At 36.5% G+C, this 576716-nt stretch overlaps 5 protein-coding genes and 1 pseudogene across 7 annotated transcripts; 4 read left to right on the forward strand and 2 right to left on the reverse strand.

The window, feature by feature from the left end:
• The first annotated feature begins 4647 nt into the window (after positions 1-4647).
• On the forward strand, positions 4648-4984 carry LOC306665716 (non-histone chromosomal protein HMG-17-like; annotated as a pseudogene). The gene has a single exon. The product of its transcript is annotated as a non-histone chromosomal protein HMG-17-like (transcript).
• A 73879-nt stretch (positions 4985-78863) lies between these two features.
• LOC306665717 (uncharacterized protein) lies at positions 78864-143851 on the reverse strand (the record flags this gene model as incomplete). The annotated part of the gene is made up of 3 exons (XM_079147359.1): positions 78864-79234; positions 143290-143561; positions 143825-143851. The coding sequence occupies 3 exons, from the start codon at positions 143849-143851 to the stop codon at positions 79129-79131; spliced, it is 405 nt and encodes a 134-aa protein (XP_079003485.1). The 3' UTR covers positions 78864-79128.
• HS3ST5 (heparan sulfate-glucosamine 3-sulfotransferase 5) lies at positions 142661-419153 on the forward strand. Of its 2 annotated transcripts, none has more exons than XM_079148058.1 (5): positions 142661-143500; positions 266100-266277; positions 316986-317098; positions 414385-414523; positions 418024-419153. In XM_079148058.1, exons 4-5 carry the CDS (start codon positions 414417-414419, stop codon positions 418955-418957), a joined length of 1041 nt encoding a protein of 346 aa, XP_079004184.1. In that variant the 5' UTR covers positions 142661-143500; positions 266100-266277; positions 316986-317098; positions 414385-414416; the 3' UTR covers positions 418958-419153. The 2 variants fall into 2 exon arrangements, with proteins under 2 accessions (XP_079004184.1, XP_079004185.1); XM_079148059.1 differs by having other exon boundaries at positions 316986-317094.
• Positions 419154-451150: 31997 nt separating this feature from the next.
• LOC306666905 (sperm motility kinase 2B-like) lies at positions 451151-452510 on the forward strand (the record flags this gene model as incomplete). The annotated part of the gene is made up of 1 exon (XM_079149201.1): positions 451151-452510. Exon 1 carries the CDS (start codon positions 451173-451175, stop codon positions 452508-452510), a length of 1338 nt encoding a protein of 445 aa, XP_079005327.1. The 5' UTR covers positions 451151-451172.
• A 48515-nt stretch (positions 452511-501025) lies between these two features.
• Positions 501026-527947, forward strand: HDAC2 (histone deacetylase 2). The gene is made up of 14 exons (XM_079148057.1): positions 501026-501329; positions 509365-509477; positions 510648-510765; positions 512412-512486; positions 513256-513394; positions 515390-515531; positions 519384-519476; positions 519565-519673; positions 522682-522822; positions 523049-523157; positions 523762-523892; positions 524709-524864; positions 526972-527029; positions 527558-527947. The coding sequence occupies exons 1-14, from the start codon at positions 501278-501280 to the stop codon at positions 527586-527588; spliced, it is 1467 nt and encodes a 488-aa protein (XP_079004183.1). The 5' UTR covers positions 501026-501277; the 3' UTR covers positions 527589-527947.
• A 43531-nt stretch (positions 527948-571478) lies between these two features.
• On the reverse strand, positions 571479-573813 carry LOC306666506 (non-POU domain-containing octamer-binding protein-like). Its single transcript, XM_079148641.1, has one exon. The coding sequence runs from the start codon at positions 573771-573773 to the stop codon at positions 572373-572375; it is 1401 nt and encodes a 466-aa protein (XP_079004767.1). The 5' UTR covers positions 573774-573813; the 3' UTR covers positions 571479-572372.
• Between the last annotated feature and the right edge of the window lie 2903 nt (positions 573814-576716).

The raw sequence follows: 576716 nt of genomic DNA on the forward strand, positions 1-576716 counted from the left end.
GACAAATTCCTAAAAGATAAGAATTGGAAAAGAGACAGTCTTACTCAGTTTGCTGTTGCAGAGAGTATGGCATATGTTGTGTAGTCAAAAATTACTTAGCAGATGAATAAATGGGAGAAAAAACAGCAGCAAAAGAAGTAATTCTTCATATAGTTCCTTTGCACATTCTATTGAATGCCTATGAAGATGGGACGGGGGGGAAGGCTAGTAATAGTACAATAAAGTTCAGACAAAAGAATTTGATTTTTGAGATACTTTTGCAAAAATGTATAGTATTTAGTGTGGATTTATAAGTATTATTTTAGGATCTACAGTAGTGGTTTTCAACAGGAGGAACAGAGGACAATTTTACTCCCCAGGCAATGTCTAGAGATATTTTTGGTTGGTACAGCTAGAGGTGAGGTTTTTTCTACTTGGTCAGGGACCAAGGAGGTTGCTAAACATCTTACTGTGCACCAGACAGCCCAGAAGGAATCATCTGACTCACAGTGTGGCCCTGCTATGTTGCTGAGGCTGGCTTTCAACTTGGCAATCCTCCTGCCTCAGCCTCCTGAGTCACTGGGATTATAGGTGTGTGCAACTGTGACCAGCGAAGAATCATTTTTTTTTTTTTAAAGTGAGGCAGAAACTGCCCTGTGTTTCTACTCAGAATGTCCACATGAATCAGTCATATGCTGAGAAGTACTGACTGAGATGCCATCCCCTGAAGTCATCCCTTCCAGGCAACTCAGAGTTAGAAAGGGACCTCCTAAGACCTGTGTACATAAATTTTCCTTTGGTTCTGAAGGATGAAAACTTCCTGCACCCAGGTGAAAGGCAGACCAAGCTAAGGAAATCAAGAAATCGTCTTTTGAAAAAGGTTAGGTCTAGATGAATCTCCATGTGCATGAGGATGAACAAACAGAAAAACAGTAGAAAATAGAACAAATGGAACATGAAAAGTTTAGCAGATTATCCTTGATGTCCTTAAAAACAGGAAAAGATGGAAGTGGTCTCTGAAATAAGAGAGAGAAGAGCAAGGTATGTGAAAGTAGAGAATAACAAAGAAATCTGACTAACGTAGCGAAAGAACACTCCAGAGCAAGAGCAAATCTCAAATTCCCATTGGGGACAATGAATATGGAAGTGATGAAGTCAACTGAGTAACCAGACGGTGACCTCGAGAACCTATAAATCCAAAGAAAAGGGACAGAAATAAAAGGCAATTCAACCTTCAAAAGGCATTTCCGACATAACTAAGGAAATTAATAACAGAAAAATCTGCCTCAGGTGAAGGAGAAAACCAAATTCATAGATTTGAAAGCTTCACTAAATATCAGGCCTAAATAAAGTTTAGGACCCATTCTTGGAAATAAAGTAAATCTAGGACTATAGAAGAGTACACAATACTAAAGCATCAGAGAAGAAAATAGTTCATCTGAATAAAAATCAGGTTGACATTAGACCTCCTTTAATACTAAATATTATATTAGAGGAAAGTAAAACACAATCTACAGGACAGCTCTATATTAACCCACAAAAAATAGCAAAAGACAATGACCAAAAGACACTGTGGCAAATGAAGCATGTAAAAGAATAACAACATATATAATTTTCTTATTTAAATAAGACTGAATTAACAGTTATGCCTCAGAGAAAATAACCCCTTTAAAAATCCAGTGTTACTGATATTTTTATATATTATGCTTTAATCATGTCTGTTTACAAGGACTTTTCCCTCTTCTTCCTTTTTCCAGCTCAAATGCAGGGCTGTTTTGGCAGCTAGGCTCCCTGAACAACAGCAGAATCTTCCTGATTTGTAGCATTTGCCAATTTCCATCATGTATATACGCCCACCATGGCCAATTTCAAGGCACCAATATTTAAACAACCCAGCTGTCAAGATTTCTGAATATTTAACAATGGAGCCACTGAGAGTGAGCCAGCTTCTCACACTACTGAGAAATATCACCTTCTTACTATGTTTCATTATAGTTAACTGTCTGCATTTGTTTTAGTCACCAGAGTAGGAATTCCTCAAGGGCAGGGACTTTAACAACATCAGTTAGTTCAAAAGGACTTTCAGGGGTTTGACTTCAAAGTTTTCAGCTTCCCAGATGGTGTGTAAGCTACATGCATTTTGGAGAGACTGTCCTTCAAATTTTTAACTTGGCTCTTTGCCCGGGGTTAGGATTCTGTGGTCGATATTCTTGAGATAACCACAGCTTCCAGTTAACTACATGATCACGTAGGTAAACAACCAAAACTCTACAGAGTGTTGCACTGCTGATGTTTGGTAGCTTAGGTATATTAAATATGTTTTCAACTGACAGTGTTTTCAACTTGTGATGAGTTGACCAGGACTTAACCCCAACGTAAGTACAGGCGCATCTGTAGTAATATTATTGTCCGTTTTGTGGAGAAGGGGAAAGTTGGCTGGGGATTTTGAATCCTTGACAAAAAAGGCTATTGACACCACAGATGCTCTGTGTAAAAGACCAATAAACACACATGTTTTATCACTGGAGCTTGGCTTCAAAATCTGGAATGTGATTCTAAACCCCAACGAGCTAGATGAACCCCACACGAATCACAAAATCTTTTCTGTCCAACCTACATGAAAATGTCAGATATCTATCTTTCCCCCTTGACCCTAAACATGCACCCTTACTAAGATGATCTTTCCACATTAATGGTATAATGAAGCAAAGCAATGAAAGATAATTTCAAGGCCTAGAGCAGCAAGCTAGCACATTGACCCCCATAGTCCAGGACTCAGAACTCCATCCTGATTGCAATCAAATTCCTGAAGACTTTAACATGATAGATGTGCTAAATAACTTGATTAAATATTTCTACAATATGCCCATAGATCAAAACATCCCATTGTACCCCATAAATATACATCATTATTTGTCTATAATACTTTTTTTAAAAAAATGGAAAATTTCTAAAAGAAAGAAGACTTTGGATCATTGTTAGATACTAATGTAAAAGGGGAAAAGCCAATAAGCCCCCAAAACTCAAAAGTCCAGGGATATCGGGGATTTTAATTCTTTGCTCATCCCACTCAAAGATCTACTCTCTAGAGACCTGGCCCATTGATATCTCAGAATAATTCTTATTGCCTTACTCTGAAGCCAAGTGGGACTTCTTGGGTAGGATGGAGAGAAGACTGATGTTTGGGTGGAAAAGTCTTGAACTCCCCCTACAGGGCAGTACTAACACTAAGTGGGGGTCAGCAAACCTTTCCTTAAAGGGCTGAATAATAAACATTTTAGACATGCAAGCAATATAGTCTCATCAGTGCAAATTAGGCTACAGAGTTCCTGTTTCATAGCAATTGAATTCCCCTTAATTTTCAATAGCACTTATGCAGAAAAGAGGAGAATTAATAATGATATAGAATAGGATATAAGATTTCTGATCATTTTACCAAAATCAACAAAGGGTAAAAGAACAATGCAACTGTAAGAACCAACATCCTCTTCCATGTTGAAGGACAGCAATATTTACTGATATACCTCATTGTTAATCTAGCAATCATGTCCACCTGCTTTATACAGAAGAAAACTGAGCAAACATTTCCTTGTTATTTCAAAATACCTTAAATTATGTTCCATATCAAAGTCTATTTTTAATGTACAATCTGTGAAAACAAAAAGTATTCAAATTAAACTTTATTTTGGCCATGGATTCAACATTTGGAGTATCATTTGCAAATGTGAGGTATTTTATACATACTCCAAAAGCAATTCTCTGAAACCTTGTCTATTCAGCTGAATTAACAACTGCAGTAGTCAATCCAGTATTTGCAGCTGTTGTTAGCAACCAAATCAAATTGCAACATGGTCAATTGGTTGATCAATGCATAATTGACTGTGAAGATAACCAGAAATATCAGCCAATTTGTTAACTGTGTGGCTATATAGACAAAGTCAATGAGCAAATTGGAAGAAGGAAATTAAAAGAATGTAATAAAAATTGCTCTGATCAAAAGAACTATTTAGATAAATGAGGCCCAAATTTTATTCCATTTTTTTTTCCTCTTGGAAAGTCCTGAATGTTTCAGGCTCAGAATTTTTACATTTATTAATTACTTCCAGCAATATCTTAAATGGAATTTGCAAAAAAAATCCCCTTCCCCAACACCACCACTTTGCATTTACTAAAAATAAAAGTATGAAAATGATTTTTAAAGTGAATACAGATAATAAGCTTATTTGATTATTTTACATAAACAATGTTGGCCATAACAAACTATATACAAACCATGGTACAATAAAACCAAATGAGAAGGAACTAGGGAAGAGATGAACATTAAAGCAGTTTTCAAGGAAGAACATAGAAAAGGCAGGGGACAGCTTGAGAATACAGCCACAACAAAATTTAAAAGTTAAGTTTAGCCAGGAGTGGTGGCACACACCTGTAATCCCAGCTACTCAGGAGGCAGGAGAAGTAGAATCACAAGTTGGAGGACAGTCTATGCAATGTGCAAGACCCCAGATCAAAATAAAAATAAAAATGAATGGGGATATAGCTCAGTGATAGAGCATCCACAGTACAGAAAAAAAAGTTACGTGCCATTCATTCTGTGTATAACACATATGTATAGAAAATGGAATTACTTATTAAAATAAATAAAATTGTCAAAAATAATAAATTAGAATGAACCAAAGCCACACTCCACTGCATCCCTTTGTCCAGTGCCTGTGTCCTGCTGTAATCGCCATCACGCCCAAGAGAAAGGCTGAAGGGGATGCTAAAGGAGATAAAGCCAAAGTGAAGGACGGACCACAGAGAAGATCTACAAGGTTGTCTGCTAATCCTGCTCCTCCAAAACCAGAGCCCAAGCCTAAAAAGTTCCTGCAAAGAAAGGAGAGAAGTTATCCAAGGGAAAAAGGGAAAAGCTGATGCTGGCAAGAACAGGAATATCCCTACAGAAAATGGAGTTGCCAAAACAGACCAGGCACAGAAAGCTGAAGACACTGGAGGTGCCAAGTGAAGTATGTGCATTTTTGATAACTGTGTGCATCTGGTGACTGTACAATTTGAAATACTACTTTTTATCAAGTTTTATAAAAATGCGGAATTTTGCTGTACTTTTTTTGTTTTTTGTTTTTTATTTAGCTATGTTGTTAGCACACAGAACACTTCATTATTGTTTTGGGGGAAGGAGAATACATCACCAGTAGAAAGTCTCCAAAGCTGGATTGCTATGGGAGAAAACACCTTTCCCTGCCAGTTTTGAGAGACTTCCTTCTGGCTCCCAGAAGGAGGGATTCTGTGATGTTGGCACATGTAACCCCCTTGACACAAACACCTTGTATTGAGGAAAAGCTCAAATTCATCCTCATGTCCTTCTCTCCCTCTCTGCCATTGGCATAGACTTAACTCCCCTAAACCTTGATACCTACTGGGACCTGACTTCCAACAGTTGGTTTTACCAGTGTGTTGGGCAATCTGAATTTTTCAGTGTCATCCTTCCTTGAGTAATGTCCCTCAAAAGAACACTAGTTCCTTTTCTAGATCTTCAGATTAAAATTCTGCCATTTTTATTTCATTTCCTGAAAGTCAGGGTGCATTGTGAAAATATGTTAAACAATATGCTAATATGAAATGACCATTTCTAAACTCCCCCTATTCAGAGTATCAGATGAAGACTTCATTGGGGTTTATAGTGGCTTTCTGATTTTGGCAGTCTATCCAAGAAGAGAGTTTGAAAGTTATCACATACTCTTACCAATTGTCTGATCATGTCCTGCCTGAATACCATGATTGTTTGTGAAAAGTATATTTAATAAAATTAGATACAGTTTGGCTTGGAGAAAAATAAAATAAAATAAATGTGCTTAAGTGTATTTTATTTTGCATATGTGTATATAATTTCAAGTAGGTAGATTGTTACCTTCTTGCAAAACACAGCATAGAGAAACTCTGGCTAACTCTTTTTAACTTTACATTCAAAATATTTGTGTCAAGGCTATGCAAACACAATATAATACTATAAACTTTTATAGATTTAATGTTAAAGTATTGATGGAAAATGAACTTTATATGGCACTTTAATTCCCTCTCCTATTCATAATTTCATTTGTGCCTCACAGATCTGTCAGGTGGGTTGATCAAGAATTATCTTCAGTTACATTTTAGAGATGAGGTACCTGCAGGTCAGATGAATGAAATTAAGACTTTCCCAAGGTCATGCTAACAGCTAATGAGTGAAATAACATCCATCAAAGTGTTCTGACCTTTACCACAGAACAATTCTACTTTCCACCGTATCAATACTGAAATATGGAAAATATGTTCTTTATTTTACAAATAATTCTTCCTCCTTAAACTTACTAAAAACTTGTATAAACATCAGCATAATATACAAGTTTATCAAGACAAGTCAGAAGAAGCTAAGCCACCTGATCAGTTAAAGGCCTTTCAATGTAGAACAATATGAAAACACACCCAGTCTCAGCCTCATTTGGGTTCATATTTTAAGAACTTAAGTGCCTGTTTGTCCAGACACACTGTACTAACCACAGGGGAAGGAAAAACAGACTTGTTTCAGTTTCAGACTGGTTGATACAGGAGCATAATTCTTGTTGTTTTTGAACAGTAATGTAATAGTATCAATATTTAATGGGTGGAATGGATTGGTACATATACTTTCTTTGAACTGGATTTTAGTCTTCTCTAGCTGTACCCTGTCAAAAAGTCAATAAAATAAATAAAAAATTTAAAAGACAGGCACAAGAAGTCTAGATTTTTTACTTCTAATTGAGTCTGTAATCAGCACTAAGAATGATAAATAACTGAAGGAAGTTATCCAGTGACTTCAGAATCTATGAATATCAAATGTTCCCCCCTTTAAACCTTAGGTTTTGCATTGGCATCTAAATAATACTGGGGAAAGGTTTTCTAGAAACTCTACTGCCTTTGACTACACTGATAAAGGAAGATGGTTTCTAATCATCTATACTCTAGCTCATCCTTTACCAGGATCCTTAAAATGCAGCTCATTTCCTGGTCAATATCTTCATGATAATAGATTCTGCAGCACTTGCAAAGTGTCTTCTCTGAGCACTTTCTTTATTACTCAGGATTTTTATCATTAGTGCCTCTTTGGTTTTTCTTCATATCAGTAATGTAACTCTGGCTATTTTTTTTTTTTTTTTTTTTTGCAATTTTGGTCACTATTTCTTGAGAGGATTTTTGTTGTTGTTGTTGCTCTTGTTTTTGTTTGTTTGGTTTTTGCACCACATCTGATACAAATACTTTTAGACATCACCTTGCTTCATTTTAATTGACCTTCAAAGCCCATGAGGGGATCATCTCTATCCCCACTGCACAGATGGGGAAAAGGGAGGCTCCAAATTTAATTTATCAGCAGTCACTTTCTCTCAGGGCCAAAGCTGGAACTCAAATCCAAATCTACCTAATTTCAGATCTCATGTTCTTAGTTTCCAACGGGTTGCTGTTTTTTCTAGTTGGTTACATTACTGTGTATTTGAATTGAAATTATATACCTATAATGGCTATTGTTCTAAGAATTTACACAGGAGAGGAATACTTTCTCTAGTATCCTCCCACACATTATACCCCTCTTATCACACCCTCTGCCCAAGAGGACTTCTTATTTTTCTATATTGACATTAAAAAATGCATTGGGCTGACAAATAATTCATAAGTTGTTAAATCTACATACACTCTCTTGGAGAGAGGTTGGAAAAAACTCCTTTTCCCTGTCAAGTTAAAGCATATTCCATTTAGTTCATGGAATAGATTAAAAATGAATGAAAATTCTTTCATACTTTGATTTTCTTTCTTGTGTTGTAAATCTGGGCTGTCTTATTACTTTGATCAACTTAGTATGGAAAAAGCAATTCTATACTATTTCTGGGCCCAGCCTTTAAGAAGACTGACTACTTCTGCCTTAGTCTCTCAAAGTACTGATTCATAATGAAAGAAATGACTGAGTTGCTGGGTAAACATCCTGGAAAGCTCTTGAGATTACATGGAAAGAGACAAAACCCAGCCACCACCAACAGGGTTCTAGGCATGAAGTCTCTTAAACCATGTTGTGCAGGCACAGATTCTGAGACTTGAGAGTTGTGTGCAAGATGTTATTGGAAAGTTCCCTGTCAAGAACAATATCTGTGAAGGATGAGCAAAGCATGTTGGGCAAGGAGAGAAGTTAAATTGTAATGAGTTTCAACAGGTGAGCTTTGGAGCTAAGATGGTCCTTGAGAGAGTTGTCCTGAATTGAGGGCAAGGACTGATCTTCATGCTGTAGCATAAAAGAATCATTGTATGTAGGCCCGTGGCCCATGCATTAAGGGGTATGCAATTTTCTTCTAAGAGCTCTTATTTAGGAGTCTATGCAAACCAGTTTTTTTTTTTTTTTCTTTTTATACAAAGGTGTGTTTTCCTTCAATATGTATTGTTAGTGAGTAAGTTACATTATATTTTTACAAAAATGTTCTAAATCAAAATTGACAAGATTCTTCTGGCAAAGCCTATTCTAATAGTCCTCTCCTGACACCCACAGTCTTCAAACTAATTTTAGTAGAGAGAGAGAAAAGTCAAATTAATATCAGTCTATTAGGAATATCTTGCCCAATATCCTTTCCAATCCCAGAGCTCTTTTATTAGATTCTTTTTTATTCTAATTGGATGGATAGACATATGTGTAAATGGATATACAATCAGTTAAGGAAATACATGGGCAAAAAAATTCAGTCCTGCTTTATGAAACCAGTAAGAAACACTAAGAAAACCTCATCCCATCTACTTCTGACTTCCTAGATGGACAACTTAGGGAGCAGGGATCACTGCCCTGGCAGCACGTAATACTGCTGCCAGAGTTAGAGGGCAAAGAGTTGCTTTTTTGACAAATTAACTTTCTGTTTCAAATGGCCTAAAGCAACACTGGCTCCTGTTATACTTTTAATGTATATTAAATTACCAGATGCAAGTGCTGAAAAGAAGGCCTTTTCTTTAGTCACAGCAAGGAGGAAACAAACTATTGCCTTTCTTTGCGTCAGTGTTCCCACTTTGCTTTTATGAAAAGGTCTGAGAAAACAACTGAGCCTATTTTCTGTTGCTCCCATCAATCAAGAAACACATGGTTTTACAACAACTTAAATGAAAATAAAATGATTCCACCTAAGAGCTCCGCTCATTCAATTACTTAGAAACCCTTTTCACCTATTTAGGTGTGTGATAAGACTTAACTTTTATTTAAGATCTCACATTTTAGTTGAGGTGTTTGAGTTGTTTATTCTTGTTTCCATATAGAGGTTGATTATCTAGCAAAAATCATCTCTTCGTTAGTATATATCAGAGAACCTAAATGCCTCAACTAAACACATACTGATGTACATAGAAAACCCATTTTTTTTTTAATTTTGAAGGAAAAGGTAATTATCTTCTCAGTATGCCCACAGCTCACTTCCATTTGATTGGAACAAACCTGCAGCTGAGCAGAAACTTAAATCAGGCTCCCACATGTTCACAATGGCATGTCAGATCTGTGGTCTCTGCAGCTGGTATCAAAAGCATGTGATTTTCTCCTCGATTTAACAACACATATTCCTGGCCCAAAAAGCAAGCACTCTTCCAAGAATTATTCTAAGAACTATCATCCAGCATTTGCCAAAGACTTACTTTAGACATTGAACATTGATACAAATGGGATAAGGAACATTTTAATTATCCATGACCCTTGATCCCATAAACATAATACCTCTGTCTTCACTACGTAAAGCTTATCAAGAGTTTACAGAAGCAAGTATTTTTATATTCCTTGTTGGAAATAAAACTTATTTCAACTTTCTATTGGACACTTGACAATATGAACTAAAATTGAAAATGCACATGTAATTTGCCCTAGAGCTACATATGCAAGTATTTACTCTTAGAATCTTACTATATTTTTCAAAAAGTTACATGGATTCCAACTAAAACATTTTTATAGTTCAGATGAATTGGAAATAACTTTAGTACTCATTGATAGGAGCTGTAGTATGGCATAACAACAAGGGAATGCCATGCAGCTATTAAGATGATTAAAGTAGTATTAAGTACTTACACAAATCTATTATTTTAAATCAAAATGTGGAAAAAATAAATATGCATCCTTTTTTTACTTGTTGAACTACATATATACATGTGAGTAGGTATAGAAAAAGATACATAACTATAGCTGGTGATTATTAAGAGGTGGAGATGCCTTCTATTTAGGCTTTTATACATTTATGCATTATTAACATTTTGCAGTGAGCCTACATTATTATTTTAAAAAAAGAAAAATAATCCATTCATTAAAAATATTCTGAGAAAATCTGAAATATATCTCATTACCATAGTTTCCATTTACCTGAGTTAAAATTCAACATTAGCTTTTCATACATAGAGAGGTGATGATACAGGAAAGCTCAGACTCTGCTTCTAAGCAAAACTCTAGTTAACCCATAATGACAGTTGTTAATATCCAATATTGTGCCAAGTGCTTTATGTTGCTTACTCCCAATATTCAGAACACACTAAAACAGGTATTATTATTATTATCCATATTTTACAAATGGGCAAATTAAGTTTTAGATACTTTAAGTGATTTTGCCAGTTTGTGGTACAATCAAAATACTAAATATGTCTAATTCCACAGCCAATTTCTTAACCACTAGGCCAAACTGCTTCTCTATTTTATTATTCTAAGGCCATGATCAGTAAAAGAGAACAACCACTCTTTGCATTATAGATAAGACATATTTAAGATAGAAATTTGGGCATTTTAAAAGGCTGGAAAAGCCGTGGTGAAGAAGGTTGAAGAAGCCTCCCCCAGTAGCTCAGTTGGAAGATCAGATGCAGGTGGCTCTTAACAGCTCACAGAAGCTTCCACTAGAGCTGTCAGTCAGTTGTTAAAACTCAAAAAGAAGAGATTAATACACGCAGTTTGCATGTCCTTTCAAATTGTGATAGAGTTCTCTCTTTTGATAATCTTGATAAAGGATCATAGAACACATGGGGGAAACTGCTGACATTTAAAAAATATTATTTTTTGAATAATCCATGCTCTAATTCCACAATTCACCCACGAATAAGAAATGGAGCTGTCTGTGTGAGAATCAGCTCGAGTCAAACTGATGCCTGGAATTCCGAGCATCTGTCCCATCATTTGTTAAAACCACAGATTGCTTTCACCATCCGAAGTGTCCTAAAATGTAAGATCGTTCTTTCCCACTGAGCAGCATAAGGACCTCAATACGAACTATGTTTTCAATCTCTGGAAGTTGAATTTATCACTATCTGCGGTGTCCTCAGGTTCTCTCAAAAAGAATTTTAAGTATATAAAAGTCTATTTTTTAAAAGTCAGATGGTTTCCCACTTATCTTCCATATTTAGTGGAAAATATCCATGTCTGTGTTCAGCTTTTCTGGGAAGTGACTACCTCTTTCTTTGGAGTGATCTTCAGAGCCCCCCTAATGTAATTTGAAGGTGCTACCTATACGGTTTACGTTTTAACATTCAGGCCATGGCAAATTTACCTACAAATCTGGTGACAATCCACATCTCAATTTTTACTTGATGCATTAGTAAACCAAAAAGACAGGTGTCACCTTTATATAGATTTGAAAGACTAGGTAAGTGAAGGTGATGTCTCCCACACACAGAATATTTAGATAGGCTTTCCTCTAACTCAAGCTGTCAGTTTGTTGTTAAAACTCAAGCAATCAGGAGATTAACAAATGAGGTTGGCATGTCCTTTGAAATCATGATAATTTCTTCTCTTTTGACAATCTTGATAATGGATCTTAGAATGCATGGGGGGAAATTGCTGGCATTTAAAAAAATCTATACCACTAACTCTCATAAATGCAGTTTTCATACATACAACGCTTCCAGCTGCCATAACACCATTTAACATTTATACAATTTAAAACATCAAAAATGTCTTTCTCTTTTGTTGAACAGCCCAACTCAGTAGACATATACATATACCATAGATAAAATCTTCAAATTGTATTGTTGAGAGAGCATTATTAATAATGATTACACTACAAAGGAACTTAGGGTTTCCTTCTAATTTATTCATGTTTCAATCTACTATGTAGATGAAACCTCACCCTGGTTTTATTTAATGACTATGCAAAAGACGGAAAGGGATGATATGATCATCTACTTTTCTGTGAATCCCTATGCTTTGGCTTCTTTGAGGTACTGACCCTGGCAATAATTCAATGCCAAAAATGGTGCCAAAAAGTCAAAGTACATTTGGCAATGGAGGAATGGGAAACCAGGAGCACTATACAACTCCATATTGACCAGGAGATTTTGAACCCAGTCAACACTCAGAAGTAAGCCTGTGTTCTTCCTACAGATCTTCAGTAAGCCCACTTTTCCAGAACCCTGGTTCCTGGATCCCTGGGACTCATCCATCATGAGTGACATGTTACCACCAAGGCTGTGTCATTTATCTGCCTGATACATTTGTGATCATAACCCTGGGCCAACACTGCTGCCAGCTTGTGCCCAAACACGTATTTCTCCTAATGCTTATCTCTACACAAACAGCTGTGGGACACAGGTGTGCAGCTTACTTACTAGAGAGCTGGTCCTGCATTATCTAGCCTGTTCCTCACTGGCTGATTATGAAGTGGGTACTGAATATCTCCACCCAACAGATGAGGAAACTGGACTCAGGATTAGGTAGCTACCCAAGTGATTGAGCCGGTAGGGGACAGAGGCAGTCTGTGTGTGCTTGTCAGGCAGAGCATAAACTGGAGTGCTTCAATACTGCAACAGTTCACTTCTTAGAAGACCAGCTGGACTCTGACCTGAAAACAGAAGGAGCCCAAGAAAGAACACCTGTGGTTATTCATTAAAACATTACATTGAAACAAGAAAAATTTTAGTAGTACCCCCAAAATAATATCTGTGAACTTGGCACTAAAAAACTTAAAACTTTATAAGTCAAACACACACTTCTGAATCTTTCTGTGCTGCTTCACTGTTGGAGCAGTTGGGGAGTCTATGTCTACTCTCTCTGGGCCCCACAATCTAAATTCTGAAGGTACCTAGTTTCAGAAGTCACACTGAACTCACTGGCTTCAGTCCACACAGATAGTGACTTCTTCTTTAACTATCCAATAATTGAGAAAGGAACATCCAACCTGGCTACCTGCAGATGGGCAGAGGTTGGGGAAGACAGTAAATCTGCACACTTCATCTTTCTTTCTCTGGACTGTGACCAGAGGCTGTGGTAGGAATCTGTGTACATATTCTGCCATTCCACAACTTGTTCCCAGCATAGTAGCCATGGTTTTCTTTTTCCAAACTCAAATATGATCCTGTTTTGTTCTAGAGAATTCTCTCCTGTTCTTCCCTTAATTAATTCATTCTCATCCTTTAGATTATCAGAATGTAACCATCCTTTTCTCAGGAAGCCAGCTCCAGTCTTCCCCAAGGGGTCCAATGCTTACGTTTTACATCTTCATAACATGAACCTCTTCCTCATAAGTTGTGTTGAGGTCGTAACTTTATGTTTGCAATAATCAAACATGATTCTATAGCACTGTGTTCTTGCTTGTCAGTATCTAGCTCCCATGATAGTGCTTTGGACAGTGTAGAGGCTCATAGCATGTGTCAATTAGTGATCTGGTGACAGGAATGAAGATGGCAATTTGCATTTACACCTCAATACAGTTAAATTTGACTCCAGCCACCTCATACAAATTTATTAAATTAAAAAGTCAGTAAAAGTTTTACAGGGTTGACCATTTGCAATATTATAAGGACCATAGTTCACAACACGATCTTAGAGAAATTAATGATATACATTATGATAAAAATTTGTAATTCTTACATTGATAGGATAGTTCCAGTTTTAACATTTTCATATCAAACTAACTGGCTGGCTAAACTGTACTGGGAAAATGATTCTTCTATGATTACAAATCTGTGTGTTACCTTTCTCTTCCAAGGAAATACGAACAAATGGTTATCTTGCATTAAAGGCCTATGACTGAGGTATCACACAGAGGAGCATGCCTGGCTATTTCACTACCCAATCTCCAAGTAGAGATGGATCACCAAACATTCTAACTTCATGCATTTGAAATTGACAACATTAGCATCAAATCATGGTACAGTGTGCAGGCAATGACCAAGGCACATATTCAAATGATTCTTCTGTTTTTCCATTTTTTTCCCTTTAACATGGTAATAATCAGAACAAATTGATTTTGTTTCTCAGATTGCTAAAATCCTCCCAATACTTTCTTCAACATCGGTGCTGAATAAATCATTGTAATGTTCCCCTGAAGTGAATTGAAAATTAATTTACACAACCAAGATGATCCTCCTAATAACAGGGTACATGGAATGGGGAAATTGGAAATCATTACCCAGCAAACATTATCTGCATTATTTTTGTAGCTTCTTTAGATTGCATTGTAATAGAAAATTAGGAGACCGGCTGTGAAGAAGTTTAAGAGGGTCCCCTGAAGAGCGTCTGCTTTAAAATTGATTCTTTAAGAAAGCATTAAAAAGCTATTGGAATTGATTGCCTGCTAATATAAAGGAAAAACTCTTTGCCACCATTTGAGTTAAAAAAGAGCATCTTCATTCATGCATGTTATTAAAACTACTGGCCTGAAAGCCCCTGTAGAAAGATAAAGGATATGGATGGGATATTAAAATGGCAATCTTTACCTTATCTGGGATTTAAACTTAATATGTTGCTTTTATTAATTTAGCAGAAACCATTAGTTAGGATGTCAAAGAGTGGATTCACAATTAAAATGTTATAGAATTGTGGTATCTTTAATAAACAGTAGACCAGGAATTCTTCATTAATCTTCCAAGCATGAGGAATACCCCTACAAAGAATAAATCCTGAATATACAGTTTTCTTTATTGCTGTTTTCTGTCCAACAGTAATAAAAGTCATAGCTGATAACAACTCTGATTAGCTCTTGAAGCTTCCCCTGAAATAAGGTGAAGACCAATCAGATACCAACAATTGGCCAAATTTAAAATAGTAGTTTGTTACCATCTTAAAAATGTATCTGTTAAGTTTTAAAAGGTATCCATCCAGGTATCTGATGCTGTGGGCTATTGTTTGATAAATGATATTGTAGACTGATATGCACACACATAAACAGACCCAATTGGGGGCCTTGATACTAAATTATTTTCTTTTTATAGCCTTTTGATTTTTCACTGCATTTGGTAGGAAATTGCCTTGTCTCTTTTAACACATGATAAGTAGAACTACTTAACAGCAAGGAATAATGAGTATGAAATGCCTTTTCAAATATAATATATTATCTTTTTCTTTAAAAGTTATCTTGGAATTTAGTTAAACGTCACCCTCACCCAAATCTCTCTCTCTCTCTCTCTCTCTCTCTCTCTCTCTCTCTCTCTCTTTCTCTCTCTCCCCATTTTAATGCATTGTGAATAATATCGACACATATGAGCCAAATCAGCATCTTTTTTGGTGGAGGAATAGTAAGATGTAAGTATAGCATGTAAGCTAGGATTGCATTCCTAGAAGGAAAATTACAGCCCAGTCCCACCTTGGAACCTCCCTCTCAGAGGTGTCATCAGATCCTTCATGATGCAGTAGAAAACAGACTCATAATAAGGCCTTTGGGTGCCTTAATTATAAACCCCTTGGAGATCGCCATCTACATTATACTGAGTTCTGAATTATTTTCACTAGCCTGGTAACATTTCTCACACATTAGTTTCAAATATTGACATTAAACTTAAAATACTTTGTGAACTTAACACCAGAACAAATTTTTATTAAATCATATTCATCAAAATATATATTTAATAAATTTTCCTATATCTATCTTATTAGTATTCTATTTTTAGTTGACTAAAGTATTCATCATTTCTGTCTTGGTTTGTCTGGGGCATTACCATCTAAGACCTATTGACTAGAGGTATTATTGATTGTAACTCCTTTTGCTCTTAAAACTGCCCTTCTCTGAGGGTAAATTTCCTGATACTCTACTGATAAGTATCTTCCAAAGTACATAACTTTTCAGTCATTTTTAACAGACCTCAGGGCCATTTTTTTTAATCAAAATAGTCAAGCTTACAACTGAAAAAGCAAAGGTGTTTTCTTGTTTGTTTATTTTTGTTGTTGTTTGTTTTCCTTTTCTTACAGTACTAGAGATTGAACCTAGGGGCACTCTACCAGGGAGCTATACTTTCAGCCCTTTTTAAAAAGTTTTTATTTTGAGATAGTGTCTTGTCAAGTTGCTGAGGCTGGCTTCAACTTATGATCCTTCTGTCTCAGCCTCCTGAGTAGCTGGGATTACAGGTGTGCCCCACTGCACCCAGTTATAAAGTAAAGTTTTCATGCTTTCAAAATCAATTTTAATTTTTCTGCTAGCCATAAAATTCCTTAAAAGCTGGGACAGTTGATCCAAAATTTATTATTATAAATATGCAATGTTTGTTTAAAATAGTGATAAGGATAATTATAACCAAAATAATTCTTGAAAGAATTGCAATAACAAAAATTAATCTTTATTACTAATTTATAACCTTTATATTACAGAAATTATAGATGAACTTGCTTAAAAAGAAATTCAATGATAAAACAGTGAAAGTTCTCCAAAGACTTTTTCCACAGGCACAACAATACTTAACAGAACTTCACATGTGCAAAAACAGGTACTTTTTTTTTACTTAAAAAAAAGACAATGCTATTTTTAAACTGGTATTTTTCACTTAATTGAAGAAACCAGAAATGAGAGAGATTTTAAATAAAAACATAATTATATTTCTTTATCATGTTTTTCAATTCTATTAATAAAAGGCAGAGAACAAAATAGCTTATGTTGACGGGGAGTAAGGAAACCTGCTCAGCATATGGCAACCCCAGCAGCATGGGTATCTTTCCGGAACATTCTCTTTCATGTCCAAATTCCTGGACTTCTGTAAGTTCTTTTCACTTAAATTCTTTACTAATAATAATAGTATTAAAAACACAACAAAACTAAAACTAAGGCCAAAAAGAGAGAAATTAACATAAATACTTTAATTTAAAAAAAAAAAAAGCTTCAAAACCAACAATATAGATTCCTATTTAAATTGAAAGCTTTATTTTTTGTATGGATATTATGTGCTAATGCATATCATAAATATTTAATAGAGGTTTGCTAATATTTAAATAAACATGCTAATCATATTGTTAAAATACAAGCAAGAGCAACTGAAACGTTCTTCAGTATGTGAATGGATAAATGAACTGTGGGACATCTAGAAAATGGATGTGATTAGTGCTAAAAGGAAATGAGCTATCAAACCATGAAAAAACACGAAGCCTAACTGCATATTACTCTGTGAAAGAAGCTAATTTGAAAAGGTTACATACTGTGTGGTTCCAGTTGTACTTAAAGGTAAAACTACGGAGATAGTACAAAGATCAGTAGTAGCCGGGAGGAAAGGAAAGATGAATAGGCCGAGCGCAGAGGAATTTCAGGGCTGTGAAACTACTCTGTATGATACAATAATGGTGATACATCTCATTAAACTTTTGTCCCTTTATCCGTTGGGTTATTTGTTTTTTTGGTGTTAAGTTTTTTGAGTTCTTTATATATCCTGGAGATTAATGCTCTGAAGTGCAGATGGCAAAGATTATGTCCCATTCTGTAGGCTTCTCTTCATGCTCTTGTCTCCTTTGCTGTGAAGAAGCTTTTTAGCTTGACACCATCCCTTTTACTCGATTTTACTTCTTGTGCTTTCGGTGTCTGGTCTCCAACAAAATGGAGAGTTAGGACTACTTTTTCTTCTAGTAGGCACAGGGTCTCTGGTCAATTGCCTAGGTCCTTGATCCACTTTGAGTTGAGCTTTGTGCAGAATGAGAGACAGGGGTTTAATTTCATGCTGCTACATATGGATTTTCAGTTTTCACAACACCATTTGTTGAAGAGGCTACTTTTCTCTAGTGTATGTTTATGGCACCTTTGTCTAGTATGAGATAACTATTTATGTGGATTTGTCTCCGTGTCCTCTATTCTGTTTCATTTGTCTTCATGTCTGTGTTGGTGCCATTCTATGCTAAAGTTAACACACGCACACACACACACACACACGCAGAGAGAAGCCCAAATAACCCAGTCAATAAATAGGCAAAGGAACTGAACAGGCACTTCACAGAAGAAATATAAATGATCAACAAATATATGAAAAATGTTTGACACCTCTAACAAATAGAGAAATGCAAATTAAAACTCTAATGAGAATCCATCTCACTCCAGTCAGAATGGCAATTATCAAGAACACAAGTAACAGTTGGCGAGGATGTAAGGGAAAGGTACACTTATACATTGCTGGTAGACTGCAAATCGGTGCAACCACTCTGAAAGCAGTATGGCGGTTTCCTCAAAACATTTGGATGGAACCACCATTCACTCAGGTTGTACCACTCCTCAGTGTATATCCAAAGGAGTTAAAATCAGCATACTACAGTGATACAGCCACATCAATGTTTATAATAGCTCAACTCACAAAATCTAGGAGCCAACAAAAGTGTCCTCCAACAGAAGAATAGATTTAAAAAATGTGGTATATATGCAATGGAATATTACTCAGCCATAAAAAAAGAATTTAAAAAAACTTTGCTGGTAAACAGATAGATCTGAAGACTATCATGCTAAGTGAAATAAGCCAATTCCAAAAAATTAAAGGTCTAATGTGCTCCTTGATATGCAGAAGTTAACACATAAAGGTGGGGGAGGGAAAGAATAGAAGTTTAGTAGATTAGAAAAAGGGGAACGAAGGGAAGGGAGGGAGGATGGGAATTAGGAAAGTAGAATTAATCTGATATAACCTTCCTATGTTCATATATAAATTCACCACCAGTAGAACTCCACATCATGTGTAACCACAAGAATGGGATCCTAATTAGAATAAGTTATACTCCATGTATGTACAACATGTCAAAATATACTCTACTGTCATGTATATATCAAAAGAATAAATTTTTAAAAAGAACTTTTGTCCAAACTCATAGAATATCTAAAATTAGTGTTAATTCTGATTTAAACTATGTATTTGGGGTGCCATGTGTTGACAGAGTTTGACTCAGAGATGTAGTACTCTGGGGAGGGGATCTGATAATGGGGGAAGTTTATACATGTGTGGAGCAGGGTATATATGGAAAATTTCTCTATGTTCCTCTTAATTTTGACCTAAACTTAAATCTGCTTTGACAAAATAAAATCTTAAAATTATGTAAGTTAGCAGAAGAAATTAATAAAAATCATCTTTACTAATATTATTTTATTATAGACTTGTAACTTTTTCAGAGTACAGAACTCATATACAATATAGAAAAGATCTATTTGTTATTCTTCCTCATGTGAGCTTTGATTTTTTTTTTGTTTCATAAAAATTCTCATTAGTTAGAAACTAGGATTTTCTATTTAACAATAGCAAACAAAAATGTCATATTTTTATATTAAAATTGTTTTTTACATTACATAATAAAAAGCTTTCCATAATCAATCACTGATAATAGCAATATTAAAAAGGGTTGGGGATGTAGCTAAATGATAAATCAAGTGCTTAGCATGCATGAGGCCCTGGGTTTGATCCCCAGCACAAAATATACATATACGTAAAAATATATTTATAAGTGTATGTATAATATATATGTAAAATATATATATATGATTTTATATGTACATACACATGTTTGTATGTATTTGTAGGGTTAATGTCCTAGACAACAATAAAAATGAAGTGTCAGCCTTTTTAAGTTTTTCCCTCAGACATTATATTTTGTTTGTTTTTATTTAAACACAATGTCTCTCACTATTGAAAGAAGAACCTAGCTGAAAACTTGTTCTGTAATTCAAACAGAATCACATTATGTCACTAAACATTTAATGTCACTAAACAGAAGACACATTCTAGAAGAAATTAACTAAAAACAATGACTCTCGAACTATCTCTACAAACTGAAAGATTAAGGTGGTAGGGAAAATGGTACAAATGAGATCATTTGTGTGTCTCTGTATATCTGAAAGACACAATCTTTGTCCTCGAAAACAGTAAGAAATGAGTTGACAAAGAAAGTGTTTATAACCTTAAATTAACAGAGCATATATTCTCTTTTTTCATTCATTTCTTAATAAATCTAAAGGGCTATTCCAGCAATAGCTCATCAAAAAAACAGAGCAAATATACATTTCTTAGAAGGTCCTAAGTCAGTGAAAAGGTGTCAGAAAATGTGAAGAATGAAGAGTTAGCTTTATCTTCATAGATTTTCCCATTCTTTTGGAACTACATGAAAGAACAGTGAAAAAGCAGAGTCTCCGCCTTTATAACTTACAGAGTTGGTTTCAAATAAACAGTGGGGACAACAACTAAACTTCTTGTCCCCTGGGAAAGTGTGTGTACCTACACACACTCACTATCAGAAAGCCAAAGCTGATAGAATATCAAATCATTCCATTTTATACTGAAAAGTCCAGCTCAGTGTCAAGCTTTCTGTGAGAGACATTTAAAATAAGAAATGCAGAATTTCAAAATCTCACATGCATCAATCTTTTAAGGAAGTATTTTTGTCACTTCTCTCTCCTTAATTAACATGTTAAAGGAAACTGACTGAGCAAATTGAAGCACTGGCAATTGAAGGACATTCTTTTTTAACAAGACCAGACATCATCCTTCAACAATCTTGACCAGAACTGAAAACTGACTATTGCTATGTCGCTGCTGGCAACGGTAGGGAAAGGGCCCCCGCCCAGAAGGGCAGCTCAGCCATGCTCATCATTCTCCCTCTTGTTGTGGCAGCCGTCAAGAAAAATTATTTGTACAGCAGCATCTTGAACAGATGGCTTGGAGACAAGTTAGAAATGGAAAAACCTGTGAGAAGAAATTGCGGAAGTCAAGCCCAGACTTCAAAACACAGGCTATGGACGGCTCACCTGACCTAGCTAGGATGGAAAGTAGAGCTCTCCTATGTGTTACCCAGACTCCGTCAATCTGTACCAGACTTCCATTGTCCACCTTGCATGGCTATCCAAAATCTATGTGAAATATGGACAAACCACCCGCATTGTTCATTTACCAGTGGTCAGTTCTTCAGGAAAGAGCAACACTAGATAACGTTATGTAAGACAAATGTAATCCTCCAATTCTCTTCTCACTCATTTCTCATGACCAAGACCCACCTGCTTTCCCCAGTGCTTAGCTTAAGCCTTATCTTTCCTTCCTATCCAATATGGCGGTGGTAGATATGAGAATGTGCCTTGCAGTATTGCAATGGTGGACAGCACAACTGATCAAAAACCCCAGTTTCTACATTATGAATCCACCACTATGTGGCCATGACTGTGCTTCCTACAGGCTCTTTCCAGGCAAAGAGGATACTGACAGGCAATTTTGAAAGCTATCCCTCTGTTCAGTGACTCAAGGCCTTGCCAAAACTTTCTTACAATTATGTATACCACTTTCTCCAACTATTTCTGCCAAAGTCCCCTCCTCTTTCTGTTTCATGGTCCCAGCCCTGCATTTTGATTCAAGAGCTCTCCCAGTATCCCTCCACTTTCCCTCTAATCCAAGCCTGGTGTCCATTTCTCAGAAAGCCCAAACTAATACAATGGCTCTGTCCCTTTATTCTCCTTAGCTGTTTTGCAAGATAATTCTGGAAGGTCTGCTGAGTGGTAAGCTGTAGCTAAAGGGACTTAAGTCTTGAGCAAGACTAGCGTCAGTCAGTCAGCAAATCATTGGTACATAGGAACTATAATATAGAGCAGAACTTGAAGGATGAAGTTCAGTTGGAAGCTCTGATGGAGATGTGCACCATCAGATCTTGGGAGGGACATACAGAGTTACTTAAAAGCATTGAGGAAAAAACGTATCAAGTGGTAAAATTAACAAAATGTGCAGAAAGTACACCTGGGGCAAAGAGGCTCTTTCCCTTTTGCCTCAACGGCCTGAAACAGCACAGGGAAATTAACTGGTTTGCTCATCAAGACTGGGACCTGAATTGTGAATAAAAGGAAATAAAATTCTCAAGAAAAAATTTACCTGAAATTAAAGCCATCAAACTTTTTCTGAAAAGGGCCAGATGAAGTTTTAAAAAGCCTTCTTCATTCAGGGTACTCACAAAAATACAGAGAGCTAACAGGACCCATGGGCTGGTTTGCAACCCCTGGCCTACAGTGATCATTTGTATCTGTTTGCCTAAGAGTCACTTCAGGAAACAAAATGCCACATTTAGATTCCATTCATTTAGATATAGTTCCATAGCATCCTAGCAGGGAAGGATATATTGTTACATTTTTAGTTATCAGCTGAATTAATTAAGACTATTATTGAATCATCATTCTTTTTAAATCACTGAAATGCTAATTATTGTAGTAGATTTTAAGAGTAGCAACAGAGCTGGGCACCGTGGTGCATGCCTGTAATCCCAGTGGCTCCAGAGGCTGAGACAGGAAGATCACGAGTTCAAAGCCAGCCTCAGCAAAACTGAGGCGCTAAGCAATTCAGTGAGATTCTATCTCTAAATAAAACAGAAAAAATAGGGCTGGGGATGTGGCTTAGTGGTCGAGTGCCACTGAGTTCAATCCCTGGTTACCCCCCCACACACAAAAAAAAGGAGTAGCAACAAAAAGGCAAGGTTTTCATCCTTTAGGTTGAAATTCTATTAAGGGCTACATCTTGTAACTAAGTGAATCCTTGTATGTGAAGCTGATGGATTCTGTTTCCCTGTTCCAAAATCATTTAGTGGTGCCCACAAGCGTCCAAACTCTAGCTGGCCCTGTCACTTTTTTATTTGCAGGGGAAAAATATACCCTTCATCTCTTCTGACACTTTGGTCTCTATTATCTGAAATTTGCTACAAATCATGGGTTTTTATCATTAGTAACAACCATATTGTTATTTATTAAGCACTTTTCTCTGTGTGCTTAACCTTGATACGCAAGGTACCTTATATAATTCAATGTTTCAAGGCTGGTACTTTTATGGATGATAAAATGGACCCAGAGAGGTGAGATGCTGTAATCAAGGTCACAAAATTAATCTAAATGAAGTAGGTATTTTTGTGTAAGTGTTTGCCAACACAATATTCTTTTCCTTTCTTCTATCAGTAGAACTATTTTTCTGCTGTCCATTCCACAGTGGATAGAATTCTGGTAGATTTGTCACTTCAATGGCTCTGCTTTTCCTTGACTTAACCCCACAAGTGTGGATCAATCACCAAAATGAATAGTCAGAATAGATTCAGTAATTGATCTAGGAATGAACATGTGATCCTTTCAGGACAAGAAGTCACACGACAGAGAACTGCTCTTTCTGCTTTTATGAAATCGAGTGCTATGTGTCATGTATATTTTAGGATACTAGGGACCTTCTCTGTCCCTACACAAACAGCCTGCTGGTGAATGGAGCCAATATTTAAGAAAGCAGAACTGAGCAATGAAAAGAAACTGAATCCTATGACATCCTCTGAATCTACCTATGGCTGAAGATGCCAATCCTTGGAACTGCCAGTAGAAAAAGCCAATAAGTACCATTATTGTTTAAACTAGAGCTGGCTTTCTCTTAATGCAACTGGAAAAGTGCTGGTTAATACAATACTATAGCCAGAATTTGACCCAGTCCCTCTGATTATAGATCCATATGAACTACTATAATTCTTCATCAAAGACAAATTAGTGATGGAAATAATTCCATTGTTAATAGGGTAATACAAGTTAAAATGTAGAACTGCACTTAAATGCCCTATGCTTAGCCCATTGTGGTAATTAGCATTCTTGCTAATTACCTTTTATGTGTTTTTCCAGGAATCTCTTAATGATGGGCTGTGTCTTATTCATTCTTGTAATCCTTCAGCTGAGTATAGTCCTTGAGACTTAGAAGGTGCTCAATAAAGGTTTCATGAATAAACAAATATTTCTAGTAATTTACTAATAAAAGAATTTCTCTTTTTTCAAGTTCACGTGGATAGTCTTATTCCAGACAGTTGCTTGTCTCCATACTTGACTTTACTCGGGTCTTTGTTTTCAAGATCTGATGTTACCTGAGAACTTTCCAACCACTCTAATTTCATTTCACTTCTCCCCACCTTACTTTATTTTTCTTGGTAACATCTAGCAACTATTTGCAGTTTATTTTTGTCTTCTTTCACTGAAATGTAAACTTCTTGAGAGCCATACCTGGCATACAGAGGGCTTTCAAAAATGATTGATTGAATATTTATAATGTAAACAGAGTATCTGGTGATGTGTCCAATTCCACATTTCTAACACCCTCCAATACATTTTAGGTATTCATTCACTATTACAATTATAAATATGACACTTAAATATAAAGTATGTGTTATAATACAATGAATATGCTTTAAAATTTATCAAATGTTCTCCTTAGCAAAATATCTTGCCATTGTATGAAAGCTGAATGTGAAAATCTTTTACTAAATCCATACTAGTAATCATATTGATTAACACAGTGTTGCCATAATAGGCTAAATCAGCCATCTGTTTGCTCATGTTGTTATGATAGTGATATCTTAGCTTAATTTAACTATAAAATAGATGGAGGCTTAGTGAAATCAAGATATATATCTTGATTGTTCCATATAAATTGGTTAAATGTTATTTTAAATACTTTATTTTACTCTTTTCATGTTATCTAATACAATTATTCAGTCATCAAATTTTAAATAAATACATATATAAATTTAAATAAAAATAACTTAATAGTAAGCTTACATTTAAAAAACTCAATCTAAAAACATGATATATTTAAGTGGGAAAAATTCAGATAAAGATCTCTTATAATAAAAATAAATTATAAAAAGAATATCATGACAGATTTCTCTAAAGAAAATATTTAGTTTTTATTTCTTGTACTTATTATATTGACAGCTTCAAAAGCTGTGGTAATAATTTTTTTTCCCTCTCTTCTGGGTTTATGTTCCTGTGAACTGTTTTTTGGGGTAACTTTTGGAGCTATTGAAAATGACATGCTTGATATTTTTCCATGAATATCATAAACCTTTTAAAAATATTATATTGCAATTGCAGTATTAATCAGTAGCCCTGTGTAATTTAAACAGACCAGTATATTGTCTCTTGCTGACTCCAAATACGTCACTCCTTGCACTTTATTCTTATCAGAAAGAACAGCTGTAGTTCTACATGGGATATACCTGGCAGCTGGATGTATCCAGATGCCAACTCCTGCTTTAAGAAGAAAAGAAAGCACTCCTCCATGCTATTGTTTCCTCAGAGACAGTGAGTATTGATATGAGATTAAAGAGGAGAAGTTGGAAGAAATTGGGGCCAGACTTCCACTTGATTTTTACCTCTAATACATGCAGATAACATGTATATAAAATACAGTTCCCTGACCAAGGGGTTACTCATTTCTATTTGAAAAGTGTGAGTGAAGTCTTGTCTTACATTTTTCTGTGCAAAAGGGTGACTTGGCTGTAGTTCCCACCTTGCTTTCAAAAATGGAGCTTGGCCAAGTGTATCTTCCTTACTGCAGAGAAAAGATAGGTATGTGACATTTACACCAAGAGGATGGAGCCATGAGAAATATCATAAAATAGAACGCTCAGGGAAGTGGACAGGTGAGTTTTATGCTCATTAAATCCAAGATCATTTTTTTCCTAAAACTTTATTTAAAATGTTAAGTATAATCTAAAATGTTTAAATTCTAGACCAATTGTTCTAAATTTAGCATTTATATATAAATCCATATATAATTGAATTAAGTTCTTGAACACAACTGTCTAGAGTACACCTAGACTTATTTGTTTTTTAAATATCACACTAAAATGATGGATTTACAAATGTCTAGTATTGAATTACCTTAAGAGGTATGTTGATTACTTATTACCCTTACTTTTTCATACAGGAAAATTTCCAAATGATATTCATTTTTGAATTAAGACCAAAAGAAAAGCCAACTACCATAATCAGCTGGGTTTATGGAGACAAATTTCTTCCTTGAAGTTTTAGTTTTCTTTGGAAAAGAATCCTCTTTCTAATCATGAATCATAACTCCACTGAACTCAGTTTTACCAAAAATAATTCATTCACCTTTATCAAAATTTCAAGTCCATGATTTACTTTTCACATTCTTACTCTTTGTATGTCTGTGTTGAGACATAGACATGAAGATGGAAGTACTTTCTTCATGAGCACACCTGGAGTCATTCTGTAGCCCTTCTTCCTAAATGACTTCATCATTTACATACAATATATTTTGCCTGTGTAGACGTCCCTAGGTGGTGCCCACTCTACCTGAATAGCTATGAAAAACTTCTATCTTCTTTCAGTGCTTTACACTTGAATCATGACCCCACTCGCCAATTCACAGCTTCCACAGGAAGTCTTATGAAGCCCACGATCATAAAATAATCCTGTAACTGAAAAAAAAAAAAAAAAAAAAAAGTAAACCATCCAGAACTGAATCCAGAGACAGATACCTTTGCCCACATTCTCATGTAAGTTTACTTAGTTCACTGTTAAGTAACTATCCTTCTTTTTAACCAACAATTCTTATCTTTACACGCAGCCATCTCAGCTCTTATTCTAGTTAAAATCAGCAGAGTTAGGCAGTACCATTTCAACAGAACCTCCAAATCTGACAGCCATGTCTCTCAAAGACTGAGAGCTCGGGGACACTGTAATCTACAATTTTCTTGTTACAGCTTCCACTTAGGGATTAGGCCATGAGAAATTAAAGGCAAAGCAATGTTTGTTGACACCCAAGAAGAAAGATCTCTTAAAATTAAAAACCCCTGAAAGAAAAACATTCAAGTTCTTGTAATTGACTATTGATAGTTAGACCACTTACTATTTTTTAAATAGCATTTTAAAAAGTAGATTACCATATAAGAGGCATTTAATAAAACATTAAGAATAGTGGGCTACTAGTGACCACTGGCCGTTTTAAATTCCCTCTCTAACCTCCAAATCTAGAATAGGCTCATGTTCCTTCACACAGTACACCCGCTTGCTCAAAGCACCTGATATTGCCCTTTTGGTCTTGGTGGTAATGACCACAGACCTCTCCCACAAACCTTGAAGCAGAAATAAACCTTTGCTGACCCAGGCTCATCATGTTATCTCAATTTTCCGGATTCTGTCTAGTAAGTTGTTTCCCTCTTTTCACTTGGTGTTATTCACCAAGCTTATCAATATCTTTGAGAAATTGCTTCATTATCTTGCTTACTTTTTTTTTTTCCAGTCTAATCTCTACCATGTAGAATATTATTTGAACAACCCCTTTGTACCCAGCATCAATATTTGGAGAAATATACATGCTTAAAAATATGACACTGTGGAAATTCTAATTAAATTACAGTTTAATTTAAGGAGGGAGAATGGGAATTGGAAATTAGTAGGATGAATCAAACATAACTTTCCTATGTTCATATAAGAGTATACCACCAGTGAAACTCCACATCATGGACAACCATAAGAATGCGATCCTAATGAGAATAAGTTATGCTCTGTGTATGTATAAGAGGCCAAAATACACTCTACTGTTATCTATATCTAAAAGAGAATAAAGAAAAATAAATAAATGAATAAACAGAGAAGAAAAATAACCATGATTTAAAAAGAGAGTAGGATGAGCCACTGCATATTTAATTACTGAATGTTGTGTTTCAAATGCTAAGGAATAGAACTGAATTTTCTTTCCTTCCTTCCTTCCTTCCTTCCTTTCTTCCTTCCTTCTTTTTTTTTTTTTTTTTTAATTTTGTGGCGCTAGAGATTAAACCAGAATTTTAGCATGTAAGGCAAGTACTCTACCACTAAATTATATCCCCAGTTACATAATTTTTTTAAAAAAAAGATGGAGTGTCCCTATTTTTCCCAGGCTGGTCTTGAATTCCTGGATTCAAGCAATGCCCCTGCCTCAGTCTCCTGAGTTGCTGGAACTATAGGCATGTGCCACCATGCCTGGTGAACTGAATTTATTATTCCCCTCAGATCTGGGACCAGATATAGACATTTCTAGAACGCTTACCATGTTATTCTAATGTGCTGTCTCAGTAGCTCTATTGTGCCAAAAAGTCTTTACTCTAGTTGATAAATAACTGGGTTGTGATTAAGGAAACCCAAAGGGTTAGAGGTACAGATGACAATCCATTGTTTCTCAAAACTTACTGTACACCAGGATTAGCCAGGGTTCTGTTGAATGTAAGTAGTTTTAGGGCTCAGACTCCAGAGAATCCAAATTCACAGGTCACAGACAGGGACCCAGAACTTATACATTTTCCACAAGAGGTTCTGGTGATTCTGATGCAGCAAACTCCAGGCCACTCAAAATCACTATCTAGTCCTGTACATATTTCATAGGTGGTGATGTTAATGTCACACCCAGGTGGCCTGAATCAATGAATCAACAAATATCTTATAAAAGTGAATTATTTAATGAATTTATTTTAATATCTTTTGGTATAGTTGGATTAATATTCTCACTATTTTAATATCACTAGATAGATGTTAAGAGTTTAACTTAAATTTATCTTCCATTTGGTACCCTTGTGACTTAGAAAACTAAAACAGTTGAAATTTTTAGTTTTTAGTTTTAAATTTTTAGTTTTAAAAATAGAATGGAAACATTTTCAAAATGGAAAAGGAAGAAAAGCACTTTCTTTAGTTGTTATGTGCCTATCACTGTTTTCCTTTTCTTGTTTTTTCTTTTTAAGAGAAAAAGAGATGGCAGAAGTTAAGGTTTTTATCTTAAAATTGTTAAAGACTTCAACTAATGATAAATGCATTAAAGAAAATTAATTGACTCACTTATTTTAGCACCATGTGACCAAGTGGTCTATTAAAATTAACTACTGATTAAGGCTATTAAACTTGTCTGACCCTCCAGAGAGAAATTTTGCATAAGAAAAAATAGGATGAAAACAGAGTTCTTCCAAAGAAAATACAGAAGGAAAATTTCCTTCAATAAGTACTTGGAAATTAAACATCCAGGTACATGTGATGTGTGACATGTGACAAGGACAACTGCCCACATTATGCAATGCATAACAATGTTAGCTAACATATAATGGGTATATGCTATTTTGTTTATTAGACAAAAGTTTCCAGATTAAGGATAGGCAAACTTTATATTTGTACTTTCACATTCCTTGAATATGAAATGGAAATGTTAAAATGGAAAACAATCATTTTATTCATACAGTTTATTCTCTTCTTCCAAACCAAGGTTTGAAATTCAACTACTTTAAGCCTTCTGAATTTCACCGCTGAAAGAACAGGCACACCTGCAGAAGATCAAAGTTCTCATTGACCTTGGGAAGTCAGCAGTTTCAATGGAATAATCTCACTTAGTAAAAAAAAAAAAAAAAAAACCCATATGTGAATCCACATTAACCACTCTTAGCCCACATCAAGGATGATGATTCTTTTGGCACCAGTTTGGATTTGAGCTAAGGAATTTGGCCTGCACTTCCCCATGCTTAGCCAGGACAGATTGATAAAGAGGTACAACATTAGCTTAATCAGTTGCTCCATATTTCCTAATTTTTCCAAATATGTTATAAGTTTGTTTTCAGTGCAACTACAGAAAGAATGTTTTCATCCATATTCTTTTCTGCTGAAATCAGTTCCCCAAGTATTAAAGAGCATTGATCTAGGGAAATATGTCTAATAACTACTGATGTCTTTATTGTCTGGTTTGTGCCAGGAACTTCAGTAGGATTTTTAAATGGTTTATTTCTGATATCCATAGCAATTCTTGTAGTATAACTTTTATTATCCCCATTGTACAGATGAGAAAACAAAGGGTAAAAAGGGTGAGTGATTTTCCTCATGGGGGATTAATTATAGGGTCAACAAAACACTTAGAATACACTAAAGATCTGTAAGTATTGATTCACATTTTCCTGTATTTAAAAAGCAAACAGCTAACTTATGTACAGTTTTTACTATATACTGGACTTTCTTCTGTGAGGAAAGTGTTGTTATTTCCATTCTACAAATGGAGAAAATAAGGCAAAAGAGATCAAGCAATCTGCCTAAGCTGAAAAGCTGATAAGTAAAGAACCATGCTCTAATCCAGGTAACTAACTCCAAATATGCATTTTTAACCATCATGGTATACAAATATTAAGCAGATTCCAAACAGTCATTTTTTTACATTTAGCTACTAAAATGTGCAACAACATGCTCCTTGAAGATCAAGATACATTATAGTGATACAGAATATCAATGTGAGAAATTCTAGTGAATTAAAAAAATACACCAATCCTCTGCTTTCCCAAGGTGGGCGGGAAGACCCACCAGACATCAGAGACATCATGCTGTGCAAAGTGAATTCTGAGTCTTTTCTAACAGTTAAGAACTTTCAGATCGATAAGAATTCATCCTTAGTACATGTGCTTTTTGAACACCCTTTAGCATGCTAAATGCACAAACAGCAAGTAGAAGAAGATATAAACAACATGCAGTTGTGGGAAAGGTGATAGTTAACATATAATTTCCATTAAGCTGCCTTTGTGATGCATAAAGATAAATATAGAGTCAACTCAAGAAGCAAAAAATGCATATGAGGTGGCACGGTACTTCTTTAGATTCTTAGGAATCTAAGGAGAATGATGTATTATATTTATAATATCTAGTGGTTTCTAGTGAGTGTGTGAAATTTGAGACAGAAGAAAAGAGATGATTTCAGTTGGTCTTAAGGGAACTGGGCATAATGTTATAACTTGAGTTCAGAGATTTGCTCTACAAAAGCCCTGAAACTTGTTAACAAATAGTCATTTCATTAAAAGATTAAAAAAAAAAAAAGTATGTGTAGTGGAAAGAAAAATGGAATGTTACTTTCATTTATTAAAATTGCAAATATCACCAGTGAACTCAAACATATCCACCACTTAGATTGTAAGTGTTGTGATACTCACAAGGATGGAGTCTCGGAGCCCTGGTGTTGTTTGTCCCTCCTTCCACCCCTCCTGCTTTCCTCCCCTGGGAGTTCAGCCCTGGACAATTACAGGGTTGCTATCACAGCAGCTGTCCCTGTTGCATGGTGCTGATTTTTTACATGCAAAAAATGTACACTCTAGAGAGATTTAACGGTGTGAGTTAACATTAAGTCTGAGTCCAGTTTTCTGAGGACACCTGGGTTTATTGTATTATAAAGAAGAAAAATACTTTTCTTAGAATTTTATTTTTGCCATGTTGTTCTGGTTTTAATTAATCACTACTACTCTGTGATGAATTATTTGTGTGGCATTAATGATGTACACAAATAACTTAAGAAGTGTTTCAACCCTAAATTAATGAACAAACAGAAAAAGGTGAAGAGTGATAAAAGGCTTTCAGTTAAAATGTACACATTACTTTTTTTTCACCTAAATAGATGACATAGCTTAAAAATTCAGTGTCCTCTCTCAGGCTATAAAACTTACTAAGATGACTTAAAAGTTCATTTGGTCTCTTAGCATGGTCTGATTCATCTGAAAATGTTTCTGCCCTCTGTACTTTGCTTACAATGAAGAATTTTCATATAATCACTTAGAAATTTTAAAATGCAAGGTGTTTGGGAATTATGTATTGATTATGACTACATTTGAAGCTTGGTATCACCCGCTAATTTTTTTTTCTTTTGAAATATAAATACTGAAACTTAGGTGGCATGACACTACTGAAAACAGCTTGCCATATGCCTTTGATTTCACTGAGAGACATGCCATCTGCCACCACATTAGATAATGATTCAAATTTCTTTAAAAAAAAATGAATAGCAAAAGATTGTGAGCAAATGAAAGAATGTTATCCATCAACTGTGATCTAGGATCAGGATCTGGTCTGAGTAGCAATTCCGATTACCTCTAGTCATGAAGTCAAACACAGACAGAATCAACTAAATTCTTTCTTTTTTTTTTTTTTTTTGTGGGTGATGAACCGAGCACAGTGTGGTTCACTCAGCATGATTATTGATACAGATTTAGAAAGAAGTCTTTGATATGAAAGTAAGAACCAAAGATCCTTGGGCAATTTATATTTTAAAGGAGTTTTGGCCCAGGGACTGGGATTAAAACAGGGAGAACTTACTTATGCACAGTTAATTTATTTGTAAAAATTCAATATCTTCATGGAGTTTGAAGAAGGAAGAAAATGGCAAGAAATCAGATATTTCTCAGGCAACATATTTGCATTGAAGAAAATATATAAATCTGTTTTATTACTATATTTTATCAAGTGCTAAATAATCCAAGTGTGTTTTTTAACTCTACATAATAAAATTACTGTGATAAATCCCTTAAGATGATTCCCAAAGAACAGAGGTAATTTTTCTAAGAAGCTTAAAAATAGAAAGCTCTCTCAAATGCATCCAGACAGTGCCCTCACAGGCAGTATTTTGCTCAAAAAGAAAATGGAAAAAAAAATAGTGTAAATTTTATGGGACAAAATTTATAGGTTACTCGGTGTATTCAGTTTTGCTTACTGGAAGGAGGAAGGATTCAAACCTGGCTGAGAGAATGCCATGTGAACAATACAGCTGGATTTTGACCAAATTTTTTCATACAAAAGAAGGGGGGGGGAAGAACGAGTTTCTAAACTGTAAAACTGGTTTTGTACTGAAATGCAATCTTGTTTCAGAACTCTATAACCAATCTTACAAGGCAGTCTTGCGACTAGCTTGTGAGATTTATTTGAAATGTTTTAGCCCAGATAACCAAGGGAAAATAGCTTCTAAATAATAGAATTCTTTCAAGAAATAAAATTTAATGGAAATATATATTATTAAATTGCAGCTCCCTAAAAATGTCTAATGATCGCAAATAACTATATCTGGGCTGCTCTAGAACTTCATGCCATCATTTATTGAAAAGTATCTAATGGGCACCTAAAAAGACATCATAGGAAAAGAAGTTAAGTAATAATGGGTGGCACTTGTGTATCGCTCTGTAATTTATTTACCATCTGTTTTACCTGCTTTGTCTATAAAATATGCTTTCCTATTTCATAGAATAGACATAGAGCCCAGCAGTTTTAGTCCCTCACCTAAAGCCAAACCACTAATTCACATGAGAAATCAGAAGCAAATACAAATCTTATGGTACCACGTTAGGGTTCCTTATGCTTCAGCAAACTACCTCTCAGCCCCTGACACTGGAGCTTCAGCTTTCAGGGTTTGAGACATGATTCCACACAGTTGTCCTCAATGAACTCCATCTTCTTTGAATGGAAATACTTTGGAAGCAGTAACATTTTAAACTGTTCTCAGCAACAGGCACCTCTGTAAACCAAGGATTTATGAATTTACAGGGGAAAGTGAGAAGAACTTTTCTGGTCACGACTGGATACAAGCTAGTTCTATGACAAGTTACACATGCATGAAATAAATGCAGTAATAAACCAGATGTCCTTGCTAATAACACCAGATATTGATATATTGGTATGATAATTTGATCAATACAATTGGAGAATCAGACATTATACAACAGTTCATACAGAATATACATCTCACAATTGGCTCATCCTAGTCAAATAAATATAATTTATTAAAACTTATTGACAAAGCATAGTGTTGTTAGGCAGAGAATCCTGAGTAGGAAACTGAATAATCTCTCTGAAAATTATCCGTAACTTATTTATGGAGGATGTCTAATTTCAGAAACTTCCATTTCTGTGGATATTGAACTCGAGATGCAGGGGACACTTTAAACATAGTGTGTGTCTCCCAGGGAATCTTCAAAAACAGTGAGTGCAGGAAGGAAGAAAAGTTGAAAGTGTGCCAGAGAAAAACATTGAAATCCCTACACAATATGACTTTGAATCATATCACATCTACCATTTCTAGAAATATTTAAAGCTACTGATAGAAAAAGCAAAGAATGCATTGGAAACAGTAGAAGCGAGACGGTAAAGTAGGTTAAAAACTTAGTTTTTACAATATGGTCCTTGGAAGATAAAACTGAGTCTAAACACTCCAGAGCTATGAGACTGTGATTCTGTCCAGTAGGGAGAAAAGAACCGGGATGTGGGTGTAAAATGTACAGAATACGGAGATCTCCATCCACTCCTCATTTCCATGTTGATATATGCAGTCCCTCGAGTATACAGGAAATGTTCCCCTCACTAAGTCAAAAGCTAAGTGTGTTAATTAATGTTATGGTTTAGATATTAGGCGTCCTCCAAAAACTCATGTGTGAGACAATGCAAGAAGGTTTAGAGGAGAAATGATTGGGTTATGAGAGATTGACCCAATTAATGAATTAATCACTGATAGGGATTAACTGAGTGGTAGTTGAAGACAGGTAGGGTGTGGCTGGAAGAAGTGGGTCATTGGGGTGTGCCTTTGGGGTATTATTTTCTGCCTGGCAAGTGGAGTCTTTGCTTTCTGATCATCATGTGAGACACTTCTGACCTCCTCTCTCTCCCATCATGATGTTCAGACTCACCTGGAGCCCTAAGCAATGGAGCTGGCTGAATATGGACCAAGACCTCTGAAACCATGAGCCCCAAATAGACTTTCATCCTCTAAGATTGTTCTTGTCAGATCTTTTAGTCAGAGCAGTGAAAGAGCTGACTAAAACAACAAATCATTTCCCAAGCCAGGAAGATGCAGTGACGCACACCCGTGAGCTCAGTTCCTTGGGAGCTTGAGGCAGGAGGATAACAAGTTCTGAGCCAGCCTCAGCAATTTAGCAAGACTCTATTTCAAAAATAAAATTTAAGAAAGGAATGAGGAAGTAGCTCAGTGGTAGAGTGCTTGCCTAGCATGTGTGAGGCCCTGAGTTCAATTTCAGCACACACACACACACACACACACACACACACACACACACAAGAAAGACATTTTTTACAAAAAGAACATATCACGATACCAAGTAAGAAGGTGAGAAGACATGATCGGCAAGGTTTTCTCCAGTTTTACATGAAATTTAATAAGTGAATGGCATAATTGCATTTTTAATAAGAAAAAAGAATTGTTTAAAAATCCATTTGGGACTCTTTTATCCAGATCTCCAAAGAACAGGTGACTTACTTTACAGAACCATTTTTTTTTATTATGTCTAGGATGCAGTTTTTGTTGCTAGATAATGGATGAAATATTCTTAATTAATAATTATTAATCCTTTTCTTTTCCCTATTTTCCTGTTGCTCTTTTTTTTCCCACTTGCCAGTTTAGGAATTTGCTTGGCTCTTTTCCTTCATTTAATGACTATATTTAAAAAAGGATTTGGCTACGTGCCTAGAGGCTCTTGGGTGTTGGGTGCCATATAAACAAAATTAATTACTAATTTCAGCGCGCCAATATCAGATCACTGGCACTGAGAGGTTAGTTGCCAAAAAAAAAAAAAAAGGCAAAGAGTAGTGAAAATTTCAATAAATAATAGTATTTTTTGCATGAAATAAATCACAAATATATAAAAATTAGTAAAAATGTACTTTTGTGTGCATTTGTACAGCACATATTTTCCAAGTGGGATCATATAGATCATTTCATCTGATTGTCAGAACAACCTTATGTATTGCCTGCTACACATATTACCAATCTTATTTTGCAAGACTGAGGAAATAAACCTCAGAGATAGATCTATTTTTTTTTAATTCACTTAACAGAACACATACTGAAAGCTTACATATCAAGATGTTGTGCTCAGATTTGTAGGATGACCAGTCATCCCAATTTGTCCAGAATTGAAATGTATCTTGGGATGTAGGCTTACAGTGCTAAAATGGGGCCGTCCTGGTCACCCTAACACAATTTTGATCATCCTGTTGGCTCATTTTGGCTCAAGTCAGGAAATAAGCTCTATCCTCCTTGTTCACCACATTGAATGTTTCACCAGTTTTGAGCAAGCAGTCCTTCAGAATGTCTTCATATTCACCCCTTTTCTCTGCCCATACATAACACCCTAATTTCCTCTTTCTTTCTTTCTGGATTGTTGTTCTGAACTTCTTGCTGAGCCAATTTCACATGCCCCTCTGCTGCTTCCATTCACGTCTTTCTTCTGCAATTAATCTATACTGCTCCCAGGTTGAAATGCATTCCCATTTTAATTCTTTTATATAAACCATTCTGCAAGCAAAATTAACCACTTCCTAAGCAGTCCTTTCCTCCCTGTGCCTTTGTTAGGTTTTTCCACATGTGTGCAACATTTTTTTCCCCTGCAAAATCTTACTTATCTTTCAACCCAATCTTAAATTTCAAAGTTTCATAGAATTTTTTTTTAGTTTCAAAAGGACGTGAGCACTCTGTCCTTTGAACTCATTTCACTTTGTACTCCTGAATGACTCATCTCACCTGCTTTATATTATAATTATTTATATCCTCTTCTTAATCTTCCAACTAGATCATATATTCCTCAAGATCAAGCATGGTCTGACTCATTTCAGTATCCCTGCTTAATTCAGCAGGCATTCACTACATCTTTGTTGAAGATTGAATTGTTCTAATTCTTCTTCCAGTTCTGACTTTTAAAATGCATTTTTAAATGAATAATTTTGGATATTAGAAAATTAGCATGTGACAGATATAATGAATATATGAATATATAATGAATGTATGAATACTGTAATTTTTTAAAATCTCAAATATCCAAGGATTCTCCAACATTAACGCAGAGTTTCTGCACACAGAGTATACACTAGGGTCATTGTGTGTGTTTGTACATACACATATTGTCAATCCAGTCAGCTCCTTAACAGTACCCCGCAGGAGAGTCCACAGAGAAGGAGAACCATTCCAGGGTGAGAAATCACTCATGTTCAGAAAATAGACTTTAATTGAGTAATTTTTCAGATGGTTGAAATTGAATTTGTATTGAAAAATGGAAATAATGACTGAGGTCTACATTGTTTCTTCCCACTTAGAAAGGGTCATAATGTAAGACAGACATTCATGCAATTTGAGATTTATACATTTTGGATTATATTTGTATTTTAGGACAATCTCAAAAGAAACCCATCAATTTGGGCCTTAGAGGGTTACACTTAATTAACCTGTAATCAATTGAAATTTTGGAGCTGAAAGATTTATCACAGTATTTGTTTAGCCTTTATAGAGACAATTTTAAAAATAGCCAAGTTAAGGAGAAGTAGAATCATTTTTCATGATGTTTTCAAATTTTTGTCCTGATGGCTTTGGGCCTGGATCTGGAGGAGAAAATAAGAGATTAATGAGAAAACAATCATATTATATCTTCCCTTATCCTCTGCCCTCTGCTAAGCCTCTGCCCCTCATGGAGTTTCTCCAGCCACTCACACACATCAGGGCCTGCCACCTCAGACACTGCCCTCCATGCCTGGAGAACAGAGCCTCAGTCTTTGCATCTCAATCTTGTGCTCCCTTGTTCTGAGCCAAGTTATATGAAGGAAAGGGGGAGATGAATGAGTGGCCCATGCATCTGACATCTAATATCTGCTACTTCAGATTTGGGGTTTGATTTAGTATTTCTATCCGAGAGTTTGAGGGGGAAAAAAAAGTCTTTTATCTTCTTTAAATAAATTCATGCACTGACGCACGATTTACCTTCTCTGGCAGTTTTATTATTCAGGACAATGGGCTCTTTAAGTTGTGCAATATTCTGACTTTTCCCTTTCTTCTCACGTTTATAAACAAAAACATTCAGTCTGGTCATTTAGACAAGGGTAAAACAGAAGTGATGCATGGCATTAAGACTCCAAAACTTTCATGTTGTCGTTGTCATTGTTTTATAATATACAATGGAAAGCAAAATAATCCTGAACTTTGTATTTTAAATAACAACCTATATTTAGTGCATTAAAATCACGTTTTCTGTGGATGACTTTCTGTGAATGACCTATCTACCCTTCAAGTGTTCCATGAGTCAGTTTAGGAAACGTAAGGGTGCTCATTCTGCACTGAGGCTGCAGTCATGACAGTTCGTGGGGACTAAGTCACACCGCTGTTCTGTCAGATAACTGCAGACAGCTGCCCTGCCTAGCAAGTTGCTCCTTCCCCAAAGACTGAGTACCTCTTTCTCAACACACATATACCATCTGCTCTTCCAAATCTTTCCTAGTACTGCATTGGTCCGCAGAGATCCATTTTTCCTAACTCACCTGCTTAGAAAGTGCATCTTTTCCTAATTTGCACAGAAGTATCCTATTAGTGAGCTGCAACTTGGCTCCGTAGAACCAATGCATGTTTCCAAGTGAATGGTAGACAGAAAATAATCAAGATAAGCAGCTTTCAACAATAGAGAGAAAAAAAATCATACAGTAGTTTTGCCACTACTTGCATTGAAAGCCAAATAATGACAAGAAGGGAAGTTGAAAAGACACTTGGGATTCTGCCAGAAAGTGTTGAGAGGGATATGTCCCCTGAGGGAAGGTGTTATGGAGTGAGTGAGGCCTCAGGGAGACAGAATCAGGTTTATGCCACCCAGTGAAGTCAGTGCCAGGAAGACAGGTGGGATGGAATAAACTAGTGATTACCGTGAAGTGGAATATACCTTAGTGAGTAGAATATTCATGCTAAGTTTAAGACTGTACTTCAGGGAAGGGCACATTGTGATTTTTCATTTAATAGGGATATCCCTGAGGCAACAAAAAATAACAAAGACCTGTCCTGATTGTCAAGTAGATTCTCGGAAGGAATGGATAAAGCTAATTGTTGTCTTCCTCATTTCCTTACGGATGCTGATGGAAAAAAGCAACTTCTGTCCAACAGACATTGCCATGGTTCCAGAGTCCCCTGAGACCCTGTGTTGCTCTCTTCTTTTCCCTACAGACTTGTTTCCTTGCTTCTTCACTTGGGCAGTGCTTCTCTTGACCCCAACTCCTCCTTTCTTTGTAGATGTCTTACAGAAATTGAAGATGAGCTACTGACAGCTTCCATTACCCTGATCATTCATTCATGTAATAAGTATTAAGGATTTGTTGTGTGTCAGGTACAATACAGGTCCTGTTGATAAAGAGACAGCAAAGACACAGGTATGGGTGTGTTTGTCAGGTTCCCTAGCCAAAACACACCCCTATTTATTCTTTCTTTCTTTCTGCCTGTTTTATTGGCTCTAAGTCACATTAGATCAATATTAGATTTTGTGTTCTGTATTCCATCCCACAAGACTTTCTGAATAATTTTTTAAAACACCCCCCTTTCACTTTTATCTTCTGTTTCTCCTTCCTGTCAGTATGCAATATTCAGTTATCTTTTTGAAAGTCTTCCCTCTATATATTCTAAATATTAATCCTCTATCAGAAAAGTAGCTGGCAAAGATTTTCTCCCATCCTGCCGGCTGCCTCTTGACTCCGTTAATTGTTTCCTTTGCTGTGCAGATTTTTAATTTGATGCTGTCTCATTTGTCAATTCTTGCTATTATTCCCTGAGCTACTGGAATCCTATTCAGGAAGTCATTGTCAATGCCTCTGTCCTAAAGTGTTTTCCCTGTGTTTTCTTCTATCCTTTGAAAAGCAAATTCACAGTAGAAAATACAGCAACAAAACTCAACACCACTAAACTGGTCAACCTAAACAGGGCATCTTTTTCTAATTTCCATGAAAGCACCATAAAGTAAATAGCCTAATCAACAGCACCAAAATATCCAAATAACCCAATCAATAAATGGGCAAGTGAACTGAATAAAAATTTCAAAAAATAAAAAGGAATACAAATGGTCATGAATTATATGAAAAAATGTTCAACATTTTTAGCTCTCAGGGAAATGCAGATCCAGGTTACATCGAGATTCCATCTCACCCCAGTTAGAATGGCAATCAACAAGAAAACACAAAATAACAAATGCTGGTGAGTCGGTAGGGGAAAAGGAACCCTTATACACTGTGGGTGAGAATGTATATTTATACAGTCACTATGGAATTCAGTATAGAGGTTCTTCAAAATACTAAGAATAGAACTACCATATGATCCACCTATATCACTCCTTGGTATATACTTGAAGGAATTAAAGTCAGCATACTGTAGGGATAAGTGCATACCTATGTTTTCACATAGCACAATTTATAATAGCCAAGTTATGGAACCAACCTTGATGTCTGTCATCAGATGAATGTATAAAGAAAATGTGATATATATATACACAATTGAGTATTATTGAGTACAGAGAAAAGTGAAATCATGTCATTTACAGGAAAATGAATGGAACTGGAGATCTTAATGTTAAGAAAAATTAAGTCAGACTCAGAAAGACAGGTTCAACATGTTTTCCTTTGCATGTGAAATTTAGGGGGAAAAAAAAGACAACATGAAAATAGAAGGGAGACTACCAAAGAAGAGGAAAGAGATTGGGAAGGGTTAGGAAGAGTAATAGAAAGTGGATACGATCAATTTATGTTATGTACATGTATGATTATGTCCACAATGAAACCTACTATTCTGTATTATCAAAATATATTAATAAAAAAGAAAATAGAACCTTGTACTAGAGTTCAGGGAGATGAACAAGGAATAATTAAATTCATAAATGTTAATTTTGTATGAGCAATCATGTAATAAGGACAATAAACAAGTTTATGAAGGAAAAAATGCTCCCTCAAACTACCCTTGGACTTCAGATTCTGGGTCTCTCACTCACTCTTTCTCCTTCTCTCCCTCTCTTCCTACCTCCTTCTTCCTCAAAGTTTTCATGGACGAATTATTGGCTCTTGGCTTATGTAATTCCCCACCTACAATTCTAAAATTGCTAAACCTCTTCTCACTAGGGACACTAAATCCAATGAACATATTTTAAATCTTACCTTACTCACTCTTTGATAGCATTTTGAATGTTCAGCAAATTTTCCTACATTCATGATTCACTTTTCTTGTTTTCAACATATAACAAACTCTGTTTTTTTTTTAATTTTTGACCAACACTCAGTGTCTTTATGAACTGCTCTTCCTCTAGACTTATGATAAATGCTGGTCCTTTGCTAGGCCCTCACCTCATTTCATGTTCTCTACTTCCCTTGGGTAAGTTTGCCAGTGAAATGGTTTCAATTGCATAAGCCAGTGAATTTCAAAACTTACTGTGCATAAGAATCAACTGGAAAATTGGAGTTTGTAGATATAAATGGGGCAAAATTTAACGTTTTGACAAGCAGTCTTGACAATTCTGAGAAACAGAGTCACACATTCAAATTACCCCCTCAACCTTGAGCTACCGTGTAAATTGTATGAGGGCACTAATTGGGTCTGTCTTACTTACCAAGGTCTTCCCAAAGCCTAGCAGGGTATCTAATAAACACAAAGTTTTGTTTAATATTTGTAGGAAAACTGAATGCACGTGTGGGTGATCTCCAAATGCATCTTCAGCCCACAGTGCGGCGTGTGACCCCACCTGCCTCCAGTGTCAATGCAAACATACCTACTCCAGTCTTCTAATATCTTGCAAAACCCTCCCTTCCCTTCTATCACCATAGTCCACAGCCTAGTCCAGTCACCACTATTTCTCCACCGGATGACTTCAGTGCTCTTCTAACTAGGTACACTGCCTCTGTTCTTATTCCAGGCATTCTTAAACAAAAATAGCCTCATTGGAGTCCAAGCACATTACTGAGGTTTCCATGACCTTCTAAGAGATGGCCTCTGCTGGTCCCTACAAACCTATTTCCACATTGTTCACCTTTCTTCTCACTTTATGCCCAACTCAATGAATTTTGGAAAGTAATTTTTCTTGCTTTTCATTCTAATAGAATTTCCTTTCACAAAAAGTTTTAGAGATATATCAACTTAAATGCCAGCTCCAAATGAGGTATTTTATTTCAAGTCTCAGCTATGTACACTAGTTTTTCATATTTTTTCTCCTTTACTACAGCTTTCAACTCACAATTTTTCAGCCCTTGTGAATTTGATCTGATGTCTTTGATGCAGATTATTATGTTAGCATAATAATTATTATATCCTTAATTTGGCAGGTTATATTCTTATAGTAATAAATTTTTGGAATTTTAATTGTTTAATAGCAGTAAAAATGTTTCCTTTTTTCCCAAATTTAACTGGTTTTTGTGACAACTATTTTATCACTTTGTGCTTTATTTCTCATTCTATTGAAGTGTAGAACTAATAATTCTTCAAGAAAGTAGGTAGATAATATTTTCACTTAATAAAACTTGAAATTATCTTTCTATAACACCTACATATAACAGGTGTTATATATAATTTTTATATAATAAAAATTCTTAGGTCACAGAATTTTTTCATACCCTCAGTATTGTTTTTTGTTTTTTACATTCATTTTACATCAGACAATGAAATCAAACTGAATTTATTTTTTTTTCTTTTTATTTTTTTTTATTGTAAACAAATGGGATACATGTTGTTTCTCTGTTTGTACATGGCGTAAAGGCATACCATTTGTATAATCATAAATTTACATAGAGCAATGTTGGTTGATTCATTCTGTTATTTTTTCCCTTCCCCCCACCCCTCCCACCCCTCTTTACCCTCTATACAGTAGTTCCTTCCTCCATACTTGCCCCCCTCCCTAACCCTAACTCTAACCCTTCCCTCCCCCCCATTATGTGTCAACCTCCACTTATTAGCAATATCATTCGTCCTTTGGCTTTTTGAGATTGGCTTATCTCACTTAGCATGATATTCTCCAATTTCATCCATTTGCCTGCAAATGTCATAATTTTATCATTCTTTATGGCTGAGTAATATTCCATAGTATATATATACCACAGTTTCTTTATCCACTCATCAATTGAAGGGCATCTAGGTTGGTTCCACAGTCTGGCTATTGTGAATTGAGCAGCTATGAACATTGATGTGGCTGTATTTCTGTAGTATGCAGATTTTAAGTCCTTTGGGTATAGGCCAAGGAGTGGGATAGCTGGGTCAAATGGTGGTTCCATTCCAAGTTTTCTAAGGAATCTCCACACTGCTTTCCATAGTGGCTGCACTAATTTGCAGCCCCACCAGCAGTGTATGAGTGTACCTTTCTCCCCACATCCTCGCCAACACCTGTTGTTGCTCGTATTCTTGATAATCGCCATTCTAATTGGGGTGAGATGGAATCTTAGGGTGGTTTTGATTTGCATTTCTCTTATTACTAGAGATGTTGAACATTTTTCCATATGTTTGTTGATTGCTTGTAGATCTTCTTCTGTGAAGTGTCTATTCATTTCCTTAGCCCATTTGTTGACTGGACTATTTGAATTCTTGGAGTAGAGTTTTTTGAGTTCTTTATAGATTCTGGAGATTAGTGCTCTATCTGAAGTATGATTGGCAAAGATATTCTCCCACTCTGTAGGCTCTTTCTTCGCATTGCTGATAGTTTCCTTTGCTGAGAGAAAGCTTTTTAGTTTGAATCTATCCCAGTGGTTGATTCTAGCTTTTATTTCTTGTGCTATGGGAGTCCTGTTAAGGAAGTCTGGTCCTAGACGAACAAGGTGAAGATTTGGACCTACTTTTTCTTCTATAATCTGCAGGGTCTCTGGTCTGATTCCGAGGTCCTTAATCCATTTTGAGTTGAGTTTCGTGCATGGTGAGAGATATGGGTTTAGTTTCATTCTGTTGCATATGGATTTCCAATTCTCCCAGCACCATTTGTTGAAGAGGCTATCTTTTCTCCATTGCATATTTTTGGCCCCTTTATCCAGTATGAGAAAATTGTATTTATTTGGGTTTGTGTCCGTGTCCTCTATTCTGTACCATTGATCTACCTTTCTATTTTGGTACCAATACCATGCCGTTTTTGTTACTATTGCTTTGTAGTAGAGTTGAAGATCTGGTATTGCAATACCCCCTGTTTCACTCTTCCTGCTAAGGATTGCTTTAGCTATTCTGGGTTTCTTATTCTTCCAGATGAATTTCATAATTGCTTGCTCTATTTCTGTAAGGTACCTCATTGGGATTTTAATTGGAATTGCATTGAATTTGTATAGCACTTTAGGTAGTATGGCCATTTTGACAATATTAATTCTTCCTATCCAAGAACATGGAAGATCTTTCCATCTTCTAAGGTGTTCTTTAATTTCTTTCTTTAGTGTTGTATAGTTCTCATTGTAGAGGTCTTTCACCTCTTTTGTGAGATTGATTCCCAAGTATTTTATTTTTTTCGAGGCTATTGTGAATGGGGTAGTTTTCCTAATTTCTCTTTCTGAAGATTCATCACTTATGTATAAAAATGCGTTGGATTTATGGGCATTGATCTTGTAACCTGCTACTTTACTGAAATCACTTATGAGTTCTAAGAGTTTTCTGGTGGAATTTCCAGGTTCCTCTAAATATATAATCATGTCATCAGGGAACAGGGATAGTTTGAGTTCTTCTTTTCCAATTCGTATCCCTTTAATTTCTTTGGTTTGTCTAATTGCTCTGGCCAGAGTCTCAAGAACGATGTTGAATAGAAGTGGTGAAAGAGGGCATCCCTGCCTTGTTCCAGTTTTTAGGGGGAATGCTTTCAGTTTTTCACCATTTAGAATGATATTAGCTGTGGGCTTAGCATAAATGGCCTTTACAATATTAAGGAATGTTCCCACTATCCCTATTTTTTCTAGTGTTTTGAGCATGAAGGGGTGCTGTATTTTATCAAATGCTTTTTCTGCATCTATTGAAATAATCATGTGATTCTTGACTTTAAGTCTATTAATATGGTGAATTACGTTTATTGATTTCCTGATGTTGAACCAACCTTGCATCCCTGGGATGAAACCCACTTGATCATGGTGCACTATCTTTTTAATATGTTTTTGTATGCGATTTGCTAAAATTTTGTTGAGAATTTTTGCGTCGATGTTCATTAAGGATATTGGTCTGAAATTTTCTTTCCTTGATGAGTCTCTGTCTGGTTTAGGTATCAGTGTGACATTGGCTTCATAGAATGAGTTTGGGAGGGTTCCCTCCTCTTCTATTTTATGGAATACTTTGAGAAGTATTGGAATGAGCTCTTCCTTAAAGGTTTTGTAGAACTCGGCTGAGAACCCATCTGGTCCCGGACTTTTCTTTGTTGGTAGGCTTTTGATGACTTCTTCTATTTCAGTACTTGAAATTGGTCTATTTAAATTGTTTATGTCCTCCTCATTCAGTTTAGGCAATTCATATGTCTCTAGAAACCTGTTGATGTCTTCGAAATTTTCTATTTTGTTGGAGTATAGATTTTCAAAATAGCTTCTAATTATGTTTTGTATTTCCATCCTGTCTGTTGTGATATTTCCTTGTTCATTCCGAATTTTAGTGATTTGGGTTTTCTCTCGTCTTCTCTTTGTTAGTGTGGCTAAAGGTTGATCAATTTTGTTTATTTTTTTTGAAGAACCAACTATTTATTTTGTCAATTTTTTGTATTGTTTCTTTTGTTTCAATTTCATTGATTTCAGCTCTGAGTTTAACTATTTCCTGTCTTCTACTACTTTTGGTGCTGTTCTCTTCTTCTTTTTCTAAGGCTTTGAGCTGTAGTGTTAGGTTGTTTATTTGTTGAGTTTTACTTCTTTTATTAAATGCGCTCCATGAAATAAATTTCCCTCTAAGTACTGCTTTCATAGTGTCCCAGAGATTTTGATATGATGTTTCTTTGTTCTCATTTACCTCTAAGAATTTTTTAATTTCCTTCCTAATATCTTCTGTTATCCATTCATCATATAATAGCATATTGTTTAATCTCCAGATGTTGGAATAGTTTCTGTGTTTTACTCTTTCATTTATTTCTACCTTCAATCCATTATGATCTGATAGAATACATGGTAGTGTCTCTATCTTCTTGTATTTGCTAACATTAGCTTTGTGGCATAATATATGGTCTATTTTAGAGAAGGATCCATGTGCTGCTGAGAAGAAAGTGTATTCACTCTTGGTTGGATGGAATATTCTATAAATGTCCGTTAAGTCTAAATTATTGATTGTGTTGTTGAGATCTATGGTTTCTTTGTTCAATTTTTGTCTGGAAGATCTGTCCAGTGGTGAGAGCGGCGTGTTAAAATCACCTAGTATTATTGTGTTGTGGTCTATTTGGTTTCTGAAATTGAGAAGGATTTGTTTGACATACATAGATGAGCCACTGTTTGGGGCATAGATGTTTATGATTGTTATATCTTGCTGACTTATGCTTCCCTTAAGCAGTATGAAATGACCTTCTTTATCCCTTCTGACTAACTTTGGCTTGAAGTCCACATTATCGGAAATGAGGATGGATACTCCAGCTTTTTTGCTGAGTCCATGTGCATGGTATGATTTTCCCCATCCTTTCACCTTTAATCTATGGGTATCTTTTTCTATGAGGTGAGTCTCTTGCAGGCAACATGTTGTTGGATCTTTCTTTTTAATCCAGTCTGCCAGTCTATGTCTTTTGATTGATGAATTCAGGCCATTAACATTCAGGGTTATTATAGAGAAATGATTTGGTTTCCCGGTCATTTGGTTCATTTTTAAAATTTTGTTTATTTATTTGTTTGACACAACTTGTTTCCTCCTTTATTTGACAATTCCTTTAGGATAATTCCTCCCTTTGCTGATTTGCTTCTTTGTTTTTCATCTCTTCCTCATGGAATATTTTGTTGAGAATGTTCTGTAATGCTGGCTTTCTTTTTGTAAATTCTTTTAGCTTTTGTTTATCATGGAAGGATTTTATTTCATCGTCAAATTTGAAGGTAAGTTTTGCTGGGTATAAGATTCTTGGTTGGCATCCATTTTCTTTCAGGGCTTGAAAAATGTTGTTCCAGGACCTTCTAGCTTTTAGGGTCTGGATTGAAAAATCTGCTGATATGCGTATTGGTTTCCCCCTGAATGTAATTTGGTTCTTTTCTCTCACAGCCTTTAAAATTCTGTCTTTATTTTGTATGTTAGGTATTTTCATTATAATGTGCCTTGGTGTGGGTCTGTTGTAATTTTGTGTATTTGGAGTCCTGTAAGCCTCTTGAACTTGATTTTCCATTTCATTCTTCAGATTTGGGAAATTTTCTGATATTATTTCATTGAATAGGTTGTTCATTCCTTTGGCTTGTTTCTCTAGGCCTTCCTCAATCCCAATAATTCTTAAATTTGGCCTTTTCATGATATCCCATAGTTCTTGTAGATTCTGTTCATGATTTCTTACCATCTTCTCTGTTTGTTCAGCTTTGTTTTCAAGGTTAAATATTTTGTCTTCAATGTCTGAGGTTCTGTCTTCCAGGTGTTCTATCCTATTGGATATGCTTTCTATGGAGTTCTTAATTTGGTTTATTGTTTCCTTCATGTCAAGGATTTCTGTTTGGTTTTTTTTCAATATCTCTAACTCTTTATTGAAATGATCTTTTGCTTCCTGTATTTGCTCTTTTAACTGTCGATTGGTGCGATCAATCAATGCTTGCATTTGCTCTTTCATCTCATCATTCAATGCTTGCATTTGCTCTTTCATCTCATCGTTTGCTTCTCTGATCATTTTAATTATGTACATTCTGAACTCCTTTTCTGTCATTTCTTCTGCCATGCTGTCATTGGGTTTTATTGATGTAACATCTAGATTTGTTTGCAGCATTTTTTTTCCTTGTTTTCTCATGTTGTTCAGATATCAGTGGACCGCTGAGATATTGCAGATTTCCTCTGTTGATTTACAATATCCCTGAAGATTTCTATATATATCCCCTCTTAGCCTTCAGTAGGCTGAAGTCTTGGAGGAAGTTGATAATGCGGTGCTCCACAAGGAAGCTGCCTCTCTAGGAGTGGTGGCCTTCAGGTGGGGTATATTCCCTGCTAGTGGGCAGAGGTGCCTCCACTTGTTGACCAATGGTCATCCAAAGGGGACCTAGGCTGTGGGCTGAGGCAAGGCCTGTTTGGGCCTGTGTCTATGGTTTTACCGTCCTTGTGGGGAAACCTCACCAGGCAGGGAAGACTCACCCAGTGGGGAGGTCTCGCTGGTCAGTTTCCTCCTAGAGGTTCCCCTCAATTTACAGCTACTGCCTGGGCTGGGCTGCCTTCCTCTGCAAAGTTTCCAGGGGCCCGGCCCTACCTCCTGGGCCTGGGAGCCTCACCCTTCGCAGATGAATCTCCTTAGGCTGCCCCTCCTCAGAGAATTTGCCCATAGGCCTGGAACCTTCGCTCCGCCCTAAGCCTGTCTCTGTGCGGCTCTTCCACCCAGAAGCCTCCTAGATCCTGGGACCCTGTTCTGCACCTAATCGCCTGGCTGCGTGGCCCCTCCTCTGAGCAGCCACCTGTGGCCCCGAACAATCACTCTGAGTCCCAGAGACCCGCCACAGGCCTCTTCCTCCAGACAGCCGCCCAGTATGCCGGTGCGGTCACTAGGAGTCCAAGAAACTCACTTCGTGCCTCCTCCTCCCACCAACCACCCGTAGCCCGGGGCAATCAATCACTCCGAGTCGAAGTGACCGTCCCCGTTCCTCCTCCTTCTCCAGATAACCCCCCGGGTGTTCAGGAGCAGTCCCTCTGAGTGGCTCTGAATCCACGTGACCCGCTGCACGGGTCCTCTGGGCACCGCCCGGAGCTCTGGTGCGGCCCCTCAAGACCAAGCGTCCCACCACGCTTCTCCTCCAGGCAGCCCCCCTGTGTTCAGGAGCTGTCACTTTAAGACCAAACAACTCACCACTCGCCTTCTCCTCTGAGCAGCCGCCTGGAGCGCTAATGCAGTCACCGAATTTATTTTTTTTTTAAAGAAAAATGACTCTGTCTGCTGAGATTCTTTTGAGGCATCTTAATCTGTGTATCTCAATTCCTTTTATTCTTTCTAGAGGTGGAAATATATGTTCATTGCCTGTCTCCCAAAATATATGAATTGAATATATGCTCCCCAAAAGGTCACCGAATCAACCTGTTAATTAGACAAAACTGTTCTTCACTTACTTCAGTAACAGAGAGCTCTACTTCCACACTGCTATTCACGTCTCTGAGGGGAGAGAGAAAAGTTAGGATATTTATGAAATTTTGAAATCTGTGCTAAGGTAGATCTTTCACTGCGGAGGGTGACAGGAAGAGGCTTGATTAGGATTGGCTTGATTAGGATCTTGTGTTAGTTAACTTTTCATTATTAGGGCAAAATACCTGAGAAAAACAACTTAGAGGAAAGGTTTATTTTGGCTTAAGGTTTCAGTCCATAATAGGCTCGTTCCAAGGCAGAAATATCACTGCCGAAGAGCATGGAAGAGAAAAGCTGTGTACCTCATGGCAACAATGAAGAGGACAGAGAGAGAGAGAGAGAGAGAGAGAGAACAAGAACAAGAAAAGAAAGGGCGTGGGACAAGATAAACCCTACCAGGACCACATTCCCAGGGAACAACTTCCTTCGAAAAAGCCCCACCCCCTACAGTTTCTACCACTTTCCAATAATGATATCAAATTATTAACTTATTAATGGTTTTATCTAGTGATAAGCTTAAATCCTCTTTGTCAAATTGTTTCCAAAGAGCCTTACCTCTGCACATTGCTGCACTGGAGAGCAAGACACCAGTACATGGGCCTTTGGGGGACATTCCAGAGTCATACATCATGGTGCTGTACTGTGGAACAGGTAGACACTGCTAGGAGAGGATTTTATGGAGAGAGGTTCAAAATGTCTTGGGAAAAAAAAAATCACCAGAATACCATTCTCACTTCTAAAAGATGAGTATTATTTCTTGTTATCATAGTATGAGTGTTCACATTTATCTAAGTTATCTAAAAAATCTGGAGATTAAAAGAGTGCCTTAAGATATAACCTTTCTTTCATACACCCTGTAGAAAAAGTTTCTGGAGTCATCAGTAAGGTTATTTGCAACTTTCTTTGTTCAGAACAAGAATTTCTGGGAACAATAAAGTCATGTTAATGTAGAAAGAAGCAGTGTGGGTATAAATATTTTCAGGTTTTTGTACATATGTGTATCTCAAGAAAATATTATTGATTTGGGCTATTTTTTTTTCATATGCTCTGAGTTCTTCTCCAGATTTAATGATTACACACATTTTGGTTTTTCATTCTCTATCTTTCACATCTACCTCCTCCTTGATAATTATCTTGACTTATCATTTTTTGTTGCACTCTGAAAATTTGATTTAATTTTTATTCTATAACAATATTAGTTTTCTGCAGCATCAGCTCTTTTTTTTTAGCATTTTCAATCCAAATGTAAAAATCTACTGATTATCCCTTCTTAAAACTCCTACCTTATCCTCTGATCATCTCATTTTCCTGTTAACTCATCTCAGGGTGATATTTTCTTATGGATTATGTTGTCATATTGTAGTGGACATTATTTTCACTTTCTTTGAGTGGTCTAAGTGGTTTTCTAAAGTTCATTTTGAATCCTGTAGTAAATAATTTGCAAAGGTTTGCAGAGGTATGCTGCTCATGTGATTCTTACTAAGCTTTTCTTTTTTCTGTATCATTTATCACAGGCTCTATATTTCTCTTTTAATTCTCCTTCTATCTCTATCTTTCTCTTCTTCACTCCTTGCTTCCCTCCCTTCCTCTCTCTCTTTCCTGTGCTGTTATTTTCTCTTTCTCTGTCACCCTTCTTGTCCTTGACTAAGACAAGTCTGTTTATCTTAAGTGTTTACTATTTGACACAGATGAGAGAATTCCTGATGTTCTTTCCCAAGCATGGAATGGCAAATCCTTCTTTTAGATCTCAGGGCAACTCAGTTGAACATTTATGTCCCTGAAACCTTCTTCTTCTGTGATTTTGCCTTCCTTACCCACCACTGCTTCACTGCCTTTTCTTTCAATTTCCAAGTGCTGGAATGTTATAGGACCCTGTCTTGGCCTTTTAAAATTTCCATATTCTAATCATTCCTATGTTGATATTCCTTAAATCTATACCTGATCCTGACAGATGTAGTCCCTTTGGCATCTTAGATGCATTGATCCATCTGCCTGCCCATTACCTCCTTCTGGTAAAGCAAACCTTACATAACCGAAGTAAAACTATTGAGTCTTTCTGCAGAACTGACCTTCCTTTGGTCTTCTCCATCCTGGTAATGAGTGACACTTTCCTGCCCCTTAATGAGGTTCAAACTTCAGAGTCCTAGCCTGGCATGGTGGCACATGCTTGTAATCCCAGTGGCTCAGAAGGTTCAGCAGGATCACAAGTTAAAAGCCAGACTCAGCAATTCAAAGGCACTAACCAACTTAATGAGAGACCCCGTATCAAAATTTAAAAAGGCTGAGGATGTGGCTCAGTGGTTAAACACTCCTGGGTTCAATCCCTGGTGTGAAAAAAAAAAAAAAAAATTACAGTTCTTGATTTTTCTGTTACCTTCAGTCCCATTTGATCATTTATATTGATCTTCACAACAAAATATATCCCCCAGTCCTATATTATTTGGCATCCATATTTTGTACTCGCTAGTCAGTAAAGTTTCGGTATACCCCAATAGAATTTTTGTGTTTGAATATTTATACAAACTCTTTTCTCTGCTCTCTTCCCTCTACCCATCCCAAATTATGTGGCAGAATTTTTATTCTTTTATCTCCTGTCTGATATTAAATTTTGTCTTAGTGAGGTCTTCCTACAATAACTTCTAAATTACAAATTATGTGTCAATCATTCTGCTTTTATTCTATGAATAGCTTTTATCATTACTTTATTCTTGTTCTTATCTGTCCATTTGCTTGTTTTCTATTATTCCCAACTACAAGAGAGAAAGGACAATGCTTGTCATTTTTACCTGTGTATCCTTGAATACTGTCTCACACAAATCGGCCCTCAATAAATATTTCACAGATGAACAGATCTGTGGCCAGAGGGGAGATATTAATGTGTTGAGTTCCCTAGCTAAGTGCTAGATTTTTTCAAACCTAGACTGGATAGGCAGGTGCTCAAAAACAATATATGAAAGTACATCCTTGATTGCACTGCTATTAAGAAACATTCCGTACCACTCCCACTCCATGACTTTCATTAGTAAATGCTAGATGCTGTCCAGAAAGCTCTGTGCCTTGTCAATCCCCATTTTCTCTCCACTTGTTTTCTGAGATTTTTCACTACCTGCCTGAGTTGGGTAAAGTGACTCACCGAAGAGGAGGGGATCATGTCCAGGTTTATGTTTGGTTCATATGTTGAATCTAAAGTTACAGAAGAGATGTGAAAGAAGGGAAGCATAAAGTATCCTAGTTCATTTTTGTTAGATAATGTCTTCTGTGATACAGAACCAAGGCTTAAAATAAGCTCAAGCCTGGGAAGATTTTTATCTCAATCCATTTCCCTTTGCTGATAATTATTGCCAGTCTCTCCTGATAGTGTACATTTGTCTGTGTGCTTGTGGAGTTTTTTTTAACACAAAGAAAAGTTGTGTCATTTATAATAATTTTAAAATTTCAATGTTTCAAAATCAGTGCAAAGAGTTTTCTACATACTGTTCACCAAATCTTACCCATTTTTTGTCATATTATAGTAGCAATGTAAACACACACAAAAAAATAAATTGGTGTCTTCCTGATCTCCAAGTTTTATTTGGATTTCAGTAGTTTGTATGTTTTCCATTTATGAGTCATGTTCTTTTTTGACTCTGGGATCCAAACCAGCCTACAACATTGTCTTTTTTTTTTTTTTTTTTTTTCTTTTCTTATGTCTTTGAAAGTCTTGAGATGGAGACTCACCAGGTATCCCACAGATAGTTTCTCCAATCTGGGTTTTGTATCTAATAGAGAAACAGAACTAGGATAGATGGATGAATAGATAATCGATAGATAAATAAGTAGAAAGCTATGGGACTGGTTAGGCAAGACCAGAGTCTGTTGTGCAGGCTATCAGGAAGGTAGGCTGGAAACTTTCAGGCAGGAATTGAAAATGCAGTCCAGAATGTCTTCCCTGTCAGGGAAATCACACTTCTTTTCATCCAGATTCTTGAGGATAAACCCCTTTGTTTAAAGTCAACTGATTGTAGAGTTTAATCACATCTACAAATATCTTCACATCAATACCTAGACTGGTATTTTAATAATTAGATACTGTAATTTAGTCAAGTTGACATGTAACTGGCCATCACACTGGGGTTATGGGTTTTTGTGTGTGTGCAGCAGAGGAGGGTCACATTATATCAGGAGGTACATAATTTCCACATGACATCACGGTGATATGAATTTTCATCACTTTGATATGGTAAAGTTTGCTGGGTCTCCTCAGAGTAAATGTATCACTTTTCCTTTTCCTAGTCTAGTCTTTGGAAATGAGCCAAAAAGCCTAAAGAACACTGGATGGAAAGAGGGAAATGAATCACCTCTTGTATTGGACACTGTCTCTATATATCGCTTGGAACGCTTGGAATTCTTCTGTAAGAAATATTTATTTCTTTCACCATTTATTTCCTTATTCCATCACTTATTTGTGTCACTGTGGGTTCATGTATATATTTTGGATTACATTCCAAACCACATCCTTTTATTGCTCAAGTTGTCCCAGCTCTGGACATTGAGAGTTCTGTCAGATGAGATTCTATGTTCCTTGACATCCCTCATCCTTTTGCTTTGGAGCACATCCTTACCTTCTGGTACTAAAAGATACCCCAGGTTCATCTTATGTATTTACCTCTCCTGCCCTGGTCTAAGAATCAGTCATTTCTCCAAAGATCCCTGTTACTTTTACTAGAGAACAATATTGAGAAACCAAGATCTGGACATGGGATGTGTTCATGGCTGCTAGACATCACTGCCTCTGTACCCTCTCAGAGCATGGTGCTGAGTAAGATATACATGTTGCCGCCCACAGCAACAATCCCACACCATTTGTTGCCGCCCGCAGCAATAATCTCGTGGTAATTTATCGGAGGTAGACTGGAACTGAACTACTTCTATCATCTTTATCTAGGCTACTTCCTTGCTTGTTTGCTTGTTCACTAGTTTATAGAGGAAGAGAGTCTTTGCTTACTTTTAGTTTTAGAGAAAGAGAGGCTTTGAGAGAAAGAAAGACTTTGCTTAGAGGAAGAGAGACTTTGCTTAATTTTTGAGGTGCTACTCTTTCAGAGGGGCTATTATTATCTGCTGCTTCTTCTTAGAGGTGCATCCTGCATCCTGCGTCCTAAAGGTGCATGCTAGAGGTGCGTGCTATCAGAGGTGCTTCTTAGTGGTGCATCCCATGTACTGAGTCCTTCATTCTGCGATCTGCGACCTGCGACCTAGAGTTGTTTGCTTAGTCCTGCATTCTGCCATCTGAGATCTGCAATCTAGAGGTGTGTGCTTCCACCCGCATTCTGTGATCTGTGATCTGCGACCTGCAACTTGTAACCTGCGACTTAGAGGTGTGTGCTTAGTTCTCCATCCTGCAATCTGCAACCTGCATTCTGCGATCTATCAGAAGTGCTTCCTATAGGTGTGTGTCTTGTATACCTAAGGCAGCCAATCAGTTTAGGATTAAGTAGCATGGTTGGAGCATGCGCCATGGTACCAATTAAGAAAGAATGAGGAATATCTGTTGACCACTAGCTCAGAGGAGACATTAACTAATCAGGCAAAAGTAGATCATGCCGTGTTAACACTAATTATGCACCACCTCTTGGCCCAACAGCAGCCGCCATCCTAGGGCTACCCAAACATGTCTCTGCACACACACACACACACACACACACACACACACACACACACGTACGTGTATCAATAACTTTCCATATTTATCCAACTGTATCTGCGTTAAATTAAACATAAATGAATACTGATACCAACAACTCTACTCCAACAGTGCAGGATTCATTCTAGACCCCCTTGCTTGTTTATCTGTAATGTCCTTCTTCAACACTTCAACAGTAAGAAACATGGCCCCCTACCACTCAATCTCCACTTACTTATTTAGTTGGCTAGGTATCCATAAAAGGCATTTCAAAATTGCTAATGCACACCCTATGAGAAAAAAAAAATTCTCCAACTTAAGTACAGTGTTTGTGTATAGTTCTTTATTGAACTTAACAATTTTTTATGAAATTTCATTCACCAAAGTTGCTTGCTATTTTTTTAAGTTCATGTACATTAAACATCACTCTCTATTATGTAACATTCTATGGATTTTAACAAGCACAGTTATATTTTCATCACCTCAGAATCATACTGAATATTTTCTTCAACCTAAAATTGCTCCTGTGCATCTTTTTTGTAGTCGACTATTCCCATTGTTGTAATTTGCATAAGTTTTTAATACTATTTTTACTTTTTAATCTTTTTCTTTGTATGACTATGGTTATTTTATTGGGTAATTATGAAGGAAGTACAACTGAAATATGCTAATAATATAGCATCTTTCTGTTTATTCTATTTCTAGCAGGTATTTGCCAAGATTTCATAATATCATGTACTGAGATGGGTACAAAGTATGTACAGAATACTTATTATTAAAGGTTACATTCATTGCAGATAGTGTATTTAAACTTTCAATTATTTTATTTCTTTCTAATTGACACTTTAAGTTTAGTTGGGAAATCAGTGGAAAGCTTTATTTTAAGAAAACCAATTAGAATCACAAAAAATGCTTAATGCTATGCTAATGAAGATATTTTAAGGAAGAAATTACAATGACCTTTATGAACCATACTTGTTCTTTGTAATGGTAATGATAATATCTAATTCAATGTTTTAAAACAATTCCAAAATAACATAGCAATTTAAAATGGATCAACCCTGTAACTTTAAAATATATATAAATTACATTGTCATAGTAATTGTAGAAATTACGAATCAAACCAATAGACCTTGCTTAAGTTTTATTTCTCATAAACTTAAGAAAACATTGGAGACAACTTTGCTCACTGACAAACTGAACTTTCAAGTGGCACGTGCATATGTGTATCCACATCTATTTGGGGAGGAACTCTGATCCATCTTTAAACAATTTATAACATTATCTTCTCTGCTATATTCTATGACTCCATAGAACTGTTTACTGTAATGCCAAATAGTATAGTACTGGAGAAAATGCATTCAGGGAATTCTTAAATAAAATCTAGTTATCTTTAATAAAGACAAACAGAATTAGATTACTCTTTGTATTATAATAATTTTCTGTAGTGAATATGATAGTTGGATGAATTTAGAAAATTAATGAATGAAGATACATAAGTCCCATTCCCCTATACTATTTTTAAGGGAGAGAATTTCTGTATTAGTAATTCACCACCTAAGAATTTTAGAGACCTTTTCATTACTTTGTGCTCCTCAAATCATTGAAGAAAAATATTGTGATCTTGCTTCACCTGCATTTTTGTGGACAAGATGGCATACCTGTGGTAACCTGTATGATCAAATGACCCTGCTTTAAGAAACATTTTAGAAAAGAACTACTGCATTGACCAATAATGTTTCTCAACTGAATTTATATAATGCATTCTGAACAACTCCTGCAGTGGGGGAAACTACAGGAGCTTTTGTAACTTAGCTTAATAGAATTGAAAGCCACAAGGGTAAGAATGATCATTTTTTTATAGACCTGGGAGAATACTCCTTTGACTACAACTCTAGGGTCTGATTCAGAGGGAACCATAGAGGTCATCTAGATATCAGGATGTACAATTCAACTTCATGTTTACAGCTGAATGTCCCTTGTAGTCCTGTTATCTCTTCACTAAAAATAAATGTGGCGCATACTAATAGAATGTGATATCTTTGGGAAACTATTCAACAGAATGATTAATTAATGGAGAGAAGGTTAGGTGATAAATAAAATGAAAATGAATTCAAATCCAAAAACACGTTTGACATTTTGTTGTAAACTATTTGTTTCTAGCAGCTGTTAGGGTAATTGTTTTGCCTGTTTCTAATTGCAGATGTTGGCAGCTGGAAATTAGGAACAAGTGGTAGTTTCTTTAGGGGATAGAATTAAATGTGTGAAAACATGAGATTACATCATGCTTTTCCAGGCATAGTCAACACTGCTATGAAGATTGAAGTTTTAGAATCTCTTGCTGCTTTTTGTAAAGGCCTGATAAACATTAAATATCTTTAAGCCTTTTATATATATATATATATATATATATATATATATATATATGTCACTTTTTAAAAGCAAATCAGATGACAAGTTTTCATGACCATAACAAAGATAAAAAAATAAGGCCTTATTTGAATAATTAAACCAGAGAGGGTATTTTATTGAAGTATTCATATAATTGTTTCAATTCCCCCACTTAGCCTTGCCTGTGCTGATCAAATAAAATGCCTTTTTCTCCTACATTTTATCTCCAGAGCAACCTAAAAGGATGCTGACAAACATTAATTTTGCATTTTAAAATGGTCTCAGTAAGTGACAGCGGTTTCGAAATTAATGTATCAGTCTCTGGAGAACAGATTTCAGAAAGGAAAAAGGTGCCCTTCCTTAAACTTATTATTTAAGCATGACATAATTTTTGGTCACTGTCTTACTGTAGTATTTTCCAATCAAAGAGATTGCTGAAGCTGATTGTTTCTCCAATCATTAGGAACAAAGAGCACCTATTCCTTGAGGTACAACTTCTACTGTGTTGTTCACTCTGCTAATCATGTATACCAAGTCTCTGGGGTTCTTCTTTAAGATTTATACTCAGGTATAGGGTAGAACATAGAGGCAATAAAGATGAGGCATTTATAACATAAGCAAACTTCTTTTCTGTGTAAGGCTCTGTTAAGAAAATGAAAACACACGCTACACTGGGAGAAAGTTTGCTAATCACCAATCAAACAACTTGTATCCAGAATCTACAAAGTCCTCAAATATCAACAAAATAAGAAAATAAACAACCCCCAAAATTGGAAAAAGATTCGAACAGATGCTTCCCCCCAGAAAAGATGCATGAATGGCAAATTAGAATATAAAAGAATGCTCAATATAATTAACCATTAGAGAATGCAAATTAAAACCATGATGAGATACTACTATGCATCTATGAGAATGGCTAAAACTTTAAAATATCTGATACTAGCAAGTGCTGGCAAGAATGTAAAACTACTATAAATTGCACAGATTGCTGATGGGTGTGCAATATGGTACAGCTACTCTAGGAAGCAGACAGTATTTTATATTTAAGTGTATACTTAGCCATATGACCCAAAAATCCCACTTGTAGGTACTTTACCTAGGGAAGTAAAACATATGTGCTTGAAAAAAAAAACTTTACCAAATATTTTTAGAGAAGCTCTGTTCATTATCACCCAAAACTGGAAATAACATCTTTCAATGGATAAACAGCCTATAGTTCATATAAATAATGGAATACCACTCCACAATATAATGGAATAAAGAATTGATATATGGACAAGATGGATGAATCTCAAGAACTTTATACTAAGTTTTTTAAAATCCAATTTTCAAGTGTTAAATAGTGAATTAATTCATTTGTATAACATTCTAGAAATAGGAAGAACCGTAGCAATAGTAACAGATCAATGGTTATCAGGGTAAGGAATGGGGGCAGGGTTTGATGGTTCTGTATTCTAATTTTCATGGTGGTTATATGAATCTATGTTTAAAATGAGTATAACTATAGGTCAAAAAGTTACTTTTAATGTATATTAAATTAAAAGTTAAATGTTGGCTTGATAAACTCTTAAATTGTGATGTAATTAACTGTCTTCTGGTTTTACCGGTTCTCTATTTTTGGTGCAAATTATTCATTGACATTTTCAAATTAGTAACAACGATCCATTCTACGGAGAGTTTGGGAGAACAATCTCTTGAAAATTTTTCAAAATTATCAATGTCTTTTTATTCTTCAAAATAAGTATTTGATATAATGTACATTATATCTCACAGTCTAACCTCAGGATACTGCCAAACCCTTAGGAAAACTAGACCCATGACTAGATCTGGAGCAGAAAATTGTGGGGTCCACCATGCTACAGTTATAGGCAAAATTTGGAAATGTAATGGGGCTTCTGCTTCTCAGGTTCTGCTGTGATAACTCTAGAATATCTTAGAAAAGCCCTGTGAATCAATGCCTCTTCTGCTAAAAGGCATTGGGTAGAAATCCTGCTCTAACTCCTTCTGAGGCACAGTATCACATAAAAGTGGGCTAAGTTCATCTTCTCCCCTCAAATTCAGTCTCTCTCTCATGCTCACATAGGAGTAATTTCAGATTTGGGTGTCCTTTGCCTTGCTTTGCTCTATATTGTCCTAAGCTTTATTGTGTAAATTCTGCAGCTCTACACCATCCACTTATCTCCCCTTTCTTTTCCGTTTAAAGTCCCACTTTACTGAATCCTCTAAAAAATTGCAGGCATTGATGTGAAACTGGACATCAGATCAGACGAGAAATCCCTATAGAGCCCTCTAGTGCCTGTAGTTCAGTTCCCAGATAAGGCGTGGACTTAGAGGAAAAAGGCATGATTACCGAGAACAAAAGCTGTGGCTCATCCCATGGAGACCAGCATAAAACTTGGAGAAGAGATTTATCTTGTTAGTTTTCAGCAGCTATTTCTAGGTTCTATAGCTAATGGGAGCAAAGGCAAATAGCTTTTTATTTGGAAATGCAAAGGTGTTCTGAACTGACATTTTTTTTCCTGGATTTTTTTTTTTTTTTTTTTTTTTTTTGGAGAATTGAGTCCATAAATGAACTCTTAATTCTTTTCACTTTTTGTATTTCAATGTGTCTCAATGGTTAAAAATTAAAAAAATTTTTTTTCTAAATATTCTATAGAGAAAAAGTCAGTTCTTGTTCAACTGACAAACCACTTATAAATTACCCCTTATGATTTCTACATGAGGGTTTATGAAAGGAAGATAGGAGAGATTTTATTTTATTTTGTCTCACTCTGCTGCCCATTCTGGTCTGAAATCCTCAGGATCAAGCAATTCTCCTGCCTCAGCCTCCAGAGTATCTGTGATTTCAGGCTTGTGTCCACCACACCCAGACCAGTAAATGAGTTATGTTCAAAACAAAGTTCTCCAGGCACCCACGTGGAACATTACATTAACCACGGCACTGTCCTGTTAGAGAGGGGCACCTACATCCTGACGTTCATATACCTGTATCCTAAGTCCCTTAACTTAATGTCTCTCCTCAGTGTGGTCATAGGGCCATATGTGATGCTAACAGGCTTACTTTTCTCTTAAAATCTTCCTCCTAATTTCTAAAAATACTCATGGATTAACAGAAGATTAAGTGAGATTTCTTAAGATAGAGGCCTAAATTTTAAAAAATTACACCCAGGTAGTTGCTTTGGGACCTTTTGTCCACAGAGAATATCATATCATTGGTGCAGACCTTTCTGACCAGCCTCTCTGTTATCTCTTCTTTTCCATTAATCTTATATTCAAACCCTTCCAAACTGCTTGAATAATGATAACTTTATAACATGCTTTGATAATTAGTGACCAAAACTAAATGTACATTTCAAAAATGGTTTTGCCTATTCTAACTGGTTATTTCAACTCATGCAATAGAATCATTTATCTCAGTACCTCCTTCTTCTAACAAAGTTATGCATTTGCTTAGATTTTGTTTCAGTCAGCTTTTTCACTGCTGTGACCAAAAGACCTAACAATTTTAAGGAGAAAAAAATTTATTTTGGGGTTCACAATTTCAAAAGTATCAGTCTATAAACAGCCGATTCCATTCCTCAGGGCTTGAAGAAAGGTAAAACATCATGACAGAAGAGTGTGGCAAAAGAAAGCAACTGGGAACGTGGCTCCAGGAAGTAGAGAAACCAAGCTCAGTTCACAAAATATATACCCCTAAGGCAAGTCTCTAATGACCTACCTCCTCCAGTCACACCCTACCTACCTACAGTGACCATTTAATCCCTATTAGGTGTTTGATACACTGATTAGGTTAAAGTTATCATAACCCAATCATTTTACCTTTAAACTTCCTTGCATTGTTTTACACATGAACTTTTGGAGGATATCTCACATCTAAGCCACAACAGACTTAAATTAACCTATAAATAATAAAATCATACACTCTGCTTTCCTTGTGGGCAGGGATCATAACCTGCCTTTTTATCTCTCACACTTAGGACAGAGTCAGAAACAGTCAGCAATTGCTGCATGTTTAGTAACACTTGCTATATGTTTGCTGAATAAATGAATAATTTATTTTCTACCACTTTAGGAGGGGAAAAATCATTCCTATGATTAATCTCATGGGTTACCTAATTTCTATCTTTGGGTATGGAAATTTTCTCTTTTAGTTTTTATACCTTCCCCCAAACTCTGTACTTCAGTGATCAACTCTGTGATTTTAATCTGTGTGTCTCTTTTCTCCACAATATTCCAGTCCAAGACTAGGAAATTTCTGAATTGATTCTAAAACCATGTGCTAGCTTATACTTCTTCTTCTCTAGACCAGAAATCAGTCAAACATCTGTGTTTTATTTTGTAATAAATCTCAGTTCATACCAACTGATGGAAGCAGTGCCTCTCTTAAAATAAAATGAAAGAAAATTAAGTTCAACAAAAGGTAATTCAATTGCCCAATAAAATAATTAAAAATGAATACAAAAATCTTTGGTTTACTTAATTCTAAAAAAAAAAAAAAAAAAAAAAAAAAAAATCACTGATTGGAAATTGCCTATGTGTGAGAGTTTGTGCTACCCACTTCATTTATAATTCTAATTTAATTATCAGAACACTTTGAGGTAGGTAGTGTAAGGCCCCCAAAAAGGAAACCCCAACTCTGTCCCATGGATGGACGGCAACCCCAATCAACCGCAGGAGGCGTCACTTGATGCAAACCGCAAGAGGTGTTTATTCCAGCACGCTGGGACCCAACTCCAGGAGTCGAGTCCCTAGCAGAAAATCTTGTAGGTTTATAAAGGCAGAAACCACACATCGGGAGGGGTCACACATGAAAGGGAAAAGGGGGACAAAGCTGCCAGGAAGTTTCAAAGGGGGTCTGGGTTTGCTGACAACATGTTTCACAATGTTTTACAACAGGCTGTAGATTCTGGTCAATAGTTTCTGGTAATCCTACTGTTTGAGCACTATCTGGCTATCAGGCTCAATTTACTCTTTTACTCTCTGTTTGGGAACAGAGAACAGCTTTAAGGGCTTTGTTCCCATTACTGGGAGGGAAACCTTAGGGAGTTGAGATAAAACAGACAGCTTAAAAAAATGTCCATTCTTTCATTTCCCCATTTTCTTTTCTGGTAAGTTCTAATCATGGAACTTCTGTCTCTATATACTCTTCTCCAAAGCTATTTCCTTGGCGGAGGGACTGGTATTGTTGCCTAAGCATTAGTACCTATACAGCACTTACTCTTTCCCTGATGAAGGTGACTAGGTGATTTCAGGCAGGCAAGAGCTCAGGGGGCGGGCCACCAATTAGCAGCCCCTTGTTTGCAGTCCTTGATAAACAGTCCTTGATAAAGGCAGGTAAATTTGGTAATCAATGGGCTCCGGAGATCCTTGACATTCCATTCTTCCAGGGGCAGTCTCCAACTTCCAGAGGCAGATGATTTTATGGCCATTTCCTCGATTTGACCCGATCCCCTATTTCTACACTAACTACCTGTTCCCAATTCTGGCTTCATTCCCCCCTCTAATCTCAGGAACTCCATGCTGCTGGGGAAGGAGGTCGATGACCGCTCTAGCTTCTTCGAGCTGGAAGTGGGTGGCGTGGGGCAAGCAGCTTGGAGTTCCTTTTCTAAAAATCGGGTCAATCAAGGGGTCCCAGGAAGAAGCCTGCTTGGGGAAGAGCAGGTTGTAAAGTCATCTGGGGGCGGCTGCTTCTATGATAGAAGAACAAAAAGACATGAGTACTGAAATGAGATTAGCACAAAGTAAATGTTGCAGCATCTGAAACATGCCACTGAGTATCACGAAAATGACAGAAGTTAATCTCTCACCAGGATGTGGAAGAACTGAGAAATTGTTCCCATAACTAGGCCTAGCAAAGGCTGGAGAGAACAAGGCCTTTATTTGGGGACTTTAACATTGTCATAGATGTCCCCAGAAAATATAGTTAAGCTACTTAATGTCATCTGATTTTGTAAAATATCCCTTTATTGGTATAACCTGTGTTTACTAGAGATCTCTATACTTCTGTTACTTAGGAATAGATAATCATACTGGCAAACATAGATTAAGTCTACCTGTGTAGCTTAGGAAGGTCTTAAACTGACTAAAAACTTCTGACTCTGGCAGTTTCTCTTGATAGTTATCAGGCACATTTGCTGAAGAATCTTTCTTTCATTTGTAGCTTCCAGCCTTTATTCTAGTGGTCTAATACAAGTGTACATCTTAAGTTACATTTAATTATTATTTCCTTTAAATGCCCAAGAATGGCTATATTTTGGTTTTAACTGTTTTGCTGGGTATCTAAGATCAAGCTGGTCAAATTGACCTGGTTTCTGTCTTGTTAAAGAGTCAGCTGAGTTCCCACAGGGGTCACTCATACAGAACTTAAGAGCGGCTCCTTAGCTCCACCAGTGACTTTGATTAGGCAGGGTCTCTTGATGAGTTGACTTCCTTTAGAAACATCAAGGGATGTTTCCCCTTTTCCATGACCCTCCTCTGCAGCAGATGCACTGGATAATTTTTCATCCTCTAGTCTCAACAATCTCCTTGATCAGGAGGTTGTGTGACCCAGAGTTGCAACGCTCCTTAGAGAAGTTCTCTTACTCCCTGGGTTCAGGCTAACGTTGAGGGCAAGACCCAAATATGGACTTTTCTTGACCTCTGTATTTGACTCCAATTTCTAAGTTGGATCTTAATTATCCAGCAAGCCAGTCTCACCAGTCATAAATTAAGAGTAATGGGCTTTAACTTTAATGTCCATAACTTTACAGTTATTTACCCTTTTATCTAACTGGAGTCTGCATTAGTACTGGAAGTTACCACTATCTATTCTATAGGTGATGGCTTATTATCACAAGTTACCTAGGTTGTTTGTTCTTGGAGCAGCTACTTCTGCAAAACATTAACAGGTAACAGTTTTACAAAATGAAATTAGCAAGAGTAAAAATATATTCAGCTTGTATAATAGCTATCTTGAATTTTGATTGAGAACTACATTCTATCCCCTATTTGAGATCACAGTACTTTTACAACAAGAACCAATCTTTTGACTATAACTTTAAATAAGCTGAAGTCTGGCTTATTTTGGAGTCACTCTAACATGCAGTGAGATGGGAGGCAGAGCCTTATCTCAGGTAAGGCAGGGCTCTTTACAGATCTTAAGTGTTCTAATTCTGATGTTGATCTTTGCTTCTTTTCCTTAAATACCATTAAGTAGTTTACATATACTGTTTCCTGAGTCGATATAAACTTTATAATTAACACAATTTAACATAGTATCTAAAACATGAATCAAAGAAAGGCTGAGAGAGCTTTTAACTTTCCCTTTGTGTGATTAAGTGGCAAAATGTTTTCATGTTTCTTTCATATTTCACAATATTAACCTTTAAACAAATCAGACTCTAATGTTTAGAAATACATTTACATTTGAAATTCTTTATCTCAGTGTAAAAAGTAACAAATTTTACACATACCCTATTGATAGCAGGTCCTATAATAGAACATTAAATGATAGAAATAAATCCCCAATAAAATTTACTCTTTATAAGTTTAAGATTACCATTACAGACAAGTTTAATCTGGAGGACAGCAGAGCTTAATAAATTCCTTGCTTTAAAAACTTGTGGTCCTGAAAAATATGAACACATTTAATATACAACTAGTGGCCATTTCACAAATACCTTGACACTTTTATCTTACCAAATTGAATTTTTAAAGAGAAATGTATACTCTGTAACAAAGTACAATACTCTATAATAGTTGTTTAACCATAATTGTATACACCCCAATTTTTAAGACTAATTGTTCTAAAGAATAAACTTAATAGACACAAAGTTAAGAGTAAATTAGTGTTTCAAATCCTTGTCATTTTACCATGTCATTCTACCATATAGATTAAACTTTGGTTTATATCAGAACGTTAGTATTTCACCTTAGGAAAAACCTTCAATAGTTTTAGCTGTCTCACATACATATAACCAACTTAGTTACACACAAACTTGTTGAAACTTGCCCTTTACTTACACAGACTTTCTCAGCACTTACTTAGACCCTCATGTATTTCATCACACAAGCACTTTCTTACCCAGAAACATTTCCTTTTTCCTTTTACTAAATATATTTCCATACCCAGAACCTTTTATTTTCTCTTTCCTATTCGTTGTCCCCTTTTTGTTCACATTCTGAAACAACTCTTATGAAATTTCTGAATTTAGATAAATTACTCTATTTTAATAAGATTAAATATTCTGTTGTTTATAGTACTCTAATTGAAATACAGTTGAAACTTTTGGGACCCTTTGTATATAGAATTGCACTTGTTAGGACATAACTCTTAGTAACCTTGTTTTTAGTTTAGTGATGACACAAAGCAAGTTTAAACCCTTTTATTTACCAACCTATGAAAACACCAATAATGTTTAAGTATGATACCCCATGGAATTTAAGGAGTTAAAAGTACTCGATGTTATTTAACAATTAGCATTTTAACTTTGTAAATTAATCAGATGTCTCTACAAACACATTAGAGTAATCCCATACATGTTAACTCTAATTCACTTATTCTGTAAAAAACCAAGATATCAGACAAGTGTCCTGTACAGTATTTGCTGTCTCTTTCCTGTTGAAGAAAAGTCCTAGAAACAATTGATATTAGACATTTTATTAACATCAATATTTTATTAGCTTGACCACCTAGAGACTTGCAAGTTATTTTCAAAGACATTTTACTCTTATTAGTTTACCCAATTTGAACCTTTTTAAATCACGTGAATTAAAAGTATCTGGATCCATTTTTAAATCTTAATTTTAGGAGTGCTCAGTTTTGATACAGACAAAACATGACATCAGACAGCACAACATACAAATAACACAAAATCAAGCCCTTGTAACTTTATAGGTGAATCTCCATTACAATGCAACAGATGTTCAAAAACTCTAGTTGAATAAAAAATAGAACTGATCAAAAAATCATGAGCTCAAAAAAACATATAATTAAAAATATAGCATTTACTTTGCTGGAGTTTTAAAGACTCTTTTTACCTTTTCTTTCCCTGGGTTTGAGACCGGTCTCCTACTGAGCCTTTAGGCTTCTTTTATTTATATTTCAGTGTAAGCCTGGGCTGAGATCTGGAAGGATCTAACAGGTTTTAACAGAAACTCTGTGTCTAAGGCATTTTAGACACCTCATCAGGACAGGTTGGATGTTAAAATTATGAGACCTTATTTTTCATTACTTTTGAGACTGAAGCTACTTTGCTAAGTTACCCTTCAGGGCTGTCGGGAGGGGGAGTCCAGAGAAGGAACCTTTGGGGTCCACCCGAGAGTAGCCCGGGCCGAGAACCCCCCAGTTGTTCCAACCCTTCCTCCACCTTGTCCGCCACAAACACACAACAGAACCAGATACAGACGGGCACCAATCTCTGATCCACCAATTGAACCCCATCAGCGCCCTTACCGACGGAGACTACCAGGCGTCCCTGGCTCTCCTTCCACCCTTAGGGCGTCCCCCAGGGCTGCAACCTGTGGCCCCCCAGGCACGTCTGCCGGCCACTGTTCGGCCACTCTCACGAGTCACCGAACGGCTGCCACCGAAACCGAAAGCGCGCTCACAGAACCAGACCAACTAACAAAACACAAGACGAAGACAGACAACTTCGGGGTACCCCTTCTTACCTCCAAGGTCGACTCCACGGATGAGGGGGGGCCATCTTATCCCGGACGAGCCCCCAAATGTAAGGCCCCCAAAAAGGAAACCCCAACTCTGTCCCATGGATGGACGGCAACCCCAATCAACCGCAGGAGGCGTCACTTGATGCAAACCGCAAGAGGTGTTTATTCCAGCGCGCTGGGACCCAACTCCAGGAGTCGAGTCCCTAGCAGAAAATCTTGTAGGTTTATAAAGGCGGAAACCACACATCGGGAGGGGTCACACATGAAAGGGAAAAGGGGGACAAAGCTGCCAGGAAATTTCAAAGGGGGTCTGGGTTTGCTGACAACATGTTTCACAATGTTTTACAACAGGCTGTAGATTCTGGTCAATAGTTTCTGGTAATCCTACTGTTTGAGCACTATCTGGCTATCAGGCTCAATTTACTCTTTTACTCTCTGTTTGGGAACAGAGAACAGCTTTAAGGGTTTTGTTCCCATTACTGGGAGGGAAACCTTAGGGAGTTGAGATAAAACAGACAGCTTAAAAAAATGTCCATTCTTTCATTAGCTATAATTTTGATTCCTGGGCTACATACAAGTGAAGGCACTGAGGCTTAAAGCAGTGAAATAGATATGCAAAGTAGACCTAAAGCTGACGTCAGAACACAGGTGATCTTGACTCCTAGATCAGGTTCTTGAAGCACAAGGGTATAACTTCCCCCCAAATTCACACAAACACATAGACATCTATACCAATATTGGAGGTACTATTAAATGTCCTTTTGCAATAAAGCCAGTCACAGCTACATTTCAGTGTGCTCCTATTACCCCCACAGCTCCTAATAGTGGAAATAATGACTGATAGGAACAAACTATTCAGGCTCCAGGTGAGGTCAGCCCCCAAGATACAGTGGTGATGATTAAAGGTATTTTGAAGTGGGCAAAAGATAAGAATAATGAGAAAATAAAACAAAAAAGAAAGCATATATGTTACTGAAACAAGCTGTATGTGAGTACCCTGGACTTTGAAGTTTTGTGGGGCAGGGGGTGCACAGAATTGCCAGTTGTCATAACCCAAATTGGCTAGAGAGCAGGGACTGGAGCAGGTTGTAGCAGCTGGTATTTGCAAACTGTCTTCATCCACCTCAGTGAATCCAACTGCAGTTCCCCTACCTACTCAGTTAATACTTAAATACCTAAAGAGCATTTTAAAGTCTCCTATCAAATTTGTCCTCTTGAAAAGCTATTAAGCTAGTTACCCTGCAGCCCAGAGGGCTCTTCTTTAGTAAAACTGATTGTACCACACCATTACCATTAGAACAGCCCTGCCCGGCTGCCTGCATAATTCCTGTGAAAGGTCACCAGCTCTTCAATTGTGAAGGCCTCTTTTCTTTTACAAAAAAAAAAAAAAAAAAAAAAAAACCAGAAGAGTGGTAAATCAGCTATTTTCCATTTTTCTAGAACAACACCCGACATAAAATCTCAGACACATTTTTTCCCTCTCTTCAACAGACTCATAATAACTGCATTCAATTGTAAAACCTTGGAATGAAAGTTAGCTCATTATGTTATGATCTAAGCCAAAATCCATTTTAATTTCTATTCCTGTATCTAAATATTGATTCCATTCTTCAGCTATCCCACCTGTAACTGAGGAATTTCTAGTATTTGATGGCATAAAGCAGAATCTTGGTGCTACTTTAGGCCGATTTTGTAGTGATAAGCCAATCCACCCAGCAGGAGAGCAATAAACAAGCTCCCTGTGAGGTGTCCACTGGGAACCACAGTGAGAAATAGCTGATCTCCTGTGCAACATTAGCTCAGAGCACACGTCCTACAGCCAACCTTGAACCTCAGAAAAGACTGTGATGGATTCACATATGGTAGAATATAATAGGATTGCAAGTTATATCAAAGCAGTACATTAACAGATTATCAGATTATTAATTTTTCCTTCAGAAATAGTCTGCCTTCTCAAAACTAAGCTACCTATAAGAACCCATCTCTTAAAATCTCTTCTTTCCCTCCTGTTTTCTATGAGTAGACTCAATGAATACTATAGTCAGAGGTTGAGAAAGGATGCCTTAACAGAAGGGAAGTAAGAAGTGAAGGCATTTTCAGTGAAATATGACTTTTTTTGTAAATAAAAATGAGATTCTTTAGTTTATGGTGACATGTAACTTGATAAATATCCTTTCTTCTGATGACCTATAAATAAACATTTCTTTTGTGGATTACTCCTGAATCACTTAAGGAACAAATTTTCTATTATCTTAACATTATAAACAGTTTTTATCAAGAAGAGACAGGGGACTTGAAAGCTCTAGGATTGTTATAAGGATTCAAAAGGCCAGGATCTCACTAATGCCTCTCTTGATCCAAAATAGGATCAAAGTAATTCATTTCAATATTTGAGCATCCTATCCATAGTAGTTAGGATGAAATTGTTTCTACAGTAACTTAGAGTTACAGTTTTCTGGAATCATAGATGATTTTACTCTCCTAGAGGAGGATAATAGGTCAGTGAACTGTGGGATGATCTGGCTATTGGTGGTTGAAGGGTGAGGGAGCGGGACCAGAAGGTTTAAAAGTATCTCAGTGGTCAGGCAGTCCTAGAAACTCAACTTAGTAGTCAATCTGGTTGGAATTTTCCAGATGGGTTTTTGAAACGAATGGGTCTTTTGATAGAAGGAAAAAGCAAAATTGAGTACAAAGGAATAGAGTGATTTCCACATAATTAGTTTGGATGCCCACAGCTCTTTCACAACATTTCACAGGTCTATGTGCATTACTGTGCAACTTCCTCTGATGTTATTGTTCAGAAAAAATGAAATATTATCTGAAGTTTTCACACTTGGATAACCTCTATGTTCCTGTACCCCTAACACTGTTCAGTGTTTAAAAGGCCAATCTTTCCACTTTTAGTGATCACCTAAAAGTCGGTAAGCATCATGCTAGACAAGGGAGAGGAAAGACAGATTGTGGTGCTAAAGGGAGGAAGGAAGACGAATATGCAAATATGAAATCGCTGGACCGTTGTCCTTAGACACGTAGACAAGAGTCTAAAACTTTATGACTAAAGGGTGAGAAGATTAAGGAGAGAATAAAGAAACTTTATTGAAGAAGTCGTTAGAGTTTTGTCTTCATCATGGTGACTCAGGTGGATAAAATAGTGTGGGGAGAAAGGAATTTTGCCATCCAAGAAAAAGAAGCAAAATCAATTCAGAACATATGTTCTCTAAAGGAGTAAATACAGGGCTCTTTTTTTCTTAAATTTCCTAACCAATACCCTTTAAAAATGCTCAGAAACATCCTTAAAATAAGCCAGAAATACCCGAACAAAAGAAGAATAAGGAAAGTGAAGATGTAAGGAGTATTCAATAAGTATCAGAATAAATGAATGAATGCTGTTTGTGAGAGGATGAAAGAAGTAATTTTGGAGGCTGAGGCAGGAGAATGGCAAGTTTAAAACCAGTCTTAGCAACTCGGTGAGGTCCTGAGTGACTCAGTGAGATCCTGTCTAAAAAAAAAAAAAAGGTTGGGGGGTTGGTACGCTGGAAATGTGGTTCAGTGGTTAAATCCTTCCTGGGTTCAATACCTGGTACCAAATAAAAAACAAAAGGAAAGGATGTCTGAATGTGAGGTTTGTTGTTCAGCTGTGATCTTATGAACAAAGGCAAGAATTTCCTGAGGTGATGCTCTTCTGCTAGCTTCATCAACCTGCCGCCTGCTTCCTCAGCAGGCCTCAATGAACAGTAAAAGTGAATAACTGTATGTCAGTGCTTGCTTTGGAGGCAATGGAAAATGAGATCTGTGTTCTCTTCATTTTTTAAAATATTGTTTAGTTGTCAATGGACCTTTACTTTTATTTATTTATATGTGGTGCCAAGAATCGAACCCAGTGCTTCTCACACACCAGGCAAGTGCTCTACAACTGAGCCACAACCCTAGCCCCTGAGATCCAGTTAGGTGTTAGCTACAGCTGGTGGTCCACCACTACCCTTGGGTGCCGCCAGAAGAAACTGACTGGTGGAGTGAAGACGCCCTTTCTCCTTCCACCCACACTTGCTTTCAGGGGTGGATCCAATTGTCATAGAAAATGAAGCTCATACAATTTGGGAAGGTGTGCTTTTAAATACAAGAGTTACAAATACAACCTTAGCTACAGAGCCTTGGAAGGAGTCTGTGCAAGCAAAGGAGCCACATGAGTTTAGGCATCAGTCCCTTTGCAGTAAATCCTGAATTCTCTGCTCTTTGTGATTAACTTTCTATACCTCTCTCTGCTTGGCAAACTTCTTCATCTTTACAAGGATACGGAAATGTTAAGGTCTTTAAGCAATTTCCTCTGACTTGACACCCAACAAGAAGTGTTGCTCCAGAACTGGCTAGTTTTCTTATCACTGATTCTAGTCATTCACTGACTTTCTAATTGTGTACGTACATGTTTGAGACCTGCACTAACTGTGAGCTCCTTGAGGACAGAGTCCTTGCCTCACTAGCCTTTGCATCCACAGCACAGGGCTCTCAATAAGATACTAACTCTGATTGGATAAATTATGGGTTTTTCTTACACAAATTGCCCATGTTAAAACTAAGTACTATTACATTTATATAAAAAAGCAAAGTTTTGTTTTTTTAAATCTGGACTTCATTGTTGATTAAAGAGCAGAATCTAAATAGTAGGCTAGTTTTTTCACTTTTTTTTTTTTTTTTTTCTCTTTCAAAGAGGAAAGTTGATTTTGAAGAAGTGTGGAAAGTCACAAAACTGGAGACACGTAGGCAAACACGATGTCACATCTCCATACATCCCTGCAGAGGTCCTTTATTCCTAGTCATGGTTCATCATTTTGGAATGAAGGTTTGCCAGTGAAACAATCAGAAGTTCATTTGGAAAATATAATCTGTACCATCTTAGATTAACAGAATATGTTGAGGAAATAACAATGATATGCTAAACATACTATTTAGTGAATGTGACATTATGAGGATCAAAAAACCAATCAAAAAACTATTTGCTGGATTGTGACTTGGATTTACACAGAAGGAAAATAAAAAGAAATTAGAGCAGGCCTAAAGTTTTCCTTCTACAATCTTCAAGATTATTTTTTGTGAGTAAAGCCTATAGGGGCAATTAAATTGGAAAATAGGAAGCACAGTAACTATTTTTTTAAATAAAGTCACAAGGAAAAAACATAAACAGAACTACATTTTTGCAAGGAAACATAAAAGCAAAAATATTCTCAATTCATATTTTGTGCACATGTTATCCTATGTCCTCAGCAATAGAGATTCTATTTCTGAGATTTGCTTGTCTTTACTTCAGCCATCTATAGCTTAAAAGTATCACAAGATTTATCTTTAATTTCTAGATATGGTGAGATATAGATATGACAATGACAAAATAAGGATAAATAATGCAGATAACTAAATTACAAAATTTTAAAAACTGAAGGAGTTAATAGATTTACATAGATACTGATGATAAAAATAATACAGATGATGCAGTATGATTTTTGCTTCTGAATTGGTTTCAATCCTTGTCCCATGGTAAAGGTCAATCTATATTTTCTTTCAATTCATCAGCAAATATTTGCACATGGACAAGTTATAAGATGGGAAACCTTGTCATGTTATTCTTACCCCTGTATTGTGTACAATTGTCCTATGACAAAGAGGAGCGCAAGATTGAACAAAGGTCTAGACCATGTAGGCTCATGCTTATCCCCTGATACAAAGGCTGCCCTCTTCTAGGGCTAGAAGTAACTCACTGCCAGCTGTTGAGATTCTGTTATGATATGAAATCGCCTGTTAATTCAATTGAGTTGCAAACTATGGATTTTCAAGAATTATGTTTTTGTTTTAACTGCAGCATCCAAGTATACTTTCATTTTACTATCAGTAAAACAAGATATAAAGAAAAGGCAAAGAAAAAAGTTGATCACTTCTTCCTCATAAAAAATTCTTAGACTAGACTAGACTTTTTAGTTGACAGATCACTATTTTAGATTACAAAAAAAAAAACAAAACAACAACTGAACTGTTCAAAATAAATATTATTCTGGTCTCATTGAATAAGAAAATTTGGCAGTCATTAATAGATCAGCCTCCCACAACATAAAAATCATAGTTGGAGGAATAGCCTAATTTTGGAAACTATCATAATTACGTTAAATTTCACAAGTTTTTTCTGTATTTGTACTTTGAACATGTTTTTAAAAACATGTTATTCTATTATATGCATAGAATGATCCACTGTCTTATTTGCTTTTAATGCATCATAAAAATGAAACTGAAGTGTGTAAGCTAATAGTCTAACTATAGGTTTTAGCATCTGTTTATCATTGTAATCAAATTAAATTGAAAGTAACTGAAAATTTCATAGATGTGCCTGTTTTGTTGCCTTTCACTACATATCAATAAAGTGGGATGGCTTAATCTTTATTTGCAGGTTAAAATCACTTTACAGTTTTCGTGGAGAAAAGGTGAAGTTAAGTATAAAATGGCAAATTATCAAATTGAACTCTACTCTGCTTCATCTGAGTAAATATTTTCTTTTGACAAAAAAATATTAAAGAAGAGAAACACAAAGAAAACTTAATGAAGGAGAAAGAAAAACATAGTGAGAGGGAGGAAGAAGGAAAAGGAAGAAGGGGTTGGACATAGTCTTTTTCAGGCCTTTCAAACTGAGTCACTTGGTTTCTTTCTAGCCAGAAAAGGATTTTGTACTTTTTCTCTCAAAATTTGAAAAATAAGTCTTATTATTTATGAATACTGATTCACAGAACTTTAAAAAGATAGTAAGGCTTGTTTCAAAAAAAAAAAAAAAGAAAAGAAAATTAGGCCTCAATGAGCAAAGTTAAGTGCTGCTCTTAGGTTGCCCTGCTAGGTGGACTTCCTGCTGACATCCTCACTAATGCCTTTAGAGCTCTGAATCTTGTTTGCATTTGTTTCTTCCTCCCCCGTGAGATATTTGTGCACCCAGCAAGCTTAGCAAGTGCAGATCATAAGAAGAGCCATAGCTCACAGCCTTCGTGGTCTGTATTAGTTAAGCAAAAGAAAATCAACAGACTCCAGAGCCTAAGCGAAAAATGACTAAAGGATGAGGGACCTGCAAATGGATGTCAGCTCTGATGATGAGAGAATGGGTGTGGGTCCAATTTCTAAATGTGTAAGAAAGAGTGGTGTATTATATTACTTGGTAGGAAATCAACGCAATTATGCTCAATGAAGAACTATAATCCCTAGGTAGAAAAGGATCCAAAATGTGCCGTGGACACTGCAGGACAAGGTAAGTATATTGGCCCATTGTCTTATCATTCACTCTTTCCTAGAGTAGGCATTGACTATTCTATGGAACAAAGATGAGGCAGGAGATATAAAAGTAAAAATAATTGAAAGAAGTGACGGATGAAGGGAAGAAAGGAAGGAAGGAATTATGATTTTTAAACTCATAGTCAAGAAAGATTAGCAATTCTTATTAGATTGGGTGAGGCAAAAATTTAACATGTTTCAATATCTTTTATAAAAAATTATAGTCAGGGAGAAGTTGAGATGGAGAAATACTGGTCAATGGATATTAAGTTATAGTTAGGGAAAATGAGTGCTGGTGTGCTATTGCACAGTAGGGTGACTACAGATGATAATGTACTGTGTATTTAAAAAGTCAGAGGATTTGAAATGTTTCATTACAAAGAAAGGACAAACATTTGAGGAGCTAGATATGTTTACCCTGATTTAAAATTACACAATGTAGACATGTATCAAAATATCACCTGGTACCCCATAAATATGCACAATATTTATGTAAAATTTTAAAATTTAAAAAGATTCTATATGAATTGCTGGAATCAACTTAATGGGTTTCATTAATGAAAAGCTGTATAATAAGCCCCAACCTTATTATTTAATAGATACATACTTCTGAAATATACATGTTAAATTAACTGTCCAAAGAACATATTGTGAATCCTTGAATATGTTTTTTTTTTTTTTTTTTGTAAATTGAACATTTTTTGCTTACTGGTAAGTAATTTGTCAGAGGAAATGCTAAATAGAATAGCAGTCACTGTGAATATTTTTAATCCCACAATGTTAATGTTAGGTAAAAGTCTTTAATCCACATACAAGGGGAAAACTGTCTCTGGAAGTAGTATGCAGGCTCTCATTCTGGGATGTGATGAACATAACAATGCTTGAGTTCAGAACTGTTATAACCAAATAGAAAATGAAGTTGTTTTTACTAAAATATTATTTAAATTCACATTAGGACGGAATACAATTTATATGCCTAGAACATATTGCTTCAACAATAAACCTAAATCAAATTTTAATTAGGTGTAAAACAAAATTGTAATTCATTCATTCAACATTCATTGAGTGATTACTGTATGCCAGGTACCCTGTTCTGGACCCTTGGAACACCACAGAGGACTAGCCTTCATGGAACTTGCAGTCTAGTGAGAGGAGGCAAGCAATCAGTCATCACTGTAATAAATGAGCAAACTATCTAGCCTGCTGGAAACAGAAGTGCTGTGGAATAATAAGTGAGCAGGGTAACCAACATGAGAGGGAGATCATTCAATTTGCCATTTTGGGTAGAGTGGTAAGAAGTAATCAAAATGCAGATGTATCTTGCAAATCAAGCAAATGGAATTTCCTAATGAGTTAGATGTCTGTCTTGTGAGGGAGGATGGAGAACCAAGGATGGCTCCCAGACTTTCAGATGAGCAAATAGATGGGATCACCACCAATGGAGATAAAGAAGACTGCCCTCAGACGGGTTAAATACCCCATCCTTTCTTGAAATCGCCTCATCCAGCAGCTTCTATGGCACAACTCTGAGTCTCCTGCTTTCCTCTCTGCCTGCACCATCTTCTTCACCAACACCTCTCCTACCAGCTTTACATATCTACATACCACCAAGGCTCTCTCTTTTGCTTCACTTCTTCTCAGGAAAATCACGTAAACTCACTTCCTTCTATAATCCTCTCACCATCACCTTCTGGTACTTGTTTTCTCTGTAGTCTTCACTGACAAGGTCATACCTACATTGCTTTTCAATCTCACCACCTAAATATCTAATTCTAGTTCTAGTAACTGAGCAACTTAAACTAATACACTCTCTTCTCCTGCCCCGTTTCTCAGCCCTTGGCAAAAAAAAAAAAAAATACAGAAATTATAACACACACCAACATATTCAAAATATTGTCAAGCTTGAAATAACTGACAAAAGTCCCTATAAATGAAGCAAGAATCAAAGCCAGAATACAGAACACACAAGCTAACACAGCAGTAGGTCAAAGGAACTTGGATATTGGCCCAAGGAAGTTAACCACTCACATGGGAGCAGAATAACCTTGAATTTGTGCAAAGCAGAAGGCTCCATGTGAGACCCTGTGTTAAGAGCCAGAAATCTGGAAAGGTTGCATCTGCGTGAAATGATATGGAAAATAGTCATTAGTTTAGGAATCTACAAGGGAAGCTTTTCTCCATCAGAGTCAAGTAAGAGAGGTGAATAATGTGTGGCTCATCTATTAGGAGAAATGCAACCCTGTGCTTTCCTAGGTGTGAAATATGAATTTATACTATTAGTGTTGCATGGAAATTTCAAGTTGAAAAATTAGCATGAAAACCACTACAACTGAGAAAATTCACCAAGCTCCAAGAAACTGCCACAAAGGAATATTTTCACAACTCAGAGCAAAATTCTCACAAGATAAAAAATTTAAAAATATTGAGAACGAGCATAGGATTTTAAAATCACATATCACATAAAGAGATAAACTACCATTTAAAAAGTCAGAAGACAAAACAATAAGAAGCTTAATATTCTCAGGAATGCAACGTTTTAAAATTTGGAAAAGAACTATAACATAAAGATTTTCTAAATGGACTAGAATCCTTGAAGGAAGAAGAGAGCACATATTTTGAAAAAGAACCAATAATCACATATGTGCAAATTTAAAGAATGTAGGATTGTCTTGGAATTAGAGCTATTTTACTATTAGGCATAGATAATATTTAATACGCGATTTCGTTTTTTGAAACTATTACGAGCTTACAAACTTTCAGGAATATCTATGGCTGATCATATAATTGCTTTCAATCTTTATGTATTTATGTTGTCACAATTAAAATTTTAAAATAACATCTTACAGATCTATAAATAGAAATATGTATTATTTAATATATTAAAATATATTTTTAAATTTATAAATGTTGCTTTTTTCATTATAATTTCATAATCTTATAAGTTTTTTTAAACCCTAGAAACTTAAATGGCTTCCAAAATACAGTAGTAAATTTTATGAAGTTTCACTGTCTAGGCTTTGAAAAATGCTGTTCTAGGCAATAGCAAGGTCAAAACGAAAGCCTTTAATGCAGACAGGTTTAAGAGTAATTTAAACATCTTTGATAATTACATTGAACTAAAATTTCTATCACATATTGGCCTATCCTAAACTGTAAGAAATGCTTGCAATTTAGTTATTGTACAAGAAGTTGGGAATAGGTTAACTTTTCTTACCTTTTTACACTAAAGTTTTAGAGAACTTGCAATACTGCAATTAATACAGTACTAGGAATTTGAATCTAAGTGATTGTGATAGTGAGAAAATCAAAGAAATCATATTACTGACATTTTCTATTAACCAAATAATAATTGATCAATAAGTATATGAAGCTGATAACTTTCCAAGACCAATTAAAGTTGGCACAAAGGTAATAATATGGTAACTTACATCTAGCAATAAATATTACTTGTTTATTTCTTGACATTAAAAACAAATCCAACACAGGGCATACACTTTTGTTTTTCTTTGACCTCGAGATTCACTATTTTTTACTTCTGTTTAAAGAACAAGAAAGGCTTTATGTATGCCATGCCCCAAGGGAATCAATCTCTTTCTAAGTGGAGTTCATCTCTTTTATATCTGGGCTACATCTACTTTAAGTTTTCCTGAACTACAGAATGTACCATATCATATAATAATCATGGCTATCCCATTCTTTTCTCCTGAGGATAATGAGCTTCTTGGAAGCCAGAGAACATTTGTGTCCACAAACTGCCTTCAAAACATTTGACAGATTCCTATTCACAAAGATTTTAGTACTAAGCAAAATAAACTTCTTTTAATTCCCTTACCTCCTTATATATCATCCCCTGTAATTATTTTAGTCATTTTTTCACCGCTGTGACTAAAGGACCCAACCAGCACAATTGTACGAGGAGGAAAAGTTAATTTGGGGGCTCAGGGTTTCAAAGGTCTCAGTTCATGGACAGCCTGTTCCCTTCCTCGAGGCTCAAGGTGAGGCAGGATATCATGGTGGAAGAGCATAGCTAAGGGAAGCAGCTCAAATGGTGATTGGGAAGCAGAGAAAGAGACCCCACACTCCATATACAAAATATATACCCCATAGCCATGTCCCCAATGAATCACTTCCTTCAGTCACACCCCACCTGCCTCCAGTTACCACTCAGTTAATCCCATCAGGGATTAATTCACTGATTAGATTAAGGCTATAACAATATCATTGCTTCTCTAAATCTTCTTGCATTGTCTCACATGTGAGCTTTAGGGGGACACCTCACATCCAAATCATAACAGTTATGCTTAAATATGTATAATAACAAGCAGTCTACAAAAAATGATCTCCGTACCTTCTATCAGTAGTAAATAAACCCAGACATAACACCAGGAATTCAAAGGCACAGACCAGATGAATTCAGTAACCAGGCATATCCATTCAGACCTACTAATTTAACAAAAATTAAAATGTGTAGTACCTCTAAGCCTGTACATTCATGTTTATATAAACTGACCAAGTTAATCTATAAATTGGTAAAATCCATTGCATTAATCAAATGCTCTATATTATAAAGATGTTATTAAATCTCACAAACTCTTTCGTATGTGTGTAACTAGTAGACTATAAATAATCTAATTTTGCTTTAATTTTATGCTGTGTTAAAGTGGAATAATTGATATTTTTTGATCTCTTATATGGAGAATGCCTGAAAAATAGTTCCCCAAAAATGTCTCCAGTATTAATAAGTGTCATATGAAAAAAATCAACAGAATGAATATGCTTCTTTAAAATATAATTTTACAGAATGTTGGTGTCAATTTATATTTATCCTTTAACAACTGTGAATTTGCCTAAGCAGAATTCTAAAATACATTTTCATCAGGTAGAGTTATGGAAATCTGTTCTCATTTAGTGGTTTATCAGTGGGGAAATTAAACCATATTGATTATAATGTGATTACATAGGCAACAGAACCACAAAGAAAAGCTACCAAATGACTATCAGGCTGTGGGGTAAGGGGAAGGCAGTGATAAGGAAGGGGTATGTGGGAGAGTTCTAGGGATGCAGCAATATCTTGCTTTTCAACCTGGATGGTAGCAAAATGAATATTTGCTTTATATAGTCTATGCATTGTAAATATGTTTTATACCTTAACTTTTTTTTTCAAGCATGAAAAGGTAATTTATTAACCACTTTATTTTAGAAACTCTGGTTTAGGTGTCAGTTTTCAGCTTTGTGCCCACTATCTCTTCACATGGTTTTCCTCTTAACTTTATTCCATTCTTAGGCAGGTGCTGTCCTTGTAGTAGAAAGATGCTTCCCAGAAGTTCCAGACTTCCAGTTAAATTCAGTGAGTCTGTCTCTGAGTGCTTCTCCACTGTCTGATTGAAGAACCTTGGGCCACATGCGATTTCGAAAGCATTCATCATGTCCAATGCAAGGGCTATGCTATCGGCCAGACTTCACATGTCCACATGTAGTGGACAACTTGAAAAGATCCCTTCTGATCTTCTCTGTGTGTCTTCTGAGCTCCTTCTTCAGGCCTATAACTTTTAAAAAGAGAAAAGAATGAATTTTCTTATTGCATCTATATTAATTGCCTATGGCCACTGTTACAAAGTACCATATCTCAGGTGGCTTGAAGCAACACAAATTGATTCTTTTATAGTCCTAGAGGCTACAAATCTGAAATCAAGGTGTTAGCAGGGCAATGCTGACTCTGAAGTCTCTAGGGAAGAATCTATTCTATGCCTCTCTCGCTTAGTTTCTGGGGTTGCTCACAGTCCTTGACAGTCCTCAGCTTGCACAGAATCCCTCCAATCTGCCTTTGCCCTCCCTGAGTGTTTCTGTGTGGACTCCTCCCCCTCCTCCTCCTCCTCCTCCTCCCCCTCCTCCCCCTCCTCCCCTTGCCCCCTCATACTCTCCCTCCTCTCTCTGCCCTCTCCCTCTTCTCCCCTCCTCCTTTTTCCCCAGAACTGGCGATTGAACCCACTGATGCTTAACCACTGAGGTACATACATCACCAGCCTTTTCTATTTTTTATTTTGTGACAGCCTTTCACTAACTTGCCCAGGCTGGTTGAATTGGCCAATCCTCTTGCCTCAGGCTCCAATTGACTGGGATTATGCGCATGCATCACCTTGCCAGGCTCCTTCCTCTTTTATAAGGACATCAGTCACTTTGGATTAGGGCTCATCCTAATTCAGTATGACCTCATTTTAACTTGAATATATATAACTGTGAAGACTTCTTTCCACATTCATAAGTAAGATCACGTTCATAAGTACTAGGGGCACTTCAATGTATCTCTTCGTGCAGGAGAACAATTCAATCCATGACAGCATCCATCTCTGAAGCCTTGCTAATGATAATAAGAAAGTCAGAACAAATTGCTATTTTTAGTACATGCAGAATATTTTTACATATTCATTTATTTATTTTGGTAACTTGGTCAATACTAATAGTGAAGAGTGTATAGTATAGATGGCCATATGTTCGGAAAAAATGAAGAGAAAGTGAAAATTTAAGTTATCCAAAATTTGATACTATCTTGAAGCAGGTCTAAACTTTTTTATCCCTTTAGTTCAATGTGCAGCAAATGAGATTCACATCATAAAACAGACACTGAGTGTGATAGCTAGAAGCCTGGCCTCTCTTTTTTTAGTGTGCTCTTTTTTACTTCTCTGGATTTTTAAAATGATGTTTGTCTTGCTTTTTGTTGCTTTTGCAATCATTGGTTCTTAAACTTGCAATTATAAGTTAAGTAAAAGTTTTTGTTTATTTTGCAGCAGTGTTCTTAAATATTTATGAAGGATCTTAAGTCTGACTTGCTTTGAGGAAATATAGATGAATTAATAATTGATGTGGCTGCTTTGCAGAAAATTAAAGGTTGGAAGCACGTGTTAAAAAATTAAATCATCCATGGATAAGACAGCAGATGTTATTTATTTAAAATCTTGCAAAAAATGTACAATTAGTCTTTTTTTTTTTTTGGTCCAAGTCAACTAAAACCTAATGATTCATCTCGGCCTCTTAAATTCTGAAGCCTGAGGCAAGTCAAAGACTAAAAAATAAGAAAGAGAAATTTCAATTTCTAATTCCAGAATTTTTAAGTAAGCTTCTTATTAACATGGAATTGAAAACAAAAATTAGTAGAATATAAGAATCTATATGCTCTATACTATATGGATCTACATGCAGGACTCATTTAGAGTTTTAGTATTTTAAATTTATATTACTTATACTGGCCATTTTGGCAAAAAAAAAATCTTTAAAAAGTAATTGTATCTTTTGCACATTGACATTTATGTATGAGTTTAAAACTAAAATAAAGATGCAGAAAATCTTGAGTTAGAAATGCTTCTACCACTGAGTGCAAGTAATCCCCACAGGTGGTGGAGGTGCAGTTCACACCTTCGTGCAAGATTTATAGAATTTACGATCATGGCTGGAAGTGTTATTTAGCGGGTAACCTTCCTATAAAGGTTCAGCAGTTTTATTTCTGCCTAGAGAAGGAGAGTCTGTCTATCCGAATACACTCAGAGTATTCTAGAAGCCAAAGAGTGGAAGCATGACCTCTCCAAGTTCTTACCAAAACCCTCACTTGTTTATCTTGCACTGGAAAGAAAGGAAAAAAAGAAAATTGCAGAGCAAGTTCAATGAGCAACACACTATGCTACTCTCACAACTTTAAGCTACTGTTGAAAATGTCTAGACTTTTTGAAGTTATCATTTTTAAAATTTTTATTAATTTTTAAAAACTTTTTATTAGTTTTTGATGAACCTTTATTTATTTATTTTTATGTGGTGCTGAGAATAGAACCCAGTGCCTCACACATGCTAGGCAAGTGTTCTACCACTGAGCCATAATCCCAGTCCTGATGGTATCATTTTTAAAGGCATTTATTCACCTACCTAGATTTAGAGCATCTTTTATTCCTTTTCAATAAAGTACCCCATAACTTGATGGATCAAGTTCTATAATTCTGTTACCCAACTCTGCTCCTGGAAGATCCCATAAAACACTTGCCCTTCTGAGAACAGTTGTTGTCATCAAATTGCAATACTCAGGGCAACACATTACCTATTAATAGAACATATGAATCAGTAAAGCATTCCTGGGTTCCCTAAGAAGTAAAAATTGTAATACTTCTCATATGAGCAGATTTGAAGAGTATGTTCTTCTCTAGGGTAACCAATGTGATCTGAAATCTGAAATACATTTCTCCAATTTGCCTGAATCAATTATTTTCCTGAAGACTTAATTTAATCCAGTCATCTTTCTTGTTGATCCTATCAAATTCCTTACATTTTCTCTTATACTTCCTGTTGGCTTTATAAAAGGAAGAAACAAAAAGAAAGCAAAGAAGGAGGGAGGGAGGGAAGAAATTATGTCTCAATCAAAGTATTACTGGAAGTCCTTGTTATGTGATTCCCCATGGGTTGGATAAACATTCTAAACATTCAAACCTAGTTTGAAGTAGTGGTTCTTTTAACGGTCTTAAGAGTAAAGAATAAAAAATTAAAATGCACCCTTGCTTCATTTGGTTCCTGTTAGGTGTCATTTGGTTTCCTGATGGAGGTCCCTGAGCTTAAATAGCCCCATAGAGAACCAATGTACCTATACAACTCATTGCTTCTTTGTTTACCAAATAATTTTTTCTTATTTAATTCAAGTAAAATAAATAAAATACTTTACTCATCCCTAAATACTTAGATCAGGTTTCTTCAAATAAAATATCCAGCCTGGGATCCTACTTCATGCTTCCAAAATATATTTACATAAATTTCTGTCAACAGTTCACTACTACCATACTACCGAATAGCTGGCCTCTTCCAGGTAGTTCAAATTTTAAGTGTCCTCCAAGCATTGATATGTAGTATGTCCTCTTGGTATAATTTCTGCAACAATGCTGTACAAAATCAATATGTTTTGTTCTGTATTTAACCAATCCATTCAAAGAACCACAAAAGAAATGCTTTCAAAACTTTGAAAAGAGTGAAGTGAGATTGTTCCTCTGACTTTCAGTTATATCAGTAAACTCATTCTGCATCGCAATTGAAATACATAGTTTACAATGAAAAGCAGCTGCTTAGTACTTCCAGAGAAAGTCAGAATTTAAAATATAGATTTAATTTTCACAGGAGTAATTTAGGTTAGAAACTAAAATAGCTTCCTCATTTTAATACTGCGGTGTATCCTGTGACAAGTCACCCATATACTCCTTAAGAACTTTAAGACTTAATTCCCTAGGTGCTGGAAGAGCTGTTCATCTGTTTATTCTCCAGAATCTGTCCTTTCAAAAGCACCCTGGACTGAAGAGAACTGTATTGCCCAATTGCAAGCCTCCCTTCCTGGGGCAGCAGCATCCAGTGACTGGTCTAATGTAGAAAGTATAGTATGTAGCATAAATTATATACAACTGTACAGTATAGTCTATGCGGTATGCTATAGAAAATACTTAGTCTCAAGCCTCAGCACCCCCATTGAAGTATGGAATTGTTCTTTATCACTGAGACAGCATCACAGCCCCAACTTTTCTCTCTGCCTGTCTTAGCTTGGGCTGCCATTACAAAAGAATCATAGACAAAGTGTCTTATAAACAACAGAATTTGTTATTTCTCATACCTCTGGACACTGGAAGTTTGAGATCATGTGCTATCATAATTGGGGTTGGAGTCTGGCTTCAGACTGTCATCTTCTGCAAAAAGAGCTAGCAAATGTTCTGACCTTTTCCAATAAGGGCACTAAAACCCTTTATGAAGATATCCCCACATGACCATCAACAAGTACCACCACACTGGGATTTAGGTTCTCCACATATGAATTGGGGGAGTACACAAACTTCCTGCCCATTGCCCTGCCTAACCCTGACTACCTCTGCTCATTCTCCCTTTCCTTCTTCTCCCTCCTTTTTCCCTTTTCACTCTTGGTGTCTCCCCTTTCCATTCCTTTCCCTTTCCTAGTCTCCCCTTCCCTTCTTGTTCCTTCTCTCATTGTCCCAAGGAGAAGCCTGCCTATAATCACAGTCTCAGTTGACTTCCCAGGAATACAAGTGCAATCAGTGCTTAAGAAAGGTGAGAATTTAACCCAAGTGAGTTTGTAAAATTTATTTTCTGGACAAATTTTAAAACAATAAAAGAGGTAATTATTTTCCTGGAATCATATAGATCTGAGTCAATTTAGAATTTTTCAGATTCAATCATGTTAAAGATTTAATTATTGGGTATGCTGAAACAATTAAATGTAAATGAGTGTACATGTAAGAATTTTTCAATGACAGAGATCAAGCACATTCAGTTCTATGTTCATCTTTTGACTTGAACCTCTTTGACTCTGAACTAAAACAATCTAGTTTTAATATAGGAAAAGTGTTTTGGAAATTTAAGACTGAGTATCCTATCTTGATATGAAAAATAGTAACCTTAATGGAAAACAAAAAAAGATTTCACCTTGACCCATTTGTAAATTTTCAATATTCTTTTACTTTTCCATTAACAGTTATCTTTCTTGGTTAGTTGGTCTTCCCTTGAAATAATGCATTAATAATAATATTAATCTTAACCACATAGATCAAATATGCAGTCTATCAGCTTTATGAAATATCTGCTTCATATCCCCTTTTAAGAGGTAAACTGCAATTATTTTAATGAAGGTCTAGAAGCCCATTCTATGCACCATTGTCAAAAGAACTGCATGTAGTATTGGAAAGCATTGGCAACCCCAAAATTAGGGTACTCACATCAACAAGGGACCGTGGGCACCAGTTAGTAGAAAAATCATCAGGTACCAAGTATTACTTAGGCATCTTTTGCTTTTTTGAAAAGTTTTCAAATTTGTTTAACTTTCACATTATTCTGAATTTACAAGCAGCAGGTTGGCATTTAAAAAAAAATCCTGTCACCATTTCAGACTGCCTACCCGTGTATAGGATGCCTACCGTGTATAGGATGGCATATACCTAAGCTGAAAAAGTGTATTTTGCTGTACGGTTTAGTATCTTTGTCTCATTACACAGTTAACATTCTGTTTCACCATCTAATGTAACATAATATGTCAAGTAAAATTTGAGAAAGGAAATCATTTTTTACATTAGGGAGCTACTTTCTATCTCTGATATCTATCTAAGCTGATATCTACCTCCTTCCTTGAGTACACTAAATAGCACTACAGCCTAAGCCCACATCTGCTTGCAGACACTGGTGAATCAGTTGATAGCTGACTTTTAAAAAATCTGAGTAGCTTGGCACATCACATTCACCAAAAGTTGCAACATACGATGTTTTATAGCTTCCAATTTGCTTGAAAAGGCTGTGTTTTTCTTGTGTATCATCTTTTCCTGTCTTGTTTATATATTTTACCACCTACATGGATTCACACAAAAATATCAAGTTCTTTTTCATTTCCTTAATTAAGACAAACTACATAATTTCATAAATGCCAATGGGGGAAAAATATTGCTAAGTTCTGTTCCTTCTAAGATAAAATCACAGAAAAAAAATTGGTTTGAGACTGTGTTAGGTTCCCATATGTTCCAATCTTGAAGAGAATGTACTACTTTCCCCCACGTGATGTTGTGCCCAAGAATTTCTGGGTACAAATATATTATTCTCTTTCCAATAGTACATATCTCAATATTTTGATAATGTCTTCATACAGTTTTACAACATTGAATGATGTACACTCTTCTGAAACTTTTAAAATTAAAACTATCAATTTAACATTAAAGATATATCAGAGGATCAAAGATTTGACATGAAATTCAATTATCTGATCATCCACCGTCACCCATATTATTGTTGTTTATGTTGTCACTACTATCAGATCTGTGTTCATCTTGTAGCATGTACTTCATTGACTCTGATTTAGAACAATGTAGATTTCCTATGGGGAAAAGTTTTGAAGTTTAAGACTAAGTTCTTATTTTAAAAAATAGTAACTTTATTGGAGAATAGCAATGGTGTTGCGGGGGAAAATGATATAAATTTTGAAAAGTCAGTTCTAACTTATCTAATTTTTATAAAGCATCAATTATATAGCTGGAGTAAAATAGAATTTTGAAATCCCAGTTCCTTATAAAGGACTTATATAGCCAACTACCTGTTTTTGTAGGACCCACAAACTAATTTTTTTTTTTTTTTTAGTTTTAAATGGCTAACTTTTAAATGTTATATAAATATCTACATAGTACCCTTGATTTTACCCTTTGACCAGAAAACTTTAAAATGTTTACTATGTGTTCCTTTAAAAAAAAATTCATGATCTCTGACCTGGAAGAGTCACTGTGTCTTGATCACTAACCTGTAGTGTTCAGTGATGATCTTAGTCACTGAAGTCAGAAATTATTACCCTCAGAAAACATCAGCAGTTTGGATGAGTGAAGAAAGGGAGTTAGGGAGCAATAATCAGGCTTATTTTTCCACCTGTTTTTGACTTTTATTTATTCATTGTCTTTTATCAATCCTGCACTCTGTTTTTCTCTATTTCTTTTATTTTTTTTCTTCTAGAGAGAAATATCATATTCCTTATGGAATATAAATACAACCAAACTTCACTTATTTGTGGGAGGTGGAGACTAAACTATCATCTTCTCTCCACCTCTTAGGTGCCAACAATGATTACTGGTGTTGAAATAATTGAGTAATGAATGTTTGCAAATCAAATTAAAACTAGACCAATAAATAATATAAAATAAAAATTTAAAAAGAGAACGATGGTGGACTTTTTCCCCATAAGTAAGCATTGGGTAGGGATATAGACAGATCATTTGTATAAAGACAGCATAAGCCTGAAATCCCAGCATTTCAGAAGGCTGAGGCAGTAGCATCTGGAGTTCAAACAAGCTTCAGCTAAAGCAAGGCACTAAGCAACTCATTGAGACCCTGTCTCTAAATAAAATGAAAAATAGAGCTGGGAATGTGGCTCAGTGGCTGAGTGCACTGAATTCAATCTCTAATACCAAAAAATTAAAAAAAAAAAAAAAGCACAAACTAAGCATGCTGTCTGCACTGATAGAAATGATCAGCTTAGATAATGTGTTCACTTAGTAAAAATTCAGGAGTTATTCAAGATTTGCCAATTGCTCTTTTCTTAGAGTATCTGACGTGAATATTCTACTTGATCATGGCCATAACCTTGCTACTGATACTTGCAGACATTGGAGGTTGGGAAAACTTCCTCAAATTTTAATATGTCATCTTTTATAAAAGAAAAATTCTTCTTTTTATAAAAATAACCTTTTCCCTGGTCCACTTTTATGACTCTACTCTAATAACATTTAACTAATAATATGATGCTTTCTAGAGCATCATAAATTCTGTATTCTGCCTTTCTAATTTTTTACAGAACTATTAGTTTATAATAGTGTTCCAAGAGGGTTGAACACCATATGAGACATTTCCTTTGAAGATCAGAATAAGTAACAATTCCATGTCATGCAAGTCTAGCTGCACAGGGTGTCCACAATGAAAAAAAAATCAAAATAAATTAAAAAAAAAATTCTAAATTCTGATTCTCTTGGAAATAGCAGGGGGATCATAACTGAAAAACAACTTCAACCCTTCATTTTACAGAAAAAAGGAACTGAGGTACAAGAAGATAAAGGGTTCTGCAGACCCTTTCAGCACTCAACTTCTGTGATTTTTATTTCGAAATGAGTAAACATGGGCTTCTAAACTTTTTTCACACTTGGAGCAGAATAAAATAGTATCTAATGCAATTCCACACAGCTTTAGTAAGTCAAACTACTAGTATCATAGTGTTTCTTTTTGGATGCGTCTTTTTCCTGAAGTTAGTTTTTCATTTAGCACCAAAAGACTACACTGCAGCACTTAGAAAAGAAGAAAGGGTTTTATTTTTAAAGAGTGTTAAGACTACAAACGATTAAAGAGTCTTTGATATCAAAAATACCGTAGGTAAAAGGGGAAATTTTCAGTTTGAACTGTATGCAATCCTAAACGTGACAGACTTTCTATTAGACCAGACTCTGCAAAGAGCAGAGGGTAAGACTGCAGTTCTTTGCTAAGGAGCACAACTCATGTCACAAAGAGTTATGGAGTAAGGGCACTTCATTTCCCCAATTGTATATACATGCACACACAAGCATACACAGTCTCACACATACACAAGCACACATATGCACACTGAAATATTCTCAAATATTCAAATAGCTTATAAATACAAAGATTTAGACACACTAAATCCCATGTACTCACACACACAAGAATAATTAGGTACCAAAAGTAACTATAATAATGATAATTACAATATGAAGTATAATTCCTATGTTCACTATTACTCTTCTTTAATGAAATGACTTCCTTATTACAAAATGTCTTATAGTCATATGGAAACATAACTTTTTTTTTCTTTTGCAGTACTGGGGATTGACCCCAGGGTGCTGTACCACTGAGCTTTTTGCTTTTTATATTGATACAGGGTCTCCTGAAGTTGCCCAGGCTGTTCTGAAACTTGTGATCCTCCTGCCTCAACCTCCTGAGTCACTGGGAATACAGGTATTTATCACCACACCCAGAAAACACAGCATCTGACAAAGATGACTAAGTCTTTATTAGCTAAAGAATATCAATAGAATAAAAATAACAAAGGGGATAACAAATGATGTATCTAAGAAAACATGGCTCCTATTCTATTTTGGAATAATGGTAGGTGATTCACAGTTGGCAGTGACCTTGATTCCTCACCTTTGAAATGAATAGAGTAGATTAGGAGTTCAAAGCTGCCAACCATTCTCACACTCTTAGAACATGTTATGGTTTGGATGTGAGGAGTTCCCCAAAAGCTCACAGTGTGAAACAATGCAAGAAGGTTGGAACAGAAATTATTGGATCATAGCCTTAACGTAATCAGTGAATTGATCCTTGATGGGATTAACTGGGTAGTGACTGGAGGCAGGTGGGGCATGGCTATGGGGTATATAATGGTTCATTGGGGTGTGGCTTTGGGGTACATATTTGTATCTGGCAAATGGAGACCTCTCAGTTCTTGGCTTTCTGATTATGATGTGAACTGCTTCCCTCTGCCATACTCTCCCACTCCGATGTCAGCCTTGAGGAATGGAGCCAGCCTTTGATGGACTAGGACCTTTGAAACCATGAGCCCTGAAATAAACATTTTCTCCCCTAAAATTGTTCTGATCGGGTCTTTAGTCACCGCAGCAAAATAGCTGACTAAAACAGAACATATATTTATATTTGCATATAAACCAGAAAGATGAATTCTTATTGGCTAACCTCAAATGATCTGTCAAAGCATTGGAGTAAATCATCTACTGAACACCTAAATACTCTTCATTAAAGAAATCATAATGCTTTGAAAAAATTAATTTAAAGCAGGAAAATGGTCATTTGGTTGACATACTGTCCATTGAAATTGAACACATGAATGCTTCAGTAGATATAATCCTGAGGTGTTATCAACAATAAATCATCTAAATCACCATAAAATACATTATTTACTAAGGATATCACTCCCTTGTGTGCTAAATTGACATAATGTGTGTTAAGCAAACTTCAAATAATGATGGTAAGTAATAAATGTTTATTGAAAGCAGAACTTCCTTATCGAAGCCTCTTCAGGAGTCATACCTCTCACTAATTCTATATTCTATTCATTCAGTATAGCTTCAGTATTAGTTATTTCAAAATCTTTCAGAACTGGGAAAATTAATGGTATGACATATATTTATCTTCTCTCCCTTATAGAAAAATAAATCAGTCTGCTACCCACACTTATTATGTTATTAAATATTGAATTTCTAAAATAATCAGATGATTTGATATTGTATTTAACACTCCAACAACAGGTCACAGTGTTTTCCATGGAGCAGATGCAGTGTCAAAGTTCAGAGCACAGGCAACCTGCCTGAGGCCACATAGCCAGTGTGATAGCCCACTTTTCATCATTGCTGTGACCAAAATATCTAATAAGAACAATTTAGGAGTTGCGGAGCAAACTGGCGGGTGAGTCAGGCCGCCTGCCTCGTGGAGGTAGCAGGCGGGCACCCAACCAACCAGCCTTGTGGAGCTAGGGGTGGGCAGTGAACCCGCCCAGCCACCAGGCCAAAGACAGAAGCCATCACTGAGTGACCCCACCTGACCACCATGCGGAGGTCAGTTGAGATCACGGAGCAAGCCAGCAGACGAGCCAGCCCGCCTGCATCGCGGAGCTAACCAGAGGCTTCTTTACAGGCTGGTGCAGGCATTTTGAATTATTCCTGAGGCCGTGGCCATCATCATTGGAAGGGCAGTTCCCTTCCTGAGATACCTACAGGAGGCTAGAGGACCTTTGACAAGACCCAGGAGTCAAGAAGAGGAGGTATTGAGAGACTCGGCACCAACTCAGAGCCACCAGGTGAGTCTCTCCCATTGGTCAGGCTCCCCAGATGGAGCAGTAGTCCCTATACTCAGGGAACTTCATGGAATAGAGTGGCCCAATGAGACTCCCCTGCTAGAGCCGAGAACCCAGTCAACCAAGAACATTGCAGAGGAGGGGCGCACAGTGAAAGGCTTCAATGCAGAGTGAGGGTCTGAGGCCCAGCGGTAACTCTGGTCCACAGGGAACATAGCACAGGAGGGCGGCTCAGCGAGGGAATCCATCGGCTCCCCAGCTGAGGTGTTAGGTCAGGACTCCTGGGAACATCACAGAGGAGGGCTTCCCAGTCCAGGTGGTAGTTCTGGACCGAAGGGAACTTTTCGGAGGAGAGCTGCCCAGTGAAACTTCCCCAGCAGGTGAGTCTTCCCTGCTGGGCGAGGCTTTCCCACCAGGGCAGGAGAACCAGAGACACAGGCCCAGATCAGACGTGCCCCAGTCTGCAGTCTAGTCCCCCTTTGACTGACCATCAGTCAACAAGTGGAGGCTCCTCTGCCCACTGAGAGGGAATACACCCAACCTAAAGGCCACCACCACTAGAGGGGCAGCTTCCTAAAGAAGCACCACAAATCCTCCAAGACTTCAGGCTACTGAAGGCTAAGAGGTGAGTTACTGGAAATCTACAGAGACAATAGTAGTCAATAGAGGAAATCTGCAATATCCCAGAGTTTCACTACTAGAGGGGTAGATACCTGAGCAATATGATAAAACAAGGGAAGAAAATGTCCCAAACAAACATAGATGGTATAGCAATAAAATCCAATAACAGCATGCAAGAAGAAATGTCAGAAAGGGAGTTCAGAATTTACATAATTAAAACAATCAGGAAAGCAAACGAGGAGATGAAAGAGCAAATGCAGGCATTGAATGCACCGATTGACAGTTAAAAGAGCAAATACAAGAAGCAAAAGATCATTTCAATAAAGAGTTAGAGATATTCAAAAAAAAAAAACAAAACAAAACAAAAAAAAACCCAGAAATCCTTGAAATGAAGGAAAGGAAACAATAAACCAAATTAAAAACTCCATAGAAAGCATAACCAATACAATAGAACACCTGGAAGACAGAACCTCAGATGTTGAAGACAAAATATTTCATCTTGAAAACAAAGTTGAACAAACAGAGAAGATGGTAAGAAATAATGAACAGAATCTACAAGAATTATGGGGTATCATGAAAAGACCAAATTTAAGAATTATTGGGATTGAGGAAGGCTTAGAGAAACAAACCAAAGGAATGAACAATCTATTCAATGAAATAAAATCAGAAAATTTCCCAAATCTGAAGAATGAAATGGAAAACCAAGTACAAGAGGCTTATAGGACTCCAAAAACAAAATTACAACAGACCCACACCAAGGCACATTATAATGAAAATAGCTAACATACAAAATAAAGACAGAATTTTAAAGGCTGCGAGAGAAAAGAATCAAATTACATTCAGGGGGAAACCAATACGGATATCAGCAGATTTTTCAATCCAGACCCTAAAAGCTAGAAGGCCTGGAACATTTTTCAAGCCCTGAAAGAAAACGGATGCCAACCAAGAATCTTATACCCAGAAAAACTTACCTTCAGATTTGACAATGAAATAAAGTCCTTCCATCATAAACAAACGCTAAAAGAATTTACAAAAAGAAAGTTGGAATTACAGAACTTTCTCAGCAAAATATTCCATGAGGAAGGAATGAAAAACAATGATGTAAATCAGCGAAGGGAGGAACTACCCTAAAGGAACAGCCAAATAAAGGAGAAACCAAGTCGTGTCAAAAAAAAAAAAAAAAAAAAAAAAAAAAAAAGGAGCCAAATGACCAGGATTACAAATCATATCTCAATAACCCTGAGTGTTCATGGCATGAACTCATCAAACAAAAGACATAGACTGGCAGATTGGATTAAAAACAAAGATCCGACAATTTGCTGCCTGCAAGAGACTCATCTCATAGAAAGAGACACATGCACATTAAAGGTGAAAGGATGGGAAAAAACATACCATGCACATGGACACAGCAAAAAAGCCGGAGTATCCATCCTCATATCAGTTAATGTGGACTTCAAGCCAAAATTAGTCAGAAGGGATAAAGAAGGACACTTCATACAGCTTTAGGGAAGCATCAATCAGCCAGACATAACAATCATAAATATCTATGCCCCAAATAGTGGCTCATCCATATACGTCAAACAAATTCTTCTCAATTCCAGAAACCAAATAGACCACAACACAATAATACTAGGTGATTTTAACACACCTCTCTCACCACTGGACAGATCCTCCAAACAAAAATTGAACAAAGAAACCATAGATCTCAATAACACAATCAATAATTTAGACTTAACGGACATATACAGAACATACCATCCAACAAAGAGTGAATACACTTTCTTCTCAGCAGCACATGGATCCTTCTCTAAAATAGACCATATTTTATGCCACAAAGCTAATGTTAGCAAGTACAAGAAGATAGAGATACTACCTATATTCTATCAGATCATACTGGATTGAAATTAGAAATAAATGACAGAATAAAAAACAGAAACTACTCCAACACCTGGAGATTAAATAATATGCTATTGTATGATGAATGAATAACAGAAGACATCAGGAAGGAAATTTAAAAATTCTTAGAGGTAAACGAGAACAAAGAAACATCAAAATCTCTGGGACACTATGAAAGCAGTACTTAGAGGAAAATTTATTTCATGGAGCACATTCAATAAAAGAAGAAAAAAAAAAAAACAACAACAAATAAACGACCTAACACTACAGCTCAATGCCCTAGAAAAAGATAAACCGAGCAACACCAAAAGTAGTAGAAGACAGGAAATAGTTAAAATCAGAGCCGAAATCAACAAAGTTAAAACAAAAGAAACAATCAAAAAAATTGACAAAATAAAAAGTTGGTTCTTTGAAAAAATAAACAAAATTGATAAACCCTTAGCTACACTAACAAAGAGGAGAGAGAAAACACAAATTACTAAAATTCAGAATGAACAAGGAAATATCAACAGACACAATTGAAATACAAAACATAATTAGAAGCTATTTTGAAAATCTACACTCCAACAAAATAAAAAATTTCAAAGACATCAACAGGTTTCTAGAGACTTATGAATTTCCTAAACTGAACCAGGAGGACATACACAATTTAAATAGATCAATTTGAAGTAAAGAAATAGAAGAGGTCATCAAAAGCCTACCAACAAAGAAAAGTCCGGGACCAGATGGGTTCTCAGCCGAGTTCTACAAAACCTTTAAAGAAGAGCTCATTCCAATACTCCTCAAAGTATTCCATGAAATAGAAGAGGAGGGAACCCTCCCAAACTCATTCTATGAAGCCAATATCACCCTGATACCTAAGCCAGAGAGAGAGAGACACATTGAGGAAAGAAAATTTCAGACCAATATCCTTAATGAACATTGATGCAAAAATTGTCAACAAAATCTTAGCAAATTGCATACAAAAATATATTAAAACGATAGTGCACCACGATCGAGTGGGTTTTATCCCAGGGATGCAAGGTTGGTTCAACATTCGGAAATCAATAAATGTCATTCACCATATCAACAGACTTAAAGTCAAGAATCACATGATTATTTCAATAGATGCAGAAAAAGCATTTGATAAAATACAGCATCCCTTCATGCTCAAAACACTAGAAAAAATTGGGGTAGTGGGAACATTCCTTAACATTGTAAAGGTCATCTATGCTAAGCCCATGGCCAATATCATTCTAAATGGTGAAAAACTGAAAGCATTTCCCCTAAAACTGGAACAAGACAGGGATGCCCTCTTTCACTACTTCTATTCAATATTGTCCTCGAAACTCTAGTCAGAGCAATTGGACAGACCAAGGAAATTAAAGGGATACAAATAGAAAAGAAGAACTCAAACTATCCCTATTTGCTGATGACATGATTATATATTTAGAGGAGCCAGGAAATTCCACCAGAAAACTTTTAGAACTCATAAGTGAATTCAGTAAAGTAGCAGGATATAAAATCAATGCTCATAAATCCAATGCATTTTTATACATAAGTGATGAATCTTCAGAAAGAGATTTAGGAAAAATACCCCATTCACAATAGCCTCAAAAAAATAAAATACTTGGGAATCAATCTCACAAAAGAGGTGAAAGACCTCTACAATGAGAACTACAGAACACTAAAGAAAGAAATTAAAGAACACCTTAGAAGATGGAAAGATCTTCCATGTTCTTGGATAGGAAGAATTAATATTGTCAAAATGGCCATACTACCTAAAGTGCTATACAGATTCAATGCAATTCCAATTAAAATCCCAATGACATACCTTACAGAAATAGAGCAAGCAATCATGAAATTCATCTGGAAGAATAAGAAACCCAGAATAGCTAAAGCAATCCTTAGCAGGAAGAGTGAAGCAGGGGGTATTGCAATACCAGACCTTCAACTATACTACAGATAATAGTAACAAAAACAGCATGGTATTGGCAGCAAAATAGACAGGTGGATCAATGGCACAGAGTAGAGAACACGGACACAAACCCAAATAAATACAATTTTCTCATACTAGACAAAGGTGCCAAAAATATGCAATGGAGAAAAGATAGCCTCTTCAACAAATGGTGCTAGGAAAACTGGAAATCCATACGCAACAGAATGAAACTAAACCCCAAATGCTCACCCTGCACAAAACTCAACTCAAAATGGATCAAGGACCTTGAAATCAGACCAGAGACCCTGCATCTTATAGAAGAAATAGTAGGTTCAAATCTTCAACATGTTGGCTTAGGATCAGCCTTCCTGAACAGGACTCCCATAGCACAAGAAATAAAAGTAAGAATCAACAACTGGGATAGATTCAAACTAAAAAGCTTTCTCTCAGCAAAGGAAACTATCAGCAATGCAAAGAGAATCTACAGAGTGGGGAAAATCTTTGTCACTCATACTTCAGAATGAGCACTAATTTCCAGAATCTATAAAGAACTCAATAAACTCTACAACAAGAATACAAATAACCCAATCAACAAATGGGCTAAGGAAATGAACAGACACTTCACAGAAGAAGATTTACAAGCAATCAACAGATATATGAAAGAATGTTCAACATCTCTAGTAATAAGAGAAATGCAAATCAAAACTACCCTAAGATTCCATTTCACCCCAATTAGAATGGCAATTATCAAGAACAGAAGCAACAATAGGTGTTGGCGAGGATGTGGGGAAAAAGGTTCACTCATACGTTGCTGGTGGGGCTGCAAATTAGTGCAGTGTGAAGATTCCTCCAGCCATCTTGGAATGAACCACCATTTGACCCAGCTATCCCACTCCGTGGCCTATGCCCAAAGGACTTAAATTCAGCATACTACAGAGATACAGCCACAACAATATTCATAGTTGATCAATTCACAATAGCCAGATTGTGGAACCAACCTAGATGTCCTTCAATGGATGAATGGATAAAGAAACTGTGTTATATATATTCAATGGAATATTACTCAGCCATAAAAAATAATAAAATTGTGGCATTTGCAGGCACATGGATGAAATTGGAGAATATCATACTAAGTGAGATAAACCAACCTCAAAAAACCAAAGGATGAATGATCTTGCTGATAAGTGGATGATGACACATAATGGGGGGTGGGAGTGGGGCAAGAATGGAGGAAGGAGGGACTATATAGAGGGATAAGAGGGGCGGGAGGGGTGTGGGGGGAAAAATAACAGAATTAATCAAAAACTATTACCCTAGGTAAATGTATGATTACAAAAATGGTATGCCTCTACTTCATGTACAAACAGAGAAACAAGATGGATCCCATTTGTTTACAATAAAAATGAATTTTTTTAAAAAAAGAACAATTTAGGTGCAAAAAAAGTTATTCAGGCTCATAGTTTCAGAGGTTCAGTCCATGGTCAGCCAATCATATTGCTTTGGGCCAGTAGTGAGGCAGAACATCACAGTGGAAGGGCAGCAGTAGAAGAAACCTGCTTACTTCATGGCAGCCAAGGAGCTGAACGGAATGGGAAGGGATTGCAGGGAAGAGGAATTCTTCTAGTGCATGCTCCCAGTGACCCATCTCCTCCAGCCATGCTCCACCCACCCACTGTTACCACCCTGTCAGTCCACTCAAACTTGGACGGAGTAGTTAGGGTATGGCTCTCACAATTCAATCATTTCACCTCTGAACATTCCTGCACTGACACAGGACAACTTACATCCAAACCATAACAGCCTGTAAGTAGCAGGATCTGAGATTGGAACCCACTTCTGAGCCACTCAACTACTGCTAATTCCAGCTGAAGACATTCCTCTGGAGCTTCTATGCTAATCATAGGATATGCAATCACCTCTTATCTTCTAGATGACTGATTGCTGACCCAAGCTGATCATTAGAATCACAAAGGAGTTATCAAAAACAAATGACTGGGCCCCCTCCAAAACCAATTATTAGGAGATGGAGCCTAGGACTTGGGTATTTAAAAATCAGGAGATGTTGATGTGCAACCAGAATTGAAAATCACTGTTTTGTAGTGGTTCTTAAAGTATAGTTCCTATATTAGTAGTAGTAGCAGCAGCAGCAGCAGCCGCAGCAGCAGCATCTGGGAACTTACAAATTCTCTGACTTTACCACAGACCACACAGGTGAAACTCTGGGTCTGAGACTTGATGATCTGTGTTTTATAGGCTTTTCAGGTGATTCTGATGAGTTAAGTTTTGAGGACCACTACCCTATGTTGAGAAGAGGATTCTAGAGAGGTGAATTCCAAACTGTAACATGCATAGAATCAACAGGGGATCATCTTAAAATGCAAATTTTAATTCAGGAGTTCTGGGTGGAGCCTGAGGTTTTGTATTTCTAATAAGCTTCCAGGTGGATATAGACACTGTCCATAGAGGACACTTTGCATAGAGCTGGTCTCCAGTCTTTTCCATTTTTAAAATTTGTCAATTTTCCATCGGTAATAATCTGGTGTTAAAAAGAATACTCCTAGGAAGAGTTACCCCAGTAGTAATAGTTAAAAGAACACAGATGTTCCCCTATAGCACATGAGACAGACCAAATGAAACAGAGCACCAAAATGGTTCCAAATCTAGTTCTTGGTAATCTTTCACAAGTCTCATGACAATGTTCACCTTTCCTACTTTTTAAAACTTTAAATTATTTTAGTCTTTCTGAGCAGAAAATTCTATATCATTATGGTTAGAATGTTTGCATACCCCAAGTTCATCCGTTGGAGATGTATCGCTCAAGGGGATCATATTAAGGTGACTTCATCAGCTTTGGAACTGTGGACCTCCTGTGAATGGATTTAGTCCCTTATAAAAGAAGCCCTCAAGTGTTAACTCATCTCTTCCACCAGGATAGAGAGAGCAGGTGCTATCTAAGAGAAAGCAGATCCTCACCAGAACTCCACCATGTTGGCTCCTTGATCTTGGACTTTCAAACTTCTAAAATTGTAAGAAATAAATTTCTTTTGTTCATAGGTTACCTATTCTATGATATTTTGTTATAGCAGCCCAGACAGAGGTGAGTATATAAGAAAATTCGTATTGCTGTCTAATGAATATTCACTATATTTCCATATTCTACTTGGAATATGGAGTCTCAGTGTGGAGACTATAATCATAAAGAGTGAAGTGTCCATGGCAGGTTATCAACTCATAGAAATTTCTTCTAACTACTTGTTGGATGCATAAAAAGCAAATTAATAGACTCTTTTTTCAGAAGACAACTCACTTTTCTTTTTGCAATATTGAGGTTCGACCCCAGGGACACTACTAACTGAACAACTGAACTACTGAACTACATCCCCAGTCCATTTTTTTTTTCTTTTTCTTTTTTTTTTTTGAGGTAGGGCCTCACTAAATTTCCCTGGCTGGCCTTCTTCTTATAATCCTACATCAGCCTAGGATCATAGACATTTAGCACTGGGTCCAGCAAGACTGTTAGATTTTTACTAATAGCTAGATTTCCTTTCTTCACACTAATGAGAAAGATACATACATTGAAAAATGTTTTAAGTAGTCATAATAACAACAGACTTACACAAAGCATCTGCCACATTGCATCACTAATGCAGTAACTTTTATATGCTTGTACAGTCTGCACAAAGTGGACAGAAAATGCCAAAGGATTTAAAAGGACTTTGCTCTTGGAATAGCAGCATTTTTATTTTGAACTTCAGTTTGCAGATATTACAAATTGTCATCTTGTCCCTTCCCCTATTGTTCTAATTGTAAAGGAAAATAGGCGCAATTTTTGAAAGGGTAACAATAAATGACAAAAGAAAATGAAATATAAGATTTTATGTAGTTCAGTATTTTTATAGGCATTGGCTTCAAATTCCTGTCCTTTATTCCTAAATCCACGGAGTTTAGATAAATACTCAATTTGAAGGTTAAAACCAGAGGCCAAGGGTATCATTGAGACCTGGGCCTCCACAGCCCTGAGGAAACAGTGAACCCTGAGAGTCAGAGTTTACCAAGAAGCTGTGATGATTAGAATCAGGCAGGGAAGATGGAAAGACTAAGTGGATTGGGTTAACAATAGCCAAATTACTCAGGATGTTCTAACATATGGAGTTGAGACCCTTAGAGAACATGGAGACCTGTCTTACGAAGCAGATGGCTGATGACAAAGTACAGCCTTGAAAACCACAGAGGGAACAAAGACTAGGGTAACCTACTCATTCATGGTGCTCTGAAAAAATCGAGCTGGCTGGGCACAAAAAGTGATCCAAATGATAAAAAGAATGCATAAAGAAAGTACCTCTTATTCAGCTGGATAATACACAGATGTACAAAAATGTCAGAGACAGAGATGGATGAAGGATGAATAAGCAGCAGAGGCAGTTCTCCAGCATGACCAGCTAAAATATATGGCACTGGACTTCAGCATAAACAAGCAGAATTCTGATTCACCTCTGGAGCCTGCAGAAGTGTGATCTCTAGGCTGAGTGTTGGGAATGCAATATTTAGTAGAAACAGGCACAGTGCCTGCCCATATGGAGTTTGTCATTTGGATGGAAGATGTCCATAAAATATTCGATTGGCACTAGGAAGTGGAAGTGAGTGAGGCTCTGAGAGGATTTAACCTAAACAGAATGGTACAAGACAGCATCTTGAAGGAAGTGATGATTTTGCTGAGATCTGAACTAAGTGTAGGGGCAACGAACTGCCATCAAAAGTGGTTGACGAGTAGAAGATGTGGTTTTCTATGACGCGGGAAGAACATGAGCAAAGTCCTGTCTGCAAAAGACTACGCAAGGCGTAGTAGATGAAAAGGCAAGAGGAAGAGATGTGTAGTAACAGACGACACTGGAGAAGACAGTCAAAAGACCATGTTAAATATTTTGGATTTTATTCTAAGGTTAATGAAAAACCATTTAGTTGTCTAAACAGGGGACTGATTTGTAAATTAAGCTTTATAAAAAAAGATAATTCCAGCAAAGGCATAGTGGTGTAGTGTAGCCTAGATTTAAAAGAAATGACTTGGCAGGTTTTCAGAGGCTCTTTCAGGTCTCCAGGTAAAGATGACAGCAGCGGGAATGAGGGTCATGGCCGTGCTGATTTGGAGATGTTTAGAAAGGAAAAGCAGCAGGACCTAGTGATGATAATAGGATGTGGCATGTGAAAAAAGCAAGCCTTCGAGGATGACTCAAGTTTCTGCCTCCCATGTCTTTGAAACAGCAATGCTTTGTTTTGCTGGCAGTGGAAAGTGGTAGTAGCATGTTTACTTTGGGGTGCTTAGAATTTAAAATGTATTTAAGATGGCCACATGAAGATACTAACTAGGCTATTGAACGAACCAGTCTGGAGCTTAGAGGAGAGCTCCAGGCTGGAAACAAAGATAGACGGGCCATGCACATGGTCAAAGCCACAGGCCTGGGTGAGATTGCCTGGGAAGAGTCGATAAAGTGAGAAAAGATCTTAGGATGAGCCTTGAATAAGTCCAAAATGTAAAGGAGAAGAATGAATCTTCCCCATCTTCCTCACTCTGGCCAGACTTCACATTAATCTAAGAAGGTGCAATCAGTGAAGTAGAAATAACAAATAAACAAAGCAAAATATACCAATATCATTACTTTCAAAGTCAGAGTTAATGTCAAAGATAGCTATGAATGGTCAGTAAGTAAACTATGTGAAAATTTCAAATAGGCAACAGAAACATATGTTGTTCTGATTTTCACCTTACCAAAAGATGTTTTCATTTACAAAAGTATGTTTCCCATGTCTATTAAAAACTTATTTGTCTCCAAGCATCTCAGATGAGATTTGCTTTGGTATGTGGAGGACCTAGTAAATTTTCCATGCCCTAGTAGATTGTTCATGCTCCAACCAGACTCTGAAGATGGCAGCCAAATGCGTCAGACGTGCAGCTCAGGCTTGAAGCACACCTGTGGGAGACATTCCACTCCAATCCTTAACAAGGTAGGTATGGTTTGCAGAGAGTTGAGAAGGTTGACGATGAAATAGAAAAGAGAATCATTCCTCCCCTCCAAATACAAGATATGTATTCATGTACATATCTCTCCAGAAGTTCCATCCTCAGTGACAATCAGAAAATATCAATGCCAAGGCAGAAACCTAGATGTTCCTTGTGAATTGCTAACCAAGCAGTTAAGGCTTTAGACTGAGGTTAATTTAACCAGGAAGCACAAATGTGAATTTTGTAACAAGAAAATGATACACCTATGTCTATGTTTTTAATGGTTGATTCCAAATTTTATTAAATAACAAAAGAAACCTACTATACTGGAAGTACATAATCACACTAAAAGATAAAATGTCTATAAACTCAGTTTTTACATCTGAGTTTCTGCAAGCATTAAGTTTTTTTTTTTTTTTTCATTTTAAAAACATAGCTGTTAAGGGAGTCATAATGATACAGTGAGGCAGATGAGCAAACTGAAGAATTATTGAAATACTCCCAGTTGGTAACTTCATCTTAAGATATAAGTATACTCTAAGGGTTCTCCATGAGATTTTTAGTTCTCGTGTTTGAGGGATTCATTTGTTATATTTACATTTTAAATTGTTCTGAGAAATGTTTTTGTACAGTGAAAAGAACTAATAAAACATAACTGAAAATGTATACACCACCTTTTTCATTGTCTTTGTAATTTTTAAAAAATTTTTCTTTCTTTATATTTCTTCTCAAGAATATGTTTTTTCTTCTGACATGACTATTCTGTTATGAATTTTACTTTTCTTATTCTTGCTCTGTCTAACTTTGCAGATTTAGGCATCTCAACAAACTTACAGTATAAAGTTGGAAAAAAAATTCCTGATGTGATGTCAGTTGAGTGGTATTTATACTTTGTAGTCAGAAATGTTACAATGAGATTGTCTCTGCTTGTGATCTCACATTACGTGGAGCTCTGAGGGTCTGACAGTGCCTGACACGGTGATATACTCCTGTTACATGGATAAAGCAGACAGCCAGAGCAGAGTTCTCAGCAGAGCATAAGGAAAGATTTATAGACATGGCAAAAGAACACTTTGCCTGTTCCCTTCTTTAAATAATTATGACTTTCCATGAATCTCTTTTTAAATCAACTACAGAATGACAAATATCTGGGCAAAGAAAAGGCCACAAAAATATCACTTACAGTAAGCACTATTGAGGTTTTAGAAGCACAGTATTGAATTCTCTGTTGTATGCTCTGCATATGATTCATTATGTGGGATGCTCCCCACCTCTCCACACTCCATATATTTCTCCCATTATCATTCAAAAAGGACTTTTAAAACTCCTCTTTCTGTCAAGTTCATTCTTTCTCAATACAAGAGGTCAAGAAGAAAGTATTTCAGTGTATTTTTCATTGAATGAGTTAAGGAGACGGGATAAAAACACTGGCCTAATTGATGATGTGATGAGTACCCTGGAAGGACTTTTCAGGATTTGGAGAAAGAAAAAAAAAAAAAAAAAAAAAAAAAAAAAAAAAAAAGTACAAGTATATATTTCATTTAATTAATAAAGGTTTATATAAAGTAAAAATTTTGAAACACTGGAATTTTTTAGTCTCACTTTGTTCTGAGAAGGAAAAGATATTTATGAACTCTCTGCTCTACATGGAACATTTACACAGAGGAATCTGTCAATCTTCACCACAGTTCAAGAAATGGTAGGCTGTCAGCCCCATTTCACAGATAAGCACATTGAATGCCAACCAGGTTGAATGCCCAGGACTGCACAGCTAATAATAACAGACCCAGAGTTTGAAGGTTTTTCTGGTCTCAAGTTCAAGTTCTTCCCCAAGACTGACTATAACCCACACCTCATTAGTATTGCATGCAGAAGTAAATAAACCAAATGAAAATCAAAATAATCCAACACTCTTGCTTTACTACTACAATCTAAGTTCACAATGGGGGAAAAGGTGGTGATTGCTTTCTGATTTCACATTTTATATAATTCCATGTATTCAAAGAGTCTAACAAAAAATACTTGAAGAATATAATATTTATTAATGTGCACATTTGCTGAGCTTTCAGCTATGCATATTTGTTATCTGTACAATATCATGTAACTATTTTAATCCTCACAGTAGTAAAACCAAGTAGGTACTGTTACTATCTCCATTTTAATGATGAGGAAAATGAGACTGAGAGATTAAAAACTTTCAGGCTCACACAGCTTGTAACAAGTGGCAGTCCTGGTCTTGGTCTTCTCCGTTTATATTGTAGTAAAAAGTTCTTACCCACAATGCTAAATCACCTCCCTTTATTATATAATTGCTATAAAACTAAACTAAAATACGCTATTTGTGTATTTCTATATATTTTAAAAGCAATGCGTTCCATTTTGTATAAAAACTATAAGATTATTATTGTTAATCGCCCAAATAATACATAAATGGCATAAAAAGAAAAATTCTGTAAGAAAACAAAATAGACATTAACTTTAAAAAGTTTTGTATAGCTGGGTATTACATGCCTGTAATCCCAGCAACTCAGGAGGCTGAGGCAAAAGGATCACAAGTTTTCCCCACTATTTCTATCTTCTTCCCCAAAAGGGTAACTACTGTTAACAGATGTATGTCTTTTTAGCATATAGATACAGACATATGGGCCAATATCTGGGCAAAGAAAAGGCCACAAAAATATCACTTACAGTAAGCACTATTGAGGTTTTAGAAGCACAGTATTGAATTCTCTATTATTCTTTCTGCACATGATTTATTATGTGGTATGTTCCACACCTCTCCACACACCATATAGTTCTCCCATTATCATTCAAAAAGGACTTTTAAAATGCCCTCTTTATGTCAAGTCCATTCTTTTCTCAATGCAAAGGGTCAAGAAGAAACTGCATATATCCATATTCTGCTGACTTTTTTCCTTGACTCTGTTAACATATCTTGGAGCTTTTTCTATATTAGGACACTTATCATTAATGCTCATTCTTTAATCCTGAATAATTTATCATAATACATATATGCCATAGCTTAATTCTCCATTCTACAATGGTCTGGCATCATATCCCTTAACTTTCCTCTTTAACTTCTTTAACTTTCCTCCGAAGCATCTAAAATGCTCTTCTTCCTAGTTACCTACCGGATGTCTCTTTTTGTATGACTACAGACGGGCTTCAAATTCAAAATGAAATTTACCACCAAGTTCCACAGTGTTGATGCTTGTATGTTCTCTAGGTCAGGACAGCTCGAAATGTGAATGATGGATAAATGATGGTCAGGGCTTATTTGAACTAGCTCATGATGAAGTAAGTACAGAAGCAGAGTAAGCATTTGGAAACTTTCACAACAATTTAACAATGCTGCAACCATCTAGCTGCATGAGCATGCTTCTAGCAATTTGCTTTTATTATATTTTAGGAAGGTATCTAATGAAAGAGAAATTTTTAAAAAAAGTGGTCCTTTATCTCAAAAAATGGTCTGAGAAAGGGCAACTGCTGCAGTTTGGCAAATAGCACCACTACTTAACCAGTCACCTAAGCCAGAAATGTGGAGATCATCCTTATCTCTATGAACAAGAATTCATGGATATGTAAGCAGGAGGAAACACAGGAGAATGCTTTTAGAGTGAAGTACTTTGTTTCAGACTCTAGTGTTTAAAAGCCCATTTGCCAGTGGGATAAAATATGCTTATTTTTTTCCTAATCTTATAATACCCACCCTCAATTCCATGTGGCCTTCTAACTACTTCCCTATCTCTTTCTTTCTCTTCATAGCAACACTTTTGTTAAAGATGTCATGATCCCTTCCAAGAGCCCCATCAATTGTGTTGAACTTTACAATATGTGTTTCTCCACCTCTGTTGAAAAAAAAAAAAAAAATTCTTTTCAGACCAGAGACTAAACCCAGGGGGGGTGCTTAAAAACTGAACCACATCCCCAGCCCTTTTTATTTTTTTATTTTGAGACAGTGTCTCATTTAAGTTGCTTAGGGCCTTGTTAACTTACTGAAGCTGGCTTTGAACTTGTGATCCTCCTGCCTCAGCCTCCAGAGTCACTGGGATTACAGGCATGTGTCCTCATGCCTGACTTCCTCTGTTGAAAAACTTAATAAAGTAACCAATTACAACCTTATATCTAAATCTACTGTTGTTATCTTTTGTTCCTTGACCTTTATGCAACATTTAATATCATTGATCTTGATACTCAACCTGTCCAATGGTTGTATTTCAAATCTGTGAAGTAAACTGAGATCATCTGTAAATAGAAAGACTTAAAAGTGCTCCAGCAGAGATTAAGAGAAGCAGCATCTATAGGAAATAGATCCAGGGAGCATTGAGAGCCAATGTCAGCCAGGAGACCGTAGATGTAAAGTCACATTCACCACTTCTGTCTCTTATTGTCTCCAGGGAATGTCACCTTTATAGGCACAAAGAAAGTGGGTGGGGGGCCTGACTCAGAGTTTGTCATTTTAAAGGCTTTTGGTTCAAAGCCACCACAGTGGGTAAGATTCTCTGCAGAAAGCATGTTGAAGGAGAAGCAAAGAGGGTCAAGGATAAAATCCCAGGCAATGTTAATAATTAAAGGATTGGCAGAAAAGGTGTTTACTGATGATACTGAGGGAAAAACACCAGTGAGATGAAAGGACAAACATGAAAAGTAGAGGCTAAAAACAAGAGGAGAGAGTTTTAAAAGGTAGGTGTGATCGATAACAACAACTTTAAGCAAATTATGCTGTGGGAGGCAGGAAAATACATCATTGGGGATAAAAATGAAGAATTCATGAGTGACTTCATCAAGGGTAGTTTCAGAAGCACCCTGAGAAGTCCAAGCAGCTATGTCTTTTGCTGAATCAGACACAAACACTGCTTCTTACAGCACTGGGACTTGCACTGGTGGCCACTGGTATTCCCAGTGCCATAAAATATATGACCACAATTAGTGGGCAGAAACAAATCTCCCTGGAAAAATCTTCTTACGCACATTACCATCCCAAAGGCTTTGACCAAAAGCGTTATCTGTCATCATCTACCATACTGCATAAACCGCTCAGGCCCCTCTGTGGAAGTCATTCAATCAAGATTTTTAAAGCTCCCTTTACTTTGAGAGAGAGAAAGTGATCCCTTTCCAAGCATCACTCCCAGGCATGGTCTTAATTGACTTCAAGACTCCTCTCATGTCTGACTTTTCTCAATCATTTTCTTCCGTTTTCTCTAAGACTCATTCTTTCTGATAAAAAAAGAAAAGAAAAAGAAAACAAGAAAAAAAGGATCATGAAACCAAATCCTTCCAATCAATGCAAAAGTTATCATTAGGACCATTTCTTATGCCTTTCCTCTCATAGTTCATTAAATTTTCACTACAAAGGACATCCTTGAAGCTCTCCTTGGGAAAAGCTTGTTTTCATCTGTGCCATTTAAGTCCTGGTCAGCTCTTCCCACAGGCAAAGCACTTGTTGAAGGGAGCACAATTACCATCAAACTTGAGGGATAAGGGTTGCAAACTTGGGATACCCTCGTGTGATAAAAGTCCAAAAGAAGTCTAAGGCCCACCCTGGAACTTCAGGTGTCATCCAGTAAAGAATGAAAATATATCTTCCTCTGTCAGAAAGCTCTGAGTGGTAACCATGTTCTAAATACAGGACAGAAGAAATGCCTCCATTGCACATTCCCCTGTAGAAGAAACAATGCTATGTGCCCACCAGATTTTTTTCCAAGGATGTAATAATGATTATATACCAGCTACCTCCCCTGTGGTTGGGTAAGGCCTGCCCTGGCCAATGAGATGTGAGCAGGGGCAACACAACTTGGGAGAAACCCCCTACTGGGGTGAAGATGGAGTCCTTGCATGGAAAGAGCAGATACACAAGATACCGCCTGTTTATCTTAGATAACAGATGGAGGGCAGTCATCCCTGACTGTCTCCTAACTTGTAGTCAGGCTTTTCATGAGTGATACAATTTTGTTGCTTTAAGGCACAAAAGTTGAAGTACAATTTGTTATGGTACAACGTATTTCTTTTTTTCTTTTCTTTTTTTTTTGCACTGGGGAAATGAACTCAGGGTGCTTTACCACTGAGCCATATCCCAGGTCCTTTTTGATTTTTGTTTTTAGATATGACCTCATTAAGTTGTCCAAGCTGGCCTCAAACTTCTGATCCTCCTGTCTTAGCTTCCAAAGTCGCTGGGATATGTGCTACTACTCCTCGTCAACATAGCCTTTCACAAGGCCATAACACAAGAATCATATAATTACAGATTAAAAAGGATTATTTTCCACCATTTTTTTGGTAGATGAAACGCACAGACCCAGTGAGTCTGTGTGACAAGTCCAGTGTCACACAGCTATTGAGGGTACTGAGAAGCCTAGCATGTAGATTCCTTGATATTTGGTCCTCTGCTCTCTCTTTTATAAAGATTATAACCTAGTATGTTTCAACAATAATGATAAGTCTATTGATAGCATGTTTTCATTGACATTTAAAAAAATGTTTATGCGCATGTATATAAAAATAAATAGTATCAAATAAATATGTTCATAAAAATGCAGATATACAAGTAAGTGACAATATAGATAAGAGAAAGCAAGGTCTGTCATGGCTTTGTGGTGTATTTTACATAACACATTGGAATTTGTCACTGCTTATCTTGGTAAAGATTTATAGAATCATTATTTTACTCAGAAACTTTCTTAAATAGTAATTTAGATATTCTTTTGTTTTTGTTAAGCGATGAACCTAAAGCTCAGAAAATAAAATAATGTTCCAAGTTCAAGCTACTAATTGGTGATAGAAGCAAAACAAGAATATGGCTCTTTCTCTTTCAACAGCTCTTTTTGTCTTTAAAATATTTACCTTGTGTTTCGGTTTGGATGTGAGGTGTCCCTCAAAAGCTCATGTGTGAGACAATGCAAGAAGGTTCAGAGAAGAAATGATTGTGTTATGGCCTTAACCCAATCAGTGAATTAATCACCTGATGGGATTAACTGAGTGGAAACTGAAGTCAGGTATCATGTGGCTGGAGGAGGTGGAGTGTTGGGGGTGTGCCTTTGGGGTATACATTTGTATCTGGCAAGTGGTGATCTCCCTCTCTGCTTCCTGATCATCATGTGAGTCACTTCCCTCCGCCATACTCTTATGCCATGAAGTTCTGCCTCACCTTGAGCCCTGAGCAATGGACCCAGGTGTCTATGGACTGAGACCTCTGAAACTGTGAGCCCCCAAATAAACTTTTCCTCTTCCAAAATTGATCTTGTCAGGTTTCTTAGTCACAGTAGTGAAAAAAAACTAACTAAAACACCCCTGCCTCTGAAGGTGAGGAAGTAATCAAAAGTGGAAGTGATATGGCTAAGTATGAGAAAAGAAAGACGAACAGCTTCGTCCACAAGTGATGAGACAAGAAAAGTACTCAGAACTGGAGAGATGGAGTATTAAAGATGGAAAAGGGGATTTATCTGACTATAAATGAGTAGATAACAATGAAGGTTAAGATCAATACCAGTTAAGTAAAGTATTCATTCACTCCTATAATCTATGGGAGAGTAACTTTTAGGAGGAGAACAAGTTGATGGTCTTTAGGGATTCTTTATTATTATTATTATCTGGGAAGGGTTAGGGACAGAGCAAAATAGCATGAAGAGAATTGCTGTCCATTACATAAGACTGGGTAGTCTCTGGACTCCCTCAGGGGAAAGGTGTGATGAAAACATTGTCATTCCAACTCCTGTTTTCCCTTGTGGTTGAGTAAACCATTAGGACACATAAGCTCCCCCCTTGTGTGCCTGTGCAATGACTCTGAACAAGGCTTGTTTTCTGTGGCTCTTTAATCTCCTTGCTAAGTGAAGCACTAATCTTCCTACGTTCAAATCACCCTCAGTTTTGAATTTATGCTCCAGTTTATGAGTGGGGCCCTGAAGTCCAACCCTCTATGCTAGAGCTCTGTTTGGTTTCTTAACAATCAAAGAGCAAAGCACTTCCTTCTGAAAGGTCAGCTTGAAAGATAATACTGCAAGTGACCTCATGTGTATGAAGTATTCTTCATAAAGTGTGTATTTGTTCATATAATATACATAACCTCAACAAACATTTTCTATGAAGGGGACTAAACAAAAAAGATCAAAAGTCTATAATCCCAGCTAGGTGTGGTGGCACATGCCTGTAATCTCAGCAACTCAGGAGACTGAGGCAGGAGGATCACAAGTTCAAAGCCAGCCTCAACAACTTAGCAAAGCCCTAGGCAACTTAGCAAGACCCTGTCTAAAAATAAAAAAACTAAAACAGGCTGGAGATATGGCTCAGTGGTTAAGCACCCCTAGGTTCAATCCCCTGTACCAAGAAAAAGAAATTCAAAACTCTATGATTCCACCCTCGGTGACCTGACCCACAGAGCTCACAATTTCTATGGATTATTTTTAACATTGCCTTCACTGATCCACCAGTAGAGACTTTTTAAAAAATTATTATCCTACCTGAAAAGTAAATGGGAATCTCAAGTGCCATAATTACTGAGATAGTAGCCACTTACTTTCATCATAAGAATTGCCTGTTTGGGGCTGTTGTTGTAGCTCAGTGGTAGAGCACTTGCCTAGCACATATGAGGCCCTGGGTTGGATCCTCAACACCACATAAAAATAAATTAATTAATTAAATAAACTACAACTAAGAAAAAAAAAAAACTAAAAAAAATTTTAAAAAAAATTGCCTACTTGTTTACAAGAAAATCACCTCAGCATAAAGTGTCACAAGAAAGTTGAAAAAGGAAGCAGCACTCTTTATTCCTCCACCTAGAGTTTATGCTTAGAGCATCGCCTCCCACTGGTCAGCAGTAATCACAGTCTCCCCTGTGCCTCCATGGAATACACGCTTGTTGTGCATGATTTCACTTTGGTTTAGTAAGATTAATTTGTATATGTCATTCCTATTAAACTATAAGTACTTTGAGGCAAGACATTACTTCTGTTATGTCTATATTCCCTCACTGTTATTAAAGTTAAGGTTCAAATTTTGTTTCAATAAGTCAATGGATGAATTCCTATAGGAGCAATAATGAGACAGTGAGGGAAAGGATCCCATGTTGGTAAACAGATTACATGTGCAGAAGGTAAGAAATTGGGATTGTAGCTGCTTCCAACTTGGTGATCATGGCTTTTATACCTGTCCTCTTTCAATGAGCTCAGGGTCTCAAGCAGCCTTCCTCTTTCTAAGGGAAACATTGTTCCAGATTTATAGAACTATACATTCTTGGCTTAGGAAATAAGACCTAAAAGTCAGATGCTTTGTAGAAATCAGAACCCACGGCAGAATCCTGAGAGATGGAGCTGATAAATTGTTCCCTAAAAACAAAGGAGAAAACACTCTTTCCAACTGACCCAGCCTACTTAGTCTTCCCACACTTACAATAGGTGGAAATATATCAAGAATAGCGTGGGAAAAGTGGATCATTCTAGATAATAGTATTTGCCTAAATCCTGAGCCAAGAGCAAAAGGCATAGGAAACGAAAATTGGGAAGTTCATATAACCCCAATAGCAGCATTGACCAGGCTCCCTCCATCTTGATGGCTAGTTAATGAGAAACATGGGAGTAGCCCCCAGGTACTATAGCAAGACTTGCAGTTCAAGCAAGATGCTCTGCTGCCCATTCCCTCATCCTCCAGTGGAATATCAACCTTCTAGGCACTTATTCATGGGGACAGCTAACAGGGTGTTTATAAAAGGGCCTGACACCACTCAGATGAGAACACTTTTCTGAAGACAAAGCTGTGTGATACATCTGACTTCCTCATGCTTCCTGTAACTGGCTCTGTTTCCTAAACTCAATTCTCTGGGCTGACCTTGCTTGGCTTGTATTATATTTTAGATAAGCCCATCTATTAATAATTTACTCATTTCTCATTTACATTATGTTATGTTTGTTTTCTTAAGGAAGTAAGAGTATTGATTTTAATTCCTATATCATGAAGCAAATTATTTCTGACCTCTGTATGTACAGAAGATATGCACTTAAGCTGCAATTCTTGCTAGTCATAAAATACTCTGCTGAATCATGAATATTAAAGCAAATAACTTTCCATCTTGGGACCAAGAGTGTGTACTTTCATGGAAAAAAAATGAGGCCATTTAATTTTAGCCAAAAAAAATTAATTGGAGCATGTAGAAGTTGAGGAAAGTTTCTAGAAGAATATACAACATTAATTGTAGTTAATATATAGATCTAAATATACTGAATATTTAGATCTAAATATACTGAATATTTAGATCTATATATTTAGATCTATATATTAACTACAATTATAATGCTAAAAGAGAAACATATTCAGGATTATATCATTCTGTTAAAGCACAAAGAGCTTTATTTTGCTCAGGAAGTGAACTGTTTCTTTGGTGTTCACTAATCATTACCTTACCTTCCCAGGATATTCATTTTTCCTACTTGTCTAGTAACCCTGTTAAGGTATAAGATCATGATCTTGGAATGATTATTTAAATATGCTTACAAAAATAATATCTATTTGATGTAATCCACATTTCCTAAGGCTAATTTTCCCCTGGCTCATTATACAATTATTCTTTAAGACATTTTGTATGCATATGACATCTGTACTCTTTTATTCCCCAAATTGAGAGCTTTCTGAATTGTGTAAAATTGATCCTCCTTAAAATGTTTAAGCTACCTGTGCAGGGAAGTATGAATGTGTCATTAGGAAAAGAGGAAGGAAAGACAGAGTGAGGGGAGCATTCTCTCTTAGGATTCTGTGAAAATAAAAGCTGAAGAAGAATTAATTACAGGATTGATTTGCAGTAGGGTCCAAACATGCAGCATCTCTTTGATTCTTCGTATGTCGTGACGACACAAGTCAAAACATATTCAAAGTGTAGCATTCAGACATACTGATTTCAGGGTGACGAACAGTCTCTTCAGGACCATTGTCATCATTCCTCTCACCACTGCTTCCCCAAATGTTTCAGTCACACTGACTTCAGCCTTCTTTGTTCACCTGCCCTTAGAGTCCATGCCAAACAATTTACCATACTGCTTATATGTATTTTTTCTAATTTTTTTCTTGTCTCTCCAACAATACTGAACTTCATGAGAATGTGGTGTCTTGTTTGCATGCACACACACACACACACCACACACACACACACACACACACATACACACACACATACATGCACACATATAGCTCTGTGTACAACTCTTTATATACCTAGCTGTACACAATACCTGGTGCACAGCAAATGTTGACTAGGTGTTTAATTAAGTAGCTAATTCCAATATCTGAAGAATGATTTATATGTTTATCTAAAATCTAAAAATGGTATTTGCATTTTAATAAACAAATACTAAGAAAATTCTGCCCTTAATGTTCTTCAAAGTTATCACAATAGAACTATAGAAAGGAAATAATATGCTTTATGCCATTTTACACTAAAAAAAAAAAAGAAAAAAGAAAAAAAAAAAAGAAACAACAAATCATCTGCCCTCTGGGACAGGTGTGAGTTTATGTGGTTTCCCTCCTGCTCCCATTTTCAAAATATTACTGAACAAACATAAGGTTCAGATGAACCTTAGGATATCAGAATTTGTGGTTCCCTAGTATTTTCTCAAATGCTGTTTTATATGTTCATCCAGTTGATTAGTAAGGCAATTTTAATTGCAAACCAATTTTTTTTTTTTTTTACTTTTTAGATCTGAGTAATAGCTATGTCTGATTGTCTTCGAATTTTTGTATCTTTATTCAGTGTGCATGCCTCTAAATGTTATTATAGTTATTCTGATTTAAAAAAATCTTCATTTCATAAGTATGTAAGAAAAAAATCAATTTATAATTAAGAATAGGCATGCTATTAATGTTTAGAAGCAACAAATTGCTTTTCTCAATACCAAAATGCTTGTCAAATTGGCTTATTTTATATATCAATGTTAACTTTTTATTTCCTTGAAGTGAAACTATACAGAGAATAATGTCATAATCAATCAAATAGGATAAGAAAAATATAGTAAGTGTGGACTATGAAGGAAAATCTTTTACGTGCTTGTGATCCACCTCTATTTAAATTTATTGACATATAATAGATATCGAGTAATTCAAAATGGTGTCTAGTGATAATAATTACATTTTGGGGCCACCCTTTATCAAGTTGATTCTATATATAAGAATTTTACTATCCAACTGATAATGCTATAATGGACTCTTTGCTTTTAACTAATGATATTCTATTAAATGCCATAATCAAACCTTCACCACTTTTTAAAATTAAAGACATTTCACAAAATTAGTATTTCACATATACTTAGACTTTCAGAGATATGGTTAACGCTTGAGACAGAAAGAAGTCAAAGAATAATATTTAGTAGTTGTTCTTGCTTTCAGTCAATCAAGATTTCTAAATAAACTAAGCAAATAAGTAAATATCCACATGACTTCTGTAATCTCTAGTATCTCATCCCGTGCTGATATTTATATGGGTTCCATTTCTCCTTGCAGGATCAAAGTTGATGTCCTGCAGCCTCTTTCCTGTTACTGCATTAAATTCACACCACATGCCTCCATCAGCTTTTGTGTAATTAAGCTTGCTATTCTTGACACTGTAGTAGAAGCCATTGAAAATGTAATGGTAACTGTTGTGTGGATGAAAAGAGCCTATTTGTCACCATTCATTATGCCAATTCAGCCATGATAAATAACACAAATGGAGAATTCCCCATATTTCTAGTGCAACTCCCCTTAAGTTGTATAGTCTGAATGCTAAGAGTGGGTGTTCTGTAGGAAAACTGCATGCATAATGCAGGAATACTTCACAGCACTTTGCAGTCTGGTATTGGAGTAGTCCAGATCTGACTCATCTCCATGTCAAGCTTGTTTGGCATTTGGCTAATGTGTAATTTTGTTTTGACATGAATCATCAAAACTTAAACATGTTAAGCTAAATATTTGAACTCTACATAAAACCTTTTTTAAAAGTCCAAAGTATGCATTTGAATCCTTTTAAAAAACAACTCAGCTAAACATACAGTAATTATACATAATAGTCTCAAAGATTCCTGACTTCTCTTTTGAAGGGGTAGACTATTTGGAATATACTGATGTTTTGCTTTCAACGAAAGGGAAATTATTTCCGTATGAACTTGTCTCCTCAGGATGAGGTGATATGAAATGGCAGCATTTAACCGATAAGCTAAAAATCCAGGTCATCAGTGACAGAGGATTTAGGATCCAAAATCACCAGAGAGCAAATCTCTGCATTATCTGGGTGGATCCTGCCTTTCTTTTCAGACCATTTATAATTGAATAGAGAAATAGAAAAGTTAAAAGTTTGGGTAGTTATTTTCTTAAGATTTTTAGAAACAAACACATTTTTTCAGACATTAATATTTTCCATTGCTGATCTGGAGAGAAGGTTATTATACTAAGGCGTACTTTCAGCACATATAGCTACCCACTGCACAGGAGAGGATATAAATCCACTGAGTGAAGATGACCTGGGTCTAGCTAAGGGGTTGTCTTCCAATCTAGCCCAACAGGTAATTCACCCAAAATTCAGGCATTTGAAATTTCCACACGTAATAGAAGACCATAGCTTGTATCCTGCATGTTAGGAAAGCAAGTTCTGGGCATTAGAAAACCTCTCAGTTCTGAGATCAAAGTGATAGCCCTTATACTCCAAACCTGGCTTGCCTTTCCTTCAAATGGGTTTCCTGGTTCTCTTATTCAGGTCCCTTCACTCTGCTTTGGAAAAAGCAAAGAAAAAAACCAGCAACAAACAAAACAAATTTTTTTCATGATAAACCATGACCAATTATTGAAGAAAGCTTAACTTACTAAATAGAACTAATGAGAACTATAAAAATCAGTATTTGAATACTTATTAGAACAATGGAACTCAATCTTAAAATAATACTTCATGTGAAAATAGTCTGAGTCTTTATTTGAGTAAATACAACAATATATAAAATATTGAGATACTTGAATTTCTAATTTCACAGTAGTGACAAAAGGAAATAGGAGTAGCCTGCAGTAGTTGTTGCCAAATGCAGAGTGTGATCTTCCCAGTGATGGTTAAGGAACTGGCTCAGCAAGTAGAATGGTTCCAAAGGATGAAACCCTTCTCCCCTGCCAGCTGCCAGCTGCTCAATCACCTCCAGCAGAGCCGCTTTAAAAAAAAAAAAAAAAAAAAAAAAAAAGACCCTTTGCACTACATTGACCTTTTTCATGAATAGGTCAGCCAGGTGCAAGCTACCAGATGTGACTTTGCATGGTCTCAAAGCCTCAGGAGGCCATTTATCTCTTCTGTGAGATAGGACTTAATTCTAATAAGAAGTATGGCAGAACAAGCATTTTATTATTAGAGTATGTGTATTTGACAAAATTTTATGTTCTCCAATAAGAAAAGCACTCTAAATGCATAGTATATTTTCATTATATCATAATTACTTAAAATATTCTCTCCAATCTTTGAAAATAGTATTGAGATGCTTATAAAATCATTTCTGATAGCCTAGATTATACTCCTATAAAATGTACTTCTCGCCCACTTTAATTTGAATAAATGGTTTACTAATTCAAAAACTTGTTGAATGACTTTATTAAAAGACAAAGAAACTTGAAGGGATGGCAGACAAAACTCTAGTTGGGTTTTACTGGAAAACCTTGAAACTGAAGAAAGCTCTTCTCTCCACATATCCCTTGGTGTGCTTTTCACCCCAAAGTTCAGGTCCCATCTCAGACTTCATGGTTTTTGTAGCAACTAACATGTGATCCTTTCCTCTAAGATCAAATATTAGGGGTCTTCACTCTGTATCTTTCTGCCTTTTAGAATCAGAGGCTCACTGGATCACTAAACTATCCCGGTAGAATAATCTTTGCTGGTATTTCCAAGTTTTTCCTGGAGATAACAAGTATTCAGTAAAACATTCCTCCACCTATTTTCGAATGCCTGTTTGTTATATCTGATCAGTGGTACCTAAAACTAATGCCTTAAGAATAATTTGGAGATCTCTTTAAAAGTAGATGTTTTTGAGCCCTTCTCTAGATTTTTATTCTGAAAGTCTAAAAAGACTCAAATTACTCCATGTCCTAGGGCAACCAAGTATGAGACCAATTTGGTGAACTCATGATTGACTTTTGAAATGAATCTGAAGCCATGGTAATTGATGGAGCACTACCCATATGCAAGTAAAAATTCATGGTCTTTGGTATTAGACAGACTCAGGTTCAAATTGCCATCACAAGTTGTGTGGCCTCTCTGAGCTCAATTCTGTCCCTCAGAAAAGAAGAATATAATTATACTTGCTCCGGTTGTCATACAAATTGAATGAGAATGTGGTCAAAGATATTAGTATGAGGCAAGAAAGGGCAAACTTGGAAAATGGAGGTGGAATGAATGGTAGTGAAGAAATACTGGTTATGTAAAACAGTCCTAAAATAGTCAACGACACTGCCGGAAATCATTATGGTACTTTTATGGGCTCTGGCATGTAATCATCCTGGGCAAGAATTAAGAAGTGAGGATACTCAGAGGAGGTCTTGGTCAGAGTTTGGGAGCTTCTTCCTTTGGGCAACCTGAGAATTCTTTTATTCAACATGTTCATTGAGTGCTTACTATCTGCCAGACACTGTTCTAACACAACAGATACCTCACAGGAAAGTAAGAGAGGTGTTTTTCCCACTCTGTTGGAATTTGTACTCTTGCAGAAGCAAAGCTGAGGACATATAAATAGACAGAAAGCAGTAAATGAGTGAACAAGACAATCAGATAATGATAAATACATGCAAGACAGTTAAAAGGGAATACAACAGAGAGTGCCTGGATGGATGCTTTAGACTGGGTGGGAGAGGAGGGCATCTCCCAGGACTTGACATTTAGGTTGAAATTCAAAAGGCAAGAAGGATCCAGCCATGAGAATATTGGGAGGAAAGAGTTTTCCCGACAGTAGTCACACCTAGGAGAAAAGTTATAGGGTGACAAGTTCAAGAAACAGGAAGTGCAGTGTGTCTAAGGCACAGTGGGTATTAACAAGAGGGTGAGAACAAGGATTAAGCAATCAGGAGAGGTCAGAGCACAGACAGCATGGTATGTCAGAGTCAGGACTTTGGATTTTACTCTAAGCAAGAGGAGAAGCCACTGTGAAGTTTCCCATTACAGTGGTATCATCATCAGGTATATATTTCACCAAGATCGATCTAGGTAGTGAATGGAGAATAAGCTTTGTGAGGGCAGGGGCAGAAGCGGGCACACTCTTAAGGAAGCTATTGGTGTGTCCCAGACACGGGGGCAGCTGGAGGTAGTTTGGAAGAGAGTGATGATCATGGAGATCAAAGAGAAGAGATGGTGAAGAAGCAGTGTCTCCACTTCCTGTAACCAGTAGACTGTCAGGAAGGAGAAACTGAGGCTTTGGGACTTCAATAAGTCAGTGCTGGTTGGCACAGAAGGGGAGGAGAGGCCAGTTCCAGAGCTCTTCTGGAGATGTTCAAATGCCATAAACTTTAATAACAACAACAAAAGTCAGCAATCTAAAGAAATTCATCAAATTTCATCAAGTGCCTTATTGTAGGAGTTTTAAAAGACATTTACCATGCACTTATACCAAGAACAATGTACCTCCTAGTTGAGATATTTTAAGAGTATTATAATATACAAAACTACTAAATGATATGACAAAATGTAAGCACAGGTGAATTAATAATCTGTTAAGATTCAAGGGGCTTGCTGCCACCAGGTTAAAAGTAGACAAGCCTCCTTCAATTCTAGATCAGTTATGGGGACAGTAGGAGTTATGGAGAGCTCATATAATTAATTTAATATTAATCTTTCAGTAATGCTGTGAGGCCAGTTGTATAATAACCCCCATTTCACAGAAAAGAGACTTGAGGTGACTTCTCCACTGTCACAGAGCCTATAAGAGGAAAGTAGGATTTGAATTTAGATCTTCCAACTTCAGAGCCCAGGAATTTAAACCACACTAGAAACCAGGATTGCCTGAGCCAAACATCTTTGTGATCTCAGCCTTCCATGACTCTCTTCAGAGTTGCCAACATGGAAAGGGTTAATAACCCCACACTCCTGGCAGTCCCTTGATAGAGTTCTGTCTGGATAAACTAAACATAAATGAGACCAAAGCCCTAGGTGTTTGAAAGCTGTGATATTAAAAAAAAAGATAATTGGATTGTTTATTTTATGAGTATATTGCTTTAACTCACATTATGTAATAAAACCCCATTAATCCACACTTCACTAATCTCATGTAAAGTTAACCAACTAAACTACATGTAATTAAGCAATGTTCCTTTTTCTCCAAAGAATTCTTTAGAGTTTTATTTGTAAGCAAGGCAAATCCAGGTTTTTTGCTTATTTTAAAAAAAGAGTCATTTACTTCCAATTCTAGTAATTAAAGTTGTTATATTACCAAAGTAGCTTATACTTATGATGGTATAAAACAATCAGAATCTTTGGTGGAATGTAGTTTTTATGAACTTAGCTTCATTACTTGATAAAGTCTGTTTATATCTTAGCTTAAAATATTGACTTTCCTTGAGATAACTAAAACTCTCATTTCTTCTCACATATATTTTTCTGGCTGATTTCTCACTATTTTCCCTCCATTATTTCAAATGAGAGATTTTAAAGAGTTCACATTTATGGGACTGTATATAAAAATAATAATAAACACCAACTTTCAAAATTATACTCTTTTTAATTTTGTGGAGGCTGTTTAGAGAAATAAAAATGTAAATGATACAAATTTACAGCCCTTGATTCATGAAGCAGTCCTTTCCCGGTTGACAGAGAAGCCTGCGAATGCCCATAACAACATAAAACTTTTAATGCAGGCATTTCAAACACCACCAGATTTTTGCCACTTAATTTTAAGAGGGAAATTTCTGAGTTGAACAATAAGAAATAATGAATAGCTGGGTTTGATTGAGGCTTACTTTTCATATTTTATAAAAATGATAATCATAAGTTCAGAGAACTCACTAAAACTTGACACAGGACAAATAACTGTTTAATCTTTGAGAGGAAGAAAGATAGCTGAAGAGCTAATATTTACTGAGAATTCTTGTAAGCAATCCCTCTGTTAAGTATTTTACATGAACAGTCACAGTAAACTGGGAGAAGTGCCCTGTGATTATGTCCAAGTGGAGGAGAAACGGGCACTCCAAGTGTTTGGCTGCCTGCCAGGGTCACACGGTGAAGGAGGATGCTGGTTGGAATCTCGCCCACTCTCTTGACCACCAGGCTCTACAGATGAGCCTCTGATCTCTTTCACATGCCTAAAGCAGCAGCAGGCTGTGGGTGGTATTTACAGTGACCTGGTGGGGAAGATGTGTATTGGCCAGTCGATGTTCTTCAGTAATAGAGAGTCACAGCCCACCCACAGGGCTGTATTTAGCCAGAGATGCCAGCTCAGGCACCAGACAGAGGAGTTTCAATTCTGTCCAATTGACCTACTCATTGGTGCCAAAGACAACCATCCAAACCCCTAGACACATTTACTCCTTCCCAGACCTTGATGTCTTCAGGAGAACTCCAAACCAGGTCCTTAGTATGCAGTTTCTTATTTCCAAAATTTAAATCCACCAGAGGTAGAGTATACATTCATGATTAGGGTTACCCTACAACACTCATCTGTTATCTTCCACCTTCTGGCTTCCTACCACTTCCCATTTTCTTTTTCTCTCCTCTGCTTCCTTCCTTTCTTTCTTTCTTGTCTCATCTATTTAGAGGAGGGGAAAAGGAAGGAATGAAAGAAAAGGGAAAGAAGATGGTGAAGCAATCATGCCTGAGCCCTTATTTTAAGTGCAAAATATTGTGCCCATATGTATTACACATTGGCTATTTACTTTATGATTTAAAATTTCATGTTTTTAAATGAAATTCTTTGGGACTACATATTTTCTTTTTCTCTTTCATTTTCTCTGTTGATTTTTTTCTTTGCCTCAGGCAGAGAACTTGGTCTCTTTTACCTTCTGGATGCCTAATTTACTAAATGTGTGACTTTGGATAAGTAACATTCTGTTTTCAGCTTCATTGTCAGTCATATAGACAGTAATACCTGAGTGGGACTGTGGTACACACCTGTAATCCCAGCAATTTGGGAAGCTGAGGCAGGAGTATTGCAAGTTTGAGGCCAGCCTTGGCAATTTCATGAGGCCCTAAGCAACTTAGAAAGACCCTGTCGCCATGTACAAACAGAGAAACAACATGTATCCCATTTGTTTACAATTAAGAAAATAAAAAATAAAAAATAAAAAATAAATAAATAAAAAAAATAAAATAAAAAACAAAAAGAGCTGGGAATGTAATTCAGTGATAAAGTACCCCTGGGTTCAACCCCAGGTAGCATAAAGAGAGAGGTGGGGGAAGGGGAGAGAGAAATGCCTGTTCTGTTTTGCCAACTGGACAAGATTTCTGTAAAGATTAAATGAAACAGCAAGGAGGACACACTTACAGGAGACTGATTATCGTGAAGCAATCGGATAGCACTGCATTTCTGTTCCTTTCTCAATCTTTCTCCATTTCTTGCTTCCTCTGTTTTCACTTTTCTCATTTGCCTTTTTAGCAACACCTCATTTACTTGACACATCAATGAAAAAGATCTTGGACTAGAAATTAATGGATTTTCCACAAGATGAAACCGTGGAAATTTATTTTTTAGCTTTCGTCATTTTAAATGGAATATTTTCAAAACAAGAGTTACTCATATCCTGCCTCCTTAAACATGACTTATTAAACCCAGTTGTGTTTCCTGACAATTTGAGATTATCATTACTATGAACATATGATACTCTCTCTCATAAATTATGGATACCCACCCCAGGCTACCATCAGTACTGCCTCAATTATTGCACCTAATTCCATTGTTACACTTTACCCTACCATCTAACTTGTCTTACAGTCTTTCTCCCCAAATAATTCTAATTTCCTTGATGGTATGGGCTGTTTTTCATAGAACTCTATGTTCTAGTGTCTGGCATGGTGTCCATAGTGTAGTCTCAGAGTTTAATAAACGCTATCTAAAGTTCTAAAATTCAATGATAACCTGAGAAACTTTGTTTCTAAGAGAAATGGGAGAAAAAAGGTACTCACCACAAGCCTGTTGCTCACATGTATTTAATTTTCACAACTGGATAAGGAAGATAATTTTATATTATCTCTATTTTAGAACTGAGAAAACTGAAGCTCTGATAATTCAAAGAGCTGTCCAAGGTCACACGACTACTAGGAGACAAGGTCTAACTTGAACCTGGACCTGTCTTATTCCAAAGTCCATTCTCTTGCCACCACAACACATATCACATACATTCACTCTGGCATCAAACGGTCCATCTGCATTTTGGCTTGAGATGAGGTTCATAGGGTTTCCAGTTTTTCTGTCCCTCCCACCAGGATACCTGTGTACCTCCTTGGCTATCATGTATCATATGCCCTCTCCCACCTGGTATTTTCCTGCTCTGGTCTGGAATCGGCTTAGAAAATACTAACTATGCTTGTTAGACTTATTTAAAAGTAAGAATAAAACATTCTCAGCAACAGTGAAGGGAAAGGAGGATAAACGGTCTCCAGGCTGCATGGTGACCTCAACAGATCAAGTGGGAGCTGCGTGGAGTGCTGAGCTGGAGCTGCCAGGGCAATATCCACAGCTCTGTAGGAACCAGGGCCCATGGAGAGCAACAAGGTCTGATATGGTTAAGAAAAGGAGAAGTGGTGCCACACTCCTGGGGCCTGAGGAGTTTTCAATGAGTAAATTGCATGAAGGTTACTGTGTGGTTTCGGCATCATCTCTCTAGATGTTCAGATGTGCTTTTTACCCACTTCTCTGTTCTTAGCGGGAGTATATAGAATTAATGAGGCTGGATACATGACTCTGGATAACTAGATTGTCTATAATGGTCTTTTCCTCTCCCTTTCTCCTTACTTGGTTTACCCTGGACTATGCTCTGTGGTTTAGGTTTTAGGTTGGCAGCAACACCCTAGTACCCACTGGCCTTACCTAAATCATTGAGAACACAGAAGGCCAAAGAGAGGTGAAGCCTCTGGAACAGAGATAACTCCAAGTAGATCAATTAACAAATAAATGAATGAGTAGGGGATTTAATTATGCATGGCACCCTGACATCATTGGACTACTGATACTAGCTTTGGACTCCACTTTCCTTCTTTCCATTCTTCATAAGAGCTGGTGAAATTTCTTGGCCCCTTTGCTACTACTCTGTTCTGGGTAGTACTACTTCTGCTCCATGTATAAAATCTCCTTTGCTTGCTTTTCCTTTATTTTTCCTTTTTTCTGTCTTACCTCTTTGGAATGCTGTCATGTCATTTGAGCTTCTTGGCTTCCATAAGAAAAGACTGACCTTTAATATACATCACTTTTAAGCCAAAAGATTTCTTTCCTGCTGTTGGAGAATTAATCAATCAGAATTTGCGTGTTGTAATTCATATCTTTGTCTCCTACTAACTTCATTCAAAAGGCTTAAAGCTCATGGTTTACTTCTTTTAAACAAGATACACATTTATTTCCTTTTGTAACTGACACCATTCCAGCATTTGAGTACTAGACTCTGGATAACCTAGGGTATGCTGGATGCTGTGATGTCATTGCTGGAAGTCACCTCTACATCATCACACTCATGAGTGTGATTGCATGTATTCATGACCCTTCCCAGAGGATAGCTAAACTCCAAAGTGGCCAGCTCTCACAATTCCCTTTCTTTTCCTTCTTTTCTCATAGCAAAGAAGATTGCTATTATGGGAGGGGGAATTTTGATTCTACTTGAAGTTGTTTTCTTAAATTGCTTGCAAACAAAGACACTATATCTAACCAATTATTTGTGACAACTGATGGCAAAACAGTGCATTTTAGTCCAGCAATTAACAACTCTTAATATCCAGGGGCTAAATTTGCCAGAGGATCATCCTAAAATTCTGACAGCTGGTGGTTTAGTTACCTCTCAGATACCTGGTTTATTAAATGGTATCCTGAAGGACCTTGTCCTGTCATGAGTCTAAAACCAGAGTTCTCTGATATTGAAAATTCAATTAAGAGTTCTATAGGAAAGAAAAACAATAGGGAAATGGTTTCTAGGAAGTAAAAATGAGAGATCTTTTTTTTTTATTGTTTTGTGTAAGATACAGAGTTTTATCTACTTTTGTACTGAAGAGAAACAAGAAGAAAGGGAAAGAGAGAAAATACATAGGAGAGGGGAGGTAGTGATAGTAAAAGTGTTCTGTCCATTATGGTAGCCACTAGCCACATATGGCTATTAAGCACTTGAAATGTAGTTAGTCTAAATTGACAAAGATGTTCTGTAAGTACAATATACATATGGGCTTTTTAAGATAACATGAATTAAAGTGTGTAAATGATTATATTATTACTATTTGCATATTGATTACACATTAAAATATAACTTTGGCTACATTTGTTTAGATAAAATATATTGTTAAAGTTAATTTTACCCATTTTTAAAAAATGGTTACTAGAAAAATTAAAATTATATATATATGTTAACATATATAATTAACATTTTTGTTCATATAATAGTTTTAGATAACACAGGTGTTAGATTATATCTACTGGAATTAGGTTGGACCAGATAAAACAGATTCCAAAATCACCCTGGATAATGACTCGAAGTAAATATTTGATTGTTACTCAATAAACCAAAGATAGACATGATTGATAGAACCATTCCATGATCACTGGAGACTCAAACTTCCTTCATCTTTCTGCTTCACCATCCTAAGCATATTGTCTTATGATCCAAAATTGCTGCTAAAGCACTAACCAGAATAACACATCTCAGGCAGCAGGAAAGAAAAAGGAGTCCATTAAGGACACAATCCATGTGTAGCCTTCTACAACCATCTTCTACCATTTTCTTGATAGGAAAGGACCCTCTGTGGTCAAGATAGTACACCTTCACTCCCTATAAAATTTTGGAGGGATATTAACCACTATGACCTGGTACCATTTTAGTCACATGGTTTCCCATAAATAGAAGTTGGACAATGTGTTTTTTATTCCTTTCAGTCAAGTATTGTGTGAGTTCATTTCTCATGCTAAAAAAAAAAAGAGAAAAACATTTTAAAGAAAGATTTACTTTGGCTCACAGTTTTAGTCCATGGTTACTTGGCTCCATCACCATGGGCCTGTAGTGAGGCAGAGGCAGAACAACATGGTAGGGAGCACATGGCAGACCAGAGCTGCTCACCTCAGGGAAATTGAAAATTAGAGAGAGAGGAGGACAGGAAGGGGAGGCTAGGTACAAGATATATAACCTTCCAGGCATAGCCGCGGTAACTTACTTCCTCCAACTAGTCCCACCTCCAACAGTTTTGATCACTTTCCCAATATCCCATTCAATTATGAGTTCATTCATACATTAATCCATTAATGATATCAGAGCCTCTTGATCCAATTACTTCCCTAATGACCTACCTCTGAATACTGCTGCATTTGGGGACCAAGCCTTTGACACATGAATCTTTGGACGATATTGTAGATCCAAACTATAAAAAGTGTGTACAGCTAAAACCAGAAGTTATTTTTAGGATGACCATTTGTCTTAGTTTCCTTGAAACTCAGTTTTGTATATATTGTCCTGGCATAATTATTAATATCTCCCAGTTTATTCTTTTCCAAATGTCCTAGTTTAGATGATAAATTGTATGGTCATTCTTGTTATATAACCAAAGAAACAGCAGAAAACATAGGATAGGGTAGAAAATTTACTTTGCTGAAGATCCTTGAGGAAACACTTGAGAAATTCTTATCAGGTGAGTGTCTCCTCCACCCCACCCCACCATTGTTCTGAAACTCTGTTCTTATTGGTTATTTGTGATCTCTATATTGATCAGTATTGAGCATACATATTAACTTTCATATTGTGTGTGTGTGTGTGTGTGTGTGTGTGTGTGTGTGTGTGTGTGTGTGTGATACTAGAATTGAACCCAGGGTTGCTTTGCTACTGAGTTCTATCCCCAGTCTTTATCCTTTTTAAATTTTGAAACAGGGTCTTACTGAGTTGCTCAGGCTGGCTTCGAACTTGAGATCCTCTAGCCTCAACCTTCTGAGGAGCTGGGATTACAAGTGTGAGTCATTGCATCCATAATTACTTGGTTTTTAAGAGAGTTCAATAGTCAAATGATATTTGGGAATGCAGCATTATTAAAGTTTTATAATGTAAAAAAGTATTTAAGAGAATCTCTGAGAAATTCTTAGAAGTACAACAACAGAAAATCATACTTAACTCTTTTAATCTGAATTGGTTTTGATATTAATACCTGTTAATATCTAAAGCAGCAACCCTTTGAACTACAACTTCAGTCCCAGAAGTCTGAGGATATTATGAGTGTCTCTGTCCATGGCTCCTTCTTCCTTTATGTTCTGCCTCCTGATGCTCACATGTTCCCTATTTTTACCTCAAAGAGATGACACTTAAGCAACCTTTTCTAGTCTTTGACTCATTGCCCAAAGTACTACGTGGGCTTTGTCACTTAAGTTAAACATTATAATCTCAAACTTACCAACCTCAAACAGAATTTTCCCTTTTTGTCCAAATTCAAAATTAAGTTTCCTCTCATGCATGCCTATCTTTGTATTATTGTCTCTTGTGGTAGACATGTTGATGGTGGTGTTTACTTTGTGGTTTTAGGTTTTGATTTTGGTAAGAGAAAGGGGTTTTGCTGTAGACTGAGTGGCATTACAACTTCATTCCTACTTTTGGAACATCTCTCTTTGTGTGCAGTGTTGGTGAGTTACTGCCAATGGTTCCTGGGCAGGCTAGACTTGAACATGTGACTGGGCTCAATCAATCAGCCTTCAACTGGGAACTCTGAATCTTGCATGATTGGAACAGAGATGTGGGAATGGTTATTCAGAGTGTGGCAGGGGAAATATTAGCAATATTCTATAACAACAGTGGCCTTGTAGACACAAGGCCACTCCAGATGGTTCTCATAAACCTACAGTTTGAAAACCATTGCATCAGGTCCTTTTCATGCATCTACTCTTCCACCCATGCTGAACATATCCCATATAGCTTTGCAGTTATTTAAGTAGCTATCTTATCTCTGCAATTAGTTTCTAAGCTTCTAAAAGGCAAGGTGACATAAATCACTGTGACTTACATAGAGTAACAGCTCACTTAGTGAATAAATTAATATTCACTAGTGACAAATTAATTGCTCCTGATATGTAACTTCTCCTTTTTCTATAAAATAAACTAAATTAGTTCACCTCAAGAATTTCTAAAGTAGAGATTCTCATATATGCTATTGTTAAACTTGTCTAGAGAGCCATAACAAATACTGATATTCAGGTCATAACTTCAGACATTCTTATTTAATTTATTTGGGGTGCAGTAAACAGGTCATTGTGATCTTGAAAGTTCCTAAATGGTTCTTTGTTACAGGAAAGATTATGAATCAGCATTCTGGTATTCCAAATGTGAACTCAGGACCAGCTGAAGCAGCTTATCTTGGAGCTTCTGAATGCTCATTGTAATAAGATTCTGGATGATTCTTACATACTTTAAAATAGGAGAAGCACATGGTTTAGCTAGAACAGTGATGTCCAATAGAAATATAATACAAGAAATGGAGAGCAAGATAGAAGAATAGAGGTGTCTCTTCCCTGGTGGCTCCAAGGTATGAACCTTTCGGCAAGATGGTGAATGATAAAGATTTGGGGGAATTTACTGGAATTTAATACTGGACACTCAAAACAGTTTGGGGACACAGGAGATCTTATGCAATATAATAAGAGGAAAAGATCCCAAGCCCCACAGCAGTGGCTGGAGGCACAAACCAGAAGAGTCTCTCCATGAATGCAGTCCATCAATAAAGGAATTAAAGGAACCCCCAATCTCAGGAAGACTGAAGCATTTTGGGGTATGGAAAATTAAGATATCAGAGTCACTGTCCCCCAAAAAAGTAAGGTGTGCTGCACAGTATCCATGTACTGGAAAGAAACCACTATCTCTCTCCCAGTGGCCTGTACACAGCACAGCTGAAGGAACCATTTTGCTGCTGTGGTGCAGGGTCCAACAGCTAGGGGACCCAATTACTGGCAGACGTGAGTCTGGTTTCAAAACAAGCTGGGAAAACTCACACTGTGAGACAGGGAGTGTGCCTAAGTGACCAGGAGAAAATCAAGCATGGAGGAGGTTTACACAGGGGAATACTGGTCCAGAAGCCCACCTGGCTTCTCCCTCCCTTCCCAATCTTTCTGCTCACAGGACTGGTTGAGAGAGATGATCCTGAACAGGAATTCAAAAGGGTGGAAGAAGGAGAAAGACTGAGTTAGGAGACTGAATCAGAGACCAGGAATCATGGGGCTGTAGGTGAAGTAGTGGTCTAAGAACAGGCTCCTACACCACATAAGTGTAACCCAAAGGATATTCCTAGGGTGCAGTCTTCCAATGTGGACTGGTTGAGCCCTGGAAGTGTGCTGACTTAAAATTTCCAGACCAACTGGCACTCAGTGAAGAGAACAGAGTGTACCTAAGCCTACACCCCATCTGCAGGAGTTCTGCTTTCAGGACTAATCCTTTTTCCCTAGCAACTGCAACCATACTGAGGGTGGAGCTAGCATCAAATTCCAGACAACAACACCATGTACAGTTGAGAAGGGAAGCTGAAAAACTTTTGAACTCCAACAGAAACAACTGTTCAATATTTCACTGAGAATTTTTCCCTTGTTTTTTCTTTTTTTTTTTTTTCTTTCTCACATTCTTACCATTTTTGAAACCAAGTATCATGCATCAGGTTTGTGAGGACTGGTATGTCTGAATAGTACACGTTTTAGTCAGTTTTTTCACTGCTATGACTAAAGGACCCAACCAGGAGGAAAGGTTTATTTGAGGGCTTACAGTTTCAGAGTTCTCAATCCATACACAGCAGGCTCCATTCCTCGGGGCTTGAGGTGAGGCAGGACATCATGGCAGAAGAGTGTGGCAGAGGGAAGCAGCTCACATGATGATCAGAAAGCAAAGAGTCTCCATTCTCCAGATACAAAATATATACACAATAGTCATGCTCCCAATGAACCAATTCCTCCAGACATACCCCATCTGCCTCCAGTTATCACTCAGTTAATCCTATCAGAGATTAATTCACTGATAATGTTAAGGCTATAACAATCATTTCTTCTCCAAATCTTCTTGCATTGTCTCACATGTGAGTTTTTTGGGGATGCCTCACATCTAAACCATAACAGTATATTACAGTTTTGTGGCATATTCTTTTATTTTTACTTTTTCTCTTTTTAATTTTTCTAAAATTGTTTAATTTTTACATTATATCTATTTTTCATTTTACTTATCTATTTCCCAGGATTCTTTTTTCCCGCTAACAGCTAACCTCCATTAATCCCTCTTTCACTCTTCCTATAATTTTTATTTCTATCTTCGCTCCCCTTTCCTCAAAACATCACATCCTACACCACTTATGTTTTCTTTGTCCACCATTTGAAATTGTATATTTTTTGGCAAATTCATTGTTCATATTGTAGAACAATGATTGAACACATCATTTATATTCACTGCTACAAAACTGTAGACATCTTAGTAGGAATTATTTTGTTTAAGGCTATATATTTTTTGCATTGGGTGCTGTTATTATTTGTCTCCCCCTTAAAGGCAAGGTACTGCAAACCTTCAGGGACACTATATGTCTACAGGATAAAAATTGTACTGCCTCAGATCCACACTGCTAGATGGTTAGACACACCAGCAACATGAGAAAACAAGGGAACAAATCACCCCAAACAAGCCAATATGCTCCAATAATAGAATCCATTGTTGACAAAGTAGAAAAATGACAGAGAAAGAGTTTAGAATGCACATAGTTAAACTGATCCAGGACATAAAGGACAATGTAAGGTGTGAAATCAGAGATAAAGTTCAGGAGGTGAAAGCTCATTTCAGGAAAGAGATAGAGATTCTGAAAAGAAATCAAGCAGAAATCTTCAAAATGAAGGAATCAATAAACCAAATTAAAAATTCAATGGAAAGTATCACCAATAGACTGGACCACTTGGAAGTCAGACACACAGGCAAGGAATACAAACTATATAATCTGAAAATAAAGTTTACCATAGAGAGATGTTAAGAACCAATGAACAGAACTTCCAAGAATTATGGGATAACCTGAAAAGACCAAATTTAAGATTTATCAGGATGGATGAAGGCACAGAGATACAAATCAAAGGAATGCACAATGTTTTGAAAGAAATAATATCAGAAAATTTCCCAAACCTACAGATTGTGATAGAAAAACAAATACTGGAGGCTTACAGGACCCCAAATGCACAAAATACAACAGACTCACACCAAGGCACGTTATAATGAAAATGTCTAACATAAAGAATAAGGATAGAATTTTAAAGGCTGTGAGAGAAAAATTCAGATTATATTTAAGGGGAAACCAATTCGGATCTCAGCTAATTTCTTAGCAGACCCTCAAAACTAGGAGGTCCTGGAATAATATATGCAACCTCAGAAAGAAAATGGATGCCTCACCCAAGAATTCTCTAACAAGCAAAATTAAGCTTCATATTTGAAGATGATGTTTTTCTATGGTAAACAAAAATTAAAAGAATTTACAACTAGAAAGTCTGCACTACAAGAACTTCTCAACAAATATTCTATGAAGACGAAATGAAAAAAAAGAAAAAAGTGAAAACCAGCAATGGGAGGAACTACACTAAAGGATTAGTTGATCAAAGGAGACACTAAGTCAAATTAGAAACCAGAAATAAACTAAAATTACTGGGACTACAAATCATATCTCAATAATAACCTTGAACATAAATGGCCTAAACTTATCAATCAAAAGACATACACTGGCAGATTGGATTAAAAAACAAGATCCAACAATATGCTGTCTCCAAGAGACTCACTACATAGGCAGAGACATCCACAGACTGATGGTGAAAAGAAGGGAAAAAATATAGCACTCACATGGATCACATAAACAAACAGGGGTTTCTATCCTTATATCAGATAAAGTGGATTTCAAGCCAAAGTTAATCAGGAGGGACAAAGAAGGACATTTGATACTGCTTAAAGGAATTATATATCAACAAGACAAAACAATCATAAATATCTATTTCCTCAAACAATGAAGCATCTATGTACATCAAAAAAATCCTTCTCAATTTCAAAATCAAGTAGACTACAATGCAATAATACTGGGTAACTTTAACGCACTTCTATCACCACTAGATAGATCCTCCATACAAAAAAAAAAATGAACTAAGAGACTATAGAACTAAATAATACAATCAATAATTTAGACTTAACATACATATATAGAGTATTTCATCCATCAATGAGTGAATACACCTTATTCTCAGAAGCACAAGGATCCTTCTTTAAAATAGGACATATGCCACAAAGCAACTCTTAGCAAATACAAAAAAATAGAGATAATATTCTGCATTCTATCAGATCATAATGGAAAGAAATTAGAAATCAATGATAAAAAAAATAGAAGCTACTCTAACACCTGGAGAGTAATAATATGCTATTGAATGACCAAAGGAAGCAGAAGAAATCAGGAATGAAATAAAAAAATCACTTAGAAGTAAATGAGAATTGCAACATACTCTTTGACACTATGAAGGCAGTGCTAACAGGAAAGTTCATTGCATTGAGTTCATTCATGAAAAGAATAGAAAGTCAACAAATAAATGACATAACATTACATCTCAAAGCCCTAGAAAAACAAGAACACATCAACACCAAAATCAGTATAAGACAGGAAATAATTAAAATCAGAGCTGAAATCAATGAAATTGAAATGAAAGAAATAATCAAAAAATTGACAAAACAAAAAGTTGATTCTTTGAAAAAATTTTTTAAAAAATCAATAAACCCTTAGCCATTCCAAGGAAGAGAGAGAAAAAACTCAAATTACTAAAATTCACAATGAAAACATCAGGATGAACAATACTAAAATATAGAAAATAATCACCAATTCTTTAAAAATATTGCTCCAATAAAATAGAAAATATTGAAGACATTGACAAATTTCTAGAGACATATAACCTATACAAATTAAATCAGGAGGATATGGAAATTTTAACAGATTAATTTCAAGCGAAGAAATTGAAGATGCCATCAAAAGTCTTCCAACTAAGAGAAGCCCAGGACCAGATGGATTCTCAATCAAGTTCTATAAGACCTTCAGAGAAGAATTAATACCAATCCTCCTCAAATTATTCCATGAAATAGAAAAGAAGGGAACCCTTTCAAACTCATTCTATGAAGCTAATATCACCCTGAAACCAAAACCAGACAAAGGCACATCAAGAAAATTTCAGACCAATATCCCTGATGAAAATAGATGAAAAAATTCTCAATAAAATTTTGGCAAATTGCATACAAAACATATTTAAAAGATAGCACACCATAATCGAGTGGGGTTCATCTCAGGGATGCAAGGTTAGTTCAATATATGGAAGTCAATAAAAGTAATTCATCACATCAATAGACTTAAAAATAAGAATCATATGATCATCTTAATAGATACAGAAAAAGCATTTGACAAAATACCACACCCCTTCATGTTCCAAACACTAGAAAAACTAGAGATAGTAGGAATACACTTCAACGTTGTAAAAGCTATAAATGCTAAACCCAAGGCCAACATCATTCTAAATGGAGAAAAATTGAAACCCTTCCCTTTAAGAGCTGGAACAAGACAAGGATGCCCTCTTTCACCACTTTTATTCAACATCATCCCTGAAACTCTAGCCAGAGCAATTTGACAAAAGAAAGAAATTAAAGGCATAAGAATAGGAAAAGAAGAACTCAAACTATCCCTATGTCTGTATTTAGAAGATCCAAAAACTTTTAAAACTAATAAATGAATTCAGGAAAGTAGCAGAATATAAAATTAACACCAATAAATCAAGTGCATTCCTATATATTAGTGATGAATCCCCTGAAAGAGAAATTAGGAAAACTATCCCATTCACAACAGCACCCCCCAAAAAAATAAAATATTTGGGAATCAGTCTAACAAAAGAGGTGAAAGACTTCTACAAAGGAAACTACTGTACACTAAAGAAAGAAAATAAAGAAGACCTTAAAAGATAGAAAGATCCTCCATGCTCTTGGATAGACAAAATTAACATTGTCCTAATGGTCATACTACAAAAGCATTATACAGATGTAATGCAATTCCTATTAAAATCCCCAAAATTTAACTTCTTGCACTTTAGGGTTCTTGTTAAGGAAGCTAGATCCTAGGCTGACATGGTGAAGATATGGGCCTACTTTTTCTTCTAGTAGTTGCAGGGTCTCTGTTCTAGTGCCTAAGTCTTTGATCCACTGTGGGTTTAGTTTTGTTCAGGATGAGAGATAAAGTTTTAATTTCATTTTGTCACATGTGGCTTTCTATTTTTCCCAGCACCACTTGTTGAATAGGCTATCTTTTCTTCAGTGAATGTTTTTAGAGTTACTTCATATTAGGTAGAGGGTAGTGAAGGGAGAGGAAGGGGTATGGGCATAAGAAGGATAGTAAGTGAAACAGACATTATTACCTCATGTACATATATGATTGCATGACTGATGTGATCCTATAATATGTACAATCAGAAAATTAAAAAATTATACTTCATTTATGTATGATTTATCATAATGTATAAATGCATTCTACGGTCATGTACAACAAATTAGAACAAATAATTTTTTTAAAAAAAATCTCAATGACATTCTTCATAGAAATAGAAAAAAAAATCACGAAATTCATTTGGAAAACTAAGAGACCTGGAATAGACAAATAAATCCTTAGCAAGAAGAGTGAAGCAGGACACATCACAGTACCAGACTTTAAATTATATTATAGAGCAATAGTAACAAAAACAGCATGGTATTGGCACCAAAACAGATACATAGTCCAATGGTACAGAATAAAAGGCACAGAGAAAAACCTATATGAACAAAGTTATCTCATACTGGACAATGGCACCAAGAACATACATTGGAGAAAAGATAGGCTCTTCAACAAATGATACTGGGAAAACTAGAAATCCATACGTAGCAAAATGAAATTAAACCCCTGTCTCTCAAACTGCATAACACTCAACTCTAAGTGGATCAAGGACCTAGGCATTAGATCAGATATCCTGAGTCTACTAGAAGAAAAAGTAGGACCAAATCTGCATCATGTTGGCTTAGGACCAAATCAGCGTCACGTCTTCCTTAACAAGACTCCTCAAAGAATCAATAAATGGAATGGAATCAAACTGAAAAGCATCTTCACAGCAAAAGAAACCATCAAGAATGTGAAGATAGAGTCTGCAGAATGGGAGAAAATTTTTACCACCTGAACCTCAGATAGATCATTAATCTCCAGGTTATATAAAGAACTCAAAAACACTGAACACCAAAAAAAAAAAAAAAAAAAAAAAATCTAATCAATAAATGGGCTAAGAAACTAAACAGACATTTCATGGAAGAAGAAATACAATCAATCAACAAATACATGAAATAATATTCAACATCACTAGGAATTAGAGAAATGCAGATTAAAACTACCCTGAGATATCATCTCACTCCAGTCAGAATGGCAATTATCAAAAAAACAATTAATGTTGGCGAGGATGTGGGGAAAAAGGTACACTCATACATTGCTGGTGGGACTGCAAATAAGTGCTACTACTATGGAAAGCAGTATGGAGATTCCTCAGAAAACTTGGAATGGAACCACCATTTGACCCACTTATCCCACTCCTTGGATTATGCCCAAAGGACTTAAAATCAGCACACTACAGTGATGCAGCCACATCAATGTTTATAGCAGCTCAATTCACAATAGCTAAACTATGCAAGCAACCTAGATGCTCTTCAACAGATGAATGGATAAAGAAAATGTGGTATATACACACGAATATTACTGAATCTTAAAGAAGAATGAAATTATCACATTTGCCAGTAAATGGACGGAGCTGGAGAATATCATGCTAAGCAAAATAAGCCAATCCCAAAGAACCAAAGGCCCAAAATTTTCTCTGATATACAGATGCTGATTCACAATAAGTGTGTCAGGGGGTGATACTAGGGAAGAATAGAGGTACTTTGAATTAGGGGAGTGAAGGGGGAGTGGGTATGGGGGTAGGAAAAATAGTAGAATCAATCAGACATTGTTACTCTATGTGCATTTATGATTACACAACCAATGTAATTCTACATCATGTACAATTAGAAGAATGAGAATTTATACTCTATGTATGATGTGTCAAAATGCAATCTACTGTCATGTATAACTAATTAGAATTTTAAAAAAGAAACATAATATAAGCTACATATGCAATTTAAATCCTAATAGCCTTAATTAAAAATATTTTTGAAGGTGAAAATAATTTAATATATTCAACTATTGTATTTTATGAATATATTTTAATTTATCAATAAATATATTTTCATTTAGCCAATCCTAAATATTATAATTTTAACACAATATAAAATTACTAATTAAATATCATCCTGAATATTTTTCATGATATCTTTGACATTCCATTGTTTTACACTTACAGAGCATCTCAGTCAGTCTAACCTCATTTGTAGTGTCTCATAGCTTCATATGGCTAGGAGCTGGAGACACTGTACTGAACAGTCAGACGCTAGAGATTACTAACCTTTCCATCTCCTACATGAACTGTAGCTGTTCTTATAGATGCTTTGCACTAAAGCCAAAAGGAACCTGTACATTTCACAGAGCTGGAAGAAAGAATTTTGAGTAAATTATAAAGTAACGATAAATGTTTGAGGAAGCAGAAATGACTAACCTGATTTAAATATAATGCAATATATAAGTATATCAAAACATTATGTTATCTCATCAGTATGCAGGATTTTTGTGTTGCTCTGCCCCAGTTAAAGTTTAATTTTAAAAAGGAAATTGTTGTCAGTCGAATCAACCCAAGATTCACTTTTTTGTCTTTACATTGCTAACCCTACTCTTTCTCATAGCCTGGAAAGCCCTCTCTCTGCTCCCTTCTGTTCTAGGTTACATTTGTTTTTCTTTAAGCCCAGTCCAATTTTATAGCTATCTGGCCAAAGCCTTCCTAATATGGTCCCAGATAACAATGGCTGGTTTCTGCTCTTGAAGGCTAAAAATGGACTGATTTGAATTGTAAAATGTTGGGGGCTGTGCCATGTTGACGACGCCAGAATGGCGCCTGACCACATCGGCAGCCAGGAGGTTAATTGACATAACAACACTCAGGTGATTTATCGTCCACACACACACTGTATGCGCATGTGTTCTCGAGTACTCCTAATTGTGCCTGCTCCCAGCGTCTGGCCTAATCTTTCTGTAAGAGGCGTGGCCCTGCTCTCCACCTCCTGGAGGTGATATAAGCGTAGGCGGACCGAGACAGCGCCACACGTGTGGCAGCTAGTAGAAGAAAAAACACACACACGGCAGCAGCTAGAAGACACACAGAGCAGTAGCTAGTAGGAAACGTGCAGGAACAGCGAGTAGGGGCAGCGGAGGAAGGCAGATCGCAGAACGGAGAACTGAGATGCATCACTAAAGCACCTTAGGTAGACGTACCCTTAGTTCGCAGGATGCAGGACGCACCAGTAAGGAAGCAGCAGACCTTAAGTGAGGCGTAGCAAGTCTCTCTTCCTCTAAGCTCTAAGCAAAGTCTCTCTCTCTCTCTCCTCTCAAAGCAAGTAAGCCTCATTTCCTCTATCCCCTATAAACAAACAAGAAAGCAGCGCACTAAAGAGAAAGATAGAAGTAGCTCAGTTTCCAGTCCACCACCCATAAGACCCGTGCAAGTTGTTGCTGCAGGCGGTGACAAATATCCATGGATTTTGTACCGCAAAGAGCCAGCGACAGTAAAACATGATGCTCTTTTCTTAATAAAACTACCCACATGTGTCTATTGAGTACTTGAAAGGAGTTAGTCCAAACTGAAATGTGTTATTCGTGTAAAATGCATGCCAAATTTCAAGATCTGGTATGTCTACGAGTTTTCCATTGCTGCTATAAAAATTACCACAAATTTAGTGGCTTTAAAGCTCTCATTTATTATCTCATAATTCTGTAAACCAGATTAATTCCCAGTAACATGTACCTGAGTTGAGTGCTCTGCTTAGAGTCTCAGAAAGCCAAAATCAAGGTGTCTTTCACTTCATTCTTTCGTGAGGACTCAAAAGATGAATCTATCTCCATTATCCTTCAGGTCATTCGTCAAATTCAGTTTCTCTGGGTTATAGGGTAGTAATCTCCTTTCCTGCCTGACCATCATCCAGAGGACTTTGGGATCATAAGGCAACCTGTATTCCTTGTCACGTTGTCACTTCCATCTTCAAACCAATAAGGGCATGTTGCATTCTTCACATGCTTTTCATGTGACAGAGTCCTGCATCTGTTGCATCTCTTCTACTTCTAGTCTGAGCATCTTCTCTGCTGCTGAGAACTTATATGAAGGAACTCTCCAGAATACTCAGTGATATGTGGCTTCCTAAGCCTTCCTGCTCACTGAAACTAGCCATCACTCACCAGCTATCAAAAACAGTGAAAGAAACCACTTTAATAGAATGTTTTGGGATCAAACTCAAGGCCATCAGAAGTTTAAAAAGGCTTATAGAAAACTGGACTTGAAGTACCACCCTGATAAGAATTATAGGAGAGAAGTTTAACCAGATTTCTCACGCTTATGAAGTGCTCTCTGATGCAAAGAAAATGAAATTAGGTGACAAGGGAGGAGAAGAGTTAAAGTTGGTGGAGCAAGTGGTGGTATTGCTCCCCCATGGTCATCTCTGGGTTTATTTTTTGAAGGAGGAAGGCTATAGACAGAAAGGAAAGGCAAAAATTATCTGAACTAGCTCATTGTAACCTCCAAAGATTTACAATGATGTTGCAACAAGAAAACTAGCTCCACAAAAGTATCTGATTTGTGACAAACATGAAGGCTGAGGTTTGAAAAAGGCAGAAGTGAGGACCCAATCACTGAGGTGCTGGAATGCAAACCAGAAATTCTCAGATGGGAGCTGGAATGACTCAGCAAATTCATTCTGCACGTATGGGGAACAGATTAGTCCTAAAAACAGATGTTAAACCTACAGTTGGAATAAGACCCTCTGTTAAATCCCCAATACCACCAAAAAACAAATACAAAGAAGGCTGCCATATAAGATATGTCAAAGAAGAATCTACAAATTCACATAGACAAAGATGTGAAAGATGACGAGAAGATAATATTCCATGGTAAAGGAGATCAAGAATGGTGACTGAAACCAGAAGATATCATTGTTTAAGGTTAGAAAGACCACACTGTTCTTAATGAGGAGAAGATCTCTTCATATATGTGGACATATAAATGGTTGAGTGATGGAAAGATTGCCAAAGCCAATCATCATCTCTCATCCTCCAGGTCAGATTGTCAGGTATATACAAAAATGAAAGTGTGTCAGTTTATTGTAGACATAGAAAAAGGGTCCCCTCCTGATTTAGTGTAAACTCTCCTGAGAATGGCTATCTCTGTCTTGCTGGTCTCATTGCTGGAAAAACTTATACCTGAGAGAAGGAAGTAGGAGAAAATGATGAAATTGTTCAGGTAGAATTTGTAGACTTTGAAACAAATCAGGAAAGATAGATGGTACCATACAATGGGGAAACTTATAAGGATGATAAACATCATCCCAGAGGAGGTGTTCAGTGAATAATACTGTTGGTCCTGTCCATGCAGTGGTCAATGAAGACCTATATTCTTAATATGCTAACTACTTACCTATTGTAACAGGACTTAGACTCTTTATCTTTTGCCTGCATTTCTGCTTCCATTTTGCATCTGACTTCTTTGCTCTGAGTCACCTCAGATTATAGGGAGAACAAGTATGACCCATAAATATCTCATGATGAGTTGAAACTGTTCCCCAGGCAACAGCACTTTTTTTTTTTCTTACTGCAGATAAGGCCTAACCTTACCAATCCTAAGGTAATGGCTGGACCAGACACACCTGATCAAGATCAACTGATGGGCAGCTCTACAAAGCCTCTAGCTATGCAAACCCCCAACCCTTACCTCATTCCCTTTCTATAATACCTCAAAGTAATTGTCAACCTCTTGAAGACAGAACCAAGGACATGAGTCCCCTTGTCTTCCAGGTATAACTACACTGATAAAAGTTCCTTTCATGTTTTTCACCATTACCTTTTCTGTATGCTTTTTGGGGTAAGTAGTAGAACATGTTCATTGAATCCCCAGAGTCTAGACTCTGGCCTAAGACTCCAGTAACACTATTATTTTAATAGTCTACTGGAGTATTATCTTAAAAGTTAAATAAAGATGAATGAAAGTATAAAAGTTCTGACTTCTCTCTTTATGTTGAATTCCGTGTGCAGGATGAAACTTAATATCTATAAAAAGTACTTTTAAAAAGTTTCTTTAGCATTTGTTAATTTATACTTTGTAACAAACTTTTTTACATGGTCAAGCTTAGCTTAAAAGGCTAGATATATGTATTGACCTCAGTGTATAAGCTTTCACTGTTAAAACTATGAAACTATGATTCTGTATTTAACTGGAAACTTAAAAAGTTATTGTAGAGAAGTGGTCTTTATTGTTATTTGTGTTACATGGAATTCATTGTGATCCCTCCAGATTAATTCTACTGCCTCAAATATTATTTGCAGATGGCACATTATAGTGCTTGGTTTGTGGGTTCAATGAGAAAAATGATAATATATGTATATAGTTTATGTATTATATAACTGTATAACATATATATGAATCATTACCTTTTGTTAATAAGTCCAGGTAACATTTTACCTCCTTTTCTGTGGACCATGATAAGCCCCTGAACAATGACTTCCAGAGCTGGGAGTCTTAGAAGTTCAAGTAAAGAGATGTTCACATGAATGAGAAGTAATTTGCATGCGTGATACAGGACATTGTTCCTTAGGTATGTTGCAGGCTTACTTCAAAGGGACTGGAATTTCATGTTAGGAATATAGGAAATTATAAGTAGTTTGAATTATATGTTTCAAAGTCATCATGTGTTCTTCACATGCTGATGTCTAAATATCAAAAATCAAAACAATTCTTGAAATGTATGAATTTTTTATAATATATTGAATACAAAGTATATCCAATGTGTGTCACTCTAATTGTTCTCCTCTGGATAAAAAACAGCAACTTCTCGCTAATTTAGGATATGTAAATTTTCATTTTAACTAGGTAAATTGAATAATATAACAATTACTATTTGACTATTAAAAATGAATCCATGTGATTAAATTGCAAGACCTGTAATTTTAATTACATCTGCCAAATCCCTTTTATAATGTAATGCAATACATTTACAGGTTCCAGGGTTTCAGACATGGACATCTTTAGGAAGACATTCTGTCCATCATATTTTCAAAAACATGTAAAGTATCTTAATAATTTTAATACTGATCACATTTTGAAATAGTATTCTTGATATATCATATTAAATACAATATATTATTAAAATTAATTTCACCTATTTGTTATTAGTATTTTAATGTTACAAAAATATTTAAAATTATTATGTGGTTCACATTTGTTCCTTTCACTACACTGCACTGGTCAAGAACTAGAGAAAGGTGAAATCCTCTTTCACTGCCCTCACAGTTTCTATCGTCCTACCTAGGGACCCATCCCTACCATGAGAAATGTTTCCCTTATAATTAGTCATGATACTGTGATTTGGATATGAAGTGTCTCCTCAAAGTTCCTATGTCAATACAGTAATATTTGGAGGTAAGATTTTTAGATTATGACATTTGTAACCTAATCAGTCCATTCTAGTTTAAGAAGACTGACCGGTTGGCAGGCAGGTGGGCTGGAGCTAGAGGAGATGGATCACTGGGGCCTACCCTGGAAGGGTTCATCTTCCTTGCAGCCCCTTCTCCTTTCTGTCTCTGCTTCCTGGCTGCCATAAGGGGAGCAGTGGTCCTCTGACATGCCCTTCTGATATAATGTTCTCCCTCAACTTGGGTCCACAGTAATAAAGCCTTCCCACCAAAGACTGAACCTCTGAAACTGTAAGCCAAAATAAACTTTTCCTCCTCTAAGCTATTCTTGTCAGGTATCTTGGTCAGTGATGAAAAGTTGGCAAATACGCATGGACTTAAACTTTAATGTCTCCCATGATTAAACAAAGCATAATACAATACAAAAACCACATTTCTTTTAAACAAGGGATTCTCAATTACAGTGCCAGAGCATATAAATGTGGGTACAGGGGCTTGTTTACTTTTGATGAAAGAGTTCCTGGTCCACCAGCTCTGTACCTGACAACCCTAGCGATTACTGACCTCACTCCATGGCGGTAGGGGGTTCTTTCATTTATTTTTGGAAAAATAAAAAAGTGTTCATCTAAAAACTAGTAATGCAAAGTTTATTAGCCCTAAATTTACTTAACCTATTTTGTCTCCCTTGAAGACTGACTGAGGCTAGATTTTCATTATCCTATTTTAGCCCCTGGAAGTGGTACCTAGAAATCTCTAGTCATTGCCCACTTGCAGGATCACTGGTCTGATGGATAAACATCCTGAGCAACAGGTGGCAACTGCCCTCTCAGGTGATAAAGACTTCTCCTGAGCTACCTTACAGAACCAAACTGAGATCATGATCCACCAGACAACAGTCTGACCAAAACTACTTAATTATGCATAACTCTCATCCCCTGCTCCAATTCTTCCTCTCCATAAACTTACAGCTCCTGGCAGCACCCTGAAAACCAGACTGAGAAGCTGGATCTCACTTAGTCTTCCAATAAGACCATATTGTTTCAAGGTGTTTTTTTTTGTTTGTTTGTTTTTTCTATTTTTCACCATTACCTTTTCTGGTAACTTTTGGGGGGTGAATAGGACTTGGTTTGTTGAAAGTCCTGGAATCCTGTGTGTGACCTAGGAGACTGAACGCATTACCAGAAAAATACCTCACAGACTCTGGACTGATCTGCTTCTAGCTACAGGCATGAACCAGCACATGGGAGGGAAAATCAGTGTGGCAATCTCATATGCTATTAGCTACAGAGCTAAGGATTCTCTGAGAAGAAGTTGGGGTCACTGACAAAGCACAGGCTGCTGACTGTTCCTCAGCTGCTATGGAGGTACCAGCCTTATGTGAAACAGAATAAGAAACAGATTCACCTCACCCATACTCCTTCTCAGCCATCTTCCTGGTTCAAAATAAAGAATGAATACCAATAAAAAGATAATACAAACCAACATTTTAAATAAAGTTAACTAATTGAAAGGACTGATAGTTGGAGTGAGGCTTTCTTCAAAATCTATTGTCATGCCTTTGTGAGTTTTATTGCTTATCAGCAATCCAATCCACGCCCCTGAGTAAAAAAGAAAAGAAAAAAAAACCCAACAGAATAGAAACATTAGTTCAGGAAAAAAATAGCAAATTGTGTTTCTTCGTTTCTTATTACTTTTATTGTTTGAGGTTTCTTTTAGACTATAATGTGGCATTGTGATTTTGAGATGGGAAAAAAAATTCCCTTGTCTCTCAAACATAAGAATGTGATTGTATGCTATTGTTGCCAACAATGAGCTAAAGAGGTTAATGGATCACATATCTGGCAAACAGCCATCTTTCCTCAGCTCAATACATTACACAATATATATTTTGTTGTTGCTGCTGAGCTTAGGATTTTGTCTGAGTAGTTGGTAAACAAGTTTACTTAGCTTTAAGTTATCTCCTCCTAGAACTAGAAGGGCTTCCAATCTTCAGGTTAAAACCTGACAGTTCAAAAATGCAGTTTGAGATCTGAGCTCATGACCTTTGGAAGTGATGAAAATGGGTCTGTGGAAGGAGGTGAGGTTGAATTTTGAATGGGAATCTAGAAATATTGTGCCTTATGAATTGTATCTGACCTTTCATTTTCAGATTGACTAAATTAACAAAGTGAAATTACTATAATAAAAAGGAATGGATACTGGAGAAAGCACAGCAATTCTTTCTAGTGTTGTTGCTGGTGATCATTCTAACAGACCTCTAATTAAATGGACCAGTCTGTTCCACTGACCTCAGGTTGACTCAACTTTGCATTCTGATTGTCATTTGAAAACAGACAAGCCCTCCTGAGCAGTAACACTGTGATTTGCCTAAAGGACCTTTCTGTGCGCTGCATTTGTTGTATGAAATGTAAGTTGGAGACTTAATGCCTCTACAGAAAAAAGAAAAGTAAAAACGGAGAGGTAGTTTTCAAGAAAATTTCAGAGAGAGTGTTTATTAATAACAACGATAGTTCCTCGGGTTATTTGATTGGATATGGATGTATTTTGAGGGAGAAGAGTACAGTTGAGAAGCAGCAACATAACAGTTTCCTCAGAATTGTATGGGATCCTTTCATTCAGGCAAGGACCACAGTAAATAGAATGTAGAATCAGTACCCTAGTCTGTTGTTTTCCGAGGGGCAAGGCATAGGACAGACAGACTAAATTGGAAAGATGAGTGTGCCTCTGGGCTTGGGACTTGGGACATGAAAAAAGGCTGAACCCTGAGTTCCTTTAACCAGCTAACTGGTGATGGTGATCGCCCCCTGTGACTCTGAATGCATACAGCAGCCCAAAGCACCACTGCTGACGCCCGACCCTTCACAGCCTTCAGTTCTCCAGCCAGATAAGGGGAGCTCCCTGAACACCTGTGTGCCCCAAGGTCTGAGTGAGTCAACCTCACCCCCCTTATCCCAGAAAGACATGTCTCAGCATCTCAGAAATGGTTCCCTTCGACCTCTAAGTCCCGGGGAGTTCTACCATTACTGGTCACCTCCGCAGGTTCCCCAAGCTGAGACCTCAGTCCGCTCAGGAGCTCTGCGCTCCCACCTGGTTACCCCACTGCGCTGCTCGCCAGCGGTTCCTGCTCCTGGGTGGGACTCCTGATGGCTCAGAATCGGGACCTCCGCCTCTGGATAAATCCTCCTCCTCCCACTTCGCCTGAGGCCCTGCCCTTCCCCTGCAGCAAGCGGCTCCAGTGAGTGAGCCCATCTCTCGGGCTGAAGACACCTGCGCTTCCTTCCCCACCCTTCTCCTCCTCCCTTTCCATGCGGTTTCTCCGCTGCCGTTGGGAGCTCTGGAACGGCAGCTGGAGGAGGAGCACAGGGAAGTGGGGGAGGGCGAGGAGGAGTAGGGGCGGGGTGGGTGGGAAGAGAGCCGGGAGGGTGTGGACTGGCAGCCACTCTGCAGCTGGTCGCCGGGGACCTGGTCCCTCCTGCGCGCCTGAGTGATGGAGGGGAAGAGATTCGCTTAGACACACACACGCGCACACAGCTGGGCACGTCTCCGGGAGGCAGCTGCCGGCTCCAGCGCGCTGGGGGCCGGGCGGCGGCCGTGACAGCGCAAGCCGCGGGGAGTCGGGCTCCCGCACAGCTTGGCACCAGAGGTTGGAGGACGCGAGAAGAGAAGATCCCAACCACACTGACTGTTGCTCTTTTGGGCGCATCCAGAAGGAACAAACAGCTCGAGGTTGTCACCGAAAACGCCCGAGGCTCTCACCCTTCGCTCGAGGGGTCCGGGGCTGCGCCGGTGCCCTCCCGGGGAGAGGAGGATGCGCACCTCCTCTCGCAGAACGTCTGCGGTCCCCGACACTGCGCGGACTCGGGCTCTGGCGGCAACCCGTGCAGTGCCCGCGCCGCGGGAGCGCGCCCTGCCGCACCTGGCTCCAGTCTCTCGGGGAAGTGCAGGAAACGCGCCCTAAACTCCACTACTTCTCGCCCGCCTCCTCCCCCTCCCGGCTCCCCGCCCCGGACCTTACGGCCGCCGCCGCCGCCGCCGCCTGTGTGTAGGAGCCCGCCCGCCTCTTACACGCGCGCACACACAGCTCTGCTTGCCTGCTCCCATTCACGCCGACTCGCTTTCAGCTGAGCCCAAGCCAGAGCATCCGAAACTCCTGGACCAATTGCCTCCCGCTGGGACCGCAGAAACGGCCCGGTGGCCCGGCGTGACCGGCCGCCGGCCACCGCGCCCTGGGCTCCCGCCCGCGCCGCCGCCGCAGCCGCCGCCGCCGGGGACGATGGTGAGCAGGGCGCACTGCCCGCCTCGCGCGGGGGAGGGGCTCGAGCACACTGGGCTGAGACCTCAGATTGGGGGGAAATGACAAGGGAAGAAAATCACCGAAAGCAAGCCAAAAACACTTTGTGGGGTGCGGTTTTCCTGGGCGCTGCCCGGGGAAGACTTTTGAGACGTTTGCTGGGGCTCAGGGTTAAACTAGTAGGAGATGAAAAATAGCGGGGGCGATTGCGCGGGTGAATTTAGACTGTCAGTCTGAATCTCTTTTCCTGAGCGCTTCACCTAGCGCTGTCCTAAAAGGAGAAGAAGAACACGCGTTCTCTCTCCTCACCGCGCTCCGGCAGAGTTTGGGGCTCATGCTCCGTCACTTCTGGGGGTGGCTCTGCACTGTCTCTTGGAGTTTTAGAGCAGCTTTAGGGGAGTGAAGGGCTATGAAGCCGGAACAGAGGGCAGGTAGGGGACAGGCAAAGGCTCAGCAAACTGTGGGTGGGTTGCTCACTGTTTGGAGCTGGCATGACCAGTCCCCGCTACCTCACAGCCCCACTTCACGCAACCCTTCCCACCCACTATCAACTCGCACGCACGCATACACTCAAGAGATGGATGCAGTAGAGGGGGTGGTCATATTGCTATTGCTAAGAGGTCCGCGAGGTCATTTTTGGCTACTGACTAGAGCGCTGTGACTCCTGTCCTGCCGCTGAGACTTGGGAGACCACCTTATTTCAGGGAAGCGGGGGATTAGGAGCGCCCTGCCTGATGTGAATACATTTACCTAGAGGCTCCAGGAACACAACCAGCAAACCTCTACCATAACTCCCAAGTCACTTCACCGTGGTGGGTTCCTCTCTCAGGCTTTCCTCCCTGAGTGCTTCATGAGACCCACCCAACGGAGCTGCAACTGGGATCCCGGGATCTGTGGTCTCCCCAGTCCTCACCGGGTGGGTTTCTCTCTTTCTCTTTCTTCTCTCCTTCCCTCTGACCAGTTTTTCATGGAAAACACTGATCCCTTAAGGGGAGATTTAATATTTGCAAAGTGCTTTATATCATATTACTTCGTGGATACATTTAATTGCACTGTAACTCCCCTCTGATTTATGTAAACTTAGCCTGATAAATAGCGTGCAGGGTCGGGTTGGGCGGGAGCAAAAGTGGGTGGGCATCCTTTCCGTGACAGAGTTCCTTTCTAAACCCATTTGATAGAAGTAATTAAAAGTGGGTGTTTCTGAAAGATTTTGCCCAGGGATTTCTACATATTTCAAAGCTTTAAACAAATGTTTTTAACATTACAATTCAGTTCAAATATATTCAGCTTTGCTTACATGGAAAAGTTAAAGAGAAGACAATAAAAGGGAATCACAAATTTAAATATCTAAAATGACTATTTAAAAATGTCTTTTATTGGTATCAATTACATTGCAACAGATTTTTAGTTTACCTATGTGTTTCCCCCTAGTGAAATTCTTAAAAAAAAAAAAAAATGAAAACAATTCTACTTACCTTTCTTCCTGTATTTGTTTACAAATGGTCATTTTTCAAAGTGAACACCAGGGCAGGCTTCTTTACTTCAAGAATATAAAGTTATTCACCAGTGAATTGTGATAAGATCCAAGGAGATGTTAGAAGACACATAATGATGGAAAGGAAACAATTGCTTACATTTAACTGCTTCTGTTGCACTTTAATAGTGAAAAGAAAAACTACTCTTCCAAGTTATACTGTGGTATTTGAAAATATTCGTTTCTCAATTATTAAAATATATGGAAACATCAGAACTCATATAAAATAATATTTTCAAATTGATGCCTAAGCAGATTGTATGGGAAATTACAAGCATAGTGTTCAATGGAAAATTACAACAAGGACTGGGCCATGTTTCTAGATTAAGCCAGAGTGCATGCTTGCATGTTAATATTTAAAGTTGCTCCCTTTCACATTTTTGTGAGGAGGTGTTGCTCAGTGTTTTGATCAGGCTTGCATTATTGTCCTTACATTTAAATACATACACAGATGTTTTTGAATGAATAACCTTCTTACTCACTGAATTTTTACTCACTCAAAATTGTATTTATCAAGCACATGAGTACGCACAATGTGCATAGCTGAACTGGGATGTTATTTTAAACAAGAAAAGATTATTGCTAGAAACAGGGTGCTTACTCCTACACTGTGAGATAGAACTGTAGAGCAGAGGCTTACTTAGGGAAGCACATCTTGCCCAAAGTAGGTGATCAACAAAGAGCTACTGATGCAAAAATCATGGAAAATGTTAACTAACCAACTTTGTTTCCACCCTAAATTCCACCATTATTCTTAACCCACCATGTTATTTAGATATGACTCAACTTCAGAGAATTGTTGTTGATGCTAATCTTGCTCTTTGAATACTTTAGAGTAATTTAACTATATGTGCGCTGTGTATGATTTCTATGGAGCAGTGCCAGATCCGAATGTCATTAGTATTCATTTATGAATAAATGCAAATGTTTCTGTTGCATTGAAAAAGAGAAGTTGAATTCATAGAACACAACAAATATTTTGCTCCTTAACTTCTCATCTCTTGATTTTTCTAATCTCAGAAACAGTAATGTCTCTTAAAATGCAATTATATGTAAATAAGCAAGATGATAAAAATGACTACTTAAATTTTTTTTTGCTTCATTTTTAGAAAAAGGGAAGTATTTTTTGAAAATTTTAGTAAAAGAGAATTTTCTTTGACTTACTTGACATGTCTTCCAGGATGGTCTTTTGTTGTAGGAATCCTAATTCATGAATGAAATAACTCTAAAGGTAACTTCTAGTAAAGGGAACTATTGGCGGAGAGAATACTTGCTAAAACTTATTGGAATAGAGTGAACAATAACTAAGATTGTGTCATTGAAATTATGTGCATGCTTGTATACTTCACTGTCTTTGTATGCATTATTTTAAAATTTCTCAATGTTTTTTTCCAATACTTGAATATTATAAATTATTATAATTAAGTGAGTAATTACTGTTTGATAAAAGAATTCTGTATTTTTTTAAGGAAGAGTAATAAGAGGAGAGAGCAAATCAAGTCAAAGGAATAATTATTCAAAACAAAGATTTATCTCCATTTAAACCCTGTCCTTTTGTTGGTAGGGGAGGTCAAAGCCAAAATATCTAAACTTTTCATTATGGAATATTTAGTTGCTATTTAGAAAACTTCTATGTTTTCTGAGTTAAATATGAAACCAACAAAAGTATATATTTTTAATTGCTGACAAATTTTACTTTTGTGGAGTCAGTATTGTTTCTGAGAGTCGGGATGTTATCTTAACCTTCACAGAAGTACAATTAAAGCAAGGTATTAATAACTACATTCAAAATCCCTGATCTAAGTCAAACCCACTTTAGAATATCTTGCATTTATCAAAAATAAACTTAAAAGATTACATTTGGAGATTGGTGCAATGTACAGATAGGATAAATGAACCACTCTAAATTTCATATGCAACTTTCATTATTATAACATATTATTAATTAACATTTGTAAAATGGATTATTTCATCTTCTTGAAAAGTTTATGAAAGAAGGCTGTCAGTATTAAAAATGGTTGAATGTTTGACTTGACTTTGGGTCATGTTTTATATGTGTAAGTTTTATATGGAAATATAAAATGTATGTATATACATACACAGATATAGGCATATGTGTATTATATTATATTATATTATATATTATTTTTGTTTCTGTATTTATCTATATTTTGCATAATATCTTTGAACTACAGGAATCAAATTTCCTTTGTGGTATATGTGGTTTGTGAAGAGGACCTCATTCTAAGGATAATAATTATAAATGCTCAACTAGTTTGATATTAAAATTTTGGACAGTCCCCAAATTTTTGAACAGTTGATTTAATAAACACTTATAATAACTTTTAGAATGTGCCTGACACTGTCCATAGAGTTCTACCAACAATAACTCATTAAATTCTAGCAGCCAGTCTATCATCCCCCATTTTTAAGAAGGAAATTAGATAGCCTAAGTAATTATTATTATCCCCATTGGGGAGATGAGGAAACTGAGGTCTCATCTTATTAAATAAATGGCTCAAGCTCTACTCTAGGCCAAGACAATCTACTGTGCTGTGCTCTTGAATAGATATTTGTTTTTTAAGTTTGCCTAAATAGAGGGCTAAGTTGTCTTAAAGCAAAATAAATGCTAGCTGCTAAGATTTACAACAGTTTTCAACTTAGAGGGAATTCTTAGAAATTTTTAAGGAGGGCTTTTGTAATGAAGCAGTGACATAACCTGAACCAGAGCCACACTTAAGCATAGTGCTGTACCTTAATGTAGTTTTTAATGGACTCAATAATTTTCTAAGGTTCAGCTGCTTTTAAATTAGGCAACTTTAAGAACTGATGCCATACTTAAGTAGTTTTAATAGCAGAGAATCTGATACTGAGTGTTTTATGCCTCCCATAATATCCTTATAATGTGAACTTGAACAGAGGTCAGTGTTATGTGTTACTACTTGGTACATGCCAAAGAAATCTCAGTTTTATAGAAAGTGTGAAATGAAACCTACTCTGCTTAAGCCCTCCAGCACACAGTAGGCATTCCATTAATGTTTACCGTATGACCTGAAGCAGGATATTCTACAAGTTGCTTGCCAGAGGTAAAGAAACTTCAAATGATTTTATAATTGCATAGTTTTTTTAAGATGTGGGATTTAATATTGGATAGACATTTTTCTTTTCATGATAATCTCAGGACATTACTATCTATGGAGCCCTGTGGAATAATAACCTGTATGAGATGGAGTGGCCTGAGAGAAGGAAGATGATGATGTAGGAGTGTGAGATAATAGTGTGAATGAAATGTTTAAATTTAAAAATAGACAAAAGGAAGAATGTGTGTAATTGTGCCTTTTTTTTTGTAAAAGCCATATAAGACATAATTAACATTAAGTAATGGAATCTTCAAACTACTAATGAGGGAGCACAACCAACCTATCATAAATATTAACAATCTTACTATTTGAGTATAGGTTGGGGAACTATTCAGGAACATATTAAAATGTCACTGTAATGCTCTTTGCCATAGTTAACTAACTCAAGTCAATGAAAAACTCACAATAATCCCAAGCGTGCCTCAACATAAATAAAGTGTTCATTGTAGTACAAGAACTGGAGTTGGACAGCTGGCTGAATTAGCATCCCTACTTCACTGCTTATTAGCTATGACATATTGGGCAAAGTACTTAGCTTTTCTAATTCTTAGTAGTTTTATCTATTCCATGGTAGTGGGAATGCCAGTTTGTACACTTTTTTATGATGATCTACATAAAATATGTAACACAAGACAGTCATGGTGGTGCATGCCTGTAATCCTAGTGGCTTGGGAGGCTGAGGTAGGAGGATCCCAGGTTCAAAGCCAGTCTCAGCAATTTAGTGAAGTTGTAAGCAACCTAGTGAGACCCGGTCTCAAATAAATAAATAAATAAATAAAAATAAAAAAGGGATGAGGAGATGGCTCAGTGGTTAAGTGTCCTTGGCTTCAATCCCTGGTACAGACACGCACGCACGCACACACACACACACACACACACACACACACACACAAGTGCCTAGCACAGAGGTTCAGGAAGCAGTTGATAATTGCTGCCACCACCATCATCCTTAACATCACCATAGCACCATTATACATGGTTAAACATAATAGGGTGCATGATGCTCAACATAAGTGTATTTGAATCAGTCTCCATTGTAAGTTACAGGTTCTCTGGATCTTTTACTATTGATGGAACTGGATGAAGAAAAATGTTTGTTTCAAGACTTAGGTTGAATTAAAGTGTTACTGGCTTTAAAAGCCTGTGGCAATCACAGAAATAGAGATTCATAGTTTCTTGCAAGGCCCAGCTACACATGTTCACACTATTCTTTGAATTGTGTATCTTCGTCTACAGTATATGGGAAGAACAAAAGTTTTTGCTAAAAGCATTGGAAAATTTTATTTCTCTTTAGATCCAACATGAGTTAAACGTTTTATGATACAAATAATTTGTTTAATCTCATATTTTATACCTTATAGAATTTATTGTATAAAGGGAAAAGCTATCTACCAACTGCTACAAAACTTGGGAAACTTGACTAAAAAGGTTAAGTTTAATTTTATTAACTGTTTGTAGACTTATTTTAATTTTGGTAACCAATCAGCTATTCCCATTTTATGCTTATAAGGCTTAGAAACTCAAGTCCTTCCATGTTTTTTTTCCTAATATATACCTATTCATCTCTTCATCTTGTAAAACTAACAAATGATACTAGCTAACATTTATTTATTTTTCTATGTACAATGCAGTATAGTTCTTAATGTATTTTACTCTCATGAAGCATTCAGTGGAACATGTCATTAGTATTTGCATTTCATAGATGGGGAAATTGAGGCCCAGAAAGGTCTCATAGCTACTGGGGTGGAACCGTGACTCAAACCCACACCACCTAACTCCAGCACCCACGGGTAAGCCCCACATTACCAGACCTCTCTGCTGCCGTTAGCTCTCACTTACTAGCCCTAGATTCCCAGACCTTGAAATCCATTTCCTGCTATTTCCTGGTGTTTTCCCTGCAGCAAAAGGATCAATTTAATTTAAATAAAAGTTAATTTCTTGGCTTTGTCATAGCACACTATTTTCATATATATATATATATATATATATATATATATATATATATAAAATGACCACTAAAGTAATGAATTACTCCATATTAACTTCAGCAAACTATTGGACCTATTTTTAAGAAAACTTCCATAGGTCTGCCACAACACTGCCAAATAGTTGACTCTGCACTATGTGTGCCCTGGTGGGAATTGATGTTGCCTAAGAATGGGATTTCCTCATCTGATGAACCAGCTGCCTGTGACCTGAAGTTCCTAATTGCCTTAATTTTTCTGAGCTGAATGGAACATTATGGAACCTGAGAGCACTGAGAAGGAGTTCTTTTCTCCCAAGGATAGAGGGTAGAGAAATGGCCAAACTCTCTAGTAGGTAGCTCCAGGGATCCTGTGGATCTGAAAGGTTCTTCCCTCCTGAGAATGCCCAGGAAAAGCCTGAAGATTGTTCTGTCAACCACCTGACTGCTTCTCAAAATAGGGATTGTGTTCTTATCACCTTTATGTCCGTGCTGCTTGGCTCATTGGTATGAAAGGACAGACACAGAGCTTCTTCCTGGAAGTATCTCAGAACCTGGAAGCAGAGAGCTAAGGCATCCGAAGGGATTTGGGTGGAGTGGCAGAGAGCAAGACAGGTACAAGGGCTCAGGAGAGATTGATGTGCCATGGATGGATGGATTGCTGATAGGAAGACTTCTTTACATTCAGTATGAATATGTTTCTGTTTCCAAATCTAGACTAGATGTATTGTCCTCACTTAACCCTGAGATGTGGCTCTTTAAACAACATTTTTTCCAACTGTCCTAAAAACTGTGCTTGGCAACCATAAAACCTTTCTAAGTTCATAATTGTTATTTCCTAATTTTCTATGAATGAAATTAATTACTTTTCTTAATCAGATGTTTGTATAATCACATACCCTATATACTCTGAAATGGATGACCAGGTAGTCAAGGGTTACTAGGGCAGCTTTCAGTTTTGGAGTTTTAGAATACCTTTAAATAATGGACTCCTAACTCTGTAGTACCAACCACAAAGGGCTTGAGGGATTTGGAGCTGTTTGTTTGTTAGTTTTTTGTACTAGGGATTGAACCTAGCCTAGGAGCACTTTTCTTTCTATGCTGTACATCCTCAGTCTTTGTGGTGATGTTATTTTTTGAGACAGGGTCTCAATAAGTTGCTGAGGCTGACCTTGAACTTGCAGTCCTCCTGCCTCAGCCTCAGAATCTCTGGAATTACAGGCATGTGACACTGCACCTGGGAGGACTTGAGAATTGTACACATCTTTCCTTTTTTAGTGTTACTTCTTTTCAAGTACTTTGTTATATTTATCTTCTTTGTTGCCAGTATCACCTGCCAAGATACTAAAGAAAAGAAAGACACCAAGGAGAAACTTAGTTACAAAGTGAGAAATGTTAGTGGGAGCACAGTGGGTACCTTAAAATTTTTTTTGTATCTCCGCCTCTTCCCACCTCTGGTCTGTCCCCAAGACATGACAATCCTGCCTCCTCAGCTCTCTCACCAGCCTCAGTGCTACTGCTTTAGTTCAGGTCATTGGAGCCTCTCACCTGAATGACTCACCTTAATGACGGTATTCTCTTTATTGACCTTGGGCTTCCATCCTCTTCAGTGCTTCTGAAAGGTTTTCTGACTACAAAGTTGATCATGCAGTTCCCCAGCTTAATATCCTGCAACATCCCTTACTTACAGGGTCAAGTTTAAATGAACTTAGCCAATGGCCTGGCCCAGGACTCCTCTCCTGTCCCAGGACTCCTCTCCTGTCCCTCTTCTAGGAGGTCCCTGCAATTGGGTGATTCCAAATGCAGAATGGACCTCACTTCTTCACACGTCCATGCCTTTGAAGTGCTGGCCCCTCTGCCTACATATTCTCTCCTGGTCTAACTTATTTTCTTACCCTGTTACTTCTGCGCAGCCCACCCACCCACACCCAACTCAGAATAGTCTAGCTTTCTGTTCCTCCACAATTGAGTTACCCCATTTGAGTTACTACCCCATTGAGTTATTGTCATTCTCTCCCACCCACATATACTCATTCTCTCCTGCCTCCTCCAGTACTCATGTCTTCACTGTCTACTACAATGTCTGGAACATAAGAAGGACTTACTACATTTTTATTGGAGAAACAATCATTTTATCTCTCCTTCTGCCTGAGTTACATTGTTATGCTTTCCTCTCTATTGCTAATTGATTTCAGTAGTCATTTACTTAGCAACTACTCTATGCCTGGTAGGATTGGGGTGACTGAGGATGTAATGACTTAGTCTTTGCTCTCACGGAGTTTGTAAGCATAAGAACAAATCCAATTGGCAAAGAAACAAATGGGCTTCCATTTGCTAGATGGTGGGGAGAAGATACAGGGAAGACAGTGTGAAAGAGTGTTCAATTCTGCCTGAGAGAGCAGAGAAAACTCCACCCCTTCTTCTTGTGCCTTATTAGTACTCTCTTCGCTCTTCTCCAGTGTCTCCTGTATCTAGAACCACCATCCATCAAGATTATTAATGTTTTTGGAGTGGAACTACAGATTGAACCCAGGGCCCTGTGCATGCTAGGCAAGTTCTCTACCTCTAAACTATCCCAGTCACTAAGACTATTAATTTTTTTTTTAACTTTTTTCCATACTGGTGCTTGAACACAGGGGTGCTCTACCACTGAGCTATATCCTTTATCCTTTTTATTTATTTGTTTGTTCATTTGAGATAGGGTACCACTAAGTTGCTAAAGTTGGCCTCCAACTTGCAATCCTCCTGCCTCAACCTCCAAGTTGCTGGGATTACAGGTGTGTGCCACTGAGCCTAGCTAAGACTATTAATTTTTAAGAATAGACTTAGGTCTCCATTTTCCTAATATTTATCTGTAGAGAAATAAACAGTTTTTATTTTTATTTTCTTTCTGCAAGATTAAGAAAGTTTCTGAAGGTTCCAGAATAGTCTGTAAGCTTGCTTTTTAATTTTTTTCTATTCAAATTCTTTTAAGTATACTAAATAATTATATTATGTAATTAAGTTTATTTCTCTTCATTAAGCAAGGAATTTATATTTAACCAATTATTAGTATCTACTTCATATCACATAAAATCTAATTTCTTTTAAAGGTTTGAGATAAGTATGAAACTAAATTTTTTTTACCATGAACAAAGTACCAAGACTAATAGCATATGATAATCAAATTACAGTTATTTACCTAGTACTCAAAGAATAGAAATTGCCTGTTGATTAATATATGATTAGTATATTTAATAGCAAACATGTGGAAGCAATTCTTTTTAGATGTGTGTATGTGTCATTCTTTGGTAAGTAACCATACATACAATTAAAATAAATTACCTTCAAAGATATAATGTTCAGAAATATGTAAAATATAATGCACTGTTCTCTAAACTCATTGATACATTTAATATAGTATATAACTACAGGTTGAGCATCCCTAATCTGAAAAAACAGCATCTAAAATGCTTCATAATCTGATAGCTTCGAAGCACTGACATGGTACTACAAGTGGAAAATTCCACACTTGAGGTCATGTGACAGGTTACAGTCAAAATGCATCACACCAAAATATTGCATGAAATTAACTTCAGGCAATCTGTATAAGGTGTATGTGCAACATAAATGAATTTCATGTTTAGATTTGGGACCCATCCATAAAATATCTCATTATAAATGTGCAAATATTCCAAAATGAGAAAAAAATATTCCCAAATTCAAATAAGGAACACTCAACTTGCATAACCATTTAAGGTGACTGTATTTATTATTGTATATCATTTCTAAAGTTAAAAACAGAACAATGATAAAATATCACACTATTATATTCTTCACTCCCTTTTAAATACATAAAAGCATTAACTAACATTCCCTAGTTATGTGGACATTATAGTCTCATTTTATATTTTAAATCTGAGAGAAAATCTGAGAGAAAACTATTAGCAAGAAGAAAGTAGAACCAAACTAGACCTTTCTATTTTTGTAAGTTTACATTCAAATTCTTATGCTTTTGTGTGGATTTAACTTTATTATTTTTTAAAGTACCTTAACTAAGGGATATATTCATATATCCCCCCTCTTGCTTTAATAGCTTTGTGATTGATTAACAAGTCATTATATTGCCTTGGGAAAGGGTCCAGTTTTATTCTCTTGCAACCATGAAATGATGTGTGATTTAATTTCATCCTAATAATAATCAGTCATTCTTGGTCTACAGGTGGTTCTTTACATACATTAAAATTTCCAAGCTGGGTGTGGTGGCACATGCCTGTAATCCCAGTAGTTCAGGAGGCTGAGGCAGGAGGATCATGAGTTCAAAGCCAGCCTCAGCCACTTAGCAAGGCCCTAAGCAACTCAGTGAGACTGTGTCTCTAAATAAAATACAAAAAGAGGGACTGGGGATGTGGCTCAATGGTTGAGTGCTCCTGGGCTCAATCCCCAGTACCAAAAAAAAAAAAAAAAAAAAAAAAAAAGGATTTTTCTAAAATATTGAAATGCTATAAAGCTAAACATAAGACTTGTATGTGTTTAAATAGGGGACCATCTGAACTGGGAGACTTTTGAAAGTAAAAGGGGTACATTAATAATCATGCTGAGAAAAAAATGTTATAAAGTCCCTAAATATGGTTCGTGTGTTGTTGCCTCTGCGTGCCAGTCATCTACTGCCTGGGGAGACCAGCCATAGGAGTTTGGGTCCATCTTCACTTACCAACTCCGGGCTGAGCAACTGTTCTGGGAGCTATGCATGGTGCTGCCTCTGTGCCAGGACTCTCTAGATGCCTCACATAGGCTTAAAAAGAAAGAACTTATGTTTTTATTATTGTTCCAGAAGAGAATCAAAGTGTGGTCTTGGCTCCTGTCATTAAATAAAAGAGAGCTGAAAGTAGGACGGGGTATAATGCAAAAAAAGGAAAATAGGGATCTCTGTGAGTATGGAGCACTTGGGACCCATGTTTCCTCATGTGAGGTAATGGAATCCATGTTCTTGTCATCACCAGAGCAGAGATTCCTACCTTTGGCCCTGCTGCCTCACCAATAAGTGTCACCCACTTGTTTCATTTTCCTGGGGTGAGCAGTGTGACAGTGATTCAATATGAAGACAGCAGCTGAAAATTATTGTTCATGCATTTAGCAACTGTTCATGGAGTACCTACTGTACTCCAGAACATGATCATTGGCCATCAGCATGGGTGGGTCCATTTGAGGATGTGATAGAGGAGAATAGAAACCCATGAAGTCCACAGCTTTCAGAGGTCTCATCTACCATCCACATTTATCCTTCTGGTTATTCTCTCTGAACAAACCTGACTTTCAAAGGACATTAGTGGCTATTCAATTTCTCCTACTGAGATCCTTGATCACTTGGAATTTGTGATTTTTTTTTTTTTTTTTTTTTTTTTTTTTTTTTAGAACTATCTGGAATGATGCAAGTTATCTCAGTAGGAAAAGTGAGAATTTATGGTATGGAAAAAGGAGAAATTTATGCCACTCCCATTAGAGTAGGCATCCTACTCCAGATAGTGTCTTTTGCCTAATATATTTTTAATATGCATTGAGGTAACCCTATTTCTTAAAGTTATTTTCCATCTGGGAATTTTTTTTCTCTAGGGACACGAAAAAATTCTATTGAAGTAATGTGCTATATTCAGAAAAGTAGCTGCCAAATTCATGGGGACCTATAACAAGATAATTAATTAACTAGTAACACAAGGCTTTAGTGGAGTGTTGGATATAAAGCAGATGGTGGGAGAAGAAGGATGAGGCAGTCAGGATGCTCCAAGGGCTGTGATAAGTCTTGTGGCCTCAGTGGGGCGAAGCCACTAGTATGCCAAACCTCCCTCAGACTCTACTTCCTGCTGCACTTATTTTTCTTGCTTGGTGCATCCACCAGCCCATCAGTTCCCTCCTGGGGACTACAGCTTCCCTTTGCCACTGCCACCATTCATTTCAAATGTCAGGGGAAGGGAGGAGGAGGAGAGGACAAAAGGTCTGCCCCGCTTTGACCCCAGACATGATGCCGGCATCTGTGCAGCCCCAGGACAGACCCCATGGAGCAAATTAGGCTGCCATTACCCTTGCCCTGACATTGCTCTTAGTCACAGATGTACAGCGATGACAGAGTTTTAGGTTCATTTCAGAGTCAGTTAAGAAAATTAATGTTACAAGCAAACATGGATTTTTATTTCATTTTCAGATTTCAAAGTCCTAAATTGAAGTCTGAACATTTTCCTAGAGAAATCCTGGTTGAATAGCAGTGAAAAAGCAAAGTGAGTCTCCTCCATATCTAATCAAGTTGGCCAGCAATTAGAAGTTGCATTTCTACTGAACCAAAATATGTGATGGTAGCGATCACAGTGACTTTACCTTAGATGCTTTTCTTATAGGCTCACCAACCTTTACCAACTATTCCCACCAGGATGCATTCCTAACTATGAAAGTCATAATACTTGTAGATAATGTAAAGAGGGGTGATGTTTAGATTTCAGATATAAAATAACTGCAAATTTTATCACTCATGCACTGAAGAAATAGAGAATAATCTAGTTAAGATATCATCGTAATAAAAGTTAGCCATTCAGCATAAGAAAGAGTGAGTTTCTGATCTAAGGAAGTATGCAGTCACCTTGCCTATCCCACCCTCTCTGTATCAGGCCCATCTTTTATCATTTAAAGCAGAATTCCCTAAAATAGATTGCACTGACAAGTAGTAATTACTGACAGCTGCATTTAATTAGCAAAGCAGATTCCTGCTCATGACAATAAAGTATTATTACATGTTTAGCATTAGCACTGGCAGTGAGAGGTGACTTTGCTAACACAAAACTAGAAGACCTGTTTTCTTTATTTAAACACACACGCACACACAGTTTGGCTGGAATTGAGCTTGTGCTACGTGGGAGTGTCTATGGTGTTACAAAAAGAAAGAAAAACAGTAGCTGTAAAGTGTTTTTCTTTTCCTTTTTCTTTTTTTAGGAAAACAGGCAGATTGTACAAGAATGAGAAGTAGCCCAGTACCAACCATTGGCTCCTATTCTGGATTGTGTGTCAGTGTTGTGTTTTTGAGCCTGTGTGCTTGTTGAGGGTGGGACTGTGGAGGTATTTGGGCACCAGAGACAGAAACACAACCCTATATATTAAGTAATTTCTGATTTTGTTAAAGACACTTTCTTCCTGTCTTCCTCTCACTGGCCCCAGCCCCTAAACATATATCCAGGTTATAAAATAGTTGAAAAGTGTATGTGATCAAATTTAGGATGTTATATATACTGTGAATTTTAAAATTGAGTACAATTTCCATTCATTCTTTCTTGAAGAAAGGAGGCTTGGTTTCTCTCTTACTACCCATGTTATTTTTCTTTTACTGCTCTGTCTTGGTCTCTCATCTGGCAGATCTTACCAAGTATGAACCCATAGTGGTGGTATTCTGAGCAGCAAAATCTGTGTTCAGTATTCTGAGCAATACCAATTTAACAACATCATTAATTTATAGGGCATCAGTCCTATAAATTTATAGGGTAATCGTGACTTCCAGGAAAAATCATGAAAAAGACTAGAACCAGCAATCCTTGACTTAAGTGACTTGCTGTTTTCATCATTTAAATATATTATTCAAGACATATGAATAGGTCAGCTTATTGTGACATTATTGGTAGAAACAATACTACAACTTATTTTCTCACACTCATAAAACCCAATTCCCCAAATATTTACTGGGGCTTCAAAATCTGAAGAAAGAAGTGTGATGTTGCTTGTCTGTAGCTTGATTTTTCTGGGCTAGCATAATGTGTTTTTACTATGTCGTTCTAACTTATCTGGACGACATTTATTTCCCAAGTTGTAAAAATAGGCTCAGTATAATATACTGCCATCTTGTCAATTGCTATTATAAATGCTATATTCATAAAAATCAACTTATGTATCCATGGCAATGAGAGACGAGATGAATATGCATTAAGATCTCCTAAATTGATCCTTAAACTAGTCTCCATCATCAAACTGTTTTGCAGTTCTCCTTTTGTCTTGTCTTCGTCTCTCCCACCCACCCTCTAGTGGACAGAAGCTGAAGAAGAGCAGGATGCCCAAAGAGGGCTGCAGGGACATGACAATGGAGATGCCACAAAGGGTGTGGCCAACCCACTAGTTGGATTCTTATCTACGAGTATACTATGACCCAGACTGGGCACTACATAGGTTTATGTAAACTGGAAAATGTGTCATCTTTTGAAGTATTTGTCATTCTAACAAAGATGTTTAAAGGAAAAAAAAAATTTAGGAGCATATTGATATTCTAGATTTTGCTAAAAGTAAATTCTAAGAAACTGCAGCTGTGTGGATATTAAGTACAACTATCTAAATGGACATCCCGTGAAGACCATTTCACAGTTATTTTGAATATCAAGCCACAACCCTTGACTATCATCCTAGATTTAAAGCCCTATGAATCTTATAATATTTTGATGTTTAAATTTTATTAAGAGTAGAGGTTTATTTTTATTTTGTGCTTTGGAAACCAAGCAAAATCAGAAGATTCTTCACTGAAAATTTTGTAGGATTCAAGGGCATTGACTAAAAAGAAGTATTGTGATCATTGAAATTGGGTAAGTTTGACAACTCAATGTTTCAACTATAAAATTTTCCAAAATTAGATCTATAAAATTGGAAACTACTACGCAACTGCTCTAGTCTCTATGCTAGTTCATAAATTAGCACAGAGAATAGAGGCTCAAACGTTCTCTTTTAAGAATGCTTTTGACTTTCAGTATGGTCAGAATTTCACATTCAGTCATTAGGCAAATCCTTATTCATGACCTACTGTAGGCAACAGAGGTGAACAAAACAATATATCGGCTTCAAGGAGTCAGTTGAGAAAGCAGTTCATTAAATCACAGGTAAATTAGTTTATTGTCATTTCTCCCTTTTTGCCCACTGGAAGGTAAACTCTGCCAAGCACAAGAATCCTTATTCTCCAATGTAGCCAAAGCATGCTCAAATGTTACCTGGCATGAATACTAAATAAATACCTTCCCGCAATCATATGAGTTAACATAAGAGAAGAGTAAGGGACAGAGAAGAGGCTGTGAGGGAAAGGTGTTCAGGAAGTACTTTCTGGAGGAAGTAAACCTTGAGCTGAGCTTGGGTAGAAACTCTAAATAGAAAATAAATTTGAGGAAATCCTACTGAAGCCACATACACTGGCATAAAACCAAGTGGGTTTTTTTTGTTGTTGTTGTTCGTTTTTTATCTTGCAACCTGCAATATCAGTGATTTTAAGAAGTACTAGTTTGAAATGGAAAACTAATAAACAAATATTTCAAGTTTATCTATTTTTTTGTTATTTATTTATTTGTTGGTACAGGGGCCTGAACCCAGGGGTGCTTAACCATTGAGCCACAGTCCCAGTCCTTTTTTTTTTTTTTTAATATTGTATCTATTTTAAAAATTTTTTGAATTTTTTTGTACACAAATGGAGTACAACTTTTCATTTCTCTGGTTGTACATGATGTAGAGTCACACCATTCATGTATTTATACATTACATAGGGTAATGATCTTTGTCTCATTCCACCATCTTTCCCTATCCTCTACCCCCTCATTTCCCTCTATACAATCCAAAGTTCCTCCATTCTTTCCTTACCCTCTTTCCCTCCCATTATGTATCAGCATCCACTTATCAGAGAAAGTGGCTTATCTCATTTAGCATGATATTCTCCAACTCCATCCATTTACCTGCAAATGCCATAATTTTATTCTTCCTATGGCTGAGTAATATTCCATTGTATATATATATCCAAAGTTTCTTTATCCATTCATCTATTGAAGGGCATCTACGGTTGGTTATACAATCTTGCTATTGTGAATTGAGCTGTTACAAACACTGATATGGCTGCATCCCTGGAGTATGCTGCTTTTAAGTCCTTTGGGTGTAGACCAAGGAGTGAAATAGCTGTGTCAAAATTTTTTACTTAACCAACTCCTTGAGACTATTCTCCCCATCTCTAAGCATATTTCACATTAATAGCCATATCCGAAATTGGTCTTTCTCTCTAAACTCCTTAATAAAATCAACTTCCCAAACCAACCCACCTCAGCAAAGAAATATCATTTAATCATATATGTAATATAACATACTTTTGAACCAGCTACATAATTGTGATCAATATTGGCCTAGAATACCATCACTCCCTAGTGGATCAGCCTTTGCCATGAAACTTTAGCTACTTCTACAGTTTAATTAGGTTCTTATTTTAACTCTTCTTCAGTTGTACCTGGGTCACAAATTCCATCAAACTGGCTTATAGAAACTTCTTAGGTCCTAGCCTCAAGACAGATCTTGTCCAGTATAGGATGTACAGTACTGCAGATGCTAAACCCCCGGTATCCATTCCAAAACTGGGGGATTAGACTCGTGTACTGGGTTCACTCCCTCTTCTGAGCCAATCCTAAGGATTTTTTAGAATCTTTGTTCAACTGTTCCTTTCTCTTAATTGTTGGCCTTGAACCAACATTAGTTGAGTGTATAAACATCATCTTTCAGTTTGACATTGCTTTATTGACCAGTTGGATGAATGAAGTTGTCTTATGGTATAATATCACTTTGATTGGGTGAGACACATTATCAGCAATTGGAATCACTAGAGGACATGAGTGGTGATACTATAGACTGGTATGAGAGAAGGCTACAGTAGATCTTTCAGGTTTGCAGATCTGATCATAGTGCCCCTGATTATGTCATCTGAGTGTTCTCTGTCAGAACATCACTGCATGGAGAAGATCCAGATAGACTTTGTAAGTTCACATCAGTTGTTTAAAAAATGGGAATAGGCTTTGGCTAGAAAAGGAAAAGGACCTAAAAACAAGTTAATAACATAAAGAAACACCAAATGCCCAAGGAGATTTATTCTGATGGACAAATAGATCAACAGGAACTTTTAGAGAAAAAATTCTAACCCATATTAATAGTGAAATAATTGGGGGAAGGGCATTCATTTTTATTTTTTAAACTTGGAGTCTTAGCCATCAAGCTAATGTTGCATTAAAATGTTTTTAGGTTCAAGGATTTTGTGCCACTGAACCATGATTGAATGTCAAAAGTCATGTGTAAATGATAAATAAAAGTGATGAGCTGAAATCAGAAACCTGCCCATGTCAGAAGCTCCTTGCCCACTCAGGGCCAACTTAGAGATAAGAGTTTTCACAGAATATATTAAAGGAAACACTGGTATAATTTTCTCTTATAAGATCCAGAAAACTTAGAAGCTTTCTAGATTTTCTCACCAAGGCATTAAATTGGATGCCAATGAGACCTGGCAGCCCTGTTGTCTAAAAAGGAACCAGAGTGGGTCAGCATTTTCATGCACTGACATTTCATATGTATTAGTGTCCATAGCAATACATAGCAGCTCTTCTGTTAGGTTGGGTTTATTTCATATAAATTTCCTCTTTTCCTTGATTTGAATCTTACACTCTCAAGAGCTAACCAAGGACAAGAACCCAGTGCCCCCATCTGCCCTGCTGGAGTCTTCTCAGAATGTCTTTGTTGACAGAAGGAAACAGAACCTCTGCTGATCTCCTTGCTCAGTGTCCCTCCAAAACAGCCTTCCTGTCCTCTTTAATCCTTAAGTTAAAATTATATTTGCCTTTTGAGAATCAATGAAACACCCTCTATCCTAAATTACAGTTTGAATCTGAAATCAGTGCTTCTTAACCACCCCTAAGCTCCCATAAATTTATGCTCTGGATAACTTTGTGTACTTTTTTTTTTTCCATTGCTGAGAGGGAAAGTAAAAGATTTACATTGATTGAGCAGCCATTGTAAGCCACACACTACATAGGACCTTTAATATTCGTTATCTGTTATCTTCACAATGGTCCTATGACACAGATTTCATATTCTACTTTTACAAATGAGGACATAGCAGCTTAAAATCAATTTCTCAAAGTGAAACAGCTAGGAAGAGATAGAAATAGGAATTGAATTCCTCTCTGATTTCATAAATTCATAGCCTCTGCCACTAATCATATTGCTCATTTTAGGTTACAAGGAAAAATTATTTGATTTCTGAGAAAAGAAATTAAGCATTCTTGCACTATTGGTACTAAGAAACACATTAATGATTTTATTTGTATCCCCCCACCACTTAATAGTCACCCAAAGATGAGTCTCTAACCCCCTAATAATTTATCATTGCATAAGTGCTAGGCAGTTTTTTATGTATTTTTTCTTCCAATAGCCCTTCTGCTTTATTTCCCCCCCATACCTTCTAGGTTAAAGAGCCCCCTTTTATTGTGGTATATGGCTTCTTAACACCAATGTTAGATATTTAGAGGTTACAGGTGATGAGTGTCCATGATTTCGCACCTCAAAAGTACATTTTTGTCTTTCCCACTCAGTGTCATTGCAAATTGGAGGCTTCACTGTTCCGTGTTGTCTGCTCACTGGGACCCCAAGTGCCAGAGCAATGTTTATCAGGAACATTGCAGATCTGGCACAGAGATCATTGTGGAAGACACACTGGCTATAAAAACTTCCCTCTGAAAGTGATGCAAGTCACTTGAACTCATTTTACTAGCCAAATCAGTTCCTACAGCCAGGTCTGACATTGATTGGCAGAGAAATATAATTCTCCCCTGGGGAGGAACAACAAATATTTGGGAAGTTCGATGCTGTCTATGTCAGTAAGCATGAGTGCTTGCTGTATCCCAGTAGCATAGCTATTCCTTTTATTGGTAAGTCAAAGAAATCGTCAGAGAGATTGGGAATTATAGAGGACAACAGAAAGGAAAATAAGCTGCAAGGAATTTTCTCAAGTGCCACCTTAGCAGCTTCTACAGAAATGACCTACAGGATTCCTATCCTTTCACAAACAAGTTTCTTCACATTTATTACTTTGCTGAAATAGATTTTGGTCATTATCAACAGGGAATATATAGGCTGTACTGTTGCCTTTTTGAATTTAGAATATATATTTAGAATTTGGAATCACTTTCTCTGATGTCAGTTCTGCAGCTGATTTTTTTTTTAATGTGTTATGTGAGCAAATGTGGATTGTAACCATAAACACCATGCAAGGAAAAAGCAGGCCCATCTGTCTCTTTCAAACTTGATTAGGGAAGGTTGTGCAGACAATATTTTTAGTATGGTCTTAAAATTAAGGTTAAGTTGCTTTGAAGCCAGTCGGCTACCATAGATTTATTTATTTTGAGGGTTAGAGTGAAACAAATTGAAAATGTATACACATTCCCAAAGACACATTATGTTGCTACTTTAAAACCACATTTATTTTCAGTTGCAAAGGAAATACATTTGCAGGCACAGAGTTTTCATCCTCTGACTATGGTGATAGAAATTCTGAAATGGCTAACAATTCTATTACTTTTACTTAATGCTACTAACAAGAATTGAACGTGCTATCATGAAAAAGTCTTTTTACTGTCAAGCATTGTGTAAATGGAAAAGAAGTTATATGTTACATTAATCTAAATGGCATAAGGGAAAGTAAATTTAGTAGTGATTATAAGACAAAAGTGGCTTTTCCATTTATTGTAGTTATGATTTTAATAATTAATCTGAAAGACTGCTCTATCAAGTCACTGGGCTATTAAATTAAGTGACCAGAAAGTACCAGACCAGTTTCATTTTTCTCTGCCTCCCATTAGAATGAGATGGAGACAAATGCCACAGTCAGTCAAGCTCCAGACACTGATGGACATGTGTGTCTGAATGTAAGAAGGTACATTGATTTGTACATTTTATATTGTGTTAAACCTAATACTTTGAAGTAGATTTCACATTATATTGATATTATACTGATATTATGCTAGACATGTTTTGAAAGATCTTTAGAATTCATGAACTTGAACTTGAACTATTAGCCACAAATACAACCAATGAATGGAATGAAGTCAATGAATGGACAATAGAGAGGAATCTCCAGTTTTCTCAGCTTCAACTCATATAGGGTATGTGGAACTTGAGAGTAATAACCCAGGACAGAAAGTTCTGAACCCAAACGGAATAATAAAAAACAATAGTTGAACAGTTGTTTCTTCTCATCAGGTCAATTGAGAAAGACTCTGGGAGAATTTCTTTTTAATGTCATTAATGAAGAAAAATTTAAAAAGGAAAGAGAACAGGTAATTCCACACAAAGGTAGTTTTATGAAGCAGCAAATAGTTTTTGATGTAGTGGAAGCAATAAAATCACAGGTTAGAATTTTCAGGCACCACGCTAAGCACTTCATGTTTTTAATCTCCATGAAGCTAGTGGGTGGGGTAGAGGGAGAAGCTTATAGCAGTGTACAAGGGACAGGGCAGGTGAGCAGCATGTAGCAGTTGAACAAATCTCCCATAATTTCAGTTAGTACATGAATGGAGCCAAAGTTAATTACATCAATTCATTCCTTATAAAAATATTTATTAAGCACCTCCCAGGTACTACTCTAGATATTGAGGATACTATAGTGAACAAAAAGAAAAACACTCCTGCCTTATGGAGCTGGTGTTAGCATAATATTAATACTTTTGTTTTTAACTGTGGAAATGTTTTTTATTCCAAATAAAACATTATGCCCCCAACTCCCTGGTACATAAATCAGATAAAAAAAGAAAAAGCTGTCAGTTGAGGTGGAGGTTAGGGACTGTGAGCTCTACCTAATCCACACTTCTCTTGCTCTTCCTCAATGCATATATACCCTGTATTCTCACCAAAAAGGTGGAGATAATAACAAGGGACCAGGGAAGTGGGTCCAGATGGTAAAGAATGAATACAAGATTGAAAGAGTCATCTTATGGTATGATCAAATTAGTGTTGCAGTGAGGTTATCCATTCAGAGAGTGAGAGGACGACAGAAGCTAAGAAGACCCCATAGGAGGTCATTTCAATGGCATCTTCTGAATAGATTCAGAAAAATTCAAAAGATATCGTGAGTCAGCATAGAAAGACTAATATCATGTATTAGAGGGCACGACGGAGGGCATCTGTAGTCCCAGCTCCTTGGGGACTGAGGCAGAAAGATCCTTCTAATCTAGGAGTTCAGGACAACCTGGAAGCATAGACCCTGTCTGAAAATAGGTAAAGGGAAAGGAAGAAGGAGAGACATGATAGATTTGAGAATATAGAATAGGTTTAGAAATTAGAGAATCCAGGTGCACAGCCCAACTTCAAGACAGTCTTTGTAACATTAGTCAAATTCCTAATTTGACCTGAGTCTCAGTCAGTCTCTTCATCTGAAAAATGGGCATAATAAAACCTAATTGTAAGAATTATTGATAATGCATGTAAAGTCCCAAGAATAGTGGTCACGTACAAAGCATCTACCCTACCTTCAATTTTTATATTAATCAGGGAACATCTTGTATACACTCAGTAACAAGTTATATTAGTTATCTTCTATTTATTATGACTACTTTTTCTTCCCCTTCATTAAAAGGTTGGCTACGCATAAAGAACTGATTAAACTTGATGTGCCGTCCATTACTATGAAGAATCATGACAAAGATAATGAAACTCTAAACCATATGGGGATAATGGTGGAGCCATTAAAAGAAAAATAAGAATCAGGTACTGACTTACTGACAACACATATCCAAGTATGTTAATTTCTGTGTGTGTTGGTTTGTAGCACTGGGGATTCAACCCAGGGGCACTTTACCACTGAGCTATATTCTTGGTTCATTTTATTTTGTATTATTTTATTATTTTGAGACAAGTTCTAACTAAGTCACTGAGGCTGGCCTTGAACTTGACTATTGTCCTGCCTCAGTTTTCTGAATAGCTGGATTACAGGTGTGCACTACTATACTCAATTAAGTGTGTTAATTGAATAATGTTTATGGTAGTGAGAGACTGAAAAAAACCTTAAATATCCCCTGATAAGACCTGATGAAATAAAGTAAGGACTCTTATTACAATAAAATACTGTTCAACCACAAGAAAAAATATGATAAAACTTTAAATAAAAATATGAAGTTACTTCCAACATGTAAAGCAAGAAGTGTATTCTCTGGAAAAATAACATGACGCTGTCCTACACATAACATATATACCCAGGGTACCCAAAAAAGAAAAAAAGAAAAAAGAAAAGAAAAGAAAAAAAAATAAAAACAATTAGAATATAAAAATGAGAAAATAACATTGTCTATTAATTAAGACTCTGAAGTAGTCTTCACAAGGCCTCTATGTTCATAACCATAAATAGACTTTGAATATGGTGGTATCAGCTGGTAACCAGAGGATACTATTTATGGGTCAAGTTTACAAAAAACTTCAAGGTACAAATCATTCTCTTGAGCTACATTTACCTGTAGAATCACTCCCAGCAGAAACATATTTGTACCCAATGGAGAGGAGATTATCTAAATCATGAGAGTTGCATAATGGTACCTGTAAGTTGGATAATCTAAAAGAAATGTATTAAGCTTAAGAAAATTAAAGTAGATTAAATTCTTACCTTCTTAAATATTGGAATATATAACATCTTCAGATGTTATATATTAAATAGTAAACCTATATCACATTAAATAGAAGCCTTAAAATATAAATGAATATTTTTGTTTCTGTTTGAATATCACTGATTTTGTTTGCAAATAAATATAACAAAGCACAACAAGATTTGCCAAGTAGATAGGATTCCCTAAGCATTATTTCTCTTTGAACTGATAGAACTGACAAAAAAATGATGTTTTAGGCGTTTGTGGAAAAATAATTATAGTATTATAATAGATAATAGGTATTGAGCATTTGCTAGCTCCAAACGTGGTGCTGTGAGATACGTTTTAGTTAATCCTCATAGCATTTTGATGACATAAGTGCTTCTATTTCCCTAAGAGGTTCATTTAGTTGCCTGTGGTCCCATAGGTAGTATGAGGTCAAGTGGGCATTTGAGCTTAGATCTGCTGACGCCTGTCTTTATCCGTAACCAAAAGGCTAGAGTCCAAGCTAAGAACGTAACCTGCAAGAGGGAAATGGAAGTAGGATACAGTCAGTTATTTAGAGACAGAAGAAAAGCAATTCAAGATTTGTATATAGAAATAAGAAATAATGTGCAAAGCTTTGGTGGACAGAATCAATGACCTATGTTTGACTATTTTGTCCAGGACACTTTTGGTTATTAAAAAAAAAATCTGTTTAAAGAGTCTGAGATTAGATTTCTTAGAATAGACAAGAGGGGGAGGAAAAAAATAGCAATTGGAATAATCCTGTGATGAGTAGGTAGATAAATAATAAAAATAATCCATGTGATTTTTGAAACCAGTAAAGAAAGGACTGAAGTTGAGTCAAAATATTGCTAAGAATTTTTTTTAATATGTTTTATGCTTTTGACTAGTGTGAATGTTACAACTTTTTCTAACTATTTACCTTATATTTGGGGCTGGACACGAAATGGACAGAATGTAGTTCACTGCCCAGTTTGGGGAACCATGAATATCGAGGTGTTAAACGGTGGAGATTAATGAGCCTTGGCAGGTCAGGGTAGGGGAGCCTGTGTGGCATCTGCTCTCTCTGCAGTGGGCTTAACTTTGGCCACTTCTATGTGTTAGAGCTGATAGTTTGAACTTTCCAATGGAGGAAAACCCACTTTACCTAATAGGCATTCCAATTTGAACATTTTTGAATTAACAGTGATGTTAACAAGGATATCCTGCTTTCTCTTGTTGTGTATATTTTCCTATGATTTGATGTATGGAAACATATCACTAACAGATCATTAGTCACTCCTTAAGTAAGCCACCTCCCCATGGCTTTATTCACCCTCTAGCCCACCCACAATCATCATCATTAAACTTTGGATCCTTGATAGCCCTTAGGACGATTTGTGAATATTTCAGTATACCTGATGTTGGCATCACTCCCCAGCTAGAATATAAGCTCTGTAAAGGCAGACACCATGTCACTTTTGTTCTCAGCTAGGTAGGTGTCAAGCTTACCACTGCAGTCAGTGAATGAATATTTGTTAAATGAACAGATGGGTATACAAAATGTCTTTCTCATTGAGGGAATAATAAAAAAAGAAAAATCATGGTGTGCTATTCAAATATCACATCCATAGATATTACCCAAAAACCTGAAGAAAAAATACTTTTCTTATTGTGATTTAGGACTATTCTAGAATTCCCATGCATTTCATTTAGTGTTTTTATTCTTGAATGAGATCTGCAACTAGACTGCATGCTTCAGCTGGATACTCCAGGTGTGTTAAGGACTGACCTGGTTAGTAATGTGGAGTGGTGGGGTAGGGCTGGGATCTCCTGAAGAGAAAGATGCCATTTCTACCTGAGAATATGACCAATCTTCAGGGTATTTCCTCCAACATTGACTTACATACTTTGACAAAATTGAGAACAGAAGTATTAACATTGTCATGAAGGCTTAACTTTACAGAGGGGTCAGACAAATTCCCTGTTGACATTTTCACATCTTAAAGGAACCAAATCAGGGAAATTAAATTTTCTGCTCAAAATCGCCTCACTAATGAATTTATCTAAGCTGTTAAATCAGATCTTTGAATCAAACTTCAGCGAGTTTCTCATTAAAACACACTGGAATAGCTTATTTTTAAAAAGAAAATCTCACTTTATTTCCTAAACTATATAAGTGCTATACAACAATTTCATTGACCTGGAACTTAAAAACAATAAGACAAGCCAAAAAACTTTGTGATACACAGTCTTGACTGTGTTATATAAGCCAATCTAAAATATGGGCATATAAAATAACCCAAAATTTTTAAATTATCTAAAATATACAGATTAATCATTCTTGCTTTTAATATCTTAGAAGTAATTTGTGCTGATGATTCAGTTAACTTGTTCATTAGGAAGACTTTTTTTCCAGCAACATTAACTGCAGAACATATAAATAAATGCTTTTTTGTTAGCCCAGTAATATAAATATTTGACTTGTATTGTGTGGACTGTTCTTTCTCTGAGATCATCTAACTTTTATTGTTATCATTTTTCACTTCTGGATCAAGTTGCCACTTGAGTACTTTTTGGTATATCTAGAATCCATCTCCCTTTTTTGCTCTCCATGTCTTGTCCCCCTGGAATTAAAAAATCATCAATTTGATTTCAGTGCTCATCTGATATGTGACAGAATAAACAATACTGGATGTGTTCCAGGCCCACATTACATTTAATGCCATCCCTCCTCCAACAGATGGCCAATGTGCTTACTTTATGAGTGTCCTTAGATCAGGGCTGCTTCCTGCACCATTGGTTTATTGCAACTGGTAGCGATATGGTTGGAAGAGTAACTTCCAAAAGCAGATGACATGATGGCATAATTTACACAAATAATTATCTGACCATGGACAAGCTACTAAAATATAAAAACAATTTCTGTTGCCTTGAAAATAAAGTAGGGTTTTGGAGGACCCTTGCTCACTGATGGACTAATTCACTTTATATTACAATAAATTCAATAATTGTTAATAGAAAAAGTCACATGCCTACTTCCATTTCTTTTAATGGCACTGCAGGGCTAGATTGCAGCATGAATGAAAAGATGGTATGTTTTCAAAGCCTTGGCAGCCTGCAGTGACCTTCAGGAGAAATGAAATGCTCTGCTGGCTAGAGAAACAATTGAGCTGAAACCAGTGAGGCGCAGTAGACTCAGAGAGAGACTTCCCAAATTAAATGCTGTTAGCAACAGCTCAGACAAGAGGAGGGAGAAAAAAATATCACTCTGCAAGGTGATCTTATGCAAAGATTAAAAATGGGGGAGAAAACAAAGTTCTGATAAGAGAAAATGGGGGCTTTGCCTTATTAAAGAGCTTAATATGCATTCCACTATCTAGACCATGGAGTAGAACCTGTTGAAAAGCATGCAGAAAAATAAAAGCCAGATTTTTTTCATAAAATAGAGCATGGAAGAATTAGCAATAGCCACCATATTTTACAATGTAATTGTTCTCCCTCTACCTCTAAGTTACAGAACATCAGCTCTGTGAGCCGTGTATTTGAAGAACAGTTTTAACATATTTATTATGAAATGTGTATGTATATTAAATCTGTTAATAGTTGAATTCTGTATTTGAATTTCTGTAATTTATAAAACGAATTGAATGAAACAATATTTCTAGTAACTTATTGAGAGATTAAAATGACCTCCTAAATATACATCTAGGATATAAACCAGAGAAAGCTGAAAACTGAAAAATGTCCCTTATTTTTGTAAGGAATAAAATAAATTGTAGTATACATTGAATTGAGAGATGTGTAACTTTCTAATATCAGACATAGCAGTTGTGTTAAAATGCTTATAAATAATGCCAAAGTAGTATAAAATAATCCTACCCACACATAATGTTTGCATATTCTTCACATGAAAATTTATTTGCACAAATAAAAATGCTCTTACATCTATATATGATCTTTCATTCACATGTTACCCAAGCCACATAGCATAGATTTTAATTTTCCCTTAAAATTTCTTGTTGTAGTTACATCATCAAAACTAGGAATTCTTGGAGATGAAAAGATATAATAACATAAAATTAAGAATATGTTTATGTTTATTTTACTTGAAAAGCACATACTTCTAGAATGTTTTGCAACTCTCAGGAGTTCTTTCCTTGCTCATTACTCTTTTAATGGTGTGCCCTTCTTTATTCCTCTTCACAGCTAGTGACCTACATAATATCTATGCCAAGTATTAAATCTAAAACTTCAGAGTGCTCAGCATAAATAAAATATGAAGTCGTATGCTTTCATGTACACCTACTGTTTATCTGTGAACACAAGTGTAAAGGAAAATTTAAAACTCAAAAGACAATAATAGAGTTATTTTAGTTCTTCTTAATCTTTTTTGATCATTGATATTCACTTGTAAATTTGATGAAGATTTGGCCCTGTCTCCAGAGTAAAAAAAGAGCACGCACACAAAAAAATGTGTTTAATTTCAGAGTGTTTGCCAACACTGTCTATGAATTTCTAGGAATTTTTTGCACCCTTGAAAGCAAATAAAAACACACTTTTTTTTTTTTTTTTAGTAATTTACTCAAAACTCTGATTCTTTCTGTTTTTGAGGGGCATATGTAACTCTGAATCAAACTGCAGACTATCATATTACAACTGAAATTCCCCTAGTGTCTAAATTTAGGGGTCATTTTGTCTACTTCTGTAAGACAGAAGTTCTTACTCTTTTTCTTAATTTATTCTAAAAGTTGATAATATTTGCAAAGGCATTCTGGAATGTTTCCATAAAACAAATAAGAAATTACAGGCTCCTGAATTTGATGTTTATAAAACAGTACATTTTATCATATTTAAATTGATATATTAGACCAGGTTCAAGAGAATATGTGCCTTAGAAATAGACAGTATAGTGTTTTGAGTGATATGCTGAAAAGAATAAAAATGAGTTTTTATTTGCTTTCATGGGGGAAATCCCAGCTACTTTGGAGGCTGAGGCAGGAAGATTGCAAGTTCAAGGCCAATCTGGGTAATTTAGTGAGAACCTGTTTCAAAATAAAATTTAAAAGAAAGGAACTGAGGATATAGCTAATTGTAGAGTGCCCTGGATTATTTCATCCCCAGTGTCTCACACACACACACACACACACACACACACACACACACAAATACATATGTATTTTTAAATTAGTATGTATTATAAAACATTTATTATAAAAATATATTATGTATAATGTATTTAATATAATATATAAATATATATTTACATATGGTTGTTTCCATTAAATTTTAAATTGAATTCCCTCTCATTTATGTTAAATATAATATAGTTATCTATACTATATATATATATTTGTATCTATAAATATGTGTACATTTACCAATATATTTATATTACATAAATTTATATTAATATATATGTAATGTGGGGGAATTCATTTAAAAATTAATGGAAACAAAATTAAAATATTGAGAAAAGCAATAGAAATTATGCTGACATTAAAAGCAAATTATAGCAAAATAATGTTCCAATCACATGAAATGAGGTCAGTCATTAAAAGTAAGAGTGGTGCTCCTCACAGGAAAAAAAATGAATAATCTCTTGGATTATCTGGTTTTTTAATCCATGTAAAGTGAATCATCTAAACATATTGGAAAGACATTAAAATTTGGGACTGATTTGAAAGAAAATGCTGACAGTAAATGTGGTCATATAAAACTCAAAATACACTAGCACAAGGGGCCATTGTTGACAAGCTGGTTAATGAGTGTCAATAATCCCCTCATGATTTAATATTTAGTCATTGCATAAGAAAACTTAAAATATCCCAAAATCTTCAGATAATATAGGACAAAAGTTTGGTAGATTTTTTTCCAAAGTTGACTCACAATCCTAAACATTTGCATGATTACTAAATAAGGGTTTGGAATGCTGAAAATAACTTCTAAATTATCAGTATATCTTTTTTATTCGTACATATATACAAAATATTGGGTTTCGTGTGGCACATTCCTACATTTACAAAACAGTTTGATCCAATAATTTGATCAATTTTACTCCCCAGGACCTTTTCTTTTCTTTTCTTTTGTACTGGGAATTGAACTCAGGGGTGTTTGAACACTGAGCCATAGCCACAGCCCTTTTTTATATTTTATCTGAAGACAAGGTTTCACTGAGTTGCTTAGGGCCTCACTAAATTGCTAAGGCTGGCATTGAACTTGAGATCCTCCTGCCTCAGCCTCCCAGAGCCTCAGCCTCCCAAGTCTCTGGGATTACAAGGTGTGCACCCAGCACTCCAGGACCTTTCTTAACCTCCCCTCCTCCCCCTGGTCCTCAACCCTAAATGTCTCCTTTCTACTTTCATGAGGTGCCCCTTTCCACCTTTTTCTCTCTAACTTGCATATATGACAACAAACATATGACATTTAACGGAGTATGGCTTATTTTTCTTAACATGATGCTTTCCAGTTCCATCCATTTTCCTGCAAATGACACAATTTCATTTTTTATGGCTAAATACAATTCCGTGTGTGTGTGCGTGTGTGTGTGTGTGTGTGTGTGTGTGTGTGTAGGCATGTGCATGTGTCACGTTTTCTTTGTTCATTCATTTGTTGATGGACACTTAGAATGATTCCATAACTTCAGACTTGTGCATTGTACTGCTATAAACATGGATATGCATGTATTGCCAGAGTATGCTGACTTTTATTCTTTTGGATAAATACTGAAGAGTGAGAGAGGGGGGTCATGCTGTGGTTCGATTTTAGTCTTTTGAGGTGCCTCCATACTGATTTTCATGATAGCCATAATAACTATGGTTCTCAAAGAGTGTTGTCTGGACCAGCAATATGAGCAGTACCTGAGAACTTATTAAAAATGCAAATTCTGTTGTTTCTAATGTTGTTCCTGCTAGCGACTGTTATGTTAAGGTTGTTAAGGTTCATTTCTTTTCATGTAATTGTTGGCCATGAGTTTATTTTCTTTGATGAAGTATCTGTTCAGTACTTTTGTTCATTTTTAATTGGGTTGATTTTCTTATTCAGTAGTAAGATCTATTTTTATTTTTTACTTCTGGATATGTTTTTTTTAATTTTTTTTTTTGGGGGGCACTACATGTATTATAAATATTTTCTTCCAGCCTATGACTTGGCATTTATTTTCTTGAAAATCAGTAGTTGTCCTTTTAATGAAGTCCAATTTTTCAGTTTCTTTTTTTTCAACATTATTGCATCTATTCTAAAAAAATCTTTGTCTTACCTTAAGGAGCTTTTTTGGTCTTTCATTGTAGATTAATTATAATTTAGTCTAAATAGTTATAAATATAAATGTTTAAATTTCTATTTAGGCCTAACTATATTTTCTGTATGGTATGAGGTACAGGACAGTTTCCCCTCAATGGTTATCTGGTTGTTCCAGCATAGGTGTTAAAACTTCAAACAGGCATCTGTTTTTAACTTTCTAAAAGAGTATGTACTCATTTTGGACAAAGTTTCCATTAGATAATGTTAGTTTGCAAGCATTAACAAGAAATTCAATGATTCCAGAAGATGTTAGTAGTAGTCTAAATATTAGTATTTGTTTGACTCAAATGGGGCTAGAGGAAGAAAAAGACAAAAATGCTCTTAGGTAGGCCTCTCTACCTCATTGGAGAGGTGAATCTGCAACTCATTTGCTAATGGAAAGCATTTCTTTGTGGGCAAAGATGAAATACTACTAACTTTCAAAGCAAAATGCTGAATTAGAAGTAAAATGACATAAATAATGAAACACTTAGTAAACTATGTATTGATTTAGTTATGACCATATTTTGCTTGAGGTATTCTTTTTGGTGGTAGTAGTTATGATAAAAAACAGGTTTATAAAATTTAAGAAAACCCCAGTAATTTAAATCAACTATAATCTTTCCACTCAGAATAATAGTGCATTCATATATGTTCCTCCAAATATAGAATCACAAAGATCAAAATGGAATTACCTTTTCATTGTTTTCCCTAAAATATTGTAAATCTCTTAGTGAAGGAAGGTAAAAGTTTTATAGGCTTTTGTTTCTTGAGCATTATATAACTTGATTAACCACTTCCCTAGGGATAAATATACAATTATTTTTATTGTTTTGTTTTGTTTTGTTTTGTTTTTTATTATTGTCCTTTATAAGCAGTACTGTGATTAACAGCTTGGTATGTATAATTTTGCTTTCTCTTCTGATTGTTTTAAGTGGAAGTACTTATTTCAATGAATAAAATTGGTAGTTCCATTTCTTTGTTTATTTAACTTATTTATTCTTCATCCTCGGTGTTTAATTTTAGTGACTGACTATAACAGCATACTCAACCTACTAGGACATTGACAATCTGGAAGTAAATCAGGAAGTTGCTATACTGTACTTATTTTTCCAGGGGATTTTGAAGACTTGAGTTTTTATATGTATAAGTAGATGAAATATTCTGTTAAACATTCCTATCATTGAAAATTATAGAAGAATATAATCCTATTATTAGGTAATAACCTATATAATTAACCTTTACCATGTACAATTCCTTATCTACATGCAAAGAACTTGAAAAGTAATAGATTTTCTGGATGCCAAGGAGGAGAGAAAGGAAACAATATGGTGAGAAAACAAAACTGTCTCTTCTACAAAAGGCATTTTTTTAAGAAAATTTGTCTTTTATAATACAACTGAATTTGAAAACTTAAAATGTCATTTTAGTAGAAGTTCCTTTCTTTAGAGTCCTTATATGACTTACAGATCAGTTGGATTATTTGATTTCTTTTCTCTCTGGAAAAAAAAATTCAGAGTTCTAAAACTTTTTCTTATACAGCTACCTCTTCTTGGCACATCATAAAGGTAAAGTTTTTCACTTAGTTGTCACATAGTTGTATAATAAATGCACTGAACATCCTCAAGGAACTTCTACTTATCTGCAACTTTAAAACTTGCAAGTTATTTTAGATATGAGAATTTTAATTTGGACTTAGATCTGAGTCTTCCATGGAGACTCTGATTTTAATTTTTTCTGTTCATTCCATCATGGACTCACTGTTTCCTTGTCTCCTTTTGTACAGAGGGAGGAATCACTTATGAATCCTTCATTGACTCATAGGTTTTTTTCACTGTACTTTACCCTTAAGAGCTTGATGAAAGCCATGGTCAGCACAGTAAATAAATATAGAGAACTTTTTCTTTAGATAGGCTTTTATATTTAATAAATAGAAATTGGAAAAAAGTCCTGGAAGGCAATATTTAATGCAAACTTAATTTTCTGCTTAAAATTTTCAACAATATTGACTCAAAGACAAATGTAAAATGTAGTCCAATATTTTTTAGTGTTCTATTCCTCATATTGAAAAATGAAAATTTAACACAAAGAGATATTTAATATTTTAACTCAAGGTTACTAGTAATTCATTACACTCAATAATATTTTAGGAATGTATCATTGTGTCTGATTGACAAATCCCTTCCATAGTAAGAGGTCTCACCTATTAACTGCTTACATCTATCTCCTTACTCATCTCAGTAAGCATACCAACCATTATGGTTTACTTATGAGGTATCCCCCAAAAACTCATATGAAAAAAAATGCAAGGAAGTTTAGAGGTGAAATGACTGAGAATCAATGCATTAATTCACTTGAATGGATTAATTGAGTGGTAACTGTAGGTAGGTAGGGTGTGACTGGAGAAGGTAGATCACTGGTGGGATGCCTTTAGGGTATATATTTTTAACCCAGGCAAGAACAGCTCTTTCTACTTCCTGGTGGTCATATCCTGAACTGCTTTCCTCTACCACACCCAGCTGTTATGTAATTTCTAGTTGATTACTACGTAGAAAAAAAATGATGTTCTACCTCACCTGCGTGCCCAGAACCATGGAGTCGGCCATGTATGGACTGACACCTCTGAAACCATGAGCTCTAAATAAACTTTTCCTCCCCTATGTTATTCTTGTCAGATCTTTGGGTCACAAGGATGGAAAAAGTTGACTAAAATACCAACGTTAAAGTGATTTCATTTCCAGATAGATAGGTACATATACAATGAAAATGGATTTCTAATAGCATGGAAAGGATTTCCTCTTGTGTAGTCAAAGGGCTCATTATCTCACTTTGCCCAGCATCCACTAGATTACTTGTAAAGGGGTCAGCTTCCTTGCTGCTACCTCTTGAAAATCAGCCTTTTTTTTTTTTTTTTTTTTGCAGGGCTGGGGATTTGAACCCAGGGCCTTGTGCTTGCGAGGCAAGTACTCTACCAACTGAGCTAATCCCCATCCCAGAAAATCAGCCTCTTTGTACTGTTTTCTGTATTACTGGTCACATCCTGGGTGAGTGTGATATGCACTGCAAATTAAGAACCAGTACCTTGTGAGAGCATTTCATTTTTGTCTCCTACTTGCCAGGTAACACGATGCCTAGTCAGAAAGGAAGATGTTCATTTTCTTACTTCACTCCTGCCTGTTGCTTAACTCTGAGGACACCTGATCATCAGTGGTAGTACAATCTCAGCTACCAGAGAATAGGAATATCTCTGTGGACATTATAAGGTTTTATTGGCATGCAAGGAGCTGTCAGGAGAAAATCACCTCCCCAACCTGTTTGTTCCCACATTTCTCCTGGACTTGGCTTCCTCCTGGGACCCAGAGCTGGGGCAGTTCAGAGGATCTAAAGCACTTCACAGAGCTATAGCTCCAAGTCAACAGAGTAAAAGAGCTGTTGCAGCCTGTATTATACTTAAATATTCAGGGAGCCGTAAAGTTAGTGTAAAACTGAACCATTTCCTGAAATGCAGGTGAGTCAAACAAGAACAAGAAGATTAAGTTTGAGAGACTTGTGGTGGTCAAAAGAGAATTTTTTAAAATTCAGTTTACTCAATATATTGCTATACTTATATAAATTTTCAAGTTAATATTTTAGTAAGCATTTGCTATGCTTAATTTTTTACATGTTTTCTGAAATAAAGACTATTCTATTACATATTTCCTTCCTCTGAGCTATGTGAATGTATAATTTTTTTCTAATTAATGTATAGTTATCTGCTTTCTAAAGCAGTCACCTCTAAGAATTCTTTGTATGACTCAACTCATTAAAATTTTCACTGAATCATTCTTCATATTGCAAATTGAGTAATTATTATCTTATAAATTTGAGTAATATTATTTGTTCCAAAATAGCCAGAACTCAAATTATTTCAATCAAAAAACAACATATTTGTAAATAAGAATATCTTTGAGAATAATTTTTTATTCACCTTGCATTGATATTAATTTAAATGGTAGTATTCCAAATTTTCTTGGATATCTTGCTATCAATATTTTATTATCCTTTAAAAGAAAGCCAATCACATCTCACCAGTAAATGCCAATTCATCTGCTTTTTAAATTTAAATGCAAATTTTTTCCACCCCTTACCTTTACTAAGAGAAAAGTCAAAAGTAGAAATAGCTAGTGTAACGCATTACTTTGCACAGCCTCCAATATCAAAATTATTTTTATCACTATTCTCTGAAAACTTATTTTAGACCAACATCAATGAATCCAATTTTATTCTATTTTTATATTAAATTTTAACAGAACGATAGACCTTTCTTAGTAAAAAATAAATAAATAAATAAACACCAATGGGATTTTATTATAGTGTCTAAAAACTGTAATTTTCTTGTATATCTTTTTCTTTTTCTTTGGGGAGAAGAAAAGAGGGATTGAACCTAGGGGCACTTCACCACTGAGCTACATATCTGGCTCTTTTTATTTTTTTTATTTTGAAATAGGGTGTCACTAAATTGCTTAGAGCCTTGCTAATTTGCTGAGGCTGACCTTGAACTTGCAATTCTATCTTAGCCTTCTGAGCCACTGAAATTACTGACATGCGCCACCACACCCAGCTGTTATGTAATTTCTAGTTGATTACTATGTAGAAAAAAAAAAAAAGATAAGGGCAGTTGTCACATACATACTTTAAATAGGACTTACTGTGTTTTTTTTCTAAGAAAAAAGAAACATTTTTTCTTTATATTATTCAACCACTGGTATAATGAGTAATGACAAAGAGGATGTCCTAGCAAACTTAGCCTGGATAATATCATGGACCTAGTCCAATAAGGGTTTAGGAATCAAAGTTTGGAAATTTCCTTTCAGAACCCACAAAACCTTTGGTCCTCTGATATCAACAATAAAGAAAGTCCAGCCAGCATTTTCTTTAATCATGACTCAGGAGTCCTTGCTGAACAGAAATATAAGATGTCCATGCTGCTCTTTCTATTGTTACTAATTGTTCACAGTTCCCCCAAGAACTTCCATCAGTTGCTGCTACTACCTGTACTATAATGGTCAGACCCGAGTTTCAGGAGGTATAAGGAGATGTGAAAATGGACCCAAAGAAACCTTCTTGCATCCTAATGCATGCTTCTTATATGCATTTAGCACCAGGACTTCTCTTGGTGATTAGGACTAGGTAGGGCTTACTTGATTTATGATTTAGCTTATTACATTAGATTCCTATACTATATAGCATTTAATATACTTTTATTTAACTTGATACTCAAATAGCATCTCTCAAATGTAACTGTTTTTATAGCCACTATACCTATGTCTAGTGAAACACTCTATACTTATCTTTTTTTTTCTAACCTATGAAATAAGAATTTTTTTAAGTCTGTAATCATACTGATGGACAACGATTTACAACAAGAAATTAAAAAAAAAAAAATCTACTTTCAAAGTGTTGCCCTTGGTCTCCTGAAATCCTTTAGTCACTGTCAGAGGAGTCTTATAACACCAAGGTGTTTTTCGACCTTTTCATATGTTGACATTTGCATTGATGGTGCAGAAATCACAAGATGTGGGTGGCACCAAACTGATTGGCATGCATTCATGTTAAGAGAAAAGGAAGGGAGAACAGGAAGAGGCAGCTCTGCTTAGGAACATCCTTGATGATGCAGTAAAAATTACTAATTATATTAAATCTTATCTCAAATATGGTCTTTCTGATATGCTAAATGATGAAATAGAAGCAGACGTGATGCACACCCAGGTGCAAAGGAGGTCTTGAGGAAAAAACTCTTGTGGATGGTTGAGTTGGTAGCTGAACTAGACACTTTCAGAGTACAAAATGTTTACTCAAAAGAGTGACTTGGCAGACAAACTATTGTTATTCATACTTGTGCATTTTACAGACACAATCTTAAAAATGAACAAAGTGAACCTTCCTTCACTTTAAGGGAAACAATTGACAATATTTGTTTCAAATGACAAAATTCAAGACTTAAAGTTTTGGAAAACTTGTGTATGCCACTGTTAATGTGACAGCTGTCTAATATGTAAAAACTTTTCTGATTAGATAATTGGTGATATTAATGAACGCAATTTTTGTATAATGAAATGTGTCAACATTTGGAAGATCTTCAGTACTAAGTGCAGTATCTTCAAAATGACCAGTGCATGATTAAAATTTATTCTTTGTAAAAGATCCATTCAAATTAAAAGATAAATCAATGGATTTTAATGTAATAGAGCACATTGATATGGTTTAATAGTCCATATCACAGCTAACCTTTAAGAAATGTTACTTGCCAAGTTTTGCTATGGTATTAAAAAAAGTCCACAATTATCTGAAAAGTCTGTTATTTACTCTTTCTTTTCCTAACTACAAATCTCTGTGTATGTTTTTAATAAGTGCTAACCAAAACAATATATGGTAACAGATTTGATACTGAAACATTTTAGAGAACCCATCTGTACTGTATTAAGCCAGACATTAAAGAGATTAAAAAAAATAAACGATATATAGATATATCCTTGCATTTTTTTGTTTTGAAAGCAGTTACTTTTCTAACAATGTTACATGTTAACATGTAGTGAATGAGTTCATTATCATTATTTTTAAATGAATCTATTTTTTTTAAATCTCAGTTGAAATCTGTAGTATGGTAAAGAGTAATAGATATTACCTGGAACTGAGGGTATAGCTCAGTGGAAGAAGCACATGTTTAGCATTCATGGAGCCTTCTTTCAATTCCCAGCACCACCACCACCACCACCACCACCACCATCATCACCACCACCATCATCACCACCACCACCACCACCACCACCATCATCACCACCACCATCATCACCACCACCACCACCACCACCATCATCACCACCACCATCATCACCACCACCACCACCACCACCATCATCACCACCACCACCACCACCACCACCACCACCACCACCACCATCATATAATACATATAGCCAATACAAACAAAAACTGAGACCAAAAGTTTGAGAATTGCTGATATAAACCATTAGGTTGGGATGGGGAAAGCTATTCAAATCTAAAATGAAGCTTCTTTTATTATTTTAATGAATTAAACAACATTGCCCTATGTATATTTATGATTTTTAATTAAAATAAAAAAATAAAATAAAATAAAAATGAAATGAAGCTTCTTTAGCCACTAGAGGGAGCTTTTATTTTATAAAAATTATAATTTGGAAGTTTTAAAATTTACATGAAAAATAAATGTAAGAATCCTAAAATCACAGTACACAGATATACAGCACAAAGCTTTTTGAGAACCCTACTGCTGTATTTTTCAATATCCCTACAAACAAAATGGAAAGACATTTTCCATAGTCATAGTTTTGTCTATGCATAATAGGCTTAAGAAAATTATGTTTACATTAAAGTAGACAATTAGGAAAACATCACAAATTCTTGCTATATGATGCTTTGTGGAAAGAAATTGTTATATTTTTTTCTCTAAATGCTTCCTTTTAAATTGCGGAGGTTCTTTCTTTTGTCTGACTTTTGAATGATCACTAATTGCATGTAGGTCAGTCAGAAATGCTTCTGACCTCTTGCATTTCTCCTAGAGACATTTGTATCAATAACAGGGAGATGACTGTGCATGTGGAAGCAGTAGCTATGTCCTGGATGTTTATTTCCTCTCTTCTATGAAGTGTACATAGAACCACATCACAACTAAAGCCAATCATTTCCTGAATTGTTCTCCACTGATATCCATTTTTTGATAATAAAATTTATCTTTCTTTTCTCTTCCTGAAGTCTTGATATGGAAAAACCATCTAGTGATTCTTAAGAGATGGGCACAGCCTCCATAGTTAGAACTCTCAGTAAGCTTCTGTAGACATTTTAGAAAAAAAATGTGCTATTATGTATATTTCATAGACAATCTCAGGTAAAAATTAAGTGAAGCACATCCAAATTTGCAGCAATATGCTATTCAAATCCTTTAAGATGCTTGTCCCCTGATTAGATGTATTATGCCCTCATAAGAACCAGGGTAAGGAAGTCTTCTACAAGATAAATCATTTTTCTTAAGTACTTTCTTCTCTCTGAAGTGATTCTTCTTGTCTTCTATCAAGTCAGTGTTTCTTAACACATTGAAATAAAAAAGTGGTTAAAATCAGATGGAAACAATAGTCACTCTGCTCAGAAAAATGTATAAACACAATATGTTAAATTTGGCACACAATTTTGAAGATTCTGGGGGCCTCCTGAAGTCCTCAAAGATTTTGGGTTAAAAATATGGACTTTAAATCAGTACAAAATCAGTGAAGATAGGGTATTTTGGGGGAAAGGGGAAGCAAAGGATAAATATCTGCTATTAACATGTATTTATCATCTTATTTGTGTTAGAATCACTACAGATATCTTTAGAAATCCTGAAATACTTTTAGTAAGGCCTTCAAAATCCATTCCTATTAAAATATTTATAAAGTCTGGAACTGAAAGCTTTGGTAGAATTGAGGCCAGACTCGGTAAACTTGGTAATTCCCCAATGCAGAAAGTCCATTCAACCTGCCAATTTTTTTTCCCACAAATTTAAGAAAGTGATATATTTAGAAAAGCAGTAGTGAGTCAATCTTGTTTTATACAAATTAAACTTTTTGAATGATTTAGAGCATTCCATTTCCAGGAGCCAAATAGATTTTTAAAATTCCCCAGAAACAGCTACACAGTTTAAGTTATATAGAACAAGTCAAGAACATTTTAAATACTGGCAAACCTAACTCATAATTCAAACATTAAAGTTTTTTATTGATATTCAGTTTGTAGGATTTTCACTCTTACCTGACAAAGGAGTGGCATAATATTTAAACTGCAAATGATGAAGAGAAATGATTTTACTGAGAAATGAGTGATTAGGAGACCAAAGTCATGCCCTAAGTAAGGATCCTATAGGAAGGAAGAATATGATAGAGTGCAAGGACCATTGTTGGTTCACTAATTTTTGGCAGACCCTGATAGTTGAAGCTTACCCAAAAAATGGAAGAAATTTCCTGTCTTTCAGAATAAGTGTTAGACCCCAAAATATCTGTTCTCAGAATTTTTTGTAGGGAATTTTCATTATTTTACATTGTTTTTCAGATGTTTTAATTTCTTTAACCTCACATCTATGTATCTAAATTATGGTCCTAGGTTTTACTTAAGTGGTCAGTGATTGATAGTGATTGAAAGTTTAATTTTTGCTTATGTGCTTGGACATAACCACAGTGATGAAATAAGACTGAGTAAACTCTATCATTAATAAACTTAAGCATGACCTTCCCTGAGCATCTCACATGTGCTGCCATATCCTACTGATCATGAAATAATTTTCTGTGGTTTTCAGCAGGGCTAGGTTACTGTCACCTAGAATCTATTTTTGAGGATTATGCCGATTGAAAGGAGTGACTTTTCTGCCTCTATTGGTTAAGCCCTCAAATATATTTAAGGGTATCCAAGGTCATCAAACATAAAATGATCGCATATCTAAAGTATAACTTCCAGGCTGCCACTTTGGCAAGAATAACTCAGCACCTTTCTGGCAACTTCAAATATTTGCAAATCTTGGAGAGAAGAACAGCAGACAGTATGATCTGCAGCTTGGAGAGCAAACTTAGTGAGTCATCGATGATGTTGAAAGCCAACAAAGAACTAATGAATATATGCTGTGGTTTTAATACTGGAAATCAGCATTCAATTTTCCATGAGGCTATTTTTTCCTCTTGTAAGTCCTTTAAGAGACTTTACTAAGTCCTTGTTTGTCCTTCCATTCTTTTAAATCTGGCAGGCATATTTCAGTGGTGATGATGAGCAGCTAGTGGCACGTGGCAAGGCTGCGTCATGGTCCTGGGAGACCTATCCCATTCTGAAGAGAACCCCATGAAGCAGCTGAGGACCATATGTTCAGTTCCTTTGAGAGAGGGTTGACAAAGAGAATGTCAGTGTCCCTGAAACTGAGTTCTGGTCAAGGATTCAGTCCTAGGTGTAGAAATAAAGGAACCTAAGGCTTACCATCTTAGAGATAAAACGCTGGGTGGGAAGCTTTGGCACCAATAAAATAAGGAGAAATATTATGGTTTACTTCATATGTAAATGTATTAAATATATAACAGTACCAGTACCTAGGATACCAAGGATATATGTATACTTTACTTGCTGCTGGGAATGGAATTCTTAAATTACATAAGACTTGTTTGGCATTGACTCAGGTGAGCTACGACTGCAGGGTATTTTGGTTTTGGGTTTCTGGGTTTGTTGTTATTATTGTTCTGGTTCCAGATATTGAACCCAGAGACTTAACCAATAAGTCTCCTCCCTTGCCCTTTTTATTTTATATTTAGAGGGAGGATCTCAATGAGTTGCTTAGGGTCTTGCTAAGTTGCTGAGGCTGGCTTTGAACTTGCTATCTTTCTGCCTCACCCTACCAAGCTGCTGGGATTACAGGTATTTATCACCTCACCAGAAAAAACTGCAGGTTTTGACAGTGGGTCTGCAACTGAGAAAATGAAAACTGGAGGATCTTTCCCCAGTACAACACATTGAGTGTTTTATTGGTTTTGTTGTTGTTGTTATTGTTGTTTTGTTTTGTTTCAGTACTGGGGATTGAGCTCAGGGGCACTCTACCACTGAGCTATATCCTCAGCTTTCTTTAAAATTTTTATTTTAAAACAGAGTCTCACTAAGTTGCCCAGTTTGGGCTCATACTGGTGCTTTTGGTGTGATAGCTAAGAAAATACTGCCTGAAGTCTGCCTAAAACACTATTGCATATTAAGCCACTCTGCATTTTGACCCTTGGTGTTTTAGACTTTTGTACGTTTTCCTTTTGCTGCATTATTGGACTGTCTTCACCAGCAGGTGAGGATGATTTATTTGGTGTCAGACCATAGGAAAGGGAGCCAACGTTCAGGAAGTTTGTTTTGAATGATAGTTCACCAGCACTGAACCTGCGAAGAAACAGGCTTGCAGTGCCTTCTTCACCTCAGGCAGAAGATTCACTAAGCTGGAATGTATTTCTAGTTATTTTATATGTATTTCAACTAGTGTCCAGACTTTAAATGCTCCCAAAGGAAATTGTCACTAGAAAATTCAGACTTTTCCTGCTCCAAATCAAGGTGGATGGTGTTATTAATAGACAGCAGTGCATGCTCTGAGGTCAAAGGCCTGACTCCAAACCTTATTAACTGTGTGAGTATGGGCAACTTTTATCATGTGCTTTGTGTTTGAATTCTCATCCATAACACAGGAATTAATGGCAGCACCCACCTTGTAGAGCTCTGAGGACTAAATGAGATAGTATAGGTAAGTTAATTAGAACATTGTCTAACCCGTACCAAGTGTTAGGTGACAATAGTGTCTGAAATTAGAATCAGTGTCTGAAAAATTGGTCAGTACAAATTCCAGAGAATCTTTTTCAATGCTATTTATTTCAGACAATATAAAATGAAACTTAGAATATGTTCAGCAGTAGATATGCATTTCTGAAACAGGAAACATCAAGATCATTCATATTTCTATTTTATGAAGGTTTTTTCTCTTAAAAAGATAAGTCAGACCTTCTAAGAGTGAGAAAATTGCCTCTGTCAATCTTTGTTGTTTAATTTCTTTGAATTCTAAGAATCAAAATAATACCAATTAATCAAAATTTTCTTGATTACTTTCAACTGCTGCCATTGACTTTGTAAGACAATTATACTAGCTCTTTTTTAAAGGCAATAATTTATAGAAAAATTAATGTTGAAATTGATAAAAGCACGTTCCACTTACTGTTTCCAAAATAATGCTTTAGATCCTATTGTTTTCACTCTGTGTTAACTTATTTTGGCAGTTTTTTCGAGTCTTATGTACAGGACTAACTTATTGCATGTATTAGTATAGATGCTTTATCCACCTTATAGGCTGTCACTCCTTGAAGGAAGGAGCTAGCCAAGCTCATTCTGGAGTCTTCACATCTAGCATGGCATCTTGTCCATGGAAAACACTCAGTGGGTTCCCACAGAACCATACAATTTTAGAACTATAAGAGAAAGGACTTCATTAGAAATAAATATGAATATAATGTTGGAAAAATGATTTGACACCTTTCCCACGAGCCCCACTTCCTTCCTTCCTTCTGTGGTATTCACACTTTGTTCCCTCTCTTCTCACTCATGTTCCAACTTGCAGATCCCAAGGTCCCCTCCTGGGTTGGGGGTTCCTGCAGCATGTCCCCGCAGTACCTTGGACTTCCTTTCTCACCTTTGTAAGTGCTCCTGTACTTGCTTGTCTCTCCTTTAAACTGGAGCCTCATAAGGATGGAAACTCTGTCTTGCTTTGCTTTCCTTCTGCCTAGTGCACAGGTGCCTGGTCCTTAGCCTTTACTCACATATTAACTAAACAGTCGAAGTGATGCCTCGTTCTACTACTAATTAATGTTGCTATCCTGGGGAAGTCACTTAGCCTCTCTGGGCTTCTATCTGTGAAATGATGAGAATGGACTTGAACAGGATTTGGAATCAGGTATTCCAATTGCTGATTCAAACTTAGAACATTTTTATTTTGAGGTTTTGTCCTGTGTTTTTCACAGAAGCCTTCACTCCCATTTTTCTGCAGATACCATTTCCACTGTCACTCCTTTGTTCACGTGATCTTAGCAGCTCCTGGAGCCAACTGAAGTTGCCACTCTGGCCTAAGGATGATCTCATGTTCCTTGCCAGTTCTAAAGTTTTGAATCTGTGGGTTTTTTTTAAATACATGAATTTGTGCTATAGCTTCTCTTCACACACAAATGTGTAAAGGAGGAACATTTGTTTCCATTGGTCTATCTTCTTGAGGATCTTTGGTTTTGGATCTTTCTGTCTGGTAAAGCTTATGAATTTCCAACCCTACAAATTCCTTCTCTTGACGCTGCCCCATATTTTAACAGAGGTAATTGTATGCATTTGTATCTACTATCCGGATATTTTTATTAGCACCTTCAATAGCGCTAATTATTAGCATTATGATAAAGATAAAATTTATGTTTTAAAAATGTTATTTTGAATGTTTAAATGTTATCTTAAAAATATCTTTAAGATATATATATATGAATTTTAGAAATTCCTTGTGATTAATTTGAAATTATTTTCTTTCTGTGAATTATACTCAGGTCTGTTTGTTATAGAGATGTGTGAATGTGTTTTAATTCTGAAATAATAAGAAATATTCATAAATACGTATACATATGTACTCATATATTACAGACACATTAATAACTACATGTATTTAGTTATATCCTAGGACTTTTTTCTTTGGGGCAAAATCAAATACAAAAACTTAGTAGGATCCTCAATGAATCTTTTGTATAATGTCTAATTGTCTCCATGAGGTATCATTCTGTAAATATGGCTACTTAGTGGATTAAAGTACAGTTGACATGAGCCAATATTTACTAACAGATGAGTGGAATAGAACCTAGGCCTGTGCTGGGTAAAAATGTTAATTAGTAGTTTATGAACGAGATGAGATATTCTTCATTTTGTATTTAAAAAAAAATTTAAATTTTGTGAGCATATTTTCTGTACTGACAGAGCAGCTTCCATTACCTCTAGAAATGTGCCTTTTGGCCCTCTGTTGCTGCCTATCCTGTAGTAGTCTGTATGGTTAGCTAATGGAAGCACCGACACACAATGGAAGCAACTTTCCAGTCTAATAGAATCTGTGGGATGTACACATGGGACTGTTCAAATAACTGAACTCCCTTCCACTTATGACTGTCTTATTTGCCACTTGGTGCAGCAGGCCTGAAGATTGTGCAAGCTGTGAAGAAGCCACTTGGAAATGGTCTGGCGGTCCCTAAGCAATCATTTTAGTTTCTGTCACAGTAGACCTAGTTTATAGAGCACCAAGGAACACTGTCCTTAAGAATATTTAGGCAGTTATTACTCCTACATGGGTTCTGAGTAGTTCTTTCCCTTCCATATATTTTCCAGGTTCTTACACTGTTATTCTCAACATTGTTATCTCAGGCATCAGGGTATTTGTGGTCACAGGTTAACGATGACCTTATTATATAGCAATTTGATATCTGAAGCAGCAGTAACTAGATATGTCAGCTTCCTGGATATAGCCTTGAATGAGTGTTTCTCTTTTTGGGAAATTCTGCCTGCCTGCATCAATATAGTTATTCTCCACCTTTGATCTTATTCCCCACTTAATTCCTTATTGAGATAAGAGACTATAAGTTTATGAAGGAGTTATTAATGAACCTGACACTATTTTTATCAAAGATTCCTACTCATTTAAGAACCATTTGTTATTATTTTATATATATATATAAATTATTTATTATGAAAATATTTGATCTGATGTAAGGGGCAGTAGAAAAGATAGTTATAATTCAAAATATTTTTTTACTCCTCTTTGGCTTTATGTATTTCTCTTATTTTATTAAGTGTATGTGTGCACGCACGTGTGCATGCATGTGCATGAAAAGAAGGAAAGAATGAGAAAATTTGAGTAAGCACAACCTCTTTCAGAATTAAATCTTGCTCTCAGATATAATTTAGTTCTGATGCCAGGCACTTGGTTTGAAGAAAGTTTTCTAGGGTTTTAATATGTGTCCATCATTAGTATATAAATAATTATTTGCACTTATGCTTCTCCAGCCAACAAGAAAACTGTAATCTTCAAGTACACAAACATCCTCACTTTCAGTTACAAATTCAAAATTAAGGGAAAAAGAAACATAGATTAATAGAAAAATTAGGCATTTGATCTTTGTAGGAATTTCCAAAGGCTTCTTCACTCATTTCAGCCAACGTTAGTGAAATATCATCAGTTTAGACAGCAAGATAAATTTTAGGAGTTCAAAGGAACATACACAAATTCATCTAATTCAACTTTTTACCCAAAGCTGAAATCCTGCTAAGGATCCTACTCAAACAGTTGTCCAGACTCTGCCTGATCACTTCAGACAAGTTCATTTTCTGGTGAAGGAGAAGCACTGGTTTGCTAGTGAACTTTAATTCTACAACTTTTTTGGTTTTTTGTTTTCTATACTGAGCTGGATTTGCTTCCATGTATCAGCTCTCTCTTCCTTAGTGCATCTCCTGAAGATAAGTAAAGTTCATCACGTTCCAAGTCATCTGAAACAGTGCAAACTTCCTGCTGTTGTCTCTTCTTTAGGTATTTCTCCATGGCATCTTATTGAGCGCCATTGCTGCCTGTGCCCTCTTTTTGAATGAATATTCACACCTAGCTTTTCCCACTGTTTAAAATCTCTCCATGATTTTGTGTCATGCTTCTAAGAGATGACTTTCCTCACTGGTCATGCTTTCTCATTTCTAATTCACCCAAGAAAGCCCCACAGTCTGCTTTCTCCTTTGATCTAAATTCTACTGAAACACGCTTCTATGGGATTATGAATAATCTCCTGGGCACTGAGTCCTGAATATACTTAGTTTTTCTGCATCATTTAACCTGTTGGCTTGTTGAGGTCATGAAAATTCTTCCTCTTGCTTTCCTCCTGACTCTGATTGCTTCCTTCAGTCTTCTTTGTGAGTTCACCATTTTAAGACTGGAGTTCATGTTTTCCACAATAACATCCATCAGCTTCTCAGATATTACATATACTTACTGAGTGGTCATATATGCTGTTAAGAGTTATTATCCATATTCTTATACTTCACAAATACATATCACCAATTCAGATCATTCTCCAAACTTTTAGAATCCAGTGGTCCTAAAACCACCTTAACATAGCTCCTCATCATTTCCTGCCTGTTTTACTAAAATGATTCCCTGACTGGTCTTTATGGACAATGCATGTCATCTCTGTGGCTAGGGTAAGATTTCTCAAACAAAATTCAATCATTCTCTGAGTAAAAGAGTTCCATGACTCCCTTTGGCCTACTGAATACTTCTCATGCTCTTTAGTTAGCATATGTGATTCTTCAGAACTTTTTCCAGGTTACATCTCTTATCTCATGGAAAACCACCTTCCATCTTAAATCTGTCAGCTGTAGTCATAGAAAATTGGCTTCTGTGTTAAAACTTGATGGTATATCTTGCCTGTGAAACCTATGTAGTGTCATCTTCCAGAAACTCCTGCTGTTCCTTTACTCCATTTGTTTACTTCCTGTGCACCTCAAAGATGCCACTCCATTTACCTTATGACTCATTCTTTTGCAGAACTCAGTTAGGTGCCTCTCTTGAGGGCTCTGAAAGTCCCCATGCTGTATGCCTATCTTAGCTGTGTTGCGATTGTTCTCATGTATACAACCCCAAAACCTACGAAAATGATTTTGGCACCTCATTGTAGCCTTTAATATGTATTTGTTCACTAAATGGACATTTTTTAATACCTGCTTGTTATGGTTTTAATGTGCCCCCCATTCATGTGTTGGAAACTTCATTCCCAATGCGGTGGTGTTAGGAGTTGGTGCCTTTTGGGAAGTATTTGAATCATGAAGTCACCTGCCTCATGAATAGTTTAATGCAGTGTAAAAGGGTTTGCAAAAGTGGGTTCTCTTTCATTTCTCTGCTGTATGAGAATACAATGTTCAATCTCTCCTGTCCTTCCACCACATTCTTTCATATGAAGAGCAGCACGAAGTCTCATGTCAGATGCTGGTGACTTTATCATGGACTTTCCAGCCCCCAAAACTGTAAGAAGTGAAAAAGAAACTAAGACAACATTATCTACCAAGGTCTATAACAGATTTTGCTAAAAAATAAGAAAAAAAATGCACTGGTGCTCATGAAACTTAAAAAATGACTAAACAGCCTCTTTATCTTTTTCAAATGCTGTTTATTATATTCTTCATTCCAATATGCATGATCATTTTAAATCTTCATCTTGCTACAAACCATATTAGCTAACCTGTCTAATGCCCGGTGCAGAATTGTTCTTTGTAACACAACATGGGTTATTAGGCATGCACTTAGTGCTAACATTTATCCTCTTTCAACTTCAGAGTAGCTAAAACAGTAGTATTATTCTCTTATCACTTGTGAGGAAACAGAAACTTGGAGAACTTAAACCTTGGGCTTGTGTCAAAGAAGATTTCAAATCTAAAGCAGAGGAGTTTTCTACTGTGATCAAGAGCCTCTTTTCAAAGTCTTCATTCAAGGTGCTGATGACAAAGGTGGAATAACACCTGAATTCCAAGCCCCAAGGGTTGGCATAAAGAATATCCTTCCTAGTGACACTCTCCATTTATCAGACATTCCAATCAATCTCCCTAGCACATCTCTCTTGATCCTATCCACAAGAACGTTACAAGGAGCTCACTAATGTCTTGCAGAAATCAGTTTCCACTGTATCCATGGCATTCCCTTTTTCTTATCTACAAATTGAGTACCCTATAAATGGGGAAGTGAACTACACCTGAGGTTCAGTGTTTGTCCAATACCAGGCCTTATAAATATTTGTCAAATTATGATTGGCTAGACTTTCTTCCCTGCCCTTTCAATTAAATCCACTAATAACTTGCATAAGAACTTGCATAATGCGTAAATGCTGAGTGCAGTTACTTCTCAGATTCCAAATTGTCATACCTTAGTGCCACATGAATACGAAACAAAAACGCTCTTCAGAAACTAACTGGCAACCTTACATGAAATGCATATGGTTGTGTGTCTGTTTTTTTTTCTTTTTTTATTGTAAACAAATGGCATACATGTTGTTTCTCTGTTTGTACATGGCATAAAGGCATACCATTTGTGTAACCATAAATTTACATAGAGTAATGTTGTTTGATTCATTCTGTTATTTTTCCCTTCCCCCATCCCCTCCCACCCCTCTTTTCCCTCTATACAGTCCTTCCTTCCTCCATTCTTGCCCCCCTCCCTAACCCTAAATCTAACCCTAGCACTAACCCTTCCCTCCCCCCATTATGTGTCATCATCCACTTATTAGTGATATCATTCGTCCTTTGGCTTTTTGAGATTGGCTTATCTCACTTAGCATGATATTCTCCAATATCATCCATTTGCCTGCAAATGCCATAATTTTATCATTCTTTATGACTGAGTAACATTCCATTGTATATATATATATACCACAGTTTCTTTATCCATTCATCAACTGAAGGACATCTAGGTTGGTTCCACAATCTGGCTATTGTGAATTGAGCAGCTATGAACATTGATGTGGCTGTATCTCTGTAGTATGCTGATTTTAAGTCCTTTGGGTATAGGCCAAGGTGTGGGATAGCTGGGTCAAATGGTGGTTCCATTCCAAGCTTTCTAAGGAATCTCCACACTGCTTTCCAGAGTGGCTGCACTAATTGGCAGCCCCACCAGCAATGTATGAGTGTACCTTTCTCCCCACATCCTCGCCAACACCTGTTATTGCTTGTATTCTTGATAATCACCATTCTAATTGGGGTGAGATGGAATCTTAGGGTGGTTTTGATTTGCATTTCTCTTATTACTAGAGATGTTGAACATTTTTCCATAGATCTGTTGATTGCTTGCAGATCTTCTTCTGTGAAGTGTCTATTCATTTCCTTAGCCCATTTGTCAATTGAATTATTTGTATTCTTGGTGTAGAGTTTTTTGAATTCTTTATAGATTCTGGAGATTAGTGCTCTATCTGAAGTATGATTGGCAAAGATATTCTCCCACTCTGTAGGCTCTTTCTTCGCATTGCTGATAGTTTCCTTTGCTGAGAGAAAGCTTTTTAGTTTGAATTTATCCCAGTTATTGATTCTTGCTTTTATTTCTTGTGCTATGGGAGTCCTGTTAAGGAAGTCTGGTCCTAAGCCGACATGTTGAAGATCTGGACCTACTTTTTCTTCTATAATCTGCAGGGTCTCTGGTCTGATTCCGAGGTCCTTAATCCATTTTGAGTTTAGTTTCGTGCATGGTGAGAGATATGGGTTTAGTTTCATTCTGTTGCATATGGATTTCCAATTCTCCCAGCACCATTTGTTGAAGAGGCTATCTTTTCTCCATTGCATATTTTTGGCCCCTTTGTCTAGTATGAGAAAATTGTATTTATTTGGGTTTGTGTCTGTGTCCTGTATTCTGTACCATTGATCTTCCTGTCTATTTTGGTACCAATACCATGCCGTTTTTGTTACTATTGCTTTGTAGTAGAGTTGAAGATCTGGTATTGCAATACCCCCTGTTTCACTCTTCCTGCTAAGGATTGCTTTAGCTATTCTGGGTTTCTTATTCTTCCAGATGAATTTCATAATTGCTTGCTCTATTTCTGTAAGGTACGTCATTGGGATTTTAATTGGAATTGCATTGAATTTGTATAGCACTTTAGGGAGTATGGCCATTTTGACAATATTAATTCTTCCTATTCAGGAGCATGGGAGATCTTTCCATCTTCTAAGGTTTTCTTTAATTTCTTTCTTTAGTGTTCTGTAGTTCTCATTGTAGAGGTCTTTCACCTCTTTTGTGAGATTGATTCCCAAGTATTTTATTTTTTTCGAGACTATTGTGAATGGGGTAGTTTTCCTAATTTCTCTTTCTGAAGATTCATCACTTATGTATAAAAATGCATTGGATTTATGAGCATTGATCTTGTAAACTGCTACTTTACTGAATTCACTTATGAGCTCTAAGAGTTTTCTGGTGGAATTTCCAGGTTCCTCTAAATATATAATCATGTCATCAGCGAACAGGGATATTTTGAGTTCTTCTTTTCCAATTCGTATCCCTTTAATTTCTTTGGTTTGTCTAATTGCTCTGGCTAGAGTCTCAAGAACGATGTTGAATAGAAGTGGTGAAAGAGGGCATCCCTGCCTTGTTCCAGTTTTTAGGGGGAATGCTTTCAGTTTTTCACCATTTAGAATGATATTAGCCATGGGCTTAGCATAAATGGCCAGTGGGTTTCATCCCAGGGATGCAAGGTTGGTTCAACATCAGGAAATCAATAAATGTAATTCACCATATCAATAGACTTAAAGTCAAGAATTACATGATTATTTCAATAGATGCAGAAAAAGCATTTGATAAAATACAGCACCCCTTCATGCTCAAAACACTAGAAAAAATAGGGATAGTGGGAACATTCCTTAACATTGTAAAGGCCATTTATGCTAAGCCCATGGCTAATATCATTCTAAATGTGTGTCTGTTTTAATCAGCCTGCTGCTTGCTCCAAAGCAGATGACTCTGATATCACACGTTCTTCAACTAGTAGTTGCACTGAGGTTCTGAGTGGCAGGGCAGGTGGACTGAACCCATGTAGATTGAACATTTTTTTATCTCCAAAGGAAAGTTGTCAGTTAGCCTCAGTGAGGGCTTGAGGATGAGAGCCTATCTGAAGAGGACATCTTAGGATGTTTCTAGAAAGAGGCTGAGCAGGGCCCTAGAATTGGGCATTGTTAGATCCATGGCCCATTTCCAATTTTTTCTTGATAGTGTAATCAGTAGAGTTTATTTTTATTATATAATAGATTACTTACAGCATATATTTGACAGTTTTCTTCCACAAGCGTTGGTGATTTCTGGATTTAAAAAAAAAATTGGTTATAACTCTTACACATAAAACTATCTCCTTTTTTTTTTTTTAACTTTCTTAAGCAGATGTGACAGTACTAACACAAATGTCACCTAGTCACCTAGTAATTGTTAGGTTGTAATTTTAGAAATAAAAAGTGCATTCCCAATGAGCCTATGTTTCAAAAGAAAAATTTAGCATCCACTGTGATAGACCATCTGGTATTCAAATCACTTCGAAAAAAAGTGTTCATTGTAGTGTGAATTCTCCTAGGACAAGGCTGGTGAGAAACAGGAGACTGAATTGAACAACCTTGAAGGAAATTAAATCCCTTTTGGCATTACCTCTTTCTGTCTGATCTCCTGTCAGTAGTCCAGTTTTACTCTGATCTTGATCAGAAGGACATAATTTATGGAAAAAATTCCAGAATGGGACTTCATCTACTTAGAGTTTTTTTCCATTATATCTTTAAAGAAGCTCTGAATTCTCATTTAAATCTGGTTGACTACTGATTATTCTGAAGCTCCAAAAAGAACCAACCATAGATCAAATCCTTTGTCTTCTTCTCTCTGCACTCCTGGGAGCAATAGCCAATGCATTTAGTAGCATGTACACTTGTAAAAGCTGATTCATGCTATATTTAATATCTTTCAAAAGACAGCTTTTGGCTTGTTAACTGGATTCTAAAAATATAATTACAATAGAAATAAAAAACACATCGTGTAATCTCTTTATATTTATTAATCATTTTGAAACAGTACACAAGTATGAAACTTATAGAAAAATGTTGTTTATAACTGCTATATTTCAGTGACTACTGAAAGAATTATTACATAATAACTTGATATAGACTTTTTGGCTTCTCAGAACTTCTTATAATCATTATTAAAAAAGAAACACCACTTTTCTTTTTCATGAGAAGTACAGTACTCACTGTTATGCTATCCATGGGGCATTTTGTATGCTTAATTAAGAACTGTGGTCACGAGAGGCTCCAGGACACAAAATGTTTAACTTTGATTATGAAGGCCCTAGAAAGACAATTTGGAAAATTTACCTTGTTTAACTTTTCTGATTTCAATTCTTTCCATCACTTTAGTAATGACTGCAAAGTATAAAATTTGTACTGTAGAACATGTTTCTATGAAAAATTCAAAATGTGTGAGTGGTTCTGGAAAGCACTACTCTTCACAATCTTCTAAGGAAGATATGTAACAAGTATTATTAAGGTCTTCAGCTGAAACAGTTTGTAATGCAGCATGATGGGCTCAACCTTTTGTCACCTTCAGGTTTATAAGACCACCAGCCTCTTGGAATGGTTTCTCTGCTACCTGCCCCAGGTGGGAGGGAACAAGGTGCTGAAAATAGTGAGAGTGTTTGGGGATTTAACTCCAAAGTGCTTGCTTACTGACTAAGGACATTTAAAAATAATAAGAGGAAGATAATTGTTGGAATGTCTTTAAATTTTTTATCTGCAACTTAAAAATAAATATTCAGAGTTATTTGGTCTTGTAGACGATGTAATATCTTCCATCTTCGGGTTTCTTGGATTATTGGCTGTATATGTTGCTGATTTAGAAACAGTTGCAACATCTTTTTTCTTACCAAGGAAAAATGTATAAATAGTATGGAGCAGTATCCAATGTCTGTTGATTTTTTTAACCAGTGACTGAATTGTCTTTGGCAGGTATACTTTTGGTGTAAAAACTACTATGTGGTATCATATCTTTGAGACATAGGTTTAAAAATGTGTTAAAGGTTAAAAATATTCCAGATTGAAACATATAATATTGCTTAGAAACACAGTCACTGATTAAATGTATTTGCTAATCCTTTCAAATATTCCACCAGCCAGCATTTATTGTTGGCCTACTGTGTGTCAGGGACTCGTCCAGAAAGAATGTGTTGGATGTCTTCTCTGTTGCAGTAATTGTGTGAGGCATTCAGAATGCAAAGTTCATAAAGTAGTCTGTTTTCTTAGGGACCCAGGAATCTTTGCTACAGGAAAATTAGAGACATTTAGTAGCTGATTAGATCAAGTAAAAGATTATGAGGTATTGGTCACATCATTGTTGAACTAACTTACCTTTATTCAATTCTTTGGGCAGACTACATCTAACATACTGATCATTTGAGGGTCAAAAAATGGCATGAGATTCTAGAAAGATTTGGAACAGGCATAATATAAATGCTTTCTCCATGAAACCTTTAGTGATCTGCCTACAAAATCAATCACTCAATCTCACAAAGCCTGTGGCTCTTGTGCCATTTATCTTTGAATCTGTTTCAATGTATCTGTCTGTTCTCTGTCTCTGCGTAGCAGCTGGGGGCTTTAAGACAATAGGAAGTGGAAGGTATAAGCCATTTATGTTCCTTGGCCCTTTTTATGAAGAAAGTCAAGATTTCGGAGAATTTTTTAGGAGCTCTCTACAATGTTGGTGTCTGCCTGGCTACCCATGCCAATGTACTAGTGATATTTTTAGAATCATACTCAATTCAAGATATAATGCAATATACCAGTGATTGGTGGAACTTTCAGTATATATATGAAACAGAGTAAAATGTGCCATTGCATTGATTTTCTGATTTATACAGTATAGAAACACACCCAGTGAGTTTTGTCAATCAATAATTGCCCTTTGATTACCTCTCCTGAAGAGTACATTTTATAATACACTGTTACAAGAAGAAAGGATTGCTTTATCAAATGGTGTTTACCTGTCAATTTTATTGCTACTGAATGTACTTGACAGTATTATTGCATAATTCTAATGGATTAATTATGTATATGTATCTATGTATTATGTATTTATAGAGATAGCTATAATAATTCCTGACTTTATAAAGCTACAGAGAAATAGCACTAATTTCTTCACATTTATATAGTATATCATGTGAGTATGTATTGCGTGTGTATGTGTTAAAATAACATTTTCACACATTACTAGTTTCTGTAGGATAAGAGTTCAAGGACTATTCCCTCTAAACCTCTTACATGGGAGTCAATGAGACTTTGGAAAAAGGGGGAAATTTTCATCTTACTATAGTGTACCACACAATTAGGTGCTTTATGGGGGGTTTTATGTCTTCTGCTAAAATAGCCAACATTGGACATTTTCAGAAATAGGATACTGGAATGATGAGATCATTGGTCAGTTCTGCCACAGTAATTTCTGTTTGCCTAAAGAGAGTGATGTTTGCTTGATTAGAAAACATGTCAGAAAGTAGAGAGTGTTCTTTGTTTAGGCTTCCTGAATCATGTCTAGTTAAGAACAGCCATCCTACAAGATTTTGATTTATCAAAATGCTTCTTGAAATTTCAAGTGCTGTGGTAGGAGATCACTTTATGACATGAGAAGAGATTCCTAGTATGTTACATGTTACATGAGCTTTACAAAAGTTATAAACAGAATATCAGTTACTCCTTGTGTTATATCCGCAGAGAAAGCTCTTGTGGAATAGATTTGTGGTTACATTACCAGCATAGTCTCTGGCTTAGTTCAGAGACCCAATTTCAAAGCCCAATCTCTCAACTTACTCAAGATATGAGGCCTGACCCTGAGCAAATTACTAAACATCTGTGTCTTGATTTCCTCATTTTCAAAATGGAGACAACATGAGGGTTTGTACGCTAATGATTAAGTATACACATATAATTAAGAGCAAAGACTGGTACAGAGTAAATGCTCAATTATGTTAAAATTATGTTTTATATTTTATAATTTGCTGTTAATGCATAATACTAATAATGCTTATGTCTGAATAATAAGTTTAAAATTGTTTTTTATTTTCCTGATTAATTTTCTGTATTTTCTAAATTATCTAAAATGCACACGAATTAAAGTTAAATGTTATTTAAATGAGAGAAAGAAGCTAATAACTCTAATTTATAACCAAAATTTTCAAGCACAGTTCCAATCATCTTTAACATCTTCTAAAGAGAAATAACTCTCTATCACTCCAGTTTTTCTTTTCTATTTTTTAATACTTTTCTTCTTAAGGCATTAATGTTGGAATGTTACTAAGTTACTGAGATCACAACAGTTCCACAAATGTAAAGAACATCTAATTTTGCAGGTAAAAATTAGAGTAGCTATTTTGCCTTAAAATTTATTATTTATAATAAATATTAAGACAGACGTAATTTGTTGTATTTTTAGGTTCTTTTCTAAACTTAGTTATTGTTTATATCACAAAGTAAATCAAAAGAAAATTTACAAAGCAAAATTGTATATACTTAAGGAAAGAAGAGTTTAGTAAATCATTCTTTGTTAATTCAGGGTTAGTTCATAAGAGGGAAGAATGGAAGTTGAAAATTATTTCATACATTTACTTGGGAAGAAAATTAAGCTTCTTCATTGTAGAACATAAGCTTGCTGTTTTAGTCAGCTTTTGTGTTGCTGTTAACAAAATGCCAGACAAAAACAATAGAGAGGGGTACATTTATTTGGGGCTCCTGGTTTCCAAGTCTCAGTCCATAGATGGCTGAGTCCACTGCTCTGAGCCTGAAGTGAGGCAGGACATAGAGAGTGTGGTAGAGGAAAGCTGCTCATTTCGTGATGGAGTCAGGAAGTCGGGGTGGGACACAGGGCAAATGCATCCTTCTGGGGCATGCTCCCAGTGACCCACCTCCTCCAGCTGTACCCCACCTGCCTACGGTTACCACCCAATTCTTTTACACTAAGATGGACTAATTAGGATACTGCTCTCCTAATCTAATCATTTTACCTATGAATATTCCTGCATTAACCACAGGAACTTTGGGGGGGACACCTCATATCCAAGTCATAACACTTGCCTATTTTATTAAACCAAATTCATCAGTATAATATGATACATTTGGTTAATAACAATTCAAATCTTTTAATATATTAACAGCATTAAATCTACCCTTTCAGCAAATTTTGAACTATATAGTACATATTGTTGATAAGGTAAAATGTACCTCAGATCTCGAATAAAACTATTATCTTATTTGACTGAAACTGTGCCTGTCGATTAGTGACAATCCATTTCCTTTACCCCCTCGCTCCTGGTAACTATCATTCCACCTTGATTCTAGGAATTCAACTATTTTGGATACATTATGGAATCATTTGGTATTTATCTTTCTGTGACTGACTTATTTCACTTAACATAATGCCCTCAAGGCTCATTCATGTTGTCACTTATTATAGAATTTCCTTCTTTTTAAAGGCTGAATAGTGTTTCACTGCATAGATGGATACACCACATTTTATTTATCCAATCACCTCTTGGGTTGTTTCTGCATATTGCCTATTATGAATAGTGCAGGAGTTAATACAAGAGTGCTAATGTCTCTTTGAGATTTTAATATCAATTCTTTTGTGTAAATACTTAAACGTGTGATCCAGAATCCAAAACTTTACAAGTCAATCTATGTTACTTTAGGAACTATTTGTGTGAAAACATTGTATGCTTTAGAGAATTGGTTATATTAAATAAAAATGAGCTGGAGAAAAATTTGTAGTTTACTTTGGGTATTTTCTCTTTTCCCCACCAATTTAATTTTATTAAATTCAGTAATCCCCTCCTTAAATTTGATGCTTTTCTATTCTGAGCTATATACCTTGGACTATAGATACACATATAAGTACCATCATAGTGTCACTTGATGATGGGTATACATTCTGAAAAGTGTGTCACAGGGTTAATTTGTCAATGTGTGAACATTATGGACCCCACCTACCCGTATTCGGTCAGATGCTCCGTATCACCTCTTAATGCAGACAAGAAACATGGCAAGCCTGAGACCTTTGAGGCTGCTGCTGGTACAACATGGCATACAGATTTATAGTAAACTTTTATTTATAAGTAAGAAGAGTACACTCTGAAATGATTAAAATTATAGTATGGTAAGTACATAAGTCAATACCATAGTTGTTATCATTATTGAGTATTATGTACTGTACATAATTATAGGTGCTATACTTTTATACAACTGGAAGCACAATAAGCTTGTTTACACCAGCATCACTATGAAAATGTGAGTGATGTGTTGCATTGCGATGGTCACAGTGTCACCAGATGATAGTAATTGTCAGCTCCATTATAGTCTTAGGGGACCACCATCATATATGTAGCCATAATTGATGGAAACATCATCATGTGGTGAATGACTATATATATGTATGTGTGTGTACCTCAGAAAGAGCAGATTGGAAATTCACTCTTTACTTCTATGAGTTTATTCTCGTACACTCTTATGTTATAATTTTACTTTCCATAAACTTCTGTGGAAAACCTTATAAATATTTGTAATACTGATACGAAAGGAGGGTTTTGCTCTTCTTTTCCATGGCTTCTGTGGTCATAGCCCCAAATTTTTAGGGTCTGGAAGATTCCTTGACCCTTGGGTGTGGTGGAAAAGATGCACAGCAGAGAGCAAGAACAGGGCTGTCTTGTGACAAGCTGTGACTAAGACTAGGTCTCCTGGCTCAGACTTTCTTCTCAACTTTTAACACAATTGAGAATGAAAGTCCTCACAGCTGCTTTCTTAAAAAAAAAAAAAAAAAAAAAAAAAAGGAGATGGAAGGAAGAAAGGAGGGCATAGGGAGGGAGGAAGAGAAAGAAAGAGGAAAAGAAAATACACTAAAAGGGCAAAAACAGTTTTTTAAAAGAGAATTGTAACTCTCAAATAAGCACTGAAAATAGGCTTTGTAAAACAATGGTTTAGTATACTTGAAAGCCTTCAGGTCTGTATATTATGAGTGAGTTTTTCAATGAAGAATGGATTGCTCAATTTAAAAAATGAAGCCAATATGGGTTGATATTAACCTTTGTAATATTTCATAATGGGTTTTAAGTTCCTTCTGTAAAGTGACTGAGCATTTTCTAACTAATGGTGTATGACCACAATTTCTGTTGTCACTTTTAAAGGAGAGTTTAGAGGGTTTTTTCTTTTTTCCTGTTTTCTTTTTCCTTGATGCTTGATGTTTAAGACTAGATTCCTGGTCAATAACAAGTCAGAGCTATAATTAACATCCAGTGATTAGATCTGCAACCTACATAGAGGTGAGGTAACATCCGACTGTTAGGCTTAGCTGAGTTCTTCATCAGTTTTTCCACCTAAAGATATATGCAGTGTTATTATAAATAAATTCTTTCTGCCTGTATTTTTGGCCTGGATAATCCACCTACTTTTGGAAAAATCATGGAGTTCTTTTAGCAGATGTATCATTTTTTGATATCCAGAGACATTTCTTGTAGCATGTCACATCACAAGCAGTAACATTCACAAATGCTCTGGCTTGTTAACTAGAGGACTTTTACATCTCTTTAGGAATTTTCTGGAAATATAGTTTTCTTCTGTCTTTTTCTTTTCTCTTCAAAAAACAAATTCAATTTGCAAGAAGGGAAAAGAATTCTACTCTCTGCATTATAAATTCACTATTTCCAAAACATGTTATTCAACTGAGTCAATTCAAGTATAAACAAAGATTGTGTTCATTTTATGACATGAAAAAATAATAGCAAAAATATCTTAATTTCTATTGATAATTTTGAAAAAAAATTTACTAAAAATACTCCTATTTGATTTTCACAGTGTTTTGATAGTGTTTGTACTGTCACTCCTATTTTATAGGTAAGAACTAAGCCTCTGAGAGGGGCAAACCAAGCCCAGAAATAATGGCGACTCTTAACCCAGTGATACTACATTATCTTGACACTGATTTTGTTTATATAGAAATCACAATGACAACTCAAAATGTAGAGAGAAATTGGAATAAAGGAGAACTAAGATTGGTATGTTAAGCAAATGCCTAAAAAAAACTAATCAAAGACTGAAACCTAGAATTTGCTATTTAAATGACATTTCATTTAAAAATGATAAAAATACTTTTTAAAGTCAGTATTCAAAAGTATATTTTTTAGCTTTTTGTGACTTCTGTAGGAAATATTAAGTTTTCTCCTATTGATTTCATTTTAGAGAGAAAACCATGTTTATAGTTTAGGTGTGGAGGAAACATATTTAACCAAAGTGTATAAATGATAACACCTCTTATGGAAAGAATTGGGGAAAAAGAGGTTTATACTTGAAGAACTTTAGTTGAGAGATTACTTTGCATAAATTTCACATAATTTCTATCAGAAATGAGCTGTACCAAAATCCATGAATCTCTCTGTGCTAAATGTTCCTTGGTTCCTGTTTTTAATAGCAGAACAAAAGACAAATGGAAAGGGTAAGGAAAAGGAGGGAGAGAGACAGAAAAAAATCAAATCTGTGAAAAGAAAATAGTTCCAAATGCACCTCAGTGGGCCAAACAGAGCATTCAGTGCAGTGTATTAACATGGGCTTGAATAATTCAAATTTTCAAACCACAGGAAGAGGCTTTCCAGTGGGAGAAAAAGTCACCATAATTAAAGCTTCCCTGGCACTTGGAGGCAGCTGTATCCTCCGATAGACCCAGAAAATTGGACAAGGCCTAATAGCCTAGAGAACAAGGATGCTGTGGTATAGCATTGTTTGAGAACTGTTAGGTTTATTTTGGTGTTCTCCAATTATAAAGTCAATTCTCTGGATACCAGCTTCTTTTACATATTAATGCCCTAACCCCTGGCATATGGCAGGAATGCAGGATTCAACTCAGAGACTGCTGAAAAAGGAACAGTGGGTTCGAAGATGCCAGCGGCTGCAGATCACAATTTTGAAAGGTAGCCTTCAAATTAAACAAGGAGAGGAGATATTTTTTTGTATCAATATGTAACTCATTTTAGAAAGAATTATTTCTTCACATATGAAATTTATGGGTTTCAAAACATTGCTATATGTGTGTGTGTGTGTGTGTGTGTGTGACATTTACACACAATTGCTGAATGTTACCCAAGTTTTTACAATAAAGATTATATCATACCAAATCTAAACTCCTACCTCAAATCATTCTTTTCAAGTGTTCAAAAATCCCACTTCATATTAATTTCCCAATAGTCAAGACTCATCAGCATCTTGCTTTTTTTGTAAAAGGCGCTAAATTTCCCTCTGGTGCGCTTCCTCTTTGTAATTTCCTGCCATCTCCCAACATCTTCAGAAAGGATGCTAATTGTCATGCTTGTTTCCTGGGGGTTGAAAGCAGCAAAGGGTCTATCTGAAATAAACAATTCAGTGTTTTCCCAGAGGCCTTGCCAGACTGAGAGAAGCTAAAACTACTCTGGTGTTCCCTGGGGGACTTCACACCATGCCCTGGCTAAGGAAGGTGGAAGAAAGGGTAGTAGCAATATTTTCTACTTCCTCTTTCCTCTTTTTCTTCACAGACTCAAAAGCTTACTTCTCATGACTGATTTTTTAACTCCCCCACCATCCCTAACATCAGGACAGCAGTGAGGTTTTTTCCAAGTAGCCACAGGAGATTGGAAAATAGAAACAGAAAGCAAGGAATCTGATCTTTACTGCTCCAGGGAGAAAAGAATTTTATTGTTGTCAAGGTATTTAAAAGCTGACCAGAAAGCTTCTGTGACCTTTCAAAGGAACTCTTCATTTCTTTTAGGGCAACTTTTCAAACTTTCTTGATAAACCTGTGTTATACAGGACTCTTATTCCAAAGAATAGTTCTGCCATTTCAGGACTACACTGTCATTCTTAGCAAAGTACAACCTATTTTAAATTGGTTATTTTAATTAAGGGACCATAAGACATGTCACTGTGTAAATTGTGCTACTTACTAAAGGATGCAGTAAAATATAGTGAAACACTGAGATACTTTAGAAAAGACCACTGGGACAAAGATATAATATATTATTTTGAGAAAGGATCTGCCATATACAAAAATATATTTCCTTATTCTGAATTCAAAAATTAAATACTATCTCAACTCTGATTCTCAGGCTGAAAATGTACTGTTACTAAGAACTTTGCCAAGCTTAGGAGGGTACTTTCTTATTTAACAAAAGAAAAATGCGTGGCCTCCATGGGTTCCACGAGCCCATTGACCTGAAACCCATGTTTACAGATAGCACTGTTAGTCTAATGATGATTCAAGGTTTTATACTCTTATGACTTCTCAGTTTTTATAGTTCCTAAAGGCTCTGTCTACAGCTGAAGGCGTCCTACTTTAGTTTTAATGCTGAATTGTGAATAAGCAGGTCAGATTATCTTCAAAGGCATACAAATTGAAATCAGATCTCTGAAGGCTCATTCAAAAGGGAAGAGAGGGAATGTAATACTTCCTGCCTTCAAAAATATCATACTTTAGAACTTTTTGAAAATAATTGTACTGAATAACTTTAAATATACCATTACCATATGGAAGACAGGAGAATATAGTCAGAAATAATTTAATAGTTCAACATTCAGAAGACTCAGTAACAATCAACTGTGCAACCAGAACAAATCTGATCCTAAGACATTTTACTAAGTGGATTTGGATGACATCTCCTGGCCAGTAGTATTCTTCCCAGGCAGATGTTTGGGTCCTCTTTCCTCTGCTTGGTGAAGGGAGTCTACCTCCTGAATCTAATCCTTGGCCAAAGTCCTCATCTTATCAGTGATGTTGGCCCTTCACTGTCCAGGCTTTGCTGGCCATGCCCCCTTTAACCTTTCTTAACATCTTTAGCTGCCAAAAGCTGACCTATATCAGCACCTGTGTCCTGCAGAGTAATATTCCATTGTCCTCAGAAACAAGTGAAGAGTGCTTACTCTGGCCTAGAACAGCCCTTCCTAAGCTGGCTTCTGCTTCCATTGCCTCATCTTTCCACGCCCCACCACACATCACTCGCCTTTTATGACTCCCTCCTTCCCACGCCGTTCTTTTCATGTTTTCTTTCCCTCTGTCTGAAATACTTTAACATCCCCCACCACCACACACACACCTCTATCCTACAAAACTCCCACTCTTCTCAGGTCTCAGATAGCACTTCTCTGGGCAGCCCTCCCAGGCTGGCTTGGCCTCCTTCCTATATCTTGCCTAGTTCCAGTACCATATACTTCTTCTCTGATCCTTTTTATTATTCTGTATTTAAATCTCCTGCCCTTTCCTGTTCCATGTAGGGACCCTTCCTAGCAGCTCCTAAGCTATCTGAGGTGAGGGACCAGTATTCACCATGTTGTTGTAAGAACTGCCCTGGTGTCTCTACATAATAGTTTCTCAGCAAATGCTTATTACATGAAGGAGCAAACAACTTGGAGCCAGGTTGTCCAAACTCTCCCAATTCTTGAAACATGACCCTCTTCCTCCCATCAGGCCACTACAAGAGATGTGTCTACAACTCCAGTTCTGCCCCAACCCTTCAATATAAATCCTGTCATACTGAGCTATGGCCCAACCCTAATGAGGAGATTTTCAGAAAGCAATGAAATGAGGACAGGCTTCAGGAACTAATAGAAAGGGGCAAGCTGTCCACAATAGAGAACATCCTTATTTAGTGTTTTTATCATTTAGATCTCACTGCAATTGCAACAAAAATCTGGGACAACTTTGTAATACACCATCACAGCGTGGTCTACATTTAGAAACTTGTATAACACATAAAGCACAGATTCCACCTATTTTTCCTTAAATAGAAAGAACAGGTTATACAGTTAATGTTGAAATTATGCTTCCATCACAAAACCCCGTGGTGCAATTTGCTGCTCTTTATTTCTCTTGTACCATGTTAAGAATAAGCACGAATTATAGGGCATTTTCTGAAGCAGCACTTTCACATTTTAGTATTATTACATTTACATTCTTACTTTCCATTGTGCAGACAGAAAAGTATTGTTCCTTTCAATTCAGTGCAAATAAACACAAGCAGAAACATCTAAATATTGACTTAGGTGCTGATTTTTCTTGTAAAGAAATATGAACTTGGAACAATCCTGAAGTTTTAGCCATCTTAAGTAGCTCCATATTTCTTTGTCTAATAGGCAACTGAAGAGAGATTATTTCTTGCCATCACAGTTTTCCTGATACTGATTAGTAGTCCTATAGTGCACTACTTGTTTCTCTAAATGGAATATATGTAGTAAAGTAGAAACAGAATGAAAAAAAAAAAAAGAAGAAGTTATTCTTCTCGGAGTGGTTGATTCTTTACTGAGCTTGAGAGTTTTCCTGAATGGGAACTTACTGATAAACTGATCTTGTTAGCTGCATTCTGTCATGTGCTGTGGAGAACACATTTCCATCTGGTTTTCAAAATGAATCCTTTGAGATCTGCATGTGTGCATGAAATTTTATGCAGAGGAAAAAAAAAAGTATGTTCCCCTAGACTTCATCTTTTTTAATGTAAATAACTCAGAGGTTCTTATCATTGCCTGTCTGTTTAATCACTATCTCAACTGTGTGCTTTCTCCCACCCTGCCTGTCATCAGCCCCGGATCTGCCCCTGGAAATTGGCATGCAGTGATCTGAATATAGCTGATCGCCAATTAAAACCTTGGAGATTTGTTATAAGAGTCTGTGGTCCCTCACTTGCTAATTCTTAAAAGAATATGGAAATATCCACATCTTAAGTGAATATAAAAAAGCCTTGTATTGCTCCCAAATTTCTAAATTCCCCTTGACTTATTTTATTTTATTTTGTTGTATTTCACTGTTGGAGAGTAATTGTTTTGTTATTTTTAACTTGAATTTTGTAAGACTTAAATTTGCAGGTAAAATTTTATAGAAAATGCAATCCTTAAGGCAGAGAAATTAGTAATAATGATAAGAAAAGAATAATGCTTTAAATTGCCTACATTAAAATTGAAGAAGAAAAATGGAACAGCAAGAATTTCTATTGATTTTGACATTTTTTTTTTTATTACAGCATGGTGTTCATTTATGGAGCTATATAAATCTCATAAGAATACTAGAAGAGCACATGTAAACCTGCTCCTTTGCCCCTTTCAGGTCTCCTTCCCTCATGATTTAACCCCAATGTCGAGAAGCAGCTGTCAGTCATGGGTGGCTGTGTTTAATCATCTATTGTTTTTCCATTAACCTGTTCTCCTCAAATCCCATCCCAGGTGACTTCCCCAAAGGTAAGAAATGAAAGCCATGATGTTCTCATCAATGATAATTAGGGTGACCTTTTCATTTTTGGAGAATTTTAAAATAAATTTTAAAATAAAATAATAAATAAAATAAATAAAATAAATTTTAAAATAGTGGAGTAAAAAAAGATGGTCATCTTTTTGTTCCCTTGTAATTACAACCGTAACCTAGTATAGGCAACATTTAATGAGAGCATTTTTGCCCACGAAGAGATATGAGAGTAAACCTCTGGAACTAACCTTCTAAAACATCCTTGAATAATATCTGCATATGACTTTTCCTGAAGTCAATGAAATTTCCACATGTGTACTCAAGCATGGGGCAGTTTAGAATGAACTCCCTTATCAGGAACTGTTCACCACCTTCCTTTGCCTAGGAAATGTTTTGTGCAACAAAATCATAACCCAGGAATGTATCTGTTTATTCAGCAGATAGAAATGATAAAATTGCAACACCTATAAGGAAAAAAAACTTGATATTTGCATTTATATAAACTTTTTATTGTTATAATTCCACTGCTGTTTGTATAACTGCTTTTAAAAGCTGCAGTGTATTTCCTATTACAAAGAAGTAAAAAAAAAAAAAAAAAAAAAAAAGGGGGATTCATTTTTCCCTTTTCTAGTCCTGCTTATTACTTATATACTTATACATCACTGACAGTCAATGGAAGATCTGTCTATTCTGGGCATTTCTTATAAATACAATCATACAGTATGTGGTCTTTTGTATCTGACCTCTTTTACTGGTCATTATGTGACTGCAAATGAGTTGGGGGGTTTCTTTTGGGGGTGATGAAATTTTTTTTAAATTGGTTATGGTGGTAGTTGTAAAACTCTGTGAGTATATTAAAAACCATTTAATTGTATACTTTAAATGGTTGAATTGAAAAGTACATGAATTCTATCTCAATAAAGTCATTTTTAAAATGCCCTATTAATACTATAAGCCAGGGGAGCCACCCGTGAGTTACAGAATTTTTAAAAGGGTTAAATCAAGAATTAAAAAGGAAAAAAAAAAAAAAAAAAAAAAAACCAGAAGAAACCTTAGATAATATATCATTCTTATCTTTGGTGGAAGTGATTCTGCAAATATTTGAGACCTTCAGCTGAATCACTATGAACCTCATGGATTTTATTATATCTTTCAGCTTGGTTTTAAAAACAGCACAAGTAAAACCCCAAACCCTCTGGCTATATAGGCTTTCCACTGATGTAAAGGAAAGTCAAACTGGGAAGAGGGTAAAGCCAAAGGTCACATTGACATTCATTCTTTGTCAGATGCACAGTCGCCACATACTGTGGCTCTGTAACTGGAGATTTGTCCCAATGCTGCCAGAAAAGCAGGATGCCTTCCAACCATGTCTGTGCTCATCCCATACTGAGCAGCATTCCATTGCACTATTTCCTTACACAAGCAGAATATAGGAAAGAAGGAAGACTTCATCCAAGGGGAGTTATATGGTTCAAGTAGGAACAAATGCATGTGCTTGGAAAGAAGGCTTATTTGTGTCCATTAGACCCACTCTTAGTTGTGGAGGTTGACTTATTTTATAAAATATGAGCTTGAAAGAAGACAACTTGAAAATGTACTGAAATAATTTAGTGTATTTCACTTGGGAACTTTCACTGAAACCTGATTGTTTTTTCCTCCCTGTCTATTCTCGCAGCTTTTGGAGACTTAGCTGTTTGTGGCAGATTGTGGGTTAATTTGCCAAAATGAAATGTGTACTCATACAAAAAAAGGTTTTTGTGCCTTTTAATAGCTGGTCAGAAAGTTACCTTTATCTTGAAGTGCAGCATGAGTTACCTGTTAATTATCATGATATTGAATACTTATTATCATGCCATGCCGATATTTCAGTGTTAGTTAAATCATTCAGTCGATATCCCAAACAAGGGGCATGAAAGCAAAAAGGATTCCCACTCCTGAGTTTCCATTAATGTTAAAAACAGAGGCCACAGTCATGACCAAAACAACTTTTCACATCATAGAAGTCAGCAAACTACAACCTCTGGGCCAAAGACCAATGGCCAGTTTTATCTGACCCAGAACTGAAAATGATTTTTATCCTTTTAAATGGTTGAAAATGTTTTTAAAAGAATAATATACGTTACTATGTGAATACTATATGAAATCTAAATTTCAGTATCCTTAAAGATTTATAAAGTCACACAAGTTTATATATTGTGTGTGGCTGTTTTCATGCTACAATAAAAGAGTTGAGTAATTGCAACATAGTCCAAATGGAAAAATCCTAAAATATTTGCTATATGGCCCTTTACAGAATTATACTGGGCCCTACCCTATGCTGTAACCTTAACTTGCTTCTGTTAGGAGACATACCCACTGACTAAATCCACTATGAGTTACTTAAAACCATCCTCCTTTCACAGTTTCTGTATATATATTACAAGTATAAATAATCTACAAGATAGATGTTTTTGGTGACCTTGAAAGAGCCATCCCAGAAGAATATTGGGCAGTGGTGCTAATGCAAAGTGTACTGAATTGATAGGGAGAATGTTTAGAACAAAGAGACAATATTACCTACCACTGTTGTTATTATTTATTTACATAATTATGTACATGTTTATTGATTTAATAAACACATTGTGCTCTTATTTTGAAGAGCCGCATAGTCAAGGTACTATTAGATGTCAAGGAACATGAAGGTAGGTCTGACACCTTCCCAGACTTCAAGAGACGTATTCTCCAAAACATACCACAATAATAATAAATGTAAAGTAGAATATCGAGTCATAAATAATTGTGGGAAAAGTTACTTTAGACTTAGAAAGCAAGAAGGGAGGAGAGATGAAATTAAGAAATACCTTTGCAGAAGGAATGTTTCACCTTTCTACACCATCTTAAGGTTGTAGTCTAAGTTTTATCATTACCAATAGCAGTATGTCCTTCATACTCCCAGTTTCCCTTATTGCATCATCAGCTGTCACTTGTCTTTCCATCCTGCTCCAATCCTAGAAATTCACAGGGACTGGCAATCCACCCATCATTCCACCTTCTCTCTGACCCTCAACCAGCTTAAGTGTGTGTTCCTTCATTGAAATTACTTACTTACAGCCTCACCTCCATCAGTAATTCAGTCTAACTCTCTGTGTATGCCAGCCAGCCCTGTTTCCTTGCAGCCCCACATTTCCAGAAAAAAATATAACCATACTGCCGGTTCTTTCAGTTTGTGATCTCTAACCTCAAGCAGTCCTTAGTGCTGCCCAGCATTTCCCTAGTCCATCATCACCCTTTCTTCTCAAACCTCCACTTATCTTCCTACTGCCTTCCTTAGCTTATCGTCGTCTTACTTCATTAAAAATGAAAAAGAACTTCCAAAGTCCACCAACTGAGCCACCTGGCCCCAACCCTTTATGACCACATCTTCTGCCCCACAACCCATTCTGGATGAACCACCCATGCTCCTATCTGAGGCCACCATGAGGTCAGGAGACCCCATTCTCTTGTACTCAACTCTGAGGACTGCTCCACCTATTTTCTCTTTATCCTACACCATCAAACTGTGCTTCCTTACTAGAGAATTCCCACAACATGTAAACTTATCATTTTTTCCTCCCATTTTAATTTGTATTTTCTTTGCTGTACTTCCCCCTGCTAGCTACAACCCATTTTGTTTTTCCCTGCTTTCTTCTGGAGTAGATCTTTGAACAGTCATCAGGACCCTAGCTCCAGTTCCTCTTACCTGCTCTCTCTTTTGAGGTCACCAGTAGACTCGCATTGTGCATATAAGGCCAAATCTCTTCCCTCATCCAACCTGACCTATTGGCATTTGACACAGTCAATTACTTCATTTCCCCTGAAATTCTTTTGGTTTGCACTGTCTTTCAAGAGACCATCCTTGAAGTTTTCTACCTTCCTCACTTGCTTCTCCTTCTTAATATCTTGAGTATTCCTCTCGTTCCCCACCCATTTGAAAATCTCAGACCCTGGGTGTTTTCTCTTTTCTCTTCTCACTCCTTTAATGATTTAATCCAGTCTTACTGTTTTAGATACCATCAGTAGGCCAATAATTCTTACCTGGACTTCACCCTGGAGATCTATACTCAAATACAACATATCACATTGCTTAGAATTCTAATAAGCATCTTGGATTTAAACACCCACAACTAATTTCAATTTTCCAATTAATTATCTTCCAGCACTTTATCCTTTCTCAGTAGATGACAAGGCTACCCTTCCAACTGCTCAGGATAAAAAGTTCCTCTTCTCATACTCCACATCTAGTCCATGTAGATTACTTGTTGACCCCAATCTTCAAAATACCCTGACCACTTCCCTGCCATTCATACCTGTTTGATTTAGCTTTCTCATTTCTGTGACTAAAAGACTTAACAAATACAATTAGAGGAGGAAAAGTTAATTTTGGGGGCTCACAGTTTCAGAACTCTCAGTCCAGAGACAGCCAACTCCATTTCTTGGGACTGAGGTGAGGCAGAACATCATGGCAGAGGGTGTGGTGGAGAGAAGAAGCTCCAGGAATCACAGAAGGTCCCCAGAGACCCACCTCCTTCAGCCACACTCTACCTGCCTACAGTTGCCACCAGTTAATCCCTATCAGGGAATAAATGCACTGATTGGGTTAATGCTCTCATAGTCCAATCATTTTACCTCTAAACCTTCTTGCATTGTTTCACACATGAGCTTTTGGGGGAACACCTAGTATTTAAACCATAATAAAACCCTGTTCATGCTACAGTAATCTGTCAACTGCATATTTCATTACCTTTCTCACTGTCTCCTTTCCCCCTGCTTTTGTTCCCCTAGAATTAATTTTCGACACAGCTGCCAGAATGATCCTTTTAAATTTTGAATTTAACTATGTGACTCCTAACAATCCTCCAATGACTGCCCACTTTGTTCAGAGTAAAAGTCCAATCCTTGCTGTTATCTGCAAGATAGTTCTTAGTCTCTACACTCCTGTATGTTTCTGAATGTATCGTCTATTACTCTTAGTTCACTCCAATCTAGTTATAGATTGGCTACCTTTCAGGTCCTCAAATTCACCAGACATTTTTATACTTTAAGGTCTTCATGCTTGCTATTTCCTGGAAACTTTATTCTACTGATGTTTACATAACTTACTCCATAACCTCATTGGTCAAGTGTTATCTCAGTAATATACTTCCCCAATGTACAGTACCATAGGAGAGAGTTTGCAGAGGGAGTCCCAGAGGTCTTGGTGAAAGTCTATGTGAAACTGTGGCTCAGGTATGGACCCAGGGAGAAATCCCTGAGGCTTAGCTGTAAGTCATCCCTATGTTGTTGAGAATTGTACAGAAGTGCCGGAAAACTTTGGTGTTCCATCCTAGCCTGGCTAGCATCTCTCTCTCCTCTTATTCTTACCCCCAATACTGATATAATTGTGAAAAGGTGGTGCCTTCCATTTAGGACCTTGCCTTTCTCTGCAAAGTTTAAAAACAGGAATAAAAAGGTTTGCAGGGAAATAACATTTCAAAGTTAGGTCTTCTTCAGTTAAAGGGGTTTGAGAAACACCTATGAGTTCCATTCATCAGTCCTATACAATGTCAAGGTGATCATTCAGCAATTACCTACCTACAAGAATAAAATCAACACTCCTCAGAGGGAAAAAAACAGACTCCAATAACATATCATCTACCAATCTAGTGTTCAATCCAAAATTATTATATACTGAAAAGAATAGGAATAGGAAAATGTATCCCATAGTAACAAAAAAGAGCAAATAGAAATGGATTTCTGGGTGGTCCAGACGTAGGATTTAGCAAGTGGACTTCCAAGAACTTGTAATACACCAAGAATGGTGGTGCACATTTGTAATCCCAGCTACTCTGGAGGCTGAGGCAGGAAGGTCACAGTCTAGTCTATTTAGTAAAACCCTGTCTTAATAAATAAATCTGTGATGAATGTGTTCAAAAAATTAAAGAAAAATGTTCAAAGACTGAGATATGCTTGATTTGATGGCTCTCCAATGTCACCTATTATCCATTTAACATTCTGCCATTTTCTGCTTTATTAATATGTTGGAAACATATTTATAGACTACCAGGAAAGATGGAAGATTTGAGAGAAAGAGGAAGACTCATGAACCAACATCCTGCAAGCAGGTGGGAGAGTGATTAAGTGTAGGATTCCTTTTCTTCAAAAGATGGGAATGAATTCTTTCTTTCAGTAGGAGAGATGGAGAAAATGAACATAGGCTTATCTTAAGATAAATATGCAGCTTAAGGCAGAAAGACTAATTAGAACTCCATATTAGGTGTATTCAATTATAGAGGAGGCAAAATTACAGACAATTATGGGGTAAAATTTAATGAAACTGGAAACAAAAATATAATGCACCTATAGGGGAAGAGATAATGAGTGAGTAATAAGTAAACTAAAGTTTTAATTTAACTAAAAGTATATTTGGCTTGTTATGTAAAAAATACATATGTGCTAAAGTTAAACCTCTTCAAGCCTAGATTAATTAATTTATAATTTAGATTATCTATTCATGAAAGGCTAGGAGGTTATATTTCTTTTTAAAAAAAAATTTAGATGTTGACAGACCTTTATTTTATTCATTTATTTGTATGTGGTGCTGAAACTCAAACCCAGTGCCTCACACATACTAGGTAAGTGCTCTACCACTGAGCCACAACCCCAGCCCTGAGATTATATTTCTTAAGAGCTATTTTATTTTTCTTCTATAGCTTTTTACTAAAATATCAATTCATTTATTTTCACTGTACTTGATTTTATTTATTTTGTTGCAGAAACTCCAAAAATTATAGAAGGGAATCAAGAAATGACAAGGACTTAAAAAAACAGGGAGAACAAAGGGAGTGTGCATCACAAGATGGCAAAATTTGGACTTCAGGGTCATTTGAGAAACAACGCACACCAGAACTGTGTTGAATGGATAACTAAAGGCAACAGGAAGCCAGATTTTTATTACTATAAAGAACTCTCTAGCATTAAGACCTGTCCAAGTAGCATTAGTTAATAGAAATATTCAAGCAATAGATAAACATCATGTCTTTGTGAACTTTAGAGGAAAATTTCATTGCAAATCATATGGAGAGACAGCCTCCAAGATCCCCTCTTTCCCAAGATTCTGTGATAAACTGAACTGTTACAATATGTCTACTTGGAGTATATACCACTAAACCTGCAGAATTACAACCAAAATACATTGTTTTAATTTTTTTCAATTTCTGCTTTCTTTGTGACTTGTTAATTCTTTAAAATAGTTTTTGGTCATCTAGCTTAAATGCCACTGGTATAGCTTTTTTTTTTTTTTTTTTTTTTAATAAATGAGTATAAGCTTCTGAGTTTCAAATCAGTGGTGGAGGGACGGACATTATGCCAGTATCACACAATTTTAGAGATGAAGCAAGCCTTAAAAAGTCACACAGACAGATTCCAACATTTTGCGGGAATCAAAACTAATGCTAATAAGGACAAGGTCCCCACACTCATGCTGCATATAGCCTTCTGGACCCACTTCTAGAGCCTCCTGCCCCTTTAAGTCATTTTAAATGAAGCTTTCTGCAATGTTTTTATTTCAAATATGTAATTTATTTCAGTAATTTAGGATCATGCCATATGACCAGGAGCATGAATCAAATTGTACCAAGATAAAATTTTATAATGTAGACTAAAAATGTGATTTATTTTAATGCTTCCCTCTTATACAAAGTCTAAAGATTTAAAAATGGACTTTAAAAAAAAACATTTCTTTTTATATTTTCACTGCAGTGGAAATCAATAGAATCATAATGCTTTCAAATAGTGTGGATGGAATGTTTTCATTTGTAAGAGACTAATTAAATTACTGATTTTATCATTATGACTTGGCTGATATTAGTAAAATTGGCAAAGTCTGCCTCATTAAGCTGCATTTGAGAAGGGCATCTTTTTTTTTTTTTTTTTTTTTTTTCTGGTTTACTAATTCAGAATACAGGAATTCTCAGCATCATGTCAACTTTTCCTGACATTACCCATAGACCATTCTGGTGCCAGACGGCTGTGGTGCCACCATAGCTAATCTGATTAGAGCTCAAAAGCTAAATAGTATCTGATTATGCTAGATCAATACTAGAACTGGAAGGGTTGATCTGAGCATGAGTTCAATGTTTTCTCCTTCCAATGCCTGATCATGGAGGCACAGATAATGGCCCAAAGTGACTGACTGCTGGGTAAATATAAAATCCATCGTAAGACAGTGAAAGATTATGTGGCAGTATGTGAGTCACTCCAGCCCTCTGGGTCTTGGTTTTGTCATCTATAAACTGAGAGGATTGAAGTATATGATCTCCAAGGATCTTCCAGTCTAAAATTATATTAATGAGGCTACAACAGCCCCTGGGGTGTGCTGATAGCCAGAAATTATGTGGGCAACCGCCAAACAGCACACATAGCTAAATGGACCTTTGTATATTTCATTATTATTTAATCTCCTTCTTCTTTCTAAGGTTTCCACCCTTGCTCCAATCATTGGAGAAAATTGAGCAAGTTGGGAATAAGCTCAAGATGCCATATGGTGGAACTAAATGGGAAGCTGGCTGTTATTTTCTAAATACACTGAGTGTAATGGTTCTTCAAATTTTACGTGTTAACCCTTTGAGAATATGATGAAAATTGTAGGCTGTTCCTCCACAAAAAGAACACATAAATATCAAAAATTTTGTTTTAATTTCAGAGAGATCATGAGCCTCTCTAGAACTGTGTTCCCCTTCAAATATCCCTGATATGATAGATGGTATTACAAAGTGGGCTTTTTGTAATGGCACCATGATACAACAGAAGGAATGTGAGCTTTGAAATGAGATCTCCAAGCTTGTAATAGAGCTGTGAAATATTAGGCAAGATGGTTGATTACTGAATCAATTTTCTCACCCTTAAAACTAGAGACTAAATCTTCATAGGACTGTGGGGTTGTGAGAGATGAAATGCATACATTGCCTAACACTATATTTGACACATAGTAGTCATGCAAGAAATCTGTTTTATACTTCCTTTATAATAATATGACTAGTTTATATTTTAGGCAAAGTTTTGAAAAGAATTAATGAAATTTTAGAATCATATTGTTGTACTGATAATTACCATTCTAATAGCCCATAAAATTTGTAACCCTTGGGGCTGGGGAGATAGCTCAGTTGGTAAAGTGCTTGCCTTGCAAGCACAAGCCCATGGGTTCATTTCCCAGCACCACCAAAAAAAAAAAAAAAAAAAAAAATGTAACCCTTACATCATAACCTCTGCAACTTGAGCTATGAAGAGCTGGCTTAAGGCCTGGGCAGTATCTTCAGAATCTTAGGCAGGTCTGTTCCCAGTGTGGGGCTTCATCCTGACCAGGAATTGCCCCCCCACACACACACACAACACCAGCCTCTTGTCCTTTCTCATCAAAACCTAGCTATCCTGTGTTTTCATCTCTCAATGTCTTGCTCCCTTCTAAGCTCTCCACAACTACTTAAACTCAAATGTTAACAATGAGGAATAAAATATTCTTTATCATACCTCCTTAACTACAGTTTATACCTACAACTTTTTAACTGCTGTCTTCAGAAGTTGTTACCCAAATAAGTGACTAGTAGAAGGAAATGGAATTGAGTGATTTACATCTGAATCATCGCTTGTCAAGCAAGTAGTTTTGAGTAGTCGTTAGTTTTGCTTTGGGAAAGGGAGATTGCTAATTGGCCAGAGTAGGGTTCATACTGTATCAGATAAGCCTCTTATTGTTGTGTTTTCAAAAGAAAACAGCTTTAATGTACTGTTTATACAAATATCTGGTAGGTGCTTAGGGAATGTATACTGTTTCCAGAAAAGCAGCAATGGCAGAGAAAAAATGAAGTAGATTTAAGTGGCTTCCCTCTTTTGTTTTTCTACTAGTACTTATTATTCTTATTACTCCATAAGTTGTAGTACATTCTGTGCAAAATTCCCTCCTCAGATTTAAGTGAACCCATGTACCCAATACCAGGGTTGAGGAGGAATGCAGATTTTATGGGCAGTGACATTGAAAACTGCACAGGTACTTGGAGTGTGGTATGAGTGCCTGAGACACAGAGAGAGCCACAAAGCCAAGGAACTGGAAAAGGAGATTCCCCACCCCAAACATAGTGGCTATGGCTGAAGAAAGTGGACATTCATGACTGATTATCTCACAGAAGTTGAGGATCTATAGGAAGTTTATGGACATAAGGTTATATATCTACATACAGCAAGGGATGGTAAAATTTGCAAGTAGGTAATTTTTTCCTCCTCTTTAATCATGTCCATAGAGACTTGGATTATAAACCTAAAAGATGGGAGGGTGGTAAACAAAGTTTTTCTAAGAAAGATGTCCAAAAATGACACATTTTCTGAATCAAAAGTCTTGGAACTCAAGAGTATACTGATACGGTTATTATACAGAGAATCAATGTGTGGATAGCGTACAGCCTTTTCTGCCTGGCTTCTGGAGCCCATGACTCTCTCTCCCAAATCCTCTAAAATTCTAAGGACCAATGGCAACATGGCCTAGCTGACTGTTCAGTTGGTCTTGCTTGTTTCCTAAATCCAACAAGTTGTTCCTTTGCTTCAACCTTTGCCTTATAAAATTAGGTAAATCAGAAAATACCCCAGTTTTAGAAACTGATATTATACCTGCTGCCATGATTGTAGGAATTCTGTGCCTTTTCCTCTCTGTATCTGAATCTCTGTCAGTCCTCTGGGATCTGTTGTTTCCCTCAAGACTCTAATTCCAGTGTACTGGGATATTCTATTTTCAATATCCTGCATGATGATGGCAAAGTGTAGGTGGTAGGTGATAGGTACGACTTATTTGTAGCTGTACATTAGTATAGCTTTGATGCTGCTGGTCATGGAAAGTATGACCAACCCCACCTGAAGATTTTAACCTTCCTAATAAAGAGTCCAGCTTAAATGCAAATTGATTTCCTAAAAACAATGCTTTTTCTTATTGAGGTAGATAACTGTATTATTGCACAAGTAGTTTCATCACATTGCTTCATTTTTATCACTTTCATTCTTATTATTAAATTATGTAACCTAAATCTTTAATTATTTAATCTTTTTCATGGTTTTTGATTGACCGATTTATTTAGTGTCACATTTGCCATTTCTGAGCTTCTACATCAAGACACAAGTGACTGTGTTTTGGTTAATGGCCAACATTTTTGTGCAGAGACAAGAAAATGAAGATGTGGGAGCCATTGTTCTCCGTAGACAGGAGAACAATAGGTAACCAAGAGTGCATTTAGGCATTTAGTAGGCAACTAGATGTTCTTTTTTGCAATTAAAACAATTTCCTTTCATGTATACTTGAATTTGAGCTAATATTCATATATTGAGTATGGACCAGAAGTTTAGCTCTGCCAACCACTTTAATTCAAATCCAGATGTTTCGTGCATTCTTTTAGTACCTTTTGATCAATAAAAGTTGGAGCAAACATGCTCATTTAAAGATCTGGTACTTGTTACCTATCAAAAGGTTCTTGGTGATATGTTCATGATGTAGAAAAATACTGACATGAATATTGGTAAACTAATGTTCTCAAACCTGTATGATAATTATTAATGTTGTTTTTGTCTCCTCATAAATTGATGCACTCAAGAATTTGGGGGAAAGAAACCCACATGTTACATTTAAAGTAAAAAATGATAATCAGTAATTGTTTTTCTTGCTTCTCTCATGAAAAGACTTAACACACACACACACACACACACACACACACACACACACACACAGAGAGAGAGAGAGAGAGAGAGAGCGCTAATTCCTCTCCATCTGAGTTCAAAGTAAAAAGAGAAATTCTGATTCTACTTATATTTGAAAACTTCTTGAGCTTTTATAAGTTCAAATTTTTGCTAAATGTGCCCTAATTTTTAAACTCTATCTTTGAATTCAAACATTTTTTTCTTTAGGCAACTTAGGGGACCAACAAGCCTGGGAGAAGGGATATTTCTGGCAAGTCAACTCACTAATACTTGAGAAATCAAACTTCTTGATTTTCCCACAAATAGCACTGACTTTGCCTCTGGGCAGTCTTTCTGCATTTGAGACCTGAGCAACAAGGCAGAGCTCAGAGCTCAAGGCTCCAGTATACCTAATCTCACCTCTAACCCATTCTCAGAGTAAGAGAATTTCCAGTGAATTTTAGAAACTCCCAGATGATAACACTCATTTTTAATTTTGTTATGAATTAAAGGATAATATCAATAAACGGTTTTTCCAGCATTGGTTCCAACATGATCTCAATATTTACAGTCCTACTATGCTTTCCTACACAACTGTTTTCTTAATTCTCTGTAACAATTGTCAAACCTATACCCATCTTCAGCCATCACATTCCAATTATAAAATGCAATTTCATTTAAATGTTCATCTTTAGCTTTTCCTTTAAAAACACAATTGAATTTCCTTTGTTTTCAATCTTTTTCTCTTTCATGAGACCTTAAAGTCAGCAACAAAATATGGCTAAGTGTTGTATGTGAATGGTGGAGGAGGGTATTATTAGGATTTCTGAATATGGCATCTAGTAGTTGGCAATGTCATTAACTAAAAGAACTGAATCTTGAGAGAAAGAGGAGAGAGAAAGAGAAAAAGAGAAAGAGATATTAATTCAGTTTGGGATTCTTGTGTTTTAGATTCCTGTGGGAAATTTGAGTAAAAGTATCTATTAAACCATTGGATGTAATGTCTGTTTGCAGACATTGGAATTAAAATTTAACCTGGGTGCCAATGACATATAAATGATAATTTAAACATTAAGAAAAATGATTACCTAGGGAGAATCTATATGAAAAGAAAAATGTAGAAACAAAATGGAATCTTAAAATTCAAGAATGAATGGGCAGGGAAGAGATTCCCCCAAAACACTCAAAAACGATGGAAGAGAAACAAAAAAAGAGGTATCATAGAAGTTAAGGAGTAGAGAGTGTAGTGATCAGTTATATTAGCTGTATCTAGTAAAATGAGAATTGAAATGTTTATTAGATTTAGCATGAAGGCCATTGGTTACCCTGAGCATAGATTTTCACAGGGGTCAATCCTTCTACTAGAATGCACCACCTCAGGTTTTCCCATCATACTCTTGCAAGTTAGTCTGCCGTCTACTGAATCATTTCCATCAAAGTGAACTGGCATTTCGAAACTTGGCATAGACTCACCCTCCAGAAATGACCCACTGTTTCTGTTCTACTGTTGCAGCCAAGTTACGTTGTCTCTGCCATTTGGAATGCAGTTCACTCACTAACTCACTACAGGTCAACTGACTCTTGCAAAATTGTCTCCTACACCTTTCTACCAGTAACCTCTAAGCAGCTATATCCCACAGATGTCTCAGCAGAATTGCACATCATCTGCCATCTTGACACATTCTTTTCTATTTTCAAGACACCATATTTTTTTTTGCGACCTTTTCATTTTATTAACAATTCTTGTTTGTAGTCTTTACTGAGTTCTTCTTCCCCACTTTTGAATGTCATGATTTTCCTGATTTTGCTCTATACCCTCTCCTCCTTGCTTTCTAAGCTTTCTTCATGAGTGATCACATCCATTACTAGACTTTGCATGCCTCCCATACGTTACAACTCTCAGGTTTATATCTCCAGCCCAATCTTTTCACTAGACATTTGATACACACATCCCTACTGCATAGAATGAACTTGAAACATGCTGACACGTTTGTGTGAAAAGAATAAAAAAGAAGACACAACATTAGGAAACTGAGAGGATGGGAAAATAGTGAATAAGTGCATGAAAATATTTTCAATTTTGCTGGTAATCAAAAATCAAATTAAAACTAAATTTTATTGAGCTAGATGAAGATGTATTATAATATAATGAGTTATGTTGAAGAAATGGACATTTCCATATAACATTGGCAGAATTTCTTGATACATTTAGAAATACAGTTTGTAAATACATATTAAACAGCAGATTATAAATGTTCTTTGACACATTACTCAGCAACTCAGGAGGTGAGGTAGAAGGTTGATGGCAGGTTAAAGTCCAACCTCAACAACTTAGAGAGGCCCTAAGCAACTTAGCAAGACCCTGTCTCAAAATAAAAAATAAAAAGGGTTCATTGTGTGGCTCAGTGGAAAAGTACCCCCACATTCAATCCTTGGTGACAGAAAAATAAAAATAAAAGCTTCTGTAATCTAAAAGATATTACCAAGAAAATGAAAAGATGATCTATAGACTGGGAGTCAATTTTGCAAAGCAAGTATCTGATACAGGATTCGTATGGAGAATATATTTTTAAATGCTTATAATTCAATGAGATAAATAACTCAGTTTTGAAAACAGGCAAAGGATCTGCAAGGATATTTCACCAAAGACGATACAGATGGCCAGCAAGCACATGAAAATCATGAGCCCTCAGGGAAAGGAATCAGAGCCACCATGAGATACCACTGCATGTGCCCCGCGATGGCTCAGACCCGAATGATGGGCGATAACAGGTGTTGACGGGCTGAGGAGGAGCTGGAGCCCTCAGCGCTGCTAGCGGGAGTGCAAGCCGTCTGTGGTCCTCAGAGCCTAGTCGGAGTTGCCACTTGACCCCGCAGTCCTACTCCTAGGGTATATCCCCAGAGGGAGGAAACAGGCTCACAGAAAAGTTGTACGCGAATGTTCGCAGCAGCATTTTCATGAAAACCAAAGGTAGAAATCACCCAAATCTCCAGTAACTAATGAGTAGACCCACAAAGTATTGGATAGCCACATAATGGAATACTATTCAGTCAAGAAGAGGAAGTACTGATTCGTGCAACAGGCTGCAGCCAGTCCTGAGACCAGGACTAAAATCATTCCTCTTATCTGCCATGTCCATGCAAGGCAAATACAGAGACAGAAAAGAACTTCATGGTTGCTTTCGGCTGTGTGAGGAGTGAGTGCCGAGCAGTGAGAGTTGTAGATTCTTTTTACAATGATAAAAACGTTATGATTGTGGTCACAGGTGTGTGCCTCTATGAATCCATTAAAAAACAATTAATTAAATGATCTAAAGGGTGAATTGCACGGTATGTGAATTTCGTACTAATAAAACTTTTTTTTTTGGTGGGGTACTGAGGATTGGACTCAGGGGCACTAGACCACTGAGCCACATCCCCAGCCCTATTTTGTATTTTATTTAGAGGCAGGGTCTCACTGAGTTGCTTAGCACCTCACTTTTGCTGAGGTTGACTTTGAACTCACAATTCTCCTGCCCCAGTTTCCCGAGCCACTGGGATTACAGGTGTGTGCCACCGTGCTTGGCTCAATAAAATTTTTTAAAAATGGAAACCCTAAACATAAAAATCACATGGAACAAGTAATCTATGTATCTGGTTAGTGGCATAACCACACAGAAATTTCGGGTGACTTAAAATCAGGAATTTGACTCTATGTTCCTTAAGAAACATTGCCCAGGGACAAAAAGGCGTGCCAAGAAACTTTAAAAACTAAACTTTTCACAATTCCATTGCTAGTGATAAAGTTGATATTGTTATTCTGCAAACATGGTGTAGGTAATAAGATAAAACCGCTAAGTAATGACTTTAATGTTAGGAACAACAACAACAACAAAAAATGCTATTTGTTAGGGCTGGGGGTATAGCTCAGTGGTACAACACTCATGCCTACCATGCCTGAGGCCCTAGGTTCAAACCCTAGCACAATAAAAGTAAATAAATAATAAAAAACTATTTGTCTAGACTTTCCTAGAAAACAGTCCGAGAAGAGTTGAAACACAAAGTTGATAGTAAATCTTTTGTGAGAATACTTTATGTATTTTTTATATTTCAGAATCTTTCTACATGACCAGGTTATTTGTTTTTACCCTGCTGATTACAATGTCAGTTATATTTTTGTCACTGTGAACAAAATACCTGAGGAGAACAATTTAAAGGAGGAAAAGGTTGTTTTGGACTCTTGGTTTCAAAGGTTCAGCCCAGGGTCAGCAGACACCACCACTGCTCCAGGTCCTAAGTGAGGCAGAACATCATGGTTGAAGGGCATGATGGAGGAAATCTCCTCAGTTGCTGGAGCCAGGAAGTGGAGAGAGAGAAAGACAACATGAGAAGCCAGGAGTAAGATATAATTGCCAAGGCACACACCCAGTGACCTGCTTCCTCTAGCCTTGCCCCACCTGCCTCTAGTGGCCACTCATTAGTCCATTTAAATGATTAATCCTTTAGCTCAGGACGCTGAAACAGGAGGATCATGAGTTCAAAGCCAGTCTCAGCAAAAGTGAGGCGCTACACAACTCAGTGAAACTCTGTCTCTAAATAAAATACAAAAAAAATTATTAATCCTTCAAGTGGTTTAAGCCACTGATGAGATTACAGCTCTCATAATCAAATCCTTTCACCTCTCAACATTCCTGCATTGCCTAATACGTGAGCTTTGCAGGGGACACCTCATATTCACACCTTAACATTACAAAAAGCTATATTCCTATAAATGAATATGGGTGTCACTTTTTGCTTCTTAACTGATATTGATCCTTGCCAACTCTAGAGTAGGGGAAGATTTGTCCCCATAGTACACCTTCCATATGCACCAACACCAATCTGAAAGGAGATAAGTAATGCTGTGTCAACCATTGCTAAGTCTTCCCCAAGAGGGTTAGGGTGCTACTGAGTATGTATCTTGTGGTCCACAAGGGAACACGTTCACACTATTTCATCTGGAAACTGGCTATCAGCAAGCTTTCAATTCTACTTTTCAGTTATAAATCAGTAATAGAAACTTTAAAAGAAACGAACCTCCATCTAAAACATGGTTGGCAGAAAGCTACCTGAAAATAACTAATTTCAAGGCTTTAAAGATGAGGAGATACGTTAGAAGTTCAAATAGCTTTTTTCTTATCTAGAGAATTGGATGATTCACTTCTAACTAGCTAACAAGAATTTTTTTTAATTTAACTAGATGTAAAGAGAAAAGATAATGTATGAGTTCAAAGCACAGAAAAGAACTTTGTTTTTCCAAGCTTTTTTTTCTATTTTTGAGTATTAAAATGGATGCCATAATTGCCTAAATGCAAGTGATTAATAGATTGATAAAGATCCTGAAGCATTTTACAAAAATGTATGTCTGATAGGTCCAAGTCCAGAGAGAAAATGACAATTTAGATAATTCTGGATTCTTATATGTAGAAAACAAAAGTTTAATTATTTGAATACTTTAAAAAAATCTTAGTCACTTAGAGTCTAACAGAGATATTTATTCCCCTAATCCCTTATTTTCGACCTACACTGAGAATAATTAAAAGAAAACAAACAGATATGGAATTTACTGGAAACAATAGAAACTTGATACCATTATATGTTCATTTTAATTTCCTATATTGTCCATATTTTTAAGCATAATGCTAATAATATTCTGATTATTTTCATAAGGATAATAAAATCCTTAATTATCAAAGAAAGATGAATTTGTATTCAGTATATTTCCAAGGAAGATGAGTATATTTTAAGTAACATTTCTCCAACACAAACTTATTAAACAAAAGATTCCTGAATCACTAGCAAGTAATCAGGAATATAACAGTTTAGTCTCTCATGTATTCCAAATAATTGAGTTTTGAAGTTTCTTTAACTTTTAGCTTTATCATTAAATAATATTGCTGTTTTGCTATTTCTTTAGTTCACTTTTAAGGTAAATATATATAACTTAGGAAATTTTATATATATTATATATAATGTAGAAGATATTTGTAATATACTAAAACCGCTCCATTTCATTTTAAAGCAAGAGGAAGTATGTTGGTACAACTTAATCAACAATATGGGTTTTTGAAATATTTTTAAAAGATATGATAATAGTCTTATCTAGGGTCAAGACAGTGTTGACGGGTCTTAGGACAGATTTTCACAGTTTGATTCATTGATCACATCTTATTAGGTGATCTGTAGCCTAAATTATTCAGAGAAATAATCTGTAAAATAGGACAATGCAAAGCAGAGACATTTCAGTTTTTTGCTTTATTATATGAGCCAATAATTCATGAAACCCACTTAATGGAGTTTCATACAAAATGATAATACTAATTTTCTATTAATAGTAGAAAAACTGTGTGAGGAGAGGGCCTGCTGAAATGGGAGAATCCAGTGGACAGTGAGTCCTATAAAGGCAGAAACTGTCTTTCTCATTTTAGCATCATGTCTATACCATGTGTTGAATGAATCAGTGTGGAAGCAGACATACTCTCTTGCAGGCTTTTGACATGGAGGGGCACACTGGGAATGGGGCTGGCAAAGGGGAGATTTTTTTCTGTTTAAGTGTTCCAAAAAAGCAAAAATGTTGGAAGGCATCTGTAATGCAAGAACATTAATCAGTAGCTAAGTTTTATATTAATGATTTAATAATAGAATATACTATAAATGGATGTGGGGAGAATGTTAAATAAGGCATAGATTTATCTCTTCCATACTGTGTTTATAGTTAAAAAAAAAAAAAAAGATCAAATCTTGCTTCTCCTTTCTCTCTAGTAAACAATACGAAGATTGACTTTGATCTGTTCATAATGACTGATTATTGCCACACTCTCTTTATACCGAGACTTTACACACAGAGAAAATAGAAACTGTCAGATGTATACTCAGCCAGCTTCTCCCTCATCCATCTGAAGTGACCTTCCTGCCTGCCCCTTAAAGGAGAAGTGCTTGGTCTCCTGCCATGGGTTACTCCTCTAGTTGTGTGACTGTACCCAGCCCCTCAACTTCCCATGATAGCATCTCCTTGGTTAATACTCCCCTCTTCCCCATTCATTTTTGTCCTTCCTCTTACCCCACAGTTGAAACTTTTCCCATTCCAAAGAAGGACCAAATGACCTGCCTCATATTTTTGATGCTCTATTGCCCTGTCTCCCTCAGTTCCTTTACCATCCTCTGCACACTTCTCTTCCAAGGCACCACTCAAGCTGCGGAGCCTAGCTTCTGTCCCACCACTCAAGTGAGCTGCTGGGGGAGCTGCCTTCTTCTCTGTCTGAACCTTTCGCCATCCTGTATTCCAGTCAAAGGAACCACTTTTGGTTTCTTGAACAAATCATGCTATTTCAACTCTGAACTGTTATGTGTGCTGGTAATGTTTCTAGAATACCTTTTTTCCCCAGGCCAATGGAGTCTTTAGCAAACAACATGGATAAGAGCATTTTTTAGTCTTTTAGATTAAGATAATGTAGAATCTGCTCACTTATATTATCCTAAATTCAGGAAATGACGGCAATGGCTATGGCTCCTAGGATTCTATGACCTTTTCTCTACATTTGCAAAGGAAACTACATACTCTAATTATAAGACACTGGTTTTTCTCCTAAAAATCTATTAATACCTTTTGATATCTGATTACAGATGTCACATCTTTAAATTGTTATCTTAATAATAAAAGAACACCTCGAATTGAGAAAAATTCTTGAAATTATAATTAGGCATATTTTTGTAGATAAATATGACAAAAATTTTTAGTGATTTCATAATTTTAACACAGTAAATATGGTATTTATCTCTGGAGAAATTGTGTCTAAAGATTAGTTTCAAAAGATTTAAAACATTTTAAGTTTTTATTTTATTATGTTCATTGAAGTTAAATATGGTCTGATATATTAGAATAGATGATATATTAGAATAGATGATGGCCAAATAATGCTTAGTTTTGCTGTTTCCTATTTCTTTAGTGAGAAAAACATTATGATATTAAAATTATTAAGGTTCTGAATATAAATACATTCAAGAAATATATTCAAGAAATTCAAGAAATACATTCAAGAATGGCTTTGTGACAAGAATTATCATCTTTTATCTAGATGTGGTGTTTTGAACTACTCATTAGGCTATGTCCTTTTTTTAATTATTATTTAAACAAATGGGATACATGTTGTTTCTCTATTTGTACATGGACTCAAGGTATATACCATTTGTGTAATCATAAATTTACATAGGGCAATGTTGTTTGATTCATTCTATTAGTTTTTCCCTTCCCCCCACCCCGCCCACGACCTTTTGCCTCTATACAGTCCTTCCTTCCTCCATTCTTACCACCCTCCTTATCACTAACCCTAAACCTAACCCTAACCCTAATGCTAACCCCTCCTACCCCCTGTCCTCATCCCCTTATCAGTGAGATCATTTGTCCTTTAGTTTTTTGATTGGCTTATCTCACTTAGCATGATATTCTCCAATTTCATCCATTTGCCTGCAAATGCCATAATTTTATCACTCTTCATGGCAGAGTAATATTCCATTGTATATATATATGCCACAGTTTCTTTATCCATTCATCAACTGAAGGGCATCTAGGTTGGTTCCACAATCTGGCTATGGTGAATTGAGCAGCTATGAACATTGATGTGGCTGTATCTCTGTAGTATGCTGATTCTAAGTCCTTTGGGTATAGGCCAAGGAGTGGGATAGCTGGGTCAAATGGTGGTTCCATTCCAAGCTTTCTGAGGAATCTCCATACTGCTTTCCAGAGTGGCTGCACTACTTTGCAACCCCACCAGCAATGTATGAGTGTACCTTTTTCCCCACATCCTCGCCAACACCTATTGTTGCTTATGTTCTTGATAATCGCCATTCTAATTGGGGTGAGATGAAATCTTAGGGTAGTTTTGATTTGCATTTCTCTTATTACTAGAGATGTTGAACATTTTTTCATATGTTTGTTGATCGCTTGTACATCTTCTTCTGTGAAGTGTCTGTTCATTTCCTTAGCCCATTTGTTGATTGGATTATTTGCATTCTTGGTGTAGAGGTTTTTGAGTTCTTTATAGATTCTGGAAATTAGCGCTCTATCTGAAGAATGAGTGGCAAAGATATTCTCCCACTCTGTAGGCTCTCTCTTCACATTACTGATAGTTTCCTTTGCTAAGAGAAAGCTTTTTAGTTTGAATCTGTCCCAGTTGTTGATTCTTGCTTTTATTTCTTGTGCTAGGGGAGTCCTGTTCAGGAAGTCTGATCCTAAGCCAAGTTGAAGATTTGGACCTACTTTTTCTTCTATAAGATGCAGGGTCTCTGGTCTGATTCTGAGGTCCCTGATCCATTTTGAGTTGAGTTTTGTGCAGGGTGAGAGATAGGGATTTAATTTCATTCTGTTGCATATGGTTTTCCAGTTTTCCCAGCACCATTTGTTGAAGAGGCTATCTTTTCTCCATTCCATATTTTTGGCACCTTTATCTAGTATGAGAAAATTGTATTTATTTGGGTTTGTGTCCATGTCCTCTATTCTGTACCATTGATCTGCCTGTCTATTTTGGTACCAATACCATGCCGTTTTTGTTACTATTGCTTTGTAATGTAGTGCAAGATCTGGTATTGCGAAACCCCCTACTTCGCTCTTTCTACTGAGGATTGCTTTAGCTATTCTGGGTTTCTTATTCTTCCAGATGAATTTCATAATTGCTTGCTCTATTTCTGTAAGGTACATCATTGGGATTTTAATTGGAATTGCATTGAATCTGTATAGCACTTTTGGTAGTATGGCCATTTTGACAATATTAATTCTGCCTATCCAAGAACCTGGGAGATCTTTCCATCTTCTAAGGTTTTCTTTAATTTCTTTCTTTAGTGTTGTATAGTTCTCATTGTAGAGGTCTTTCACCTCTTTTGTGAGATTGATTCCCAAGTATTTTATTTTTTTTGATGCTATTGTGAATGGGGTAGTTTTCCTAATTTCTCTTTCTGAGGATTCATCACTTATGTATAAAAATGCATTGGATTTATGAGCATTGATCTTGTAACCTGGTACTTTACTGAATTCACTTATGAGTTCTAAGAGTTTTCTGGTGGAATTTCCAGGTTCCTCTAAATATATAATCATGTCATCAGTGAACAGGGATAGTTTGAGTTCTTCTTTTCCGATTCGTATCCCTTTAATTTCTTTGGTTTGTCTAATTGCTCTGGCTAGAGTCTCAAGAATGATATTGAATAGAGGTGGTGAAAGAGGGCATCCATGCCTTTCTCCAGTTTTTAGGGGGAATGCTTTCAGTTTTTCACCATTTAGAATGATATTGGCCATGGTCTTAGTGTAGATGGCCTTTACAATGTTAAGGAATATTCCCACTACCCCAATTTTTTCTAGTGTTTTGAGCATGAAGGGATGCTGTAATTTATTGAATGCTTTTTCTGCATCTATTGAAATAATCATGTGATTCTTAACTTTTAGTCTGTTGATATGGTGAAAGACATTTATTGATTTCTGGATGTTGAACCAACCTTGCATCCCTGGGATAAAACCCACTTGATCATGGTGCACTATCTTTTTAATATATTTTTGTATGTGATTTGCTAAAATTTTGTTGAGAATTTTTGCATCAATGTTCATTAAAGATATTGATCAGAAATTTTCTTTCCTCGATGTGTCTCTCTCTCTCTGGCTTAGGTATCAGGATGATATTGGCTTCATAGAATGAGTTTGGGAGGGTTCCCTCCTCTTCTATTTCATGGACTACTTTGAGGAATATTGGAATGAGCTCTTGTTTAAAGGTTTTGTAGAACTCGGCTGAGAACCCATCTGGTCCCGGACTTTTCTTTGTTGGTAGGCTTTTGATGACCTCTTCTATTTCATTGCTTAAAATTGATTTATTTAAGTTGTGTGTGTCCTCCTCATTCAGTTTAGGTAATTCATATGTCTCTAGAAACTTGTTGATGTCTTGGAGCTTTTCTGTTTTGTTGGAGTATATATTTTCAAAATAGCTTCTAATTATGTTTTGTATTTCACTCGTGTCTGTTGTGATATTTCCTTGTTCATTCCGAATTTTAGTAATTTGAGTTTTCTCCCTCTTTCTCTTTCTTAGTGTGACTAAGGGTTTATCAATTTTGTTTATTTTTTCAAAGAACCAACTATTTATTTTGTTAATTTTTCCGATTGTTTCTTTTGTTTCAATTTTGTTGATTTCAGCTCTGATTTTAAGTATTTCCTGTCTTCTACTACTTTTGGTGTTGGTCTGCTCTTCTTTTTCTAGGGCTTTGAGCTGTAGTGTTAAGTCATTTATTTGTTGATTTCTACTTCTTTTGTTGAATGCACACCATGAAATAAATCTTCCTCTAAGTACTGCTTTCATAGTGTCCCAGAGATTTTCATATGATGTGTCTTTGTTCTCATTTACTTCTAAGAATTTTTAAAATTTCCCTCCTGATGTCTTCTGTTATCCATTCATCATATAATACTGTATTATTTAATCTCCAGGTATTGGAGAAGTTTCTGTTTTTTATTCTGTCATTTATTTCTAATTTCAATCCATTATGATCTGATAGAGTACAAGGTAGTATCTCTATGTTCTTGTATTTGCTAACAGTAGCTTTGTGGCATAAAACATGGTCTATTTTAGAGAAGGATCCATGTGCTGCTGAGAAGAAAGTGTATTCATTCTTTGTAGGATGGTATGTTCTATATAAGTCGGTTAAGTCTAAATTGTTGATTGTGTTATTGAGATCTATGGTTTCTTTATTCAATTTTTGTTTGAACAGTCTATCCAGCGGTGAGAGGGGTGTGTTAAAATCGCCTAGTATTATTGTGTTGTGGTCTATTTGATTTCTGGAATTGAGAAGGATTTGTTTGACGTACATGGATGAGCCAATGTTCGGGGCATAGATATTCATGATTGTTATGTCTTGCTGATTTATGCTTCCCTTAAGCAGTATGTAATGTCCTTCTTTATCCCTTCTGACTAGTTTTGGCTTGAAGTCCACATTATCTGAAATGAGGATGGATACTCCAGCTTTTTTGCTGTGTCCATGTGCATGTTTTTTCCCATCCTTTCACCTTTAGTCTATGGGTATCTCTTTCTATGAGATGAGTCTCTTGCAGGCAGCAAATTGTTGGATTTTTCTTTTTAATCCAATCTGCCAGTCTATGTCTTTTGATTGATGAGTTTAGGCCATTAACATTCAGGGTTATTATTGTGATATGATTTGTATTCCCAGTCATTTGACTCATTTTTGTTTTTTGACATGATTTGGTTTCCCCTTTATTTGGCTATTCCTTTAGGCTAGTTCCTCCCGTTGCTGATTTGCATCGTTGTTTTTCATCTCTTCCTCATGGAATATTTTGCTGATAATGTTCTGTAATGCTGGCTTTCTTTTTGTAAATTCCTTTAGCTTTTGTTTATCATGGAAGGATCTTATTTCATCATCAAATCTTAAAGTAAATTTTGCTGGGTATAAGATTCTTGGTTGGCATCCATTTTCTTTCAGGGCTTGGTATATGTTGTTCCAGGCCCTTCTAGCTTTTAGGGTCTGGATTGAAAAATCTGCTGATATTCTTATTGGTTTCCCCCTGAATGTAATTTGATTTTTTTCTCTCGCGGCCTTTAAAATTCTGTCTTTATTTTGTATGTTAGGTATTTTCATAATAATGTGCCTTGGTGTGGGTCTGTTGTAATTTTGTGTATTTGGAGTCCTATAAGCCTCTTGTACTTGGTTTTCCATTTCATTCTTCAGATTTGGGAAATTTTCTGATATTATTTCATTGAATAGATTGTTCATTCCTTTGGTTTGTTTCTCTAGGCCTTCCTCAATCCCAATAATTCTTAAATTTGGCCTTTTCATGATATCCCATAGTTCTTGTAGATTCTGTTCATGATTTCTTACCATCTTCTCTGTTTGGTCAACTTTGTTTTCAAGATTAAATATCTGAGGTTCTATCTTCCAGGTGTTCTATCCTATTGGTTATGCTTTCTATGGAGTTTTTTACTTGGTTTATTGTTTCCTTCATTTCAAGGATTTCTGTTTGTTTTTTTTTTTTCAGTATCTCTAACTCTCTATTGAAATGATCTCTTGCTTCCTGTATTTGTTCTTTTAACTGTTGATTGGTGCAATCATTTAATGCCTACATTTGCTCTTTCATCTCCTCCTTCAATGTCTGCATTTGCTCTTTCATCTCCTCGTTTGCTTCCCTGATTGTTTTAATTATGTACATTCTGAAGTCCCTTTCTGACATTTCTTCTGCTGTGCTGTCATTGGGTTTTATTGATATAGTATCTAGGTTTGTTTGGGACATTTTCTTCCCTTGTTTTCTCATATTGGTCAGAGTCAGTGGGACTCTGTGATATTGCAGATTTCCTCTATTGGCTTATAGTGTCCCTGTAGATTTCCAGTGTATCACCTCCCAGCCTTCAGTAGCCTGAAGTCTTGGAATAACTTGATAATGCAGTGCTTCCAAAGAAAGCTGCCCCTAGCCTGCTACTGTTTCCAGGGCTTGGAGTTGGCTCTGTGTGGAAAGGCTCTCACTGGGGGACCTGCTCTGAGAAGCTGGCTGTGTGGGAGGAGCCCATCACCGGAGTGCGCAGGGCTGCCTGGAGAAGACTCTAGCTGCCCTGCCCTAGTCTAATTAGCCGCCCGAATCTGGGCCTGCCGCCCAGGGCCGAGCTTCACCAGGTGGGGGAGACTCACCCCGTGGTTTTATTTTAAGTCTGAGTCTCTCAATGCCTCCCCTTCTTGAATCCTGGGTTCTGGAGTGACTGGAGATGCAGTCACCCTCTAGTCCGCCATCTTGGATCGCCCTGTGGAAAAAGCCTGCGGCTGGAGGGGGCAGGGCCGCCTGGAGAGTTCTCTGGCTCCCCTGCCCTGGTCCCAGAGGCTGCTTGTGGGTCGGAGGTCTCCGCTAGCTTGGGGACTTGTGGCTGGCTCTGTGTAGAAAGGCTCTCACTGGGCGGTCTGCTCTGAGAAGCTAGTGGAAAGGCGCTTCCCACCGGAGGGAGCGGGCTGCTTGGGGAAGTCCCTGGCTGCCCTGTCCTGGTCCCTGAAGCTACGTGGGGGCTGGAGCTCGCTGCGCTGGCTCATAGATTTGGAGCTGGTTCTTTGCAGAAAGGCTCTCCCTGGGGGGCCTGCTCTGAGAAGCTGGAGAATCTGGCCATGTGGGAGGAGCTCACCACCGGAGTGCCGCTATGTCCTTTTTATAATGAACATAATACACATAATAATGTGTAATATATAATTTAACTTATTTTTGGAAATTTTATCATGACATGTTACTAGCATAAGTGATATATCAAATTAAGGAATTAAATTTTGAAAAAAAGTAAAACAATTTATTAATAGAATTTCTATTGCCACTGGTTGCTTTTTGTTCAATTGATAATAGCTTTCTGTTTATGATGTTTACCAAGTATGCATTGTGGATTAATGTTCAAAATCCTTCCTTGGGTATACATCAATGTCTATAGCTACATCTGCTCAATGCATTTGCATTTAGGGATTCCATCAACAAGGTCTAGAATTCATCGTGATATACTTTCCAGTCAGTAAAAAATGCATCAAGGTATCACACTGTTTTTTTTTTTTTTAACTTGAGTGTTTAACAGTTTAACTACTGAAGTATTATCTCCATACAACTACAGTGCCTATTTTTAAAACAGGATGCATTTTACCCTGTGTATGCCGCACATGTCCTCTAGTTACTTAAAAAAAATCCATCAATGGCTGTGGATGTAGCTTAGTGGTAGGGCACTAGCCTAGCCTGTGTGAGGTTCTGGGCTCAATCCCCAGCCCCACAAAGAAAAAAAAAGGAAGATGTTATACTGAGTTGCTACCATGTGTAAAATATGATGATGTATGGAAACACAAAGTACCAAGAGAAACAGTCCTGTCACATATATAAATGTAGGAAGGAAAGCAACATATATATTCATGAATGTCAATCTTTCAATAATGCCACATAACATGAAAAGAATTATATAAATAGTAATTAATATAGGTAAGTTGAAATTGATGGACAGGCAAAGATATCATTTTGTGAAAACAATGTCACAGAAACTCAGAAATCCCATGTGAAATTATTAATTGTTCATGTTTTTTCTGACTACCTAGAACTTATGGCTAATTGGTCAGTAATATGTAATCATTTACATTCTATAAAGTGCATTGAGAAGACTGGAGAAACCAAAGGTAATCTGAAGGTTCAAATCCATAATAATAGCAGTAACAATATTAATAGCTAGAATTAACCCTCACAGAGGCCAGACACTGTGGTTTGTACAGCACATGTATAGATTATATAATGAGAAACTTTTCTCCAGCTGAGAATCTGAGCCAGAGTGATAAAGTTCTTTGCCCAAAGCCTCACTGCAAATATGTTTATCATCTGCACTTCAACCTCATCTTTATTTGCTTTCTTGTTTCTGTGATTTTAAATAACATGGACTTGGTAATTCAGTTGGAAACAAAGATTCTTATTAAATAGAAAATGACATGAGATCAGAACAGAGCTGAGAAGATCAAAACTAGGGGCTCTGGGTAGTTAGAAGGATTCAGGAAAAGGTCAGGATGGACCACAGTTTTTAAGTTGGGAGAAAATTGCCTGCCAGCAAGGATCAAGAGCCAGAGCAAGGAGACCAGGCAAAAAGAGATTCAATTACAAGCACGGGGGCACTGCTGAGGGATGCCCCCCACCAGGAGACCCATCCATGCTGAAGCCTGAAGACAAGCCCCTGCAACTTACCCCCATTCCCTGGCCACAGCAGCAAACACCTTCCTCATCTGCCTTTCCTGCCTTTAGCTCCTACTCACAAGCTGTTGAGTGACATTGAGTTGGCCCTGCTGTGTTTGTCACCACCCTGCTGTTTGTCATGAATGTGCTGCTGCCTGTGATGATGTGGGGTTGGTATTTTGAATGGAGCCTTTTCTTTCTATCAGAATTCAGATGTATGTGAGAACTGGTAGGGACACAGGATCCCAGCAGGGAAATCCTGAGGCTTCAAGATCTGCAACAAGGAGAGGAACCTTCATGTACTCCCCATGGGTCAGATGAGCACTCCAAAAGAGGGCTCCTGTGGATGAAGGGAAACACCCACACACCATCTTTTATTTGTGAATAAGTAAAGTCAGTTGGGAGCCTCTGCATTTAGTTACTTGGTTGCTAAATTTATAGGAGACAGACTCAAGAACATTTATATTTGGATTTGAAGTCCATAATCACTTATTGAAAAGAGATTCATCTATAATACATATATAAATAAAGGGATAAAGACGAGCATGGTGTGTGGACCAAAGTTATTGAATATCCTTGACCTAAATAAGAAAAATGCAGGGTTGCATTAACCAGGGTGTTCCAGTAGGTTTCTCGTTAATGTTCTGTTCTTGTTTCTCTTTTTCTACTGCTGGAGATTGAACCCAGGGGTGCTTTTCTACAGAGCTACATCCCAGCCTTTTTGATTTTTAATTTTGATATATTGTCTCATTAACTTTGTAGGCTGACCTCAAACTTGTGATCTTCCTGCCTTGGCCTTCTAAGTAGCTAAGTTATAGGTGTGTACCACTATGCTGGCACCTGTGAATTTAAATATGTCTCTGAGATGGATTTAGCTTATTATCTGACAGGAGTAGAATGCTATGAGCCAGATGCTGGACTCATACTGTTTGGGTTAAAAATCTTCCTAGCTCTGTTCTTTACAAGCTATGATTTGGGTCCATTACTGACCCTCTCTGAACCTTGGTGTCCTCATCTATATAAACAGGGGTGAAAATAATTGTACGTACAGCATCAAGTTATTTATGGATTGAGTAAGTTATTTGTCAAGAGCTTAGAACAGTACCTAGTATTTGGTTAAGTGTCCCAGAATTTTTCTTCTCTTTCCTCAGCCCACTCCTTTCATTCAAAAATTCCTTCCAGTTCTGCCTCTTCAGCAGAACTTAACACTATCTCTTCTTTCTGGAAGGGCTTCTACCCCATTGGCAAGACTTAACCTCTCTTCCTTGACTTCCAGTATCCTCTTCAGTGGACTCTGTGACCTCATTCTAGCACCCCTGCTGGACAGAATCAAAATTCACACTCAGGTTTCTAAGCAGAGATGGTACTCTTTTCCAGATTCTGAGTTATTGGCTATTTTGAATCCACATGGAACCTGTCAGGATGGGAAGAAATTTGAACACATTCATTTGGGAAATCCTGGGTCTCCCACAGTGTCAAATCATCAGGTGGGATGGAAATAAAGGACCATCTGATCCTGATTCACTCTGGCATCCAGGAGGCTCCACCACTGCAGCTTGGCTCAACTTCCTCCTCACCACAATTGGGTATCAAAGTCTGTGTGGGGCTCCATGTGGTCTTACCTCTTTGCCTCAGATCATTTTCTTCTTGGGGTGTTCTCTCTCTTCAGAGAAATGTTCTAAGGGAGCTATTCTTCAGGAAGCAGAGCTCTGAGATCCTGTGCACTGTAACTCCTTCCTCTTCTCTCTATCCTCTCCTCTCCCTGCCTGGAGGACTGCCTTTCTGTCTTTGCATTTCTGTCCAAAACATTTTCCCTGCACTTCCTCATTCTCTTCTTGTTCCCTGTCTCACACAATCTCGAAATGGCCTAAACAATTTTGGATCAAAAGAGCCGGAAAGGACTTTTCTACTTTTCACCTTACCATATTCCTTTCCTTGAGGCATTGAGCAGGAGGGTCTGTTGTCTGCTTAAATGAAGAAGAAAGAAGAATGATAGAAAATTCCAAAAAAGCACCAAGTCGATTACTTCAAAATCTAAAATGCTAATCGATTCTCACCACTCCCATGTGTGGACATGTGTGATGGCTCCTAATTGTGCTCAGTGCCATTTGGACCTCAGTGACGTCTGGACCTGGTTTACCAACTTAGGAAAGTTCTTGCTAAGCTCACAGCCTCCTCCACTCTTGTTTCCTGTCATTCCCTCCATCTTCCCTGGTATTGGATCATATTAAATTTTATCCCTTGGGAAAAGAGATACGCTGGCTTTTCAGACACGAGCTAGTGTTTAATAGTATATTCACTTAAGAGCTCCTCTTCCCCACTTCAAACAAAGTGAAGCAAAACCCCAGAGGAAGCAACTATTCTCTGGATCTTTGTTGACCGATAGAGTACATATGGCTATTAAACATTTGAAATGTACTGCAATTTAAGATTTTAAAGACTTAGAGCTGAACATGATGCCAAATAGATCATTAATATTTTTCTCTATTTATTTACTTTGTAGTGCTGGGGACTGACCCCAAGGCCTTGCACATGCCCAGCAAGTACTCCACTACTGAGCTACATCCCTGGTCCTCAGTAATATGCTTTAAGATGGTTACATGATAAAATAATAATGTTTTTATTATGTTAGGCTAAATAAAATAGAAGATTATTAGAAATAATTTCACCATTCTTGTAACCTTTTAAAATGGGCCATCAGTGTATAAAATTGTGTATGTGGCTCCTGCACATGTATTTCTTTCAGACAGCCCTGCTCTAGATTCTGACGATAACAGAAAGCAACCTTAACCATGGAAATGTGTAAAGGAAAGGCAGAGTTTCTGCTCCCATTCTGTCCTCAAGGTCAAAGATGATGGTGTTTTGACAGCCTCCTCAGACTGGGTCAGCCTTAAACCAGACCAACTCTATAGGTAGATGACATTTTTTCCAGAAGCATTCCTTTCTTTTTTATTTTATTTTTTTTGGTGTTTTTTTCTTTTTCTTTCTTTCTTTTAAATTTTTATTTGTTTGTTTGTTTGCTTTTTCAGTACTGTGGTTGAACCTAAGGGCATTCTACCACTGAGCTGCTATAGCCCCATCCCTTCTTATTTTATTTTGAGGCGAGGCCTTGCTAAGTTGCTGAGGTTGGCCTCAAACTTGAAATCCTCCTGCCTCAGCCTTCAAGTCACTGGGATTGCTGGTGTGTTCCATCAGAGCCTTCATTCCTTTCCATTTTAAAACATTCTGCTCAGAGTCCATTAGCATCCTGAAACTTTGATTCAAGAGTTCTGGGTACTACCTAGACAACAATTTTCTCTTGCGCTCATCTAGGGCTTCCAGTCATCCCCCATCACAGTTGTTCAGGAAGCTATTAAACAAATTGTGACAAGCCCACTTTGTCTTCCATGAATTCTACGTTCCCAGTTCTTGTTCTTCAATCTTCTTGTCTATCACTGTAATTTTACACTCAGGCCATCAGCTAAGGTAAAAATGAGGCTGCTTTAACCCTGGGCTAATAGCAAATTCTTGTTGTGTACAGAATTCATGTGTGTCAATCAACTCTCATACCTGTGCAGTTTGGTTGAGATGAAAACACATGAACAATAATCTGTACAAAATCATAGAGAGATTTATTGTGTTAGAGTAGGAATGAATTTTGGAAACAAATCTGAGCAATTCTTATCTTACAAATGAAGAAAATAAGAGTTGCCTTTCTGACCAAATTTGAAATTAGAACCAGTAACCCCTACCCCTTCGTCAACGAATATTGAGCTCCCCACTATGTGCTGGGTACTCTTCCTCAGTTATGGTTCCATTCTTGTGAACCTCCTCTGTTATTGTCATAATATAACAATCAGCAGATTCTGGGATTGTGAGTGTTCAGAGACAAATCTGGTTACAGAAGAAAGCCCACAAACACTTTGGAATTAATTCTTATAGCTGTGACCTGCAAGCTGAGTCCTGTGTTTAACCTTGAACCTATTAGAGTGAGCTGGAAATGAGATATGCTTGCTGGCTTAAGCCAATTAGGGCCACTCCCAGAGACGAGAAAGGAGTCAATTCCACCAAAATCATGTGCTAGGAATTTGGAGGTACTGTTAGGAATGAAAAAGGAGGAAATAAATGTGAAGAAAAAACAAAAGATAAATATAACCTGTATCCTCAAGTGCTCACTGTTGAGTTTTCAGTACTTCATCTGGTTTTTAAACGCTCTACCATGGAGACCCAGAAGTTCTTTAGGGCTATCTCAGGGTCTTAGTGGCTATGCACCATTATTTTCCCCCAGTTCATATCTCCAACATTAAAGAGCTCATCCTCTTTTGTCTGTTTGACTCATCAGGCTTCTGTATAACATTTCATTAGAAGGGAGTGCTTTGCTTCCAAACTGCAGTTTTAAAAACCTTCATATGTAATGTTATTGCAATGCCGAAATTATCTATATTACTTCTTATACATTCCTTTTTTCTTTATTCAGTAATTTATCCATTTTTCCAAGGTGGCTCTTTCAGAAGTGCTAATTGGAATGTCAGAATGTCATGGAGGCATTTCTTGGAACTTAGGTCTTAGTGCTGAAAATTCCATTTCATGGGCTCTTTTCTCTTGCATCTGATATTTTGCTGACTGTAGTCACTTCATAGACATTCCTCCCATTCCCTGCTTGATTTGTTCACTCAAAATATTTAAGAACAGGTTTTTATTTTTCCTCTGTAAGACTTCTAAACACCTAGCTTTGAGGCTATGAGTAAGTAAGCAAAGTGCTAAACAGAGGAGTAAATCTGCCCTTGGGTTCCTTTAGTGAGGATACTAAACAAGCTTCATACATCTCTTCTTCCAATAATCTTGCAGTTTACCTGCAATGGACCTCTGTCTTTGAATTTGAAAATTAACACTAAAATTAACAAAAAGCCAAACTGGTCCCCCAAAAGCCAAAATGTCTCTTCCTTCGTGTTAAAATTGGCCATGTTTATTATAGTCATGTATTTTATAGTTCTCTTTCTCTATCAATGTTTTTAACTTCCTTCATATCCTAATAAATGAAAACATAAAATTTGAAAATATATCACATTTGTCTTTAACTCTCCAAGAATTCAAGTCTTTATATATATTCAACTTATTTTCATCCCATTTCATTATAACAACATATTTGGTCAATAAAATTATCCCTTAAAATTTTTTCAGAAAGATTTTTGGGAAATTCAAAACGTTTCTCAAAATTCAGTCTTAAATAGTGAGTAATATTCATTTTACAACTTTATGTAGAGGGTCTTATTTTATAAATAATATTATATCTCCACTTAAAACTTATGTGATTAAAAAGCATGAAAATAGTAGGATATACAAATATTTCAGATTCATAATGATTTATTTTAACATTAATTATCTTTGTAACTCCTGGAATATTCAGCAGTTCCCTGGAAACAGACTCCTTGGGAATATGTATGAATGGAATTTTTCTCACCGGTAGGAAAAACAACTATAAAGAAATGAGGGAAGCAAGGTTGGACAGAGAGAGGGATTACCTGTAACATGGTGGCAATGGACGCTCCAGATTATCATGGAAGTCTTTCATCTAAAGGGCTCCCCAGAAGTATTCAAAATTGAGAAAAGAGGCCTGGCCTTCATGTCCCACACTGACTAATCTCCTGGATGCAGAACACTTCTGGACAGGAGGTGGGACTTGGGCTAGGCAGTTCCCTTGAGCCCCGGGCAATGCCAGGAGACTGTGCAACTCTGAACTGCTGGCAGCCAACACATCTAGAAGTTGGGGAATGTTTCAGATCTGAGCGGCTGTCCACTAGAGCACAGTGCCCCAACCTCATGCCCAGTGAAGTTTGCAGGGGTAGATTGTCAGGTGTTTATTTGAAGAGTGACAAGGACTACTTACTCTTCTGTCTCTTACCTCATTTGTCATTCACACAAATTATTTCTAGTAACTCAGGGTGCATGGTTGAATAAAGTAAAGAACATTTGTTGATACAAGGAAAGTAAAAGTAAAAAAGGTTGAAAGAATAAGGAAACTATGTAAAAGGTTTCCCTAAACCAAAAAGATTAATTATAAATTGCTATGTGTATGATAAAAGCTTAATAACATGGGCAGTTAATTTTTAGATTTTTGACTATTTTAAATATATAATACATTTCTTTCTTTTTTTTTTTTGATATCAGGGATTGAACAGGGGCACTTAATCAATGAGCCACACCCTCAGCTCTATTTTTTATTTTTTTTTATTTTGAGGCAAGTTCTCAATAAGTTGCTTAAGGCCTCACTAAGTTGGTTAGATTGACTTTGAACTTGTGATCCTCCTGCCTCAGTCTCCCAAGTTGCTGGATTACAAGTATGCCTGGCAATACATTTCTTAAGTGGAGAGAAAAAAGAGGAAGTCACAAGGAAATTACTTTGTGTTTCACTGATGACCTAGCAAAATTTTCAAAAGTTGGATAGCATTCTTTCTTATTAGCAGGAACCACCGCAAATATAGCACATGCCTTCAATATGTACAGAAAAACATTTTAAAAAAATAGGCAAAATATTGAAAAAACAATGCCTACAGTCTAAAGATTCTGCTATTAGTTTGAAATGGCAAATGTACCACAAGCATTTCTGTGCACAATGCTGTATTAAATGAAACTGATAAACATTGGAACCCTGGAAAGTAAGGATTGTCATACCAATTTTTATTTCTAATATTGCAAATTTGATTTTCCTAAACATCTTCCTCTTTTTTTTTTTTTATTGTAAACAAATGGGATACATGTTGTTTCTCTGTTTCTACATGGCGTAAAGGCATACCATTTGTGTAATCATAAATTTACATAGAGTAATGTTGTTTGATTCATTCTGTTATTTTTCCCCTTCCCCCCCACCACTCCCCCCCCCCCTTTAACCTCTCTACAGTACTTCCTTCCTCCATACTTGCCCCCCTCCCTAACCCTAACTCTAACCCTAACACTAACCCTTCCCTCCCCCCCAATTATGTGTCATCCTCCTCTTATTAGCAATATCATTCGTCCTTTGGCTTTTTGAGATTGGCTTATCTCACTTAGCATGATATTCTCCAATTTCATCCATTTGCCTGCAAATGCCATAATTTTATCATTCTTTATGCCTGAGTAATATTCCATTGTATATATATATATATATACCACAGTTTCTTTATCCACTCATCAATTGAAGGGCATCTAGGTTGGTTCCACAGTCTGGCTATTATGAATTGAGCAGCTATGAACATTGATGTGGCTGTATCTCTGTAGTATGCTGATTTTAAGTCCTTTGGGTATAGGGCAAGGAGTGGGATAGCTGGGTCAAATGGAGGGTCCATTCCAAGTTTTCTAACGAATCTCCACACTGCTTTCCAGAGTGGCTGCACTAATTTGCAGCCCCACCAGCAATGTATGAGTGTACCTTTCTCCCCACATCCTCGCCAACACCTGTTGTTGCTCGTATTCTTGATAATCGCCATTCTAATTGGGATGAGATGGAATCTTAGGGTGGTTTTGATTTGCATTTCTCTTATTACTAGAGATGTTGAACATTTTTCCATATGTTTGTTGATTGCTTGTAGATCTTCTTCTGTGAAGTGTCTATTCATTTCCTTAGCCCATTTGTCGACTGGATTATTTGAATTCTTGGAGTAGAGTTTTTTGAGTTCTTTATAGATTCTGGAGATTAGTGCTCTATCTGAAGTATGATTGGCAAAGATATTCTCCCACTCTGTAGGCTCTTTCTTCGCATTGCTGATAGTTTCCTTTGCTGAGAGAAAGCTTTTTAGTTTGAATCTATCCCAGTGGTTGATTCTAGCTTTTATTTCTTGTGCTATGGGAGTCCTGTTAAGGAAGTCTGATCCTAGACCAACAAGGGGAAGATTTGGACCTACTTTTTCTTCTATAATCTGCAGGGTCTCTGGTCTGATTCCGAGGTCCTTAATCCATTTTGAGTTGAGTTTCGTGCATGGTGAGAGATATGGGTTTAGTTTCATTCTGTTGCATATGGATTTCCAATTCTCCCAGCACCATTTGTTGAAGAGGCTATCTTTTCTCCATTGCATATTTTTGGCACCTTTGTCTAGTATGAGAAAATTGTATTTATTTGGGTTTGTGTCCGTGTCCTCTATTCTGTACCATTTATCTACCTGTCTATTTTGGTACCAATACCATGCCGTTTTTGTTACTATTGCTTTGTAGTAGAGTTGAAGATCTGGTATTGCAATACCCCCTGTTTCACTCTTCCTGCTAAGGATTGCTTTAGCTATTCTGGGTTTCTTATTCTTCCAGATGAATTTCATAATTGCTTGCTCTATTTCTGTAAGGTAAGTCATTGGAATTTTAATTGGAATTGCTTTGAATTTGTATAGCACATAAGGTAGTATGGCCATTTTGACAATATTAATTCTTCCTATCCAAGAACATGAAAGATCTTTCCATCTTCTAAGGTGTTCTTTAATTTCTTTCTTTAGTGTTGTATAGTTCTCATTGTAGAGGTCTTTCACCTCTTTTGTGAGCTGATTCCCAAGTATTTTATTTTTTTCGAGGCTATTGTGAATGGGGTAGTTTTCCTAATTTCTCTTTCTGAAGATTCATCACTTATGTATAAAAATGCGTTGGATTTATGGGCGTTGATCTTGTAACCTGCTACTTTACTGAATTCACTTATGAGTTCTAAGAGTTTTCTGGTGGAATTTCCAGGTTCCTCTAAATATATAATCATGTCATCAGCGAACAGGAATAGTTTGAGTTCTTCTTTTCCAATTCGTATCCCTTTAATTTCTTTGGTTTGTCTAATTGCTCTGGCCAGAGTCTCAAGAACGATGTTGAATAGAAGTGGTGAAAGAGGGCATCCCTGCCTTGTTCCAGTTTTTAGGGGGAATGCTTTCAGTTTTTCTCCATTTAGAATGATATTAGCCATGGGCTTAGCATAAATGGCCTTTACAATGTTAAGGAATGTTCCCACTATCCCTATTTTTTCTAGTGTTTTGAGCATGAAGGGTGCTGTATTTTATCAAATGCTTTTTCTGCATCTATTGAAATAATCATGTGATTCTTGACTTTAAGTCTATCAATATGGTGAATTACGTTTATTGATTTCCTGATGTTGAACCAACCTTGCATCCCTGGGATGAAACCCACTTGATCATGGTGCACTATCTTTTTAATATGTTTTTGTATGCGATTTGCTAAAATTTTGTTGAGAATTTTTGCGTCGATGTTCATTAAGGATATTGGTCTGAAATTTTCTTTCCTTGATGAGTCTCTGTCTGGTTTAGGTATCAGTGTGATATTGGCTTCATGGAATGAGTTTGGGAGGGTTCCCTCCTCTTCTATTTTATGGAATACTTTGAGAAGTATTGGAATGAGCTCTTCTTTAAAGGTTTTGTAGAACTCGGCTGAGAACCCATCTGGTCCCGGACTTTTCTTTATTGGTAGGCTTTTGATGACTTCTTCTATTTCAGTACTTGAAATTGGTCTATTTAAATTGTTTATGTCCTCCTCGTTCAGTTTAGGCAATTCATATGTCTCTAGAAACCTGTTGATGTCTTCGAAATTTTCTATTTTGTTGGAGTATAGATTTTCAAAATAGTTTCTAATTATGTTTTGTATTTCAATCCTGTCTGTTGTGATATTTCCTTGTTCATTCCGAATTTTAGTGATTTGAGTTTTCTCTCGTCTTCTCTTTGTTAGTGTGGCTAAAGGTTTATCAATTTTGTTTATTTTTTCAAAGAACCAACTATTTATTTTGTCAATTTTTTGTATTGTTTCTTTTGTTTCAATTTCATTGATTTCAGCTCTGAGTTTAACTATTTCCTGTCTTCTACTACTTTTGGTGCTGTTCTGTTCTTCTTTTTCTAGGGCTTTGAGCTGTAGTGTTGGTCGTTTATTTGTTGAGTTTTACTTCTTTTATTAAATGCGCTCCATGAAATAAATTTCCCTCTAAGTACTGCTTTCATAGTGTCCCAGAGATTTTGATATGATGTTTCTTTGTTCTCATTTACCTCTAAGAATTTTTAAATTTCCTTCCTAATATCTTCTGTTATCCATTCATCATATAATAGCATATTGTTTAATCTCCAGATGTTGGAATAGTTTCTGTGTTTTACTCTTTCATTTATTTCTAACTTCAATCCATTATGATCTGATAGAATACATGGTAGTGTCTCTATCTTCTTGTATTTGCTAACATTAGCTTTGTGGCATAATATATGGTCTATTTTAGAGAAGGATCCATGTGCTGCTGAGAAGAAAGTGTATTCGCTCTTAGTTGGATGGTATATTCTATAAATGTCCATTAAGTCTAAATTATTGATTGTGTTATTGAGATCTATGGTTTCTTTGTTCAATTTTTGTCTGGAAGATCTGTCCAGTGGTGAGAGAGGCGTGTTAAAATCACCTAGTATTACTGTGTTATGGTCTATTTGGTTTCTGAAATTGAGAAGGATTTGTTTGACATACATGGATGAGCCACTGTTTGGGGCATAGATATTTATGATTGCTATATCTGGCTGATTTATGCTTCCCTTAAGCAGTATGAAATGACCTTCTTTATCCCTTCTGACTAACTTTGGCTTGAAGTCCACTTTATCGGAAATGAGGATGGATACTCCAGCTTTTTTGCTGAGTCCATGTGCATGGTATGTTTTTCCCCATCCTTTCACCTTTAGTCTGTGGGTATCTTTTTCTATGAGGTGAGTCTCTTGCAGGCAACATATTGTTGGATCTTTCTTTTTAATCCAATCTGCCAGTCTATGTCTTTTGATTGATGAATTCAGGCCATTAACATTCAGGGTTATTATAGAGATATGATTTGGTGTTCCGGTCATTTGGTTCATTTTTTAAATTTTATTTATTTATTTGGTTGACACAACTTGTTTCCTCCTTTATTTGACAATTCCTTTAGGATAATTCCTCCCTTTGCTGATTTGCTTCTTTGTTTTTCATCTCTTCCTCATGGAATATTTTGCTGTGAATGTTCTGTAATGCTGGCTTTCTTTTTGTAAATTCTTTCAGCTTCTGTTTATCATGGAAGGATTTTATTTCATTGTCAAATTTGAAGGTAAGTTTTGCTGGGTATAAGATTCTTGGTTGGCATCCATTTTCTTTCAGGGCTTGAAAAATGTTGTTCCAGGCCCTTCTAGCTTTTAGGGTCTGGATTGAAAAATCTGCTGATATCCGTATTGGTTTCCCCCTGAATGTAATTTGGTTCTTTTCTCTCACAGCCTTTAAAATTCTGTCTTTATTTTGTATGTTAGGTATTTTCATTATAATGTGCCTTGGTGTGGGTCTGTTGTGATTTTGTGTATTTGGAGTCCTATAAGCCTCTTGAACTTGATTTTCCATTTCATTCTTCAGATTTGGGAAATTTTCTGATATTATTTCATTGAATAAATTGTTCATTCCATTGGTTTGTTTCTCTAGGCCTTCCTCAATCCCAATAATTCTTAAATTTGGCCTTTTCATGATATCCCATAGTTCTTGTAGATTCTGTTCATGATTTCTTACCATCTTCTCTGTTTGTTCAACTTTGTTTTCAAGGTTAAATATTTTGTCTTCAATGTCTGAGGTTCTGTCTTCCAGGTGTTCTATCCTATTGGATATGCTTTCTATGGAGTTCTTAATTTGGTTTATTGTTTCCTTCATTTCAAGGATTTCTGTTTGGTTTTTTTCAATATCTCTAACTCTTTATTGAAATGATCTTTTGCTTCCTGTATTTGCTCTGTTAATTGTCGATTGGTGCGATCATTCAATGCTTGCATTTGCTCTTTCATCTCATCATTCGGTGCATGCATTTGCTCTTTCATCTCATTGTTTGCTTCTCTGATCATTTTAATTATGTACATTCTGAACTCCTTGTCTGTCATTTCTTCTGCCATGCTGTCATTGGGTTTTATTGATGTAACATCTAGATTTGTTTGCAGCATTTTCTTTTCTTGTTTTCTCATATTGTTCAGGTATCAGTGGACCGCTGAGATATTGCAGATTTCCTCTATTGACTTACAATGTCCCTGAAGATTTCTATATATATCCCCCCTTAGCCTTCAGTAGGCTGAAGTCTTGGAGGAAGTTGATAATGCGGTGCTCCACAAGGAAGCTGCCTCTCTAGGAGTGGTGGCCTTCAGGTTGGGTATAGTCCCTGCTAGTGGGCAGAGGTACCTCCACTTGTTGACCAATGGTCATCCAAGGGGAGCTAGGCTGCGGGCTGAGGCAAGGCCTGTTTGGGCCTGAGTCTCTGGTTTTACCGTCCTTGTGGGGAAACCTCACCCGGCAGGGAAGACTCACCCGGTGGGGAGGTCTCGCTGGTCAGTTCCCTCCTAGAGGTTCCCCTCAATTTACAGCTACCGCCTGGGCTGGGCTGCCTTCCTCTGCAAAGTTCCCAGGGGCCTGGCCCTACCTCCTGGGCCTGGGAGCCTCACCCTTCGCAGATGAATCTCCCTAGGCTGCCCTTCCTCAGAGAATCTGCCCGCAGGCCTGGAACCTTCACTCCGCCCTAAGCCTGTCTCTGTGCGGCTCTTCCACCAAGAAGCCTCCTAGATCCTGGGACCCTGCTCTGCACCTAATCGCCTGGCTATGCGGCCCCTCCTCTGAGCAGCCACCTGGGGCCCCGTACAATCGCTCTGAGTCCCAGAGACCCGCCACACGCCTCTTCCTCCAGACAGCCGCCCAGTATTCCAGTGCGGTCACTAGGAGTCCAAGAAACTCACTGCGTGCCTCCACCTCCCACCAACCACTCGTAGCCCTGGGCAATCAATCACTCCGAGTCGAAGTGACCCTCCCCGTTCCTCCTCCTTCTCCAGATAACCCCCCGGGTGTTCAGGAGCGGTTGCTCTGAGTGGCTCTGAATCCACGTGACCCGCTGCACGGGTCCTCTGGGCAACCGCCCGGAGCTCTGGTGCGGCCACTTAAGACCAAGCGACCCACCACGCTTCTCCTCCAGGCAGCCCCCCTGTGTTCAGGAGTTGTCACTTTAAGTCCAAACAACTCACCACTCGCCTTCTCCTCTGAGCGCTAATGCAGTCATTGCGAGTCCAAACGACACGCCGCGCTCCTCCTCCTCCTCCTCCTACTCCTCTGGGCAGGCCCTGGTGTTCAGAAGTGGTCTGAGTCCAAACAGCTCGCCGCGGAGCTTCTCCTCTGGCAACCGCCTGTAGCTCTGGTGTAGTCACTCCGAATCCAAGCGGCCACGCTCCTCCTCTTCCTCCTCAGGGCAGGCCCCGGTGTCCTGAGTCCACACAGCTCTCCTCGCCACTCCTCCCCTGGGCAGCCGCTGGAGCCCCAGTGGTTGCTCCGAGTCCCAGCGCTGTGCTGAGCGGCCTCCTTTACAGCGCTCCCAGTTGTCCGCGTTCACTGCTCCAGCGGGGGGAAGGGTGTCTCGCCGGCAGCTGTACTTCACAAATTTTCCTGCGTTCCGGTACCACCGTCCCATCTGGGACGCCTTCCCAACGGGTGAGAGTCACCCGGCTGCTTTGAGTTGGTCCCAAGTGTCTCAATATATCCTCTTTTGAATCCTGAGTCCCGGAGCAACATGAAATGCAGCCACCCTCTAGGCCGCCATCTTGAAACCTCTTCTTCCTCTATCTTTACAATTATTGAATTGTTTGAATCATTAGACAGTAAGCTCCATGAAAGAGACTTCGTCTGATTTTACTTGTTAATTTTACCCCTACAACCTAATGCAGTGCCTGGATAGCAGACATTCAGTAAATAGCAGACATTCAGTAAATATTTGGTGTATGTATAGGTGAACTATAAACCAAATAAAGAAATACACAACAATCTAGTGACCACACACTCTTTTCCCAAACTACCCGATAAATGTCTGAATTATTTACTAGGTGAATCTCAAAAAGCTAACAGAACTTCTGTAGTAAATTTTTAGTGCTTGCGTCTTACATGGAGAAGCATAATTTTTATATAATCCTTTATAATCTTGTGCTTTTAACAAAGATATTAGTTACTCTCCTATTTTAACAATTCACTATAGGTCTAGCTCCAAAAGCAATTGTCATCTATGTGTATGTATAATTGGCAAATCCAATTTATTTATCAATAAAGTAAATATAGGTTTTTAAATTCAACTAGAGAAATAATTTTTCTATAAACTTCAAAACAAGTAAGTTTCGAACTCTGTTCAGCTGTTATCCATGGTTATCCAGCACATTGAACTGGGGAAGAAAAAGATACTAAGTAAAGAATAGAAATTCTAAAATGAGATGTGGCAATGTTCAGGGCACCAAGGAAACTGAACAATGACTGGAAAACAGAGTATTGAACCAGGAGGAGTTTCCCAAATTTGTTTCTAACTAGCAGACTTTTAAAGGTGAAATGGTAGCTCCTTTACATTTGTAAAAACTGTGCCCTGGTACTTTGGAATTGTCATATCTGTAAAATTGCAAGCTGATTACAGAAGGTTTGGTGCTGTCTTCCAAGTCACATTTTGGCCAAAAACCTGGTTTTTTGGACTAGACCCAATCCTCAAATCCACTCATTTTCTATTCTGTTGAAGTTTATAACTCCTTCTTTCTTTCTCTCATTTCTCATGAAGATACATAATTTTGGGGATATTTTTAAATGTTTTTTTTTGTTGTTGTTGATGGACCTTTATTTTATTTACTCGTTTTGTATGATGCTGAGTATCGAACCCAGTGCCTCACACCTGCCAGGTGAGCACTCCATCACTGAGCCATGACCCCAGCCCAGCTTGGGGTTTTTTATAAAAAAAAAAAAAAAAAAAGTAAAAAACTGCCCAATGTGTTGGTGGCCACATGGTTAACTCACTGCTGGAGTGGGTGGTACCCTTGATCCCCCTGCCATCTCTACAAGGTGACAAAGCTCTCGCCACTGTGGTCCCTTGTGTTAATTTCATGAAAGCTGAAGAACTTCTTGCTGTAGTGAGAGTAACAGCAGAAGAGACTTAGCTGAACGTTGAAGGATATTCCAAGAGATGAGAAACAATCACACAGAGTCTGGTGAACTAGTGAACTATCAATTCCATTGTGAATCAAAATTAATAAACATGCAGAAACTACTTCCTTAGGAATAGGAACTTTGATTAAAAAGAAAATAAAATTGGAAAAAAGGGAAGATTTTAATTAATCTATCCTTAGTATTCTTTTTTCCATTATCACAATAAATGAAACCAGACTGTGGTGGAAGAGTGAAGTTAACTTTTTCATTTAAAGTTGTTATGGAATTACTTTTTTTTATTGTTTTATCTATAAAAATAAAGTGATAATTTGACCAAAAAAGAAATCTTTTATCCGAAGGAGCTCCTTATGATATGGGTAGAACAAACCAAAACAAAATTCTTTTCAATGACTACAAGTTGTTAAACAATGCCAAGTCTTTTTTCATAGTTGTGTAAGATCCAGACAAACTAGCCAACATAAAACTTGATTTTGAGTGGGAAGATGACTTTCCTAGGACTATTAAGAAGATAGCAAGAAGAGGAGAGATTTTGTTCCTTTGTTCTCTTAATAGGAACATTGCTTTGGAAATACTGCTTAACCAATCATTAAAGCTGCTTTTTTATTTGTCTTTGCTTAAGAGACTGGCAAACTATATTATTGTCTTTTAAAGCTGAAATGAGTAGAAGATCCAATTGTAGTAACTCTACTTTGAATGTGCTTGTCGAGACCTTCTTGATTATACTTTAAGGCTTGCAGTGTGTGAATGGTGCTGTATGGTTTATGAATTATACCTATGTCTCTCAGCACTCTTAATCCTCGCAAAAAGTCTAACTTAAACAGAGATGATATCTGACAAATCACAAAACTCATATGGCTCAGCCTTGCCTGCAAGTTTTCAGTTTTCAGTAATTCCTCCTGGTGATTTAGTTCATGGCATATGTTTTCCTGTGCCAGTAATCATGGAAATAATTGAATGCTAGATAAGCACTTTTCCTACAAAGTTACAGTAAGACATCTTATTAACAGGGACTATAATACAGCACATATACCAAACATTATATAAGTAGACTGCTCTATGCTGGATTATAGTTGCTAAGAATGTGAGGCTAGGTCAGTTTGTAAAAAATCATATTGAGTTTGCCTACATGAAACCTGAAGACCCATACTCCTCCAACATGTAAGCTTCAGTTTCCATGGGCTTAGGAGGCTTGACTGAAATAGCTTTCCTGGGCCCTTTCCATAAAAACTTCCATTTTTATATCAACATAAAGCACAGTGTTTTCCTGGATATTTGGCTCTGGTGGAACTAATCTGACTTGGACACTACACAGATGCAGCTTTCTTTCCCACCTGTGTATGTAACGATTGTCTTGTTTGTTGGAAGTATCTGTGGGTGTTGCCAGAGCCTGGGACTCTGGGAATCTGCTCTTCCTATCAGGTTTGCTTCATATTTTGCCTTGAAAATGAGGTTGCTCTTCCTGATCGCTACATGTCAGAGCAATCTATCAGGCTTTCTTGCGTCCCAGCAGTCTACAGCTCTTCACAGTGTCCGATAAAATTGTGCTTCAGTGTCCTTGCAGGACTGTATCTGTCCTCACAGCTTGTGGCTGTCCCTGCATTAGCTCACCAAACCACATCTGCTCAGTTGTCCTGTTGTCATCTATTCTTCTCACCTGTGGAGCTCCAGTGTGACAATCTAGAATAGCAGGCTGGCTGCGTACCAAGGCATTATTGATGATGATCCTGACTTGCCATTTGTGGCAATATTAAGCATTATTCACATATACATGGAAAGAAGCAGACAGGGCTTTTCTAATCCATCTCTGTCTCATATCTATGGATGAGAATGCACATTATATATCTCTACACCTTATTTTATGTCAGAAGCATGGTGCTGTCTTGGTGTTTCCAATTAAAAAAAATTTTGTCTTTTAATCTGATTTTCTCCTTGTATTCATTCTGGTCAACTGTAGGCAAAATGCTACTTGTATAACATTAGCTATCAATTTTGCATGGTAATTTCGAACCTCATATGAAATTACTAATGCTTTTTCTATATAGCTCTTCTGTGCTGAATAGTATCTAAGACCTAGATGCCACCTGTGATTCACTCATTGCATTGCTAGTGGAACTAAAGTCCTATCAGGCCATAGTCAATGCCCATGCAATAACACCATATGTTTTCACATTTTGCCATTGAAAGAAATAAATGAAAAAGAATTAAAATGATATTCAGATCATGGGTAAACCTGTGCTGTCTTCCCTTTGAGAAAAACACTCAATAATGATGGAGCCACATATAAGTTTTTAGAGTTTTAATTTAAAAGTCCCTATATGTGGTCACTGTATTTGTTGAGTTTCCCAGCATTTGCATCCTCTCCACCTTGAAAAGCTGCTTATCAATTATGATTGAATAGGCAAAGTTTCTTTGGCCTTCTACAAAAGTAACCATATAAGAAAAAGAGCTTTCTCTGTCAATTAACCACTACTTACGCAGTCAGCTGCAGCTACTGACTTGAGCACAACTTCAGGGTACAGGTCAACCTTTAAAGTGACTGTAGGCTGAACCTTGAATTTTCATACAGAAATACTGTGCTCTAATATTTCAACTAGTATTTATGTCTAAGCAATGTGCTAGATATTTTTGTATTTACTGTCTTATCTAATCCTGAGAATAATCTATGAACTTTATTGTGTTCTCCATTATATGAATAAATAAAATTGAGTCTTAGAATGATTTAGTTAATTGGATGGTTATACATCTAGTAAGTATTATGGAAAATTTATAACCTTAGAAGATCCATGTTTCCTCTATTTACCATGCTGTGATTCTGTATTAAACTTTTTATAAAAAATCATTATAATTGCCCCCTCTTACCTGCAGGAGATACATTCAGGACTCCCAGTGGATATCTAAAACCACAGATAGTACTGAATGCTCAATAAACTTTATTTTTTCCTATATGTTCTGAAGTCATATGGTACCACATTAATCTATCCTTCCATATTGTATGCCTGGTGCTTTCTACTCCAATACACTGTGACCACTATTAAGTGAAATAAGGGTTACCTGAACATTAAGTATTATGTTTCTGTGAGAGTTAGTCTCATAACCAAGACAACTACTAAGTAACCTAGGGGTGAATAGCACATTCACCAATGTGCTGAACAAAGAAATGGTCCTCATCCTAAGTAGGACAGGATGGGATGGTATGAGACCTTATGAACTACTCAGAACACCATGCAGTTTAAAGCATGAGTAGTTTATATCTAGCATTATCCACTTAATACTTCTGTACCACAGTTGACTGTGGTAATCAAAACCTCGGAAAGCAAAACCAAGAATTGCGTGGGGGACTACGGAACTGTAAAACTGTGATTGACATAGACCAGTCTAGAGAGGTGGAATTGTTTAAAAAATATAATAAACTGAATTAACTCAAGTTTTCCACCTAAAGTTTTCAAATCTTGCAAAGATAATTTAAATGATAAAGACTCTGAAGTGCTTGTTATAAACCTCCTTTCCTTTTCTGGCTGTGACTCCTACAACCTCACTTTCTCTGGGTTCTCTCACTTAAAACTTCATCAGGAACCCTTATTCCTTTCCTGTCTAGAGCTTTTGTGTCTTATTCAAAAGGACACTATTCTCCTACTCTTATCCTCCTTCTTCTCTAGCCATACTTTTAGTGTTTTGGTTTTTTTTTTCATTCTCACTATTCTTATACAGCATCACAAAAGCCCATGAAATCAACCAGACAGCAGAACAACTTCCCAGGCAGGTGTTGGGGACAAAGTAGGAGAGGCCCAAGTGAGTGAAAGCCAGTGCCTTTTTTAAAACTCAACATAAAATGAAGCCAGAAGTATTCAAGCCATATTAATTATTTTTTATAATTAACAAATCATATTAATAAATTTTCTCCAAAACAAACAAAAAAAATCTAGAAACGTTTCTATAGATAAGACCTTTTTAACAAATCAGCACTTCCCTGGAAAAATAATCATGCTATGCACTTCCATCCCATTTACATTTTAGCCTCCTCATTAATACTTGTTTTACCCACCCTACTTGATGGGTTGGGGTGTAGCTCAGTGGTGAAGCAGTAGAAGAGAATGTTTAAGTCCCCAGGTTCAATCCCCAGCACCCCAAAACTAAATAAACCATGATATTGATGAGTTGTACCTCTGGGATGAATTTATCTAGCTCCTGGTAGAATATCTTTCCTATTTCTCCTACTTGTCATCTTGGCTAAAAATAGTTTATCTAAGAAGTCAGAGAAAAGGAGATTTTTAAGTATGACTACAAGGTCTCCAATGTTAATTGTCACACTAAAGAATGGAAGCTCAGTTCTGAAGATTTCACTTTCATATCAGATATGTATTTTGAATCAAGGCTGGATAACAAACAACCCCAAATCTCTGCAGCATACAACAACGAGCGTTTGTCTAGCTCATGGGTCTGTGGGTCAGTTGGGGTCGGCTGGTCTCAGCTGGTTTGCTTCTGTAGATGGGGATAAGCTGGAGATTAAGCAGCCGGCTCCACAGCAGTTTAATTTTATTCTATATGTCACTCATTCTACTCCTTGGATAAGTTGGTAAACCTGGGCAAGTTGTCACAAGCATAGCAAAAGTGCTAGAGAGAAAATTCAGTGGTACAAACATTGTTCTAATCTTTCATTGCATTATTTTATGTTCACTAATGTCTCATTGATCAAATAAGTCATGTGGTCAAACCGCAGCAACCTTCCCCCCACCGCCAAGAAAAAAGTAGGGGAAATTTTTCTATCTCCTTATTGGGACAAACTACAAAGGCACATAGCAATGGCCATGGATAGTGGAAGAAGTAATGAATTAGGGACATTAATGAAGTCTACTACAATTTTTTACCTATTTTTCTTGAGTATCACCACACCAGAAGTTAGGCAATGTTTCTTTTGATAGTATAAGCTCTAAATGCAGGCACCATCCATCTATCCATCTATCTCTTCATTCATTGGCCTTTTAACATGATACTTAGTTCCTAGACAAGAGCAATTTAATAGAAGTACATTATGAATGACACAGAATTTTACATTTTCTAGAAGCTGCATTTTGAAAAGGTAAAAGAAAGAGATAAAATTAAATACAATATATTTGATTTAATCAAATAAATCTAAAATACTAGCATTTCAAGGTGCAATCAATATAAAAGTTATTAAGACATTTTACTTTTTTCTTACACTAAGTCTTAAAATCCAGTGAGATCCAGCATAATTCAGTTTGGACCATTCATATTTCAAGTGCAAAAAAAAAAAAATAACATAGGTAGCTAGTGAACATTATATTAGTGAACATTTAGATTATATACTGGACTTGATGCTGAGGATACAAAAACACCTGCCTTTATGGATCATATGATAAGTCTAGTGATAAAGATAGGAAAAAAAAAAAAAAAAAAAAAGAACAACAACCCAAAGCAATAAATAATTATAACTGGGGCTATGACAGGACCAAGTAGAAGGGTAAAATGGAAAATGACAAGAGCATCAATTTAAATAGTACAGTCATTATGAATCTGAGTCCACGTTGTAAACTGACTTTTTTGGAATATTTGTGTCTACACCTCTCAGATCTTGTCGGGGAACTGTGCAGCAACTCCTCTCCTTATTCTAATAGCTCTCTCTACACATCCCCACACAAAACTCACCAGATTCCCCAATCTCCAAGCATGATTTAGTTGGAGACATTTCAACATTGCCTTCACAAAATCTCTTATACAGAGCCATCACGGTGCTCTTGTTCACCAACAAAGATGCACTTGGTTACAAAACCAATATAGTGAAGGGATATTACATGAGATCTTATTACCAGGTGGATAAATTTCCACATTTTGACTTTACCTGATAAGAACCTAACTTTTCATGATAGGAAAGTTCAATGGCAAAGCTGTTTTTCTTGGTGCTTATCTGCTTTTTTTTTTTTTTTTTTTTTTTTTTTTTTTTTAATGTAGGTGGTTATAGAAAAAATGCATAATAAAAGTAGATAAAAGGGAGAATATTGCTTCAGAGGTAGTAAAAGGAATAACAAAGACAGAGAATGGAGAAGGTAAGAAAAAAGGAAACAGTAACAGTGTTTATCTATTCTTAACTTGATTAAGCTTGAAACCACCCAAAAGAAAGTTCAACTTTTCCACATTAAACTCTCCAGGCAAGGTTGATCCAAGAGGGTAATTTTTAAAAAGCAATTATTGTCTATTGAAGTTGCAGATAAAGCACCCTGGCAAGAATAGGGAGATAAGGTATTTTCTTTGTAGTCTTAAAAAAAAAAAATTCTGATGTTTCTTTAAATACATAAACATAGCTTCAAGAACTATATGAGCTTTCTTTTAAAAGCTATGAATCACCTTTTGATTTCTTTTTTTCTTTTTAAATCCTGTTCTGCTTATTGCATGCCTTTTCAGTGGTGATTCATTGCTTTGATTGTTTAGCCCACTGATATCAAAACTACTTTAGGCAAACGCACTCATGTTTCATTGTTCCTTGGGCTACAGGGCGGGTCCCAGGAAGGCTTTTGGAATAACATTCTCAGTGAACCCAGAGCAACCCTGATTTTTCATCTCTCATATAATCAATATTTGCCTCTGAACAGTAAACAATTTAAGTGGTTTGGGGGTCTACAGTATAGACAGCCTACTGGATTTTAAAAATCTGAGATGCTGTTTTCACAAGAAATTACTGAAAACTACAGCTATGACTCTGTGTTTTCATACTAGACACTTTAGAAAATGACTATAATTACACAGAGAAGAGAGTCCAGATTACATGGTGGGCTTTTTTACACTTTAATTACAAAAATATATTTGTGCATCTACTTCAGTTTTTCATGAAGGATTTAAACTACAACAGCAACACGGGTCTTGTGTTTAGCAACAATGGATGGTTCAGAGTCAACCATTCTCAACGACGTTGTTTTTGCTACCATTAGAGGTAGAACAGATACCTCCCTCCCCTCCCAGCACCTGACATTCTGGAGTTTGGGTCATCTCATTCCATTGAGATGTTTTCAGATGGAGATTAAAAATAAATTGAGAAGAGTGAAGCAGTAGTAGAACTAATGATAGATTAGTGCTTTATGAATTGGTGCTTTTTGAATGAAAGAAAAACAGTGATGAGGCAAAAACATCAGTAGGTGGAGGGGCACCTCTTCCTCCTGGGGTCAGGAAGTGTGCAGGGAACTTTGATTATGATATAATAGAAAGATTGGCATTAGAAATCTCCTCATCGACTGGATGGCCCTGTGAATAGGGAGTGACTCTGCTGATCAAGTCGCATAGTGAATAATGAGCAGGGTAGCGGGCAGAATAAACAGGAAGGGTGTGTGGAGGCTTGTGTATAAAAGCTTACGAAATGACTTAAAACAGTTTAAGCTGAAGTCATTAAATAAAGTGTTGCTTAAAAATTAAGAATTTTATGTCACCATGGCTTAGTGAAAGGAAGACACACTCCTCATAAGTTATACTCCAGGTATGTATAACATGTCAAAATACACTGTACTGTTGTGTATGCCTAAAAAGAACGAATTTAAAAAACATAAATAAAAGTAGAACACACCATAAATACCCACTGGTGAACACATGAAGGGATGTTATTTAATTAAACAAATTTTACCGACTGTAAATTAACCTATTTCTGGATATGAAGAAAGGAGGATCTAAGAATTAGTCCTTCAGATACAATCTGTGCCCTGTCTTCATGAGGTTGGTTACTCCTGTTCTTGCTGCCGGTCTCAGAGCTCAGATGCAGCTCCAGCCAATGGCAGGAAAGTGACAAGAGCTAAATATAGGCAGCCTAATAGAAGCATAGTTCTCACGTCCTAGTTTTGAACTACAACTCCAGCCTTTTAACTGTGGCCTGACAGAGAAGTACAAGAAAAAGGAGATAGAGTTTTAATCCTAATATGCTTATATGAACAGACTGTGGAGCAGCAGGGCTCTTTTCAATACATCTTGTTAACCGAAAATTAATGACAACAGAATCTAAATCAAGGAGCATTGTTTTTTCACATGTTCATTGAGAACATGAATACTTTGCAAAAGGAAGTCACTCAAGAAAGGAAAAAAAACTCAGATTTGAAGATTACCCTTGAAAGCTTACCTATGACTTCTTTTTATAATCTTAATTCTGATTGCCTTTGACATTTCTGAATTTCCAGTGAATAAAGTATTACAAAAAGAAAAGCATGATATGTGTCTTTGAAGAGCTCTCATGTCTAACAATGGAACAAGTTAAAACATATTTTAAAATAAATGCACAACTGATGATTACACATTCGAAACAGACATCCAACCTAGATTTCATTTATAATTCAGCAAAGCCGTGATACAGAGGAGCACTAGCAAAAGATAAAGTTGAAAAAAGACATTGTATGGAAAAATCTATTTGCAAATACAGAGAGAAAAAACTTGGACCTTTTCTTCAAAGTATAGGTCATCTAGCCAGAAAATGCAATGTTATTTACAACAGTCCTCTTCTCATGATTTCTTTAAGCTCACTCTACTTATTTAAATTCTTTTTCTTTTTTAAAATTTCTTGCATAGTGGAAGAGGGGTCATCTAGCTAAATGAAAAAAGAACTATACCAAGGCCAATTCTCTACACTGAGGTTCTTCTCTTTGTCCAAACTATCAGAAGCTCTGCAGTCCTGTGTTTGTGTGATCCACAGAAACACTATTAAGCAAATTCTGGACCAAGCTCTAGCAAAGCAAAAGCTACCAACATTTTGCTAGGAAAATTCTTTCCCAATATTAAGATCAATATAAGATCTACATTCAGTCATGGGAAAGTTTTACTCATTCAATAAATAATTGAGCAATTTCTTCATCAAAACAGATTTTTGCCTCCTTTAATTAGACCAACCCTCAACATTTCTATAGCAGTGAACTTTGTGTTGTCATTATATGATTATCATTTTGTATTTGTATTTTTATATTAAAAGCAGAGTTTTTATAAACTTGAAATTCTTAATTATTTTATTTAAGTAAACACTCAATAACATTTTTATTAAATATTGATAGGCAGCTACAATATTGCTTTTAGAGGGTTTATATTCTGACAGTGCTTATATGTGTTTCTCTGCTTCTCTTTATCTCGTCTGTTAATTAATACTTTATTTGATTTACAGAAGGGTGCCAGGGATTTTTTTTTTAGTTGAAAACATAGTTCTCACTTATGTAGAAAACTACTGTCAGAGGAGAAATGAGAGTGCATATTAATGATAAACTTTGCCTTGGGTGTATGGGCATGCATACGCATATTGCATATACAGGAACTTTACCAAGAATTTCAGAATTATACACTCTAGGCATTAAAGATGCTGGAGAACATAGGTTCAGTGAATCTCAACCAGGATGAACATTAAAATCACCTGTGCAACTTCTGAAGCTTAGTTTCTCTACATCACATAAATTCAATCAGAATTTTGAGTATGTAACCCAAACATTGGTGTGTCTTTCTTTGTTCATTTTAAGCCCAGAAATAGTTTCAAGTGAAAGGTTTAAAAACTTCTGACTTAGTCCAACATCTTTTTAAATGAATGGATAATGTAAGGCTCCTTCAGGAAGAGATTTATTTCGGTCCATTGGAGAACCTGGATTGGTAGTCATATCACCTGGCCCAAACCAGAGCTATTTTTAAAACAATCAAGTATTCATATACTGTTTTATTTTTCATATCTTGAACTTTCCATTGATGAAATCATTAACAGAAAGAACCATGCATCTTTTTCTTTTTGTAAATGTTTCTTTGTACTACAGAATTGCTGCTATGCAGTAAGTATAAAGTAATGCATGAATTTCCTGCACTTCCCAGGATGTTTTACCTCCTTGCCTTCTACTATAAATAAGCAAATCTTTGATTATCATAAAGGGCTTTTGAAACATATTTATAACTTGGATTTTATATAAAACAAGTAGCTATCTTAAGTCATTTTACCATATGTGAACCCACTTTTAAAGACATCCTATAAACTATGTGTAACTCACTTTCTCAGAAACATTCCGAGAAGGCAGCACCAATAACATGGGCCCTGAGCCAGCAGTACTGAAGATATAGTTAAACATTTTCCTGTTCTTTGACATCTATCTTTTATGTGTGTGTGAATCTGTTGAGCCCATCAAAGTCTAAAATATTTCAATTCAGCATAAAATTGCTGTACCAATTGTTATATGGCATATGTTTTATCTTGTGGAGAGATGGAAAAGCATATCTAAATGCATCATGCCTATGCTTAGAAGTAATGCAAATCTTCTGTCTTGCCTATGCCAGAAATAAATGAAAATGATAGAAGATAAAGGTTAGGAACATTTTTCTCTTTTGCACTCATGCAAAATGTTGTGTGAAGTGATCATCGTCATGCATTAAGCATCCACTGTAAGCCAAACATTCTGTTACAGGCACAGCCATGTAGAAGACATAGTCCTTGTACTCAGAATACTCCCACAGAAAGAGAAAAATTCAACCATGATCCATCAAAATAAACAAATATGCTTTAGAATAGTTAGGAGTAAAGAATAAACACTCAAATTTAAAAATGCTCAAAAGGATATTTTATGAATTATGAATAGGGCTATATACATTCACACAATTCTTACAACTAATTATAAGAATTCAATAAGGATTAATTTACCTAATTGCACAGTGTCTTCTCCCCAGAGGGCCTCTTTCTGGCCTGGCACTCACTGTTTAATAATCATGGATGTTGTGAGGATAAACCACCCAATGAGAAATCTGTGGAATCATCTGAATAAGTGACTTCTTCAGTCACCAAGAGGATATAGGATCCTGATCAACACAAGTGACTTCTGACTCTAAGATTTTCTCTTCATTCTCAAAACCATGTTGGTCAAACCATGTTCTACAGGTCTCAGATTCTATGCAAGAATTGGTTTGTGGGAGACAGATCCTCACAGAAAACACATGCACACAGGAAAGAAATCACACCACGACACATCTTCCCTCTACAAATTTAGTTTCTGTAGCTATCTTCCAGTCCTGTCTCCTTGTAATGACCTTATTTTCAGATTTCCTTAATGGAATATTGAGTTTCCAAGCTCCTCAGTCTCTCACTGGTGGAGAGAAGGCTGATCATCTAAGGGTGATTATGAATATGTAGTTTTCACTTGTTCAGTTCTCATCAATAACATTTCTGTTTCCTTGGGAAGGTTTCAAAATTTCAAGGGTAAACCATTTGACCCAGCTATCCCACTCCTTGGCCTATACCCAAAGGACTTAAAATCAGCATACTACAGAGATACAGCCACATCAATGTTCATAGCTGCTCAATTCACAAAAGCCAGATGTGGAACCAACCTAGATGTCCTTCAATTGATAAGTGGATAAAGAAACTGTGGTATATATATACAATGGAATATTACTCTGCCATAAAGAACGATAAAATTATGGCGTTTGCAGGCAAATGGATGAAATTGGAGACCATCATGCTAAGTGAGATAAGCCAATCTCAAAAAACTAAAGGACGAATGATCTCGCTGATAAGTCGATGATGACACATAAGGGGGAGGGTGGGAGGAGTTAGTGTTAGGGTTAGGGTTAGGGTTAGGGAGGGAGCACGAATGGAGGAAGAAAGGACTGTTTAGAGGGAAAAGAAGGGTGGGAGGGGTGGGGGGGAAGGGAAAAAATAATAGAATGAATCAAACAACATTACCATATGTAAATTTATGATTATACAAATGGTATGCCTTTAACCCATGTACAAACAGACAAACAACATGTATCCCATTTGTTTACAATAAAAAAAAATTTCAAGGGTAAGTTTACTTTTTATCAGTATAATTGTCATAGCTGTTTAACATCTTTGAAGAATTAGACTTAGCCAAAAGGAAAAAAAATTCTTCTTCATTACCAGAACCCAGGGCCTTGAGCCTGCTAGTCAAGCACTCTACTACTGAACTATACCCCCAACTCAGCCAAAAAAAAAAAAAAAAAAAAAGGAAAGTTTACATTTGTATTCAATTTTGAGAGGTATACCTATACAAAGTAGACATAAATAGGCAGTCTCATACTCTTATCAAAATTATCCACTTTTAAAATAATATTAAAGGTTTATACTATAACTATAGAACATATATCAATTTTTGTTGAGAACAAACCCAATTCTGTCAATAGATTCAGAAGTTAATAAATTTTAAAAACTGTTTACCAAGTGAAATACCCTACAGGTGAAAATCAGTCATTCCCCTATAGGAAAAAAACATGTATAAAGTAGTACAGCATGAGAATCTGTTCTCCCATCATCCAGTTAAGTACTCTTCCACTTTGTATATGTGTATATGTGTGTGTGTGTGTGTGTGAGAGAGAGAGAGAGAGAGAGAGAGAGAGAGATAATATGAACAAATAAACAGTGCCACTTCAGCCTACCTGTCAGAATTTAAGTTATGGGGAAATGAACTCATGACTAACATCCTAGTGGATTTTCTTATTTTGCTTGAAAATCAATTGAGTATTAAAATCATGACTCACTGGTTTCCTAAAATATCTGTTAGTACTCTGGGGGGGAAAGTGTGAAATAGCCTGCTCTCTGCTATTTTTAAGAGAAGTATTTTTAGTCATTTTCAGAATGCATTTCACAGAGGATGATTTCTTTTTATCTTTACTTTCCTTCTATTTTTTTTTTAATTTTACAAACTCCCCAAAAGATTCAATACCCTAAGAAAACTAGAAAGTATTTATAACTGAACAACAGTCTATGGAAAACCCAAAGGCAATTATTTTATGTATAAATGTGTCTTAGGCAATTTCAACTTGTTTTTAAGAACCAAAAGATGAAGCTTGCTCAAGAATATTGTAGGAGTATAAAATTTACATTCTCTATTCTTTTATTTCCTGGTTTCTCAATTTCTGGATCTCTTCTATCCTAATCCTGTCTACCTTTTTCCAGTTTGGAAACCATTATCTAGCCACAGCTAACGTGGAAGCCCTGGAGGACCACATATGTCTGGTCCTCCTGTGTAGCATAGCATGCTCCCGTCCCACTGTCAGCTTGTTTGTAGGTTCCCTGTGCTCTCAGACTCCCTTAGAAAATATCCCTCCTATTTGGAAGGTATAATATCTAGGAATTAATTTGTATTTGGAATAACTATTTTCCAAAAGTAATCAGTCCCTGCTCAGAAAGTCTTTAGTTGTTAGCTGTTAAACCTACTAAATTGCTGCTCCTATTTTGAGTATAAGTCATTTCTAAAGAGAAATGTAAAATATTTGAAAATATGACAGTGGCAATAACAAATGTCATGCATGAGTATTTGTTCATCTACCATTCCTCTGTGTGAGGGTTCTTCATATCATGCACAATAGCTCCTTTATAATTAATCTGTGTAAATTGTGAAGAATTGCGATTAGACACCTAGATCCTTTTTCCCCCCATTTTTGACAGCAATAATATATCTCCCTTTGTTTATTTCCAATCTTTGAAAAATTATAACTTAATCATTGAAAAAAGAAAATGAACTTCAATTTTTTAAAAAGGAATAGAACTGAATTATCAGTATCAGTAAAGTCAAATACCAATACACCTGAACCCCTGTTACTTGCATAGCATTCTGCTATAGGGTACAAAAGGATATATAAGACATTTCTTGCCTTCAATATGTTTATAAGTAATTCAGAAAACAAAATATAAAGGGAAAATTAATAACACAAGGCAGTTCATGAGTTATTGAAAAGCAATCGTTCATTCATTCAACAAATATTTATTGAGTGCCTTGTATGTATTTTAAGCATGCTGCTAAATGCTGTATATTTAAAATTGAGTTAAATGAAACTGTCCTTATCATCTAAAGCAATGAGGCTGAAAAGTCATGGAAGGTTTGGATGATGTCAGACCACAAAAAAGTGTGGTTTGTATCTTGAGACCAATGGGAATGCATTCAAGGTTTTTCAACAAGGAATTGACAGTGATTCATTTTGTGTTTTTAAAAGATCACTGTAGATCCCATGAGGAAAATATAATGCACAGGGAAAATGTATAATGGGAGACTGAAAGAAGTTCTACTATATTCTGAGCAACAGATATAGTCTTAGTGGTGGTGTTTTAAGAGAAAGAAGGAAGAGATGTTATAGAGAGAAAGGGTCAAAGTGGAGATCTGAAAATTATTCAGGAAGTAAAATCAAAAGGGTTTGAGATTAGATACTGGGCCTCAGGGAGAAAAGAAGGTCAGATCTACTCTGATTCATTTTTAAAAGTTTGAAGCTAATTTGGTTGTTAACTTTTCCAATTGATAGCTGATGGTGCTATTTATAAGAATATGAAGGGAGGGTGTGTTTAAGGATTTATAGGTTTAGTTATGGACAAATTCAGTTTGAAGAATCCTCAAAACATCCAACTTGAGATGTCATCTAGATGTCATCTAGTTAGAAATGACTGGAGACATGAGGAAACATATTAAGCTAAGGATAAGATTTGAGAGTCATCAAATGATATCATTATAGACCTTGATGAACTCTCTTATTCACATATACAGTGGATAACATAGTGATTTAGATTAGTGTTATCTCATTATGAATTATAAGGATCTGAAAATGTTTCCTGAGAGGAAAGCTGAGTCATTATAAATAAATGAATAAATAAATAGAAAAAGATGGAATATGAATAAGAAGGCAGATGGTTAAAAATGAATGAAATGTTATTACTGTTGTTTTGTTTGTTTGGGGTTTTTTGTTGTTTAGTTGCTGGAAATTGAACCCAGATCCTCACTCATGCTGAACTACATACATCCCCAGACATTTTTAATTTTATTTTGAAACAGGGTGCCTAGAACTGTCAACCTTCAAGTAGCTGGGATTACGTGGGTGTGCCACAGCACCCAGCAGCTCTTGTGTTTTGAACAGAAGAAGGAGATGGTGAAACCAATGTATTAAGAAGTCTTAAGGCAATTACAGGACATTTTGCAGTGTTTAGGAAAATAAAAAAGAATCTATTAAAGAGTCTAAGACAATAGACTAGGAAAAAGAGCCTGGGGTACAACTGGGGAAGAAATGTTAATGAAGCAACAGGTATGGAAAGCATTTTATAGAAAAGAAGCCAGGATGCAGCAAGATAATAACAAAAAACTCTGGGGTGAAATTCCAATCTCTTCAACTGAGATTTCAACTAATGTGATAGTTTGGCACCAAGGTAAAGATGAGATTCTGCCTCCCTCTGGGTCTTAACACTGGACCCTCTTATCCAAACCTACCCTGACCTGGGCTTTTCACTCCATTTTGTTCTAATGAGTTACCAATACCTCATGTCTCATTATTCTGCATGTACACAACTTTTTGGGGAGTCAAATTGAAGGCACGTTCCTACCTCTGTCAGGTAAAGGCTGTTCTTGACTCTACAGAAGGAGAACTTTCCTTATTGCAGATTACATGCTAAGGAGTTAAAAGACAGAAGCCATGATAATCTTTGTAGTGACACTTGCTTTTTAGAAAAATTTTTGAGTTTCTGTCAACCAGCAAATCTTCCATCAGCAAAAAATAGAAAACCAAGTGGTTTAATTCCAGTAGAGTTCCCAGGTTACTGGTGTTGGTTTAGCTGCTTATCAATAATCGGGTCTGTAGCTTTGTTTCTCTAAATATTTACTGCATTTTATATCACAATGACAAGACAGCTTCTCTACTTGTGGAAGAGAAAAGAAGAAGGCATCTTTCTGTTTGTCCAAAACCAGTATTATGTCAGAATTTCTTCCCAGCATACTTCATATAACTTATGGGCCACAATATGATCACTTTGACGGCTGTGAGACACAGCAAGGAAGAAGACAGATAGGAATGGTGTTGGGCTGATCAGGTGATAGGGTCTTCCATGAGAAATACTGTCATTTAGTGTATTCTGTGCTTGTGTGTGTAGTACATTTGTGTCAATTTATATTTGACATTTTTATTTATCTCTACATTTTGCTTTCTTTCTACTCTTTAGGAAAATACTTGCATGATTGAATACCAATTTTAAAAATAGAGATGTTTTATTTTCCTTTTTCTATTAACCACTAGCAAATTTCAGCTTAATTCATTCAGGAAAGATGCTAGAATTCCAGTTTCCCTGAGTAGGTCACACATCCTGAGTACAAAGAATATTATTCTTATTTATGCTTAATTATCTTGGCAAACATTACCCATGTGAAAGAGAATATAGCAAAACTACCAAATGATTCCACAGGGATTTAGTATAGTATACTATTTTATCTTTTACAGGTTATGATAGTTTCATGTAAAGACATATTTCCAAGAGACCTCATCAACCTTAACTTAGAGAGAAATTCAGCACGAAAATACAGCACCTGCATATCAAAAATAAAATAAGTAATTATACCGCTTGATGCAATATTTGGAAAAAAATAGTCAATTAAAGCAATAGGAATTCTACCAGAATTCTCTGCAGGCAGTATCATCATGCAATTCTGACTTCATAATGACATGAAATTTTAAATGACAACTGTGCTAAATCAGGGCGCAGCAAACCCAGGCCAGGTTTAAATTTAGTAGCAGTGCTTGTTTACTGAAAATAACCTTCTCCATGGATGATTCTCTATGAATTACAGGTGACCCACTGTTGGTTTTTCTGTTCTGTTTAGAGATAATCAGCTTAAGCATTGGTGGCTGCTCTTCTCAACGGAATTTCTAGTGTCCACCTCAGGAGTCTCTTTGGTCGATCTTAACACCCTTGGAAAGTGGAGAATCCACCACATTTATTCTTTTTGAAAGTTTCCATCGAATGTTCAAAACTTTCTGGATGAGCATAAGGATTTGAAGGTAAGTAAATTTGGGAGGTAACTCGCATACTTGTGTAACTTTACATCAAAAGTGAAAAATATATTTTTAAAAAACATATGAAAGTTAAAAGCAGCTATTAAGTGTAAGAAATACATCTGCCTATGTGCAGTTCTATAGCAAAAAGAGAAAATTAATGAAATATAATGTTTAAATTGCTGAATGTCAACTAAATGTAAGAAGGCACAGTAGAAATCATGGTATCCAATAATCATTAACACTAAAAAGCATGACGTACAGTGGTTCTCAAACTTTAATGTGCCAAAGTATCACATGAAGGTGAGAGAAAGGACTTTAACATGCTAACTCCTGGGTATATTTCATGGAAACTTTAATTCACTAGGGTCGAATTATGGCCCAGGAGTCTGCATTTCTATAGCTACTTAGCCCTCAGTGACTGGTGCAGAGGGTCTTGGACCTTGAAGAAACAATGAAATTGGAATTCAGAATAACGTATTTTTCATTTTTAAACTTTATGTTAAATTGGGCTTTATGGTATTTTTTTTTTCCTTAAGTCAGGAGAATAAATAAGGAAGGAATGATTTTAGCATGGAGGCACTAAATTAGTGCTTCCTTTAAACCCCCTAATTTGAAATATTTTCTTTAATATTTCCTCCTTTTTTACATTTGAGAACCAGATTAACTCGTTTTTATTATTTTATATTCATTTTTATTGGTGCCTTATAATTATACATAATAGAAGGATTCATCATGCCCTATTCACACATGCACATAGTATAGTATCATTCCCTAAACTTACTTTTCCCTTCTCTCCTCCCTCCCCTGATTTGCTTGGTCTAGTCTGCTGATGTCCCTTCTATTATAATGATTATTTTAATTAGTGCATTATCGTATATATAATGGGATTCATTGTGGTATATTTGTACATGGACTTAGCCTAGTTTGGTAGATTTCATTCCCAGTACTTCTCCATGCCCTCCCTAATGCCTCCTTCTCCATCCCTTCCTCTATTCTATTGGTCTCCCTTCTATCTTCATGAGAGTCTTTTCTAAAAAAATTTATTATTCTCTTTTACAATTCAATATGAGGAGCTCATTCCCAGGTGGCCCTGTCATTCTTTCAGAGTAATAGCCCTGGTGTTGTTCTCCTTAGGTGTCACTCCATCCTGTGTAATGTTTTGATTATTTAGATATTTAGGATTACTGGATATAATTATAAGAAATGTCTGGAAGATAAAAAACGGTGAGTTATTGCCAAAGTTGCCTGAACATTTTTGCATTTTGAAAATTGCATCTTCTTCTCTTCATTTTGAAAACTCAGGTTTAGACTTGAAAAGAGCAGTTATGCTTAACACATCTATCATTACTTTTTATTCTTTTGTAGATAAGAACTTATAAATTATATATTTATGACCAGTTACAGGAACCTTCAGTGAATATCACTTTATTGTATTTCCACTTCCTATATCTCATTTAGCAATTTTTTTTTCACTGGCGTTTATAATTATGGTGAAAACAGTGATTAGTTAGTGGGGGCACATTCAGATTTTAAATTGTGGTGATTCCTTAAATGTTCAATATGATATTATTTTATAGTTAAGAATGACATTTTTAATGAAAATCCTCTTATTGAATTTCAGGCTTAATGACATTTTCCTTTCTCTTTCTGTCAGTCTTTGTGTGCAGTTTTTCACATTGTGTCAAATTGCTTGGCCATAAACTATGAAAGGCAAAAATAAATCCCTTCATCAGAAATAAGTATATCTTTATAGTGTCAATTAGGTACACATGTTAGCTATTAGTATTGCACATAAAAAACTGAATATAGTCATAAGCATAAAATAAGGTAGAGTTTTTGTTAAGTAATAAAAAACTAAATATTTACAGACTTATATTAACTATAATAGTTTCACATGTATTTGTTATCAGAATTGTTCTCAATAGCATGATTATCACATCTGAACATAAAATTCTAAAATTTGTAGTACACATCATAAAATCCTAAAGTTTATATAACATAAGTTTAGGTTCATGAAATAAGAATTAATAAAAGTTTTAGTGAAAATCTTCCATAATATTTCAATTTCAGAAAAGCATAGAAATTACTTTTGCTGTTTCTACCCTCTGTCTCTCTGTATCTCTCTCTCACAGATATTCTCTATCTCTCTCTTCATTTCCTTTTTCTATCTTTCTTTAATTTTTTCCTTGCAGAGGAGCAGGTGGAGAGAGAGTAGAATTGTGTCCTCAAGTGGGTCATGTTCATTATTACTGGAGTATTTATCAGACTGTGTTTTTAAATTGTGGTTCCCTAAAGAAAACTTAACAACAGTTCCAGGGATCTTGAGTGAGGAGGCAGTTTAAATATGCAGCAAATAAAGTTTACAATATATTACAGAAACTTTATAGAATCATAGAAGCATAAAATTTTAGAGTCATTAAAGGTCATTGAAGTCTTGTAGTCTGAACCCCTCATATATGATGCCATTCTTTTCTCCTTCAAACTTGTCATAGGAAAGTATCATACAAAGAACAGTGTACATACAATCCAGTCAGATATGAATGAACAAAGAAATTTAAGCAAGTGTTTTGCAGTAATGATTTCTTGGTTAGGGATGGTAAGAGGAAATTTTCCTTTGAGATCTTACTTAAATATATGAAGAAAATACCTACATACTTATAAATGTAATTGAATTTAAAATTGTTAGTTATTTTAGTTATCATTAATCTAGAAATGAAAATAGCAAGTTTAGCTTTAATTCAGGCTGGGTCAACTTTATCTAGAAATCTGATATTTAGAGAGAAAAAGGACCAAAAGTAAGACAACTTTAAAAGAGGAGAGTCATCTCGGACCATCAGCATAAGGAAAAGTATACTTAAATATCTAAGAAGCTATTGGGAGCTTTTGTGTTACTATAAAATTGAATAATAATAAAATCTGCAAATTGTACAAAAATTTTAAAATTTGTTTATTGTTCTCAATTTGATTTGGGAACTATTAAAATTTGTTTAGTAAAAGTATAATGACTGAGAAATATTCACAGTATATATGAATGCATAGAAGAAGCTACAAAAGCACATTGTGCTATAACTGTTTTTATTTAAAACAAGCTAGAGATAAAAAGGGAGAAAATTGAAAGGAATCAAATATTATTTAATCACAATATTGATGGTTATCCTGAATTGATAAAATTATGGTTGAGTTTTTAATTTCCTCTCAGACTTTATAAACCTTTTTTTTCATAAAGTGTGAATTATTTATTTGTTTGTTTGTTTGTTTTTAGAACCAGGAATTGAACCTAGGAATGCTTAACCACTGAACCACATCCCCAGCCCCTTTTATTTTTTATTTATTTTGAGACAGGATCTAAGTTGCTTAGGGCCTCGTTAATGAGGCTGCTTTTGAACTTGTGATCCTCCTGTCTCAGCCTCCTGAGCTATTGGGATTACAGGTGTACACCACTGTGCTTGACCTAAACTATGTATTCTTAAATTAACTTTAAAATATTAATGAACACCTGGAAAAATATTCAGTTATCTGGAAAATTTACTTCTTAGAACTATAAGGGAGTCCTACTACTAGTTGTTTAAATCACCTAACAGCAAGGCTCCCTTGCATCTTACATTAATCTCACCTGAGTAAGAGAATAGTACTTCCAGTTGGAGCAAAATAATTTTTAGCTATGATGTTTTATTTGTGGACTATTGCAGTAGACCAAAGTTTTCTGTTTCCCTCTTCATTAAACACGGATAATTTTAAATTATAGCAACTTGTTCTTTGGAAATAAGGAACATGTTTAGTTCATGTATCTGATAATCCCAATGTACTTTAAAAAATTTTCTAACCATAATATTTTGTTCCATTTAGAAGATAATTTCATATGTTTGGTTGTGTTAGTGTTATGTCTTTATTCTTTAAATCTCTAATGTAACATACAGTTAGTCTCACCATTATTACTACCAGCTGTGGTTGGCCTATGATTTTGTTCATTCTGTCTGATTCCAAAGTAATTAGCTCTTTAGTTTAATGACAATATTTGTTAATGGGTTTTTAGGGCCAGATTCTGCTGTTTGAGAGTGGGCGGTATATTTGAAGATAGAATCTGGCCCTTATGTTTTAAGCATAAGCTGTCTATTTTTATTTCAAAATGATGGTTTAGAGCGTTTGAGGTAGGAAAGCTAAATCTGCATTTTCTGAAGTTTCTCATTTTCAAGAAACAGAAAATAAAAGCGACAATTTATGTATTTAACAGCAAACCCACTGAAAGTTCTCTGATTCAGCTATCCCAAGTGTGTCATTCCATAGTTGGAATATGGAATGAAATGATAATTATCAGACACTAGGTACATTTTTTATGTGGTGGGACATAAACTGAGTCCTTTAAGTGCAGAGAAACACTTTTTGATTTTATGTTTTTGGAAGTCCTAGTGCAGTGGGAAAAAACCTTGTCTGGAAATCACTGCATTCTCAGTCTGACTCAGCTAGCTGATGGTATCTTGACCTTGAGGAAATCTCTTTACCTTTCTCCCTGTCCCTCAGTCTCTTCAACCTTGGTTGAGACCTTTGCACCAGATGATCCCAGTGGTCCCCTCTAGCCATGAAATGAGAACTCTAACTTGCTTCAAAAGGGAGCTGTGTGGAATGCGCAGGGATGGTAAGGAGACTGCAATGACTTGCACTAACTGAAAAAACAAAGTGTTAAGTCTACTGGTAGGTACTTTGGAAATATTTTGGCCTTCTTCAGTGACTTGTTTAAACTTTTTTTTTTAACAACTTGTTATTTTATCTTGGAAGAGAAAAATATTTAAAAGATTTATACAGAAAAAAACTACAGATTAATTAAAAGTTTTCAAGAAGACACATTTTGTCAAAACTTAAAGAGTTGAGACATCCAACGAAGCATTGGATGCCATGGTAGATAATGAATTTGTCATCATTATGGAAAGAAAGCAGGCATCAGTGGCTTTGTGACCAGCCAAGTTGCCCTTCAGGTATAAAGGCTAGAGGCAAATCCTCTGCATGTATAGGAATTTAGAAAGTATTTTCCTGAGCTCCTTTGGAAACAGCTGTTAGCAGACAGACTCAGTCCAACCAAAGAATAACAGTAGAAACTACTACAAAAGAACTGTTCATTTTGACAATCTTAATTCTTCCTATCCAAGAACATGGGAGATCTTTCCATCTTCTAAGGTTTTCTTTAATTTCTTTCTTTAGTGTACTGTAGTTCTCATTGTAGAGGTCTTTCACCTCTTTTGTGAGATTGATTCCCAAGTATTTTATTTTTTTTTGAGGCTATTGTGAATGGGGTAGTTTTCCTGATTATTCTTTCCAAAGATTCATCACTTATGTATAAAAATGCGTTGGATTTATGAGCATTGATCTTGTAACCTGCTACTTTACTGAATTCACTTACGAGTTCCAAAAGTTTTCTGGTGGAATTTCCTGGTTCCTCTAAGTATAAAATCATATCATCAGTAAATAGGGATAGTTTGAGTTCTTCTTTTCCTATTTGTATCCCTTTAATTTCTTTGGTCTGTCTAATTGCTCTGGCTAGAGTTTCAAGGACGATATTGAATAGAAGTGGTGAAAGAGGGCATCCCTGCCTTGTTCCAGTTTTTAGGGGGAATGCTTTCAGTTTTTCACCATTTAGAATGATATTAGCCATGGGCTCAGCATAAATGGCCTTTGGCCTATACCCAAGGACTTAAAATCAGCATACTACAGAGATACAGCCACATCAATGTTCATAGCTGCTCAATTCACAATAGCCAGATTGTGGAACCAACCTAGATGTCCTTCAATTGATGAATGGATAAAGAAACCATGGTATATATATACAATGGAATATTACTCAGCCATAAAGAATGATAAAATTATGGCATTTGCAGGCAAATGGATGAAATTGGAGAATATCATGCTAAGTGAGATAAGCCAATCTCAAAAAACCAAAGACTGAATGATATTGCTAATAAGTGGATGAGGACACATAATGGGGGGAGGAAGGGGTTAGTGTTAGGGTTAGGGAGGGGGGCAAGAATGGAGGAAGGAAGGACTGTATAGAGGGAAAAGAGGGGTGGGAGGGGTGGGGGAAGGGAAAAAATAACAGAATGAATCAAACAACATTACCCTATGTAAATCTATGATTACATAAATGGTATGCCTTTATGCCATGTACAAATAGAAACAACATGTATCCCATTTGTTTACAATAAAAAAAAAGAACTGTTCATAAGGGTTGAATGTATTTAACTCTAGAATTAATATAAAATAAATATGAAGGTGAGGGTGACAGACGACAACATAAAAGCATAATGTCCTGACAATGAAGAGCTAGAACAAGTAACAAAAATCAGGAAGACACAATAGGAAGAAGTTTGTGTAAGGGTGACATTAGCCAATTGCTTCTTAGTATTTGTGAATCAGTAGATTTCACTTAAACTTGACAAATCAAATTACAGAAATGTAAGTGTGCTTAAGAATATGAAAGAAGATTCCTAGGAAGTCATAGTTGTTGCCCAACATTAACCAGCAAAGAATGGGAGGGAGAGAGAGAAAAATATGTTACTTTTCCTATTTACCAGTAGGGAAATACTTAATATTCTAAAGATATAAAAGATCAAAGTTTTTGTATAAAGTTATAAATTTCCCACTCACTAAATGTTTCTATAAGCTACAAATATTGAGGAGGAAAACAGATGATATAATGGAATACTTTTTCAAAACCTTTCACAGAAAGCTTAAAATTTTATGAGAGAATATCTTTGTCATCTTTCACACTGATAAATGTAAAGAAATATATTTATTTCTTTAAATCAAAGCATTTTCAGACTAGATCACTGTGTAAAACCCAATTTTAAATGGGGTTTTACAAGACTACACCTAAGCCAAGTTATTTAAAAATTTGAAAATGAAAAGATAGGCAAAGATGTTCTCAACAAACACATAAGCTCAAAATATTAGGACTAAAGTCCTAATTCCAAAAAGAAGAAATTCAGAGCCAAAAAGAATTAATTAAGACTAAAGAGGGACTCTAAAATCAAAACCTGTGGATATAATACATAAGGAAGACATCATAATTTTGTTAACTATCATAACGATTTATTCAACTAATAAATTTAACTCCCCAAAACATCCCAAGAAATAGAAATAGACCATTTTAAGGTGTGACCTAAGTCTAAAATGTTGTATTCTGTATTAAAGCAAAATATACTGAAATTTATCTTTAAGACAAAGTATTTCTATATCAAAAACAATCAAAGCTCCCTTATTAACAAAAATTTCTTGCCTAGTCATATATTTTTTTCATTATCTACAAAAATGGGTTTCAAGTTGCTTCTCTTTTTGAAAAGAAAGATAGCAGCCTTGCACTACTACTAGAAATGAATGCATAAAATTTATTTGATTTGAAGGCAAGTGGAATGTTCAGAATCCCCCCCACCCAAACAGGTATTCTTAACAGCAGGATATAATTTCAGAGTTTTTGCAGTCAAGAGGTTTCTGCTGAGCAAAAATTCTCATTCAATTTAGGAATGCAGATTATAATAATTTTCCTATCCTCCTCACAGCAGGTTTCCTGCCTTCATTTTGCAGAATCCTAAGTTCACTAAGAAACAACTAGGTAACTTCAGATCCAGGTAACACATCCTCCACACAGTTCTATTAACTCAACTTACTTACAATGCAAAGCCGCTTGGCTTCACTAGTGAAATGGAATATAGTCAAATTGCTTTGCTAATGTAATGCCTATTTGTAATAAATGCGAATTGGTTTATGATGGCAAACTTTGTAGAGCATGAAAAATTATGAAGGAAAAACATTTTTTTCTGACCTAAAACTATGAAGAAATGTCATGTATGTTGGCATGTGACACTTCTATTAAAAAGGAAAGGAAAATATATTCAAAAATGAAAACTTAATATATTGACCTTCAGGATATATTACTTCAGAAAAAAATTTAATGAACCTATTATATTTTATCATAGCATTTTTCCTAGGTAGCATATTCTTTCTAACTTACATAAATTTTCTCTAATTTAATTTCTTTCTTTCTACTAGATCTCAACCATGGGGGTCAAAATTTCCTTACATTGTTTGAGAAAGTAAACATTGTTCAGATATCATCATTTGTTGCTACTAGAATAATCATAACTGTGTAGATGCAATTGAATTTACATAAATCACACAGTACTCTGACAATAGGTCACTAACACATTGGTCTTATTCTTTGGATAAGTAAATTCTAGATGGCTATTTCATCAAGTTAGCTAAAACCAAATAGATAAGATGGGTGTCAACATTTCTAACCAACATTTTATAACCACAAACCGTTCTCTCTCTATGACTTTGCTGAGATCTCTCACTTTGCTGTACATCATTGTTCTTTCATCAGTAAAATACATCCAAATTGTGGCAGGATAGCTATCCCTGTGTCTGACCAATGTGGCCAAATGCAATAACAGATTCAGCAGAAAAAGTAAATGTCCAGCTAAGTTCAATAGGACCTCTATAAACTATACTAACCTGAATGTGTGTTCTTAATGCTTGAGAGGTGTACAGCTGTTATGCATTACACAGTGATTTCAGTTAAGAATCAAAATCCACAGTTGGATACATTAATTCAATGCATACTTCATTTCTTCATTCATTCAACAAGTTGAATAGAAATAGTTAATAACTGGTATGTGCTAGACTGTTCTAAAATTTGAGATGCATCATTGAACAAAACAAAGACATCTGTTTTCATGGTATTCTGTTGGGGTTTGGCAGATAGTAAAAGATAATCATAACAAGTAGGTGAGTTGTAAAATATCATAAGGTATAAGAGAAATAAAATACAAATAAGAGATAAATGGATAAGGAACACTATGTCAGGATGTGGGAAATGGGATCCATCTAACACTATTCGAACCAGCTCTTCTGGCAGATGATTTTCTATGTTCAGTCTAGTTGTCTTGAAATAAATAGGTAGGTTCAGTTTGGAGGGCAGATTCATTACTAAATGACTATTGCACAAATTTTCTTTTTAGTGATAATCTTGATGTTCATATTTGAGATTGTTACTTTATAATTTCCCCAAATTAAATCAGTCAACCACATCATATTTACTACTGTTAATCTTAGTGTTGATTCATTTTTTATAAATTGTCTATGAAGAATTGTTCTTTAAGAAATTCTATGGGACTTCCAAAGGGGTCAAACAATGAAGAAATCATAAATTGATATTTCTTTCTTTTTCCTGATAGTTTATAACTCATGGAATCATTTTAAATGACCATAATGTCAATAAAACTACAGTTCTTTTCAGTGATGTTAAATAAATCCCAATTAGTTCAAAATGACCCAAATGGCAGGTAAAAGTATGTTGTCTTTTAGGATTAACCTGGATTTTGGAGTATTCAGAAATGGAACTGTTGAATAAAATTCTCCAAAAATGAGGACTAAACTTTAAATGTGAATACATAGTTTTAAAAAAATAACTTATTCCTAATTTAGTTTATTTTGCGGTGCCCCTTTAGGAACTATTTTCATGTTTGAGCTGAAAATTCTAGTTGGATTCCATGTTTATCTTACAAATGTGAAAACTGAGTTCCAGGGAAGATTATTTTGGGAAGGCTCAGTGATGGATGCAGGTACAAGAAGCCAATTAATAGCTCTGGGACAGAAACTTGATTTTGTAGATCTCAATCCCATCTGTTTTTCAGTGCCTCACCCTAACCTGAGATTTTCCATGCCCTGTTATTCAAATAACGACCTCCTGAAAAGTAGGAAGAGTTGACCATTCTTCGAATTTCACAAAGTGATCTGGTTAGTAAATATACCTAAGCTCCTTGAAATGGCCTCATATATTTAATAATCTCTTTTGCACTACTGAGATGTTACTTTTCTTTTTTAATGAAAATGCTCTTTTGAGAGTTTTTTCTTTGAAAAATAAATGAAATTTTTAATAAGCCATGAAATGACTTACCTATTAATCAATATATGGCACAAACAAAATACAACTGTATTATTTTTCAATGAATGATGAGAGTAGAAAATTGTTAGTAAATTGCTGAATTTAGGAAACAACTGAAGTACCATCTGTGCCCTGGATTCCTCAGAGTTCTTAGGAAATGATACAGAGTCATGTGAAAACTCTCTGAACCCTCATAAGGGAAAATTACATAACTCACTGGAAAATAATTTCAGTAGATTTAATAGACCAGAGGGGTAATATATTCAAAACACAAAGACTATCTGCTAAGCCTAGGGAGTTTCATATGCAACCAAATTAAACAATTAAAGCAATATCAATTTATTTTCAAAGATGATTTTTAGTTTAAGCATTATAATACATCTTAAAATGTTGTACATTTCTTTCTTATAAATTCTTATAAACAGGTTCTAAATTCTCATGAAATGCAGGATATAGCCATGGCATTATCTAATGAAATAATGGAGGTTTCTCACTGCACAGAATAGAATTTTCATATGTATTTCCATACATACTATTTATTAAACCAATAAGATTTAAATTTTAAGTAAATTAAAAAGTATGTATAACATTAGACACAGGGCTTCATATGATTGATGAGGATGATTATAGAAAGTGGCAGTGGACACCTAGGGTCCAGAAGACTGAATGAGCACTTTGTGAACTTCTCAAGGTTTTTGATGGTTTTGTCCCTTAGTGAAAGAAGCAGAAAAATAACCCATCCAGCTTTCACTTTTGTTATTGTACCTCTGTAAATCCTGTAAGACTGTAAGACTAGGAAACTAAAAAAATGGGTTCTTCTGTCTGTTTCTATATCCATGATACTCTTCATTTAACGTTTTTTATTAAGGGGTAAAGTCAATTGAAATTTGTAATTTGAAACTATATCTGGTTCTTATTAATGTAATGGCTATTAGCATTCTAGCATTAGACATGTTAGATATAATGTTTCTTATTTTTGATAATAACCAAAAAATAAGCTAATATATTTCAGACTACCAATGAAAGAAAAGCTATGAAAGTAACTAATTTATGCTTATTTTTGATTGACTAAGTTCATTTTGTCTGAAGCCCTTAGTGATATCCTTGGAAATTTCTATTCTTCTTTTCCTTCTCCCTCTTCCCCTATGAATATGGATGTGATTTAGAAGGCAACAGCATTTTTTGCATAATTTTCCCCAAAGAACATTTTTTTTCCCATTTTTACTCTCCTCATAGATGAATTGTCCTCTATTTAGCAAGGGGATTAGTGGGCCACACATTCCCACTATCTAAACCTTCGCGGTCCAAGAATGTTGTAATTGCCTCTTGGGTAGAGTAAAATTGAACATACCTTTGCATTTCATTGTCTTTTCACACATTATGTAAATTGCAAAGAATAAAAATAATGTGATTGAAGATGGTTTGACAGACAATGTAATGTAATATAACATCCAAATACTTATGAGGTAGAAATAGTGCCTTGGGGCACCACATTTATTGTGAATGAGTACTTGCATTTATATCTTTTTGTATAGAGTTTATACTTGCAAAATAAATCATACACTATAGAGAGTAGAATTGTTTTTAAAACTGTCTACTTACCACTCTATGAGTAACAAAGACATGTCAAAAGCAGCTTCAATATTTTGGGGGAAGCAAAACACGGAGGCATTAGAAGTCAGATTACACAGGAATTAATAAAAAAAAATACCCAGAAATTTCTATATCAATTGACATACCATTATTTATTCTCCTACATTTTATATGTAAATAAGCTCAGTGAGTGCAGAAGCTTAAGAAAAAAGAAAAAAAGGAATGAAAGAAAAATGTACCCCAAAAAAAGTCTTATTCATGTTTTGACAGCAAGAATACATTTCCGGGCTGGGGATATAGCTCAATTGGAAGAGTGCTTGGCTCACAGGCACGGGGCCCTGGGTTCAATCCCCAGCACTGGAAAAAAAAAAAAAAAAAAAAAAATATATATATATATATATATAAATATATATATATATATATATATATATATATATATATATATTTCCTAATGATTTGACTTTGGATGCTGGAAAGCTAGGGGTTTGATTCTCAACAGAGATCAAATAATACTACCTGTAAGGCCCAATCAGGACATTGCATTTCCTGTTTCTTCAGGTCATTTAAATCCCAGCTCACCCTCAGCTCATCAGGAAACCACATCTTTCCTCCAACTACTTCTTACCTACTGATGAGCATAAGTATCCTTTCAACCAAGTTGTCCTCTTTTCCAAAAGAAACTCAATTTTCAATTATGAGGTTTTGAATATTATTTAGTTTCTTAAGCAAATTATACTGATATAGATCAGATAAATATCAGAGACATTTGTTGCTGAAACAAGAAGTAATTAGTTTAGGTAATGAAATGAAAATATTCTTTTTGATTTCATTTTATACTTTGACATTGAAAACTCTCACTCATGGGAAGTGTAACACTTAAATATGTAGGTAGTTAAATGTTTGTTAGAAATCTACAGAAAGATAACCTGAATATTTAGGCTAAACTCTAAACTCATTTTAATACAGGAGAATGGGGAAGTCCCATTTTTTTTCAGGTCACTGGTATACCCAGTCATGGTTGGATGTTCTGGTAACATGTGAGGTGGTATAGGATAGTAATTAAGGATGTAAGCTTTGATATCAGAATGCCTAAATTCAAGTCTCCATTTTTTCTTTTTACTAGCTGTGTAACCTTGGGCACCTTTAAGTTGTTAAGTCTCAATTTCTTCATATTAAAATGCAGATGATAATATGCCAATATCATAGGACTATTGGAATTAGAGATGAGCCTTTGTAAGGCTTGATAGGTCTGGAATGCCTTCATGTTTACTATTCCACATGGCCTCTCTTATTTTCACAAAAATGAAATCATGTCATGCATCACTGTAACTCCAGTTTCTTCCTTCATTTAATTGTTTCTATTAACTTGAAAATGATTATAAATAAATAAATAAATAAATATATATAGTATATACATAGACATAGTGTACAGATAGTAAAAATATTCAAATAATCTTGTTTAATAGAATATTTTCACTGTCCAGACAGTGGTTGCTTTAAACCTGAAGCTTTGGAATATAATTTAAGTGGTAACCTAATGGTTTTGTCATCATAACCACATAAAAGGTCTGGCAAGAGGTGTAAATTTGCACATATGGGCATCTTTGGCAAGGCCTTCGAGTTGAAATTGAAACCACCCAACAAGTTGTTTCATCAAAACATTGCCTGGAAATGGCTGGATCTTATTGCATGGTAGCTGGCTTTTCGGCTAAACCCACTAGTGAGTGGAGAATGTGGCCAGGCAGAATAGCGTGCAGCAGGAGACTCTGTCCCTCCAGATTGTTGAACAGCTGGAGTGAGTGAGTCATGCTTAACTGACACCGGACAGCTGTCCATCAGCTTATAATCAGGAAAAGGTTCTGGGAAGCAGTAGCTGGCTTTGGCACCAGACCTTCACCATGTCTACTCTCCATGGCTCTGACAATGTCCACTTCTAGGCAGGTAGGAAGCCTCTCTCCAACTCAAACCATGCAGACTACCAAACCCACAGAAGTATTTAGAACTACCGTGCTTTGGTTTTGTTTTTAAAAGGAGATGATTTCTTTCTCTCCTTTTTTTTTTTTCTTTCTTTCTAATTTTTTTTTTTTTTTTTCTGGATACTCGCAGTTTTCCTGGATAGAACGAAAGCATTCATCAAAAACTCCTTTAGTTGAATAAACCATAGTAACTGAATAAACTAGCCTGCCTACATATATTAGCTTAATCTCTAGGTCATTCTTGCCAACTGCCTATACATAATAAGACAAAGGACATAAGCTGAAAGGATTTAAGTGTGTTTGTAAGTGTATAAACATGTTGATGAGTGGAACTGTGTTAGCAAAGATAAAAACTGTTATTGGAATGTCTCTGGATCAGCATCAGTGAAGATTTGTTTATTCTTTTGAGCCCAGAGAGTGTTAAAAAAATTTGACAGTCTGTATCATAACTGAAGGCACCTGCATTTATGATATGCTGGTTTTATTTGTGCATTGTGGCATTGGGCTTTGCCCGATTGTTGTGAAGAGACTACTGCAAGTTAACGAGTCACATGGCTTCATGTATGATTTGATTTACTTCAAGGTCTAGCCAGTGCATTCAGCTTTATTTGTTAACCCAGCAGAACATTATTTATTAATGAGTTCTTCATGCTTTATTAAGCCTAATGTCAAAACACCTCTGTGGTACCCTAGTTGGCATGTTTTCTCTTTGTGGTGAGACCTTGCAAAAAAGCTGAAAAATTATGCAGCAGTGCTTCAGTTAAAACATAGCAGATATCAGTTCAAGTGCTCTTGATCCTGTCAGAAGGTATTTCTGAATTTTTGTGAAAGCTCTAAATCTGATGCAGCATGTAGCTGAAATTATAGAATATCCTCTTTCTGATGTCAGTAATTAGATCCCTCCAAAACAAAACAAAGCTATTGTGGCCTCAGAAGATGGGCATCTTCTTCACAAGGTCAAAACTAACAAGTTCAGGGGAGGCAAGAGCACAGATGCAGCCAGTGCAACAGCCTGGACTTCAGCAGAATCACCATGATTTGAGACTCAGTGAAATAATGAAGGACAACTGAGTTGTGAGGAGAAAGAACACAATGCTGAAATGTGCTGGGATGTCACAGTGGGGATTGTGAGAAAGGAAAGGTGGTCTCAGTGACACAACAGAGTAAAAGTAAGTGGCAACCCACAAAAGGCATGGATTTGTCAGCTAAGGATTTTTCTGCTTCTCAGGGAGAGAGTGGGTTTCAGTAGTGGTGAAAGGGTCAGAACCAAGGGGACACCCAGGCGACAGGAAAATCTTGGGTACCAGAGTGTTGGCATCATGGTTTAAAGCATGATGACACAGTCATCACTCACTTGTAGGCAGAATCAGAAACTGAACAAACTGGGCTTCAGCATCCCAGGCAAGACCAGAGTGCTCCGTTCTGAGTTTTCAACAGAAATCCAAGGTGTGATATAGATAGGGAATGATTAATTTAGCCCAGTGGTTTGTTGCAAATGAGCAGGACCCACTCCTTTCATAGGATGCATGAGGTTGGTTGATTGGGAGCTCCAACAAGTTAGGTTAGATGCTGGAACTGAGGCTGCCCTTCCTCCATGTGCCATGATTTGCTCACAGTTAGGACATCCATGATCTCTATTCTGACGGTCTAGGGAAAGCGTGCTTCAGATATAGCCTCTGCAAAGAGAGTTTTCTGTCTCACAACTTCTCAGTCTTGCTCCCTAATTTTTGTAACTTCAAGGCTCTAATAGCCCACAACTCAGCATTTAATTATGTAGATTTTCTTACTATCCTTTCTAATTGTTTCTGACATGTAGTTAAGTAGTAATTATTGAGCTTCTATCATGTGCTAGACATTTTGGGGAATAGAAACGTGTTGCAGTGACAAATCTTACAAGAGACCTAGAGCAGAATGAAAAGAAATAGACATGTACAAATGAAGTGATATTATAAGGTGAAAAGTCATCAAGGTCACAGAGGAGGAGGAAAGATGGAGCAATCATGGCATTTTAGGAGAAACTAAGGAGATGAGACAATTAAATGCAATGTGGGATCTTAAAGTGAATCCTGAAACAGAGAGAGTACATTACTGGAAAAACCACTGAGAGCCAAATAAACTTGAGTTTAGTTTAAAGTATTGCAGAACCTTCAATTCCTTCATTTTGAACACTCTGTTGAAGTTATGCATGATATTAACATTAGAAAGCATGTGATAAGAACTCTGTAACTTTTCCATACTCTAAATTTATTGATAAATGCTATAGGAAGGTATAGATGAATATCTTTAAGTGTTCTAAAAAAAGGAAAAAATTTCCTTCAGTTGATGAGATAAAGCTTCACAAAGAGGCAGTTAGATATTCAGTAATAAGATAAGAGAAAACAAGGCAAGCATGCAAATGGGAAAATGAAGGACTTTCCTGGGAAAGAAAAACACATCATGATCCCAAAAAAGAATTGGGATGTAATCATAAAGCATAGAGAGGGGCAGGAAGACATATGGAATATGTAAGAAGATCAACAAGCTAATTTATTTTGCTAGAGTTTAAAGTAGGTAAACTGAGGCTGTTCTTGGGGTCAAAGGTATATTACAGTGTTGTAGAGATAAAATTATAAAAGATGTAAATGATAGGTAAGGAGTTTGAGGTGTCTCTCCTAGGCAGTGAGGTAGTCCTACATATGTTTTGTCTCATTCCCCAGGAGCCTATGAGAACTTAAAAGCTAGGATTATAACTTATGTTGAGATATCTGGAGACAAGTATAAAGGACAAAATACACTGAATTAGAATGTTCTGAAAAAGCAGGAAGCTGCAGAAAATGTTTAATCTGAGAATCGGAAGACAAATACCTGGGACAAAGACAAAAAGGTCACAAACCGGAATGAAAGCTGTACTAACCTACTGCAATGGGCAAGTTATTGTGTTATAAACACAGGCAATGCATTTAGAGTATCATTTAAATTTTTGGATAAAGTGGAGAGAGCTTGATTAAATTGCAGAAGTACATATCTAAATTAGAAGACTATTAAAATGCTAAATCATATAAAGAATTATTTAAATAAGAAGGCATTTATCATCAATTAGTGCACTTATTAGGAAGAAATAATTAACTGCTTCTCACATTTTGTTTTCTTCACTAGGATTTGTAGAATATAAAATTTGGTCTCCTTGTTTTAGGGTACAAAATGAGAAATGATAAAACAAAGGGGTTCTTACTACTCTGAAGCAGCAGGTGGGAAAACAACAACAAAACATGAGCATCACCATGCTTTCCCGCATCTCTTTACTACATGGCAGGAGCTCTCCATGAAGAAAATACATCAGGAGTTTGAAGTGTCCACCATCACCACAGGTACCATTTTGCAGAAGGCTCAATTTGGCTCTTATTGGAAGCTGCCCTATATTTCCTAAAGAGGACCCTCCTACTAGCTCCCAGTTGATGGTCTACTAAGGAGATGATTACAAGTAAACAACTTACTGTAAGCAAGCAGGAGAGGCCATGAACAAAACCTCCAATCTGGGATCATGAGACCCAGTTACAGATCACACCCACAGTCATGTTTGAACTATTATACTCTGGTTGCCAGTTCTCACATAATCACTCTGAATAACAATATGCCTTTCCATCATATTTCTTGTAAGACTGTAAAACAGTGTGGGGCGCATGTCACTTGAGGATACTTTTTCACATTCATTATGTTCTAGCCATTAGCTATTACCTTATATGATCCTTCAACAATTCCAAAGCCTCTGAGTATTCAGTCTATTTTGAATTCTATTTGATTCTTCTAGCAGAGTCTGTTATGCCAAGCATTTTCTGCACCACTGTAGTGTCATAAATAGAAATGGTTTGGGGTCCTACTGACTAAGATCCAGGAATCTATTAATGAAAGCTGATTTTAACACATTTTTTTCTGATATAAAGTTAAACACATCTTAGTAAATTTTAACAGAATATGGAATAACTTTAATATATTCATGAGACTCATAAAAAATTCCTGAAGTTACTAGAAAGAAAACTCATTTATAAAGTCATTGTATAAAATGTTTATATATTTCTGTCTTTAGTTTTATTACAAAAAGGTTTTTTTGTTTTTAAATTATAAAAGTGTTTCCAGAATGAGTCCTAAAAACAAGTGACTCCCTGGAGCAGATGTCATGTCACTGAGAAATAACTCACATCTTGGAAGCTGGGATCAAGACTTGGAAATATCTACATGAACTACAACACTGGGCTAAATCTGGGGAAATAAATGTAGTCTTATCCACCAGTCCAAAACCAAACAATCAAAAAAGGTTCATTGGGAAGAACTTGAGAAAAATTACACATGTAAGATTCTAGGCATTCATTTAATAATTAATTCATTATGAGTTAGAGATATGATATAACTGCCAAAACATGGATCATGATGTTAGTTTATACTTGTAATAAAAACATGAACAAAGACCATGACTTCTTCTCTAACTCTAGGTTGGTTACACCTATAGCCATACCTAAAATAGAACATCTTTTTTAAGTGGCACTTAGCTGAAGCAGATGCAAGTTCAGGGTAATGTACCTAGGACTATAAAAGGGCAAAGGGGTACACTAAAGGAAGTGAGAATTTTTAGCCTGAATAAAGTAAGATACAATAAAGGATTGAAAACTGTCTTCATTATTGAAGACTGCCTTGGGGAAGAGAAAATTTAGACATCTGGTAGATCAAAGAGAAAAGAGTGGAAGATAGAGGTATGTAAATCTTGTCTCAGTTTAAGTAGGATTTTATAATGACTATAGTTAAGATATCCAGCAGTTACAGATTGCCCCTGAATTGAGCAAAGACCAATCCCTGCTCATTGTGAATCCTGAAAGAGGTCTATCAAAATTTGATTTCTCTCATCCTTGGTACCACCTCAATCTGGATCTCAATAACACAGAAGTGGCCCACACCTTAACTAAGAAAATACATATTCTTATGCATTTCATATGCTCTCTGGAAATGCAGTGAAACCTCAGTTTAGCTTTTACAGTGAGTCATTTAATACAGCCCCTAATCATCCAGTTATTGTCCTGTTAGTTGATGTTCACATTGCCACTGCTTAAGCTGGAGAAGTGCTAATAGTTTTCATCTCCATTGTTTTCTTAGAAACCAGAGCAGCTGCTACAACAGCTAAAATAAGTTAAAATCCCTTAAGACATGAATTTTGAACACCATTCTTTTAACAGCATTTTTTGGTTCATATAATTGAAGTCCAAGGCTACAACAGTCTTTCGCTTTCAAATTATGCCGTGAAAATGTGGAATATACCTAGAGGGGTGCACAGATGAATGGAGCCACAAAATCACTTCTGCTCATATGGAATTTTTATTTCCTAATTTCAGTTTGTAATTACTACTAGTAATGAATATTTTATTGAAGCATTGTAGCAACCTTTCTACTTTATTCAACCCAGTCTATTCACAATATTTATACTTTTACCTTGCACGCCTTATCAATTTTGCCACCTTGGCCTTGGACAGAAAGGTCAAAGGCCATGAACAATCTGTGTATGATGTCAAAATTGCGTTTGAATCATACACTTCATGAATTACAAAACACACACACACACACATACACACAAGGTACCTTGGAACTTATACTCTTGCCTGAGAATTTTCTCTTGACATTACCTTGAGAGAGGAACAGACTTGAACTTGATGCCACAGTTGACCAATGCAACATTGACATTGATGTGTGTTTCCTCTCCCCATCTCCTCCTCCTTCATCTCTTTGTTCTTCTTCTTTTCTTCATTTGCCCAGGATACTCTAAGTTATATTGTTCAACTGATATAGGCAACTTCATTTCTAACCTTCTTAAATTTATTCTTGTGGGCCAATTCATACTATAAGGGTTTTCAAAATAAAAATAGAAACAGGAACCAGCAATTTTCCCTTTCTCTGCTTAACAACTTTCTTCTTATTAAAATGAGTATTCAGAATTTGAATACCAAATTGTTTATTCTAGGACCACTTAGTGAGTTGGTAAAAGAAAAACAATACACTTCAATAGAAGAGCTGAAAGAATACAAGAAAGGAAAATGTAGCAAGATAAAACTTTAAAAAGGAGAAAATTAGGTCAGGGAAATGAATCTTGAAAATTATGCAGAGGGAAGTTGTTTTTTTAAAGAGTTATAAAAGAGAAGATAATTCTGCAGTAATGAAAAAGGAAACTAGGAATGAATATTTTTAAAGAGATTTAAAAATATATAATTAGTAATTCAAAATAGTGCCAAAATGTAGCATGTGCTTAATGAAATTGCTTGATCAAATTGAATTCACCACAGAGATTGTTTGGTTTTACTGACAACACAAAATGAGGGAACATAACGTGTATTTCAGTGGGGCAATAATGAAGTGATTCTGAAAATCTCAATGGCCCAGATGCCCGTCCTGTCCATAATTCCAATTTATTGTTACTGGGCTAAACTTTACAATTCCCATGTCAGTAATTTCTTTAGATTTTAACTCTTATCCTCTGTATTTGGCTCTAGCTGGATTCACTGCATTCATTGTGCAAGAATATGTAAGTTTATGGTGTAGTCCTGTAACCATGATATTTGAGAATGAACACAAAATTCAAGGCAGTTCCTGATCTTCAAAAACTAATAATATTAATAATACCCTTTTGTCTTGTGATTTACAATTTATAAAAAACTTTGCATAAAATCATATGAAGAAGTTAAAATAGGCATAATTTCCTCTTCTCAAAACTGGGCAGCAATACCTCAGTGGCAGAACCTGTACTTAGAATTTTAAAGAACCTGGATTTGATGCCCAGCTTAATAAAGCTAAAACTCAGGAAAGACAAAAAAGTCATTGGGGTCAGAAGTAAAAGAGGTCAGACTGTTTATCTCCAACATCACTGTACTTAAGAAATTTGAATCTGTACCTCGTGGACTTGTGGACTTGTGAAACTCAGTCAATTAGGACATTTTAGAGGAAATGATCCCCTGATTGGACACACCACAGGCTCCTGAACTTATCCTTTTTTGAATTCTTAAAAGAAGTATGCTCTTGGGTACTATCTTACCTTACTTGGAAACATTCGGTCTTGGTTTTCTTTTGGTTTTGCTTTTTGGTTTTGCTTTTTTCTTTTTTTTTTTTTTTTTCGTTTTTGGTACTAGGAATTGAACACAGGGACTCTTTAATACTGAACTCCCTTTCCAGCTTCTTTTTAAAATATGTTAAATCAGGGTCTCGCTATATTACTGAGGCTGGACTTGAACTTATAATCCTCTTGCCTCATCCTCCTAAATTACTGGGATTGCAGGCATGCATCACCCTCCCTGGTTTAGCCTTGATCTTCTTGATGGTCACAGAGATTGAGTGATGTATTAGCATTTAATACTGGGGGGGTGGCAAAGAAAGAATAATTGCCTAGAAGAGTGATTTGTGCCCAAAATAAAGAGTTCTTCATCCCCTAATATAGAAAACGTCCCTGTTGAAAAGCACTTTGGAGATCGAGTACTAAGAGTGTGTGATAAATATTTTTTACTTGGTACTCCTAACCTAAAGTTGATGAATCTTAGAATTTACCAAGAACTTGACTTAAGAACTTAACCACTAGGTAAGGAGCATGCAGATGCCTCCTATAAACCCATACACAATTATGGAATTTCCTAGTGTCCAGAAAGAGCAAGTTATCAGTCATGCAACAGTGTAGTATTTAGTTGGTCAGAGTTTTAATTGCTATAAGTACTGCTTTACTTTACTGTTTATTTTAGTTTGTCTTCATCTACTTAGCTTATTATGAGCTATTCGGTTAACACTGAAGTGTTTAATGATACCTACTTTCATGAACATTATTTTTGGCCCATAACTTATAGTAGCTATGTATTAAGATACACTGTACATTGTGGTTCAAAAATGGACCACTTATGCCCTTCACTGAAATACAAATTTGCACAAGGAATTTCAGGAATAGCATAGTATAGTATATAGTATAGTATAGTATAGTATAGTATAGAATAGTACAGTGCAGTACAGTAAACATACTATAGACTAGTATAATTAGCATATTATCCTATAGTAATACTACAGAATAGTACAATATACTATAGTGATAGTATAATATTATATAATGTAATATGATACAATATTATTGACAAGATTTTTGGCCTATTTGAAAAGTGGAAACAGGTGATATAAACAAATGATGGGGTTCTTTTTTCCTACCAAAGTGCTGTCTCAGAGAGCCACTGAATTACAGCACAACATAACCTGAGCAGATCTTGGAGTCTAGACTTCTAAGGATATGCAGCCTTATCAGGGGATTGGATTATCTCCACTCCTACTGTCCTTCAGGGAGCCTGCTAGGCTGCTGTAATGTGCTCTTTATGCTTCTCTATTTCTAATGAAGAGCACTGAGACACTATAGGAGAGAAAATATTATTTTTATATATTTTTCTGTTTTAATACCAACTGTACCTTTTGTCTACAAGGAAATATGATTTGTCCATAATATTTATCACCATCACCTTGTCTCTGGTTTTATTGTTGAAAACTATTTGACTTGTTCTACCTTTTTTACTCTTTTTTATTAAGAAAATATTAGAAATAAAACTAAACTAAATTGCAGAATTATGAAAGAGAAGCAAGTACTGCTAAGTTCTAAGGGACTCTGAGGGACCAAAAAAATAAATAAATAAAGCCACAAATGCTGGATAAGAATAATGTGTGATAATGGAAGCATGCAGTGTGATTTACTTGGTTGGCTACTATGTAGGGGAATAAATTCTATAATCTTGCCAAAACCTGAGGGAAATGGGAATTGAATAGCAATAAATAACCTTATTGGAAAGAGGTGAATGTGATATACTGTATCCCCCAGACTTTATTCAGGAAATTCTCCCAATAATTACAGCATTAGACCCAAGTGGAATGAATATGTGGTAATTTTTAATGTACTTCACATTATCCCTTTTGCTTCTATGCCACAGCCTTCTCAAACTTGAGTTGGGAGGTCAGATTGAGCTATGAACATTTTCTGACTCTTTCAATATTAAATAAAATCTATAACTAATTTTTTTCTCTATGCTTTTTCAATAATATTCTTTTGCTGTTCAGAAACCATTCTTATGCTTATGAGTATTGTATATTTAATAACACCTTAATTACTCATATTTGATAAATGTTTAAAGCTATAAGCACTTGCATACTTATCTCTACAACATTGCTGTGTGATAACTGAGGATATGACTTTTCCTGTGTGTTATGGTTAAGAACATTCTGGTTTATGGTGTTATAGACTTACACAATTTTACCTAGCAAGTAAGTGGTCAATCTGGAGCATACCAAAATTTAGTTAATAAGAATTTTGTCATATGAATTACCACAATTTGCTATGATAGTTTTATTTCTGCGGAAATATCTACTTCTATCATATTTGTATTAGTGAGCAGTGTTACAGACTAATAAAACTCAATTTTCTTACTTCATTTCAGGTAATCACTCATTTATTAAAAATATTTGAATATCTTTTTTGTACATCAGGAGTGGAAATGAAAAAAAAAAAAATAGAGAAACTATCGGAGAAGTTTAAAGTCCAGAAGGGAAGGTAGATAAACAAATACGTTAACTAAAATCCCATGATTTGTGTTGTAATAAAATATTTACTTGGTTTTTATCCCTCCCACCACACAGGGCTCCTAAAACCACTGGATTTTGCTTAGTGCTAGGAGTATCTATTGTCTGCTAATGATTCCTAAAGACTGAGGGAAATAGGGGCTTAGAAAAGCCAATCATGTGACTAGAGGGTTCAAACTTATAGCATTGATGAACAGGGAGGGAACAGGGGCTAACGGTTAAGTTAAGCTAATGAACAATAGTTTAGTCAGGCATGCCTATTTAATGAAACTTAAATTTAAAACTGAAACAAGGAATCTAACAAACTTCTGGTCAGTGAACATGTTGATATATTGGGAGGGGGCCCCCTGAAGAGGATTCTGCCCCTCACCCCATACCTTGCTCTCTGTGACTTCCATTTGGCTACTCCTGAAGTGCAGCCTTTATATTAAAATGGTGATCGTAAGAATAGCATTTGGACTTTGGGTGTAGTTCAGTGGTAGAGCAAATTGCCTAGCATGATCAAGGTGCCTCCTTTACTGATCAACACTTTAATAATAATAATAAATAGCATATTCCTGAGTTCTGAGTTGTTCCAAAGAATTATTGAACCTGAGGAGTAGGTTATGAGAACCCCTGAATTTGTAACCCAGACAGACATAAGTGCAGATAGCCAGGGCACATAGGACCTGAGATTGGCATCTGAATTTATAGAGAGTCTTGCAGGCCTGAACTCTTAACTTGTGTGGTGTTTGCTAGTTCTGGAGAGTTATCATCAAAATTGAGTTGTTAGACACCCAGCTGGTGTAAAAAAATAAGCGAATTGGTTATTATTCGGAAAAAATAAACACCCATTACCAGTTATACTCCTACAAAGGGGACCAAGCCTTCAACACATAAGCTTTTGGGGAACATTCCAGATACACACAATAACACTTACAAATGAGTCTGACAACCAGCCTATTTGAGTTTTGTTTTCCCCATGCATTAAGCCTTAAACTCACCTGCTGCTGTTATCAAACACCATTTTTTAATTTTTTAAAATATACATAGACTACCTCCTATGTACCCAGAATCCTCTAGATAACTGGAATACAAAGATCCTTACCTTCATGGTACTTATAATCTAGAAGTGGAGAGGAGAGACATAAAATAGCAATAAATATAATAGATGAGTTAATTTTTTAGTGTATTTAAAGAAATAAGTATTATGAGGGAAAACTGTAGGATGTGAGTGATCTGAGCACCAAAGACTGGGGAATGAGTTGCAGTTTTGAATAGAGTGGGCAATATCTTCTCACTGAGATGCAGACATTTGGGCAAAGAATTGAAGAAAGTGAGGAGCATGCCTCATGGGAGGATATTCTAGACAGAGGGAGCAGGAAAGCTTCAACCCTAAGGTGAGAAGAGTTAGGCACATTTGAACAGTAAGAAAGAGAGTGTGTCAGGATGAGGTCAGAGGTACAGCTGTTGAAAGCACCAACCCAGTTACACTGCTAAGGATGACTGGACAGGGGAGGGCATCATGGCAAAAGCAGAGAGGCTACTAGAATAACCAGGCAAGAGAAGACGATACCTCACTTTTGAGTGATAGCACTGGAACAGGTTAGAAGTGGCCAGAGTTGGACACATTTAGATGGTAGAGCAAACATGTTTTCCTTTTTATAGGTGGAAGAGAGAGATCAAGAATGACTCTAAGGTGTTTTTCACCTGACAACTACAACAGAGTGACTATCAACTGAGAAAGAAGAGACATTTTGAGGATCCCGTTTGTAAGGAAAGATCTAACCTAGTACTGGACATATTGAGTTGAGATTTTTATCAAAAATAGGAAAGGAAGTATTAAGTAATTTTTAAGTCTAAACTTTGGAAGAAGAATCATCATACATATTGCTCTATTCTTAGGGGAGACAGACATCTGCTGGTCTTTTTTTTTTGGTCTCTGTTGGAGTTTTATGAGTGAACTAAGCCTTAATGGCTTAAAGTATCTCTTCTATGGAATAAAGGTCTCTCCTATTAAATAGAGTGGTATTCATTATATTGCATCCTTGAGAGAATTAAGAAATCACTTTTGGTGTTCTTTGGTTCAGATAAGGATGACCAAAGGAGAAAGGCTACTTGGATGAAAAAAGAAACAAGGTTTTTGGGCTATTTTTCAGGCAATTTTTAAAAATTGCTCATTTTAAGGTTATTGGAATCCTAAGATATGTGGAGTCATTTTTATAAAACTTTAAATGGCATATTACAAACCAATATTTTTTCAAAATATGCATAATTTGAATTTGTTTTCCACAAAAGGGAGAGATTTCTGGTGTTATGGATATATAATTGAAATAAGTTTTTTTTCCCCCAATCCAGAATCCTTTCCCCAAAGCTAGTAAGAGCACTTTTATTATTGAGAAGCATTAAACCAAAAGGTGATGCACATCATAGGTAAACTGCTAAGAGACAGTTCAGACAGAAATCTCCCCTTTCATGTAGTCATACTTATACAAATCTTTGAATTCCTATTTTCAAGATAGATAATAACGAGTCATTAGGTAAGGGAATTGACAGCACCTTTGTCACACACAGTGGTAATCAGTGACCATCTGTATTCCTTTGTTTTAACCAGAAGAAAAACAAACCTTATTATTTTTATTGAAGGAGGTAAATTTGAACATTGGAACAAGATTCCCTCTGAAATTAGGCTACTATCTTCTCATAGGAACTAGAATATAGGGGTGCATATGTTGTTCTAGGACCTCCTGGCTTTGAGGGTCTGGTTTGAGAAATAAGCTGAGAGCTGAATTAGTTTTCCCCTATATGTAATTGATATTTTTCTCTTGCAGTCTTTAAAATTTTATCTTTATTCTGTATGCTAGGCATTTTCATTATTATGTGCCTTGATGTGGATTTGTTGTAATTTTGCACACTTGGGGTCCTGTAAGCCTCTTGTAATTGATTTTCCATTTCATTCTTTATATTTGGGAAATTTTCTGATATTATTTCATTGAAAAGATTGTGCATTCCTTTGAATTTTATCTCTGTACCTTCATCTATCCTGATAAATCTTATATTTGGTCTTTTCATATTATTCCATAATTCTTAGAAGTTCTGTTCATGGTTTCTTAACATCTTCTCTCTATGCTCAACTCTATTTTCAAGATGATCTATTTTTTCTTCATTGCCTGAGGTTCTGTCTTCCAAGTGATCTAGTCCGTTGGTGATGCTTTCTATCGAATTTTTAATTGGGCTTATTGTTTCCTTCATTTCAAGGATTTGTGGTTTCTTTCATCATAACCTCTATTTCTTTATTGAAGTGATCTTTTGCTACCTGTATTTGCTCTCTTACATCATCTTTTATTTTGCAGATCAGTCTATGTACATTCTAAACTCCTCTGACATTTCTTCCACTGTGGTATCAATGGCTTCTGTTAGTGGAGTGTCTTGGTTTGCTTGATGCAATTTGTTCCCTTGTTTTTTTCATGTCATTTGTGTGTCTACCCATCTAATAGTATGGATCTGAGGCAGTAGAGTTTCTACCCTGTGGATTTATAGTGTTCCTGAAGATTTCCAGTACCTCACTGTCTAGGGGAGGCAAATAATAACAACAACCAATGCAAGCAATTTAAAGCATTAAACCAAATTGTTCCGACTTTGACATCTATAATGTTAATTATCACACTAAACAGAAATGATATGATCGTTTATGCCTATAATAAAAACAGCAAGTTTGCAAGAGTGTTTACATTTTCAAATGTTGAACAGGAAAGAAGAGAAGTGATATGGGATGTGATGATGATGAGGGAGGAGGACAGAATACAGAAGTAAAAGATCAAGGGAAGTGTGAAAGAGAGAACAATAAAAATTGTCTGTTAGCAGAAGAAAAGAGAATCAATGGAAACAGGTAGGAGAAAAACATGTATATAAAGCAAAAATTTAAATTAAAAAATTAAAAATAAATATAAAACAAAACCAATCCATATAAAATAACTGGCTTCAAAAATGCTAGAGATGAGAAGAAAAAAAAAAAAAAAGGAAACTGTAAAAATGCCCATGTACCATTAATTCACAATTAAACAGTGAAAAAGAATTTTTAAAAATCTTGATGAAAAGTTAAAGAACTCTTTCTGTTGGAGTTCAGACTATTCTCAGCTTCTCTTCTCAGCAATTTTAGGTGGGGTCATCTGGAACATAACGCTCTACCCTCTGGATTGCTGGACTGAGAGAGGTAATCCCATAGGTGGAATTCCCGGAGGCAGGGTTTAGGCTTAGGGTGGGCTCCAGGCTCTTTGCTGAATGCTAATTGGACTGGAGATTTTAAATCAGCTCAACTCCAGGGCCCAGTACTTGCTGGTCCACACTGGAGGACTTTACCCCAGGGTTTCCTTGGGTTCCACCCATGTGGTGGGGGAGCCAATTCTTAATCCCCTACATCACCTGCAACCCACATTTCCTGTTCTTGGGTTCAGTCTCTAAACAATTTCTCCCACCCCTTCCCTTCTGAGTTCCCAGCCAGATTCATCTCCCAGCAGGTCCTCCAGGCAGATTGGAGGAGGAGGGGTAGAGCTCAGTGGGTTTCCAGGACCAATTGTCCCTTATATAAACCACTCTCCATGTTAAATATTCCTCTGGTTACTCTATGTCACACAGTGAGTGTTTACTAGGCCTGTATTTCCAACCAAACCTGGGTTTGCCGGGAATCGGCTTCCTCAGTTGCCAGCCCCTGAGCTGCAGCTGCAAAATGGTTCCTTCTTTTATCCTCCACACTCCACCTGGAGAAATGGTGGCTTCTTTCCCCACACTTGGACATCATGCAGCAGCATGTCCTTCAGGTTTGTTGGGCAATGCCTTCGGTCTCTAAATGGTCCTTACCCAGACACGCCTCAGGCCTCCCCAAAATGCTGATTCCTTAATTCCCTTATCCCTCTACTATGCTTGTGGAGGGACCTCTCTGGCTGGAGCCTCCATCCTGGCTGTGACAGCAGCTGTGCCACTGGGGATTTTTTCCTTATTTTATTATATCCAACCTCCTGTATCCCCGATCTGCTTTGAATGTCCAGTTTTAGGTTCCAGTAAAGTCCCCCGACACACACATACTTTTTTTTGGTTTACCCACCTTGTGGATATGCTGCCTGTCTGCTTTCTTGGTTTCATGCTACTGATCAGCCAGGAACATGACCTCCTCTATTCTGCCACCTTTCTTCCACTATTTTCAATGGGGAGAATTAGCCTCTTATTTTTAATTTTTAGTTATTCTTACAATGGTTAACTCTGGGTATAAAATCAAATTAAAAATGCCTTTACTATTGGACTCCTTAGAGCTTCTAATTTGCTTGTGTGCATTATCAAGGGAAAAATGTTTCTCAACATTTTGCAAACATTAATTTTTTTATGAAGCATGTCATAGGGCCAATATTCCACAAATTCACACACCAGAAAATGCCACACTGATCTAATATACAGAAAGAGTGAGGATGTTTATTTTGTTGCAATACATTATCCTATGCCTGCATTTTTTATGCCATTTTCACAAAAACTTGTCATTTTTGTACTTGAATTTTTATTTATTACTTTCATATATTTATTTTAGTATGTGATATGTCATTTTATGTTCCTATTTATGTTTAGCTAAAATATAAATATTCTATATTTCTATTTTATCACTTTGATAATAACGGCATCAATAATTTGTGATTTTAATATTTTTACCTCTATCACTGTTCCCTCAGTTCTACTTTTGGGCAGTTGCCCTATGTCCTAGAAGTACCTTGGTATCTATTTGAAATCACATGCAAAGTTTTAAGTCTGTAAAATGCTTGTGATTGTAAAAACTAAAAATAACCCTTTATAGGTCAACTCACAGCTAAGGGTATTGAGTCTATTGTTAGCTGCACTTGGCTAATAGAGATGGGTGTGTATGTCACAGATAGGTGGGTTGGGTTTTCCTAAGGCATCAACCACTATGAGAATTGGGTATACAACTTATAATTATCTCATTGATGCATTGATTATTTAAAACAATTACTTGGACTAAGTAGTAGAATTTTCATGGATATCTAATTTCTACTAATAACCATATGATTTACAAAGTACAGCAAATTCTGTGATGAGTATAGAAAGATTCCCAAGTCAGCTCAACTGTTGTCTTTCATTTACATAGTTACACAGTGAATATTGTGTACTTACAGAATTGTCCTAGGACTTCTTCACACAACCTGACTTGTCACTTCCTATATTAGCTCTGCTGATGTGCAGAAAAAAGGTACTAATTGCTTTTTAAGCCCAGCTCCTACTTTTCCTACTAACTGAATGGAGAGGTCACTTTTCGATTCAACCAAAAATGACTGGTTTGGGCCAGCTGGTTGGAGCCCTAGGAATTCAGGGTGTCTCTGTCCTAAAGCTAAAATTATCTTTTTTCAAGATAACGAATCCCCCCCAAAAAATCGTAAACAAAAAATTTTGCACCTTTACTTCTTTTCCCTTCAAAAGAACTTTTTCCTCAATTAGTACTCCACCCTCCTCCTATTTAATGTTTCTTTTTTATGTATACTTGCCAAGGCTTTAGTTCCTCTTTACTAATGACAAAATTTTCTCTTAAAAAAAAAAAAATCAAAACTCCATTAAACAAATTAGTGATTTCCAAAAATAGTCGTACAGTAGTTTATCATCACACATCCTAAATTTTACACCAAGTGACTGTCACACTGTATAGATTTAGACTCAACTCCTGTGAAATTCTTGGTCCCTTTTTATGATGCGCCAGCCTGGAAGTAAAGTGCTTGGAATGATGTTAATATGGGTAGCTACGTTTGGGGACCATAAGGGAGGAGACTTCCCAAGGGCAATTCTTTGGCATCATTAGAATTTGGGCAATATATCTTTTATTCACCATTTCAAAATAAAGAGTACACAAAAGAAAATAAAATAAGAAAATCATAAAAGATGTAATGTCTTGTCCTCCCACTAAAGCTCCACTCAGTGGAAAGACAGGCTGGAAAAGATCTTCATATTTCTTTCTTCACCTTGTCCCACTCCCAGCTCATAGATAAAACAGGAGATCTTAAGAACAAACTGATTGAACTAGAAAATGTAGGTCCTAATACTCACTCCCCTAATTTAATATGGATCTCACCAACTAAACTTCATCCTTATCCTTTCGGAAGATATACAACCATAAATGTTATCCCTTCATTTTTTCTATACTGTTTACATGGAATATTAACAAATGATCTAACCAGTTTGGCTCCACAGTGTGGTTTCTATCCTCTTAGAACAGGCCAAAGATCATGAAGCCACAGAACCTTGAAATAGAATACTGGCCTGGCACACAAATATATTGAGTTTGACTTGTACAATGTTTTACTTCTTTTTTTTTTTTAATTTGCATACTCTGATTGGATCAATACTCCAAACCTGACTACATCACTCCCTGTTGACTTTCAGCAGCTGAATTCACACATGACCTGCTTTGTGACATGGGCAGTGGGCTTGTCTGTCTGTATTCCTCCAGTTCAACTCCTATTTATAGTCATTCCAATTTTCCCTAGTACACAGGGTGTCTTCCTTTGTCTGCTACCTTCACTGAAAGGATCCTTTCTCCCTTTCTTATATGACCTGGTCTAGGAAACTAGAAAAGTTCACTTTACTATGGAACTTGGTCTGCTATACTGAATTTCAGCTCTGGAGAAATAGGTTTGTCTCAGCCTTGCTGATGTCACTCAAGCAATAGTTCTTCAGTGGCTCTCTGGACCTCACCATGACTTTGAACTCTGACAAGGAAAGTGGTGGGAGATGGAATCTAAAAGTATAGATTGTGTGTCTGCCAACTTTCTTTGTATATTTTAGTGGGGTATATTGAAAGTATTATAATTGTTTAATATTTAGCTAAAGCAAACCAGCTTTAGAAAATTAATTCCTTTGGGTCTTACATACTTAGTTAATGTAAAGATAAGATGACTGAGTATGTTTAATTAAAATTATAAAACCGAGTCCTGAGTCATTCAGTCCAAATAAGAACTTGTTTCTCTCAATATGATTTCCTCCAAAAGGTAAACCTCAAATAACTTGATAAATACAATCTTACCCCTAAAGAATGTACATAAGTTATCTAGTTACACTATGAATCTCTTGTTCTTATTTATCTTCATAATTTAGGAGATCAGAATGCTCAGATGGGCTATGAAAAGGAATCTGGAAACATAATCTTAGATATCTTACCATTAGCATGAAGTCACATGGGATGAAATTTCACTCATAATAGTCTTATTACTTAGTTAAAAATTAGTTGTATCTTTGGGGTAATAATAGCATTTATTGAGTGCTTATTGTTGCCATTTACCAGCTATGCTAAGGATTTTACCAAACTATTTCACTTAACCCTCAAAAATCTCATTGTTTAATTATTGCTATTTTCTCTATTATATAGATAAGGAAATTAAGTCCTAAAGAAGTTAATAAGGAATCACATCCAAGGGTGATTGGAATCAGTGCCAGGATTCCAACCAGACAGAATGATGGTAGAGTCTACCCTCTAAACCTCCAAGGGACCCTCCTTCACTCACATGCTTTCATCCCAGCCATCCCCCCAAACACACCAAGCTCTTTATGTTCCATGAGGATTTTTCTTTACCAACACTTTTACTCACCAGGTACATCTTGTGGCTTATCTTGTGACTTATCTTTCAAAGTATGATTCACATGTCACCTCCCTGACTTTTTCTAGCAGAATTATAGTTTTCCTTCCTCTAGGGTCCCATAGCACTGGGTGTGTGCATGTCTCTGTGTCTGTGTGTGTATCTGTTTGTTGCTCATTTGTCTGTCCCTAGTACACAGGGACAGACTTAAATCAAGGAACAGAATGAGGTAGTTTTTATCTCTGGCACATTAGCCACTGAAAGGAGCTTGCTGATTCATTGTGTTCCACAAATGCACAAACAAGGCATTGACCACTTATTCTTGGTCAATAAAGACTACTGTGCTAGTAACATGACAGAATCTAAAACAGAAAAACAACAGACACACATCCATACTACTATTACATTAATTTTTTTTAAATTAGAGGAATAAAAGAAAAAACTTTAAGTATGATAAACTTTTATTAAGCTTTTTTAATTAGACTTTTATGGAAACCATGGAAATAGCAGTTGGAGTAAAATAATAAATCATATTCTGTGGTATACAGGTTCCTGACATGATGTCTTTAAGAGAAATTGTAAGAAGTTAAATTTTTCAATGATGTTGGTATGCTTTGTTTTATATATATATAATATATGTGTGTGTATGTGCATAAATTTTACTTTAGATATATGTATATGTGCGTGTGTGTGTGTGTGTGTGTGTGTATTTGTTTGTTTTGCTTTGTTTTGTTTTGTTTTTCACTTTATAACCCAATGGTAAAAGCTGCGACCTTTGGACCAATTTTCCCAGAATTGTACAGTTCTAGGATCTCTAGCTGAATAATCTGTGGCCTTCTCTCTGAATCTATAGGCAATTTCCTAAATTTTCAAAGTGGAAATGTCTTAATGTCTTCCTCACTCTGGGTGTTGTTTTGTAATTGACACTTCAGAATTGCAAAACAGGAGGCTCTTTGAGTTTAGTTTTGAATGTATCACTATGCAAGTTGTTGCCAAAATCCTACATGGAAGGTCTAAGAAAAGGAATGCATCTTAAATAGGTGCAGCTTTGTGTCCTTGACACTTAATGTCACTGTGATATTGGGCAAGATGTTAACCTCCCTAGGAAACAACTCCCCCATCTATTAAATGGGATGAAAATAGATGTATGTCCCTTACCATTACCTGCAGGATGCAGTGAGTGCATGAATGTCAAGAGCTTGCTACAGTGTCTGGCACATAATAAGGACTTTATAAATGTTTACAATCAACATCAAATTACTTAGAAATCTAAAGGCACATCCCATCTCAACCAGCATTTCAAAATTGTCCTAACTCTTGCTCTCTGCTTACTGAAAATGGTGAAAAAACAACTGAGAAAAACATTTATCCAGCTTGTTAAACCTTTATCCAAAATAATATTTATCATATTACTTAATATTTACTACATTTTTTATTATGTAAGGATTGTGTAATGAGTACACCAGAAAACTCTTTTCTATCTGGAAGAACAGATAATTGTTTCTATAAGATATGGAAAAATTAAAAACCACTTTTCTCTTTGGGGAAGAATTTGCCAACGGAGCTCAAGGTTTCAACCTTTGGAAGAACCTGAAATTGAACAACAAGTGCCTATGTTAACAAGGTACATGTGTTTTTATGATCAATCAAGTGAAAATAGAGTTACATTGTGCTCATAGATATTAGAGAGTCTAATTAGAAAACATGATTCAAAGATAATCACAGGAGCCTAGTAGGGAGATGAAGCCAGGGGACCATAGTGGACAAGGTCAAACTTTTCCTTAGAAAATAGTGCTTTTAATACACATCCCAGAGAATCTGCGAAGCCCCATCTCTTGACATAACAAGGCACTGAGTGAGGGGATGTTTGGTGGTACCTGAGGATTGGCTTAACCTTACTTAGTGTTGCCAGTATAATGGAATCCAAGACTCTACCACTTAGCTAGCATCCATTATTTTATTTCAGTACCTGTCTCAACACTTATTCTCATAGAGTTTGATTCTCATGTCATTCTTCCTTGCCCCTAATGTAACATTTATTTCAAATAATATAGTTTGCAGTTGCCTGTTCAACTATTTCTCCAATATAGCAAAAGCCCTATTACATGTATTCTTTCTTTAAGAAGATTAAAAGGTCTAATTGTATAGTATTGTGTATTAGTAGACAATAAGGCAGAATTAAGGATAATAATTATCAATTTTAAGTATATTTTCATAGTAATTTATGATTGAAAATACCATAAGGGGAGAGAGAGAGAAGAGAGAGAATGCACAGGTGCATGGGATACACATTTTGAAGTACTTCCCAGAATAGGAAGAATTTTCAGGATATGTGCAGTGAGATCCTTTTGTGAGTACATGTTTTCCTTTGTCCCTTATTTTCTATATTTAATGTTATTAGACCACCATTAAGTCTGGACCAAGGGCATTTGTCAACAGTTGAAGTCATTTTCTCTTTGGCCACAGCTGCAGTTCGAGGTTATTCATGATGACCCCATACTTAAAGGGCTGCAATAAAGTGACCTTCACCATTCAAGAATCTATTCAAACAACTAATATACATATTAAGTGGAAACCAGGACAGATGGCAATATCAGCCACAGAAAAACCTTTTGTCATTATTGGAGACTGGTGTTCTATTCTGGTCTAGACGGTGCGTTTGTACCAAGAAATTTTTCACAGTACCTAAGTTTGAAGATATGAAAGAGCTCCATGCACAGCTTTATATCAAGGTGGCAAAGAACATTTAGTATTTTATAAAACCTTAATATTTAATATCTTATTATATTAATATCTTGTAGTATTTTCATAGGATCAATCAAGTGAATTTGCTTAACTAGTAGAGACTTATTTATATGAGGAAGATGAAAAGAATTGCCAGTGATGACTGTTCCTTCACCTGGTTAATAGGAATTTACTAGAGACCTTCGAAGTGCCTGGAACTGTATTCTCTGCTGAGGAATACAGTGAGAAAGTAGTCATGGCATGGTAACCTTCAAAACCACCAGTGAAATGATAAAAAGAATTTTAAAAAAGAGGCACACACTTTAAGGCTTAAAAGCATAGGATAGGAGACAATAATAACAAGTTATTTAAGCTGGAAGGCAGATGGAATCATGGAAACCAATTTAACAAATCCCAAGATACTGAATTCTAAAACCAACAGTGGGCAAAGCCAGAAGCAATAGAGATTCCACAAAAAAACACTCCCAAAAGGCACAGGAAATGGCCTTACTGAGTCTCTCTGGAATTACAAAATAAAGGTAAACTAAGTAACAGGAAAAAATTGATTATGAGCAACTAACCACCCGCCAGATACCCTCACTCATTCATACATCTAAGAAACTGAAGTTTTATTTATGACTAGGGAAAACAGAGGCCCTGCACTTGGGAACATCAGGCAGAAGAGATAACAGGGATACCACACTGAAAATAATAAATTTAACTAAGCATTTATCTATGAGAATCACAGCTCTCTTCTCCACTGGACTCAGAGAATCCTACAATCTAATTTCTCCAGGAAGGATATTCACAGAGTCATCCTAGGGACTATAATAGACCAAAGTGGAAAACCTGAGGACACTGAGACCAGGGATTCTCTAAAGAAGCAGTCCAGCCAGATCACCCTAGAATGAGGGCACCACTTATCCTTTTCTTATACACACATAAGCTCTTTATTCAGAAATGAGTAGACAAGAATGGATCCACATGTATTTCAGAAAAGCATCTAATTTAATAGACACAGAAACAGTAATACCTTTTAGGAAAGAGAGACTAGATAAAGAGAAAAGATAGAAGAAGAATATACTAAAAGACAGGTACATTTAGAAAAGAAAAAAAATCTGAAAATTAAAAATAGTGTAGAAATGAAAATAAAAATAAAAGGGTAGATAAAGGTAAAATCAAGGCATTATCTCAGCAAATATGGAAAATGATATAGAGATGTAAACTAGAAGGGATTTACAAAAGTAGTCCAAGAATCCTATCTGAATAATAAGAATCCTCCAGTATGAGAAAAAATTTAAAAGTGGAAGGGAAATCCATCAAAGGAATATTCTTGGAATTAAATAACGTGAATTTTCTAACTCCAGGGACTATGGAATAACCATCAAGCTGAATAAGACCATATTTATGAGGAAATTTTACAATACTAGGAACAAAGAAAAAATCTTAAAGAATTCCAAAGTGAAATACAGATTTCACAGTGGATAAAATATCAAAATTATATCAGATTACTCAATAGCAATGCTGAGTAGCTAGATGATCATAAGTATCTTGAAAATTCTGAAGAACAATTATCTCTAACCTAGAATCTATAGTAAACAACCCCATTAATCATGTGGGAATGCAAACATACCTTACAATATTATGCTTTCGATTTTAAAAGATTAAAAATTTTCTACTTTATTTAAAATATCCTTTCTTAAGAAATCCTTAGATGTACTTTACCAAATAGGAGCAAAGACGGTAGAACCATTCTACATAATATAGTTCTACATCATGTAGAATACATAGCATTTAAGCAACATGGTATTTTATCTAAGAGAAAGAGTGGGGCATCCCAGCATGACACCTGTACAATAGCTAAATTAGAATGAAGAGGCAAAGCCGCCTAAGAGATTTCTCCAACAGAGGGAAATTGACAGAATACATAATATACCATTCAGCTGAGAGTGGTTCTACATAATGTACTAATAATATTTGTAGTGATCACTGTTGGTGTAGGTATACTTGAAGAACAAGATGAAAGGAAGTATGGAAAAGGTAGTAGATGTATGTGAAAAGAGAAATAAAGTCAAGAGGATTTTCCAAGAGGAAAATCAATAATCAAGGCCTAAAACCAAAAACTTAAGAAACATTAATGTAAGTATGATACTTAAAAGGTAGTAAAAAATGTCAAAATAAAATATGCAGCTAAAGAAGTATAAGTAGTTATTTCTAGGGAGGTGACAAAGGCATGGGGTAGACAGGTGATTCTGGTGAGGGCTCAGGAAGGAAAAAGAAGAGAAGAAAAGAAAGATTCTACTTATTACAGAAAGTACAAAAAATATCAGTGACAGAATTTTGGCAGAAATAGGATAGTAAAGGCCGTTACTATCAGATCTCAGATAGAAATGAGGAATATGCTATTGGGCAATAGAGAATAAGCACTCCTTTTTATAAAGTGACAAAGAACATGCCTAAATTGCATTCATGTTCTAGTGTTCAGTGGAAGGTACAAAGCAATGAAATTGGACATTTAATTGGGAATATTTCTAAGGAAAGAATATATATATTCTTCCTATTGGTTCTATTTCGCTGGAGGAATGTGTCTAGTATATAAACTGATCCTAAGAAGTTAATTGCTATTGTAACAAATGTCTAAAATTATGGAGGTGGCTTTGGAACTGGGCAATGGGTAGAGGTTGGAAGAATTTTGAAGCACTTCCTAGAAGAGACCAAGATTGTCATCAAGGGATTTTTTTAAAGGTGATTATATTTTTAAAGGTGATTATATATATATATATATATATATATGCATATATATGTATATATGTATATGTATACACACACACACACACACACACAAAATAAAGAATTCGTTCAGGCAATCATGGAGATTGAGAAGTTCCATTGTTATTAAGGTAGAAGTCTAGGAAAGCTGATAATGAATTCTGATATGGGTCCAATGACCCATCTTCCAAAGGGAAGATGATGGTGTAAATCCAAATCTAAAAGCAGGAGAAAAATCAATGTCCCAGATCAAGCAGACAGGCAGGAAGGGAATAATGCTATCCTGTGCCTTATTCTGATTTTTGTTCTACTCAGATCCTCAACTGATTGGATGATGCCACTGACTTTAGGGAAGGAGATTTACTGAGTTTATCAGTACAAATGCTAATTTTATCTGAAAACACCCTAATAGATGCACCCAGAAATAATATTTAATCTGGGCATCCTGTGACCCAGTCAGTTAGACACATGAAATTCACCAACAGAGTCTGGAATAGCTGGAGGATGTCACTTGGAGTGTGCTTTTTAATAATGACAAAGTTGGCCACTGCAACCACATGAAGTATAATATTCATCTGCAATAATCTTTACTTCCTTTTTGCTCATAAAGAATAGTTCTATGGACTCTAGTATAGGACTAGGCACTTAGAATCAAACTGAGAGAGCCTCTAAGGATTTCAGAGCTCATCTAATTTCATTTTATCCTCTTCTTTCAAAGACAAGAAAATGCAGGCTCCATGAGTGTAAGTAACTGGCCCAAGATCTCAGAGTTATTTAATGCCAAAAGCAAAATAAGATCTCAGATCTCCAAGTTCCTTATATAGGACTCTTCTCTACAATTTTCCCCTAACAGCTCAACCTTTTAGGGAAACTGAAAAATAAATAAATAAATAAACAAATCAAACTAGTTATCACAGTATTTCCCAACAACAGAAAATTATCTTTATTCAATGATGAAATAAAAATTATCAAAAATAATTAATTTTATACTTGAATTTAACATTATTGTCTAAACATAGTACCTGATAGCAACTTATAGTGACCAATCTCTTTTGGGGGTCACGGGGGTATACTGGGGAATTAAGTCAGAGTTGCTTAACCATTGAACCACATCCCTAGCGTTTTTTTTTTTTTTTTTATTTTTTTGAGACAGGATCTCCCTAAATTGCTTAGGGCCTTGCTAAGTTGTTGAGCTGACCTCAAACTTGAAATTCTCCTGTCTCAACATCCCAAGTTGCCAGGATTATAGGCATGTGCCACTACTCTCTGCTTGACAGTCCCTTCTTTATAATATATATAATGTATATGTTATACTCATAAATAATTATATGAAAATCTAAAAATAATAACTTATTATAATATTTCTAAGAAATTTCCATTAATAGTGTGATGTATAAGACTCCTGTATATTCTCAACTTCTTTTAAATAAAAGCTTTGCATTTACTATATATACTTATATTTCAGCAGTTTTAATCTTATGTAAAATAAAACTCACTATTGCTTCTTAAAATTTAAAGCAGATAAAAAATATAGAGAAATATCTTTTCTTAGGAAGAACTTTGAAATTCAAGATACATTGTACACACACACACACACACACACACACACACACACACACACACACCACACTGTCAGACTTCCCTGCCTTCCCTGAAGAAGGATTGTTCATGAATCAGACAGTTTATATCTGCCAAAAAAAAAAAAAAAAAAAAACTCTCTTTTAAATTTTTCACATTGTGGTACTAGGACTCTTTGACATTTTAGTCATGTCTACATCGGCCAAATCCACATTGTGAAATGTTGGTGCAGGTCATGATGCCACGTTCCCTGCCTTTCTATAAGATTTACCACCACACCACTAGCAGCTTAATGCAAGTTTAGAGAACAAAGCCATCGTTACTAAAGAAAGTCTGTTGAAGGCTTCCTTTTTTATTCCCGTGGCAAGGAAGCTTTATAATAACTAGGTCAGAATATATTTCTGATTCTAAGATTCAGCTGTAAAATTTCAAGAAATACTTATGATATCCCTAGGAATACTTTGAGTTGTGTTATTTCTGGGGTCCATTGTCTGCTCAGATCAGGGATTCTCCAAGTTACATGTAAGTAACAGCATGTAGATGTGATGATCATTACAAACTGTATCAGGCTACATAGTATCTATGAAACTTCCCTTTGGGAAGTAACAGGTATCTATGATTTGGTGGACTCAGGAAAGCAATAATTCTAAAATATATATTCTATGACTTTCACAATATTCTCCAGATCACAAAAGTGAAAAGAAAGATAAGCTTCGAATCTATGACCCCAGGTCTGAAATGCTAACTCCAATCATGGGGTTGCCAGAATGAAGGCTTTGAAAGATGAAGCACCATCTGAAGTGTTATTATTGTATTCTGTCATACAATGGCAGAATGACCTAGCTATTGAGAGAATTTTAACAGTTCTTCAAATCCAATAAACATTTGACCTACGTATGCATAGTCAACCTCTAAATTACTGAGGTCCAAACATTGCTCAAAATCAAAAGGTGACAAGTTATTCCAGCATGTGTGACAATGATATGTGATTAAAGCAGAGAAGTGGTATATATTTGGTTGTTACTTTCCTAGACAAGTTAGCTCAGAAGGACACACACTATGGACTGAATAGTGTCCCCCACCCCCAAGTCATATGTTGAAACCCTAGCTCCCCCCAACACATATGATTGTATTTGGACATGGGAATTTCAAGACATTAGTAAGGTTACATTAAAAACATGTCAATGGAATTCTAATCTAATAGATTAGTGACCTTATAAGAAGAGGGAGCACACACCAGGAAAAGAATGTGCACAAGAACCCAATTATGCTGACACTCTGATCTTAGACTTCCAAACCTCCAGAACCATGAAAAAAATATCTGTTCTTTCAGTTACCAAGTCTATAACATTTTGTTAAAGCAGACTAAGACACCATCAGAAAGATGTACTAGAGAAACTAAAAAAAGTTGAAGCAGAACTTGCATAGTTTATACTACATGATCTCCAAATCCAGAGTTAGACCAGGGTTTAAATGAAAATGTCAGAATCCAAGACAGTCCTGAGATGGTGGATGGAGCAGGGTTAGTGATTAACCAGGATCAAACCAGTATTTAGCATAGTAAGAGTTAGGCTTTGTAATTAAATATGTTTACTAGTTACCTTCTTCAAGTTGCAAGACTTTGTGCACATTACTGACCTCCCTAATGATATCTTGAATACTATTACTAATAAAATTGAGATAATAATGACTTTATCACAAAGCTTTTTATTAACTGATTAATATTAAATGATTAGTATTTGGCACAGTGTTTGGCACATGCTAACATTTCAGCGAGTCAGTGGCTATAGAAAGTTGCCAAAATTAAAGAACTTGGGGTCTGAACTGCATTTATTTATTCATACTCCAAATATTTACTGTACACTTAGTAGTGCTAGACAACATTTTATGAGCTAAAGATAGAGCAGTGAGCAAAACAGGGAAACAAACAGAAAAACAAAAATCTACTTTCATGGAGCTTACATTCTGGTATATGAAGCTAACCAGGAAATGGCAGGCTCCCAGCCATGCCCACCTCCAAAAGAGTTCTGTCCTGGGCAACATATCCAGCTCCTGGTTGGGGACAACTAAATATGTGGAGGGGAAAAAAGACAAAATGCATACTGTCAAATATCAGGTTGTCAGTATGGTAACTATACTCATTCCTATAAAAAAAATGCATGAAGGACTGTTCTTTGACTGCCTTTTGTGCAAAGGTGCTTATTATCTTTATTTTATAAAATACTTTCTTTTTTCTCATCTTTAAAAATATAAGCTTTTCATGAAGACAACATTCTTAGCCTGAAGAAAGTATTCTTTGATCTATCATTGTCCTGTAATGTTTTATTTTCTTTTCTGAACTTTATCTCTAAAAAAATTTCAGTCCAACCAAAAGAAAAGATGATTCTAAATCACATGGAGAAATGACAACTTCACAGTGACTCACTTCTGAATGAGATCCAGTTCCATTGCCTGCTGTCTTCCCTAATGTTTGTAGAAGCCTGAGTAGGGCAGTTCCAGGAACCTTCTAGTGTGTATGTGTGTGTGTGTGTGTGTGTGTGGTGTATGTGTTCACCCCATTCTTTTCACCATTTCTGTTTTCCTCTTGATTGAGAAGGCAAGTTGAAATACTAGGTTCTTTCTACATAAATAATTGGAGAGATTTTTCTTTGGTTCATGGCCATTGTGTGTGTGTGTGTGTGTGTGTGTGTGTGTGTGTGTGTGTGTATGTGTATGTGTGTGTGTGGTATTTCTCACTCTTTTGTTACCCATATGCAAAACTGATTAAATGGATTTGGTTATGATTAATCATTTCTCACATCTGAAAAATCCATTTCTTAGGAAACGTCACTGCAGTGAGTATGTGGTAAAATGGGTTGTTCTTTCATTGCTTTAGAAATACACTTTAGTTTTCTTTACTGTTTATCAAGTGACCTGTGTATATAAAACCTGAAATCAAAACCGCTAAGAGGAGCACTGATATCAGCTGCCTATGGTTGTATGCTTAAACAAAAGAAAAAAAGAAAAAGTATTTTTAAACATCAATGAATGAATAATTGGGTAAATAAATAACCACTAGACACAATGCTGAGAGCAAATGGGGTTTATTCCAAATGTTTTTTGTGTTCCAACAAAGTTTTGGATGTCTTTCTGCCTTCCCACATAAATGCACTACCTTTGGCGGGTACAAAAAAGTATTCTTATTTCAGTAAATTTCCTTTTGGGTTTTCCCTGCTGCTCATGAAAAAAGTAAAATTTCACAGATCTAATGCACATTTACAAACTTAAAGTGCTAAATAAATACACCTTTTAAAGTAGCAAACTTACAAAAATAAATTCTTCTATAACTAGGGCTCATAGGACTAAGTCTTTTGTAGTAAGATAAATTCTAGAAATAGATTTCAGAGTAAGGACCTCAGTGTTTTTATTCTTTTGAAGCCAATAAAATACTGACAAAGAACACTACCATGTATCACAGTAGTTTAGACAAAAAGCCCATTTAAGAATGCTCTTTATTGTTCTTTGAAGCTTGGATATTGCTAACCTTAGTCATACTATCACAGAATATAATGCTTTACATACATTAGTAGCAGCAAGGTGGTTGGGTCCATTTGAGCCCTACTTGAATATTGCACACACTTATAAAACTCACACCTTTATGAATACCCGAATGATCACAATGCTATGTCATTATGTTAACCTATGTTTAAGTCTGAAATAAAGGGAATTCAAAAGGAATGTCTGGATAGGAGAATACATTGTTCCATTGCTAGCTAGTTCCAATAGTATTCTTATAAATAACATGAGCCTTATTTTGATACATTCTTATTTCCGTAAGCCTGGATGTCAAAGTGTCTGATAGTTCCCATTCATACTACAGTAGGATTGCATTACAGTTCTAAGGATAGAATAGGGAAATAAAACATAAGTTTTGATCTTGGAGAAAGGACCAAGGTTGTGAAGGAAACGAGGCTGTGCTGATAACTGAGAATGGGAAATGGGTAGGGAATGAACACTAAATCCCAGTGCAGAAGGTTTTAGAATTCTCAACTCTGGCTGCACAATAGAATCACCTGGGGAGCCTACCACTTCTTGGGAGTGCCTAGCATATAAGTTAATACCACAGAAAAGAATTGGTATATAAGATATAAAAATAGATTTATAATCCAGTCTTTCTCAATGCTTTGAAAACAAACTATATATGTTCAAAAATTATACCTTTTCTTGTTTGGGGGTGGCATGGGGTGAGAGGATGGATACTTTTTATCATTTTCCTTGAGTAGCATTCAATAAATGATTTGCTGCCAATCTGACTCCATTTCAAACCTCAGCCCTGTGAAGTTTAGTTGAATGATGTCTATACCTGTGAGTAGGCGTGCATGTACAAATCACTCTCTGTGTGAATGAAAAGCAAGATTAGTTCTTTCAAAAATGTTCTCTTGGTTCTGATTAAAGATAAAAATAAAAACTGTAAGTTTCTGCAAATGATACAAGTGGCTTTTTCTTACAAGGCATCCATTTATATTTTCGACAGCATTTGTTTTTCTTGAAAAAGTCCTTCATTCAAGGACCACATTGCAACCATGGATCATTTATGTATGATTTGGTAGATGATAGACATTTGAAATTATTGCGACAGGTGTCTTCACATTGTTTCTGCTGATCTGATAAAAAGCATATTGCAAAAAAGACTGTGGAGAACTCACATTCCTCAAAATCAGTTTGAAGCATTCTTTTGAAATGAGAATTGCAATAAAGAAGTATTTTGGACAGGTGTAGGGGGATGGGAAGAACTGTTTTTGAGACAAAAATACAGTTCCATAAAACAAATGCCTTTCTTCAATGGAAACAATGTACTCTGTACTATAATTTATTCATCTTTATGATTGTTTTCTGCTACTATCCACATAATTGCCCCAGGAAGCCTAGAAGAGAGCCAGTGCAAACAACTCCATGTGTGTTCCTGGTGAAGTATTTAAATATATTTTGAAATAAGAGTTCTTTTAAGAGACAAAGAAATACTGAAAGCTGAAGACTGAAAAATACCAAAAACGAATCTCTTTTATAGAGAATGGCCCATCCGTGCCAGCACTAATCTGGAAAACGAGGAGCAGCTGTGTTAAGTAATTTATGTGGGAATAAAAATCGTTTTTATATTACTTTTGCTGTGGAGAATAGCATTCTGTAAGCTCATCGTATTTTTAATCTTGACTTAAGAAAAGTACTGCTGAGGCAATTTTTAAAATAAGAGCTCTACTTATCTCCTTGCAAGGAGCTTCTTCACTTTCTTCCTGTCCTTCTCCTCACATAGCCTCCCCTGCCTGGCTCCAACCAGCCTCCTCCTTAGCCAGAGGCATTCGTGAAATATGGAAGCAGTTATGTCATGATGTTATTTTGGGTTTTCTTAATAAATGCCTCCTGTATTTCAGAGGTGGTCTGAGGGGGAGCTGATGTAATTTCACTTTGATTACTTATTTGAATTTTGGATGCAAAGAACCCTGAACCAATTCCCTGAATTTGTCATAGTCGTAATTTAGTTATGCATAACTGCTTCATTAGATTTAAGGCCCTTTCCAGAGCATATTGATTATTATAGCCTTCATTATGTAATAAAAATATTCATAGAATACTCTATTCTCTAGCTCCGTTTCTCTGACCCACTAATGGGTACTGGTTTCATATTCTCTCCTTTTCCAATCACAGCCCTCCCCTAAAATTTCCCCAGTTATAATGGCATGACAATATACACCAAGGCCTCAGTGACTTCAGGTGTTATACATTGGTCTCCATAAATCCTTCCTGCCCCTGTTCAATCCGTCCTTGACACCGTCTCAAACTCAAATCCAACCACAGCATTCCAGAACTTTACATCCTTCCATGCTCAATGTTTATATTGTCTACCTTGAGCTCTTCTTTATAGAGAGGTAGTTTAAGAAAGCTCTTAGACTAATATATGAAACTTGTTCCAGATAAATGAAATAGACAACTGGGAGCATTAACACATGCCAACTCAAATTATTTTTAAATGTGCTTAAATTTAACAGGTTGTATTATCACCCAAAAAGAAAAGCAGATTAAAGACTTCTCTCATATATGAACTTTTCACCCAAGTGATTCAGTGATTCAGTAGTGTCTCTCTCTCTCTGTCTCTCTTTCTCTCTCTCTCTCTCTCTCTCTCTCTCTCGCGCGCGCGCGCTCTCTCTCTCTCTCTCTCTCTCTCGCGCTCTCTCTCTCTCTCTCTCTCTCTCTCTCTCTCTCTCTCTATCTCTCTCTATCTCTCTCTCTCTCTCTCTCGTGTATGTGCTGCGGATGGAACCCAGAGCTTCGTGAATGCCAGGCAAGTACTCTACCACTGAGCTGTGCCCCAGCCCTCATTAATCTTTTTTAACAAAGTGTCTGAGAGCATCTGAAGTAGTCCAAGAACTGGTCTAAGCAGTAGAGATTCACCAGTGAACAAGAAAGATAGGGCTTAGCCCTCAAGAGCTTAAGTCTGTTCAGGCAAGTAAATTTATGCAATCGCATGAGGGTGTGACAGGGACTCAGATTGGCAAGAACAGTGTACTAAGGATCTAGAGAAAGGACTCAGAGACAAAATTGTCAGAGGAGTCTTCTGATGGTGATACATCCAAGTGAGACCATGGAGGAGAAATTAGTCTGCCTGAATGGGTCAGTGATCTGGGCCAGGAGAAGTAGTTGAACATTCAAGGAATAGGACTCGGTTCTGGATGAATGGATGAACAAGGACAAGGTAGAGAGTGAACAGAAGAAACTTGAGAGCAACCTCCATTCTGTAGCATTGCAATCGGGGACACAGGAAGAGTGGCAGTATAGGGTCGCGGGAGAGGTTCTCTGAGTGTTGTCTTGAAGAGCCTGTGGGAATCCAAGTGGGGTTTCTAGTAGAGAGAGGCTGCAGTACCAGTAAACAAAGGATTTGATTTTGAAATTTAGATGAATCTAAGTAAGAGGTGGCTGAATTTTTTGAGACTCCTTGGGTAGCTGATTTGAAATTTCTTCGCCTTATATCCTGTTCCTCATTTATCATTTTCACTTAGGGCTGTAACCTATAGTTCTCTTTCCCAATGAATTTCAGAATTATATGCTTAAAAGTATTTTATTGATGAGCTGACTTTTCCTGTTCTAATTATTTTTTGATTTGTTTGTACTTTTTCAACCATAATTTGGCATAATTTAAAATGTCATGGCTTGCCTTGAAGTGGTACAGAATAGGAAATATAAGACTACAGCATTACATGGGAAGAGTCAGTTCTATGGAAGTTTAAGCATCCCCATGCTTGTCAAAAGTTGTTAAAACATTACTTGCCTTTTTTTGAATATAAAATGGAGGCAGACATGTACTAATATATCAAAAACTGACACTTTGTCAAAGAGGGCTTTCATGGGAGAATGTTCTGAATAAAATGTTTTCTTTTAAAAAGAACCCAATCTGTTTAACATTCCAAAGGAAACAAAAAAAAAAAAAAAAAAAACACAAAATGCCTGAACTTCCTGCCAGTCACAATAGTCAGTTTCATTTACCCTTTATTCCTTTTTTTATATATATATATTTCAAAAATCGCTTTCCTTAAAGAATTATCAGTTTTTTTTCCATGATAACCCTGGTTTGATGTAAAATAAAAGTAGCCCTGACTCTCCTCAAAACGGGTTCTTTTTAGACTTCCTGGCACTTCTAATGGTGTGACGATGAGATGGTTGGCTATGTCCACCGTCAGACTCAATGTAATTACATGTGAAGCGACAATTCCCTTATCTATTAGGAACACTTGCTACAGCTAACTGCATTTCAGTGTCTGGCAGATGAAATACAGAATTAAAATCTCAAACTAGTTTCTCAAGAAGTTTTTTACCCGCCCCACCCCAAATAATTTTTAAAGCTTTTAGCCTAAGGGACAATGTTAACCAGAAAAAAGGGAGGACAGGTGGCATTCAAAGGCCTTAGTAAGATTAACAAACCAGATGTGTGTAGGTGTGTACCTCTTCTTGTTCCTCAAATGGCCCCTCTCCATTATAATTGCTTTGTGATAGTTCCCATCCTTTCAACCTTCTGAAGATATACAGAGTTAATATAATGGTGGATAGTTCAAATTGTAAAGGAAAAATCAATAGATAATTAGCTTTGATCATGATACTGTCTTATCTTAAGGGGAGGGATATTTGTATTTGTTACCCACATTCTTTGCAGAGATTCACCTGGGTCTAGCTCTTGAATGGGAACCAGAGAGAATGTCTGAAGAAACAGAAACAGATGATAATTGAGGAGACTGAGATACAGTATGACTTAGAGGTATCCAGGAGTGTGACAGATTAGTACTAGTGTGAAAACCAAAGAAGTATTCCACAGCATTTTACTTATGTAAGCTGACTGATTTTACGGCCCGATCTTCAGTAAAATACCTCATGGGATATTGATGAGGGTGGAGATTGTACAAAGGTTTGAGCTAATGTCAGAGAATCATGGGAACAAATTCCCCCAAACTTCAAGGTTCACTGTAGACTACAAAGCCCAGGTTTTAATAAACTATTAAAATTCTGCATATACTGGAATGAGAGGAAACAGGTTGAAGCAACAGAATCTCATTACTAATGGTCAAGCCGAATATGTTGCCTTTACCTTTCAATAGCTCACATTATTACTGCATGGAAGAACACTGTGCTGTTGATATGATGATAGTGGGGAGAAGGAGATGGGGGTGTTTATAAACAACTCACAACATAGAATGCCTTCCGCAGTCCTTTGAGATGGGAGCCACGTACAGTAAGGTGCAGAGCTGGAATTGAGGCTTCACTTACTAGTACTTCAGCATCTGAAGGTTTCCCTTCATTCATCTGTAACACAGGCCTAATACCACCTCATTAGGCATTCATCTCAGGACCTAGTAGTATTTTGTACCTAAAAAATGATACCAATCACATAAGTAGAGAAAAGTGCATAGCTAAGAAGCTTTGCCTACTACATCCACTAAGGATTGTAGTTCATACACCAGGAAACTCTCTCTGAATGGCTATTGGAATAGCCTCAGATTTTACAGACTAGGAAAAGTTGTGCCTTACTACCTACCCTTTTTTGTTCCTATGTATACAGACCATACTGTGTTTTTAAATACAAGCTAAAGTCACAACTTGTCCTTGAAAACACTTCTGGTTCACTTATTGGTCTGACTCACAAGATATTCTATTACACTGATTGTTGAACATTTATGAGTCATTTGTTGAAACGAGCAGTTACTCTTAAATGTACTAAGGTCAAAATTAATTTCTAAAACTTAGATCCCTTTAAAATTTAAACAATCATATCCTTAGCAATAGACTATTATTACCTGGAAAGTCAAAGTATATATCCTAAGTGCAAAGGAAATGTCAAGGACATGTCAATATTTGATTCTATTATATATCAGCCATGCCAGAGACCCTGTAGTGATACCTAATGTAAACAGCTCACTGAGTCCACTGCTAAATCCAACAAAAGATGCAAATAATCCTAATATGTTATGATATTAATTTTATAGCACTTTTGAACTATTTTATAAATCAATAAATTTCAAAATGGATGAAGCAATAACATTGAACTTTAGGCAATTATGTTTAAATTAAATATAAGCATTTGAAATAACCATTTTAATTAAATACAGGGCTCAGGCAACAAATCATTAAAAGTGGAATTGGTAACTTGAGATTTCTCTTTCTGAAATCACTTGTACCACATTTCTAATGAGTTCTTTTTTCTACTTAAATGAAAGACTAAATGTGTCTCCCTGAAGTGGCAGCTGGTAAAAGATAACCCTTTCTCAGGTCATGGTTGTCAATTTGATATTGAATAAAATCAAAGAAACCTGTTTTACTATAGTCTTTTAGGTTCAAAACTGTGTTTAGTATTTGCAGATCTACTTCCTATTTAGCATGTATTTTAGTCTACAAGTACGTAAGAAAAATCTCAACTACTAAAATACCATTTAGTACTGCAAAAGCGAATAGGTATCGCTTATAAAAATAAAAAGCTAAGTACTTTATAAAAAAGACCCTGAGTTGGGACTGGGGGTATAGCTCAGTTGGTAGAGTGCTTACCTTGTAAGCACTAAGGCCCTGGTTTCAATCCCCAGCACTGCAAAATAAATAAATAATTTTGTGATTCAATTAAAAACAATTGGAGAATAATGAAGAGTAACTCCAAAAATCTTCTTTTTATGAAATGTGGATATATGTACCCCAAATTATGTATTTGGGTACAGTTTTTTGAATCTTCTAGTTGCAATGTTATCACTTAGCATAAGCTCTGACTCTTACAAAATGTTTTAAATTAAGTGAACAAGTGTGTTGATAACATTTTACAAAATATATTAAAGAGGGCTTTCTTTTAAATCATTTACTGCTATATCTTACCTTCTACTTCAAAGTACTCAATTAGAATAGCTAATTAAGCTGAAGTACATCAACTCACAGTATTGAAGGAAGTGTATTTTTCCATTACATGCTGCTTTCTTATATTCTGGAGTTAGTACCAATGTTAAGAATCTAAAAGAGAGCAGAGGCCCTGCTTCGGAGAGAAGGCAACTTGAGGCAAATTAGCTCATTTTGTTTCTTGAACTAAGTACCTGAGATTACCAATTGTCACCTTTATCTTCTGTTGTAAAAGATGAACTAATTGAAGGTACTATCACCCTTAAGGGTTTGAACTCTATGTGTAATGAATGCTGAGTATCCTCCTAAGTTTAGCATTTTAATTATTCACAATTACAATATTTCTGTTTATTTAGGGTCTTTGAAAACCATTCTACTGAATCAAACAGAATGAGAAGCAGAGTAATAGAGGCTTGTTTGGTGTGGTTTTGTATTGAGGTCAGCTGGGCTGTGAGTATACCAGGAGATTGCCACAAGCAGTGGAGCCAGTTTTCTGGCTAATAATTGGGCTCAGTTGACTAGAGTCGTGTCCTGAAATGACTGGATGCACTATTTTTCGCTCTGATTTCTCTAGAACCCTGAGTAATACTGAGTTTTGAGATGAAGCATGAACAAGGACTAAAGTAGAAGAATTGTAAATAATTTATGCAAATATGTTAATCTGAGAACAGATAAAGTAGATTCAGTTGCTGGCTATTAACTAAGCATACAATATTTTTAGATCTTTTCTAGTCCCGAAAAAGTTGTATGTGTGTATTTTTCTGTACCACAAACACATTTGTATCCCATGGACTTAAGATGGATTACTTGATCATTTTAGACTGGAATAATCTTTGTGTCTACTGTGATTGAATATATATTAGTGATGATGATGTATTAGGTTTCTATAATCTATTTAGCTGTCATATATACTCTTAATAGTAGCCTGAAATATTTCTAAAATATTACTGTTAAAAAATAAAGCTTGGCATTGCAATCTATTCTATTGTTTCACATATCCTTCTTGTTTTCTGTCCCTCTAATATAGTGCTTTAGTTTTAAGTTCAAACATGAACTCTGCAGTCAGAGAATGACTCAGGTCTTCTGGGTGGTCTGTATTTAACTTAGAAAGAACTAGCAATTGCTTAATATATTCAAATATTATCCAGCATAAGATGATTGATACAGATAATCCTCTACATCTATAAAAAGGTCATTCTGGAGATACATAATACATAGCATCTTAAAGGACACATTTTTAACCACTCTCATCTAAAAACCTCAGCAGTCAAATAAATGAAGTTCTGCTATAAGAAGATTCTCTGAAAGTACATGTACATAGCTCCCAATTGACAAGCCCATTCTTCGTCAGGAAAATTAACAATTATATATTTTAGGGGTAAGCTCCAGTGTGACCTGTGTTCTTCATCAGCAATTGTCTAATAAAGGGACTGGAAGTACCATGAAAAATGTTCTTATCATCTATGATAGGCTTCTTTCCACAACAAACATTTAACTACAGCAACTAAGGGAAAACAAAAAGGCTAATTTGGAAAATCACTTTGCTTTCAGGTGCTAATATACAAGAAGCAATCCAAAAGGACAGCCAGGAAGTGAGGAGAGGCCATGGAATATCCACCAACCAGATAATCGCTGCTGGAATAACGAGAAGTGTCTGAATGTAGGTATGTGTATGGAAGACATCCGCACGCTTCAGCAGTCCACTATCTAGTTCCCCTACTTCCACCCAGCCTATGCACCTGTCTGATCAGCCTTTGGAACCACCCACACACATGTGCACACAACACGCTGAAATCCCCAGTGAGTCTCCAGCAGGTCTTCCCTCCTCTTGGACTTCGAAGCATTCTACAAAATGATTTTAAATCTTCTCCTGCTCTCTAGTTTTAACGCTTCCATATGGAAATTGTCTCCCTCACTGAAACTGATTCTTACTTCCTGAATGTAGAAATCCTGTCTGTGCTGTCCCCATTATCTAAAATAACTTTCCCAACTCCTCTTTGCTGATTTTAGTTCTGTTGACCCTCAAAGGCCAAAGTCAAGTTCCATATTACAGAATCTTGCTTATTTCCCTTACACCCATTAATTCCCTTCTTCGCAACTTCTATAGAACTTGTGTTTTTCCTCTCTTCCAGCATTGACAACTTCTACCATGTATTGCTTTTTATCTCTGCATGCATCCTATGATCTCAGTGTAACAACTGTTTACTTCTGTTTATTCCAGAAGTAAACAGTAGTAAACAGTTGCATATCCATTTTCAAGGGAAGAGGAAACAGGCATAGACTAAGCTCTGATGGTTGGAGTGAGTCAACATAGGTGAGAGATTCAGAGAACGCACACTCTGGAGCCAGCCTGCCTGAGCTTGAGCTGTCTGCTCAGCCGCTTACCAATTGTGTGACCCTGGCAAAGTTTTTTGTTAAAACTTTCTATGCCGTAATCTTCTAATCTCCAAAATGAGGATAACAGTACTATCCATCTCATTGGGTTTTTGTGAAGATTGAGTTGATAGATAAGGACACTTAAAAACATATAGTAATCTCAGTTTTCTCAGTATATGCTAGATGTAGATGATATGATCTCTATTCTCCAGACAGGAAACAGTGGTCCTGCAAAATCAGGTCACTGCCTAAAAGCACCATAGGAGGCAGAATCAGGACCACGTATCAGACCTTAAACCTTAGGCTTTGGTGCTTCTGAACATTGGCTCGTGTGTTGGTGTGCAATGACTATTTGTTACTGATAACAATGAAGTTTATTCTCCCTTATTTCGAGTTTTAAAGTAAATTATGCTGATAATTCACTAGGTTTGACCTTTTACAGGACACTTTGAATTTGAAATGTTTTTAGTTGACTATAAGTAAATTTTTTAATGGCTTAGTCCAAGTGAGGTGGAATGATAATTACGTTGGGGGTGGGGATGATTTAGAGGCTAAAATTCAACTAAAGTATTTCTGTTCTGAAGCACTGAAGGAAAAAAAGAGAAGAAAATGCTGATAGCTCTTTCTACCCTGGGTTATTTTATAATCTAGTCTATCAAGCAATAGAAACAGCAGAAGTTCCTTACGGTTTTAACCTCTCATTCCTAGGTTCAATGTAAAAGTAATCCTCCACCCTCCCTCTTTCACCCCATGTAATAGTGTGGGTTGGATAAAATGTCATATTCTTTTTTTTTTTTTTGACAATTTTTAAAATTTTATTTGTTCTTTTCAGATATACATGACAGTAGAGTGTATTTTGACATATTATACATACATGAAGTATAACTTATTCTAATTAGGATCCCGTTCTTGCAGCTGTACATGACATGGAGTTTCACTGGTGGTGTATTCACAGATGAACACAGGAGAGTCATGTCCAATTCATTCTACTGTCTTCCCTAGTCCCATCCCTTTCCTTTTTTTTTTTTAATTGTAAACAAATGGGGTACAACTTGTTTCTCTGGTTGTACATGAAGTAGAGGCATACCATTTATGTAATCATACATTTACACAGGGTAATGGTGTTTGATTCATTCTGTTATCCCCCCCCCCCACTCCTCCCACCCCTCTTTTCCCTCTATACAGTCTCTCCTTCCTCCATTCTTGCTTCTCTCCCACCCCCCATTATGTGTCATCATCCGCTTATCATTCATCCTTTGTTTTTTTGAGATTGGCTTATCTCACTTAGCATGATATTCTCCAATTTCATCCATTTGCCTGCAAATGCCATAATTTTATTATTCTTTACGACTTAGTAATATTCCATTGTGTGTGTATATATATATATACACATATATACACACCACAGTTTCTTTATCCATTCATCAATTGAAGGGCATCTAGGTTGGTTCCACAGTCTAGCTATTGTGAACTGAGCAGCTATGAACATTGATGTTCTTACCTGGAGACTTGGTGGAATATGTCATTTAAGAATAAATTATAAAATTTATATGAGGTAGATTTAAAATTGTTAAATTCTCTTTGAAATTGTTTTAGAGAATTTACAAGGGGCTCTGTGCAAAGGCAGATTTTCCCCTCTTGGAATCTCTTCATTGTTTAGAAAGCCATCAGGTTTTGTTTTCTCTTACAGCATTCCTTGGCTGCCATTTCTTTGTGCATCTGCAACACTTGGATCTGTGTTGAGAGGTAGTAGATACTTGACAAATCCTTGGTTAAGATAAATTTGGCTTTCCTACTGATATATTAGGTATACTCTGACTCCCCTACCCACTGCAGAATTTTAGAGTAACTCCTGAGATTCTCAGTAGACCTAACAGAACCACCAGTAGCTGAAGAATTGCCAAGGGTGGGGACTGGAGAAGTTCACATTTTTGAACACTTAATCTTATTTTAGATTTTTTACTTTACACACAGCATTTCATTTAATCCTCAAAATGTCTCTATGAATTAGGTATTGGTATCCCCATTTACTAATAATGGTGCTAGAATTCAGAGTTCAACATATTTAAAAATCAGATAGCTGGTGACAAAGGATTTCCAGCAGAAGCCTAATCCAAAGACCAAGCAGATGATATGAGGGTTATGAGGGTAAAGGGAACCTTGATCCAGAGTCATGAAGCAGGTATTATATATAACTCAAACTTCAAGTGACCTCAGGCATATCATATGACCTCCTCATGCCTCAATTTCCTCATCTCACATGACATTACAATGAAGAGCAAAATATTTTATTGGTAAAATGACTTTGAAATGATCAGAGATGCTGTAACATAAATTACAATTATGAGTTTAGTAAATAGAAATACTGAAATAGTTAAGAAGTTCGCGAATGGTTTGAAATTCCTAGAAGGTGATGGGAAGGAGGTGGAAAGAATAAAGGAAGACCAAAGAGATAGAAAAGCCATGCCTCTGTAGGGATTCTGGGAGCAGATTTAGAAAAGGTTGCCCCAATGGTCTATACCAATGCTATTTCATTCTCAGATACCAAGTGGCATTTACCCTTATAATATGGGATTTTATATTTTAAAATCTAGCTATAATGACCATCATCACTAAACCAAGAACTCTACATAGAACGACCATTGGGAATCAGGACTATTGTGCTTGGTAAGGAATGGTTGTATAGCTAGCTGCTCATTGGGAACATTATGAGTAATACCACACTTAAGTACATGGTTTGAAAATTACACATGTGCTCCTCAAAGTTCCTGAAACACCCGAGGAGCCTCAGCAGGACCCAGCCTACTGCTTCTTGATAGTCTCTTAAACAGTTTTTCAAAAGGATGAATGGCACTTTAAGTTGTGGCTGATGTCTGGCTTTGACCTTGTAGATATTGAAGGGAAGTAAATGTATTTGATGAGTTATTAAGCACATGCTTCAGTTATTATGATAGTAAAAACAGCTCTGTCTATGAAACTGTGAGGTGCTTTCTGTTTCTTAGCACTTAATTGCATTCCTACTGAGTTTAGATAACAAGTCATTAATCTCAGCATATCGCAGTGCACTGATTTAGATTTAAGAAAGTCACCCATGTTTCTTCAGATGCTGTGTTTACATAACTTTGAGACACCATCTACCAGATTTTTTAAAACTGACTTTTAACCTGAATGAGAACAGGAAAATTTGAACAGTATTCTAGGAATCAAATAGAAATTAAGAAACTACTTTTGTGACTTTTGTCAAAGCTGACCCAGAGGAGGCCTCTGTTTCCAAGATCTACTGCTGAGATGCAGAATCTGTGATCAATTGTTCAATTTCATCTGGCCAATTTCAACTGTCAAGTATTTCTAAAAATATAGGCCTATGATAATAACATATTTGAGTTTTTTAATAGCCTCCTTAGAAATTGCAGTTTATCATTATTATTAATTATTAAGCATCTTGATGGTAGAGTGGGATGCAAAGATAATGACTGTAGGAATAGAGCCGCCAATGGCTAAGATGGAACGCATTTGGGGGTCTGGTTCTCAGTTATAAAGGTATTTTGTAACTGCAAGTCACTATGTAAGTATTATTTACAAGAACCACTTTTATAATATTAAATTTTTCTGAAGGGTTGTGAAACTTAATAGAGAAAAAAAATTTCCTACCTCTTTTACTCTTTTAGTATTCATGAGCATGTATTTATCAACACATAGCAGGGTTGTATCTTTCTAATAAAACAGCCAGGAATTATAATATCTGCTATCCATGGAGTGCTTTTTCTATGCTAGACCAGTTACAACAGATCTTTCTTAGTCTTTAAAGCATTTCTGCAACATTTTGTTATTTTCCCATATAGCTGAGGAAATTGAAGCTTGGATAGGTTAATAAATAGATTAGTAAGTTGATAAATGGTAGAGCCACAATTCAAACCCAGATCTATTTAAACTCTGATGCTCATATTTTTTACTTTTAGGGAAGCCAGGAAGTAATGAGAGAAAAAGAAACATTCTCAAAATCAAAAGAGTAATAATAACTGCCATTTATTAATGTGCCAGGTACTGGGCTAGGTGCCCTAAGGGATTTAAATCCACCATCCTAATAAACAGTTCAAAAGGGTTCATTCATCTCAGGTTTTTCTAATGAATTAGATATTAATACTATTCCCATTTGCTTTACAAGAAATTTAAAGTTCAAAGATATTGAGTTCCTGATGCAAGATAGCACACCTGGTAAGGAGCAGAACTGAGTTGTTGACTCTGGTCTTCTTGAGTTCCAAAGCCCATGTTCTTTCTCTTATAGGGTATTATAAGCTAAAATATATGTCTGAGTTATAAAATAAAAATTGTAGACTGTGTCATTCTCTTAAATTGTTCTTGGAATGATTCCGGTTTTCTTTAGAAATTAATGAGATTTATGGTAGCAAGGAGCTTTCAGAAAGTTAGTATTAGTTCAATTAATGTGCAGTAGTTTGCTTACTTTATCACTGTTCAAGTTTGCCTCAGTCAGATTCAACATTATAAATCCCATATGCTCAGCTTGTGTATTACAGTCCAGAATTTCACTAAGAACCAACTGACAAAAGCAAAACTATTAAACTCAAGAAACTGCCTCACATACCTAAATGGCTTTTCTAAAATACAGCAGGTTACAAACACAACTGAATAGTTTTCATCATAATCTTTCGAAAAGCCTAGAGTGGCACTTTACATTCATTCATTAAACAATCGGGTGCCAAGTGCTGTCGTCGCTCCGTGATAGGGACACTGGCAATTAATGAGAATTCAAAGCCCTGCCCTCCAAGATCTTAATGGATTAATTAGAGAGAAAAGACAGAGTAGCCACTGAACAACAAAAAACAAAATTATGTAACATTACAATAGCAAAATAAATTCTGTTTAATACCAAACAAACAACAACAAAAAAAGAGTCCTCCAGCTTCCTGACTGGAGGTTCTATGTATGGAAATAGACAAAAAAGACCCCACAGAAGGAGGACAGCTTCTGGATGGACAAAGATGGAGGGTACTGGCCAGGGCGCCATTTGTGATGGAGGCTGTGAGGCAACAAATACATTATTGTCCTGAAGGTTTGAACAGGAAACTGGAGAAGGCATGACCAGAAAAGGAGGTGAGGGGCCAAAGCCTTTCATTCTAGCTAAAGACTCTGGCCTTTGGCCTTCAAGTGATGGGCAGTCATTGAAAAATTTTGAGCAGGGGAGTGGCATAATTAAAATAGTGCTTTAAAAAAGATGAATTTGGCAGGACTAGGTGGGATGGATTGGCGGAAAGAGAACAGAGCAAAGAAAGTGCTGCAATAAGTCAGGTATAAAGTGATGAGGTTCTGGACAGAAGCGACAATGGCAACAGAAGGCAAGAAACGGATGTAAAAAATGGCACAAAGACAGGGAGAAGGCGACGACACAACATGGGAGGGGAAAACACAAAACATGGCAATTTTAAATTCTACAATAGGAAACTTTTCCACTTACAATGATACAGAGCCCATGAAACATTATATGTCACACTTGTAGTCTGCTCTTGCCTTCATGAAAGATCTTGCTTTTATTCAATGCATGATTTCTCTTGACAAAATCTACGGCATGTGCCTATATTTAAAGAGAAAGTAAATACTATTACAAAACTGAGACAAGAATTTTAGCTTTATATAGCCATAGTAATAATACCTGTAGTTACAGGACAACAGCATAATAAGTGAGTAAAGAAAAGTCATGAGCAATGATGATCCTTCACCACTAAATTTCTAATTTCTTACTTTAGCTGCTATACTTTCTACCAAATTGACTTTTTAAAAACAGTGAATTGATTAAGTGTAGATTGTTTTTTATAAATCTAATTATATGATTCCCTAGTAATTCAGGGTTTGTAATACCTTCCTCCCCAGATTAATTTAATTGTCTTCAAAATGTCTTTGTGTGATTATTTTACTTGTATAGATGGAAAAACAGAGCCCTAGAGAAAGTGAATTAGTGATTTATCCAAGGTAGTGTGAGATTTCAAGAATCTATTTTCTTACTGTGAGCTCAGGGGATTTTACAGATAAAATACAATTAGATAGCAAGCATTATTATTTTTAGTTCTGTACATTTACTAAAAATATTGATTTCCAGGCAAACGCAACCTTCTTCCCTACACATGCGCGCGCGCGCACACACGATTGCATTAGTATATGACATATACTATCAGTTACTTCAGAAAGCAAGTGACATTTTAGTATTACTTAGATGCTGATTTTAATGCATCAGGTAAAACATATTGTGGCTTCTAATATTAATTCATTCCCCACTTTGCATTGTTCAAAATATTTATGATCTAGTATAGAACAAAACATATTGTTATCCATTTTCTCCAGCTTTGATATAAAAGCATTCTTCAGCTGTTTTCGAGGGAGGGATATTGTCAAAGTTTGATGGTAATTTATGTTGTCAGTCCATTAAGTTGATTTTATGGCAGCCAACACAACTATTGTCCATTTATGAGAAACCTGAGGACCACTCTAGGTCTCCATGAAGGCTCTTTGATACCTGCCCTCTCATATGGCTGACCTTGAGGGGAGTTGAGTTTGGTAATTTATGGCAAACACCATCTAGGAAGACCCATTTGCAAGATTCACTGTCATTTAGTGCTAAATGATCATTGCTGAGTCCAGAGACAATCTGAGCTCCTGACAGAGCAATCCCATAAAAAATATTGCCTACCCACCCAGGTGTCCTTTCCAATTATCTGGAGTAGAAATTAATACTTTTAAAAGCTGCTAGTTTTTGAAAGGTTATTACAATTTATTCCAGCAGTTTCTTTTGCACATTATGATGAATTAGTTTATTACACCATTATTTTCCATGTCAGCTTTTTAGAAGATTGAACCATAATGTTGAAACATTAGTGCGAATGGCAAACATACTATTTTACAGCTGAGTAATATATTTCTTTGAGAAAAATGTGCTCAGTTTTTAATAACAGGTAATTTTATGTTTATGTTCTCTAATGCTGTTGTCAGGTATTATTTATTTCTGTTTGGTAAGAACTGGAGAACTTTCTTTTAAAATGTTAATGGTGGTTTAGACAGATTTTAGAGTCATAGTAAGAATATATTACTTAAAAGTAGAAAATGTGATTTGGAAGTGTTTTCCCCTAAAAGCTAATATTTTCTAAGATTTTCCTGACACCAATTTAAAATATAGTTACTGCCAGAGGGAATAATATTTCTGTTTTAATATTTTCTATAAATGTAGTGGGGGAAGGGAGATCATCAATTCATTTTCTGTCTTTTCAGTTTTTTTAAAAATGAAACACCATTAGCTTAAATGATTTGATATTTCATAAGTCATTTATAAATATTCAATAATCTACAGGCATATTATAAAATAATACTAAGTAGAACTAAAGTATTTTTCAGACATTATCCTTTATTGTATGTCTATTACAAGAGCAAGAAAGCATAATTTCCTACTTAACCAGGTAAAAAAAAATATTCAATGTACTTTCATGTGACAAAGATTAATAGACAAACTCTAAAGAGTTCTAATATACCATGTTCATTTAGATGGCAGCTGTGTTTTGCTTTTGTTGTTGTTGTTGTTGTTGTTGTTACCAGGGATTGAACTCAAGGGCACTTAACCACTATGCCACCTCCCCAGCCCATTTTTTTATGTTTTATTTTGAGACAGAGTCCCACTAAGTTGTTTAGGACCTCACTAAGTGGCTGAGTCTGGCTTGAAACTTGCAATCCTCCTGCCTCAGCCTCCTGAGTCACTGGGATTATAGGCGTGTACCACCATGCTCAGCTTAGCATATGTGTTTTGAAGGCCTGTTACATGTGGAATATTACAGAACTATGTGGAGTTGAGCCATATCCACAGCAATATTTTAGAAATTCACCTTTTTGTTTCTGTTACACTTATTTTTATCCCTGTAGTTTTTTAAAAAGTAATACCACTCTACCAAATTCTGCATCTTCTGCAGATTGAGCTCAGAAGCAAAGTCAGTGACACTGAAGATGTTCATTTTCCAATGTTTCATTTCCAATTTAGTAAAGTGCTTGCCAAAAAAAATTATTTTTTGTTTTCTCATCAAACACATTTGTTTCTTGAGCAAACATTTTCAATATTGAGATATTTATTTTTGCTGATATGATTGGAGCAAATGTTAGTTTTAGTAGAATTAAGATTCAAAACATTCCACAAAATTTTCCCATCATGCCAGACACTCTCTTGATGATGTATTAGGCTGATAATATGAGTTCCAAAGTTTTTTTGTGTGTAGGGGGAAAGGGTAAAATTTGTACTGAAATATACTGTACAGGAAAATGTACACATCAGAAGTATGAAGCTCACTTGATTTTCACAAAGTGCAAGATCAGCACCTGGATCACAAAATAAGCCACAAGCATCCCAGCACTCACACTTGTCCCCTTCCAGTTGTTGCCCTCAGCCCTCATAACCACTCTCCCAACTTAGAACATCACGGGTTAGGTCTGGCTGTACTTTGGATTTTGTATAAATAAAGTCATGGCTTCTTTTGCTCAGCACAGTATTTTGAGATTCACCTACACAGTCAGTCATATATGTTGTACTTTGTTCTCAATGATGCCTCATATGCTCTATAACTTAAATACATCATATTTTATGTACCCAGTCCACTGTTGATGATCACTGGGTAGATTCTAATATGGGGTCATTGCAAAATTAATGCCTCTATGAGCATCATCATACATATCTTTTGGTGAAAATGAAGCATTTCTGTTGGGACTGTTCCTAGGAGTGCCAGGGGTAGGTCATAGGATCCGTGTTGATTCAGCTTTCATAGATAGAGCCAACCAGTTTTCATAAGCCTTGGTAATCCCTGATAATGACTAATTATTTTCCTTTAGACTTTAAGATTAATAATAACTGGGAAGAGAGCTGGGGCTGTAGAGCTCAGTGGCAGAGCACTTGCCTAGCATGTGAGATGCACTGGGTTCGATCCTTAGCACCACATAAAAATAAACAAATAAAATAAAAGCATTCTGTCCATCTACAACTACAAAAAAATATGTTTTATTATAATATATGACTGCATGACCAATGTGATCCTATAAAATGTACAATCAGAAAAATGTGAAATTACACTCCATTTATGTCTGATTTATTCAAAATGTATAAATACATTATACTGTTATGTATGACTAATTTTAGAACAAATTAAAAATTAAAATTTAAAAAAGAATAATTGGGGAGAACTGAATATTTAGATTTCTCTTGGGCCTAGAATTCTGTAATTCAGTACTTGTTTATAGTGAAGAACATTGGCAGATTTCAACAAAAGGCAAATGATAAGGATCTGCTATTTGGTTTCCATTATATTTCTCTATTTGCATTTGTATCTGGAGTTGACTATTAATGAACATGAGCACTCACATTTTATGCCAAATAATGAAAGTACAGTATCTGATGTGGAAGAGCAGGAAATTTTTTTGCTTTGCCCAATTATATGTTTACATGTAATACAGAATATTTATTTACCATTTTGGTAGAAATAACTAGCCAAATGCAAAATGGGCTCTTTTTTTAACATTCTGGTTATTTTTACTGGAATAGAACAGAAATTGTGAATATGCATTCTTCAATAGGTTTCTGTTGAACACATTTATCCATTTTGTTAAATTTTTTTTTTTTTATGGATTTGGAGGATTGCACAGAATCCTGACTCTGCCGAATTATTCATCTTGCTTAGCCATATTCTCCAAAAATAATATTCTCTGCCTTATAGATCACTGTGAAAACCAAATGACATAAAATGTGAAGCACTTTTCATGCTAATAACAAATAAATAAAGGTGCATGTAATAAGTGGTCAACAAACCTTGAGTGATGTCATTTTTGTTCTTCAATTGTAAGGTGACTATTCTTCCAATTTTTGTCTAAAGACAGTAAAGATTCTGCTACTCATAAGTTACAGATAGGCAAATATCCTTTAAAGTCAAATTGAACTTTGCAAGTAGATTTATTCTTCCTTTTGTTTTCCAGAAAATATTTATTTGGCACCTACTGCATACTAAGCACCAGGCAAGTTACAGAGATTCCACCACAAGTAACCCAGACACTGTCCTTGGGCACATGAAGCTGTTGAGGCTTCAAAGTCCACAGGCAGGTAGAGGGCTGTGGGACCAGACATGGAGGGAGGGTTCAGTTGCTACAGGTTAGCACAGGAGCAGCACCTCACTTCAGGAAGGCTTTCTGGAGGAAGGGACAACTCAACTGATAGATGCAAAGGATTAAACCAGGTAAGAGAGGAGTAAGGAAAGTACAGGGACAGGAGGACCTGTGTGGGGAAAAGCAAAGGAGATGTGTCAGGAGGTCATGCAGGAAAGGCAGAGACCAGTCCATGATGGCTTTACAGACTGGACTTTGTTCTTTATTTTCAAGATAATTAGAAATCGTCAAATGGTTTTTAAATTTTTAATTAAAGTATATATTTATGATTCACTTGTGTGCATTGAGAAATAGTTAAATCAAGTCCATCAACATATCTATCACCTCATATTTGTTTTTTGTGCTTAATTGCACAATTTCAGTTGATATCTTCTACTTTCTTAGCAATTTTCAAGTGTGCAATATATGATTATTAACATCATCGCCTTGCTGCATTGTGACTCTCCTGAACTTGTACATTTTAACTGAAACTTTGTACTCTTTGAGTAACGTCTTCAATTTCTTTACCACCATTCCTAAACCCTGGCAACTACCATTCTGCTCTGGGAAGCCACTGAATGGTTTTAAACTTGAGTATCTTGATCTAATTTCCATATTAGAAAGACCACTGTTGGTGCAAGGTGAAAGATAGACTAGATGGAAATAAGACAGGAGGCAGGAAGGGCAGTTAGGCTGGAGTCGAAAGTCAGGGAGAAGGTAACAGCAAGCTGAATTCAGGTCTCATAATGGGAATAGGGAGAAGAGGACAGATAGGCAGTGTTACCCATGGAGATCTAGATCGTACCTGTGATCCTAACTTGGAAAATGGAATGAACAGTCACCATTGTCATTGAAGAAAAGGATGCAGAAGGAAGAGGCCAGAAGTGGAAAATGATGCATTCCAATGAGGCACTGAAAGATTGAAGTACGCTTTTTATCTAAATGCAGAGAATCTAACATATTATGTAAGTAGCTCCCAGTTCAGAAGAGCAATCTTAGCTGAAGATGTCAATAACAGTAACTGCAGCAGCAATGGACCTAGGCAGGTTACTTAAACAGAGCAGAGAGTGAGAAAAGATAGAGCTAGAGCAGAGGAAATGCCTGTTTAAGGTGTAGGGGAAGAAGAGGAACTTCAGAGTGCATTGAGAAGGAACAGCCACGAGTGGTAGGAAAATGGGACGAGCAAGGTTATCGTGATGAATAGTGGAATAACATGTTTTAAAAGAAAGAAATGAATAGTCAGTAGTGCCACATGCTGCCAAGACACAAAATAAGCTGGGCATTGAGAGTGTAACCACTGGATTTGGAAACAAGATCTGTGGAAACTTTTCTAAGACTAGGTTGACTTTGAGCAAGACAGGATACAAAAAATAAGTGGAAACACAAATACGAGTTGATGTAATTCCAGGTAAATGTGATTACTCAATAGCAATTACATGACCATATTATTAAGATAGTTGCATTATTTATTATTTGATAAAATGCATATTTGCAACTTAGCACAGCTACAAAATACATACCACTTTTGACCATAATGGATTATTATCACTAGACATTTATTTATCTTTAAGTGTTCTTTAAAAGAGTATGAAGAGCTGGGCAAGGTGGCACAAACCTGCAACCCCAGTGATTAAGGAGGCTGAGGCAGGAAGATTACAAGTTGGAGGCCAACTATAGCAAATTAGTAAAATCCTGTTTCAAAATAAAAAATTTTAATAAGGACTGGAACGAAACTCAGTGATAGAGTGCCTCTGGGTTTGGTCCCTGGTACTGTGAGGAAAAAAAAAAAGGAAACAGAAAAGGAAAAAATTAATTCATTTAATTTTTAAAAGAATATGAATATACTTTATGAATATACACTAATCCAGTTGTTGGAAACATGTCTTTTGGTGCACCTCAGTTGAAAATTCTGAGAAAACAGAAACAGAGTGGGGAAAAAAAGTTCTCTTTGGAGTAATTCTTTTTGAAGATTTTTTTTCAAATATTGAAAAGAACAGAATGCAGATGCATAGTATAGAGGAACTTCAAGCAAGAGAAGAGTCCTTGTCCTTGTGTGTCCATATATGCAGAGTCAAACCCAGGGAATAAACTCCATAGAAGAAAAGTCGGTGATTCATTATTGTGAGTTAAGAGGGGACATGTTATAAATCACAAGCAGGAGAAGCACAGTTCTGTTTTCCCTGCTCCATTCCACTGAAAATTAATTTTCCTCAGGATTTTTTCCCTGGTAGCTGTTATTTACAGTATTGTCCTCCCAGACTGGCTCATTCATTTCTACAGGCAATTCCTGTAGGAACACCAGGGCACAAACATAGCAAATTAGGGAGTTATAGGAACTCTGTGAGAGCTCTACCTTCACCTCATCTAAACATGTTGGTGTGTTTATCATCCCGTCTCACACCAAGCCTGAGCCCCATTTAACACATGACATTTGTGTTTAGAAGAGATTTGAAAAGGACAGTGTTTGGGGAATTTTCCTTTTAGAAATATATAAGGTCACTTGAGGGGATTACAGAATGGTTCCTTTCACTGACTCTGCATCTCCACATGGTGGTTTGTTGCTTCAAAGGCAGACCTAAGGAGCTCGTGGTGTGGACTGTGGCCGAGCTGTGCACAGTGCTCCTCGCCCTGCTTTCCACCCCCCACAGCCGTGACTCTCCTCTCAGGGTGGAGCATGGGAGCCAGGCCTGGTTCTCTCTGATCTCCATCAGAACTAGGAGGTTGACACCATGATGATATCCACTGACAAAAAGGGAAAACCAGAATCTGAGAAATTAGGTAATTTCCCTGAGTATATATATCTACTAAGACCTGGATTTAAACTCAGATTTTGCAATAGTGGCCTGGTGGAACTAAAGAGTAATGTGCTTGTATTCACCTTTACTTTTTTTTTTTTCTCCAAGTTTTGACTAGAGTTCTCTGGTTTGATTAACAGAAGACTCATGTTTTTGTCTACCACAAGCTTCACTTTATTAGCCTATTTTTTCCTTTTTATTTATATCTTATTATTCAAATCTTTGCAAGCCACTTAAAATTGGAGGAGGGGTTGAAGAAAGAGGCACTTAATATTAAGTCATGAGATAAAGTCATTATCAAAATTTAGTATCATAATAAAATACAATATATAATAAACACATCAGTGTTAAATATAAGATATACTGTGCTACAAAATAATTAACATAAATTTGTTCCTCAGGAGGAAGGAGAAGGCAAAGTCAAGAGGATAGTCAGTGCCAAGGGCATGGGAGGAGAGGAGCTGTGTTCTTCATAGCAGTATGGGAGATTTTTCCTGTCAGCTGACATTTGACAGAGATTGCAGGAAGCAAAGCCTGTTTACCCACAAAGTGCATCTCAGGAAAAGGAAACAAGACCAGCAAATATGTGAGACAAGAACTTATGTGTCTTCCTCAAGTAAGGAGACCAGATGGAGTGGATGAGGGAAAGGGAGACTGGCAAGAGACTATTTCAGAGGTAGTGATCTAGGGTGGTCTGAGTTATACAGTCTTGTAAGCTTGTGAGGGCTTTAGTCAAATATAATAAGCAAGTCACATTCACAATTGATATTGTTTTAATACATCCAATCCAAGATTTGCCAGTATGTTCCTCTTTGGGGTTCCCTTTTACTTATAAAGAATACCAACTTTTGGCCTGAAACCAAGATGAACAGGATCAGAAAATAAGCATGCTTCCACTCCCCACTCCTCTCCACCACATCCCAGGGCAGACAACAACAATTGATCACAGATTTCTCTAGTCACATTTCAATAGAGTTGGCCAAGAGGTGAACAACTCCAGACATGACCTTTAATACTCAGATAGCTCCATCTTCTTCCACTACTCCACCATTCCTTAATAGACTACAACCCCAAAACCATCTGAATTTGTCTTGTTTCTGTCCACCTGCTCAGAAACAAACTCTGGGATCTTCCCTGCTCCCTACTGAGCCCCTGCTGACCCTCTTGGTCCCCCATTCCCTTAGGTAATTCCTCTCTGTTCATTGTTGCCCACGTGGAAGGGCCTGAACACCAAAGAACTGAGACCAAAATAATCTTGATCTTAATGGATCCTAGTGTCCACATCAGCAAAATGAGTCTGACTTTTCCCAAACTGCAGGATTATTGTAAGTACTGATAATAAAATGTCTATGGCTGATAATACATGAGTCCTTGATCTAATTGAAGATAAAAAGAAGAAGAAAAGAGGAACCAGGAACTTGAAATAGAAGAACAGAGGTGTAAATTACTTATCATTTGAACTAGCCTCATAGTTTTGCCATACTGACACATCTGTCATACCTGCCACACTTGGAAGAGTTAACTAGATTAAGATAAAAGATAATGATGGAGCAGAGCAAAAATTTGATCTCTCTACCAATATGGTATGATGGGAATCTGTCTCATTAACATGAAAATGAAGGTAAGCATCAGACAGATCTTGCCGTGCAGAGGTGACAGTATTTTTCAATAGGTGGGTCACACAGAAGAGTATATCAATGAAAATATAGAAACAGACAACAGTTAAAATATTTGAGAGTATGATGGAATTCCAATGGAATGTCAATATTTTAATATGTTATTTAAAGGGAGTTACTGGACATTATGCAGTTACCTATATAGAAGTAGGACTCAGACCAGGACGTGGCACTTCCCCACCAGCATGCAACATACAGGAGGATATCTACCAGCCATTAGTATTCTAGGAAAGTCTGAACCAGATGATAGAACCCACATTATCACTACCAAGGTTATCAGGGTAATAAAGGGATATGTGAATAAACAAGTAAAACACAGCAACTGGCAGTAGTCCAGCAGATGTGGAGGCTTCCAACCATAGCTGGGGTCAGAGGCAAGATTTCAGTTCCTTGTAAAATCACAAGAAATGTAAGAGATTGGAGAGACTGGTTTTAGGTGAGCTGGGATTTGATTGCTGTGATGGCTAGTGTAAGGCAAACCAAAGAGCATGCATGTCATTAGGCAGATCCCCAAACAGACTTAGTTAACACAGTTGGAAACCAATAAATCAAGACTAGGCAGAAGATTTGCTATCACAACTCAAAGCACAGCCTGAAGCTCTTGACAGCAAAGGCTCCATGATGCTTAATGTTTACCACCCTCACAACTGAAAGGAACTAACTGACCAAGGATGCACTCAAGATTGCACCTACCCTAGGAGATTGGACTAGAGGAAGAGAAAGTGTGTAGTTTAGCGAACAGAGTCATCACTGACCCTCAGCCTGACAAACTCTCAGTAAATCCACTGTAGCCTCTGGATTTTCCTGGGTTACAAAATGAGATTCTGAAAAAAGCAAATGTGTAACTGTCCAGGGATTTCAAAATCTTCCTTCTTTATAAAAACCAGTTCATGCTTAGCTCAGGCAGCAACAGAATTATACCTGATTACCTAAAATTTTATCTGTGACTAAATGTCAGCGCAGAATGATGTCCTCAAACATTTAAAATTGTGGAGTCCTGCAACTCAGGAGGCTGAGGCAGGAGAATCTCAAGTTTGAGACCAGCCTCAGAAACTTAGTGAGACCCTGTCTTGAAATATAAAATAAAGAGAGCTCGGGATGTGGCTCAGTGGATAAACACCCCTGGGTTCAGTCCACAGTACTAAAAAGAAAGAAAAGAAAAAGAGAAAAAAGCAAGAAAGAATTGTGGGGTAAAGAAGAACACAGATGTGTTCATAATAGTGCATTCTTAGAGAGGTGTACTATAGGGAGATGTACATTAAAAGAAACACAAGTGTACACTAGTAAGGATTAACTCTCCTTTAAAATAGAAAATTACATGCTAGCGTTGAGAATTGAAATTGAAATTTTATCTTGAATAAGTCAAGGAAAGTAAATTTGACATTGGCAGCATACAATTAAACCAATCAAAGAGAATAGGGTGTAAGAGTATTGACTGAATGAATGTGTTGAATCAGAGAAGAATGACCTTATGAATACTGGCACAAGACCTTATGTTTTTCTATTTTAATTTACAGTTTGCAGAGTGTAGAAATAATTTTCTACATTTTACATAATTTGATTGTGCCTTCTTTCAAAGGGGTTTTGACTATATTGGAATTTATAGGGCAAATGCTTATTCAGAAACAAATTGTTCATCTACTATTGGCTTTCAGAGAGAGGTTGTGTGGTTCATTTAGGCAACTGGAATCCTGTCCACCAGAAAGCTAATCAAGAAGATGGCTAGTTACATTTATGAGTATTTCTTTTAGAGGCATTTAGTTTCAGTCCCACAGATGGTAGCTGCAGTCCATTAGCTTCTGAGCCAAGCTTTTCAGTGTCCTATTGTACTTAGCAAGATTGCTATTGCAGCAACACAATTATTCCAAATTCAGCCAGTCAGCGGGCCTAAAACAAAGCTGTGTCCTAACAATTTAATCCCAGCTCACCTTCCCCTTTACTGGATAAACAATCAAACACCTGCTGAATTCTGTTCCGCATAATGAGAACATCTGAGCAACAAAGATCAAAGAACACTGACATTTGATCTGAAAGCCAATATTGTAGAGCCCCATCACAGAAAAGATTTTTATTACAAGGTTTCGGATAGTTCTTCTGCAGGTCAAATCATGCTGCCCAAAATAAACAATACCAAAAAATTATAACTTGACATGGTCAATTTGTAAGACCCACGCCAGCCCTTTGCCTCATCATCAACATTATTTGGTGCTTCACTCTATCAAAATCAGCCTTCTTTTGAATGACTTGAAAAATGGTCCTTTGAAATTTACAAGGGCAAGGAAATATGTGCTTTCTGGTGTTTTTATTCATACTTTGAACAAAGCTGTAAAAATGTAAGGTGAAAGGAAATTAAGGATGTTTATCTTCCTAGTTAGACTGGCATTCCCACTTTCAAGAACAAGCAGAATATTTTGAGCTTTGAAAACATCTGAGACACAATTTTCCAATATAACTCACATAAGACATACTGACTGTCCCTTCTGGGTTGTTTATCCTCTGCATTTATAATTAAATAAATGGGGTTACAAATGACAATGTGGCAATGCTTTCTTTCAGGGTTCTATTGTGATTAGTGAATACGCCTCCTACACTAGGCTATTACTTCTCCAAGCTTTTTTTTTAAAAAGCATTATATACTATAGAAAGCAAATCTCCTTTCTCCTGTCCCATCACATCCAAACTGCTCATGAATCTCCATATTCTTCACTAAACTATGAGAAATGAAAATGAAATAGGACTTTCCCCACCAGTCCTATCAAAGTCTGATTGTGATAACAATCCCCAGAATCTCTCTATAAAGGGCATGTCTACAGTTTCTTATATGGATTAAATAGTTGCTTGGATATACTGAGTCAAAGGGACAGGTAGATCTCTAGTTGTCTAGATGACTGCTTTTTTGGAAAACTTTAAGAAGTTAATGGTGTTTTTTATGTTGAAACCGTATTGACAGAGGCTATGTGACATCTAGCTCTGTGTGAAGACCACAGTGTATGTGATAACAGCACACTGTTTTGTGGGATATCTAAAGTAATTAATTTTATTGGGATCATTGTTAAACTAATTCTCTCTGTGAAAATATCAAGCAGAAGACTAGTTTTCAGTGAGAATATCTGATGATAGCCAAGTAAACTATAATCAGCCACGCCCTACTCCTTAGCCAACGAACCAAGAAACCTTCTAGCACAAATCAGCTCAATTCCCTTTGTGCTATGGTGTTTCCAAAAGGAAACTGTGTTTTAAGTCTGTCACTTTTTAATGCTGAAGGGTATAAATTTGTTATAATTCTGAATGGTGTTTTAATTCATTCAGAACTACTTTGGAGGTAATGATAAAAATTAAACTTTTATATGTGCATATTGTGTTTTTATGTGTGTAATTTTTAGGTGGGTGATAGAACCCAGATTTGAAACTCCTGCTGACCTAAGAATTTATAATATTTAGAAAAGTGATTTTAGGTTACCTATAACTGAAATTTCAAAGTCAAATTACTCTGTAGGTAATATTGTATTTGTCCTTGTCAAAAATAGTCATGCTTTCATGCATTGGGATAAAGGAGAATATATTTGCTGTAATAAAGTGACCCAAAGTGACAGATGCTTAAATATAAATTGAGTAGCCCTTATCTGTAATACTTGAGATCAGAAGTGTTTTAGATTTCAGATGTTTGGGAATTTTTTTAATGTTTGCATATGTTGAATGAGATATCTTGGAAATGGACCCAAGTCTAAACATGAAATTCATTTATATTTCATATATAATTTATACAAGTATAATAGTAGTTTTAATAATTTTGTGGATGACACGAAGTTTCATGGCATCAAATTTTCCACTTGTGTCAGCATGTTGCATCTGAAACTCACAAAGTTTCAGATTTTGGAGCATTTTGGATTTTAGATTGTCCAATTAGAGTGCTCAACCTATAGAAGTTTATTTCTCACTGCTACCATTTCAAGAGCCAGATTCTTTCTATGATATTTTCAGTCATCTTCATCTTCAAGGTTAAAGCTAGGTCACTGCTGTACCAAATTTCCTGCCCATGGAGGAACAGAGATGAAAGGAAAGCAATGTTCTTTTTTATTATTATTATTTTAGTTGTATATATTTATGGGTACAGCATGATAATTCAATATATGTATATAATGTGTCATGATCAAATCAGGGTAGTTGTATTTCTGTCTCCTTAAATATATTTTATTAATATGTATTAATTATACATATTCATGAGGTACAGTGTTATATTAAGTGATATATAAGTTGCACACATCACTTCAGCTCACATTCTATTAGTGAGAATTCAGTTATGTGGCCATACCTTGCTGCCAGTAGAGGCTGCAAAAGAGTTTGTGACAATCCCCATCTAAGTCTGTGCCTCTGGATAGTAAAATAAGCAAGTGCTGTCAAAGTCCCACCCAGTCTTAGTGTCCTGCAAAAAGGTTTGAACAATCTTTTTCATCAAAGCAGATGCTGCCTTTATGTGCTGGTGATGTAAAAGCAGTCAGGTTGTCTGACTTTACCCATGTAGACCCAGTGTATAGTGTTACTGTGGGACCAGAATAACTGCTAAAACCTCCATTCAGAAAAGAAAGATGGGAGGCTGGGGAGATAGTTCAGTCAGCAGAGTGCTTACCTTGTAAGCACAAGGCCCTGGGTTCGATCCCCAGCACCCAAAAAAAAAAAAAAGAAAAGAAAGATGGGAAACACATAGCAGTCCCTGACCCACACCAGTGATGACACCCTCTCACTCAGGAACTTCAAAGACTCCCTGCCCTTCCAGATGGTCCCCTTGCTTAGAGACCTCCGTGGCCATTAGCCTCAATAGCCTCTAACTTTACCAACCAGGAGGTTCTTCCTTGCCCATTTTTCTCCTCAGCTGCATGTGAAGTGTGACAGAATATTCTCCTGTGAGGCATAAGGCAGGAGTGAACAATCACAAACTTTAAGGACCAAACTTTTGCTTCTTTTAAAAACATAATTATCTTGGAATATTGTCAGTCAGCAATCTCTCTGTAAGGGGCAAAGTTAGTTGATTGCCTTATTCACTTTTTAAAAGAATTACTATTCAACATTATTCAGATTTCTATAATAGATATCCTGCTTAGCTGTCTTTGTGATTGATCCATAGGATAGAGCTCTCTACTATCAAAGACTGCTTCTTATAAACCATGGTTTAAAGAGAAGAAGCATAAATAGAGGCAAGTGAGTTAATTTTTTTTTTTCAATTTCAGTGGAAATGCTAAAATCAATCCTATTTCCAAATCAGACCAATTATTTCCCCTGAAACACTTCCTCTCATATGCAGTTCCCCAAACACCTCCAGTCTGGACTCTCACTTCTGTGTGCTTTTGCTTTCATATCCTTGATTCTGCATGGTCTACCTAGTCAGCTCTTTCCATTTAACCTTTTTTAACACCTCTCATTTCCTACCCATATAAACCACCGTGACCACTTTCTCCAGATTCTCTCCTTCTAATCCAGAAGCTCTATGTCCCCACATGAGCATTCCCATCTTTGCTGTCCTCTGACTTGGCGATCTGACTTTCCAAGCCCAACATTGTCATTCTGTTTTAGCCTTTCCTTATAAGCCAGGAATACCATTAGGACCACTACAATATTACACAAGATGAGCTTGAAGCATAAGCCATTTGAGAAAGAATCTTCCATAATAAAGAAACTATTCTTGAAAAGATGATCAAGAATCCTTTCTGAGTTGTTCTTCTTTGTTTCAATGAGTGGCCTTTGAGCCATATCTGGGAAAGGACAGGAATGTGCTATTACAATCATTCTAAAAGTACAGAGCCAAACCCTGGGATCAGAAATATGACAGAATACCAAAAACTAGTTTGTATAAAATGTAAGGTCCAGTTCAAAGTTAAGACTTGCAGGGTAAACAATAGGAGCTGCCAACAAGGGAGGGTCAGATTATGGACAATAAAACAACATAAAGTAGAGAAACTGGGGTGAATAAGAGGTGGGCAGGAGAGATTCATTTCCATGAGCATCAGTAATCTCCACCAGCATGCTGGAAATTACCTTTGCCTGGTAAAGGCTCCCACCATTCAGGTCCTGACTGAGGGCAGAACAGAGCCAGGCAGACACAAATATTTTCTGAGTAGCTTTCATATCAGGAACTGTCATAGGAGTACACAAAGACTGGTCATTTAATGCTAACAACTTCACTTTGAAAAGGTACCAATTGTTAACATTTTACAGACAAGGAAACTGAAATGTGGTTCCAGTCAATAAATGTTAGAGTGAAGAGGTGTACGCAGTCCTACCTGTCACCCAAAGCTTTGCCTTTTCCATTTACAGGGATTTGCTATGTATAAAATTATCCATGGGTTTTTCTTGGAATGACACCTCCAGTTTCCATTTCTTGGCTCGTGGGTTGTAAATCCATTTACTTGAGGATTAATCTCTGATTAAGCATTTCTCTCATCATTAAATAGCTGTATTTGGTCACACAGTAGGAAATTTTGGAGAGTTTAATGTTAAGTCCTTGAGTGGGACCATCTGCAGTTTATCAAAGACAGTCCCATGGCTGAAATCCATCTCTTTCTTAGTGCAATAAACAAAAAGGCCTTCGTCAGAGTTTGATTTTATATCCAGTTAATAATGTGATCATGTCACTAACTATATTGGTCATACATAGGTCATCCCAAGTAGTAAGACTGCCAGTGTCTGACAGCACTGCATGCTGCCTTTGCATAGCTGAGAACAAAAAAGTCTTCCAGTCCATAAATCCTGGAGAGCAGTTCTCCTGATGCTCAAGTCATCAATCTCGTCAGGACTAGTTATGTGCAAGTCTGCTCAGGCTGCAGAGCAGAGGGTGGTAAACACAGCAGCCATGGCGAACTCTTGGAGTGCATGTACATTGCTGGCTGGTTTTACTTTTCTCTTAATAACCTCATGCCCTAAACTCTAGTGTTGGAATAGCAGCAATCCAACATATCCAATTGTCTCATATTCTGCAATGGACATGCACAAGTTCCTAAGAGAAACACAAATCCAAAAGAAAAATCCAGCAAGGGTTTTATACAGGGATCTCCCACCGAATGTGACAAGTATGACCAGTTAAGTAACTTCCCCAAGGTCACAAGTCTGGTGGAAAGCAACCACTGAAATTATTCCCCCTGCTTAAAGAAGCTGCTGAGACATATGAATGACAAGCACTCTACCTGGGAGTTAGCAAAGGGAGAAGAGAAACTCAGTCACTGACACATGGAACTTACTCTATGTAGACAACATCTCTAGAGGAAATAGCACTTTACAGCATGAATGGATGGAGGGTCTTGCTGGAGGATGTTCCTTATCTGGAGCTCATTAGGTCATTTTAACCTCTCTTCTAGTCCAGCATTATTGTCTCATGCAGAATACTTTCTGTAACAGCATTTAATAGATCATGATTTTACCTGTAAGGGGGAAAAGATGATCATACTTATCAGTGACATAATTCTTCATTTTTACACACATCTTTTAGATTGGGTCCCCTTTAAATTCTTTTTTGGCTCACAAGTTTACCATGCTTCTCCCCTCACAGTTTTTGTGCCCCCTCCCTACCTGCTGTCCTCTCCTCCCATGACCCGTGTGCCTGCCCCATGACCACATTGGAGTTGCCACATGGAATTGATGTGAATAAAGAAGACAAAGCTAGTTGATGGCTTTCCTTTTTGATGTTCCTACATTCTATTTGTTCCTTTCATGGCTTTGCCCATCCTAAACTTTAGGCCTTATTCAATCCAGGCCTTTAATTAAGGTTTTTTTTTTTAAAAACCTTAATTAAAATGGCACAGCTCCTATAAGTGGCTTAAGAATTCTATACAAAAATGGAAGGTTATCACCCCTGAAATAACCAGCAATGCTTCAGGAAGAAATGCTTGTGAAGTAAGGATGACAGAGGAATAGAAGCAGTATGACTTGAACAATTAAAAAGCAAGGTTTTATTTTGTGAAAGTGAGAAGAGAGACAAAATGGAAACTAAGAAATACCATGATTATTACACACAATCAGCTTTAAGAAATGAAGAAGGAAACGTGGGATGGAAAATGAAGTAGGAAAGCATCCTTTTTATTCCAATAACATAAGGATCCGAGTCACCAAAATACTCTGGCCATCACTGGCAAGCATGGCAAGTTTGTGTGCAAAGAACTACATGAACCATTATCTTAGGTGGAGCACAGAGATGGCAAAGTGGCAAGATACTGGGAATACTGGCCTCTGACTGATGTTCATGACAGGAGCCAACAGGCAGGAAGGGGAATCTCACCTTCCCAGCCTCAGCTCCCCATATCCTCTGCTGCTTTATCATCTTCCTACTGAGTTTTGTGCATTTGGTATTGTACATATGGTTAAAAAGAAAATTAAAGCTGTCATCCTTGGGTGGCTCAGGCACATTTATAATTTATCATCTTCTTTTATGGTTAGAAAGAACAACCAGGGAAATGCAGCTTAGCTCTCACTCACAAACTCTCAGCACTGCATAAAGCATGCTTGAGTCTCACAGGACAGATATACTGCACACATTTAGCATATTTATTTCTCTCCTTATGGAACTTTTTCTTATCCCTGGTATGCATAGCTTTAAATATATTCAGAGGCTATAAATATTACATGGAATTTTGAGATCTGAAAAATAACTTCTTCATCACTGATTTACTGATAGACTGAAGAACAAATTTAGTATCTTTATTTACATGATAAAAATTGTCAATAGTGGACTGTTTCTAGCCAGCTATGGCAGTGCTGTGATTACTGTTCAATTCTTGAGTGACCAGAAGATAAAGAACCAACTTAAAAAGAACCCAGGTTTCTGTCCATACTTTTTGGTAAATGAAGATTAACTGGATTAACTGAGGTTGGAGAGGCAGGGAGAGACAGTTTTCCAGTGATAAAGTTGCTAAGTGTATTTTAATGAGGTAGTGAAGCCAGATGTGTTCATTTGATTTGGAATTGTGTGTGGTGCTTTCCTTTGCAAAATGCCATTATGTTTCCATGTGAATAAGAGCTACCATTTATTGAGAAACACTTGGATTGTTCCAAACATTGTTGCTCATCTGGTCATATTTAATCCTTATAACAACTTTGTGGATTTACAGATGAGGAGATTAAAACAGAGAGATTTGAAAACTTGCTAAAAAAAAAATCACACAACTAGTAAATGCAAAGAGTTGCCTAACTCCAAAACCCTTGACTTTTCTTTTGCCCTATACTGCTTCCCATTTGGAAAGCAAGAATTTGTCATGTTCTTACCAACAAGCCCCTTTTCTTTTCGGTGGCCCAATCCCAACACAACCCCCATCCACATCCTTCATTCTACTCCTCTGTCCAGGGATGCCCTTCGGACTGGTCCAAACATGATACAAACACTCTATGTTAGATTGACAGCCAAGACCAGGGTGCAAGAGGGTGTATAGTGTTGCTGATGTTTTAACAAGCAAGGGTGGGTGGACCATGGAGATTTTCTAGTTCATCTTTAACATCTAGTGCATCTCAAATTTCAGCCCGTCACACACCAACTTCATGATTAACCAGATCTAAACGCCACCAACAATTATATATCATTTAAATAGTTTATCATTTAAACTACTTTTTGTAAATATTACATATTATAAAAGATTTTTTTTTAATATCACCATTATGGGTGAAAAGATCTTTCCATGGATTCAAGGTAGCCTTAAAAAAGTAAAAGTCAAACAGAGTAATGTTATTAAATTCTAGTCTACTGTTGTCAGAATTCCTTCAAATTGAAAGCCACATCTTGCTTATGGTACATATTGGAAAAAAAAAAAAAAGTTTGAGAAGTGTTAAAGACATGTACCATCTCATGGAGACTTTTTTTCCATAAATAAATAGGAGAATTTAAAAGATTTTTTTCCCCCTAAGGTAGTTCAGTGTGATTTGATGCCATGTCTGTGCATTTGCAGTTTCCAGTAGTTTGCATCACAAGGAGACTCTGGTCTTGTCTATTCCTGTCCATTACCTAAAGAAAAAGATCCAGTGTCTTGTTAGCACTGGACTGTGAGATGTAGCCACATGAGGGATCATATCTCCTTTCCTTATTGTCTACTCTGAGAAGCATAATTGGAGGAGTTTTGAATGATCACCTGGGAAAAGTCTTATTTTCTGCCACTATTTTGTATGGCCAACTTAATATTTACTATATCAATGTAGCAAATAGTGTATTTATGGAGCAACACCAAGTTCAAAACCCAGTACTTGGCACTCTAGCAATAAGATATTTGATACTTAAAACCTAGGGCTACAAATCTTATCTCTGTGATATTCACAGGTGTGTGTTCCTCTTTTCACTTTAACAAAAGTGTCTTTCTTACCTGCAGAGCTTGTTTCCCAGTATCCAAGAGTTTATGTTAGCGTATTGTCACTCTTGCACTTTGAAACTGTAGATGGGCTATTTGGGGGTGGGAGGCATTATAGAAATTTTTTTTATTAGATAAGATAAAAAAAATTTCCAGACCATCTACTCAAGAAGAGATAATTCTCAGGTTTCTACTTTGAATACTGCCATTATTTAGAAAGTCACTGAAATAAGATTGTATGATGCATTATATTGTCATACATATCCATTTAGGAAAAAAAAATACTTTGGTTATAATTCCTCAGCAGAATATATTGTATTCTCAGAATGAATAAGAAGTATTAAAGAATGATATTCCCTCCAAAAGTAATTTTTCATAAAAATACTAGGACTTTTGGCACTCCATAAATATTATTTTTTTAACAATTATAATTTAAAAAATCAAAAGCAAGTCAGAAAGTTGTTGAGCCGAATATAAAAAAATAAATGCCTCTATGCCTTACTTCATGAAAACATCCAGAATGGTTCTAAGTGCTTGGATTATGCAAATGCAATGAGAAATCGTTTACAGCGACCTCCTCTTGAACTAAACAAGGCTTTAAATTACCATAAATTCCTTGAATTATATTCTGAAGTGAGTCAGTGCCCAAAGCATAAAGCAAGGGCAGCACACATCATAGTAACCAAAGATGAAACAAATGAACCCTGTTCTTCAGGAGAAGCAGAAGGATTTCAGGTTAATTCCCAATTCACTTCAATACAGTGAAAACGTGGTAACTTTTTAGATGGATAGTGAGAGATACAAGGGAGACACAGCACAGTGCCTGTTTGCAGAGCTTTATATTACAAGCTATACAGACAAGGACTCTGGCAATCACAAGGCAAGGCAGGATTCATTATTCGTTCAACCACTATGCACTGAGCACCTGCTATGTGTTGGTCTCTATCCCAGATGGCTGCAGATAAAGCAATGAACAAAATTCTCTGTCTTCCTAGTGTGGGATTCTGGTATATGGGGTTTAAAATGATGAAGAATGATATGGAGAAAAACAAAGCAGAGAAGGGAGATGCAAAGCCGGCTCCAGTGATAAATCAGGTGTCCAGGGGAGTCCTCACTGAGAAGGGAGAAGGTGGCATTTGAATAAAGACAAAGGAGGTAAAGAAATAAGTCATAAGGATATCTGGGAAGAACTTTCTAGGCAGTGGAAGAGCAAGGTCAAAGTAAAAAGTATGTCTGGTGTGTTCAGGAAACAGCAAAAAATACTTGTTCCAAAGAAGAGGAAAATCATTTTGTGAAATAGGAGAAAACATCAAAATAAAGTGGCATCTGACCTAAACCCTGAAACTGTGCCATGGGTGGGGAGAGGGAGGACAGCGGGCATGCCAAGCCAGAGCCATCAGCACAGAAGGCTGCCACGTGAGAACTGGAGAGTGGCTTAGGCCTGCAGTCCCTGCCCACCCACCCATGCCAGCTCAGGTTCCAGTGGATTCTTGGTGTTCATTACTTTAGCAACAGCTTCCTGCTGTTTATTTTTGCCATTCGAATCCTCATCTACCTCATCTTGATATTTCCCTGCCTGGAGAGTGCTATGGGACTCCCCAGACAGACAAATGCCTTGGCACCATGCCTGTATCCAGATAACCCATCTACGTTCTCACCTGACTTACTTTTTTCTGACATTGAAAAAATAAATAAAATGAACAAACAAAAAAAGTTTTCTCTCAGGTGTCCCCAGGTTAGTATCAGAGTCAGCATCAAATCTAGAATGCTGTGAAATATGGAAGGAATGGCCGCAATGTAGGAAACATTGCAGGAGCCCTACAGGAAGCGCAGCTGGAAATGGCAAGGTCACTGCAGGCTGCACACTTCTGCAGGGGCTCTGAAGGAAGAGTTCATGGTGTCTTTACACCTTTATCTTTCATCAGCGTAGGCTTTCTTTTCTCTCATGTCCCTCCCACCTTGGGTCCCCAATGTTATAGAGAAAATTAGTACCAACCTCACACATGTCTGTTCCCAACTCCTTCCTGGGGTTTCCTAGCCTCTCACACTGGACAACCCTTGCACCTCTACACCTGGATCCTGGGTGGTTTGCCTAAGAGTAAGCATGGTGTCAGAGGTGTAAGCAAGCTTTGCCATGATGTACACTTAAGGTCACCCAAGTGTGCAAAAAAATTCAAGACTGGAGGAAAAGAAAGAGATTCATGGGGGTCAAGAAGAAAAGGGAACATATAAAGAGACCTCAAACCCCAGCAGTCCCAGCAAAGAAGCAGATAGAGCAATGGTTTCCAATAGCCCTGTTTTATGGGTTGGATGTGAGGTGTTCCCCAAAAGCTCACATGTGAGACAATTCAAGAAGGCTCAGAGAAGAAATGATTGAGTTGTGAGAGCCTTAACCCAATCAGAGAATTAATGCCCTGTTAGGGATTAACTGAGCAGTTTCTGAAGGGTTAGTAGGGTATGACTGGAGGAGGTGGGAATTAGGGCATGGTTTTGGTGTATATATTTGCATCTAGCAAATGGAGCCCTCTTTCTCTGCTTTCCAATCATGGTGTGAGCTGCTTCCCTCTGCCGCATTCTTCTGCCATGATGTTCTGCCTCACCTCAAGCCCCAAGGAGTGGAGCTGGCCTTCTATGGACTAAGACCTCTGAAACTGAGCCCTCAAATCAACTTTTCCTCCTCTACAATTGTTCAGGTTAGATCCTTTAGTCACATCAGCAAAATAGCTGACTAAAACACCTGTCTACTCACTAGAATCTTCGGAAGCACTTCTTAAAAGCTGATGCTAAGGCCCAATTAAATCAGAATCTCCAAGTGAGGCCCAGGTAAATGTTTCCTTGGTGATTTCATGTGCAGCTAGGGCTGAGAAACACTGAGTTAGAATCAAAGCTGTCTTCTTCCCACTGTGGATCCTTCCCTCCTGCAGTTGAAGAAAGGACTCTCCTGCCTGACTGGGTTTGACTCCCTCCATGACCTCCCTACAGCTCCTGGGCTTCCCAAGTGGAAGTCTAACCAGAGGCCCCTTTCCAGGAGAAGAAAAAAGGCGACTAAGAGATACAGTGTTCATGTGAGAACCTTGGTCAAATCTTAGATTGGATCATCAGTGCAAATTGTATAACTTCTCCTGGCCTCAGTTGCTTCCCATGCAAATAGATAGCAGTAACCACAGCACAGTGTTGTGATGATCGCAGGATATCATCTGCACGTGGGCATACCTAGCTGACCCACAGCAGGAGGCTGCACTCCATCAGAACACCATCAGTGTTGCATGTCAACCTGGCTTGTGAGCATTTAACCCAGCCCTGTAACCTTACAATTTGCCAATTTCTTGACTCATGGCATTCTCAAATATGAGCTGTTTTCAATTTCTCTTTCCTCCTTTTCCTTTCCTCTCATGGTCCAACATACACACATTCTGTGATGTCTCTCACAACCTATTCTTGCTCCTTTGCCTCACCTGTCCTCTCCATGATGGCTTCAGTCAATGGGGACCCCTATGCCTGCTTGAGATTCATATTTAATCATTTTCCCTGGAAACTTTCTCTGAACACCCCCCAACCCTGCCCCAAGCAGACTCTTCTCCTCTGTGCTATGGAAACATTTAAATATATATGTAATATTATATATATATTTACATGTATAAGTATTATATATAATATGTCTAATATATAACATTGTATATAACATATAATACATAAGTATATATATATGAATAATATATATTCATATATGAATATATATTATATATATATGAATATATATAATTCATATATATATATGAATAATGCTGCATCTATGCTATTGTATTTTAACTGTGTATGCACCTCTTGTCTCCACTATAAGTTAGTACCTTAAAATGCATTATCGTGCATCTTTGATGCCTAAAGCAGTGATCAAGAGACAGTAAGTATTCAATAAATATTGACTGAGTGAATGTTTTAAAATATCTTTCCTGGTGCCTAATAAGAGACCTATATCCTTCCTCTCTGCCTAAAATTTCTTCCATTGGTGTCATTTGTTTGGGACAGATTCTTCACAGAAATAATAGTTCAACTGTGCTTACACTTACACGCACACACACACACACACACACACACATGCATACACACATGCATACCACGTGTGGCCAGCTGTTGGGGTCTTTAGTCCCCTTGCTCTTCTCGACCAGTGACAAGGGAAGGGAGCACTCCCCAACAAGGCCAGACCCAGACCGGAAAAGGTAGGGCCGACTCACCGCCTGCACCCAGTCCTCTGGGTGGAGGATAACCGGGCACATCAGGGAGACAGTCACAGCAGGAACTCGTTTATTGAGGAAGTCACACAGCTTTTATGTAGGGTGGAGGGCGGGAACCAATCAGCTTAAAGGGCGGTTCACGCAGGCGAGAGTCCCATAGGACTATATGGCAAGCATGAGCTGATCATGTTCACAGAACTGTTGTTAACCAATCCCTGACAGTGGTCCGATTTATCGTCATTAACTTTTGAAACTGCCTTGGAGGCCTTGATCTTGCTCACCCGCCAAGAAGTAAGGAGTCAGCCTGAGTTAGTTAACGTGTCATTAGTCCCAACAGCCAGCCTTGTCCCCTCCCTATCTGTTGGTGTCCTCAGATGTCAAAGTTCCTATGATCCTTGAAACTCATGGGTACAGGCTCAGATCTTTGGGAAATTCAGAGAAGCTGACTCTGAGGGTGTAAAATGGAGAAGTAGATAGGACAGAGGAGGACCAGGCCCATTGTCAACAGGCAGAAGACAGGATGAAATAATGAGATCTGTATGAGACGATCATCCAGGAAGGGCAGGTGTCGCCACCCGCAGCAACAATCCTGCGGATATTTATCAGAGGTGGATTGGAAATAAACTACTTCTATTCCTGAGCTGCTTCCTTGCTTGCTTGCTTATTCTCTAGCTTATAGAGGAAGAGAAGCTTGCTTGATTTTAGAGGAAGAAAGGCTTTGAGAGGGAAAAAGACTTTACTTAGAGGAAAAGAGACTTGCTACGCTTTCAGAGATCTACTTCTTCTTAGAGTTCTGCTGCTTCTTCTTAGAGGTGCGTTCTGCATCCTGCGAACTAAAGGTGCATGCTAGAGGTGCATGCTAAAGGTACTGTCTATCAGAGGTGCTTCTTAGTGGTGCGTCCTGCGTACTTCAATTTGTGATGACCTAGAGGTGTGTTCTTAGTCCTCCGATCTGCGATCTGCCATCTGCCATCTGCCTTCTGCCTTTTGCCTACTGCTGCTGCTGCTGCTTCTTTCTGCCTTCTGCCTACTGCCCGCTTATATTCCCTCCAAGAGGCGGAGGGTAGGGCCACGCCAGTTCCAGCTGCCCAATCATGGCAAAGGTCAAAACGAGCAGGCACAAGCAGGAACACTCGGGAACACATGTGCACACGTTGTGTGCGTGGACTCACTTGAATACGGCCAATGATAAAGCACCTGAGTGTGTTTATGTTAACCGACTTCCTCACTGCCGATGTGATCAAAACAACGTCTGGCTGGCTGCCAGGCGCCATCTTGGTGTAGTCCGCATGGCATAGCCCCCAACAGGCAGGTCTGCATTCGGGGCCTAGGGGAAACCAGAGAGGGTGTGAGAAACAGGGCTAGTGAGAAGATGAGGAGTCCCTCCCAGAGTAAGCATAGTGAATGGAGTTGAAGGAGACAGAGGAAATTAGAGGGTTGGTTGAAGATTACAATGACAAAAACAGACCATGGAAAAGAGGGCAAGGACAGAATAGTGAAAATGTCATGCAAGGCTTGGTCTGCTTAGCTCAGAAGATCCCCTGGAAGAAAGTCAAGCCCAAGTCCTCTGAACTCAGACGGACTTGGAATGGTGCCTGGGCTTCTGGGGGTGAGTGGGTTAGGAACCCCAAGGTTCAGCATTAGCCTGTCTTTCAAAACTACCAGAACTAGCCTTCCTTCACCAAAGATCATGTTGTGCCTTAGTGCAGGCCTTCTTAATATTTACAGAACCAGTACCTATTCAGAAGTCTGCCTTTTTCCCTAGGACATGGCCAAAACCCTTAAACTGGGCTAGACAATCTCCATTGCCCTGGGCCCTAACACTGCTCTGTTTACTGTTGTTTTTAGATTTTAGAAGGACGGCATGGAAAGTGCTCCATTTGTGACCACAAGCGCATTCTTGGAAAATGCCTACCCTGCTGGTGTTTGGCTGAATTTAGAATAGCTGTCTTTCTAACTACCTTGGCTAGCCAGCTACTGTGCAAACAAGAGGGTGGTTGTTTTCCTTTCCAGCACCTCTGTGGTGCAATAAGATATGACCAGCATTACAGTAAATACTATTCTCAATTAGTATCAAAAATTGATATATGGAGTACCTGAAAACAAAATCACATTTGTCAATAAGTTTAAATTCATTGTAGGAGCAAGAGAGAAAACAAAGGTTTGGTTTTTTGGGGTTTGGGGTGTTTTGATTTTGTTTGTTTTGTTTGCAAAGTTTTACTGGGAGTTCATAAAAATCATTCAAGTATACTGGTTACAAGTCATCTGTCTATACCATACCACACACATGTGTGGTCATTGCATAGTCCTTATTTTCTTATCTTGTTACTTTTAGCACCTATTAGTAGATGGGTATATGAGAACTTCATGAGGACATAAGCTATGAGAATATTAGAAAGTGATTCATTAACATGCAAAAAGATATTGAGGCATAGGGTCCAAATAGGACAAAAATCCCAAACATTTATAAGGCAAAATATAAAAAAATTAAACAGAAGGAGAAAATACTCTAAATGGTAATAGGAGAGGAATCTCCATATGGAAACCACATCACAGTTACTCCCTTGGCATCAGTGAAAGGGCACATTGGAATATTAAATGCCCACGTGATTGTGGTCAAGTTGTATAGTGAACACTGAAAATAAATTTCACTAATCAGGAAAAGAAATATATAGGGAAAACCAGCAAGGAGTAATTTTGCAGAAGTTCAATTCATAGATTTTATTTTAACATGAAAAGAGAAAGTATCAGTTCAAGATGTTTGGTAGTTAAGACCCATGAGCAAACTGTAAAATAAAATATTTGATATTTTTTGAAAATCATCTTTCAGAAAATATTTAAATTTTTAAAATCTCAAATTACCCCCTCCCAGTTTTTAATCATCAGATACACACCATGTTCTGTGAGAAGTTGAAGAATGTGTTTTTCTCCATGTGACATACTCTTTTAAAACATCTCTTAAGATCTAATATATTGTGTATTTTTACATGCTGAAAATTATTATCAAAAGAGGAAAAATGATTTGCAGTTTTTTTACTTCCTTAATCTATCAGAGAAGTCACTTTTTTAAAGTTTGCTTTTGCAACATTTTAATAAAAACCTCCACTCCCAACTTTATTTCCTATTTTACAAATTCACCCTCAAATATGACCTACTTAAATTTTATTTGCCTTTTTGTTCTTCCTTTTGATAATCTACATAGTAGATATTTGCATTCGTTTGTTCCTGAAATGTAGGACAATTGGAACATTAAAGTGGTTTCCATTCACATTTCCAAAATTACACACACAACTTTGATGCATCTTTAAACCTATGAAATCTGTGATAACATATGCCAATTTTTCCTGTGAAACATTTGTGTGCTGAGTTAGATTTTTCTATAGGCTAGCAATTACATGGGCAAATTGAGAGGTGCATTTGAGAAATCTGGTCACAAACTTAAATAAACTTTTTTCTTTATTCATCATGAACTGTTTTTAATATCGACTGAAAACTGCTTTTCTCTCACTGCATAAGTTAACAATGCAATTCAGGATGAGAATATTCTATATGTGTACTGTTTGTTGAGGGAACTATTTGCTAATCCCATTGAGCACTTGCAACGTAGTCAGTTCAACCAAGGAATGGAGTTTCCAATTTTACTTAACTGCAATCATTGTAAATTTGAAATGTGTCTTGTGGCCACCATACTGGACAGCATAGAACAAATAGGTGTGGACTGTTGCCTATGTCCCCTGTTTCAATGAGACAGAATTAGTTCTCATTTTCACATATGCTGTGTGCACCTCAGTTGCAAACAATGTGATTCTAATGTTCTTTGTAACTCAAAGTTGTCTTACTCTCCATCTCAAAATGTCACCCTCTTTACAAATAGCCTTCTTTCTATCAAAGGCCCAAACAGTAAATCTAGTAATATGAACCTTTCGTTAAATCCATGAGAATACCTACACATTTGAGTTTCATACAAACTTTTTGATGAGTAATAACTAATTTTCACATAAATGGTGGATTTTCTTTTTTTTTTTTTGCCCTGAAACTGCCTGTGCACAATGGCAATTACATCAAAAACATCAGCAAAGCCTCCTCCTTAAATGTTTGTGTGACTTGCCTCCCTCCCTTCTATCCACCATTTTTTAGTGATGCTGCTGAACTCTCTTCCATAGCAGGAATCATTCATCATTCGCTTGGCATCTCTCCTTCGGCTAGATGTTAAGATTCTTGCCGCAGCAGCCTGTCTCAATTGTCTTTGCGTCTCTATTTCCTGGAGGAATGGCTAGCCAATGCTGAGACCAATATACCAATGATGCTGGTTAACATTTCCTGAGAGTTTATTATGCACTGGGCATCATGCTAAGAGATTTATATTCTCATTTGCCCCTCACAAATCCTAAGAGGTAGATATTCTTAAATGGCCCCTGTGTAATAAACGTATGATGAATGGGCAAAGAAACAAACCACAGACTTGGCTTCCCCTTCGCTGGAGTTGGTCCTCCCCATTACAGACAAAAAGAATTTATCAACAGCCTTTTCTATAATGACAAGGACTTAGCAACAATTTTTCTTCACTTTTAAACACATGCGACTGCCTGATATTTGTAACAACAAAGGATTGAAAGAGCAGGGCTGGGAAGCTGTAAAGGGCCCACATTCAATGGCTGGCACGTACATTGGGCTAGAGCTAATTGCTTACTCTATTTTCCACTATCCTTTACTCTCAGCAGTTATCTTATTCAACCAGCGTGCTGCTAAACTTTGGTTCAGTACTCTCAGTTAAAGTGTGTGATAAAAATACAATTAAGCTATACAGGTTTACTTTGTTTTGCTACTTTTATTCTACTGGCTAGAATGCTTTGAACATCTTTTATTTTTTAATGAAAACCTGTATTCAAGGTTTGCATATCATTGACTTTTCTCTGAGACCCTCCTACTAGGGCGTAGGTTTCCTGAGGCCAGGGATTTTTGTCTGGTTGGTCATCTCTCCATTATGTCCTCAGACCTTAGAACAGTGCCTGATTTATAGGCATATGACCAACCTTTATTACATAGACCATAATGTGGCCAGAGTTCTAAACACTCACATGGTTGCACTTTGTTTCTCTGCCCCCCTAATTTTTTGGCAAAATTTTACCTCATTTATAAAATGTTTTAGTATTACTTAAAATATGTAGGAACATGGAACAAAAAGGTATGCACACAAAATTTGAAGTGTTTAAAAAATCCTTTTTTCTTTGTACTGGGGATTGGCCTCAGGGGAGCTTTACCATTGAGTCACATCCCCAGGACTTTTTTTTAATTTTGAGACAGAGTCTCACTAAGTTGCTTAGAACCTTGATAAGTTGCTGAGGCTGACTTTGAACTTGTGACCCTCCTGCCTCAGCCTCTCGAGTTGCTGGGATTACAGGCATGAACCACCATGCCCAGTCCTAAGTAATCTTAAAATTATTTTACTGGTTCAAGGTGTTATTACAGAACCTTTCTAGTTCAAAACCGGAGGTGTGCATCAGAATTATCTGGAAGAGCTTTTATAAACTACCCAAGCTGAAGTCTTACCTCTAGAGATTGATTCAGTAAACCCAGAGTGTGATCTAAGAATCTAGATTTTTATAGAGAATCTCAGGTATCTTTCCTTACTCTTTCCTTTATCAATCAACTTTATGTCTATATTAGTTAGGATATTCAGAGAAATAGAACTAATTAAACGTACCCATGTGTATGCGTGTGTGTGCATGTGCACACACATGTGCAAGGAGAAAGAGATTTTAAGGAATTGGCTTATGCAGATGTGGGGGCTTGAAAGTCTTAAATTGGATGGGTAGACCAACAAGTTAGAAATTTCAGCAAAAATTGCCATTACAGTCTTGATGCCAAAGGCAGGATTCCTGTCTCTTGAAGGAACCCTGTCTTTCCTTTTAAGACCTTCAACTGATTACATAAGCAAATATACCATTCATATTATAGAGGGTATATTAGTCATGGTTCCTAAGATAAAACCAATAGGAGGTGGGGGGGGGGGTGAAATCTATATACATCTATATGTATGTGGGGTGGGGGGGAAGACTGGGGAATTCATCTTAAAGAATTGACTTACACAGTTATGGAGCTGAGAAGCTTCATTATCTAGAGACAAGCTGGAGACCCAGAGCCATTGATCTGAAGTTCCAGTCCAAGTCCAAAGGCCTGAGAACCAGGAGAGTCAATGATGTAAGTTCTTGTCTGAAAGCTGGTGGACCAAAGACCCGAGAACAGCCAAGTGCATGGTCCAAGTGCCAAGGCTAGCAAAACCCAAGCAGTCTCTAGCAGTAAGGAAGAAGGGTTTCCCTCCTCTCAGCCTTCTGTCCTATTTAGGTCCTCAGTTGATTGGAAGAGGAACACCCACATTAGGGAGAGCAATCTACTTTACTAGTCTACTAATTCAAATGTTCTTCTCACCTAAAAAGCACCCTCACTAAAACACCCAGAATAATGTTTGGCCAAATGCCTGGATGCTTCAAAGCCTAGTGAAGCTGACATATAAAATTAACCATTACAGAGGTAATCCACTTTGCTCAAAGTATACTGATTGAAATGTCAATCACTTCTGAAAAGTTTCATTGCAGTTACATCTAAACTGGCGTTTGACCAGCTGTGCACTATAGCCCATAGACAAGTTGTTACAAAATTAACCATCACAAGAAAGTATAATTTACATATAATAAAATACACCCATTTTGAGTACACAGTTAGATGAGTTTTGGAAAGTGCTTCAAGATATTAGAAATGTTTCAAGATGTAAAAATCTTTTTTTTTTTTTTTAACCTCAGAAAGTTCTCTTGTGGCCCTTTTCAAGAACTGGACTACTTTCTATGACTAAGGACTATGTTTTTCTGTTCTAGAACATTCCATAAACTGAGTCCTATAGTATGGCTATTTGAGCCTGGCTCTTTTGTTTTTACTGTGATAAAATAAGCATAACATAAAGTTTGCCACTTTAACTATTTTTAAGCGTGCAATTTACATGGTTTTGAGTACACTCACACTGTCCTGAAACCACCTCACTGCCCATCTTCAGAACTTCCATTCCTCTAACTAAAACTCTATACCCATTAAACACTAATCTGTATTTTTCCCTCTCCCTAGTCCCTGACAAGTACCATTCTACTTTGTCTTATGAAATTAACTACTCTTGGTACCTATGATAATATCTGTCCATTGTGACTGATTTATTTCTCTCAGTATGATGTCCTCAAGGCTCACCCATGTTGTAATGTGTGTCAGAATCCTCTTCCTTTTTTAAGGCTGAATAATATTTCACTGTATTTATGTAGCACAATTTGTTTATTCATTATTGTGTTGGTCACTTACAAATCTGTCTTCTTTCACTGGGAACGGTGCTTTTAAGATTCACCTATTTTGTCTCATGTATCCATAGTTATTTTCCCAAAGAGTTTTGTTGATTCTCAAAGTTTGCTAGCCAAATGAGTGCTGAAATACCCAATCAAAATTGTTTAGTGTTCTGTTGCGTATATATTTTTTCTTTCTTTCTCTGACTTATTGGCTATGTGAATTATTATTTGTTTCTTGATGCTAAAAAATTTCTATCACTCTTGGAGCATGTTTCGTGACAAGGGCAAAGAATAGATTATAGCAATAATTTATAGTTTTATAGCACTGACCATTGACAGAACCCATTTTCATGCCTTGTATCATGTAATCCTCTTAATAACTCTTTGATATATCATTGCCTCACTCCAAAAAGAAAGCCTGGACAATGAAGGATGAAGTAGCGATGTGCCAGAGGTAACACAGTCGGCAAGTGGCAGAACCATCATTTGAACCTAATTCTTCTGGTCCAGGTTCAGTGCTCACAGTTTCCTGTACATTTATTTGAAAGGCACAAAGAACGCTCCCGTGACAAATAACTTACCCACCAGCCTATCAGGATTTCTGAAATGCCTAAAATAAATTGACTTCATTGACTCCTGAGAGTTCTTCAATCCTCTAGAAACCCTTTTTGAAATGAAAGCACTCTAGGAATGAGTTAGAGTTACAGCCGGTTTACCCAGGGGAATTGGTTTATGGCAACAAAGACAACTGCCGCTCATTGAATCCGGGCCACATCTAGAGTGCGGTGCTTGACCTCTACCTACATTGGTAACCTCACTTCATTTTCGGAAAAGTCTTAGTAGATATTATCCCCATATTACATATTAATAAAGTGGGTCAGAGAATGTGTGAGTTCTCCAAAGTTACACAACAATTAACTAAGGAGCCTGTTTTTTAATCCCAACTGTACCTGGCTCTGGACAGTGCTCTTTACTGCCATATTACACTACCTCTTGCAGACCCTCTTCCGAGAAGACACTGGATGGAGAAGATGAGAGGTAGGAACCCCTCAATGCTAGTGGCTGGAGAGTCAAGTTTACCTTTTACATAAGTTTGCTGAGGCCAACTTGAATTACAATTTATGAATGCCTTGCTATGAAAGACATAAAGGCCTCTCTATGTTTTATTTTTACTCATTTTGTAAACATGGCTCCCTCCACACTAAATACTTGTGCAGAATGTTTATTTAGCACATTTTGCTTGGTCTATCCAGGGAATGTTTTTGAAATGTTTCTTAGGAGTGCCCTAAGGAACTGATGATATTAATTGTGGCGAAGAAAGAACAAGAATATAAGATTCATGCTGCTCTTTGATTAAAGCTTCTTAGATAGAATTTTACCTCAAGAGCTTTGTTGTTTTAATGGCCTCCTATAGGTATTTTTCTGAGCAGTCTCAGAGGGTTTTCTTTTCCAGTTCCTTGTAATACTGCTGTCAGCTTCCAGGCTGTGTGTATTTTACTTCAAAAGAGCTTGGATAATTTACCTATTTCTGCATTTTAGGGCAGAGTCAAATAATACCAAGCAGGCTATCATGTGTTGACAAGAGTCAGCGGGAAAAGCTATTCAGGTAATCATCAGATTGATATATTTGAGACGCTGTGCAGTGATTTCACCTTTGCATCAACTAAGTACTCTCGCTGCACTGTGTGAATCGATTAATCAGGAGGAGTTCCATTTAGGGTCCTGGTTATGCCGTTCATTGTGTTAGTGCCGTAAATAGGAATATGTGATATAAAGCTCCATTATTGGAATAATATTCCACCTAATTCCTAATTTCTTAAGAATTGCTTTAATGCTGATGATGCTGGAAATAGAGTGCCTTTTGATCTTGCTGAATTCTTAACAACCTTCGTGAAAAGGTAAAAATTCAGAAAACTGGTTTTCTAAATGTCAGTGACTCTTTTGCTAAAGCAAAATCAAGTTTTGTATATTTAAAACCATTTCTGATATATTGCTCTAAACTTTGCAGCTCATGTTCTCAGGATATGCAAATACTTTCAGAATACACCTTTAGAACTACATGTATTGGTAAAGGAAATACTACTGGAAAACATGGTTTCCAAATTGTATGTTCTTTTCCCAGTTGAAAGAGGTATGTTAGATTTCTCTTGATATGTGATGTTACAAGTCTAAAATAGTAACTCTTTTCAAAGACATTTCACCTTCAGAAATGTTTGCATTTTAAAAAAGAAAATAAAATCTTTTAATTTGTTGACCATATTTTCTATTATATATTTCAGTTGAATATCTCATCTTCTGGAGAAAAAGATTACATTTTTTTTTGCTTTCTTTGACTTGAGTTTAATGACAATTTGAGATATATAAACTTGTATCTTGGTTGTCTCATTTAGTGAAATTTCTAGCAAAAGTAGCCACCACAGCAAATCACCTATGCCACACAACTACACCCTGTGATTCAAGCTTTGAAATAGTTCAACTTTCTCATTTTACAAAACTTTTTCTTTATTACTAAAAAGTGATTTTCTGGAGAAAAATGTGCCACAAGGCCTAAAGCAATGAAATTATGAAAAGTGATAACTGATTATTAATCATATTATCTTCAAAAAGAGATTTCAGTTACATTGTCTCAAATGTACCAATAAAGAAGGATAATGAAGTTAGATCCTTTGTGTGATTTTTCTCCCTGTATCAGAATTTATTTATATCAGCACATAACATTCTTAAAAAGTCTGCCCTTGGACAGATCTGCTTATCGGACACCTGAACAATCATAGTGAAAAAGCATGATCTCAAATATTTTCAGAGCTCATTTACTTATATGTCAAAAACAGAAATGAAATACACATCTTCGTATTATTTTAGTCCCAGGGAATAAGAATAGTGAACTGAAGTGCCTGTTAAATAAGAACATTTATTAGAGTCAGAGAAATGAAAGACATTGTCGATCCAGACCCAGCAGTTTTGGTCTAGTCAAAAGACATTCTTAGTATCACCTGCCTTCGTTTCTCATTCCCTCTAGGTAGAGGTCTGACCTGCGCTGGGTTTCAGGAACTGGGATTGTAAGGTCTAGTAATTGTCAGTCTAGAAATATGAAGAGCATCAGGAAGAACTGGTTCACAGTGGACAAGGCAGTCATAGCAAGAGTTGAACGAAAGCCGGGGGCAGCAATGGGAAAAATCAAAGCTAAGGACTTAGAAAGCATTCCAGGGGCAACTTGAAGCCACAGGAAAGAGCTCTTTATGGCAGCCTACCACTTGGTAGGAAGGAGTTGCTAACGGCACTGCCAGCATTGATCTTAACTTTAGAGAATGAATGTGGTGGTGCACATGGTAATGATAAAGGAATCAGCTGGTGTTCTCATATAAAGCTTGAAAAAAGAAATACGGAGAGCAGCATCAACTTCTCCCTGGGGCATCCTAGCAAGTGCAATTAACTTGCATTAATATATGCAAAAAGTTACCAACTTTTCAAAGTAGAGTTTTACACTTGTAAATGAATTTGTGTTCCTTGCAGAGTACATGTGAACTAATGATGCATAGCCAAGAATATGCCCATTTATCTGTGGAAAATTGAGCTGGATTTCTGAGTTGGGCATGAAGGAGGGCAAGCCTTGGTTTAGCAGGCTAAATGATATAGTGTATCTACATACTTGGTGCAAAGTGTTAATTGTGCTCAAATTTCACTTGGGTGGAAAGAGACCTTGTGATAGAAGAAAAAAAGAAAGAGAGAGAGAGAGAGAAGGAAAGAGGGGGAGGGAGGGAGAGAGAGGAAGGAAGGAAGGAAGGAAGGAAGGAAGGAAGGAAGGAAGGAAGGAAGGAAGGAAGGAAGGAAGGAAGGAAGGGGGGAGGGAGGGAAGGAAGGAAGGAAGGGAGGGAGGGAAGGAGGGAGGAAGAGAGAGAAAGAAAGAAAGAAAAAGAAAGGAAGGAAGGAAGGGGGAAGAGAGGAAAGAAAAAAACGAGGAGGGAGGGAGAGAGGAAGGAAAGAAAGGAAGGAAAGAAAACAGAAAGGAAGGAAGGAAGGAAAGAAGGGACCTTGAATTTCAGGCAAAAGAATTTGGATTTTATTTATTGGGACAAAAGCTATTCATTTTAACTTTCATTTTCTTGACACTCTTTGAAGAATATTTCTTGTGGATATAGATCATCTATTCACGTTTTAGTCAAACAGACTCTGAATTGCTTTTATATGAACAAAATATGAAATGAAGGAGCCTCAGGTCATTTAGTATTGACTCAGTTTTCTCATTTCTACAGTGAATATTATGAGAGAGAAGACTTCTGAAGCCTGGGTGGTGTAAACGCAATGCTGTTCGTCCACACTTGACATTGATGTAGAAATGGGAATAGTCATTTTCGTCAGCTTAATGACTCACTATCTAAAAATGTGTATCACTGTGCATTGGGAGTTCAGGATGTCGAATGTTACAATCTTGTGTAAAAAATGATAATATTACCACCCTGCGTCATCCCTGTGCTTCTTGTTTCTGTGCCTCCCTCTTGGCCTTTGAGACACACTCCTCCACATGTAGGAAAATGGACATAGTAATGACTCAGTTGCTTCCTCATATTGTAATGTTTGTAACATATGTGAACAGAGGTTCCATTTCAGTAGCCTAGGTGATTTATGTTCTTCTGATCTTCACACATTTACAAATAATACATAGGTAACTCTATTCCTCCCTGTCTTCCACCTCTTATTGTGAATTAACATCCACATATTAGAGAAAACATTCAGCCTTTGGTTTTTTGGATTTGGCTTATTTTGCTGAGTATCATATTCTTTAACTCCATCCATTTACCAGCAAATGCCATAATTTCATTCTTTTTTAAAGCTGAGTACTATTCCTTGTGTGTGTGTGTATATATATATATATATATATATATATCACATTTTCTTTATCCATTCATCTATTGAAAGATATCTAGGTTGGTTCCATATTTGAGCTATTGTGAATTGAGCTGCTATAAACATTGATGTGGCTTCCTCACTGTAATATGCTGATTTTAAGTCCTTTGGGTATAAACCAAAGAGTGCGATAGCTGGGTCAAATGGTGGTTCCAAATATGACTGCATGACTGATATGATCCTACAATATGTATAATCAGAAAAATTAGGTATTATACTCCATTTATGTATGATCTATCAAAATGTATAAATCATTCTACAGTCATGTACACCAAATTAGAACAAATTTTTAAAAAATTTTTTTGAAGTAACACATAAGGCTGAAGACATAAGAAACACCTAAATACCACAACATTCTAATCAGCCACCTGTCCAAATGAAATCCAGACAAGGTTCTCCAGATGTCTGCAATAAAATCCTTCTCTCCTGAAATTGCCCAGTGGTTCTGAAACAGATCTGCCCCAGGAAGACAGAGATGGTGTTACTGAAAATCCTATCTCCGGACACACAAGAAATCTAAATAATAGGGACTTGGTATATTATGTGATGAAGGAAGAAATAAATGTTTATGTAAATGTGAAATGTTTGCATTTCATTTGAAGTGCAGCCCCAAACATCAGCCTCAGGGGATATGTGGCTTCTGATGTGCAGCTCCTGAGGGCTCCAACTCAAGATGATTAAGGCCTCCTCAGACTTTCTGGAAACTGTCATTAGAGAAGCTTGCTGAGAAAAATGACAGGGGATCCCACCTGGAAGTTTTCTTCAGCATTACACAAGTCAGGCTCATCCTCAGGGACAGGAGTTGGTGCCTGGAGTGGCCAGGGAAGAGCCCCAGTTTCATAAGGAGAGCAGCAAAGGCACAGAAGGTGACAAGCCCTGGCATCTGGCCCCCACCAGCCTGGCTTCCAGCAGGTGGAAGTAAACATGCTGTTAGAACTCAGATCTAAACTGAATTGCTCATCACCCACCTCCAAAATAGTATTTTTAACAATAAACAAGCAAACAGAAAAATAAAGACAATAACTTTGAAAGTTTGTTTATTTTCAACACGAAAATATTATGGGGTGCTGTGTGATGTTTAATATATGTACACATTGTGTAATGAACAACTTTTTAAAAATACATAGTTACTTTCCAAATATATTTAAGGAATGAGGTTACTAGTAGTTAAATTGGAGATGACTCAAATATTTAAATACAATGATTGATTTAAAACTGTGAGATACCCATGCCTTAATACCACATGGCTATTTTAAGTGATTTATAAATATTCTCTTAATATATTGTTAGGTGAAGAAAATAAGGTAGTGCATCAAGAGTATTGCTTTTGTCATAAAAAGAAAATTTTATTTATCTACAGAGAAAAACGTTTCAAATATATGAACCAAGATATCACCACTGCTTTTGGTTAGGTGATTATTTTGTTTATTTTTCCCCCTGTTTAGGAGTTTTAAATTTTTTGTAGTGCAAAAAAAGAAAAGGAATTAACAATCAATAAATTCTTCCTTGAAGTGATGGCAGTCAGAGAAAGTACTCTGAGTGGAATGGGAAGAAACACTTGTGCGCCTGTATGAGCTTGAGTGAGCATTGTCTCCGAAACCTCTCACCTAGACATTTGATCATATCTGAAGAGCACCCACGTTGTTATGTTACCAGTATGTAAACTGTGGGTCAGAGCAATAATACAAAAATAACAAGAGTTGTTTTGCTTCAAGAAATCCAACTTATTTTAAAGTGACTGAATTTTGATTTATAAGCCTGAGTACATTAGAGTTTGAACACTTTTTGTTTCCATTTAAATCTACATTAATATTTGGCTCAATGCTCACAGGGAAGCTATTCAGAACCGAAGTGCAATTTCTCTTCCATTGCTAAAATCAGTTTAGGTCTTCGGCTTAGAGTACGTAGTAAGTTATATTCTCAGACGCCAAAATTCCTACAATTGAAGGTGTACATTACTGGGAGTTCCAGGAAAAAAATATTTGTAATACCTCTCATAATTCTTGGAATTCAAGTCCTAAAGAACAACAAGATATTCTTAAAATAAGAAAATTTCTACCCTTCACTATAAATTTATAAAACTCAATCACTGCTTGTATTTTTAGAGAAGAGTTTGTCATTTCCTGAGCATTTTTTTTTTCTATACTAAATAAACATTTCTAAACTCTTTACTAAAAAACAAATATACATGTTGCAGGTAACTTACTGAACTCTTCAAGATGTGGCTTATAAATCAACATCCAGTGACTTTCTAAAACCAACTTCCAACTAAACTAAAAATATTATCAAATTATAATCACATAAAGAGGTATTTTTTTCCTGTGAGATACAGCCATGATCCACGTAAAACACACACACAAAACACACACACACACACCCACACACATACAAGCAAACACAAACACACAAAATTAACATTTCAACACTGTAAAAAATGTTATATATCATAGTCAGATATGAAAAGCATCTAGGTATAGTTAAAAGAATACAAATGTTGAAATCATGCAAAATTGATTTCAAGTCCCGGTTTGGTCTTTGGTATGAATATAGGGTCATATTTCTTTGTTTCTCTGGGCCTCACAATCTCCCTCCACAACGAGGACAATTACCCCTATGTAGGAGTTCTATAATATTAGGGGGGAAATTATGTAAAGGCCCTGTTACAATCACTAATAAATAATATTTAATAAATGCTAGCTAGAGACCTATTTCTTGATTGCCTGTTAGTTTGGTTCACTATACTGTAAACTCCTTGAATTGGTTAAGAGATACGTCCTATTTACCCTGAACATTTATGCACAATTCCTAACTCTTAGTAATTACTCAACAAATATTTGTTGAAAGAATAAATGAAGTGATATGTAGTTTTCTGCAAAGACTAAGGCAGGGTTTTCTGAGTTATTTGTGACTTTATGATAATATACTATACTAAATTTTCCCATCTTACCAGAGTTCCAGACTCTTTTAAGTTTTATAATTCTAGTATAACATATCTTTCATATTCACTTCTCTAAAATTCAGAGTGCATTTTTATGTCCAATGGTTCCTATTTTGGTTGCTGTTTAATCTCCCATGTTCTCCATGATGTTCTTGACATTAAACAGTTCATCTTTACTGAGCCAATTGAATTCTGATTTTCTGTTCCTCTCACTGCCTCCCCCCCACCCTCCGTTTCTGAAAGACTACATTGTCACTTTTGAAAGAAAGATCACAGTATTTGGGGGTGAGTGAAGAATTTGTCAGATTTTGCCCGAACAAAATTTTTGACATCCATCATATGAACAGTCTCCCAATAGTGGTCTATTATACTAGTTTTGCCATCTGTGTTCAGAAGGCATTTGTCTGATGCACTCCAATACAACCCCTTCTCTATGGTCTCATTTATCTTCTCTCAGACACTTCGTATCCTACTTTTCCCTTTGGGTGTGGGCGTCCATTCGATATATACTTCTTCATATGTTTTACCATTCTCTACTTTAATGAATCTGTTCTTGTTTGAATGAGGAGACAAAATTCAAATTAATTCTTTTATGTTCAAATTGTTTTAGTTGGTACAGCATATGTTACGCTTTGATTATAAACAAACCTCAAGTCAAAGCAGTTTAAAGTACAATTTTTTTCTATCTCAAGCTACATATCCATCATGGATTGGCTGCTCTTCTGTTCTGCTTAGTCTCTGTGCAGGATCAGGCAAACAGAACGACCACATCAGACACTATGGGAGAGGGAAAGGGACTTCTTACATGTCTTGCACTAGTTCTTAAAACTTCCACCTAAAAGTAACATGTGTCATTTCTCTTCACATTTCATTGACCAGAGAAAGTCATATTCCATTCCTGTCTTCAGAGGGGATGGGGTAGTATCCTTCTACCAACTTCTATAAGGATAACCAGATATATCTTATGAAATGTTAATGCCTGAGACACAGCTTTCCACCAATTCATTCTGGTCATGAGTCCAATCCCACTCCTGGGAGCTTCTATGTGTTTCCATGATTTAAAAATTCAAGTTTACTTAATTTATTAACTATACACTTTTGAGTAGAAAAATGGGAACCAGTGGTCAGGATAATGGCAAACAGTGTTAATAACCCCTGTACAATTGTTTGCTTGTATATAGATTGTTTTTAATACAGTTAACTCTCATTCTTAACAAATACAGAAATTTTACACTATATGCATGTATGAAATGTCACAATGTCATAATGAAATCATTATTTTTTACAATTAATGTGCACTGATAATTATAATAGACACACCTATACACACAAAGAAATACAGAAACTCTTGGAAAATCATTAATCTACTAGAAAGTACATGAAACTTCTATAGCAAAACACAGATTTGCCTTCCTGTCTCTTCTTTGTATTTCCTGCCTAACTAGATGAGCCATATGTCATTTTTCCCACTGAAAATTGTGCCTCAAGGTCACTGGCCTTAAAGACTTGCTAATCTGGTCATAATATGGACAACCCACAGATGAAGGAATAAAGGAGTTCTTTGCACACAGAGAAGGCCTTCTGAACGTTAAAGGCATCATTAATTCCCTCTATGACCTGACATAATGACTTAATTGCTAGCTGTCTTTCTTTTCTGATCCAAAGATAATATTAATATCCTTCTCTGGGTCCTCGTGAGGCATCATATACAGATTTGATTGCAGAGACATTTTCAGAATATGAGACACTGTAGAGACAAGGGATGCACTCCAAATTCCCAGGGTCGCCTTCATGGCCATTCCTGGAGGCAGATGTCTGGGTGGAGAGAAACTTGTGAGCCAGTGGAAGGCTTGGGTTCCACAGAGATAACTATTCCTAAATTCCCAACTAGCTGGAGTCATTTTTCCAGGTGTGGATTACACCTGGCCTGGGCTACTTGATGCACTAATCTTCCTCTTTTCTTTAGGCATTTTTCTGGTTTCCATTCTATCCACTTTTCAGAGAAGATAAAATTCATATTAATTCTTTTATTCTTGATATCATAGCTCTTGGACACAGATTAAGGAGCCATTATAAACAATGCTGACACTTTCAGTTTAGGGCTAGAGTAAAAACATGTTTGTTTAACACTTGGCTATTTCAAAGTGCTTTCACATCACACACCACCTTATCTAAGCCTCACATTCTTCTGTAAGGAGAGTATTATCCTAATTTATGGAAGACTGAGGTCCAAAAGATAGGATGTTGTCCAAAGCTGCCATATTTTCTGATTCTTCATGGAATAATATTTCTTTCCATTATTCCCCAGGATGCCTTTGTGTTTTCTGTAGAGATAGATGACACTCAGCTATAAACCATGATCAGATGAAACTGAGAAGGGGGAGGGAAGGGAAGCATTGATTGAAAAAGCAAGCATAAAGGAATTTACCATTTGAAGCAAAATTTAAGATTCTTTTGCTTAAGCAGGAAAAGTAACTGTTCCTTCAAAGTTAATTTCAGTATTCTAATGAATTAAAATTAATTCAGTTCATTAATGCTCCACCAGAGCATTCTGGAGAGGTATTTTTAATTCCCAGTAAAGGTAAAGACTTGATTTCTTGATGATGGTACTGGACAAGCATTCAACTCCATATCCCCTTCCCCCAAAATAATAGGAATAAGGAGAGTTGATTTTCATTCATTCATTATGCCTCCATTCACTACCACTGTCAAGAAGGTTTAGTCTAATGGGTAGAAGGGAGACAACAGAGGAATAAACTGATTGTTATAATACAGTACATGCCTGATATAACAAAACAAAACAAAACAAAAAAAATGGTTTCAAACCCAGAGGAAGGGAAGCCATGCAGGTAAAGTAAGCCATTATTTGGACTCATTAAGACTTAGGTCCATAGTGGGGGAAAACTGAGTTCTGGCAATTAAACAGAAATAAAGAGAGAGTGGGATGCAAGGACTAGACTCTAAAAGACTTCTAGATCTGTTAAGAAAACTTTATTCTTGCTGCTGTTGGAGCTGCTTATGTAACTGACCAAATTAGAAAGGTCCATGGGGCAGGTGGATTTGAGGAGGTGCTAGGTCTGTTGGCTGACTCAGAAACATTTGAGAAGGTTGTTAGTGAAATCCAAGCAAGAAAAGACCAGGTGAGGAGAAATAATGGTCTTTGCTGCACACATTTAGCTCATAACTTAGCAAACTAGAACACAGATCTCCCTAGATCCTTGGCTGGCAATGTTTTTTTTTTTTTTTTTTTTTTTTTTCCATTCCACAGTTTCTTCCTGTCTCTTTGGCCTTTTCTTTAAAGAATTTTTTTCCTTTTGGAATGTGTGCTGAGATGCTAAAACACTTCTTCAGATAATTTTATTCTCCCCAAGAACCAAATATTTATCATGATGATGTTAGTGTGGAGACACTCCTCACTGGCAGATCCATCCGTGTGATCTCATTAAGTTTTCTACTGAGAATGCTAAAGTTTTTTTCCTTCTATGGGCAAAAATAAGGATGCCCTAAATTTTTCTAGTTAAATACTTTAAACTTCAAAGTTTGACTTTTCTTTATGTTACAGTTTGGAGAATAAAGTGCTTGTTCTATTCTATTCTTTAGTATCAAAAGATAACAACTCAATGTTAATGAGAATTGTGGGACCAGTTTGAGTGCAGTGATAAGTTCAGAGCATAAAAGATCATATATCAACATGACCTCACTAACCTTCCCTGTACTAAATGACAAACTGCTAGAAATAGCCTTTGGATCAGGTCACAGAGACACTAAAATACCCACCCTCCGCTGCAGACTCTATTGAACCCTATCTATCATTTACCACCTTCAATCACAGAGGTTTGCTTCAAGGCTTAACAGATTTTTCAAACAAAAAAATAAAAGGAGAGAGAACTTCCTTCGAATAGTTCAACTTCTGGTTTTGTTTAGCTTTTCTTTGGACATTCGAAATCAGGTGGTGAGAGGATGCACATGTTGTGCCTTGTCCTCTGAATGTGTAGGAGTTTAAGGGGAAATGCAGGGCTTTAGGGCCACTGGTTTCAAGCTGGTGCTATGCCTCTCTTTCCCCATTCATAAGAAGTTAACATCAGATTGTTACTATAATGACGGGACGTGTTCTCTTTGATTTACAACAGAATTAGACTATGCAAATAGTTGGTTAGCTTTTTAAGCGTCAGAGAATCCTGGGATGGAGCCAAGGGGTTCTACGACCTTCAGTTTCGTGTTACACATCTTTGCTGCCAACACATATTCGAAAACTTCAATAAAGTGTCATTGTTCCCGTTTTGAATGTGTATGTGATAAACTTTTCTGCTTAGGATGTCAGGATTTTTTTTTTTTTAATTAGCTTTAGGGAAATGATCATACCCTTCTACTACTGTCAAACACATTAATACTAGAGTTATTTTCATGTCTTTTTCAGGTGAGAGAGAAATATTTGGGAGGGCATAAAAATAAAATATATTTTTGTATGTACATTACTGAACTTCTAGCTTGCAATCCGGTAATCATTGAGATTTTACATTGCATATAGTATATACGCATTTCACTTTAGGACAGGCATGTGACTTGCTAGAGAAACCATACCTGGCTGTATAGACACTCTCCTTGCATTTATAAATCTTTATGAGATGAGGATAATAGCAGAAATAATTTGCAGAATGAATGAATGAATAGATAAATGGCCTGTGTCTTCACATATCCTTTTAACAAAAAAGAGTGTATTTTCTTACGGCTACAACTAAATTACAACAAAATGACTGATCAATAGGGTCTTTAAGGGGCTGGGGATATAGCTTTGTAGTAGAGTGCTTGCCTAGCATGTGTGAGGCAAGTTGATTTTTTAGCTGCAGCTCTTTACTGTAATTTTTTGTCATCTCAATAATATCTATCAATTCATTTGCATAGTATACTATGACTAATTTGTCACGAAAAGAAAAATCACAACACGAAAATTGTGCCAATTAGAAAAACAGATGTGATAACAAAATAGGCCTCTTATTTACATGCAATCAGATTTTAAAAGAGCAGCTTTCTAGGTGTGATAACGCATGCCTTTAATGTCAATGACATACTGCGGCCTCATGGCGTTCCTCACAGCACCCCGTTCCGTGGGCCATCACTTCATTATGTGGTCCCATTGGATCTTCAGCATCTAAGCCTCTGTTGAAAAGCTCTTATAGTTTATGCCATTACCATCAAGGAAACCTCAGTAACATCCTACTCTGTAAATCAGAAATGGCAATGATTATTCCCCTGTTCATTCCTAACACTTAAAAGTCACAACATGATGGATAAGGTAGAAGGTGGGTGTGTGGTTAGGCATGGAGGAAAGGAGAGCCCCAGTAAGGCAAGAAATATTCATGACCATAGAAAATCCATCAGTGAATCAGACTATTCATAGAGAACCTGCCACATGCTTGGGCAATGGTGATTTAAAGAACTATAAATTGTTTCCACCATCAAGACATTCCATTTTAGTCTGAGAAACAAAATGAATGCATGTGCAAAAAATGCAGAGAAAGTCCAACAGCCTGTCACTGTCATGGCAGGACAAAAGTTAAAATACAGGTGCTCTCAGTTAGGTATAAGCTGTTCATTTGAGGTAAATATTACTGTCATTAGTCCTGTCACAGAATCAGTGTAGAAACAAAACAAGTGGGTGCTGCAGATGCTCAACCCAGCCTGATTTCTAACAATGTCTACTTTGCACTGAACTTGCAGGAATCACAAGGATCCTATTTTATACTGTTTCCAAGCACAAGTAAATAATCATATTAAAAAAATAAAAAATCATAAAAAGAAAAAAGCTTTGGCAGCTGTCATTCCTCCTCGACAGCTAAAGCTAACTCCAAAGAGTTAACTTAGTGACTGACAGAATGCATTGAAGGAGTATATGCCAGACATGCATTCTAATGGGGACAAGCAGACAATAAATGGATGGATGGATGGATGGATGGATGGATGGATGGATGGATGGATGGATAGATGGATGGTTGGATAGATGAATGGATGGATAGATGGACGGATGAATGAATGAGAAATGAGAATTTGAGTACTGATAAATGCTATGAAGAAGATTTTTTTAATAGATAATATAATTGAACCACTTCAGGTTTATATGGCTACCATCAATGAAACTTTCTTAGAAGAAAAGTCACTTGAATTAAAATATCAATGAAGAGAGAGGCAGCCAGCCATACATTGAAGTGGAGGAAGACCATTCCAAGCAGAAGGAACAGTAAATGCAATGGTCCTGAGGTATCTAATAAGCGGGTCAGAAAGAAGGCCAGCATGGATAGAGTAAAGTAAGGGAAGAGTTATAGAAGATGAGAGTAAACTAGAGAGGTGTTCAATTTGTAGATTTTTATAGTCCACAGTAAAGTCTAGATTTGTTGCTGGTTGCAGTGGACAGACTCAAATATTATAGGTGAGAAAATGGTTAAATCTTATCTTAACTTTAGAAAAAAAAAATCACTAAGGCCATAGCATAGTGGAGAGTAATGACAGGAAGTTCATTCCATCATCCAAGTGAGAAATGAAGGAGAATTGAAATAAACTGTAGCAACCTTCTCTTTACAGAAGAGAAGTAATTGGACCCAATGCATATTTTGGTGTAAAGCCAATAGGAGATACTAATGTATTTGGATGTAGTATGTGAAGGAAAAAGTGAAATTAAGACTTCCACGTGTTTTGTCTGAGCTACCGAGCCATTAGGGAGGAACCTGAGATGTCAATCAGGATCCAGGACTCTGTGGAAGGGATTGACTTTCAACTGGCTCATAAGACAGTCCATCCATTGTAATATTGGGAAGGAAGGGCACATATGTAACAATGGAAGTCAAGTAGGGAAATAGTAGGAACATATGGCATTTCCCAACTATTTATAATTTTTTTCTGAGGTAACAAGCATAAACTAAGGGCTAATTGGGGAAAGTAAGTGCTGAAGATTTGAGGAAAGAAAATCTGTGAAATAATCATCTTGGAGAGAAAGAAATTGACCATTATTGGGAAGTATGTTAAGATTATCTGAAAATGTCGAAAGACCAATTTTGATATGTAGTCCTCTGAAGTGAGGCCAATTAGCATGCTTGTATAGTTTTTCCAGTGAGAATATTTGTGGGTGCTGGCATAGCATAAGCAGATAGTTGAGTTCAGCTACGGGCATTAGTTTCCTATTGCTCCTAAAACATACCCCAAATGCAGTAGCATTGAACAACACAAATTTATTATTTTACACTGCTGGAAGTCAGAAGTTCAAAATGGATATCATTGTGCTAAACTCAAGATGTCAGTAGGAATACATTCCTTCAGGAAGTCCTAAATAAGAATCCATTTCTTTGCCTTTTCCAGCTCTGAAGCTCATTTCCTTACTTGTTTCTCCCTCGGATCTTCAAAGCTAGCAATAATTGCCATACATCTACTTCTTCCGCCCCCCATGTGAGCACACTGGAGCCACCCGGATAATACAAGACAATCTCTCCATCTCAAGGTCAACTGATTGGCACCACTAATTCCATGTGCAACTTTAATTCCCCTTCACCATAAAACCAAAGTAGTCATACAGGGATTGGGTTGTGGACATCTTTGGAGAGCCATCATTCTGCTTATTGCCCCATGGTTGGGGTTTTGCAAGGTAAAGTATAATGGAGAGAATGGAGAACAGTAAGGAAATTAATACTGTTTTCAGGGAATGGTTACAGAGCTAAACCATACACTCCAAGCAATGAGGAGGGATGAAGGTATGAGAAGAATGGTTAGGAGGGAGTACACTAGCAATGTCAAGGAGTGATAGGTCTCCATGGAAATTTCTGGAGTGGGAGTACTGCAATTGGTGAGCTGAAAGAATAGGAGGTGAAGGTCAGAGGTCAGATTTTAAAATGAGATTTCAGAGGCCTGGGGGTTATTGGAGATGGCAAGGTTTATGAGTTTGAAAATTGAAGGACTCAAAGAAATGATTAATACCTTATTTTCCCCTAAAATAATTCAGGAACCTAAAATTGGCTCCAAACTTTTAGTAAGGTTTTTACCCAGGGTACTTATTTTTTTCAGTCAAGTACAACTTATCAGTTTTGAAAAGTAAACCAAGTTCCATGCCCTATTTTTGGCTACTGGCCTTCTTTGGAGGAAGCCCTCCTCCAGCCTTGAGCCCTGTGAAAGCGTTGCATGGAGGGGGCTCTGTCACCGAGGGAAGCAGAGGCCAGCAGAACTGGTAAAGGATCTGATGCTCTTGTGAGGAGGACAGACCATTCTAGTGGAGACTAGTAAATGACTGAGAAAATTATGTGTAAATGATTCCATTAAAGTGTGGCAGAGTGATCTTGGATGTTTTTATAGTACCTAAGGAACATTTTGTATCTGATTTGCTGAGGACATTTCTATTTTGAACTTAAAACTATTTCATGCTTTATTTTGTAATACAAATATGGGTCATCTCATTGCACTGTTCATTAAAAGATATCTCTTTAGTATACTATGCCCAGAAAGCATTGAATTTGTTCTGCTCTATCAAAACCAGTATAAAATTGTCTGAAAAGTGCATACTTTCTATGCAATATTATTAAAATATCATAATTTTCTTACAAGTTCATGCATATACTTTGTTTTCAAGGCTGTACAAAATGACAGTTTACTGAAAACAAGAAGCCAGGTTTGCATGTTCTCCATAATTTAGAGGTGAATATGAGCCAGTTGAGGAATCTGCTGAGTAAAACTAGAAAATAAACTTTAAAACTGACACATTACATTTTTCAAGGTCATTAATTAATTACATGTAATCATTGAAATAATAGTATCGGAAAATAAGGATTAGCCTTGTGCCTTCTGAAGAGAATTTAGCAAAAATGCTCAGTTCTCTTAACAGTTAGCAACTTGTAAACATATACCTTTTAAATGTTCTACGAAAATAATGGAAGCTACGACATTGTAGAATATGCAAATTCAAGTGGCAGTTTTTAAAAGATCATATTATTTCCTGAAATTTCTAACAGTTTTTATGTCCCAGTCACATCATTCCCTTCATTCACATTCTCATAATTCCTTCTTTCTTTCAGCTGTTCAATTTTCTCAATAACCTATGAAACCCTACTTCTCCACAGAGGTTTCATTAACCATGAGAGTCACACACTTCATTTCTCACTTCATGTTTGCTTTGGGATTAGTACTACTGTTCCAAAGTTAAATGATTTCTATTGGCCAGTTTTAACAGTTAACAATGCAAGGTTTAGAAGGACAAATGAAATTCTTACATCTCTACCCAACCAGCCTGTTGTTGGACAGAGACATGTTCAAAAACATGTTTGATAGATCGATTGAATGGACAATTGATGCCTGCCTCAACTCAACCACCCCACCTCTGTCGACTCCAGCCACAGTCAAGATAATAATTATACCCATCACTCTGCTTCCTCCCCAAAATTTCCTTGTACTGTGCTCATCTCTTTGTGCCAATTATTGATTTAATCTCTTCATTCTTTTTGTCTGCTACATGAAGCTGGATCCAGGCTCTTAAAGATTTTTCCTTTGTATCTCAGTGGGAGATGCTGGAGAGACATTGCCAGAGGAAGGGGTCTTGCTTCTGGGTTCTTGTGTATGCACTGCACAGGTTCTTCCAGCATGTGTTGCTTCTCCAGTGTCAGGCTCCAGCAGCTTCAGGTGGCCCGGGGCCTCCTGCAGACCTCCCTCAGGTATTTTCACAGGTGAGTGCCTCTGGTGAGACACTTCCCAAAATCAGTTCCCCCATAGCCCTAGGGGTGGATTTAAGGCAATTTGCAGCAGTCCTGTGCCACAGCAACATCCTTTACTGTCGCGCAAGCCAAGGCTGTGCCCAATACAACGAGCTCTATATTTTAGCCTCAGAGACAGTGAGCCTTTTCCTCAGGTTATCTTTCTCAGCTTTTAGGGTAATGGTTGTTTCTTATATCTGTTATTCCTATAAACTTCTCTTTAACTCTTACTAACCAATTCCTAGTTACTCCTGCCCCATATTGTAGTTAGTCATTCTTTATATTAAGTTTTCTTTGTTTAAATTACTGTGCTTTTTCTCTGTCTTGATTGGACCCAGACTTATGTATCTGTACTCTCTCATCCATCTAAATTTATACCTGTGTACACACAGATACGTATGTGTGTTATACACACAGAGAGATACAAGCATATATCCTATGTATCTAGATACCTATGTATCTAGATACCTTCCCACCTACTTTTTCTTGCTACTCCTCTCCCATCCTTCAAACTAGCAATGATTTGCTTCCTGTCACTAGATTAGAATGCATTTTCTATCAATAAAACCCAGAGATTTTCTTCTATGCTTTCTTCTATAGGTTTTATAATTTAAAGTTGTGCATTTCATCCATGATCTATTTTGAAATAATATTTGCATAGAGTGCAAGCTACAATTGCCATTTTTGTTTTTGCATATGGGATATCAAGTTGTTCTATCACTACTTGCTGAAAAGACAATCATTTCTCCACCAAACTGCCTTTGTACTTTTGTCAAAAATCAATTGCTCATCTAGATGTGTGTTTATTTCTGGACTCTTTTGCTCCATCAATCTACTTGCCCACCCTTACATAGATGCCACACTATTAATTAACATAGCTTTATAATACATCTTGAAATCAAGTAGTATTAATCCTCCAACTTCATTCTTTTTTAAATTTGCTTTGGTTGTTACAGGTCCTGTAAGTTTCTGTATGAATTTTAGAATCCACTTGTCAATTTTCACCAAAAAAGAAAGAAAAAAGTCTGCTGAGAGTTTAGTTGGGATTACACGGAATCTTTGAATGAATTTAAGTAGAATTGAAAGCTGGACAATATTCAGATTTCCAACACAAAAAGTATATTACTCCATTTATTATTGCGTCTTCTTAAATTTCACTCAACACTGTTCTGTGATATTTGGTGTACAGTTTTCGCATATCATTTGTTACATTTATCTCCTAAATATTCCATACTTCTATGCTATTATAAGGGCATTGAATTTCATATTAATCATTGCTAGTATTGCATATAGAATTACAGCTGAGTTTCAAGTATTGAATTTGTATTCTGCAACCTCACTAAAGTCTCTTATTCTATTAACACTTTTATAGATTCTATCAGTCTTTCTGTATAGATGTTCGCATCATCTGCAAATAAAGATAGTTTTACTTCTACCTTTCCAATCTGTCCTTTCTCTTTCTTGCCTATTTACACTGGTTAGAACTTTCAGCACTTTTATGCTTCAGAACTTTTATGCTGTGTAGATGTGGCAAGAAAAGACAACCTTGTCTTGTTCCTGATTTTAGGAGGTTAGCATTAAGTCTTTCATCCATATGTGTAATGTTAGCTATAGGCTTTTAGGACATGAACTTCATCAGATCAAGAAAATTTGCCTCAATTCCTCATTAGCTTAGTTTCCATAGGAATCAAGGCTAGATTTTGCTGAATTCTTTCCTAATATCAATTGAGGTAATCATATGGTTTCTCTTTTTTAGAGTTACTCTGGTGGTGTGGTTTGTATTTGGACTGTTTCCAAAAAATTCATGTTCCCCAGTTCAGCAATGCTCAGAAGAGAGTCTTTTAGAAATTAACTGGATCATTAGGGCTCTAACCTCATCACCGAATTAATTCATTGATAGCCGGCTGGACTATTGGAAGTTGGTACAAACTGTAAGCAGGTGGAGCACAGTTGGAAGAAGTATGTCATTAGGAGCACGCCCTTGGAGACTACATCTTGTCCTTGATCCCTTTCTCCTTACCCCTCCTCCCTTCTTCTGCTTCCTGACTGTCATGGAAGGCTATCATACCCTTCCATCATGATATTCTGACTTTGAGCCCAAAGCAATGAAGCCAGCCAACCACGGACTAAAACCTCTGAAACCAGGAGCCAAACTAAATCTTGTCCTCATCTAAGTTGTTTTTGTCAGGTATTTTGGTCACAGTGACAAAAAACTGACTAACAAATCTGCTAAATTACATTATTTGGTTTTAAAATGTGAAAACATTCTTGGGATGAACCTCTTCTGTTCATGGTGTGTTATTTTTAAATGTCTTCCTATTTTTCTGTTTCAAAAAGCAGAATTTGAAACTCAGGAGAAGAAAAAACAGCCAGAAAAATATGGTGATGCTTCCTTAATTTCTTATTTAATAAGTAATTTGGGCTTTGGGGAAGAATAAAACCTATGTTTGTTTCCCATTACTTCTCAGTATCATTTCCAACAAGTCTTTTGTGCAATTTCTGAGATGGATTTAATGGAATTTTTTTTAATATGCCATCTGCTGGTCTTCTAATTTTAGTAGCAGTAAAAAATGCCAAGATTTGGTAGAGTACATAACAACCTTATAGAATTTATTTCTTACATAGTAACTTTTCTCCAGATAGAAATAATATTCAAGTATCTTTTTCATTAATTATTTTCTAGGAATATATTATTATATACTTTCTCAGAACTTTAACTTGGTTTTAACTTTTGCATTGTTCCTGAAACTTTATAATGACCATGAAAACGTGATTTTAGTAGTGATATTAACTTTAACTTTAAACCAGCAAGGCATTTTTCAAAATGAAAGGTTCAACTCCATCCTAAATGTTCTGTCATGTTCTTAGGACCCCAGCTTCAGACAGTCATTTTACTATATTGGCACAAATTGATACTCCATTTTTAAGTACTAAATTAAAAAAATAGTTGTAGACATAAGTTTAAGAAGTATGACTTATGTGCCCATTATAAGTAGTTTTTGTTTTGTACTGTTAAATAAAGAAAAAGAACAAAGGGAATTATGAGTGGAGAAGGGAGATTCTCTCTTATGTTGGTCTTTTTTTGTTCATTCAGTTCAAGGAAAGTGTATGGAAAGCCAAGTCTACATCAGGTTCTTTTGTTAATAGTATTTCTTAATTTGTTATCACTCTCCTAAATGATGGTATTTTATCATTTCATTTGATAGGCCTATTTTAACAAGAAGATGGCTACTCTTAGATTAGTCATATGATAAATGATAATGTAATTTATTTCATTCAAGTAGGGACAGTTCTTGCATTTCTGGGAATCCCATTATCCTGAAAACTTTGCCCTATTCTCTTCTTGTCATGAAATTACCTCCTTAGCTTAATTACAACTGTAGTGTTTTCCCACAGGCAATATAATATCTACTTACCCTAAACACCTCAAAGTCAAGAAAACTTAAGAGTGTTAAGTAAAATTGATTTGCTCAGACCAGATCGAAAACAACATTAGAGCTTACTGGTTAATCAATGTAAATTTCACTAATGCCATAAGGAGTCAAATTCATTTGTAAAAGAACATGTGTGCAACCTATTTTGTAAATCCGTATCTTCCCTGCCACAAAGATAGTTTTGTGAGACAAAAATAGTATTTTCTCAATATACTCTATTCAATTGCTTTCTATGAGTTAATTTCTAGGAAATGTGTACAAAATTACAAAGAAAAAATGGTTGATAGAGAAAATCACCAGGGCTATTTATAAATTTAAAATCTGATCAGGTAGTTTTTATAGCTAATTTATAGTTGCATTTATTTTCCTAAAGAAAGCCTATTCAATAGCAATCACAAGAATAAAAAGTCTTCACTTTTCACCAAATGTCATTCTTGAAAAATTTTTCTAAGGTATCAACAGTATTTTTGCATAAGGGGAAAATGTTATTTGTGGTTACATATCCTGATCAAATGAATATTCAGTATTGAATAAATAAAAAAATATATAATCACTATTATATCATGGTAACAAAGATGTAATGAATATAAACTTCTCTGATGAGCTAAAACAGTAAAATTATGCTATCAATCTTATAAAACAACACAAGTGGACTGATTACTTATTCCTGATTACTTATACACATAACCACATCATTTAGCTTGTGGTCACCAAAGGTAGCGTATTAGCTAAAACATACCCATGTTTCCATGGCTTAGATTTTAGGAGGATTTTTGAGGGATTATCTTCCTTTTCAGCTCTCCTGAAGCTGTCCATGTATATTTGAGTTGCTGCCTTCTATTTCCTAGTGTATTTTTCCCCCTAGCCAGCAAAATCTTTCACTCACAATTATTCTGTTGACCTTAAAATCGCCTCAAAATAATGTAGCCCCTGGTTACTGGATGCCTCTGTTGACAGCAATGAGAGTAGTTCACACTTCGATGGGAAGCCATTAAAAAAAAATCACCAAGACATTATCACAACCCCTTTTTTTCTTTTTCTATGGAGCTTTGAAAGTGCTCTCAGGAATTGGGAAGATGAGTAGTATCCCAGAGTACTTCCTCCAAAATTTGTCAAAGTTTAAAGTGAATGAATAAAGGGTAGTAAAAGCTGAGGTTGGGGTATAAACTAAGCCTGAATTGAGGAAGATGATATTCAAAGCCACAAAAGTGAGGCTCGTGACATAATCCTACATCTATTGTTAATTTAAACTGTAAGTATTCTCTTTTTTCTTTGCATTTAGTCCCATATACCAATTCTTCAAAACTTGTTATGTAAATAAGTGTAAAGCACTCAGGATGGCTTTTAGGGAAGCCACATTAACTTTTCAAGGTCACACCTACATATTTCATACCTAACATGTAGCTGAACAAAATCTAGTACAGTGCTGATGTAGAAATCAGCCCTGTCCAAGTGGTGCCAGGAGTGGCTATTGAGATGAGGTTGAAGTGTAGAATTTTGCAGGATCCAGGAAACTGGGACCAGTCCTAGGAAACCCCAAAGCTCAACAGATTTGAGAAACTGTCAAGAATACAATGACTATGGGGAGGCTCGACTTAAGGTACCAAACACCACTGATTTAAACATGTACCGATACTCAGTAAAGGAGATGGGTGTGGATTTGTATCCCTCTAACATTAACCGTAATTAGTCACCACAGGTAAAAGCCAAGGTATGTCTGTTGGCCAGATTACCTGAGTGTGCACAATTCTCTAGTTATTAGTATGTTTAACAAATATACCACTCAGAGTAGGGGTCAGAGAAATTGAGTTCAGTTGCAGGTCTTGTTACTTGCTTATCATATGATTTTTTTTAACTTATAAAAATCTCTTTAAACATTTTTAAAAACAAAAATCGAATATTCTCTTATTTTTACATAACACTATTGTTCAAAATATCAAAAAGAATAAAACATGTGGAGGTTCTTTGGAAATTACAACAATAGATATTAAGGATATAGTCAATCAACAAGAAATAGAGTACTATGTCCTCCAAAATTACTGAGCTGTGGTTTTCAACTGTTAAGTCAACTGCTGTCAGTTTTCAGGAGGTTTTCCATATCTTCTTAACATCCATACTATGATCTAGCTTATATATTTTCTTTATATCAACTCATTTATTTTTTTTCTTTTGTGCCTACTTCAATGTTCAAAAATCAGAGATTAGTGTATATATCATATAATTTCTTTCTTTCTTTCTTTCTTTTTGATACTGGAGGTTGAACCCAGGGGCACTTAACCGCTGAGCCATATCCCCAACCCTTTTTTGTGTTTTATTTAGTGATAGGGTCTCACTAAGTTTCTTAGGGCCTTGCTAAGTTGCTGAGGCTGGCTTTGAACTTGTGATCCTCCTGCCTCAGCTTCCTGAGCCTCTGGGATTACAGGCGTGTACCACTGTACTTGTCTTGTATTATATAATTTCAATACAAATTAAAATGAATTTGTATTTGTGAAAAGTTTTAAAAGTTCTCTATTTTATGCTTCAGCATACATCTTAGAGAAGAAAGCAGCCTTAAAATGGAGGCAAGCAGTTGAAACAGAATGGGGCAAGAAATGAAAGCATTCAAAGGTTTTGGTAAACATTCTGATTCTTTTTAAATTCCATCCCACTTCCTATAAAGTGCAGTATTGTTACTTAAGGTAAATTAGAAATTCATTTAAAAAATTCTTCACAATAACAAGTCATCTTGAAATGCAGAGTCCCAAGCAAAAATTTTATGGATTTTTTATGGAACTTAAAAATATCTATCCAGTCCAATAACTGCTGTTTTCCAGAGGAAGGAGACACTGGCAAATTCTTCAGTTCATACTTTTTCTGAAATGTATATTTAAAAAGCTAGAGTTTAAATTTATACACAGCCCTAGCTGTGGTTCACCTTGCTGGCATTATGATATAATTTCAATGACTCAGTTTGGAGTAAGAGTATATTGTGTGTCTTTGAGGTACAAGCATCCAATTCAGTCAACTCAGCATTCTAAAAGGAAAAACAAAGACCACATCCTGCTTCCTGGGGGTATAGTTATTATGGTTAAGGTTTATTATCTTGAGTTACCCCTGACTGCACCGACCCCCATCATGACAAGATTCTTCCTAGGCATCTAAGTTATAGGGAATCCATCATGGTCATATCTAAAACATATGTAACATATGTAACACCACTTCACATGCTCTGGAGTGGAGGGAGGTAGACAAGTAGCAGCAAACCCTTCCACATTCGCGGATCTGCTACCATTTCAATGCTGAATGTCAGACCCAGCTTATATTCTGGGTATGTCCAAAACCTGAGGTAGAATGCAACTATTCCTAAGCTGATAGTGCAATAACATGTACTAGAATAGGTAGGCGGTAGAGGAAACACTACAGTAAATCCAATTTCATTTACTGAAAGCATTTTGAGCCTTTGATACAGGCCTGTAAATCTCCAAGAGGGGCTCTCCGAATGCATCATTCTTCAGACTGTTTTATTCATACAGTACTTTCCCAAGGAGCATCTGAAGAGATTGGCATCCCAAGGCCGCACTACTCTAAAAAGATATCATTGCTGTTTAGGAATAATATAAATATAATGCAGTATAATATAGGAGGTTGCCTTTTCATATATTTTTAAAACATTTAGGGCTGGGGAGATAGCTCAGTCGGTAGAGTGCTTGTCTTGCAAGCACAAGGCCCTGGGTTCGATCCCCAGCACTGCAAAAAAAAAAAAAAAAAAAAAAAAAAAAAAAACTGTTAAAACATTTACTTTTGGGCTTTGGAATTGCCCTAGATAAATGTGTTGTATAGCTTTCCAAGTCTCTGCTTATTTGGCTTAATAACCCCTTTGTGGCTTTTGAATAATGTAAGAATTTGATTCATTACTTAGAAATCTGGGTTGCTACAGTAATGAACTAGATGATACATTTAATTGAGACTGCTAATACTGCAGAAGTTGTCAATCTCACACAGCATCAGAACTAACTGAATTTCCATGCTAGCTTAAAAATCAGAAGAAAGAAAAAGAATTCACTTGCCAAAGTGAGAGAAAACACTTTGGTATTTACTAGTGACCTTTGATATGACTTTTAGTTTATAGAAAGGAACAGATTATTTTTAAACCAAATGCTGTGATTCTCAGCTAGCACTGTCATTTTAAGCAACTTTGTTTTCCATCATCTGTGAGTTCCTACTTACAAGTGATAAGGCTTGTGATGCCTACATGGCATAGAGTCAACTTTAGAAGTCATATTCTGTATATGTTTAAGAACTAAATATTTCTTTTCTCATTGACCCTTGACCCCCGTAGAATAACTGTCACCTTCTTCAGATGCTTTCACTAAGTAAAAAGTCAATTGGTTGTAAGTGGTGATGAGGAAAATGTCATGTGATTAATGCTACGGTTTAGGCTGTTGTGATTAGTCACAGGAAAAACAGTTAAACTTCCTCCCCAAGAAACGTGGTGTGTTAACGGCAAATGGCCTGCCTGGAGCCCAGTAGGAAGAAATAGTTGGGCAGTGTTAAAAGCTGCCTATTGATTTGTGCCCCGACTGAAAGCCATGTGCTGATGTAAATGAAAATGTGTCAAGAGTTGATATCGATTTTTTTTTAAATCAGACCATCTCTGGGGAAATCCTGCGAGCCATACTACTGCTCTTGTCTATGAGCGAAATAAGTTTCCTTTCCACAAGACTACACATGTCCAGACATCAAATTTTTCTCTTTAACTGAGGTATGGTCGGATGCCAGTCCATCGTCTGCAATCTCTACCTGAAGAAAATGACCAAGAGTATCTATTTTCAGGAATAAAATAAGAAAGAAAATGTAAAGTTTGTGTTTAAGAAGAATGTGTACGTGTGAGAAAGTATGGTTCCATGCTCCTTACCTACGTATTGACCTGTTGGTTCATGGTTCATAGCACACATGTAGTCTTAAGCTAGGAATTTTCATCCCATGTTTCCCAAACTAAGCCATTCTAGAAAGATAAATTTATTTTTAAAAATTCTATCAAAGGCAACTACAATATAGGATAAAAAGTGAAATATATTAGGATCTGAAGCATGAAGTTGGGGCCTTCTCCTCAACCTGTAGAAAAACTACCACGTTTTTCTCCTCTCTTAGGAGTATTTTCCAGAGCTATGCCTTATTCATAGACCATAGTGCTTGCAAATATTGACTAACAATATAAGAAAAGGCCAAGAATTGTAATAATCATGCAGCTTTGGGTCAAATCTATGGGGATTTCAACGCCTAGGTAAGGCTGCATTTCATGACTCAGCTGGGGTAAGTCATGGACTCTAATATTAGGCAATCAGAATACAAAATTAATGTGGAAGAAGGGAGAGGTCACCACCTGCCAATATAGGTGGATTATTTGCAATCAACTGTTGTGATTAGAGAAAGCCCTAATAAACTGATAAGAAAATTAATCATTCCCTCCATGATAGTTTAAAGAACTAAATCCACTTGGTTTGCTTCATTGGCCTTAGGCATGAAAAGATGATAAAATTTCACTTTGCAAATTGATTGCTTTTTCAGTTGATTACTCAACAGTGTTTGTTATGCTCTAGATTTTATAATATGTATACCTATGCTTAAAATTAAAGGAAAAAACAATGATCCAAAATACAACTTAAGAGAGTGGGAACTGTTATGATGAGGTATCTCTATATTGCATGTTCCGCATTAAAATTTTGGAATATAGAGCAGAAATTTTCAGAAGATGGTTCATCACTTGTAACTGAGAAGACAAATGAGGTAACAAATGATCTAAGTAGATGAAATTTTTCAATTAGGGCCACTGCCTTAAAATACTTACAATTCATCTATAATTCTTAAAACAAGAGTAGCTTACTGGCCCTGTAGCATGACTAATAAGCCAAGGTTTATGGATGATCCTCTAGGGCATCCCGAAGGATGAACAAGAGCAGCCCTTCCTGCAGTCCAGAAAACCAGGGCAGACCCAGACACCTTGACTGCTCTGCCTCCTGTCATTCCTTGTAAGTTGTCCAATGCTGTTATTTAACTTTGAATAGATATCTGTTAAGCATTTCCAAAAGATGTTAAGCTAAAACTTAATAGATGCTCAAGGAAAAAAATACACAAATATACCTATACCCATATATATGTACACATGTATATATGCACATAAGTGTGTGTATATGTGTAGATGTCAAAATGCATTCTACTCTCATGTATAACTAATTAGAACAAATAAAAACAAACCAACGAACAACAAACATCAAATTCTTTAGTCACTTTTCAGATTCAAATATATACCAATGACTTTACACAGTTATTTTTTCTAGGATAAGCTCCAACTAACTCAGAAAATATTTTCCAGAATAAGAGTAAATGCTTTTCCTTTCTTCTTATGGTTTGTACAGCTGCATAATATACTTATTCATCAAGTAATTCCTGGTTGCCTTTCTCTCATGCTCAGGCATGTAAATATCATGTTATGTTCATATGTGTGTGTAAACACACATACACTTGAAACAATGAGAGAAAATAATTTGAGAAAGTACATAAAATTTAAAAATGTAGATAATATTAATTTATCATATATATGTAATATGTCAATAAATCATTTGTTATTCATTTGGCTGTGCCTCCAGATTTAGTGGCCACATACTTTTTTCAAAAATATTATCTAAAAAGCATGCATTTAGCAAACTCACTGATCTTCTGATTTTGACTTGAGTTACCAAGTTGAGGGGTTTTATTTGGTTGAGGTTTTAGCTTATTTGCTTAAAATAAAAGTAAACAAAGATTTTAACAAGGGAATTGTCGCAGTCCAAAATTTCAAGTTTAAGTAAAAGATCATAACAACTTTATCATGCTAACTACTTGCTTGAATATTTTAGCAGGTTCTTCACTTGCTTGGTAAAAAGTCTGAGTTAGAAAGCATTGATTACAATTTAATTCCCAGCCTTTTCCTCCAGAAACTACTTTATTTTTTAAATGGACAGACAAGAAAACAACTGTACATGAGCCATTAATTGTCTTTTGTTCGTAGGAAAGAAGCAGGAAAAAAAAAACACATATATAAGCCTAAAAATATGAATGAATTATTTGCCAACCCAGGGAATTTGTCAGTACTCTTTTATGTCCATTAGATATAGAGTTAAAAACCTATATTTAAAATTTTAGTTGAGAATTAACAGACTGAGAAAAACATGACAATGTAGGCTATACTCTGATTTAAAAAAAAAAAAAAGAAAGAAAGAAAGAAAAGAAAAAGAAAAAAATAAGGAAAAAGAACCATGGAAAATTTCCTTTGCTTTCTCATCTCCCACCCCCAAAATAATTCTGATTACTGCAATTCAAAGATTCATGTTTTTCAGGGAGCATAATACACTCCAAATATAGTTCTATGTGTAATTTTTATTTATTTATGCCACAACATTTGACAAGAATAGAAACAAACAATAAATATGAAATGCAGTTCTCTTATAATTTGAACCTGAGTTTGTGGGAATAAACATAGATCATAATGTACTACATAAAGGATGCTAAATATCCAATATTTCCTTCCCTAGTAATAATGCTTTTGTCATTGGACAAAAGTTCTCAAACAAGTTTTTCATCTTACATGCCTTAGAACAATAAATGAAAACTATCCTAATAATGTAAGTTACCTTTTTTCTTAAGTACTTCTATTAGGACTGAGCTTTTCATGGATATATTAATAATCACAATTTAAAATCCTTGCTTCATGTATACTGCTGAAAAGAGCTAAACAATCTAATATTCAATTACATAGGTATCTATATATAGCTATAGATGAATTTCATTTTCATAAATAATGTTCCATTGATATAATAGAATAATTCATGTTGCAAAAATTTTAATCTTTTTGCCTTGTATTTTTCAGAAAGAAAAGTAATCAGGAAGCTATATGAAGGGTTTTTTTTTCCCTCTTTTATTACACTAAAGAAACTGAGTGCAATGAAGCACATTATGCCTCTCTCTATCGGGTGCATATTTACATTTGCATTGCTAAATTATTTACCACAAATACATTTTAACTCTAGCAAAGCTTAAAATAATAAAGTTCCATTTTCAGGCTTTATACAAATATGCAAATGTTAATGTGAATAAGGTATATACTTAAATTGCAGGGCATTTTTATTCATTATTCCCTTACCCCTGTGGTGTTATTCAGGTCTCTCAACAATTGTGGAATATTAGGGAGCCCCCTAGTGGCCCTTACATTCCCAGTAATTTACAAAATAAATAGGTGGTTCATGATGTGTCAAAATGCATTCTACTCTCATGTATAACTAATTAGAACAAATAAACAAACCAACAAACAAAAAGTATAGGTGGTTCCTTTTCCTTACTTACTTCTTGGGCAAATTTTGATACCTAAATATATTTTATTTGACGTTTTTCCTAGTTCAGCAGCCAAAGTTTTCTTCCTCTCATGTCCCCCATATTTTGTGCAATCTTGGGGTATCAAATATGTAATAATATCTCCAGTTATTCAAATGCTCAGTTGCTAAACTCTTTCCATTCTTTCCCATCTTATGATGTTTCCAGTCATCTCAGAAACTATTTGAAAATTCACTGTAAAAACCATTGTCATGGGAAATAAATTACTATATTAAATTTTTAAAATACATATATGTAAATATATTAATTATGATAGTACTATAGTAAAGGGGCATATTTTACTATACTTTCATCTAACAAAAGAAAGGATATATAAAATAATGCCTCATTGAGGCACCTATGCTACATGCTCAGAGCTTTCTAATTTACTATTATTATGATCAAGATTTGAAGACAAGCCTAAGAGTGATGTACCCCTGGATCAGACGTGCAATTTTCCATAGTTCTGATCCTTTTCCAACTTGCCCACAAAATATATGCCCCAGCCTAGAACTTCCCTCCTTAATTGGTGAGCAAAAGCTTATAATACATTGATTGAATCTTAAAGGATGAGGTAGAGTTAATCTAAGAAATGATGAGCAACCTTCCTCACAGGGAGAACAGCTTCAGCAAGAATACAGATGAAAATAGCATGAATTTGCCCTGGAAGATATACAACAAACTCTGAGACTTATTGAAATAGACTGGTAGGCGAGTGCATAGGATAGATGTATCCAGAGGTGTATCAAGGGCAAGGCAGACTATGGAAGGCTTTGGAGAGGTTTTAATTTATCCTGAACCCAAGTGGAAAATATGAGATCAGTCTGATTTGTGTTTTAGGAAATCAGACTAGGAACAGGGTAGACGATAAATTTGACAGGAAATAAGATCCAAGGCTGAGGGAACATTTAGTTTAGGCAGGAAATGATGACAACAGGCATAGAAAGTTATAAAAATTCCTCTACTGTAATGTGAGGTCATTTCTGTACCCCTGCTGCCCTGAGAAACAGCGGAATTAACCGTGATCTGAGCAAAGGCCCTGGCACTGTTCTTCCTTAGCTCAGCATCCCATCAGGGTTATGTTCTTTGGTTATTTGTCCCTTGCCCTTGGCAATACCACTTCCTTTCTTCCCTGTCCCTAAGAGTGACCTCATGTGAGCATGTTGCCTTCAGCCCTGAAGAAAAACCTGGGTTGTGTAGTCTGAATTTTACTTCTTTGGAGGATATGAAGCAAGGAAAATAAAATGTGGGTAAGAAGTAGGATCTTGGAACATGCAGAGTGCTTAAAGGATAGCCACTGGTCATAAGGGACAGAGATTAGGCCAAAATTACTTATAGGTCTCCAGTGTGATGACTGGGAAGATGGAAGCACTAATTCCTTTATAGAGTCAATAAAAGAAGAGGAACAAAAGTGAGATGTATTAGTTTTCTACACCCTAAACAAATTCCTACAAATTTAGCAGCTTAAAACAACACACATTTATGATCTCATCATTCCTGTGGGTCACAAGTCTAGGCATAGTTTAGCTGGGTTCTCTGCTTCAGGGTCTCATGAAGCTGCCATCAAGGTGTCAGCCAGGACTTAGTTTTCATCTGGAGGCTCAACTAAGGGAAAGGCTTGCTTCCCTACTCAGGGAGTTTTGACAGCATTCTGTTTCCAGCAGCTGATTCATGTCAGTTTTCTTCTTCAAAGCCAGCAAGAGGGAGAAATACTCTAGAGCAAGCCTACTAAAAAGACAATTTATATAATGGAATAAAAGCTCAAGCGTGGCAGCCAGTCACCTTTACCATATTCTGTTGACTAGTTACAAGTCACAGATCTTGCCCATGATCAAAGAAAGGAGATCACACAAAAGCATGAACATTGGTGGTCAGGGATCATGAGAGCCACCCTAACTGCCCATAGGTCTTTTTATAATGTTTACTGAATGTAGAACTTCCGAATGTCTTCACACTGGAGACCTATAAGTATAGTATAATGGAAATTCCATTATACTATAACTTGAACCATTATTGCATGATCATAGAGTTATTAGAATAAGAATACATGTCCTTAAAAATATGTGACATATAGCAAGAGAAAAAAAAATAATTCCCTTCCTTGAGATCTTCAACATTAGTTCAGGAAGGATTGTATTATATATTTTTAATAAATATCTTTTTCTTCAGCATATCGTATGCCTCTAAGAAATATCAGCTAATGGTTTAAAAACTAGAAAAGAGCAAAATCCAAGAGTATTTAATCCTAGATAGCATTGCCACTGGTTGCTTTCTTATCCACTATGTGGTTTGGCTTGTTTCACTGTATTTAGTGAAATATTGGAACTTCCTTTAAATTCTTCCCTTGTGCACCTCTTCTTGTCTTTTCCCCCACCAAAAAATAAGATTTTTTTAAACACTAGAGATAATCCTAAAATGGGATATATTTTATCCAATCTTCTTCCAGGTCCTAACGACATTTTTAAAAAATACTTACATACTCTCCCTTTTTACTCCATTCACACAATCTTCCTACCCTTGTGCAAGCTATTACTGTCTCATATCTGGATAAGTCAGCATCAGTTTACTCCCTGAGGCCCTTATTCCATCTTTCCATCCTTCTGTCAGGCTATTTACAATTGAATTTTTCTTCTATATAAACAGCATTTAACAGTTCCTTTCTTCAGTCACTTGTGCTTATGCTCCATTCCCTACACTATCATCTCACACCCATTTCTGCCTTTTTAGAAAATCTATTATCTAACATACTTGCATATTCAATCTGATTTCCATTCTTTAGTACAAACCAAGCCATCTTTTTCTCTTCCAAAGATCCTCTTCTTGTCTATGTATAAGGCAAGCTTTTATCTCAACCCAGATTGTATATCCAGTTTGGATTGCTCACATGCCCCTGTCATCATGCATGGTCTGTCATGATGCATGGACATTGCTGGTTGGGGAGCCCCAGCAAAGAGTAAGAGGAAGCCAGATGCATAAATAGAAAGTGGGATAGACAAGTAAATCCATAATAGAACTCAGAAAACATCTATCAAGGCTGAATCAGAAGTTAGGTGAAGATGGAAAAAATGAACAATGATGTTATCACATTCCAGAAGTCATAACCAATCTGTCAGGTAGGTTAGCTGGGACAAATGTAAAAACAAAGGATGAAAAGAAAAATCAGGCAAACAGAGAACATCTATGAAAACAAAATCCCAGAGGGTAAGAGTGGCATAAAGTCATGAGTGAGAATGTTCTCAGGTTCTATAAGGATGAGTAGGCAAAGAGGGGAGAAGATGTGTGTTCATCAAGAGCAGCCCCATAGTAGCATTCTGCCTGAGACTAAAGTTTTCCAGTGACCCAGTGTATTTCCCTTTGAAGCAGCATATAGCAGATCACAGCATTTGAGGACACTCAAATTAAGTTCTCATTTTTCTTCCACTGTGCTAACTGTGTTACCTTAGACTTGTTATTGATCTTTCCAAAATCTCAATTCATTTATCTATAAATTGCAGATAATCATGTCAATGTCATAAAAATCAAATGCAATTACATATATATGAAATGGCTGGCAGCTGGCAAGTATACAACATGTACATATATTGATTCTTATCATTTTATTTATATTTTTATTTTTTGCTTTGCTAAACCCAAAATGGCTACCAAGGTGTACCTGTACTTGTGTCTCACAAGGTCTGCTTGACAGTCTCTAAACTCATGTAATCTCCCAAATCTGCAGGATACATTGTATACTTATCACAGAATGTTGTGTAGGCATGACAAATTTGGGGTTATTTAAGTTAATTTCCCCAGTGATTTTATGAACTCTTTAAGGAGAGGCTTTCCAGTACCGAATTTATCAGAAAAACTCAACTGACCCTTGTAATTACACAGCATTTCAAGGCCTACCTTTTATTCATTCATTCAACAAGTACATATTGAGCACTGACCACACGAGATGCACTGGGGATTTACCAGTGAAGAAAGCTTGACTTTCTGTAGTGAATGGATAATTTCACTAAAGCACATTGCAAATCCAAAAAGGATAAGGACCTTAAGAGATTATATGGGACAGGGCTTTAATTTTAAAAGGTGTGATCAAGGATCAAAGAAATAACATTGGCTTTGGGTTTTCGTCTTCATTGACCAATTTTTGGCCCATTGAAAAATAAAGGTAGAAGAGTCTAGGATGTTTTTAACTGAGCAAAAGTTTGGAAGTGAATTGTTTGCCCTCTGCCACGTCACTGTGAAACCAAGCCCACTCAGAGAATGCTTCCAGTTAATGTGCATGACACCACCTCTTACTAGTCTGTCCCAGAGAGCTAACAAGAGTTCTGTGTGCTAAGAGGGAAAAATCCATCATAAGGAGAATGCAAAGATGCTTTCTGCTTTCCTTTCTGGAGAGATCAAGAGGTAGTTTCCCCCAATGTTCATTTTAGAGCAATGCTTAGTACATTCAGAAGGACACATCTAAGCATTTTTGTGTAGAGATGCATTTGTCAATAATTTGAGATTGACATCTGAAGGCTCAATGGCTTGAATCAAACTGTTTGTTCAACACCCTTCAATACTTGATCCACAAAGTTATTTCAAGATCAGCATGCCAAGGTGAAGATAAACACCTCTAATTCAGTGGGGCTAATGAGACAAAATTTGTTAATCCTACACAAAAATCCTAATTAGACATTGGAGCACTGCTTGTTTCACTGCTAAAACTACCCAATCCCTGAAGAATTGGAAAATGAATAGGGACTAAAATAGAAAGTGGTGTTATAATTAGGCCCCCTGAAATGAAAGCAGTAATTTTTTTCCCTGCATGGAAAGTATTTGTTACTTTTTTTCCCCTAAATAACTAAGTATTAGCATTTGTAATAAAAGTTTGGTACAAACATTCTAGAAATAGTTGTCATGTGGACAGGAGAAAAATAGAAGATTATGATTCACCAGAGATAATTTTATTGTCATGTTTCAGTTGCAGCAATGTTAGTCATAGTGCAAGTTAATTAGCTAGATGACTAAGTTATTTTTTAGTCCGTGTTCACTTAGTAGGTTCATCTTATGAAAATACACTCATTTTCAGCACTAATATTTCACATTGATAGCCCAAATATTTTGGGCAATCATCAAGAATACAAGTAATTGCAGGGTGCAGTGGTGCAGGGTGCATACCTGTAATCCCAGTGACTCCTGCTGAGGCAGGAGGATTACAAATTCAAAGCCAGCCTCAGCAACTTAGTGAGGTCCTAAGCAATTTAGCAAGACTCTGTCTCTAAATCAAATATAAAAAAGGACTGTGGATGTCACTCAGTGGTTAAGCACCCCTGGGTTCAATCCTCAATTTAAAAAAAAAAAGGAAAAATACAAGTAATAATAAATGCTGGTGAGGATATAGGGGAAAAGGAACACTTTTGTTGGGATTGTAAATTAGTACAACCATCATGGAAATCAGTATGGTGATTCCTCAGAAGACTAAGAATGGAATTACCATATGACCCAGCTATACCATTCCTTGATATTTATTCAAAAGAATTAAAGTTAACATACATCAGTGAAATATGCACACCCATGTTTATAACAACACAATTCACAATAACCAAGTCATGGAACCAGCTTAGGTGTCTGTCAACAGATGAATTGATAAGAAAAATGTGTTATTTATACACAATGGAGTTTTATTCTGCCATAAAGAAAAATGAAATTATGTCATTTGCAAGAAATGAATGGAATTGGAGAACATAATGTTGAGCAAAATAAGCCAGACTCAGGAAGTCAAAGGTCATGTGTTCTCTCTCATATGCAAAAGCTAAGAGCAAAAATTTTTTAAAAATGGGATGCCATGAAAATAAAAGGGAGACCAGTAGATTAGAGGAAGGGGATTGGGAGGAAAGAAGGAGGTGCTGGAGAATTAAATTGATCAAATTACAATTATGTGCATGTACAAATGTGTCACGATGAATCACACTATTACATATAATCATAGTGCACCAATAGAAAGTACAAATATTTTGAACTTATTTTATCTCTTGGCATTTTTTTTCAATCTGCCCATTATACCCAAAAATAAAGTGAGGAAGAAAGGAACAGGTCACAGCACAAAGGAACAGTAGACATTTTCTCAATCTTCATAACTAAAAGGTAGAATATAGTATAACCATGGTACTATGCATGATCAACAAATTTTCCCACAATATTTGATGTTCTAAATTTTGTTTTCATTAGTTAGTTAAAGATAGGTATAGAAAGAAAGGAAGAAGGGAGGGAAAGAGAGAATCTTTGTGACATTTGTTTAATGCTTCAGAATAAGTCCTCTTGCTAAAATACAGCTGGGAAAATATTGTTAACATTTTTACATATAATTAGTTACCAAGTATACTAATAAACCAGATTGTCAAATTATGTCAATCACATCTAAATAACAGGAAAATTGCCATATACAGATGGAAAATGGGTAAGTTAAATAAATCTTCTATTTAAGCAACCTCAACTAAGACTTATTGATTAATTTTGTCCTACTTATTTATTCTGTTTAAACTATAGACTACTTTTCTTTAACTTATTTTTTTAAAAGAAAAATCATTAAAGCCTAAACCTCATGTTTCAAGATCATGAAGACTTTGAAAATCTCTTAATGTTTGGCAGAAGGAGAATTCCATGTATACAGAGTTCCTAAATTAATGCCAATGAAATGAAAAGATATACCCCATTTGTGTATAATGAATCAAAATGCAGTCTGTAAACATAAAAAAAAATTTAAATAAATAGATTTAAAAAAAGAAATGCCAATGAGTACTTTGCTACCCTTGAAACTTCATAAATGAATCAAGTGTACCCCTGAAATAAAGTTTTGGGGAATAAATTAATCAATTATTATGGTTATTATTACATTGTATAGAATTATTAAGAGAAAGGTTATTTTTCCCATACATACTGAACCCCAAAGTTGTGTTTAAAGAGATTATTCAGAATAATAAGGAATTAGCTGGTGAGATTAGGCCTGTAGCATTGACCAATGGCTTCCCTTTGTTCAATGGCCACGTTTTATTCATTGCCTGAGTTATAACAAATGTGCATTCTTATTCACAAGTTGTAATTGGAAATAATAGTGGCAACAATGAAAATATTTGAGAATGATAAAGAAGTCACCTACAGCTCCAATGTTTCTCAGCTATTTGATATTAGATCAGTTTTCTTGGGGGTGGGTGGGTGCCAGGGATCAAACTCAGGGCACATGACCACTAAGCCACATCCCCAGCCCTATTTTGTATGTCATTTAGAGACAGGTTCTCACTGGGTTGCTTAGTGCTTCATTTTTACTGAGACTGGATTTGAACTAGCAATCCTCCTGTCTCAGCCTCCCGAGTCACTGGGATTACAGGCGTTGACCTTCGTGCCTGACTAGATCAGTTTTATGTTAACTTTTTTGAGGTTTTTTTTCCATGATTCAAAGTGGGGGTACTACTAGAACCAATATATTGCTTTGAAATTTTGATGATATATGTAGGAGTAGTGCTCTATAAAAGATTCTGCAACAAATAAATATATGAAAGGGACCAGAAAATGAATGAATAGGGGAACTGATCAAAATTCATCATTGCTATTAAGAAAATTACTAGAAGCACATACATACTTTGTTCTGCACAGATAAAGGCCTGCAAGATAAGCACTTCCCAACTTGGAAAGCATCATCTGAATAGGAAAGGAAGGTATAATTCATTCTTATAAATCCAAATAGGCCTAGATGCCATTGCTAGAAAAACTGTTAAGTGACTAATTTAGTGATTGACTAAAATACTTTCTTTAAATATAGCTATTAATCTTTCCCAACTTTCCTTCCCCTCTTTATGAGGTAGGTTGAAAATGTCATTATTGTGAGAATCAGGAGATAAGTGATCCAGTCTTAGTTCATTGGGTGTGCGCTGTTCATTCATTCATACATACATTTGGTCAATGGTTATTGACTTCTTAAGTGTCGTTCCTGTACTGAGCGCAGAAGATGGAACCTGCATACTCCCATGGGGCTTCCCACCTAGCACGCATGGTCCCTCAACTTCTCTAGCCTTGCCTTCTTCATCTGTAAAATCAGGGAAATGGGTTTGAAGTTCTCTACAGTCTCTTCCTTTTCCAATGTTCTAGGTCTTTTTCCTTCTGGAGATTTTCATTTTTAAAATTTTCTCTTGTAGAATCTTGCGGAGTCTTTCATTAAGTCATGAACTATTTATGCGAGGCTTTATATATCTATACGTGTTTACATACATAAACATGCCTTCACATATACACATATCTCCTAAATAGTATTCCTCCATTGAGTTTATACATTACTATTTTCAAGAGTCATTGAAAGAAGTCAATTTGCTATTTACAGAGGAACATACAGATGGTTATATTAAATAGTTCCTGACCTCTAAACACTTAGAATGCAATAGAAGAGACAAAATATATTCACAAATAAATACACATCAGAAATCTTTGTTTAGAAGAAAGAATTTTTTTTTCAATTGATGGGCTCAGGAAAAGTTTCTTATAGGCAGTAGAGATCTCATGGACCTGGAAGAAGGGACAAGATATTGGTAAACAAAATGAAAAGAGTAAAGGTCGTCTAGGAAATAGTATGGATAGAGGACAAGGAAAAGAAAATACTGGTCATTGTGGACATGTTATATATGGGACATGAAAGCAGGGGCTTGTGGAAGAGATTACAGTGAGATGCAGATCATAGTACCAAATTCAGATGCTGGACTTTATGCTCTAGGGTACATAACCCAATAGATTATACTGCCAGCTACAAATGCAAATCATGTAGCTTAAAAGTTAGGAGCCTCGATAGGAAAAAGGGAAAAGAAACAGATGAAATTAATTTTAGTAATATATTTCTTTTACCCAATATGGCAAAATTCTATCCCAACATAAAATTGATATATTTTGGACTTTTTTTTTCCAGTCCTACATCTTTGAAATCCAGTGGGTATTTAACGTTGGCACATCTTGATTTGTGCTAATGGGCAGTGGTTAGTGACTACCTTATTGAACCATGCAGCTCTGTGAAGAAATAGTGCCAGGTTTTAGGTGGACATGACTTAGAAAAAGCAATTGTTAAGAAGCTGAATGAGGCTTTTGTATTGAGCTGTGTATCAGACTGTAAGGATATTATAGACACAAGACAGATGATTCCTTTGAAGTAACCTGGGTTTGAAATGATGGGAAGTGAACTACGGTGGTTGAAACAAATTATAAAACCTTAGGAGGAACACTGAAGTTATATAACCCAACTGAAGGAGAAAGTAAGGAGCAATATACGGACTTGTATAGTACAAGTACTATATTGTAGCACCTTTCTTTTGTATCACCCAGTTATCTTGCTTATTTCACTGGGTCTGGTCCACATTAGGTTCACTCAATTCCACTAACATCGATCAAACATCTACTAATGAGGTTTTTGGGGCTTTTACACATATGGACAGTTGGTTTAAACATCAGTAACAATGGCAGGGTCTTTACACAACAGAGGACAAAAAGCTGTTTTTGAAGACTTTGGGAACACAAAGAGAAAATACCCAATTTTGCCTGGAAGAAAGGATTCTTGGGGCAAGTGACATGATCTTCACATTGAAGGATAAGTACAATTTCTACAGGTGGAAATAGAAGAATGGGTATTGTGAGTGGAAGGAAGAATAGGATGGAAATTAGGTAAGTATCGGGCATATTTGGGAAACTGAAAATTTGCTGACTTTAGAGTCCATGTGAACATGTCTTAAGAAATGAAACTGGAAAAAAAATTTTAAAAAAGAGAACTGAAACTGGAAGGGCAATTAAGAAAAAAAATCAAAGGGAGATAAACACTTAAATGCACAGTGACTCCACTTAACTGCAGAGGCCTGGGAGAGAGGCACCTTCAGAGCACTGGAGAACATGGTTTGGCTGAAGAATGAGATGGAGGCATCAGGTTCTAAGACTAATAAAAAAGACAATGGCCTGCAGATGATAACATGGGGTACTGACTTGGTGTCAGATGTAATAATCTGCCTTTCCACTGAAAAGTATTTGACATTTCACTGAATTGACCTTTGCCTGCCAATAGCACAGTCAATTGCATTATCTTCTCTGTTCACAGTTTAAGCAGAAGAGATAGTATTGTTATGGGTACAACGTATTTCTTGAAGGTGAACTTTTGCTGTTGGGCTTTTAGTGTTTGTGAACAAAAAACTTCAGAGGGACAAAAAGCTACAAATGATGGAAAAAATATAACTGCATTCATTTTCTACTGGTACGTAAATGATGACAGACATAAGAACTTAAAGCGGTACCCACAGTTTGGAACTCATAATTCTGTAGGTCGGAAATCCAGCAGGGTGCACTGGATTCTCTGCTGAGGGTTTCACTAGACTGACGTCCAGCTGTCAGGTGAACTGGGCTTTTTTCTGGAGACACTAGAGAAGAATCTGCTTCCAAGTTCATTCTTGCTGTTGGCAGAATCCAGTTCCTTGTGGTTGTAGCAATAAGGTTTTCTTCCTGGCTATTGGCCAGGGATCACTGTCAATTCCTAGAGGCTGCTCTCCAAACCTTTGCATCTTCAAGTTAGCAGTAGTATGTCTTACTTGGAAGCTCTCTAACACTACTTCTGTTGCCAGCTAGAGAAAACACTCTGCCGTTAAAGGGCTCATCTGATCAGATTAGGCCCCCTGAATGATTTCACCATCTGAAGGTCAACAATTAGTAGCCTTCATTGCAATCTGCAAAATCCTTTTGTCAAGTGACATAATATAATCACAGTAGTAATACCAAGGGCAAAGGGTGGGGGAAAATGTAGAAATTTATACTGCCTATAGTATTTAATATGTCAGAGTATATTTTTTTTCAAATGGAACCATTTAAATTTTCCTTGTAAATCAAAAGAAACTGTTGCTGCTGTATAAACTGCAATAAAGACACAAAATTTCTTTGAATGTCTATAAAACAACAAATTCTCTCCTGACCAAGGGACTGATTGAATATGGGTTGGGTGGGGGAAGAAATTTATATCAACTTAAGAGAAAAGGAATAAAATAAAAGAGATTCATTTCCGGCTCTATGGTAAATAATTACCATACATCACTCTCACTGTTGAAGTAGCTAAAATATTTGGTGAGATAATTAAAATGTATCTATGTATCTATAAATACATAACTATATCTATAAGGATCCTTGAAAATAAAGAAGCAACAAAGCCCCCAAATTAAATCAAATCAGGAAACCCTGTCAGTAAGCCAAAGTAGGTATTGCTTGGAGAATTTCTGCCAAACCCTAGAATTATTTGCTTCTGGGTGGGCCAACCTGTCAGATAAAGCCTCAGATCTGGTTAGGGCAAGAAATCTAATAGGAAACCCTCATAAAACCAGTATTCTAAAGGGCTATTCCATCAATGCAAGAATAAATTAGAAATAAACCCTGATATTTTGACCACACACACAGTGGTGCACACCTTAATCCCAGATTCCTGGGAGCCTAAAGCAAAAGGATCACAAATTCGAGGCCAGCCTAGGCAATTTAGCAAGACCCTATTTCAAAATAATCAAGTACCATAATGAAGGAGAAAAAACACTAACAAATAAACCATGATATTCCATAAGGAAATTGATTTTAGTATAGAATGAGAAGACAAAATTCTCAGAGGATCAGTAATGATAAATTGATTCTCACGAGTTTGAAGTTCTAATTCATGCCACATATGTGATCCAAAATTTTCAAGCATTATCACCTAAGACCAGTCCTAAGGCAACTGGCAGAAGAAAATGCAGAGCTCCTTTGAAAGAACTCATCCTCAGCCCAGGATGAAATATCAACAAAGAAAATTCCTTACAAAATGAACTGTCCTGAGTGGTGGATCACAAAACAAATAAGGAAGTAAAGCAGTATCAGTAAAATAATGGACAATAACACACACACATAACAACAATTTAAAAAAAAAAAAAAAACTCAGACCACGAAGTTTTCATATACAGAATTCTTATATAAAATATAAAATATCTATGTTTAAACGAATTTTTAAAAGAAAAGGGAACTCGAAACCATAAAAAATGACCTAGTATATTAGCACAATGTTACATATCATTAAATACTATATATAGTAAAGTAAAATGCAATGATATGCTACCTAGCATGTTAGATATAATGAAAATAGTGAACCAGAAAATCATTCCTACAAAACAAATTGGAATGCAATCCGGATAGATAATGGATAGAAAACATAAAACATAGTTAAGAGTTGCAGAAAATAATGTGAGGTTCAGTACGTGTCTACCCAGAGTATCAGGAGGAGATAGTAAAAAGAATGAAGAGGAGGAACATTCAACTAGATGAGAATGTACCCAAATTGTCAAAAGATTATAATCCCAAGAACCAGGGAAGCTAGTGAATCACAAGCAATGTAAATGAAAAGATGCACATCAAGACCAATTATAGAAAAGTTATAAAACACCAAAGGAAAAAACAAGAACTTTTTTTTAGGTATTGGGGATTGAACGCAGGAGTGCTTAACAATAGAGCCACATCCACAGCCCTTTTCTTTTTTTAAGAGAGAGGGTCTCACTGAGTTGCTTAGTGCCTGGCTAAGATGCTAAGACTGGCTTTGAATTGCAATCCTCCCGTCTCAGCCTCCAGAGCCACTTTGGATTACAGGTGTACACCACGACACCTAGCAGAGAAGGCATTAGTTTTTGGAAATCAATTTGCATTTAAGCAAGAGAAGATCTTAAAGTAGAATCGTGGAAAGAAATTTCCTTCTAAGGACCAAAAGTTAGCTCATCAACTTCTGATCAGCAACAATGGAAGCCAGAAGACAAGGTTGTAGCATATTTAATAGAACATGGCAAAAGAAAAATAAAAGCCACTTTCTTTGAATTCCATACCCAGACTATTAAATGAGCATGAAAAAAGAAATTCACCCAAAGACTTTTAGTAAAATATTTTCTATTTTAAATAAAAGATAAAAGATACAAACACTTTTTGTGTTAAATAATAGTAATACTACTATCTAATCAATAGAAGAAAAGTTTAGGCCAAAGTGAAAATCTGGCCAAAACTACATAACATAACTGTTAAGAGCTTGGGCTTTGAAATAAGATCCTAACCTCTCCACCTACAGTTTTACAGACTTGGGTATGTTTCTTCATATGACTAACAAGTATGGCAATAACTAAGCAAACAAAGTCATTAAATGGGATCAAATAAGTTAAACCCTTAATACAAAAACCGTAAATGCCCAATAAATGATATCTGCCACTAACACTCTTAGCACTGTCTATGACAATTTTGGAACCTCTGTCAGGACTTGCTGGTCAACAAAAGAGCAAAGAGTTTACAACAAATGCAGGGAGCTATGCATATTAACTACCCCCTATTAACCAGGGTTATGACTCTCCTTGACCTAACTCTAGTCAGGCTCCTTGAAGCCTTCACTTGGCAGTAAGAACTGCAGACTCTCAGCACAAATGTTTCATCCACCTACCCAAAATGCACACTAAAAGACTGGAACAAATTCTCACAAGGCTTGTGGTAGGGGTAAACAAAGCCTGTGCTCCTAGATGAAGGTAGCCCTTCTTAAAATGTCCACTTTGAGGCAGCCTAGTACCGCCAAAGGAGCTGCTTTTTGTTTCAGTCAAAAGCTGACCATAGTCTCCTATACCCCCTCTTAGAGCAGTTACTGTATGAAATTTAGCAATTATTAATTCTTTCTCTGCATTTCTGAAATGTGTATCTTCTATGACCTAGAAGTGTGTCTTTCAGGACCTGGAACTGAGTCTGAACTGCAGGGACCTCAGGGAGGAAGTCTGTCCCTACCTGCCCCAAACTGGCTTGTGAGCCTCTCTCCTCTCAGCTCTTACTGGTTCTCCTGCCTTCCTGTCACCGAGGAAGGGTAAAAACCTAATTTCCATGGGTGCCTTGTTCCAATTTTCAAAGCTACTTTCTATCCTAAGTATAACTTTGTTTAACCCCCCCCCCCCCCCCCCCCCCCAGATAAGTACCAGTTAGGAATGGCCTAATTGCACTGATCAACCCCATTCCCACCGTTACCTGCTGGGGCACCCATTTGGTTTCCCTAGTACTCCCTCATTTTCTCTTCAAAACACCTGTCATCTACACACAATAGGAACAGAGCCCCATTCTCTATCAAAGTCCCTCTCTCCCCTACTCTAGTTGTACCACTCAATAAAATATGTCCTTACCACCTTTAACTAGTGCCCAGCTTTGTTTTTCTTTAACACCACTCGATAAATGAGAGTTCTATGATGACAACTCAACACATTTCCCTGGTCCCTGTGACACTGTCTCTACTTCACAGACTCCTCTTCTTTCTATCTTAGAGTTGGTTAGTAGTTTAAGAAGTTTTTACTGAACACTAAGCATCTTAAAAGCAATTCAAGAAACAGAGTGAGACTAATTTTCTGAGGAGGAAATTTTTAGTAACCTTTTTTCACTTAAAACAGGTTTCAACTTACTACTGGTCTCAAAAGTTAACAAATCCTTCATGAATTAGATCATATATTGGAGAAAACAGCTCAAAAATGTCCTACAAAATTTTTTCCGTCAGGGAAAAGAAGAAAATATTTCCACACTTGGTTTGAAATGTTAGAACTTTGGTTTGCTGAGTGAGAAATGGAAGGGCTGAGACAGAAACTTCTGGCAAGGGGGGAAATGGAAAGACTGAGCTACGAGAAAGAGCAGTGAGACAGAGAACAGATTAGTGGTTGCCTGTGACTGAGAGAGAAGGATGAGGAAATGGATTAGACTGCTAACAGGTACTGCGTTGCTTTTGGAATGAAAATATTCAGAAATTGATTATAGTGATGGTTGCACAATTCCATGAATATATTAATCTTTTGAATTGTACATTTTAAAAGGGTGAGTTTTCTGTGAATTGTACTTCAATAAAGCTGATATCAATAAAAAGGAATAGTGAAGAATATTGATAACTGTGCAAAAATCTAAACAATTATTGTGTAAAATAATAACAATAATGTCCAATTTATGGGAGTTTAGAAAATCACTCTGGAATGAAACATTTATACATATTAATTGGGAGAGGATATTGGAGTTAATGTTCTAACTTCACAACTGTCATAACAATTGCTGTTCTCAGAAATTATTCAATTAACTGGTTTGTTTCCTGTTTTGCTACCCTCGATGAGTCTATTATAATCCTTGTCATCCTACCAGGATATTTTTCTGAGAGGAACCGATGATCCAGCCAGAGAGAGAGAGAAAATATTAACCCTTATTAATTCTAAATTATTTTACACCTCTTTTGTCTCTTCAAGTTCCATACTTTAACAAAAAATAATTTAGCACTCTTTCAAAACCTATACTACCCAAGGATTACATTTGCACTAATGAATATGTATCAAGTTCGATAACTAAAAATAATACCAAATCTTCATGGAAGAAGGATGGATTTTTCTGGCACAAATGCAGAGGGTAAAAACATCCAGATTCTATTTTGAACTCTGTTATTATCTGTGTAGACTTGGGTACCACAACCCACCCAAGCCTTAGCTGCCTCATCTATAGGATGGAGAGTCAAATAGGTTCCTTACATCTTTATTGTGGAAGTTCAGTAAAATGTTTAAATTGGAGCTTTAAAACTGTGAAGTGCCACACAAATGGACATACTATTATGAAATGCGTTCCTGTGACTAAGTGGGCAATAAAATACCTTTCTTTAAAGTTTTGAGGAAGTTGTACCTATATGAATTTGCTTGAATTTTATACCCTTACATCAAACTTTCTGAGTCTAATTTGGTCACTTGAACATGGTATCTTTTTGTGTAGTCAATCTGCTAGTGGTTTAGATCTTCACTTAAAATGTTTAATGTTTAAATTAGCATTCATCTTCAGTCAGTCATTATTAAAATATATATAGTATAGCATTAAGGACATTAAATGGGAGAAAAAAGTCACTGCAGAGAAAGAAAAATTAGAACCACAATCAAATAATTTAATGATAAAAACACCACCCTACTTTTAATCCATTTGTGGTCCTGAGACATTTTTATATACATTGTTTCTTTTCTCCTCACCAAAAGCAAACCAAAACAAACTTGTAAAATAGGAAACAAGATTTAAAAGCTGACTTTCTTCCTGGTAGTTAATACAATAATCTATTTTAAAATATGTGAATACATTTTTACTTAATGTGACAAATAGAAGTCATGTTACTATAAAATTGACTTTAAATCTTTGCAGAACAGAGGACGGAGCTGCTGCAGTTTTCTCGACCTCTTTATCTGCATGAGCCTAAGTCATTGGAATGATCTGTTGGATCAAGTTTATTAAGTTAATTACCTGTATAATTGTTATGGCTCCCACTCACACTTTCCTATATAAACACAGGACTAGGGAAGGAAAGATTCTGCTCCTGAACTTATCAGCAGGATGAATCTACTGAACTCCAACAACTATTTAACGAAGTGAAAAAGAAATCTTGGAGAGGGGTGGGGGGAACACCCTTCTATAACATCAGTCACATACACCAGTGAGATACTGAGACTAAGAGTAATTGGGATTCCAGGCCAAGATGAAATTCAGTCCCCATATCTTTCCTTCAGACATCATTCCACTAAATGAGACCCCTGAACAGAAGCAGAATTAACTGGCTCCTTTTAAGTTTGGTAATTACAAATGCAAAATGAGTATGTTCCTGCAGATAGAGCCAGCGGACTACTCAAGCTAACGCAATAATGGGAGCTGTGATAAATAATGTATGCACAATATCAAAAGCTGAATGGCAGGGAAGAAATGGGGAACCATTTGAAAATTTGGAATTCGCTCAAAGCCGTTCCTGCAATAACTCCCAGGAGAGTAAGTCACAGAGCAGTACTCAACTCTGTAGTTCTGTATAATTTATCAACCCTTTTCTTTTCATTTCTAACATTGACCCTTCATGGTTAACTGAAAAAACAAAGAGCTAAATAGCTTCCTTAGCCATTTGATAGAGCAATTATAAGCATCCTCACTGATGCATTTTCTGCTTAATCTACTAACAAATGGCGTCCGTATTCCTCTTCCTCTGCACCCCATTTCCACATGTACCTCGACACTCCCGTTCGTGCCTGCTCTTATACTCCTCTATATTTGTTCCTTTCTCGTTACAGGTCTCTTATGCAATCATTAGAATGGAAGAAAAGCGAATTTCTTATGACAATTTTCCTCAGCTGCCCTTGGTTAATTTTTTCAAAATGTGATTCCAATGGGTTCCCTGACAGCAGGCAAATTGAAAGCTAATCAGTAGAATCTTTTTCAAGTGTCAGTATCTTTTTGAAGAAATTTCATGTCTTAGGCGGAGAGGACTGTTTTTCACAGTAATAGGCAGAATGATGTGGTACAGCCGTCTTTAAAGAGGTCAGGACTGTTTAAAACTGGGGATAATAAGATATTAAATATTAAAATGGACCTCGGGCACTCATTTCTCCCCACTGCAGTTGTCTTTACTTCCTCATGGATTGATCTCTCATTATAGGAACATTTCTTTCAAACTGATCTGGTAGAATCCCTTAGAATAAAAGAAAATTTTAGACCCTGAAGCCAATTTATTCCTTCAAAGGCCTTTGTTTGTTGGATGAGAAACCAGGATCAGGATGAAAAATCTCTGATAGGAAGGGTTAAGTGATTTACTTGGTCACATAGCAGCTGAGTATCATAATTTGAGTTTCCTGTTTGGTTTTGCCATAAAGGGAACAGGAAGTGGGGAGATGGAGTTTTTTGCCCCACAGTAGGAGAACATGCCTATTGTCCTCAGGTCTCTGCAGTTTCAGTTTCTTATGTTTGTTAGAGATGCTGCTCTCTTTACCTCCTGGTATCCCCTCCCCACAACAAATCTGTCATAGCAAATCTACTGTGGTTTAGGTCTGGCATCACTAACCTGTGTGGCACATACTCTACTATGGTTATATACTTAGGACTCTGAGGCTTTGAGGATAGATAGACACCATTCCCCAGTTGGGTACCCAAGAAAGAGATGGGACTCAGGGAAGACTGCAGAAGGAAGAGGGAGAAGTAAAGGGAAGTGGGATTCCTAGTTCCGTAAAAGGAAGTGAAGGGTTCTGCTCCTTTATGTTGGGGGTAGGGCAGTATCTGTCACAAAGAAAGGAAAGAACTCTTCTAGAAAAGGAAGGGACTACCAATGTGAGGAGCCACAACCCACCATGAGTAATCCATTCTCAGAAGTCTGGACCTTCTGGCTGGAGGACTGTACCTGATTTGTGGAGCCTGGAGCAAAATGAAAATGTTGGGGCCCTTGTTCTGAAACTCTTAGGAATTTCAAAACAGTGCCTACTAAGCATTAAACCAAGTGTAGGGTTTTCCAAGTACAGAACCCCCTATGAATGCACGGGTCACTAGCCAGGATCTAACCACTACGCTGAACATCTGTCTACAGTTTTCACTTTGCAAGGAGGTTTGAAGAAAAAAGCCTTGTTGAAGGAAGAGTAGTACCTTTTGGGAAATGGTTTGGTTGTGGCTACTTAGGTAGGAGGACTCTCCAAGACTGTGCATGTTTGGGTCAGGAGGTAAGACTCTGAAGTCCAGCAGTCCCTGCCCCTGTGGGGCTTCTTCCTTCACTGATAATCTAAGAGGATCAGGGCTCTTTATTCAACAGAAGATGCTGTTTCTTTGCACACCTCTGAAGAGCTGACCTTAAACTGTAGAAGATATAAGAATTATGGGGTAGAATCTAGGTCTCCTGTTCTCTATATTATTTCTTGCATCTGCAGTGCCTGACATGCGAGAGGGACTCAGTAATAGTAGTGGGGTAATGACTGGTAACATAAGGGTCAAAATTAGGAGAAGCCTTCTGGCCCCCCAAAGTCTGAGATTCAGAGGAGAAAGAGGTCTCTGGTAACAAAAAGAGAAAAGTTTTAAAGCATGTTAACAATATTAATTTTAACACAACAATTTAAGAAAATGTTAGCCTACCTTTGCAAGAATTGAAGATTTTCAGTATCATTTTGCATACCAACTAATTATCAATTACTTTACAGGTTTTTAAAATACTTACAAGGTTTTCTAAGGTATTTAGCTGCACTTTGTGATCAGTGTTACTTAAGAACAGTAGCTCTGCCTGCTTATCTTTTTAAGCTCTTTTGTTTAGAGAAATTAGTCAGTAACAAGGTGTAGGGAAAAATTGAAAGGAGGCAAAAAGGATGAGAAGAAAGATGGGGACCTAGAAAAGTCAAAACAGAGAGTTAGCAAAGGGTCACAGGAACCTCAGAAATGAAAATGGGCCTCTGTGAAAAGTCAGAAGAATGGGAGAGGAGACTCAAGGGAGAAGTAAATGTGAAGGTAAGTCCATCATCATTTTTACATAAACACATGGCACCCCCTGCAAACTTGGTGGGCACTTGGAAAGACCTGTTAAGTGAATGCACAAAAGACAATTTAACAAGGCGCACGTAATCAGTGGCGTGATTAGAAAATGCTAGACAGATTTTGGTGAGGGAGGAGAATGGTTCATAGCATTGGCTTATTGCACATATTTTCTCTCTGCGGCCACTTTTAAGCTACCAACATGAATTGGATGGATTTTAAAGTACCCAGATAAATTCACCACATGAAGCATTGGAAGAGATGTGTAGTATTTCCACAGTACAGATACATTAGACTTGATAATCTCAAGAGCATAAATAATAGTAAAAGGGGGTAAGATAATTAGGAAATAATGAGTTTTTAATATTTATTGCCTTTGTTTTAATTTATTTAAATATAAATCTATATAATTTAATTTTTAATAATAACTGGATCACAAAGTAGGAGGCAGCTCTAACACTCGATTTCATCACTCAGGCCCACATCATTCATGTTAGAATGTAGAGGTTTTCCAATTTTCTTTCTTTAAAAGAACTAAAAAAATAAAATGGGAGTCAAGAAAATCTCATGAAACCATTTCCTCCTTCACAATTTTGCCAGTTTGGTTTGGTTTTCTGTTTGTTGTTGTTTGTTTGTTTGTTTGTTGTTTTGTTTTTTGATACTCAACTCATCCAAATTTACAAGTTGAAAGTTTAAGAAAAAGTGAGGTACACATCCATTTCTACCAATAAAATCCATAGCATTTTCAACTTTATGTGAACTTAATAGAAAGGCAGAGTAGTGCCACGACCAGCGTGATCAAGCTCTTGGGTCTGGCGAGGGATGAAGGGGGGTTGCAAAATAAAGATTCACAGATTAAGCTGGGATCAGGTGGAGCTCTGCTTTCTGATGGAGATGCAGATCTAAAGAGTTACGCCAGCAATCTTTATTTATATATGTCTCATTATCAGGTTAAAGACCATGCAACCATTATTCTTTATATTCAGGAAACAAAGAAACTAGGACATCTATGTACCTTTTCCGGAGTTGCAATCCACAGTTGCAAAGTGCAATATTAGGAACCTTGTATAGCTCTCAAGAAAGTCGGTTATTAAAAGGTACTGTAAGGCGGGCAGGAACTGGAGAAGTGGAGCTGGTGAAACATTGTGGTTGTCCAGCATAAGAGTTCCTTCCTTCCCGGGAGCTGTGTGCCTGAGATCAAGGCCAGAACTGATAGGACTTTTGCACAGAGCCTCCTCATGCAGGGCATTCCTACAGCCATGAGGTCATCAGAGACCCCCAATCTCAGTCATTGCTCTCCCATCCCCTGTCACCACTCTCCACAGAGTAGCACAATATAGAAAGTCTAGAACTAGTACTCCACAATTCCAGATTTAGTAGTTTGAAGCTTTGAGTTGGTCATCTTATGTCCCTAGTTCCCTGGGGCAAGAATGGCACGTGTTCCACTGATATCACAGGCTGTGTGGGCATCAGGTGGGGGCCTTGTAGCATGCTGCCATGTTGAGATCTGCCACTTATTTTCAAATGGTTCAGTAAAAATAATATGTTTATAGAGAGATAAGTAGATATATATATAGAGAAAGCAAATATGGCAAAACATCAAACATTTGTGAATCTAGGTGAAGGATATATGAATATTCAACTTTTTGAAAATAAAAAGATGGGAAAATGAGATCACTTATAGACATATAACACTTCGTAAACCTGCAAAGTACTACACAAAGATAAAGTACTACTACTTAGTTAATGGCATGTGGTGTCCAGATGCTATAGCCATCAGGATATTCAAAGTTCATTCTATCTAACTAATTTTACTATTCAACCATTATTTGGTGAGCATCTGTGACTCTAAATGCTGGTGATAATGCAATAATGAAAATATATATTCCTTAATCTCATGGAAGTTACAGTTTAATTAATGGGACACCCAAGTAAGCAGAAAACTACATTTTGGTTTCAGTAGAATTAAATAGAGGATGCTGTGATGATACAGAGGAGGAACATGTAAGCCAAACATAGAAGATCAAGAAAGACTTTCCCAAGGAACCTAAGATTAGACTCTACGATGTACCAAGATAAGAAAAAACAAGACCTGAGAGGAGAAAGGAAAGATTAGTAGATGTGGTTAGCTGCTTTAGTCAGCTCTGCATCGCTGTGAACTGCCAAGAAGGACATAGAGGAGTACAAGTATATTTTGACTCATAGTTGCAGAACTCTCAGGCCATAGACAGACAACTCAATAGCTCTGGGCCCAAGGTGAGTCAGAACATCATGGTGGAAGGGCATGGTGGAGTAGAGCAGTTCAGGACATAGCAACAGGAAGCAGAGAGAGAATGCTGCTCATCAGGAACAAAATATAAACCTCAAAGGCACACACCTGGTGATCTACTTCTTCTAGCCACACCCTACCTGCCTACAGTTACTGCCCAGTTAATTCATATCAGTGGATTAATGTACTGCTTAGGTTAAGGCTCTCATAACCACCAATCATTTCATCTCTGAACTTTCTTGCATTGTCTCAGACATGAGCTTTTAGAGGATACCTCATAAATAAACCATAACATTTCATCCCTGGCCCACAAAAGTTCATGCCCATATCACAATTTGAAATAAATTTAGTCCATTTCCAACAGTCCCTATAGTCTTAACAGTCCAAGCATTACCAAAAGTTCAGTCCAAAATCTTTTCTGAGATTCAAGGCAAACTCAAGTATGATTTCCCCCTATAAAGATCAAAAGTAAGTTACATATATCAAATACATAATAGTATAGAGTAAACATTTTCATTCTACAAGGAAGTCATAGGGGCATAGAAAGAAGGGATGTGACAAAAGCAAGACCAAAATTCAACTGGGCAAATGAATCCTATAGTTCCTTGCCAGCATCTGAAGCACTTGACATCATGATATTCTCTTCAAAGGACTTATGTAGCTTCACCCCTATGACCTCGCTGGTTGCAGCTCACCTGGCCTCTCTCTTTGTATCTGTTCAATTCTTCCAGCTTTCCTCACTAGACATCCCACATTACCAGCATCTCTTAATCTCAGGAGTCTCCGCTGTAGCTTCTGCTTCCTTCTCATGTCTTCATGCTTCAACTTCTTGATGCAGTATGCAGGGATTTTTACCTCACTACGCTTTGCCTGGCTTCCTAGATCTTCCTTTAAAATGTTGATGGAAACTTCCATGATCCCCTAATTCCTACATCTATCATTCCTGCAGAAATAGCACCATGTAGTTGATGCCAAAACCTACCATCACCATCTCAAGCAGTAGCCAAGTCTCTCAGAATCATGCAGCAGTTTCTGAGCGTCTAAGTGGTTGAGCATGGTGAAACGACTTACTAGACACCTCTGTGCAGGCAAAGCACTCTAATGGTCTTTTCTCAAAGCATTTTTTACTTTTACCACCAAGAGGCTGAGATGGATGTGGTCTTGCCAATTCCTAAAATGCCCTCAAGTCATCTTTCCTATTTCTGGGTGAAGTTTTTGCATTTCTTTAGTGACTGTAATCTCTTTAACAACTATACCTTCCTTAGCCTCAGCTTTACTCACTTTTCTAGCCAAACTGCAAATCTTTCAAATATTTCTGCTTTGCTTTTTGTTCCTGATTATCACAGTAAACTTTGCTAAAAGCTATCAACAATATCCATGCTACTGCCTGAATGTTGTGCTGCTTTGAAATTTCCTCCACCAGATTAATTAATCCATCACCTTTAAATTCACTCCCACCAAAAAGTCTCAGGACATGGGCAAAACATGGACAACTTCTTTGCCAGAACATAACATGGATGGCTTCTAGTTAAATTTCCAATAGAGTCCTTCTCCTCTGAAATATCATGAGCCCAGTCTTACTGTCCATAGTCCTATTGGCATTCTGGTCTTCTGAGCTCCCACCAGAATTGCCCATTAAGCTCTGCTTACACCATTGTAAAGCTTTTCCAACTTTCATCTCTAAACTTTATAAAATTTCTTGCCCAAATTCCAAAAACTCCAAAAACTTCTGAACCACATGGTTAGGTTAGTCCTAGCAATGACCCCCTTCTGGTATCAATTTCTGTTTTAGTCAGCTTTGTGTCACTATGATGAAAAGACCTAACAAGTACAATGTAGAGGAGGAAAAGTTTATTTTGGCTCATGGTTTCAGAGGTCTTAGTCCATAAACAATTGACACCACAGCTCTGAGTCCAAGGGAAGGCAGAACATCAGGGCAGAAGGGCATGGCAGAGCAAAACAGCTCAAGACATGGGAACAGAAAAAAAGAGGAGTGCTTCTCACTGGGGATAAAATATAAACCCCAAAGTCATGCCCCCAGTGATCTACTTCTTCCAGATACACCCTATGTACCTGCAGTTACCATCCAGTTAATATCAGTGTATTAATGCACTGATTATGTTAAGACTATCATAATTCAATCATTTCATCTCTCAACTTTCTTACATTGGCTCACACATGAGATTTTGGGGGACACCTCTTATCTGAATGATAACAATAATATTTACTGAACATTATTATGTGCCAAACAGTACATGTTCATTTATTCCTCTTTGCAGCACTATGGAGCAGGCTGTCAGTCCCATTTTAAAGACCTGATAAATAAGGTACAGAGTTAGTATTTTTATACTACAGAATTCTTATGAAGTAAAACCTTGAAGCAAAACTGACCATAGCAATTCAAAAGAATTACAAATGGTTTTGCATACTGAAGTTTATATATGTAGATATTGAAGGGGTATGTGTAATGGCAATGGAAAGGGACAATTGGTATTTTAAAACCATGTGACTGAAAGTGATTCATTAAAGGGTATTAAACCTGGAGGAATTATGATCAAATTTTCATTTGAAAATGACACTATAGTATTGTAATAAAGAATGAATTAAGACTTGAACAAAACTAATAATTGAGAAACCACTTAGAAGCCAATAAACATTAAGAGAAACAATCATCTGCAACTAGATAGTCACAAATGACAGTGCAGAGAAATGGGTGAATTCTAACAGAACCTTGGGGGTGGAGTCTCACGGGCTGACTAGACATAGGGTTGGGGATGAGGGGAAGTGTAGCCAAGGATGATGAAGTCCAAGGTTCCTGGACAGGGTAAGTAGAATGGCAGATGGGGAATCATTTACTGAGATACTGAGGGGAAGAGTTGTAGGAAAGGGCCGATGGGGATGGAGTGATAATGGAAAGGCAATATACAGATTTAACAAAGATCTTATGGAGATCTGCTCATAAGAACTTAAGTGAGCGAGAGGTGACAGTCAAAATCAGTGTTATTTTGATCATGTATAAAATTTTTTAAATGGAAAGTCAGTTCTTGAACTATGGGTAGAACAAATGAGGTTCTCATAGTTCTGATCAGTTTTAACATTAAATGGTATAGTGAATATGAAAATCACTTTGTCAACTATGAAACTATTACCTTTCGTGGTTATTATTACCTTTACTTTTTAATATTTTTCCTATTCCCCCACCCCTTTTATTAGACTGAAACCACTCAAATTGTTCCTTTTGCCTGCTCTTCCATGAATGCAGAGGAGAGCATGAAAAAACGCTTTTTCCTCTTTTATTTTTTTTCACCTCCCCATTCTCTACCTTAAAGTTCAATGACAGGTTATTTGGGTGGAGTTAAGTGGGTTTTGTCTGCTCTTATCAATCAGTGAACAAGTGTTTATTAAGAGTCTCTCAGGTGAGAATCCAAAGCTCTACGAATATCACTGTGATCAGGGGTGGATCAAGGAACCATATCCTTTGGGGTCAAATAGTTCTGAATTTAAATCTTCCTCTGCATTTGCCAGCCACATGTTCATGCCTCTTTCCCTTAGTTTCCATCAAAAAAAAAATATATAATAGATAATACAAATCTGTTGTATTACATCAAATAATAAATATGAAGGAAAGGATGCTAGTACCCGACAAATGTAGTTTCTGTCCACCTCATAAGGCTGTCATCTGGAATAAGTGAGCTAATTCTCAAAAGAAGGTTATGATTTTCTTAGAATAATTCTGCTGTACAAGTTCAGATATTTTTAATGAACTTTGTAGCTATTGTTCCTGTTGCCGTTTTTACTGGTACCAGGGGCTTGCAGTAACCATGTCTAAAAGCCTTTGAGCATCACTTAAACATCTTTATTATTATTTTTTAATCCCCTTATTTCTTTGTTTCAGCTTGGGAATCATTTTGTTTGCTTAGCGTTTTTCACAGAAACGGCCAGATGTCTCTACAACTTGTCATTTCTGGCCACATACTCTGCTTTCTTCAGCTAAGATACCATGTCTGTTAAGGCTTTACTGGTCTGGAGAAACTGTAATTGTGCTGTTCTTGGCACACAACATGAAAAACACTGGAGATTAAAAACCAGAGAACTGGAGGTGAGGGAGGGCTTAAATGTCACTGTAGGTCTTTAACCTTTTTATATATAAAAATAAATTATAAACTTTTAGAAACTTTATATAAATTGCCTATTACCCATATGACTATTCTAATGAAAGATTATTAAAATATCCATTAAAGTTAGCACAGCTGAAGGGAAGGGACTCTGGGGTTGGAGAGGCAGTTAACCTTCTAACCAATTTAACTGCACTGTGCCTGAGGATTGAACCATGTGACTTCTCTTTCTCTGACCTTCCCAAAACAAAAGTGAGAAGTTACAACTTTTGAGATTCCATTCTGGCAGGCTTTTAGGTACTTTATGATGATATAGAAAACCAAAGAGGCATCCTGAATCTTAATTAACCCAGTATCTTTGGTTTCTCTGAGGAAGGTTTATTCAGAGGCTGCTCTGGTCTTGTTTCTTAGAATATAGTTTGAGATTCTACAAAACAGAATGAGATTTCACTTTTCTGTCCTAAAAGAGCCTCATTAGAAACTGCTAGCATGTTCTCCTCATTTCTCAAAAGTTCCAAGAGATTTCAGCTCAACAAGAGATTTTCCTCTGTGTATCTGCATGCACACATATGCATGCACCTGCCTGACATCTTGCTTTGAACAGAAATTATGGTGTTAGTATTTTACTGTTTAACAGGAGTTACCATTAAAAGTTATTTATACTTAAAAATGGACTTATATTTTTCCCAATCCAATTACATTTTTTATGAGAATTATATTTCCTTTATTCTTTTCCTCTTTAAAATGCATTGCGTGAATTAATTCATCTGCCTCCTGAAGATATTGATTACACTTCACTTTTGTAAAGTACTCAGTTATTCACAAAGTTCTACCCTGCAGTAACTTAGTGTTCATGTCATGACAACCCTGAGATAGTCACTGTTATCGTCACTTCGCAGATGAGGAAAACAAAATTCAGGTGGTTCCCATAATGAAACTAAACCAAAATGTAACATGAGTTCTTTTGACTCCTTGCAGAGTGTTCTTTGCACTTCACCATGGGTGACTTACTCATATTTGTTTAATTCTCCTCAGTGTCCCAGTAGACATAAAGGTACTTTGGAGGGTGCAATGAGAATGAGCCAGACATAGCATAAGAGGAGGCAATGGAAGGAGCTAGGCTGACTCTACGAATAAAAAGCTGGATAAATTAGGTTTCCCAAAGAAAGAAAACCCCAGTGAGCATATTTAAGTTATCTCTAGCTAGGGCAGCTGAACTCATAGTAGTAGCTTATGCCAAAGAGCAAAATCTCTATCAGAATAACTGAGTTAATCAAAAAGTCTATAAGTGCAATATTGGGGAGTGCAATATTGGGGTACTGGAGTCTAAAAATTCTCAGTGGCGATAGAAAAAGTAACAATCTCATATTTAGCCAGGTTTAATAGCCTACTGTATATAGATGACACGAGCTTTGCAATAGGAGGCTGACAGTCCTGTGATAGTCCCCTAAATCTTGGATTATCTCAGCAGCCTTCACACTGTCACTTTTCTTCTTCACTCTGCCTGCTGAGTACAACCACAAGGTCACTTCCTCACTTTACTCATCCATTTGTAGACTGCAATGTTCTTCCAAATTTTATTCCCAGATCCGTCCTTTGGCCTTAAATTATCTACATGACAGACCTTCCATTTCTACCTACCAATCGGAAGTATATTGGGCATGCTTTCCCTCAAATTCCACATCCACCAGAATCATCCTTCCTAGGAGGAGTCAGTAGGATCTGGGAGCACTGAAGGAGGAAACAGGAAAGACCATCAAGATCAGAGAGGAAGCAGACAAACACATGGACATGAAACTGAAGGCATATGAAGAGTAGTAAAGAGAGTGGCCAGACAGGAATAGATACGGGGTGACTGATTCTAAGGTGGAGAGAAGCTGACTACCATGCTGGGACCTTGGAAGGAAGGGTCTCTTCTCACAAGGGAAAGGAATCGGACTTGGTCCAGTGAACAACCAACAAGGGACAAAATAACTCACATTAGGAAAATTAATCCACCGACACAGACCTACACAGAGAATATATCCAAATTTGAGAAATAATGGAGGCACCAAGTTCCAGACAGAACAAGGCAAAAATAAATTAAAAGAGAAATAGTTTACTGGCATTGTCCACCAAAGAGAAAAATGTACTTTCTTCTGGTATTACAAATGCAAAATTAATGTAGACCCATTGAATCAGAATCTCTGAGGATGTTATGAAAACCTGCCATAGAGAACCACAGGCCTACGCAGCAAGGCAGAATGATTCTGGGCTATGTACCCTTAGGTTAGCTTTCTAAAACTTCTGAATCAGTCAGCAGGCTTAGCCCATTACCAGGATGGGGTAGTAACACACACTGAAGGCAGCAACAAGTACAAGCCCTTCTGAACAATGTCATACACATCTGTGGTGCTGGTTGACAGGAGCAAGAGTTCAGTGGAGGTGGGCAGGACGGAGGATCAGAGCAGCAGCTGGAGAATACTTCATAGAGGAACTTGGATGTTTGGGTGGGCTCTAACTAAGATAGACCGGTGAACCAATGAGCTAATGAAGTGGATAAAGCATTGCATAGTGCAATTTTAAACAGGAGGGTGTGAGCCCTGCATTTGAATAGCTGAGGAAGCCAGATGACTTGTCTCCACTTTGATTCTCTGTATGATGCTGGTGACCCTTGTCAAAGCCATAGGACAACCACATTTTACTTTTTTTTTCCTCCATCATCCCCATTTTGCAATAGGCCTTCCTCAGCCATGGAAGAGCTTTATTCTCTTATACCATTTGTCTGTAAATGCATATAAAATTCATTCACACTAAGATACAAAGGACACATAATCCTTTAGTGTGGAAAGCTAGTAAAGCTCTGTAGAGAAATGTTACCTGTAGAACCCTATTTCATTCTTACTACAGCATTTCAACAAGGATCAGAGTCCCCTGTTAAAAACCTGTGGCCCTAAATGAGGACCTTGGACATCAAGGAGAGAGGAGTCTGATTCTCTCCATGAAGCTCTGAACCACAGCCCAGAGGTTTCTGACTTTGCCTTCACCTTACCTGCCAGTTGTATGACCACAGATAAGTGAGAGAAAATTGTGAGCTTCACTTTATCCATTTACGAAATGGAATGACACTTTCTACGTCACAGGTGTTTTTGAGAATTTCCTGAAATACCACCTGGACAATGTGCTTACCACATAATGAGCCTCAATACACCTCACTCTTTCTCTCTTCTTTCTGCCCCCTTTTACTTCACACAGGGAAAGCCCTGCTAAGTTGAAGACAGACCCACCCAGACCTCTGCAAATACCTCCTTACTACCTGCTCTTTGCTTTTGCTCTTCACCTTTTCTCTTTCCCCCTTGATCCTGTGTACAAATGCAGCTGCCTTCCTTTACTTTTCAAATTAGGCAAAAGTTGTCCCTCTTCAGTTTCTCTGTGCATGATGGTTCCACTACCCCAAATCCACTGTGTCCTACCCATGCCTCCTGCTTCTCCACCAGGTATGAGCCCAGGGGTCACTTCTTCAGGGAGAACTGAAGTAGACTCACAGTTACTCTTTCTCATTGGTTGTGTAATTATTCTCTGTTGTTTTAATAGCAATTGTAAGTGTACATATTAATTCTCTATATAGAACATACTGGCTTGCACTTATTGTGATGTGTCATGTATTAATCCTATATAGGTTTTCTGGCTTCATGTCTATCTTTTCATCAGACTATAGATTCCCATGGGGCAAGAACCATGTCTGTTTAGTTTACCATTATTCTCTGAAGCAACCAATACAGAATTCAGCTCATAGGGGATGTTCCATAAACACTTTCTGACTGTGTTGGATTAACATTGCTCTTATCTCCCCTTCTTGGGATGCTCTCCTACAGTCTCATTTCCAGTTCAGATACTATATTTCACAATCAACAATAGCAACAACAATAACAAATTCTCCGGAAGCCTATATTCTCTGATCCTTTCCATAATATTCTTCCCCCACATTTATTCATTCACTATTGTGAATTGGGGTTATGTTCTTTTGCAGAGAAAATCTTCACATAACAAACATGGAGATACCATTGCAGCAAAACAATTTCTAACCACGTCTCAGCTTCCTTCTTCTTGGATTACTATTTTGAGCTTCAATAAGAAGCAAACAACCTTATCTTGAAAAGGAGATTGGATTTATTTTTAATAAAAAAAGACTGAATTGGGAGCTTGCATTTTTTCCTAAAGTTTAATATCAGCACAAGAAAAGCCCTCCTTTCTTCGATTGGCCTTATTTCAGATATAAGAGAACAAAGCTTCTAGGCAAACTTTTTTGTGATGTAAGAGCAAGACTGATAACAGCAAAAGTGTTCCAATTCACTGAGGGCCAGGGGAGCTCACATATCAGGGGCCTTGAGTCGGAGCATGCTTTCAGAATCTGGGATCTGGCAGAGGACATAAGGAGAAACAGCAGGTTCCTCAGAGCCACTATTCCAAACATGCAAGGTCCTGAAAGTTATCATTGATAACCTCAGCAGGTAAAGAAATCACTATTGATTTCACTCCCTTCCTCCATTCACAACTAAAACAAAACAAAAGATGTGTAAGTGAAATACACCATTTGATATGCCCAAAATTATGGAACTGGAATTTTAACTGGTGAATCTGCCATTATTGATAAACTTCATGTTGCTCATTTTTTTCAATATTCTTTGAATTATTTAGATACATACACATTATATGTTTAAACCTATGCTTTTATTTTGACAATTGTCTAGCAGGCACTATCTAATGAATATCTTCCTCCTAAACCTAGTAGATGATCTTTTAGCACCAGACAAGTTAAAAAAAAAAAAAAAAAAAGAAAGAAAGAAAAAAAGTTAAGTTTGGCTAAATACCTGTTGTACCTCAAAAATTGACAAGGTCGTTTAGGCTCTGTTCTCCATACAACATCTCTTAGTCCCCTGTTGACTTGGTAACAATCAACAGAGCCTGTAAGCGACAACCACTAATGAGTGCCTTCTCTCCCCTCTCTCAGGCTGCAGCAGTCCTGAAGATTGATGGAGGGCCATGCTATTCAAACAGCAGGCGTGGCTGAGACAGAAGCTCCTGGTGCTGGGAAGCCTTGCTGTTGGGAGTCTCCTGTATCTAGTTGCCAGAGTTGGGAGCTTGGATAGGTGGGTGATTAAACATATATATATGCCCATATGACTTCAAGTGCCTTTTAATTTAAACTTCCTTAGATATAACTTTAAGTTTCTCCATTAGTTTCTCTCCCTAAAATTCCCAAGAAAAATGTTTTTTTCTGCAGCATTGATTTTGATTTATTAAGACTTGAGAAGAAGGAGATCCAACTTGCTCAAACCAGGCTATTCTGTCAAAATCCATTTGTATTCAGTATGCATTGACACTTGTTTTCAGAGAAGGGATAAAGCTGTGGACAGTAAAAAAAAAAAAAAAAATGTCATTTACTAGAGCACACTGTGGTCTATGTGCTTCTGGTGTTGACCCCTAGTTATAGCAAACAGTGATGATATAGTTATGCCTCTTCATTTTGAAATTTATGAGTGGACAATTAATGTGTTATCAGGAGCATTAAAATTATGTATGCGCCTGTAAAGGATCTCATCAAGTTTGCAATCCATTGCCCTGGAAAGATGGCTGCAGGCATGGATTTTTAACTATGTTAATTAGCTCTGGTTTTCAGGAGCTGAACATACCAGACAAGGAGGCTGTCACTCAGAGTAATTGCCCAGAAGGCAATGGAAAATCCATGGAGAGGAAATTACCCAGCTAGTGTTTGGCTCTAAATAGGCCAACAGTTAAGAGGTTCTGGACCTGCAGAAGTCCCAGAATATCAACTGACTAAACATGAAATGCTTCTGGACAGGTCTACATCAAGTATGATTGGCAGTATACAGAGGAGTTAATTTCTGAAATGTGAATCTTCTTTCTTTGCCCTTTAAAATTAATTCTTGTACTGGGAAGACAGAAGTACTTTCTGAGTTCAATTCCCATTACAAATGCAGCCACACTTAAAAATGAAAATATCTTCTTTTGAGTTCTATTTCCAAAATTTAAGCTTATCAATAGATCTTATCATTTGATCATTTGGTGGACCTTGTCTCTCTTCAGCTAGTATTATTTTTGACTCACAAAAATGCATCCCTTTGATGCTTTTCCATTCAAAATTTCTGAGTAAACTTTTTACTCAGTAGTCATCACCTATAAGAAAAGTGTGATTGAGAGTTTATCACTTAAGATCAGCAATTTAGGTAGTTTTCGAAAGTAGCACTTGGTATTAGTGAAAATCCTTGAGGTGGTACCATTTTCCATGTCCATAATGGAACTTTTATATCAAATTCTTCCCAACACCTTTAATTAACCTCCAATAATTTATTTTTTATTGAGTAACAGATCACTAAAACATTCATTATTAAGTTGATGATTCTTTTCATTTTTAACCTGTTCTTTAGTCTCTAATGGATAGCTTTTATAAGGAATTGGATGATTTAGTGGGCTTTCTCAAAACTCCTCACTTGAGAGTTTGAACAAATTGTGTCTGAAATTGACACAGCTTACTTAGGTTTCTGCTTTAGTAACTGAAGACCCTACTATCTGGAAAGGAGCTCAGATGACTGCTTACTGTTCCTTCCAGTCTTAAAATTCTATCTTTTGTGGTCAGAACCCATGATCAGAATCTGCTCTTCAAGAAGTGGAAAAAAATATGATATGTTCTCCTATCTTTATGTACTCTCTTGAGTTGGGGAGTCCTAAAAGCAATTGTTCTGCAGAGTATGATGTCTAAGGGAAGAAAGTAGAAAGAGAAAGGAAGTAAAGAAGGAAAATGGCCCTTTCTACAGGTAGGAAAATTTTATTGTAGTTCAATCAGGGCAAGATACCTATACCAGTCTCTTAACTGGGTTTCTGTGAGATAATTAAATCCTACAAAAAAAAGACAGAATGACTATTTCCTCAGTTCTCCCAAGGAAAGCATCATTCTAAATGCTCAGGAGAGAAGTCCACCAATGGATATATTAGTGAATTAAGGCTTAATTCTCAACCAGAACCCAAGAAGAACTGAAAGATGAAATTATTATATCTATCTCAATCGATGTCACAATTAAAAATATATCTATGTATCTGTTAATAATTTTATTTATTCCATTAAAACCCTAGTGTATTAATCCCATTAACAAATTTATAAAAATATAATTCATGCTTCTGTAAAGCATTAACTGTGGTAAATCCTCTTTTTCTAATAGTTTTCTTCATTTTCATGCTTTCAATAAGCATGAATTGTTTTAAAGAGCATAACAAACAAATACTGTGAAAAAGTAATATATGTTAATATTTTTCCTTAGGTGTTATGATAGAAAACTATTAGAGCACACACCAAAACCATTCCCCTCAGTTCCACAGAGCAAGCTGGCATGACTCTGAGATGCAACAGTATCTTTTGGGAAAAGCAAGTGACATCTCATTGTCAGAGAGGGAGAGATGAAATGTAGATTACTGGGATAACCAAAAGCTTTCAGTTGGAGGCACTGGTTTGACAGTCATCTTAACCAGTATATACCCTTTGCCCAAGAAGGCTAAAATTCCTTCCCCAATCAACCTAGGAAATTATAATGAATTTCAGTTAAGTTTTAGTCTGTATGTACAAGGAAAGTCAATTTGCTCACTATATATTTTGACCATGCCAAATTAAAAGTCACTCCTGTCTAATATTATTGTGTCTGTAGCCACATCTTTCTGAGAAAAATAGAGGTGGTTATTCATAATTCAGGGTAATATTGAAGTGGAAATCCTCCTTTCTGGCTCTGTCCACTACATTCCTTCCCTGTAAACTCCAGTCCCTGACTTAAATGTACTTGGCAATGAAGATCTGAGGTTTCTGGCCCCATCAAGGTCTGGTTGATTTCTGGTCACAGTTGTGGTAGATGATATACAGCACTCGCTGATGGTAATTGGGTTTGTTCCCACATTCAGCAAAGTGAAAACCTAATCCTGACCTCTTTAAATAGAAAGAGAAAGAGAGGCAGAAGAAATATAGTACCCTACTGGCTATCACCAAGGCCAAGGGCAGAAATTCTCATAGATTGAAAAGCTCAGCATGTACCAAGACTGGAATTTTGCAGGTTGATGTTGCAGACAGCCAAGGGTAGAGATTGGGACCTCTTTTCAGATAGTATCTCAAAGATTTTTAAGAGCCATGTAATTGTAGCTGAGCTGCAAGAAAAATAAAACCACATGGAACCAGAAAGAAACGGCCTCCTCTCTGCCCTTCAGCCTCCCAGCTGAAGATTATAATCTTCTCCCTTTCACATTTTCTAAATGATTTTTAACTGGTGAACTGTTGAAAAGCTATTAGTATGGCTGGTGTCACTTATCTGTCCTGTACTATGAGAACAAGTACAAGCTGTAGTCAATTAAGTGCTTGGTGAATAAAAATTTTAAGGAGCACTAATAAAAAAATCCCATCAATTATGTGTGCTCCATTTAATACAGGGTTATTTAAAATAAAAATTTCCAAACATATGTTCATTATGGATTGCAGCAGGCTAGGAACCAGTTATTTTATTTATGCCTTGAAAGTCTTAGTCTGACTAGGGAAGCAGAAAAATGAGAAGTTAGTTGCAATGAGCTTCTTATGATGTATCTCTGTTGCTTGCAGGCTACAACCTATTTGCCCCATTGAAGGCCGATTTGGTGGAGCCCGCAACCAGGCTGAATTCCCACTCCGCGCCCTGCAGTTTAAGCGTGGCCTGCTGCATGAGTTCCGGAAGGGCAACGCTTCCAAGGAGCAGGTTCGCCTCCATGACCTGGTCCAGCAGCTCCCCAAGGCCATTATCATAGGGGTGAGGAAAGGGGGCACAAGGGCCCTGCTAGAGATGCTGAACCTCCATCCAGCAGTAGTCAAAGCCTCTCAAGAAATCCACTTTTTTGACAATGATGAGAACTATGCCAAGGGCATTGAGTGGTATAGGAAAAAGATGCCTTTTTCCTACCCTCAGCAAATCACAATTGAAAAGAGCCCAGCATACTTTATCACTGAGGAGGTTCCGGAAAGGATTTACAAAATGAACTCATCCATCAAGTTGTTGATTATTGTCAGGGAGCCAACCACAAGAGCTATTTCTGATTACACTCAGGTGCTAGAAGGGAAGGAGAGGAAGAACAAAACATATTACAAGTTTGAGAAGCTGGCCATAGACCCTAATACCTGTGAAGTGAACACAAAATACAAGGCAGTAAGAACAAGCATCTACACCAAACATCTGGAAAGGTGGTTGAAATACTTTCCAATTGAGCAATTTCATATTGTGGATGGAGACCGCCTCATCACTGAACCTCTGCCAGAACTTCAGCTCGTGGAGAAATTCCTAAATCTTCCTCCAAGGATAAGTCAATACAATTTGTATTTCAATGCTACCAGAGGGTTTTACTGCTTGCGATTTAACATTATCTTTAATAAGTGCCTGGCGGGCAGCAAGGGGCGCATTCATCCAGAGGTGGACCCCTCTGTCATTACCAAATTGCGCAAATTCTTTCACCCTTTTAATCAAAAATTTTACCAGATCACTGGGAGGACATTGAACTGGCCCTAAAATAATACCATACAACACTGTGTGTTGTGCCTGGGGACACACAATGTCTCCTCTAGATTAAAATATGCACTTTTCTTAGACACAGCTATCCACGTCATTTTTCCATGTAAACTTGTACATAATGCAGTGTGTGACCAAATATGATATCAGTTTTTTTTCTACTGAAAATTTACAAAAAAATAAATAAACAAATAAATTGCAGTCTGCAAAGTTGAATCTTTTAAGCTATTTACAAAAAAGAAGAGGTGATGGTAGGGGAAAAAGTGACTTCAGCTATTGTCAAAGAGTTAAGTCTTTCTTTGATTCAGAATTTGTCACCCGCCATTTTCATATATGAAGCCAAAAGATGAATGTGTGAAAATGTACCAATGGCTGTGAAACTTCAGGAAGTAGAGGATTCAGTTATGAATTTTTTTGTCCTAAGGGAAAGCTGGCTCTTTATTCAGATGCTGAATTGGTGCCATGAAACAAAAAAAAAAAAAAAAAAAGCTATTTTCTTATCATTTAAAATAATGTCTTATCTCATAAAATTGACATTGTTCCAAAGTTCTTGTGGTGATTTTGCACTATTGTTTTCTCCTATGGGCCATGGTGTCACTTGTAGCATGTCAATCACACATTGGAAAGTCAAGTCCTTTTACTTCCATGTTGTATGTCAAGAAAGAGAAATGTCATGTATATAGTGTATAATGTTGTAAATACCGATTTCACACTAAGTAATTCTATTTTGTAAACTGGAATATGGCTATTTAATTTATTGTGAAAATTAAATTTATTGTGGTATTTAAAAATGGAATGGATTAAAATTACTCTATGTGCAAATTTTTTAAAATTCATTTTGTTTTATGTGCCCCTGCTGGCTTCCAGAATGGAAGCTGTTTATGTGCGTCTGAGGGCACTTGGAAAGGATGCTTCTCCATTGGATTTCTATACCCTTGTGAAAATGTATTTACCAATACAATGAGGTTGAGTATATATTTTTAAAAATCTCAACAGTCTGAAAATCAAGTAATAATAGCCACTTCAAAAAACCCTAACATTGCTGTGCTACAACTTTGTAACAGTTAATCTACTTGCAGTTGCTGCTGTGCCAGAGAGAGAGGAGGAATATGTTAACAGATTTGAGGCATAGAAGAATCACAATTTTACCTGAGCCTCAAATCAAAGTCAAAACAGTAGATAAATTAAATAAAATAAGATTAGAAAACTTGTGCGGCCTCTGTACTGAAAAGCTGCTGGTACTTCAAAAATGAATACGAGTTCTCAGAATTCTCTTTGAGATGAAAATAGATCAGTCTGCTCAGAAATGATCAAATGGCCTCGTGTCGCTATGACAAACATAAACATATGGCTCCTATTTCCACCCAGAGAAATTAATGCTAAATTAGGTGTCTCCCTAACATCAGATGCACTATATCATGCTTAGATATAATTCGGAGAAATGTGGAGAGAGGTGTAACAGTCACAACAAAGGGATCGTTTTCTCACAATCATCGTTACTTATCCTGTGGAAGACATCTGGGAGAGCTTTGTTCAAAATCACTGAGAGTGCCTAGAGAAATCAGCAATCACAATGGATCCCCCTTTATTGTAAGAAGTGTTGATTTTCTCTATAAGTTGTTTATCCTGTCCAGTGATTTGATGGTGGATTTTTCTAAATAAATAGCCCTTTCCCCTCCAGTGTCAATGTATATTGGTTCTCAAGCTCTAGCCTTGGTAATCACCTCTTCTATTTGAGTTAGTAGTGACGCACTTCTCTCAGCATGATACAGGCATGACACCAACAGGTAGCTGCTCATTCACTCTAGTGACTCCAGAGGGGAAGCCTCAGGTCTAAGGATCAGTCACTTTTTTCCTAAGTCAGGAATAACATCTACAGGAGCCTGGTTGCTCATTTCCCTCATCTCTCAGATAACCATCAGAGTACTCTTTGTATACTACATTTCATGACATAAACACAGTCCTGTCATTAATTTCATAAAAATATTCCTAGAGCTCTGCACAGCTCACACAGTTTTCTACCCATGACTGTCAAAGTATGGCCTAAAGTATACTGATGCTTCAAAAATTCAGACAAGTTAATGAACTGAAACCTTTCAGTCATATTTTTAAATTTTTTTACTTGTTTTAATCGGTTATACATGACAATAGAATGCATTTTGACACACACATTGTACATAAATGGAACATAATTGAGTCATACCAGTAGTGTAATCACACATGAATACACGGTGATAATGTTTGTCTCATTCTAACTGTTCCTCCCATCCCCACTGTCCCACTCCTCCCCTCACTCCCCTCTGCTTAATCCAAAATTCCTTCATTCCTCCCTACCCACCCCCCACCATGGATCAGCATCTGCCTATCAGAGAAAACATTTGGCCTTTGGTTTTTTGGGATTGGCTTGTTTCACTTAGCATGATATTCTCTAGTTTCGTCCATTTACCTGCGAATGCCATAATTTCATTGTTCTTTAAGGTTGAGTAATATAACATTGTGTATATATATCACAGTTTTCTTTATCCATTCATCTTTTGAAGGGCATCTAAGTTGGTTCCATAGTTTAGCTATTGTGACTTGAGATGTTATGAACATTGATGTGGCTGTGTCACTGTAGTATGCTGATTTTAAGTTCTTTGGATGTAAACCGAGGAGTGGGATAGCTGGGACAAATGGTGGTTCCATTCCAAGTTTTCTTAGGAATCTCCACAATGCTTTCCACAGTGGTTGCCCCAATATGCAGTCCCACCAGCACTGTATGAGTGTATCTTTTTCCCCACATTCTCACCAACACTTATTGCTTGTGTTCTTGATGACTACCATTCTAACTGAAGTGAGATGAAATCTTAGAGTAGTTTTGATTTGCATTTTTCTCATTACTAGAGATGTTGAACATTTTTCATATGTTTGTTGATCAATTGTATATCTTCTGTGAAGTGTCTGCTCAGTCCCTTAGCTCATTTATTGATTGAATTATTTGTTTTCTGGGTGTTAAGCTTTTTGAGTTCTTTATGTATCCTGGAGATTAGTGCATTATCTGAGGTGGGTATGGTAAAGATATTTTCCCATTCTATAGACTCCCTATGTCATTCATTATTTCCTTTGCTGAGAAGAAGCTTTTTAGTTTGTATCCATCCTATTTATTGATTCCTAATTTTACTTCTTATGCTTTAGGGGTCTTATTAAGGAATTCAGATCCTAAGCTGACATGATGAAGATTTGGGCCTACTTTTTCTTCTATTAGTGTTCTAGTGCCTAAGTTTTTGATCCACTTTGAGTTGATTTTTGTGCAGTGTGAGAGATAGAGGTTTAATTTCACTTTGTTACATATGGATTTCCAGTTTTCCCAGAACCATTTGTTAAATAGACTATCTTTTCTCCAGTGTATGTTGTTGGTGCCCTTGTCTAGTATGAGATAACCGTATTTATGTGGATTTGTCTCTGTGTCTTCTATTCTGTACCATTGGTCTACATGTCTTTTTTGTTGCCAATACCATGCCATTTTTGTTACTATTGCAGTATAATATAGTTTAAGGTCTGGTATTGTGATGCCTCCTGCTTCACTCTTCTTGCTAGGGGTTGCCTTGGCTATTCTGGGTCTCTTATTTTTCCAGATGAATTTCATGATTGTTTTTTCTAGTTCCATGAAGAATGTCATTGGGATTTTAATAGGAATTGCATTGAATCTGTATGACACTTTTGGTAGTATGACCATTTTGACAATATTAATTCCTCTTATCCAAGAACATGGGAGATCTTTCCATCTGCTAAGTTCTTCAATTTCTTTTTCAGTCTTCTGTAGTTTTCTTTGTAGAAGTCTTTCACCTCTTTTGTTAGATTGATTCCCAAGTAATTTTTTTTGAGGCTATTGTAAATGGGGTAGTTTTCCTAATTTCTCTTGTAGTGGATTCATCACTTATGTATAGAAATGCATTTGATTGATGGGTATTAATTTTATATCCTGCTACTTTTCTGAATTCATTTATGAATTCTAGAAGTTTTCTGGGGGAATTTTTTGATCTTCTAAGTATACAATCATGTTGTCGGCAGTGATAGTTCTTCTTTTCCTATACATATTCATTTAATTTCTTTCGTCAGTATGATTGCTCTGACTAGAATTTCAAGGACAATGTTGAATAGAAGTGGTGAAAGAGGGCATCCCTGTCTTGTTCCAGTTTTTACAGGGCATGTTCTCAATTTTCTCCTTTTAGAATAATGCTGGCCTTGGGCTTAGCTTTTACAATGTCAAGGTATGTTCCTACTATCCCTAGTTTTTCTATTGTTTTGAACATGAAGAGATGCTGTATTTTGTCAAATGCTTTCTCTATGTACATCGAGATAATCAGATGATTATTGTCTATTGATGTATTGCATTTATTTATTTCTGTATATTAAACCAATCTTGCATCCCTGGGATGAACCCACTTGATCATGCTGCACTATCTTTTTAATGTTTTTGTATGTGATTTGCCAGAATATTTTTGAGAATTTTTGTATCTATGCTCATCAGGAATGTTGGTCTGAAGTTTTCTTTCCTTGATGTATCTTTGTCTGGTTTTGGTATCAGGGTGATATTAGCCTCATAGAAGGAATTTGGAAGGGTTCCCTCCTTTTCTATTTCATGGACTAATTTGAGAAGGATTGGTGTTAATTTTTCTTTGAAGGTGTTGTAGAACTCTGCTGAGAATCCCTCTGGTCCTGAGCTTTTCTTGGTTGGTAGGCTTTTGATGGCATCTTCTATTTCATTGCTTGAAATGGATCTGTTTAAATTGCGTATGTCCTCCTGCTTCTGTTTGGGTAGGTCATATGTCTAGAAATTTGTTGATGTCTTTGAGTTTTTCTATTTTATTTGAGTATAAATTTTCAAGAATAGTTTCTAATTATCTTCTGTATTTCAGTAGTGTCCATCATGATATTTCCCTCTTCATCACTTATTTTAATAATTTGAGTTTTCTCTCTCTTTCTCTCTGTTAGTGTGACTAAGGGTTTATCAGTTTTATTTATTTTTTCAAAGATCCAACTTTTGTCAGTTTTTTCAGTTGTTTCTTTTGTTTCAATTTCAAGGATTTCAGCTCTGATTTTAATTATTTCTGTCTTCTGCTCCTTTTGATGTTGATTTGTTCTTCTTTTCTTGGGACTTTGAGATGTAATGTTAGGTCATTTATTTGCTGACTTTTTATCGTTTCAATGTATGAGCTCATTGCAATGAACTTTTCTCTTAACACTGCCTTCATATCGTCCCAGAGATTTTGATATGTTGTATCAGTATTCTCATTTACCTCTAAGTATTTTATTTCTTCCTTGATTTCTTCTTTTATCCATTTATCATTTAACAGCTTGCTATTTAGTCTCCAGGTGTTGGAGTAGCTTCTATTTTTTATTTTGTCATTGATTTCTAGTTTCATTCTGTTATGATCTGATAGAATGCAGGGTAGATTTTCTATTTTTTGTATTTGCTGAGAGTTGCTTTGTGGTGTAACATATGGTTTATTTTAGGGAAGGATCCATGTGCTGCTGAGAAGAAAGTGTATTTGGTTGATGATGGATGGAATACTCTGTATATGTCCATTAAGTCTAAATCATTGTATTATTTAATTCTATAGTTTCTTTGTTTAGTTTTTGTATGGAAGATCTATCCTTGGTGAGAGAGGTGCATTAAAGTCACCCAGTATTATTGTGTTGTTGTCTATTTGATTCTTGAAATTGAGAAGGATTTGTTTGATGTATGTAGATGCTATGTTGTTTGGGGCATATATATTTATGATTGTTGTTTCTTGTTGGTGTATGATTCCCTTAAGCAGTATGAAATGTCCTTCTTTATCCCTTCTGACTAACTTTGGTTTGAAATTCACTTTGTCTGATATGAGGATGGAAACCCCTGCTTGTTTACACAGTCCATGTGAGTGATATAATTTTTCCCAACCTTTCACCTTCAGTCTGTGGATGTCTTTTTCTTTGCAGTGAGTCTTTTGAAGACAACGTATTGTTGTATTGTTGATCTTTTTTTAATCCAGTCTGCCAGTCTATGTTTTTTGATTGATGAGTTTAGGTCATTAACATTCAGGGTTATTATTAAGATATGATTTGTATTTCTGGTCATTTTGGCATATTTTGGGTTTTTAATTTGACTTAGTTTCTTCTTTGATTGATTTTCCTTTAGTAGTTCTTCCCTTTGCTGGTTTTCATTTTTTTTTTTTTTTTTTTCATTTCCTCCTCACGGACTGTTTTGCTGACAATGTTCTGTAGTGCAGGCTTTCTAATTGTGAGTTCTTTAAACTTTTGTTTATCATGGGAGGTTTTTATTTCATCTTCAAATCTGAAGCTTAATTTTGGTAGATATAAAATTCTCAGCTGGCATCCATTTTCTTTCAGAGCTTGATATATGTTATTCTAGGACCTCCTGTCATTGAGGGTCTGGGTTGAGAAATCAGCTGAGACTCAAATTGGTTTCCCCCTGTAAATACTTTGATTTTTTTTCTCTTGCAGTCTTTAAAATTCTATCCTTAATCTGTATGTTAGTCATTCTCATAATGTGCTTGGTGAGGGTCTGCTGTAATTTTGTACATTTGGGGTCCTGTATGCCTCTTGTAGTTGATTTTCCATTTCATTCCTTAGATTTGGGAAGTTTTCTGATATTATGTCTTTGAAAATATTGTGCATTCCTTTGGTTTATATCTCCACACCATTGTCTATTCTGATAAATCTTAAATTTGGTCTTTTCATGTTATCTCATATTTTTTGGAATTTCTGTTCTTGGTTTCTTACCATCTTCTCTATAAAGCCAACTTTATTTTCAAGAGTATATATTTTGTCTTCATTGTCTGAGGTTCTGTCTTCCAAGTGGTCTAATCTCTTGGTGATAGTTTCCATTGAATTTTTAATTTAGTTTATTGCTTCCTTCATTTTGAAGATTTCTGCCTGATTCCTTTTTATAATCTCTGCCTCTTTATTGAAGTGATCTTCCACTCCCTATATTTTCTCTCCAATACCATCCTTTATTTCAAAGATCAATCTAACTATGTATTTTTTAAACTCCTTCTCTGACATTTCTTCTCCTGTGTTGTCTATGGATTCTATTGTTGGAACATCTTGGTTTGGTTGAGGCACTTTGTTCCCTTGTGTTTTCATGTTGTCTGAGTGTCTTCTCATCTAGCAGTGTGGAGCTGAGGCAGTACAGATTCCACCCTGTAATCTTTTAGTGTCCCTGAAGTCTTTCAATTTCTCACCTTTAAGGGGGAAAACAATATTAACAGCATTCAATGCAAATGATATACCACCTTAAACCAAATGGCTCCTATTAAGGCTTTTACATTTTTGTCACAATAGACAGAAATGAAATGTTCAATTATTATCTACAATATAAATGGTAAGTTTCCTAAAAGGGTTTACCACTTCAAATGATGGACAATGAGGGAACAGAAGTAGTGTAAGATGTGATGTTTATGAGGGAGATGGAGAAATTATAGAGATAAAAATTTATAGTAAGAGCAAGTGAGGAATTAATAGAGGTTGGCTGTTAGTATGAGAGAAGTGAGAAAGAGAATCTAGGGAGACAAGTAAATGAGAAAAAAAATATGCACAGTTTTTTTTTTTTAAGTAAAAATGTAAGAATACACAACAGAACTGTCATATACTATTCAGACAGACCATTCCTCAATAAATTGATGCATGAAAAATAATTGGATTCAAAGATGGTAGAGGTGTGAGAGAAAGGGTGAAAAAAGAAAAAAGACAAAATACAGAGAAAAGTCTCAGTGGAAAATTGAATGATTGTTTCTGTTGGCTTTCAAAATTTTTCTCAACTTCCCTTCTCTGCCAATAGGTGGGATTGTCTGAAGTTAGATGTTAGCTCCAGTCCAGTGGGTGTTGGATGGGTTGGGTGGATGAACCAATAGCAAGATGCCCTCACATCCTCTTACAGTCTTCCCACCTGTTATAGCTGGCCCCTTCCACCCCACACACTTCGGTCCAGTTTTCTCCAGTTTCTCCAACCTGGGCTCCCCACAGGGAACTGCCCCTAGTCTTCACCTTTCCATAGACTTGCCAGACCCAGACTGGCCCACACAAACCCAACTGCATTCTGATGGACCTGGGCTTCAGCTTCCCCAGGCTCTGACTTGCTGAAGTCCCAAGATCTCAATGCCCTTTCAATTTGCAGAGAGACCAGCAGGGATGCACTCACACAAAGGAGCAACCCTGCAAAGAGGCAGCGAGATGGCAGCTGCTACCACAAAGAGCAGAAAGATCTCAGTTGCAACTGGACCTACAGATACCCCAATATGTGTCCCCAGACAATGGTGGCTGCCCCCAGGAGATGGCAGCGGTAGCGGTGGCAAACCTGCAGGCCCTGGCTGGCATTCCAAGATATCAGCAGCCCCTAGTAACCAAACCTGCAGGTACTGTGACAATGGACTTCCAGTCAACAGAGGGCAGCAGGCAATCCGCTGGCAGTCTGCAGGTGGTCTGCAGGCTAACAGCGGACTATTGGTAGGTGGACGTCGGGCAGTGGGCAATGGATAGGTGAAAGGCAGCGATGGGCAGGCAAAAGGTGGGCAAAAGGGTAAATGGCAGATGATATACAGCGATGAGTGAGCAATACCCACTCAAAAGGTAGGCAATGTGCTGCCAGATGGCAGGCAATGGTAGTGGATGATTGGGGGATAAACAGCAGGGGTTTATGAGCAGTGAGGACTGCCTCACAGAGAAATAGTATTTCCTCTGCTTGAATCCTGAGTTATGGATCCACAAGGAATGTAGCCTTCCTCTAGTCCACCATCTTGATTTCCTCTCTCATTTTTATATTTCAAATTTTTCTTTTCCTATTTGTAAATTATAGATGATTATATTTATGAAATGATTTATGATTTTGTAATATAAAGTGTAAATGAAGCTCATTAACATATCCATTGCCTCAAATATTTAACATTTTTGTGATCCAAACCTTAAAGATTTTCTCTGTGATATTGAAATGTATAGTATTCAATTATTGGCTACAGTCAACATGCCATCCTTGATTAAAAAGAAAATCAGACTTATTCCAACTTATTTCTCCTACCTAATCAAGGTTTTGTACTGTTACAAACAGTGCATATCAGTTTATTCCAAGATTCCATTTGGCCTATACCAACATCTATAATTTGTTATTTTTAGTTCAATAAGCTAGTATTTCTTCATCATACCCCAGAAAACAGAAAGTACTGTGATTTCCAGGTGTTCTCCTTCCTAAATAAGTTTGAGAATTATTTTAAATCTTGAAGCCTTCCCACAGAGACCCAAAGCAAGAGGCCTAGTGCAGGAGAATTTGGGGTGGCATGTTTCATTTCAATGAAAAAACAATTACAGCCACTGCTGATTAAGACAGATAGGGGGAAATAAAAATCCTACAGTTTAATAGCACACCTCCACTGAAGATTGTAAACCTCCTGGTTTAGAAAAATGTTTCCTGTTGTCATCAGACAGGCAACAGGCCTCTAGAGAAATCTTCAGCTTGTTACAAGTGCTCCACTAGGACTCTCTTTAATAGGTTTACTCCTTTTACATCATGAACACCTTGCTTTCCTTCCAGGGCCTTGACAGCACCATACTTTGTCAAAACTTCCAAATGCAAAAAGAAAAACTGTTTAAGCAGTAGTGAGATTCCTGAGGAATCATAAAACTGAAACGATACCATCTTGGAAGTCAACGAGTTCCAATTGTAATTATATAAATAGCTCATGTTAGAGAGAGAGACTAGGAAACAGAGAGAAAAAAGACAACCTATAGATGGACATCCTCAAACTCCAAATCCATCATATACCCAACTTGAAACCACCACATGTAAACACTAAATTGATTAAGTTACTGACTTTTTCCACAAATTATAATATGGCATATGAGAAGTCTAAGATATTTTGATCCTTAGTTAATGTATAGTAAGTCAAAGGCTTGTAATCTCATGTGATCTTAGATTTGGTACCTTCATATTGATGGGCTATCAGGAATAGCCATTTGCCAGTCCAGCTTCTATTGACAAGGCTGATGCAGGTTTGTAGGAGCTGCACCTGGAACAAGGGCCCTCCTGAAGGGCAATCTCAAGGACCCATGGAGAGCATCACCTGGGATACTGAAGACATATTGCTGCTAAGAGAATGTGGGAACAAGTGCAGTCCAAATTCCAGGCTTGCTGATAAGCTTTTGCTTTGTTCAATTAGCTGTTTGCTAAATCGGATTGCTTTCATAAGCCTAACTTGAGAATTTTGCAGGGATGGGGAATTGCAAATGATCATAGCATCTTCCTTCTGAAATCTTTTGTGCTCTTTTCGCACACTCAGCAGCCATTTTCCACTAAGGAGAATAGTCTACAGTTTAAGCAAAACAGAAAACTTTGCAGAATGTTTATTCCTCCTAAAATGACTAAGTGCTGCAAAAATCTTAGCAATTTGAGCTAACAAGGTGGAAATATAGAACATTTTAAAGCAAATTCATTGCAATTATTGCCAAGTAGGCAAAGTGACAAACAATAGTAACAATATATTTAAAAACAAATACCTAGTTACACCTGATTCACTAAACTTCTATTAATTGGCTTGTTGGATTTCTTTTCCAAGTTGATATTATTCAAGTATTTCAAATAATGTCTTTTTAAGTTGGTCATTCAAACCCCCTAGCATCTGTTTATTAATTTGTGTAGTAAACTTTTATAGCTAATCCAAGAATGAAATTTAGACCAAAATATCATTGTTGGGTAAAGTTTCAATTACGGTACTTTACTATCTTATAAAAAAATAATTTCCTCACAATTTAAGATTTCTTTCCAAGGAAATTTTACTGTCCCTTTTATGAGTAAAAGTGTTATTGCCTAACAGTTAGAAGTGGATTTGGGGAATGATGGCAATATGCATTTCCAGTAGAAATCATCTGGTTGATATTCCAAGAGCAAGTGTTTGTTATTTAAAGGCAGCTGGGTTGAAAGTCAGTGCTCATCCAGATATATCAAGTAGGCAGGAGCACGCTTGGTACCTTATCAGACTAGTTCTATCATGAATTTGAACAGTATCAGTCTACTAGATTTGGGGAAGCTGTTGGTAAAAAGATTTATTATTTGTAAACATATGTGTCATCCCCTTCAAAAATATCCTGTCAAGAAGTTCACAAGTCACTCCCCATAGACTATAACTAGTTCAGAAAACTAGCTTACCTTGCTCATTCCTATATGCACATACTTCTGATTTGCATTTCCTTTGCACTAATGAGAACCATCTTTAAGACCAACTGCAAACTGCCTGTTTCTTTGGTAAGACCACTTAAAATTCACCTAGAGATTTATACAGTGAGTATCAAAGAACTTGTAATTGCTGCATGTCAGGTAAGCTAACACTAGGTCCTAAAATTAACTTTAATTCACTGTTTAAAAGTGAAACTTTCTGCAAACCAAGATGACAGTGTGGCCAAATCAAGAGAATTAGCAGTGTGAACAGGTGAGTCAAACTTCAAAAGTTGCAGAAGAAAACTAACTGGTCAGCCTAAAGATGAACAGAAGGCTTCAATGGAGCCATGCAGGAAGCTCACAACTTCTCACCAGGCCTGGAAAAGCAAGCTTCTCACCAAGCAGGAAAAGTACACTTGGAGGATGTATAGCAGAGGAAAGACTGGCAAGTCAAGGGAAGATGGAACACAGGTCACATGTAAGCGAAGGTGGAGGATAAGGATGAAAATGGTGGTGCTAGAACTCTCCAGACCCTAGGGAGTCCAGCCACCCCACCCCGAGGGGTCCCTGCCAGGAACCACAGCCATCCTGCCTCCTGGGGTCTGTACCCAGCTGATCCTCAGAAACTAAGGGCTTAAGAGTGGGGAAAAAAAATATCTCCGAAGTTTCCTTTCAAAGAGAAAATGATCAAATAATCAGTGTGCCATAGAATAGCTATTTTCCTTTCTACCCTTCTTTAGTTTGGTTCTCTCACTTATCTTCACAGACACTAGCTTTGTTGAAGTTTATGGTATCTCCATATCTAGCTCATTTCCCCTCCAGGACTGAGGAAAAAGTGTCTTTCCAAAGTCAACTCTAGGTATATTGACCATGGGAGGGTCATATTTTCTTCTTACCACTGAGCTGCTTCCTACAGTTCTACCCACTTTGAGACTCAATCAGGAAACATGGGAATGAAAAGAAAACTGGAAGTTCTTCTGCAAGGGAGTTAAAATTGTGTTTTCAAAAATCACCAGGAAATTTATTTATTTCATTAAAAGCAAAGCAAATATAAGCTAAACTTCTGGGTAAATAGAGCAAGCCAACTTGTCTCTTGGAATGTGAGCTTCCCATTCAATAGGAGGATCAGAATGGGACATTTAAGTTCTTTCATATGACATTGTGCCTCTCATGAAAGCAATTACTGGAGCACTCCTTGTGGCCCTGAACATTCAGAGTCAGGGGAATGAAGGTAGAAGGGGAAGGAGGTATTGACTCAAGGAACTCTACTGTCCTTGTGCATACAACTTCTCCAAAAAGCTACATGTCTGCATTTTGTATTTGAAGGATATTCTTTGTCATCATTCCCTTACAACTGAATTTCCTTCAACGCACACTTACTCTCAACTTTGCCTTTCATTTTACCTCTCCCTTCCTTCATTAATTAACTTTTGCCACAAAGACATACCACCCTCAGAACATCTCATTTAGATCATGATTCTATTGCTTGGCAAGACAATTCTGGTCTGACCTTGCTTGATTGCTCTCTTCTGGACTCTCATGTACCTGTGGTTTGTAATGTTAGCTAGTAACCAGATATCAGAAGGGGTCGCTTTTAAATATCTGGTATCTTGAGCTTCTTGATTGGTGTTATCTTCCAGTGCTGGCTATTGGTTTGGTGACAAAGGTTCCTGGGCCCTTGTGTTTCTTATCCCATAGTAGACTCACCTGGGTTTCTCATGGTAGCCAGAATGATCTAAAGACAGCAACAGAGGGAAAGTTCCAATGCACAAGCACTTTTTAAGGGTCTGTTTTCATCATGTTTGCAATTTTCTCATAGGCCAAAGTAGGTTTAGGACCAAGCCCAGTGTCTGTGTGAAAGGAGACTCTGTAAGAATGTGGATATGGAAAAGGAATTATTCTTTTTCAAACAGTATACCATATCTCTTATCCTTGACTTTATCTTGATGAAAATTATAGTAATTTTTGTAATGATTTACTAAACTTTATTTTCCTTAATTCCTAAAGAAACATATAATGCATATAAGAATGGCATAATGGTACCCCTTATTTTGGTCAGTTTTTCCGTCACTTGACCAAAAGACTTGACAGGAACAATTTTAGGGGAAGAAAAGTTTATTTGGTGTTCATAATTTCAGAGGTCTCAGCTCATAGATGGCCAACTTCATTGCTCTGTGCCCAAGTGATACAGAGCATCATGGCAGAAAGGTGTAGAAGAGGAAAGCAGTTCAGAACATGGACTCAGAAAGCAGAGAGAGACTTCTCTCACCAAGGACAAAATATAAACCCCAAAGCATGCCCCATTGACCCACCTACTCCAGCCACACCCCACATGCCTACAGTTACCACCCAGTTATTACCTATCAGGAGATTAATGTGTTGATTAGATTAACAGCACTCATAACCCAATCATTTCAACTCTAAACTTCTTGCATTATCTCACACATGAGCTTTGGGGTGACACCTAATGTCTAACCCGTAACACCCTTCCTCCAAAGATATCTACATATTAATTCCAGGAACATACGAATATATTACCTACACATTCTGGAAGACTGAGGAGCCTCATGAATACAGATGGTAAACCTCCAGGAGACAAAACCTCAATGATAAAAACTCAAAGCAAGGCTTTTTTCTTCTGAACATCTTCACTGAAGCTCAAAGTATTTTTAAAAAATAGTTTTAATGATAAATTACAGATAAGTGTATGATGAAGTATAGATTATATAACGTTTCAAAATGTTTTTAATGTGGTTTTTATGCTAAAAGACCCAAAAAAAAAAAAATCCTGACTTCTTTCAAGACATAGAATCTAGCTCTTTTGTTTGTTCCTTTGTTTGTTTAGCTTTTGGAACTAGGAATTGAACCCGGGGGTGCTTTCCACTAAGCTCTATCCAGTTCCCTTTCACTTTTTAATTTTGAGTCAGGGCCTTGCTAAATTACTGAGGCTGCCCTCCAACTTGAGATCCTCTTGCCTCAACCTCCCAAGTCACTGGGATTATAGATGTGTGACACCACACTGGCTAGAATCTAGCTTTGATTTAGAAAATCTGAAGTCCCCAAAAGTCTCTGTTTTGTCTTAGATTTGTCTCAGGTTCTCCTCCAAAGGCCTCAAACACCATTCTTCAGAAAACAGAAAACTTGAAATTCTTTTTCCTAGGCTTGAAGGAATTCCAAAGCACTTCTTGATCACCTAAGATGTTCCTAGCTCCTAAAGGATCTATCAAACAATTACTAAAGGTCACTAGAAAAGCCAGAGTCGAGGATGTGAGCAGAATACAGCTCTGCAGAATTCCAGCCCAAGGCCACTTGTCAAGAAAAGCCTCTAAATGGTTCTATTTATTATTTATATCTGTCTACTTACTAAAAGAGTTTGAGGTGGCCTTTTTCTAATTAAAACTGGTTTCTAATCTCTTTCTAATCTTGTTTTATTGGATGCATTTCAACCTCTTGTATTTAATCAACCTTGAATAGTAACGTGTATTGAGTCTGTATAAAAATGTGAATTAGCATTATAATTAAAATATGCATACATTTAATACACATGTAATATGTGTTGACATATGTATTTGTGTTTCTAAGCCTGTTGAAAGAAGCTGATGATAATGGTTCATAATGGGTGTAATCCAAAGCATTCTTTTACTAGTGATCATCTGCCAAATTTGCACAGCTGCCCTTTAAAAATTACATTCCAAGACTGTCACAGTCCTGCCAAAAAAGTGAGTACATACAAAAGAAAAGAATTGAGTTCAACAAATTAATATTTTGAAACCACATCAACCAGTCAAGAAGCAAATATTTTGATAAAAGAACACATCCTACTTAGAGTTTCACTCCATATAATATGAGAAATTTCAATAGGAAAAGAACCATGTCTTCTAATCCAAGGATATTGAATTGAAGCCACTCTCATATGAACATTCAACCGTTGTGTGCGTGTACATGTGGATGCGTGTTCTTATGTTGTCCTTGGGTGTGTGATTCTTAGCAATCCCATAATGGTGGCTCACCCCAGTGTGATGGTCATATCACCTTTCATCTTGACCATAACCAGGAATCTTCCACCTATCAGGTTTCTCTGAAAACACAATTAAATTTAAAGATAAGTTTAAGAACAAAGTGTTCACCTGGCATGGTTATCGGCATCTATTGTGTTTGAGACTTCCCTCTTTGAATAATGTAATATTAATGTTAAAATAAAAGTACACAAACCCAAATCTAAAACTCCAAAAGCATGGAATTGATCATTTTGGGGAGATCCTGAAATGGCCTTTGGAACTCTAAAGATTCAAACATTCTGAAAACAAAAGGTGTTTAAAGGGAGCATTCAGAATCACCATGACAGACGATTCCCAGCACAGACACCCACTGAGCATTAGCCATGTGTGTACCCAAAGACTAACCAGATAATTCAACACCCAAGCCATTTTTTGTGTGGAGTTTGTTAAAGTTGATCCAATCATTGAATACTATATGATTATGATTGTCCTCCAAAAATTAACTTGAATCTTTCCAATTTCTTCTTCAAACAATGTCTTTGGAACATTTGGAGAAAGTATTGAAAATTCTTTATTTGAAATTAATTCTTTTTCAGTCTCTTCCGCTGGTTCATACCTGACATGAGCCCAATCCCTGCAGCATGCTCCCAAGGTATTCCCAAAAGTCCTCAGAGCTTCTTAGCTTTGCTGAAACCCAAGCCTCCAATTCCCAGGAGCTCGCGGGTATGTGGGTATGTGCACGCACACAGAAGAGCCAGAAATTCCTTCTATCCTTGTGTTATGCTCCATTTTGGAAAGTACCAAAACCATCCAAAGAAAAACACAAAGCATTTTTTTTGAGAACTTAAATTTTTTTAAAATTTGTACTTTTCAGTTATACATGACAGTAGAATCTATTTTGACATATTTATACAAACATGGGATATATCATATTCTAATTAGGATCCTAGTCTTGTGAATGTACATGACGTTGAGACTCACTGAGGTGTATTCATACGTGTCAAAGCAATTCTTTTCACTCCTATGTTCAGAATCCACCCTCCCCATAGAGAAAGGCTGGCTGGAGAATGAACTGGGTAACAGACACAGTGCTAAACTCACAATCTCATGATAGGTGTGCAGTAAACATTTATGAACTGAATGAATAAATCACTCTTTCAATATGATAATGAGGGTTTTACTCCTGGGTTAAACTTACATCCTGCGTTCCCCTAGAATGCGTTCTCTGTCAGGAAAGTCTATGATACTTTATGTGCGTAGAACTTTGGTCTCACTAGGCAGCCAAATATGTCCCTGCAGTGGATATAGTGCAGGACTCCTGAATGTCCATTGTACTTCTAATGCATTGTAAGATACAAATACTAATACTCAAAGGCTAGCTTCAAACTCTTCAGAGGCCTTCCTACACCAGGTACCAGAATAAAAAGTTCAGGTTACTTTACCCTCTATACTTGTAATACATGACATTGAGGCAGCAAATGTCAATACCTATTTATTTAAAAATCCTTATCCCTTAATAACATGGGTCCCTAAATTTTCTCTCTTAAGCTGTTAAATTTTATCCTTAATTAAGATTGTAAATTTCAAAAACAATGACCTGAACAATAAACTAATTGCCACTTTCATCCCATTAAATCAATACTCCGAATATTCATTGCTTTATTATTTTACAGGTAAATATCTTAGTTCACCAATGATTGTTATTATTGATTGCTTTTAATTACACATGAATTCTATTTATTTTGCATATTCATGCATCTTGGTCTGGGCAAGAGCTGGACAAAATATGGTGGACTCAAGAAGAAGAAGGTGGTTTGTCGGACACAGGGACTCTGCAGAACAACAGGGATCTACAAATACACAACTCCTCAGCTCTGGACTAGGAAAAGCATTCATGTTCATTTGCTTTGACACATGTAGGAAATTATTACTTGTTATTAATTAAAGAATAATTAAAGCTAATTATTCAAATAAGACTCTAAGTATACAAATGAAATAGCAAGACCATGAATGATCTACCTCTTTCTACTGTCTAAAAGTGGAAAGAGTTGTAATTTGAAAATTTTACTCTATGAAACAATTTAGTTAATTATTATACCTCAGTGACTTGGATATATATAAAAAATATATAAATACATTTTATAAATATATTTTTTATAAATATATGACATATATATAGATATTCAAGAGTTCTACCAGACTCCCAGAGTTGGTTTTTTTAATTTTGAAGTAGGATCTAAGTTGCCAAGACTGGCCTTGAATTTGCCATCCTACATAAGCCTTCCAAGTCTCTAGGATTTTAGGTATGAAACACCATGTCCAGCTGAACTGATTATATCATATAGACACAGGCAAATCTTTTAGGAACATATTTGAATGTGTGTATGGTTTTGGAATATTCACCAAAGAAGAGTTAGCTGCTGTGATTAGATGAAAAAACTCTTGGCCTCACGATCCACTTAAACCAACAAAGCTACATGCATCAAGGCATGAAGGATAATAAAGTGAACAACACCTTATTATTCCATTTATTTCAGCATCTCATAGGTAACTCTAACAGACACTCAAAATAAATGTTTATGTCAGATCCTATCCCTCCTACAGCAGAGGAGACTTGAGATGACAAGAGGCTCAATAAAGTACCTAAGTACCCGTAAAAGAAAATGGTGAAGCTATGGTCAGATCTCGGGTTTTGAATTCCCATCATTCCTGGAACCCAGCTCTTCTTATTGTGTTTAGCTCATTGCCGAGACAATGCTCAAGAAGGACTGCTTCATGGCAACTTATGGTGAAGAAAGGTAGAGAGCAGGAAGGAGGGACATAATCATAACCTGGAAGGACAACATAGAATTCACCAAATCTGGCAAGGATCAGGGCTTCTCGTGCTTTTTAATACCATAACACACATATGAAATGATAACATTTGTTTGGTATTCTGAAGTACATATAAAGACATTTATTACTGGTCCTGAGACTTTTCTGCCTGACTGCCCAGCTGCTCCAAGGACATCAATTTATCTTCTTTTTTTTATTAATTCATATTTATTTATACTCATGGTAGATACAATTTAACTCTATTAGATTCAACACGTAATTGGTACAAATGTTAATGCAAGAAATTCAACATGACTGGTTATTAAATACAAGTTAATTCCATCCCAGTACTTTCTTATATATAACTCCCCCGCACACACATATTGCTTCTCATGTATGCAGTGAAAACAGCTCTCATAAGTGAGTAGATGTTTCAGTGTAATATCCAACTTTGACCACATTTAATATGTTTATTTAATGTTATATTTGTTCTCAGTGTCCTGAAATGCAGTTTTCAAGGTGGGTCTGTCAATCTATCTTCTGAAGAAAACAATTTATCTTAGTACATCTCTAACCTATTCACAACTCATTCAGGCACTTTGGTCCATAGATGGGACAGTCTACTATTTCGTAAGTTTCCTTTTATTTATTGGAATTAAATGTGAAAACTGCAATTACCATAGCTTCTTAACTTGATATTCTTTACTGAAAAGGTACAAAGTAAGAGAAAAAAATTATAGATGCTAGAAATATAAGGGTGTACTTGGTTTACAAAGAATTAGGAAATGAGAGCTTTAAGTTGCTTAGAGGTGATCTTTTTTCTTTCAACTCATGTCAATTAAAATAGTTCTAAAACAGTAGCTCTCAACTCAGGCTTCTCATGAAAATCACCTGTGGAGTATTGAAAAATTGATGCCTCAATTTCATCTCTGGAGGTCCTGATTTAATTTATCTGAGGAATAGTTTAGATATTTGGATTTTTATTTTTAAAGCTCCCAAGGTGATTCTGATTTGCAGTCTGGGCGAAGAGTCACTACTTTAAAATGCAGGTGTTTACTTTATTGCTTTAGTAAATGTAGTGTAATTAAGAGAATGATGTCTTTGACATTCCTTCTGTATAGAAAGAGAAGAAATACGTCATCTACACCTTCCTATCCCTTGAAACCTCTAGATGTATACTTTCCATCACAGCAAATGATTTAAAAAATGGAAATTAAAGATGTGTTTATTAAATAATATTAAGAATCTTTAAAGTTCGTTATTTGCTGGAAAAATAGCTTCTGGTGTACAATAATACTCAGAAACCACCAACTATGAATGATTTTACATATATGCATTTAGTGCAGGGCCATAATAAGGAGGACCATTTACTCCAAACCTTACATTGACAAAGAGACCAAACTTAGACTACCTACATTATCTCCAAATGAGATTAGATTGCTGTCCCCAAAACATACTACACATTTTGACACCTCATTTTTTTTAACACAGAGAACCTCAGAAAATAGTTATGGGCCCCATGACCTCTAAGAATCAATGATCTCACATCTGGTCCAAAGCTCACTCAGAACAGGATTGCCTCTTTAGTGTATGCCCTTTGTTTATCCTTGTCAACTCTATTGAAAAACAAGCATGGGATCCCCTGTTCTACAGGAGAATGCACTTTTGAACAGAGCAAGTGCAAACAAGAGAAAAAGTTCAGGAACACTAATCCATATTCCCATAGAAATACATTAGTTTCAATATTCCTTTTGAAAAATGTAGCTTCTCTAGTAAATTGGTCACACTCCAAGAGGAATTAAGCTTGAAAGATAACAGAACTTCAAAAGTCAAACTGAAAAGACCAGACTTGAGGCTGCACAGGGCATTCAAGAAAGAGAAGGGTTTTAACTCAGCTTTCAAATCATGTTCTCCTTCCTCTTTGAAAGTTTCTGACTTTGGGGGTTGCTGAGGATTTTCCCACCCATGACATCTTTCATCAGAAAACCATGAAATAACAAAAATCTCTATCCAGGTAGAATAGGGGGAAAATGTGAAATAAGTTCAAGTAAGTTGCTTCTGTACTGCTTCTTCCTGAACCTGAGAAGTCATCTTTAAGAACGTTGCCTGATGGGTGAGTCTTCCCTGCTGGGTGAGGTTTCCCCACAAGGACAGTAAAACCAGAGACTCAGGCCCAAACAGGCCTTGTCTCAGCCTGCAGCCTAGGTCCCCTTTGGATGACCATTGGTTAACAAGTGGAGGCACCTCTGCCCACTAGCAGGGATTATACCCCACCTGAAGGCCACCACTCCTAGAGAGGCAGCTTCCTTGTGGAGCACCGCATTATCAACTTCCTCCATGACTTCAGCCTACTGAAGGCTAAGGGGGGATATATAGAGAAATCTTCAGGGACATTGTAAGTCAATAGAGGAAATCTGCAATATCTCAGCAGTCCACTGATACCTGAACAATATGAGAAAACAAGGAAAGAAAATGCTGCAAACAAATCTAGATGTTACATCAATAAAACCCAATGATAGCATGGCAGAAGAAATGACAGAAAAGGAGTTCAGAATGTACATAATTAAAATGATCAGAGAAGCAAACGATGAGATGAAAGAGCAAATGCAAGCATTGAATGATCGCACCAATCGACAGTTAAAAGAGCAAATACAGGAAGCAAAAGATCATTTCAATAAAGAGTTAGAGATATTGAAAAAAAACCAAACAGAAATCCTTGACATGAAGGAAACAATAAACCAAATTAAGAACTCCATAGAAAGCATATCCAATAGGATAGAACACCTGGAAGACAGAACCTCAGACATTGAAGACAAAATATTTAACCTTGAAAACAAAGTTGACCAAACAGAGAAGATGGTAAGAAATCATGAACAGAATCTACAAGAACTATGGGATATCATGAAAAGGCCAAATTTAAGAATTATTGGGATTGAGGAAGGCCTAGAGAAACAAGCCAAAGGAATGAACAATTTATTCAATGAAATAATATCAGAAAATTTCCCAAATCTGAAGAATGAAATGGAAAATCAAGTTCAAGAGGCTTATAGGACTCCAAATACACAAAATTACAACAGACCCACACCAAGGCACATTATAATGAAAATACCTAACATACAAAATAAAGACAGAATTTTAAAGGCTGTGAGAGAAAAGAACCAAATTACATTCAGGGGGAAACCAATACAGATATCAGCAGATTTTTCAATCCAGACCCTAAAAGCTAGAAGGGCCTGGAACAACATTTTTCAAGCCCTGAAAGAAAACGGATGCCAACCAAGAATCTTATACCCAGCAAAACTTACCTTCAAATTTGACGATGAAATAAAATCCTTCCATGATAAACAAAAGCTAAAAGAATTTACAAAAAGAAAGCCAGCATTACAGAACATTCTCAACAAAATATTCCATGAGGAAGAGATGAAAAACAAAGAAGCAAATCAGCAAAGGGAGGAATTATCCTAAAGGAATTGTCAAATAAAGGAGGAAACAAGTTGTGTCAAACAAATAAATAAACAAAATTTTAAAAATGAACCAAATGACCGGGAAACCAAATCATATCTCTATAATAACCCTGAATGTTAATGGCCTGAATTCATCAATCAAAAGACATAGACTGGCAGACTGGATTAAAAAGAAAGATCCAACAATATGTTGCCTGCAAGAGACTCACCTCATAGAAAAAGATACCCATAGACTAAAGGTGAAAGGATGGGGAAAAACATACCATGCACATGGACTCAGCAAAAAAGCTGGAGTATCCATCCTCATTTCAGATAATGTGGACTTCAAGCCAAAGTTAGTCAGAAGGGATAAAGAAGGTCATTTCATACTGCTTAAGGGAAGCATAAATCAGCAAGATATAACAATCATAAACATCTATGCCCCAAACAGTGGCTCATCTATGTATGTCAAACAAATCCTTCTCAATTTCAGAAACCAAATACACCGCAACACAATAATACTAGGTGATTTTAACACGCCGCTCTCACCACTGGACAGATCTTCCAGACAAAAATTGAACAAAGAAACCATAGATCTCAATAACACAATCAATAATTTAGACTTAACGGACATTTATAGAATATACCATCCAACCAAGAGTGAATACACTTTCTTCTCAGCAGCACATGGATCCTTCTCTAAAATAGACCATATATTATGCCACAAAGCTAATGTTAGCAAATACAAGAAGATAGAGACACTAGCATGTATTCTATCAGATCATAATGGATTGAAGTTAGAAATAAATGAAAGAGTAAAACACAGAAACTATTCCAACATCTGGAGATTAAACAATATGCTATTATATGATGAATGGATAACAGAAGATATTAGGAAGGAAATTAAAAAATTCTTAGAGGTAAATGAGAACAAAGAAACATCATATCAAAATCTGTGGGACACTATGAAAGCAGTACTTAGAGGGAAATTTATTTCATGGAGCGCATTTAATAAAAGAAGTAAAACTCAACAAATAAACAACCTAACACTACAGCTCAAAGCCCTAGAAAAAGAAGAACAGAACAGCACCAAAAGTAGTAGAAGACAGGAAATAGTTAAACTCAGAGCTGAAATCAATGAAATTGAGACAAAAGAAACAATACAAAAAATTGACAAAATAAATAGTCGGTTCTTCGAAAAAATAAACAAAATTGATAAACCTTTAGCCACACTAACAAAGAGAAGACGAGAGAAAACCCAAATCACTAAAATTCGGAATGAACAAGGAAATATCACAACAGACAGGATTGAAATACAAAACATAATTAGAAGCTATTTTGAAAATCTATACTCCAACAAAATAGAAAATTTCGAAGACATCAACAGGTTTCTAGAGACATATGAATTGCCTAAACTGAACGAGGAGGACATAAACAATTTAAATAGACCAATTTCAAGTACTGAAATAGAAGAAGTCATCAAAAGCCTACCAACAAAGAAAAGTCCGGGACCAGATGGGTTCTCAGCCGAGTTCTACAAAACCTTTAAAGAAGAGCTCATTCCAATACTTCTCAAAGTATTCCATAAAATAGAAGAGGAGGGAACCCTCCCAAACTCATTCTATGAAGCCAATATCACACTGATACCTAAACCAGACAGAGACTCATCAAGGAAAGAAAATTTCAGACCAATATCCTTAATGAACATCGACGCAAAAATTCTCAACAAAATATTAGCAAATCGCACACAAAAACATATTAAAAAGATAGTGCACCATGATCAAGTGGGTTTCATCCCAGGGATGCAAGGTTGGTTCAACATCAGGAAATCAATAAACGTAATTCACCATATTAATAGACTTAAAGTCAAGAATCACATGATTATTTCAATAGATGCAGAAAAAGCATTTGATAAAATACAGCACCCCTTCATGCTCAAAACACTAGAAAAAATAGGGATAGTGGGAACATTCCTTAATATTGTAAAGGCCATTTATGCTAAGCCCACGGCTAATATCATTCTAAATGGTGAAAAACTGAAAGCATTCCCCCTAAAAACTGGAACAAGGCAGGGATGCCCTCTTTCACCACTTCTATTCAACATCGTTCTTGAGACTCTGGCCAGAGCAATTAGACAAACCAAAGAAATTAAAGGGATACGAATTGGAAAAGAAGAACTCAAACTATCCCTGTTCGCTGATGACATGATTATATATTTAGAGGAACCTGGAAATTCCACCAGAAAATTCTTAGAACTCATAAGTGATTTCAGTAAAGTAGCAGGTTACAAGATCAATCCCCATAAATCCAACGCATTTTTATACATAAGTGATGAATCTTCAGAAAGAGAAATTAGGAAAACTACCCCATTCACAATAGCCTCGAAAAAAATAAAATACTTGGGAATCAATCTCACAAAAGAGGTAAAAGACCTCTACAATGAGAACTACAGAACACTAAAGAAAGAAATTAAAGAACACCTTAGAAGATGGAAACATCTTCCATGTTCTTGGATAGGAAGAATTAATATTGTCAAAATGGCCATACTACCTAAAGTGCTATACAAATTCAATGCAATTCCAATTAAAATCCCAATGAAGTACCTTACAGAAATAGAGCAAGCAATTATGAAATTCATCTGGAAGAATAAGAAACCCAGAATAGCTAAAGCAATCCTTAGCAGGAAGAGTGAAACAGGGGGTATTGCAATACCAGATCTTCAACTCTACTACAAAGCAATAGTAACAAAAACGGCATGGTATTGGTACCAAAATAGAAAGGTAGATCAATGGTACAGAATAGAGGACACGGACACAAACCCAAATAAATACAATTTTCTCATACTAGACAAAGGGGCCAAAAATATGCAATGGAGAAAAGATAGCCTCTTCAACAAATGGTGCTGGGAGAATTGGAAATCCATATGTAACAGAATGAAACTAAATCCATATCTCTCACCATGCACGAAACTCAACTCAAAATGGATTAAGGACCTCGGAATCAGACCAGAGACCCTGCAGATTATAGAAGAAAAAGTAGGTCCAAATCTTCACCTTGTTGGTCTAGGACCAGACTTCCTTAACAGGACTCCCATAGCACAAGAAATAAAAGCTAGAATCAACCACTGGGATAGATTCAAACTAAAAAGCTTTCTCTCAGCAAAGGAAACTATCAGCAATGCGAAGAAAGAGCCTACAGAGTGGGAGAATATCTTTGCCAATCATACTTCAGATAGAGCACTAATCTCCAGAATCTATAAAGAACTCAAAAAACTCTACTCCAAGAATTCAAATAATCCAGTCGACAAATGGGCTAAGGAAATGAATAGACACTTCACAGAAGAAGATCTACAAGCAATCAACAAACATATGGAAAAATGTTCAACATCTCTAGTAATAAGAGAAATGCAAATCAAAACCACCCTAAGATTCCATCTCACCCCAATTAGAATGGCGATTATCAAGAATACGAGCAACAACAGGTGTTGGCGAGGATGTGGGGAGAAAAGTACACTCATACATTTCTGGTGGGGCTGCAAATTAGTGCAGCCACTCTGGAAAGCAGTGTGGGGATTCCTTAGAAAACTTGGAATGGACCCTCCATTTGACCCAGCTATCCCCCTCCTTGGCCTATACCCAAAGGACTTAAAATCTGCATACTACAGAGATACAGCCACATCAATGTTCATAGCTGCTCAATTCACAATAGCCAGACTGTGGAACCAACCTAGATGCCCTTCAATTGATGAGTGGATAAAGAAACTGTGGTGTATATATACAATGGAATATTACTCAGCCATAAAGAATGATAAAATTATGGCATTTGCAGGCAAATGGATGAAATTGGAGAATATCATGCTAAGTGAGATAAGCCAATCTCAAAAAGCCAAAGGACGAATGATATCGCTAATAAGTGGAGGATGACACATAATGGGGGGGAGGGAAGTGTTAGTGTTAGGGTTAGAGTTAGGGTTAGGGAGGGGGGAAAGTATGGAGGAAGGAAGTACTGTATAGAGGGTAAAGTGGGGTGGGTGGGGTGGGGGAAAGGAAAAAATAACAGAATGAATCAAACAACATTACCCTATGTAAATTTATGATTACACAAATGGTATGCCTTTACGCCATGTACAAACAGAGAAACAACATTTATCCCATTTGTTTACAATAAAAAAAAAAAAAAGAATCAACAAATGAGATGGTACCAAACTAAAAAACTTCTCAGTAAAAGAAAAAAATCAGTAAGTGAAGAGAGAGCCTACAGATTGGAAGAAAATCTTTACCACATGCATCTCAGACAGATCATTAATCTCCAGGATTATATATAGAACTCAAAAAACTTAACACCAAAAAGAAAAAAAATCCAATCAATAAATAGGCAAAGGAACTGAGCAGACCCTTCACAGAAGAAGAAATACAGAGTTAACAAATATATGAAAAAATATTCCACATCACTAGCAAATAGAGAAATGCAAATTAAAAGTACACTGAGATTTCATCTCACTCCAGTCAGAATAGCAATTATCAAGAATACAAGTAACAGTAAATGTTGGTGAGGATGTGGGGGAAATGGTACACCCATACATTGCCAGTGGAACTGCAAATTGGTGCAATCATTCTGGAAAGCAATATAGAGATTCCTTAGAAAACTTGGAATGGAACCATGATTTGACCAAGTTATCCTCAGCATGTACTCAAAGGACTTACAATCAGCAGACTATAGTGACATGGCCACATCAATGTTTACAGCGGCTCCATTCACAATAGATAAACTATGGTACCAACCTATGTGCCCTTAACTGAGTAATGTATGAAGAAAATGTGTTACATATACACAATGGAATATTACTTAGTCATAAAGAAGAATGAAATTATGACATTTGCTACTAAATGGATGAAACTGGAGACTATCATGCTAAGTGAAATAAGTTAATCCCAAAAATCTAAAGGTCAAATATTCTGATATGCGGATGCTGGCTCACAATATTCAGGGGATGTGCGGTGAGGGGAGGAGGTAAGGTTCACCAGATTGCACAAGGCAGAGTGGGGGATAAAGGAGGGGAAACGGGAATGGAAAGACAGTAGAATGAATCGGATGTAACTTTCCTATGCTCTTATATGTATTCACACCAGTGTAACTCCACATGATGTACAACCAAAAGAAGGGGAAGTTCTATTCCATGTATGTGTGATATGTCAGAATATATTCTACTGTCATGTATAACTAAAAAGAACAAATTATAAAATGTGAGCAAAAAATAAATTAAAAGTATAGACATAAGTCTCAACAATGGTATTCATGCCTATTTTGGTATATTTTATTTACCCATAATCCGCTGTTGTCCTACATTTACCTGGGTGACCTCTGTTGACCCTTCAAGACTCAACTGATATTCATTCCATTTAGCGCTGTGTGTCAGACTCAGTTCTGAACACAAGAAGAATGATGCAAGGTCCCGACATTCTTCAAGGAGTTGCTTTCTACACTCAACATTAGGCACACAGAATACCATGACAGTGATCAAGATGCCCACCCTAAGGAGCTGGTGGACTGCTAGAAACAAGAAATGTGACAGTGCACAGTATAAGATTCCTACTCCTAAGTACGTGTGTGCTCTACATGGACAAAAGGATGATGCAGGATGCCAGGGACCTCTCCTGCAGAAGCTAGCTTCCTACACTCCCTAACAATTGCTTCCAGGACCCCTATGTCCACCCTGACACAAGCCACCACTTCGGGGTTGGAATAGTTTTAGTGTCTATTTCTCCCATCAATGATAAGCATATTGAGGGTATCAATCACAATGATTTCATCTGTAATTGGCACACTAGACACTGTGACCTCAAAAACCCCAAACCAGTGACACTAATGACAACACAGATATGCGTGACAATGAACCAAATTACTAAATTTCTGCTCAAAACTCTCAATGAAGTTTTAGGGAAGTGTTTTCTTTACTAATATTCTATGTAGTACGTTCACATCCATGTTCATAAGTGATCTTGGTCTGTGATTTTCTTCCTTTGTGCTGTCTTTATCTGCCTTCTATATCAGTGTTATGCTTGTTCCATAAAAGGAATCAGAAAGTTTTCCTTCCTTTTCAGTGCTCCAGGACAGGTGTCATCACATTTTTGTAAGGGACCAGATATTAATTAGTTCAGGCTTTGTGGGTCACATAGTCTCTGCTGCAAAGATTCCACTTGGTGTGAAAGCAGTCATAGTCAATGAAGTAAATGAAGTATGGCTGTGTTCCAACTGAAATTAATGAAAAAAAAAAAAAACTAGGGGCTGGAGCTGAACTTGGTCCATGGCTTTAGTTTGTTACCACCTGCCCTGGAATAATTTGTAGAGCATGTGGGCTGTGTGGTCTTTGAAGAGTTGATAAATGCTAGAGACTATGTATAGTTTCACCCCAAATTCATCTATTGAAACCTAACCCCCAAGATGATATGTTATAAAGTCTAGCCTCTGGGAGGTAATTAAGGATTAGAATCTTTATAAAAGATACCCCAAAGAGCGCCTAGATGTATCTGCCATGTGAGGGTGCAGCACTGTATAGAGCCAACCAGGAAGTGGATCCCCACCAGACACCTAATATGCTAAGACATATATCTTGAACTTCTCAGTCTCCAGAACTGTAACAAAGAAATTTCTGTTGTTTATAAGCCTCCCAGTGAGGAATTCTGTTATAGAAGACTGAATGCATGCCTGCTTGATGGAGAAGCTCCTGGTTTCCATATTAAGACCATAATACATGCCAGGCATGGTGGCACACACCTGTAATCCCAGCAGCTCAGGAGACTGAGGCAGGAGGATCACAAGTTCAAAGTCAGTTTCATCAAATTAACGAGGCCCTAAACAACTCAGTGAGACCCTGACTATAAATAAAATACAAAAAAGGGGTGGGGATGTGGCTCAGTAGTTGAGTGCCCCTGAGTTCAATCCCCAGTTAATACATGATAGGTTTAGCTTGTGTTTTCCCTGCCCCAGTCCTGGAATGAGCCCAGTCTCCAAGAAGTCAGTACCACACAATTTTACTTATAGAGACTTTAGAGTATGTTTTAATGACTTGTAGAGGTAGACCCTCCTTGTACTTTTACTTTCATGGCAGGATATTCCTGGACTGAGCTATCTGTCGAAGGGCAGAGAAGACCAAGATGACACATGACCTACAGTAAGACTTGTTCAGAGGGATAGAGGCTGAGAGGAGGAAGCCCAGCTCATCAGACCACATGTGGGAGCTAGTAGCTGAATGTGGCATTATTATGCCCATACGTCCTGGCATGTCTTCAGTCCAAGAAGCTGAAAAGTGATATATGTCTTTAGAATACATCACTGATGTTAGAATCCAACTGCAAAGGAAGTCCTGAGATTCACTCATGTTGGATGGCAACTAGTAGCAAGGATCTCTACAGAAGAACATTGACCTGGTGTGATGGTAAATTTGAATTGTCAACTTGACTGGATTAAGAGTTGCCAATGATTAAGAGGCCTCTGCACATGTCCACAAGGGTATGTCTAGGAATGACTGGATTGTGGGATAGTGACCTGAAGTGGAGCCCCTCCCTAAACATGGGCAGCACCACCCAGTAGGATGGATAAAAGCTGAAAGAACAAGGAAGCAGATGCAGATACAAGCTCGGCTCCTCTTGAACAGGTTCTTGATCGCTGATTGTCTGATATCAGACTCTCGCTTCTTCACTCTTCCAAAGCAAACTCTGCCACTAATTCTACAGATAGTTTCCAGAAGCTTTGGTCTTGGACTAGGGTAGCACTATTGATTCCTCTTGTTTTGGGGCTTCTGCCTCTTGGACTGTGCAGCTGCTGGTTCTTCCAGCTCTCCAGCTGCAGATGGCCATTGTGGACTATCCAGCTTGTGATTGCATAAGCCAATCTAATAAATCCCCTTTTGTAATCATACGTCCTGTTGATTCTGTTCCTCTAGAGAACCCTGACTATTGCACATGATAAGATCAAGCAAAACTCTAACTGTAGGGGCTCAGGTTCCCAAGACAGCAGAAGGAGAGGGAATAAATGAGAGTCCTTCAGCATAGTTACCAGGTATCTGAGGAGCCTGTGATGCCAGAATAAGGCTCAAGATGAGTTACCAGAGCTGGAGTGCAGAGCAGAGTTGGACATGAACTGTGGGAGATACAGTCTGAACTCCAAATCTTACACTAGTGCTCCTAAATCCCTCCTGGCTAATGTCCCAATTACTCCCAAAGCCTCAGAAGTGATTAATCTGGCTTTGAAGAAAAGAACAAGAGTAACCTTGGAAATATCAAGGTCAGAAACTCGACTTTTGAGTTTTGGGGGTTGTTACCAATTAACCAAAGTGACCTTGGGCAAGCTACTTTACCTCTCTGGGTCATTGAAGGAATTGAATCCAAGGCTCCTTCCACTTCTGTCTAATGAACCCATCTAAGAACAAAGGGATCTTTTATCACACCAGCATATTCTGTGTGTCATGCACTTTACCAAATACTTTACATACATTAAAGGGAAGAAAACTGATTTTTGTTACCAGTTCCATGATGGTAAATATTGAAAAACCAGCCGATTTAGTGGACGGATTTGATTTGCAACATTTGCTGGCATCAATGGTGTAAATACTTCCACCATAGTTTCAAGTTACCACCATGTAGTCACTGAATGGAGTTGGGATGGAATGTGCAATGAAGCAGCATTACTTCTGTTACACAGACAACAGACATAAGCAACTTCAGAGTGTAGATAATAGTCAAATGCAATAAAATTATTAAAAAGTGACAAACTTCTGGTATTTATTTTATTTTAATATAATTTACTTAATTATAAGTATGCACAATTTAATTTTTAATAATGGACAAATTTAACAACTGCTCACAAAATTTCTCATTTATTAGCCAGTTCTTGAGAACTTATATGGACTTATATGGACAACACACCACTGATTCTCACCTATTGTCTGCCAGGTGCCACAATTAGCATTTTAGACACATTCTTATAGTGATCCTCACTGTGCCCGTTTGAAAGTTATTATTTTGCAGATGAATAAAAGGATCTCAGAAAGATTAAATAACTTAGAATCACAAAGCTATGGTCAATTCCCTAAATCCCTTTATACCACAGTCATGCTCCTAGCAGAAATTTGATTTTAAATTTTTTTAATTCTCTAAGAGAAAAGATGGGGTTCCATATAAGCTGCGGACCTCTGAATTCACTGAGCTTGTGAGCAATGATGTGTTTTTGCGTTTACTGACATTGAGTTTGGTTATGGAAAGTACCATTAATCTGGATAAGGTGCCAACATTAGGCAGGACTTAAACTTTCAATTAATTCATAATATTTGTCATCGTATATTTTATGGTTCAGGGTTATTATGTCCTCTTACAACATAACATTATATTATTGTTTTCTATCTAATAAGCAGTATTACTACAAACTTAGAATAGAAATCACTAGGAAAAATATTTTTAAATTAATAATTTAATTATTAATTAAATTATTAATAATTTAATTTAATTAATGTCTCATGGGAGGAGACAGCAACAAGGTGCTTTGACCTAGAACTTGCCACACTTTCCAGAACTGTGGGAAGTGGACTGCTATTGTTAATAAGTTACCCAGTCTAAGGTACTGAGGTTACAGGGGCAGGAAGGGACCCAGGCATCTCTTAGGACACCTTTGCTGGTTCTAGGATCTTGGCTTCCGTATTTTATCCTTTATCACTTTGAACTTATCAACCCTGGGCCTTTGGCTATCCGGGGTTTCTAGAGCAAAATCTGATGAGCCTTGTGGGGAAAGGCTGAGGAATGCTCCCTCCCTCTCAGCCCCATAGGTGTTCATGCCAAGCTCTAGAGCATCCTAGGGGACAGAGCATTTGGTGGGAGCATCACCATGTGAGCGAAGTGCAACCCTCCCTTTGACACCAATCATTCTGAGAGAAGAAGTAGGAATTGAATTCTTGGAGTGTAGATATGATGAGGCCTGTAAAGCCCAAAGTGAGTAGGGATTTTCATCAGACTCCAAGTGAAAAGAGTCCTGAAGGATCTCACAAGTTGAGGCTCTAAACCTGTAACTCTCAGTGTGCACACCCCCTGCAACAAAAAGCTTGTGGGTCCTTTCTTATTCTTCTTATGAGGGTTGGACAGGTCCTGGAGGCCCCGAAGTGAGATGGCCACTGGGGGTTCTGGCCGGGCGTGACCGGGTCATTGCTTGCTGTGACCTCACAAGGAGCCACTGTGATGGGAGTTCGGCCACTGGCCATATAAGAGGGTGGCTGCGGGTGGGTTTTTTGTCCATAAGTACAGGAAGCTCTTGGTGGTGACCTGTCGGACTCCCAGATAGTGAGCATTTTTGGTGGTTGGTGGCTGGTGGTTGGTGGTTGGTGGCTGGTGGCTGGTGGTTGGTGGCTGGTGGTTGGTGGTTGGGGTGGTGGTGTTTTACCGTTGTTTTTTTGATTTGGGCTTTTGTTTGTTGGTTTGTTTTGTCTTTTGTTTGTTGGTTTGGGTCTTTTGTTTGAGTTTGTTATTTTTTTTTAAGGTAGCATCCTTAGTTGTCGTTCCGGCTTTAGGATGTGCAGTCAGTGCAGTCAGACTAGTGTAGGGCCACAGGGGCCCAGCTCCTGCTACGAGGCGGCCCTCACGGACCACTACCAGGTCCTGAGGGAGCTTGGCCAGGGGGGCTTCAGCCAGGTGCTTCTAGCCCGCCATCTCCTCACCGGGGCAGAGGTGGTGGTGAAAGTCGTGCCCAAGATAGAGGGGACCCAGCCCGTCCTACAGGAACCGCAGTGGTTGATGGCCCTGGAGCACCCGAATGTGATCCAGCTGTTCCAGGTCATCGAGACCCCGGGCAACCTCTACATGGTCATGGAGCACGCAAGTGGGGGAGAGCTCCGGTGCTGCATCCCGGCGGCAGGTGGGCTGAAGGAGGACAAGGCCCGCAGGACCTTCAGGCAGATGGTGTGTGCGGTGCGCCACTGCCACGAGCGGGGCATCGCGCACCTCGACCTCAAGTCCGAGAACTTCGTGGTGGACAACAGGGGCAGCAAGGTCAAACTCATAGACTTTGGCCTGAGCGCCAGGGTCCGGCCTGGGCAGAAGCTCACCAGCTTCTGGGGCACTCTGCCTTACCGTGCCCCTGAAATCGTCCTGAAGCAAGAATATGAGGGTCCCGCGGCGGACGTGTGGAGCCTGGGGGTCACCCTCTTTCTTATGCTCACAGGGAGGCGCCCGTTTAAGGCGAGCACGTCCAAGGGCCTGCAGAGGCTTATCGTGCACGCCAGCTACGAGCTCCCTGCGCACCTCTCCCAGGAGGCCCGCAGCCTCATCCAGCAGATGCTGATGGTGGACCCCGCCCAGAGGCCCACCCTCGAGCAGGTAATGGGGCACCCGTGGCTGAGCCAGGGAGAGGAAGCCCCGCCTGGTCCTTGCGGCCAGCCACTGCCCTCGCGCCCCGACCCCGCCATCATGACCATCATGTTTGACATGGGCTTCGACCCCTACAAAGCCTGGGTGTCCCTGGACCAGCGGAAGTTCGATGAGGCCATGGGGACCTATCTTATCCTCCTGCACCAGCGAAGCCAGGGGGCGGGCTGGGAGCTGCAGGCGAGGCCTGTGCGCCGTGAGGTGGTCGGGCGTCGCCCAGGCCCCGCGGATCCCCCCAGCATGCATCCCAACCAGTGTGCCAGCGAGCCTGCCCTTCCCCGGCCCTGTGAGCAGCAGCAGCCCCAGGCTGCCAAGTCATCGGGGCACAAGGGCACCGCAAGTGCCAGTGTGCCTGCCATTCCTCTGCGCTTCTTCCATGGGGACACACCCCCTCCCAGCCCAGCCTCCAGGCCAGACCCTGTGCCCCGCAGGCCCGACCACCCCAGGCCCGGGCCCTGGAGGCTCCTCAGCAGACGGGTAGCACAAGGCCCCAGCACGTCCTCCCAGGGTCCCTCCTCAGGCCAATCGGTTAACGGCCGCAGGGACTGGAGGGCGGTCACTAGGAGGATCGCCACCTGCATCCGGCAGCTGTGCTGCTGTGTGCCCTGCTTCGGCGAGCCCACCTCCAGAAGAAGAGTGGCACCCATGCAAGGAGGCCGCGGGCGCCCTAGGCTCCAAACCACAGTGGCTCCAGGGAACGTGCCCTGACCAGACAGACAGACCGACGGTAGGCCGGAAGACCCCCAGCTCTGAGCATCCTGACATGGTGGACGGGCACCTGTCAGGGCTGCACTCAGACAGCTTCAGCAGTGAGGCGTGCCACCTGGCTCCGGCTGCCCCATTCTCAGATACCAACCCACAGCGCATCTGGATCCACCGGGTCTCTCCTCTGCCCCCACCTGCCACACGCATCAGAGACTCTCTGCCCTCGGACACTTCCCCCTGCCCTGCTCTTCCCTGGCCTTCCTCCCTGGCTTCTGGGATGGCAGACATGCTTCTCTATGAATTTCTCTTCCTCACAAACTGTATAATAAAATTGATGTTCCAAAGGAAAAAAAATAATATATTTTCCATGTAATAGAAAGAGCTTACAGAATGCATACATATAAATATATATATGTATATGTACATAATAATTGAAGTATTTGGTGGGTATGTAATAGATAATATTTAAGTCTTGAGTTCAAAGGTTCAAGGGAAATCCTTTGCAATCATGAATGATCAGTCTTACTGGAGAGGAGATACTAATAATAGATAATATTTAAGTCTTGAGTTCAAGGGTTCAAGGGAAATCCTTTGCAATCATGAATGATCAGTCTTACTGGAGAGGAGATACTAAGGTTGGTTACTGTCATCTACTTTGAACAACAGCACATTTAAAATATTGGTGTTATGAAAAATCAGTTTCTCTATCACTGGTTGAATTATTTTCATATGCCTTTATTGTGAAGTCATTTTAGATTTTGGAAAAGAATGCAACATATTACTTTTAATTATGGCATCAATTCAGAATGCTACTTTTCCCTTTTTGTTTGCTTCAGGAACCATACAGGAAGCACTAGGGAACTGTGTGCAGCTTGGAGACTTGAGCTAATATTGAATGTGCTTCCTCTTATCTTCCTATTTCTGCTTCTTTATCTGCTACCTTCAGTTATACCCTTCCTTTATTGTCTCATGAATTTTCTCATATCCTCCCTGGTCTTCTCCTTTTCTCTCCTGGCATTCAGTAAGTCAATAGATGGGATACCAAAAGGGAAATTGGTTATGTGTCTGATGTCAGTGATCCCAGAAACTTGACAGTGCTCAACACATCATAGGATGAGTGACTGAAGAAATAGCAAGGACATGCTGAGCAGCAGGCAGAGATCCCTTATTCCATACTCATGTCTTTCATGATGCGCTTTTATACACAAGGAGGAGTTGTTGTTGTCATTGTTGCATTGAAATAGAGGAAATGGTGGTATAGAGTGAGGGAAAACATACAATACAGTAACAGAACCAGTTGGGGCAAGAATATCTAAACACACTGTTTACTTTCCTTTTGTTTTCAGCTCTAAACCAAAGGTTTAAGTAGTTTGGATGTAATCTGGCAAAATGATTTTCGGTTGGTGTCACTGATGCTACTGAAAATGAAGTAAGATTTACTGAGCCAGGTCATAACCCAGGACAAAAGGGGGATGCTGGGTAAGGAAAGGGGATCTTCTATCTTATTGATATATTTGTTTTCTTTAAAAGCTCCACAAAGAATTATTTAGCAATTTGCAGAGACTTTCCTGTATTCTGCTGTGGGGATTGGATGCCTTTCAGCATCTGCACTGAGTATTCCTACTCAGTAATACTACTAATAATAACAATCATTTAAATTAATAATCATTAACATTTATTACTTATGTGTCCAAGACTTTACATGCATTCACTAATCAATTTCTCATAACTTTATGCAGTAGGAACTATTGTTATCTTTACATTATAATTAATTGAAGTACAAAGAGATGAATAATATTTCCAATAGCTCCTTATTATTCTAAAGGTAAATTCCCAATTCCTTAGACTTGTGATCCAGGTTCAATGATCTGGCTCCAAATATCTTTTCAAAATTAAGACTCATTCCAATCATAAATTAGTACAACCACTATGGAAATCAGTAAGAAGGTTCCTAAAAAGACTGGGCATGGAACCACCATATAAACCAGATATACCACTCTTCAGTATTTATCGTAAAGAATTAAAGTCATCACACTGCAGTGATACAGGCATACCCATGTTTGTAGCACAATTCACAATACCAAACTATGGAACCAGCTTCGGTACCCATCAACAGTTGAATGAATAAATAAAACGTGGTATATATACATAATGAAGTTTTATTTAGCCACAAATAAAAATGAAATTATACCATTTGCAGAAAAATGGATGGAACTTGAGACCACTATGTTAAAGAAAAAAGTCAAACTTAGAAGGTCAAAGGTCATATGTTTTCTCTCATATTTAGAAACTAGAGAGGAAAAAGGAAAAGAAAGATGGGGCAATTCTCATGAAAATCAAAGGGAGATCAGAAGAAGAAAGAGATGAAGGAGTCGGGTGGGGTAAGTGCTAGGGAGTGATATTGGCCAAATTATATTGTGTGCATGTATGAATATGTTATGAATTCTGTCATTACATACTACAATAAAAAATGTGGAAAGAGGAATAAAAAACTTCACTCCCACCACTGTTTCTACCCAACATGCCTTGTTCCTTGTCCATTGATGACTTGGTCTTCTTCATCACTCAAAACTCTTATATTTCAACTATTTCATAGGGACAGCTCTGACCATTCTTACCCAATGACTCCTCTGAATTCACAACCACTCTTTCTAATACTACCTAGTAAATTCTCTTCTGTTGTTTCAAATTGTTGCTGAACTATCTGTATTGAAGTCTTGTTCCTTGAACTAGAATGCTAACTTTGTATATAAATCAGGTTTCCAGAATGCATCCATAGTGTCTACCACAATTCTGAGTATATAGTTACCCTCAATTTCCCTTTTGTTAAATTAGTACATTTGGTAGTCTACACAGAGGTTTTTGGTGTCAATGGAACACACTCTGGTCTTGGAGTCATACCACACAAAACTTCAGCCTGAAAAATATTCAATGAGATCAAAGATTAAATTTATTACAGTAAAAAGAATGGATGAGATTTATTTATTAATCAGGATATTTATTATCCCAAACCCAGATTTTTTAGTAAATTCTCATATTCTACAAAAAAATCTAAAAAAAGTAATAGAATACTAGAAAAAAAATTCCACTTTAAGAAAACTAGTTAAAATAACATTGAGAAAACTCACATTAAGGGAAGAAATAGGAAACTAAGTAATTTTTAGTTTAACAATGTAGACAACCAAAGGTCAGGCAATGTAAGAGAAATAGAGTGCAGCACTCTACTGGAGTTATTTTTAACAACTTTAAAAATACTCAAAGATGGAAAAGTTACATTTCAAAAGGAAAAATAGAATTTGTAAAGTGATAATGAATTTTTAAAGTGGCAGGAAGTTTGGGAAAGTTTCAGGACATAGTTCACAACTTTCTGAATGTATTTAAATGAGATAGAAACTGACAAAACTAAATCATTTTGGAAAACTTGCCAGAAGTAGACAAGGAACAAATGGGATTATGCCAGTGAACATATCACATACTACTTAATTCCATGTTGGGGATGGGCCATTAGGCTAAAGATAAAAATTAAAAAGAAACATTTAACTCAAAATGGAGAAATATAACAAGCTAGTTGTTTTCCATGTACTCCACCTGCCAGATTTTATTTCCAACTGCTCTTTAGGTATCAGAAGTACATCAGTTTCTACAAGAGTGCAGTGAACACCAACCATGTGTCCTTCACGAGACTCATTTGTTCATAAAACAAGAAAATGAACAAGGTCACAGTGTCGATGTTTACTGACCACATTATCAAATAGCGTTGTCATTTTTTATAGTCCCGATTGGATAAATTCTTAGTACAACATTTAAGCTCCTAGGTGATTTAATTGGAGTAATATCAGTCAAGAATTCAGGAAAACATTTTAAGGCATTGAACTTATATAACAATGATAAAAGACCAGGGATGCTCTAGATTCAGAAAATTGTAGAGTGGTTGTTTTATCTTCTGGCCTAAAGAAAGTGTTAGGTTTTATTTTCGGAACCCATTTGGGAATACTAATGGACAAAGTTTTCTTTCATTACAGGGAATGAGCCTGGTTGCAGGAAGAATGTGGTTGTTCTCACTAACAGAGGTAATAAGAGATGTCATTTTACAATATTAGAACTGAGGGACACAGAAAGGAAAAGTCAACTTCATAATTGGGTTTCCACAAGGAATATGAGAACATTTCACACTCAGAGTAAAAAAATGTAAGGGGCAAAGTTAGAGAAATGCTGGTAATGACACTCTGTTCACCTAGTGTTAACACTCACGGGCAGGAGAGAAAGAGGCTGTAACCCTGGAATCTTAGGAAATTGGAATGGCTATACTCTGGGTGTGAAGCTATTATGTACTAAGAAGCAGTTTTATTAAATATAAATAATAGATTACAACTTGCCTCAAAAATATGTTCCAATATAATAGACAACATGATACTGAGAACCATGACTGAGGAAGGAAAATTCAATACAACACAAAACTTGGTAAGTTAGGGCTGTTTCTTATCCATACACTTTCTGAAGAAGGTATAAGCAGATAAAAACATACCTAGAAGCTTCTGCACAACAATAAGTATCATATTCCTGTCACAGACTTTCTCTCTAGAAATAGACATTTGTCATCAAACAGCTGGATGATTCAGTCTGAAGCTCCATCAGTTATTGCAATGCTCCCAGGCAGTTGTATGAACAAACTTTTTAATGACTCTCCATCTTGGTGTTATGGGATTATTCAAGGGCTTCAGTGACTTCTTAAAGAAGTAGTTTATTTGATGGGTATGGTAAGAAGTAGCTTATTTGATGGGTTTATTTCCTAGACTTTGAAGCAACGTACACTACTCTGTATTTTTCACCATCACCAAACATTTATTGACACAAAACAAACACATGTAAGAACATGCATTAAAATCACCAAGTGGCATAAACCACTTACCAGATGGATGCTGAGGACAACAAATACCACAGAAAGAGGTAATGGCAATCTGGAGAGGTCAAGGAAGAATTATCAAAGGAGGCAGACATGAAGTAAGTTTGAAAGTATTAGAAGAATAGGATGAAAGAAATGAGGAAATAGGCATTCAGGCTAAGGAAAACATACCAGCAAAGACCTAGAGATGGGAGTCACCTGTTTCGTCTCATTTGCAGCATTCCTGTAGCACATGTAATGGAAAATAAAGGTGGAAAGATTATGAAGATCAAAGTGATGTCATTTTTTGAATATTAGGCTTAGCAATTTGTATTTTGTTTCAACTACTAATGGGTTGATGGTTTAGAAAGATTAAAGACAGTACTGTGAATGAGATGAGTCCTGAGGACGAAAGTGTAGAAACCAGCAAAGAGACTTTTCCAATAATCCAAACCAATCACGTCAGATCCACACACTGGTAGCCCATGGGCCCAAGCTATCCCTCAGCAAGTTTTATTTGGCCTACACATTTCTTTAAGACTTCAAAATAAATTTCCAGCATTTAACATGGCCATGTCTTGCCCTAAAATCAGAATTTTCACTCCTTCAGCAAGTCTGTCTCAAGAACTCATTGTCTAGAGGCTCTACCCCACTTTCTACCAAACTAATTAACATGAACCCAAATCCCACATCAAATGTGATTGAAACATAACTCCATAGAACTTGATTTGTATTTAATTAGTCAACACCATTGTTGGTTTTCAGACTCAATTAAAATGTTCATTTATTTTAACTTGCAGTTTTGCTTTTAAGGATGAAAGATTTTCATTCTAGATTAGACATACTTTGTCAGCTTTCGAAAAACTTTAGAATGTAGACTGTCGTCACCATGTCTAGTGCCTAAAAAATAAAACAATGTGATTTACTTGAAAAAATCCAAAGGTGACAGCACTGGGCCCAGATTCCTACGTGGGTAAAGTCCTTGTAAGGTAAGACTTTGCTCTATGATTGCTGATTGCTACAGACACCACTAGACTGCTTCACTCATTTATATTACTTTCAAGACACTGAGCATTTCCATTTGGCACCTCTGCTTTAGATTCCTGCTACTACAGCATGGTCTGTGTACCTGCAACAGTCCCATCATCTGTGAGCTGGACAGAGATGTAAAATCCCAGACCCTGCCATTAACCTACAATTGAACATGCCATAGAATATCTTAATATATATGAACATTAAAGTGTGACAAGCACTCTTAATTAACATGTGATCCCCAACCAACATCATCAGCATCACCAGCATTACCCAGGGAATATAAATTCTTGAGTCTTGCCCAAGAAATATCACATTAGAAACTCTGCGAATGAGGGTCAAGCAGCCCAAGTATTAAAAAGCCCTCTAGGCAATATTGAGGAACAGAGCCACTGTTTTAGAGAATGGTTTCCTAAATGAGGGTAGTAGTAGTGGAAAAGAGGATCTAGAGTTTAATACATAAATAATTGCAAAGGAGAGATCAACAGAATTTGTGACTTCTTGGATCTGAAAAGTAGAGAAGGAAAATTCAAGGATGACAAAAATTTGAACCCATGTGTTTTCAATTATACACAAGATGGAAAATTTCATTTTCTAGAACATCTCTGAAAATATTTCTCATCAGTAAAAAGGCAGAGATATTTCTCAGAGGTAGGAAGGAATGCTAAACTTCAACTAAATGAGAATGTGGGGTGTAGAGAGAACTGCCTGGAGAAGGAGTAAATAATGGGAAGGACAATTTCTTTCTGTGCATCCATTGGGTCGATTTTTAGCCCATGTAGAATCATGCTACACAGTTTCATTATTTCAGTATCAAGATCATTTGTTCTGAAAGAATTCCATGTTTGCCTTCTCAGTTCTATGCTAAATTCTAGCAATACAAAGAGCAACATTTTTGGACCTCAGACAACTCACAGTCACTTGAAAGGGAACAAATGTGAAAACAAGTGTGTACAGACATTTGAAGGTGAAAGGATAGAATGCGTAAGGATACAATCGCATGAGAAAGAAGATTTCTAGTACTCTCAAATAAAAGAAAAATCCAGTGAAGAGAGCTTAAAAAAAAAAAAAAAAAAAAGTAAGATTGTATGGGTGTCTAATAAATCTCCAGTTTGGTGATGATGATGATGGATTTCAAGGACAGAAACAAGAACGGGTGGCAGGAGTTGAAGCCAGAATCCTGTTACACCATACAAATGCTAAAATCCTACTACTGAAAGGAATAACTCCATTGAAAAAATGATTCATAAGACTAGTCACAAGGAGAAAGAATTGCCCTGCAGGTGAGTTGCAAAAGGACCTTCTGTGCAAGGAAGTCAAATTTGCAAAACAGGGAGATGTGAATCAGCTCAAAGTCTGTTAAGGTTACCACAGCAAGCAGTCTGGCATGAACAGAGGTCAGCCAGGGGAGGGGTTAGTTTGAAGGGCAGAAATAAGCTTGTAGTGTAGGCAGGAGGTGGATTAAAGAGCTGGAGGAGATGGGGGTCTGCAGAGCTTCAGACATAGAAATACCTTCATTAGATATTCCTTTTATAAAGCTGACCCTGGCAGTAATCTGGAGGGTAGATTCAAGTAGGACAAGCAGCAAGCAAAATGTTGGAAGGACACTATTATATTCATTTCACCAGTGGTGTCCAAGGAAAGAAGAGTAAAAGAAGAGCAAGCTAATCCATCGTGGTGTGCAAAAGAAGTATTAGAAATTCTGTTAATATGTATTTCTTATCACAAAAAAAGTTTACTAATATTTACTACACAGATTAATTCCAAAGCCTTTACTTTGTCTAGCCCAAGACAAGGTAAAGACTTTGGAGTTAATATGTGTACCAGTGTGCTACTAATCCCAACAGAGCAATGGACAGGGGTCTATGTGGTGGAATCAGTGAGCAACACTCCTATCCCATGTACTTTGGAATGCATAGTTCAGTAAGATGTACCCAGTTAAGGGGGTTTGTGGCTTATGTAATCTAATTTACTCTAAATGAACCCTTGCAAAATGAATATATGATTTTTTAAAGATTTCCTGTACAGAGACATTAGGTTGTAGATAATATGAATAAATCAAGCACAAGAAAATGACTGAGTGAAGCTCCTCTGTCACCCAGCCCAAACTCCCTCAACCATGCTGTAAGTTTAGGCAATGGCCACATCCACCTGACAAGAAAGTGGCCAAAGCAGTTTGAATTATCCAGAAGTCTCTTCAAAATATTGCTTTACATCTGTGAAGATAAGTCTTAGCCATACTGTATACTATGTTTTGAGATGTTAGCTATTGGCAGTAAAAAAAATCATCAAAATAAGTGAAATATTTAGCAATGATCATGAAAAGGTGCATATATTACTTCTTACAAAATAGAAATGTATCTCAAAAACTTTACATTGAGTAAAGAAGGCCAGGTATAGGGAGGGTTTGCCATTTGTATAATAAAACTCATTTATGGGGTCACAGATGAAGTTAGTAGTTACCCTTGGTGAGGGGTAGTAACTGGGAATGGGCACAAAGGGGCTTCTGGGTACTGATAATATTCTATTTCCTGGTCATAAACTTAGTCTTACAAGATGAATTAGGTCTAGAGATCTGCTATACAACATAGTGCCTATGGTCAATAATACTGTATCATTTACTTAAAATTTAGTGGGAGAGGTAATTCTCCAGTTAAGTATCCTTACCACCAAACACATATTCAAACACAGAGAGAGAGAGAGAGAGAGAGACCCAAGGAAACTTATGAAAGTGAAGGATATTTCTATTACCTTGAGATAGTAATGGTTTCATAAGTACATGCAAATGTCCAAACTTAAACTGTTCATATTAAATTTGTGCAGTTTTTGTGTATTGCTCAGTAAGGCTGTTTTTTAAAAAATGAATTTAAAAAAAATAGTCAGGTACAGTGACTCACACCTGTAATCCCAGCAACTCGGGAGGTTGAGGCAGGAGGATCTCATGTTCAAAGCTAGCCTCAGCAATTTAGCAAAGACCTGCGAAACTTAGTGGGATCCTGTCTCAAAATTAAAATTGTTTTAAAAGTGCTGGGGATGTAGCTCAGTAGTTAAATGCCCCTGGGTTCAATTCTTAGTACCCAAAGTAAAAACAAGATTAAAGTAAAACTTTAAATGTATTTTGCCTTCTTAAAAAAATAAGACCTTTAATACTGAAGTATTCAGTATATTGACCAATTTCTGTAATTTGTGAGAAAATTATCTTTTTGCTATTAGCAAAAACAATTCTAAAAAAAATATTGTTTTGTTCATCTTCATCTCATCTTGTATTGTGTAAAATGTTAAGCAAATATACATTATTTAATTTCATTGAAGGTAAAAACAATAGATTATTTGCTGAAGGGAAGGTGCCTTAAAAAAGAAATTCCCACTAGACCAAGTAAGAGTTGGTAAGAGTCTGTCAGATTACTAGAGATGAGAAGAGGGGACGGAGAGAAGAGACGATAAGAAGAAAGAATCCACAGGGCCTGATAGCTGATGAGTAAGATGGAAAAAGGGGGCCTGCCGTTTCCCAGGTTTCCACGGATGCTCTGAGAGGCTTGTAATTCCCTCCACCAAGACAGGAAAGCTGGGAAGACACTGGGTGTGGAGAAGGTGCAGACATAGAGAATTTGGAAACCACACCATCTTGATTTTCATCCTTGTCATATTGTCAGCACCTAAAAAATGATTAATTATATCCTGAAACCACACAAAGAAGTGTCAATCCTTAGAGGAAATGCTGAAAAAAAAATTTATGCCGATGTATATACTATAAGTGTAAGGCACACCTGGCAATGGAACACATTTCTTTTTAAAATAATCTCTAGGAAAAGGTATTCTAAAATTGAGTACTGTAATTACTTTCATAAGTAGAGAAAAAAGTACACTGTTTCATTATCAGGTCTAGTGAAAAGGGCAGTGTAATTAATCATCAATTATATTCTTAAAATTAGGCTTCTTTTAAAATGTTAAAAAGTCAAAGAACTACATTCATTTTTAATTGAGGATCTAAGAATATTTTTTGGATTAGCATTGTGAAAATGTTATTAGGACAAAAATCATTTGCATTGCCCACAAAAGACCCCATTCTCAGTAATGTTTATCAAGTATATTGACTCTAATAAGATTTTGTGCTTGCTTGGCTTTTTTTTTTTTTTTTTTCAACTAAAAAGCTTTAATTTCTTTACAAATATTTATCTAGGTTCCATGTGCCTCCTGAGGACAATACTCTGGGCAATTATACCACAAAAAGGTGCTTGCCCTTTCCCCAACCCCATGTCGATGACTGGCTGAGGCATGAGAGGGGAACCCAGGCAAGGCTTCTCGACAATCCACGTTGTTCTCTTTAACTCAGTGAAAATTATTCTATGACGGTATGAAATTCAGATGGGAGCTCCTAAAATGTATTAACAGATGAGAAAAAACACTTCAAAGAAGAAAGGAACATACTAGAGCAGCTCCAGCATTTAAGGGACCACTCTTCCCACATCTCTCACTCTCGTTTGAAGTGTTTCCTTCTGTTACATTTATTCCGTGTAACAGACAGATGTTTCCCTTTCTTTCCTTTCTCTTCCTTTTTCTTTCCTTTTTTCTTCCATCCTCATGCTTCCTTTCCTCCACAGTTTTTTGTTGCTTTCTGGCTATCAATTGATGTTCTGTTAAGCTCCAGTGATACCAACAAGACTAGGACATGATCCCACACTCAGAAGCTCAGATTGAGTGAAGAACTTAAGATTTAGTCAAGGAAAACCGTTCCTTTTATATACTTTGAAATAATTTTTATTTTTAAAATATATAAAAATTTTTAAAAATATATAAAATATTATAAAAATATATAAAAATTTTAAAATATGTATATAAAATTGTATACATTTTTCATGGACATCATGATATTTTGAAGTATATATACATTGTAGAATGACTAATAATATTTCACAGTCATCAATTTTTTATGATAAGAATATTCTATACATTCAATATTCCTTCAAGAATATATTGTTAATAATGATAGTCATCAAGTTGCACAATGGATCTCTTGAACTTATTTCTTCTGTATAACTGGAATTTTGTATCCTTTGACCAATATGTCCCTAATTCTCCACCCTCACCTGCTCTGGTCTCCTGGTAACTACTATTATGCCTTCTATTTCTATCAGATCAACTCTTTTAGCTTCTCCATGTGAATAAGATCTTGTAGTATTTGTATTTCTGCACCTGGTTTATTCTGTTTAAAATAATGGCCTTTAGGTGGATCCATGTCATTGCAAAATTCCACTGAGTGTATGTATCACATTTTCTTTACCCATTCATGCTGATGAATGCTTAGATTAATCCTGTATCTAAGCCATTATGAAAAACGTTGCAATAAATATGAATTACAGTTATATACCCACTAGTAGGATTTCTTGATCAAATGGAAGATCTATTTTCAACTTTTTGATGAGCCTCTATAGTTCTTCATGGCTGTACTAATTTATGTTCCCAACAATTGTATGCAAGGGTTCCTCTTCTTTATCCTCACCAATTATTATCTTTTGTTTTTTTGACATTCTGATAGATGTGAAGTACAGTTAATTTGCTCTTATTTTTTGTTGTTGTTAAGTATTCGAACTTTTTAATTTAGCAGACTTCCAGTATTTACACTTTAATTTGTAGTGCTGGCCGTATAGCTCCTCTCGTAGAGTGCCTGACTCTCATGCTGGAGACCCAGGTTCCAGTCCCCGGCCCTCTCTGCTTGAGCAAATACGAAACAAACAAGTACACTTTAATTTGTAATTCACCACATAAATAGAGTTAAGGACAAAAATCAAGATTATCTCAATAGATTCAGAAAGAGCACATGACAAAATCCAGCATCCATTCGTGTTTAAAACAGTGGAGAAGCTAGATAGAAGGAATTTACCTCAACATTGTTAATATAGGACAAATACAAGGCAAGCATTCTAGCGAATGGAGAAAAACTTAAAGCATTTTCTCTAAAAACAGGAACAAGACAAGGATGTCTTCTCTCATCACTTCATTCAACATAGTCCTTGAAACTCTAACCAGTATAGGTAGAATTAATATTATCAAAATGGCTATACTACCAAAATTATTATACAAATTCAATGCAATTTTCATCAAAATACAAAGACATTATTCAGAGAACTAGAAAACAAACAAACAAACAAAACCAGCTTTACATTCATTTGGAAGGAGACCCAAAATAGCCAAAGCAATGCTGAGCAAGAAGAGCAATGCTAGAAGCATCACAATAGCAGATCTCAAAATATACTATAGAGATACAGTAAGAAAAACAGCATGGTATTGGCACCGAAACAGGCATGAAGACCAATGGAATACACAGAGACAAATCCACGTAGATACAGTTACCTGATATACTTTGAAATCTAAGACTGATCTTTTGTTACATAAATTCCTTTCATAAAGGTCTACAGAGCAAAGAAAGTTTATTTTGCCTGTGGATGGTGCTTGTCCATGGCTGGAAGAGACTTTTAACTTTTTTTAGTGATAATGACATACAGGGTAAACATTTCAGAGTGCCATTCCAGGCTCACAGGATTATAGATTTAAAACCCCTAGTTATTCTTCTTCCCCTCCCATATTTTTCTGATCATTCTAAGACTATTTCAGATAATAAATAAAGAGGCACAGCACACATGCTTTCCTTCCTACAGGCACTGCAATGTTCCTGGATTATAGCTTCCCCCTTATTCCTCAACTTCCTGTTAAGGTTGAAAGACACGGACTTTTCCCACGAGGATGAGGTGTTTCCTAGAGATTTCCATCAGGATCTGGAGTTGTAACTGCTGCTTTCTTACTGCAGTGACCACCCTGTTGTTTGTGGACCTACGGCTGACGTCGGATGTGATAAAAACGGATAGAACACCAGCCAGTGCACACGAGAGCCTTCCCATGGGGCTCTGTGGTATTCAAAGTGCTGCTGTGGCTGACAGAATGGGGACCCTTAGGGCTGCTTCCGCTCCCAGCAGCCTTCCAGCAACACAGTCAAATGAAAATAACCACAGTCATTGTGCAGATAAAGCAGATTTTTTTTTTTTTTGCCTAGTGACCTGTTATCAATTGTAATCAGAGCTTTCCTTTAATGGACTGAAAATTCAAACCAATTAGAAAACTGTCTGACCCAACCTGTAGTTCAGTTCAGACTATGAGGGAGGCTGTTGTCTTTAATGTACTTCACCTCTCCCCTGAAACAAGCCCTGTTGCCTTTGAAAAGGTTAAAATTGTGTCCATGCAGCAAAACGATAAATGGCCTGCCTTAAAATGATACCCTGAATCCTTAACCTTGGCAGGATGAAGCAGCAGAATCTGGAGAAGCATGGCAGCTCTATTTTGAGGTGAAAAATCTGGAGAAGTTGTGAAAGAGAAACTTGAATATATTGATATTTATTAAAATCACAATGAAAGGAGTTTTAGATGCTATTCACTGCCTTATTCAGAAGGCTGGCACAAACTTCTATATGTCCATGCATAGAGGAAAGGATTTTACTTCCCCATAGGAGATGCATAAATATAATGGGAATATTCATGGATTCAGACTCAAGGGCTGTAAAATTAAACTGAAGGCCATGTAATAGGGATAACAGCATAATGGTCCCTTCAAATACATGATAAGACTAAGAAGCAATTAATTTCAAAAAAATTAGGGGTTGACCAAGAACCAAATATTTCTTTCTTCCACTGAATCATTCTCCATTCCATCTGATTCCATGAAAATCTTGAGCAGAGTAGCAAATAAAACTAAGGTATTGCTTCCAGACTTCATGCAGGAGAGTGACTGGAGCAGGGTGCATGAGGGTGAGAATTCTAGGGAGCAAGGTCAGGAAAGCAGAAGGAAACACAGTTGTGAGAAACCATGATCCAGTGCCTGAGACATGCTGCCTCAATGGTGTCTGTAACAACTGCCTTTGGGTCTTGGTAGAGAGAAGCCATGGAGCTGAAAGCACAGGCTATTCACTCTTGTGCTGCTAGCACCTATCATAGTGCTCAGCACAAAGAAAATGCTGAATGAGTGATGAACAAATTATTTACTCTAATTACACTCACGAGACGGCTATGAGAGGTCAGAACATGAAGTTATTAATTTATAACATGTGATACACCTCTCTACTGTACTAATTATGCCAATGGGCTCTACGGGGCACCTCCTACCAGATATCAAGGTAGTTAGCCTAATTAATCAAAAGAGAACTGCTTAATAAATGTGGTATAAGGTCAAAGAAATCTGGGTAATCTTAGGGGATGTTACTCACTATCCTCTGTTCTTGGCCATGCACTTCTTCAGATCAGAAGACATTCCAGGTCAGTACATTACATTAAAGCAGGAAATAGAACACTCAGAGAAGTACACTGGTTGCCTATCCAAGACTCATCCCTTCTCCCCATCCTGTGGTTGCTGCTAATAGATTTCATGGGGTTACTTGCTTCAGCAGAGATCAAGGCCTGCTTCAGCCCCAGGCAGTGGATCACAATTGATCTGATCTGATCATAAATAATCCCATTCCCCCATAGGAATGCTGAGTCAAAATCATGTGATGCAATTTTGGCTAATAAAACACATGGAGAGGTATACTGGGGGCAGGGGACTTCTGAAAAGGTTTTTTTTTTTTTTTTTTTCCACTTCTACACAAATATGCTTGAGAAGTTGGTTATTCTGCTTAACGCAGTCATGTGTCAAAGTAATGCTTGAAGCTGATATAGCTTTCTTCCATGCACAGAAAAACCCAAGGTTAAAAAGTCAATCTGCTATGGATGGTGGAGCAGGAAAATGGAAAAAAGCCTAGGTCCTTGTTTATATTATCAAGCTATTAATTAATGAACCCTTGAAATGTCCTCTCATGTAATATGATAAATTGCTTGTTTTTTAAGCAATTTTGTTTCGATCTCATATTAGTCTGCTTGGATTGCATAACAAAATATCATAGACTTGCTGGCTTAAATAACAGGAATTTATTTTATTACAGACCCGGCAACTAGAAATCCAAGGTTTGCTTTCTAATGAGGCCTCACTCCTTGTCTTATAGACAATCACTTTTTTGCTTTGTTTTCCCCATGGCCTTTCTCTGCACACAGGAAACCCTAAGGGCTCTTCCTCTTTTTATAAGAACACCAGTTCTATTGACTTAATACCTCATCATTATGGTCTCATTTAACCTTAATTACTTCCTTAAAAGCCCTATATCCAAATTATTCAAATATCAAACTATCTTCTATCTCCATAAAGTCCCTATCATATTAAGGGTTAGAGTTTCAATGTATGAACTCAGAGGGACACAATTCAGTCAATAACAGGTTGCCTCTTATGCATAATATACCATTCATTTGGTCATTAGGACAAATTTTCAGGATATCTGTGTAGGCCTGTCAACATATCTTCTGAGTGACTATAGGTTGTCCATCAAATTTTCAATTTGCATAGCATAATCAGGTTGGTTAGACTAGATGACCAATCTCTCCCAGCTCTGAGATTTCATGAGTGCATTTTTTTATTGTTAGTATTTTAAAAATTATAATTTGCTATGGCCATACCATTTGAATTACTTTAAGCTATAAGAATCAAAATATCATGAAAAAAAAAAAAGTGGTTAAAAGTCACTTAAGTCACATATGGACAAAAGAAATTTAGTTAGAGAAGTTCCTTAACAATCATTAAGGTCAAGATTCTTGGCATTTTTCTGGCCTGTCAGTTGTCAATGTGCCAGCAGTTCCTCAATGGTCACAAAATGAGTGCAGTTGCTGCAGGTTAGTACTTCATTACACAGCATCTCCATAGGCAAGACAAAGGGAAGGTGAAGCTTAGCTGTTTTCCCCCATTTGTTAATAATGGAGAAAGAATTCCATAAGTCTCTCCCATCCAGCTTCTCGCTGGTAAAAATTTTGTTACTTACTTAGCATGATTGGTTTAAGTCAGCCAACTTCCCTTCATTTCTCATTGCTAGAACTGGGTAACACACACACTAAATTAATTACAGGCAAAGGGAGGGACACAGGCCAATTCTAAATCTTCTTTTGGGGTAAGAAGTCAGCCTACCCGATACTGTCAATGGATGCCCCCTTGACAAGAAACAACCAAATCCAGATTCTGTTAGCAATGAAGAAGAACAGGAAGACTGTCGACTACAGATATAACAATCACACTAAGAAAACCCCAAGTCAGTATTGGCAGTGAAAATGAGCATCTGATATCAAGATTGCCCTTGAAAATTCAAAAGTCCACAGAGATGGCAAGTGGTTCCCACTTTATTGTCTCCTAAAAATATCGGAATGCTTTGATGGAATTTCTGGGCTATTTTCAATATCTCAAAGCCCTAGGAGAAAAATGAGCATAATTAATTAATAAATTTCTTTGATCACAACTGAAATTCTAAAAACTATTCTCTCATGCAAATTGGAAGCTCATATTGGCTGTTAAATATATATTGAATTAATAAAATGCTTTCAATTAGAAGATACATAAATATATTTGCAAGATGTATTTGAAATATAAAGTACTATTAAAATAAGACAATCATGGAGAAAATAATTTTTAAAGAGTTATTGGTAGAGAAAAACATAGAAATCACTAATTTTTCAAACCTTTCCTTTCTCCAGAAAAATGTAAAGAAATTCAGCTCCTTGAGATTCAGGAGTGCTAACCTCTAACTCTGGGCAGACAGTGACTGTTCACAAACCTTAAACCATTCAATTTCAGTATAGTCTGTGTCTGTACTGGTACCTTTTGTACTAACCATTTGCTCAAAAATCACTCTTTCCATATCATTAATTCATGACATCACCAGGATTTCTTGAATAAATCCTCCAATCAATTTAAGTGGGAGGTAATAAGTACCCCCCCCCCTTATCTCTTCTTAACCCATGGGAAAAGGACCAATCAATAAAGAATATTTAAATTAAATTCTACCAGCAAAATGTACTTACTTGATATCATAGACATTTTCATTTTCATATACTGCAATTACAATCCACTAATAGTTCTTTAATTGTTGAATAAATAATTCCAAGGAGAGTAAACATCAATGAAAATGGAAAACATTTTAATATGAGCCTTTTCAGTTTTATTTTTCAATATGTCAAGTATATTTAGTAATTTAAAAAACAGCATTAATCAAAGCCCGAGAATGATAATGAAAGATGGTCACATGGTTCTTGAATATTAGATGGCTAAAGGAAACAGCTAATTTCTAGTAGTGTTTGGGAAAGAGAATAGAACGTAGCATAGATTCTCAGGTCTTTTGAGTAAGTGTTGTGACACAAACGTGAATGGCAGCCTAATTGGGTGGGACAAAACAACTGGCTAGAAAGAGAATGCACTAAGATTGCACAAATACTCCCATCAGTGTGCAATTTTTATTAGGATAACATCTAATCTTGCTCAGAAGCTAAAAGATGCAATTAGTCTGCTAAAAATCAAAACATCTACAAGATCAGCCACTGATCTTGAAGGTTATTGGAAGACACCCTAGGAAGAAATTTTGTTGTTGTTTTGTTGTGTGTTGTTTTGCTTCTAAGCAAATGACTGTGGCTTGTATTCACAACTAATGAAGCAGACACTGAGAAATGAATTTACCTGACACTCCACATCTAAGACTAGAGAGACACTTTTGTGGGGTTTTTTGGTTTCCAGGTACAAAAATCCAAAACTCAATTATGGCAGTGCTTTGGGAACATACAAATATGATAGAAGAAATGTCCCAAATACAATATACAGAAATAGGGGCCAGGGTAGGATCAAGGCTTATGCCTGGGAAAGAGTAAACCAAAGGGTGGGTCTCACTCCAAGACTTCTCTGGAGAGCTCAGCAGTGGTATGTCTTTGCTGCAGTGCTTCACATTTTCCAGGGCACCCGTTCTCCACATGCCTTCTCTATTTCTTCTTCCTGTGAACTGGCCTCTTCATTCTTTAGTCTATGATTCTCTCCTCCATAAGTATGTGCTCATGTATAACTACAACTCACCCATGATGTGGTCTAGTTTATCTCTACCTCATTCCATTTCTTTCCCCATGCTTAACTTCTTTATTTCCTCCTGGAACATCCCACTTAAAATGACCAAGAGAGACCATCTGATTGAGTCAGACCATCTTCCATGCATGGGTCACTAACTAGTTCATATATTGACAGCCCTTGTGTCAGGTGCCCATCCCTGTCTGACTAGTTATACCCAGAGAAGTAGGGATACATGGTACCAAACATGGCCACTCAAGGTTTTTCTTCAATAGGGCATAAAGAAGATGTCACTTTGTTCAGGAGCATCAGTAGGCCAACCAGGCAGTGTGACTGACATCGCCAGGAGACAACTAAATTAGGGGCACTCTGTGGGAAGATGGACCAGTGGATAGTTTCATTGTCTGGTTTGGAGATCTGCAATGAGTCATTAAATTGGATAATTGTTCATGTTTACTTTATGTAATGTCTATAAACATTGTCTATACTTCTTTTAATTTAAAAGTAAATATTAGTCATTGTGAGAGGCACTATTCAAGTACACTGGAGTTGTTCTGATGCATTAGCTTCTTGAATCAAAGCCACTCCAATAGATAGAAACTCACAGAAATGTGCCATCTTCTCTAACTCCCATGAAATCAACTCCCTTTAAAATCCATGAATCATGACTGTCCAATTCATTGTTAATAACTTCTGTAAGAAACATTTCAAAATAAAGGGCAGTTATTATTTATTGTTTGTAATGAAGCCTTCTCAGCCCAGAGGGCTGAGGATCACTGTCAGATTTTGTAAAGTGCCTTTGGCTTTTCAATGGAAAGGTACTATATATGATAATAAAAGGAATAGCAATAATATTCTTGCACAACCCTGACACTGAGTTCATCTCTGTCTTAAAAAATAAGTTCATCTTAAGGCCTTATGGGGATTACTGAATTCAATTTGTCCTGAGAATGCAGAGGCCAATGAAAAAAGATGCTCATTATAAAAGCACTTTCTTTGTTTCCTGTTCTGTTCAATAAGTGTTGCTTTTAACTTTTGCGTATATTGAATACTCAAGTCTCATTTATAGATGTATGATGGTACTGATTAAAATATGAATTTTGTCAAAATTTTAGGATGGCATAGAAAACTATTTTCTAATGAAACAACAAATATGCTCACTGAGACTCACATGCTCAAGCAGTTATAATACACACATGAGAGAAAGAGAGAGAGAAGGAGAATCAAGAAAGGATATGTGGAGTGAGACTTGCACTTCTGTATATATGATTTCATTTGGTTCTTACTAGAAACTTTGGAGCCAGGTGATGGGAAGAGGTTTGCTCCGGACACCATAAGATTCAAAGGCAGACTTTCCAGAGAACCATAGGTCCGGGGATGGAGGAGCAGGTATATGAACAGTTTCATGCTGGACACAATGGGAAAATCATGAACCAAAAAAATCAGTGAGCCTGACACCGTGATATCCATCAGTTCCCCATGTTGATTTCCAATGGCTTTTTCTGTGGCCTGGTCAATGGTTAGGTTAGGAAGAGGACGATACAATATTAGGTAGGGAGATTTGAAGGGTCATTCAGGTCATTCAGATCATTTCTTTCTAAGCAATTCTCAAGAGCCAGCAGAGAGTAAGTTAGTTAATGCAAGCCACAGAACTGAAAATAAAACCTGAGCAGGCCAATAGTGAGGGGTCTTGAGATCTCAGATGCAAGTCCTCCTGTGGTCAGTTCTCAATGACTTTAACTCTGATTCACATATTTAATGTACAATTAATTCTCTATAAACAAAATGACTGTTTTTCTCAAGTCACAGCACAACCAATACCCCCAGAGGTTGCTGCCCTGGGCTTGTCTCTGCAGGTACCCTTAACATCTCCTGCCTCATGTGGAATGATTACACTGCTATAGCTTTTCTTACATCTCACTTTTTAACATTTTTAGCCTGCCTCGGATGTAGCCGCCTAGCTCCTATAGAAAATTTCACCTTGTCACTCTGCCATTTCTAAATCTGATTTAGAATTGCTTTTCTAGTTTTTACAACTCTTCATCGGTTTGCTCCTCCTTCCTTTTCCAAATTCATTTCTCCTTATCTTCATCAATCTGTCACCTTCAACTCCACCCCCTCACTCCACTTCTTGGCTTTCTAGGCAGTTACTGTGTGAATGAGAAGATGAAAAATCTCATTTATCACGTGTGAGAAGTCTCACAGGAACATATTGCAAAGCCTCCCTCACACCCTGGTGAGGGGAAGAGAGAGCAAGCATGACACCTAAAAATGAATCTCTAAAGAGGGAGTAGCCCGGAAACAGCATCTAAATAAGCTGATGCTGCCGGGCTTTCTTAAAAAACAAAACAGAACAAAATTCATTATAGAACTTTTCCTTTGTAAAGGAGCTAGTATCAAAGTGTTCAATTCTGGAGAAAAACCCACAAATCGTTAAATTCCCTTTAAAAAGGAAAACCTGTGATGTGCAAAACACTGCAACAAGACAGTGGAAAAGGCTTCAGAGACAAAGTTCCATTCTCAGTGGATACCCACACTGCCCTAGTACATGTTATACCTCCCACAAGACTTGGCAATTCAAACATCTGTTGTAAGTCACACTTCATCAGAACTGGTACCTTAAGTCAGACTTCTTCCTTCCATAGGCTTGACAGATGGATGAATTCCTAAGGCTCCAGGTTACATTCAAATTGTTGCAACAACCATCCCCTCCTTAGGGAACACTGTTCTTCCCTCAGGCAACTCCAGATAATATTGAAGGAGCACCCTATAACACAAATTGGAAACCTAGGCTCAAAGTTCAACATTTTTCACCCCCTCCCCACTGTCCTCTCCCCCCGGCAGGAACACCAGGTATCTTGATCCTGCTACACACATAAACTCCATGAGTGATAAAAGGCAATAAATAGTAAGATGGAAAGGAAAAGAGGAAGAAATGCCCACCATGTTCTTCCCAGATGGCATTCAAGTGTTTTATTTGAACTGCCCTGCAGATTATTGGAGATGAAACTGCAAGTTCAGTAGAAGGCTGCCTGTCACAGTGTTAGGCTCTTTTCTGATCATTATGGAGGTTCCTTTATCTTCAGAATGCAATGAAAAATAACTCCTATAAAGGAAGGTGGTTTAAGCTGGGAAATGCAGACTACTGCATCAGAGTTTGTGGCTGGGTATGTTTTGCTAGAAGGCTTCCATTTTACTCTATAATAGGAATGAAAAGAGATGAAATTTCTAGCAAAAAGAAATGCAAGTGGCTACAAATGAATAAAATTTTTACCATCAAGACCAGTGGACTGGGGTCCCCACTTGCAGATAGTTACTAACACAAACTATGGACTAAACTGTTTGCAGAGGCACATCAGGTGTCTCTCTAAGTCTTTTTGTGGACTATGATTGTCTCTTCTCATGATCTTCTCTACTATGATTTTCCAGTTTTGCTTTTTGCTGTAAGTTGGCCCAAGATTCAGATTTCTAAGGGTGTCTGTTGTGATTACAGAAATGAATTTCATTCTAATGTTTTCGTGTGTGTGAAATGTAATGTAGGGTGAAGTGTGTGTACATCATCTTTGAGTGAGGCTAAGAAAAAATGTCTTCTACTGACAAATCTGTGTCCTGCAGTTTTGTGGTCTCTGGTATTATACTAGAAGCTAATCCACTTCAACTTTCATTAAAATGGATTCATAGCCTTGGTATGACCCCTGTTGTAATGTGCCAATATTCATGTCCTATCTACTGTTAAATGAATTTAAACATTTATTTCTTAAAATGTCACTGTTTTTCTGCTGTTGTAACCAAAAGACCGCTCAAGAATAATTAAATAATTAAAGGAGGAAAAATTTATTTGTGGGCTCACAGTTTCAGAGGTTTAGTCCATAGGCAGCTAACTTCATTCTTTGAGGCCTGAGGTAAGGCAGTACATGATGGCAGAGATTGTGGCAGAGGAAAGTGGCTCAGGACATCACACCAGGAAGCAGAGAGAGCGTCTCCATTCACCAAGTACAAAATATAGACTCCAAAGGCACACCCCTCCCCAGTGACCCACCTCCTCCAGGCACACCCTACCACCAGTGAATCCCATCAGGAATTAACGCACTGATCAGGTTAAGGCTTTCATAACCCAATCATTTCGCCTCTAAATCTTCTTGCATTGTTTCATATGTGAGCTTTTGGGGGACACCTCATGTTAATCACATTCTGTTCCATGTATGTGCTGTCTAGTGATTTGTCCTCTTTGGCATCTTTTCCCTCTTTTTAATGGCTGATTCACATTTGGCTTTTCATTACATTTTCCCAATTCCAAGATTCCCATTTTCTTTCTTCCCACTCTCATTTTTCTGATAATTGTCTGGATGTAATGTTATTGCCTATTTGTTATTGGTATTCTATTGTTTTTTTCTTTTTCCTTCTAAAGTTTGAGAAAATGAAACCGAAATATTTGGGAAATGACTAGATTTATAAATATCAAGAAGGGATACGTGGAAGCTCTCCCAGGAATCCTAACTCCTAAGATGTCTATTTTTAGGAGACCACATAAAATATGGGTAGAGACCCGAAATCCAAGTGCTCTTAATATTTTTAGTTCTAGTTGTTATTTTTTGTTGGAAATCAAATTAAATCAGGTTTCTCTATTTATCTATGTATCTCGAAGTAATTCTGTTCACAAAGACAAATGAATTGAAAATCAATTTGAGGAATATGTTATTAATTCATTTTTACAATTGAGTAAGAAGCTCTTAATAGATTTCTGTGAATGCTACAAAAACAAACCTCCAGGAAAAGAAATAGTTTAGTTTAGTTTAAAAGAAAAAAAAAAAATTGCAACTCTCATTTTTTTAAAACAAAAAATAATAATAATAAAATAAAATTGGTATCTTAGGTTAGTGAATTTCACAATGAGAAAGTTCTGTTGGCCATGGAACTGTGCCAACCTTTTTGTTTTCTGCAGCAGTGAATGAAAGGTTGAATAAAACCCACTATGGTATAGTTTAGTGGTGGTGATTTTTTTTTCTTTTTGTTTAAGACTGAGATTTACAACTGCCTGGCCTTGAGAAAGAGGGTTTGCTTGTAAACTGTGAATGGAAGTCAAAGCCTGGATCCCGAGGGAGAGGAAGCCCAGCGCAGGGGAGGCCACAGCTGCTCTCCACTGTGTTTCAGGACAGTACAGGGAAAGCTGGCAGATGGCAGGAAGTCAGCCCTCAGAAGTAGCAGGCTGAGGGTGACCTCGGCTGGGAGAAAGGAGAAAAGCCTCTGAGCAGAGAGCTGTGATGGGGCTCCTCACAAAAACAGTGTCGCCTTTACTGAAAGGGCAGAGGGCAGGGGTCCTCAGAGGTCAGTGGAGGGGCAAATCAGATGAGCTACTTTAAAGTGAAAACTGCATCCCACTCCCAGAGCTGGTCTCAGAAATCTTCATTTTAAACCATCATCTCAGGTGATTCTGCTGTAACTCTTCCAGAAACCACTTTAAAATCCCAGGACTGGGGAAAGTCATCTGTGACTATAAAAACAAAGATCCATGATAATTACACTGGTGACAGGACTACAGGTTTCTACTTTGGGATTTGGTGTCAGTTCCACCCTTTTTTAAAAAACCTTGCTCAACCATGATACTAAATTACTTAGGGCTGTATAATGAAGACAAATCCATGTTCAGGTATTCAGATCTCTTTTTCAGGTGACATGACCCTATTGGGGGTGTTCTGCATGAGATCCTCATTTTAGAAGAAACTATGCTGTCTTCCACTGCAGCTACAGTTTATATTTATTGACTTCATTCCTCAGAAATAAAATATACACAGAGATGTCCAATTCCGCTCTCTCAGTTATCTACCTAGAAGTAAAATAATCCTAACTATAACTGAGCCTAAGCTGTGCTGAGTCTGCCTGGCAGGCACTGTTTAACATGACTGCACCAGGCCTAGAAGGAATCCATTATTCTTTAAAGGGCCAATTGTGCATAATGCCGTTTCCCACGTGCCTTGTGCACTTGCTAATGTTGTGTCCTAGCGGATTTTTTTTTTCTCTCCTAAGTCCTTTTCCTCTGTTGCTTCACTGTGTGTACGGAGTGTCAGTCTGATGAGTTTCGCCACAGCTCAAAAATATTATCTTGAGAAGCACATTCTTGTGATCAGATGGAGAATTTGAACATCATAGAATTCAATAACCACTAGAGGCAGATGCAGTAAACAAATCAAGAGAAAGTGAAAAAGAAAAGAGGAAGGGAAAGGAAGGGAAATAAGTGTGGCAGGGGAATTACTTTAACCACATGTCGGTTTAGCAACTTTTCTTGGAGTTGTTTTTGGTAGAAGTCACGGACTTTGCTCAAGGAAGACAGTTCTAGCACCTTCCAAAAAAATCATGTTCTGCCATCATCTACAGGTCAAGGAAAGGGTCAGCTTTGAAAGAATCAGCTACAAATCTAATAAATAGCAAAAACTCTGAAGGCTTCATGAAAGAAGACGCTCTTTTTAGACAGCGTGCAAAAATGCGCTGACTTTAGATCACAAATTATATTGTAATATTTTAGATATTCAAGATCATTAAATTTTAGGACATTTTTTCAGAAATAAAAAAATGCAAAAGTGCTTTTTTGGAGAAGTTCTAAATCAGTGAATCATCAGTAAATTATCATAATTCTTTAAAGGTATAACGCTGGAGCCTTGCACCTTGGATATAGGTAAGTATCAGAAATTCTTTTGGGATCTGATTTAGCTTTTGGTTTTTCCAGGATGTGCTTTGCAACACTGATATTTTCTGCTGAATTTCCCTTATCCATCCACACATTCCACAGGAATGGGATAAATGCAGTAATTGATGGGTGGGGAAAGGTGTTGTGAGACAATAAGAGGTATTAGACTGGGAAAGAAGTCTTCCCTGGTGGTGTAGAGAACTGAATGTACACACAACTTAATACATTTCTTATGGTTGCCATAGATACTAACTGGATGTTGATATTCCCTTTCATGCTCAAAATCTATCCATAAGCAGAGGGAGACAAAATAATGATGTTAATGCCAGCTGGGCGTGATGGCACACACCTGTAATCCCATCAGTCAGGAGGCTGAGGCAGGAGGATCACAAGTTTAACGTCAGCCTTGGCAACTTAGCAAGACCTTGAGCAATTTAGAGAAACCCTATCTCAAAATAAATTAAAAAAAAAAAAAAAAAAAGAGCTGGAATGTGACTCAGCGGTTAAGCACCCCTGGGTTCAAACCCTGGTACCCAAAATAAATGAATAAATAAATAAATAATGTCACTGTCAACTCTGTGCATGAGCAGTGACTAGGAAAAGTTGGATGGCATTAATTGCAAAGGTGACATGGTCTGAAAGACACAATGAGGAATTAAGAAATAGCAATACCATCTCCCAATGCCAAGGTGTCTGGACTGTAGTGGAAGAGGAAGCAGCCTATCATCCAGAGGCCAAAGGAGAACTGGACCTCTGGGTGTACAGCAGGAAAGGAAATTTAAAGCCAGAAGGCCAAAGGGGTTTTAAAAGAAAAAGTCAATTAGGAATCATGGTATTACTAGACAAATGCTATAACCCCAAAATTTCAGTGGCTTTCCTCCTACCCAGCTTAATGGCCCCTTGTAGATATTCTTTGTGGGATTTAGCTTTTCTCCTTGGCCTTGTTCAGAGATTCATGCTCCTTTCATCTTCTGGTTCTACCATGCCCTAAAGCTACAGAATCCTTCCCATTTAGATAGGGTAAGGAAACAGGGAAAACACAGAAGTTCTTTTAAAACTCCATCTGATAAGTGACATCAATCTCTTCCTCATTCTGTTGGTAAGAACTAGTCACAAAGCCACATCTGGATGCAGCAAGGCCAGAGGGTGCAATCTTCATGTGGCCAGACATCCCCCAGTGATATCTCTACCTTGTGAAAGGGGACCAAATTTTGTGGAGTAGCTGATCATAAAGGTTTGTGAGGGCACAATGAATAGAACAGGGCAGGAAATCAGCAACAGAAGAAGCAGATAATTTTATAGGACTGGACAAGAGAGTTTACTGAAAGAATTGCATTTGCCAGGTGACCTTGTATGACAAAAATAAACTGCATGAATTAATTTTCACTGAAGTTTAGAGGTAAAGCAGACTAAACATTCAAACATAATGAGGATAGGTGGCCTTGCTTAGTGTTCAAATGGGATTTAATTAAGCACTAGTTCTGGGGTCTCCAGAGAAATTCTTTTCAGATTATTAGAAGAAAGAATTCAATTCTTTCTTGCAGCAAAGAAACTTTCTGTTTCCATAGTTGGAACACTTGAGGTTTTCACAGGTAGTACCAAAAATGTCTAAACTCTAGATGAGAGCTGTCCCATACACCTGCAATGATGGAAATATTCTATGCTGCCCAACACAGATGCCATTAGCCACATGTAGCTATGAAGCACTTGAAATAAGACTAACATAGCCAGGGATCTGAATATTTTATTTTATTTTAAGAATTTCACATTTACAATTAAAAAAAAAAAAAAAAAAAAAAAAAAAAAAAAAAAAAAACATTTGGCCCAGGTTTATCTACCATATTAGACAATTCAGCTCTAGAGAGAGATAATGGGCAGCTTCTGTACTCTCTGTCCAGGCCTCCTCTCTCTCTGTAAATTGCCCCTTCACAAGTTTCCTCAGGAACTGAGCAAAGCCAGGATCATAGAACTTTTCCTCTTCACTGACCATGGTTACTCAACCCTGGATTGAACACTGAACCCAACTTAGCCAGTCAGACCCTTCGCAGACACTGGAGGAATGACAGAGAAGTCCTATTCTCTCTAGGTGGATCCAGGAGCTGTTGATAGTCATGTTTTCTACATGGGATTGAAGGAGAAGAGGCCATTCTGCAAAGAGAGAGGAATAAAGTGAATGGAAAAGGAACAATCTGGTGAGAAAGAACTCCTGAAGGCTGGCTCCTATTTCAGGCACTGATTCCAATGTATTCCTTAGACAGGTGCAGCTTGCCCTACGTTCTATGACTCCAAATTCTTTCAATAAGAATTTATTAAAATAAACTCTCTTTTGTATAAGCTCCTGTTACTTCAGTATAGAAGCTCTAGCTATTAAAAAGGACTCGGGTAAAGTATTATTTGACTAAAGTTAACCTTATGAGGAAGAGAAGGGCTGGAATGCTGGTTCTAATGGGCTTATAGCAGACTTCCATGAAAGGAGGCCACAGGAGGCTAATAACTAGTCCCTAAGAGTCACCGACCTGATTCTTAGTCTCACAAGGGAGATTATTGTTCTTTATAGCTCATCCAGAGGTGATCAGGCTGTGAGATTGATAAAAATCTTCCAAATTCACAATGACTGATTGATGAGCAAGAAGGCCAATTTATTATTTTCCTAGTAAGTAAAGAACAATGATAAGCAAAGACAGTAATGACCTAATTCTTTAAAAAATTATCTCCAATTTTTAATACAACCTCTTCCACATATATGACATACATTTTTCTATTATGCATTCAAGACATAAATATTTTTCCCTCTACCATTTTCTTGGCTCTTACCATTAACATTAACCCCATCAAGAATGTCTGGCTTCCATCTCCACCTATCAAAATTCTATCAATGTTTTAAGCACCATTTCAAAGGCCATCATCTCCTCCTTCATCCTTTCCTGCTGTTTTCCTTCGTGACTCTCTTTTAGCATGTGATCTGCATTGTTTTGTAATTACTCATGAATGTTTCAAATTTGCAATACTCCAAAAACCTTTACCAGACACAATTTCTTTATTAATGCAGTCTAAAACTACATTCACTCTTCTGGTAGTTACTTTATATTTTCACCTCATATAAATTTTTTTTTCATATAAATTTTTAATGCTATAATTCTTTAGGCTTTAACCCAGAGCATGCTAGGACTTCATTGAAGGCTGGTGAGGAAGTGGGGGAAGGGAAACCATTGGCAGTGAGCAGAGAAGCTGAGCATATTAGCTTTTATCATTCTGGCAGTATTAACTGGATTAACATCTGCTAATGTTTTGTTAAAGAGTTGACACTCCCTTTAGTCTTATCCTAAATTCCTTGATTAATTTTTCTTTCATTAATGTTTTTAATAATATTTGCATAAGTACAAAATCACTTTTCTTAGTTTAAAAAAAAACGGATTGATTAGGTAAGAGGAGAATTGCTGCAGATGATTCGGTACAGGCACAATAGCTGGTCACTTGGCTAACCACTTTGCGTTCAAACCAATAGGGTATGAGGAATGAACTCCATGCTTGGACACTTGAGAAAGGTTGGTTAAAGGTATAATGGGCTATTTGGGGCCCAAGAGATAGGTAAGTCATATAGAAGAATCACTGGCGTCAAAGACAGACAAACTCAGGTTCTTGTTCTGGCTTTATCATTTGCCAAGTGTGAGACTTGGCACAGTTGCTTTGCCTCATCTTATCATGTTATCTGTAAAATATAGGAAAATATTCTTGTTTTTTGAAGAACTATTGTGAGAGTCCCTGAGGCGGGGAGATATACAACTTCCTGGCTCACAGTAGATATAAGGCCTAACCCCCTACAAGCAGCTGCAAAAGCCCCCCCACACACACTTCTTGGGACCACACCTTGGCAATATGGCGCATATTCTGCTTCTCTTCCAGAGTGTCAGTTTCTCGCAGGCGGGGCCCAGCACACACTCTCCACCATCCTGCCTCAATCCCCTAGCAATAAAGCTTGCCCAATCACCTACCGCCCCGTCCCATAGGCTGGCCTATGAGACTTCTCTCCACTCTATAAAAGTGCGTGTATTCTCTGAATAAAGCGGAACTTCTCTGGTGGGCTGGCAATTGGTGTCGCCTGTTCTTTCAGTAGACATTACATATATATTAGTTTCCAACAGAAGCAAGGGATTGGTGGGGCATATGTCTCTAAGCCTAGGCTGGATTTCAGGAAGAACCATTCCTAGCAGAGGTCTCAGAGGCCAGTAAGAACCATAGACAGCCTGGTGTGCAGTCTAAAGCAGCAGAAGTTATAAGTCCAAATAGAAAATTTAGGGTAATGAGGTGAATGGAGATTCCCACCAGCTGTTCAATTGAATCATAAACACAGCTCCAGTGGAGAATTCTCAGCACCTTGGATATGTAATTGCTCTGCATCATCTGACACTGTCAATCTCTTCAAACCCTGTTGGTTTCCCAGCTCCTCTAGCACACACTGCCTCCTTGCCTCCTCTTTCTCCACCACTTCTGCACAGTCCTTTCTGGGGGTACTTCTTCACCTCCTCTGATAAATTTTGTTGCTGACAGTCCTTTCCCCAGTTCTTTGCACTTCATACATTCTTGTCCAGTGATCTCATCCATATGGCTTCATTAGGTTTTCAACTATTGGTACTGATTCCCAGTTCATCATCCTCTCTAATTGCTCACAACTCAAAGTCCTTAAAAATACTCTTGGAACCTTCAGATTAATTTACATTGAAACCACAATTATCCCTTTACCCTTCAGTCCACTGCTTTCTCATTTTCCCTGAACAACTGGAAGCTTTGGTCAGAAAATGCTACTGCTTTGGTGTCAATGCAAAGTCCTAATGAATGGGATTCCTGCTCTTATAAAAGAGGCCTCAGAGAGAACTTCATGCCTTCGCCTTGTCAAGATACAGCAAGAATCAGAAAACTGGATCTCATCAGTCACTGAATCTGTTGACACCTTGATCTTAGACTTCCCAGCCTCCAGCATTGCATGAAATAAATTTCTGTTTATAAACTCCCCAATTTATGGTATTTTGTATGGCAGCCCAGACAGACCAAGACAACTATTGAGCATCTAAAATCATCATGTAATCAATCCTATTATATTACCAGGGTTTTAAAAATGTATTATGACCCATGATTTGAACTACAATTAATTTTGTAAGTCACTCCTAGATATTTAAATACAGAACATAAAATAGAATGAAATGAAATGGAAATAGCACAATGCTTGCTTTCCTTGTAAGAATAATATTGTTCTCAGAATTTTTTGTTTCCAGTATTTATGCACTAGGTTATTTTATTAGGTTTACTTTACAGTGACTCAAAAAGTTTAACAGCCACTGAATTAAACCACTACCTTTTCCAGAGCATCCTGAAAGAAATTGTAAGAAGTAGGATTCAGGAATGAAATTGTTTAGGTTTGATCACAGGAAAACACTTGTGATTATCTGTGCCCTGTGGTTCATAACATCAGTTACTAAAGTTGTGTGTAATATCTTGTATTTCATAGTACAATATAATTCTATGCATTATAGTGTTGAAAAATCTATAAAAGAGAACAAGACACTGAATCATGCTCAATACTTTGGACCAAATCACAGTTTTGGGGGTTTAATAATTCTATTTTCTTAGGTCAATGAGGATCTGAGAAGAACCTAAAATCTCAAACATAGACACTTTTTTTCCATTTCTCAATTTTCTGGTGTGTATAATGGATATTAAAAATAGCACCTCTTCATGGATTTATTGTGAAGAGAAAGTGAATGAATATGGTTATTGCCTGTGATGAATGAGTGCTAAGTATTATCTACTCTTAAACAAGACATCTAAATACTCTATTAAAAATATTGAAATCATCGAAGTACATGAGATATCCATGCACCTCCATACTGTGCATAAAAAGAAGAGACAGATTCATCAGAATGTTTTACCTAACTTAATCCTACTTTGACAGACTGCACTTATTCAGTGTCCTTTCTTGGGTTTGAAATCTTCATCATTGTAAGTATTTTTCAACCAATTCCTTGTAGGTAATTTGCCTGAATTTTTATGTCTAATAAATGATTATCAGATTTGGATTTTATTTATATCTTTTTGGTCTGTGGTAGATGCTGAGTTCTCCTATCCATCAGTCACATCCCCTTCTTCCTTCCTACCTTGATTTTGGTAAGAGACACACCTCTGCTGTACACAGAGCCATGCTACCTGGAAGCTACTCTATCCCTCACCTGGAGGGTGTTGGTTGTCCCGATTATTCTAAGCTACTCAAGGTCACGTTAGCTATAGATGACTGGTCAGATGCAACAGTGACTTCTGGACAGGAACAAAAGGCAGGCCCAAGGCTTGAAAGGATCAATATCCATTTTCAGCATAAGGTATAGTGCAGTTGACTCTAAACCAGAGTTTATGACTTTCTCACAGCCACAGTTACCAGCTCAGACTTCACCTGTGATCAAGGCTGGCCAGGAGACCAATGAGAAATCTTAGACCCATTGTGTCTTTCTCTCCCCTACTAGACATAAGTTGATACAAGCCTTAGAATGGGGCTGACTCTGGGTGGTTGAAAAAGTTATCTGAGGAAACTGGTCTTTAAAAAAATTGCTTAGGTGCTGAACTAACCAACACTGAAGCCTATCTACACTCTAGATCTCTCTTAGAAGAATATTAAATATATTTACTAAGCAATTTTGAGTTGTGATTTCACTTTCATTCAGCCCAAAGCACCCTACCGGATTCAGGATCTTCCTCTATTTTACAGATTCTCCAACACTATAATTCACAGAATTATTCTGCACTATGAAATGCAATGTATTACACACAACTTTAGTAACCAGTGTCATAGGTTACAAAACACAGATAATCACAAGTGTTTACATTTGGGATTTTAGATTCTTCTCAGATCCTCATCAACCTTTCCATGGCAAAGTTTGTCTCCAAATGGAGATTGCTCCACCACTTCCTTCACTCAGGGTAATTTCAGTATATAAACTGTTGGAAGGCAAATGCTACCCTTCTGTGTAATTGCCTTTCTAAAAAATGGGAGCCCACAGGGAATTCTGGAATAGAAATTCTGTTTGCTATAAAAAGATTTAAGTTCATGGAACTGTGTGGACACGTGATCCCCCTACCCACAAAATGTCCCATAACCAATTGTGCTGGCTTTGATGATGTGCCCATTCTGAAAGTCTAGTCTAGTCTATCTAACTGCTGCAGGTGGGGAAAAGCCAGGGCAGTCACCATGACAGAATTGTTGTAAGACAGTCATTACTCTCCTAACTTTTCTATTACCTATCTAGCATCATCCTCCAAATGTATTTGCAAAAATCAAAGATTCAACCATGGAGGAGGCAGCCTGAGAACTCATGAGAATTCCCCTTATTACCACCATTGAAAGGATAGGTGATGGGTTCCAGTTCCTGCACATGTGTCAGCAGGTAAATGCCCAAGGAAGGAGTAGACTCCATTACACAAAGCCCTAATCAGTGGTTGGAACAGTAACAAAGCAGTTTTGAAGATCCCAGTCATGCAGCAGAATTTACACACTCCCTACATTCTTAGCACCTTTTAATGACAAAGAGGGAAAACATATCTTCAGCCTTACAATCAATCGCTTGAAAGAAACTCTGTTCCTCTTCTCTGACATCTGAATTCATCAAGAAGCAGCATGCCTGGGCATGAGCAAGTTCACTGGATTAACTAGCTTATTCTGGTCAACTTCCTGTTTGCTTTGTGTTTGGTTCAATATTAGAAATATTAAGGAGCTGAAGAGCTTTGATTGCTGACCTCTGGACCTCCTTTATGCATTAATTTTCCTCCACACCCAACTCAGCTGCTTGAATTCCACATTCACGGTGACTTCCCCTGGGTATAGAGGACTGGATTGGGGCAGGTACTGGGAACTCTTCAAGAGGACTTACATTTTTCTAATTACTTACACATATAGAATCCAATCCTGTACCCATCCCAAAACCAGTTCCAGCTTCCCATCCCTGGAGTGTATGATGTTTCTTTGAAGAAAACTAACATTATTTTTTCCAACAACCTTTTGTGCAGTTAGTGACAGTTTCATTCCCTAGAAATGAAGACACTACTATATTTAGGTGATGCCCTTCCTTTTGGAAAATGTAATGGAATTATTCATAAAGAGAAAATTAGTAACCCTACATTGTTCTCAGAGATAATTTGAGGTCATCTTAAATGTGTGCTAGAAAGTACAGCCTAAGATCCTAAGGATAATGGAGAAAATACATATTTATTAAACATAGTCACTTCTCCCAACGAGAACAACAACAAAAGAGAAGGATTTTTGTTTGTTCATTTGTTTCGGTAATGGGGATTTAACCCAGGGGTGCTTAACCATTTAGCCATATCCCCAGCTTTCTTTGCATTTTATTTTGAGACAGGGTCTCACTAAGTTGCTTAGGGTCTTGCTAAGTTGTTGAACCTGACTTTGGACTTGCTATCTTCCTGCCTCGGCCTCTCCAGCCCCTGGGATTACAGGTGTGCACTATTGCACCTGGCAAGATAAGGTTTTTATAGAAGGAAATTTAGGTGGTCATCCTCTTATGGAAATATTTAATAATGAAGAATTTGAACCTTGAGAATTATACTATCATTCCCCAGCATTGCTTTTCTAGGTATTCTTGGTTATCTATATGAAGCAAATAATCTGTGTGGAGTTAAGGGAAATAGACTGAGTGCATGTTTGGATGTAAACTGAAAGAAGTGTTGTCTGGGCTTAGCATATGATGGATGCCAGAACCTCTTCTTACCTGGCATCTTGAAAGCCCATTGATGGAAACAGCAGTGACAGCAACAAGTGGACAGCCTCAGTGGACCACCTGGCTTCCTGAAAATGGTCACTGTGGTCTTTGGAACAAAGAACTCCGAGCATTTTTAAATTTATCACAATGGAATCCTGGAGAGACCAAAGATTAAAAGGAATGGGAGGCTCTTAAAAAGCAACATGATCTCATTTTTATCCCCCAGTTTGTGAATTGAAACATTCATATTACAAGAATGTGTAATGGATATCTACATTAGACTATACAGTACTCTTTATTTTCCATTTATTTGAGGAATAACTAATGTACAGCAAACTGCACATATTTAAATTATACAATTTGATAAGTTTTGACCTGTGTATATACTTGTGAAATCATCATCATCAAGATAATGAACATATCCATAACTTCCAAAAGTTTCCTCTTGGTCAATTGTAAGCCTTCCCTTTCCTCTGCATCTCTCCACTGCTCCTCCCATCTCTAGGCAGCAAATGATTTGCATTCATTCCATCCTTATAGTTTGCATTTTCTGGGACTTCACATAAATGGAATTATACAGTATGTATGTATTCTTGTCTGACTTCTTTCATAATTATTTTGCAATACATTCATGTTTCTTCATATACTAACTGTTCATTATTTTTTAAGTAGGATGATATTACATTGCATAGACATATCACAATGTTTTTTTCTACTCATCCATTAATCAATGTTAGTTAGCATTTCAAGTTTTTGGCTATTATAAATTAAGCCCCTATGATCATTCATGTACAAATCTTCCTATTTTTATATGCTCTTGTTTCCCTTAGATAAATATTTAGGTGTGGAATGACTGCATTATAAGACAGATGCATGTAACTTTTCAAAGAAATGGCAGTTTTCCATAGTAGTTGTACCATTTTATGTTTTCACCGATGGTGTATAAGAGTTTTAATTGCCAACATTCAGGATGGTCAGTCTTTTTAATCTCGGCCATTCTGATAGGTGTGTAGGGGAATCTTATTGTGGTTTTGATGTACATTTCCTTAATGACTGAGGTAGCCCAAATTTTTAATTGCTTACTTAACATCTGAATATAATGCTAGGGTATCTGTTCAAATATTTTGCCCTTTTGTTATGTACATATACATATAATATTCTCCTATAAAAATAAGATTTTTGACTAAAACTTACTAGATGAGTATGTTGAGGCAGATTACTACATCCACCAACCCCTTATTCCCATAGCTGCTAAATATACCTAACAATTAGAAAATTTGAAGCATATCAACCCATTAAAGGAGTAGAACGAAAGGTTCTATTCTATATTTGGAACACAAAGTCCCAAAAGTTCCCACAACCTCAGAATCTTATGGAATCCAAATTCTCTTTGGCAACGAGTAGAAGCCAATTGTTAGCTGTGCACAGATCCTAGGACCAATATATAAAAGTAGCATCCAAAGGGAACTGGAAAACAAGGAGGTCAGAAAGTCAACCCCTGTTTATAAGCAGCTCTGGAACAGAGGATGACATAAGGGTCCTTTTTGCCTATGTTCTCTTCTTTGTCAACATGGCTCACAAGAGTGTGGCACCTTTCATCTTCCAGATGTCTGCTCTCATGAGTTATATGAGATGATTGGGTACCAAAATATCCATGAGAGGTTAAAACCAGGACTCCTCTGAAAACTCCATTCTTAAGAGGGTTCACAGAGGTCTACAATTAAACAGACTGAACACATGGAATCGTGTCATTGCTGAAAGAAAAGGTTTGTGACTAGACAAAGTTTTTCAGATAGCTGCAATGGCACTTTCAATCTATTATGGTTTTCTTAAATGTGATCTTGCCATTTCACTCTTGGAATAGTGGGCTATGTTATCCCCTTGCATTGAATATGATTATAGTTCTGTGACTGCCTCATGCAAGATAATGCTATGGAAATAAATTTATGTGATTTGCCAGCCTCGGCAACTTAGACCCTGTCTCAAAATTTAAAAAGGACTAGGGGATGTAGTTCAGCTTCCCTGGGTTCAATACCCAATACAATAAATAAATAAACAATTTTTAAAATGCCAGCTTCTTCAACTTTATCCTCTTGGTATGTTCATTCTTAGAATCCATCTAACCACAGTGTGAGAAACATTAAGCAACCACATTGGAAGCCTCAAAGTATCTTCCCACAAATATCCTATTATATACAAAGGTAAAAATAAAAACCATAAAATGGAGAAACTTGACGGATACTACCTAAAGTTGTCAAGGTTGACCTGACCAATAATGGGGAAAATAGATATCATGCATCTTCTGTTTTGATGCACTAAGAAAGATAAACACCACTGCTGTGGTATTTCTGCCAAAAATACAATGTAATAAGAAAGATCAAAGGACTGTTTAGAGGGAAAAGAAGGGTGGGAGGGGTGGGGGGGGAGGGAAAAAATAATAGAATGAATCAAACAACATTACCATATGTAAATTTATGATTATACAAACGGTATGCCTTTAACCCATGTACAAACAAACAACATGTATCCCATTTGTTTACAATAAAAAAAAATTGAAAAAAAAAAAGAAAGATCAGACAAACATGAAAAGAAAGACTTTCTACAAAACAAACAACAATAACAAAAAAACAATCTGGCCTGTACTCTAAAATGGCAAGCTCAAGGAAGAAAGAACGAAAAAAAAAAGGCTGAGGAACTAATTATTCCTAATTAAAGGAGACTAAACATATATCACATTTAAATACAATACATGATCCTGGACTGGTTCTGAAACTAGCAGAAAAATAACACATAAAAAACATTACCGGGACAGTTGTGGAAGTTCTTATGTAAACTCTGGATTAGATAACAGGATTGTAAAGATATATTTCTTAAATTTGGTTAATTCTATTTGGTTATATAAATGTATGTGTTAGTTCTTAGAAAATGCACATTAAAATGTTTGAACCTACTTTTAAATGGTTCATCAAAAAAAAAAAAAAGTACGAATTGGTGAATCTGGGAAAATGGTACATGGAAGTGCGTCATACTATCCTTGCAACTGATGTTTAAAATTACATCAAAATAAGAAGCTCTCCATTGTTTTAAGTGAAATAAGCTAAACTCAGAAAGTCAAGGGTCATATGTTTTCTCTCCTGTATGGAATCTAGAGAGGGAAAAAGAAAAAGAAAGGTAGCAGGTAGTAGTCTCATGAAAAATTAAGGGAGACTAATAAAGAAAGAGACCAGTAGGGAGGAAGGAGGAGAGAGAAAGGGGAAATAATGGGGAACAGTGTTGATCAAATTATATTATTATGTAGTATACATGTACAAATATATAATAATGAATCCTATTATTATGTATAGTCATAATACACCAAAAACTATGGAAAAAAATTAAAATTAAAAATACAAAAAGAAAAATGTAATAAAACATGTAAAAAAAAATAGTATCTATAACTGTAATAAAAAGGCAAATTAAAAGAAAAAGCAGCAGTTCTCAACAATCCCCTGGAAGTAGGGAAGAGCCTAAGCATTCACTGGATAGGGTTAGTTTAGGCACAGGAAATATTCCTAGAAACTTCTCTAGATCCAGCAACTCTTATAGCCTGGTTATATTTTGGAAAACAGTGGGTGATCGTCAGGGAATAGGCATAAACTAGAGGGGGATGCCAGGGATTTGGATCAGCCAGGGTCTCCCTCCCTGTAGCAGAGAGTGGACAGACCCTGCAAATTCTTCCTTCTATGACATCTTGTGGCAATGAAGAGCTATTGCGTGGACTTCAAGGAGATCTCTGCCAGGACTGATCTCCTTCAAACTCAGTAATATCCCAGACTTCTTGCACATTTTAGGACAAAAGATTTAAAGAGCAGACTCTATACTTCTTGTTAATGTGGTGCATGAGTTTTCAAACTAAAAAAATTGGAAAAAGAAGAAATGTAACAGTGCTTTTGTCCTGCATTTTATGAAGTAATGCCAATCATATATCCTTCGTTTGACATGCTCTTATACAAGTGGGCCAAACTATGCTAGTACTAAGAAAAGATGAGACAAATACAACTGCATAAATTTTCATGGATGGAAAATGTGCAACTGCAAAACAAACTGTATAGTAGTATATAGTATAACTTTTACTTGAAAAGCTTTAAGTAAGTTGAACTTCTATATTTGACACCATATTTTCATTGTGCTATAGGAAGGATGTAAAAGAATATTATAGAATAATGCTTTGAAATGTGGAAAAAATATAAACTTTTGAGTCTTAATCCAAATTTTCAGCCTCTGACAATAATCATTCTTAAAGTGCAGTGTTCTGGAAAAATTAACTATTTAGAAAGATAGATGCTAGTGGTAAATCATGTAAGTTTGAGAACAGAAATTCCATTTTAAAGAGTGGACAACATGATAGGAAATAAATGTGTGTGTATGTATTAAAATAATTTGTCTATAAGACTGTTGAACTTCTATTAATCTTATTTTTTACCTGCTTCATGTATTAATCAAGACTGCTTTGTTTATAAGTGACATAGATCCAGATCAACTAAAATCAACTAGTTTAAGCAAAAAAAAAAAAAAAAAAAAGGAATTTATTGTCCAGTATAACTGAAGAATTTGGAGGTAATACTAGCTTTCAGGCATGGCTAGATCCAGATGCTCAGATGTTTTGCTTGCTAACTAGCCAGTTAGTTGCCAGTCAATCATCTATCATTTCTTCACTACCCTCTATGTTAATCTCAGTTGCTCTTTGTACAAACAGGTTTCTCCTTAAGGCTAGGGAAGACAGCCAAGAGCTGACAGCATAAGTCTCTCCAATTAGCTCTATCAGCAATGTCTGGGGGGAATACTCTGGTCCAATTTGGATCACAAGTGCACGCCTAAAATGGGAGGATAGAAGCCATGCAATTTACAATCCTAGCAGGATCTTGGCCCAGCAGGGGGTGCAGAGCAGGAGTTAGGAGAAAGAGATCACCTAAAGAGCCAGAAGAAGAGAGGAAGAAAAGCATAGTAGAGAGACAAAAGCTGTAGCCACAATTGTCCCTCATGCTTCATAAAGACACAATTTTATAATGCTAGTGGACTGTCTTAAGCATAGATAACTATATATCAAAAGCCTTTAAGGCAAGCATTAGGCAAATATATAAATGCATAAAGATCTGTGGTATTAGATTTGAAGAAAGCCCTGCTTATAAGTGACAAAAAAGTTTTTTTCTTAAATTTAATAGGACTTTCTTAAGCAAAATTTACTTTATTCATGAAATGATTTTGCATTTATTTATACAGAAATTTACTGAGAAGGGATAGGCAAATTAAAAACATTTTATATTTATAAAACAATATATAAACAGTAAGATCCTATTTTGTTTTATAATGTATTTTTTCCTGTTTACATAAGTATGTTATTTATAAAGAAAGGAAGTACTTTCCAACATATGCATTAAAATGTTAAAAGCTAGGAAGAGATGGATGACATGATTTTTTTCTGTATTTATATTTTCTTATATTTCTATTAAATGATATATAAAACAAAACTAAAATTCTATACACCTCAGTTTTATGCACTCTGCCTTAGTTTTAGGCAGTCACTTTTGCCTAGTTAACGTAGACTAAGTGACTTGGTTTAAAACAAAACAAAAAAAATGCTTTGGCCAAGAATCTCAGTGGGCCGTATTGACCTGCAGGAAATGTTTGGGTACAAAGCCTTAGCAATTTATCTCAACCTGTGGATTTTGAGTCACCTATATTGCATTCCCTTGAGGAGCTTGTTAAAATGCAGATTTTCTGGGTCTCATTATTGATCTTCTGATTCAGAAATTTTGGAGGCAGATTGAGGAACTGGCATTTTCAATAAGTTCCCAGGGGATTTTTATGTACACTGAAGTGTGAGAACACTTGTTTCAGGGAGTGTAAAATTGGATCAGTATGAGAGAGAAGGGATGAGGCTGCCAATAGAAACTGCTGGCATTCCGGTGCCTTTATGTTACAATCATCATTAATAACAAACTCTTTCGTCTTTTGTCTATGGACATTAATCATAAAATTATAAACTTATCATTAAACATTTGAAAATGGAATAATTTCATTACATGTGGGACTCAACATTCTTTTCCCAGTAAAACACCCTCTAAATTTTCAGGGATCAAAAATTCATTAAATTCACATTATAGAAACTATTCTAGGATCGTATCTATGTTGCTAAAAATCAGACTTGAAAGTATAGATAGTTCTGAAAGAAATAGGAAAAGACAAGAAGGAAGGGAGAAGAAAAATTCATAAATATTTTGCTAGGTACCAACTAAATACTTGAGGGCAAACACTTTTATAATCAGAAAATTCCATCAAGGCTATTCTTTAAGTGCTTTAAAATATAATTTTAATATACCATAGTTTAATTCACAAATTACATTTTAGGAAATCTATTTGAAGTGTTTTCTATTATTCTAAGTTTTTAGTAGAAAAATAATTAAATGAAGAAATAAAAGTAAGGTGAATACCCCCTTTAACTCTTTACTTAGAGAATAAGTGATTGGAAGTATTGTAATGGAAAACAGTGAGTAATAAAGAGTAGAAAAATGTTAATGGAATAATGAGTTAAGCTGAATTCTGATAAATTACATAAGGATATTGAGTAGTTTGCCATTGGGAATAGCAAAAATCTTGATTTCCTGCTGGTTAGTACTTTTAAAGTACTCAAAAATATAGAGAAAGAGAAACTCAGCAAAACATACAAATTAAGTTATCTATTCATTTTCTGTGGTGTCCTGATATTTAAAAGAAAATTTCAATACAGGTGAGCTGTAGCATACCTGATTTCAGTTCTATAGAGTATAACTTAGTCTTGTTTTATGTTAGCTTGAGGCATAATTTACATACAAATTATCCTTATTATTTGTATTTTTCTATGAATTTTGACAAACATGCACAGTCAAACGTCATCATCACAATCATGACACAGAATATTTCCACCACCCTAAAAATTTCCTTAAGCCCTTTTCAGTTACCCCATTCTCACCTCCAGCCTTTGGCAAACAATGGTCTGATTAATATTGTACTTATCAGAGGTCCATGCATTTTTATGGCTGAGCAGCTATAAATACAGAGTATGTATTTTGCTTACATGTGTTGTTTATCTCATACCCAGACTAATTGACACCTAAAAATGACAATCACACAGAAATATACAGAACAATGTTTTACTACATATTTTGGCACAGTGGCACAGTCAAGTTGAAACAAAATTAACCATCACAATGATCTAAACTGAATTTGATATCTGTGCTTGTTCTTTATTTCAACCAGAAATGGGTTCTTTTTGGATGAACATTTTATAATAGGAATTATAATTTTCAAGTTATTTTTAGAAAAAGAGTCTTTGATTCTGTTATAGTTAATTTGATTTGTCAACTTGATTGGATTAAGAGATGCTGATGATTAACAGGCTTCTGGGTGTGTCAGTGAGGGCGTGTCTAGGAATGACTGGAATGTGGGACAATGAACTAAAGTGGAGCCCCTCCCTAAGCATGGGCAGCACCACCCAGTAGGAACAAATACAGGTGGCTTGGATGGAATAAAAGATGGAAGAACAAGGAAGCAGATGCAGATGGAAGCTTGACTCTTCTTGAACAGGTTTTTGATTGCTGCTTCGATCTGCTGAGGATATCAGACTCTTGCTTCTTCACTCTTCCAAATCCTACTCTGCCACTGATTCTCCAGTTAGTTTCCAGAAGCCTTGGTCTTGGACTAGGCTAGCACTGTTCTGGGGCTTCTGCCTTCTGAACTGTGCACCTACTCTTTCTTCTAGCTCTCTAGCCTGCAGATGGCCATTGTGCACTATCCAGCTTCAGGTTGAGTAAGCCAATCTAATAAATCCCCTTTTTATAATCATACTTCCTGTTGATTCTGTTCTTCTAGAGAACCCTGATTAATACAGAGTCTAATAACAAAGTGATAATCATCAGCCATTTGAATTCAGAGGCTGGATGTTTTTGGACTTTCCAGCATTTCAACCCTCTTATGATCGAGCAGTCTGCCATTGATGCATTTAAAGCCATGTCCCATCTCCCACCAAAAAGATGAGGGACTTTCTCCTGATGATTCTTGGCAACTAGATGATATGACTTAAAAGCTGTTTATTGGATGCTCCAGCTCGGGACTTTTATCTTGAAGTGAATGATACAGATAAGGAAATTTAGAATTTATCTTGACAATGATAGTTTCAACTCATTACGGGGTGTGGAACTGAGTGAGAGTGATGGTAGTAACAATGGTAGATGGTATCTACTGTAGAAGTGACATCATAACCAGGTTTATCACATGAAGATATTCGACTGTGGTTCTGCCCATCTTACATCAGTTATCTTGATGTTATAAAGTTTGGATTAATCTTGGGAAATACTTACTTGTGTACACTCACATCAGTTAGCCACAATTCAGGTAAATAAGTTTCCCTGCTATTACAGGCTGAATTACTCCCCCTGATAACTCATATATTGAACCTTAACATCCAATACATGATTGGCTTTATGATAGGGACTTCAAAAAACAAAATTAAATTAAAATGGCATTGCTAAAAGACAACAGACAACACAGAGAAATGACACAGTGAGAAAGGGTCCATCTGCGAGCCTAAGACAGAGGCCTCCGAAGAAACCAACTGATACCTATCAACACCTTGATCTTGGACTTTTAGCCAATAAATTTCTGTTATTTTAATTTCTCAGTCCATGGTATTTTGTTATGGCAACACTAGCAAACTAATACACTTGCCATACAGTTTTGTAAAGGGAGATATTTGTATGTGAACAAATACAGGTAAAAATAGAGAGGTAAACTGTAAGTTAGAAGATGACAGAGCAAAAATGTAGAGAGTTACAGCAGAGGAGTAAGGAAAATGTTATATAAATTTAGATATTATTTATGTCATATTTTAGGCAATGGGGTGAATGGATTAAGAAGAAGTGAAAGTGAGTTTGACTAATTAATCTACCATCAAGAATAAAAATGTCTTTACACAGAATAAAAGAAAACTACAAAGAAACTAATGGGGGAGTAACAAGACTCAATATCCTGTCTTTCCATTTTGTCTGAAAAAAAGTTTTCTGACTTACTAATATGCCAACAAATATAAACATTTATTATATCAACTGGATATAAAACTAATGTCAAACTATTCCCATAAAGCAAGGTGACCAATTCCAATGACACCAGGTCATTATACCAAACATCCAGTGAAAAAGAATTGCTACAGGAACAACTCAGGCCAGAGTCCATTGTGAAAAGTTTAATGCCCTAGAAAATGTGAAAACTTTATTTCAGAAAATAAGAGTCAGTAGCACCAAAGAATGCAGTCTCTTTAGTTGTGCAAACCCAGATGGAAGTTATTATTATCTTAATGAAGGTACAGTAATCTCTTGGCACACAGTAATAAAAACATGTGGATGATAAGGAAAACAAGTTTAATTAAAAATGAGAAAAAGAAGGCAAAAGAAAAAGATCACTTAGCATAATCTAACCTCCACTACTGCTGAGTAATAGCAATCACTGGACTATTAGCATTCCCTGTCCATGTTCATATGAAAAAGATGAATCACCAGCAATTTGTGATCTGTTCAGTCCTTTCAATTAATACCTTAACATTTGTGTATTAACATAAGAACAATAGATTAGAGCACATAAATTTTTCTCTGTTAACTGCAAATTTGATAGTTTTCCTTAAACCTTTCCAAAGTGTTTGTGTAGTTTCCTAGGAATGTTCTCATTTTTCCACCTATGGTCTGAAATAAGAATCTAGGATTCCCACAAAATTGAATATGACATATCTGTGGGGTCATGGTATACAGAAAAATTTTTCCTTGCTAATAATGCTTTGATGTTATACTGTCATGAACTGTGAAGCATTCAAAATTTCATCCTTCTTGCAAGTTAATAAGTTAAACTGCTATAGATTCATGGTTGCTGGCAGAAGTCACTAGAATCCTGGGTAAGAGACCAAGTATTTTATTGCTCACAGAATAACAAACAGCAGGAGCATCTACATATTTTCATCAGTTTCTTTCTTCCCCATATCCCATGGACTCAAATTATGCTTGCATGATTGGTGGGTTGCATTGTAAAAAAAAGTAACCCAGGACCAAGGATGAAAACTTGTAAAGCAAGCAGCAAACAAGTCAGTCTCCCTAACCCCAATAGTGAGTGGGTTACATGATAGGTGTGACATGGGCACCTTGACCTACTTAGTTGCCTATGTGTTTGGCGAAAGACACGGCTCAGTCTCAGGAGACAGATAAGGCTTGCAATCAGGCATTTGCAGTAAGAACGTGCAGGAACTCTCAAGGCCAAGATAGATCTGCCTCTTATAACAATCCACTCCTACATGTTCTTGGCAGAACTCAAATTTTTACTTGAATATGTGACTCCATTTAACTACTCTGATAAATCTAATTCACAGAGGCTTTGTTCTACCTGTCTTACATAGCATTTGGTTATTGCACTGTCAAAAACATCTAAGCAGCAGGACAAGGCTGATATGTAATGTAGACCTTGGTGATGACCTTCAGACTTCTAAAATCACATAAACCATCACATTCTACTTCAGAAGCAGGAGGCTTCCTCTATATGGCTCTTATTTATCCCTTCTATTTGCTCTAAGGCATTAATCCAGATATAGCTAGATATATTAGGGATGCTTAGGAATCTGACTTTTAGGTCCATTCTATCACCTAGGATAACAAACTGGTCATTGAGTTGAGGCAGATCTGACTGTATTCTAAGGTTCAAGTGATATCCTGATCTCTTTAGCTATGCTAAGCTCAGGGATAAATTTTAATCACCTTTTCTATCTAACTGACTCCGATCATTAGGACAACCAATCACCAAGTGCACATAGATGAGTTAGTTATTCCTTTGGACAACTTCTCCAAGCAACTAAAGTGGCCCTCTTTCAGAATAATTTCCACAGTCACATGAGGTCTATGTGATCTACTCCAGCTCCCTTATATACTTGACAGTCTCTTATGACCACACCTAAGGTTCAACTCACTATGATACTGGGAGTAGAGAAATTAATGTTTTGCTTCCACATAAGAAGTGCAGTTCTGGAGGTTAACAGGATATCCCTAGAAAGATAATGTTGATTAAGATTTGAGGGTCCCTAACGGGATCAACATGAGTGAGTCTGAGAGAAGAACAGGTTGACATTGTCTACATGGTGAGAAAAGTTAAAACAACCAGGACTGTCTCTACACCTATTTCCTGGTATTTAGCCTCAAATCCCTCAATAATTCCTCATTAACAAGCAATACTGTAGAGGACCATTTGTTTTCCAATTGACCATACAATCTCGTCAATATGTTTACTACTAGTTTCCTTGACCTTTCCTCAAATTCTGTTAGTTGGCTGACAAAGCCTTCACCTTTCCTTTTTCAAATAACCATGTCTCTGCCTATCTCCATAACCAAAACTGCCAAGAAACAAAGAATTTGAGAGCCAGCAAGTCAACCAACCACAGTGTCATCATTCAGGAATCAGACACTGATACCTTTCTTAAATACAATAAATGATTACTCAAAGCAATAGCAGTGATCAGTAGTATCAGTTAATATTTTTTCCACTGCTGCCCTAAACTCTCATTACCAAGAAGGCCAGATAATACATATATTTAGATTGGATTGTATTATGGGAAAGGACACCTAAATTTAGGGAACCTAACTCTTTTATAATGAATACTAAGCCTACCTGCTCTTTGCTCCAGGGAAAGTCATTTTCTCTAGCCTCCAAGACTGTTCAATGTACAAACATCCTTGAAAAGAAGGTTTAGAACAAAGGGCAGCCAGTACCTCCAATTTCAATATATTCCAAAATCTATGAAGAAATTGTCTTCCAACAAATACCTATAATTTATTCGTAGGAACGGCCAGAGACCCCTGGTATTTATGAATTATCTTTATTATATTTCACATGAATCAGGATTGTTTTCAGCTGCATATAAAAAATCTGTATAGTGGTTTAACAAGTGTATTTTTTGTTTGTTTCTTCTTTTTCTTTTTCTTTTTTCCTTCACATCCCCAGAAGTCCAGAGGTAAGTGATCCAGGTCTGTTACAACTAAAAATGAAAAACAAGGTCATCGAGGACCCTGATTCCTTTCATCATTTTCTACTGTTCTCATCCTTTGGCTTTTTATCTCATGGTCACAACATACATACTCTACTTCCATCTGTTTAGTTCAGGTACTAGATGATAAGATTTGCAAGGAGTTAAAAAATATTGAGATATGCAAGAAGAAAAATTAAGATACATACATAAGATGTTTAGGAGACATAAGTTGATTTTCTCAACAGTGTGGGTATAGAAATTTAGCAGAAATTTGAGCAAGTAGGTAGAGAGATCACAGTAATAATGTGTTTTGAAGGTCATGGGCAAAACATTAATCAATGAGCTAATACGAATGTCTTGAAAGGTGTGATGCAACTGAGTTAGAAAAACTATGGTTCACACATATATTTTTAATGTATGGGTAATTTGGAATTGTTACAAAAATGCATAGTTTAAACAGCACTAAAACTTTTCATTGTTTTGGTGTTCTTAGATTTATGAATTATGATTTGTAGTACTGCATAAAAATAGGCACCATATTTAAAAGGAAGTCAGAATTCAGCTTGAGGCCAGTTTAGTTTGTCAACACCCTAATGTATTACTATACTTCTCTACTTTCTGTATTACCTTAAAATTGCTATGCAGAATTTAACACCAAGAATCTAAATTTTCTTAGAGCAGAAATAAACTTTATGAATAATTATTTTTTACCAGTTAAAAATTAAACTTCTGTTGTAGTTGTCAGCAGGGTGTAATTTTTAGCATAAGATGAAGCAATCAGTTTCTAAATGGTCTATCATTAATATACCATTTTATTGAATAATTTCAAAGTAAACATCTTCAAATTAAAAAAGAACATGTTACTATGAATGGATTAGGAATAAAAGAAAAATAATTTAAGGAAAAAGACAATCTTCAACTATATATTCTAAGAATTATCCCTGCTTTCAGCCTGTTTTCTTTTACATATTGTCTAAATGTCTCTATTTAAAAAGGGTTGATAGAGATGAGTTTGAATATGTTAAATGATGTTTGGAGTTTGTCAGTGGGTTTTAATAGCTGAATCCACTCTGAATTCTGATAATCAAAGGTTCATTATAGATGGTTAGAGATATAAATCTCATGGCCAGCTCTTACCACTCTTTATTCAATGCCAGTTTCTAAGGCTAAAATAATGTACTTCTACTCGTCTAAAATGGTTAAATAATAAATAATGTAACATGTTCTTCAACCAACCAAAATATATGTTCAGTTAGGTATTATTGATGCAAGCAATAATAACAGTTATTATTACTATTAATAAAACCAATCATAATTTCTTATATTCAGTTGTTTAAAAACCACTCTGAAAAAATTTAAAAAAATAAAAACCACTTTGTAATGATTTAATCAGCTTCTTAATAGTGTGAGAAAAACTATGCTCCAAGTAATAGTACCCCATTTATAGAGAAATCAATTCAGAAAGTTTAAGTGACTTGCTGAAGTTACAGGTACTAAGAAACAATTACATATGACAGATGTGGTTCCAGCTTTTATGAAACTCTGTTCTGTTGAGGCATTTAGCCAAGTTGTGGATAACTGTACAATTCTAAGTGCTGAGCTAAAAAGGCAAAAGGCATTACTACCATGGAAGTGTACAGAGAACAGCCTTGCTGGGAGGGCAGAAGGGCAGTCTCCTGAAGGAAATGTCTCCTTTCAGTCTTCACTGTGTTGGCTGTGGGGAAAAACATGAGTTTTTTCCTAAATTAACTTATTGTATTCTCTGAATCTTCCAGGTTGACTTTGGAATTGATAGAGCAAAACTGAGGAAGTCTATACCATGAAATTAACTTTTACTTCTAAACCAATGTTTCTTTCTGTGGTCCCCCTATCAACTGCATCAGTCACCTGGGTTCTCATTAAAGCTACAGACTTGGGGGAGGAGGATGCAGCTTATTCTAAATCTCTTGAGTTAAAGTCTACAAAAACTGCTGCCCTAAGCATGAGCACTTGGGAATTTGGAAGTCAAACAGAAAAATAAGGTTTTTTGTTGTTGTTAGTACCTCCAAATGGTTCTTGCTTCAACAAGGCCTCTTTTGCAGGGTGAGGAGATGGAAAGTGGGAGAATGTGCATGTAGGAAAAATGGGTAAATGATAGGATAAAAGTACGACATTGCAGATTTTCAGCCTCCCACTTCTCACCTCAAGGTGACCGACTGGTTTAGGGCTGGTGCTTGATAAATGTTGACTTACTGAACACCAGGACACAGGTATTTGTAACTTAAGAGTTCACAGTTCTTTGTTTTAGGTTTCTACCTTCCAGTGTCTCTCTAGGAGCAAAAGCAGTTAGGTGGAGCAGCTAAGGTCTGTGGAGTTGGAAGAATGAGTTCAAACCTCCCAGACTATTAGTTAGCATTTAAAAGGACCAAGTTTTTCAAAGGTCCCCATCTATAAAGAAGAAACGGAAGTACCTCATTACAGCATTGTTGGGTGCTTTAAATAAGTATTTATTATAAATAGATATCAAAGAAACATTACAAATGCAAATGCTTAGAACCAAGTCTTATACAGCAGTTCCATAAATGCTTATTCAAGCCCAGGCCGTTAACTCTTCCCCTTAATATCTGTAATAAGTCAGTAACTCAGAGAAATTATCAGCAAAAGATGAATAAAAAATAAACAAATGAGAAAATTAGGCAACCAGGTACTGTGGCCCTGGGCGGCACCCCGATCGGGGCAGGGGGGCGGTTCCGAACCCCGAAAGCGTGAGAGTGGTCTCTCCCCGCCCGGCCAGCGGCACGTGGCCGGCTCGGGCGGGAGCTTCGCGACAGTGGGGGAGGGGAGCAGCGTGGGACGACGCGGAGGGGGTCTAGACGGCCAAGGCTACGGTTGAGGAGATTCCAACTGCGCAGGCTCGGCATAGGCGCAACCACTGTGCAAAGATCTGAGGGGGGAATGTCAACCCCACTTCACGCTTCCTTTATCTACCGGTGGAGCGAAAGCTTACCTTTTTTCTCGTAAAAAGACAGTTCACCGTTCCACCCTCCCCAAGTTGTTCAACGTTAAAAGAACTTTTGTCTCAGACCGGAAGCGGCCTCTTTCTCCGGCCATACCCCGTCCTCCCCCGTCGAGGCCACAGTGGACGCGTCCCACCTCCCCTCGGCCTCCCGAGGTGGTTTGGCGGCCCCCTCCCCCTCCCCAGTGTCGCGAGTTGGCGCTGCTGCCACCCCCCGCTCCGCTCTTTCGGCCCCTCGGCCGGGCGGTACCGAACCCTCCCGGTGCCCCTCCTCTCCTCCCTCCGACCTGCCCTTCCCCGCGGGACTGCCACCCCCGCCCACCCCCCAGCCCTTTTCTCCCCGCCGAGCGGCGGCAACAGCAGCAGCAGCAGGAGGAGGAGCCGGAGCCCAGAGGCTGCGGTGGCCCGGGAACCCATGGCGTACAGTCAAGGAGGCGGCAAGAAGAAAGTCTGCTACTACTACGATGGTGAGAGGCCGGGCGAGTGGCAGGATGGGCGGGCAGGGCTGCCGCGCCAGGCCCGGGGCCGCGCGGGGCCCCGCGGTTGCCGTCGCGAGTGGGTGCCGGTGCTGAGGGGAGGGGAGGAGGAGGGACCGACGCTTGGCCGCATCTTAACCCCTTCCCCACCCGACTTGGTCAGTGGGAGGTCTCCCTCCCGGAGCGGCTCCTTGGGAGCCTGCGGGCCGGAATAGGGGCCCCCGGCCTGCCGCCACCTCTCCCTGCGGCGGTGCTGTTTGTCGGCTCCGCAGCGGCCGATCGTGGGGACGGCGCCGGCCTACCACCGCTTCGTGGTCGCGGGAAGAGGACGGCCCGGCCTCGCACCTCTCTCGCTCGCTGCCAGCGCAGCGCAGCGCAGGTTTGGGGGCCCTCGCCAGCTTCCCCATAGATTGAAAATTTTAGTCCCAGCCGCGACTGCACAAAGCCCGGCGGCCGGGAGAGCTCCGCCCCTCAGGCCCTCTCCCCTCCCCCTAACCCCCTAGCTCCTCGACTTCCCCTGCTGGCTGCCCCGGCGTCGTCTTTGACCCTTCCAGCCTCACCCCGGTTCCCTCCACCGGTCCGTGCTGGAGAGGAGTTACTGAGAGTGGGGGCCCAAGTCCGGCGAGTGGCGCCCTCACACCCGTGTTTTCCGTGGGCTCCATCCCTACCCTTTGTTCTCCTGGTTTTTTGAGCGCCACTTTCTTGGGATTCAAATGAAAGGGTTGCACTTCCTCCGTAACAATTAGGTTTTCGAGTTTGTGGTAGGTAGGTCTCAAGTGAAGTAAGAGGTGGTGATAGGGAAACGTGGAGCGGTTTCTGCTTGTGTGGTAGATCTGACTCGATGGGTCCTGGCTTGCCTCTGTAGGAGGTGGTTACCACCCACTTCTTTGTTGCTCTTTGTTCGATCAGGAAACATATACCCTGCTCTGTAGGTTTGAGAGAGCTTTAGCATCTTTCTTGTGAAGGCTGTCTCTAGGTGGTGGAGATCCTGGTGTAGAAAAACTTTGAGAAGTAGTGCACAGGACTAAATATTCTAATCAGGTAGCTTGAACTTACAGTGAATTATAAAAGTCACATAATTCTAATTTTAAGGGTTCTCAGTTGGAATGTGAGCAGTGACATTAAATTTTTGAACCTTATTTCCTGTATCAGTTTAAGCTATACCAAGTGGAGAAGTAACCTGTTCCACAAATTTTATAGGACATGTATATTACTCTTGAAAGGTGGAATAAGGAAATTCAACAAAGAAGCTCGCTAGCCTCAAAGACCTGAAAATCCTGATTTTTACAAAGCAGTACAAATTTTGGAGCTGTTTCTTACATTTGGTGTATTGGAATCACAGTGTTTTTGGGAGATGGATAGACCCTAGAAGATTAAGTCAAAATAGGCCTGACTTTAACTTAGAAGTGGTCATACCATCTCTTCATTTGGCAAAGATGGATCTTATGCCTGATTTTAATACAGTCACTGTGTTACTTATTGGAAAATCTAAAATCTTACAGAAAGGACAAAGTAGAAACAACCCTGTTGTAGAAAATATTTTTTGACAAGATCATATACGTGTATTACATAAATTGATTTGCAATTATACCAGTGTCGAGGGGGGGAGATGAGAGACCATTTCAATTTTAGTGTGCGTTATGTTGCATATTTTGGATTAATGGCAAACCTTTGCCTGAAATCCCTGATCAAAAGAGAAATGAAATAACCCTATATGTAACTTAGTTTTTAAAATTTATATTGTTTCTAAATTTTAGAGTTTTGTTATTATTAAAGCTTATGTGTAAAGAAAAGAGGTTTTACAGAATGGGAAAACCGGTACTCAGGCATTTCTGGGAACTGCCAGTTACTGTTGGCAGTGATGGGCTCTGATGGAGTAAGTTGCTTGTAACTTGTTATAAGGTTTGAACTGCAGAACTTGGAGGTATACCTGAGTAGTAGTTTTCTGGGCAACTCTTACTTCCTGGGCCCATGTGTGTGAGCCTTTGTTGAGGGAGAGTGAGCAGGCACTGGACCCAGGAATAGGATGCAGGCTGGTGAACAGAGTGGAGATACTTTTAAGTGTTTTATGGTCATGACTTAATCAATACTTTAGCCTGATCAACTGCTTTCCCTGATGGTGAACAGCCAGATGTAAAATGGACAGTTTGGAAATCTCTGATGGGTTTGTCTGTTGTATTTATTTGACTTATTTTTTAGAGTTGACTTTTTAGTTGTTTACACTTTGAATGTTGAAGGTTTTTTGGGAGCTAACAATTACGGAAATTATTCAGTTGAATAGGTATAATTATGCTAATTAACGTGTGATAGCATGCTAAAACTCTGTACAAATAATTTCAAATTCTTATATGTTCACTACCAGAAAACCCTGCTTTCTCAGCTTATAAAAGTAGCAATTTTTTTAATTGTGAAAAGGATGAAAGTAAGTTTTTTATATCAAAGAACTATATTACTTTTCAGTATAGAGGATGATTGGATGAGAATAGGTAGTATCAGTGGTAATAGGACCTGTATAATCTTGATTCCCAAATTGACTGGTCTTAACTTGTTGATAAAGGAGAAAGAAAAAAAGAGAAAAGCAGTGAAGTAGCAAATTCTGTAACGGTGGGTTATATATAGAATGTGGGAATAGAACTATTGGCTTTCTGGGGCCAGTAGGCACACTTTGAGCCTCTTGGCAACTCGAGAGAATTGAGGCCTTGTGCTTTTCAATAAAGGAGACTTATAAAGGGGACTTATAAAGGTAGACATATTCTCTGTATGATATCTAGTCTTCAGTACTGTACCCTTTAAATCACTGAAATGCTGGTCCCAAGTGAACTTTCAGGCATTGATGGATGATGTATCTCTAAATCTTTGAAGAAAAGTAAAGAGTTCTTTCTCTGGATATTGACTCACACCTCCAAAGTTTCCCAGGACACATTTATTTCTAAACCTTAGACATCCTTTTATACACTAGATAGATAATTTGCAAAATGATATATCACTGATTAGATAGTCACTAAAATCCGTTCTGGCCTTAAAATGATGTGATTTTCATCTACTTAAACTGTTTGGTTCTAATTGTAATATATTTTTAATACTTTAGGAATGTTAGCTGTACTTTGCTTTGAATTAAGCTTAGGGCGAATCCCATTTAGTGTTTTATGTTGTATACAGTGTAATATAGGGTGAATATCTACATGGTTTATATAATTTAGCACAAATTGCCTTGTGCTTTATTTTTTTCCTCATGGAGTGGGGTACGTAATCAAAATGTTTAGAGACAGATGATTCGGAGAAAAGCAGTCAGCACTATACAAAGATAGAATATAACAATTATGAGTACCTCCCAGTATACTCATGATTTACTCTAGCAGAGGAGTTCTCCTCGCAGCTAACTGTTGCCAGGGGTTTTCTTACATTTTTATTTAAAACTGGTGCCAGTGTTTTGCTAAATTGCCTTAAGGATAGCTGCATGGGGGGTCTCTTAGCTGTGCTATGAATCTTTACTATCCATAAATGGGTAATTTTTTCTTTGGGGCAAACAATGTGGAATGGACTATAGTAGCAGGTTATAAGTACTAATATTAATTGCATATAGTTATTAAATATTGTAGAACTTTAAGACAGATTTTCTGTGCTTGAATCCTCTTTCCCCAAATGCCTTTATCCTACATTTTCTTCACATTTCAGTTTTTTTCTTCCTGTTGCTTCTATAACTCAAGTTTTGGCTTCCCCCATTATAATATAAACTTCATGAAAACAGGTATTCTGTTTTGCTTATGTCTTTATCTCCATAATTGAATTTTGGATTATTGATGAATAAATGATTATTGCCTCTATACTTAGAGGACTTCCATATAACTTTCTGTTTAATTCTTATAACCGTTCTGAGTTATGGATAGATATTTTGTCTGTTTTATAGATGAAAATAGTAGTATTCCATCAGTCTGCCGCTTTCCTTTTCTATATTGACTCTTGTTTCAGTGTACAAGGAGACATCAATACCTGGAATATGAAGTTTTGTTTTTTTTTTTTTTTTTTTTTTTCCTTTCTGCAGTCTTCTGCAACAAGAAAAATTAGTAATTATGTCTTTTTCTTAACAAAAACTCCTGATGGTGATAAATCCTTAACAGTTGGAATGGGGGGGGGGGTTGATTTCATGTTAAGAGGGAGATGAAAGTCTGCATCTTAGTAAGAAAGGAGACCTTTGATAGGGTAGTCAGTCAGACAAGGGAAGGCCTAAAGGAAGAAAGAGAATGGGCCAGAGTTTCCTATGTTAAGATTTTGCAACTGCAAACAGTTCAGGTAGTTAGAACTTGGCATATCAGAGAAAGCAGGGCATGGGGAATCATGAAGCAGAGCTAGGCAGTAAAGGGCCAGACCACAGGAGACTGTGGTAGGAGAGTTTTGATTTTTATTCAAGGAGTGGAAGCCTATGAAGGTTCTTTAAGTAGCAAGCATACCCATAATCGGTAGATGGTAAATGTAGACTGGAAGCAAGAATTGAATGCATATGGTTCACATAAAATATAGTTGGTTGTATTTTAACTAGAAATGGACACATCTGAGAGTTTGGAGGGTAAAACTAACAGTGCCTGTTGGTGGATTGGAAATAGAGTTGGAGCTGGGGAAATGGTGATAAAGAGTAAAGGATAGGGGCTGGGGAAATAGCTCAGTTGGTAGAGTGCTTGCCTTGTAAGCACAAGGCCCTGGGTTCGATCCCCAGCACCAAAAAAAAAAAAAAAAAAAGAGTAAAGGATAGCTCCCAGATTTCTGGATTGAGCAGTTAGGTGGTCTTGGTACCACCAATTAAGATTGTGAAGGCTAATCAAGGGCTCTATTTTGAACATCTTATATTTGAGATCTTTATTTAGTTCAAGTGAAAATAGCCTGGAACCCAGAGGGGAAAGGCTGGTTGTAAAAATTTGGCATTTGTCAAGCTGGTAAAATATTGAGACTTTGAATGAGACAGTATAGGTAGAAAGAAAGACACAGGGCTCATTCTTTAGAGATTTAGGGCAGAACTCATGCACTGATATACCTAGGTTTCTGAACAGTGCCTGCTTGGCATATGGTAGACTCTTATTTGTTAAATGAATGAGTGAACTCGAGAAAATCTTGATAGTTAAAGGTTAGTGAAGTGCATGAACATAAAGTAGGAGTAAAATCAAGGAAAATGATATTATGGAAACACAGAATCAAGATGTTTCAAGGAGGAGGGACTAGTACTAATAAGCCTATTAGTGGAGTAAGTATTGTGTAGCAGATGAAAATAATACAGTAGCCTTTTTATACTTTTTTCTTGTTCCTATCCCACCATCAAATCAACTTTTTTTTTTATAGTCAGTTATCTTCAGGAGTAGAGGTACATTTCACAGTCCTGAATGCAAAAATGATCTGAAAATCTTGTTATTTTTTTGTAACTCTTTTGGAATCAAAAGCTTAACCTGAATTAATCTGCTGCTATTTGTGAAACTTGCAAAAGACATTTTCTCTTTATTAAGAAGTAGATGTTTACAGAACAGTCCTCTAGGTAATTGTGAGGTGTGGCATTAAGCATGAGAAAGTTAGAACTGGTTCTTTCATAACTCTTACATTTTGGAGGGATTCTTGATAAAGGTATTTGTAGTTTGGCATTTAGACTGTATGCATATTCTAGATAGGATTAGGGTCTCTAAGTTGTGGCAGAAAACTATATAAATATAAAATTTGAGGACCCTGTTAGTAACAAATTCACTAAATTAAGTAGGTAGTTTCTTTTTGTTCATTTTCTTTAAAGACACAAAGTTTTTATTGTGATGTTTATATTTCTATTGTATCCTTTTCTTGGTAACTTTTCTCCAACCATTTCTTTCTAGTGCCTATAAGTACCATTATTCTCCTGTTTAACTGTTATTTAAAAAAGTATTGACTGTGAGCTGTCCTTTTCAGAGTCTGAAGTTAGCTCCACTTACTAGTTGTGTGACTTTTAGTAATGTTACTTCACTTGTCTGCATCTCCCATTTCATCACAATTATAAAATAGTAATAATAACCATTATTACTGCTATTACTATTATTTCTACTACCATTATCATAAAGTAGTTGACTAGATTAAAAAATAATCGATGTGAAGTGCTTAGAACAGTGCTTCTGGCAAATACTCAAGAAACATTAATTATTGCTATCATATTTTTGTTTTTTCAATACACTGGGAAACTGTCACTGTCATCTTTCTGTACATTATGGGAGCTTCTGGCTTTCCATTGGATTCTCAGTATGCCTATAAACTAAAGTATTTGATTTTAAGATGTGATAAATGTTAGAGACAATTCATCTTGGCAATTCTTACTTACACAAAGGTGGATGCAAGTTCTGTGAAGACTGGACTTTATTCTTATTCTAATTATCTCCTTTGGGTAGTGATGGTAACTTAGAAGTATCTTCCTTGCATAAACTTAAGTACATGATTCTTTGTAACTCTAATCTTCTATATCTAACTATCTGATGGGACCAGGCTGTTTTGAAGGAAATACCTCTACAGCCACTGGGTAGAGCAGAGCAATATGGCAGATCCTTTTTTGATTACTTTCTTTTTTGCATTTAGTTGTGATAAATGCAGATCAATGTTGCAAGGCACCATAGTCCTGCTTGACTTGTTTGTATTATTTCTTAGCTTTATTGTTGTACCTACATTTATAAAACTGGCCTTCCCTTTAAACGGCTGTGTGTATATGAATTGTTTTCCAAAAACTTTGTGTTGAAAATGGAAGTTCGGGAAGTCAGAGGTATGATACCAACATATTGTATTATTAGAAGCATGAGTTTTATAAAACTGAATATTCATCATGGACTGTTATCAAGAAGATGGAGAGTACAATAGTTTTGGGGTTTTTTGAAAAATGCCCTTTAAAAAAAAAAAAAAAAGACTGCATTTAAGCAGAATCAAAGAATTTGTTAATTTGAAAAGTGGGTCAAAAGTATTCTTTATTCTAGCTTTTAATATATAAACCTGTATTGAAATGATGATAGACTTCAAGCCATTAAAATCAGTTTGTCCAAACAAAATTTTGAAATGTTTATTTAAACACTAAAAGGATCACAAATTCGAGACCAGCCTCAGTAACTTAGTGAGATTTAGTTTCAAAATTAAAAAGAAAAAAAGTACTGAGGATGTAATTCACTGGTAGAGTGTCATAGGTTCAATCCCTAGTAACAAAACAAAACAAAAAAATCCTTTACAATTTCAAAAACTAGTACATATTTAAGAGGCTTTTTATTCTTGTTTTTTTATGAGAAACTAGAACTTTATCTAAAAATTCTAATTTTATTAAAATTTGGTTGATTAAGAAATTCTTGATTTTGTTGCTGCTTGCTTATTTTAAAGTAAACATGCATAAATTTTAAAACATTTACATACAGTTTTTAAAAGATAAGCTAGAAATTATAACAATTTAGTCATTAAGAGATAGAATAGCCTCATTAACTTGAATAGAGTCATGCATATGTTTTAGCATGGCAGAACTTTCTTTAGGACCTAAATTTCAGTTACTAAAACTTTTCCAATAGGCTTTAATATAGACACAGAAAATTTTAACCTCTAAAATACTAATACCTATTAAGAGTTTCTAGGGTGCTAGTATATTATCCAAGAAGCAGTATTTTCTGGGGAAAAAAATTAAAATTAAATTATACCCAAAAACAGAGAATTTATCTTGAGCGTCTAAATTTGCAAGAGAATTCTAAAAACAGATACACTTCTAAGGAACAAAAATTTTAAATATTTGGGGAAATAAAAATCAGGAAAGTTTTTCTTAATTTACAAATAAACAATATAATGGAATAATCAATATGTAAAAGTTATGTAATATCTTAGTTTCCTAATAGAGTTTGAAAGTTGCAAAACTAATTTTAAGATCGTTAAGATTTTTAATGAATCTTAATTTAAGTGATAAGCACCTTTTAATGTTGGACATACATGAATTTGTAAAATTTATGAAGATTCATAGAATTTATGAATATTGCCAGTCTGTATTGTTTAGTTTGTGTCTTTTCTATTTTAGGTGATATTGGAAATTATTATTATGGACAGGGACATCCTATGAAACCTCATAGAATCCGCATGACTCATAACTTGCTGTTAAATTATGGTTTATACAGAAAAATGGAAATATATGTGAGTATAACTTGGTAAATATTTAGCTTTTTGTATTTTAGACTAGTACTTTGAGACCTATTTCCCCTTTGGAGAAAGCAGCTAGAAGAAGAGAATGTATGGAAGAAAACTACTTTTTTTTTTAATTCCTCAGAGGAAACAGTATGGAGGGAATAGCACCTTCTCTCCTCTTTTTTAAAGCATTTAAGAACAGTTCCTCCTACCCTAGGCTTTCCTGTTTCGAGAACACAACTTGGTAGATCATGTTAAATATTACTGTTAAAATAATTGTTGAACTGCCTTTGCTGCTGAAAAGTGTTAACCTGGGATTGTTACAAAAGAATTATGCATGAAATTATTCCTACAAATATTTATATAATAAATGTGAAGCACTGCGTTAATAACAGGCAGAGTACACAAAAGCTGTACGATACAATAGCTACCTTAAATGTTTTTGTAGATAAAGGCAGAATCATGTAACAAATACAAGACTCGGTCCTTATCTGTTTTGGAAGAAAAGAAAAACTTGTGGCAGTTAACAATGTTAAAAATGCTATATTGGGGCTGGGGAGATCTCTCAGTTGGTAGAGTGCTCCCTTGTAAGCACAAGGCCCTGGGTTCAATCCCCAGCACCCAAAAAAAAAAAAAAAAAAAAATGCTATATGAATTATTTCTTTTAGATACAGACATTTAGAGAAGAAGGCAGTTTGGATATGTGGAGGCCTTATAGAAGCATGACAGATTCAACTGAGCTCTTCAGAAGAAAATTAGCAAAGGAAAAGATATATCATGAGCAAAGAATTAGAGTTGAGAATGAGTCTCTTTCTTGGAGTTCATTGATAAAATCAGTGTGTATAGAGCAGTTTGTGGTGGGAAGTGAGAAAAGTAGTTTATAAACATGGATCTAACTTTATATGAGTTTGACCTATTTCTACTAAAGCATAAGGAGTAATTAATTTATAGTTGATATTGTGCTTAGTGCTTTTAAAGGTGTTTTGAATTAGCTTTGGTATTGATTACTGTTTCTTGAAGCACCCATGTTATGATTTTGATTGGCTTTGTAATCTGTTTTATTCTGGCAGACCTAGTTGTTTTGAAGAGGCTAGTAAGGAAAATAATGTATATTTTGTTTGATAATTCTGATATAACCACTTGGAATTCCAATGTTCTGATATTTATTTTTCTTTACAGAGGCCCCATAAAGCCACTGCTGAGGAAATGACAAAATATCACAGTGATGAGTATATCAAATTTCTACGGTCAATAAGACCAGATAACATGTCTGAGTATAGTAAGCAAATGCAGAGATGTAAGTTCTTTTGTAAAAAGTGTTTTTTTAATACTGATAAATGTAAATGAATAGTTTTATTATAAGTTTTTATAGAATTATCAAAATTGGTATTTTTCCTGGAGGTTTAAAATATTGCTGTGATTATTTAACAAGTCAATATAACGATGTTGAAGTTATATTTAAAAATAAACTTAATACAAATGGCAGTTCAGATTATCTTTACTTTTTATTTTGCTCCCATGATAACTTTGAGAGAATGGATATTGGTAGGGAGAATACACTTCTTTGTTCCAAAATATATATGTGTATACTTTGATTAGTCTTTTCACAGTAAGCACCTTTTGTCTGCTATTTATGTGCTTTAATAAACCTGCATTTTAATACATATAATGTATTTTCACCTTTGCTATATTGGTGTTGAGATATTCTTTTCTACTACTGTTTTTTATAAGTTAAAAGGCATTTATTGTTACAGATTGGTAACAAATTGATTTGAAGGTAGAATTCAGAATATCCTAAAATGGTTGGATCACGGTGTTGGAAAAAAGCTTGATGTTGCAGTTCATTTTCATCAGTGTTTTTATTGATGACTTCAGTGATGATTATATTAAGTGTAGTTACTAGCTATCTCACAAAGTCAGAACTTCATTTATATATGTATTGATCATAGATTATGGTTTAATAAAATACTATAAGTAATGTGTTCTTATTCATGATTTTTTTCCCCCAGTGGAGATTTATACTTGGAGTCATGGGTAGCCCTTGGACTAAATCAGGACTGGTTTAAAATTTATAAAATTCTGAGTTAAATTATAATCATATCTGAACAGTAAGAAACTAAAATTTATTTTTTTTGTTTATTTGTGTGTATGTGGTGGTACTTGGGAATTGAGCCCATGGCCTCACCTCTAACACTGAACTATATGCAGTGCTTATAACTTATGGGTATGCAAAGCTATACAAAACAGTGACTCTTGTTCTTTGAAAGGTTATAATTTGGAATGTGGATAAGAGATCGAATGGACTTTACATATTTACCGTATCCCTTTTATTCTGTCAGTGCAAAGGAACTAAGTATGTCAAGATATGTTGTGTGTTTATATGTGTTATTGCTTTAAGTGCCATTTCTTTTTATATCTTGGTTCCCAAACTGGTTAATTCTTAGCCATCTTTCAAGATCAGGGTTAATCATCGTTGTAGCCAGTTAACTTTTTGTTGTAGCCAGTTTTTTGTTGTTGTTAACCCATCAATATACATTCCAAAGTTATGGATGCTATGTGTACCCTAAGGAGTTTTAAGGTTGTCCTAAAGTAATTGGAGTAACTTAATTTTTAGAATCTTAATTGTTTTATGTTTAAGAAAATTTCAGCCTGTTTTAATTAAATAAAAACAAAGAGCTTTTATGTTTTGAAAAGTAACTTTTTTTTAATTCACAGAGCAGAAATATTTCACAAATGATTCTGAATACATTCATGATGTTTCACAACACTTTAATTACCTTGAACAAAATAATGAAGTATGTTTTAAAATTACAAATTTTGGATTACTACTATAAAGTGTACTATGATTACATCAAACAAAAGTATTTGCAGGAAAGTTTTTTAAGTAAAAGTTTTCATTAATTTGAATAATGCATTGAAATTAATGAAATTCATCTTCCACAGTTAACGTTGGAGAAGATTGTCCAGTGTTTGATGGACTCTTTGAGTTTTGTCAGCTTTCCACTGGTGGCTCAGTTGGTAAGTGTTTCAATTCAGATTTAGTAGTTGATCTAAATATGGGGTTATGTAACCTTTGAATTATTCATTTGTAGCAGAAGTTGGTATGGTAGTGGCATTTTAGTAATAAAAAGGAATCTATAGTTATGGTGGAATGTTGTGTTAGTCAGCCCTCCATTACTAATGAAATATGTGAGATAATCAACTTAGAAAGAGGAAAGATTTGTTTTGGCTTGAAGTTTTAGAGGTTTCAGTTCATGGTCCTATTTTTCTGTGCTTTTGGTAGCAAAGCCCAAAGGGAAGGAAGCCCATTTACTTCATGGCTATGTGGGAAAGAGGGAAAGGAACGAGCGTCCCAGTCCCCTTCAAGGGCATACTTTCGGTGACCTAAAACCACCTACTGGGCCTCAGCTCCTAAAGATTCTGCCACCTGATAGCAGTATACCTAGAACTAAGCCTAACACATGTACCTTCAGATCCAAAGTATAGCTACTATGATTGTCTTCAAACTTCCCATGTTGTACAATTATAGTGACTTGAAACTTTGGTTATTTCTTGACTTTTCTTCTAAAGACTTTTTTTTCTATTCTACCTATCATTATTACTCCCATGCATACCATTTAGGCAGGTCATAACTATAGGAAAATACCAGAGGAAAAACTACTTTTTAGTGTCCCATACAATAATTATCCTTTATGATTCAAAACTCTTTTGTTTGTATGTTTTTAATTATAGACTTTTTGTCTACTATACTTATTTTTTATTTTATATGTCTTACCTTTCTACTTAGCTGGGGCTGTGAAGCTAAACCGACAGCAAACTGATATGGCTGTTAACTGGGCTGGAGGATTACATCATGCCAAGAAATCAGAAGCATCAGGGTTCTGTTATGTTAATGATATTGTGCTTGCCATCCTCGAATTACTAAAGTAAGTTAATTTGCATCAATTATTTTTCTGTGTTAAAATATTTTAATTAAAATGCAGTAAAATTTTATGGAATTTTGAAAGTATCAAGTAAATGATAATAGGTTGAAATGGTGAATTTCTACAAATTCATTATAAGGCAAAGTAGAAGGACAGGAAATTTGTCCAGTTCTTGTGTTTAGAGTGAGCAATGAATATAAATATCTAAAACTACCATTAAATACCCTTTTAAAAAATGTTAGAAGTAGTTTGATAATTTAGATTTGTTACTGCTTCAGCTAATAAAAAAATACCATGACCTTTGGAAGTTTATGTCCTAGCATGTTGTAAGTTTTAATTTGAGGGTGAAAATTTGAAACTTCTGTTAAAGACATTTTTTCTTACCTATTGAGTGAGTCTTGCCTGGCTTCCACATCTGGATGGGGCTTTTGTTCTCTACTAATAGATATAGAATTCTCTCAAAATTGCTGAAGGAAATAATTTTTGAAGTTATTTTGACTGCAGTTTGAGAGAGAAACTGATGAAGGTACTTAAGAATTTAGAGATTTACAAAATTAGACTTTTTTTTAAAACATCAATTATAGCATTTTAGCAGATTCTATTTCACATTGTACCAAATTAGTGATCTCAGCTTTGAAAATGTTCTTGCATATAGTTACGCCATGCATACTATCCATAGAAGCTAATTTTAAGCCACTTAAAACTGGGTACTGACTCCTTAAATTAGTAAACATAACTAAGCAGAGTCTGTGTTAACATCTTCTTGACTCATCAAGAGCCAAGGCAGACCATTTGAAATTGTTTACCTTTTTTTTTAATTGAGTATTGATATTCCTTTCAGTGTCTTCACCTCTTCGAGCAAGTTTTTGACCACTAGGCTAATAGTCTTAATTTATCTGGATACAATTCTACCTGCTAGTAAAATTCAATTATTTAATTAATTGACATAGTAAACAGTTTTCCTTGCTTTTCTAACACATGAGCCATTTGGAAACCTAACTTTGAGCACAGCTTCATTTTTAATTTTTTATTGTTGTATAGAAATTCTGCTTTGATGAGATATACTGCTTTCAGTGTTCTGAGTTTTCTGAATGTTGATTTCCTGTTAGTTGAGAATATCATGAATACCTCATCTGATTGTATTCTTTTCACACAGCTATAGTATCATTTATAATAAATACAATGTTTTGCTATCTAATGCAATAACAATAATCCTCATATGACTGTACTTCAGAAGGGGATAACATTGGAAGTAGTTTTCCCTTCTGTCATGAGTACGCGCTGGAATAAATAAAATGTCATGATATGGTGATAGGACTCCTATAGTTAAGTTAAAAATGCATCACTGCAGTTTGTAGTGCTCTAAGCACCAGTGTAAAGTGATAAAAGTCCTGCATGTGGCCTACCTCAGCAACTGTTCAGCTCTGTGGTTGCAGGACAAAAGAAATCATAGACAATACATAAGCAGATGATCATGACCATGATTCAGTACAACTTTCTCAGTGGACATGAAAATTTGAATGTCATAATTGTCACATCAAAAATATTTTTGTTTTGACTTTGTTTTTCAATATTTTAAAAATGTAAAAACTATTCTTAGCTCAATACTATAAAAATCAGTTGCCCAGATTTGTCCTATAGGCACAGTTTGCTGACCTTAATTTATAATGCTGAAGATTTCAGCATTTTAATTGAAGTAACAATCTTGTATGGTATAGTCTTCAATTATTAATATATATAAATATGTGCTGTTTTATAAAATAGGACAGGTTTCACAAATAAATACACTTTCACTTAAATTGGACACAAAGGGGAAATTTAAAGTTATAAGGTTCAAATTAACTTTAGATCTTTGAATGGTCTTCTAGGCTGGAGGAAAAATAGGAAAAGGGTTAAGCATTCTGGAATGCAAGGGCTAAAATTATAGTTTCCTGAGTTCCTGGTTATTTCCCCACTTTAGAACCATTTAAAACAAAATAATTATGGCCTTATTTTCAGGTATCATCAGAGAGTCTTATATATTGATATAGATATTCATCATGGTGATGGTGTTGAAGAAGCTTTTTATACAACAGATCGTGTAATGACTGTTTCATTCCATAAGTATGGGGAATACTTTCCTGGCACAGGAGACTTGAGGGTAAGACCAAATTCTGTTTGAATAAATATATGAGTAACCTAGGAGGTTAGTAATCTTATACTTGAATTAATATTTTTCCTGAGTCATTAATGTGAAGCTTACATGTAGAATTCACTTTGTATTTCATAGTGTCTGTTAGAATTCACTTTTGCTGGCTATAAGCAAAAATTTAGTGAGAATTTAAGACTTGCTTTTTCTTTGCCATCTTCTCTGGTTGAATAAATATTTTTGAACATTCACAGAGCACATGCACAAAGCACTTTTCTTGTTGCTTAGTTTGAATCTTCAGTTATCCTGTGGTAATTTACATTAAGTATAAAGATTCCATAGTACCTTCTCCTTGTTTATTACATTAAGTACATTTATTTGTATTATACTTTTTTCATCTGGTACTCCTGCATTTAATAAAGATGAAAATCACTGTCAAATCCTGTTTCTGCAAACTTTTTTTTCTTTTGAGAATGGTGTTTCTTTTTATTGGTATGTGGTTATTTTCTTCCAAAATAGAGAAATAAGATGCGTTAGTAGAAAATAAAAGAAGCTACATTTTTTTGTAATCTAATTTGAGTAAAATCTCTTCCATGCCCCTATACCTTATACAGATGAACACACACACACACACAATTTCTGAGAATTTAAAAATTATGGTGGAGTCTTTAGCATTCATAGTGTATGGAGTTGGAACTCTTGGTATTTATGGACAGTGAGACTCCAGCTGATATCTGCCTGACAATAAATATCAGACATCTTTTATGTGTCAGCCATTGTATTGGCATCTAATATATTATTTCAAATAACCTTTTCAGAAAATCTTGTGATTTGGGTGGAGGTACTTCAGTTTCCAGATGGGAAATTGGAAGCTAAGTAAGGCTTACTTAGAGAAAATATGTTCTGTAGAACATGACTTATAAGTAATCATACTGTCATTCTAGCCCAGGCTGAATGCCAAGTTGACATGCTTTCACATTCTATGTTTTGTTCTCTCCAGAAATGTATTCTTGCATGTTAAGAATCTTTGCAACAGCGTATGTTTCTCTTCCTTATCTCCTTCTTCTTCTGGGTCCTGCATCTCTTTTGCCCCTTCCTTTGCTTGCTCCTTTTATTGGTGTGTGGAGATTACCTCTAAGTATCAGCGTACCTGCTCTTTGCTATCACGGTGACCTCCTAGACTGGTTCCTGTGATCTGGTGGGCCTTTGTCAGTGGTCCTCAGCCAGTCATGGCAAAGGAAAGAGAAGAGGTGCAAAGGTCCCAGTATCCATTTACATCACCCCCAGAGACAGACAGTGCTGCTTGGCATCTATTATTGTTACCAGGGCCTTAGGCCACCCTTGGACATACTGAAAAATGGCCATGGTGACACTGCTGTGGAGTGTGGTACTTAGCTTATAAAACAAAAGTTTTGGGTAAGAATAAACAAATCAAGCAACAGTGCCCCTTCTCATTCCCTTAGCTAGAGATTTTTTTTATACATACTATTTTCATGTTGATGTTTATTCAGAAATTTGATGGCTCTTTTCAATTCAGTCTGGATTATATGGGAGATTTGCTTAGCATGGTATTTAGTAGTTCTAAACTGTTTTGTCATTCAGTTTAGCAACCAAAGTTTAGCCTTATTTTTTACGTGTGCTTTTTCTCTATTTGGCCACAAGATGGTACTATTTCAGTAAATTTGTTCAGTGGGAATTAGGATGGTAAGTTAAATCTTTCCTAACTTAAAAATGGATAGTAGTAACATAATATAGAAACAATCCCTGAAAAAAAAAAATGGATAGGAGTTCAGATGTTTAGTTTGAGTTTAAATTATTTGGCTTTTTAAAATTTTCAGATGTGTAATTTTGGCTTCTTGTTACTTTAGCTTCTTTCCTACATGATCTTATCTCAAGGAATGATCCTTAAACCCATTATGTCCCATCATATGGGACATCTATAACATTACTCAATTTAGGTTTTTTGAGTATTCATATTTAGGGCAGTAGGACATCATGGGTTTAAACAAGCAATATCTGGTAACCTATTAAAAATACACATTCTCAGTCCCTAGAAATTCTTGGGTGATTCTGCTCAACATTTGAGAGCTATAGCCCTAAACCAGAAGAATGTTTGTCTGCAACCATCCTAGTGGTAGTAAAGCAAAAAGCCTTTATGGCTTTTAAGGTGAAAGCATAAGGTAGTGTCTTTGCATTATAATCTTCATTAATGTCAGAAGTGGAAAATGGAGGTCTCTTAACTTCTGATGATACCGTGGTCTCTTTATTACTTATAATTCTTAGGTTTGTTGGAAGTTTATGGAAAATGCATGCTTTAGTGAATTGAGACAGGCTTTCAACATGTATTCTTGTTTAAGATTTTATAGTCACTTATTATGAAAAGAAATACTAAAGTAACATTTTTTGATATTTTGAATGTATACCAAAGTACTTGAATATTTTAAATGTGTCCTCAAAATATTTTTAAAAAATTGAAACCAATCATTACATTTCATTTGTAGCTGTATTTGGACTTTCAAATTCATGTGTGTCTTTGGGTATTAGTTTAATAAACATTCCCTTCTCTGCCTGTGAGCTTCCCTCATTGTTAAAACTCTTCTTGCTTTAATGAACATAATCTAGATGGAGGAAAAAAACAGAGGTGTGATAAAATAGCAATTATAGAATAAGAAAAGCTAGAGAGAAAGTTGGTTCAGTGAGGGTAGCAACTCTTGCTAGCCTTTAGTTAGCGTGAAACATGCTGACCAACTTTATTCTGAAATCTTAGGGTCCAAGTAAACGTATTGTGTTTCAACTGTGAAGGAGTTTAGGGATATATAGTACTTTAGTTATCTACATATATACAGTTTGGTGTGATTCAGCTTGGTTTTTTTTTTTTTTTTTTTTTGGTTTTGTTTTTTCATTAGAATTTGGGTCTCTGCTTTTATTGAAATGAATTTGAGCCAAGATTCTGTGAGAAATTTGGGAAGGACTTGTACACATGTTAGTAAGATTCATACTATTGTGTGTAGTGCTGGGGATCAAATCAGCTCCCTATATTTGTTATGCAAGCACTCTGCTACTGAGCTAAACCCCTGGCCTCAAATTCATACATCTTGAGACATATTTAAAAAACATAATAATTAAGTATCCCCAATCCTTTGGTGTTGCAGTTAAAAATGTTTGTAGAAATGTTTCTAACATCTTTTCTAAATGTGTGTATATACACATACATGTGTGTATGTGTGTAGCTAGAAACCAGCTCTTTCTATCCTTTGTATCTTTGAGAATGTATTAATGTTTGGAACAATACTAACACAAGTAAAAGCAAAATTTATTTCATGTTCAGTTAAAGAACAGATGTGATGTTTTGGTCTAAAACTGGAAATTTAAAGGAAGTCTGAGCCTTTCTTTCATCATAAGTAAATTTATATTAGGTTGTTAACCATAAAGAGAATTCTGCCTTAGTAGATAAGAGTATATATTGTCCTCAAAGTGTATTTTCCACATGTTTAAATTTGCCTCCTCCTCTTATATGTTAATGATGAAGTTCTTAGGTTAATATTAGTAATGTAACTTAATAGTGCCTTTAACCAGTGAAATTTCTTTTCTCAATTTCTTTTCTCTCAAAAATTGTCATTGCAGATTAATTGAAAGAGTTCTTTAAGACTTTTTGAGTAATCTCTAAATGTTGGAACCTGTACATTTGCATTGCTTACTATTCTCAATTTATATTGTTCCTATCTCAACTTCTAAGATGAATTCAAAATTGGGTTTTGTTACGTGGTCTTTTAATCTTTTAAAAATATTATAAACAAATGTGGCAAGCTTTTTATTATGAAATATTCTCTAAAAATCTCTAAGATCTATTTATATGTGTCTTAGGATATTGGTGCTGGAAAAGGCAAATACTATGCTGTCAACTTTCCAATGAGAGATGGCATAGATGATGAGTCATATGGGCAGATATTTAAGCCTGTAAGTATTATTTTCAGAATTGAAATGGAATTTTAAATATCATTAGAGATGTGTTAATATTGTTAATATTGTGTTATTCTATACGTAGATTATCTCAAAAGTGATGGAGATGTATCAACCCAGCGCTGTGGTATTACAGTGTGGTGCAGACTCATTGTCTGGTGATAGGCTTGGTTGCTTCAATCTAACAGTCAAAGGTAAGAAATCTAGATACAAGTATTCCCAGAAAAAAATTTTATTTTTCCTAAGAATTCACTGTAGAAGTTCTCATTTTACTTTTTTACCTGCCATTTTAACACCAAATGGGTGTTTTTTATGGGGGCAGAGGTGTCTGTGTATGAATGCAGTTAACTTTTTTTCAATTAAGTGTTTTTTATTTTGTCACATTTATATAAACATTTTTACACAAATAGTTTCATAGGGCTTGCTCTCATTCCAACTGAAGTAGCTGTTTCCAGTGTTTTTGTTGATTCTTTTGGTTTTATCTTTTTCCAGATAAGTTGCTTAATTAGATTTTTAATTTTAGCCTTATATATTGCTTTCCCATTGTGTATAAAGAGGATTTAGTTGTCTTCACTTCTTTGTTCCCATCTTATATGTATTCTTCCCTTATCTCCATTTTCACATACAAGAATTTTGGTTGTGGTAATCAGTATTTACAGCAGCAACATTTTTTTCACCATATCTGATTTTTCTTTCCTTCATAACTCATTTTGCTGAGTTTTTCTTTAGTTACCTCTACTCATTGTCGGGCATCCAATGTCTAAATATCTTCATATGTTCAGATGCATCAAGTATTCTGTCACTTTTACCTTCCTGTTTGGACTGAGTATCCTATACAGATTTTGCAAAACAAAGAGCAAGTCTCCCTGATTGCTTTGACTTCTGGCCTCCTGAGAAAAGGTGTGTGAGAGAGGAGGAATGTTGCCCCAAATTAAATTTTGATCAAATGTTGAAATCAAGACATGATTAAATCTAGGCTAGACCAAAATAACCATTATGGAATGAACTTCTAGTGTCCAATCAATAAGCTTTTAAAATGTGTGTGATTCAGAAATGATTTGTCATGCACATGGTGTATGATTTGGAGTTTTTCCCCCCATGGAAATGTTTAAAGTAGCAAGTTGATGTTCTTTAAATTCTGTCACAAGAAGTGAAGAATTCTTAAATAGAACTTTTTCCAGAATGATTGCTAGCCTAAATTTCATTTATTCATCAAATAGATATATTTAAAGTTACTTTACTTAATGTTGAGCTTGCTATTGTACTATTCAGCATTAGAATTATGGTACACCCTTATTTTGCTTTGTAGGAGATTGAACTACACAACTACTTATCCCTTTTCTTGATAGGTGGTTTAAGAGCAGCAGTTTCATATTATTGAACTTAAAGTATTAATAACCATGTTTCCTCAATGGATATGTGTTTCCTAAAGTGAACCATCACGTGTGAACACAACACGTGTGTGTGTGTATATATATTTTCTTGTACTGTGAATCAAACAACTTAGGGTCTTGCACATGCTAGACAAGCATTGAACTGTACCTTCAGCCCCTTTAATGTACTTTTAAAATATGGATTGACTTTTAGAAAGTCTTTAAAGTAATGCTTTGATAATAAATTATAGTATGTTTCTCTTAAAATAATAAATCTACATTGCATTTTAACTGATAGAATTTCATTTGTGAAAAGCATGTAAGGATATTTGCAATTGTAGGTTTTAAATTTGATTCTTAATTTCTCTACTGCCAGCATCTATTTGGATTTCGCAGGTCCCCTAAAGTTGTTCCTCTTGTTCATCTCCCTTCTGCCTTTTTTTATATTCTTTTCTTTTCTTTTCTTTTTTTTGTTTTCTTTCTTTTTTTTTGTGGGGGAAAGTGCTAGGGATTGAACCCAGGGCCTTGTGCTTGCAAGGCAAGTACTCTACCACCTGAGCTGTCTCCTATATTCTTGGTGTTGTGTTCTCTCCCATTCATTTTCATGGTTTTAAGCCTTTTATAAGTTCCTTTACAGTCATTTTTGTTTGGTTTTGGGATGAAGGAAAAGTAAATGTTTATTGTTTTGTTTATTTTCTCTTTAAAAATATCCAGCTACTCTTTATCTATTATAATAAGCCTGTGTGTTTGTAGTAGCAATAAAGATTGGGTTGTGAATCATGTATCTATTAAAGTTACAAAAGTCATTCTGCAATTATAGGAAGAGAACAAATAAACTTTATAAATAAATGTCTTTGGATTGTGAGGTTTTCGGTGGTTAGTATTTTTCTTTGTACCTTATATTCCCAAATATTCTTCAAAATGCATGAAATTCTTCAATATTGAGGAATTTTTTCTTTAATGATTATGTGTCTCAAATATTTTAAGTTACTTTTAACATAAATTATCAAACCATGATATTTGTTCAAAGGAAATTTTTTTTTTTTTTCCGCCGTTTTTGTTGTGCTGGGGGTTGAACCTAGGGCTCTGTGCATCCTAGGCAAGCACTCTACCAACTGAACTATATCCCCAGCCCAAAATATTTTGTTTTTATGGTAGGTTTATACTCTCATTAGTTAAGAAAATTATTCATAATTCTACTACCTAAAAATAACCTTTGATTAAACTTTGTAGTATAACCTTCCAAATATTCTATACATGTTAGAGGAAAGTGGAAACAAAAGTCCGTTTAGATTGTATATAATGTTTTATTATAATCTGATTTCCCCCTTCCCCCATATAACCTCAAATGAACATGTTTGTGTTTTAAAGATATGTACATATCTTATCTCCTCCCCCCACTCCCCCATACTAGGTATCAAACCCAGGAGTATGCTACCTCTGAGCTATATACCCAGCACTTTTTATTTTGAGACAGGAGCTCACTGAGTTGCCTAGGCAGACCTTGAACTCACGCCTTACTTCCCAAGTCACTTGGCAGTATAGACATGTGCCAACATGCTCAGTTGCATATTTGACTTTTCTATCAGGGACATTTACTAAAAATATCCTTATATCTTCTTATGTGTGTCATTGTGTGAAAAGTGATTAACAAGAAGTTTTAGACTAAGAAATTTCTCAAATTTTTATTCTTTGTCTTTAAAATATTTAAATTCAACCAATGTTTAGTTAAGCAAAATTTTATTTGCGTTTACTACTGTTGTAAAATTTGTTTTTCATACTGTTATAATATGTGGATTTTGTTATTACCCAAATCTTCTTTGTCTTAGGTCATGCTAAATGTGTAGAAGTTGTAAAAACTTTTAACTTACCATTACTGATGCTTGGGGGAGGAGGATACACAATCCGTAACGTTGCCCGATGCTGGACATATGAGACTGCAGTTGCCCTTGATTGTGAGATTCCCAATGGTAAGTATTCATATTGTAGTAATATTGTATGAACTGTAAATACATAGAAATAGATGAATGAATGATTATATTCTAAAATTGTATAAATAAGATAGCATTTACTTTATGTTCACTTTTGAGCATTTTCTATGGAAATATTTCCTTATCTGAATCTGCATTCTATGTATGATTTTTGTATGGAAACTGAACTTTTAATTATGTAACTTTACTTTATTGTTTTTAATAGAGTTGCCATATAATGATTACTTTGAATATTTTGGACCGGACTTCAAACTGCATATTAGTCCTTCAAATATGACAAACCAGAATACGCCAGAATATATGGAAAAGATAAAGTAAGAAATTGTCCAATCATTTTGCTAACAATTTCATCTTGACAAATCTTTGGAAGGCTAATTAAGAGTGGTTTTATTTTAATTTTATACATCAGAAATTTCCTTTGTCATCTTGAAAGGGTTTGAAAACTTAAGATTACTGATTTGATTTCTTAAGTTGATGGAAAGGTATGAGCTTCATTGATAAAAGTATTTTCATCTTTTTTGAGTTGAAATACATTTTAACATTGCAAGGGGCAATCTTAAGTTTTACTTTTCCTGAGTTACATTATTATCAGATATACTTTCTCAAATCTTTATCTCCATGTAGTGTTTAGGAGACATAGTAGTACACAGGTATTAGTTTGTGTCCTCTATACCATATACTAACCATATGACATTGGACAGGTTCATTTGCCTTTATGTTTATGTTGCCTCATAACTAAAATGGTGGATAAAATAGTACCTGACTGCAGATTAAATATATGTAAAGTATTGATGCTTTACTTCTTTGGTACTTAGGTTAAGCTAGATAAAAGATGAATATTTTTGCTGAATTTTTCACTTGCATATAAGGAACTTCAGAGGATTTGAATTTTGTCTAATAGTGGTATGTGTAATTCAGACAGCGTTTATTTGAAAATTTGCGCATGTTACCTCATGCACCTGGTGTCCAGATGCAAGCTATTCCAGAAGATGCTGTTCATGAAGACAGTGGAGATGAAGATGGAGAAGATCCTGACAAGAGAATTTCTAGTAAGATAATGTTAAAGGTTTTTATGACCCCATAATAGCACCAGAGGTCATGTTTCATGACTACATATTACTAACATTTTCTCCATTTTTAATCTTATGTAGATTTTGCTCTCTAAAACATCAAGCCTGATTTGAGTGTCAATAGTTTTTTATTTTACTCTGTGTTTATAATTGAAAAGTTTCTTTTGGTTGTGGATGTAGCTCAGTGGCAGAGCACTTGCTTAGCATGTTCAGGACTGTGGGCTTGACAGCCACCAAAAAAGTAAAGTTTCAAAAATTAGCCACTTACTTAAATTTGGGGGTAATTGAAAATGCCCCATTTGTTCGAAGTAGGATGAGTTAGGTAACATTAAGCACCTTCTTTTCTATTTTATTGCCTCTCATTACATGTAATAGGATTGTTAGGTTTATAGCATAGCACTGTTCCTAACAGTATACACAGTCTAACATTTTTGTTATTAAAGGAATTTTTTGTTTTGTCTACTTCCTTTCTCAGCTCTAAAATAAAAGGGCTGGCTGCTTTTTAGGTAAAGGCGACATTCCCATGTCCTCTTAGAAAAACATAGATTTTTTTCCTCCAAAGTTTTGCCTTAAAGAAAAAAAAAATGACATCCTGAAAAGTTTCTCATGTCTCTTTGAACTATATGTAGATCAAGGCTAACTTTTCAGTGGTAAGCAAACCATTCATTTGGTTCAAAACTCAAAATTATTAAGTATTTCTTATACTTCTAAATGTGGTAACTGATTTGTATGAATGTAATAATTATAAAAGCTGTTACTATTTTTGTCAGAATATCTTAAAATCTTTTCTGTCAGTTCGAGCATCAGACAAACGAATAGCTTGTGATGAAGAATTTTCAGATTCTGAGGATGAAGGGGAAGGAGGGCGGAGAAATGTGGCTGATCATAAGAAAGGAGCAAAGAAAGCTAGAATTGAAGAAGACAAGAAGGAAACAGAGGACAAAAAAGCAGGTCGGGTTTATTTTTGGTAAATGTTTTAATTGTATGTTTTTAAGATTGAGAGCATTTTTATGAAATTCTGAAATCATACCTTCACAAGTATCAGAAGGGTAGATGTGAAAGGTAGATAATTTTACCCCATTTAAGCTGTGTTTAACTCTTAAGTATCTTTTAATTAAAGCTTTTCAATTGTTGCTATTCACATTTGCTTTTATAATACAGGAGACCTTATTTCCTTCTCTTAACGACATAGATTGAAAATAGTGAACATTGTACTATGATCTATGTAGATGGAGTAAGAGAAAGGACAAAATGGTATGATTCCATTTATGGTATATAAATAGCTGAAATTCTGAGGTAATTTTTACCTACCTAAAGTTAATTTAATGGAAGTGAAACAGAAAGTTCCATTATCCTTAGACTAGTTTCATCATTTTGGAAAAGGTCTTACAATAGATTTTGCTCGGAAATTGAAGAAAACAAAAACCAAGGAATACAGAAAGATTTGTGAACTGAACTATGAAGAGATCCTGCTTTCTGATGCTTTAACATACTATAGAATGCTGACAGCTTTAGGTAGTTGTATTTTGTAAACAGAAGCTATTACTATCATCTGCATTCTCAGAATACTTCCTTATTTACTTATAGATAATATAATATCTTGTTACGGAATTTTATATATTGTGCTGCTAATTTTGAATCGGTCATGGCTAGACCTAGTATCTTAAATATGTGTATTCTTGTCACTTGATATACTTCCTCATGAAAGTAATGGTGCTGAGCAAGAGTTTTAGTTGACCTGTTAATTTTGACACTGTAGCATATGTGAAAACCCATTCAGAGATACTGGACCAACATTTTCTTATCAAATTAAAGTTATATGAGCAAGCTGGGACTTTTTTTTTTTTAATTAGAAATTCATCATGGAGCTGACACATATAGTTCTGTTCATTTACTCCTCTGTAGACTACAATTCTCTATCATATTTTAGCTTCCCAGTGTTACAATGGAGGCTTGTTACTCTTGTACACTGACTGACATCCAGATATTCCAGTCATAAGAGAGGTAAAGAGGACTTAACTTTTTGCTGCAGGATTTTTATAGTAGTTTTCTTTCATTGTCATTATGTTGCCTTTTCCATTTTGGGTGGTTTTTTTTTTTTTTTTTTTTTTTTTTTCCTCATTTTAAAATCATTCATTCTTACTCTTCTTCTTCCCAATGGGAATGTACTAGAGTGCTTGTCATTTTTGATTTTTTTTTTTTTTAACTAAAAATGAAAATAACATTAAATATCTAACTTACTGATCCAGTGGTGGGTTAATCTGATAATATTCAGCTCCTTAATATTTTTGTTGCTGATTTTGATGTCTTTTTTAAAACTCTGCTTGTTTCGCGGTAATCTTCTCTCAGGGTTTTGTAATGTTAAAATCCTTCAAGTTGAAAAAAAAAAAAAAAGCTATCATAGAGAAAAAATTTTAAAATCTAAATATAGGTCATGAATGTAGAATTAAATAGATGAAATAAGAGTTCGGGAAGTATGGAGAGGGTAGATAAAAGAGGTTGGATTAGTGAAAGTTAAAAACTAGATGTCAGAGGAATGGGATTTAGACTATGTTTCTGGGCTTATCTAACTCTTCCCTTTTATCACAGTATTCTTGCCACATTGGTCTTTTAGTTTCCCATTCCATCTTATCAATTCCTTCTTTCCTCAAAGTCCTTGAAGATTTTCTCCATTGAAGATACTTCTTTCTTCTCCATCCAAAATCCTCATTCTTCAGGATACCTCTTAACTCTTACTTTGTTATAGTAACCCTTCATTACCTCCCATAATGTTGTACTCATGTCTGTATGCTGAACTTTTTCACAACATCTGCCTCATCTGTAATACTGTGATCCCATAGAACCAAAAGTTCAAAAAGGGAAGGACCACAATATTGCATTGACAACTTAAACCTTCATCATGTAGCGCATCTAACACAAGGCGTATTTAATTACTGAATTCATGAATATCAAGACTGCACATGAGTTTTGTTTTTATATTTTTAAAGGTATATTTTAAAACAATATACATATTATATTTCAAAATAGGTTTTAATCTTTCTCTAATCTTTGTTTTTAGATGTTAAGGAAGAAGATAAATCCAAGGACAGTAGTGGTGAAAAAACAGATACCAAAGGGTAAATGATATTTCTTATCCAGTTTTTTATATCATAAAAATAAAAAACACATTTGAACACATGTGCACTTAAGTACTGAACTGAACATAAGAGCATCAGCAAATTGTGTGAAATACTCTAAATTTACTCTGGTACATAATTTATCTGAAGTAAATAATTTTTACTTGCCATAAACCTTTATATATGCAGTAATGGTTTTCTTGGTTCTCAAATTTTGTAGTTTTTTTTTTCTTTTTTAGTATTGTGAAATAGATGAATTTAAACATTGAGCTAAAGTAACAATTTATAAGTAAAAGCATAATTGAGGACTTTTTCTCGGAAAGCACATGTTCTTGGTCACATACATAATTTTGTGCTATAAGTGAAGAATAACTTGGAATAGATTGAAAAACCACTAGAAAGACTAAGGCATTCATTACTCCAGGAACACTTATATAGGCTTTATGTGTTTGCTTATATAGCTGATGTGTTTGTTGACATGAACCTACACAACCTGATCAGTATATTTCATGTTGCCTCTTCCAACAGAGCCAAATCGGAACAACTCAGCAACCCTTGAATTTGAGAGTCCCCCAATTTTAGGAAACCATTTAAAAAGTGAAAAAATACTGGGACAAAAAAATGTTTTCTCTTTGAAGACTTCTGGCTTCATTTTATACTACTTTGGCATGGACTGTATTTATTTTCAAAATGGCTTTTTTTTGTTTTGTTTTGTTTTTGTTTTTCTTGGCAAGTTTTATTGTGAGTTTTTCTAATTATGAAGCAAAATTTCTTTTCTCCACCATGCTTTATGTGATAGTATTTAAAATTGATGTGAGTTATTATGTCAAAAAACTGATCTATTAAAGAAGTAATTGGCCTTTCTGAGCTGATTTTTCCATCTTTTGTAATTATCTTTATTAAAAAATTGTACTTGGATTGCCTTTTGTCTGTTTATTAAAAATGAAAGTTGGTTTTAGAGGTGAAAGATGATTGCAGGAGAATATGCTAGAAGTGAAAGATCATTGCAGCTTTAAAGATAGCTATTTACTGCCAGGCACAGTGGTGTGCTTGTAATCCCAGCTTCTTAGGAGGCTGAAGCAGGAGAATGGCAACTTTGAAGCCAGTCTAGGAAACATAGCAGGACCCTAACTCATAAAAATAATCCTTTTATTAGGGATATAGCACAGTGTAAAGTACCCCTGTATTCAATCCCCAGTACCAAAAAAAAAAAAAAAAAAACATAGCTATTTACTGTGTTAACAATAGAAATTTTTCTTGCCATAGTAATTATATTACTATGATAGTAATTCTATTACTTTGTTCTTTGTAACTTAAATGTCAGTAAGATTGACATCTTGTTAGAATTCGTCTCTGAAATTCATAACACAAGCCATGTAATTGAGATACAGGAATTTGAGCTAATCCAAAGAGTCCCAAAAATTAGAAATAGAAATTATGAATTGAAAAAAAAAAAACTCACAATCAGAAAAGGAAGTGGTAAACTTATGTTGAGCTATATATAATGAGTTTTGATTCATTGTGTTTTGGTCCCCCCCCCTTTCACTTTTTACCACATAGAAAAAGGATTGTATGGCAGTGTTTGACCAGATTATCCTGCTAGTTGAGCAGAACCTTTTTATCATTGTTGTGTAGGATTTTGTTTCGTGCTTGCTGTGCACTTAGATGACATCAAGATTCTATTATAACACTCAGGTTTCCAAATCAAGGAAATAAATGATTTATCATTCAGAATAAAGTCTACTCATTTTAAGATTTTGGGAATTACTACAGCTGAACATAATGGAAAAATACCTACAGTTTACATTATAATGGTAGGAATAAGACACACAGGGTCCTTTCTACCACCAAAATGTTCAGAGAACAAAATAAAGCATTTTTAGGAGCTTTCCAAAATTTGTGGATTTTTTTTGCCAGGCCCAAGTTTTTCTTTAGATAAAAATTACAGATGCTAGAAGATAGTTCAGTCAGAAATGCTTTTCTGCCAGCCCATTAGCATTCACAGAAGCACCTAAACTTATAATGAAACTCGTGTGAATACACTCAGATTTAACAAGTGTTTGAAGTTTATGAATATTGTCATCCATGTTTTTACCCCTTCACTATATATTTGTTATCAATCTATAGACCTTTATGACATTAGGAACAAGGAACTTGATCCTATCAATAGGGAAACAAATGTATTTAGTGTTTGTGAAACAAACTATATCACACATACACTTCTGTAACTTTTTCATCCAATATGGTAGTCTGCCTGTTGATACATGTAAGTCTAGTTCATTTTAATTACTATGTATTATGTTCTTTTTTATAAACATGGTAGAATATGTACTTGAAGGCTGTAGTGAATCTCCTTGGGTACATGTAAAGGTTTTGTTTTCCTGTAAGTAGGCACATGATCAAGAAAAGTTTCCAAGACAATTTCAACAAGGTGATTTGATGAAATGTTAATATACAGACACCAGTAATTTATATATTCAAACAGCAAACACATTTTTTGAAGAAGAGACTCCATTTACAATAGCAATAACTAAAATCTACAAGTGTATAAAGAAACTATGGTTTCACATATAATGGGTAAGAATGTATAGTAGGAAGTCAAAATAAATACCCTAAAACATTTTAGAAAGTAATACAGGGTGAAAATATTTATTGGCAAAGAGATTATTCCATAAGTGGTATGGGGATTTAGCTAAATGGAAAAGAAAAATAGCTCGTATGCTTTTATATCAAAATAGTAAGAGTTACATTACAGAAGGAAAGATGAAACCGTAACTACTAAAAACCCTGAGACTTAAAGTAATTGGGAGCAGGTAACACCTATATCTGACTTCAGACCCAAACTGTAAAAGAAATGATATATTTGACAACAAAATTTTATAGGCCAATGAAAACTTGCAAGCAAGTAAAAAATGATGAAAGGGAGTAGGTGGAAGGCAAAATTGCATCTCATTTCAATTCAAAAGGCTAAAGGTGATACAGAAAAAAATTTAATGCTTGAAAGATGAATGCTAGGAAAGATAAATTTCTAATATGAAAAAAATCTTTAACTTAATTTAGGAAATTCAAATTAAAAACTATGGAGATACTTTTATTTTTTAACCTAGCTTTTAATTTTTTTAAAAAATATCCAGAATTTGAGGAAATGTGAAGGTGTGTAAATTGATAGAATCTCAAGCTTAATTTGATATTCCTTATTTCAAATATGATTTAGAATTGCATTTTGAGAAATTTAGCATTTAATGTGCAAAAGGACTTTAATTATGCAGCTTTAAGATGAAAACAGCCTAAATGTTCCATAGGGGACCAGTTAATGCTTATTAAGAAAATACTGTGCAGCCATAACAAGTATAAGATAATGAAAACATTGTCATGATCCATTTCAGGTTAAAAAAAAAGTGTGGAACCTAATAGTTATTTCCATCTAAAAAATACACAAAATTACTTGAGTATACAAATACTGTCTAGGAAAAATAATCATGAAACTGGGTAGCATTGGCTGTTTTCATAGAAAGTTGAATGCTAAACCATTTGGATAACATAACCTTCAGAGTAAGTTTTAATTAAAAGGTGTAACCTGATAATTCCTGGTCAAGAAAATACAGACGTACATTCTTACAGTTTCTTTAAATGTTGTCTCCAATTATCTCACAAAATAAGGGTAATTCTTGCAATTCAGGGCTGTTGGACAGTGAGTCTTAGTTTTGTTTCTTCCCAGGTGAAAGATTTGCCATATGGCTTACCAAGAATAAAACAGGGATCCTCTGGAAGAATCATGGAGATGGGGAAAAGTAGCTATCAACTATGTCACAGTTTCATTTTTAAAAATTGCCTTTAAAAATTAAAGACACCAACTCAAAAACGTGCCTTTTCAGTTAATGAGGGTGTTGCTATTTTGTCCTTAATATTTCTTTATTTTTCCAAGGCATCAGCAAAGACACTATATAGTAGTTAATCTTTGCATTTCTGCCAAAGCTGCTAGCATTCTATTAATAGGTGATTCTTCCAAGTTCTTTTTGTTGAAATCATTAACTCAAGCTTCCAGTTTCTATGACTTCAGTACAGAAATTCCGAAATTTCTCTGATATCTGGCATTCATAACATTCCTTAATCATATTGTGACATAAACTCAAAACAGGGTTTTAAATGAGAACTTTTATTTGTATACTATCACAAGAAGTAACTTAAAATATCTTAAAATCCTTTTTTCTTCATCATAATCTTCAAATTACTGTTTCTATGCCTCAATCACTTTTTAATTTAAATGAGGAAGATCATAGTCCCTACCTCAGTTTTTATTACAAGGACTGAATTTGTACATAGCTAATGAATAGGAAGTGTTAGCTGCTGTTGTTACAAGGTAAATGCAGGTAAATAGGTCCAAAAATGGTGCAGGAAGGGACACCCTAAATCTTCAAATATTCCATTTTGTTATTGACTATTGACGAGTTAATAGCATTATATGGACACTGCTCAGGAGGGTTACAGCATTTAAAAGGCCACTCAGCAGTTGCATTTTCCAGCCACACCACAAGATGGCAGATTCTCCGTTTTTAATTTTTATCTATTTGTACATTTTCTCCTGTAATTGTTTATTTAACAGAGTAACATTAATAGGTTCTTTTGAATGCAATATTGGATTAGAATCTATTTTAGTTAAACTACAATGTACTGATTTAGGTTTTTTAATAAGCACAATTTTAACACCAGTTCTTGAACTCTAGATCCTAAAATAGAATGTATCTAGTAGTAACTGTTTCACTAGTGACTTTTCTAGTCAAAAGTAGAATGGGACTAAATACAAGAGCCAGAATAATTTTATATATTATAAAATATATAGAATAGTTTTATATATATAGTGGAAGTAGCATCAGTTAATAGGAACAATGGGCAAGAAGAATTGAGGTTTCTTTCTAAAAATTGTGACAATATAGTGAAGTTGGTGTTGAGGGTCACTGAATTATTGTTCTACAACTTCTGTTACTGAACTTGGTACCTAATCCCTTTAATCTTTGAACTACTATAGAGTTCTGATTTAGGTTACTAGGTTACTAATAATTCCCTTTTAGTAAATGATAAAGGGGAATAGACTGATTAGATTCTGTTATTTGCTCTTATTTAATAATTTAAGAATGTTTTACTCTAAATATTGACAATTTACATAAAGAACATTAAAATGAAATTAATAGATTTCTGAATAGGTAAAAAAATTTCAACTACACCTATGCAATCAGTGGAACAAAGTAATTGAAACTTTCCTCTTTCAGGGTTGTGAATTTTTTACTTCACTGACAAATCAGAAATGTCCAGCTCCTCATGTGTAATCTAATAAATGATCTTTTTTGTTTCTTTAGAAAGCAACATTTTAAGGTTCACTTCCAGTCATGTGGCATGTACTAATAGAAATAGAGGTAAAACTTTTTAACCAAAAGGTAAGTACAGAGAGGCAGTAAGATAAAAGAATATATCAAACCTGCTTCTACCTGACAAAGACCAACCAAAGGTCATCATATTTCTGGAAAGCAATAAACAATGATTTGCAAGACAAGAAATTCTTCTTTAGCCTGCCCTCCCTCCCTCCCTCCCTTCCTTCCTTTCTCCCTTCCTTCCTTCTTCCTTTTTCCCTTTCCTTTTCCTTTCTTTCTTTTGCTAGGAGAGTTTGATATTGTGTCTCCTTTGACTAGATTCTAGGTAAGACTGAGTGAGTATTCCCTTTCAAGCTCCAGTGGTAAATAACGTTCCAGGTGTGAATATAGGAACCTATCTTACCAGAACTTCAGAAGTTACACTTTTATGTAAAAGACTGAATTTCTCATTTCTCTAGGATCTAGGTATGTTCTCTTCTACTCATCATCTGAATAAGAAAATTTGGGCAAGCAGGTGCAAAAAATGGCCATACAATATTTTCCAGGAAAAATCCTGTATAATCTAAAGTCCATACTAACTGACATCACCTTCATTATCAAATGTAAAGATGAAATTTTTGGTGACTTTAAAGAAGAACATAATTATTTTCAAACATTTGTGTAGTTTAGTGTTCACACATGTAATAGTCTTTGATACAGTTTCTGTGCTATTCCCTTTTGATGCTGAATACCCTTTTGAAATCTATTTTGATTGAAATCCAAATGAACAACATACCTTTAGATTTTTTTTTTTTTTTTTTTTTTTTTTTTTTGGTACTGGGGCTCAAACCCAGAGCCTTGTGCATACAAGGCAAGCACTCTACCAACTGAGCTATCTCCCCAGCCCAACAACATACCTTTAAATGGTAAAGCATTCCAAATTTAATTACTCTTCTACCATCCTCCTAAAGTTAGGCAGAAAACCAAGTTCTTTTATTTTCCATTCTTTTTGTTACTGTGGAGGGTAATGTCTGATATCCCAGATGTGCACTCCTGGGCCCTAATAGTTATGTAATGATAAATAGTCTCATCTTAAACTTGTTTCTGCTTCTGACCCAACCTTGAAACACCATCATTACTTGTAGCCCTAACATGTAGTGAAATGTCCACAGAAATTTAGAAAAATGGGTGGCACACCATCTTTTATATTTTGCTTTATATACTTTTGCTTTGGCCGAGTCCATTCTGTGCTTCAGTTTACTAACTTGTGAAGCTGTTTAGGTGTCTTAGTTCATTCTGTCTTGCCATAATAATACCATAGATTGGAATATACATTTGGCTTATGGTCCTGGGGTCTGGGAAGTCCAATATGAAGGTGCCTGTTCCTAGTGAGGACCTTAGTGCTGCATCATCCCTAACAGAAGGGCAAGTGAGCACATAAGAGAAGGTTGAACTCCTTTTATAACAAGCCCACTCCTAACTAACTCTCACATTAACAATTGGGTCAAACTCTTATGACCCACTTTCTTAGTTGATCCCAACTTCCCAATATTGTACTGGGGATTGTTTCCAAAGCATGAACTTGGGGGATACATTCAAACCATAGCATTAGTTGACTGCTGACAAATAACCCCTTGCCCGTGCCAGACATTACAAGTTTATCAGCCCTTTCTGGCCTTATCTTTATCAATCCAGATAGCCACTACAGTTAATCAAAGTTGGCATCAGGTATTAAATGCTTTTGCCTATGTGCTGCTATTTCATTATGCTACACAATGCTATTGAAAAACTACCATGAAGATCAGGGACAAGAGGTTCCTTGTTTTGGAGTCCAGTTCAGAGACAGAAAACCATGTTGCAATTCAAATATGAAAAGTTTAATAAAATCATTAGTTATTACAGGATTCTACTTGTTTTAGAACACTTGAATGAAGTCAGATGACATTGGAGCAAATTGTACTGTTTATAAGGCTATGTATATGTTATAACTGGGCTCCCATGATTGCCTATCCTGTGACCTTGGACATGTTTCCTTAGCTTCAGTTTCTTTATTTGTAAGTGATGGGAACAGTATCAACTTTAGATAGACAAAAACGTATGAAAGATTTTTTTTTTAAATCCAGAAGCAGAATGTAAGTGGAGACTACTGCAGAAAAAGAAAATTATCATTTTGAAAAGAGTGACAGAGAGCATTCAGTTCCCATGCCATAACTCCAGAAAGGAAAGGGATATGGGAGGTAGCTCTGAAAGCTGCAGTGCAGGTTGGAGCTGAAAATCTTCCCATTTTCAGCTCCAGTCTTGATGACTAAGAAGAGCAGTTACACCCTACCTTACCCTAAGAAGCTTGCTTGGTAGGCACCATTCACGCCCCAATAAAAGAGGTTTATTTTCTGTAGAAGTTGTACAAGATTGACTCAGGGCTCAGAGACATGGGAAGGAAGGTGACACACTGAGAAAACAAAACTCTTAATGTGGGCCTTTGCAACCCCATTGAGTTGCGGTGTGGATCTCGATTTGGGAATTTGTTGAGCTTCTGAGTTTCTTTGTTTATTTATTACAACAAATTCAAAACAATCTTTCAAAGGGCCAAGAAAATTGAGAAACTCTTAGCCAGATTGGCAAAAAAAAAAGAGACCACATAAATAACTAAAATATTACTACCAACATTACTGAAATAAAGATTATGGAGAATACAATGAATTACATATACATCAGCAATTTGAGAATGTAGGTGAAATGGAATAATTCCTAAAAATAAATTATCAGAAGTGATTCAAAAAGAAATAAAAAATTCCAGTGGACCTATAATAAGTAAAGAGACTTACCAGTAATCAAAGCCAAGTGTGGTGGTGCATGCCTGTAATTCCAGCCACTTGGGAGGCTGAGGCAGAAAGATCCCAAATTCAAAGCCAGCTTGGGCAACTTAGTGAGACCCTGTCTCAGAAAAAGGGAATGTAGCTCAGTGGTTGATTGCCCCTGAGTTTAGTCCCCAATACTGCTGAATACATACATACATACATATGTATATGCACATCAGTAATCAAAAACTTAAGTACCAAATAGCTTCACTGATAATTTCTACCTTTGGTTTATTAGTGGTGTATATTATATTGATTGGTTTTGTGTATTATTAGTTATTGTCAGGGTTTCTTAAATTTTTAATTCTTTTTAGATTTACATGACAGGAGAGTGTATTTTGATATTTACATACATGGAATAAGAGTTCCCATTCTTGTGGTTGTATATGAGGTAGATAGAGTTACACTGGTCGTGTATCCATAGGTGTACATGGAAAGTTATGTCCAATTCATTATACTTTCTTTAGTATCCTCAACCCTCCTTCCCTTCATCTTCGTTTGTCTAATCCAATGAACTTCTGTTCTTCCCTCCCCCACCCCCTTATTGTGTGTTAGCATCCACATGTCAGAACATTCAGCCTTTGTTTTTTGGGGATTGCTTATTTCACTTAGCATGATAGTTTGCAGTTCCATCCATTTACCATCAAATGCTGTAATTTTATTCTTCTTTATGACTAATATTCCATTGTGTATATGTACAACATTTTCTTTATCCATTAATCTGTTGAAGGGCACCTAGGGTTGATTCCACAGCTTAGCTATTGTGAATTTAGCTACTATGAACATTAATGTGGCTGCGACACTATAGTATGCTGATTTTAAGTCCCTTGGGATATGCTAAAGAGTGAGATAACTGGATCAAATGGTTCCATTCCAAGTTTTCTGAGCAATCTCCATACTACTTTCTTTTTTTTTTTTTTAATTTATTTTTATTGTAAACAAATGGGATACATATTGTTTCAGTTTGTACATGGAGTAACAGCATACCATTTGCATATTCATATATTTACATAGAGTAATGATGTTTGATTCATTCCGTTATTTTTTCCTCTCCCCCACTCCCCTCCCACCTCTCTTTTCCCTCTATAAAGTCCCTCCTTCCTCTATTCTTGTCCCCCCACCCCACCCCCCATTAAGTGTCATCATCCACTTATCAATGAGATCATTCCACTTTTGGATTTTTGAGATTGGCTTATCTCACTTAACATGATATTCTCTAATTTCATCCATTTTCCTGCAAATGCCATAATTTTATTATTCTTTATAGCTGAGTAATATTCCATTGTATATATATACCACAGTTTCTTTATCCATTCATCAACTGAAGGGCATCTATGTTGGTTCCATAGTCTGGCTATTGTGAATTGAGCAGCTGTAAACATTGATGTGGCTGTATCTCTGTAGTGTGCTGATTTTAAGTCCTTTGGGTATAGGCTGAGGAGTGGGATAGCTGGGTCAAATGGTAGGTCCATTCCAAGTTTTCTAAGGAATCTCCACACTGCTTTCCAGAGTGGCTGCACTAATTTGCAGTCCCACCAGCAATGTATGAGTGTACCTTTTTCCCCACATCCTCTCCAACACCTATTGTTGCTTGTATTCTTGATAATCGCCATTCTAATTGGGGTGAGATGGAATCTTAGTGTAGTTTTGATTTGCATTTCTCTTATTACTAAAGATGTTGAACATTTTTTCATATATCTGTTGATTGCTTGTACATCTTCTTCTGTGAAGTGTCTGTTCATTTCCTTAGCCCATTTGTTGATTGGGTTATTTGTATTCTTGGTGTAGAGTTTTTTGAGTTCTTTATATATTCTGGAAATTAGTGCTCTATCTGAAGTATGAGTGGCAAAGATATTCTCCCACTCTGTAGGCTCTCTCTTCGCATTGCTGATAGTTTCCTTTGCTGAGAGAAAGCTTTTTAGTTTGAATCTATCCCAGTTATTGATTCTTGCTTTTATTTCTTGTGCTATGGGAGTGCTGTTAAGGAAGTCTGGTCCTAAGCCAACATGTTGAAGATTTGGACCTACTTTTTCTTCTATAAGATGCAGGGTCTCTGGTCTGATTTCAAGGTCCTTGATCCATTGTGAGTTGAGTTTTGTGCAGGGTGAGAGATAGGGGTTTAGTTTCATTCTGTTGCACATGGATTTCCAGTTTTCCCAGCACCATTTGTTTAAGAGGCTATCTTTTCTCCATTGCATATTTTTGGCCCCTTTGTCTAGTATTAGAAAATTGTATTTATTTGGGTTTGTGTCTGTGTCCTCTATTCTGTAACATTGATCTACCTGTCTATTTTGGTGCCAATACCATGCCGTTTTTGTTACTATTGCTTTGTAGTATAGTTGAAGTTCTGGTATTGCAATACCCCCTGTTTCATTCTTCCTGCTAAGGATTGCTTTAGCTATTCTGGGTTTCTTATTCTTCCAGATGAATTTCATGATTCCTTGCTCTATTTCTGTGAGGTATGTCATTGGGATTTTAATTGGAATTGCATTGAATCTGTATAGCACTTTTGGTAGTATGGCCATTTTGACAATATTAATTCTGCCTATCCAAGAACATGGGAGATCTTTCCATCTTCTAAGGTCTTCCTCAATTTCTTTCTTCAATGTTTTGTACTTTTCATTGTAGAGATCTTTTACCTCTTTGGTTAGATTGATTCCCAAGTATTTTATTTTTTTTGAGGCTATTGCAAATGGAGTTGTTTTCCTCATTTCCCTTTCAGCTGTTTCATTGCTTGCGTATAAAAATGCTTTAGATTTATGTCTGTTGATTTTATAGCCTGCTATTTTGCTGAATTCATTGATGAGGTCTAGAAGTTTTCTGGAGGAGGATTTTGGATCCTCTAAATATAAAATCATGTCATCCGCAAATAGTGACAGCTTAAGTTCCTCTTTTCCTATTCGTATCCCTTTAATTTTTTTAGTCTGCCTAATTGCTCTGGCTAGAGTTTCGAGGACAATGTTGAATAGAAGTGGTGAAAGAGGACATCCCTGTCTTGTTCCTGTTTTTAAAGGGAATGGTTTCAGTTTTTCTCCATTAAGAATGATGTTAGCCATGGGCTTAGCATAAATAGTCTTTACAATGTTCAGGTATGTTCCTACTATCCCTATTTTTTCCAGTGTTTTCAGCATGAAGGGGTGTTGTATATTGTCAAATGCTTTTTCCGCGTCAATTGAAATAACCATATGATTCTTATCCTTAAGTCTATTGACATGATGGATTACGTTTATTGATTACGGATGTTAAACCATCCTTGCATTCCAGGGATGAACCCCACTTGATCGTGGTGCACAATTTTCTTAACATGTTTTTGGATACGGTTTGCCAGTATTTTGATAAGGATCTTAGCATCTATATTCATCAAGGATATTGGTCTAAAATTTTCTTTCCTTGATGTGTCTTTTCCTGGTTTGGGTATGAGGGTGATATTAGCTTCATCGAATGAGTTCGGTAGGGTACCCTCCTTTTCTATTTCCTGGAATACTTTGAGAAGTATTGGAATGAGTTCTTCTTTGAAGGTCTTGTAGAACTCGGCTGAGAATCCATCTGGTCCTGGGCTTTTCTTGGATGGTAGATTTTTAATGGCTTCTTCTATTTCATTGCTTGATATTGATCTGTTTAAATCGTGTATGTCCTCCTGGTTCAGTTTGGGAGGAGCATATGTCTCTAGAAATTTGTCAATGTCTTCGGTACTTTCTATTTTGTTGGAATACAGATTTTCAAAGTATTGTCTCATTATGTTCTGTATCTCAGTGGTGTCTGTGGTGATATTTCCTTTTGCATCATGTATTTTAGTAATTTGAGTCTTCTCCTTCTCTTTGTTAGTGTGGCTAAGGGTTTATCTATTTTGTTTACTTTCTCAAAGAACCAATTTTTTGTTATGTCAATTTTTTGAATAGTTTCTTTTGTTTCAATTTCATTGATTTCAGCTCTGATTTTAATTATTTCCTGTCTTCTACTACTTTTGCTGTTATTCTGTTCTTCTTTTTCTAGGGTTTTGAGCTGTAATGTTAGGTCATTTAATTGTTGACTTTTCATTCTTTTCTGGAATGCCCTCCATGCAATGAATTTTCCTCTTAGTACCACTTTCATAGTGTCCCAGAGATTTTGATACGTTGTATCATCATTCTCATTGACCTGTAAGAATTTTTTAATCTCCTCCCTAATGTTTTTTGTTATCCATATTTCATTCAATAGCATATTATTTAGTCTCCAAGTGTTGGAGTAGTTTCATTTTTTTACTTTGTCATTGATTTCTACTCTCAGTCCATTATGATCTGATAGAACACAAGGCAGTATCTCTATTTTTTTGCATTTCCTAAGGGCTGCATTGTGGCATAACATATGGTCTATTTTCGAGAAGGTTCCATGTGCTGCTGAGAAGAAAGTGTATCCGCTCGTTGATGGATGGAATATTCTATATATGTCTGTTAAGTCTAGATTATTGATTGTGTTATTGAGTTCTATGGTTTCTTTGGTTGGATTTTGTTTGGAAGGTCTATCTAGTGCTGACAGCAGTGCGTTAAAGTCGCCCAGAATTATTGTGTTGTGGTCTATGTGATTCTTGAAATTGAGAAGGGTTTGTTTGATGTACAGGGATGCACCATTGTTTGGGGCATATATATTTACTATTGTTATGTGTTCCTGATTTATGGTTCCCTTAAGCAGTATGAAATGTCCTTCTTTATCCCTTCTGACTAACTTTGGCTTGAAGTCCACTTTATCTGATATAAGGATGCAAACCCCCGCTTTTTTACTGAGTCCATGTGCGTGGTAGATTTTTTCCCATCCTTTCACCTTTAGTCTGTGATGTCTTTGTCTATGAGATGAGTCTCTTGCAGGCAGCATATTGTTGGGTCTTTCTTTTTAATCCATTCTGCCAGTCTGTGTCTTTTGATTGATGAGTTTAGGCCATTAACGTTCAGGGTTATTATTGAGAAATGATTTGTATTCCCAGTCATTTGGCTTATTTTTGGTTTTTAAGCTGGCTTGATTTCTCCTTTGAGTGGTTTTTCTCTAAGGTAGTTCCTCCTTTTGCTGACCTCCATTGTTGTTTTTCATTTCCTCCTCATGGAATATTTTGTTGAGAACATACTGTAGTGCAGGCTTTCTATTTGTAAATTCTTTTAACTTTTGTTTATCATGGAAGGATTTTATTTCATCTTCAAATCTGAAGGTTAGTTTTGCTGGGTATAGGATTCTTGGTTGGCAACCATGTTCTTTCAGAGCTTGAAATATATTGTTCCAGGCCCTTCTAGGTTTTAGAGTCTGGGTTGAGAAGTCGGCTGCTATCCGTATTGGTCTCCCCCTATATGTAATCTGATGCTTTTCTCTCGCAGCCTTCAAAATCCTATCTTTATTTTGAATATTAGGCATTTTCATTATAATGTGCCTTGGTGTGGATCTGTTGTGATTCTGTGCATTTAGTGTTTGGTAAGCCTCTTGTATTTGATTTTCCATTTCATTCTTCAGGTTTGGGAAATTTTCTGATATTATTTCATTGAGTAGGTTGTTCATTCCTTTGGTTTGTATTTCTGTGCCTTCCTCAATCCCAATAATTCTTAAATTTGGTCTTTTCATGATGTCCCATAGTTCTTGGAGATTCTGTTCATGATTTCTTACCATCTTCTCTGTTTGGGCGACTTTATTTTCAAGATTAAATATTTTGTCTTCATTGTCTGAGGTTCTGTCTTCCAAGTAGTCTAGTCTGTTGGTGATGCTTTCCATTGAGTTTTTTATTTGGTTTATTGTCTCCTTCATTTCAAGGATTTCTGTTTGGTTTTTTTTTTTTTTTGAGAATCTCTCTCTCTTTGTTGAAATGATCTTTTGCTTCCTGCAGGTGCTCTTTCAGCTTATTGGTATTATCATTCATTACCTGCATTTGCTCTCTTATCTCATCCTTTGCTTCGCGAATCATTTTAATCATGTATCATCTGAAGTCCTTTTCTGACATTTCTTCTAACATACTGTCATTGGAATCTATTACTATAGAATCTAGATTTGTTTGGATCATTTTCTTCCCTTGTTTTTTCGTATTTTTCATGTATCTTCCCCTCTAGCACTGCAGATCTGGGGTATTGCAGATTTCCTCCTATAGGCTTATAGTGGCCCTATAGGTTTCCAAAACCCTTTCTTTAAGGGGAGATCAATATTAGCAGTGCCCAAATCAGACACTATGTAATCCTAGAACCAAATAGCCCCTATGGAGACAATAACAAAATTGTCGTAATAAACAAAATGTGTTCAAATGTTATTTTTGGTAAAACAAACAGGTTTACAATAATGTCTGCAGTTTCTAATGGAGGACAAAGAGGATGCAGAGGGATGAAGAATATGGCTGTTAATGGGATGATAAAAGAATATACAGAAGTTCTAGAAAATAGAAAGGGTGAGAGTGTAATCAAAAGAAATCCGATGTTAGCATGTAAATAAGGGAGAAAGCAACTCTGAGGGAACAGGTAAACAGAAGGAAAAGAAAGCAAGAAAAGTAAAGAAAACAAAATTTTTTTAAAAAGGAGAAAAAAGAAAATCTAGTGTATAACAGTCATATACTAATGAAACCTCCCAGTGTTCAGTAGCCTGATGTATGAGAGGTACCTGACAATGAGCTTCAAGCCTCCAGCAGGTGTCTCAAGATGGGATTTGCCCCACCCGAAGATCGGAGCTACGGCTTCCAGGATTATCCAAGATGGCTGCTCTGGCTTCCAAATGTGTTGGCAAATGGGGAGCTGGAGCTCAGGGGTGGACATGTTCAGCTGGAGGTCCTGGAGACAGGATGCAGTTGGTCTGGCAGGGGTCCTGGAGGTCGGGTGTGTTTGGTGTGGTTGTGGGATCCAGGAGGCCGGGTGCAATCAGTTGGTCTGTGGTCCCGGTGATAGGGCACAGTCAGTTGGTCTGGGGGTCCTGGCGGCAGGGAGCAGTCAGTTGATGTGAGGGCCCCAGAGGCAGGGAGTGATTGGTCGGGCTGAGGGATCCTGGAGACAGGACTCAGTCAAACCGGCCAGGGGTCCTACGGGGCCTGGCTGTTGTCTCAAAATGGCGGCAGCCACGTGTAATCAAACCTGCAGGTACTGTAACAGTGAACTTCCAGGCAGCAGCAGGCAGCTGGTTCTCCATTGGCTGTCTGTGGTCAGTCTGCTGGCAGCTGTCGGACGATCGGGAGGTGAACCTCAAGCATTGGTTGATGGATAGGGGTAAGGCAGGCGATGGACAGGCAAGAGGCAGGCAAATGGTGGATGATAGACGCCTGACAGTGAGCAATCTGCTCTCAAAAAAGGCGTCGATATGCTGGCAGATTGCAGATGATCACAGGAGACAAATGGGGTAAAGATCAGGGGATCGATAAGCAGCAAAAACTGCCTCACCGAGAAATAGATATCCTCTGCTTGAATCTGGCGTTGCGGAGCAACAAGGAACGCAGCCTCCCTCTAGACTGCCATCTTGGATCCTCCATACTACTTTCCAGAGTGGTTGCACCAATTTGCAGTCTCACCAGCAATATGAGTGTACACATATTCCCCACATCCTTGCCAATACTTATTGCTTGTATTCTTGATAATTGCCATTCTGACTGGAGTGAGATGAAATCTTAGGATAGTTTAATTTTTATTTCTCTATTGCTAGAGATGATGAACATTTTGTCATATGTTTTTGATCAACTGTATTTCAATATGTATTGTTACTTGCATTCTTAATAATTGCCATTCTAACTGGAGTGAGATGAAATCAGAGTAGTTTTGATTTGCATTCTCTGATAGCTAGAGATGATGAGCATTTTTTCATATGTTTGTTAATTGATTGTATTTCTTCTATGAAGTATCTGTTCCATTCCTTTGCCTATTTATTGATCCAGTTATTTGCGGTTTTTTGCTGTTAAGTGTTTTGAGTTTTTTTATATATCCTGGAGATTAATGATGGTCTGAGGTGGAGGTGGCAAAGATTTTCTCCCATTCTGTAGGCTCTCTCAAGTTATTTTTCCTTTGCTGTGAAGAAGCTTTTTAGTTTGATACCATCCCATTTATTGATTCTTGATTTTACTTCTTGTGCTTTAGAAGTCTTCTTGAGGAATTCAGTTTCTAAGCTGACATGATGGCAAGTTGGGCCTACTTTTTTTCTATTAATTACAGGGTCTCTGGTCTAATGCCTGGGTCCTTAATCCATTTTGAGATGAATTTTGTGCAGGGTGAGAGAGATATGGGTTTAATTTCATTTTGCTACATATGGATTTCTAGTTTACCTAGCTCCATTTGTTGAAGAAGCTATCTTTTCTCCAATGTATGGTTATGGCACCTTTGTCTAGTACAAGATAACTTTATTTATGTGGGTTTCTCTCTGTGTCTTTTATTAGGTACCATTGGTGGTCATGTTTGTTTTGGTGCCAGTACCATGCCAGTTTTGTTACTATAGCTCTGTAGTATAATTTTAAGGTCAGATACTGTGATGCCTCCTGTTTCACTTTTCTTGCTAAGGATTGCTTTGGCTGTTCTGGGTCTCTTATTTTTCTTTTTTTAATTATTATTTTCATTTAGCTTTTAATTTTTTACAGACTGAATTTTGATTCATTGTACACAAATGGTGTACATAATTTTGTTTCTATGGTTGTACACAATGTAGATGCATACTGTTTGTGTAATCATACATGTACATAGGGTAATGATGTCTGTCTCATTCCACCATTTTTCATGCCCCCTCCCTCTCATTTTCTTCTACATATTCTAATGTTCCCCCATTATTCTCTCATTCCCCACCCCCACCCCCAATATATATCATCCTCCACTTATCAGGGAAAGCATTCGGCATTTGGTTTTTTGGGCTTGGCTTATTTCACTTAGCATGATATTCTCCAATTCCATCCATTTATTTGCAAATGCCATAATATTATTATTCTTTATGGCTGAATAGTATTCCATTGTGTATATATATCAGAGTTTCTTTATCCATTCATCTGGTGAAGGGCATCTAGGTTGGTTCCACAATCTAGCTATTGTGAGCTGAGCTGCTATAAACATTGATGTGGCTGTGTTACTGTAGTTTGCTGATTTTAGGTCCTTTGGGTATAAACTGAGGAGTGGGATAACTGGGTCAAAAGATGGGTCCATTCCAAGTTTTATTAGGATTCTCCATACTGCTTTCCAGAGTGGCTGCACCAATTTGCAACTCTACCAGCAATGTAAAAATGTGCCTTTTTCCCCACATCCATGCCAACATCTATTGTTGTTTGTGTTCTTGATGAAAGTCATTCTAATTGGAGTAAGATGAAATCTTAGAGTTGTTTTAATTTGCATTTCTCTAATTACTAGAGATGTTGAACACTTTTTCATGTATTTATTCATTGCCTGTGTGTCTTCTTCTGTAAAGTGTCTGTCCAGTTCCTTAGCCCATTTATTGATTGGGTTCTTTGTATTTTTGTTGTAAAGTTTTGTAAGTTCTTTATAAAATTTGGAGATAAGTACTCTATCTGAAGTATGTGTGGAAAAGATTTTCTCCCACTCTGTAGGCTCTCTCTTCAGATTCTTTGTGAGAAAAAGCTTTTTAGTTTGAGTCCATCCCATTTATTGCTTCTTGCTTTGATTTCTTGTGCTTTGGGAGTCTTGTTGAGGAAATCTGATCCTAAGCCAACATGATGAAGATTTGGGCCTACTTTGTCTTCTATTAGGTGCAGGGTCTCGGGTCTAATTCCTATATCTTTGATCCATTTTGAGTTGAGTTTTGTGCAGGGTGAGAGGTAGAGGTTTAATTTCATTTTACTGCATATGGATTTCCAGTTTTGCCAGCACCATTTGTTGAACAGGCATCTTTTCTCCATTGTATGTTTTTGGCTCCTTTGTCTAGTATGAGATGACTGTATTTGTGTGGTTTTGTCTCTGTGTCTTCTATTTCTGTACCATTGGTCTGCCTGTCTATTTTGGTGCCAATACCATGCTGTTTTTGTTACTATTGCTCTGTAGTATAGTTTAATGTATGGTATTGTGATACCTCCTATTTCACTTTTTCTATTCAGGATTCTTTTGGCTATTCGAGGTCTCTTGTTCTTCCAGATGAAGTTCATGATTGCTTTCTCTATTTCTATGAGGAATATCATTGGGATTTTAATTGGAATTGCATTGAATCTGTATAGTGCCTTTGGTAGAATGGCCATTTTGACAATGTTAATTCTGCCTATCCAAGAACATGGGAGATCTTTCCATCTCGTAAGGTTTTCTTCAATTTCTTTCTTTAATGTTCTGTAGTTTTCATTGTAGAGGTCTTTCACCTCTTTTGTTAGATTAATTCCCAAGTATTTTTTAAAAATTTTTTTTGCAGCTACTGTGAATGGAGTGGTTTTCCTAATTTCTCTTTCAGAGGATTTATCACTTATGAATCGAAATGCATTAGATTTGCACATATTGATTTTATATCCTGCTACTTTGCTGAATTCATTTATTCTAGAAGTTTTCTAGTGGAGTTTTTTTTTTTTTTTTTTTTTTTGATCTTCTAAATATAGGATCATGTCATCAGCAAATAGTGACAGCTTTAGTTCTTTTTCCATTTGTATCCCTTTAATTTCTTTGGTCTGTCTAGTTGCTCTGCCAAGTGTTTCAAGGACGATGTTGAATAGAAGTGGTGAAAGAGGGCATCCCTGTCTTGTTCCAGTTTTTAGAGGAAATGCTTCAGTTTTTCTCCATTAAGAATGATGTTGGCCGTGGGCTTAGCATAGATAGCCTTTACAATGTTGAGGTACGTTCCTACTATTCCTATTTTTTCTAGTGTTTTAAGCATGAAGCGGTGCTGTATTTTATCAAATGCTTTTTCTGCATCTGTTGAAATAATCATGTGATTCTTAACTTTAAGTCTATTGATGTGGTGAATTACATTTATTGATTTCCGGATGTTGAACCAAACTTGCTACCCTGGGATAAACTCCACTTGATCATGGTGCACTATCTTTTCAATATATTTTTGTATGCGATTTGCCAGTATTTTGTTAAGGATTTTTGCATCTATGTTCATCGGGGATATTGGTATAAAGTTTTCTTTCTTTGATGTGTCTTTGTCTGGTTTTGGTATCAGAGTGATACTAGCCTCATAGAATGAATTTGGAAGTGTTCCCTCCTTTTCTATTTCCTGAAATAATTTGAGGAGTATTGGTATCAGTACTTCTTTAAAAGTTTTGTAGAATTCAGCTGAGAATCCATCTGGTCCTGGACTTTTCTTGGTTGGTAGGCTTTTGATGGCTTCTTCTATTTCAGTGCCGGAAATTGATTAGATTGTGTCCGTCTTTCTGATTCAGTTTGGGAGGATCATATGTCTCTAAAAATTTGTCGATGTCTTCGATATTTTCTATTTTGTTGGAGTATAGATTTTCAAAGTAGCTTCTAATTATGTTATGTATTTCAATGGTGTCTGTTGTGATCTTTCCATTTTCATCATGAATTCTAGTAATTTGAGTAATTCTAGTAATTCTAATTACTAGAATTCATGATGAAATTTCTCTCCTTCATTAGGGTGGCTAGGGGTTTATCAATTTCGTTTACTTTTTCAAAGAACCAACTTTTTGTTTTGACAATTTTTTGAATTGTTTCTCTTGTTTCAATTTCATCAATTTCAGCTCTGATTTTAATTATTTCCTATCTTCTACTATTTTTGGTGTTGATCTGTTCTTTTTCTAGGGCTTTGAGGTGTAATGTTAGGTCATTTAGGTGTCTTTTTATTTTTTTAATGTAGGAGCTCAATGCAATGAACTTTCCTCTTAGTACTGCTTTCATAGTATCCCAGAGGTTTTGATATGTTGTGTCATTGTTCTGATTTACTTCTAAGAATTTTTTTATTTCTTCCCTGATATCTTCTGTTATCATTGCATCATTCAGTAACATATTATTTAGTCTCCAGGAATATGAGTAGTTTTGTTTGTTATTTTATCATTCATTTCTAATGGTATTCCATTATGGTTTGATAGGATACAGGGTAGGATCTCTATTTTTTTGTATTTACTAATGGCTTTTTTGTGGCATAGCATATGATCTATTTTGGAGAAGGATTCATGAACTGCTGAGAAGAAAGTATATTTGCTCAATGATGGATGAAACACTCTGTAAATATCCATTAAGTCTGTATCATTGATTGTATTATTTAGTTGTATAGTTTCTTTGTTCAGTTTTTGTTTGGAGGATCTATCCAGTGGTGAGAGTGGTGTGTTAAAGTTCCCCACTATTAATGTGTTTTGGTCTATTTGATTCTTAAAATTGAGAAGGGTTTGTTTGATATATGTAGATGCTCCATTGTTTGGGGCATAAATATTTAAAAGTGTTATATCTTGCTGTTTTATGCTTCCCTTAAACAGTATGAAATGTCCTTCTTTACCCTTCTAACTACTTAGATTTGAAGTACACTTTATCTGATATGAGGATGGAGACCCCTACTTTTTTACTGGGTTCACGTGCATGGTATGTTTTTCCCCATCCTTTCACCTTTAGTCTGTGGATGTCTTTTTCTATGAGATGAGTCTCTTGAAGGCAACATATTGTTGGGTCTTTCTTTTTAATCTAATCTGCTAGTCTATGTCTTTTGATTATTGAATTTAGGACATTGACATTCAAAGTTACAATTGGGATATGATTTGTATTCCTGCTCATTTTGGCTTATTTTTGGTTTTTTACTTGTCCTTTGATTGGCTTTTCCTTTAGGGTAGTTCCTCCCTTTGCTGACTTGTATTGTTGTTTTTCACTTCCTCCTCATGAAATATTTTGCTGGGAATGTTTTATAGGGCAGGCTTTCTATTTGTAAATTCTTTTAACTTTTGTTTATCATGGAAAGATTTTATTTCACTGTCAAATCTGAAGGTTAGTTTTGCTGAGTATAGGATTCTTGGTTGGCATCCATGTTCTTTCAGAGCTTGAAATATATTGTTCCAGGCCCTTCTTGCTTTTGGAGTCTGGGCTGAGAAATCTGCTGATATCTGTATTTGTTTCCCCTTATATGTAATCTGATGCTTTTTTCTAACAGCCTTTAAAATCCTATCTTTATTTTGTATGTGAGGTATTTTCATTATAATGTGTCTTGGTGTGGATCTGTTGTAGTTTTGTGCACCCGGTGTTCTGTAAGCTTCTTGTATTTGATTTTCCATTTCATTTTTCAGGTTTGGGAAATTTTCTGATATTATTTCATTGAACAGGTTGTTCATGCCTTTGGTTTGTATCTCTGTGCTTTCCTCAATCCCAATAATTCTTAAATTCAGTCTTTTCATGATATCCCGTAATTCTTAGAGGTTCCATTCATGACTTCTTAACATCTCAGTTTGTTCAACTTTATTTACAAGATTGAATATTTTGTCTTCATTGTCTGAGGTTCTGTCTTCCAAGAGGTCTATTCTGTTGGTGATGCTCTTTCTATTGAGTTTTTAATTTGGTTTATCGTTTCTTTCATTTCAAGTATTTCTGTTTTTTTTTTTTTTTCTTCAGAATATCTCTTTATTGAAGTGTTCTTTTGCTTCCTGCATTTGCTCTTTTAACTATCTACTGGAATGGTCTTGCATTGCCTGCATTTGCTCTCTTATCTCGTCTTTTGCTTCATGGATCATTTCAATCATGCAGATTCTAAACTCTTTTTCTGTCATTTCTACTGCCATGCTGTCATAGGAGTCTATCACAATAGCATCTTGGTTTGTTAGGGACACTTTCTTCCCCTGTTTTTTCATATTGTTTCTGTATATTCCCCTCTAGCAGTGAAGATCAGAGATACTGAAGTTTGCCCCCTGCAAGCCTATTATGACCCTGCAGTTTTCCACTACTTCTCCTTTGAAGGGGAGATCAATACCAGTAACACCCAATACAGAGAAAATGTAGCCCTGAACCAGATAGCCCCTATAAAGACTTTTAACATTTTTAAAATAAACAGGATCAGTTCAATTACTATTTACAATATTTCTAGTTGTGAACAAGAGGATGGGGAAGGGGTGTAGGACATAAGTGAGTAAATAAAGGTACTTGTCAAAGGGCCTCCAATCTCCTGTAGGTGTCTCAGGAAGGGAGCCGCCTTTCCAATGATGATGGCCACGCCCTCAGGAATAATTCAAAGTGCCTGCACCAGCCTCCAAAGGAGTTGGGGAGCCCCAGCAAGGGTGCACTGAGTCAGCACGGAGGAGGCACAATGTCCCTCAGCAGTAGGGGGGCAGGCAGGCAGGCTCAGCAATGTCTGACCTTGGTGGGAGGGTGGGCTCAGCAACGTCCACCCTCGGTGTGGGGGGCAGGCTCAGCCATGCGTCCGACCTCCTCTTATTTTTCTGAATAAATTTCATGACTGCTTTTTCTATTTCCATGAAGAATGTTATTGGAATTTTAATAAGAATTGCATTAAATCTGTATAGCTCTTTTGGTATGATTTTTGTAATTTTGACAATATTACTTCTGCCTATCCAAGAACACGGGAGATCTTTGCATCTTCTAAGGACTTCAATTTTTTTCTTTAGTATTCTGAAGTTTTCATTGTAGAGGTCTTTCAACCTCTTTTGTTAGATTGATTCCCAAATTTTTTTAAGGCAATTGTGATTAGGATAGTGTTCCTAATTTCTCTTGCAGTTAACTCATCATTGATGTATTGGAATGCAATTGATTTATGGGTATAAATTTTATATGTTACTTTGCTGAATTAATTTATGAGTTCCAAATGTTTTCTGGTAGAGTTTCTTTTTGGGGGGGTCTTCTAAAAATAGAATGATGTCATTGGCAGATAAGCATAGTTTGAGTTCTTTTCCATTTTGTGTCCCTTTAATTTCTTTCTTCTAATTGCTCTGGCTGGAATTTCAAGGACTATGTTAAAAAAGTGGTGAAAGAGGGCATCCTTGTCTTGTTCCAGTTTTTAGAGGGAATGCTTTCAGTTTTTCTTCATTTAGAATGATGTTTATCTTGGATTTAATATATATAGGTTTTACAGTGTTGAGGTATGTTCCTGCTATCCCTAGTTTTTCTAATGTTTTGAACATGAATGGATGCTGTATTTTGTCAAATGCTTTTTCTGCATCTATTGAGATAATCATGTGATTCTTATCTTTAAGTTATTGATGTAATGAATTACGTTTATTGATTTCTGTATGTTGAACCAACCTTGCATCCCTGTGTTAGGTTTTGTGTATTATTAGTATTGTTTATTATATTGATTGTTTTTGTGTATTGTATTAACTGATTTTCTACCAAGCATTTACAGAAGAGTTAACACCAATCTTTCTCAAACTTTTGAAAAAGAATAGGAGAGGAAGGAATACTTCCTAACTCATTTTAAGATGTCAGTCTTCCCCCATTATGCAAGCAAGGAAAAGACACCACAAGAAAATGACAGGCTAAGATCTCTTATAAATAGAGATCCAAAAACTCTCAGCAAAGTACTATTAAATGAATCCAACAGCATATTAAATGTTGATAAACGATGATTGGGTGTGATTTATCCCAGCAATGCAGGAAAAGCTTAACATAAGAAAACCAATCAATATATTACACGATACTAATAAAGGTAAAAAATTGTATGACTGTCTCAACTGAAAGAAAATACATTAGTTAGGGGAGCAGTATCCCATCTCCAGTGCTCAGAACCAGTATGTATTGTGTTTTTAAGAGAGTGAACATCATCTGCTTCTATCCTGGGGTGCATCATCATCTCCTTACAGGTGATGGGTTGTCATCTGCTGCAGCCAGTACAGCAGGTGAACAGTTAACCAATGAAGGGGGTACCAGATTGAGAAGATTAATTAGGAATTACAGAAATAAGACCAAGACTCAAGTATTAGTGGAAGCAGGGGCATGGTGGACAAGCCAGCTCTAGTGGAGTCTGGCTTAACAAAGAATGACAACCCATGTTTTTATTTTTATAGGTAGGAACACCAAATGGTTTCAGTGTGAAAAACTTCTTGAGGTAAACAGTTTGAGGAAAGCAACATGGTTGGGACATAGCAGGTTACTCCCATCTCTTCTACCTCCGAGCAGCTGCGATTTGAGATCAAGGCTTTTGAACTGGTGAATTCCATGACAAGCTCGGAATCTCCCCTATCAACCAGAGTCATGCTGCAAATGGGCATTTCCCTGGCACTTTTCACACCAGAGGGTCCCCAGAAGCAGCCTCTCACTGTCCAGGGTTTGCATACTTCAAAGCAATGATTTATATACTGCTAACGACATCAGGTAGCATATTCCACTACACAAGCATTGCCCAATGGAAATTCCTTCAAAAATGAAAGTGTTCTCTATCTGAACATTCTCTATCCAAAGGGCAAGGTCATCACTGGCTATTTGTGGCTATTGAGCACATGAATCATGAAATGATGTCTTTTCCTTGGGATAGCAATAACCTCTTAGAAGATGAAAAACGATGCCACCTAGTGATGGGAGTCAGGCTATTAGGGGTGAGAATGTCCAGCAGGAGGCTTAGACAGAGACATGAGTGAAGCAATTTCTTACTGTGCTTCTGAAAGAAGTAGTCTAGAAGAATGAACTGTAAGGCATTGGCTAGATGACAATGGTAGACCATCAGCTGAACTCAGAAACTTCCTTGGCCTCTGTTCACAGCACATGGGCTTGTGAATTGGGACTGTGGTATCTGTTGGAGCTATAGAAGGAGATGACACTGGATCTGCAGGGAGAGACACTGAAGCAAGAGTCAGAAGCTCTCCCTGAGCCCATTCTGAGTCACCTCATAGTGAATTCCTTCTGTCTTGGCCTGAACTGTCACACAGTTGTTCCCTGAACTCCTGTCCATTCTTACACCTCTGTAGCTGAGCCGGTGGAGAGGTCTCAGTCATTATCAGTTCAGAGCCTTGGGAATGTTCTGGTGACTTCTATGGAGCCACCTTAATTTCGAGGAGGAGAAAGATATGACTAGAGCCATCAGATGCTCCTCAGAGAAGATCTGACTCCGGTACCATGAGCAGGACTTATGAGGGCCTATAACTAGTCTCCTAGTCCTTCTAATTAGTATACTTTGTCAGTTGGTAGTGAAAGAGTGAAAGTGTTTCCCCTTAGTGCATAACTCTTTTGGAAAACCAGTACTCATATTGCAGTTGCCGTAGTAACCTTATTTCATTAGAGTGAATTATGAATTTTTAACTGAGACAGACCTGGCATGGCAGAAGGAATAGGGAATCACCTTCAGGTTTTTGGATTAAGTAGCTCAGGATGTGGAGTGGTCACAGTAATCGTAGATCTGGGTCCAGGTCTTTGTGAAAGTTATAGTTACCTCTGTAGAACAACCTTACTAAAGCAGAGGGAGGGGAAGGTGTCATTGGACTTGTGAGGCACTCCTCAGCAAGTGAGTGTGCCATACACAGATCTTATGGGAGTAGTCTTACTGGAGTTGGGTGTGGAAGCCTCCCAGGAGAACAGGCAGTGTTCTTTGGACCCTCCATGGTGTGTTGTCTTGTAAGAGAAAAGATATGAGCTTTGAGTCAAAGTAACCAATATTCACATCCATACTATTTATAATATGGGGAAAATGTGTACCCCCATATCCCAAGATATCTTTTATTTATGGATTCATATATACATGGGCAATTGGTGCCCTATAAAGTGGTGAATGCCTGCACACACAACTCTGTCCAATGGCATCATCAAAAATTTCCCTCCACTATTGTCCTTTATAATTGCCAAGGAGCAGCACTGTGCTCAGTTTAATGTAGCATTTGAAAGCCTTTGTTTTAGTATACGTATGTCTTGAAAAGCAATAGTTTTGAATTTTACTTCAATAGGCAATCAAAAAATTTTTTCTTTTAATTGGATATATCTATTTACATTTTTGTATGGTCAATATATTTGGTCATTTGCACTCAATTCTGATCTATTTATACACACAAATAAAATACAGAATTGCACTGTAAAAAAAAAAAAGAAAGAAAGAAATCCTTCCATGATGAAACAAATCAAAGTGAAACCAAACACTCAGAAAACTAGGAGTAGAAAAAAACTTCTTCAATGATCTAGGAGTCATTTATGAAAAACCAACTTAACATGTTTGGTGGTGAAAGACTGAACACTTTTTCCCTTTTGCAGGAAATAGAAAAGGATACTGCTTTCATCATCACTATTTAAGTTTGTATTGGAAGTTCTGGCAAGACAGTTATGAAAGAAAACAAATTGGGAAGAATCACTGGGAGAAATCAATGAAACTCTTGAATTGAAAATGATTCTATGTATAGAAAATCTCAGAATCCACAAGACCAGAGGCACTAATAAGTGAATTCAGAAAAGTTGCAGGATGCAAAATCAACATGCAAAAATCAATTGGTTGCCATACACCAAACAATCTGAAAGGAAAATTAAAAGAACATATAAAAGAGTAAAATATGTAGGAATAAATTTAACCATGGAAATGAAAAACTTTTATACCAAAAACTATAAAACTTTGCTGAAAGAAATTAAAATAAATATGATAAAACCAGAAAATCCCATGATGTTCATGTACTAAAAGACTTGATAGTGTTGAGATGTCAGTACTGCTAAAGGCAATCTATAGATTTCATGCAATACCCTAACAAAATCTCAATAGCTGCTTTTTGTTTTTTCTGAAGTGGAAAAGTCAGTCCTCAAATTCATATAGAATTTTAAGGAGTCTAGTGAAAAAGAAGAATGTTGGAGAACTCACACTTCCTGGTTTCAAAACTGACTTCAGTGCAATAGCAATCAAAACAATGTGGTACTTTCATAAAAACAGACACACAGGGATAGATTCAAACTAAAAAGCTTTCTCTCAGCAAAGGAAACTATCAGCAATGCAAAGAGAGAGCCTAGAGAGTGGGAGAATATCTTTGCCACTCATACTTCAGATAGAGCACTAATTTCCAGAATATATGAAGAACTAAAAAAACTCTACACGAAGAATACAAATAACCCAATCAACAAATGGGTTAAGGATATGAACAGATGCTTCGCAGAAGATCTACAAGCAGTCAACAAACATATGAAAAAATGTTCACATTTTTAGTAATAAGATAAATGCAAATCAAAACTACACTAAGATTTCATCTCACCCCGATTGGAATGGCAATTATCAAGAATACAAGCAACAATAGGTGTTGGAGAGGATGTGGGGAAGAAGGTACACTCATACATTGCTGGTGGGGCTGCAAATTAGTGCAGCCACTCTGGAAAGCAGTGTGGAGATTCTTTAGAAAACTTGGAATGGACCCACCATTTGACCCAGCTATCCCACTCCTCAGCCTATACCCAAAGGTCTTAAAATCAGCATACTACAGAGATACAGCCACATCAATGTTCATAACTGCTCAATTCACAATAGCCAGATTGTGGAACCAACCTAGATGTCCTTCAATTGATGAATGGATAAAGAAACTGTGGTATATATATATATATATAATGGAATATTACTCAGCTATAAAGAATAATAAAATTATGGCATTTGCAGGCAAATGGATGAAATTAGAGAATATCATGCTTATCATGATAAGCCAATCTCAAAAATCCAAAAGTGGAATGATCTCATTGATAAGCTGATGATGACACATAATGGGGGTGGGAGGGGGGCAAGAATAGAGGCAGGAAGGACTGCATAGAGGGAAAATAGGGGTGGGAGGGTGGGGGGGAAGGAAAAATAACAGAATGAATCAAACATCATTACCCTATGTAAATGTATGATTATGCAAATGGCATGCTGTTACTCCATGTACAAACAGAAACAACATGTATCCCATTTGTTTACAATAAATTAAAAAAAATCAAACAACAGAAAAAAAAAAAAACAGACACACAGATCAATGGAATAGGACTGAGTGTCTAACAATAAACCCAAATATCTATGACCAATTGATTTTAGATAAGAGTGCCAAGGCCATTCAATGGGGAAAGAACAGGTTCCTTAACAAATGCTGTTGGGAAGCTGAATGCAAAAGAATGAAATTTGATCTGTACTTCCCACCATATATAAAATTTAACTAAAAAATTATTGACTACCTAAAGATAAGAGCTAAAATGATTTAACTCTTAAATATAGGAATAAATCATGCCCTTGGATTTGTCAATAAATCTTAAGGTATGACACCCAAAAGCAAGAGCCATAAACAACAAAACCCCAGATAAATTGGACTTCAAAATTAAAAACTTTTGTGCCCCAAGGACATTATCAAGAAAGTGAAAGGAATTTACATAATGGGAGAAAATATTTGAAAATTATATATACAGTAATAATTTATTATCCATAATATGTAAAGAACTTTCAGTTCATCAATGTAAAGATGACCCAATCAAAAAATGGACAAAGTTCTTGAATTGATTTCTCTCCAAAGAAGATACACAAATAGCATCAAATACATGAAAAGAAACTCAACATCATTAATCACTAAGGAAATGCAAATAATCCCAGTAAAATGCAGTGTCACTTGTGAATTATGAAAGAAGGAAGAATATATAATATAAACATTATGGAACTTGAAGAAACTGTACCTATAAATATTCATGTGGATTGTGGTATTATGAATAATTTTTATTTTGCCTTGTATATCTACCCATATTTTTCTAATTTTCATAATAAGGATTTCTGAATTTTTGACTTTTGCTAAATTTACTTTACATACTTCTGCTAAGGACAGCTTAGGGAAGATGCATGAACAGCCCTCCCTGGTCATTAATCCTATGAGACAGAGTGACTTGGATGGAAGAAAATGATACTTTTCATTAAGTGGTGAAAGACCCTGAGAAAATTGCTTTTCTACGACATTATGTGTTTTATTAGCAAATTTGTAATATCAAAGTCTTGGGAAAATTATGGTATCCAGTTGGTCTTTAGGCCTAACTCCACTTCATTCCTTTGGTATATTGGTTTGTGTCCTAATCATATTTCTGTTCTCTGTATTAAAATGTTAATCTCTTGTTGAAGATGATAAGGTCCCAGTTATTTATTGCTTTGTAGTGATCACCCCAAAACTAAAAGGCCTTAAATAACAGCAGTCAGTTTATTGTCTCTCCTAGCTCTGCATACTGACTGGGCTCCGCCAGGTGGTTTGATTTTGGATGTGACAGCATTTGCAGCCAGAGGGTGACTGGGTCTTCAGTCATCTTGAAAGCTTCCTTGTAAGCAGGTGGTTGATACTGGCTGACATCTGGGGTCCTTACCTGGGCACTGGCTAGAACACCTAAGCAAGTCCTCTGCCAACACTTTTCCTGCTGAAAAACAAAGTAATTCCTTACAACAGCTATCACCCTGACAGTGATCATGCTTTGTGGTCAAAGTCATGATTGTTTTGGTAATCTCTTATACCCACTGTGTGAAGGCAAAAGGAAAATACCATTCCTAGGTATAAGGAAGACTCTAAAACAGAAGGAACTTTCTATGACACACACACACACACATATATATATATATATATATATATATATATATACATATATATATGTATGTATTTTTAAATACATTTATGTATTTTAAGTTAGGAAGCTTGTATTCTAGCTTGACAATGCATTTTAAATAAGGGTGAATGCTTAATGAACTTTTTGGGGGAGGGGGAAAACATTGTACTGTATATAAAAACCTGCCTAAATCTTGGCAGATTTTTGCTTTTTGGTTCACATGTTGCTGACCAAAAGCACAATTCTGTTCTGAATGTGCATTCTTAATTTATTCAAGTTAACTTATTCAGTTTATTAACTTAGTTACTTCTTAGACCTGAGTATATAATATATGACTCTTTGAGACTTTTTTCTTCAGTTTAGAAATCTGATGCCTGTTTTAGAAAGTAAGAAAAATATAAATTACTTCAACAGAAAATCATGTATTTAACTTTAAAAAGGAATGAAGAATGTGATTTTAAACTACGTTCTCGTAAATCTAATCTGAGGGTTTAGTACCACATATATAAATATTAAAAGTAGTTAGATATAAACTGATGATATGCACTTCAATGTAACATTAGTATTTGCTGCTGTGTTCAGTGTAGGTTAGCAAGAGCTCTTTGAGTTTGCTGGGTGGATATAGCTGCTTTAGACCTATTTATTTATAGCACATTTTTAATTGTCTCCTTCCTGTATTGATTCCAGGAGAACTGAATGTGTTGTAATTGTTTTATGTTTGGCTGTGAAATCTTAATGAAACTTGCCCAATTATTAGACACTACTCAGGAGGAGTCCATGGCCCACATAATAGAAATACCCACTGTTTATCTCGTCCAAGTTCTGCATTCTTGACTCAGGTCAGTATTCTTTCATAAGAAGCATATCATGTAGTCACAAGCTTTCTGAAACAACCAATTATTTTCCATATATTTTAACTGTAGTTGAAGGATCCAAAGGAAAATTCAGAAAGAGCAGCTTTTTAAGATTATTTTCTATTTGTTGGTTGCTGAGCTGTTCCTGGATTTGCTGCGGTAATTTTACTTATAATAGAAATTTGCTTATTTAAAAAAATAAAGGAGTGTTAAAAAATTTCAGGCATATTGTAAAACTGCATTTGATTAAATGTTGACCAGTGCCTTGACTTTATGTTCTTCATGACAGTTTTCCATTTTAAAACTTACCTTCTTTCTGTGCTTTAGAATGTCCGGTTACCCTCACTGAACTTGAGAGTTTGAAGAGGACGGGGCTTTGTTGGTCTTACTCTCCACTGTGGATGAATCTGTGATGTCTGTAACAGTGCCAAATGAATAAAACCTCACTTATTGTTTGAAGAATGGGATGGAACAGGATGGAGAAGCACAAAACCACGTCTGGAAGTCTGGATAAATGAATCCTATCCTGATTCTGTCATTAACAATAAAAGTCACTTACCCTTTGGAGTTGTAGAATATTACTCAGTTTGGGCAGGTCTTATTTCTTCATGGTTAGATTTAGGCTGTGTCTTTGGTAGGAATATTGAGGGAGTAGTGCTGTGTTCTAGTGCACCCCATCAGGTAATGCATGCTTTCAGTTTGTCTCATTACTGATGATATCCACTTTAATCACACCAGTAAGGTGATATATGCAAGTATCTTCACTGTGAAGTTATTCTTTATATTTAATAAGTGTTTTGTGGGGAAATGCTTTGAAACTATATAACTATCCTTTTCCTTACCAAATTTTTTTAAATTGATGCATTTTAATTATACAGAATAGTGAGTCACTGTGGTATATTCACAAATACATTAAAGAAAAACAATTTGATCAATTTCACTCCTCAATACACTACTATCCTCCCTCTTTCCCCCCATCCCTTCCCTCTACCCTACTGGTCAACCTTTTGACTTTCATGGCATCTCTCTCTCTCTCTCTCTTTTTTCCCTGTATTTTCCTTCTAGCATTCACATATGAGGGAAAATATACAATACTTTTCTGAATACTTACCAAACTTCCTATTTGTTTTTTATATCAGTATGAACTCATAGTTTCCTATTTTATTCAGTTCTAATTCATTATTATCATTATTTATTCTAATGTGTAAATTATACTAGATTTTGTCAGTGGGAACCCCTTCAGTCTGGCCTCTGTGTCCTTTTGATGTGACCCATCATTCTTCAAGCATGTCCTTGCACAGTGATATATTTCAAGAGCATCTTATATTATTCCCTTCCCACCTCCAGAATCTGCTTTATTTTCAGAAAGCTTGGAATCCTCTTAGCTGAGAGTGATATTTAGAAACTAAAATCTGAAAGTGTGTTCATTGCTATTGGGATGTGGCTACTTCCAAATACCCATAGGAGGCAGGAGTTGGGAACACACAGGTGTGCATGTGCATGTGTGCATGCACACACACAGACCTGTATTTCATTTTGTACTGAAAATCTTGAGTTCACACTGACCACCTTGAATTTCCATCTAATATCAAAGGACTCATTTTACTTGTTTTCCCTTTACCTGTTAAAACTTATCCACAAGTGCGAAACCAGGCTCCAATCAGCCTTAAGATATTTACTTACTATGCCAGTGCCCAGTAAGAAAACAACCTGCCTGCCCCATACTTCTCACCATGCTAAGTGTCTGGCACCAGACAAGGATGTGTCCTTTTCTTGAATGTCTTCTGTTTCAGTCAGCTATTTCACTACCGTGACTAAAAGATCTGACCAGAACAATTTTAAAGGAGTAAAAGTTTATTTGAGGGATCACGGTTTCAGAGGTATTAGTCCATAGAAGACCAGCTCCATCCCTTGGGGCTGGAAATGAGGCAGAACATCATGGCGGAAGAGTGTGGCAGAGGGAAGCAGCTCACATCATCAGGAAGCAGAAACTCCACTTGCCAGATAGAAATATATAACCTAGAGCCACGCTCTAATTCCTACCTCCTCCAGTCACACCCTACCACTTCAATTAATCCCATCAGGAATTAATTTATTGATAAGGTTAAGACTCTAAAAACCCAATCTTTTCTCCTCTGAACCTTCTTACATTGTCTCACATGTGAGTTTTTAGGGGTCATCTCATATCCAAACCATAACACTATGGGGCTCTGAAAACTCAAACCACGCCCCCTTCCTGTGGATTTCCTCCTCCCCCTGCTTGAACTCTAACACTAAATAGCCTACTTACCTCCACATGGACACCTATTACCCAGCTCAGTCTCTAGCTCAATAGGTCATAGGTGGATGGGTACCCCCTGAAACCATTCTCACTCTAATAACCCACTTTGAGGCTCCTACTTGGTCTGTCTCACCTAATAGTTATTTAGATCAGATTTTTTAAGAAAGAGGTGATAGAAAGGAAGAGGGCTGACCAAAATTGTAGTCTTGTCTCTGCCACTATTAGTGACTGAATTAAAATACTCATAATTCCCTAGTTACCTATTTTGAAATGGGGATGATAATATGGTAATGCCGATCTTACAGGTTTGTTATGAGAATGATGTAAGCTAGGGCATACAAAGTGTTCAGCACGTGACTGGCATATGTTGAGTGTGTGTGTTAGTTATTGTTAATACCTAAATTCTGTTCTAGATTGGAGCAAAATTTGGCATTTGGAGTTAATCTGTGGTTTCTGGGTTGGGCTAATTTTTGAATATTAAACCAATGGAAAGATTCAGTGTAGCTAGAATATACTTTTAAGAATTAAATATATCCTAATTTGGAAATTGTACATTTTCTCATAGTAAAATAACTTTGACTCCAAACACTTTTCGGGCTCAAAAATGAGCAACTAGATCTTTTATGTGAGAGTGAGAGAGGTAGTGAATGAGATATGAACATCCTATGAAAGCAAGCTGCAAGGTTTCCATGACAGCATTTTAATAGTTATGTATCGTTTCCCTCCCAGAATACTGACTCCAGAGTGCTGTAAATATACTTGAAAAACACACAGCTTAAGGAAAGGAAAACTTCATTCTCTTTTGTCTCTTTGATCACAATTGTGAAGACAGACTAATGGTTCTTCCTGCTTTGCGTTCTCTGAGAGCAAAGAAAGGAGTGTTGACGAATGTGGAGAATGTGTGAAACTGTCAATTTTATGAACATTTTTAAGCCCAACTTTTAAAAATTGTCATACACTCACACACACAATAAGCCTCCAGATGTTCATTTTAGTATTGTTTATAATAGCAATAGGGAATTATATTTTAGGGAATTATATATTTTTAATTCAATAAGATACTAATTATCCCATAAAACTTTGAATATAAATCTATATTCTTGACACAGCAATGTATTTTTATAAATTTGTAAAAGTAAAGCATATTATATAACAAACAAATGTGATCACATTTTTGTTCAAATGATATACACATATATGTAAAATCTGGAGGTATAAAAGCCCAGATACTAACAGTAATTGTTTCTGTATGGGATTTATATGATTTTTTAATTTCTTCATTTTATTTGTATTTTTCACCAATCATAATAAAAATATATATTTGTGTGATAAAATATTTTCCAAAGCAGCTCACTGACTATAAAATTTGATTAATATAACTTTCACAGAAATATTACTAACATTTTCTAGCTTCCTGGTAGTAGAGGAAAACTGAATTAAAAAAAAAAAATCCTACAGTGAAGCTAACTTTGGGATTCTGTGTGTGCGTGTGTGTTTTCAACTAGAATCTTGAAGAAATCTGAAATTATAACTGCGGAGCACTTGCTGACAATCTGGAGCTTGCTGTTAAACAGGCCCAGGGCAGACCTACCACAGAACAAAGGGAAGCATTAGATTACTGACCTGTCCCTTGGAGAGTTTCCAAAGGAGTCTCTAGGGAGTGCACTTATAGCTAGTCAGTCTGAATTTCATTTGGAAAAGCTGAAAATCCATAACAAAGCAGTGGATTAACATTTAAGCCCATGTCTCCTGTAGTATGCTCTGCAGATAATAGTTCCATAGTGTATTAACAGTTGATAACATTTAAAAAGGGTTCCACACTCAAAGAATTTGGAGAAGCATTTGATTAAATGTTGACCAGTTTATTGTTAAGAGTACCTTCACCAGGCCTCAACTGTAGGAATTCCTGGTGCTCTCCCAGAGAAGGCATTATGTTCACATTCTCGAACTTACTGATCACTTTTTCTCCCTCAGAGCATCTCAAAGGACATTAGTGAGCTAGTTGGGGTGGCGCATGCCTATAATCCCAGCTACTCCAAAGGCTGAGGCAGGGGGATTTCGAATTTGAGGCCAACCTGGGTAACTTAGAGAGACCCTATTGCAAAAATAAAAAATAAAAAAAGCTGTGACTGTTGCTTAGTGATAGAGCACCCCTGGGTTCAGTCCCTAGTATGGGATATGAGGACATCATTAAAAACTGGACTAAGGCTAACTAAGGAGCAAGATAAGTCCAATCAGTGACTACAGGAAGATAACTAAGGCTGAGTGAACAGTCAGAAAGTATGGAAAGGATTCAATGTAGGCTAACAGACACTATAAGAACCTAGAGTCACAAGACCAACTTTAGTAGTACCCATTCTTAAAAAAAAAAAAAAAAAGCTGTAGAATTGATACATGAATACTGTTAACATATAAATAGTATAGAAATGTACAAAGAGAAAAGTGAAACTTATCTTTGCTCTCACAGGTAATCATCATTAGTATTCAGAAAACATAATTTTAAGTACTTTGCTACACCTACCTTTGTACTTGTATATTCATTCATTTTTATGGGATCATCTGCTACACATGGTGTTCTTTAACCTGTGGTATTTTTTAATCTACTGGTTTTCCATGGCAGTAAATATAGATTTACTATGTTAAAGGTTTTCTATAGTTTTCCTGTACACATATAAACAATAATTTGCTGAGCAAACCCTCCTTAACGGGCTTGTGTTTCCAATGTATTGACAAGATAATGGATACTATCAATTATTTTTTCACTGAGGCTATCTTCCATTGGTTTCCATAGAATGAAGCTGTCCTAGATTTCCTCCTAACTTTTTAAGTCAATCCTCTACCTTCTTTTGGTTTTTCCTAAGGATGGATGTTAACTCAAGTGTCTCCTACTGACCTTTGGTGAATTCACCTATTTTCATGGATTCAAGCATTATTTCTAATTACATGCTTCTTTAATTTTTATCTTTAACCTTAGTATGCAGCCCCCTCTAACCTCTCACATGTTTCAGTGCTGTGTTTCCATCTTCATTCTAAATATCTTTACTTAGATGTCTACCATCAATTTAAATCACTGTTTATTACTAAATTCATTAGTTTTTACTCCAAACTGGCTCCCTTCCAACTACATTATGTGTGTCTATGGGCTACATACTTTTATCTTTTTAATGCAGTTATTCATTTCCTGTATTCAATCCACTGTTCGTTTCTTCCTTCATATTATCTATCAGATGTATCCACTTCAAATCACATATTAACACTGAGCTTCTATTGTATACTTGGTGTTGTGTCCCCTAGAACTTTATGCTGAAATCCTACCCTCCCATAGCTATTATTAGGAGATGGGGCCTTTAGCAGGTAATCAGCTCCTGGGCCCCACCTTCATGAATGTGATTATTTTCTAGTAAAATGCAATCTCAGAGAGTTCTCTTGTCCTTTATTTACCACATAAGTACAGGACAAGAAGATAGATATCTATGAACCAGGTAGTGGGCCTTTGCCAGACACCATATCTGGTACCTTCAACTTGGACTTTGGAACCTCCAGTAGTATGAGAAATAAATATTTGTTGTTTAAGCCACTCAGTCTATGGTAATAGCAGTCTGAATTGATTAAGGTAGTAGGAATTTTTTAAAATGTATAATTCAGCCAGGTGTTAGCACATGCCTGTAATCTCAACTGCTTGGAAAATTAAGGCAGGAGGATTGTAAGTTTGAGACAAGTCAGAAACTTAGGAAGACTGTCTCAAAATAAAAAATAAAAAGGGTCAGGGAATGTAGCAAGTACCCTTGAGTTCAGTCCCAACTACTACAAAATAAGTAAATACGTAAAAAAATACACATGGTTGGGGATGTAGCTCAGTGATAGAGTGCTAACTTTGCATATGTGAGGCCTTGGATTAATTCTCAGTACAAAAATAAAATTTAATTTTTGTAATAATTGTGTATGCTAGTTTCACATCCAGTGAGGGTTAGAGAAGTTAGGTACCTCATTTAGGGTCACATGGTTGAGGAGAGATTGGGCTAAAAGTTAACCCCACCTCTTTGTGGCTTTGAAGTCCTTTCTTACCGTAGTAGAATCTTGTTTTTCATTTCTACTATGATGACCTTCCTTGTTTTCTCCATTTTCCTTTCTCTTTCTGCCTCAATCCACTCTCTTTGATGCCATGTTAATTTCCCTTAAACACATATATCCCAAAAATCTTGGTCCCCAGGAGCTTCTTATTGCATCTGGCCAGGGAGGGAGTGGCGAGGTTGCAGTGGTTCCCAGAACTTTACCTGTTAGAAAAATTCTTCTGCTCCAATTAAAATTTTTAAAAGAAGAAGAAAGAAAAGTTATCGATTATCAGTAGAGGACAGACAATTATAATCTTCAAGAAAAATTGAATGATTCCCTCAAGTCAGGTGACATCTAAAGAGGAACAGGATGTGGAGAAGAGATGAGCCAATAGTCCGGATATTGCCTCCTTTTCCCTCTCTTCCCGCCTACACACCCAGGGGAGGAGGATCCCTCCCCAAAGCACAAGAGACTAGGTCTGGGAAACCTCCCAAAAATCCATGATGGAAACTGGAAAAGGAAACTAATGTTTTGATTAAGCGAATATTTGAAATTATTTCATCCCTAAGAAAAATATCCCAATTAAAGTGCCAAGCGTTCAAAATTCACAAACAGAAAACAGATGCAACATGTGTTCAGTTTGAAACTGACTTGGGAATAACTCTCCTGAAACTGAGTGAGGACATATTTAAACAATATAATTCATAACAGAGGTTTGGAGAGGTTTCTTACAGGAGACAAAGGGGTATTATACACACATTTAGTTATCCCTAGAGTATGTGCATGTACCAAATGTAATAAATACATGTCTGCTATTTAGCTCTGCAATTTCCACATGCTTTTTAAATGACTGAATTGCTGATTACATAAGACACTAAAATCTTTTTTAGAAATACATATGCTGGTAATGTTTTTAGAACCAAATTATAAAAATAATTAAGCAGTGGAAAAAATTTTTTTCTACTTCCCTAGTTCAACATTTTCCTGAAAAAATTTTCTGCTTCCTGATTTGGAAAATGAATTTGGAGCCAAGATTTACTTTCTCTTACAAAGGAAAACTTCAATTTTTTTTAAATCTTTTGCTCCTCTTAGGAAAATGAAGGTTATCACTCTTCACAAAACAAAATTCCCTGATAATTTCTTACATTCCTTTTACATTAAGTAAAAGTATTTGAGGGAGTAAAAATAGGCTCACAATTTATCAGAATGGCTAAATTTCAGCCAATCTTCTTCTATTCAAGTGGATCAAAAGTTTGAGCAGGTCCATAAAATGTTTCCACATGTTTCTAACCAGAAAACTGATGGTGGATACCAAATAGTGACATTTTATAGTTAATACTGTCATCAGTATTTTGTTTGTTTTGTTGCTGTTGTTTTGTGTTTCAACAAATGGGATTTCCCAGATTTTGATGTGTTGTTTTAGCAACGGTTATCACATTCAAAACAAATTCACATAAAACCTATTCATCAAATATAGATTGAATGCTTGCTATATAGAAAACATTCTCCTGTGCTATTGTGAGCTTTTCACTTGAATTAAAATTTTAACTTTATCAACTGATTTTTTTTTTTTTTTTTTTTTTTTTTTTTGGTGCTGGGAATTGAACCCAGGGCCTTGTGCTTACAAGGCAAATACTCTACCAACTGAGCTATCTCCCCAGCCCACTATCAACTGATTTTTAGGACCAAATTTTCAATGTGATTTTCTTTATTCTACTTCCTCATTGTTCTCTTATGCAATTGTCAAGATAACGCTGTGATTTCAATTAATAAAAAGAATAGATGTACTAAGTACATTGTGCATTTAATAAAGTTATAAATCCTATTTTTAAATGTGGTATAGCATTAAATGTTAAAACTGGAAATATACACATATAGTATGTAGAGAGACTGGGCTGTGGATGTGAACATTTAAGGTATTATGATAGATTATATCATTGACCTCAGTTCCCCCACTCCACTCTCCCACTCACAAAGCCATAGCCTTTACTATGCCACTTTGTGATGTTCTCCTATAGTAAGCAGGGTGTTATTCTCTATCTTAGGCTTAGTCATGTGAATTGCTTTGGCCAATAGAATGAGACGGAAGTGATATTGTACTAGCTCCAAGATTAGGCCTTTATCATGTTCCCACTTTCTCTCTTGCTTCCTTTTCATCCATGGGAGGATATGCCAGGAATAATCCACAGGTGCCAGAAGGAGGAATTCAGACATTAAAAGAAAATTGCTCCACTTGAAATACCTGGACAAACCCAGCTAGAGTGGAGTTCCAAGCCAACCAACAGATTGAGCCCGGCTGATACCAGTGATATTAGTTTGCCAAGGCTGCCATAACAAAGTACCACAGGCCAGGAGATTTATTTCTCATAGTGCTGGAAGCTGGAAGTCTGATATCAAGGTGTTGGCAGGTTTGGTTTCTTCTGAGACCTCTTGGTTTATAGATGACCATTTTATGGTCACACAGCATTATCCTTTTATGCATATCTGTGTCTCTATGTCATTTCTTATCAAGGCCATAGTGATACAGAATTAGGGCTCAGCCTAATGACCTCATTTTAACTCAGCTGTCTCTTTAAAGTTTAACTCAGTTCTCTCTTTAAAGACTCTATCTCCAAATATCATCACATTTTGAGGTGTTGGATATTAGGATTTCAACATATAAATTTGGGGGACCACAATTTAATGCATAACATCAGTCAAGCTCAACTTAGCTCAGTCAATTCTCAAATATCCCACAGACTCATGGGCCATAATGATAAACTAATATTTTAAGACACTGAGTTTATAATGCTTTCTTATAAAACATTAGCTTTACCAATATGGTAAAGACAATATGAGACGATATGTAAGTAACTATTCAGTGGTAAGATCTTTAGTAATTAAAAATGTTTTCTTTAAGATTATTGCTACACAGTGTTTTAAAGCTAGCTGTATTTTTCTGAGTGTAAAGCAATCTTTCCCAATATAAAAGCAGAAAATTATAAAATATAAAAATAAATTTTGCTTATAATCTGCCTCCCACCTCATCCATGAATATATATACAATTTATACCTTCTAATTATTTTCTTGTTTATAAACACACTCATCTTTGCAAATTTTGCATATATTCTTATATTTTTACAAAAGCCATTATGCATATTTTAACTTTTTTTAAACAAATGTTTTTTCAAGAATAGTGTTTTAATAAATATAGAGCAGGGGTTGGGGATGTTGTTCAGTGGTAGACCACTTGCCTAGCAGGCATGAGGCCCTGGATTAAATCCCAGCACCATGAAGAACATAAATAACTATAGAGCTACATCAAAATTTTAATGACTATGTAATATTAATTTACTTTTTATTACCTATTATTTAGATTGCAGTTATTTTTCATAATTACCTAGCATTTTTCCATCTTAAAAAGGTTGCAGTAGTATTTCTCCCTAAACTGCTTTGAGATTTGGAGTTGAAAAAAATAAAATACATGTGGAGACTATTACTAACTCTAGTTTTCTGTAACATTTCAACTTTGGCCAACTTTACATTGCTGGCTTTAACAAAACTTAAAGATGATAATGTGTTTGTCCTTGATGTAAAGTTCAGTGCGTGGAAATAAGGATGATAATAACAGCAAGGTTGGCAGTTTCATTTAATTAAACATTAACTCAATATCTATTGAGTTCCCTACGAAGTGTCTTAAATTGTCAAAGTCACATACTAGGTGGTAAGAGGTTCCATGCATATGTTCAAAAGAATGTGTTTGCTTCCGCAGGTTTTTAAATTTTCTAATAGATAAACTATCTTTTCTTAAGAACAATGGGATATTCTTGTTTTTTCTTCCTGAATGAGAAATAAAATTCTCATTTTTCTAACAAAAGAATACATTCAATATCTTTACAAAGAGGAGTCTCCTTTTCTGGGAATGTTTTGAGGTAGTCACTGACTTTCTCCCTTGAGTTTTGGTCAGTCTTCTGTTGATTTAGGGTTCAGTTTCTTTCCTGATTTCCACCATCACATATCTGCTGGCCACAACAGGAAGTCGATGCTGATCACATGAGGATAACTGCTACCTTTGCCGAATGATTGCACCAAGGCTGACTGCACAGCTGGCATTGTTGATCCTATAGTTTTGGGAACCCCACCTGGCTTGTGACTTTTGCCAGAGCATCTTTACCTCTGCAAAATGATGACCTTCTCATCTAATTTATCCTCCAGAATGAAAGTCCTCTCATTGTGTCAAATAATGCACTAAAAAGAAGCATTTTTCTTTGCAAAATTGGAAACCTCCTGGGAGACAACAATATTTTTATCTCAGCACACTGAATTCAAATGAGTGTGATCCAGAAATTGTGCAAACTCCATGCCAACCTACTTTCTTCCCCTCCATCAGTAAATTTAGAATGCACAGATTAGTGTAGCTATATTGAGTCTTTGTTTCATTTAATGCTTTAAACAATGCTCTGTGCTTTCAATATTAGATTTCTAGGAAACAAATATGCAAGCTGGAGGATTATGAAAATGACAATTGTGGTTACCCCTATAAACACTCGAAGTCTGAGACATACAGGAATGAGTCTAGGAATCAACAGGTACACATTTTCAATCAAGATGATCTTGTCTGGACCAAAGGGGAGAATCAGACTTTATACTGAAAGATTTGTGAACAAACTAAACATGAGAAGTGAAAGAAAAGGCAAGAGTAGTAATAGTAGTAACAACTATGATAACACAACAGTAACAACTAGAGATTACTGAAAGCTTCCCATTGTTGAGCATCACATGAAGTATAGTATCTGCATTACTTTGTTTCTTCTCTACAACATCATGGAGGCAAATGTTATTAGGATTCTAGTAATATTATTTCCATTTTTTGGTGAGAAATTTGAGATGCAAACCTATTAAGTGGCTTAAGTTATTAAGTTGACAGAGCTGGAATTTTTACCAGGGCCTGGGCTCTTACCAACTCTACTAATTAACAGATATTTATCTTTTGTTGTTTCTTTCTGTACTGGCAAGCTATTATTACTTAAAAATAAAACAACTATAAACACTTATCTAAGTAGTGTAACAGTTGTTCAAGGCTATTTGAAGAGGACTATCACTGTAGAGCGCTAAGACAAAGGCCTGCCATGGAGTTGATTATTCCCACTACAGCTATTGTTACATTTCCAGAATTAGACCTTCCTAAACTCATGGTGAGACAGGATTTTTGAGGACTTGTCAGATTTTTGCACAGTTTCCCATTGACTAAATGTATTGCACATGCAGAACACACCCTCTACTGTGCAGGCCCTGGCTTGTCCTGCATGATATGCTTCACTATTCACACCTTCCATGTGAATCATCTCCTGTCCTGATTCTTTGGTCCCCATCTTAAGACCCCCTTTGCTACTTATCCTTTCCACTTGACTCATTCTAGAATGTTTCTGGTGCTGGCTGGTGCATCATTGGCCTCTGGAGAATGATGTCACCTTGGTGCTCAAATGACACATGCACAATGCAAGCTGCCAGGGACTGGAGGCAAAGGGCAAAGGACAGGGTGTTCCTCTCTTACCTGCTTTGTTAGGTCAGTTGGAGCTGCGTCCTTGTGAGCACAGCTGACTAACCAACCAGTCATGAGGGAGGAAGTGGTTTCTGTTGCAGCTCTAATGAAACTTTAGAGTGATGAATAGCTTCAACATTTCTGATTGATGCTGTGTCTTCACTCATCTGTGTCCATATTGGCTTTTCCAATATGTGAGTCTAATAGAGCATTTGTATGCATTGCATGGCCAAGTAATTAAGTTAATCTCAGCCTCCTCATTAAGGAAAGTGAGGTTTGTCATACCTGAAGTTCTCACTAATTGCAGAGATGTCTCCCAAAATCATTGTCCTTTGTCTTTCCATGAAGCTGGGTAGCAATTAACTATAGGTAGAAACTTTATGGTAGTAACCCCCTGCTCTCCACAGCAATGGACTCTTCACTTGCTGAGCACCAAGAGAGCACTGGCTTGGCTACCAGACCCCAGAACTGCTACAGGATATACTAAACGGAGGTGAGAGTTCTAAAGCCCCAGACTTGTGCCCTGGCCTGAACCTTCATGCCTGTCTGAAGCCACATGTGGGGGCTTGGAACTTAAAAATTTCCCAAGAGAAATGCTCTGCTCTGAAAAACAAACAATCTGTGCCTAGGAATTGTTAATAACTATTTTTTCACTGAAATATGCAAATTGTTTTTCTATTGATTTCTAATATATACCAGTGTACCAAATATATGACTTTGTTTCTTTTTTACTTAATATTTGTAATATAGTACATAACACATTCATGTAATTCAAAAAATTTAAAAATTTAACATATAAGCTTTCTTTCCTATTTCAATTTCTGAATTCTTCCTTACTACTGTCACTAAATACTATTTTCAATTTCTTGTATTATTGCAGACAGTTTTAATACATGGAGAAGTAAATACTAACATACATACATGCACCTTTTTTAAAAAAACATTTATTGTGCATATTTAAGGTATGTGATAAAACATCATGGGGGACTATAGATAATAAAATAGATACTATAGCAAAGCAAATTAACATATACATCATCTCATATAGGTGCCCATTTTTTTTTTTTTTAGTGGTAAGAATAACTAAAATCTACTCATTGAGCACAAATCCAAAACACAGCATTGTTTTATTACTGATTGTTCTCATGCTGTGCAGTAGATCTCTAGACTTATCTTAGATTCCACATGCAAGTGAAACTGTACAATAGTTTTCTTTCTACGTCTGGCTTATTTAGCTGAGCATAATGTCCACTAGGCTCACATATGTTGTGACAAATGGCATTATCTTGTTCTTTTTTAGGACATTTGTGTATGTGTAATTGTAGAAATACAAAAGTCTACCTTCCAACAAGGTAAAATTCACAATGTCTGACAAGCAGGACAATATGACCCCAACTGAATAGAACAGCAAGCAATAGAGATGGACTGATGAACTACACAGATGATAAATCCTAAATAAACAAGGACATTAGAACAGTTGTAACAGCTATATCCCACATTTATGAAAATAAGGAAAAGATTGAATGTGATGTTAAAGACATATAAAGACCCAAATAGAACTGAAAGAGATGAAAAATACAATGAGATGAAAAATAACAAGTGGGTTTAAGAGCAGATTAGAATTTGCAGAGGAAAAGATTAGTGAACTCGAAGACATAGCAATTGAAGCTATTCAAGTTGTAACATGAAGAGAGAAAAACTTGAAAAAAATTTAAAAATGCCTCTGAAGGTCATGTTACAAGAAGTATAATAATCAAATTAACCAATGATGAAGATAAAAATTTTAAAAGTAGTGCAAATCAGGAAATGGTGAGGCAGCAGCTTTAACATACTGGTGGGTGGAGGAAATACTGTCAAGTTAGAATTCAGTACCCAGCAAAAATACCTGTCAAAAGCAAAGGCTGTTAAAGATTGTATTAGGGATCAAGTTAAAAAAAATCTACTTATTAAAAAAATGAAAGAAATGAAATGAAATGGAGAAAGTATTTAGAATCTACATAGCCATGAAAACTAATCTCCAGAACACATAAACTAGTATGAATCAATAAGCAAAATGACTAAATAGGCACTTTATAAAAGAAATAAAATGGCTTATAATAAATAGGTTAAAGGTACAAAAGTCTTCTTAGTAGCTAGAGAACTGCAATTTGTAACCATACCATCAAACACCCATCTTATTTGGTCAGAAATGGAAAGCCCGTATCTTTTCATCACTTTAATGATTTTTTTTTTTAAGGCTTAAAATGTATTTTAATAAGTTGATGCTGCATTACTTCTCCATTTCTCAGAAAAACTCCAAATTTAAGGTATCAGGAACAAATCAAACATGGTACACCAATAAAAAATGCACAGCATAACTACCTAAGATAGGCAAGGCTAAGAGCTACTGTCAGACCATCAGCATACAGCAATCCTGTTCCCAAGATTGTACTAGGCCTATCAAGAAAAGCTGTGAATAGCAACATCATAGACACAAAAGGGTCATTCTTGGGTTGTCTTTACCCAAGAAAAAGATGGAGGCAAGTTAACACAAGATTTTTTTTAAAGATATACTAAAATGAAAAGTTCTAAGAGAAAATGTCTTCCTTAGGACATGAAGGGGTAATATATGGGGTATAACAGAACTGTATGTACGTTGTCTGTGACCTCTATGGACATTTGCCTGAATTCTCACCTGGGAGCGAATGGAGCAATGGGGCTAAGGTCATTGGGGGATGTTTTATTTTTGTGGTAAATGTGGCAGTGTCTGTGGGTTCAAGGGGTGTAAGGACAAGAAAGCAAATAAAACATGATAGGGAAAAAAAACGGAATGATCAAGATTAATGGGGCTCTAACTGGATCCATTTTGCTATGGGTCCCCCAGCCCTCAACAATCACATTGGAGACTTCAGGAATGCACCACACAGAATCAATTAACCAATATGCCACACAGAACTGATTTGTTACATACCACCCCTCCCTTGCCCTCTGCCTCCAGCATACTCCCTAGAGTAGTACAGGCAGGGAAGACCTAACTATTGGGAAGAATCCCTAACACTTTTCCAGGGTAGAATTCTGGCTAGTCCAAAAAGGGTCCTTTTTTTAAGGGTTTTGGGAAACTAGACACTGCGATTTCATTAGTATCGGCGACGTTTGTTTGGAGCAAATTCAGCTCCAGGAGCTGCACGGTTGAATGCAGGAGGGGTTCCACCAATTGCCCCAATTCCTTCCATTGTGGCAGCCTGGCCAAAGAGTTCAGTTGTTGGTGGGGTCAGTCCCAAAGTTCCATCCGGCATCATAGTGGCAGGTCCTGGAGGAGCTGGGGTACCAGCTGGCACAGGAGCAGGGGGCATGGCGCCTCTATTATTTATGCCCATAGCCATCTGGCCCATCCTTATCTCTTGCTCTCTCGCATCAGGGAAGGTCCCCTTGAATCCTTCCTGCTGTCGCCGCATCCTCTCTTCTTGTTGCCGCCGCATTTCTTCCTCACGGCGCCTACGCTCCTCTTCCTGCCTGAGCTCCAGTTGCTTTCTTTTTTGCTCCTCTTGGTTGTGCAGCTCTTCCATTCTTCGAAGTTCTTCTTGGCGCCTCATCAAATCCTGCCTCATTAGCATGACTTGGTGCTCATGACGAGCAGCCTCCATCTCCATTTCCAGCTTTTCACGAGCCTCCTTGATGTTGCGGTCCACCTGGTCCTGCTGCGGTTTCTCCATCTCAGTGAGTGCCTTCCAACGCGTAGCATACTCAGACTCAAAGGAACCAGCCTGTGCAAATCTGGGTGGCTGCTCTCGCTCCTTGTGAAATTGCTGGTTCTTTATAACCAGCTTCTCTGGAAGCCCTTCTTCATCATCTAACTGGTCCATTGGCTCCACAGTCACAGACCGAGAAAATGTGGTTAGCAGGAAAGAACCTTCACTGCATCTGTCCAGAGCTTTCCGAGCAGCTGGCTTCCCTGAGAACTCAACAATGCCTTTTCCTGAGGGTCTTCCTCCATCATCCACAATGACTACGGCCCTCTCCACCTGACCAAACACAGAAAAAGCTTCTTCCAGCAGTTCGTTAGACACGTACTGAGGAAGGTTTCGAACCGTAAGGGATGCACTACGACAGGCAAAGCGCACACGCAGCTGTTTTCCACGGAGTGGCATATTGCCCAGCTCTACTTTGGCAATTTCCGCCAGGGTTCGTGTTTCCAAGCGGATAAAGCCAAAGACTTTATCCTTATGAATGAAAACTTCGCCTGCCTTCCCGTATTTCTCAAAAAGTTTCCTTATTTCCTCCTCAGTGATGTCAGGAGGGAGATTACCCACAAAGAGACGGCTACGTTGGGTGAAGGTCTTCTCTCCTGGTTTCCTAAAATTCTTCAGGTCAATAGTCAAGACTTCATTTTGGCTGCTGGCCTGTTGCCCATTTGCAGGTATTGGTGGTGGTGGTGGCTGCTGCTGTTGCTGCTGATGGTGCTGCTGGTGGTGATGCTGATGATGTTTCCTTGGAGTATGGTTCTGTTTCTCCAAATTAAAGGTTTTATTTTTCTGCATTTTTGCACCCCTCTACACACAGTCCTTTCCTCAGAGTAACGGTGACCCACTTTAATGATTTATGATAAGAGAAAAAATATTTAATATTTTTTGATTTAATAAAAATAGATCCTCATTTTCCCCTTAATATAATGATAACAATATATGGAAATGATTGAAGTAGTTTACACAAAAATTCCTGTAAACTGGTTTCCTTATTAATGAGTTGTCAGATGTCCTAAATTAGAACTGATGAATTAGAATGTTGGAGAATTCAAATTACATTAAGTTTTATTAATAATGTTGGCAGTCGTGAAGCTCGGATATCAAAAGGAATATTTTTAATCTGGTAATTAAATTTGAAAGAATTTTTATAATAATTCTTTTGTATATTTCCAGTTGATTAATGAGAAGAGAGAAGGAGATTTGCTTCACTGTATGAGTACGTCTTATTAAAAATAATCATTGTTTTGTTTGAAAGGGAGAAAATTGAAAAAATAGAGTATGAACTATCTATTGTTCATTTCTTTTTCCCTTGTTTTGCTTCTGGGAGTGCTTGGGATATAGAAAGTTGTTCACAAATGTTTGCTGGATAGAATTTTGCTGTACCAAGTCATTTTTAGTTATCTTTAGAAAAGACAGAAATAACCCCAGTTCAGGAGCCTTGACCTTTCCCTTATATCATCTGGTATATTTTCAACATCAACCTTTATCATTGATTGCTTTCAAAATTCAAAGAAATTAAAGTGTTGGGAAGTGATATAGGCCAAATTACACTGTTATATTGTGTGTGTGTATATGAATATGTAACAACAGATTCCATCATTATGTATAACTATAATGCACCAATAAAAAGTGTGGGGAAAAAAAACATAAACTACAAGAAAAGTCCAGCAAGTTTATATTTAGCTTGAGACTCACCTTAGAAACCCCAAATTCCATTTTATTCAGGAGGATGGAAAATCAATACCCTAGGGTATAAGAATGATAAATATCTAGTGATGAAATGCCCACTAGAAAGACAAAAATAAGGTGACAAAATTCTTTTCTATGACCTTTCAAATAATGTGAGCATATAGTTCAAATGAAATAAGACTCCAGTTCAAATCTACTTATCATTTATTGAGCACCTAGTATGGAACCTATACTGTGGCACATTTTAGTCCTGGTTTGATCTTTATAGTAATAACAACAGTGCATCTATCCTAAATTAGAAGTGTTGGATTAGGACACTGATTAAAAATAAACATGTTATGTTAAAGAGCATTCATATTAATATAGAATGGAATAAACCATGCAGGCAAACCATAATATTTGGGATTCTCCACTGATTGCCGCAGTAATGACGAGCAATTTGACAGTCATCTAGAGGCAGAAGGAAGTGGATACTCAGACATCTGCATAAGGACTCAGTTTTGTGAGCCTCAGAATTGAGCTTAGTAGTCCTCACACTTTGAGATAGAACAGATTCATAATACCAGATTGTATTTACAAGACCATGTTTGATATGGATGATTTTAGGGACAATTTAAGTGCTTTTCAAGAGTAACTCTGACTACACACTATTTTTAGCTTTCCTGTTCACTTTCAGCCTTACCTTACCCAAAGATGAGATTCCACAGAGTAATCGTGCCAGGATAGGCAGCTGGATTGGGTTTTCATTAAGATCAGGACCTGAGGTTGGACAATTCTGGACTGGGAAAACTGCTTGCTCCTGAATCTAGCTATATTATTTTCATCATTTCTCACCTCTGTTACTTTTGGTGTTCCCACTTTTGACAAAAACAACTACTCTGACCATATTTTACTTCCAAAGATGCAGGCCTTTTCAGAGTGAGGCTCATAATCGCTTAAGTTGGTTTCAACTACTCTTGATGTCAGCCTTGATCAGAGGTATCATCTTCCCCCAGTATAGAGGTGGAGGTGAAGAGCAGGCAGCAAGTCGGAGGCCCACTGATATCCTGGGAGCAGCATACGTAATTAATGTCTTTAGGTGGCCACTAGGTCATTTAGAAAATGGGGCTAGGAATCACTCACACCCCCCCTCAATTCTAGCCACCTTGAACTGTGACTGTCTCTGAGTTCAGCCCTTTGTACATCTTGTGTCCCGGATTGGCTGACTACTCTTCATTCTTCAAGATTCAACTTAGGATGCCCTCCTCTGAGAAGGCAGGTACTCCTATGGTCTGCTGCCTCCTCCCTGCCATCGTTCTCCTCCTTCTCAGTTGTGGTGAAGAGCCAGCAGCCTCTGGGTATTCTCCCAGTGTCTTCTTGTGGCTCTGTACATCTTAAAGGCAGAGCTGATGTCTACTTCATTTCTGTACCCTATTGTGACTTGTAAGAGGTTTAAGTTTTTTTTTTTTTTTGTAAATAGAAGAGAAATGGAATGATTTTTTTTTTTAGAGGTTCAAATGAAATAGCAGATGTAAAATATAAAGCAGAACACTTGACATATAGTCGACACTCAACATTGGTCTTTCATTTCTTCTACGCCCATCAATGCCCTCCTCTCAACAGCTTTCACTGACCCTGTTCCCTTGTGTGAGAGGCAACTGCAGAGGAATTTGCAGAGGGTGACCTCTCCCTGTAAGGAATGATGGGATTCTGATGTGAAATGCACCATTTTGGAATAGTTTTAAGAGAAATAGACTCATCAGTGAGAACTTTTTATTAACGATGACCTCATTTCCTTGGAAGACTTGTAGTAAATTAGCTTATTCATTAATTATGTGATAATTGCTTTTTGTTGTAGTCTGAAACTCAATAAACACTATTGAAAACTGCTAATTACAAATTATAACAATAAGAGACATTGAGATCCATTATGAATGTTATTGAGCCTATTCAATAACAAGGAAGAGAAAATGTTAAAGTGCAAATTCAGTTCTAGGAGAAGTTAACTTATTAACTTATTTAATTTATCTAAATATAAATGCATGGCTAATTTGAACAAACAGCAAATAC

Source organism: Sciurus vulgaris (genome assembly GCF_902686455.1).
Source record: "Sciurus vulgaris genome assembly, chromosome: 7".
In the NCBI taxonomy this organism is placed as follows: domain Eukaryota; kingdom Metazoa; phylum Chordata; class Mammalia; order Rodentia; family Sciuridae; genus Sciurus; species Sciurus vulgaris.

What these genes read in the sequence shown, in the direction of transcription:
- HS3ST5 (XM_079148058.1), top strand. Translation starts at nt 414,417, where the DNA reads ATGCTATTCAAACAGCAGGCGTGGCTGAGACAGAAGCTCCTGGTGCTG. An exon ending in AGAGTTGGGAGCTTGGATAG is followed by an intron (nt 414,524 to 418,023) that starts GTGGGTGATTAA and finishes TGTTGCTTGCAG; the next exon opens with GCTACAACCTATTTGCCCCA.
- HDAC2 (XM_079148057.1), top strand. Translation starts at nt 501,278, where the DNA reads ATGGCGTACAGTCAAGGAGGCGGCAAGAAGAAAGTCTGCTACTACTAC. An exon ending in TCCTGACAAGAGAATTTCTA is followed by an intron (nt 523,893 to 524,708) that starts GTAAGATAATGT and finishes CTTTTCTGTCAG; the next exon opens with TTCGAGCATCAGACAAACGA. An exon ending in AACAGAGGACAAAAAAGCAG is followed by an intron (nt 524,865 to 526,971) that starts GTCGGGTTTATT and finishes CTTTGTTTTTAG; the next exon opens with ATGTTAAGGAAGAAGATAAA.
- LOC306666506 (XM_079148641.1), bottom strand. Translation starts at nt 573,773, where the DNA reads ATGCAGAAAAATAAAACCTTTAATTTGGAGAAACAGAACCATACTCCA.